The sequence below is a fragment of the Eumetopias jubatus genome, unplaced genomic scaffold (assembly GCF_037043125.1).
Source record: "Eumetopias jubatus isolate StellerSeaLion01/CBP00866 unplaced genomic scaffold, mEumJub1_p1.0 scaffold_1, whole genome shotgun sequence".
NCBI lineage: Eukaryota > Metazoa > Chordata > Mammalia > Carnivora > Otariidae > Eumetopias > Eumetopias jubatus.
The window spans coordinates 159,159,581-159,736,296 of record NW_028274807.1 but is presented as its reverse complement, the minus strand read 5'-3'; the positions used below and the strand labels follow the sequence as shown (position 1 = coordinate 159,736,296).

Sequence of the window (576,716 nt, the reverse complement as noted above, 5' to 3'; positions counted from 1 at the left end):
TTTTTAAAAAGAAAGAAGATTGAAAAAGAAAATGAAAAAAGAAAAAAAAAAAGGGAGAGAATGTGATCAGGCCGGAGACTAGAACAAAGCCATACACTAGTGATTTAGCGTATATTTTGATTTGTTAGAAGAAATTGTATCTCAAAATTTTAAAGAAAGAACAATGTATATATAGATGCCAAAAATAAGGTAACTACTATGAAGCGATAAAAATATGACTCTAAAAATGAAAAATAAAAGGTTTTTTTTTTTAAAAAACGGGATTGATCAGGTGTTGTTTGAAAAAGGGAAAAAAATTCAAAAAAAAAGTTAAAAAAATTAACTTTGAAAAACTAATGAATTATGGTAAAAAAGCCATGAATTCTATGTGCAGTATTCCCCTAGCGCTGGAGTTCTCCCGTTGTCCTTGATCGGTAAACTTGGTCTTGGCTTGCTGGCTGTTCGTGCTGATCTTCTGGGGGAGGGGCCTGTTGCCGTGGTTCCCAAATGTCTTTGCTGGAGGCAGAATTGCCCCGTCCTTGTCGGTCCGGGCTAAGCAAGCTGCTCGGGTTTGCTCTCAGGAGCTTTTGTTCCCTGCAAGCTCTCGGTACAGCTTTGGAGGACCAGGGTGAAAATGGTGGCCTCCCAATCTCTGCCCGGAGGAGCTGAGAACTCGGGGCCCCGCTCCTCAGTGTGCCCCCAGAGAAAAGCAGTCACTCCCGTCTCCCTGGTCTCTGACCGCACTCCGTGCTCACCTGGCCTGTGATCAAGTGTTTGTATGTCTGGCACCCGACCCCGTGTGGAGTCTCCAAACCCAGCAGATCCCTGTGGTGCGCTCCCGCGCCTCTCCTCCCAGGGGAGGAAGGGGAGTCTCCCCTGATCTGTCGCTTGTGGGGTCCCTGCTGGAGGAGCAGTAGCCCGACTGGGCTGCGGGTCACAGTTTATGGCAACCCCGAGCTGAGAGCCCGCGCCTCAGCTTCGTCTCTGCAGCCGGCTTCTCCGCTCTGATACCTGGGAACTCTGCCGCACTCAGGCACCTCCAGTCTTTCTGTGACCCCGAGGGTCCTGAGACCACACTGTCCCGCGAGGGTTCCACCCCCTGCTTAGCCACTGGAGCGACGTCCCTCAGCGGAGCTGACTTCTAAAAGGTCCGATTTGTGCTCCGCGGCTCTATCACTTGCCAGAAGCGGCCGACGGAGGCCCCCTCCCCCACCTTCTATCCTCCCGAATATCGCCTCGGATTCACTTCTTTGCACGTCCTACCTTCCAAAAAGTGGTCGCTTTTCTGTTCAGAGTGTTGTTACTATTCTTATCTTCGATCTCCTGTTGAGTTCGTAGGTGTTCAGAATTGTTTGATCCCTATTCAGCTGAATTCCTGGGACCAGACAAAATCCAGGTCTCCTACTCCTCCGCCATCTTGCTCTGCCCCCTCTGGAATTGTTTTCTTAATTTTATTTTTGAATAGTTTATTGCTAGTGTATAAAAATATTTGATCTTTGTATAATGATCTTATATCCTATAATCTTGATTAACTTTTCTATTAGCTCTAATAGTCATTTTTTGAATTTCTCAAAGTTTTCTATATGCAATATCATGTTGTCTATACATAGGAATAGTTTTACTTCTTCCTTTACAAACTAGATGTCCTTTACTTCTTTCTTTCATTATTTTCTTTAATTTCCTTGGCTAGAACATCTAACACAATGATGAGTAGAAGTGGTGAGTGTAGATACACTCTTTTAGTTCTAACTATTGTTCTGGGCGTGGCAGTTTCTCATTATAGTTTTAATTTGCATTTCCTTGTTGGCCATCACATTTTATCTCCCGTCCCCACCGGATAAAAGATTTAAGCATGCACTTCAATATATGCACACTAATATATGCACATCTATATATCTTCTAATGTCTCTCTAAACCTTAATTTATGTCATTTTATGAGAAAATTCTAGTATTATCTTTCTGCACCTTCACAGGTTGTGGAGGCACTCCTAGGCACACCCCACTCTGAGGCCTCTAGGTGATACTGTGCTAATAGTGTGATCCATGGGGGCTTTCCTGAGGGAAGCTGAGTGCTCTGCAATGGAGAGGGACTGTAGAATCATCCCAAATCTCTCATCTGAGCTTTCCCTTGTGAGGTGGATGGCTGTATGGACTTGGGTTGCTTGTACTAGGATCTGGCCCCAGCCCAACCCCAGACATATCCCTCACCAAATTTCAGTCTCCTTATGTGGAAGACAGGACTAAGATGCTGCCCACCTCTGGAGATTAGCAATGAGGATTGGAAGTTTGGAAGTTTGGCCAAAGCTGCTTGGCCAACTGGCACTCAGCTGTTGGCTGTGCCCTTCAAGCCAGCCACAACAGGATCTCCTGGAGGTCTCTGACTACAGGAGAAATGGCACTATGTGGTATCTGAGGCTGGTTTGTAAGAGACAGTTCAGTGTCCATCTGGTCCTTTTAAGACATTCACTCTGAAAACGCAGCCCCCTGTCAGGAGAAAGCAGGAACCACACAGATCTTCCCCAAGGTCCCAGCTGACAGCCAGTGTCAACCACCAGACACGGGAGGAAGTAAACCTAAGATGACTCCACCCCAGCCCCCATATGACTGCAACTGTGTGAGAGACCCTGAACCTGGGCAACAACCATGCAGAGGAACCCATCCACCCACAGAACCAGGAGAGATAATGATTAAATGATTTTCTTCTTTTTTTAAAGATTTTATTTATTTATTTGAGAGAGAGCACGCACCCATGGGGGGTGGGGCCAGAGGGAGAGAAACAGACTCCCCCCGAGCAGGGAGCCCAACGCTGGGCTCGATCCCAGGACCCTGAGATCATGACCTGAGTGGAAGGCAGACACTTAACCGACTGAGCCACCCAGGCATCCCTGATTTTGTTCTTTTAAGTTATTATAGACTGAATGTTTATGTACCCCCACAATTCATAAGTTGAAGCCCAAACCCCGATGATGGTGGTATTTGGATGTGGGGCCTTTGGGAGGTGGCTAGTGTAGGTGAGATTGGGGGTGGTCCTCCACGATAGGATTAGTGTTATAAGAAGAGGAAGAGACTAGAGCTCTGTTTCTCTGTTTTTGCTATATGAGGACGCAGTGAGAAGGTGGCTGTCTACAAGCCAGGAAGAGAGTCGTCTCCAGGAACCAAATCTGCTGCGCCCTAATCTTGGATCCTGGATCTCCAGAACTGTGGGAAATAACTTTCTGTTGTGTAAGCCACCCAATCTAGGCAATTTATTATAGCAGCCTGAGCTAAGATATAAGCCATTAAGCATTGGGGTGGTTCACAGATAGCCAGAATATTATGGGCTAGATATTGGAATACTGGAGTGTGGCAAATGGCTTGGGTTTGTAATTTTAGCTATACCACTTGCAAACACCAATTGAGCCTCAGTTTTCTCATCTGTAATAGGGGGTAATAATTGTTCCTCTCACATCACTTGATGGGAGGATATAATAAGTGAATATGTGTCAAGTACTTAGAATGGCACCAGGCACACAGTAAATATGCTCAATAAATGTTAGGTTGTGATGGCAGGGGTGGTATGAGCAGCAGCTACCTCCTACGGATTAAAAATGATGTGTGAAAGTTCTTTGAAATCAGTGAGAGTCTGCCATGCTGAGGGGACCAAGCATGAATGATGGGGTGAGCGCTGGGTGGGCAACTCATCACAGAGAAGGGAGGTGGAAGGACATAGGCTTGCGGGCTGGAGCCTCAGCTCAGAGAGGAGGCTGGATGGCCAAGCCTGGCCCAGGGAGGTGGGAGTAGGGGACTGTCAGGCCAACCTGATCCCCAGACTGACTGCCCGTCCCCTTGGCTGCCTCCTAGCCTTCCTACTGGCGCTGGGAGGGGACACACCTGCCACAGCCTGAGGCACGAAACAGGGCAAGGGGCCTATAGCTGGCCCCTGCTCTGCCCAGGCCCCCACCCTGATCTGTGTCCCCCAAAATCAGAGGCCTGGGCCAATCTGACAATCTCTGCAGCAGAGGCTTGGACAGAACATCTTTCCTGGGACTTCCTGTCAAAACCTCGGTGACACAGGTGGTCCCGGCGGGAGCCTGGAGGAGCAGCAAGTAATTTACTATGTTTATTAAGTGGTTATTGTAGGTTAAATAACCAACACTGCCTTATTAAAAATACTTGAAGATGATAATCACCCAAGTCTACTGTTTGCTCCCGGCAGCAAGAAGCGAACTGTCCTGCTGGGAGTGTCTTTAATAATGACTCGGCACAGAGCAGCATCCAGCAAGCGACTTCAGGAATCTCTGTCTCCGTCTGTCTGACAGCTTTATGCTCCATAAATACTCAGAGATTATTAAAAACATATTTATTTAAGATGAACAGCCCTCCTGCAGATACAAATCTAAGCCGATAAGGCTCATAAGCCCACTTACAATAATCAATGATAGTATTTAAACACCCAAACAGCTTTGCTTAAACTTGAGACCCCAGGCTCCACTGGGCAAGGGAGACCAAGGCTAAGGGGCAGGGATTACCCAGAGGCCAGCAGAGCCGGGGAGACCAAGCACCACTCCTAAAGGCCCTCCTCCCTCACCCCCTGACCATCCTATCTCTCAGGGCCTTGGTTCCCTCATCTGAAATGAGGCCCTTCAGCTCTCAAACACTATCAGTGGGAAATAAAGGCTACCCAACAAAACAGTGATGGGGTAAAATGAGGACACAGGGGATTGAGGTCTTCGGGGGCTCTCCAGACTCCTCCCTCAGGTTGGGTCCCCCTCCACCTCCCCATATCCATCCCACCCTCCTGCCACACACGTACCTCTCCTCCCTAGATCAACCCCACCACCACACCACACACCTTGCTGGTGTATACGAGTCATCCTTCAGATCCCCAGCAAAAACCGCCTCTCCCAAGAAGCCTTCCTGGGCACCTCACCCTACCACCCCCTTTCTATGCCCTGTGCCCACCCCATTTTCTCATCATGGCTCATTATCCCCATTTGAAAGTGGCCATACAATTATTTTGTCCCCTGTACTGGGAGCTCTGAGAGCACAGGTGGGGCCTGCTGTGCTCACCGCCACATGCAAGGGGCTGGGCAGAGTCGTCACTCAAGCAGCACTCCCTGCATGAAGGTAGGGCCGAGGCTGAGCACACAGAGGAACAGCTTTGTTAGGGACATCCGACGTCTGCCTGTGCCAGGCCTGGGCGGATTTTTAGACTCATGTTCTGTTCCCGTGCCTGTCTCTCTCTTAATGACCATGGCTTTGCAAGATGCACTGAAATCGGTTAGGGCAGGTTGGCCCTCTTTTCTCAGCCTTTTGGAAATAGGCTTCACTATTTAAATAATTTGATTCTTGTAGATAAATTTGAGAATAACCTTGTTATGTTCATTAAAAATTTTGCTGCAATTTTTATTGTGATTGGTTGTTTTTTGGTGTTTTCGTTTTTTTAGAAGTTGAACCTCAGGTGTGGAGGGTTGTATTAACCACACTCCTTGACTTATAGCTAATTAGTATTGTTGGGCCCTAAAAGATTCCTCTCTTTTGGGTTATTAATCATTATTCCCTTTCCCCCTTTTCCTGCTTCACTACCCAAAGGTGACCAGCCTGTGTTCAAGGGGTGTTGTACATGTGCTTTCAAAATAAGCATTGCTCTTTTGTTTGTATTTCTAATTTACTTAAATAGTACTTTGTTTAGACCTCATGCTGTCTTTTTCCTCACTCAACACTATTTTTAAGATTGTTCTATGTTGTCAGGGGGCCAGCTCATCTCTTGTGACTTTCCCCCATGTCCCTGCCTATAGCCTGTGAGCACGCATGCCCCGTCGGTATGGTGTGAGGTCTCTCTGAGATGTGTACCGGGAACGGCTTGCCTGTGTTCCCACTTGAGGTCCCTGGAGCCCACAGCCCCATCACACTCAACTGTATCCAGCATTCCCGTTTTTGCCAGTTTTGCAGACGAAGGTGACCTCTTCCTGTTTAAATCTACATTTCTTTGAGCGGTGGTATGAGCCTGCTTGTGTGTGAATTTCCTGTAATTCTGGGTCATGGCCTTTGGCTATTTTCCTCTTTTGCTCTTGTTGATTTTCAGCGGTTTCCCTTGTAGATACTCTTCAGTCAGTAGTACACAGACCAGTGTAGATTCTAGTCTCTTGTCAGTTTCAGACATTGCAAATATCTTCTCGTGGTCCACTACCTGTCTATGAACTTTCTTCAGTGTCTTTCAACGAATAGAAATCCTCAATGCTGATGTTAATATACTCACTCATTTTTGAAAACCTTACATCCTGTGCTTTTGGAATTGTGTTTAAGACCTCACCCAGCCCTCTGTCACAAAGATATGCACCTAGATGGCTCTGAACTTACAGATTTGAGGATAACTAATGTTTTTTCAGTGTTAAGTGATGCCACCCCGGCCTGAAGTCCAGACAAAGGAAAACACTGTTTTCAGCTGAAGTTATTGAAGGAATAAAGGATCCTGCAGCTACCCCACCTGCAACCACAGGCCCCGTCCTTCCCCTGTCCTGCACAGCCCAGCCGAGGCCAGGAGACCGGCCCTGTCCCCTGAGTTAGCTTCTCACACCTTTGCTCAAACAAAATTTACTAAGTGCCCCATGGTGATGGGGACTTCGTGGGGACAGAGAGCTAGCTCAGCCATTAACAGGGAGACAGACACTGTTTAAAAATAGCAAACACAAGAAGTATAATTTCAAATTGTGTTCTCCATCTTGACCGAGGCATATACAGCAGTCTGCCTATGTAAAAAGTGCCTGAGCTGTACACTTAAAATGTGTGCCCTTTCCTACATGTGTATAACCCTTCCATAAAAAAAAAGTTTAAGAGCTCTCTCCCACCAAAGGGGTCAGCAACAGGGAAGACAAGTCAACAGAGACTTCCAGAAGAAAACAGAATGAGAGACTCAGATGCCAGAGCTGCAGATGGCCTGGATCCCAAAAGGGCTAAGGCATCCCAAGCAGAGGCAGCTGATACAGGGGTGGGGGAGTCAGGCCCACCCGGACTCCAGTCCCAACTCTGACACTCGCACAAGTGTGATCTCAGGGAAGCTGGATAACTCCCAGAGCCTCAATGTCCCCATCCACATAATGGGCTGGCACCATCTCCATTACAGGTGACTGGGCTGAGAGTCTTCTACAGGAGCAAGATGAGCTGGGGATTCCTTCTTAAACTGTGACATTTCTGCCATGGCAGGCCCCGCTTGTTCCTTTGACACCCGATGTCACTGGCCACCCTGCCTCACCACAGGGAACAGCTCCTGGTGTTAAGAAAGGTGTTAAGAAACATAACACATCAGCTTCATCTACAGAAGAGGCACTCAATAAATATCTGATCAGTCCCTTTCCAGAAATAGCCTTCCTGGATGCACAGACTTTAGAGCAGGGTCTTGCTCGCATACTGGGCCAGGCAGGACTAGGGAGAGCTGACAGAAGCTGTGAGAGCTGGAGCAGGAAGCCCCACCAGCAGAGGCAGCGCCCCTCACTCAAATATTGCCCCAGGCAACAGAAAGCAGTTCCAAGGGCAAAAGACCATTGTTCACAAGTAGCTGAAATATGGCTTTTTGTGAGAAACCTCCCTATTTTAAAATTCTGGCACGTCACTGAAATTGTTTATAACACTGTGGACCAAACAAAACTCATGTCTGGGCTGCCAGATTGCGATGTTAAAGCATGCCTCCACCGCCCTATGTTATAAGGGACACAGAAAGGATGGCCAACTGGGCCAGGGTTACACAGTGAGCAAGTTAGTAGACAACTGGGACCTAAAAGCTATCCCTCCATCTATCCCTCCATGCATCACCCATCCGTCCATCATCCACCATCCATCCGTCCATCATCCACCATCCATCCGTCCATCATCCACCATCCGTCCATCATCCACCATCCATCCGTCCATCATCCACCATCCATCCGTCCATCATCCACCATCCGTCCATCATCCACCATCCATCCATCATCCACCATCCATCCGTCCATCATCCACCATCCGTCCATCATCCACCATCCATCCATCATCCACCATCCATCCGTCCATCATCCACCATCCAACCGTCCATCATCCACCATCCGTCCATCATCCACCATCCATCCATCATCCACCATCCATCCGTCCATCATCCACCATCCATCCATCATCTGCCATCCATTTATCATTTATCCATCATCCACCCATCCTTCATCCCTCCCTCTCTCCCTCCCACCTTCTCTCCTTCCCTCTCTCCCTCCCTCCCTCCCTCCATCTATCCAACCATTCATCCATCCATCCATCGTCCATCCATCCATCCATACATCAACCATTCAGTCATTCAGATATCTGTTGAGTGTCTACTGCATGCCAGGCTCCTTAGGATGGAGGCAGAGGACACAACAATGAACAGATAAAATAAACAGATGAAAACAGGAAAATTCTTCTACCTATGCTATTATATTCTGGGAGAAGCTGACATACAAAACATTAAGTTATAGAATATATCAGGAGGTGACAATGTTGTGGAGAAAAATAAAGTAGGGAAGAAGGAGAGAGAGAGGTAGGGTGGAGTTGCAATTTTAAATAGAGTGGCCAAGGAAGGCCTTGCTGAGATGTGGCATTAGAGGGAGGACCTACCAGAAGTGAGAGAGAGGCTGGCAGGGCAAACACTGCGGGTGAGTCCGGCAGCTGCGCTATGGGGGGAATGGTAAGGAGGCCAGGTAGGGGGAGAGAGCAGGGGTGAGGATGGGGGGTGAAGGCAGGAGTATGCAGACCACGCACAGGCATTGTGAGCATGGCTCTCAGTAGAGGCAGGACCTGCTCTAAGTTGTGACCAGGACATCTGTGCAAGGGGACATGGGCTGGAAGGGAGCCCAGGGAAGAAGGATACTGTGGGACAGCCGGCGAGAGATGGCAGTGGCTGAGAAGACGGTGGAGCAGCAGAGGCGGGGGAGTTAGAGTCTAGGTACCCCAACAAGGTGAAGGTGGCCAGCTGTGGGGGAGAGGAGGCATGGGTGGCATCAGGATGGCATCAAGCCTTCAAGCCTGAGCAACTGGGAGCACGGAGGTAGAGCAGGGTGGGCACTCAGCCCTTCCATATGAAGGTGGAGATGCCAACCTGATGTCTCAAGTAGAACTGTGCAGGCAGCAAGTGGCGATCAGGGAGGGATTACGTCAGATTCCCTGGGCCTCCCCCTGGGCCAGCACACAGTGGTGCTGAATTCAGCTATCTCCCCTGGGGGCCAGGGCCCCAGCTCACCCTCCTGCTCCAGGCCAGCCAGCATCAACTCTTTGCCCTGCTCAGCCTCCCTCAGATCCCCTCCCCCACCCAGTGAGCTTCTTGCTGGAGGCCACACAGAAGAGGAGCTGTCATGGGATAGAGCTCGGGCAGCTCTTGGGAAGCTCACTCCCCACCCCAGGGTGGCCAGATTCAGCAGACAAAAACATAGACACCCAGTTACATTCAAATTTCATATAAACAATAAATAATGGGATAGGCTATTCTTCTACTAAAAAATTGCTCTTGGTTGATCTGAAATTCTTTGTCTGGCAACCTTATCCATAACCCCCAAGGGACAGGCCACACAGATGCCAGAGGGTCGTAGCTTTGAAGCTCCCCTGTGCTCAGTCCCTCCCCAGGGGCCTCATAAGGACCTGGGGTAGCAGCATCCTTTTTCTCCTTTGAAGATAAGGGAGTTGAGCCTCAGAGAGAAGGTAAAATCTGTGAGGGATTCACAGAGATGGGAAACAGGAGAGGGAACTGGGTGCAGGGTACCTGGCTCCAAAGTCCAGGCCGGGGAGCTTGCCTGGGCTTAGGGATCCCAGGTTCTGGCATGGCCTTCTCCCCAGTTTTGGAGGTGAACGAATGTGCAGTCCTGCACACAGAACACAGACTCACAGGTCACTGGCAAGTGCAAAGGGGCTGCCCAGGGGTCAGTCCGCACCAGCAAGGATCAGTAGGGACAATGAGCAGACATTTGGGAATTGTGGGTGCCTCTCCTAGAAACATGATATAGAGAAGACCAGTGTGGATCTCCAAAGATCTCTGAAACTGCGTTTGTTACTTCCCCTTATAGGTCCCATCAACAGTTCCAATGCAACTGTGTTCTTAACTGAGTTCCCACTTGTCTCCAGACTGTCACCATTGTACATGACCTTCAGGGTAGATTGTAAAAATGGCCCCAATCCTCACCCCTTCTTATTACCCTGCCCTCTGCAATGGGATTGTGTAGCTCTTCCCCATCAGTTTTCCCCAGCTCTTTAACTAATAGAATATACTGGAAATAATACTGGGCCTGTTCTAAGCGAAGGCCTCAAGAGGCTTTGCATGTTTCTGATCTGAGGCTTGGAAGTCTGCAACCAGCATGGGATGAAGCCCTGGACAGCCCCCTGGAAGGTAAGAGGCTCCGTGGAGAAAGTCCCCATCATCATGGCTGAGGCCCCAGACATGTGAGTGAGTCTACCAAGAACAGATCAGCCCAAATGGTCAAGCCACAGAGGTGTGAGCCAAATAAATGATGGCTGTTTGAAGCCACAAAGCTTTGGGGTAGTTTGTTATGCAGCAAAAGCTAGCTGATGCAGCCTCTACCTTCTTTCTGTTCCTCAGGCTCAAAACTTTAGACTACTCTTTGACTGCCAAGAGCCCCCACTTCACCTCTCTGCTACCAGGCCTCTCCTTCCCGCTCCAGACTGAAGGCACTCCTTTCCCTGGGAGAGCTGAGATCACACAGCTGGCCCTGAGCCGACTGGGATTCAAGGCCCCACACTCTGTCTTCAGAGCCACCCTCCTGAGTGTTCTCCAAAACCTGCCACAGAGCAGCACTCTCAGACTGATGTGCCCTTAGGTTCCCCAGGAGACTCTGAGCTCTGCCAGCCAGGGGGAGGGCTTGCCTCAGTCATCTCTGTGGCCCCAGGAGCAGGATTGGGGCCAGCTATGTGTGCAGGGGGAGGGAGCTTTAAGGAATAATGGTACTAATGGTACATCTGATACAAATGATGCATCCAGATGGAGCAGTGATTAAGGGCAGGCACTCTGCCACCGGGTGCTTACATTCAGTCCTGGCTCTGTGCTTCAAAATTGGGTGCTTGGGCAGGTACCTAAATCCCAGTGCCTTGGTTTCCCTGTCTGTAAAATGGGGACACTAGCGCCTTCATCACAGAGTTGTTTTTAAGGAGTAAATAAGTGGATACTCAGAACAGTGCCTTGCATACAGCAAGTTAGTGCTGACGGTTGGTGTCTAACAGACAGCCCCATGGATGGTGAAGGGCCTTGTCCAAGTTCGCTCAGCAGTGGCAGAGGCACGTGGCTCTTCATAGTCCTGACTCATACTCATTTCATCCTTAGGGACACCCTGAAATATGGGATCCCAGCTGGTGGGTCCTGAGTCAGATATCTGTGTCATGGGCCCTCACCCTCCTCCCTGGGGGTGGTAGCCCTCGCCCCCATCCCAGTCCACCTCTGGGCCCCGGCCGTCCTCCGCTGCTCCCTCAGCCTATGAGCTCCCTTTGACATCTTTCCTCCCCTCCTGTTCTCACCTCCTCCCAGGAAATGTCACTGCAACAACATTGATAAATATTTATAAAGGCAGCCGAGGAGATGGGGCACAAACAAGCCAAATAAATAAGCAAATTTTAAAATACTGTGCTTGACAGTTGACTTCCCCTGATTGAGGATCAGCATGTGTGTGGGTATGCGTGCACGGATGTGCACATGCATGCACACACGTGCGTGCATTCACACACAAGCTGCACATCCTCACACATCAACTCACAGAATCTAGCTCCTGCTAGGTCATCCGTGGGGACAAATGGGGGCTGAGATGGGGAAACTGAGGCCCTGGCAGGGGGGCTTGCCCAGAATGGCTCAGCTGGACAGTGGCAGGTGGGGATCCATGACAGCTTCAAGCATGCTGAGGTCCCCGCTTGGCCTGGTGTCTATAAACAGAGAACAGCTGTTAGCAAATGCATTAAGGGATTTCATGTTTACTCTGCTCTTATCTGCAGCAGTAACTGTGGGTTTAGGGGAGATAGCCGCAGTCTGTTCGGCAGGCCTGCCTGGCACTGGGGCGTCCACGCTGGCTTCTGCGCACATGCCTTAGTCACCTGCAGCGACTCCCAGTGGGGTTTATTCAAGGAAGGACAGTTCCCAGTAGGGCTCAAGGCTGGATTATCCTTCTCATGGGACCTACACGCAGGCTTCCCTGTGCTTGGGAGGAGGCCTGGGGCCTTGGAGAAGTCCTTCCACCTGGCCTAAATTTCCCCATTGGCCCGTGAGGTTTCTAAAAAGGCCCCAAAGCTAACAGCCACCGTGTGGATTCCCTAATTACCATTCTACAGCCCCCGACCCCGAGGAAGAGGAAACCCAGGCCCATCTACATCTAGCTCACATAAGATACTAGTCTTTCGGCTCCCCGACCCCTGGCCGCCCAGACCAAGCCCTGCGGTTCTAGGAGAGGCAGGGCAGGGAAGGCAGGCGGGGTCACCTCTGGCTGATCCTGATGAGCACCATGTGCCAAGCTCTTCACAGGAAGCTCATTTACAAAAACCCTACGACCCGGGCCTCATTATAACCACTACCACCACCCCCCCTGCCCAATTAACAGAGAGAAGCCAGGGACTCAGAGAGCCCCAGGGACCCAGCCAGCAGCGGCCAGGAGCCCAGCAAGGATGCCAGGCATTAGGGCCCTGCACTCCGGGGGCGCCTCTGAGTGCCAGGCCCACACACTGGCCCTCTTCCCACCTTGACTGAACGGGGCAGAGAAGCACGACTGTCGTTCGATCAGGTGTTACAGAGGAGAGCCCAGCCTCCAGGAGTCTGGGTCGCTGGACAAGTGGGGTGGGGTCGCCAGTGCTCAGGCTTCCTGGGCAGGGGCAGCCGCCCTTTGCTTTTGTGTAGGAGGGCCAGAATCAGAGAAGGGCTGTGTGGGCCGCCCCGAGTGTCCTGAGGCGCCAGCACGGCTGTGGGGACGGGACAGGCAGGGGTGGGGCAGGAGGGCAGCTAGCTCCAGCCTCTGCAGGACACCCCGGGCCCTGTCCCCAGATGCCCCTGAGACACAGGCTCTCATAGCACCTGTCCCCAGACTCAGCTCCCTCCGGCCCACCTCTCTTCTCAAGGACCCACCTCCAGGCCGCTGGGTTTGGTTGCCTGTGGAGAAATGCAAGACAGCTTACTCATGGCTTCACCCACCCGTCCATCCACTGACTGTGCACCGAGGCCTGTCCTGGGCTGAACCTCGGGGTGGGGGGTGGGCTCCTGGGTCGTCTCCGTTCTCAGGAGCGGGGAGGGTGGGTCCTGGAAGAACTGTCCAGAGCTTCCCCTAATTGCCCCTGTCCTGGCCGCAGGGGTGCATCCCCACGCTTGAGCACTAGTCACTGGGGCTTCTTGCCCCATAGCTCTGAGGGGCCCACAGAGCCCACAAGCCGGTGTCCCCAGGCCCAGGATCCTCAGTGGCCCTCTGCTTTCAGCTGTGGTGCGCGGCCGCCTCTCTGTCCACTGAAGGCCCCTTCTCCTAGGTGGAAATAAGATTTTCCTTTACTTCTTTTTTATTCCCTGAACTGGGAAATGATTTGTTTCATTTTTATTTTTTATTCCTTATTAAGGAGGTTATTTTAAAAGGACAAACAGCAGAGTGAAGACCAGGCTCTGACCTTGCTGGGACCCCCTAGGCAGGTCCCCCACCCTCCCTGATGTTCCTTGTCTGTGAAGAAGGGCAGTGCCACCAGAGGCCCCTCCAGCTCCCCTTCCAGAGCCCCTGCAGCCTCAGACAGACCCAGCCTCCCATATGTTTCTTTAGCATTCCCTTTGTGCAGCAAATGACCGTGGGGCCCTGGGGCAGTTTTCCTAGGAAGAGCACTGCAGGGTCCTGGTGTGGGTGCTTTGCTGTGGGAGGCTCTCTGGAGTGGGCAGGGGGGAGTGAGGGAAGGGAAAGGGCCGAGGAAGAAGCTGGGAGGGACAGGTTTCAGCTACATCTGCCTTTGCCAGATCTGAGGGAGCGACTGAGCCTAAGTAGCCCCAGAGCTGTCCCAGGTGGGGAAGGTACCAGGATTCGAGATTTGAACACCAAACCCCAAGTCAGTCCATCATTGGCTGCACATCATCCACCCCTCTGGGAGGAGGAGAGTCACAACTGCCCAGACCCCCCAGAGGCCTCTCGGCAAGGAGGGGGCCCGTCGGCTGTGACTGATGGAAGAAGGGGAGAAGGGGCAGCTGTGAGCTCCCTAGCAGCTACCATTTGCACGCCCGGGGGATAGGCATGGGGCACCACCAGTATCCACTGCTGAGCCTTCCCTATGTCTGGTGCTGCCTGCCCCAGGCCTCAGGGAACACACGTGTCCCAAGGACTGAGGTGGCAATGGGGCACAGAAAGGGAGGCGACCCCAGCTGTGACTGTTAACACAGGCCAGCCAGCTCTGCAGAGAAGGCCCGGCCCCAGCCCATCCACGCCTCGTGGTATGGTCCACGCAGACTCCCAGCCCGCTCCCTTCCCCAGAGCTGAGAGCCAGCAGGGTGAGAGAAGCAATGCCCAACTCACCGCCCCCAGGTGCCTGCACCCGGCCCTCCCTGGGGGAGCAAGAATTCCCTGGCACTCATCCAGGACACCTTCGGCAAAAGGAAGACACACAAAGGACACCCAGAGAGGATGCTGCAAAGCTCAACTCTCACTGACTGTGTGGGCCAGGACTGGGTAGACCAGGCTCAGGGGAGCCGCCTGGGCTGCTGGAGGGCTGGGACCCAGCAGCTGGTGGCCAGCAAGTCCGACCCCTCGGGGCTCCTCTCTGTCTCTCCCCAAACCCAGGCCCAGGGATGCTGCAAACAACCAGCTATGACTGGATCCTGCACGATGAACCAGAAGCCCAGGTAGGCTCCCTGACTCTTCCTGCTGCCCCATGCCAACCTGCCCCACCCCCGCCTCCCTTCAGCCCTAGCAAGGACTCTCCCTCCTGGATCTCCTCATGCCTGGCCCCCGTAGGTGCCCCTCTTGGCCCCCCCACCTCCCAACAATTCCCTCTTTAACATAGCTATAAGAGAAAAGGGGCTCATGCCAAACACAGCTCAGCCCTTCCTAGGAGGCCCCATCCCCTCCCTACTCCCAGGGCCCACAGTTCTCCCCAGCCTTGCTCCCCGCACCAGGCCCAGAGACTGTGCACTTCTCTGGCAGAAGAAGAGGGGAGCCTAGAGCATGCTGCCCATCCTCCTTTTGGCTTTAGTGACCTTCAGGAAACCTTCCAGGCACCCAAGGTACAGGACTCCCTTGAGGATACAGGTGGGATCTTGTGTTTGTCTGTGTTGCTGTTTGTTTCATGGCTGCCTTCTGCCCCTCGGCCCCCCGGGAGAACATGAGCTCCAGGCAGGCGAGAAGCTTCCCCCGTGGCTGCCCCAGTGCCCAGCCTTAATATACCTGATGCAGGGAAGGGACTTCAAGGTGAAGGTGGCTTGAAGCGTCCGCCCTTTGAGGTAGGAGCTCCCTGCCTCCAGGCCCCTCTGGTGTGACCCAGTGTGTCATCGGGGTCCACATAGGGACCCTCGCCATCCAGGCTCATGAAGCTATGGGTGTGCCCAGGATGTGGGCAAGGGGCTCCAGGCTTGCCAGGGGGCCAGTCTAGGTGGGCCAGGATGAAGCAGGAGCTCAGAGGAGTGGCTGACTAATCAGAAGGCCATGATCTCCCTGGAGGGGTGCCTCCAGGGAGTACAAGCTGTCTCGGGGCCACAGCTGAGCAGGACAGGCCTCCCATTCCTATGTAGGTTGGGGGGCTCTGCACCAGGGAGAACTCCAATGCTACATACACGCATACAAATTCAGGCCATAAACACATACATGTAGATGCACACACCCAAGGCATAAACATCACCCACAGAAATAAATATATACACAGGAACCAGGATACATGTCATAAAAGCATGTACTCAGAGACATGCAAATTCAGACACAAACACATAGACACACCTAAGGCATGAATGTACTTGTGCTCACAAAACACACAGAAATAAATAATACACAGGCGCATGCCTGCATGACACCAAAGACAGAAAAGCATACACGCATGTGTGCAAATGCACATATAAAACTTGGCCACAGGGCGCCTGGGTGGCTCAGTTGGTTAAGCAACTGCCTTCGGCTCAGGTCATGATCCTGGAGTCCTGGAATCGAGTCCCACATCGGGCTCCCTGCTCAGCAGGAAGTCTGCTTCTCCCTCTGACCCTCTTCCCTCTTGTGCTCTCTATCTCTCATTCTCTCTCTCAAATAGATAAATAAAATCTTAAAAAAAAAAAAAAAAAAACTTGGCCACAAACCTAGGCAGATCCACACACACACACACACACCTGTACCATGTGGACCTCCGTCTCTTGCTCTCTGTCTGTCTGTCTCCCCCTCCTCCCCGCCCCCCCCCCACATACACACTGGCTCACCATTGTCATGAGACAGCCCGGGTGCCTCCAGTCTGAGCCCAAAATAGAGTGTCCCCCACCTCTGACTCCCCCTCCCATTCTCCAATTAGCCCTGGATACAGGGGCTGCTGGAACAGCCAATTCAGCCTGGGCCCTGGGCGTGCCTGGAGCTAAGAAGCACCTGTCACTTCGAGGATCCCTCTCAGCTCACTGACATCTCCCGCCCCAGCACAGCCCAGAAATGTTCATGGGGCCAGAGTAGCTTCAGACAGAGAGGAGGGAACGCTCGCTGTGGGAGCCCTTCCCAGCCCTTCCACGGCCCAGAAATCCTCCCTGCAACTATCCGTCCCTCTAGCAAGTATTTACTGGGCACCTGTTGTGTGACAGGCACTCACCAGGCTCTGGGGACAAGATGGTGAGCAGAGACAGACAGCCCAGCCCTCACGGAGCTGATGGTTTAGCACGAGACGGACAAGCTCATCAAACCATCACAAAAGCGATGGTGGGACTTCAGCTCTGCCCGGAGTGACCCCAGCCTATGAGAGGTCAGGGTAGCTTGCCCTGGGTCTGAAGCATCTTGACCTGAGGCACCACCTAGGGGAGGAGGGGTGAAGAGGATTCTGGGAGGAGGTCAGGGTGAGTACACAGGCCTTGACCTGGTCTGGAAGGAGTGAGAAAACTGGGCAGCCACCTGTTTCTCTCCTCAGCACTTCTCAGACTGAAGGCTAGGCAGATGCTTTGCATCACAGCCCCGTTCTTCAAGACCCCACTGGGCCACATGGCTCTGGTCCTTTGTGATCCAAATGCTGCATCCCAGCTCTGCGAGCTGGGCTGAAGGCTTTGAGCTGGGAGATCCATCGCAGAAATGTGGAAACTGAGACCCTGAAACCCAAGCACCAAGGCCACAGTAAGGGAAGGAAGCCTCTAAGACAACAGAGCCAGTTAGCCAGAGTGACTTCTAAAGAAGCTGGTCCAGCCTCCTTGTGCAGATGGGGAAACTAAGGCCACGTCCACTCTCCCTACCTGGAGGACATGTGGGCAGCAGGGGCAGAAGTGAGGGTGGCTGGTATGGGTCTCGTGGGACTGAAGGGGTCCCGGCGGGGCACGTATATGGGTGCATGCCTGCACGTGTGTGGGCTGCCATGTTTAGGGCCGGTGCTGAAGCAGATAAGCCCTGAGGATGTCACATGTGGGGAGCTTCCTGAGTGGACTTCCGGGGAAGAGTCTTTGCTGGGCTTCTGTGCACCCAGGGCAGGTATGAGAGGCCTGGCAGAGAGGCCCTGATGGTGCACAGTGCTGGTCAGCAGAACCTGTCCTGTAGAATCATAGGGCCAGGGTCCCCCGGAACAGGCTGGAATTCAACCCGGCATGGGGCAGGGCTGCTGGGCAGTCCCATGGGAGCAGGGCTGGGAGGAGGAGGTGCCACTTGCCTTGTCAGGAGGAACAGAGGCTTCTCCTAGGAGCCCCTTCTCCTCTAGGGGCTCTGCTTGCTCGCTGGGCACAAATACAACCTAGCAGCCAGCTTCTGCTGCATAACAAACCATCCCAAAATGCAATGCCTTAAAACAACAACCATCTCTTACTTAACATTCCACTCTGTGGGTTAGCCGGGTGCTGGTCTAACCCAGATCTGCCAGGCTCTCCCAAGTCTCTGTGATTAGCATCAAGTTCAAGAGTGGCTCGCTGCCATGTCTGGATGGTAGCAGTTCTGTTGGCCATTGCACCTTCGCTCCCCACTTGGCTTCTTGGTCTCTGGCTGCAGGTTAGCTCAGGCTCATCCCCATGACAGTTTAGGGTTCAAGGGTGGCAAGAGAGAGCCAGCTCCATCCAGCATGCAGGTGATTTTCCATTCTCTGCCAGCGACACATTTGCTGATGTCCCATTGGCCAGACAAGTGATGTGACTTGCTTGCATTGCAGAGGTGGAGAAGTAGACTCTGGCTGGACAAGAGGAACCAGTCCCCCTGGGAATGGGCAGAAGGGGGCGGGACTTGTGGTCATTGCTGCAATCAGTCAATCAGGGGACCACACTAGAGGAGACAGATGAGATGTGATGGCCCCTTTCAGACCTCCTGGGGGTCACGGCCAGATGCCCAGAAGGCCTGGGCTGGCAATGCACTTGGGGGCGATGTCTCAGGCATGGTACAGGAGGAAGCAGCAGGGACGGTGGCTCAGTTGGGTGGCAGCCCTACTGAGAACCACCGCACACCGTCACCTGAGAAGACGGGCCCAGTGCTGCTTGAGCTCCCAATGTTTCAAGAGAACTCAGATATCTGTATTTTTATGTGAAATCTACTGAAGTGTTGTCAAGCAATTAAAAATTTTTAGTATATTACAGAGTGTATTCATACACTGAAATCCTTATGTAACAACAACATGGAGCAAAGGATTGATACACCAGCGCCCCAAGTGCAGCTCACAAATGTGATGTTTAGTGAAAGAGCCCAGAACACCCGCACCAGAGCACCTCTGGCCAGAGAGATCAGGCCAGAGGCTGGCTCCACAGGGTGGGCATTTCCCTGGGGCCCTTCCAAGGTACAGGCAATGTTCCCCTTCTTGATCTGGGTAGGCGCCCCCCAAGGGATACACATGTGGAGCATCAGTGCACTTGCTGTGTGGAACTTAACACCTTAATAAAAATTAAAAAAGCAAAGCCCATTCTACCTGGGAGGCTAAGCAAATCTGCAGACTGGCTGTGACCCAGGGAGCAGCCTGCCCTTCTGCTCTAAGCTTGTGGCAGGACAAAGGGCTCGCTGGAGGCCACGGAGGGGAGTTACATATGGCGGCGCCTGGTAAGGAGAGGCGTGGGACAGAGGAACCGTGATGGAAGGTTTACCATGTGCTGGCAGCCTTTTTGCAAGTGCCATTAATAACTCATTTAGGTCGGACTTTGCAACACCTGGGTGAGGAAGGGTCTATTATTAACCATCATCATCATCCCATTTTATAGAGGAGGAAACCAAGGAGAGGATCGTGGAGGCGAGGTCATGGGATCTGGGCTATGGCTGAAGCCCTGTTGCACTCTGCCTCTCCAGTCAGGGGCTGACATAAGCCGTCTCTGCTGGGGGGAGGGGTGCTGATGTGGCCTAAAGGGGACAGCTCCCCAGTGACGCCCACTGTGAGGGGTGCAGGGCATTGGGGGGCATGGATGGAGGGTGGTGTTGGGCAGGCACAGGTGCAGGACAGCCCCACAGTCTGGCTCCAATGTTTGGCAGGCTGTGGGGCTGTCAGAGTGGCCTGGGGGTGGGGACAGAGGGTGGGGAGCGTTCTGCTCATTGCAGGGGGTCTCCAGTGAGGCTCCATGAGGCGGGTTCCTCACACACCTGGCCACTGTGACCCAGGCAAGGCTTCTGGGCTGGAAGGACCTGAGGGATGCAGACGTCACTGCTCAGAGAAAGCTGGCTCCCAGCTCAGCCCTGGCGGCCCCGGGTCTCGGGGGCATAAGAAGTCACACTCGGGCCCGGCAGGAAGAAAGGGCCCAGACTCTGCTCCTACCCATAGTGACCAAGTTCAGGGGCGCCAGAGGGACACAAGTGTTGGTGGACATGGCCAGAGCTGGTCCCCCTTGCAGTTGCCCTTCCAGCAGGTTGGGACATTTTTCTGGCGGTGTTAGGGCACAGGGATAGGACGACACAGGGTGTGGAGGCCCATAAGGCAAACGGAAGGCCAAGGTCAGTAGGGCAGGGAAAAGCTGAGTTAAATACCAAGGGAGTCCCCAAATCACTGGCAACCTGCACTTGGAGTCTTGCCCAGCAGGGCCTCCTGGGAGATAGGCATTAGGGTGTGGCCCTGAGTTCTGTCCAGCCATGTGGAGAAAGACAAAGTGCTTTTGTTCCTGATCATGTTCATCGGGAAATCGGGAAGCCAAAGTTACCCCCGTTCCACCTGAACAAAGCAGAGAGGGGCCAAGAACCTCCCACAGGGAGCCCACCTGGGGGCCACCACCGTGCCTGGAGCTCTCCATTTGTCACCTGCTCCACCTCATGACAGCTCATCAAGCTCAGGCAGAGACTGGGGAGTTCAGAGGCTGCGCATCCTGCAGGCACAAGGCTGAGAAGTGGACCTGGACGGCTTGATCTGCCCCCAGGACGGCTGGCTTGCTGTCCCAGACCCTGTCCCAGACCCCATCCCAGAGCGGGGAGTGGCCCTCCCTTCGGCCACCTCTTGCAGTGGCCTGGGGGGGAGCCGGGGCTCAGAGCCAGCCTACTCCCAGTTTGGGAGAAAATGACAAACGGTGGAAATTAGGTCAGCTTCTTAAGGAGGAGGAAGAGAAACCGGAATCCGCGGGACTGCAAATGGGCGAGCGGCAGGCGCCGCGTTGCAGAGACAGCGGGTAATGGGAAAACTTTCTTCAATTATGTGAAGAAGAGCAGGCGCGCGTCAGCCGGGCTAAGGGCGAGCACAGAACCGATAACAGATGACTGGGAGACGCAGCTGCTTAATGGGTTTTTCCCTCCATCAGTTAACCCGAGCCAGTGGCCCCGGTGACAGCGAGGGGCGAGGCGCTGGGGGGAGGGCACGGGCTCCGGGGCCCCTCTGTGCTAGCTGTTTTCCTGTCCTAGTGACAAGGATCTCAGGGACAGGGGGGAGGGCTCTCACGTTCAGCAGGGCTTAGCAAGAGGGGGCTGCCCAGGGAACCCAGGCTCCCCACCTGAGCGCACTTCCCCGAGGCCACACACAGACATGACCACTCACATCCAAGTCACACATGCACCAACCTTCACACACGGACGCCCAGACCCAGACACATAGACACACAGCTGGGCAGGCAAAGCACATCTGCCCACACTCTCTCAGGGACACACACACGCAAACACACTCACTCCCAGATGCTCACTCAGCGCACCCAGACACCAAAGACCACACACATGCTCACAAAACACACCCAGACATGCTCATGTATAGATACATATAGGCCCACGAAGATGCACACTCAGGTGCACACACACAGACACACAGCTGGACACGCGGACCTGCATTCACTCACACTCTCTCACATACTTCCACGTGCTCACTCAACACACCCAGACACCAAACACACATGCGTGCTCACAAAACACACTCAGACCCGCCCATAGAGATGCACACTCAGATGCATGTGAACATACAGGGACACAAATCATACACATGCACACACCCATACACAGATGCTCAAACTCAGACAGAAACATACATACACACTTATGCACTCACATAGCTCACCACACTCTCCACATTCATAAATACACCCACAAATCATACCCCAGACACACACTCCTGAGGTCCCCACTCACATAGACACAGGGAGGAAACCCCCCTCCTCACGGCAGATCTACAAAGCCACATACACTGGGTCCCCTGCTCACACCCACCCAATATCAGCCTTATAGCACACTTCTCCCTCACCACCTGCCCCCGCCCAGCCCTCTTGTCTGGGGTGGGCTCCCTCCCCCCGATTTCATCTCACCCCCACCGGTCCAAGACTCAACACAAGGGGAGGAAAGACCTCCTCAGCACAGCTCTGACCTTAGCGGGCCGCCCTTGCACTCAGTGCACCTCCGCGGCGCGGGGCAGCCTGGATCTCGGGGCAGCCCACCGGCCCAGCACCCATACTGAGTTCCATTCCTCACTCACCCATTTAGCGCATGTGTCCTGAGGACTTATCGGGTCCCAGGACTGTATTCTGTTCAGGATATATTGCAAACAGCATGGGACAAGACCTCACTTCGTGAGACTTGCATTCTAATGAGGAGGATAAACTGTACGGGAGCCGGGATACTGAAGCGGAGCCTAAGCATGCGAGAGTAGCTCCCAGCTACTGCTAATTTTTCGATGACACTGTGAGTTCCTTTGGCCTTGTCCATCCTACAAAAAGCCCTTTCATTCAAATCCACACAACTGGGTATCTCCAGACTTACTGTTAGCTAAGATCATCAAATATGTGTATGCCTTAAAGCACACCTGTCAGCCAGAAGGGTTCCTAACAGATGTTAGGAATGTTCCCCCAGTTAGGTCCCCAGCCAGTGGGGAGACAGACTTTCAAGCAGGTAATTATAACATAACATATGCACGGGGCTGAGGACATCAACCCGAGCCCCCCAGACCTGGCCTCATCAGAAACCACTGCATCCTGCACCTGCGATTAAGGGAGCCAATGCACCCATTTGGAATGAAGGCAGTTTGATTTGCAACCTTTGCAAGATTGTCTCTTGCAACCAAAAACCAAAAAAAATAAATAAATAAAATAAAAATTCTAATAGTTGTCTTAAATAGGGGGACCCCAAAAGTGCTGTGTTTGACTACTGAATCTGGCAACTGGAAAAAGAAGGGCAAAAGAACATGTCAGAAAAGCTGAAAATGGTTAAGCTAAAAACAGAACACGTAAACTTCCCCAAACCTTGAAATACATAAAAAGCAAATATGATGGCAATGAAATGTTAAGGGGAACAAAAAGCAGAAACCAGAAAAGAAGGTGACAGAAGCAAACCTGAACTTACTAATTACAACAATACGTGTTTTAACTTCTTGTTTTACAGTAAGCCTAAAGCAAACCCGATTATAGAGTCCACCTTTTCATATCGAGTAAAAAAAATCAAACTAAATACTGTTCATGAGAGACATTTCCAAAGCAAAGTTACAAAAGATAAATATATACCAGGGTATAAAATCAGGAGGAAAGCATGGGTCAAATATTAATTTCAGATGTAGCTGCAGATAAGACAAAAAGCATTACACGGACAGGGAGCACCAAACTGTCATGAAATTTTATGCACCAAATTACATCGCATTTAAATATAGAAAGTAAAAACTTGTGGAAATATGAGGGAGTTTGGTGAATATACTCTACTAATTGAGGACTATAATTCATTTCTCACAATCTTGATAGACCAAGTAGGCAGACAGAAAGAAGGCAATAAAGATTCTGAATAATATTATTAACAATGTGTGTGGGTGTGTATGTGGGGAGGGAGGGGGTATGTATTACAAAATCTGAACCTCACAAACAAAAAACACATCTTCCTTTGAAACACCCCTGGAATAAACTGGCTAGATAGTTCAGCATCTAAATACCTAAATAAATCCTGCTAACAAAAAAACAAAAACAGAGGAACCATAGGGACCATGTTCTCTGGTCTCAGTGCAATGCAATTAAAGATTTCATTTTTTATTACAAAAGTTTCCAGAAAGAAGATCTTTCAGAAATTTTAAGGAAGACTTGAATAAATAGAGACATGTGCCTTATCTTCATTTGGCAAGATTTAATCTTCATATGGTATTTATATAAATTCCACCCAGACTGACCTCTCAAGATGATACAATTGAACTTAAAATCCAAATGAAATTTTCATCTTTTTGACTTTGAAGAAATCATTGTAAAATGGACTGGGAAGATTTAGTTCATGAATGGACAGGGAAATGTTGAGAAGAAGCCAACTGAGGAGGTGCTTGCCCTCCCAGATATTAAAACCTGTCATAAAGCCATAACCTATAAACGTGTGCCTTTGATGCGGAGCCATTAGGCCCAGGGGCCAGAGCGTGAGAGGACTGCCGGGCACTCACACGGTACTCCCAGTGACAATGGGCCTTTCTAGGCGCTGAGAAGTGGTGGGTCTAGGCAATGATCAAATGAAACCAAAGTGAAATAAACTCCAGGAAAAAAAGACAAATTAAGACAAACCATAAAATATCAATGAGTGTCTATAAACCTTGGGGTGGAAAATGCTGTCCTAAGCATGACATCAAAAACAAAAATCACAAAGGATTCACAGATTTGACTACAAAAATCTTTAACTTTTGTATGTTTTAGTTTAAATAGATGAAATGAACAAAATGAAAAATAAAACAAAATGAAAAGGAGGTGATGAATTTGGGAAAAGAATTGCAATCTATGTATCCAGGTAAGGGGTTAATATTCTTAACATATAAATAATCAAGGAAATATTAACATACAAATAGAAAAATGAGCAAAGAGTCTGAACAGTTTTCAATAGGAAAAATACAAATACCAAAAGGCATTTGAAAAAATTGTTCAGCCTCATTAGTATTCAAGTACATGCAAATTAAAGCAACCAGCTATCATTTTTCACCTATAAAATTGGCACTTTATTATTACTGTCATTATATTCAGAGTTTGCAAGGGTATGGAAGTATGGGTGTTTGTACTTTCTTGGTGGAAACATAAAGTGGTAGAGTTTTTTAGAGGGCAATTTCATTTTCCACATCCGAGCCCATTTTGCGTACCTTTTGACCCACCCATTCTTCTTGGAGAAATTCGTCCTAAAAGAAATAATTAGCTACAAGGCTGTTGATTGCAGTGTTTCTCGAATGGCAAAATAAGGAGCCTAAATGTCAACTAATAGGCAGTCCTCAGTTATATAAAATCATGTATTTTCATACAATGGAATTCTCTGCCACCATCAATAATGGTGTCATACAAGTATGGACATGATCGTTGTATTGTGAAGGGAAAAGTAATTCCCTTCACAGGGAGTGAGTAATAAAATAGTATGTGCCGACAATTTTCTCGTTTTTGTAAGGAAAGCAAGAAAGGATGTACACTAAAATATTAACACCAATTATCCATGGCTGGTGAGATTGCGGGCTATGTGTACTTGCTACATTGTGGTTATTTTAATTTTAACATTTTCCTACAATACACATACATTAATTGCTAAATAAAAATAAATGTTTAAGGAGCGATAGGGGATTGGGCAAATTATAATACAATCACACAGTCACAGTCAACAGCCAGGAATATTTGTGTGGCAGAATTATATTCGTTGATATGAAAAGATGGTCATCATACATCATTCAATGAAAATAGTACATTACAAAACAGTGTGTGCACTATAATCTTATTTTGTTTAAAAATAGAAAATGTGTCTATTTATATGCATAGAAAAATGGCAGATTACAAAATGAACTATTAGGCATAGCTTCTCTGATGGGTGCAGTGGGGGGAGTCTTTTTTTGGCTTTGTGGATATGTGCATTTTCTAAATTTTCTGTAGCTACAATGTATTAATTTTATTATTAAATATTACACTTATTTGGGGTGCCTGGGTGGCTCAGTCGGTTAAGCGTCTATCTTTGGCTCAGGTCATGATCCCAGTGCCCTGGGATTGAGCTCTGCAGCGGGATCCCTGCCCAGCGGGGAGTCTGCTTCTCCCCCTCCTTCCCAACTCCTACTCTCTCTCACTATCTCTGTCTCTCTCAAATAAATAAATAAAATACTTAAAAAAGAAAGAAATTACACTTATTTTTAAGAAAATGTTTACACCCTCACATCCCATAATTCTAGTTCTAAGATTTTTGTCCCGAGAAAATAGCCCCTCCCTATACTTGTTTCTTCGAGCCAGCAGTTCTGACTCTGGAGGATAGTGTCCCCCAGGACTGTTGCCAGTGCCTGGGACATTTCTGGTTCTCACACTGGGGGATGGGAATGCTAGTGGCACTTAGTGGATAGAGGCCAGGGATGCGGCTAAACATCCTACAATGCACAGGACAGTCCCTACAGCAAAGAACGGTCCAGCCCCAAATGTCTGTCAGTTGTGCTGAGGTTGAGAGACCTGCTTTATACCATTATTTCTTCTTTTACTACTTAAAAGACAAAACATTCCTCACCAACTGGCCTCGAATCTTTCAAGAGGGTCACATTCAGAAAAGCCCAGAAGCTAAGGGCATCTAAAAAATCTGTCCAAACTTGGCCTCCAACCACAAAGAAGCTTCAAAGGGCTCTGGTTCATAACCCAGGGACACTTCTCAGAATCACCACCCTTTCCATCCCGCACAGACTGCAAAGCCTCCACAGCCAGCTCCCCCATCCCTCCCAGTGGCCCTCCAGGTCTCACCCCACCCCTCCCCAGCTCTCTGCCAAAGTGGCCCGCTTTCCCCAGCATCCCTGGCTCTACTCCCTTCTGTTCATACTCTGGATCCTTCACCACACAGACAGAACAAGGAAGCAAAGACAATACTTTTTTTTTTTTTTTTTTTATTGGAGGGCAGAAGGCACCAACTGTGCATGCCAAATAAAATATCTGGAGATATATAACCCAATGAATAAAAAAGAAACTAATCTTTGCTAATATTTATTATATGGATTGACTTTAGGATATGTATGTAATTTATACATAAATGTACATATGTTGGGGATGCTACACTCAAAAAATCGTTTCTGGTGAGTTGTGCAACTCAAATTATTTGAAGGTGATGGGCATGGAGGAACAGGGAAAGGAGGGCCTCTGCTCTTTTGGGGGTAGACTTGGATAGAAGGTGAGAATACAAAATAACAATAACCCTTGTCCCCATCACAGTGTGATTCTCAGAGTAATTCTGAAATGTCTACCACCTAACAACAGCTAGTATGCGTCAATTCTATCTGCTTTGCCCTTCAGAAATTCCTTCCTCTTACCCCAAAGCCATCCTGGAACTGAGACCATAACACTGGGTTGTTCATCTTTGGTTCTGGGCCATGGCTAGTCCCTTCCTTAGCCTGTGTATGGGATAAGGGAAAGTGGCTTCTGAATGTAGCAGCGGCCAAATCTAGTTTTTGCTCATCATTTTATCCCTAGTGGCTAACACTGCAACAGCCACTTTGGCATTCCATACATATTTGTTGATTGAATGGATAGATGAACAGACATACAGGGGGGTGCATAGATGGAACAATGGATACACAAAGGGAAGAACGGGTGGATGTTGAGTGGATGGGCAGATGAATGGATGGCTGGACAGATGAACAGATGGGTGGAGGAACAGAACAGGTGAATGAGCGAATGGGTAAACGGATAGACGGATGGATGGGCGGACAGAGAAACGGACGGACAGATGATGGATGGATGGTTGGACAGATAAGCAAACAAACAGATGGGCAGGTTGGGTGGATGACTGTATGGATGGATGGACAAACAGATGGAAGCCAGTTACTGTCCTGAGATCTGATTCAGACTGCACTACAATCAGGAGTGCACCACTGGCCCAGAGAAAGAGTCAGTGGTTCCTGTCAGAAGCAGGCCCACCCCAAGTCCTTAGTGGCTAGTGTAGCCAACAAAAGCTGCTGCAAGGAACCAGAGCATGAGATGGATGAGATTAGCAATTACATGCTCTGACTTCGAGCCTCAGTATTTTTGCCTATAAAATGACAATAGTACCATTACTTCTAGGATTGTCATGAGCACTCAGGGATATAAATTCAGCCCCGAACACAGAACTGGACACATAGTAGGCCCACAGTAAATGGTACCTATAAGAACAAGCAGTGAGAAAATAAAGGGGGCCTCTAGCTGCAAAGGTGGGTAGAGGCCTCCTGAAAGAAGTGACGCCTGAAGGATAAGTAGGATTTTCCAGGGACATGTGGTATGTGGGGGAGGCTGCCCCAGGCAGAAGGAGAGCCTTTGGGAGAGGGGGAAGCAGCACAGTAGAGCTTGCTGCCAGAGAGATTTGCGGGGCTCCTTGCCAGGCGCTGAGGTTAGGTGGTTAACTACCCCATCTATTCTACCCCTACGAATAATCTGATCCAATCACAGAGTCCCATTCCCTTGCCAGTGACTGGTTTAGGATGGGATATGTGACCCTAATCTGACCAGTGAGACTTGAAAAAATCTGTGGGAGGATAGAAGTGCTGCTGGAAAATGCCTCCCCAGTCCTAAGGGGTACGTACATGTGAAATGGTGTCTTCCTCCTTGGGTCATTCTTGGGTCTGGCCATCATCAACCTGGGACCATGGAAGGTCCACCCAGAGGGAGGGCACGGCAGAGAAAGGGAAGACCTGAATCCTCAGTGGCTTCACTGGGCTGCTGAATTAACCAGCCTGAAACTAGCTCAACCCCTAGATTTCTTTCCACCTACAATAACTTCCAGCATTCTTTAAGCCACAGGGAGCTTGCAGCCTAAGACATGAGATGTGCTACATCAGACTCAGGAGTCAGGACTTGAACCCGCATATGTCTTCCTGCAACCTTCTGGTCACTAGTCCTAAGGAAGGTCTTGTTCTTCCCAAACCCCAAAGCATTAGCTGCGGCCCATGAATAAGTATATAGTCATACCTCTAGCCAATCCTCCAGCCAGTCAGAATGGACACACAGGTTTTGTGCAGAGCTGAAGCCCTCCCCACTAGCATGCAGAAGTGTCTGTAACCTCTGGCCAAGTTTTCTCTTTGTCTATCATCTGGTCATATGAGAATCCCCATGAAGACATAAATTGTCTTCTCCTGGGCCAAATTTTGGACTTGTTTACTGGAGCCTCCTGGGCTCTGAGGACAGCAAGGGGCACAGGGTAATTCTTGGGGAGAACAGGTGCCCTCTTGCAAGGAGACTGACTCATGTGAGGTTGTTGTAGGGTTTCCAAGAAGGGAAGAATATGTCCGTTTAGACAAGAAGTGGCTGTCTTCAGGCTCTTTTGAGTTCAATAAGATCCCCCTTTTCCAATTCTCAGTGTTCCTCTCCTTTCCAATCAGTGCCCCAACATTTATGTAACAGATCTGTCATGGCAGTTGATTCAATTTATGCTGTGATTCTGCAACCCCGTGATCAAATTTGGAGTCTTATTTTCAGCTATCTCAGCTGATACAAAGGAAAAGAGACTGTTTTAGGGACGTTGTTGAAGTTCTCTAATTCTTTGACTCTGTCTTGAGCTGAGATTTTAAAGCCCTGATCTTGTCGCTTTCTTTCTGTAAACCGCCCTGAGCAGCTAGGGGCAGCAGCAAAGTGCAGATTTCTTGTGGCTGTCGCTCCCATTCTCCAGGCCCAACAGCTACTTGGTCCCCACAGCAGTGCCCTCACTGGGCACTCATCCCCAGGAAGCCACATCCATTACCTGCAGGTGACCTGATGGCCCATTTGTTGACTTCAAAATTGCTTTCTCCACCTCCAACAGAAGGTAAGTTCCATGAAAGCAGACACCCTCTGTCATGTCTACCCTAAAATAGTACCAGCCACAGAGTAGGCACTAAATCAGTGCAGACACCCACTCCTAGCCAGCCTTTGGGGGAAGGGGAATGCATGGACTCACACATCTGGGACAGCATAGAGGAGCTGGCCTGGAGCACTACCAGATTCTGACCCCAAGAAGCACAGCGTGTGCTCTCCGCCCACATAACTCGCCTCTGGGGCTGACTCAAGGATGGTGTGGGCTGAGGTGCCCTGGGCTCCTCCTGACAGGTGGTGCACTTGCTTCCACATGTAGGGTTTCAGAGGGACTCGGATTGGCCCGGCTTGAGCCCGAGACACTCCTGGACCCCACGGTGAAGTGGGGTCATGTCCGAGCCAGGCCCCCCACCTCTGAGGCCAGGGCCATCATCTCACAGAACCTCATGGGATGCAGTGGGAGTGGCTCCCAAGGAAGGGCTCTTGTTTGAGTAGAAGAGAAAAGGGGGTACTGAGCATGCACATATGAACACACACACACACGCACACACAAAAAACAGATAATCTTTTACTCAGAAGAAAGAATCAGAAATAATTTAACTATTCCTCAATTAGGGGATTGTTAGAAAATTATAGCATATTCTTAAAGAGAATGTGAGAAAGGATATATATTGAGATTTAGAAAGATCTCAGAAGCATATTGTCAATTGAAAAAAATCAAATTACAGAATAATAATGCGATCCCATTTATTTTTTAAACTACAATTATATATGTATATATATGTGCATTTAAAAAAGGTCAGGACAAAAACAGATATTTAAAAAAGCGGTTAAGCCAGGGAGAGGAATACAAACCACCAGAGGGAGGGATAAGAGGACTTTCATCTTTGATTCTAAAACTTCTCTGTTGCTTGATTTGGCACAATGAGTGGATTCAGGTATTGTTTTTAACCACAGAAGAATTTTCCAGCGCGCGTGGTATGTCTGAGGATCTCCTTGTCTCCAGCTTCCCCCGTCTCCCCCTCTCCTTGCCCATCTTCCCCCATAACCCACATCTTTCAGCCAAGATTGGCCATATCAAGGGAATAGAGAATATTTCTTCTGTCACTGCAATGCCTGCAGAGAGCTCTGGGTTTGCTGTTCTTCCTGCTGAAAGCAAACAATTGGGGCTTTTTCCTGGCTCTTAAAGTCAACAAGAAGAAGACAGGATTACAGCATTTGCCAACCACTGGTTTCCTGGGCCTGAGGGAGGAAAGACTCTCCAGTGACCCGCACGATGTCCAGCCTCAGTGCCCTGGTGCCCACTGCGTGCAATGGGAGGAGGGTCTGTGGGGATCCACCTCTTGGGGGAGAGGATGAGGAGGGAAGCCAGTCTGCCTTTCTGAAGCTCTGGCGGCATGTGGGACTAAGTGAAGACTAGAGGCTCGGCTCCGACCCCCACCTCCATCACAGGTGAGAGCCTCACAGGATGAGAGCCAGGCCCTGCTGAACACACACAGAAACCAAGGACCAGAGAGGGAAGAGAATCACTCCTATCATAGCGCTGGTACAAACAAAGCCCATTAGAATCTCTTTTTTTTTTTAAACCTCCCTAGGACCCTGCACGCTCTGTACCCTCCCCTGGTGGTCTGGCTTCCATCTGACCTGCTCCAGCCACAGCAGCCTCTCACACTGGTACTGCCAGGAACCCCCTCCCCATGTCCTCCTGGATACTCCTCTGCCTTCCAGTTCCTAGGCCCCAGAGGCCTCCCTGACCAGCCAACCCGGTGTATCTTCTTCCTGCCCTAAGGCACTTCTACTAATTTTCCTCCCAGCACTCACTTCTCAGATGTCTTCCTGTTCGCACAGTTGTTGATCCCTGATGTCAGCACCCCGAGGACAGGGCCCTCCTCGGTCTTACTCCTCGCTCCTGCACCCAGAACAGGGGCCAGTACACAGTAGGTGCTGCATCACTGTGGGTGGGGCTAAGGAGTGACCTCAGTCCACTGCAGCTCATCAAGCGCATGGACTGAACACGACCAGGTGCCCGGCTTGCCATATCTTGCACAGAAAGCCGAGGTTCAGAGAGGTGAGCAACTTGCCCAAGGTCTCGAGACCCAGGCTGTCATGAGCACCTGGAATAGTCACAGTGGTGCCCCTCTGAGCGTGGACCCTGGACCCAGGCTGCCTGGGTCTACATCTCAGCTCTGCTTCCAGCTGACCATGTGACCTCTGGCAATTCACTCAGCTTCTCATCTGTGAAATGGGGCTGTTGACAGCACTCACCCCACAGGATTAATACAATAGTCAAAGGTTGTTGTACATTAAGTGAGTGGTACCTAGGACGCACCATAGTTACAACTTGCTCTGTGCGGGCATGGCACAGTAGGGACAATGGGAGCTGGCTGGGTTTGACTGCAAGGTCCTTGCTCTTCTCCGTGTTGCGGGGGACAGCAAGGACTTGGTATGGAGTCATGCATGGCAGGATGAAAACTCTCATGGAGGGGGTTAATAAGCAAGGCGGCCAAAGGTGGGGCTGGACCAGGTCGCCGACGACTTGACTTTTACCCTGAGGCAGGTGGTGATGGGCAGCCACCAACGGGGTTAAGTATCTTGACTTATCTGCTTAACTACATACTGCTCCCTAACCTTCCTCCCTTCCTCCTCAACCGGGATGGACATAACACAGGACCAAACCAGGACATCCAGGAGCCCTAAGAGAGGACACCTGTCATTTCCATCTGCCCAGCATCCTTCCGCCTTGTCCAGCAGTAGCTTGCATTCCCCTTGGAGGATCCCCTTTTCCATTCACAACCAGTGGTCCAGGTGCAGCTGAACCTCATGCCCTCTGTCCTCCTAGTCAGCAGCAGGTTCAAGGATGGGTGCAAGACCCAAAATCATTTCCAAGAATGTTTCTCAATTACTTGTGTAGGAGAAGCTCTCCTGCTCTGTCATGGGTCTGGAATGGCCAACAGCCACTTGGCCATGAACCGGGAAAGGACGAGCAGGGATGAGCTGTGGAAGGAGACAGATGACCAGCATCTTTTGTACATTAGACCATCTTTGCAGCCTGAAGTCTGACAAGATCTACCCCTGGACTTTAAGTAACTCAGACCAATATAGAATAATCCTTTCTTCTTAAGTAGTTTCAAGTTGGGTTTCTGTTGCTTGTCACCAAATACATCTGATCAGTAACATTCCAAAGTGGTTGCTCTGGACCAGGCTCCTGAAGCTTGAAATTCCCGACTATCCAAATGAGTCTATGAGGTCCTGATGGTGCTTCAGCCTTCCCAGATCACTAATAAGAAAGTAGAGATGCCTAGATCCCCACCAGCCAAAGCTTTGGTTGGGGATCTCTATATGGTGCAGGCACTCCACACAGGGATTGGCTATCAGCCACCTGGGAGCAAGTTTCTCAGAACCAGGTCATAATGGAGAAGGAAAAAGGCCAGCAGAGAAGAAAGGAAGAAGGAGGAAGAGTGTGCCTGGGTTCTTGACCAAACAAAGATCACATCGGACCTGAGCTGGGCAGCCTTAGAATGCAGGACACCCAACTCAGCAGGTGCTCCTTAGCCATTGTACTTTCCGGGGCTCATGGGGGCATGGAGACCAGCATCTCTTCCCACCTCCCTTTGTTGTTAGGTGAGAAAAATTAGGCTCAGAGAGCAGATAGGACTTCTCAAGTCACACAGCAAGCTGGCATCAGACCTATGGTCAGAACCTGGTCCTGATCCCAAAACTGTGCCCTATCCCACACTCTTGGCCAATTCCCCACCCACTGCTCCTCCAAGGTGAGCTAAGGGTCCTCCTTCTTTTCTCTGCAAACACTCCCTCTCCCGTTCTCCCTCCGGTCCCAGGACTTAAAGGAGACTTATCCACTTTTTGTACTGCAGGTCTAAATACCCATAGCAATGCCACCGTGCCACTTAGGACCGACCTGGGGTACAGTGGGGTATGTGGCCAGTGTCACACTTGATCTGGGCGCTTCTTTTCTCTCACCTCAGCCTGGGCACTCAGGACACAGCACAAGGTCTGGGTGGGACATAAGAGGCCACAGATTGCAAACTCAGACACAGCGGGTAGGCAAGCGTCCTGGGTCAGCTAGCTTTTGCTGCACAATGAGCCACCCAAAACTGAGTGGATTAAAACAACCACCATTTATTTAGCTCATGATTTTGTGGGTCAGCAATTTGAGCCGAGCTTGGCCGATGGTTCTTTGGTCTAGGCTGGGCTTGGCAGGCCATAGTTAGGCTTGCTTATTTACCTGCAGTAACAGGACACTGGCCCAGAGCAACTGAACCGAGGATAGCTTCTGCTTCACTTGTGTCTCATCCTCCAGCCAGGGAACCTGGGCTTGGTCACATGGCAGCTGGGCAGCTCCAAGAGCCACAGTGGAAATGTACAGGGCCTCCTGAGACCCAGGCTGGGAATGAGAACACTGTCAATTCTGCCACATTCTACTGGCCAAAGCAGGTTCCAGGCCAGCCCAGAGTCCGGGGTGAAGAAATGGATTCATTCTACACTGCAACACATCACAAAGGTGCAAGGGTCTAGGGAAGGGAATAATTGTGGATATTTTTGTAAGCAATCTACCACAAATTCTAAATATTTGGTGAACAACAAGGACATGCTCTCTATAAAGCATTTACATCAGGACTTTAACAAACCATTTTCAGTTTCATTTTAAACAAAAACATGACTGAGAGCCAGATCCTGCTCGGGGCTGCCAGCTTGAGCCCTCTGCAAGACACGGTTAATGAATGTTTTTGAGCAAAAAAATGAATGAAAGCACTTCCCACTTTAAAAGCGGCTTGGAGACTTCTGGTACCGGCAACTTGGCAGACAGCAAAACCTGAAAATCCCCCTGCTGCAAACACACAGGAATAGTAGATAAAATATAACAAATATCCCTTTAAAGGCAAAGGGAACTGATAGAAAAGGGGGCAAGAGCTAGGAAACTGAAAGCCAGTGCACCAAGCAAAGGAGGAAAAGGAGCAGACACTGAAACTATGTCAGTGGGGAGGCTCGGGTGTGTGAGGGGCCATTTGGCGTCAGGGGAGCAGAGGCCCAAATTCAGATTCTCTTGCAGCAAGAGTAGGAGTCTTGGCCTATGGGGTTGTCACCCCCCCTCAAAGTAGGACACTGAATATAAAAGCAGAAAATGACCAGCTGCATATATGGAACTCAGACCCCCAATTGGCAGCAGCCAGCCCAGAAAGGTGACCCATCATCTAGACACCAGCCCAGGTGGCCAGACTCCTCTCTACAAATCTCGACAAGTCAGATTTGTGGGAAGACAGGCCAGAATCTCTAGCAAACAGTCTGGGAAGCTAAATAATAACTCCTGTAATAATCAACTCCAAACGGACAGGACTTGACTAATAACTGATAACTTCCTTAATTTTGTCCCCACTTCCAACTTAGGACCAACCAAAGAAAGCCAAAATCACTCCCCTAACCAATCACAAGGATGCCTCCCTCCAGTTAGCTCGCCTCCAGTTTCCTCAGGCCAGCAGCCTCCATCAGGGCATGACTAAAGCCCTCCTTTTTTCCACTAGAAAGCTTGCCCACTCCTCTGTTTGCTTTTGAGTCTCCACCAAAACACAAGTGGTGATGGCTGACTACCCCGATATAGGAAGCTCTGAATAAATAACTTTTGCTTTCTCTCATTTGGTTGGTCTTCTTTTATTTCCATGGAGGGGAAAAAAAAAAACAAAACCTTCATAAAGGCTGAACCACTTCCAGATATTTTTTCCAAATATGTGACCCAAGTAACTTTCTTCCAGCAAAGTAAGAATGTTTACATTAGAAACAACTATTAACATATTTATTCTTGATAGACTAAAGGAAAAACCATAAGATCATCTGAATATACGTGGAATTAATGTCCATTCACAACAAAGACGCTTAACAAAACAAGAATAAAATGGAAGTCTTTAGTATGATACAAAGTATGTGTGTAAAACCCACTATAAACTCATGATTAATGATAAAATATTAGAAGCATCAAGTAAAAGTCAGGAACATGACAAGGACACCCACTATCACCACATCTGTTCAACATTGTACCAAAACTCCTAGCTTGTGCAGTAAGACAAGAAAAAGAAATGCAGTCTGTAAGGACTGAAAAGGAAGAAGCAAAAATTTTATCATGCACAAATTATAAGATCATCTACACTGAAAGTCCAACACTACAAATAGCCTAATACAACTAAAATTGCTGGACACAAGGTCAAAATACAAAAACAAATTGTATCTCTAGACCACAGCAACTAACAATCAGAAATTTTAATTTTAAAAAGATACCAATAACTATAACAATACATTTATGAGATTCAAAAGAAACCTAAAAAAAAAGATGTGCATGATCTTTGTGGAGAAAATTACAAGACTTTATTGAAAAACATAAAAGAAGACCAAAGTAAATTAGAGAGATATGCCATGTGCATGGGTGAGAAGACTCATTATCATAAAAATGACAACTCTCTCAAATTGACCCATAAATTTCATCTCAAATCCCAATAGAAAATTTTATAGAACATGACAAACTAATCCGAAAATTTATGTGGATGAGGAAAGGACTAAGAATAGCTAAGACACTCCTGAGCAAAAAGGTGGGGGAACCCATCAAGATAGTTATTAAGACTGACTACAAGGCTTTAGAAACTAAAACACTGTGACGTTGGCACAGCAGGAGAAATTCCCCAAAGGGATAGGACAGGGAGCCCAGACACAGACTCGGACACAGAAGGAAAGAATTAGCACTGCAGATCAGTGAGGAAGGTGACAGAAAACAAAAACAATTGTCCCTACCAAAAAAAAAAAGTTGATCCTTAATTCAAATCATACAACATAAAAAAAAGATAAATTACAGAATTAAATGGTGAATAAAACTATAACGCTTATTAAAAAATAGAAAAAATCTTTATGACTTCTGGTGGGGAAAGATTTATTGAGTAAGACACAAAATCACAAACTACAAAGGGAAAGATTGAGAACTTTGCATACATTAAAATTTAAAGCCTGCTGTAAGACAAAAGGCACAATAAACAAAATTAAAAAAAAAACAAGCTACAAACTGGGAAAGATATTTGCTATGTGCAGATCTGACAAAAGATTATTATTCAGAATATGTAAAGAACTGCTACAAATCAGAAAGAAAATGCCGAACAACCCAGCAAAAGAATGGGCAAAAGATAGAAATGAGTAATTCACAGGAGAGGGAAGTGGGGTGGCCAATGAACATATGGAAAGATGCTCCATGTCAGTAGTAATCAAGGAGTTGTAAACTAAACAGAATTTCATTTCATTCCGTGCATATTTATTTTTTTTTAAATTTTTTATTGTTATGTTAATCACCATATATTACATCATTTGTTTTGGTGTAGTGTTCAATGATTCATTGTTTGTTCATAACACCCAGTGCTCCATGCAGAATGTGCCCTCCTTAATACCCATCACCAGGCTAACCCATCCCCCTACACTCATCCCCTCTAGAACCCTCAGTTTGTTTTTCAGAGTCCATCATCTCTCATGGTTCGTCTCCCCCTCTGACTTACTCCCCTTCATTCTTCCTCTCCTGCTATCTTCTTCTTTCCCTTTTTTCTTAAAATATGTTGCATTGTTTCAGAAGTACATATCTGTGATTCAACAGTCTTGCACAATTCACAGCGCTCACCGTAGCACATACCCTCCCCAATGTCTATCACCCAGCCACCCCATCCCTCCCACCCTCAACCACTCCAGTAACACTCAGTTTGTTCCTGAGATTAAGAATTCCTCATATCAGTGAGGTCATATGATACATGTCTTTCTCTGATTGACTTATTTCACTCAGCATAACACCCTCCAGTTCCGTCCACATCATTGCAAATGGCAAGATCTCATTCCTTTTGATGGCTGCATAATATTCCATTGTGTATATATACGACTCCTTCTTTATCCATTCATCTATCGATGGACATCTTGGTTCTTTCCACAGTTTGGCTATCGTGGACATTACTGCTATAAACATTGGGGTACACGTACCCCTTCGGGTCCCTACATTTGTATCTTTGGGGTAAATACCCAGTAGTGCAATTGCTGGATCGAACGGTAGCTCTAATTTCAACTGTTTGAGGAACCTCCATACTGTTTTCCAGAGGGGTTGCACCAGCTTGCATTCCCACCAACAGTGTAGGAGGGTTCCCCTTTCTCCCCATCCCCGCCAACATCTGTCGTTCCCTGACTTGTTAATTTTAGCCATTCTGACTGGTGTGAGGTGGTATCTCATTGAGGTTTTGATTTGGATTTCCCTGATGCCGCGATGTTGAGCACTTTTTCATGTGCCTGTTGGCCATGTGGATGTCTTCTTTGGAAAAATGTCTGTTCATGTCTTCTGCCCATTTCTTGATTGGATTATTTGTTCTTTGGGTGTTGAGTTTGATAAGTTCTTTATAGATTTTGGATACTAGCCCTTTATCTGATATGTCATTTGCAAATATTTTCTCCCATTCTGTCGGTTGTCTTTTGGTTTTGTGGACTGTTTCTTTTGCTGTGCAAAACTTTTTATCTTGATGAAATCCCAATAGTTCATTTTTGCCCTGGCTTCCCGTGCCTTTGGTGATGTTTCTAGGAAGAAGTTGCTGCGGCTGAGGTCGAAGAGGTTGCTACCTGTGTTGTCCTTTAGGATTTTGATGGACTCCTGTCTCACGTTTAGGTCTTTCAACCATTTGGAGTCTATTTTTCTGTGTGGTGTAAGGAAATGGTCCAGTTTCATTCTTCTGCATGTGGCTGTCCAATGTTCCCAACACCATTTGTGGAAGAGACTGTCTTTATTCCATTGGGCATTCTTTCCTGCTTTGTCAAAGATAAGTTGACCATAGAGTTGAGGGTCCATTTCTGGGCTCTCTATTCTGTTCCATTGATCTATGTGTCTGTTTTTGTGCCAGTACCATACTATCTTGATGATGACAGCTTTGTAATAGAGCTGGAAGTCTGGAATTGTGATGCCGCCAGCTTTGCTTTTCTTTTTCAACATTCCTCTGGCTATTCGGGGTCTCTTCTGGTTCCATACAAATTTTAGGATTATTTGTTCCATTTCTTTGAAAAAAGTGGATGGTATTTTGATGGGGATTGCATTGAATGTGTAGATTGCTCTAGGCAGCATTGACATCTTCACAATGTTGGTTCTCCCAATCCATGAGCATGGAACGTTTTTCCATTTCTTTGTGTCTTCTTCAATTTCTTTCATGAGTATTTTATAGTTTTCTGAGTACAGATCCTTTGCCTCTTTGGTTAAATTTATTCCTAGGTATCTTATGGTTTTGGGTGCAATTGTGAATGGGATCGACTCCTTGATTTGTCTCTCTTCTGTCTTGTTGTTGGTGTATAGGAATGCCACTGATTTCTGTGCATTGATTTTATAGCCTGCTACTTGACTGAATTTCCGTATGAGTTCTAGCAGTTTTGGGGTGGAGTCTTTTGGGTTTTCCACATAAAGTATCATATCATCTGCAAAGAGTGAGAATTTGACTTCCTCTTTGCCGATTTGGATGCCTTTGATTTTTTTTGTTGTCTGATTGCTGTGGCTAGGACTTCCAATACTATGTTGACTAGCAGTGGTGAGAGTGGACATCCCTGCCGCGTTCCTGACCTTAGGGGAAAAGCTCTCAGCTTTTCCCCATTGAGAATGATATTCGCTGTAGGTTTTTCATAGATGGCTTTTATGATATTGAGGTATGTACCCTCTATCCCGATACTCTGAAGAGTTTTGATCAAGAAAGGATGCTGTACTTTGTCAAATGCTTTTTCTGCATCCATTGAGAGGATCATATGATTCTTGTTCTTTCTTTTGTTAATGTATTGCATCATGTTGACTGATTTGTGGATGTTGAACCAGCCTTGCAACCCAGGGATAAATCCCACTTGGTCGTGGTGAATAATCCTTTTAATGTACTGTTGGATCCTATTGGCTAGTATTTTGGTGAGAATTCTTGCATCCATGTTCATCAAGGATATTGGTCTGTAATTCTCCTTTTCGATGGGGTCTTTGTCTGGTTTTGGGATCAAGGTAATGGTGGCCTCATAAAATGAATTTCGAAGTTTTCCTTCCATTTCTATTTTTTGGAACAGTTTCAGGAGAATAGGTTTTAATTCTTCTTTAAATGTCTGATAAAATTCCCCTGGGAAGCCATTTGGCCCTGGGCTTTTGTTTCTTGGGAGATTTTTGATGACTGCTTCAATTTCCTTTGTGGTTATGGGACTGTGCAGGTTTTCTATTTCTTCCTGGTTCAGTTTTGGTAGTTGATACATCTCTAGGAATGCACCCATTTCTTCTAGGTTATCTAATTTGCTGGCATAGAGTTGCTCATAATATGTTCTCATAATTGTTTGTATTTCTTTGGTGTTGGTTGTGATCTCTCCTCTTTCATTCATGATTTTGTTGATTTGGGTCATTTCTCTTTTCTTTTTGATCAGTCTGGCCAGGGGTTTATCAATCTTGTTAATACTTTCAAAGAACCAGCTCCTAGTTTCGTTGATCTGTTCTACTGTTCTTTTGGTTTCTAGTTCATTGATTTCTGCTCTGATCTTTATTATTTCTCTTCTCCTGCTGGGTTTAGGCTTTATTTGCTGTTCTTCCTCCAGCTCTTTTAGGTGTAGGGTTAGGTTGTGTATTTGAGACCTTTCTTGTTTCTTGAGAAAGGCTTGTATTGCTATATACTTTCCTCTCAGGACTGCCTTTGCTCTATCCCAAAGATTTTGAACAGTTGTGTTTTCATTTTCATTGGTTTCCATGATTTTTTTTAATTCTTCTTTAATTTCCTGGTTGACCCATTCATTCTTTAGTAGGATGTTCTTTAGCCTCCATGGATTTGAGTTCTTTCCGACTTTCCTCTTGAGATTGAGTTCTAGTTTCAAAACATTGTGGTCTGAAAATATGCAGGGAATGATCCCAATCTTTTGGTACCGGTTGAGACCTGATTTGTGACCTAGGATGTGATCAATTCTGGAGAATGTTCTATGGGCACTAGAGAAGAATGTGTATTCCATTGCTTTGGGATGGAATCTTCTGAATATGTCTGTGAAGTCCATTTGATCCAGTGTGTCATTTAAAGCCTTTATTTCCTTGTTGATCTTTTGCTTAGATGATCTGTCCATTTCAGTCAGGGGGTGTTAAAGTCCCCCACTATTATTGTATTGTTGTCAATGTGTTTCTTTGCTTTTGTTATTAATTGCCTTATATAATTGGCTGCTCCCATGTTCGGGGCATAGATATTTACAATTGTTAGATCTTCTTGTTGGATAGATGCTTTAAGTAGGATATAGTGTCCTTCCTCATCTCTTATTACAGTCTTTGTTTTAAAATCTAGTTTGTCTGATATAAGGATTGCCACCCCAGCTTTCTTTTGGTGTCCATTAGCATGGTAAATGGTTTTCCACCCTCTCACTTTCAATCTGGGGGTGTCTTTGGGTCTAAAATGAGTCTCTTGCAGACAGCATATGGATGGGTCTTGTTTTTTAATCCAATCTGATAGCCTGTGTCTTTTGATTGGGGCATTTAGCCCATTTACATTCAAGGTAACTATTGAAAGGTATGAATTTAGTGCCATTGTATTGCCTGTAAGGTGACTGTTACTGTATGTTGTCTGTGTTCCTTTCTGATCTTTGCTGCTTTTAGGCTCTCTCTTTGCTTAGAGGACCCCTTTCAATATTTCTTGGAGGGCTGGTTTCGTGTTTGCAAAGTCCTTTAGTTTTTGTTTGTTCTGGAAGCTTTTTATCTCTCCTTCTATTTTCAATGACAGCCTAGCTGGATATAGTATTCTTGGCTGCATATTTTTCTCGTTTAGTGCTCTGAAGATCTCATGCCAGTCGTTTCTGGCCTGCCAGGTCTCTGTGGATAGGTCTGTTGCCAATCTAATATTTTTACCATTGTAGGTTACATATCTCTTCTCCCGAGCTGCTTTCAGGATTTTCTCTTTGTCTCTGAGACTCGTAAGTTTTACTATTAGATGTCGGGGTGTTGACCTATTATTATTGATTTTGAGAGGGGTTCTCTGTGCCTCCTGGATTTTGATGCCTGTTTCCTTCCTCACATTAGGGAAGTTCTGTGCTATTATTTGCTACAATATACCTTCTGCCCCTCTCTCTCTTTCTTCTTCTTCTGGGATCCCAATTATTCTAATGTTGTTTCATCTTATCATATCACTTATCTCTCGAATTCTGCCCTCGTGATCCTGTAGTTAGTTGTTTCTCCCTCTTTTCCTCAGCCTCTTTATTTTCCATCATTTGGTCTTCTATATCACTGATTCTCTCTTCTGCGTCATTAATCCTAGCAGTTAGTGCCCCCATTTTTGATTGCACCTCATCAATAGCCTTTTTGATTTCGACTTGGTTAGATTTTAGTTCTTTTATTTCTCCAGAAAGGGTTTCTCTAATAACTTCCACGCTTTTTTCAAGGCCAGCTAGTATCTTTAAAGTCATGATTCTGAACTCTAGGTCCAACAACGTACTAATGTCCGTATTGAGTAGGTCCCTGGCTGACGGTACTACCTCTTGTTCTTTTTGCTGAGGTGATTTTTTTCGTCTTGTCATTTTGTCCAGAGGAGAATAGATGAATGAGAGAACAAAATGCTAACAGGTTTACAACGTCCCCAGCAAATATACTGTATACAAATCAGAAAAGACCTGAAACCAGGGGAAAAGAAAGGGAAAGAAGGAAAAAAGAAAGAGAAAAAAAAGAAAAAAAAAGATAAAAACAAAAACAGAACAATACAAAAAAAGCAGAATGTGATCAAATATGATCAGGCTAGTGCATAGATCAGTGCCACACACTAGATTTTGGGCGTATTTTGGTCTGTTAGAAAAAAGTGCCTCCTAAAATTTTAAAGGAAGAAAGACATATATGTACAAAATAAGCATTGATACAATGAAGGGATAGAAGATGACTGTAAAGATGAAAATTATATAAGATTTTATAAAAGGACTTGATAAGATAAGAAGTTCTTTGAAAAAAGAAAGAAGATTTAAAAAAAAAAGAGGGAGAGAATGTGATCAGGCAGGAGACTAGAACAGAGCCATACACTAGTGATTTAGGGTATATTTTGATCTGTTAGAAGAAATTTTATCTCAAAATTTTAAAGAGAGACCAACTTATATATATATGCCAAAAATAAGGGTAACTACTATGAAGGGATAAAATATGACTCTAAAAATGAAAAATAAAAAATGTTTTTTTTTTTTTTAAAAGAGATTGATAAGACGTTGGTTGAAAAAGGGAAAAAAAAATAAAACAGTTAACAAAAATTAACTTTGATGATCTAATGAATCATGGTAAAAAAAAGCCTTGAATTCTATGTGCAGTATTCCCCTAGCGCTGGAGTTCTCCCTTTCTCCTTGATCGGTAAACTTGGTCTTGGCTTGCTGGCTGTTCGTGCTGATCTTCTGGGGGAGGGGCCTGTTGCTGTGGTTTCCAAATGTCTTTGCCGGAGGCTGAATTGCCCCGCCCTTGTCGGTCCGGGCTAAGCAAGCTGCTCGGGTTTGATCTCAGGAGCTTTTGTTCCCTGCAAGCTCTCCGTACAGCCTTGGAGAACCAGGGCAAAAATGGTGGCCTCCCAATCTCCACCCGGAGGAGCTGAGAACTCGGGGCCCCGCTCCTCAGTGCGCCCACAGAGAAAAGCAGTCACTCCCTTGTCCCCGGTCTCCGGCTGCTCTCCGTGCTCACCCGGCCTGTGACCGAGCGTTGCTATCTGTGGCACCCGACCCCGTGTGGAGTCTCCAAACCCAGCAGATCCCTGCGGTGCGTTCCCGCGCCGCTCCTCCCCGGGAAGGAAGGGGAGTCTCCCCGGATCTGCCACCTGTTGGGTCCCTACTGGAGGAGCAGTGGCCCGACTGGGCCGCGGATCACAGTTTATGGCAACCCCAAGCTGAGAGCCCGCGCCTCCGCTCTGTCTCTGCAGCGGCTTCCCCACTCCCATACCTGGGAGCTCTGGCGCACTCAGGCTCCCCCGGTCTTTCTGTGACCCTGAGGGTCCTGAGACCACACTGTCCTGGGAGGATTCCACCCCCTGCTTAGCCACTGGAGCGACGTCCCTCAGCGGAGCCGACTTCTAAAAGTTCCGATTTTGTGCTCCGCGGCTCTATCACTTGCCAGAAGCGGCCGACGGAGGCCCCCTCCCCCGCCGTCTATCCTCCCGAATATCACCTCGGATTCACTTCTCCGCACGTCCTACCTTCCAGTAAGTGGTCGCTTCTCTGTTCAGATAGTGTTGCTACTCTCCTCTTTGATCTCCTGTTGAGTTCGTAGGTGTTCAGAATGGTTTTGATCCCTATTCAGCTGAATTCCTGAGACCAGACGAAATCTAGGTCTCCTACTCCTCCGCCATCTTGCTCCGCCCCCTCACATTCCGTGCATATTTATTGAGCACCTATTACAGAGCAGACATTATTCTGCCATTGAAAAGTCTGGAATTCCCAGACAGGACTGTCTTCTCCGTTATCATAGGCCAGATGTTAGAATAGATCTGCAGGATGTGTAAGCTTCAAGGTCAAAGGTCATGTAAGTAAGCATGTAAGTAAGATCAGGCGCAAATGATTGATATCACACCCCAAATCTTTGAGTGTGAGATTGGGGCTTCTTTGCGTGAAGGGATAAGACATGTGGGCTAGGACCTTAACAAATCTTTGCATTATGAGTCCAGCACCCAGACTTCAGTAACTAGGATTGTCAAGGTCAGGTAGGAACTTAGACTTCCAGAGTTGGGGACACAATACTGTGCTGGTCACCAGTCCTGCAAGGGTTTAGCAGGTGACCCTGCCTGAGACTGCTGCTCTCCTAGAGTAACATGGAGAGTCACCTCCTTAATGTTCCAGAACCTCCCTCCCTGGAAATGGGAAGCCTGTCCCTCTACTTAGCTGGGCAGTGCTGCAGACTGTCTACCAAATCATTCACTTAGTGGGAGTACAGTTGGGATAAAGGTCCCTGTGGGTCTAGGCCTGAGGGTCCTAGCCCCCATTAAAATAAATAAATAAATAAATAAATAAATGGCTGGAAACATCAATTATTGGTGATACTAGAGAGAAAATTGAACTCTCTTACAGTGCAGATAGGAGCATAAATTTGTGCCTCTTGTTTTGGCAATATCTAGGTAGAGTTACCCTACACCATGATGCAGCAATTCATCCCTAATTCTCATACACGGAACAAGATTAGACAAGCACAAAAATTGTCACTGCGACTTTGTTCATTATGAGAAAAATGAGGAGCGTCCTGGCGATGTTTATCTACCAACCAGATAATGGAGCATGGACTGCGGTCTATTCATCCAATGGGACACTATGCAACGTTTAAAATTAAGGAACCACAGTTAAAGCTAAAACACATGTTTAGCAAAAGAAAGAAAGATGCAGAATTTTACATATAGTATATTATCATTTATGAAATTTTAAAAACATGCAAGACAATCCTGTATATTATTTGGAGCTATAAGAACGTATGCGGTGAAAGAATAAAGATGTGCCTGGAAAGGAGAAACACCAAATTCAGAATAGTGGTTTCTGCTGAGAAGGAGAAAGGGGTAGTAGGATGGGGAAGAGACACTCAGGAAGCTTTGTCTATATTGGTGAGGTTTTACTCCTTTAAATCACACACACACAGACACCAACACACAAACTGAAACAGAATGCTGACAAATTGTGTGTTTTTTACCAGTGTTTGTTGTTTTATTCTCAATGCTTTTCTATGTGCAAGCAGCACCTATAACGTAAAACATCATACATCAATTGTGAATGCATATGAGACCCAATAGGTGAAGTGTCCACACACTAGGGTGACATACCTGAGATTGGACACCTGTCCCTCATGAGCTAGCCGCACTGTGGCCCCGAGCCATGCTCATCCAACTGCCTCCAGGAGAGATCTGCAGTCATCACTAGGACAGAAGGGGGCAGGAGGTTGTATGACCAAATTAGCTCATCTGACACTGGATTTTCCTTATTGCAGGACTTCTCAGAGCCTTTAACAAGCTAATAAAGTTGATGAATCTCCAACAATGGGGAGGATTTTCCAAATCTTTTAACATCAACCCCATTTCTTACAAAACACAGTGTAGAAAACTCTGGTCGATGGTTGAGCACATTCTCACGTTTTCCAAACACCCAGCCCTAGGGCCTTCTGTGAGCTGGGATCCGGAACTCTGCAGTTACCAATCACAAAGCTCTCAGGTTTCCATCCTATCCCTTCACAATCCTGACCTGCATATGAGTATTCCCAGCAAATGCAAAATCCCTCCAGAGGTGAATGCATAAACAAACTGTGGTACAATGGAATGCCACTCAGCAACCAAAGGCATGAGCTGCCAATATGAGCGGCGACATGGGTGAATCTCAAAATAACCATGCTAAGTGAAAGCACCAGACAAAAAGGGGCTCATGCTGTCTTCTTATATTTCTATAAAATGTTAGAAAATTCAAGCAAATCTATAGTGGCCCAAAGCAGATCAATGGTTGCCTGGCGGGGGCGGGGGGGCACGGAGGGGCAGAGGGAAGGATGACAAAATAACAAAGGGGCATATGGAAACTTTGAGGGTGATGGATATGCTTATTATCCTGATGGGGTGATAGTTCCACAGATACATATTATGTCAAACTAATCAAATTGTACACTTTAATTATGCACAGTTTTTGTATGGCAATTATACTTCAATAAAGCTGTTTTTAGATGGATTAATTTAAGGCCTGGCAAGGAAAAGGGAGTCCCTTTGATTTGGGGCCATGAGAGACCAATTTGTCTAAACTTCTGCATTTCCTAGGATGGTGCCTTACTCATCTTAGTTACTGGGTGAATAGGTGTTGGATGAAGGAATGGATAAACAGGGGAGTAAAGGAGTGAATAAGTCAATGGATTAGCCACGATCTGAACAAGAAACAGCAGACTGACTCTCAGCTGAGGGCCTGCTGTGGGCCTAGATAAGACAGGGATGAGGGTGGGGTGCGAGCATTCTGTGGCTGAGACATGCCCTGGAGAACAGCAGTTCAGGGTGGAGGGAGGTCCGGCTGGCAGGAGCCATGCGTGAAGAGGACAAGCACAGAGCCCCAAGCAAAGCCAAGAGCTAGGCCTACAGACAAGAAGGGTGCAAAGCTGCCACTGGATGTAGCCCAAACAGTGGGACCTGGTTATGCCATTCTGTGGGTGCCTGTTAGGGACTGAATGTGTATGCCTCCTAAATTCGTGTGTGAAGCCTCAACCTCCAATTTGATGGTATTTGGAGATGGGACCTTTTGGAGGTAATCAGGATTGATGAGGCGTGAGGGTCGGGATCCCATGAAGGGATTGGTGTCCTCATAAGAAGTGATACAACAGAACTTGCTCACTCCCTCCACTACGTGAGGACAGAACTAGAAGGTGGACTTCTATACGCCAGGAAGAGTTCTCACCAGAAAACAAATTTGCCAGCACCTTGATCTTGGACTCCCAGCCTCCAGAACGGTGAGGAATCCATGTCTGTTGTTGAAGGCCCCACTCTGTGGAATTTGTTATGACAGCCCAAGCAGATGGGTACAAGCTGACTTTGCCTGCCCAGCATTCTGGTGGTAACAGCACCCTGAGATCTTGGGGGAAATTGTCCGCCTGGTTTCATTTCATGTAGTATGAAGGAAACGGAGACCCTTCCCCTGCACTGTCCCACTCCCTCGCCAAGGAGAGGCACAGGGTCTAGGCCTGAACTTTCAGACTCACACAACTGGTTCAGTGATGAACATAGGACCCAGTGTCGACCAATGAGAGTTAAGCTGGGACTGGGGGCCCTGCTTTTCCCTGGGTTTGGTTAAGTCGGTAGAATGGAAGCTGTGGCCATCAGGACCCAAAGTGAGGTGAGCCTATTTGAGAATGAAGCTACACAGAAGGAAGGACAAAAGAAGAATATGGAGAGACTTATTTCTACAGGTGCCAGCCTGGACAAACACACCTGACCAGATCGCTCGACACTTTCCAGCTATATATGCTAATCACATCTGCCCTTTGTTTAAGCCAAGTCAGATTTCTTTCCCTTGCAGCTAGAGGAGTCCTGTCTGACACAGGACCCCTAGCCAGAAAAGGCAGTGTGGTATACTTGAGTCACCCTGGAGAGCAAGGCCATTCCCTACAGCATCTCACCTGCACTTGCTTCCTGTGTGCAGAGTCCAACCCCTCTCTGACTTTGGGCTTCATCAAGGTGAAGAATTACTATTCCCATTTCAGAGCTGAGAAGGTTAAGGCCCAGAGAAACGACAGGTGTTCAGACTTCCCTAACCTTGCTCCCATTTAAGGCAGCAAGGTACCCTCCAGGAAGTGTCTTCCCTGACCTGATCTGCTGATTCATTTCCTAAGGGCTAGGCCTCCTGCACCCCTCTCAGAACCTCCTTTCTCCTTAACTCTGTAAGTTCCCCCTCTGCCCTTCCTGACAGCACTCAGGAGTGTGCTTCCTACATGAGTTCCTATCTTAGATCCCTCCCAGACCTCTGAAAGCTGACTGATGCCCAGACCCCAGGCCCCACCAGTCTCAGAGGTGGGGCCCACCCCACACAGGTAAGCAGAACCTACATCACTCACTCACCTGTATGTGGAGGATGGTGGCCTCCCTCCAGGGTGCCAGCCCCAGGCCCACAGAATCAGGCGGTCCTGAAGAACAACCCATGTGCATCTTCCCGGGACCCCCATCCAGGTTTAGACAGATGAGACTAAACCAACTGTGTGGCTGCTGATGGCAGATTTAGTCTTTCCTAATGGACTGACATCCTTGGGGAATTAAGTGCAGGATGTGCTTAATAAAGTCATTATTCTGCCATCCAGCTGTGCAGGATAGGAAGATGACAGGGAGAAGCGGGGGCTTACACTGAGAGGTCTCCAGAGCGGGGACAGGAAACTGAGTTGGCTAATTGCCAGAGCCACAGACTCTTCAAACCTCCAAATGGGATGGGGCCCAGGCCTACAAAAGGGGGTCTGCAGAGCATAGGACTCATTAAATGGAGCAGGGACAAACAATGAGGAGCTGGGAAGCAGGTCTTTCCCAACTTTCCCTGCTCAATACAGCTAGATTCCTGTTCTGATACCCAAGCAGGTCTCTGTGGCTTAAAAAGAAATGGGGAAAAGGAACACTCACTGTGGTAAAGAATGCAAACTATAGCACCCACTTTCTGTCCTTCCAATTGCTGCTGTCTAACCACTGTGGGTGGGAAACCAACCTGATTACATTTGTATATAAAGTAAGAGTCAAAAATCACTCATAGAGGTGACAGCAGTGAAAATGGCCAAGTAAGGACATCCAACACTTCTCTCCTGCATAAAAACAATGAGAAATCTGGCAAAAATGGTCAGAATCAACACTTTGGAACTCAAAATTAACCAAAGACATGCAGCAATCTGAAGAGGTTTAATCAAGAAAAAAAGGCTGACTCTCAGTAAAAACGATGAGCTTTGTGCTATTTTAGCTTATCCTAGCCCATCTTTCCCTCCCCATAGCTCCATGATACCTTAAAAGCCAAGAACCCACAATCATGGCTAAAACCAGTAGCCTGGCAGCCATGGAAGCAGCAGGATAAGATGGGGAATCCTTTAAAGCCCCAATCCCAGGGAACTGTCACTGGTCTACCTAGCCTTTCCCTGGAAGACCCCACTTGCAAAACAGTCTTTATTTGAACTGACTTGGAACTCACCCAGTGCAAATAGCCTGTCTCCTGGAGTTATTTGTCAAAAACCATTAATGGTGATTGTCAAGCATTGTGGATGCCTGGATAACAGGGCAAATGATATATTAACTAAAGAGCTTAAAAAGAAAAGCTGAATTGGGATTTCATCAAGATAAAAAGCTTTTGCACAGCAAAAGAAACAGTCCACAAAACCAAAAGACAACCGACAGAATGGGAGAAAATATTTGCAAATGACATATCAGATAAACGGCTAGTATCCAAAATCTATAAAGAACTTATCAAACTCAACACCCAAAGAACAAATAATCCAATCAAGAAATGGGCAGAAGGCATGAACAGACATTTTTCCAAAGAAGACATCCACATGGCCAACAGACACATGAAAAAGTGCTCAACATTGCTTGGCATCAGGGAAATCCAAATCAAAACCTCAATGAGATACCACCTCACACCCGTCAGAATGGCTAAAATTAACAAGTCAGGAAATGACAGATGTTGGCGGGGATGCAGAGAAAGGGGAACCCTCCTACACTGTTGGTGGGAATGCAAGCTGGTGCAGCCACTCTGGAAAACAGTATGGAGGTTCCTCAAACAGTTGAAAATAGAGCTACCATACGATCCAGAAATTGCACTACTGGGTATTTACCACAGAGATAGAAATGTAGGGATCCGAAGGGGTACGTGCACCCCAATGTTTATAGCAGCAATGTCCACAATAGCCAAACTGTGGAAAGAGCCAAGATGTCCATCGACAGATGAATGGATAAAGAAGATGTGGTATATATACACAATGGAATGTTATGCAGTCATCAAAAGGAATGAGATCTTGCCATTTGCAACGACGTGGATGAAACTGGAGGGTGTTATGCTGAGTGAAATAAGTCAATCAGAGAAAGACGGGTATCATATGACCTCACTGATATGAGGAATTCTTAATCTCAGGAAACAAACTGAGGGTTGCTGGAGTGGTGGGGGGTGGGAGGGATGGGGTGGCTGGGTGATAGACATTGGGGAGGGTATGTGCTATGGTGAGCGCTGTGAATTGTGCAAGACTGTTGAATCACAGATCTGTACCTCTGAAACAAATAATGCAATACATGTTAAGAAAAAAAAAGAAGAAGATAGCAGGAGGGGAAGAATGAAGGGGGGGAAATTGGAGGGGGAGACGAACCATGAGAAACGATGGACTCTGAAAAACAAACTGAGGGTTCTAGAGGGGAGGGGGGTGGGGGGATGGGTTAGCCTGGTGATGGGTATTAAAGAGGGCACATTCTGTGTGGAGCACTGGGTGTTATGCACAAACAATGAATCATGGAACACTACATCAAAAGCTAATGATTTAATGTATGGTGATTAACATAACAATAAAAAATTTAAAAAAAAAGCTGAGGGGTGCCTGGGTGGCTCAGTTGATCGAGTGTCGACTCTTGATTTCAGCTCAGGTCAGGGCTCAGGGCCATGAGATCAACCTCCGAGTTGAGCTCCACACTCACTGGGGAGTCTGCTTAAGAATCTCTTTCTCCTTCTCCCTCTGCCCCTCCCCCCACTCACATTCTTTCTCTAAAATAAATAAATAAATCTTTTTTTTTAAATAAAAGCTGAGGAATGAAATGTCCCTAAGGACACTGAACCTACAGAGTACTGGGATTCTAGGAGGCCATGAAGGTGTGTAGGACTGTGTAGATATTCGGGGCTAAAAACTTGCTCAGAAAAGACCTTGAGGAGGCCTTAAACTCTTACCTCTGGTAAACTTAGAGAATCTGCACAAGCAGGAAATGAAAGCTAAGATGGAGTTGTAGACTGCCTGGGTAAGTGTTGAAATAAAGGTATGCCCCAACACACACACACACACACACACACACACACACACACACACACACACAGCCCCTCCACAAAAAATAGAGAACATGATGGTCCCAGGAATATAGAAAATCTCTGTCCAAACATTAGCTGACCATTAATCTAACACAATAGACAAATCAGTGACCACACATGACAAAGAATACAAACATTACAGAATTAGTTCAGAAAAATCACAAACAACAGTTTTTTAAAGCCACCAGAAAGAAAGAAACGAAAAGGGAAAAAAAGGAAAGAAAAGAAAAGAGAAAAGGAAAGGAAATATATATACCGAAAAAAATATATACATATATAGCTGCCATAAATATGTATATATAAAACAAAGAGCAAAATGACAAAAATAAATCCTATCTTATCAGTAATTACATTAAATATAAATGGATTAAACACTCCAATTAAGGGGCAGAGGTTGACAGTATGAATATTCTAAAAAAACATGATTCAACTATATGCTATCTACAAGAGACACACTTTAGACTCAAAGACACAAATAGGTTGAAAGAATGATGGGGCACCTGGGTGGCTCATTCAGTTAAGTGTCTGACTTTGGCTCAGGTCATGATCTCAGGGTCCTGGGATTGAACCCCACATTGAACTCCTTGCTCAGTGGGGATCCTGCTTCTCCCTCTTCCTCTGCCTACTGCTCCCACTGCTTGTGTCCCCCTGCCCCCATCAAATACACAAATAAAATCTTTAAGAAAATGACAACTCCTACCTCACACCATATACAAAAAATTAATTCAAAATAGATAAGACCTAAATGTAAGAGCTAAAACTATAAAACTACTAGAAGAGAACATAGGGGTAAACCTTTGTGACCTTGGATTAGCCAATGCTTTCTTAGATATTATACCTAAGACACAAGTAATCAAAGATAAATAGATGAATTGGACTTCATCAAAATTTAAAAGTTTCTCTTCAGAGGAAATAAGTGAAAAGACAATCCATAAAATTGGAAAAAAATCATATATCTGATAGGTTCTAGTATCCAGAATATGTAAAGAACAATTACAATTCAACAATAAAGAGACAAATAGCTCAATTAAAAATGGTCAAAGGATTTGAATAGACATTTCTTCAAAGAAGATATACACTCAGCAGGTTTCTCCTTAGGTCTCATGGCACTCAGGTGTTTGGGCCACAAGCTACCCAGGTGCAAAGAAGACTGGGAAATAAACTGTTCCTCTTTTTAGCCACTACTATAGACCACTAAGAAGGTGATTGGGAATGGGTGTTGAGTGGACCCATGTCTAAGGGAAAACCTACCCAGTTTTCCACTTATGTGTCTTCCTTATTACTCATGCAGAACACTTCACTTCTACTCACCAAATGTGTGGGGGATTTTCCCCACACTAAGCAGCTCTCTGTGGCACCAGCTGGGTGTTCGACAATTTAACTCAATTCTGACACTATCTCTCTGGAGAGAGCATCACAGCCCTCAGGTTAATGATTCAGTCCTACCTGACAGCAAACCCCTCTTCAGATGCCAGTCACAAGCCGAGACTATCACCTGTGCTTCCGACCAAACAACAGAGATTGGAGGTTCCAACGACTCCCTCCTTGGGTTTGAGTAATTTGCTAGAGTGGTTCACAAAACTCAGGGAAACATTCACTTACATTTATCAGTTTATTAAAGGATATGATAAAGTATACAGATGAACAGCTAGATAAAGAGATACATAGTGTGAGGTCTGGGAGGGTCCTGAGCACAGGAGTTTCTATCCTCATGGGCTTGGGGTATGTCACCTTCCTGGTGTGGGTGTGTTCACCAAACTGGAAGCTCTCTGAATCCCATACTATTGGGATTTTTATGGGGGTTTTCTCACATAGACATTATCAAATATTAACTCTATTTCCAGCCCCTCTCCCCTCTCCAGAGGGTGGAAAATGGGGCTGAAAATGCCAAACTTCTAATCATGGCTTGGTCTTTCTGATGACCAGCCCCAATCCAGAAGCCAACCAGGAACCCACCCAGAATCACTTCAGTAGAACAAAAGATGCTCCTAGTGCTCTTATCACTTAGGAATTCACAAGAGTTTTAGGATCCCTGTGTCTGGGATGGGGTCAAAGACCAAATACTAGAAGAGATACTCCAAATGTTCTTATCACATAGGAAATTACAAGGGTTTTAGAAGCCCTGTGCCAGGATCCAGGGGCAGAGGCCAATATCTATTTTTTTCTATGATCCCACAGCCAACTTAGAGTGTCTGTCTGCAAGCATAACTAAAAATCTAGAAGAATAGCCACCAAAATTCCACAGGGCTTATTTCTAGGCATTGAATTTTATCTTTTTGTGCTCTCTGTCTTTTCTAAAAGTAACTTGGATGACAGATGATCTCTGCTGGCTTCTTAAATATAGATAAGACTGACTTGAATACCTATTCTATGTTCTATGGAAACCCACAGCACCATCAACATTACTGCAGGAATGTCTGTAATTATTGAGGAGCTTATGTTCTTGTGCTCACCTCTGGGTCCAACTTCTTGTTCCCACTGAATTAGTTCTATTTACGAACTGTCTCTACCCATGTATATTGTTGCTATGCTGTGTTTCATGGAAGAGAGGAAGGACCTAACACTTTCTTCATTTTGCACACTCACATGTACACACAAACATACAAACACACATGCTGCTCATTATTGTGTATTTTACTGAATTCTAGGGAGAATTCAACTTCAAATTAAATTCCTATTCTGAAACAGAAACACGGAGGGTGGAGGATGGTCACTGTCTCTATCCTGATCAACTCTGACTGTATACATTCTGGTATCTACCTCAGGCTTTGACCACACCTACACTGCCTCATGACCCAAAAGGTGATCACTTTCTGACCATTCATAGCAACAAGAGTTGTGACAACTTTCTGACTCAGATCCTAGGACAAAGGCCACAAGAGCTGACCACATAGGCTATTCATTAAAGGGAAGATCCAGACTCATCCCAGTTAGCCAAATGTACACCAGCTCTCTGCCTACTTTCTCCTTCCCCGGAAACCAAAGAGAGGTCCCTTGGGGAGTGAAACCAATGTCTCTAACACCACTGCCAGTACATTTTGAAAATAGTCATCAATGCCATTTGCCCAAGGGCTAAAGCCACCGAAAAGTCACCCACCAAATACAACATCAAAACATCCCCATAAAATGCAGTGTTTCCCTTCTGCCAAGAATTCTTCATCCTTCTCAGGACACTGGTGTTCATGAGTTTTGCCCTCATGGCCAGAGATGCCCATGATCCTCACTTTCTGGAATGTGGATCCTGCTTTTGTTCTCCTAAGGATGACAAGTCCAGTAGAATTTTGGTCAAATCCAAGTTTGGCCCAGGAATTCAGGAATGGTACAAAATTAATAGCATCACATCAATAATTCAAAAAACATAAAAATCTATGCAATCATCTAGATCAGGAGTTGCCAAAGTCATTTTGTAAAGGCCCAGATAATAAATATCTTAGGCTTGATAAGCCCCATACAACATTTATTGCATATTATGTTTTAGTTTTGTTTTTCATGAGAAAATATGCCTATTGTAAATTAAAAGCAAATATCATTCTTAATGTTCAAACACGCCATTAGAGACATTTCCACTGTACAGAAATGAAGCAAGTATGTCTGCTATTAATATCATTTTAAACTGATCTGGAAGGTCTAACCAGTTAAATAAGACAAGAAAAATAAATTTTAACAATTAGAAAAGAGGTAACTAAGTTATTTTCTGATAGTATCAACTGGATAACTACTGGAAATATCACAAAGTTTCAGTGGCATAGTAATACAAAATAAATATATAATAAAGTTACAAAACACAATAGAAAAAACTCCCCAAACCAAAATTATCTAGGAATAAACTTTCACAAAATGTACATGAGCCACCAGGGTGCCTGGGTGGCTCAGTTGGTTAAGCTTCTGCCTTCGGCTCAGGTCATGATCTCAGGGTCCTGGGATCAAACCCCGCATCAAGCTCCCTGCTCAGCAGGGAGTCTGCTTCTCCCCCTCCTTCTGCCCCTCCCCCGCTCAAGTGTGCTCTCTCTCTCAAATAAATAAAATCTTTTTAAAATGTACATGAGCTATAACAATAAAATCACAGATTTTTTTAATAATAGGCATATAAAAGAAGTCATCCAATAGTCCACAAGGGGAGGGGTAAATATTCTATAGTTGTCAGTACCCCACAAATTAATTTCTAGAATAAATTCCATTTCTATCAAAACCAAATTTTTAACAAAGTAATCTGCAAGTATATTTTTTGGAATAAGTAAATTAAGAGAGCCAAAATATTTTAGATTAAAAAAACTATAATGAGGGGATTCTTATTATGAAATAACAGTTAAGAGTGTGACACATAGAAAGAATATGAGGAACAATAGAAGAACACAGAAGAACATAATAGAAAGTCTTAAAAAAAAAGGACCTTGTTAAAGATAAAAATTTAATATATGCTAAATATGACACTTGAATTCAACAGGGAAAGAACAAATTATTGAGCAAATGGCACTGGATAATAATTTGGCTAATAATTTGGAGGAAAAAAATAAATGACCTGTTCACCTCTTGCTATACCGCAACATAAATTTTTCATGGATAAAGGAGTTAATTGCATACTAGTTAAACAAGGGGGACTGACATAATTCACCCCTAATCTCCCTCACCAATCTCTATAGATAGGATCAAAGGAATATGGGCCCAGGGAAGTAAGTATCCACCCTGGAATCTATCCACATGCTAGGAACAGTCACCAGGTTAAAATCACTCCTTCCTGTTTCCACTGTCTCTTCTTAAAATGGACCGTAGCTTTCCTCAGGGAAGCACAGTTCCATCCATCCTCCCAAAAGGTCACACTGCCTCATATGCTAGACACCACTTCTTAGCATGTAATGTAAGCCCTAGCCCCACCCCATACTCTGGTTCCAACCGAGCTCTCCAACTGTATTCACTACTGCTCTCTCATGCAGACCCCACAAGTACTCTACGCTTGTTCCAAATTAAGCTTCTCTCTGTTATCCAAATGTGCCCATTTTTCCTGCCTCCAAGCTTTGGCTCATGCTATGAGCTCTGTTCTACTTGGAATACTCTCCTCCCTTCCATTGGCCATCAAATATTGCCTGTGTGCCTGCTCCATGCTACCTTGTCCATGAAATCTTGTCTGGATCCTCACACCTGAGGAAATGACTCCCCAGTTCATCCCTATGGTGTTTGCTTTGGACAGGATTCTGTAGGATGTAAGTGACAGAATCTCAGCTCAAAGTGGCTTCAGCAAATCAAGGAATTTATCGGCTCAAGAAACTGAAAACTTCAGGCATGGCTTGATCTAAGTGTTTGAACAATATCATCGGGAGTATCACAATTTCTTTTCTGAGTTGGCTGCATTCTCAGGTAAGCCCTATACCAAGTGGTGGCAAATGTGACTTGTCCCAATCCTACATTCTTACCAACAAAAAGAGAATTTCTCTTTCTTGACAATAAATGTTCCCGAATTGCATCTCATCAGCCTAGCTGAAGTCACATATCCACCCTTGAACCCATCACCATGGGAATGGAGGGGAACAGAACGTTCTGATTGTCTAAGCCCCTGAGATATGCTCTCATCTGGACACTTGGAGGGTGGAGACAACCCTATCTGTACCGCAAAAACTGAGAGTAGAAAGCCTGTGATTCTCAACAGGAAAATCAAGATGCTGTGCCCAAGAAGAAAGGAAAATCAGTCCAAAACAGGAAAAAAACAAGAGAACACAATCCAACATGTGGGTCATTCCTCTCATATGACATACTGTATTTTGTTTAATCATCAAGATCTTAATTGTATCCTGTCTTTACTGCCTGCCAGACTGGGAACTTGTTTAGGGCTGACAGTGCTTGACGCTTGTGTCACTCATTGCCTAACAGTTTCTTCTCAGAGGAAATAATCAGTGGATGGGGATCAGACTAAACCAGACCGGACCAAATCAGACTAGATTAGACCAGACTAGACTAGGCCAGACTAGACCAGATCAGACCAGACCAGATTAGAATAGACCAGACCAGAGTCAATAGACCAGGCTAGACCAGATCAGACCAGACCAGACTAGAATAGACCCAACCAGAGTAGATAGACCAGACTAGACTAGACCAGACCGATCAGACCAGATCAGACCAGGCCAGACTAGAATAGACCAGACCAGAGTTGATAGACCAGACCGGACCAGACCAGACTGGAATAGACCAGACCAGAGTTGATAGACCAGATGAGACTAGACCAGACCAGACCAGATCATACTAGAACTCCCTCCACTCAGCCGTTAGGACTTGTGCTAGGATGCAGGATCCCGGGACCAGATTGGACCCTGAAAACTGATACTCAAGAGGTCAGAGGTAATCCAAAGGTCATAGAGGGATCCAACTCATAGATTTTTTTCTATTTGGTCCACGTAAGACTGTTGTCCTCTTCCTCATCATCACTGAACTACTGCTAATATGGAGAAAGTAGATATTACCCAGAAGTCTAGATTTCCAGCTTCTCAATAAAATGGAAGGCCTGGCAGAACTGAACCCACATTGCCCTGTGACAGGCATGGGCCTCAGCTGCCCCTTGGAAGGGCCCCACTCTCCATCTCACTGCTCCCAGCTGTCTCAGAACGTCCGATTTTGCTCTGTGTCACCCCCCATGGGCCTGTGGGATGGTTCTTCCTGTTGAAATCAGATGAATGAGGGTCCTGGGCACTCTGCTTTTACTTTCCCACTGTGATGTATAGACCAAAGCAGATGGAACATAAGAGACGAGAGCAAAAGTGTACATTGCAGGGGCAAGTGTGAGCCCAGAATGCAGGCCAAGGCCCCCAAGGAAAGGCTCAGGGGCCAGGGCAAGCCCAGGGCCCTAGACTCCACTTGCCCCTGCCCAGATGGGCCTCAGGAATGCCTTCACCCCCATCAAAGATGCAAGGCCAAGGTCATCCCCACATGTATGCCCACATGTCCAATCCCTTCACTGCTCGGAAAGGCTGATTCTCTGCTTCTCACAGAGTAAGACCAGGAGCTGGGGAGTGTGTCGGACGAAATGGGGCTCTCACCGGCCAAATCACTTCTTGCAGAGAAGATGAAGGTTGGCAGCTGTCACTTCATCAAATGCCCCTCACCAATCCTCCCACGTGCCAAGCCCATTTTCTCCCACAAAAGGCACCTGCTTACTCACCCAAGACCCTGGGCCGTGGAGGCGCAGGACCCCTCCCCTCCCAAAGGTGGTCGGTTGCTACATATACAATGGGGACTTTTCTGTCGGGAAAGGGTGCCAAGGCCCCCTGCAACCAAAACCCCTTCACTGGACCCGCTGACAGCCGTCCCTGTTCCTTCCATTCAAGAACTGTCACCTCGTCCCATGGCCTTCAGCGTCACACCCACCAGGCATGCAGCCACCGGGAGAGCCTCTGTTCTTTCTGTCTCTTCTTTCCAACCTTGCTGGTGACAGCATCCCAGAGGGCAGACACTACCTCTGCTCTGTGAGCAGGTGTGAAAATAGCCTGAGAGGAGCTAAGTCTCCAGAGCACAGAGTGGAGAAGGTGCAGGGCTGTGGTCTTTTTCCTGACCCTTAGGCAGTGTTGCCCCCCAGGGCCCCAAGAGAGCACTCAGTCCCACAGGGCCCTGACCTAGCTGGAGAAGTTCATTCATCTCTCTTTGAAGGCAGCCATTCGGTCAAGCATCAGAAGTGTGCAAACTGCATGCATGATTTCAAATGTTTAGTAGCCACGGTTTTAAAAAGTGGACAGGTGAAATTAATTTTCAGGATATATTTGATTTTACTGAATATATCTAAAATACCATCACTTCAATATGCAATCCCTACCAAAACGACTAAGATATTTTACGTTCTTTTCGTGGTATTGTCTTTGAATCCCGGCGTGTATGGACATCCAGCGGCACAGCCCACTTTGGACTGGCCGTGTCTCCGGGGCTCAGCTGCAGAATGCGCTGGTGGCTGACCCAGAGGCCACCACGTGTGCCCAGTGTGCCCAGCAGGTGCTAGGCGGGGGCCGTCGCCAGAGGGGGTATCGGGGGACGACAGGCATTACCTGCAGCCTGGTCCCTGCTGGACCAAGTGGCACTTGCTCAGTGACTACAGTGCTCTCCCTTTCTGCTGCTCTTCTAAGGCTTTGTGATAGCAAGCACTAATTATTCTGAGGCTGTAAGATTCTGGGTTCTGAGAGGCTAGGATCCAGCACTGCCTTTGATCAGGGGCTTTTTCTCTGAGTTTCCTCAGGCAGCGCCCATCCCCCTTCCAATAGGTACATACATTTGCATACAATTGAGCTGCTTTACTACCTGGGCTCCAGCTTCTACAACCAGCTTTCTGCTGACAGGAACTATTCCTTTTTCTTAAAGGAGCAGCAGTACAGATTTCTTTCTTCTGAATTACCTGGACGCCTTTTGGTGTTTGTGTTTACAGAAGGACAGAGTGATTTCCTCCGGGGCATGGGGCAGCTGTGGCGGTGCTCAGCCCTGGGCCACTGCCTGAAGCGCAGGACCAGGAGAACAAATTTCCAATTGGCCACTAGAGCCCCAGAAGCAGCAAGGCCTCACAGGATACGGGGGCAGTCCAGCCTCTATCTGTGCAGAATGGAGATTGGAGGCAAGTTCGCCTGCTTGCGTAGCAGAAATGTTGCAGACGCAGGCCTTGAATCCAATCTCCTCACCCCACACCACCCCTCCTACCAGGGCTCCCCAAACTTCTGGCCCCGCAGCTACTAGCCTCAGGACAGGATGCATGCCAGGGCCCTATGCCTCTCAGTTCCCTTTGTTCTTGTTCTTGTATACTGACCACAGTTCTGCTTCACCAAAGAACCAGGCTCCTGAACCTTCGCCTAGGCCTGCCCATGCACTTCCCTGTAAAATTCCATTTTAAGAAAAACCCTGCTGAGTCAGCCTCATCAGAACTCTTTCTCACTCCCCCAGCCCATAGATCTGATCCCCACTCTGTCTGTAACCACCGCCCCCACCCCCCCCACCCCCCGCCCCGGGTGCCTGACTTCAGCAAGAATCCCCACTTCTCCTGATGCTTCCTCTTCCTCATTTCCCATCTGATGACCTGCCCTACTTCTTGGCTGTAAATCCCTACTGGCCTGCGCCCTCTCCCCACTACAATACCTCATTGCAGCGGCCCCCCACACCTATCTCCATGCTCCTGAGTGAAGTCTGCCTTACTTTCACAAGGGGCATTGAATATTTCTGCTTTAACATGACCTCAATACTCCAAGGAACAATAGCCCTGAAATCCTACTTGGCATGTGGGTCCTGGATTGCGAAAATCTAGGAGCAGGAAGGCACCACTGTTGAAAGATGTTTGGTACCCCAAACGCCCTGAGTGTCACGACTGGGACCTAGGGCCCAGGAGAAGGGCTCCTGGGGCAGCAGAGCATGCAGCCCCAGGCCACCCCTCTGCGGAGAGCCTCACCAGCTCTCCCCGCCCGGCTCTGGCACCAGCCCCTTTCCCATCCATCCTGGCGCCTCTCAGACTCACAACCGCTAACTCAGCCTCCTGTTTACTGCCTTCTCCCTTCCCAGTCCAACCCATCCAGGGTGTCCTAGAAGCAAGGCTGAGGGGGGACCGAGGGACATGACTTTTGAGGGAGGGCTCTTACAAGAAATAAAAGGAGACACACGGGCCAGACAGGGTCACATGGACAGGCGAGGTCACAAGGGACAGGCAGGGAAGAAGTGGGCAAGGACGTGGGCTCAGCTGGAGCCCAATCCCGTGGAGATCCAGGGCAGAACCGCAGCACAAAGCTGTTCCTACACTTGGGGCTGACCTTCTGTATCCCCACAGTGGTCCAAGTCGTTGGCCAGGGGCTGCCGAGTGGGGGGAATTGTGACATAACCTCCCAACAAGCAGCTGCCACTAGCCCCAGGGCCATTCTCCTGGGGTGGAGGAGGGCTGTTCTGAATGATTGGCAACACCCTATGCCACCTCATCAACCGCCCCTACCTGGTCCCCTGCACCGGTGGGCCCCACGGAGTCCCTCCCTTGACTCCCCCACATACACAGAATCCAAATGTGACCTTGGCCTCGGCGTCCTCACAACGCATCCCAGACTCCAGGCCTGATGTGTGTGGTCCATTGAATGCTGACTTCTGTTTTCCACCCGAGCAAGGGCAGGCTGGGGACAAGGCTCTGACAGACAGGGGGACTCGGGACAGGCAAATGCAGGAGGCAGTCCAGCCCGGGGCAGGCGGCAGTCACCGGGATCACCGAGCACGTGGTGAAGTATTTGACCCTGCCGGCACCTGCATCCGTGTGTTGGCAGAAAGCCAGGGGGCGCAAACCGTGGAGATGACGGAGATCTAGCAGAGATGTTGGCGCTGAGAATTGCCAAGGGTGGAGAGGAAAAGCGGCAACCCGCCTGAGAATGGTCCCAGCCTTGTCCGACCTGCACATGGAGGAACACATCATAAGCAGTGTCAGACTCAAGGCCGTGTCGCACACACGGGGCGCCCCCCCGCCACACCTCCTCGGGGGACGTCACAGCTAGCCAGTGTCCGTGGGCCAGAGCAGAGCAAAGCCGGTCACCGTAGGCGGCGAGGCTATGTGCAAGATGTGACTGGTGACAACCGAAAGAAGAAAACAATGAAAGAAAAATCAGCATTTCCGTCAGGCAGACTGAACCAGTTGGATTTCATGGAAAAAGGTACTGACCTTATACAGAGGTGTTTCTCTCAACAATGTTCTATATAACCGTTTGAATTCAGTTGCTAGAAAAAAGTCATGACTGAATTAGTCATCAGTGTTGTTTTGGTCGCAAGCAACAAAATCCCCACTTGAACTTGCTGGGGCAAAATGCAGTTGTTAAATTGAGGACATTGTGGTAAGTGAAATTAGCCAGTCACAAAGGACACACGCTGTGTGATTCCACTTGTATGAGGTCCCTGGAGTCGAGTCTAAGATTTCTAGAGACAGAAAGTAGAATTGGCGGGGGAGGTGCCAGGGGCTCGGGGGAGGGGAACGGGGAGTTAGTGTTTCATGGGGACAGAGTTTCAGTTTGGGGAGGATGAAGAGTTCTAGGGATGGATGGTGGGAATGGCTGCACAACATGAACGTACTTGATGCCACTGAAATGGACACTTAAATTTGGTTAAAATGTTCAATTTTTAATTAAATTTTAAAATAATTTGAAAATATTTTTTAAAATTTAAAAAGATAGTTATTAGAAAGGTATCTCATAGAAAGAGGGACAGGGACACAGCAGGAACCGGGGTACCCTGCCTCTTCCCATGTGGGCGCCTTTGTGATTGGTGGGCTCCTGCCCCCTCGCAGCAAGCCGGCTTCTTCCGCCATGTGAGACACGTGGCCACTGGCGGCTTCTGCTGTTCCTGTTGACTTCCGGTTGAAAAACTTCCCAGGGCAGCTCTCTGATCGGCCGGGCTCAGGCCCACGACCCATGGACCCACGGCAGCACCCACCATGGCTAGCACGGTGGGCTCATATAAAAATGTGGCTGCCCCTTTACAGCGGAGGGTGCTGAAGACCCCAGTGACAAAACCAGTCGGGGCTCATGGAAACAGGTGCACGGCAAGTACATAGGATTCGCATTTCTTTCAGTCTTGCTCCATGGCACCCTCCAGGTAAGTATTCAGCATGAAGGACATAGGAGTGTCTGTTCAATGAGGCTGGAGCTGCAGGGCTTGCTCATCTTTACCTGGCCGTGGGAAGCCCACCCAGCGCTGAGGGTCGTGTGTGGAGTCCTGGTGCCACGGCGGGCATTGATGACACGGCATGATCCACGCTCTCCCTTCCTGTTCTCTCGTCTCCAGAGTTACAAAGAAAGTCTACCAGCAGGTGTCAGCTCAGCTTCCGGGGGGGGGGGGGGGGAGGAAGAGAAGCAGGTCCTCTGAGGGGCTCATGAAATCAGAGTGAGACATCCCCCAGCACCATGCCGGCTCCACCAAGTGTTGAACCTGTACCCTGTAGTTAAATAACGACTACCGTGGTTATTTATACCACCACAGCAAGCTCCCCACTAGAACACGAGCCCTGGATTTGTCTAGTTTATCTCTGTATCCCACTGCTTCTAGGAATTTACTAAGTAACTGCCAGGCACTAAAATGTTTCTGCCCCCGCTCCCCCTCCACTCAGTATTTTTATCACCAACACAGGTCCCTTTCTCAGCTGAAGGGCACCCCAGCACAAATCTAGCCTGCAGACCTGCTTAATGTCTTACAGAAATGTGAACAATTTGCCAATATTCAAAAATGTGAAGTCCTTGTTTGAAAATCGGAATCATCAATTTCTTTTGGAATATCCAAAGATTTATCCCCCTGAGGTAGCATTGTGGCATGGAACAGTTGCCTGGAAAGAGCACGGGTTTCCCCATTTAGTTGGGTGTTTACCACAGTCTCCACTATTCCCTATAGTCCATGTCCTTCAGCTGTGTCACCTACTGGCCCCTGTAGGCAACTGAGTTTGTAAGTTCTGAATTCAGGCATCATCCACTATTAAACCCAGTGTGTGTGCGCGCTTGCGTGTGTGTGTGTGTGTGTGTGTCTCGATGGGTAGTTGAAGCACTCACACATCAAGCTGTTATCCCCACTGAGCCCCAGTGTACTGAATTTGTGATTTCATTTTGCAACTTAGCACTCACCAGAAAGCCAAGATCTGAGAAGGGAGGCTGTGCTGGTGGGTGAGAAAAAACAAAGCTGGGGGCCGGAGGGGCCGGCCTGCGTCAGGGGCTTGTTTCGATGACCTTGAAAGAGGGCATGACATCTTCACCCTTGACTGCTCCCTACTCCCTACCTTCCAGTACGGGTCTGGTGCTCCCCCAAGGAGCAGAGGCCCCCGATCTCATCTCCTGCAGGGTTGTCCTTTGCTCGGCAATTACCCTATCTGCTTCCTCCATTCGCTTCACCCAGTGCCCAGAGTTCTGAGCATGTAGCTTCCCCTCTCTGGCCTCAGTTTCCCATCTATAGCATGAGAGGAGTGACCTAGCTGATTCCTGGGGTGAGCCATCCATCTCAAAAACATCCCCGGGCATGGGAAGACTTCGGGAAGAAACGACTTAACGAGCACGTTTAAAATCTGTGGTTCCCGAGAGCCAGGAAGGGGAACAGATGGCTCCTCTCTCAGCGATTCTCTGCCCCCCGCCCCAGGATTCCCAGCCCTGGGTGCTGATACACCAGGGGGCCTCCAATTATCTCGAGAGAGTTTGGAAAGTTGGAAGAGGAGAATTCCCAGTGCAATATGACTTCTAATTCACTCTGATTATAAAACATATGCATCTGCCCCTCCTCTGTGGGTGTGCTGGGGTCTCGGCTGAGGTGGTCTGCCCCCCTCGGGCCCACCAAGGGGGAGTGGGAGTCAGGGGCACGGGGGCAACCCTGCCTTCTCCTCTCAGCCTTGCACGGGCCTGACCCTGAGATGCCAGAGTCTTCCTTGAGTGCCACAGTCCCAACCCAATCTAAGGGATTCTTGGATCATATGGGAGTCAGAGTCATCTGCTCAGCCAGCCCCTGTCCCCAGAGTGCTTTCAATACTCTTTTAGGGATCACTGTCTCCACAGAGAGAGTCATTCAAGTTACCTGCCTAATTATCTGTCTTCCCCAGCACAGTGCAGCCCCTCAAGATGTCTGGGTATCTCTGGGTATCTCTACAACCCCAGAATCCAGCATGGATTCTCTTGAATGGCCCCGCAGCCCAGCCTTGAGAGGTGGTCCTGGATGCTCTTCAGGGTCTCCACAGGCCTCTTCCAGACTCCACCCTTCCCATTACCCCCAGCTGGCAGCTAGGGTCCTGGCTCAAATGGCCATCTGCCACCTGCTTTGCACATGCTTGGCCCTGCACTCATCCCCTCCCGCCAGAGGATGTTGAGTCCCCACACCTGCTCAGTCAGCCGCCAAACCCATGTCCTCTACTGCCAATGGCCTCCTCTCAGTTCCCAGAACTGGACAGCAGCCGAGCAGCTGCCCTGTTGGGAGGGTGGGTTCAGGAGGACAGGTGACTATGCGCTCAGGAATGGGGAACCAGGACGAGGCAAAGGCTGCATGGCAAGGTAGGAACCCCAGCAAAGCTGCCCAACAGAGGGCAGCACCAGCTTGATGCCAGCAGTGGGCACTTGCTCTGGGGGCCCACTCTCAGTGTTCATGGCCCAGCCCAGTTCCTGACCCATGCCTGTTCAGTCAGACTATTCCATACCCCTGACTTCAGTGACCAGTTGAGGGTTTTCACACTTAGCCCACTGGGAACCCTCTTTAAGACTCTGAGGGTAACTATTGGGAATGAGACATCTTTTCTCTTTTGGAAGACTATCACCCTGAAGTTACCAGTCGTTCCCTTGGCTACTACATGGGAAAGCTTGCCTGAGAATGAATTTGACCCAGAAGAAAGCAGAGCCAAGAGGTGGAGAGACATCACTTGAACACCTGGATCCAGCCATGCCTGAAGCCAAAATCATCCTGGACTTTTAGTTACAGGAGCCAAGAAGTTTTCATTTTTGTTAGAGCTAGTTTAAACATTCTGTCACAGTCCAAACAGCCCTGAAAAAAATACAGGTTTTATTCTAGAAACTGATCAGTAGGTAAATGCAAATCAAAACTATGTAGAATAAGGGTGAACATAGAAATAACATAGGATCCAGCAATTCTGGCCCCTAGAGCAGTCAGATTCCAGTTGCCTGGGGCTGAAGGGGAGAGAGGAAGGAGAGGTTCATGTTTATGGGGACCGAGTTTGTTTTGCAAGATGAAGAAAGTTCTGGAATTTGTTACACAGCAGTGTGAATGTACTTAACTCTATACTTAAAAATGGTTAGGGCACCTGGGTGGCTCAGTTGGTTAAGCAACTGCCTTCGGCTCAGGTCATGATCCTGGAGTCCCGGGATCGAGTCCCACATCGGGCTCCCTGCCCAGCAGGGGATCTGCTTCTCCCTCTGACGCTCTTGCCTCTCGTGCTCTCTGGCTCTCATTCTCTCTCTCTCAAATAAATAAATAAAATCTTTAAAAAAAATGGTTAAGATGGTAATTTTATGCTATGTACATTTTACCACAATTAAAAATTTTGAAAAAACAATAATTAGACAATATATCTTTTTTGAGATAAACCTAAGGATAAAAAGAACTATACAAGATAAAATAAAAATAATATAACCAAATTTACAGGAAAAAAAATTGCCCACCGTGGCGCTGCAGGATGGAGAAGCTGGAGTATTTATCTATCAGCTCCGGTCCTTTGTTGATAGAAGGCTGCTCTGGGGGCACAAAATCGATAAACCTCCAGGCTGCTAGGCTTGTCTGGCACAGGTGAGGGACCTCAGGCAGAGGAGCAGGGAGACACAGGCCCTGCAGGGGCTAAGCAGTCAGTGTGCACGTGCGCAGGACCGGGCACCCCAGCCCCAGGTCCATGCAGAAGGCGGGACGAGGACAGGAGCCGGGTCCACACCTGGCACTGCGCTTGAGCTCTTGGGCATCTCAAGAAGCTTTGGTGGTTATCCCTGCTGCTCAGGTGAGGAACCACGCTCAGGGAGGTTGAATCACTTTCCCAAGGTCACGCAGTCAGGAAGTCATAGGCTCAGGATCTGATCTCAGCCTCCATGCTGTGCTGCCCCAATGGACAAAGGCTCTGGTTTTGGGAAGAAGGACCAGGGATGCCCCAGGAGCTTGGGTCTCGCACAAGCCACGGAGCTAGTCCAGCCCTGACCAGCATGGCTCACAGCCATGCCAACCAGGAGAAGGAGCTGGAGTATCCACAAGGAGGTGGGTTTCAAGAAAGGGCAACTCCAGGACTCGTTTTGTTCTCTTCACAGCCAGTGGATCAGAAAATAACAACGCAACAACCATGGTCCAAACCGCCACCCTCTGTGAAGGCTACAGCCCCCCACCCACCTGAAGAGGGTCAGCTGGCCATCCCGTGGTGGCCGTGCCAGCCCAGCTCTGCTCACCAGGCTGGCGGGGCTCCTCCAGGCAGCGTTTTGTTTTTAATTAAAGCGTGCCAGGGAGGTCAGTGCCTCTGAGGTTCCCCAGCAGGCTGCAATTGAATCTCTCTCCTGCTGACAGCAGCCCTAGGAGGTAACCTTCCCTCCCACTGAATTGGGCAGTGGCATGAGAGACAGGGAAGGGGCAGTTCAGAGTCACCCACTCCCACCCATGGCAGGGCTGAGCTGTTGTGCCCCAGCCCCCATCCTAGCACTCGGGGGTGCAAAGATCTTGGGGTCCGGCAGGAGTTCAGACTGCCTTAACCTGAAGTCCAAGCGCTCACCCTCAGAGCTGGGGTGGTGAGTGGCTGTCCTGGAGTGAACGCTAGGGTCTGCTAAGTTGGGAGGGAGGGGACTCACTCTCTCGGCCTCAGGTGCTGGTATTCAGGGTGGGTGGTGACCATAGCGCTGGGCAGGCTTCTTGGGTCAGAGGCTGTTCATGGAGAGCCTGGTCCTCCACCCACTGCCCCCTTAACCTTGTGGGAGTAGGTGCGCTGAGGCTTCACTCACTGCCCCCCACACTGACACCTTGGCCAGCCTCAGGCACCTGCAGCAGCTGAAAACATGGGCTGGTCCCCCTCACCCTGAAAAGAGACAAGACTTCATTTCTTCATTTAGTCCTAAAAAAAACCAGTCCTTGAGCACACATTTCTTTTCAGTTCATTACACACACACACACACACACACACACACACACACAAAACACAACACAACATACACAAAACACACACACTGGCCTCCGGGCCTTTGCATATGCCATTCCCTCTGCCTGGAGCTCCTTCCCCTGACACTTTGCCTCAGATCTCTGCTAAAATGTTATCTCCTTTAGCAAATCTTCCATGACCATCCTTCCCCAAGACAAGGAAAGGTCTCCCTTAATAAGCTCCAACAGTGCCAGGCATCAATCCTTCCAGAACTTACTAATAATAGTGAACATTTTTTAGGCACTGACAGCTTATCAGGCACTGGTTTGTTCCTTACAAGGATCATCTAACTAATTAACTCCTCACAATAAACATTATGGTAGCAGATTGTGTCTTGCAACGGTGGTCACACCAACAAAGCCCATCTTACAACGTGACATCGATATGCAACTGCCCGAACAGTCAAGCAGTAGAATACGACAGACGTGACTCTGTGCGTCTTCCAAAGCTAGGCCCTAAAAGGCAATGTGGCTTATGTGGCTTCCACCTGGCACTCTCTCTTTCTCCCTCGGACACTCATCCTTGGAACCCGGCCACCTTGTCACCAGGAAGCCTGGGCCATATGGAGAAGGAGAGGTGGCAGGTAGGCATTCTGACTGAAAGCCCCAGCTAGGCCAACACCAAGCGCCCAGTGGGTTCTTACAAATTATTTTGGCTCAGATAGTGGGCACTGTGCCCCCAAAGAGTACGCATTTTGGGGGCCAGTGATTGACAGGGTCCAAGTTGGGGGAATGAGCAAAATGGCAAAAGGGTGCCTAGAACAGTGAGGGGCTGGACCTGCCCGAGGGATGCTGGGTCTCAGGAGAGGTTTCCCATGTACAGAAAGGGACAATGTCCAAGTCCTAGGCTGTGGAGAGGGTACAGTGTAAGGAGTGGAGAAGGAGGAAGAAGGTGCGGGAGAGGTGAATGGGTTTGATTGCCTGAGGATTTGGGATCTGTCGGGGATTGATGCAAGATCTTTCACAGGGAGGATCTGAGGCCATCGTGAAGAAGACTGAAGGTAAGACTTTTATTGGGATGTGATATTTTTAACAGGGATCAAACCCTCAAGTCAAAGAAATGAAACACTAATTATAGAACGTCAAGCATCCAGTTGAGGAGCTTCTGGACTGGGAGTTCTGCCAAGAATCCTAGAAAGCACATAATGTCCTGATTCACACAAAGTGCTCCTCAAACGTGTCTGCAGATTCCTTAGCACTGCTCCCAGCAAGAGGTGGGCCCTGCGTCCCCACTCTGGATGGGCTTGGGACAGGCTCAACCAAGAGAGTGCAGGGAGGGTGGTGTGGCACGGCTTCTGAGTCTGGGTCAGGAGAGGCCTGGAGCTCTTGCTTTTGAAGCCCAGAGGCTCTATGTAAAAGTCTGAGTCCCTGAGGCCACCATGCAGTGAGGAACTCCGGGCCCCATGAAGCAGCCCCACAAGCAGCCCTGGTCCACAAGTGTCCCCCACCAAGATGTGTGTGTGAAGAAGCCTCCAGATGAGTCGCCCCAGGTTCAAACTTTCCAGCTGAGGCCAGACAGCATGGAGCACGTGCCTCGCATGCCCTTCCTGCATTCAGATCCAGACTCTAGGAGCAGGAGAAGATGGATTTACACCCTTACATTTGGGGTGGTTTGTTATGCAGTAATAGCAACCCGAAAAGGAGCAGTTACTATCCTCAGTTAGATACTAGAGCTTCTTGAGAAGAGACAACACGAACCCCAGTCCCCTGCCCTGCCCCTCTGACCTTCTTCCTATGGTACTGATCCCCCCTGGGGAGGGGGACAGAGCTGGGGCTGACCTGCGCCTGGGGACAGAGGAGAAGGAAGCTATTAGCATCTTCCTTCTTCCTCCTGGGGGCACCAAGGGGCGCAGACCTGCCAGGGATCTCTGCAAGCATTACCTCCCCAGGAGTACCGTGAGCTACGCCCCCAGCGGACGGGACCAACCTCAGCCTGCTGTGGCATTTCATCAAAGTCTTCTGGGAGCTCCCGTGGTGGTCCCTGCATGGACAGCGCCTGACTTAAGCTCTCGCTGGTCCCATTTCACAGATGAGGAAGCTGAGGCTCAGAGAGGGATGCGACATGCCCAAGGCCACTTGGCTGACGTGGTGGGGCTAAGGTCAGAGCCTTGGTCCCACCTCTACTGGCCTCAGACTCTGGTGACTCCACTGGTGCCCTTGGAAGAGGAGCGGCCTGGGCTTGTGGCCCTGCCCAGCCACAGCCTCTTCGCCCCTCCGCACCTCCAGCCCCTCCCTCCCTTCCTTCCTCCCCCACTTCCTCAAACTCATCACCTTCACAGCTGCTCCTCCTGTTGTCTGGAGCTCTCCCCCTCATCTGCAAAGCACATCTTCCAGGACTGCCCCCTGTCCAGGGAGCTTTCTTGGCCTGCAGGCTGGGTCAGGTCGTAGCAGGGACCACTTCCCACTCTGGGTTCTAATGGTTTGTGTACATTTGTGTGTCCACCAACCCACCGCACCAGCCCAGGCATTCCTCGAAGACAGGGGTGGAACGTTGTGTCCACCTCTATGTTTGTAGCCCAGCATGGAGCTTGGCACAGAGCAGGCAATAGGGAGAATGAGTCAGAGGCCCCAGTGGATCACTGGCCAGACACTGGAGTCAGACACTGCCTACAGGACTTAGCAGAAGCTAAGGCCCATCACAGCTGTAGCTTGCAGGACCTCCAGAGGCACAATGAAGATTTCAGAGTGAGACAGAAACTCAAGGGCTTCTGGGGTGTCATCAATCAATGTAAATGATGCCACTCACATGCTGAGAGTGGTGACAATATGTGGATGTGCAGAAGGACCACGTGGAAACAAGGAGGCAGGATGTCAGCTCTAAGAGGCCATGGGAGCTGTCGGGAGAGGATGCTGGCAGCCAGCGGGCAGGGGACATGGGCTCAAAGGGGGATGGGGCTTAGCCTGTCAGGATTAAGGCCAGCAGGAAGGGGCAGCTGCTTGGGGCATCTGCAGGGTACTCGGAGCTCCAGCTTCCAGCCTTGCCGCCTGCCAACCTCTCTCCTGGGGATTGCTAAATATTCAGGAAATTGTGTCCCCCGGGCCTAGAGGTCACCTCTGTCACCTGCCCCATGACCTGGAGGTCAGTGCTCTGATTGGCACTGGGGCCACTCCCAGCAGTGGCCCCGTGTCGTCACTGCTCCTGCTCGGCGCTCAGGTCTACACACCCGGGACTCGGGAGGAAAAACAAGACCATGAGGGCGTGATAGAGAGTGAGTTTGGAGGCCACGCCTTCCCCAGAGCCTTGCTGTCCTCAGGGAAGGTGGGAGGACAGGAACCGGCCATTTCCTGAGCCCACTTGGCCAGCACCTTGTTTGGGGGCAGGACGGCCTCCCCAGGGATGCAGGGCTCAGGGGAGATGGGGACCCTGTGAGCTGTATGTGCCTCCCCTCCTCAGTTCTGGGCACCCCACAGCTCACAGAAGCATCAAGAAGCCTCTGTTCTCAGAAAGCCAGTCAGGTTAAGGACTGCAGGTCCCATGCCCACAGGGCCAGCCCCCCAGACCCTAGCTGCATCCCAGGTGCCAAGCCTGGCCCCTCGGCTCCCGTGGTTCAAGGGAAGCCAGAAATTAGGACTTGTGTGAAATACGCAGATGTCTAAATGTTAGCCCCAAATTACAAACAGACAAAGCATCAGGGCTGGGGATGTAAGGTGTCCGGTCGCCAGTTAACAGCCTGGGGTTCAGGGAGGATGACCATCCAGGTGTGGGAGGCTCAGGGGCTAAACGAAGGACAGTGATCCCAATGGGGGGAGGAGACCCCTGGATTCATGGGGCCAGTCCCAGGTCAGGGGACAGGCCTGGCCACATCTGTAGTAACCATTAGCACTGGCACGGTCTTGAGCTCGGTGCCTGCATTGCCTCACTTAATGGGCTAAGTGCTGTCAATGGCCCCATTTCGCAGATGAGAAAGCAAAGGCACAAAAAAGGCAACTGCTCAGAGTTCCAGCCCCCAGGGACAGGCAACTTTTCCTGAATATTTAGCAAGTGGCTCTCAGGAACCAGAATGAGCGTCTCAGGCACAGCAGACAGGCAGCCTTTTGCGTGCGTGTGGTTGTGTGTGCACGTGCACGTGCTTTGGGGAATGACTACATTCTGAGTCCCCAGGAGAGATGCCTGGTCTGAAAGGAGGGCCCGGGCTTGGGCACAGAGAAGCAGCGGAGAGCCCACCGCACCCTCCCCGGGCTACTCATGAGACCCTCCCATCTTCTCCTGGGATTCCTAAGACACACTGGCTTTGCCCAAGCCAGATTCAATTTGACTTTTTAAAAATTAACATTTGTTTCTCGAGTCCTGCAACAGCACACATACATCACTGTGTTTAACCGTCCTGACAAGGTGCCAGGGGAGGGAGGTCTGTCTTCACCCCCACTCTGCATCGCCCACCCCCTCCCCACCCCCCAGGCCTCAGGGGGCAGCAGGGGGCTGAGAGGTGGCTGGCGAAGGAGCCCACATCTCCTGGGATTCAGGCTCCGAGGGGAGCGGTGGGGCCAGGGCCACCACCAGGGCCAGTGTGGGGCAGGGCGGTCAGAGGCTGCAGAAGCCACAGACGGACGCCAGCAGCGCTCGGCCAGACCCCGGCCCAGTGACAAGGATGGTAGGACCCACCCAGAGTCTGGGGCATCCGATTTGCCTGGCTTCGGCTCTTCTAATAAAATCAAGATCTGGGGGGTGGATTATGAAAGGAATTCATATTCAACATGGCAAATTTGAAAAGCATAGGGAGAAAAATAAAGAAAATGTTAATTGCCCAAAATAACACCAACCAAAACACACTGTCCGTGGTTTGACATATTTCCCACCAGTTTTCTGTTTTGTTAATTTTTACAGTCAAGATAAGACTGGATATATAATTATATAATCAGCTTTTTTTCAGGTAAACTCTCATTAGTAGTCTCCCTGTCATAATAAATAATTTGTAGGTATCCATTTGGAAAGATGGTGTATTGTTCCACCAGATGAATTACCGTGCTTTATCTCAACAATCCCCTTTAATTGGACAGTTATGTTGCTTCTTATGTTTTCACTCATGAACAGCACTGAGATGAACACAATTTTCCAAAAGATTGTTCCTTTTTTATTGTCTTTCAAATTAAAAAAAAAAAAAAACTGGACATGGTAAATACTCCAAGACTATAACAGAGTATACAGAAGATAGTAAGTGTCCCTCCCGTCCTTGATCCCCACTTCCTTAGCCTCCAAGGCAACCACTGGTACCCAGTTTTCTGTTCCTGCCAGGATATCCCACACACCGGTCACACAGACATGACAATACTCCTTCCGTTTTCCCCACAAATGGCAGCACCCACCTTGCTTTGTTCAGTCAACAACATACACTGCAGATCGTTCCTTACTGGTTCGTAAGGATGAGCCCCGTTTATTCCAGGGCTACGGAATACATCCTGGGAGCTGGGGGCAGGCTGCTACACTAGCTCCCCAGAAAAGATAAAAGGCTCTGACTTGCAGCATTTGTCGATTTCAGTGGTGTAAATACTCCTGTGACAATGTTTAACAGTTGGCTGGCAAATTTTCCCAAATATCTAACAATTAAATTGTCTCTCAAGAGCCAAAATAGGCTGGCTCACGCAACAAACATACAGCCTCTTTTTTGGTACCGGGAAAGTATTGCCTTATGATTGATCCCGAGATGTGGAATTTCTGGGTTCAAAGGTGTAAACATTCTTATGGAACCAAATTAACCCCCAGCATGGTGAGCCCATTTTCCTGCCCACCAGCCCTTGTTGCACACATCTGCTGTGGGGACCTGCACTCCTCCAGTGAGTCTCCATCCTTGCTAAGTGGATGTGAAGTACCAGTGTCTTCTGTGGCTTTACTTTGGTGGTAGTGGTGGCCAAGAAGGCCTATCTGCAGGGTGGCTCTCAGCCCTGTATCCCGCGCTGGAAGGGGCAGCAGGACAGCCTCTGCAGAGACCGGGGAGCCAGGTTCAAATGACTGACAGTTGGGCCTGCCCTTGAGCCATAAACGGGACAATCAAGCCCCCCCGTGGGGTCTCTGATCAGCACAGAAGGGCTGTGGATGGGCGCCAGGCACGAGGAGCACTGGGGGCCCCGGCACCCAGGCAGAGCCCTGAGTGACCAGGGAAGTCAGGAGGCACACGCAGTCTCCGGAATGTCCCCTCACTGGTGCAAGTTGGCCTTCCTGGTTGCCAGTGGCAAGATGCCAGCTCAAGCCTCCTTCAGCCAATGAGAGCACAGCCCAACTCATAGACCCGGAGGCCAAAAGAACGCCAAAACCTTGGCGGTTCTCCCTTTCTCAGGGGTATGTCTTCACTTTGGGCAAAGGAAGGGGCCTTTTCCCCCACAGGGGCGAGACAGTGTCAGAGGTCCAGGAACGAGTCCATGCAAGAGAGCTTCTCTGACCCAGGAGTTCCACAAAAATGCCAGGCGGAAGTTGTGGACCTGGCGGGGTTCCTGATATCACCGCAGAACTGACAATGGTAGCCAGAGGGACAGATGTGCTGATCCCAGCCCTGAACCACAGACCTGCTCTCAGAATCATCCTGCCTCAGCCAGGCACTGCCGGGGGAAGGACAGGCATCCCGCCTATGAGTGCTGATATGGGAAGGGGGCACTCCAAAGCAAAGTCGGCTTCAAGGCTTCAGTCTGGAGGAAGGCCAGACCCCAATGGGGGGTCTCTGGGACCATCCCCTTTTGCCTTTGGGGGGGCCTCTCCACCCCACTTGGGCTGGGGGCTGTCAGAGGCTGCATCAGCAGGTTCCCCAACCAGGCAAGAGGAGGGGATGGGTCTGCAGGAGGCTCTGCGTTCCCGGAGACCTTCCCCAAAGCCCCTGGCCAACTTCCCTAGGCCTTAAAACTGGGCCCATGCTTGTCCTGACCCCTTACCTGCAAAGAGATGGCAACTGGAGTCACCAAGCAGGAGAGAATTCTCTGCCACTGAGGCAGGAGGCCAATGGGCCCCAAGAGATGCAGAGCCGGATTCTCTGAGGAGCCCCATGGAGGGCTAGCCCTGGCTCTGGAAAAGCAGGGGAGTCTGGGGTCATCTGCAGCTGGGGTGACGCTGCGGGTACCCACTGACAGCCCCCAGCAGCTGGGACAGCACGTGCTTCAAGGAGGGAGTCTGTCTCCACTTTGGGTGGCTGACTTGTAGCCTCACCCCCCTCCTGAGGGTCAGGATGCCTGCATGGCTTCCCAGACACAGGAGTGCTTCCAGGAGTTTCCCAGCACCCCCAAGCCCTGGACAACGCCCACCTGCCCTCCCTTACTGCCTCCCTCATCTGCACCAGCCCTGTGTGCCTTCTGCTTGGGTACCCCGCAGCCCACAGTCTCCCAGAAACCAGAGGGCCTGTCGATGCCCCACCTCCAGGAACGCCCTGGGGCCCACCTGTCTAGGGCCTGCCTTTCTGGGCAGACAGGGACTTTGTACTCACACAAAGCAAAGTTCCCATCCCAATGGGGCGAGTGCCTCCTCCCGTCTCTGAGTGCAGTCCCTCTACAGCAGAAGAGTTGCTCCCCAGGGCTGTCACAGTTGGCCCAATGGTGGCTTCCAGCTCTGGCACCTTTTCTGATGGCCCAGTGCCCGGGTCGCCGGTGGTCACACATGGGGGCCAGCTCCCTGCCCTGGCCCACAACAGATGATCCGCTTGGGTCGGTATCCTCCACAACCCTGCAGCCTCTGCAGGTGGACCCGACCCAAGGTCCCAGGGGCCCCAAGAAGCCACTTCGGCATCACTCGCTTGACCAGAGGATCCTGGGACCAGAGATGCTGGCGGTGCCTTTGAGGAGCTGGGTTTCAGATCAGAAAGCAGGCTGACCGAGGGCAGCTGCCTGGGGGCTGGTTGCTAGGGAAACCATCAGAGGAGAATTTCTAGGCGTGTTGATCAGTGGAGAGCAAAGGCCCCAGGAGAGCCCTGCCTGGAGTGAGCGGGGTGGGGAGGGGCACAAGGAAAGGCTGCTCCTGAGCTGGTGGGGGTCGGGCCCAGCTTCAGGCCAGAGCAGCTCTTCCTGGGCGAAGCCGGCTGCGAGGCAGCCCCTCTGTGAGCCTGGCGTCTTCCCTGGGGACAACTTCCCGGGCTGCAGTGGGGACAGCATGAGCCAATAGAAGGCACAGGCTAAGAACGGGGCCCTAACTTGGGCATTGGTCATGGTCATCGCTAAGCCAGGCTCAGTGCTGAGCGTGTTCGAAGGCTGCACCGCAGACTCCCCACATGAGGAAGACGTCCGATCTAAGTGAACAGTGCACACACACGCACACACGTGCACACGCATAACAACTGCGCAGGGGGGTTTTATACCCGCTCTGTCTTGGGGACAGAATCAGGGCCAGGCCCCTTTGAAGGAGGGCAAAGGGATGTGCATTACTGAGCACTTGACACCGGGCCTCCTCCCAGCCACGTGTGCTCTCTGGTCCGGGAGGTTAAGGCCGGGCTCCTCTGCTATTGGTCCGTGTGTCTGGGGGCGTTAGGGGACACAAATTCCTGCAGTGTCCTCAGCACCCCGCACCCTCTGCCTGTCTCGACCTCTCCTGTCACGGGGAAGCCACTTCCTTCACAACATCTTCTAATGGCAAAGGAAATGCCACCAACAGCCCCCAGAACTTTGGTCTCTGCAAACACGCCTGGAAAGGGTTTTCCCCATCTCTGACGGCCCACCTCCGCAGCCGGGAGGATGGTGTGTCCTGACCACCTCAGATTTGGAGCAAGCAGGCGAGCTGTACTTGGCAGACAGGGATGACCCCAGGGCGCTCACCCCCTTCCCCCAGGGAGTGTCTTAACTGCAGTTTGCAGAGGACTTCAGTTTGGCAGAGTGCTGTCTCCCCCATGATCAGCGGGGCCTCAGACTCAGTACCTGCCACCCGCCCCCAGTGCACCCCGGCTTTGCCTCCCACTGCTCCCTCAGCTGCAAAGACCCCCTGCCCCGTGTGGTTCTTCCTGCCCATGGCTCCAGCTTCCTGCCCACGCTCTCATGGTCTCTGCCCGCCTGGCATGCAGAGTAACTGCCCCATGTTCATGATGACCCCCCAACTCCCAGGACTTGTAGTTGTCTTAGAGCTGCCTTCAGCCCCAGTTCCCAGGTGTGATTCAGCCTAGCCGGGCAGGGTGTTGTGTCTCCTTGACCAGAGTTAGTCATTGCGTACGCGACCCTGCCAGAGCCAGATGCCAAATGAGGCACAATTCTGGGGCTTGTGGGGGCTGCTCTCTCTCTCTCTGGGGTGTCATGTGTCATGGCCTTGGAGAGGTGCTCAGGAGGAGACCCAACACACAGGGAAGCAGAATGGAGGGATGGAGAGGAGGTTTGCCAACACCACCCCTAGCCACACCCCAAACCTCCCTACTCCCCTTCTGCCATGGAAGCCCATAAACGCTGTGTTCTTGGGCCAGTGTGAGTTAGCTCACTGTCCCTCCTGTCCCTGAAACAATTGTCCTCTCTTCGATGAAGCCTCCCTCCATATGTGGATGGAGTTCACCGCTCAAGGCTTCCCTCGTGCCCCTGCAGCATTTTCCGCATCCTGTTCATGTCCATCTGCCCGATGGGTTTATAGGCTTCCAGGGCAGGGGCGATGCCCTCTCATCTGGGAAGACACCTGACCTGGGGGAGGCAGAGCTACGTTCTGCATGGGACACACCGGCCTCATTCTGCCCTGGTGCTCTCTAGCTGTGCCACCTTGGGAAGTGGCTGTGCCTCTTTAAGCCTCCTCCTCTGTAAGAGTTATAGTAAAGCTGCGCTGAGCATTTGTGGAGAACAGGAAACCTGGGGCTGGATTTAGTTTCACGTATACCTTTAACCAGCTACAGTCTGGCACTTTGTGTGTGACAGGCACGGTTCTCCAGGCGGGAGCAAAACCTCATAGGTCCTGCCTTCGTGGAGCTTACACTTTGGAGGAAGCCAGAGAAGATAAGCAAGTGCACACACACAGGAAGATGGATGCAGACAGTGGTGAGTGTTACTCAGACAAGAGCGCAGGGAATGTTCTAGAACATCAGAGTCCTGTAGAACCTTCCGTGATGATGGAAATATTCTGTATCTGCTACACATGACTATTGACCACTGGTGATGTGGCCAGTGAGACTGGAGACCTGTGTTTTTCATTTTATTGAATTTTAAAGTAACTTAAATCTGTAAAGAGATGCTCTAATCAGTTAAAATATTTTGGAACAACTTGGGTATGTAAATCTACCTTTTCAACAGTACATTTTATCAAATCTAAGCGCAGATCAAGTACTTCTAAAGAAAATGTAGCTTCTGAAGTAACACGTGCAAAAAGCATAAATTATACACCAGATTTCTAAGGCTTAGTACAATAAAAAAAAAGGTAAGAATATCTCATTAATATTTCTATAATGATTACATTTTGAATGGTAATATAATAAAATAATAATGAAATAATAAAATACATCAAAGATAAAAATAAAATATATAGGTAAATATATAAACAAATTAATATTTTTAATGTGCTATGGTAAAATGTTCAAATAATACGTGGCTTGCATTATCTTTCTGTTGATGATGCTTTTTTAGAGCATTCTTAGAGAAGGGTCACAGAGGCCTCTCTAAGGAGGCGACAATTGAGCTGAGAACTATGGGAGTGGAAGGAGCCAGCCCTGTGGAGACGGCAAAAACAGCAAGTGCAAAGGCCCTGAGGCAGCATGCACTCAGCATGCTTGAGGGATCGTTGCCTGGAAACAAGTGAGGCAGAGGGAGACCCTAGAGGGAGAGAGGGACTCAGGTTCTGAGAGTAGCTCCCTCAGATGGTCAGGGCCAGACAGCTTCGTATTTTCCAAAGGCAACCACAGCATGTCTCCCATCATATATGCCCTCCTGCGGTGTAACACTGCCGCTCCTCCATATGTCTCCTCCCCCTTGACACTGAGTGTGCCTGTGCCTTCTTCCACCAACAGAACACAGTGGAAGTGCTCTGTCCTGTAGCTCCTGGGGCCAGGTCAGGCCAGGCCCCGTGGCTTCCAGCTGGTCCCATGCCTGGCTCTCCGCACCCAGCCACCAGGCCGTGAGGAACGCCCAGCCTCACAGAGAGCCAGGGTAAGCACTCCTGCCGACGGTACAACGGAGCCCCGGCCTGGCAGAGCAGAAATGCACTGTGTTCCCCAGGGCCTGCCCTAGGTCCCGACTCGCAGAAGCCAGGGTTACAACAAAATGGTGGTCGCGTCCCCATACTAGGTGCAGATGGATTGTTAACCCATATGGATTCTCCAGAACATGGGACACAGCAAGACATTTCAGCTGCCTGGTAAGCTTCTTCGGAAGCTTTTATACATGAGAGGAACACGATCGGACTCACAACGTGGAAAAGGTTCTGCTGAGACGGCAGCTGGGGGACAAGCAGAGAAGCAGAGAGGCAGGTAGAGGCAGGTAGAGGCAGGCAGGAGGCAGGTAGAGGCAGGTAGGAGGCAGGTAGAAGGCAGGTAGAGGCAGGTAGAGGCAGGTGGAGGCAGGTAGAAGGCATGTAGAGGCAGGTAGAAGCAGGTAGGAGGCAGGTAGAAGGCAGGTAGAGGCAGGTAGGAGGCAGGTAGAGGCAGGTAGGAGGCAGGTAGAAGGCAGGTAGAGGCAGGTAGAGGCAAGTAGGAGGCAGGTAGGAGGCAGGTAGGAGGCAGGTAGAGGCAGGTGGAGGCAGGTAGAGGCAGGTAGAGGCAGGTAGGAGGCAGGTAGAGGCAGGTGGAGGCAGGTAGAAGGCATGTAGAGGCAGGTAGAAGCAGGTAGGAGGCAGGTAGAAGGCAGGTAGAGGCAGGTAGAGGCAGGTAGGAGGCAGGTAGGAGGCAGGTAGGAGGGAGATAGAGGCAGGTAGAGGCAGGTAGGAGGCAGGTAGGAGGGAGACAGAGGCAGGTAGAGGCAGGTAGGAGGCAGGTAGGGGCAGGTAGGAGGCAGGTAGGAGGCAGGTAGAGGCAGGTAGAGGCAGGTAGAGGCAGGTGGAGGCAGGTAGAGGCAGGTAGAGGCAGGTAGGAGGCAGGTAGAAGGCAGGTAGAGGCAGGTAGAGGCAGGTAGGAGGCAGGTAGGAGGGAGACAGAGGCAGGTAGAGGCAGGTAGGAGGCAGGTAGGAGGGAGACAGAGGCAGGTAGAGGCAGGTAGGAGGCAGGTAGGGGCAGGTAGGAGGCAGGTAGAAAGCAGGTAGAGGCAGGTAGGAGGGAGATAGAGGCAGGTAGGAGGCAGGTAGAAAGCAGGTAGGAGGCAGGCAGAGGCAGGTAGAGGCAGGTAGAGGCAGGTAGAGGCAGGTAGAAGGCAGGTAGAGGCAGGTGGACGCAGGTAGGAGACAGGTAGAGGCAGGTAGAGGCAGGTAGAGGCAGGTAGAAGGCAGGTAGAGGCAGGTAGAGGCAGGTAGAAGGCAGGTAGAGGCAGGTAGAGGCAGGTAGAAGGCAGGTAGAGGCAGGTAGAGGCAGGTAGAAGGCAGGTAGAGGCAGGTAGAGGCAGGTAGAAGGCAGGTAGAGGCAGGTAGGAGACAGGTAGAGGCAGGTAGAGGCAGGTAGAGGCAAGTAGAAGGCAGGTAGAGGCAGGTAGAGGCAGGTAGAAGGCAGGTAGAAGCAGGTAGAGGCAGGTAGAGGCAGGTAGAAGGCAGGTAGAGGCAGGTAGAAGGCAGGTAGAGGCAGGTAGAGGCAGGTAGAGGCAGGTAGAAGGCAGGTAGAGGCAGGTAGAGGCAGGTAGAAGGCAGGTAGAGGCAGGTAGAGGCAGGTAGAAGGCAGGTAGAGGCAGGTGGACGCAGGTAGGAGGCAGGTAGAGGCAGGTGGACGCAGGTAGGAGGCAGGTAGAGGCAGGTAGAAGGCAGATAGAGGCAGGTAGAGGCAGGTAGGAGGCAGGCAGAGGCAGGTAGAGGCAGGTAGGAGGCAGGCAGAGGCAGGTAGAGGCAGGTAGAGGCAGGTAGAGGCAGGTAGAAGGCAGGTAGAGGCAGGTAGAAGGCAGGTAGGAGGCAGGCAGAGGCAGGTAGAGGCAGGTAGGAGGCAGGCAGAGGCAGGTAGAGGCAGGTAGAGGCAGGTAGAGGCAGGTAGAGGCAGGTAGAAGGCAGGTAGAGGCAGGTGGACGCAGGTAGGAGGCAGGTAGAGGCAGGTGGACGCAGGTAGGAGACAGGTAGAGGCAGGTAGGAGGCAGGTAGGAGGGAGAGAGAGGCAGGTAGAGGCAGGTAGAGGCAGGTAGAAGGCAGGTAGGAGGCAGGTAGGAGGCAGGTAGAGGCAGGCAGAGGCAGGTAGAAGGCAGGTAGAGGCAGGTAGAGGCAGGTAGAGGCAGGTAGAAGGCAGGTAGAGGCAGGTAGAGGCAGGTAGAGGCAGGTAGAAGGCAGGTAGAGGCAGGTAGAGGCAGGTAGAGGCAGGTAGAGGCAGGTAGAAGGCAGGTAGAGGCAGGTGGACGCAGGTAGGAGACAGGTAGAGGCAGGTAGGAGGCAGGTAGAAAGCAGGTAGGAGGCAGGTAGAGGCAGGTAGAGGCAGGTAGAGGCAGGTAGAAGGCAGGTAGAGGCAGGTGGACGCAGGTAGGAGACAGGTAGAGGCAGGTAGGAGGCAGGTAGAAAGCAGGTAGGAGGCAGGTAGAGGCAGGTAGGAGGCAGGTAGGAGGCAGGTAGAGGCAGGTAGGAGGCAGGTAGGAGGGAGATAGAGGCAGGTAGGAGGCAGGTAGAAAGCAGGTAGGAGGCAGGTAGAGGCAGGTAGAAGGCAGGTAGGAGGCAGGTAGGAGGCAGGTAGAGGCAGGTAGAGGCAGGTAGAGGCAGGTAGGAGGCAGTAAATGGCAGGTAGAGGCAGGTAGAAGGCGACAGTCAGGAGGCTCTGTGCTCTGCCAGCATTACCTCCTTTAGCCCCTGCTGGCCGGGTCAGACCGTGTGGAGGCACAGCCTCGTATTTTCCTGGGAGTGTGCTTTGGCTGCACCCCCTCACGAAGACAGAGAAAGGGCAGCACAGGGAAGCTCAAGACTAGCCCAAGATCACATGCTGGTGAGTGGCTGGGAGGGACGGGAACCCAGGCAATCTGACTCGAGTCTACTCCATTAAGCCACTGTGCTGTGCCAACCCCAGGAGGGAGACAGAGCACTGCCAACAGAGCCTGGGGTCAGGGCTCGAATGGCAGCACCAGCTGGGGGATGCCAGCCACAGTCCCATGCTGGATGAGTGCCTCATGAACCAAGGGGATGGGGGCGTGGCAGTGAGGGGTGCTCTGCCTCCCTCCTCTCCTCCAGAAGGTCTTACCTCATCCTCCCTCTGGCTGCTCTCTGCTTCTGGAAAGGATTCCTGCTACATCCCACCCCTACCCTGGCCCCACCAGATCCCACAGAAGGTTGTCTCCCAGGAAGGCAGACTTAAGCAACCAGAGAGCACCATTAACATTCTCACCAAACTTAGGCTCATGGCCTCCTGTCTCTGGGCCTGTTTCCCCATATATAAAATGGGAAAGAGGTAGAAGAAAAGACATTCTAAAATCCTTCTCTGCTCCAATGCTTCTAGAGGCAGAGACCTAAGATCTGGGCTGTCCATCAGGACCTTTGTGGTTGCAATGGGCAGAGACCTGGCTCCATGTGGCTTAAGCAGAAAAGCGGGAATGGACATGCTCACATAACTGAAAAGTCCAAAGAGAAGCTTCAGGCGTGGCTAGATCCAGACACCTGCCCAGTGTCAACAGAAACTCATCCTTCTCTCTGTCTCCATCGTCCTCCGGGATGGTTGGGACAGCATTCCAGGCAGGGTCTGCAGGGCCTGGAAGTTTTAGGCTCACTGTTTGGGGCTTGGGCCCCCCATATGGCTTTGGCTGGTGCTTCATGGCTCCTATGTCCACTCGGAGAACAACCAGCACCCTTCCAAGGGATTAAGGTGCTCTTGGTAGCCAGCTTGGTCAAGTGGCCTGGTTGACATGGACATGAAGCCTTGACACCCCATCACTTAGGATGGGGGGCACTTTTGAAAGGCAAAGGAGCAAACAGACAACATCTACATGGGCCCTTCCCCCTCCTTGTTATCATGGGACTAGGGAGGAGTTGGGATGGCCCGTGGGGCCATGTGTTCCAAAGTGGCCTCCTGGCCAGCCAACCCTGGCCACCACAAGATGGCCTGCCCCCTGGAGCCTGACCCCCTCCAGCCACCGGGGCTCAGGTCTACACACAGTAGGATCAAAGTTGCTCGGTGTGGTGCCTTCCGTTCCACAGAAGCCGCCCAGATCTGTCTCCCGGGCCCCACTAAAGAGATTATGGGCCCATCTTTTAGCAGAAACCCCAGGCCTCTGGGCTAGCTCCGCTAATCCCGACAAGGATAACAGGCCCCTAATTAATTCTCTGAATCTGATGGCAGCGCAAACACCAGCCAGTCCACCCGCCTTAATGAGTTTAATCGACTGGACTTGATGATTTTATTTGAAACCTAGGGCCGCAAATTAAGCTCTTAAAAATGCACTTGAACTTGATTGGCAGTGGTAATCCCAACAAAGTCTGTTTAATCCTTGTGCTGCCTGGGCAGGGGCAGCCCGTGTCTGACCGTGGGCGCCAGCCTGCCTGATGCCTGAGCACTGGCTCCCTCCTACCTCAACTCTGAGCTGGGCTAGCTCTGCCTTCTACTTCCAGGCCCATGAGGGGGCCCAGGAGTCAAGAGGACCCTGCTAGGCCCCTGCTGCCTGCAGGTGAGCTCCTACACACTCCTCAAACTCCAGCCCGACCCTCACCCAGGGAACCCTTCTCCCGCCTTCTCCATCAGAGCCCACTGCCCCCCCACTGTTGGATCTAAGGTGGTGTCCTCCACTCCCCTCCAGACCGCCCGCTCCAGGGGCATCCCGCCCATCACTGTGCCCCAGCCCCAGGTTAGGGGCCGCATGCTGAGTGCCAGTGGTCAACTCTGCACAGATGGCCATGCACTTGTGTCCTGCCATGGGAGATGGATTGCACAGCCAGCCACGGACCCCCTAACCTCCACCCGATGCCCACACCCTGGGCACAGTGACAGTGCAGGGCCTCCAGCAAGGGGTGAGGTCCATGTGCCCACCCCATGAATCTGGCTTTGCCTATGACTTGCTCTGGCCAGTAGGGTGCGGTGGGCACGACATTGTGCTGGTGTCAAGCCTTCTGTCTCTCAGAGCTTATCTCTGTCTGAGAACCAGCCCGGGCCAGCCCACCAGAGAACAGGAGGCCCAATGGAACAGAGCTTAGTCACCCAGTGGAGGCCATCCTATGCCAGCCAGCCCCAGCTGACCCAGGAACTGACCACTGGTGCTTGAGCAAGCTCAGCTCGGGGTAGCCCACCGCAGCCCACCCCAGCTCAGCTCAGCCTAACACCAGCTACACCAGCTTAGCCTACCCCATATCAGCTCAGCTCAGCCTAGCCCACACCAGCCCACCCCAGCTCAGCTCAGCCTAGCCCACACCAGCCACACCAGCTTAGCCTAGCCCATACCAGCTCAGCTCAGCCAAGCTCACACCAGTCCACCCCAGCTCAGCTCAGCCTAGCTCACACCAGCCTACCCTAGCTCAGCCCACACCAGCCTCAGCCTAGCCCATCCCAGCCATACCAGCCCAGCCCACACCAGTCCACGCCAGCCCCACCCAGCCAGCTCAGCTTGCCAATCTTTGCGGAAATTGTACATGCTATTGTTGAGACCACTGTGATCAGAGGTGGTGGGCCCCACAGCAGCCGTGAGCTGGCACACCTCTCTGCGCAGCTGGGGCGGGCTGCCTTTGGCCTCCAAGGCTGCACATGTTTAGAAGCACCCCACCTCAGCATGCCCTCTGCCAGAGTCAGGCCAGCCCAACGGCCCAGCCTTAGGGGTGCCCATGTCCCTGCCCCACTCTCGACTTATAGGCATGCTTTTCCTCACCACCTGCTCTGGAGCTGGCCACTAGCACACAGACCCTCCCCCAGCCAGGCCACCCTAACCTCAACTCTTCCCTCCCTCCAGAAGGCACTGGGGCCCCCTTCTCCCCCGTGACTGGCCCCACAGATCCAGAGGTGGGGATGCTTTGAATGAGACACACACACACACACACATGCACACACACCCCCAACATGCGTGTGCATGCATACATTCATTCCAACAGGCATCCATGCACACATGATTCAAACAACCATGTACTCTGGTCATGGGACTACTCATCCCGTAGTTGTCTGTTTATATTGTTTCAAGTGTGTTTTCCCTATCAGATTGGCAAGTCGCCAAGTGTTTGCAATGCGCTCTGTTGGTGACAACACGGGAAGCAAACACCACCTATGGAGCTGAGCTGCCAGGAGGGCCTGCGGAGCAACCTCTGCCAGGGGGAACAACGTGCCAATGCCATCAAACTCGCCTGTGCTTCTGCCCATGACCCAGCCATCCCACTTCTGGACTGTACCCAACCAATGTACCAGCCCACACACACACCGCATCGTCTGGGCAAGGCACCCACGCTGCACTGCTATGACAGCAAGGGAACAGGACAGCCCAGTGTGTCCATCTTTCTTTTTCACCCATGTCAATGTATGATCTGTTTCTTAAAAAACAACACAACAATGAAAGCTGCAGAGAATGAGTGAGTGAGTGTGCGCCGGTTGAGCAAGGAGGGAGTCGTGGTCACTGGGACGCTGAGAACAACCCTCTGCCCACTATACCCCCATTCCTGCCTGGCCCCACACTGGCCCTCCTGTGTGGGGTCAGCACCTCCTGGGACCCTCTGCGCACTCACTGCAGGGGCTCCCCGAACTCCCCCTGCCTGGGCAGCTCCTCATCCCAAGGCCTGGGACAACTCAGAGCCGCATCCTGCGCTGACCGAGCAGCACGGCCTGTGGCCTCGGGGCTCCCAACACCAGCCTCCCACCGGGGAACCAAGGAAGCAAGCAGCTTTGATGAAATTTTCAAACTCCATGCATCTTTCAGGAGGAGGCTCGGAAGGAGAAGGAGGCATATTAGAGAGGGAAGCTCCCCCAAGGCTGCCATGCAAGGTCTGGGCCTAGGGGCAGGGCTGGGGGCGGGAGCTGCATCAGCCAAAGCAGACCAACAAGCCCTACCGCTTACACCCAGTTTCCTGGCCTTTACCCTGTGTGGGTCAAGGACAAAGCCTTTCCCCCTGCCCTGTGCGCTGGCCCACATGACGGTCGGTGGGCAGGCACAGGGGCCAGCGCCTGGTCACCTGTGTGCCAGGAGACCAACAGATTGGTCCCTGACCCCTTCCAATGGTGTGGGCCTGGCTGAACTCCCCTGTCCCCGCCTGCGAAGGGGCAAACCACACGCCTCCAGCGGCTGGCCAAGGGGGGGGCGGTGTGTGTGCTCAGGAGGTGTAGCCGCCCTCCCTCTGTCCATTTCTGCACATCTTCTCCCTGTGTTCACCTTTTCCTACCACCCTCTTGGCTTGGTGGGAGGCCCTGGGCGGGACACTCCAGGTCCCTCTGCCCTGGAGCACCCAGGGGCCCCAGCACAAGCCTGAGAGGGCTGGACGCTTCCCCTGGCTGCAGGCAGGCTACCTGCACAGGTGGGAGCCCCCCGCCTCATGGGCTAGCAGGGCAGCGCGGCAGGCACCCACCTACTCACACTCCCTCAAACTAGCCATCTCCGTCTGGCTTCCTAAAGATTAGATGAGGATTCCCTGTGAGTTGTTTGCCTGGGGGCCGAGCCAGGATGCCTCGGAAAGGCAGTGGAGAAATAAGATGGGGAAGGTGGGGGGGCTTGTGCAGAAGGGTGCATGACTAAGGAGGCATCCACTGCAGGCAGCTGGGCTCAGTCCTGCTGGGGACACTGGAGATGTGTGGACACATGCAGAGTCCATCCCCTGGCCCTGCCAGCCTGCTGAGGAAGAGAGCTGGACAGGCTCTGGTGGCCTTCGAGAGGCAAGGGCCAAGCTGACAGGGTGGGGATCTGACATCATCCGGGTCACCCTCTTCCTAAAGCATTAGGTCACTGTGCTGCTCATCCACTGAAGCGCTTTGGGTAGCTGGCCATGCGAGGGTACCCAGCAGCGGATGAAGGGAGTGCCTTCCTGAGAACACGTGGGCCTTCTGCTCCTGGCTGCCTCTTGGGCCCTCCCTCCTCGGCCCTCCTGCTGGCGACCTACTGAGCCCAAGCTGGTGGCACACCAGGTCATGTCCCCTGTGGGTTACCACAGCTGCACCACAGACCGGGGCTCTGCAGCCCTGCCAGAGGAGGTGCTCACTCAGCCCTCCTCAAGCCTTTCTGGGCACTGGCCGTGGGACAGCACTAACGAGTCCTCACAAGCTGCAAGACTCACACCCTACCACCTTTCACAGGCGACAAACCAAGGCATAGAGAGCCCAAGTGACCTGCCCAAAATCTCCCAGCTTGTAAGAACGGAGCCAGGGCTGAAACCCGGCCTGTCCATACCAGCCACCATGCTGGGAGACCACTCTGAGGGCTCCGTGGGGCTGTCTGGGGGACAGACTCTCTCTGGCTGGGGCCCTCGTCTTGCTCCCTTCCACAAGCCTAGTCTTCCGTCCTCCCAGCCCTGGCACCCCCCCGTTGGGTCACCCTGGCCCCAGATCCCCCCAGATGGGGCCTGGGGCACCCACAAGCCATTGCCTGCTGGGCCCCTTCCAGATCCCAACCCACGGAAACTGTGAGTAGAATCAAAGGCTCCACATAGAAGGCAGGCCCCTCAGTCTCCTCCCCGCCAGACTCGAGCCCCTGGAGGGCAGGCCGGACACATCTCCGGGAGAGGCTGTTCTTCTCTTTGAGGAAACAGTTTGCAGGGTCTTTTGGGTCAGCAAAAGTCAGCCCAGGGCTGCTTCTGGAGGGCAGGAGCCAAGCCGCGGCTCAGGGGGGCATCTGGCCTCTGTGTGGGTCAGTGACCGTCCTCTGTGATTCGCGGCCTCTGGGTGCTGGGCCAAGTGGCAGTCCTGCTGGGCTGAGGGGACCCCGCAGCGGGGCTGAGTGGAGCATCGGGAATGGCTGTAAGGTTTCCTCTCCTGAGTAGCAGACCTAGCACGCTCCAAGTGTGGCCCCCCCCGGCGGTGTCTTGTCCCCTGTGGGTTACCACAGCTGCGCCACAGACCAGGGCTCCACATGCCCACCCGCAAGCCTCTCTGCTGCAGGCTCGGCCCCTAGAGCTCCTGCCTCCTGCACCGCCTTCCCGGTCCACCTGTCAGTCAGAGAAGTGGGACAGCTGTAGATCAGGGCAGTCCACAGGGTCCACACTCGAGGGAGGGACACAGGGGTCACAGGGATGATGACGTGGCCAGAGTGCGCTTACCCCGCACCAGTGTACACAGGGCTGTCCTGCCAGGGCTGAAACCCGGCCTGTACAGACCAGACACACTGGGGCCACGCAGCAGGTGGGAAAGAGTGGAGGGTTTTGACTGTTTCCGGAAATTTCCCCCTTTGTGGGTGTGGGCTTTGGAAGGAAGAAAGTGGGATTTTACTACAACTTCGCAGCTCATTACCTTTATGTCACTTCCCTGATATATGATGTTCGAACTGACTTCTCCTGCCTTCTTACTTGAGCAGACCGTTTTTCGTCTTTCCTTCCTGGCGGATTTCCTTTGAAGATGGGGTTTCTTTTGCATTATTTGGAGCAGAGGGAAGAGTTTCAAGTGATGCTTTTTCTCCACAGGTCTCATGTTCCTTTTCCCTCAGAACGACTTTGCCCTGACTTCCCATTTCCAATCTATGGTTTCGTCTACTTCAAAAACTATTTCGTGGATATTAACTTTCTCCTTGTTCTGCACCTTTGCTCCTTTGTGCCCCAGCCTCTGCTTGGCGTCTCCTTGGTTTCTTGCCTCTCATCTCTTTGTCCTAAATCTCATTTTCATAGCTTTTATTTTATTATTTTTTATATTCTAAAGTTCTCGTCTTTGAAGTCTCTTGTTTCAGAAGCTTATATCACCTGTGATAGCGATCTCCATTCTTTTACTGGTATGCTTCTTCTTCACTGTAATCTCTGCCATCCACCCTGCTGACTTCCTTTAATTTGCACCCCCCACCCCAAACACACTGTTGTGCAGACAGGAAGTGCAGGTCAGAGGGTCTGCAGCGGTGGGAGGAGCCAGCGCAGGTCGGGGAGTGGCCTCTTCACCTCACCCAGCTCTGCCTGCGGGATCCTGTCTGAGAGGCCAGGCCCACGACCCCTCCGTCTAGGGAGAGGTCCCATGCTTTTCCAAGCGGGAAAGGCTTCCCAAATCGCCCAGCTGCACACAAGAGCAGCGGCTCTCAAGCCCAAGCTTGCCAGCCCATTGTTCCGCATGCAGGTCAGACATGGCCGCAGAGGAGGGAGGCAGGTGTGCTGAGCTCCTGACACCCTTGTGGAAAGGGGTCTGAGCCCACGGGGGACCCTGGCACAGCCTCTGCCCATGCCCTGTCCTCTGGGAGGATCTTCCTTCAAAAGGTCAGAATGAGATTTTTCTCAAAATGGAACATCCTGGGCTTCATTTTCAACCTATTTTAAACGATAAAATAGAAAAGGGGAAAGGCCTAAGTACCATTGTTAGAAACAACTCCCAGGAGAGGATGATGCGGCCATGAAGAAGGGTGAGTCTATTTGCTCTCATGTGGGGGGATGCCCAAGGTACCTTGCTAAAGCATGTTGCATTATAATGTTTGGGTGGTCCATTATGTGTAAAAAAAAAAAAAAGTGCATGTAAACACATGCATAGGATAAAAGGAGAGAGTCACACCAAACCATGATCACTGGTTATCCAGTCATGCTGAGAGGGGTGCATTTTTATGTTGGGTTCTATCTATGTCTTCATTGTTTAAATATTCAAGAACAAGGGGCACCTGGGTGGCTCAGTCGGTTAAGCGGCTGCCTTCGGCTCAGGTCATGATCCTGGGGTCCTGGGATCGAGCCCCACGTCTGGCTCCCTGCTCAGTGGAGAGCCTGCTTCTCCCTCTCCTTCTGCCTGCCTCTCTGCCTACTTGTGCTCACTCTCTATCTGTCAAATAAATAAATAAAATCTTAAAAATAAATAAATAAATAAATAAATAAATATTCAAGAACATGTATACATTTATTATTTTGTAATTAAAATTTTGTTTTTTAGTAGCATATCAAAGAAAATGTCTAGAATCAAGGTCATCCAAAACAGTTTTCAAAGAACCTCGGTTGAAAACTCAGAAGTAGGGCGCCTGGGTGGCTCAGATGGTTAAGTGTCTGCCTTTGGCTCAGGTCATGATCCCAGGGTCCTGGAATTGAGTCCCACATCAGGCTCCCTGCTCCTTGGGAGCCTGCTTCTCCCTCTGCTTCTCTCTCTCTCTCTCCCTCTCTCTCTCTCCTCTTCTGTGTCTCATGAATAAATAAATAAAATCTTTAAAAAAGAGAAAAAAAAACTCAGAAGTATCAAGGCCCTTTGTGGGCAGCCCCAGCCCTCCTAGCACGTGAGACGCCAGAGGAAGAGGGGGTGCCCAGCCGTCTCTTGAATTGATTGCAATTTTTAAGCTGAAGTGACTGAAAATCTAAGTCGGCCTAAGAGGTCCTGACAGACAGAAAAGCAAGGAGAAAACCTGGTCAAAGGGAGCTCCCACCCGCCCTGTCGCAGCCCCCAGAAACCCAACAGCCAAACCCCACCTCCACCCCAGCTCCGGAAATGGTGTCTGCACCCCCTCCCAGGCTGGTCACCAGCAAAGGGGTGCAGATGCCTGGGTCCAGCTTCTACCACCTTCCACCCTGCCCTTGAACTAGGCACATGTTCACCCAAATGACCCTGAGGTTCTTCTGTTGGCAAAGAAAGAAGGAAACTGCTTGGCCAATCATCACCACCGGCAACAGCAACTGAATACAACTCTTCACAGTTTATAAACCACCCTGTGGTCTGGGAATAAAAACACTTTGCCCCCTGGAAAGCAATGGGACTTTTGAAAAGCATGCTCATTTCTTCTGTCAATTCCCATGATCATGCCCAGGAGAGGCATCCTCGAAGCTCAGAGTGTCTTCCACACCCACAGCTCTTCTCTGGGCAAAACATTCCTCATGTGGCCACCTTCTCTGGTCACTTGACCCTGCTCCTTGGGCCACAATATTTGGGCAAAGGACAGACACCCAGGCAGGCTGTACGGTGGGTGAGCAGGGGCCAGGGAGGGGCTCCAGAGTGGATGGGTTTGGACCAATCAGAGCCAACTGTGGCAGAGCCTGGGTGTGAAATGCACCCCCGAGTGGGCCCCGGGGCCAAGGCTGTGAGTGGAGAAGGAGGGGACAGGGACATGGGGCCACAGGAGCAAGGGGCCCAGACAGGGGCAGAGGCCCAGCGTGGCACTCAGGAGGACGTCTGGGTAGCGTGGGTCCAGGTCTTGGCTCCACTGTTCCCCGGGTGTCAGGCAAGCTGTTTAACTGCTCTGTGCCTCAGCTTCCTCTTCTGGAAACCAGGATGGCGACAGACCTGAGTCAGAGCAGTGTGGCACACAGCAAGGGCCATTCAGTTATCTGTCATCATACAAGGGACCAGTGAGTGGGCAGGTCCGCAGAGCAGGACAGAGGGGCAGGAGTCGTCCGAGACCACACTTCGAGGCAGCAGTCTAACGGGAATGAACTCACGGGTCCTGGTTCCCAGTCTGCTTCCTGTCAACAGGACCGCCAGCCGCCACTCCGTCCTGCTGAGGGCCGGGGGTGGGGGTGGCTGTCCAGTGATCCGGAGTGAAGACAGTACCTATCCTATCAAGGCTCCTCGGTTGCAAATTTGGAGGGAAATGGTAACTTACAGAAGAAGAATGGGCTGTTCACAGAACCAAAGAAAAGCAGAAAGTGCAAACCTTAGGAAGGACCAGGCTCAGGTTGGCTCTGGGGTCTGTAAGTGGGTCAATTCAGGGTGAGGGTGTCAGGATGCATCATCTCCAGCCCACCGGGCCACCCCAAGGCTGAGGGTCCTATGAACAACGTCCTCTTTCCCCACCAGAAGGAGAGCAGCAGGACAGAAGAGTGCAGAGGTGGGGAATGTCAGCTTGAGACAGACCAAAGCTGGGACGGAGAACATGGTTTGGAACATTCTTTGTCTCAGGCCCTCCTTCCCAGTCTCGACCTTGGGGCAGCCATGATTTGCAAAGTGGACCTGACCACCTGGGACAGTGGGGGAAGGCAAAGGCAGATGACCCACCAGGGCAGCCTGGAAGCAATTAGCTCTACCCTACCCAAAACCAGGACCATTGGCCCACACCCACCCACTAGGGTCCTCGAGTCCTCCTGCGGGTGGGGAAAAGAATGGGTGGGGCAGGAAGTCCCAGGTGTACCCCCTAAAGAAGGTCCTCCTTGGGGAAACCACAAGAGTGGAACACAAATGTTCCTACTTAGTACTCGCGGCCCTTTGGGCAAGACTCCACTTCCAGAGGATCTGATTAGTCTAGCTTGGTGAAAAATCTGCGCTGGTAAGATATTGATTGAGGGCCCTACCCAACTATATGAATATAGGGAAGGTGAGTCCTCAAATGGAAATCTTCAGAGGAAAGACTAGATGCCATCAGATGGCCCCCACACTGCTCAGCCCAGGGCTTACCCTGCCCAGAAAAACCTATGCCTAAGAAAGCTAGAGCCCAGTGAGATGCCCTAAATGCCACACAGACCAATAGGAAAGCTGGAAATTGTTTTCCCTAATCCTTTAACTGACATGAGAATCAGGAAGATGCAACACCCACTTCAGGAAGCACCCACTGAGAAAACTGGAATGGTCTGGAAGCTTTGTTTGGCCAGCCTTCCAACAGCCCCGCAAGACCTCTGTGCGGGTTCCATCACCTTGCCTACCCACTGTGGACATTTCACCCGCAGACGCCCCCCAGACAGGCACACACCGCACCCAGTGGAGCTCCCTCTGGCTCAGCTCCCGGCCTCGCTCTTCCTGGCTGTGTGACCTTGGGCAAGTGGTAGCCTGTCTGAGCCTCATTTCCTCATCTGTGAATGGGGATCGTGATCCCCACCTTGCAGGAAGCTCCTGGGAGCTCGTTTGTAAGACACTGGGCATGGCATCACTGCCCCAGCCTGGCTCCCTTCCTTCTTTCTCTTGGTGCCAGTGGCCAATTGCAGCCCCAAGCCTGTTCTTAAAAGCTGATTTCCCCATCCCCTCTCCCCAAGGCCTATGTATGAAGCGTAATGACTTAAGGCAACACCCTTTGGTGTCAGCCGGGGCTGCAATCTCCTCTCGTCGGAGGTCAGGTTCTCCAACAAGCTCCCCAGTTGTTGGCAGGATTCTGTTCCTTGAGGTCGCAGGATTGAAGTCCCCATTTTCTGGCTGACTGTCCGCGGGGACCCGTCTCCGACTCCAGAGGCCACACTCAGGTCCTAACCACGCAGCCGTCTGTGTTGCCCTCACAGCCGGCAGGAGCACCTGTGTCCGGGCTGCCGTGACCTGGTCTAAGAAAATGCGCTGTGATGGCAGGAGGGACTGCCACTGCTCTCTCGGCTGCACCCGGTCACCTCATCAAGGGTGGCTCTCCCATCTTACAGCTCCTGTCCATTCTCCCGGGCAGGAGTCTGTCCAGGGCGTGCACCCCCAGGGACAGGAATCTTAGGGCCATGTCAGACTTCGGCCCACCTCAGCCTGCAGATGCTTAAGCATTCCTGAGGGTTTCCAATCAAGAGCCCTGAACTCTTCATTAATTATGAATTTCGCCTAGCAACTATTGCCAAGCAACAACTCTTCAGAAAGAGATAGTCACAGAATTTGGCAGTTGCTTTGTGAGGGATGAGGGAATGTGGGTCAGTGGGTACTTGGCCCAGGCCAGCACGTGGGCCGCCCTCCGGCCAGGCCAGGCTGGGTTTAGAGGAGTCTGGTTGGTGCCATGATTCACTGTGTGACCTGGGAGAGTCACATCACCCCCTCTGGATGTCAGGTTCTCATCGGTCAAACTGGGATCACATCTGAGCTATCATCCTCGAAAGGGTTTGGGGAAGCCAAGATGCCTGGCTCAAGGGCATACAACACTGCTGGAAGCTTCTGTCACAAGGAGCCCTGGGAGGGTCTTCCCCAACTGTGTCAAGAGAGTGGCTTGGTGCTTCTGTGAACCTTCTTCCACTCAGCACTCGCTCAGGACCTGCTTTGTGCCTGCCCCTGTGCTGGGCCCTTGGGGCAAATGACCCTTCTCTCTCACTCATCCATGGATTGCTACTGAGCCCTTATGTGTGTCAGGCATCGGGATCCGATCACCTTTGGGGGAAGCGAGGTCAGTGATCAAAATAAACGAGTCACTCTATGGTATGTCACATGGTGAACATGCAGCAAAGGTAAATAACGATGGGAAGGAGGAGAGGGGGTTTTCAGGGGCGCAGGGGACGGTAATTTTATGAGACTGACGCACTACCTACTGTGCTAACGAGGCACCTAGGGGCGGTAATTTTAAAGAGTGGTCAAGGACGCTGTCACTGAAGGAGACATCTTTGAGTAAAGCCCACAGAGAGGTGAGGGAGCAGTATAAGCATCTGGGGAAAGTGTCACAGGCAGCGGGAACAGCAAGTGCAAAGGCCCTGAGGTACAAACTGGGCCCTGCCTGAAGGAGCCAGAGGCAAGCTGGGGAGCCAGAGGTGCCCACAACACTGTGCAGTAAGGGCGTCTGTAGAAGGAGCCCCCAGGAAACCCCTCAGGGAGAGACAAAACCACGTGAGGAGGAGCCGGCCCGCTGGCCTAGGCCTCATCCTGCTTGTGAGGCAGCTCCCCGACTGGTCCCTGCTGCCACACCAGCCCTCTCCAAGCTGTGGCCACAAAACAGCCCAGTGAATTCTCGAGACTCAACAATGCCTGCCCTGCTACGTTCCCTGGTGAAAACTTGTCTGTGGCTTCCCCAGTCCCTCTGGTTAAAGTCCAGACCCTCACCATGGCCTTCCCATCCTCCTCCTCAGCCCCACTGCTCTGGGGCCAGGGGAACCTGGACACTCCTATCTGCATCTGACAGTGAGAGAGGAGGCAGCCCCTCCCACCACGGTTACCCCATGGGGGATCCTGCCAAAGAGACAACGGTTGGAGGAGGAAAGTTGTTCTCTGAGAATAGAATAGAGCTCAGAAATAGAGCTACAAGTCTATGGAAACTTGACTGATAACCAAGGTGACACTGCAGATCAGTGGGAAAGGAGAACCAGTCCAAAACCAGAATGTGAACATTGGTGATCCACAGGAAAACCACAAATAACATTAGATCCTGGCCTCACGCCCTACACAAAGCCAGCTCCGGGGGAATCAAAGGCTTAAATGTGAAACTTCTGGGAGACTGTGTGGGATCGTGTCCTCATGACTTCGCGGTTAAGAGTGGTCCTTTCAGTGAACAGAAAAAGGTAAAACAGAAAAGGTAAAAAAAAGGAAGAATTTCTGTTGAGCTAAATTCCATAAAAAAAGGGAAATGATCATGGCGCCTGGGTGGCTCAGTCGGTTAAGCATCTGACTCTTGATTTCGGCTCAAATCATGATCTCAGGGTGGTGGGATTGAGCCCCATGTTGGGCTTGGTGCTCAGCGAGGAGTCTGCTTGAGATTCTCTCTCTCTCCCTCTCTCTGTGTCCCTCTCCCCACTCATGTCCTCTCTCTCCCTCTCTTGCTCTTTCTCTCTCTCCCTCTCTTGCTCCCTCTCTCTCCCCCTAAAAATAAATAAATAAATCTTTTTAAAAAAGTGAAATGATCAGTCACAAACTAATAGAAGATATCTGTAACATGTACCTGCAAAGGATTAATATCCAAAATATATAAAGGACTCTGGCCGTCAATAAAAAAAACAATGTAATAGAAAAATGGGCGAAAGACATGCATAGACATTTCACACAAAGGAAATCTAAGTAGCTAATAAACCTTTTTAGTAACCCTGGAAACTTGAGTGAAAACTACAGTGAGATCCATTTCATACCTACCAAATGGGCAAAAATAGAAGTTGGACAAAACCAAGAGCTGGTGGGAGTAGAGGAAGGGGGTTGAGCACCCACGGCTGGTAGGTAAGTGTATTGCCTCTGTCCCTTGGGCAAACAGGCTGCTATTGTCCAGAAACGTCGATCCCACAACACTGGCGGCCAACCATTGCCCTCCTGGGAATAAACCCACGAGCACCAGAGGCTGTTCGGGAATTTCACAGCAGCCCTATTCAAATAGCCCCAGAGCAAAAGCAGTCACATGTCCGTGGATATGTGGGTCGTGGTCCCTTCGTGCCACAGAGCACGCTGCAGCAGTGACAACGAGCAATGCCTTCCCCAGGACTGGCCCCGTGGGAACATTGGATCCCCCTAAAGGAGCCCCAGCTACACATCAGCACCACTTAATCTCAAAAACGGGATGTGAAGCAAGAGAGGCAAATCACAGCAAATGCACAAAGTATGACTCCATTTATGTAAATTCAAAAACGGACAGACCCAACAATATATTGCTTCGGGATGAAACTATCAGTAAACACCAATAAATATTCAGCATAGATTAGGGAAAGGAAGTTACTTTTGGGGGGTTGAGGCTCCCAGGGGCTTCTAGGGACTGCCCGTCACCTTTGTTCACCTGAGTTGGGGTACACAGGGATTTGTTTTGTTCTAAATGTACATGTACGTGTATACATTTTATACACACTCTGAGGTGTACAAGACATTACGTCATTCTGTAAAACAGTTCAGAAGAAAGAAGATTGTTGTTACATGCACTTGCTATATTGTTTGACTCTCCTTTCAGAAGGAAACCCACATGGGAAGGGTGGTGTTCCAGACTGAAGCCCAGATAAGTAAGGTAGTGACCCATGAGATGTGTCAGACGACATAGGGACACGTGTGCGTGGAACACGGCTGAAAAGGGACGAAGGGACGAGAGGCACTAAGGGTTCGTGACACACTATATGCAACACCGCATTTTCATGATACACTAAATGCATGAGTCACTTCATTTTTGTGAGGTCTTAAACTGGTCACTCAGTGTTAGGCGACACCCATTCAGGACCCTCTTGTCCTCTTCCAGATAAAATCCACAGCTGTCAGCTGGCAAGCTGCTCTGTGGCTAGTTGGCATGTGGCAGCTCTTGGCCAGGCATCCTGGCTCGTGAGCTGCCAGCAGAGCAAGTGCGGGTCCTCGGCCCCAGGCACCTTCTGTCTGGGGGATCCCTGACTGCCTTCAATTCTGGTCCATGTAATGCACCAAACACCGGACGGGGGCCCAGACTAAAGACACAGCATACCAAGACAGAGGGAGTACCAGCCTCTGCCTCCTGCACCGACCTCAAGTGTATCACCCGCCCAACTCTATCCTCTTGTTTCTCACTCTGGGATTTTTGTGTAACAAGCCATGTGCTTTGAGCATCTGACATGGACCACAAGCCCCTGTTGGTACCCTTTGGGGATGTGTGCCCATTTTGTGGACTTCTGCACAACGCCTGCTAAATGAAGAGTGCAGAGGGACTGGGCGGGGTCCCAGATTGCTAAAGAAAATGTCCATGACCCCTCATGAGTATGCTGAAGAGGCAGAGGAGAGTCCATGAAAGGGTCCAGGGAAAAAACCACCCACCCCAGAGGGGGCAAGTTGAGAAAGGGGAACCCCCACAGGATGCCAAGAAGAAAGAGGCAGAGCCACGGAGGGAAGCTCAGAGTGTGGGACTCCTAGGAGGTTGAAGGAGAGACCAGATGATCTGTTTAAGTGTGGCATGACAAGAGTGAGAAAGGGAAAATATTCTTATGAATCAAAATGTAAGAAAAACCTGTCAAAATCTTACAGTGACATTTGAGGAAAATAAAATTCATATTTTTTAAATTCTTTGGTTTGTGTAGCAATTCAAACAGAGCTAAAAGAGCGGTGTCTACCAGAAGCTTCCTTGGGGGCCAGCCTTAATGAATTGGGCAGGAATGGTGTATAATTATCTTGTCGTTCCTTGGTGTGTAAACAGCCCTTCCAAAGCAATGCGGGAGGAAGCCAAGGGAGCCAAAGGACCTCCAACACTTCACCACTGTCTCCTGCTCATTTCCCTTCTCTCTGAGGAAAATGGTCTGCTGGGGGTCTGCTCTGCACATACTCCTGAGTGAGAGGTGGTAAGGGAAAATAAACAAATGCATAAATTGTTTGAAGCTATCTGTTGTGCTGAAATATACATATTTAAAATATCACAGGATTTTTAAAGAAAAATTAGAGCACTCTAGAGGTCCATCAGAAGGAGAGTGGTTAAATAATTATGATATATCCTTCCCTAAAAATACTATACAGCTATCAGAAAGGATTCGGCAGGGGTGCCTGAGTGGCTCAGTCAGTTAAGGTCTGCTTTCAGCTCAGGTCATGATCTCAGAGTCCTGGAATCGGGCCCCGCATCAGGCCCCCTGCTCAGCGAGGACCCTGCTTCTCTCCCTCTCCCTCTACCTCTCCCTGCCACTCATGCTCTCTCTCATGCTGGCTCTCTCTCTCTCAAATAAATAAATAAAATCTTTAAAATAAAAAAGGATGGGGCAGATCAATGGGCATTGACATAGAAAGGTATCCCTAATAAATGCTAACTGAAAAAAGCCAGGGTTCAGAATGAGAGTATTGGTTGGATCCTGCAGGGAACAAATGTTGTGACAGGATGGTACTGAAGTCCTGCTGGGGAGAATGCCTGCAAAAGAAGGGGGGAGGCAGAATTGAATGGAGGAGACCTCAGTCTCCATGCAGACCTGATGGTCTTGCCATTCAATGGGAGCTCCAGAGCCAAGCTGGCCACTGGAGGAGACCGGCATGAGGCAGAAGTAGACAGAAGTCATGCTTCCATCTTGCTGGTTACTGGCTAGGGCTGCCCCAGGAAGATTGCAATCTTCCCTTAGAACCGGAGGCAAGTCCGGGGGTACCTGGGTGGCTCAGTTGGTTAAGAATCCAACTTTTGATTTTGGCTCAGGTCATGATCTTAATGTCACGAGATCAAGTCCCATGTGAGGCTCTGTGCTGGGTATGGAGCCTGCTTAAGATTCTCTCTATCCCTCTCCCTCTGCCCCTCCCCCCCCCAAAAAGTAACCAAGGCAAATCCTGATGGGGGTCATAGCCCGTCACTGTCAGCCACCCACCACACTCCTCCTAGTGGGGCAGGGAGCTGTTTCTAGAAGAAGAATCTGAGGGGCACAACTCCATGTCTACCCAAGTAGCATGATCACATTTTAGGTGGGAGAATGAGTTCACACAGGTATGCAACCTCGGGGTATAATTATTCGTGTGCATAGACAAATATCTGAAAGGATACATGCCCAACAGTTAATAGTGGGGACATCTGTGAAATGGAAAAGTGACAGAACATGGTGAGAAAATATCACTTTTTTCTTTTTCTTTATATACTTCTGTAATGTTTAAAATATTTCTCTATCTACTAATCTTATATTTATCAAATACTTTAGGGACTTTGGTAAAGGTGATGGATTGACCACAAGTGTCTTTCTGCTTTCATCCAAGATCATACTAAAACAATGTTAAATGTTTCAAAAACTTAAACCACAAAGGCATAGGAAACATAAGAGGGAATGTCAGTGGATAGAGATTTTTCTCACTTTTTGAGAAATGTGAAAACGGACACCTGACTTAACAGGTCAGACAAGTCTCAACCTCAAGGACAAGCTAAGAAAGACACAGACAGCAAATGAACCCATTTTCCCTGCACAGACCCCGAGATAGCACCAACCAGGAAAGGGATGAAGAGCCAAGAAGTCAACAGAAGAATGGGTTAAAAATCTTTCTTCATTACAGCCAATCACTTACTCCACCCATGCCCCAACAGCCAGGCAGATGCCAACCCCCAAGCATGAGATTGCAGGCTTATTCTGTTGGTGTATTGAACAGGAAAGAGAGAGACCAGGGGTTGAAATAGAATGAATACTCGAAAGTCTGGATACTTAATTATTGACATTTTCCCCAAACCTTCTCCTCTGCCCACATACAAAACCAGCAGGAAAAAGCTAATCATCTCCTCTTCCTATCAGTAGAAGAGCAGAGAGTTCTTCTCCAGACATTTGGCAGTCTTCCAATAAAATATCATATGATCTAGCAATCATGCTCCTAGGTAGCTACCCAATTGAGTTGAAAATATATAGCCACACAAAAACTACTACCATGTTTACAGCAGCTTTATTGGTAATTGCCAAAGACTGGAAGCATCCAAGATGTCTGTCAAAAGGTGCATGGATAAACAAATGTGGTACGTCCATACAATAGAATATTATCCAGTGATAAAAAAGAAATGAACTGTCAAGTCACAAAAATAAATGGAGGAATCTTAAATGCATATTGCTAAGTGAAAGATGCCAGTATGAAAAGGCTACCTACCACATGGTCCTGACTTTATGACATTCTGGAAAAGGCAATACTGTAGAGACAGTAACACTATAAAGACAGTGAAAAGATCAGTGGTTGCTACAGCACCTTTTAAGGTCAGTGAAACTATTTTGTATGATACTGTAATGGGGGATCCATGACATTATGCATTGTCAAAACCCATAGAATGTACAACACTAAGCATGAACTATGAACTTTAGTTAATAATAATGTATTAATATTGATTCATTAACTGTAACCACACTAGTGCAAGATGTTTAATAATAGGAGAAACCATGTGAGGGAGAGGAAGAGTATATGGGAACTCCCTATTCAGTCTACTCAATTTTTCTGTAAATCTAAAACTGTTCTAAAAATAAAGTCTAATAACTTTTTAAGTGATAGCTGTGAAAAACCTCAACCTCACACATTATGTAAATATGAACTCAAAATAGATCATGGACTTAAATAAAAAACTATAAAACTTTTAGAAAAAAGCAGGAGAAAATCTTCAGGATCTAAGGCTTTGCCAAGAGTTCTTAGATTTGACACCAAAAGTATGATCCATAAAAGGAAATTTTGACAAATTAGAATTCATCCAAATTAAAAACTTTTGCTTGCAAAAGTCCATATTAACAAAATGAAAGGACAAGATACAGTTTGGGAGAAATATTTGCAAACCACATACCCAACAAAGGACTAATATCTAGAACATATAAAAAAACTCTCAAAACCTATCAGAGGAAAAAAAAATACAATCCAATTAGAAAATGGGCAAAACACATGAACAGACAGTTCACCAAGGAAGATATGCAGATGATGAATGAGAGCATAAAAAGATATCCACTATCATTAACCATTGAGGAAATGAAAGTTCAAACCATAATAAAATATGCCATACACCTATCAAAATGGCTAAAATTCAAAATAGTGTTAACACCAAATGCTGGTGAGGATGTAGGGAAATTGTATTGCTCACGCATTACTTGTTGGAATGTAAAATGGTACAGCCACTTTGGAAAACTGTTTGTCAGCTTCTTATAAAACTTAACATGCAACTACCATACAACCCAACAATTACACTCTGGGGCATTTATCAGAGAGAAATGAAAACTTACCTTCCTGCAACAATTGATACAGAATAATCATGGCCACTTTATTTGTTATAGCCAAAAACTGAAACACTCAGATGTCCTTCAACAGGTAATGGTGCAACCACACCATGGAATCCTACTTGGCAATAAAGAAACAAAGCTTTGCTGCAAGCAATAACTTGGATGAGTCTCCAGGGAAGTATGCTGAGGAAAGAAGCCAATCACAAAAGGTTACATACTGTATGATTCCATATACTGTATGGAATGGAATGGAACGTACATTCATATGCAATGTCATATACATTCTTGAAATGACAAAAATATAGACACAGAGAACACATTAGTAATTGCCAGGGATCAGGGATAAAGGGAGGGGGGAAGGAGAGGTGGGTGTGGCTATAAAAGGATAGTACAAGGGATCCGTGTGATGGAATGTTCTGTATCGTGACTATATTAATGTCAATATCCTGATTGTGCTATAGTTTTGCAAGATGTTACCACTGGGGGAAACTGGGTAGATTGTACACAGGATCTCTCTCCATTCTTTCTTATAATTGCATTTGAATATAATTATCTCAAAATTAAAAGTTTAATTAAAAATACAAACATATAATAGCTGAGTTTTTTAAATCTACATAAGGAATGGAAAATAAAGTTGAAGAAATATACTAGAAAGCAGAACAAAAGAAAAGGGAGATGGAAAATATGAGAGAAAAAATAACTCTTAGTAAATTAGTCCAGATGGTCCCTCACTTACAAATAGGAGGCCCAGAAAGACAAAACAGAATATGCCGGGAAATAAAGATTGCTTGGATGCCAGAATTGGGGAAGCCAGGCAGAGTCAAGCCAACTCATTTGCAGAGTTCCAGAAAGTCTGTGGAATGGGGGACACCAGATACCTTGGAGAAGGGGTCTGGCCACTTGGGTCCCATTGCTCCCCACCCCACCTGTGCAGCTGGGGAAATCTCTCTGCCCCATCCAAAGAAGACAGGAGATTGTCTCTTTGCAGAAAGTGAGCCAGGGGCTCGCTGGGGTGAGGGAGATCAGCCTTTCTGGGGGCAGAATTGAGGCTCCTCACTGAAAAAGTAGGGAACCTGAGAAAGTCTGCACATGGGGTCATGAGACCCCAGGCCCCTTCCCTGTACAGAACAGGGTCACCAGGAGGACAGCAGAAGGTTCCTCTCCAGAGGAACAGCTTGACCCTGTGGGGTCACCACGAGGAGACCACCCATCTACAAAGCCCCAACACACAGTTTCATTTTTATGATGTTAAATGTATTGAAGTGTAATCAATGCATGGTGATACGCACTCATCATAAGCATCCACCAGCTAGATAAGTTTCCACTAACTGAACACATATGTGATCAGTTCAAGCTCAAGAAATGGAACCCATCAACATCCCAGAAGCCCCCTCATCCCCTCCCATCCTCACCCCATTTTAAAGATAACCACTATCCTGACTTCTGGGGCATAAATTCATTTTGTCTGTTTTTACGCATCATGCAAATGAAATCATGCATGTGTGCTGCTTCATGTCTGGCTGCTTTTATTGAATATCATGTTTTTGAGAGTCCCCTGTACAAATGTGTGTATAGGTTGTTCATTCTCACTGCTGCCGAGTATCCCGTTGGGGAAATACACTGTTTTAGTCTATTGTACTACTGATGAGCATTTGGATAATTTCCCATCTCCCCTCTTACAAATATCCATTATGTGTTTAATCAGCTTTTAGTCCCTCCCTTTTAAATATGAATAGACAGGCAAGGATCACCCAGAGAAAGCCTCCAACATGGAAAATAGAGAGTAAAACAGAGGGTCTCAGAGGGCCTCTGATGCAGGCAGCCGAGCAAAACTTCAGAGAAAAATCAAAATAAATATCTTCAGAGAGATAAGGGAAGATCTATAAAGGAAACACAGATGCCCTAACAAGGAAAATTCAGAGAACAATTTCTAAGTAGATCTTAGAAATTAAACACGTGGGAACATAAGTTTAAAAATTCAATAGGATGATTGGAAGATGAAGTTGAGGGAATCTTTGAGAGTAAGATAAAATGATAAAAGGGAAGGAATCATAAAATCAGAGTCAATCCAGGATGTCCAATGTCTGAATAATAGGAATTCAGGGAAACTAAGGAGAGAAAATCATCCAAGAAAACAATAAAGGAGAACATACCAGAATGGAATAACATGTTTCCACATTGAGAGTCCTCACAAAGGACCCAAGGAATTAAAGACCCACACTGAGGCTCATCACCATCAAGTCTCAACACTGTAGGCAAGAGACACCATAAACGCATCCCAAGGACAAAAACAGATCCCATGCTGCTGACCAAGAAAGAAGTCCCTACAAATATGAACAAACAGGCATTTATTTGGGCAATTAGAATTAAATTGGGAGACACAGATTCAGGTAGCAACCTGACTCAGTTTCCAAGGAAGACACACAGGAGGCGGGATTATGAAGACGAAGGTCATGAGTGCAGTTCTCATTCAGGTCCTCTATGCAAAATAGGGATTGAAACTAGGTGAACGGGGAGTGGTTGGGTTAACATGCAAATGAAGTGTTGAAACTTGTCAAATCGCATTGGTTCCCTTAAAGTGAAGAGTGAAAAGGACTCAGGTGTCATGGTGAGGAGGGAGTTAAGCCCCGGCTGAGGGCCTGTGGCTGGCAAAAGTTCATAGTTTATTCAATGAGGATACACATAAATTTCTCCTTCCTCATGGCCTCCCAACCCTATTTTAAAAGAGAGCCCCTTCCCTATGCTGGCTCCACTGTGGAGTCCCCTTGCAGAACGCAGAGGGGCAGGACTCCCGTGGCGTCCAGCTGTTCCACAGCAAGCCTGGAGGCTGGAAGACAAGGATCAGATGGCCTTGACGGCTGTGGAAGACAAGGATCAGATGGCCTTGACGGACGTATTCCTACTTAGAACTCAATACCCAGACAGGTGATTATCAAGTGCAAGTGTAAATATATACTTTCAAGTATAAATGTAAAATACAATGTTTTTGGACACATAGGGTCTCGACAATTTTGCCTCCTCCATATATAGGTATGAAGGAACCTGCCAGAGAACACATTCAGTCTACATGTGGGCACCAACCAGGGAAAAAAGAGGCATCGGGACCCCCATCATAAGGATGGGGCCCAGGACTGAGGTGAAGGGGATTTCCAGGCCATGAGGGAAGCGAGAGACCACAGCTACAGTGAGACTAACCATCCAGGCTCCAGGGGGGTGTCATCAAGAAAAAATTTAAATCAGTGGGTTACTACTATGTTTGAATAATAGTAATAATTACTGACTACTCCCCCCCAAAATAGGGACGATTCCAGGGAAGAAATGGTATAAGAAAAAAATAGGATTGTGGTATACCATGTGACTGAGCTATGAACAATATTCACACAACCAGAACAACGTAAACGCTGGACATTGATTTAACCAAAATTTGTGATATCACCACACAGTGGGCCATGGAGAGGGGAAGGAGGAGGGGTGTACTGCCTGGTCTCATAAAGATGAAGTTCAATGGGTAATGCCTAATGTTCACGTGCATAGAATTTGTGGAAAGTTCTGTTATTGAAGCAGATGATGATGTGGGACAGAAAAGGCATCTGAAAGGGTTGACATAGTTACCTCAGGGGTGTAGATTTGGGTAGGACAGGGGACAAAATTTCTGTTTTGAGCTTGAGAATGCCACAACCTGAATTTTTAAGCTATACACATTTTATGGCATTAAAAACTAAGTACAGAAAAAAGTCTCTGTTCACAATGCAATAAAACTAGATAATAATTAATATTGAGGCCTTGTGTCTAGAAATTTTAAAGCTCTTTTCTAAGCAACATTTGGATCAAAGATGAAATCAAAATCCGAATTTGGAATATCCAGCACTAAGAACACTACATGGGAGCTAGTGTTCCTCAAAGGAAATTTCGTAGCCTTAAATATTTATATTAATAAACAAGATGCAATGAAAATAATTGAACTCAATACCCCCCCCCAATCCTTATACCAATTTCATTGTTGTGTTTTGTTAACACACCACCAAGCAATTGTCATCAGGGCCTTGGAAGGGCAGGAAAAGGCAGACCTTAAACAGGACGCAGGGCACGTCTGTACACAGGGCCAGTTTCACTGGGCATGGGGCAGTAGGAGGGGGCATTTCTCCACCTGGGAGTGTACAAAGATGCTCCCCCACTTCCTGCCCCTGGCTGATCCAACAGCAGAGAACAGGCGTCCTAAGTGGCCGAGGGAGACGTCTGGTCCAGCTAGTGAGCATCTTGTCAGTTTGACTCCAGTGCTCGACAGATACCGTCGGAGTTTCAGAAACTCCACGAGTCGACAGTCAGGCCCAGCTCTCAGGCTCTCCAGGAAGCCTGGAGAACAGGAGAGTCAGGAGAGAAGGGGAACCAGGCAGGAAAAGCCACAGTACACCACAGGCCTGTGTGGCAAGGAGGCCACAGGCAGGCCCAAAGCGGTGGGCACCAGCCCTGCACTGCCCCCACCCTGTCAGCAGGTGGCCTGGGCCACACGGCTCCTGAGCAGGGGTGTGCCCCGAGTCCTGGCTGTGAAGCGGGGCAGGGAGAGGGAGTCTCAACTTTTCAGCTCTGAAACGGAAGCCCAGCAGACCAGGAGGGGAGCGGGCCAGCCAGCGGCAGGCAGGTCCGTCCCAGGCAGCCAGGGAAAGGAGAGCAATGAGCACCTCTAGCCACCACCACCCCCACCCCCACCCCACCCCCGCCGGCCACCATGCAGGCCCGGGAGGACAGCTCTGGGCAGGGACTCGGAAACACTAGAGGAGGGGAGGGCGCCTTCAGACGCCAGCTGTCTCCCACAGCCCCTGACCCAGCTTGGAATGTCTGGCCGCCCTGATCTGGGGCGTCCTGGGGAGACATCCACCTCCTTGCCCCTGACAGAGGGCCCGGGGCTCCCCTGGGAAAGCAAGCTTTTAGCACACACATACATTTATTCGGGGATAGTCTCCCAAACATGAGCAGAAAACAGCCTCCTGATTCGACACGCGCAGAATTGGCCACATGGCCCCGCAGGCTGGGAAGGATGGGGCTCAGTGTGGACACCTGGGCTCTGCAAGGCCCAGGGCTGCTCATCCTGGGGGCGGTCCGGGGACAGAGCAGGGCTGCCTGCCCCAGCCGGCACAGGTGGGCTGAGCGCCCCTGCGCCCAGAGGTGACACAGACACAGTCCGCCCATAACAAGCACCAAAGACAGGGCAACCTGAATGACAAACATTGATTTCCTCTCCGTTCGGGAGGCTGAAGTCTGCGATCAGGTGTCGGCAGAGTTGGTTTCCTCTGAGTCCCCTCTTCTGGGCCTGCAGATGGTGGTCTTCTCCGTGCGATCTCACGTGGTCATCCTTCTGTGTCGTGTTCTGGTCTCCCTCCTTCTAAGGACACCAGTCAGGTTGGACCAGGTCCCACACCCATATGATCTCATTTCAATTTAATGACCTCTTTAAAATCCTATCTACAAACAGTCACATTTTGAGGTACAAGGTGAAGTGTTAGGACTTGAACAGGTGAATTTGGGGGACCATTCAGCCCATAACACTGCTGCTCAACCAGGATTGCCAGATGTAGTGAATAAAAACACCGGACACCCTGTTACATCTGAATTTCAGATAAGCAACAAAAAATGTCCTGTGGTTTATCTGAAGTTCAAACGTAACTGGGTATCCTATATTTTATCTGGTAACCCCGTGCTTAACAAACCACTCCAAAATTCTGGGGCTGAAAATCAAGAGCATTCATGGCTGCCCACGGGCCCAGAGTCAGCCGTGTGGGTCAGCCGGCTCCAGGCAGGGCTTGGGGGGCCCTGGCCAGGGCAGCAGGCCTCTCTCCCACATGGTCTCTCGGGCCCCGGCAGGGTGGCCACGGTTTATCTCTCCATCCATGAGAAAGTAAGTGAACCCTGCAGGGCATCTTGAGGCCCAGCCTCCAAAGTGCACACGGACACCCAGCAGCCACACTCAGAGGGGCAGACTGAGTCGGCAGGAGGCCCAGATTTCCAGGGTGGGGAAGCAGACGCCCGAGTCCTCTCGGGAGGGGCGGCACGGGCATGGCAAGGAGCTGAGAGATGGGGACGGTTGCACAGTCAGTCTACCTCGGCAGCCTTGGAGCCCACAGTGACTTCTGCACAGGCATGGATGGAGTTTGGACCCAGAGCTCTGGGGGCAAGTCAGGGTGGAGAGCCACAGTCTCGGGGCGGGGAAAGAACAGCCCCCAGTGTAGGGAAGCACTGGATTTCGTCGTGGCGTAGAGATTCTGTGCGAGGATGGGAGAAGTTATCCATCATAACTAATGATGGGGTCCCGCAAAGCCCTGGGAACAGGTGGTGGGAACAGCTCACCTTGCCTCAGAAAGGCCGTCCCGCCATGGTGCTGAGGGGAGCAGGCCCGCACACCTGCAGGAGAGGCGATGCCGATGCGCCTGGCTGAGACAGGTGAGGGCGTCCACCTGACAGCGGGGGCCGTGCATGCGCAGAGACCAGGAGTTCCTTCCACACCCGTTCGTGTATTCAACCGCTGTTCGCCGCAGCCCCGCTGTGTGCCAGGCACTGTTCCGGATGCAGAAGGTGCAGCAGGGACCAAGACAGACAAAATCCCTGCCCTTACAAGGCAGCGAGAAAGGTACATAAATGGTAGTGACACACACTTTGGAGAAAAAGTAAGGAGAGCAGAGATAGAGACAGCTTTGGGAAAAGGGCCCTTGTGCGTGGGGCGGTTGGGAGGGCCTCGCTGAGCAGGTGGCACCTGACGACAGGGATGGGCAATGCAGACTAGCCAGCTTTAGAATTACTAGACCGTGCTGTTCAGTTTCTAGAATTCGGGAGTCATGAGTAGGGGACCCCCCCCACCAGGGTGACACACCATCCGTTCCTCACGCTGGGCCCATCCCAAAGGATCTTTGAGCCCCACCTGCAAAGAGCTTGGGGAAATTTCTTCTGCTGACTCCAATCCAGCCCTCGGTGGGAGGCATTTCCAGAGTCAGTTGCTATGGGAAGTATTTTAACTGGCAGGAATTCAAAAGTCAGGAGTGACTGCCTATCAGCCTTCAAGGACCCCCACCTGGGAGGCTTAATGGGCGCTTATGGGGCCTTCCAGGAACTCACCCCTGGAATGAAGTGCCTCTGCAGCTATGTAGCTGCTTCCTAATCCAGGCTTACCCTCCTTCGTGCCCTTTGCCCTGATGTCTGAGCAGGATCCCCCAGCTGTCCACTGATCTGGGTGGGCGGAGGCAGAAGGGGACAGTCTCAACTAGGGGGCAGTTAAGGGAGGAACACTGGCCTCTCACCTGCTCGTGGCCACAGCAGCTCTGGGCAGAGGCCCCTGCCAGAGCTATAGGGCCCCAGGCTGCAGACAGAAATAGGGGCTTCTACAGGTGAACCAGAGCCACGGAACAGTTGGAAACGCCCCAAGATTTTCAGAAAGGCCAGCAAAGAGCCCTGATGGCATGTAAGGAACTGTCAGAGGCTGGGGCAGGGATGGGGGCAGTAACACCACTCGACCACATTCTACACCCTGGTTCAGATCACCCACAGAAGTAACCATGATCTGCCAGATGGCCAGGCTCCAAGGGGAGCCTTTGGGGAGCCCTCTTGCCTCCCCCACAAGGTTCCATGAGTGGGTGGGAGGTTAGCAAGAACAAGGGAAGGAAGAATGAACTGGAAACACCTGGGTGGGGTGCAGACCCCTCACCCCATGGAAGCATGAGCCCCATCCCCAACAGCTTCATCAGAGGTGTTGGGGTCAGAGTTTATAGGACTCAGGCAAAGGGTGGAATGCAGCTCACAATATGGTGGTCAGGGGCTGGGGGCCCTGTGTCTGTGCTGGCTTGTTGCGCAAAACAGGAACCACTCCAGGGATTTCCAGGGGACGGTGTTGAACAAGGGGAATGAAGCCCTTGCTCCAACCCTAGAAAGGCTGAGATGGGGCCCCCACTGGAAGCGTCATTATCCAGAACATTCTGCTGTAACTGACACAAGGTTCAGGAAGATATTAGACCTAAAAGCCAGAACACCAAAGATGAAAAGCTCATCCTAAAAATAGCTAGAAAGAAAGAACACCACCTTCAAGGAAAGACCAGTGAACTGATGGCCAACCTTCGATGAGTACTGACGGAGGCTATAAAACAATGAATTAAATCTCCGAAGTGCTGAGAGACAATAACTCAGCAGAATCGTATACTTGGCAAAACCACCTTTCAAGAAAGGGTAGAATGAAATAAAGATAATTTCAGAAGAAAAAAGAGAGTTTTTAACGTCATTGCACAGGCAGCAAAAGAACAAAAAGACAAATCGTGCCTTACGAAAATTAAAAACTTCTGTGCATCAAAGGCCACTATCAACAGAGTAATGGTGATCCACAGAACAGGAGAAAATATCTGCAAATCGCATATCTGATAAGGGACTGACTGATATTCAGAACGTACACAGAACCACTAAAATCAAGAACAAAAATCCAACAACCCACGTCAAAAATGCACAAAGGACCTGAACAGACATTTCTCTAAAACAGATATACAAATGACCAATTGGCACATGAGAAGATTCTCAACATCACTCATCGTCAGAAAAATGCAAATCAACATCCCTGTGAGCGATCACCTCATTGCAAGGCTACTGTCAGAAGGAAAAAACAACACCCCAGAAAACACGAAGTGTGAGCAAGGTTATGGAGGAATTGGAATCCTCATGCTTTGAGGGTGTGAATGGAAAATGGTGTGGCCACAGTAGAGAACACTCCAGCAGTTCCTCAAAGAGTTAGACGCTGAGTTACCACCTGACTCAGCAGTCGTGATCCTATACTCCTAGGTATATAGTCAAGAGAAATGAAAACATCTGTCCACACGAAAATGGGTACACAAAGGGTCACAGCAGCATGACATACGACACCAAAGAGTGGAAACAAGCCAAGTGTACATCAGCTGGGGAATGGATAATTTGTGGTCTATCCACTAAACGGAATATGATTCAGCCATGAAAAGGAACGAGGGGCAGATCCATGCTATAACACAGATGAATTCTGGAAATGTAATGTGGAGGGAAAACAGCCAGGCACAAAAAGCCACATATTGCACAATTCCACTTACATGAAGTGTCTAGAAAAGACATCTCTGGAGACAGACAGTAGATGAGTAGTGCCAGAAGCTGGGGAGCAATGCAGGGAGCAGGAGATGGACGCAAAGGGGTGTAGGGTTTCTTCTGAGCTGATGAAAATGTTCTAAAATTGACTACAGTGATGGCCATACAACAGGTGAATATACAAAAAAGCATTGAATTGTACACCCTAAATGGGTGAATTGTATGGTATATGACTTACAGCTCACTGAAGCCATTGAGAAAACAAAAAGTAGAGTGTTTCCTTACTTCCCCAGTTCTCACCCCAAATTCACATGTGCTTCACCTACACAGGGCCACCTTGTACAGTTGTGCAGGTTGTGCAGCGCACAAGTCCATGGGGCACCATTAGCATAGACGGCATACATAGACCCAAACCCATCCAACCACACTCAGAAAATCAAGAACCCCTCTGGTTAGCAGAAGTCATTCTCCTTAGAGAACTCGTTAGAAGCAATTGACGTTAAGACAGACAACACACACACACACACACACACACAAAGCATATTCTTTTATCCCTAGAAAATTAGTCTAATCCCGCTCTGTCCAATGGAACTATGATGTGAGCCAGAAATGTAATTTAAAATTCTCTAGTGGCCATATTTTAAAAAGTTAAAAGGCACAAGTAAAATTAAATTTAATAACATATTTTACTTAACCCTGTGTATCCAAGATATTATTACTTCGACATATAATCCATGTAAGCAATTTTAGTGAGGTATTTCACAGCAAGTGTGTACTCTACTCACAGCCCACCTCTGCTCCGTCTGTGGCCATGTTCAGAGCCCTCGGTAGTCCCATGTGATCAGGGGCTACCGCATCAAACCGCACAGCTCTAAATTGCAATAGCAGATGGATCTGAGCAAAACCAGGAAAAAAGAATTTGTTGGCTAATGTCACCAAAGGCCAGAGTAGATCAGTCTTCAGGCATAGCTGGATCAGGAATTCCATCTCTCCCTCCCCTCTCCTCCCTGCCCGCTGTGCTCTGCCCTCCCCCATCCCCCCTCTCCATCTCTCTCTCTTCTACCTCTGCCTCTCTCCGGTGCCTATCATCTCTTGGGCTCTACACTCCTCTGAGCTGGCTTCACATTTAGGCAGGCTCATGAAGTGCCCCCCCCACCCCTAACCTGCTCTTGGTTAACCTCCTCAGCCCATGTCAAAGAGCACTTTCTCTTTTCAACAGTTTCAGGGGGTAAAAAATGGTCCCTGCTCAGGTGACATGCTTAGCCTGACAGGGGGCAGGAGATGCCCTGATTGGCTGATAGGTGTCATGTGTCAGTTGGGGGCTGTGGCCAGGTCCACCGATATAACTGCACTGAGGGTGAAGCACTTCCTGAGACTAAGGACTGGAGGTTACGGGCAAAGCCCTCACATCTCCGCTCTGCATGCCAGCCTGGCGTGGTCTCTAGGGTTGAAAATGCACACAGCTCTGCTCAGGTATTTTTGTTAATGTAGCTTCTTAATTGTCTGTATCTTATCTAATCTTGCTCCCAAGCTTCCACCCTACTGGGAAGCAGGAACAAAACCTTAAACTTTTAAATCTCAATTTAGTGATATTTAAACAATCTCTTTTGTTTTAATACAGTCTCTTTTGGAAAAAAGTTAAATCCAGGTCACAGTTCACCTTCCCAACAGGACTCTTCTTCCCTTTTCTTCCTTCTCCCCAAGATGGCACTGGGGTCTAAGGCAAAGCTTATAGGGCTTCTTGACACTAGGGAAGAGAAGTCAGTTCTTCTACCGGCCTCCAGTGGAAGTGCTTCGCCCATGCAGGGCCACCTTGGGCAGTTGTGCAGGTTGTGCACTGCACAACTCCATGAGCACCATTAGCATAGACTACAGTGTATGCAATTATTTCTGGAGTTGTGTGGGTAGCAGCCCTGCTCCCACTCACCTCTGCTTCTCAGCCTCAGTCCTCAATGAATGCCTCAGCTTTTGGACATGAGCTGCTCCTCTGTGGAGACTCTGGATGCTACTCTTCTCCCCCACCTCACCCCACCCCAGCAGCTTTCTCTTCCTGACTCCTGACTTTCCAGCTTCCAACGCTGCCCATGGTGGCAGGAGTAACTGAGTCCTCTGTGCATCACAACTTTGCTTGTGGCCCGTGAGGCAGCTGAAGGGGCTTTGGAATGACACTTCCCTGATGCCCGTTGCCTCTGATGGCCTCGTACAGGAAGTGGGTACTGCGGCCGCACGTAATGTGAGATTCCTTTGTTCGGGGGTGAGGAGGTTTACAGGATATGAAAACACACCTGTGTGTGCCTCCAACACACTCCCTGTGACTCTTACACAAGCCTTATGATACAATTTTGCTGACCCCCGGCAGGGCCAACTGGACGAGTTCTCCCATTGCCCAGACGAGGAACCTGAGGTTGCCCCAATCACGTGGCACCAAGTGCCAGACCCAGGACTCCAGGCCAGGAAGACCTCTTCCCCTCTGGCAGACTGATCATTTAAAGAGGAATTTGTGCCTTGAAACCTGTTTTCAGGTCATTTGTTCCAGCAAGAGAAGAGTGGCCTTTCTGGCTCTCTTCCTCGGACTGAGCACTGCTTGAGTGTTCTCCCCTCTGTCCTTTCAGGCCCTGAGAATGTGCAAAGAACGACAGGAATGCCACACACCTGCCTTTGTAATGTCAGAGAGACCAGGGCCCCTGGGAGCTATCATCCTACTCAGGAGCAGGCACCTGGGGGTGGGCATGCTCCTTGTCCCTGGGAGAGCTCTGGGGGGGGGTTCTGGTGGGGGGGGGTAGCATGGAAGCCAGAGGAAGGAGGGGGAAAAGCTCTCAGGTCACCGAGTGGAGCCACTGCAGGAGCAGGGACACCCCGGCGCCGGGCCAGCCTGCAGGTCTGCTAAGGCTGGGCATCTAAACGGTGTGGGCCGGGCACCCTAGGTGCTATGGGACAGTTTCGGGCAGGGCAGACCTGACATTCGAGGAGCTGAGGCGTCCTCCCAGGCAACAATCAGTCGGGACAAGGAGCAGGGCCAGAGAGGGAACTTCATACAAGGGGCGAGGCGGAGGGCGCAGGAGGCAGAATCCCCTGGCTGGAGGGGTTGCGGGTTAGGGGCTGAGCTGCCAGCGGTGCCCGGCTGAGGGGCGCCCACCCTGGGGAGAAGCAGGGTCTTTCCTGCTCCTACCCCAGCCCCAGCCAGGGGATTCTGGGAAGCAGAATTCACAGGCTCCCCGAGGAGCTGGGGCGGGGCTCGGTCCTGGAGGGTCCGAGAGCTGCCTGCGGGAGGCCTGGCTTGCCCTTAACTAGCTTCTCAGACAGGACTTTCTGTGGGCAGCTATTACTCTAGGAGTTCATATGATTTTTACTTTCATTGTATTACTTTTACTGTCACCTTCTACTTATGGCAAGCGAACTTGGTCATCCACTTAGGATAGTGCTGTCAAGTTTCGATTTCAATAACTTCTTCAGGTTAAAACAGGAAGAGTGTATTTAAAGAAAATTTCCAGGGGTGCCTGTGTGGCTCAGTTGGTTAAGCATCTACATTTGGCTCAGATCATGATCTCAGGGTCCTGGAATCGAGTCCACATAGAGCTCCCTGCTCAGTGGGGAGTCTGCTTCTCCTTCTTCCTCTGCCCCTCCCCCCGCTACTGCTTGCTCTCCTCTCTCTCTCTCTCTCTCTCTCAAATAAATGAAATCTTTAAAAAAAAATTCCAGGCAGTTGGAAGGACTGAGCACACAGCCAAGGTGAAGGGAGCCCCTGAGGCAGTGGGACGCCTGGGGGCCATGACAAGAGAGGGCAGGCTGAGGCTGGGCTCCCGATCAACGCCAGTGTCCCTGTGCACCCCTGGCAGGTGCTCTGGGAAGCGAGGGGCCCTGCTGGCCTGGAACCCCAACCCTGACCCATCAAGCTTCCAGATCAAGAACCGGTTTATGGCCACAAGGGGCAAGGGAGCGTGGCACACCTGCCCCACACCCACACTGCCTCAAAGGCCCCGCTTCTCCCCAAGAAATGGCTTTAAGACAGATGGAGCGCCTGTCGACGGAGCTGAAGGGGATGTGAAACCAAGCGGGTTCCTGGGGGTCCTCATTCAAACAAACCATCTGTGAAGACGCAGCTTTGAGACAATTGAGGAAATTTGAATATGCAAATACTAATTTTGTTAGTGTGATAATGACACGATGGTTATATAAAGAAAAAAATGTATTTTTTTTTTAACATTTATTTATTTCAGAGAGAGAGGGAACACGAGCAGCAGGGGCAGAGGGAGAGAACAGATCCCAAGCAGGCTCCCCACTGAGCCCAGAGCCAGACGCAGGGCTCTGGGGCTCCGTCTCATAATCCTGAGACCATGACCTGAGCCAAAACCAAGAGGCAGGGCACCTGGGTGGCTCAGGTGGTTGAGCGACTGCCTTCAGCTCAGGTCATGGTCCTGGAGTCCCGGGATCGAGGCCAGCATTGCGGGCTCCCTGCTCAGCGGGGGGTCTGCTTCTCCCTCTGACCCTCCCCCACTCTTGTGCTCTCTTTCTCATTCTCTCTCAAATAAATAAATAAAATCTTTAAAAAAAAAAACCAGGAGGCGTCCAGACGCTTAACCAACTCTTAACCGACTTCGCCACCCGGGTGCCCGTCTTCATCTATTAAAAAAGCAAAGAAAGGGCCATGAACAAAGAAGAGAGAGGTTTTGAAAGCTGGTCTGGGAGAGGCTTCACCTGCCAGTGAGGAAGTGGAGCTGGGGCTGGAGGAACTGGCCAAGTCCCAGCGCTGGCCTGTAGGGCCCAGAGACGTGGGGCCTAACCTCCAGAGTCCCACGCTGTGCCTCCGCCAGGCGGCTGGGGGCAGAGGCCTTGGAGCTGCTGCTCCCCCCCGAGCCCGGCCTGCCTGCCGGCGGAGCCCCAGCTCAGAGGGGCAGACTTGCCCACAGACGGCGGTGTGCTGCGGGGCAGGAGCCGGGGCCTCTGCAGGTGGGAGGTAAGGCAGGCTGCGGGACATCTGCAGGGAGGTGAGAGGTTCTGCCATGGGGGCTGCGAGCAGCCCCAGGGGGAGGTGTCCAGAGGGCAGTCAGATGAGGACAGAGGTGTGAGGCCACCAGCACTGCCACTGAGGGAGCAGATGGGACCACCAAGCCCCAAAGACAGAGTTCAGCTCCAGAACATTCTGTGGACCTCCTAGCCACACAGTAAACCTCAGATTCTTTTTAAAAATTGTTTTCTATAAATAAAATCTTAAAAAAAAAAAACGGGACACCCGGGTGGCTCAGTTGGTTAAGCGTCTGCCTTCGGCTCAGGTCATGATCCCAGAGTCCTGGTATTGAGTCCCACGTCAGGCTCCTTGCTCAGCGAGCGGGAAGCCTGCTTCTCCCTCTGCCTGCCACACCCCCTGCTTGTGCTCGCTCTCTCTCCGACAAATAAATAAATTAAATTGTTTTCTATTATTTTTAAACGTGGACAAATACACATAACATAAAATTTACTGTAACCATTTTAAGTGTACAGTTCAGTGGCACTAAGTACATTCACACTGCTGTGCAACCATCCCCGTCGTCTGTCTCCAGGACGTTCTCATCTCCCCAGAGAGAAACTCTGCCCACATTGAACAGCTCCCCCCTGCCCTCCCCCACCCCCACCCCCAGCCACCGTGCTATCTTCTGTGTCTGTGCACTTGACAACTCGCGGCACCTCGTAGAATAGGAATGACACAGTATGTCGATGGCCACCTGCGCGGCTTCCCCTTTTACTGTTGTGAGTGATGCTGCTGTGAGTGTGTGTGCAAATACCTCTTCGAGTCCCTGCTTTCAGTTCACCTGCGTATCTACCCAGAAGTGGAACCGCTGGATTCTATGGTAGCTTATGTTTTACTTTTTAAGGACGCTCCAGAACATTCTCTACCATGGCTGCACCACCTTCCATTCCCACCAGTACAGCACTGAGTTCCCATTTCTCCACACCCTCGTCAACACTTGGAGGCTCAGACTCTTCTAAGCTCCTGCTTCAACTTCACGTGATGGACCTGTGGACAGATGATTGAACAGCTGTAGAGAAAGGAGGGGTGGATTGCCACTGGAAGGGGATGGATGGAGATGGGTGGTGTCAATGGGGTAGACTGGTAGGTGGGTAGGATGGGCGGGCAGAGATGGACCTGTAGAGGGTGTGTGTATGGGTGAATGGGGGGGAAGATTGGGTGGAAGGGGGTCGATGGGGTGGAGGAGAGATGACATCACTCAGGCTGGAGCAGCCCAGGAAGCTCTGGCCACCCCTATGCCCAGCCCTGGGAGTCCCCACTCCAGCCCTCTTTCAAAAGTACTTCTGAGTTAGGGACTAGAATGCACTATCATCCAATGTGTGCTTGGGGTAGATCACCCTTCATGGCCAGAGATGTGTAACTGCCTCCCTGTCACCCACCCCCCCAGGCCTGGCCCCATCTGTCACCTGGCAGGGTTCCCTGATATCATGGGCAGCCTCAGGCCAGATGTCCCCCTCAACCAAGGTCACATGGGCAGCAGAAGCTGGGGGGCAGGCAGGACTCAGGCATTTTAAGTGCATTTCAAGTGTGCAGTCAGCAGTTAATTATGGGCCCCCTGGGAAGAGACTGGATAATCATAGAAATGCCCTAGGCACTTCTGACAATCCATCCCCTCAGGTGTCCTGCACACAGGCATAGCCAGAACCTACAAACTACATGAGACTTCCTCCTTCTCGAATGCACAGTTCTCTACAGTTTGCTAACCCCTGAGGTGCAAAGGGACTGACTCCTCTTCCCACTGGGCATGGGACCTGAGTCTGGCCAATCAGAGCACCTCTTCCTTTAGGCCAGAATGGTCAGTTCAAGTAGAGACACGTGTGCTAAAGTTGGCTAATTAAATCCCTAGTTGGACATGTGCTGACCAAAGGTGTTGCTAGGTTGGTAAGTCTACAGCTGCTGGCAGCCATGGTGCCTCCCACTTGGGAAGAGCCTGCCTGAGAATGAACCCATACAGATGACAGAGAAGAAGAAAGACAGATTCCTCAAGACCTCATGGAGCTCCTGGATCCAGCCATGCCTGAAGCTAGACACACCCTTGGAGTTTTCTATTACATGAGCCAACCAGTTCCCTTTCATTGCTCAAGCCAGTTTAGGTTAGGTTAAGTTTAGGTTAAATTATTTATAATGGAGAGGGCCACCCAGAAGAAAAATATGCTGTGTTATTTGATTTTCAGCTGGAAGCAGCAATGATGGCTGGAAAGTTGATTTCTCAAACTAACTAATAAGACCCCAAGTGAGTTGATAGTCTGAGTTTGACTTCTGGCTCTGGCACTGACAGCTCCGTGTCCACGGGCAAGTGATTGATCTCACCTCTCTTTGTCCCCAGGTCCTCCTCCAGGTAGCAATGCTACCAGTTTATAACAGTCAGTGTAGTCTGGGCTGTCCTGCAGAAACAGCACTTTCCCCAGATGCCCGGCTCTAGCACAACTGAGCTTGTTTTGTGCTCAAGCCCTGCACCCAATGCAGGCTGGCTAGAGGTACTGCTCTCCAGAATCCTCACTGCAGGACAACTAGATGCCCAACCTAGAAGTGCCCCAAGCCACTTCACTGACCATCCAATGATCGCCACGGGTCATATGGCTCCACCCTGTCCATTTTCAGAAAGGCCACACATCCCCATGAAGGAACACCATCTGATATGCTCCTGGGTGTCCAGGAAGGCCCCAAAGGGGCACAATGGGGCCAAGGCCCCTCAGGGACATCTGTAGGAGCCTCCCAAGCGGACTCTGACCTCCTCCAGCTTCTGATTCTCTAGCCCAGTGGCTGCCAAGTGTAAACCAGAGCTTCACCCCTCTGCCATCCACAGACAGCCCCATTGACATGCCCTGCTCAGCACAGCCGGCAAGCCCTGGTATTAATAGCTGATGGTTTTAATACCCTGGATGAGCCAATGTGTGCGGCAATCAGAAGGCCCCTGCCTCCACCCCCCACCCCCCCGCACCGTGCTCACTGTGTAATTACGCGTGATCATGGCACAGTGAGCGCTGATTGCGACTCAGAGGCCATCGCCTACTTTCGGGCTGGTGGGGCTGGAGCCCCCGGCGGCCTAACGAGGGTAATTGAGGCAGGGATGATTGTGCCGGAAAGCTGGAGGGGACTGAGCCATGAGAACAGGCCACGTCACACCCCAAACGGGACGCATTTGCTAAATTTGTTTCCGATGCAATTTCATGGTGATTACACTGATTTCTCTTTAGTAATTGAGCCTGGCGCTGAGCTCAGTGCCTGCAGCCCGGCTGTCAGGACAGGCCCATTTTGGAGCAGGAGGTATTGATTATGATTTATGGACCACTGTCAGAGCCCTCAGAAAGGAAAGACAGTGCAGGAAGGCAGGTGGAGAGAGCTGCCGGGGCTCTCTGGGAAACTCCCTCCTGATATGCTGTGGCCGGATTTCGATCCGGCTCTGTCACTTCCCACTGTGTGCCTTTGGGCAGCACCTGTGTGTCCCCCAAGCTCCCCAAGTGCTGGGGATAAGAACCCCTACCCATAGAGGTCCAAACCAGTCCATCCACCAGCCACGCTTGGACAGTGGCTGAGCTACAAGTGGTCCATCAGCAGGTATGTCCTTTGGGGACGTGTCCCACCTGTCCCACCCAGAGACAGGCCTGCCGCATCCCAGATCACCACCGCTGATCCCATGCCTACCCTCTGGGTCAGCAACAGCCATCCCTATTGGGCCCTGGAGGAGACGGGCCTCGAGACAGGGCCGCTGGGCAGAGCCACGCGCCAGCAGAGACTGCACCAACACCGTTTTCATAAGAAAAGTACTGGCCCAGATCTTCCTGGGATAGGAGAGCATGTCTGTGCTGCAAAGGCCAACATTCCCCACTGGGTTCCTCAGCTACGGGGCTCCCAACAAAAAAGAATGCTCCTGGCTGAGAGAATCTGGTAAACACGGCTCCAGGCCCTCGCTGTCCAAGGTGGCCTGAAGTCCCTGGAGCAGCCAGGCCCCTCCTGGCTCTCTGGAGCACGATCTGCATTTAGACAAGGTCCCCCTGGGAACCAGTGCTCCGAGCCAGGTGTTCCTGACCCTGCTGCCCAGGAGAAGCACCAGAAGAACCTCTGACAGGTAGCGTGTAGGGTCCCTGAGGGGCTCCAGGCCTTGGTGGCTTTCAGTCTCGCTGACAGTTCCTGAGTGCCTCCAAGGTCCCCAGAACCCCTAGCACAGCACTCCTGCTCCAGGGCAGCAACCCCCCAAGGCCTGGCGAAGCGGCGGTGGCCAAGAGCCTGCTCTTGCAGGCAGTTCTGGGGTGATGCGGCTGTGCTGGTATGAACCCCACTGGGAGCCGTCAGCACCCAGCTCGGCGGGCAAGGGGCCCGGTGCCGAGCAGGAGACACACTGGAGTGTAGGGCGCGCCTGCCGGGCTGTGGGCCCTGCCCCAGACCCCTCCCAGCAACGAACACTCAAGAGCCAAGAGATTTAGCAAAAATGTTTAATCTCTCTTTAATGTGTGTGTGTATTTACAAGTACTAAATCTGAAGAACAGTAAAATAGGAAATAGCCGTGTATTTACACGATCCGCGGGCCAAGCGCCCGTCAGCCACACTGCTCCTGCGGGAGAGCGACCTCCGGGCGGGCGGCTCGGGCTGGCCGAGTGATCACTCTTCTTTTGGGTGGGGGCTCTGTGGCGTTAAAGGACAGCTAATTGTGGGCTTCGTCTTAAAAATATCTTTCTCTCTCTCTAAATATATCTATTCTAGCTTGTGTAGCACCAACGACGTGAGCCTGAAATCAGATCCAGAACTGGGGAACCGGGGTGGGGGTACTCTCAGCAAGGCCAAACCAGGGAAGGTGGGAGGGAGGTTTGGGGCCCTCCGTCTGGGGTACCCCAGGTCCCTCTTCCACAGCCCCCAGCCCCGGCTCCTCGGGCCCTGGGTCAGGGAATACAGGGCAAGCTCGAGGTATATGGAGAGACCAGGCTCCCAGAGCGAGGTGTGAGCTGTCTAGGGGCACTCCTGAGACCGTGTGGATGGGGGCAGGGTGGGGAAGGGGGAAGGCCAGGCAGGGGAGTGGGGAGGAGTGGCCTGTAGCAGGGCAGGCAATAGCAGCAGTGTCTGGGACAGGCTGGGAGCCCTTGCAGCCCCCACTGAGGCCTGGATCCCCCAAGCCCTGGGATGGCAGAGGGGCGCCCACCCCCGTTGCTCAGAGCAGGGCTTCAGTTCCAGGCTCCTGCCAGGCCCCTGTGCCAGTGTCAGAGCTTGGGGTGGGAGCCCCTGGCAGGAGGATGCGCAGAGGTGCCAGTAGGGTGCTACAGGATTGGGAGGGCCATGGGAAGTAGTGACAAGGAGGAGGCAGGGCCTAACTGCACGACCCAGCAGGAAGGCAGGTGCGCACGATCTGCTGCAGGGGTGAGGCAGGCCAAAGACCAGCTCCACGGGCTCGCATGTAAACAGGTACTGCTAAAGTGCTTGGCCTCCCTCTGCCACCATTGCCCTGCCTGCCCACTGTCCAAGTGACAAGGGCACGGGGAGGGCCCTGCCCTGGAACCTGTCGCCTCGCAGAGGCAGGCACAGGGGGCTTGGCTCTGCGGGGACCAGGGAGGGCAGAGGAAGGGGCTGGAACTAGATTCTGAAGAGGAGGGACACAGGGGCCGAGGAACCCCAACCTGACCTCATGGAACTGGAAGAACAGGGGCTTCACATAGAAGCCGGCATCCTGGGAAGACTTTCAGGGAGAACGAGGCTTGCCCTCAGACGCGGCCAGACATCAGAGGGGAGGCAGGGGTGCACCCGGGGACAAGAATCCAGGCCAAGGCGAGCCGTTACCAAAAGACAGCCAGATCTCTAGCCAGACCGGCCTCAGCTGGGCTGCCCAGGGATGAGTCTACAGGAGCTGAGCTGGGGCCGGGGGTGGCCTGAGCTCCAGCAGGGCACCCACAGCCGCAGGAGGCCCGAGCCCTGCCCGGTGCCCATGGGTCCCCCGTCCAGCCTGTGCCAAGACCTTCCTGCAGCAGGAGCGCTCGGACTTCACGGAGCTCCCTCACGGGAGGAAGTGGCCCCTGATCTGATCTCCAGGGTGTGGCTCACGCTGCTTAGGAGGGGGGACCCCAAGACAGGCAGCCCGTGGGCGCAGAGCCGGCCACAGTTAGCTGTCCCTTAAAGTCCGTGGGAATCTTGAGTACCGTCGAAAAAGTGAACTTGAAAAGGGGCCGGGCCGCTTGTTTGTTTCACAAGTGACTGATTAATTAAAAAACATAAAAAAAGGGGTCTAACAACCTCTAGTATTCAACACTTGCAGTTTTAAAAAGATCAAGTCAGACTAAACGCTAGCACGGTCATGCAGGAATCCATGGCCCCGCGCCCTGGACACTCTCGAGGGGCCAGCGAGAAGATTTCTCCTTTGTACGTCAACAAACAAAAACAGGATGACCCGCAGGTCGAGGGGCAGAGGCCTTGGGGGCGCGCCACCGGGGGAAGCCCTGGCCACTTCCTCCACGACCATTTGGTATTGCTTTCCCACTGCCCTAATTTCCTTATTCTACATTGTGAAATTTCTCCTCCTCCAGTTAACTATACAGGACCCCACTGGGGCTGGAGACTGAGGCTAGAGCCACATATATATATATATATATGTACAGAGTTCTTTTAATTAAAAACATGTTCTTTCTTGCTCACTGAGGGCGGACGGGCAGAGCCAGCCTCGGGCCCCTCTGGGCACTGCGTTCTACTCCCGGGGGCCCTGCCACAGCCCCGGCTGCCCACCCAGAGTGCTCCCCTGAAACAACCAAAACAAGTCCCCCAGATGTCCCACCGCGCTGCAGAGATGTCGGACCGGAAGCCGCTGAAAGTGGACGTGGCGAGCAGGGGACACAGAGGGGGGACGAGGGAGGAGGGTGGCCGGGGGCTACTCCCAGGACCCGCGCGGCCAGAGAGCACAGCCCGCCCAGGGGCTGGTGCCAGGAGCGGTACTGTGGGGGAATAAATAACGGGAACGTGCGCTCATGACCCGGAGCCCCAGGCCCCAGTGGCTCCCAGAGGCGCAGCCCTGAGGACAGGAAAGGAGTCACCGAGTCCTTCTGGAAGTCACATGGGGGCGCTGGGCGAACTGTTCTGCAGCCCCTCCACAGGAGGGAGCTGGGGCCTGTCTGAGCGAGGTTGACGTGGCGCTCCGGCCTCGGCCGCGGCCGCGGAGAGCACGCGGTGAATCGGAGGATGGTGGCGGTCGTGCAGCGAGCGTGGGGGTGCCAGACGCGGCGGGCGGGCCGGCTTCAGCGGCCCTCGGCTGGGCCCTGGGCATTCAGCCTCCCCCGCCCAGGGCTGCCATCCGGGGCCCGCGCCTCACACTCTGCCCAGGACGCCAGGAACGGCTGGCGCCCTCCTATAGCCCCTCGTCCTGGCCCTTCTGACCTTGGCATCACGGCCTCAAGGAGACAGACCAGGCCGGCTACCCCTTTCCCGGAGGGCTCCAGCCTTACCCGCTGGTCCTTGGCGGCACCCTCTCCTCCCCAGGAGCCCCTGGTCACAGCTGGGCTCCCCCCGCCCCGTGGTGAGCAGCTCTGGGCACGGGTGGTGCTGCAGGCACGGTCCCCCACACCAAGAACTGGGACCCCCGCCAGGCAGGAAGAGGAGGGGGAGGGCCGGGAGGACGCTGGACCGCACGCCCGGCCCCGAGCGCCCTGGCACTAGGCACAGTTGGGGCGAGGCTGCCTCCGGGGCCTCCCAGCTCTGGCTGCCGGACACGGAGGCCGCGCCTGTGGGCCCTGTTGCTCAACTCCCACTGGGCGGTGATGGCCGAGTGTCTCAGCTGCTCAGGGCCATCGTGTCCACCACCTGCTCTAGCTTGCTCCGGAGCCGCTGCCGCCGCGCCTGCTCATCCTTCTCCAGGGCAGTCAGGATCTACGAGGGTAGGCGGGGGCGTCAGTGAGCCTGGCCAGGGCCACCTGCTCCCATGGGAGGGTACAAGAAAGCTTGAGGTGGGGCGGGGTGCCCAGGGAGCATGTCACACGGCCACCACCAGCGGGGCCTCCGGAGTCGGCACTAGACTCCGCTCCTTCCATTTCAGTTGAGGGGTCTGGGTTGAGCCTGGACCCCCAGGACCCCAAGGTAGAGAATGACTCCCCCAGGTCACCATGCCTACCCTGTCCCCAAACCGGGCTTTCATCACAGCCAGCCCTTGGGGCTCTCTCAGTGCAGGTCTGTCAGAGCAGGGCCTGGCCTCACGGGGCACAGACACTACCCCCTCACAGCCTGCTCTGCACCCCAGCTCCGCCTGAGGCACTGAGCACTCGCTGGGCCCTCCGCTTGCCCACACTCCTGTGTCCTACTGGCCGTCAGCCCACCAGAGCACAGCCCCGCCGCCCCCTCACTGCATCCAAGCGCCCCCAACCACCGCCCGTTTCTCCACACCCCGTTACAGCAGAGCTCCTCAAAGAGGACCGCGAGCTCCCCTCTGCTCTCCCTCGAGGGCTGAAAGAAGGCGGGCTTCAGTCCCCAACCTGTAGGCCATTCATCCTCCTCCGCACTCGGCCATCTGCCGTGGCCTGTCCCTGGCTCTCAGTCCCAAGGCTCTGTCTGTCCCGGCTCTGGACTCACCTCTGGGGCTGCCTTCTCCCTTCACGGATGCCTCCTTCTCTCGGCCGCCGACCCCACACTTGGGCCTAGGGCCTGAGACTCTCCTGCTCTCAGATCCTTCCCCTCACACTTGAATAGCTGACCCCTAGCTCCTGCAGCCCGCCTCACACTTCCTGTCACTCAGCCACAGGTCTGGAGACAGGCCCACAGCCAGTCCGATAGGCAAGACCTAGCCCCTGAACCCCACGGCCCAGCAGCGTGGCTGCAGCCTTGCTGGTCTCTGCCTCCCTCTCGTCCCCTGCTATCTTGCAGTCCAATCACGGCTCTAAACCTTGAAGGCCCATCTCACTCAGGGAACAGCCCAAGTTCCCCGAGGCGTGCACACCGAGGGACGAACCCTGCCTCAGCCTTTCCTGCTCCTCCCCCAGGGCCGGCTGATTCAGCCTCCCAGCCTCCGCCGTCCTACAACAGGGCCCACTCTGGCCTCAGGGCCCTGGCACTGGCCAGGCCCATCCTGCTGCTCCAGCCCTTTGTGCCCTATCCAATCCAGCCTGTAAGACCATCCTCCCTCCCCAGACAGCTCAGGGAGCCCCAGCTCGGCAGAGACACCTAGGAGGCCTCCTGAAGCCTCACTCCAAGTCAGCAGCGGAAGGTGCTAAAGGTTGAGGAAAGGCCTGGTACCCTGCCCTGGAGACATCCACCCAGGCTGATAAACCCTGTGATGGGCCCTCAGGGCACAGGCACTCACTGACCCACAGTCTCCACCTTGGAAAGACACTGCCGTCCACTCCCCCACGCCCCACAATGACCAGAAGCACAATCCCTGACCTAGTGCAGCCCAGCCCGACCCTGCCAGGCCTGGCAAGGAGTCAAGACAGCATTCCCTCCCTGCCCCAGTGAGCAAGGTGGCCAGTCGGGGTGCAGAGTGGAAAAGGCAAGCGCCCAGCCAGCCCTGAGACGTGGGGAGGGGCTGGTGGGGCAGGGGTAGCTGAAGGGGCTTTAACGGAGGACGCTTGCTTGGCAGCATCTGGCAGGGGTCTGAGCTGGGCGGGCGTGGGAGAGGGGGCTCTGGGTGAGGGCCAGTGCGCATGCTCACCTCATCCTTGTACTTGGTGATGTAGGAGTAGATCTCGTGCAAGGCGCTCATGCTGTTGAACTGGCTCAGGTGCAGCCGCGACTGCTCGGCCAGGTAGGCGCTCATGTCCTGGTCACTGATCGCAGGCATCTTGGCGATGTCAGCATAGTACCTGCAGAGGGCGGCAGGGGGGGCCGTGAGTGGGGTCCTGGCCCCATGCCTGCCTGCCCGTCTGCCCGCCCCCCTGGCGCCGCCTACCTCTCCACCCAGCTTTTGTAGTTGGGAATGTCCTTGGCATAGAGCAGCTTGTTGGAGGGTGAGTCCTTGCCCAGCTTGTGCTCAGACGTGGAGCAGGAGTCCATGAAGGTCTGGGCCACCACTGACAAGCAGGCGTCCGTGATGCTGCTCTTGTGTATGTCGAACACAAACTGTGGGTTCTTGATCACATTCACCCAGAAGCGCAGGGGCAAGCTGCAGGTGGGTGGGCCCAAGTGCATGGTCAGACAAGGCCTCAGCATCCCTTCCCAATGGTGTAGGGAAGGGGCTGGCCAGAGGGCCTGCAGCCCTCCTGGCTCTGACCTTCACATTGGTCACGGTTTTCCAAGGAGGTGGGGAAACTGAGGCCCAGAGAGAGCCAGGACTCTTGGTGAGTGCATCCCACCCCCCAGTGCCTCCAGGAGGGCAGCCCTCCCCCAGAGGCACACATGGGTGAGACATACAGACCCAGAAGTGCTCCCTCACCTTTGGGTGCCCAGTGCACATGGCCACAGACCTCCTAGACCTGCATGCCTGCTCACATCAGGGGTCACACACACCCAGGTTGGCTCACCCCCATGGAAGGCACACACTCATGCAGGCACACCATGGGGCTGGTTCACACCTAAGCAGGTTCCCCTCCAGGGGAAGGCTCATCCCCAAGACAGGGCACACCTGGCCTGGCTCACCCCTTCTCCTACCCAGATGGGCCCTGGAAGCAAGACCAGGAAAGGGCCCAGGAGACACAGCCCCACAGATAGCTGACCTCTTCATCCAAAATGCCACCTCTGGGACAGCCCTCAGCTAGGGTATGCACTAGCCACTAGCCATGTGTGGCAGTTTACAGAATTAAATGAAGTTAAAAATCCAGATTTTGGGTTGTACCAGTCCTCGGTCAAATGCTCAGTAGTCACGCACGGCTGCCAGCCACTGCTATGAACAGCACAGATCTAGAACATTCCGCCATCACAGAAAATTCCCCTGGACGATGCAAACCTGCATGGCGCTGCCCCCTCTCCAGTGCCCCATGGAACCCTCTTAAGGAGCACAGGTGGAGCTGGAGGCCCAGGGTGGGTCCCAACCAGGGCCAGGGCTGCATCCCAGGCTCGGGAAGCAGCAGCTTGTAGAGGTCAAAGTCCTAGGAGAGCTAAGGTCACCGGGGGACAAGGGAGGAAGATGCCAGAGGCCAAAGGCACAGGAGCTTCTGTGATAGGGCAAATGGTGCCGAGGGCCCAGGGTCAGGCTCAGAGAGACAAAAGCCAGACTGGGTGGTGGCTGCTGGCCCCGTAGGGGGAGGGGGGAGGGCTTCAGGAGTGCTGGCTCTCACTGTCCTCACTGCAGCCGGTGAGAACGGGCCCATCCCACTGAGCCGACTGCTCACACGCAAGCCCGCACTCACACACTTGCACACAGCCACGCACACCCAAAGACACTCGTGAATCCAACAGGCATGGACACACACCCATATTCACCTCCCACGCCCTAAGGCAGGTCCCACAAGTTGGAGCAGAGGACATGCCCACACCCTGGGCGGGGAGACGTCAGACGCCCCCAAGATGGGTGAGTCAGGAAGGCGCACCCGCAGAGGGACTGGCCTCAGCGCGGAGGCGGTGAACCTGGAGGGGCCTCTCTCCTCACCCGGGGAAACCTGTCCCTGGGGGCCAGCCTCCCGTGGCCCCACAGCCTCCAGCCCTCCCCGGCTGGACCCCTAGTGCCCTTGTTCCCCGCCCTGGGGCGCCCGCTACGCCCCATCCTCCCAAACCCACCAGTTGCTCTTCCACGTGTGGCGCACGTCTGAGTCGTGTATCTGGTGCTGGTCAGCCTGCTCGTCCAGGAAGTCGAACATGTACTTAATGGCCAACGGCAGGGCCGAGCCCCGGTGCGCCGTGCTGAAGATGGTCTCGAACAGATCATCCACAAATTTCTGCAGCGTGCCCTGCAGGCAGGCAAGAGCAGAGGTCCAGGGGGGCCACCAGGCTGCCCCCCTCGCCTCCCGGATGGCCTGGGCAGCTGGTTGCCACAGGATAAGGGTGAGGATGAGGGGTTTGCTCTGAGCTCTGCTTTCTGAGGCCCAGGCCTGGCCGTTCCACCCCCTGACCTCCCCACCACCTGCCCACCAGGGCCTACTTTGGTGGCCAGCAGCCGTGTCAGATAGATCTCGGAGACCATCTTGCTGCCTCGGTCGCCCTCCCGCTGGTCCAGGTGGTCATGATTCTTCACCAGGTGCCATAGCTTGGTGCCGCTCTCCAGGTCGGGCGTGATCATGGGGGTGCGTGAACGCAGGCTGTCGGGGCTGCTCGCTGTGCGCAGCATGCTCTCTGCAGGCACCCTGCTCGTCAGTGGGGGGGGCCCTCCACGCCTAGCACCCAATGCCCACCCTGGTGCTGGTCAGGTGGCCTTGGCAGCTCCCCTGTCTGAGGCTGTTTCCTCATCTGAAAACTGGAATCAACAGCCCCACCTCCCTGGGTTGTTGGGGACAGACAGAGATATCAGGGAGATGGCAGAAAGGACCACTATGTAACGTCTGGGGAAAGAGAGCCTCCACATTTGAGGGAAAAGCAATTTCCAAGGGACAAGCCACGAAGAAGGCCCCTCCCAGCCTGCAGCAGGGAGCACTGGGCAGGGGGAGGGGGGGCGTCCCATCCAGGCCTGTGGGCCCTGCCGTCCCCATCTAGCCCCTCACCGTATCTGCTGAGAGACTTGGTGAAGGTGGATGAGTTGGAGATGTTGTAGGCAGACGTCTGCTTGGGCACCAGGGCCACTGAGGACCCGTCGGTCACCTGCGGGCAGAGGGCCAGGAGATGTGTGACCCATCATCAAGAGCCCAGAGGACACCCCCTTCCTGGTCTGAACCTGGAGGCCAGTCACCTCAGCACTCTGAGCCTGTTTCCCCAGCAGTGCACCTGCAGGGCTGCGTGGGGTCCCTGTATCCTCTTCTCCTTGAGAGATCCACTACCCAGAGCCCAACGGGCCTAGACATGGCACTGCCCTGGGGCCCCAAGAGGAGAGGCCCAAGCTGTGGCCAGAGGGTCAGGAAGCCTGGGGGTTGTTACCTGGTAGTGAGCCAGCGTGTTCAGCCTCTTCCAGTCGTTGTCAATCTTGGTGGTGACATCCTCATCCTGCAGAATGATGCGCGCCATGCGGCCTTGGCGCCACTCTAGGGGGAAGGGGAGTGCTGGAGGGGCGGGCCACCCGGGCAGGTGCCACCCACCCACCACTCCCTACCCATGATCCTGGCCTCTCAGAGCAGGAGGGAAAGGACAGGCCCCGAGGGAGCAGGGCATCCTGTGGACACTTAGTGAGAGGCCCGGAACGGCAGAATGAGGGAGAGACAAGACTCCTCCCCTCCTCGAGGCTCCCATCCTGGCTCTGAGCAGGACGCATGCACCCCTGCGGGTAAGGCCTGCATCCCTGCTGCTGCCCACGCCCCCTCCGGCAGCCCTCCACCTGTTGCAGCTGGTCCACTGGGGGCAGCCCGGCCCTCCCACAGTATGCCCTGCCTTCCAGAGCTCTAGGCCCTCCTCCTCAGGCTGGCATTTGAGGCCAGCATGGTGCCCCACCCTGGCTTCTCCAGCCACAGCTACCACGCGAGCCCCGGGCCCTATACCTCCCCCCGCCTGCTTGGGCCCTTCTAGCTCTGCAGCCACCCCTACCTGTCTGGCTCATGAGCCAGAGTGGCCCCCTGTCCCAGCTCCAACAAGCCTACCCCCTCCTCGGTACCCAGGCACCCCCCACCTGCCTGTCCCCTGGAAGGCAGCAGCCTCTGAGTGGACTTCCTGCTTCTTCCCTCTGCCCGGGCCGGGAGCAGCTTTCCAGAGCCCAGCCCAGACCACATCCCTTCCCACAGACCCCCCACCCCCATGGCCTGCAGCACCCCCAGACCAGCACCGTGTCCGGCCCGCTGCCTGTAGCCTCAGGTCCCTGGCACACGCAGCTCACTTCCCCGAGCAGTCAGGCTCACCCAGGTCCATGTCCCCAGCCTTTGGCCGCTGGGAGTAGGGCACACCCTTGTACACGGCATCCAGCAGCTTCTCCTTAACCTGCGTCACCGTGTCACAGTTCAGCCCCTTCACCGGCACCTCGGGTGCATTCTCGTTCTCGGGGTTCACACAGTTCAGCGTCTGCGGGCAGGGCAGGGTGCAGCGTCAAGCCCCACCTCTCTGGGCGCGCGCTGTGCAGGGGTGCATGGAGAGGGCAGGGCTGCACGGGACGGCTGGGCTCGCACTCACCAGTGTCTTATAGTCGATCTGCTGCCGGATGAGCTTGTCCTCACTCAGGGAGTAGCGGGCCTCGCCTGTGATGGCGTCGATGGGGCCCTTCTCCATCTGCTGCTTGATGGCGCAGTAGAGCATGAAGAGGGGCTCCCCCGCGCACTCCTGCAGCAGGCAGGTGGGCATCAGCTGTGTCCAGGACACCCAGGGGAGGCCGCCTCCACCCTCCACTCCCAGCTTCTGGTGCAGCCGTGTGCACGCTTCCCACAACGAGAAAGGAGCAACTTTTCCAAATTCTTTTTAGCAGACAAGCAGATCCCTGATTCTAGAGCCCCAAGAAGGCGGTGCAAGAAAATAAATAGGTTGAACAACAGACCAGCTGCCCCTGTGAACTTCGAAGTGAAAATCCTAGTGTGGCCTCAACCAGGAGGAGCACACAGAGAAAAACACCATGTGGCCAAGCTGGGCTTATGCCAAATAAGACCAAGGCCGGTGGATTCCTCCCTGAAGCGTCCCCCCAGTTCAGGCCTCAGCGGGCCCACCACCCCAGCCCCCAGCCTCCTGCCTGTGCTCCAGCACCCCACTCTCCAGAGCCTGACCTGAGCAGCCAACACAGCACCCAGGCTCCCAGGCCCACCCCACGGCCCGAGGCACGGTGGACCCTGTGCCGCACAGCACTGTGTCTGACGGTGACTGGCTGGATGTCAGAGGCCCACCCAGCTGGGACCCAGCCCTGCAGGCAGAGGACCACCCCTCCTTCCATCACCTGAGAGCACAAGGCCAATGCAACCATGGGTGCAGACACACTGACCTGGAGCTGCGACTCTCCAGTACCGTGGGACACAGGAGTCCGTGGCCAAGACGAGAGCTGGGCCCCAGGCACTCAGCAAGAGTCTGCTTTGCCCCTGCCTCTGACCACTTGCCCTCTGGCTCCCCACACTGTAGCCACCAAGGCCATCTCCTACTCCTCCACCAACCAAGCGTGTCCCCACCTCAGGGCCTTTGCACCTGCTTGTGCCTACAACCAGAAATTTCTCACTCAGATCCTGGCTGTGGACAGAAGCAGCCCAGGCCAGTCTCTGGTATCCCCACTCACAGCAGGTATGGGCATGGCCACCTCCCTGCCTCATGGCCCTGGGCCATCTCCTCCTGCCCAGCATGTTCCCTCATGTGTACGGTGAGGGGGCAAACAAGAATGGGAAGGAGGAGTGCTCTGAGTAAATGTGGCCTCCCTCTCCCTCTCCCTCTGCTCACTACCCCCCATGTCACCACCCCGCACAAAGCAGGCCCCGCCCAGGAGCCCAAAGCACAACCCTCAGACAGCACCACACCCACACAGCCCGTCCACCTGCCGTGTCCTGTGTTGCGCTCACACGGCACACACACCCAACCCAGGTTCTCAGACCGGACGTCAAAATGAGTCCCCTTTCTCTGGGTGTGCAGAGTCAGGGCCAGACAGGGAGGAAAGGAGACAGGGCTTGACACCAGTCCTTGCTTCTCTTGGCTTACGGAACACCATTTTACGAGCACATAAGTGCCCCCTGCACGGTCTGCACAGAATTGCATTTCTACAAGAAAGGCACGAGTCTGTCACTGGCCACCAGTTTTGTGCAATGATAATGTTGTTTACGGGGCACTTGTCATGTGCCCAGGATTCTGAGACTCTGCCACTGCTCCCTCCTGCTGTGGCCCCCACCGGACCAGCCCCGCCTGGCTCCCCCGGGGCCCCCTTGCTGGAGCTTGCATGTACCTCGGGGACCTGTTTCCCTCGGGCTGGCTAACTCCTTCCCTTCCTTCACACCTTTGCTCAAGTCCCTCATCCCCTTGATTCCCTGCCCCTTCTCACCTGACCTCGCATCCCAGCATCCCATCCATGCCTCTCTCCCCAGTCAGGGAGAGACTCTGCCCTAGGCACCTCCACGAGTCCGCCGCTATCCCCAACTCAGTGAGGACCCCGGCAACTAAGGTCCATGACCAAGAAGCAACCACAGTAAAATTGAGCTCCAGGCCACCTGCGGCCAGCCCCCACCCGTGGCCACTGGGCTCCACTGCCTATAACCTTGGCCATCTGCAGGGCATCAACCAGATGCCAGAGACCAGGTGGGAGCACACTCGAACCATATACACTGGGCTACGCTGGGCATCCCCCATCCACCTCTCCAGCAGGACTGTGGGCTTGTCTGCCAAGCCTTCAGATTTTAAGAGAAGCAGATATTTGGCTCTGAATCATCACATTTCTAAAGAGCAAGTAACCAGTCTCACTGCTTATACCCCCAAAAAATCCACCTGGACCGTATCTAGTGTCCACCCTATTCTGAGGCTGGCCACGAGTCTCTAGGGCTCATCTTCTGAGGGTGGGGGCCTGTCCAGACAATAGAGGAGGCCCAGGCGGCCACCATCTCCCAACAGGGGCCAACAGGAGCCCCCAAGAGCCTCCCCAGGCTGGTCAGCACTGGGTGCTGGACACAGAAAAGTCCCTGCCCACATGTCCCCTCCATCCCTGGCTCTGGGCCATGGGCTCAGCTACTGAGACGTGGGCCTGGGTCCAAACTCCAGCTTAGCCAGATGCTCACTGCAGCGCTGGGGTGTCCACCCCTACCTTGGGGCTGGGTGAGGCATGGTCAGTCTCCAGGAAGAGGAGGAGGAAAGAGGCTAAGGAGACACATGTCCTGGGGGAATTCCTGCTGAGACCCAGTCCCCAGCCGAGCCCCTCTGGGCTGAGACCTCCCCCCCGCCACCTGCCCGTGACTCTCTCTTCTCCTATTTCCCTTGAGCCCATCCACCTGCCTGACACCCCACCTCTGATGTTCCCTCCTCCTCAGCAGCCACCTACCTTCAGGAATTTATACAAAAGGAAGGTGAACCAGTTGGTCAGCATCTTCTCCGCCACTGACTCGGTCCTGGGGGGCACAACACGAGGGGGGTGGCTTGACTCCACTGCCATGCCTGCTCACTGTGCCCACCCCACTCCCGCCTGAGGTGCTGAAGGTCAGGCCCTGCAAGGCACCGCAGGCGTCAGGCGGCTGGGGGCTGCCATGGAGACCCCAGCCCTTGGCCCCAGAGCCAGGCCTCTGAGCTGGACAACTCTGGCTTGGCACCAATGGGCACTGGGTACGGCATGCTCTGGGGTGGGGGCCCCGCACCCGATGCGCCAGCTAGGGTCTGCAGGTCGGAAGTCCAGGCTCACCGCCGCAGCAGCAGCTTGGGGTGGTTCTTGCTCTCTAGGTTCTTCTCGATGAGGTCAGACAGCAGCTGCTTGAGCACCCCCGTGGCATACTCCATCTCGCCCTGCAGCGCCGTCATGATGAGTGAAGCCACATTCCCACGGTCTCGCATGGAGAAGCTGCGCTGGGCCTCCAGCGTGCGGATGAAGGTCAGCAGAAAGTGCTTCTTGGTGAGCAGCTGCCCAAACAGCGTCAGTGACTTCTCCACGTTGGCCTGCACCTGGGGGAGGGGCAGCCCACAGGTGCGCTCAGACCCAGTGGGGCACCCAGCCCCCACATGAGAGGCAGGAAGGGGAAGGCTGAGGGCAGGGCCAGAGAGGAGGCCTTAAAGGCAGGGGACATGTTGCCCTAACAGGTCCCTGGGCCTCAACTGTCCTTGGTAGAACGGATGTGTCCGGGCAGCTACTTGAGTAGCCCACCACAGGCAGGGACGGGGCAGACCAGTGTCAGTGGGAGGTACAGAACGAAGGCCACTCTCTTTGCAGCCAGACACTGGGACCGCCACCTCCTGAAGCCTCGCTCTGGTAGCTAGAAGGAAGCCAAACTCAATGCCCCATCTGCTGGGCACCAGCACAGAACATCCATGGTCTCACTCTGCACTCACAACAAGAATCACCTTCCCCACTTCACAGGGGACAATAAAGTATCCCCCCACACAGCGGGTATGGGCAGGTAGTCCCAGCATGGCCACCTCCCTCCGCGTGGCCCTGGGCCATCTCCTCCTGCCCAGCATGTTCCCTCACGTTCACAGTGAGGGGGCAAACAAAAATCAGAAGGAGGAGTGCTCTGAGTAAAGGTGGACTCCCTCTCTCTCTGCTCACTACCACGTGACATGGAAGTGGGGAGAAGGGGTGGAATGCAGGCATGGCTGGCTCCAGGGCCCCTACTCTCTCTCTTACACACACCAAGGCTTGTCAAAACAGGAGATTCCCCACCAGGCCATGCAGAGGCTGCCAGTGCCACTGCTCCCAGCCCAGGCAGACAGGTGACAAGACCCAAGTAGAACACAGTCCCAATTAAGAGAGCCGTCAGGCTGGCACAGCAGAGGACCACATCAGGAAAGAGATGTGACAAGGCATGTGGAGCCCTTGATGTGGCAGCCATCCCCGGGATGAGGAGCTGATGAGCAGCCCAAGGCAGCCCTGGGCCTGAGCCAGAGTGATAGGAAGGCCCATTCCAGCAGAGCTCAAGAGGGACTGTCCCACCGAGAGAGCTGTGACAAGGAGGGGCTCCCCCACATCCAAAATGTGCACAGATGGGATGCCCTCGGCAGGACAGCATGAACGAGCTGACTTGCTGAGCCTCTGACTGTTTCTGGCTGGGCACTGGGCTCCTGGCCTGCCGCTGGGGGCTCCTAGAGGACTTCGGGGCCAGCCCTCTTCCTCTCAGCAAGCTCATGCCAATAGCCTGAGTACTGCCAACACCTCCACAAAGCAAAAGCCCCGCTCCGTGAGGGCCGCCGTGCTGCAACAGCCACACACTCACCCCAAACAGCCACGCAAAGTCCAGCTGAGCCCCCACACCTCCCAGTCCGCACGGCAGTAGCCCCCTGCCCAGTGAGGCTCAGCATCCAGAACCAGCCAGGAGACAGGCCAGGTGAATGTGCACAGGCAGTACACAACGCACTCAAGGCCTCGATAAAATAGAGGCAGGTCCCAGTGAGCCCAGGCTCCACCCAAGGTGGCTGGCTGGGATGAAGCCCAGCCCCGACCGCAGGCCCCCACCAGGCCCATCTCCCCGCCACTGCAGAAGCACTACAGGGAGCCAAGGGCCCTGCCTCCCAGTGCCCCTCCCAACACGTGTGGGCCATCCCCCGGGGGCCCCAGGCTGCCCGACAGTAACCAGGAGCCCCAGCAGTGGGCAGAGGTCCAGTGAGCCCCAGCCAACAGCCCACCTCCATCTCCTTGAGCACTGGATGGTCCTCGATCCCGGGGAAGAGCACCCGCATGGCGTACGTCCGGTAGTCGAGGAACGGGATGCCGGCACCATCCAGGTCATTGGTCAGCTCGTGGATGTCCGTCTGCAGCTCCGCAAAGGCTGCAGCCAGATGAGGTATCAAGGCAGCTGCCCCCCCAAGCCCTCCCACCCTCAGGGCCAGGCTCCAACTCTGGCTCTGCGGCTCACTGGCTGGGTAACCTTAAGGAAACCGCTCAGTTCACCCAGTGCTAACACACGGACAAAACCTCTGTCCCTCTGACGTGTCCCAGGATGCACCAGACAACAGCAGAGTAGGTGCTGCGCCCAGGGCCGGGCTGAGAGGGGCTTCCTGCATCTAACGTTGGCACCGGAGGGCAAGGAAACTATGGGTGCTGGCTCCCTCCACCACCCTGGGGTGCACACTGCCCGCCCCGGCTCCCCTGAACCCTCCACTCTGACAACCGCCACACGCAGAGCTCAGACCCGCGGGCCCTCTCCACTGCCCACCCTCCTGAGGGCAGCTCTGCTTCTTTTGGAAACAAAGGCAGGCAGGGCAGGGGCAGGCCTCAACGGAACATTCCAGAGCTGGGAGGTGTCTGCCCTGCAGCGGCCCGAGGGAGGCTCTATCTGATCAGGAGCCAGAGGAACGCAAGGCGGGCTCTGGGGGATGGTTGGCAGGTTTAATTAAGAGCAAGGGCCTTCACCTCATGGGCACCGCTGCCAAGAATCTGGTTATCGCCGCCTGGCCGGCCCTGCAGCACCCACCAGCCTCTGCCCCCCACACTGCGCTGGCAGATAAAGGCACCTTGTGTGCTGGCCGCGGCACACGGCTGTCGTCATCCTGAGGTTCTCCCTGCCCACAGAGCTCCCCATCTAGGCCACCTGACTCCCACCTAAGCCTCACACACCTGCCTGTGTCCCATGGGGCGGGTGGGTCGGTCCAGGACCTTTCAGTTCTCAGACGGGCAAGGGTCCTGACTAAATGGGACACTCTTAAGTCCCGGGGGAGTCACCAACAGCCCAGTGCCCGGCCTGCTGCAGGCATGAGGCCCCCATGCAGCAGTCACCCCCAGGGCCTCAGCTCCCTTTCCCTCATGCCCCAAATAGGAACACTCCCACCACCTGCCTCCCAGAGCTGTGGCCAGCATTCACAAAACGTGTGAGGTTGCTCTTGGCACCTAAGACAGGTCCTTCACCTGTCAATTACCACTAGTGTGGCTCCATCCACCCCTTGTGACCGCCCCCATTTCCCTGATGAGGCGGTAAGCTGGGGGCCACAAGGAGACGGGGGCCATCCCAGGCTGGCCCCCTGCCCAGGTCACACAGCCCTGCGGTACCACCTCACACCAGCCAGAGAAGCGAACCAGGTCTGAGGGTGGCCATCACAGGCCAAGGCTGCTGTCTGCTGCCTAGAGCCCGCGGCACGCACGGCAGCCGCACCCACCCCCTCAAGTGGCCAGCGTGCAGCCCAGGGCCTCCATCCCAGGCCACCAGGGCTCCGTGCAGGCCCTGACCTATGCGCCCACCTCTCTGTGCCCACCCTGCAGCAGTACCCTTGGCTCCTGGGCAGGTCGGGCAGTATCTGCTCTGCCAGGAATGAGCACACTGGTCTCTCTGGGACACGAGGGACAGAGACAGAGTGGCCTCTGTTCCAACTTGGGGCCCACCCCCCTCACCCTTCCTGCAGACATCCGAGTCCACTGCTCACATTTTTCTGACATCTGTGGCCCCTGCCTGTCAGAACCCACCCTATTCTCTGGGGTACCCCCCTCCCGCCCTTGGGGTCTGCCCACTCTCACTCAGGGGCTTCCAGGGGAGCAGGCTTCAGGGAAGGGGGCACGTGACTAGGCGTGGCATCAGCAGTTGGGCAGGGCTGGGCCCAGCGGGAAAGCTGAGCTTGCCCCCTGTGCTGGTCCTGGCACCACAGGGAGGGATCGCTGAAGACGCAGCTGAGGGTCTGGCCCAGCCATGCTGGAAGCCAGCTGTGCCCCAGACTTTCCCTGCACAAAAGCCCACCCGACATCTCCCTAATGACCTGGGCTGATTTCCACCACTCACACAGCAGGGTCTTAAGGGACCCAAGCCCCTTTTAGGAGGCTGAGCTGTGGCCTCATTCCCGAGACGGCCCCTCGAAAACAAAGACCAGTATCAGCCAAGGTCTGTACGTACTCAGGGCCTAAAGAAAGGGCCCCCGCTCCTTGGGGCCATGCCTGGCCCTGGAGATGGAATCACCGCACCCATGCTACAGATGAAGAATCTGAGACACAAGGTCATGTGCCCATTCAACGTCCTGCAGCCAAGCAGGGGCACAGATGCAAAGCTCTCTGGCTCCAGAGCCTGTGTCTCAAGTAACACCCATAGGGGCTGTGCTCGCCCAGGGTCCAGCTGCAGGCCTTGGTCAGGGCCTCACCCATATGCCCGAGCCTGAGCATGGCATAGCAAAGGCGTCAGGAAGGTCAAACACCAAGCAGAATCATGGGGAGGACAGGGCCTGGCTCACATGCGGCGACAGCCGAGTAAGCCCCGCTCCCCGTGCTCCCCACTCCCCCACACGGCGTGCCTGCAGCTCTGACGACGCACCTTCCTTGCACTCCAGGGCCACGCGGGACTCCAGGTTGTCCATCTGCAGCTGCAGCCGCTTGAGGGTGCGGTCGGCGTCCCGAGACTTGCGCTTGTAGGCAATGAGTACAGCTACAATGACCAGTAGCAGGAGGCCCCCGCCCCCGCCGATGCCGACGATGGCGGGCAGGGTCAGTAAGCTGTCCGAGTACACCTGCAGCATCCCTGGCGAGAATTCGAAGCCGCCAGCCCGCACCTGTGGGTGGGGGTGCAGGCCAATCAGGAGGCCCCTTGCCCACTGGGAGCTCCGGAGGCCCCTGGTACCATGCCCCTTGAGAATCCCACAGCACTTGCCCCTGGCCTGAGGTGGGCAGAGGGTGGGGATGTGGGGACTCGGCAGGTGCCAGGCCCACCAGGGGGCACCAGGGCCAGGCGAGGGCTGAGCTGGGCTCCCTCTGGGACAGAGGCAAGTCTGGGGCTCAGCCACAGAGTTGGGATTGCCCTGGGTGGGGCAGGGTCAGTGGGTCAAAGGCAGGTGGGGCCCAGGAGACCAGAGCTGGGGCCAGAACATGGATGGGTGGGCCATGGACGCACCGTGACCTTGTGCTGCCCCGTGAGGTTGGGTGACTCGCAGAGCAGCTGGGTCTCTGATACTGTGAGGGCGCAGGGTGTGGAGCCGATGAGCACTGTGTAGTTGAGCCGCGAGTTGCCAGGCGCAGGGGGCAGGAGGTTCCGGCCCTGTGAGGGTGGGGTGAGCCAGACAGTCCCACTGCCCCACAAGCCCCCCATCCTGTGCCCCCACCCAGATCACAGTGGCCCACCTTGAGGATGAGTGGGGAGCTGGGCTTCAGCTCCAAGAGGCCCGTGGGGCTGAGCGGCTCCAGCACAGGGTCCGGGTAATAGAGGAAAGAGGAGGCGTTGAGCACCAGCAGTGCACGCACATCGTCCATGACGAAGCCCAGCTCGTCGGGCCGCTCCCCCAGCTCCGGCGGGCTGCGCGTAGGGTTGTCCACCGATGGGGCCCGGCACACCATGGTGGTGTCGTTGTACACCAGGCAGCTCTGGGGATGTAGGCGTGGATGCTGGGCTGGCTGCTTCCCACATGGAGTCAGGCCCCGGCAGGACTGAGGGGCCGCAGCCTCGCCTGCACATGGGGGCCCCCACCTTCCTTCCCCGGGGTCCACGTCCCCCCCTGCAGTGGCACAAACTGCTAGGGGTCCCACAAGGACTCACGTTCTCCCTCTCGACACCTCCATACTTGGCCCTGATGCGGGGTTCGCGGACGGTGGCCAGGTTGGTGCCCGTGACCGTTAGGAGGGTCCCTCCGCTAGAAGATGGGATAGGGGATCATGGGGGGAAGTTCTGCCCGGGCCCAGCACATAGGTTGGGCCAGACATGCCAGTCGGTCCCCCGCAAAGACAGCTGACAGGTTAAAATCCCCACGCACCGGACCTCCAATGGCACCAACCACGTCTCAAGGTGGACACGGTCCATCGTCCTGAGAGCTGTGGCTCTGGGCACCTTACTGTGTTCCTTTGATCTTCCTGAGGAGCTCAGCATCCCAGAGTTTAGAGGACAATCTGTTTCCGTGATTGACACGAAAACCGGGTTGTTGCATCCAGGGCACAGTAGCGCTCTGGATCTTTTTCATACACCCGTTTAGATTCTGCTCCCAACCCCTGCCCAGTGTTGAGAAGCAGAAAGAGAGGCAGGTGCAGGAGCGCCACCCTCGGCAGGACAGATGGGGTCATTGGGGCTCAGGACGGGCTGGAGGGGGGCACCCACCTGTTGATGCTCCACTCGGGGTCGATCTTCAGGATGGTGGGGTCCTCCGTATAGTTGTACTTCACCTCCGGGTTGGTGAGCTGAGCACGGTTGATGTTGATGACGATGGGGGCGCTGCCAGGGCTCTGCCCAGGGGGCGTCAGACACCGGATCTCTCTGGAATTCCTCCTTGAGAGGCCAGGGGGAACAGTGAGGACACAGGTGGTAGGGCTCGCTTACGAGGTGGGCTAAGCGTCTAGGCTCCATCACAGACAGGTGTGTGGGCAAGTTACTGGACCTCCCCAGGCCTCATCTGCCCACCAATAAAATGGCACTCCAACGGGACCTGCTCCAGGTAGCTGATGACCATTACAGCCACTTTCCCAACAGCACTTCCGAGGGGCTAAGTGTGTCTCCCAGTGGGCCACACTCAGCACCAACTCTCACTAAGGCAAGTGAGGCACACGCTCTCCATCCCCCTCCCCGCTTCTGTCTCCTGATCTGAAAACGGAGCCAACCCAAGCCTGGCCCATGACGAGGCAGAATGAAGTGGCCAGCATGGAGAGGGCACTTGGTCATCCCCAGCGAGCAGCAGCCAGCCACTGCCTGCACCTGGGTCCCTGTCCCCTCAGCTACTTCAGCACAGCGGAGGCTCCCCAGCCGCCAGGCCCGCTCCTGCAGCAAGGCTGCAAACACCAATAATTAGTCTGATAGCAGATAATTACCGCAGGAAAATATTTAAAGGGCCGTTCCATTATCATCCCTAATCTAAAATTATCCACTTCAAGCCTCAGGGCTTTTGTCAAGATTTCTTTTTTCCCTCTTAAGAATTTTTTTTAAAATACTTGTGTTCCCAAGGGATCCCCCTCACCCCAAAACAGGGCAGTTGTGCCCGCCCCTCAGGTCCAGGCCCTGCCCACCCACCAACCCTGCCTGCCCTGCCCTGCCCACTCTAGGAGGTAGTGTGTCTCTATGGTAACACTCTCCGCCTCTGGTTTCCATAGTGATCACCCCAGCCGGGCTCTCCACACCCCCCCTTGTTTCCTGGGCAACGGGAGGGGGCATGCAGCCATGTGAACCAACCACCACCCAGGGAAGGCAGGCCCTGCCCTGGCCCCCCACTCCCCATCTGCACCCCATACCAGGAGAAGGAACAGGGCCGACCACCAACAGACACAGCCACATCGCTGCCCGCATTCAGGTGGCTGCCCTCGATGCCAATCCAGGTGCCGCCCGAAAGGGGCCCTCGCGCAGGGCTCACCCGGTAGAAGGTTGGCGTCTATGGGAGGAAGGGGCTTGCTTGAGCGGGAGGAAAGGCCTGCCCTTCAGGCCAGAGGCCTGCTTGCACCTCCAGCCGGGCCCCAGGCCCTGTGTGCACACGGGCTCTCATATGCAGCCCACAGTCAGGGCCCAAAGTGTGCAGGAGGGACCTGGAGTGGGGCCTGGAGACAAGGAGGGGAGGGGAGACCAGAACAGAAGTGTTGCATAATGAAGGGACCCACCGAGGACCAGGAGCTCAATCCAGCCCCTGCACAGCTCCCCCTTAGCCACCGGGGGGCGGGGGGAGGGGGGCTTACCACGAAAGTGAAGCGCTTGGGTGACAAGGCCCGGTAGTGGGGGGAACAGTCTCGCACGCACACCTCCACCAGGGCATCATGAGCCCGCACTGTGCTGGCATCCCCAATCTCACAGACGATCCTGCGGGGTGCCAAGGGGCCTCAGTGGGCTGCGGGGTCCAGCCCGGGGGGTCGGGGTGCCCCTGCCCGTCCGCACGGCTCGGGCTGCACTCACTGCTCGGCACTGATGTACTCGCTCTCCACAGGGCTGCACAGCACCTTGCCCACACGCACGCCCAGCCGCACGTCCTCGAAGCGCAGGCCCAGGTTCTCGCCCGTGATGGTGAGCCGTGTGCCCCCCTGCCGCGGGCCCGTCTCGGGAAACAGCTGTGGAGAGGCCGGGGCTGGGACACCCGTGCAGTCCGCCGTGGGCTGAGTGGGGCAGGGAGTGGGAGGAGGCCGGGGGCGGGGGGGCCACGGGGGGGCTGCCTACCTTAAGGATCTTGGGGTCGGTGCAGCGGCTGGTGCCATGGCGGGCATGCATCCAGGCGGCGGGCGAGTCGGCGGGGCAGTGGGGACGCAGGGAGCAGCGGCGCTCGGCCACGCACCAGCCACACTCGAAGCGCGGGTCGGCCTTGAGGCAGAGGCCACAGCTCTCCCGCAGGGCCGGGCACTTGTACAGGTGGGCTGCAGGGAGGGGCGCGGTCAGCTCAGCCCGCCCTCAGTGCCCCCTGCCCCCGCAAACCCCAGACACCCGCCCAGCTCACCCTGAATGTTCTGAGGGTTGTCGATGACGAAGTTGCCATTCCATACCACCGACAGGTTCACGGGCAGGTCGCTGACATCATTGCCCTCATAGGAATACTGTGGGCAGTGGGCAGGCGGGTGGTCACATGCACAGCCTAGACTCAGGGGTTGCAGGCCACTGTCCAGGGCAGTGGGTCAGAGCCTGCCTACCTCTCCTGGCAACCGCTGGGACTGGCCCCTGGGAGCAGACTCAGCAGGACAGAGTCCAGGGGCTCTGCCTGTCCAAAATGGCATTTCCAATCTGGAGCCGGAAATCCCACAGAGCCCCCACCCACCAGCCAGCCGAGATGGCTAAGCTGTCACACCCAGTTTTGCCTTGGTCTACCACCCCCCAAACACACACACACACATACCACACACACACACACCACACACACACACACACCACACACATACCAAACACACACACACACCACACACACACACACCACACACACCACACACACACACACACCACACACCACACACACACACACACACCACACACACACAACCACATACACACACCACACACACACACCACACACACCACACACCCACACACACCACACACACACCCACACACACCACACACACCACACACACACACACCACACATACCACACACACCACACCACACACACACACCACACACACACACACCACACACACCACACACACACCACACACACACACAACCACACACACACACACACCACACACACACACACCACACACACACACAACCACATACACACACCACACACACACACCAAACCACACACACACACACCACACACACAACCACACACACACACACACACACCACACACACACACCACACACACACACACACACACACACACACACCACACATACCACACACACAGGGCTTCCTTCCTGGTGGCCAGAATCCCTGCTCTCCAGACAAGCCTGTCCCCAGCAGTCCCATGAGGCTCACCCTCCAGGGAGAGCCCCCCACCTTCCCCTGCAGTCTGCCCCACCAGGGAACCAGAACTTCCCAACAGGCCCCCATGGCTATTTCTCAGGGATTCTCTAGGAACCTGTTTCTTTGCTGAATGGATTCAGTAATCCCCACACCAGGACTGCCCTGAGGTGTAAGATGTGTGCCCCTGAGCCCTGGGCACAGGCTGCAGGAAGCAGCATCAGGGAGAGCTCTGCCCTCCCACCCCCCGGGCCGGGCTGGGCTCGGGGACAGTACCCTCCCCCGGGGAGCGCGGGCCCAGCACTCCCAGCTGTGTCCCACTTTCTGCAGCTGAGGACCTCCACTCCATCCCAGAGCAATTCATCACTATTTTATCTGCAGGAATTTAATTGGATTCTATCAAATTCCCTGGTACTCCCTTTCCCCTTTCAACATAGTCACAGGAAAGACAAAGGTGGGCTCGGGGGTGGGGAAGTGCAGCATGGAGGGGACAGAGGCCCGGGGACGGCAGAGAAACCGGGCAGTAGAGGCACGGACAGAGAGCTGGAGAGCAAGGAGACAGTGGAAGTGGCCGGGCCGCGGGAGCCAGAGAGAGGCAGCTGGAGGGAGGGACAGATGAGGAGATAGGATGGGAAGGGCAGGACGGGCGGGAAGGTGTGGGGGCCTCTCCAGCCAGGTGCAGGCCACGGGGGCCTGGCCAGGTGGCCGACCTGCCCCCAGGAGGCTGCTGGGACCCCCAACCCGCTCTGCTGGACACCCAAGGTGCTGGCCAAGGAGCTGCCACCACCGGCAGGAGGCCACACCTCTGACGAGAGGCCTCTCCCTGGGATTCTCCCCTGAGGACTCTCTTCTGGAACAGTGGGGAAACCAAGGCCTGCCAGCTGCCACAGAGCCTGCTGGGGAGAGCTCGAGGCTGGTCTTAGGACCACCAGCTCGACACCGCTCCCTGCACCCACCAGCGAAGGATGTGGGTCTGCAAGATTGCCATCACTAAACTCACTGGACTTGACCAAAGGCTTTGGAACTGTTACCCTGTCAGATTCCAGACTCCAAACGTGACTGCCCCCCGGCCCTCGGGCAACACCACCAGCTACAGTCACCACACCAGCCACTGGAAACAGTTTCTGGGTCTGGCCATCAGATGCAGAAAAGGAGCTGAGCGCCTGGGCCCTGTGGACTTTGGCCCTCCCGGAAGCACAGGCAAGGCTGGCCCCTGGGCGTCCCGCACACCAGCCTGGCCTCCTTGCCACATCCCACCCCGTCTAAGTAAGTCACCCTGTCCCCCGTCTACGATGTGCTCCCACCAGACATCTGGGTGGCTCTCGGCGTGTCACCCCTGCGGCCCTCTCACCCACACAGCCCGGCCAGGCCGAGGGTGCCTTCTGAGCCGTCCCAGGCACACCTGCCTGTGCGCTGTCTCTGTGCTAAGAGCCACAAGGGTGACCACACACGGGATGCCCGGCACCCCCCCACCCCGCCTCACCGAGGAGTTCTGGCACTGCAGGCTGGAGCTGTTGAAGCGCAGGGCAGTGACACGCGCCGGGCTCCCTGGGATGTGGAAGAGGCACTCGTACCCACGCTGGCCTGACTGTGGCTGCGGCAAGTTGCGGGCGGCCAGAGTGATGGGCTTCACCACGCCCACCGGCACATAGATCTGGGTGGAGGGCAGGATCTGCGGACAGTCCTGGGGGCGACAAGGCTTCGGCTGAAGGGCTGGGCGCCACGAGCATGGTACGCCCTCCCCGCGGCCCCGACCCGTCTGTGCACAGAGCCTTCGAGCATCACAGTGCCCATTTCACACACTGGCCGACTGAGGACCTCAGAAAGAGCCAGCTGGGCTGGAGGTGGGAGGCCTGGATTCTGCACCTGCAGGGCTGTGGCCTCTCCCCCGTGCACTCAAGTGCCCTCCCGGTGCTCTAGGACCCCGCTGTTCGGCCACTGAGGGGGCCCCATCTGGCTGAAAAGGCCCTTGAGGCAGAAGCAGCCACGAGGGGCGCTGGGGCTGGGAGCTCTCAGCTGGGGGCCCAGGGAGCATGTAAAAATAGCCAGAGCTGGCCAGGAAAACAGCCCGGGCCCCCAGGGCCAGCCTCGCGGCAACAATGACTGATGCAACGGCCCAGCTCCCTTGCAGCACGGCCCGCAGCAGTGGCAGGAGGAGAAGGCCCCGTGGGAACTACGCTGAGCTGGGCTTTAAATAGAGATGCTGAAAACAGGCCGTAATCCCCAAGCCCTGCGGCAGCTCCCCAGGCGGGCCTGGGCCCAGGCTGGCTCTACCGAGGTTGTGGGGGCCTGAGGAGGGAGCCCGGGCTGTGGCAGGGCACAGCCAGGCAGGCTGACTGCTAGCTGCTGGGTCTGCAGGGATGCTCCCACCGGGGAGAGGCGGGTGATGAGGAGACATGTACGTAAGGCCGCCTTCCACACATTCAGGGGCTCACACCTACACCACCGCTTCCCTGGCCTTTGAAGAAGTGCCCCGGCCAGCCCCCAAGCCCGGGGATCCTCCTGCTGCCTCCCCAGCCCCTGGCTGCCCCTCCTGGACCCCCAGCAGCCCTGGCTCTTTCTGGCCACCAGGACTTGGCTCCTCTAGCCCCCCAGCCTCATACCTCCCTCTACAGCCTCCTGGCTGCCCAAGAGGCCCCAGTCTCTCTCTCGGGGTGGGGCCTCTGTACCCAGGAGGGGTACCATCTCCGCTGCCCAGGAGGCCCCAGTCTCTCTCTTGGGGTGGGGCCTCTGTACCCGCATCAGGCTGGAGTCTGGCTGAGGCTATGCCTTGGCACCAAGCTCCTCAGGGGCCACACCACAAGATCCAAACCAAAACCAGAGATGGAAAGAAGGGAACCTGAGGGTGAGGAGTTCAAGGCCTTCTGAGCAATGGGACTGGTCAAGTTTGGGCCTGTGTCACACTCCTCAGTAAAGTCCCCATAAAAACCTGGGATTACAGCTGAAGAAGGCAGATCCGTGGGATGGGTCCCTTCCCCAAGCGACCTCCCTGGACCCCAGGACCACCTGCAGCCCAGCCCTGAACGTGCAAACCCCGCAGGAGGGTCCTCACATGCTGCTCCACTGAGGCCCACAATAGCCCTCCCTGAGGTCCCCAGACCCTGGGGTCACTAAGCAGCTTCCTGCTGCCCCATGGCCCCTGCCCACCCTCATGACACCTTTGGCAGGTCCTCCTGTGAGCCACACTCCCGGGGAAGCCTGCTGTCCGTCCCCACACCCTGGCTCTCACACCACCTGCTCACACAGACACCACCCCCCCAAACACCCAAGGTCCCTGCCTACCCCTGGTCTGCCCCCGACTGCTCCCTTGTCCCCTGATGTGTGATGTTACATCAGGGACTGGACAAAGGTCCAGAGGATGATGGTGGAGGCTGGCCAGGGGACGCTCTGTGAGGAATAGCCCGAGGCAGGCTGCATGTCTTCGGCTTCCTCCACACCCCATAGCCAGCAGGACCCACGCCCTCCTGCCCTGTCCAACCAACAGGTCTGCTGTCCACTGCAAAAGCAAGGGCCCTGGCTTCCAGGCTGGCTCTGGACCCTCAGGCTGTACCTGGGGAGCCCTGCATCCCCACTCCCTGCCTGGCAGGTGCCCAGGTCAGCCTGTCCTGGTTCTGAGAGCCTCGGGTTCTAGGAAAGGTAGCCTGGCTATTCATAAATAAAGTCAGTGCCTTGCCCAAGCTCTAAAATAATTACTACCTAATTACTATCAATTACTATGCAGTACCCTCAAATGACTCCAAGAACCCACCAGCCGCCCTGCCAGTCAGTCGGAGGATTCCCTCATCCGCACGATGCTGGGCACCGAGACTCCCATGCTGGCCCAGCCAGACACCTCAGGCTCCAGGCTCCCAGCACACGGGGTGGACAGCCCCCCCTGCATCGTCCCTCGCGCATCCCTCTGGTCTACAGCCCCCAACGAGAGGTCCCGGTCTGAGGCCTTCCCTGAGGGCTACAGAGCAGATCCCGTGACCACCAGCAAACACCACTGACTGGCCTCAGCTCCACATGGCCTCGGAGAACGTCCCTCACACCACAGGCCATTAGGTCAGCATCCCAGCCACCCGTGGGAGCTCTCGGTTCTGCTGCAGCTCGGAACCCCGAGCTCTCTGGGATGGCTGTACCTCAGACACGTTGACGCGGCCCTCTAGAAAGGCGCAGTCGGCGGCGTCGTGGGTGCACACGTGCCGGTACTTGCACCAGTGGCAGGGGAAGGAGCCGTTGACACAGGACAGGCAGCTGCAGGGAGAGGGCAGGGCAGTCAAACTGGGGCCGCCTGTGCCTCCACCCAGTGGCCACACGGGGCCGTGCTAGCTCCCTGCTAGTTCTTCAGCAGCGGATGACAGTGCCACCACAGGGCCTTTGCACTGGCTGCTGCTCCGCCTGCTCAGAGAGGCCCGCCCGGTGCTTCCCTCCCTCCTCACTGCTTTTCTTCCAGACTCTGAATATCTGACAGCCCACGCCAGTGTCCGCTAATAGAACCCTCCCAATAACAAATGTCTAAAATCTATGGTGTCTGCTGGTCACGCCAAGCCACACGTGACAATTAGTGCTGGGAGATGTGTCGGCGCGGATATGGAACTGCAATTCAAATTCTGATCTCAATGAACTTAGGCTTCCATTTAGGAGGCAAGCCATCGCTGCAGGGCCCCGCAGGGCGGTTGCAGACAGCCGCCTCCCCGACAAGAATTCAAGCTCCGCCTGGCAGCGGCTTGGCTGTTCACTCCCCCATGTCCCCAGGGCCTGGACAGGGCCCTTGCTGCGCTCTGGCCTGTGCAACCTCCTGTGGCTGGCACCTTGTCGTCTCTCCAGTGCCTGTGGCCCCCACGTCCCCTGCAGAAAACCATCTCTGACTTTGCAAGGACCTCCCACCCTGCCGGCCACCCTGCTTCTCCAGAGACCTTCCGTCCCCTCCGGCTCTGAAGAGCTGTCCCCTACTCCAAAAACCCCAGCCCGCCCTGGGCGGAGCGGTGAAGCCGGCTAATACTAATACTGACACCCGGGCCCTCCGTGGGCACCACAAAGAACCAGGATGGAGTCAGTCTGCAGGTCAACAAACGAAGCCACAGCTGAAAACCAGCTGCCTCCAGCTCCATGGCTGGACCATACCACCTGCGTGGGCCTCCCCACCGCCCCCCACACCCCGCGCTCGCCTTCCAGCCTGGGTCCCCTCCAGGTCAGGCTTGGGGCCACGCCCAGGGCCCGAGCTTAGGGCAGGACACACAGCAGGTCCCTGGCTTCTCCCGTTCTTCCTCTGAGGCCCCAAGGCAAGCACACCAGGGCAGCAGCAGGGACAGCTCCCACCCCCAGCTCTCTGTGCCCCCAGCGCCCCCCTCCACCACCAGAGAGGACCTGGACCACTCTCTGTCCCTGAGCGGCAGGGACCTGTCCCGAGCGGCCCGCCCTGGCCCACGGCTTGGCCATCTCCTGCACGGGTGACAAAACAGCTTCCCTCAGAGCTCCCTGCCTCACTCTGGGGCCTGCAGACCACTGCCCACACCTCAGCAGCTTGTGGGAGGCTGGGGAGACTCTCTTCATTTGATTCGTGTCCCTCACTCCCTTAGCCTGCCCTCTCTGGCTTCTCTCCACCTGGCCCGTCTGCTGGGGAGTGGTTCTTACACAGGCCTCCCCTCCCGCCCTGAGCACGTGGCCGCACAGCGCCACACCCTGTCCTGCTGCGAGTGCCGGGGCAGGAGGGCCAGGACACTCACGACTGGTGGACACTGCAGTTGTAGAAGACAAAGTCCACGGACGCAAACTTCTTGCCCGTCTCCTTGGACTTCAGGTAAAGCTTGACCACCCGCTGGTCTCCTGAAAAAGCAGCACGGGCCCAAGTCACCAGGGCCACCCGGGGCCACGGAACCCAGGACTGCCAGCCAGGAGCAGGGACGGGCCTCATCAAGGACCTTCCCTGCCACCACGTGCACAGCCCCTCACCGAACCCGTGCCCCTCAGACCCCACGGGCCTCTAAGCATGCTGGGCAGGCACCTGCGGTCCCCACCCCCAGAGCAGGCATATGCTTCTTCCCCTGCCACCCTACAGGAAATGTGTGACGCCCCTTCCCTGACCAACAGGATGGCTCCAGAAGCTGCTCCAGCCCCAGGCCATGGCGGGACTCACCCTGGCCTCGCGTGATGGGTGCCACCTCCCGCGCGGAGGGTGAGCGGCAGTGGATCCGACCGTCCTCCAGGATGCTCTCAGACTCGGTGAAGTCCTCGAAGGAGCAGTTGACGCCAGCCGAGAGGTCGGGCACGTTCCAGGCCTGCAGCACAAGCTGGGGTCCCCAAGGCAGGAGGTAAGCAGGTACCCCACCCCCCTCCGCCGGGCCGATCACCCGCCCCCACCCCTGGGCAGCTGTGCTCACCGGGACCTGAGACATGGTGACCGACACGTTGCGAGGCTGCACTGTCAGCTGCACGCACTGCAGCAGGTCCGAGGCGAAGCGCTGGGGCTCGTTGGCCCGCTCACAGGCATCCTGCCGGGAGCAGCTGCGGGCGGAGAGTGCTGCGGCTGGGCGTGGCAGAGGCGGCCAGAGGGAAGCCCCGAGCCCACCAGCCCCTGCTCAGCAGGGTCGTCACCCGCACTTGGGGGAGCCCAGCAGCTTTACCCTGTACCCCGTCTTTACCGGGGTGAAGGTGGGCAGGCCATCACTCAGCCAGTCCCGGGAAACTGCCAAACGCAGAGCACCTCACCCAAGGGTGACCTGGAGGCGCTCCAGGGGGAGCCATGACTGCCCAATGTGCACAGGGCGGCCACGTGGGGCTCTCTCAGGTCTGAGACTGCCAGGGCCCTCCGGCCCACCCTGCACCCCACCCAGACTCACATGCTGTGCAGGACGCACCAGCCGCAATGGGGGTCCCGTGACCCCAGGCACAGCTCGCATGACGCATACTGCACACAGCTCTCCACAGGCACCCGTGTCACCTGGCAGGATGGGGACCTCAGCATCAGGCCCCCACAAGGCCCATTCCAGAGACCCTGGCCAGCCTCACCTCCCCACTGCCACCTGTGTCCCTTGAACCCAGTCCTGTTTCCATACATGAGGGGAGCCCCTATCTCGGGCCTTTCTCCAGCATGGTCCTGTGACCCTAACTTGGCCACGTCAGGCCAAACGGGCCGGGTCTCTCCCCTGGGAGGCAGTGGCCGGGAGGCAGTAAGCTGGTGTAGGAGAGCTACGCAGAGGAGAACTGACAGCTCCAGCCAGAGTCACTCTCCCATCTGTCTGGACTCTGAGTTCCCCAGGGGAGCATGCGCTCGTCAGCCCCAATCCTGAACAAAGAGGCAGGCTGGGCCCTGCTTACCCTGACCTCGCCTGCTTGGCCCTGAGACCCTCCAAGAGGTGGAATAACCTGACGGCTGGGGCAGGGGCAGAGGAGAAACAACAGCTGGCACAGAAGGGAGGCTTGGCCTCCCCAAGCCTATCCTGGCCTGCCCCACCTACCCCCGTTCTTGGCTATCATAGGGTCACCAGCTTGAGAAGGGAAGAGGCTGGCTCCAAGCAGGCAGGCCAGGAACACAAATGGATGGCCTTGACGAGAGGGGCCAGGCCAGGCACCGACCCCATGGAGGCAGCTGCCTGAAGCCACCATTGGGCAGATGGGGCCAGGGCCATGCAGGGCCTCAGGCCAAGAACTCAGGGCCCCAGATGTATACTCTCAGCCCTCAAATGACATCAATATTCTGATAAAACTTACTCAAATATCTATTCCTGAGAACATGCAACTGTTCAGGGAGGGAGTGGGAATTCCAAGTCTGACCGGGGAAAATCTGGAGCCAGTAGGGACAGAGTGGGCCAATGATAGCCATGCCCAGCTTCCTAAGGGTAGCATCCCACCCCCTGAACCCACCCCACATGTCTGGCAGTGGGTCACCCACCTGCTTCTCCGTCATAGCATAGAGATACTGGCGGTCGGGGCTGAGGACCAGGTCACGCAGGATGGGGCTGCTCTCTTGGGCCACCACACTCTCATAGGCCAGGGCTGGCCGGCCGCCGGGGTTTGCCAGGTCCACCAGGATCTGCGGCAGCGAGGGGCCTAAGTGGAGCTGTGCCGGTGCCTTTGTGCCCCAGCCCCACACCTACTTAAGGGCAGGGGTCTAGAGCCCCTCCCCTGGCTGACGCTCCCCAGCCCTGCAAGAACAAGGCCGAGGCCTCCACCCACCACAAGGAGGCTGCGTAGGACAAACCGTGGCCCACAGGTGGGTCCTGACTTAGCCCCTTCACCAGTCAACAGAGGCCATGGGGACAACCACGAGAACCACCACCCATCACCAGCTGTACAGCCAAGCCCAGCACAAGGGCGGCGGGAGCCCCTGGCAGGTGCCCCACCATCCCTGGGGCCAGGCTGGGTGCCCCGGAGGAAGGGATATTTATGCAGAGGTTGGGAAGGAATGACGAGACAGCAGGGGCCTTCGGGGAAAGGGAGATGTCCAGCATGGCTGAGAAGTGAAACTAGGAGACTCCAGGGCAGGGACGCAGCATGGGAGTGAGGGGCCAAGCCAAGGTCCCGGAGTGGGGTACACCCCCGCAAGAAGGCAGGAGGGCAGGCGTCTCATCAGCATGGAAATATATTCCAGATCCCAAACAAACCGGGCGTTAATTATCCAGCTCTTCTCTGCAGCTTGCAATGCTGCAAGTATTTTTAGTTGCTTTTACCAAACAAATGTATTTAATTAACAGAGAGACCCAGGGGGCTTTCCAGAGATGGGACTCATGGGGCAGCGTCTGTCCAGCTCAGCCAGTCCTGGGCAAGCTCCGGGGGCAGAAGGTAGCGGGGCCCTGCTCAGTCAGGCCCACCCTCTCCGGCTATAACCGAGGGGCTGGGCCCACCTCTCCCCCTCCGCCTGGGGCCAGGGCTCAGGCCAGGGCTCGGCCCAGCACCCCTCCTTTGTGCCCCCACACTGGCAGGACAGGGCAGGTCTCACTGGCTGGAGTGGGCCACGAGGTAGCGAGGGCAGCCAGCCAGGGTGGGGCGCTGTGTCTCTGGGCCAGAGGCTGCGGCCGCAGGAGAGGGGGAGGGCCGCATTCCTGAGAGCCCAAGGCCACCCCCCACATCCGCTCAGCTGCCTCCCTGGCCGGGCAGGCAAGCTTAAGTCAAACCAGACCCGGAAGAGCGGAGCCCTGAGCTGGGCAGGGGGAGGCAGCCACGGGCTGGGCCTAGAGCTGCCCAAGTGGCTTGGGCCCACGGCCTACAGAAGAAGGGGTGCCAGGTGAGGGGCCACAGCAGCCCAGGCTCAGCGCCCCCACGGGTGGGTGTGTACAGGACCCCAACCCATACCCAGCCAGCTCCACAGAAATCCTGCCCTGCTGGGCTGAGCAGCCAGAGGACAGTTGTTGCTCACAGGGGGCCCTCAGGTCCTCAAGCTGGCAGGCCCAGGCCAACATCAGCCATGGGAGGGGTCAGGGAGGCCAGAGGTACAGCCTCTGGACCCACGCTGCCTGGGCCCAAGCCCCGGCTCAGACAACCCCAGCTGTGCAACCGAGGTGGGGTGCTGACCCGCTCTCTGCCTCAGTTTCCCTAGCTGTGAAATGGGGAGTGACAGACACCACTCCCCACGCCAAAGCTACTCTGAAAATTAAATAAGGACCTAGCCAGTGAGCCAAGAAAAGGGGACACAGGGTGACTGAGCCCCACGGCAATCCCCAACCCCCAGCAGCCACCCACCCAGGCCTGGCAAGGCCAGCCTGCGCTAGGGCCAGGAAGCAGAGGACAAGAAGGGCAGGAGGGCAGGGCAGGGCCAGGGTGCAGGCCAGGACACCAGCGGGACCCAAGTCTCCAGACCCAGTCTCCACTCAACTGACGCAAATCAGGACTCTGAATTTCTCCCAGAGCCCTGCCCTACGCCCGTGCCCCCCGCCTGCGGGTACCTCTAGCAGCCGCCCAGAAGCCCAGGCCCAACCCCAGCCCTCCCAGGACCAGACCCCCTCCCCCAGTGCCCGAGCGTAGCCCCTCACAACCAGATGCCTGAGACTTCTGCCCCCAAGGCCTTGACAGCCAGGCCTGACAGACCTCAGCCCCTTACATGCACGGGGCGCTCAGGAAGTATCTGCTCAACAGGGACACTTGAGGGGCCCCAGACTCTCCGACCCTGACGACCAGGGGTCATGTGGTACTCAATCTGACCACCCCCCTCAACCAGGCCTGCCTTCCCCCTCCCTGCTGAGGGCTGAGGGCATGGGCTGGGCGGTGGATATCACATCAAGGGCCACCCACAACCCCGGAGGGCCCAAGGGTGATATTCTAGGGAAGGGCGCATCCAGGGGGCATACTAGCTCTGAGGCACAGAACAGGGCAGGCAGAGAGCAGACCCTCTTCCCAGGGTCCTGGGGAAAGCAGGAGGGGAGGCAGGCCAGACGCAGACTCTGAAAAGCCCTGCCCCTGGGCCGGCAGCATGCCGACTCCAACAGGTGGCCCCCAACAGCTGTGGTGGGGAGCAGGCACGTCCAGCTGTCTGTCCACCATGCATCCATCTGTCCACCCACCTGCCCAGCACTGGGCAACCCTGGTCCTTACACACACATAAGCAGGCCCCAAGGAGACAGGGCATTTCTGGAGTGCAGAGAGTGAGTGGGGGTGTCAGGGAGGCAGGGCCAGCAGGCCAGTGGGTGGATGTGATGTGGGTGACAGGCCCCATGCTGCGCACTGAGCAGCCATGGTCCAGGTTCAGCAGGGCTCCTGCGTGCACACATGTGACTGTCAGATGGGGTGGAAGATGTCCAATCCACGTATGGCTTGTGCTCAGGATATGCCTGCTAGTTCCCAGCTAGTTTTCGGGCTGCAGGGCCTGTGTCGCACAGACAAGTAAACTGAGACTTGCGAGGACCTGCCAGAGGAACCCAGGGCCCTGGGCCGCCACCTGCACCTGTGGACAGAGTCTGTTCCCAAAGTGGGAGGGACACAGCACGCCGCCAGGAAGGCATTCCAGGGAGAAGGGGCGTGCAGAGCGGGCACAGGGCCAGGCTGCTGGCAGGACGGCAGGACACATGCCACCAGCAGCGCACGTGCTGACGCCACTCGTCGGCGCACAGCTGTCCGGTCGAGGGCCACCCACCTGGGGATGGCCCACCCTGGGGCAGCTGGACTTACAGAGCATGCAGATTTCCGGCATCCCCTGGTATCTGCCCTCCCACCTCCAGCTGTCACCTCTGTGCTCTGCAAACCTTGTCCCAAAGACCACTAGAACTTTCCACAACTAGCCACGACCACCTTCCCTCCCACATCCCACCACAGAAAAACCTCAGGACTCAAACCCAGCTCTGTCCCTCTGCTATGGTGCCCTTCCCAACACCTGCCGAGAAAGGACCCCTCCTCCCCCTGCCCAGATGGCTGGAGTGGAGGTGTCCAGTCTCCCAGGACATGCCTGCTGGGCTGCACCAGGCCCAGGCACCCACCCACCCCTGGCTCTGACCCAGAGGGAAACAGCCACCCCCACCCAGCCTCTGGCCCAGCCCTCCGGCTCCACCCACTTCTCCAACCCTGGGGTTTTTCCCTGCCCCTCTGCACATGAGGGAGTCCCCTGCATTCTGAGCTGTCAGCACCCCCAGCAAACTCTTGGTGCCAGGGCCCAAACACTGTGGGCCACACACCTACCACCACCATGAGGCACCACCTGCCCCTTCCCACAGATAGGCCAGGGAGCAGGTTCATCCCTTCCCCCCAGGCCAGCAGGTCCCAGGGGCCCGGGACACACCGGTGCAGGGGAGTCCTGCAAAGAGAGCCCGGTGCAGGGCCAAGTGGAGGCGGCCAGTGGCAGGTGGGCAGCCCCTGGCCCTGGAGGCCCAAGCCCCAGGCTGGCCCAGCCGGCTGCCCCTGCACCCATCACCGCGTGGCTCTCGCCAACTGCTGCGGCCCGGCCAGGTCAGCTGTCCGTCCAGCCCAGAGCCAACAAAGAGCCCATTCTCTGGGCTGAGGGCGGGCAGGGGCACCGGGAGGATGTCTGGGCCATGCAGGCTGCTTGCCAAGGCCGGCACGCGCCCTAGCCCTGGCCAGGGTGGGGAGAGAGTTCCCTCCACTGCGTACCCCAAGATAACAGCCCTCGTGTCCCTATCTGTGGAATGGGGGTTCACTGACAGCAGGAGGACAGGACCTGAAGTGGTGCAAGAGGCTGAAGCAGGTTACGGGGCTGAGACCCCCGAGGGGTCTCCCTCCTCCAGTACATATAGCTGCCAAGCCTGTTCCCAGGCCCCTAGGCAGCAAAGCGGTACTGGGAGAGGCTGCGTGAGGGGCAGGAGCCTCTTTCACTCTATCCTTGAAGGAGCCCACCCTCTCCTCTCCTTCCTGGTCAGGGGCCTGTGGCTGAGGCCCTGGTGAACCCAGCTCATGGGCCCCTCTTCACCCCCTCACAAGCTGCCACAGGATTTCCCCCTCCTCTGGCTGGGGGCAGGTTCCAGGCCCCTTCCTGGGACCATTCTCAGAAAGGCCAGGAGGAATTTGATACTGGAAAAGCAATTAACAATTTCCTCTTGGCAGTACTTGGGTAATTAAAACATGATTTGCAGGAGGCCCAATGGCTGTAATTGGGCCAAACACACCTGGCGAGATTGGGGGGAGGGTCCCAGGAATCTTGTCTTTTCCAAGCCTAGCCCTCAACATGGAGAAAAGTAGACACCAACCAACATAAACAATGGTCCTCCTTGACCTTTGGTCTCCTCCTGTGCCAATAGAAATCCATCTCACAGGGCTGTGTGAGAGTTCAGAAGCTCACGGTTCCAATAGTAGGGGAAGGAAGACTGTTTGGAAGCTGCTTGGAAACTGGGCCCCCAAGGCTAGATGCTGCTGTGGGGAGCTGGGCATGGAGGGGCACAGCTGCCCTGGGGGATCTGCCTCACTGCCGTGAAGGCCACACAAAGCTGGGCACAAGGCAACATAGATCACACAGCCTTCCCTCACACGTCTCTGACCGGGACTGTCCTCAGCGGGGATGTGGCCAGAGAGCCCTCTACAGCCTGAGACTTAACGAGCCCCGGGCCAGACCCTGTGGCAGGCAGCAGTGACCATCCAGCTGATGCCCTTGTCTCAAACCCAAGCTGATGCCCTTGTCTCAAACCACTGCCCACCTTCCCATCCATGACCCATGTCAGCCACGCGACTCCCACCCACTCGGTCCCCCAACGTGAGCAGGTAGATGTAAGCCCCTTTGACTTTCCTGAATCCCCCACAGTCCTCTGGCTCCCTGCCCCTAACCAGGCCAGACCTCTGAAGCTTCTCCCAGAATCCTGCAGGCCATGTCCCTGCCCCCACGATGCTGAGCACCACAGGGTCACCAGTGAACAGTCCACCACAGGCATGTCCACCGCAGGATAAGGGGTGGTCAGGGCAGTACAGGCAGCTTCTGCTACCTCAGCAAGCATGAGAGCACCTCTGAGCTTTGGCCCTACTGTTCCTTCCACAACGCCCTTCCTGGCAGACCCCCCAGCTGGGCTGTTCTAGTCTCTGTACCCATCTTGCTGTGATGCCAGGAGCTCTCACACCCTGACCCCCAAGAGGGCGGGTCCTAGAGGTCGGGGTCCTGTCTGCCCATGGGAAGGGGAACTATGCGTTGCAGACAATACTCTTGGGCCCTCAGGAGGCCACCCCCAAACCTAGGCACACACAGGACTGGGCACAGGGCAGCCCACTGCTAGCCCGCACCCGAGAGCGTCATTCTTGTTCAAGTTGCCTAGGTGTCCCTGCTCGGGCTAAGGCCTGATGAGCCAGACCCCACAGGGAGGCGGGACCCTCCATGCCTGCCTCCGGGCCACCGCTGGCTGCCATAGGATGCAAAGAAGCAATGCTCGCGTGGCATGGCTCTGGGACAAAGGGCTGAGATGTCAACAGACAGACCCGTGGGGGAATGAGACATCCCTGTGCCCTTCTGGCACCACCTACCACGGCCAGCCATGCCCAGGAGAACCAGAAAAGTGTAACAAGTCCTCTGTAGGACACACGGACATCCCTAAGACACCATGCAATACCACCCACAGGTTCCAGGGACCACGTCCTTGGCAGGCAGGGTAGTGCACCCATGGGCCCCTCAGGCATGGCAACTAAGATACACAGGAAGCAGGCAGCAGGGACCCCTCTGCTCTCCACCAACAACTCTCTGGGGGTCGGAACCCCACCAGCACCCAGTAGCCTGCCATAAACACGGCTGGATGCGGATCAACCACTCTGTCAGGTGCAACCACACTCGATCCGGGAGATGGCAACACAGGCAGCCTTGAGATTCAGGACAGAGAGATCAGAGGGGCCCAGCCGCCCCCCTCCAGGGAGAAAGCCAGCAGAAATGCAGCCCTGCACATACCGGAAGTGTGCACAGCACGTGCACGGCAGCACCGCCCACCACAGACCCGTGGGAAACATGGCCGCACCGGCCCACAGCAGAAGGACCCCGCGCATGCATGTCTGTGACACACACCGTCGTCATGACCGAGAACCAACCAGCTGCCCACCGCGGCAGGGCCAAGCCTCACAAATAGCAATGAGAAAGAAAGAAACACAGATGACACGCTGCATGCCCCACGAAAAGCCCCCACCCAGCAAAACAGCCCTTGAGATGGACGTCACCCACTCAAGTGATCCTTCGGAAAGGGGGTGCCTCCCAGGGCCAGGGGGCCTGCTGCACTCTGTGTGACAGGCCCCGGGCTACACGGCCACAGCTGTGCACTGTCCTGTGGGCACGTCCTATTTCAGAATGGACGTTGGTCATACACCAGCCGCATGCAGGATGCTGGGAACCCCCTGCCCCACCCCTGCCATGCTACAGGGTGCTGCCTGCACGTGCTCAGGGCCACGGTTCAGCACGACAAGAACGTCTGCAGGTGCACAGCCACCAGGGGTGCAGGCTGCCCCTTGGAGCTTCTGCGGGTCTCTAGAGAGCAGGTCACTAGGAGTCAAGGGCATCCCCCCTCCTCCCACACATACACGAGATGCAAATCCACGGAACCATGGGCAGTAAAATGGGAGGTGGTGACACTCCTTGTGGCTCAGGGGTTGGGGGGCTAGGGGCCTGGTCCTGCCCAGCGTCTCTCTCAAGGCCACCATCCTGCCCCAGCCCCACAGGGGCTCCCCAGCCCACCTCCTGCACAGACCTGGGCTCACGGAGCAGGGACCCCTGCTGGATGCATGGAGCAGGCTTTCGCCCAGGACAGAGAGGCCCTGGTGCAGGGACTCTGAGAAGAGGCTACCAGCCGCTCTCAACAGGTTTTGGAAACACTACTGGACTCTGAATTTCGACATCCTATGAGGAATGGGAGTGCTGGGGGGAATGGGAAAAGCGTCCAAAGGGACCTTCTAGAGCCGTGACGGCCAATGGAGGGTAAGAGGTCTCCCTGTCCCTGGCAGCCCAGGCCCAGAGCAGCACCCAGCACGTGCTCAGTAACCACCAGCACAGCTGGGATGCCAGAGAGTCAGGTAAGAGCAGGTAGGTCCGAGGGCCCGGACAGAGCCAAGGCCTGAGTACACAGGGACAATGGCCCGGCCAGGCCCCAGTGCCAGGGCACAGATGTTGCGGCCACGGCCCTGTTTCTCCTCCATACAAGGATCACCACACAGGAAGGAATGTCAACCTCCCTTGGGCCTCCCAACAGCCCCCAGAAGGCACAGCCCACCCAATGTGGAGGGATGAAAACCAAGGCCCCCCCAGGAAGGAGCTTCACCATGGCAGGCCTCCCTGCTAGCCACACTCCCAAACAGCCCAGCCCAGCCCCAGAGCCCAGCTAGGCGGCTGTCTCTTGGGTCCTACCCCAAGGCCCAGCATCCTGCAAGCCAGTGATGCCACAGCCCAGATCCCCACGGTCATAAACTGGTAGCCCAGAGCAACCTTGGGTTGGCCCATAATGCTTTCTAAAAATGTGTCATTAGCTACCAATGCTTAACAATAAAAGATCTCACACAAAATATGGATTTCCAGATTCTCTTGAAAAACCGGATGCTGAGGCAGACGGGGCCCGCTTTCCCCCTGGCACAGCCACCAGAGAGACAGGGCTGTGTTGCTCAGCGTAGCCCTGAGCCCTGTAGCAGGCACAGTTACCAGGGCCAGGCTGGCCTGGGGTGTCCCTCACCAGGCCCAGAGGGCAGGGACTGTCCCCACCTCTGCTTTGCAGAAAGGGAGAGTCCAAGAAGGCCTCCAGGCTGGGGTGGGGCAGGGAGGGCACCCACTGGCAGGAGTTCAGGACAGGTCCTCTCCACACCCACTGTGAGTACCTGAGCGGACTCAAAAGAGCTCAAACCAGGGGCCACCTGTGGAAACTCCTGCTAGGGTCCAGGGGTCCCTGGTGGCCACTTGGGGTAGGGGGGTAGGGTGGTACATGCAGGACTGGGGCTCTGGGGGAGGGGGGTCAGCCCAGGAGGATGGGCTGCCTCTGTTGGCAGAGAGGGCGGCAGGTGGCGGACAGGGCCTCTAGGGAAGGCCAGGGGAGTTGGGAAGCACCCCCAGCCAGCCCTGAACAGCTGAAGTTGGCAGGTTTAAATTAATCGACTACAATTTTACACAACAACGTTGTCGGTGGGGCCTGGCAGAGGGCCAGCCGGGTCCCTAGAGCTCACCAGTTACTTCTTAAAGCTCAAGAAAAACCACGCCTGGGGAAGATGGGGGCCTCTGAGCACAGCAGGCCTGCCCCTGGGTCAGCAGTGGGCAGGGGTCCCCAGGGCCCAGGACCCAGCACGTGACCAGGACAGAGGATGAAAGGCAGTGAGCGAGCACAGTGCTGGACTGAGCTGGGCCAGAGCTGCTCCCACCCTCAGCCTGGGTCAGGATGACACGTGGGGGGGTGAGGAGGAGGCAGGAGAGGACATTCTGCTGTAGGCTGGGCCCCATGCACAGCAGGGAGCAGGCGTCCTGCACAGTGGGTCAAGGCTAGAGGCCTAGTGTGGGGGCTGGGGGAGGTTATGGAGGTGGGGCGAGCAGAGCGGGACTGGAACCCCTGCCCCCAGCCCTTACGCTGCTTCAGGCCTCCAACTGCAGACATGCCCCAGGGTGTGACATGGGGTTCAAGGGTGCCACGGGTCCTAGGAAACGGGCAGGCAGAGAGAGCAGGACAGCTGTGCTACCCATGGGAGCTGGACGGAGCTGGGTCTGGTGGGAGCTGATGTGCTGGGCAGTGGGAAGAAAGGCCCCCGAAAGCTGGCAGCTCAGGGCAGGCGTGGGCAGTGAGGAGCTCCTGGAGGAGGGGCTGTCCTGGACTCCGGACTTCCTCGGAGAAAGGACACGGAAATAGGGGTCCCTGTTTCTTTCCCTCCAAGGACCCACAGGACAAGGAGGGAGCCTGTAGTTGTAAGTGAGGACCCTGGAGCCAGTAAGCCTGGGCACAGGCTGCTGCCGTTATGTGCCTCAGTCTCCCCATCTGTCAAATGGACAACAGAGTTGTTGTGAGGACTCGGAGAGGCACCACCACAACAGAGAGCTAACCACACTCCTGAATGGGACCAAGTGCACGTCAGGCTCTGGGCCCTCCTGGCGCATCCTCTCATCCTTCTTCGTACTATGCTCGGGGAAACAGGCTCAGAGAGGCTAGACAACCAGCTCTAGGACCACAGAGCTGGCGAGGGGGAGAGCTGAGACCACACCTGATCTCAGCCATTTGCATGGGATTAGGGTGCGAACAACTGGCCACAGAACATGAACAGCCGTGTGACAGCTTCCTGAAACCGCCCCCCCCCTTGAGCAGGTGGGTGCAGGTGACCGGTCCAGGGGACGAGGCTGAGGCCCACCTCTATGGAAAAGCCTCAAAACTAATGTGCATCTAATTCCCCAATGAGGGGGGTGCTCCCACCACCAGGCCAGCAGCTCCTGGGCATGGCTCAGCCCCACATACCCCAGAAAGGCACAACCCACTCACTTGCAGTGCCCAGCCCAGACGGGTCCAGGGGTGGAAGGAGCCAGTGCCCAGGACGGGGTTCTGGGAGGTAGGTGCAGGGGCCGGTGGGGGAGAGACAAACAGAGGTTTCCTTACGGAGGGGCCTAAGCCCAGCTCCTACTCCATACAATGGGCCTCCGTTTCCCCCCTGTGGGACTAGGGCAGAGACGGAGCAGAGCAGGACCAGCTAAACTCACAGAGCTCCCACCCGGACCGTGGCCCTGGGGCAGGGGAGTGAGGCTGGAGCCAGGGAGGCAGCGGGGGAGGCAGGGCTGGACTAACCCGTTCTCCCAACCTCCTCACAGGGTGGCCTGTGGGCACAGACAGCGCCTTAGCAGTTGCCTGCCAGCCCACCAGCCTTCAAATGGGCCACTCCCAGCCCCAGGAGCCCAGCCTCCTGCTGGGCGACAGGCCCTGGGGCGCCCTGCGGGAGTGTCTCCGAGTGACCTTCACTCTGCAGCCCTGCCCCAGGGGAGGCTCTGGCCCCTGGCAGGCCCAACCCATCTGACACAACCCCCTCCCCAGGGGTTCCATGGTTCTTCTCCCCTGCTCTCCCAGCCCCAAGTACCCTCCCCTAAGGTGGGGAGCCCACTCCTGGGAAGGAAAAGAGCCTACACCCTGGCTGCCGATAGTACCCCTCACAAAGGGTAAGGAAAGGTGGGCCACACCAGAGGACCAGCTCAGGGCACGGGGGCTTGCCCACCCCCACTGGCCCCAGCAGAGTGCCTGAGTTGGACAGAACCCCACAGCACCCCAGGGTGCCCCATCCCAGGATGGCCTTCAGTCAGCATGTGGACCACCCCAGCCTACAAGCCCACACATCCGGGTTCACTTCACAGATGGGAAAGCTGAGGTGGTCACAGAGCCAGGGAACAGTGGGACATGACTGCCAGAGCACCCACCACTGCAAAGACAGGGAGACCCCCCTCCCGCACAACCCAGCACAGAAGCTGAGAGCAGGCAAGGCCCTTGTTGGCCCCGGGCCCAGCCCCCACCCACGAGTACACGCTGGGCGGGGAGCTGTGTCAGCACCCGGCCTGGGGACAGCTGTTATTTCATCTACCAGGCCCCGCCCCTGGCCTGGCTCTGGGGCTCCCAGGCACCCCCACCCCACGGTCACCCCAGGAACTTCCTCCCCAGCAGGTCAGCCCTACTCTGGTCTGGTCCCACCCACCCACCAAGTTGGGACTGAGCCACAGGCAGTTGCCCTCAGGAACCCCTCCGGGAAGCCCTCCCGTGGCTGCTCCCTGGCAGCCCTGTGCGGCTCAATGCTTGCTAGTGAGGGATGGAAGGCAGCCACCACGCGGGCCCTTCCCCCCCAGCACCCTACCTCTCACCCTGAGGAGCCCTCATGCCTCTGGAGCCACAGTGCTCCCCTTGCACCCACCAGTGGCAGGTGGGGGTGGGGGTGCTACCCTTGCCCTGCCCTTGGCCTTGCTGTCTCTGTGCAGGGCGGGGGCCTCTCGCCAGGGCAGAGTGCTGCCTCAGCAGACACTGGATCCCCCGGAGGGGATGGGGGCCACACAGGCGTGCCCTGCCCCCACCGCCGCGCAGCCTTCCCAGGAGGTCACTATGTGCCCTCAGAGAGCAGCGGCAGCATCTCCAGGGCCCCTGGGGATGGTAGGGTGGCCAGACCCCTTACGTCCCTGACCCAGCCCTGGAGCCCCCGACACCCTGCCAGGGCCTTTACACCTGCCAAACACTGAGGCAGCCCCAGAGAAGGGATATGGACAGGGAGGCACATGGGAGTGGGGGCCTGCTGAGGCCCCTCGCGGCGGCCTCGCCTGGCACTGGACCTGGGCCTCCCAGTCTCCGGGCAATGCTGTCCGCCCTGGGCTCCGCCCGCCCCATCCGCCCAGCCCCAGGGCCTGACCTTGTGGATGCGGCCACTGCGCGTGCCGGCGAACACCACGGTGCGGCCCCGGTAGTCATAGGCAGCCACAGCCGTCAGGCCATCATCCTTGTCCACGAACAGGGGCGTGCCCTCAATCGTGACGGTGCCCCCCAGAGGCTGGTTGAAGTCCTGCCCACAGAAATCATCGTCGATCTGCAGTGGCTGTGGGAAGGGAGAAGGTGAGCCTCTGGGCCCCTGCACACGGCCCCAGGAGCCTTCTGCCTGCGGGCGGGAAGCCTTGCAGCCAGGTCGGCCAGTGGCCCCAGCTAACTGGGGGGTGGGCATGGAGGGGGCAGGGGTTCACAGAGGGTCCTCAGAGGGGCTGGGCTCAAGCGTGGCCCCGACAGATGTGGGGGATCAAGGATTCCTGGACCCGTTCGACAGAGAAGCCAACACTTGCAAAGGCCCTGAGGCCCAGTGCACATGCCCAGAGCGGGGGGAGGCATCTCCCCAGCCACTGGGCACAGGTCCCCCACCCAACCTGTGGGTGGGAGGGGGAGAGCCAGAAAGGAAGCAGCCTAGGGGAGACCAAGGAAGTAGAGCAGCCACCTTGGGGACCAGGCCCACAGCATGGATGATGGCTGCACAGGGAGGGGGCTAGCCACCGGAGGGCTGTGGGGTACAGGGAGGGCTCATTTGAGACAGGAAACAGGGGTCACACCTAAAAGGCAAAGGCAGGGGCCGGCTATAAAGTGGTAACTGAAGGGATGCGACGCGATCAATACATGAGGTTCAAGAGAAGAGGGAAAGGGCCTGGAGGAGGGCAGGTTCCGGGGGAAAAGGGGCCAGCTAGCTCCCCTGAAGCAGGCTCAGGGCCTGAGGTTTGCAGGGGAGAGATCACCAATACAGACGGAGCAAGGGACGCCAAAATGCAGCGGGGCTGAGGGTCCCCAAGTGGCCCCAGCAACTGGGACCCAGCCAGGGGGAGGGGATGACTGCAGCCATGCACACGGAGCATGCAGAGCATCCAGTGTGACCTCAGAGGGGCTGTCCTTCCAGGCCTCAGTTTCTCTAGCTATACAGCAGAGATCATATGCCTTCCCTGAGAGGCCAGGGGAGGGTGGACAATGCATCGGCCTGGCATAGCCGGGCCTCACGGTGGAGGACGGCCCCATCCTGATGGGTGCCCCACCCCACCCAGCGGTAGACGTGACAGAGAAGGGGTGAAGGGACCCTTGCCTTGGCCCCCTGCCCTGAAGACAAACCAGTGTCACTCCCAGGATAGAACTGGGACAACTGAGGCCAGACGGGCCAAGCTTTCCCTGGGCCACCCAGGTAGTCCCAGGTAGCAAGAGCAGAGGGGTCGAAGCCTTGCTCCCACCTGGGCAGGTCACCTCAAAGTGCCCCTGAACAAGTCCCTTACCCTCTCTGAGCCCGTAGTCTTCCTCAGAAAAACAACAGATCCTACTGCTTGGGGGCATACATAAGATGCTCCCCCAAAAGCAGCTGACCCTAGGCTGGCTTCTTCCGGGCCTAGAGACAAGAGCTGTGGCTGTCAGCCACCCAGCACCCAGCACCCAGGCCCTCAGGCTGCCCCGGTGTCAGGGCTGGTGCCATCATCTGGTACCAGCTGAGGCCACAGGCCCAGAGAGCAAGTGCACGGCCCAGCGCCCAGGGCAAGGATGAGCAGGGCTTCTCGACAATGGACTAAGTGGGGAGACAGGTCTGGGACACACGCTCCCCGTCTGGCCCAGCTCTGCCTCTTACTGGCTTTGTGATGCTGGGCAAGTCACCTCACCTCACTGAGCCTCTATGAGCTCTCCGTAAGGAGACAAGACAGGGTGGTGAGCGCCTGGTATGGTGCCAGGCCCACTGCCTACAGGGGCTCATGGACTGCTGGACACGGGCCCAACACCCTGTCTTCAAAGAAGCAGGACGGCTGCAGGTATGGGCACAGGCTCCCAGGCCGACACCCCAGGAGCAGCCCTGACCCTCCGGGAGGCGCCCAATGGTGGCCCCAGGTACAGGGAGAGTGCCGCAGGGTGTTGAGCATGGAGGTGGGGGGGGGGGGGTTGGGGCAGCGCCCGCACGGCACCTACTCACCGAGTTGATGCAGCCCAGCTCCTTGTTGAGCAGCCAGGGCAGCGAGAGCTTGCCCTCGCCACGGTAGCAGGACTGGATGCGCTCCTTGATCTTCTCCTTGATGGCCCTGAGCGTGAACAGGCACAGCACAGACTCCTTGGGGGGCTTCACGCGGTTCTTCTGGCCCTGCGCGAACACGGTGAACAGCACGTCCTCATCCTCGGCCAGGCCCAGCTGGCGGGCCAGGGCGCGGCCGGGCCGGCTCAGGTAGGCGTCCTGCACCAGGCGGTACTCCACACCCGCCTGCTCGCAGCCAATGGGGAACTCGACGTAGGAGTAAAACTTGGGGTCGTCCACGCAGAGCCGCACGATCTTGGAAGTGAAGAAGTGCTCGCCGGCGGCGTCGGGCGAGGTGAGCTGTGTGTCCAGCTGGAGGGTGAGGTAGTAGACGAACTGCTCACTGCGGAAGCTGTACACGTAGTAGATGTCAAAGGCCGGGAACTTGGACAGCGTGTCCGAGGGGATCTTGAGCTGCGACGACACGAACTCGTCCTGGTACACGAAGCCGAACATGTCGGCGTCCTCCTCGTTGGCCATGAGCCGGCGGCTGGACAGCGTGGGGAAGTACTCGGACTTGCCATCGATGGGCGTGCCCACAAAGAGCTTGGCCTGGCCCAGGCCCGGCGGCCCAGCGATCAGCACACCAGCCATGCTGCCTGCCTCGCGCACGCTGGACAGGTAGTGCTCCTTGCGGTGGTGCGGCTCGCCCAGCTTGAAGAGGTCGTCCAGCCGCAGGAACTGGCAGATGCCCTGGGAGGCGCTGCCGCAAGCCAGTAGGCGGTTGGCGGCGTAGTCCAGGAGCAGGAGCTTGTTGACGTTGTCGGTGCTGCCCAGGCCATGGGGGCATGACTGCACGCTGGGCGGCGGGTAGCACTTCTCGTTGTCCTCCACAGGCCCCGTCACGTGGGCCCGTAGCAGCGTCAGGTTCCCTGACAGCTTGTAGATGCGGTTCACTGCACCCACGTACACCTCGCCGGTCTGCTCGTGCACCACCAGGTGGGTCAGGCCCCAGTCGCTGGCCGAGAAGGTGCGGAAGGCAGGCTGCGGCCCCCCGCCCGCCCGGGGTGCCCCCGCCGCGCCCCCCAGTAGCAGCAGCAGCAGCAGCCCCAGGAGCACCCGCAGGCTCGGGCGTGGCAGTGGCATGGCGGGCCGGGGCCTCAGGCCGAGGCGCTCGGGTCCTGCAGAGGCGTGCATCACGGGGCCGGGAGCCTCAGCCCTGCGGAGGAGAACGGGCGGGAGAGGGGGCGTGCGTGTGGGTAAAGTCCCTAGACATAGGAGGGCACACACACGCACCCAAGTGCACATGGCCATCTCACGAGCTCTGCGCGCTGCCCAGCTGGTGCTGGGACATCCCATGCTCCACCTCCAGGGGCATGGCTTAACTGCCAGAAGCCCAAGGTGGACAGAGGACCCCCTCCCCAAACTGAGGACCTGCAAGCAGGGAGAGAAACATCAGGGGTCACCAAGACCAAGCCCATGAGCACCATGAGCAGCACGGGATGGCCAACAATGCCTGGGCCTGCCATTCTAGGCAGAGGAGAGAAACGGACCCAGGAACAGGGAGGCAGGTGATGAAGGTCCAGGGTCCAGACTGGGAGCCCAACTAACACCCCAGCCTGGAGGCCGTAACCTCCTGACTCAGAACCTCCCCACGCCTACAGAACAAACCCCCTGCCCCAGCTCCAGGCTCCTAGGGTAAGTGACCACCTCTCTGCCCAAGGCTCTGGGGACACGTGCTCCCTTGCAGGCCCTGGAGAGCCCTACTCATAGGCAACCCCCCTCCTCCCACCCCACCAGCAGATGAAGATACTCGGACCCATCACCACACAGGCAGCAATTCTCAGAGGGGCCGGGAGGCAGTCTGGGTCATCTTGGCCCTGGGGCCACTTGCTGGCTGACCCTGGCCCAGCGCCTTTCTGGACCTTGAGCCCTGTATTCCAAAGAATGATCCAGAAGCCAAGCCTTGTACACCTCCCACCCACTATCCCCACCCCCAGCCAATCAGGCCCCCCCATTCTGTCCGTGCAGCACTGCCCCCTCCCAGGCTCCTCTGGCCTGCCTCTCAGCTCCCCTTCCACACCCTCACCCCAACTCTGAGGAAACAGGAAGCCCTCCGGGGGGGGCTCCCTGAACCCTGCCCCCCCGGCAGTGGTTTTCTCTCCCCAGTCTGAAAAGCCCAGAGGCTGTCCTCTACCTGCCCACGGCTCCTCCCCTCCTGTCAGATCGGGCCCCCAGCATCTTTCACTGCCACACCAGGCTCCCAGCATCCCCACCTGTACTTCCCGGGTCACACTCTCCACTAAGGTCAGCGTCCCCCACTAAGTCTCCCCCAAACTGCCCACCCCTCTCCCACCTGGACAACCACAGCACCTGGCCTCACCCACCATGCCCACCGACAGCCCAGGCCCCACACAGTAGCCTGGGCCATTTTTCTGAACTGCACACAAGGTCGCCGGCCCGCAAATCCTGTCATGGACCCCCCCTTCTTCTGGAAAAGTCTGGTCTCCTCCCAGCCCAGCAGCGGGCAGTCAGATGCTCAGTTATATCGAGGCTCTGTAGCCAGGTGGTCCTGACAGGAGTCACTCCTCTTTCCCAGCCTTGGTATCTGCATCTATAAAACGAGAATGACGAGCTCCTCTCTCGGGGCCAGAAGCCCACAAGGTGCCATCAGCAAGAGTACCCTCTTGGTGTCAGAAGTGGCCCTGCCCTGGTGCTGCCAGATACTGAGGCCTCGTCCTACCCCTGGCTGGAGACCGACCACAGCCATGCTGGATCAAGACGCAGGCCGGCGCCAGCCAGGGCTGCGCATGCTCTCTGCTCCTGGACAGTGCCCCTCACATAGACTGGCAGCCCCATTTTACAGGTGGGGGAGGCAGAGGCCCACAAGATAAGTGCCTTCTGCCAAGCCCAGGCTGGGAGCTGGCCACAGGGCAACAGGCTGTCAGACAGGGCCCACGGGTCTCTGGGCTCCCATGTCTGCCCCTGTAGCACAGGGCTCCTCTGCCCTCAGCCAGGCCTTTGGCCGTGCTGTTCCCTCTACTGGGATGCTCTTCCCTTCCCTGCCCACACCCCTGCTCAGGTCTCGGCTGCCTGCCCTGACCTGCCAGCTGAAGCTAGCAGTCTCTTCCTCTCAGCTACTTACTCCGTTTTAATTTGTGGCACAGGACTTGCAAATGGTTTTGTTACTTATTGTTCCCAAACTTGTGCTCTCCCCACAAGAATGGCAGTTCCACAAGAGCAGGGCCTGGCTCTCTGCATTCTCCCAAAGCCGACTCCAGGGCCCAATACTTGTGAATAAAGGAGTAAATGAATAGATCCTGGGCAGAGCAAGGCCTACTCCGTCACCTTGTCCTCACTCTGCACCCACCCTCTGCAGAGTCAAGGCCCACACCTTCCACTCAGGTGGGGACACTGAGGCTCAGGGAAGCAGGGAGCTTTAAGCCAGGATCCCACAGCAAGAGGACCCGGTTGTGCTGCCCTGCAGGACCCTCCCGGCTGGCTGTCATCTGCCTCTCCTTGAGGATCTCTGCCCAGACACCACTCCAAGAGCTACAAGCCACCTATGCTGGCAGCCAGGAGAGGAGTCCCCAGCCCCTCCCCCCATCCCTGTCCCCAGCTCAGGAGCCAGAGAACAGGCTCCTCACAGTGTCAGCAGGGCCTGGGCTGAAAGCTGAGTGCATGTGAACTCCAAAGAAAACATGAATCACTCACCGTTTATCAGTTCAAAGCAGGCCTGCAATTACCAGGGGCTGGGCTCTCCCCTCCTCCGGGATAATTATACACGTCTTAATGCAATTATGGGCCCTACTTTTTATATTAAACAGGAGAGACCCGGCTGGAGAAGCCACTGTCTAAACTCCAGGCTGGCCCTGGGCCCACTCCCTCTCTCCCCCAACAGTGGCTGCTGGCAAGGGACTGGCCATGGCGGGCGGGATGGCCAGCCAGGGAAGGGGGGATCCCAAGCCCAGGGCTGGGACCCTTGCGCCCACCATCTCACAAAGGCCAGTGAGGACGTTTCAGTCACTTCCCCTATCTTAGAGTTATGGAGACCAGGGCTTAGACAGACCCAAGGTCACCCAGCAGAACAGGATGAAATCCCACACTCCTACAGAAACATGGATGGGCAGCTGACCGGCTGGGGCTCATGGCCCACAGATGTCTGGCCTGCCCCAGAAAAAATGCATTTGTGCCAAAGCCAGGCCTGGGTGCTGGGGAGGACCACACTGGGTTGGGGGACGGGAGCACTGACAGACGCTGGCAGGGCATCTGGGAGGAGAGCAGAACTGGCCACTGTGGTCTGGGGAGGCTCCTCCAGGGGGCTCTTCCACCTGTTCTAAGAGAACCAGGCACACGGGGAGCTGGTGGGGAGGAGCAGAGAAGCAAGGGCCCAAGCCGGGGCCTGGAACCTGCTGGACCATGCAGAGGGGCAGTGAGAATGACTGCAGCTTCCTGGCATGGGCAGTGGGCTGTGCCAGGGGGCCCAATCTGAACCAGACTGGGAAGGGGGAAGCTAAACTGGTGTTGGGTGTGCCAACTAGGGGTTAGCCAGGGACAGAGAGACCCGGACAGAGGCAGACGGGGCCACAGCACAGCCGGCTCCACTCCTGGACGGGATGGGCTTGACCGCCCAGCAGAGCGTAGAGAGAGCAACAGCGCCTTTCCTTCTCCAGGGCCCGGCAGCCACCACCACTCCTTATCCTCAGAAACAAAGACCCTCAGAGCCCTCTTCAGAGAGGAAGAGCCCCAATCTCCATGCCTTCGCACTCTGGATCATTCTGGGACTTGGGCAGGTTGGGGCTGGGGGACAGGATGGGACAGCCATCCTGCCCAGAGTTACCCCATTAGCAACCAGGGCAAAGAGCTGCGCTGTCACCCCCCCCCAACACAGGCCCTAGAAAGACACGGTCCCAAGCCGTCCTGCTCTCCCACCAGACAAGTCCTATGAGACCAGGATCTGGAAGCACTGGAATCTGACTCAGAAAAAGTGCCCACCACTCGGTCCTTCCCTGAGGTGCCCTTCCCTCCTGGCCAGCGGCTCTAGACACAGGGACCTTCCTGAGGAATCAGAACATAGAGGCAACAATCTGGGGGTGCAGAAGCCCAGCAAAGGGCTGCCTTTGTCCACAGCACCTCATTTGTCCCCCACCCCAAACAAACACCTCAGCCGCACAGACACTGCCAGACCTCCGCCTATACTGTCCCCTCTGCCTGAAACGCCCTTTCTGGGCCTCCCCGGGCCACCCTCCCAGGCTGATTTGCAGCCTGGCTCTGAAAGGGAACCACTGATGTTCTCATCCGCTCTGGCATGAGACTGGATGCTCCTCAAGGGCTGGGCAGAATCTTGGCTGCTTGGTGCCGCACCTGGTCTCTCCTGCACACCCCAAACCAGCAGGGAGTGGGGAAGAGCTGGGGCTTGCTCCCCAAGAGCCAGAAGAGCAAAGACTGAGCCCCCCCCCCCACCAGAGCCCCAGAGAACCAGTCCCGGCATGGAAAGAGGTGGAGCAGCAGTGAGCTCCTGAAGCCCTGCCTTAGGGAGCAGAGGCCCGGTCCACATCCCCCCCAACACACACACCCCTTTCTTTCAAGGGGCGTGGCCCCAGCACCCCAAAGATGAGCCAGGGCCAGTTCTCCGCTCTAAGCAGCCACTGGAGCCCCTTTCACCCCCCTTTCCCGGGCTGCACCTGGGATCTCAGCGGCCAGGGGCCTCCCTGGAGCCCCGCTCCCCCTTCCCCAAGGCAGCCCACCAGCCCCGCCGTCCCCAGCTACGCCGCACACCAGGCCCGGGACTGTCCGGGAAGCAATCCGAAGCCTCCGAGAGAAGGGGGCTGACCCTGGAGAGGCCCTGAGAGGAGGAGGCTGAAGAGGCCCGATCGAGCGGGGCGGCCTCCCGGGCGGCACCCGCACCGCCCCCTCCCAGCCCGGGTGAGCGGCCCTGCGGGCCAGGGGCGGACACAGAGCCCATCTCCCGGCACCCTGGGCCAGAGGGGGCGGGGGCGGGCGTCGGTCCCGAGGAAGCGACTCCAACTTCCACCCCACCGCCCTGAGGGCCAGCGGAGGATGCAGCCCCGCACGACCTCCTCCGGCTCCCGCGGCCCTGCCCAGGCAGCCGCGCAGCCCGGCCCGGGCCTGCCCAGCCCAGCCCGGCCCGGCCCTGCCGGCGGCCGGAGGTCGGAGTCCGCGGTCCAGCCCCGGGGTTCGGCCTGGGCACCCCCAGGGCCCTCCCTCTGGGGCCGCCGCAAACTTTCTCTCCTGCCTTTGAGGAGGGGGCAGCGCCGGCCCCCGCCCCCCGCCGCGAGCTCTGCCCCGCGGAGCTCGGCGGGCCGGGCCGGGCCGTGCGGGCGGGGAGAGGCCGGCGGCGCGGGGCCTGGGGCCGCGGTCCGATCCCGGCCGGGCGGGGACGCGAAGAGCTCAGCGCCAGCGCCACGGCCGCGCCCGGACACACGCGGGCGCCGGGCCGGAGCCGCAGGGACACGCGGACCCGCGGACACGCGCGCCGCAGTCCCCCGCGCACACCCCCTGCTCGCTCGGCCGCATGCCCCGCGCCCCGGCCGGAGGCCGCCCCGCTCCGGCCCGAGGGCGCCTCCCACCCCGGCGCGCCCCCCGTCCGGGACCCCCGCCCGGCCAGGCTCCGCGCCGCGGGGGAAAGTTGCGCCCCTACTCACGGACTGCCCCGGGGCGCGCCCCGCCTCCGGCCATCGCCGCGCCCCGTCGCCCGCGCCGCCGCCGCCGCCCGCCCCGCCGCGGGGCCGCCGAAGCCGCGCAGGCCGCCCAGGCCGAGGCCGCCGCCGCGCCCGGGCTCCGCTGCGTGGCCGCGCCGCCGCTGCCCAGCATGAATGGGGCGCCGAGCGCCGCGCGGCTGCGGACCGGCCTCGCTCTCGCCGCCCGCGGAGCGCCGCGCCGCACGCATGCGCTGCCCGAGGCCGGGGGGGCGGGGTCTGCGGGGGCGGGGCGGGCGCAGGGGGCGGGGCTGCCAGCAGCCTCCAGAGGGCGCTCTGCCCCGCGCCGCGCGCCGGCCGGGGCCCACCCCGGACCTTCAAACGGCGATACACTTGTCCGCCTTAATGGCTCTGCACAGGGCCCGCCGCGGAGCGTCCCCGGGGAGCCCCAAGCTCCGGGGCTGTCCTGAGCCCGTGTCCCCAGGGATGGGCCCGCCTTCCTTGTGTCCGACCTAGCAGTAGAGCCTCCATTCACACAAGGGTAAACTGAGGCCCGAGTAGGGAACGCGCCTTGCCCCGGGTCATGCAGGGATGTGGGTCGGGACCCTCGGCCTTCTGCCACCGCGTCTGTTAGGTGGGATGGGAACCCTCGCGGTGAGCAAAACGGCGCTCCCTGCGGGCGGGGCCGCACGACAGCCTGCCTGCGGCGCGTTCGCTGCCGCGGGAACATGTTGCCCCGAGTCCCGAGGTGGGGACGTGGCGGGACGCCAATCCGGCTGTCCCCCGAACGCGGCCGGGCGAGCAGGCAGTGCGGGGGCCAGAGTCGGCGGGGCGGCGGGTGATCGCCCGTGACCGTGCTTGCACAGCGCTCGGCGGCGGCGCGCTCCGAGAGCCCCCAGAGGTGGGGGCCCGGGAAAGGCCGCCCCGCAGAAGGCCCCGGCCGAGGGCAGGCGCGGCGGCAGGAGCGCAGAGCGCAGAACCGAGAGGACGGGGAAAGCCTGGCGGTGGCCGGGGGAGCAGCGGGGGATTTAGCCCGAAAGCAGGAGAGCCACCGAGGGGCCTTTGCTGTGTGTGAACCCTGCGTCATCCCTGCAGGAGAGGGCACCTCCTCGGTGCACACGGCTGAGAAAGAGAACGCAGCAAGAAGCTCACACCCGGCCAAGGGGTCCTCCCATCTCGTCCCTCCCCTCCCTCCCCTCACACAGCCCCCTATCCTAGTTTCTGAGTTCATCTTTTCTTCCTTTTCCTTTGGGTTCGACCCGTTAGGCGCGTGCCCCAGATGGCATGCTGCTTTTGCTGTGCTTGTCTTGGGGCATTTTAGAAAAGCCATCCTCCCGCTGTGAGGGCCAGGCCAGCCCCTGCTGCTGATAGGCAGTTTGTTCACTCTGCTTTGTAGCGCCTCCCCCTCCTGCTGATGGACACGGGGCCCCGTTTGTGGGTCTCCGTGCATCAAGCTGTGATGGACATCTTGTGCAGCCTCTTGGCGGCACACTAAGACCCAGGGCTGAGTTGATGGGTCACCCAGTAGGTGTATGTTTAGTTTGGTAGACACCAGAAAAACAATTTTCCCAAGTGATGGCCCCAGTTTGCACTCCCAGCCATAGTGTGAGTGGGTCCTAGCAGCCCCCCCCATCCTCACCCACACTTGCTACTGTCACTGTTGAGGTTTGCCTATCTGGTGGTGTGCACTGGTTTTCTACTGTGGCTTTAATTGGCGTGTACCTAAATGGGGGAGAGCATCTTCTTTAAAGGTCCTATTCACTGCTTTATTTAGCAAGCACTAATGTAGTGCTGACTCAACACTGGGCTCTGCTACATTTTACAGATGGGTAAACTGAGGCAGGAGAGGTGAAGTGACTTGCCCAGGTTCCTCAGCTTGTAGGTGGCAAACAAGACCCGAGAGCCTTCCTTCCTCATGGACTTCTGAGTCACACAGACCTCGGTGCGGATCCTGGCATGGCTAGTTGACACACAGCAAGTCCTGTCTACTCTCAGAGCCTCACTTTCTTCCTGCATGACATGGATGTAGAGGACCTCCCACCCCGCTCCACAGAGCTGCAGTGAGGCCTGAGAAAATGTCTATCCCTGCTTTGTGTTGTCTCTGCCTGCTGGCTTCAGGGCTTTCCCCACCTGTCTGCCTGCTCTTTTGCCAACCTGTCCTCCCCAGGGCCACTGGGGCAGGCACTGTTCAAGGCCCTTCTCACTCTGCTCCATAGTCCCCAAGATCCACGGCCTCTCCCTTGGGGAGCAGCCCCCTATCTCCAACTGTTTCCAGGGAAGCTCAAGAGGGCCACTGGGCTATGGGTGGCAGCCAAGCTCATGGTTAACCTGGCAACCCCCCCCCACACCACAACCCACAGTCGCCCAGCCAGCCACCCCAGTGTTCTCTTGGACACTCCATCCCCTCCCCCATGTCCCCTGCTTCCCTCAGCCCTGTGGATTCTCTCCAAAATGTTATTCCGGATCACACCACTTCCTTCCATCCCACTCCACCCCATTCCTGCTCATGTCACCTTTCTGTCTACTCCCCAAACAGTGGCAGCAAGATCTGTTCAAGATGGAAATCGGATGACGTAATGCTCATGAATCATGCTGGACCATCAGTTCCAGGTGGACCCTAGGCCCCAGAGTCATGAAGGAAACTGAAACACTTTCAGAAGACAATAGACAGGGCAAGAGAAGGATTTCTTCAACAAGATGTCGAAAAGAAAGAAATAAAGGAAAATACGGATCAACGTGACTACCTTAAAACTGGTCATTTTTGTTCATTAAAAATTACAAAAGAGGAAATGGCAAGGCGAGCCAGGACTTAGGAAGAGATATTTGCAAGACATACATACACTTATAAAGCAAAAGGCAACAGTCCAGCAGGAACACGGGGAGAGGACCCCAACGGGCAGTTTGTTGGAGAGACAGCGGCGAGTGACCGTTGCTGGGATGAGCCCAGGGTGAGTTCCACACTCTGGGGCTCCCATCTGACCCAGCGGCACCCTTGCCTAAGCCTTGCTTGGAGCTAAGGCCCGGATCCCATGCAGAAGGAGAGGAGGGGAGGCAGAGCTGGGATTTGCCCCCAGGTCTGTGGCCGCTGCTCTTCATCCCACATCACATGGGGGAAATGAGCCAGCCGGGCTGCTCGGGCTCTGCCTCTCTGGGTTTCCTCTGCGGGTTTTGCTTCTGCATGCCGATGCAGTTCAAGAGGGCATGGGAGTTGTTGGACAGTGGGGAACAATTTGTAGGAACACGGTTCTGATCTGAGGTGTTTGGTGAAGAGGCTCTTTCAGTACCTTCCAACATTCCCACCACTGGAGTACTTCCAGGGGCTGCTTCTGCATGTTGGCCACTCAGAGCTTTGTGCAAAAGTAGACTCAAGGGTGCCTTCCCACCCCAAGGCAGGCCCCTCCTGCTGATGGGTGAGGAGGAGTCTCTGGGGGAGAACAGTGGGTCCCGGGCACCCCAGTCCCCTGGGGTATGACCACTGATCCCTGGCCCTGAGTCCTCCTGACTCCTGCCTGTCCCTCACCCCAGTTCAGAAACCAAATATTTCTCTCTCTATATATATATATTTTTTTTTTTTACAATTTTTTTAATGTAGGCTCCACACCCAAAATGGGACTTGAACTCATGCTCTACCAACAGAGCCAGCCAGGCACCCCAAATATTTCTAACCCATTCATTTCTTACCACCCCCACGACTGCCACCACCTGCCCTGAGCATATGGGCACCCTCCTTGGTCACCAGTTCCCACCTGGCCCCTCCCCACTTGGCTCTCCGTGCTGTGGCTCAGAGGGATCTGGGGGAGGAGAGAGGGTAGGAACCCTTCCCTGCTCAGAACCTCCAGGGGATTCCATCCACACACGGAACACCTGCACCGCCACCCCATGTGGTCTGTGCACACATGCATACACGCTGGGGGCAGGCACAGAGCAGGTGCTCCCTGGGGGTTCCTTGACATTTCGAGGGCACCCACCCTGTTCTGGCCCTGAGCGTGCAGCACTGTAGCTCGTCTTGCTGTGGGTGGGTGCCATCAGGCTTGGCCCACTGGCAGTTGCTGTGGGCTCAGGGGGTGAACAGAAGCTGCTGTTGTATTTATTCTGTGAAGCCTACTCTGGCCACTGGAAAGAGAGGGGATTGGGGGCCCAGCATGGATGTGGGGAGCTGTCAAGAGACCAGAGACAAGATGATGCCAAGGGAGGGGTGAGCACAGAGCCATCCCCACACTCTAGGCCTTTGGTCCCCCCAGACAAGAGAGGGGCTCAGCCCAGGAATAGGCACTCTGAAGAAAAGGCTGCTGGGACCCAACCGTAGCCTCCTCAGGCTCACCCAGCCCACACTCGTCCTGCCCTGCCTTCACCAGTCAGGCTTTGTGTATCAGGTGACAGACACACAACTGGGCTTAAGCTCCAAGGGACATGTATTGGCTCAGGTGAGCATCAGTTGAGCATGTGTGGGGCTTAGGCACAACATGGCCATTGTGCCCTGGAGTTCTCTCCCCATGTGTGGGTTCTGCTGGCTACCAGCTTGGTTCACACCCACACAGGCCTTCTGAGTGGTGGCCTCAGCAGCTTCAGGCACTTCCTTCCCAACAGTTCCAAGAAAATTTCCAGAATTGAGCCTCAGTGAAATGAGTTCATCATGTGGCCCCTTTGAACCAGTCCCTGTGGCCTTGAGGTAGAATGTGGCAGTTGGCAGGCTGGTATTAGGGACCCCTCTGGAGCTGGGGGTAGCATTAGGAAATCCACATGTGGTTATCAAAATAAGCAAGCCTGGATGCGGGGCAGGCAAGGCCTTCAGGACCCTAACTGCTTCTCTGTGTGTGCTTAGCATTTTTGCCATGCTGAGAATTTTGCTCCAAAGAGGTCATCATGCCTCAGGCCATTCCCCATGCTGTGCCCTTGATCAAGAGTGTCCCTACATGCACCTTTCATCTTTTCATCTTCCATGGCCCAAGCTCCCCCTGCCTCCAAGAAACACCCCCCCACACACACACTGGAGTCCTCCTCAGGCTTCCTGTCCCTCTGTGACAGCTGTGACCATTTTGAGCTCAGGTCTGTCACCAGCCCTCCCCTCACCCCCGGCTTTGGGGATGTAACCAAGTCACTGTCAACACTACATTGCACTGAAGGCACAGCGGCAGAGCCCCCTGCCCACCACTTTACAGATGCGCCCCAAGAGTGCTGCAGGAGTTTGGCATCGCCTCATTCTGAGCTTTAGGTGACTCTGAGGGTGGAGTAGGTGATGGGTGTAAACAGTGAGCACGCTGAGTCTGGGAGCTGGTGAGGGTTGAAACAGGTAGTGACCTGGAGGGCACCTGCTCTGTGGAAAGCATACACACACTATTGGGCAAGTACTGAGTGAACAAGACCCACCATCAAGAAGAGCCCAGCTAGCAGGCCTTCAGTTTGTGATCCATATCCCACAGCACACACCACCCCAGGAGGCCCAGAGTGGGTGCTTGTCCCCCTGAGCGCTCATGACCAAGTAGCCCAAGCATAGGATTCTCTCCAGGGCTGTAGCCTCTGGAAAAGCCATCCCTACCACCATCACTATAGGGCCAAGGGGGCCTTGCACCCCACAACCCCAAGAATCAGGCCCCTGGGGATCAGAGAAGCAGCCCAGATTTTCTCGTTGCATTAAAGAACCCTGGGCTGAAGAGGGGACTCTGGACCTGGCCTCCCTGACACACACCCAACAGTAACAGGGCAATGCCCTCTTTGCCCAACCTGTGTGGGGCCAGAGGAGGCCAGTTGTGAAACCGAAGATTGAGATATGACCCAGGGTCTCAGCACACAGTACCCCAAAGTTACAGGACCCAGTCAAAAGTTACCCATCATAGCAAGTCCCAGGGAACTCTCAGCTCGCTTCAGACACACAGTCAACAGATGCCAGCACCAAAGGGTCAGTGGAGGCTGGAATTATCTGACAAGGACTGAAATTAAAGTTATAAAGAACCAAATAGATATTTTATAGTTTCTAAAAAAAATACAGTAATTGGATTAAAAGAGATAATAGATGGCTCCACAGAAGAACAGGAGAGAAAGAGGAAAGAATCAGTGAACTTGAAGATAGAACAACAGAAATCACCCAGTCCAAAAAACAGAGAGAGAATAGACTGGGTTGGGGCTCAGAGCCTCAGGAATCTGTGCAAAATAACAAAAGATCTCACATTTGTGCCATCAAAGTCCAGAAGGAGAGGAGACAACGAGGTGGGGTGCGGAGACTGAAAAAAATAGTTAAAGAAATAAAGGCTGAAAATATCCCAAATTTGGCAGAAGACATAAACCTACAGATTCAAGAAACTGAACAAACCCCAAATGGTGTAAACCCAAAGAAGCCTCTTCCAAGGCCCATCATCAGCAACCTTCCAAAAACTGAAGACAACAATCCTTGAAAGCAGTGACAGAGAAATAATGCCTTACTGTCAAGGTCGAACAGTTTGTATATGGAAGGTTCCTCATCAGAAACCCTGGAGGCCAGAAGGACATGGAAGGACATTTTTAAGGGCTGAAAGAGAACTGTCATCCGTGAACTCTATAGCTTGTGAAAATGCCATTCGGGAATGAGAAGTCAAGACACTGTCACATAAAGGAGAAGCATGAGAATGTGTCACCAGCAGGCCTTCCCTGAAAGAATGGCTGAAGGAAGCTCTCTAAACAGATGATGTGTGTGCTTAGCATCGTTGCCATGCTGAGAATTTTACTCCAAAGAGGTCTTCATGCCTCAGGCCATTCCCCATGCTGTGCCCTTGATCAAGAGTGGGGAGGATGCCCCAGGGGTTACATCTTCTGTAACTATAGGACAATATGGAAACCAGGACAGTAACATTGACATGATGTGTGTGTCCAGTTCTGTGTCCTTTATCACAGGTAATCAAGGCTGAGACAAAGATATAGACCTTTCCCTCCACCTTAAAAAGGAGGATTCTTGGAGCATCAGAAAGGAAGAAAGAACAATGGACTTCTTCTTTGTAACTTTCTGAATTACATTGGATAGTTGAAGCAAAAATTATTCCAGCACCTCATGTCTCAGAGTAGTTAGAGGGAGCATCTCAGTAATTACATTATAAATGGCGGAGGGAAACGGGCTGTAAAGACAGGAAAGATTTCTACACATCACTCAAACTGGTAAAAACCAGTAGGCTGTGGGAAGGACATATAGAGAATGTAATCCCTAGAGCGACCACTACAAATCTATGCAAACAGATACACTCAAAAACACTATAGATAAACCAAAATGGAATTCTAAAATGTGTTCAAGTAACCCACAGGAAGGAAGAAAAAAGAAAATTGAAAGAAAAAACACAGGTTACAAACAAAACAACAAGTAAAACGGCAGACTTAAGCCATAACAGAAAATACAAATAATATGATTCCATTTATATAACATTTTTGAAGTGACAAAATTATAGAAATGGAGAACAGATCAGAGTTTGGTGGGGTGAGGGATGGGGGTGTGACTGTAAGGGGGAAGCAGGAGGGGATCTTTAAGGTGAGGGAAAGGTCTATATCTTGGTCTCAGCCTTGGTTACCTGTGATAAAGGACACAGAACTGGACACACACATCGTGTCAATGTTACTGTCCTGGTTTCCATATTGTCTTATAGTTACAGAAGATGTAACCCCCGGGGCAAGCTAGGAGAAGGTACGTGTGACTTCACTGTACTATCTTTCCAACTTCCTGAGAAGTTATCGTTATTATAGATCATAATTATTTCAAAAGAAAAAGTAAAGTGGTGCCTGGGTGGCTCAGTCAGTTAAGCATTGGACTCTTGATCTCAGCTCAGGTCTTGCTCCCAGGGTTGTGGGTTGAAGCCCTGCCTTGAGCTCTGTGCTGGGCATGGAGCCTACTTAAAAAAGGAAGGAAGGAAGGAAGGAAGGAAGGAAGGAAGGAAGGAAGGAAGGAAGGAAGGAAGGAAGGAAGGAAGGAAGGAAGGAAGGAAGGAAAGGAAGGAAAGGAAGGAAAGAAGGAAGGAAGGAAGGAAGGAAGGAAGGAAGGAAGGAAGGAAGGAAGGAAGGAAGGAAGGAAAGGAAGGAAAGGAAGGAAGGAAGGAAGGAAGGAAGGAAGGAAAGGAAGGAAAGGAAGGAAGGAAGGAAGGAAGGAAGGAAGGAAGGAAGGAAGGAAGGAAGGAAGGAAGGAAGGAAAGGAAGGAAAGGAAGGAAGGAAGGAAGGAAGGAAGGAAGGAAGGAAGGAAGGAAGGAAGGAAGGAAGGAAGGAAGGAAGGAAAGGAAGGAAGGAAAGGAAGGAAGGAAAGGAAGGAAGGAAGGAAGGAAAGAAGGAAGGAAGGAAGGAAGGAAGGAAGGAAGGAAGGAAGGAAGGAAGGAAGGAAGGAAGGAAGGAAGGAAGAGTGAAAAGAGCACAACAAGCCTTGGCTGTTGGTTTTACCCCAGGCCCAGCTCTACTGCTGGCACAACTTCGTGGAGCAGAGCCTGTCCCCTGTGGCCTCCTTTACACCCTGTGGCTGGGGCAGGTTGGATAGGGCAGGAGGAGGGGAGTGGGCACAGGGCAGGGCAGTTCTGTCTGGGCCCCACACTGGGCTCAGCCCGGACATCACCTACAGCAGAGGCCACCATGGAAATACTAGGGACACCCTGCCACCCTCTCCCCTAACCTTGTCTCCTCATTCCCCAGGCCTCAGAGCTCATGTTGCCTCTTCAGAGAAACTCCTGATTCCCTGATTTAAAATGCTGCCCAGGCACATCCTCCAGTGACATTCATTATAGTACTAATTTCTCTGAGGTTTCCTAAGTTGCTTATTTTCATCCCCACCCGCCCCCCCACCCCCCTCCCCCCACCGAATGGAAACCCCATGAAGCCTGGGGCCTCATCTTTTTTTTTTTTCTTTTTTAAGATTTATTTATTTATTTTAGAGAGGGGAGAGAGAGAGAGAGAGAGAGCACACACGTGTGAGTAGGGGGAGGGGCAGAGGGAGAGAATCCCAAGCAGAGTCAGTGCTGAGCGTGGAGCCTGACACGAGGCTCAGTCCCATGACCCATGAAATCATGACCCCAGCTGTAACCAAGAGTCAGAAGCCCAACGGCACTGAGCCTCCCAGGCATGGGGCCTCATCTTTCTTATAATATGAGTACCCGAGGCAGACATTCTATAAGGGTCTGTGGGATATATTCACTATCTATTGCTGTAACAAGTCACCCTAAAATCTAATGGCTTAAAACAGCAACATTCATTCTCTCTCATGGTTTCTGTGTGGAATTTAGAGGCTATGGCAGGGAAGGCTGGTCTCTGCCCCACAGGGTCTGAGGGCCTGGCTGGGAGACATCCTCTCCTGGCCATTGGATTCCAGACCCGTGTCCAGAGAGCTCTTTCAGAAACTCCAGGCCCTGCCCAGGCCCACGCACACCTCTGGGGCTGCGCACTGTCGGTCCTGTGCGTATGGTCAGGGTCATAGGTGGGAGTGGAGATGAGAAGAAGAGTTGGAATTTCTGGGGAGGCTTTTTGACCTAACCCTCTGAGACACCCCTCTTGGGAAAACCCTCCATTCCCCTCGGGGGAATGGCCCCATCACAGCTGGGGGCTCCATCCAAGAGTGAAAGCTTTGGGGGCCCAGTCCCCTCTCCTGCCCCAAGGCTCTGCTCCCATCACCTGTCTATCCCTTGGTGCCTTTTCTGGGTCCTGGGGCAAATGACAGCAGCTCCCAGGGCCACTGTGAGGACCAGAGAAAACATACGGGCATCCCCAGGCAGAGAGCTCTCCCTGAGGCCCTTTGGTCAACCCTCAACACCACCAGGCAGGGAGGGGCTGTGACTGCCTCCTTTTTGCAGATGAGGAAATTGGGAACAGAGAAGTAACGTGATATACCCCAGGGGACATGCTGAGCATGCTACAGTCCCTTCTTTTGACCTCTGCACACCAGGCCTCTGCAGCAGCCCTGGCCATACCGCTCGCTCCCTCCACCCCCTCTCTTCCTGTTGCTCCATGCTTTGTCATAGGGAATCTTTGTGATTTCCCTAATTTATCATGAGCTTTGCACATGATGCTTATTCCTTCTGTCCCCATGAGGTCACCCTGCTGACTAGCTTACCCAGCTAGCCCCAGCACAGGTTCTTCTTGGAAGGCCACCTTGAAGCAGCCCACCCACCGGCCTGGTCTGGAGCAGCCCTGGGCTTGTGGCCTTGGACCTCAGCACTGGACATCACCAGACATAAACAATGGACAGAACCAGATTTGACAAAAATCTAGCCTTGCTTCATCTAAGGGGACATTCACTGACTTGTTTCTCTGAAAGGTCCAAAGAGGTCTATAGCTTCAGGTAAGGCTGGATCCAGGGGCCCAATGACATCATCAGGCATCTATTTCTTGGCTTTGCCTTTCTCTGTGTGCATTATCAGGTATGCTCTCCCAACCTGTTGGCCAAGATGGCCCTGGCAGCTGACTCCTCAGTCTCCCCTGCACACTGTAAACTGGGAGTGGGATGTGGGGAGGAGGAGAGATGGTTGGATGGGGGCAACATCTCCAATGCAGCAGCTGCTGATGCCTCTAGCAGCCTTTACCTTCCATGAGGTCTGGCCTTTTTTTTTTTTAATAATTCAAAGAGGCCTTTTAATTATTAAAATATATGCTCATGGTTTAAAAAAAACCCCTGAGAAGTACACAAAAGGATACACAATGAAAAGTCAGTCTCCCTCTGGAGCAAAAACTGTTACTGGTTTCCCTGTGTCCTGGCAGAGACATCTTACACTGTTACAAGCAAACGCAAACACCCATGGGTATTCTTGCCTCTCTGTTTTCTCAAAAGATACAAACTATGCACCCAGCTCTGAACCGTCTTTGTTTTTTTATTTTTTCTTTCCTCTTACTAACAGATTTGTGGAGATTATTCCACAAGGGCTATCTAGAGATACCTTCCTCTCCCTCTTTAACTTCATACAAATGGAATCATCTAGTACTCTGGCAGCACACCCTGGGGTGCCCCTCAGTGAGTCACACTTTTGTATAGTCCCACCCCTCAAGTGTATGACTTGCTTCTAATGGATAGGATAGAGCAAAGGTTCACCTTCAGGGCTGTCTCTTTCGTGATTCTATTAGGTCATATAAGAAACTCCCTTGCTGGCATTGAAGAAGTGAGATCACGTTGAGGGAGGGCCTGCGACAGTCACATGCTAGGGGATGGCCGATGGCCTCCAGCCTCCGGCCACAAGGGAGTGAGTTCTGCCAACAGCCAGGTGAGCTTGGCGGGAGCCCAGCCTGACCATACCTTGACTGTAGCCTCACAAAACCCTCCCTGAGCAGGGGACCAGCTCAGCTGTGCCAAGGCTCCTGACCCAGGGACTTGTGAGATGGTGTGCAGCTACCTACAAGCTGCTAAGTTGGTGGTAATTTGTTAGGAAGCTAATAGCAGTGTTCGCTCCTCTCTGCCCAGCTCCTCTGCCTCCAGATGTCTGTGAAATTCATCCATATCCTTATGGGGAGCTCTAGTTTATTCTTTTTCACTGTTGGGCAGTATTTTGTTGTATGATTAAACTACAACCTGCCCATTCCACTGTCCATGGACATCTGGACTCCTTCGCTGCTATGAATAAAGCAGCCTGAACATCCCTCCATGTACCGTTTAGACCACATACGTATTAATTCTCCTGGGTATCGACCTAGGAGTAAACTTGCTGCATGGATGTTTAACTTCATAAGAAACTGCCAAACCATTTTCCAACGTGGCATAAATACTTTACACTCCTGGCAGCAGTGTACGTGGGTCCCAGCGGTTGCTCGTGCTCACCAACACTTAGTAGTGTCTGTCTTCATGCTTTTGGCCATTGGATGGGTATGCAGAGGTTTTTCTTTGTGGTTTTGTCTTGCATTTCCCTGATGAGTCATGAGGCTGTGGGGCATTTTTTCATATGTTTATTGGCCTCCCCTGAGAGGTTCCTGATATTATTTTGTCAGCCCTAGAGCAATTTATTATCTGCCCATAAACCCTAAGCTGGAACTGGAGGGAAAGAGAAACTCTCTTCACAAGGTCAGGCTTGCTGGGGCAAATCGTGAAGCCCAAGAACAAAGGTGACATAGAGGAGAATAGTGCTAAGAGATTGAAGGAGAGAGAGCAGGTCCCAACCACTGTGTGTAAGAGCTCAGATCCAGCCATGCCTGAGGCTTCCTTCTGCACTTCTCAATCACACAAGCCAACACACTCTCCTTGCTTAAGTCAGTTTGAACTAGGGTTCTGTCACTTGTGAGAAAGGGGTCCTAAGTGATGCAGGGGCTGAGGCAGCTCCAGTCTGGGTTCTAATCTGCCCAGACTCCGGCTCTCAGGGACACTGACATTCTTGAGGACAACCAAGTTTCAAAAGCAAGTGGGGAGGGGTGGGGTGTGGGGCTCTGAATTCCAAGTGCTCCACTAGCCCTCCCTGCTGTGGTCTGCACCCCACTTCATTATTGAGCGTGTTTTGAGGCTGAATAACCATGTAATTGGTTTATCTGTTCCATAGTCGAATTTCAGCAAATATGTTTTTCATAATTAGGTAATGTTTATTTAATGGGAATAACCAGCCCATTAAATTTAATGAGGCAGGTTATCAGGTATGAAGTGGAAGTGTTTCTCTTACGCGCAACTTGGATTTGGCCATTCCTGGGGGGGCCGGGGAGATGCAGGCAGCTGCCTTGTCTGGGTGTAGGAAGCCGCAGGGAGTGGGGGGTACAGGTGTGTCCTGTCCCCACAGGAAACAGGAACCCCCACTCCTGGTGCTCCTAGCCCCCCTATTTTTTCTCCATTGCAAAGCGTCCTATATCATTGATTTTATCTTCTCTGTCTCCCCCACCCCCCGATCTCCAAGCTCTGGAGGGCAGGGTTTCCCTTCCCCCCATTGCTTTATCTCCAGTGTCTAAAATGATGACTGCACACAGTGGGCATTCAATGCCAACACTGGCTGTAAAGTAGAAATAACTAAGGGAGACCCCTCCTGCATCTGTGATTCCCCCCGGGCTCTGGGGGTGTCCTTCCCAGCACACTTTGGGCCCTCCCTGCCCCACTCCTGAAGTCTTCTTTTTAGCAGGCTTCGTCCCCCTCACTGCCCCTGCTTGGCAGGTGGGAAAAGCACTTTATTCAAGAAGATCCAGGGGCACCTGGGTGGCTCAGTCATTAAGCGTCTCCCTTCGGCTCAGGTCATGATCCCAGGGTCCCGGGATGGAGCCCTGCATTGGGCTCCCTGCTCAGTGGGAAGCCTGCTTCTCCCTCTCCCACTCCCCCTGCTTGTGTTCCCTCTCTCACTGTGTCTCTCGCTGTCAAATAAATAAACAAAATCTTAAAAAAAAAAGACGACGACGACGAAGATCCAGACTTTGCCAAGGGGTCAACCACTGGGCCCGAAAGCAAACGGGAAGAGATGGCTGTTCACCGCCTGACCCGAAGGCTCAGGCTGTGGAGGGCACACCGCCACACGCATTCGGGAGAGCATCAAGTCTGGGGACTATTAAAATGTTCAGATCAGTTTAGAACATGGAAAACACAGTCAACAAAACACATATTATTTTCATCCAAAGAATGGGTTCACACTGCAATATACTACTTATTTTCTTAAAAGAGAGTACATAGAGCTCCATGTTGATAAATACATTCCACGTCACCATTGTTAACGGCTAGAGACCTATCTTATGGAGATCATATTTTACTTAATGCATACATCCCCTGTTGTTGGACATTTAGATTGTTTCCAGTATTTTGCCATTGCTATAAATACTACAATAAACAGTCATTGCACCTGCCAACTCTGGCTCAGCCCTCAGACTAGGACTTAAGCTCTCGCCTCCTCAACGAAGCCCTCCCTGACCCAACAGCCTGAGCACCCTGAGCCTGGAGCTCCCGGGGGCTCTCCCTAAGGGCCTCATCACAAGGGACCTCCAATGTCTTTTGGAATTATGACATGACTCCTACTACCTCCTCCTGCTAGACTCTAAGCCCATGGGGGCACGGACCAGGTATTGCCATTGTTTTCACAGCACATAGGATATAATATCATGAACAGTATTAGCTCCTTGGGTTTCTCTAGAAGCCAATTCTGAGGCAGAGATGAGCCTTCAGGATGTTTATGTGAGTGTCCTTGGGGTCACCACTTCTGGGGAAGGGGAAGAAGCGGAGGGCAGGACTAGCTGGGCTGCCAAGCAGTGTCAATGAGGCCACGCACAGCTGTCGGGTCAGAACACTCTTCCACCTTGCTCCAACTTGGAGCATGAGAGCTGGGCCTCTATACCCCACCCCAGTAAGCAGTAACTGGATACAACTCCTGGCTTGTTGGGGTGTGACTCGGGTGAGGTGGCTCCCTAGCAAAGGTGCTTCCCAGAGGGAGAGGACTTGGGGGTGAGGGCTATCTGTCCACAGCTGGCCCTAAAGGGGATCTGGGTGGTAGGTCCTCCGCCCTCACATTTAGAGAGCACTAACCATGGGACACCTGTCATCACAGCCCCCTGAAGGGATGGCGTCTGTGACTGTCTCCCTTTTACAGATAAGGAAACAGATGCCTAGGGGCTTAGGAGCTGCTGTCCAGAGGCTTGGAGTGGGTGCTGGGTCTGTCTGGCTCCGATGCCAGGTCCCGAATCTCCACATTATGCTGCGGAGTGGGTGCTCCAGAGGCTGTGCAGCGGCTGGGAGAAACATTCTAGCCTGCTTACACGCTAGTTTCCTGAGAGCTGTCGATCTGCCATCACCAGGCAGAGGCTGTGTGTGCTCCCAGCCACCAGTGATGGCTGTGGATGTGGCCTTTCGTCTTCCTTGTTCTGTCAGTCCTGCTTCACCTATTTTGCTGTGTCAGTTGCATGCACATTTAGGATTTCCAAGCCTCCCTGCATGCCGTCCCTGCTAGTGTTTGAATTGCCCGCCTCGTGGCTCATCCACTCCTTGTCCCGAAGTCCGCCTTGGCTGGTAGTAGCACAGCCATCCAGCCTTCTCAGAGTTGGCTGATAGGCTTCTGTTTCTATGCTTCTATTTTCAACTAGCCTGTGCTCTTATTCAGGTGAGGGCTCTTGTAAAAACAACACACAGGGGGATTATGTGGGTGTGTGTGTGTGTGTGTGTGTTGGGGGTAGGTTGTTTTTGGGTATTTTTTTGTGAATTTGCACACTTTAAAAGGCCTCTGATGCATTTCACCAAACATGCCCCCAGAGAGGTCATGTGAGCTGCTTCTCCTGCAATGGCCTCAGTGGAGGGCCCTCTCCACATCTGCGGTGATACTCTGCCTTTTGTGTGTCCAGGACACACTGGACATTTCTCCCATGCCCTGCTCTCACTCCCACCTCAGCCACCTGGAATGACTTGGCATGTCCGCAGCCATATTCGTGGGTGGATGAGGTGGTGGCATGTGGCTGAGACAGGGCAGGGGTATGAATCAGCACCTCACAAGAGATCCTGCCCCGGGGCTCATGGCCACCTTGATGATCCCAGCTCAGACCCTGCCTTGGCATTGCTGGGCCTCTTCAGGTCAGTAATGACGTTGGAAGGAATGGACTCCGGCCATTTCTTTTGCCAGGGTCCATACTCCCAACTGGGGGGCCAGACGAGGGGGGAGGAGGAGGATTGGCCCCTTCAGCTGGATCCCTGGAGCAAGGTAGAGTCAAGCCTCCGGACGGATGTCCCTGGGCCTGGCCCCACACACAGCCAGGACCCCAGGACCCTTGTTCCACACTATGCACTGTGTAATCTTGGGCAAGTTACTCACACTGTCTGTGCCATGGTTCCCTCATCTAGAAAGCAGGAGCAGCAATGGCCCTACCCCACAGAGCTGTGTGACTCTAAATGTGTTAGCATTTACAACGGGTGTGGGAGAGGACCTGGCACATGCGGAATGTCCAATAGGGTTGACGGCTAGTACTCCTCTGGAAGCTGTCCATCACGTGCCAAATCAAGCTATCCACACACACAGGTATGTGTACACACCTATCTGCACAAATGATGCATGCCTACCCAAGCAGAGGCACACGTGCTTGCTTAGCAGCCCCCAGCCATGCTGAAGCCCCTCCTGTGGGCCGGGGCCTCAGATCTGCCCCTCCATAGCCAGGGCCATGCCTTGTCCTCCACTTCCAGCTAGGTTCAGCTAGTGGGAGGCACGGGAGGAGGGGAGAGGCCATGAGCAGCCACAAGCAGCCACCGCCCCTGCAGCAGTGCCCCTTCAGTGGCCCCAGCTCACCATGGGCAGGCCCTGTGCTGTCAGCCTCCACTGGGTGGCCCTGCCTTTTCCCTTTGTCCTTGCAGCCCCAAGTGATGTGAGCTTCCCGCCGCTGGCTGATTTCTGGGTTACCACAGCTTCTCCATCTTCTTTGTGATCAATTCCATCCCTATGTTTAAATAATTGGAGTGCTTTCGGGTTTCCTAGTTGGACCCTGGAAGTCACAGCTAACATCATATTTAATCCCCTAGCAACCAGGTGGGATGGGCATTAATACTCCCTTTCAACAGCCATGAGGCTGGGACCTGAGCCCAGGAATGTCTGCCTCCAGGTCCACACAATACTGGACACACCCCTCACCCAGGAATGCTCTCTCAGGCTTGACTTCCTACCACATATGGCCACGTGGAAGGGCTGGAGATGCAGGTCCACACAGGAGACACACATAGAGCCTGCACCTTGAGCACATGCCCACCCCCTTCACATGCCAACACAATGATACAGTGGCTCCAAGTAAATACCCACTGGTCCCCAGTTGTAGGGAAGAGGTGGAGATCAGAGAAGAGAATCTTGGTTCTGACTCGGGGGAAATTGGGGAAATGGGCTGAGATCCAGGTGGAAAGAGTCCAGGAGTATTAGCAGGTGATGAGCATGGCTGGCTGCCTGTGCAAACACAGTACATGTGTATAGACCGTTGCACACACATATGTGTGCACAGACACAAAGGCATCTGTGTATATACACACACAGATGGGTAGACATCCACAGACCTGTGCACACACAGAAAAGCACCTATACATATATGCACAGGTGCACACACACAAAGGCATCTACATAAACATGTACACCTGTACATGCATTACACACGTGCACACATATAAACGCACAGATGGCCAGGCACATACACAGATGCCCTCAGTGGACTCTGGGTAGGAGGATGGAGCCTGAGAGATATTCCTCTCAGGGATTGGGAAGTTGGGCAAAGCCCTGGATGCCAGAGGCTTCTGAAGGAGTCTCAGAAAGGCCTCAGCAGCTTCCAGCTGAAGGATGACTCTGATGTCAACAATCCAGGTGACCTGTGACCCCGCCCCCACCCCCCCATGCTGGCCTGATGAAGGGCCAGCCCTTCCTTGGGCTGCTGGGGGAGGCTGGGAGGAGGATCTGGCCAGGGCACCCTGCCACTTACTGGGGTCGCTCACCTCCACATGCTCTCTGAATGCCTCCTTGTATGTTTTGGCAAGCTGACCCAGAACTTGGAGAGAGGGCATCTCCCAAAGCTCTTTTCCTCTCAGCCAGTATGTAGCTTGGCCGAATAAAGCTGCCTTGTGCTACCTGCCCAGATAATTGGGCACTGCCAAGCCTCAACCGCCACTTCAGCTTTGTGTGTGAGAATTCAGGGATAAGCAGAGATGCCTGGGCTGCAAAGCCCAAGTCAGGATCCAGGCTCTCAGCTCCAGATGGCTAGGGGCTCTCCAAAGGAACTGCCACAGGAAATCCAAGGTCACCAGTAGAGCAGTGAGGGGATCAGAAGCCCCGCCTCGGGCTCCTCCCACTACCTCCCTCACAGCACTGGGCCAGGCTGGGTGCAGCCGGGGCGTGGTCAAGGCGCCTCAGCTGGGATCCTGTCAAAGGTCAAGGACTGGCAGGCTGGTGTGTGGACACCAACCGAGCAGAGCCCGTCCCAACCCCACTGCCCTCTGCTCTTAATCTCTGTGTCCCTCACTTCAGTTCCTAGAATCACCAGCACTTACACCAGAGTTCTAGAAGTCATCCTTGATCCTTCCCTACACCACCCAAATGCTAATCTCAGCTCCTAAGACTCACCTCAGTCTGTCCCCTGACCTAGCCCACCAGTGTCCCATTCATCATGCCCTTGATTGCCTGCAGGGCTCTCCATGGCACTCAGTCTTGCCCCACTTGAGCCCACCCTCCCTGAGAGCCATGGCAGTGTCCCTCAGAGGGACCCCTCAGTGCCTTGGCCTGGCATCCCTGCTACCACCCCACCCAGCTCCCACTCTGCTCTCCGCAAAGCCCAGCTGTGCATGCTCTGTGCCGCCTAAGCTGGGCATCTAGGGTCTCACTCACCCAGCCTCTGGCTTGACCAGCAAGTCCTCCATTTGGCTTCTACACTGGAGCTCAGACAACCTCTGTTGGGAAGCTGGCCTGTTCACTCCGTTCCATCCCTAGAAAGAACTGCATTCCCCTCATTTCATCTCATACCTGCTTCTGGCTGGCCTTCTGCTGTTGCAGCATAACTGTGGGTTTCCACATCTGTCTCCCCTGCTAGGCTGGGTGCCCCCCAAGGGGAGCAGTCTGTTTCATTCAGCCCGCATCACCATGGTCCAGCACAGGTACAGAGAAGAGGCAGCCGTGGCTGTCTGCCAGCTGAGAGAATGACTGAAAACAAAGACATTTGCTTTATTTGTTTTCAGACAGTAGCACATACTCTATTTCTCAAACACATGGCAGCCTCAAGCACAAAGGCATCCATAGGCACCCAGGAGAAAATGGCTGTGGCCTAGGGGGCTGTGGACTGTGGTCCCATAACTGGTTCCTTTTTCAGGGCTCCAAGTCACCACCAGGGCCAGGATTGAGGGCCGCTCTTCACCCCTACAAAGGAGAACAGGTCACAGTTCAGTCACGGCCCGCTCTGCTGGGGCCCTGTGCATCCCCCAGGCCTCGGCTCCAAGAGGGCCCCCGGCTCTTGAGATGCCCCATGAGTGTCACTGCTTAATGGGAAGGGTGCCCCCAGCTGGTCCCTGAGACCTGGGACTGGGTCTCTTCACCTCTGTGCCTGGTGCCCACTCAACACATGCCTGCAGCGGGCTGCCAACACGGACCCTGTATCCATCTGACCGCCCTGCCCACCCCTTACAGACAGGCAGGCCTCAGCCCAATGCTGCTTTGCCCCACCAACGTCTCCCCTGTTTTCTTACTTAACCACTCAGAGTTTTCTAAGTGAAACCAGTCAGAGAGAAAGCTCTGGTGTGTGAGAGCCCTCACACTCAGGCTGTTCCTTGCTGGAACCTGCCTCCAAGGCGCTGCCCACATCCACACACATGTACACGTCCCTGAGCTTGAGAGGCGCGACATAGGTGCTGGCAGGAGTTCGGGGAGGTGCCTCCCACCCTAGCTTTTGACGAGGTGGGCCTCTGTCTGATACCTGCTCCCTGTCTGCCAGAGATGTGGGTTCCTGCCACCTGGTGCTTCCAGAAGCAAATCACTATCAGAGACGCTCTAAGCCCCATACCCGGCCCCACCAGGAGCCTTCTGAGACGGAGGTCGGCAGAGGGCAGCAACACTTGTTGCATCTCACCCACAGGGTGCAATGTGTGTGTCTGGGCACTGAGGCCCCGCTGGAGTTGGTGGAACACCCTTCTTCCGAGGGAACGCTGCAGACGCAGCGCAGCGGGAGCAGGGCTGGCCTCTGCTGTTGCCAGTTGCCCAGGCTCCAATTTAGGCTTTAATAACGCCGGGGGAGGGGGCAGGAAGGAGGGAGCCAGGCCTGGCAGTGCCCCAGAGCCTCTCTCAGCGTGCTAGAGCTACAGAGAACACACTGGAGTTAAATGCAATCTGTCTTCCTTTGTAATCACATTTTTGCCTCAGTGCAATGAAGATATATTGGTGAGATGTGTTTGTTAAAGATATACTCTGCTGGGGGAGGGGATGAAAACTGTGGCCATGGGGCCTGAAGGAAGAGAGGGAAGGCGGTCAGGGCTATGTGGTGCCAGAGGGCTCTGTGGGGAATCAAGGGGGCCACGGCAGGACCCCAGGTCTCTCCCTCAGTAGAAAGTTAGGTGCATGGTGTGCAAGCACGGGCAATGGCCCGCTGATCCTGGCAGGGCAAGGGTTCTCATGCAAGCCTTCACAAACACCTTGGTAGATACAAAGGGGCCCAGGAGGGCCACCTGTTCCCATGGCCGTGTGGTATGGTGCAGGGTGACTGGCCCAGCTCCGCTCCATGCTGCAGGGACCGTTGGCAGTACCTTTCCTGCTCAACTTGAAATACAGCAAACAGCTTTCCATGCTCCACAGTGGGGAGGAACCATGACCTCCTATCCAGGCTTCACACCCACCTGGTGCCGTGCAGAGCTGCTCCTAGGCTCTGGGCTGCCCCACAGCCTGCTCCGGGCAGCAGGCCTCGAAGCCCAGACAGGCACATGGCACCCTGCGCGTGAGATGCAGCCAGTACTGCAGCAGCCCCACCTCCCAGGGCCTAAGCTGACAGAAAGGCGAGGGGGGCTCTGGTAAGGCTGGGCTATTGAGGAGGAGACTGCCAGACCTAGCCAGAGGGCTACCTGACTGCTGACCTCAGCCTTTCCACCATCAGTACCTACAGCAGCTTGTCTCCTACTCGGGCAAAAGGGGCTTTTCCACGGGAAGAAGGCCCCATCCTACATCCCTCTAAACAAACATGCCAGCCCTCTGGAGAAGTCCAAGCCAGGTGCCCCAAGTGAATGACGGGGAGGGGCCAGGTCCAGCCTGGGCAGTGAACTGCTGGGCTTGGGAAGGGGGACTGAATTGTCTAGAAGAGGAACAGGGGGGAGGTGAGAGGATAGTACTGGGAACTAGCTGGGAGGGTCAGGGAAGGAGGGCAAGACTTTGGGACCAGGTCTCAGGGGAGGTCCACTGCCAACCTCAGACATCTAGGATACCCCACTGCTGCCCTGCAGCAGGGCTGGGGAGTGTGTGGGAGAGAGTGGGACCACTGTGCCCCCCTCCCACTCACCAGGGGCTGGGTGCCAGCACGCCCCTTCAGACCAGCATGGAAGTGGGGTGGGCTGAGAGGTACCTTTCGCTCCCTCACCCAGTCAGGCAGGCCACACCCATTCTTCCACCTCCCTGAACCCAGAGGCTCTTCTTCTAGGGCTGTCCCTGCCCTTTCTGGGCACCCCTACCCTGCACCATGGGCCCTCCTCTGAGCTCCCACCCCCAACTGCTCAAAGGTTAGAAGTGGGTAGCACATGCGTGCCCTTTACTAGGTGGCTGGTCCTTTGAACATGGGACCCAGAGCTGCTCCCAGACCCAGAGCTTACTCAGACCTGCTCCCAGACCCAGCCTAGTGGGGCACTGGGCCCTCTTTTCCTAACCCAGACAACTGAGAGCAGTCATGGGGTCAACAAGGCAGAACGTCTGAACCAGGAAGTGACAGAGGAAATTGAAGGCCTGAAGCTGCCACTGTGCACAAGGCAGAGGCTTGAGGTTAGCATGTCTGACTTAGCAGACAAAGCCAGGCAGACAGAGTCCAGCACTCGTGTGCTGCCCCCATGCACCTAGCAGCCCAGCGGCCCAGGCAGGAGGGCAGGGCGAGCCTTACCTTGTGGGCAGCACTCACACAGTGCTGGTAAGCCTTGACCAGATCCGAGCACAGGAGCACTTCTTGTAGGTGGTCACGGTAGCAGCGGAGGATCTGGGCCTGTAGCCCTGAGCACACGGGCTCTATCCTGCGGGGCCTGCAGGGACAGAGAGCAGGTGGGCCTGGGGTTTGGTCCCAGTGGGCAGGAGGGGGACTGGCTCACTCACTCAACACCACAGGCTAGGCACCTGGTGGCCATCAGCGTCCAGTTACCCCTCGGAGAGAACCAGGGGACGCAGGGGCTTAAGCACTGTCACATAGCAGCAGACACCAAGGGGACTGGGCTCCACACTGGCTCTAGCCCTAAGGGGAGAGGGCCTGAGGTGGCCTGCTGGAAGCCCCTTGTGCCCCCACTGGCCGCCGCATAGGACTCTTCCTGCCTAAGGGGTACACCCGACTGTGACCGTGTGATCACACACACTGCAACTCTTTTCTCATATGAAGATTTCAAAACCTAATACATGCACAATGATGAAACCTGGAGAAGTACAGAAATGTCTAAAAAAATATATAACATTTTTAGAACCTCACTTCCTAGAGATCACCTCTGTAGTATTGAGGGATGCTTTACTCTTTTTTCTTTCTTCATCAAAGTAGGTTCAGAAACTACAAAAATGAGTATGTTTTCTTTTCTAAAAGATGAAACAAAACCCAAGTGAAATAAAGATTACGCTAAAATGGGTCACCAGCGTCCTTGGGCGACTCTGAGCAGTTTGCCTCCTTCCTGACTCCTTCCGTTGCCCCCCTCCCCTCTCCTCTCTCTGCCGCAGGCACACACGCACTCCCACACGCACACAGGCCTGAACACACTCCCACCGCACGCCGGGCATCATCCTGCTCACGCACTCCTAGCAGCTCTGTGTAGTACGCGCTATGATTTCTCATCCCCTGGTGCAATCCAAGAAACTGAGATACAGAGGATTAAGTAACCTGCCCAACATCACATGCTGCGAAGGGTAGAAAGGGGGCGGATCTATTTGTTTACATGGGTTTGGTCACACTGTTTCCACAGACTGGTTTTTCAGGCCAGGTCCATGTGGGAACCTTCGCTGCCAGAGACGGAACCCCAACACCTGATGTGGCCTTTCAGAATAAACACCACCCATGGCCAGGGCACGTGGTGGGAACTGTAGAAGTGCAGAAACCCACTCCTGAAGGTTCTCAGCAGTGAGACCATCACTATGATGCTTGATGCAGCTCTGCCTCCATCACACAGCGGGGAGACTTGCAGGTTCGTCATTCTCTCAGCCCAGTGTCTCTGTATTTTAGAAACCCAGCCATGCAGTTGGTGCTGGAATGGAGCAGTGCCATTATTATTTTAAAATATCTCAAATAAGCTGAGTTCATCAGTTAAGAACAGCAAGCAATGGAATGCTCAGCGGCTTAGCAGGTAAGGTACCTCGGATTCACTGGCCTCATTTTACTAGCCTAGAGGTGGCACTTCTGCTAGGGCTGTGCCACCAACCAGGACATGCCGGGCCCGGGTCGCCCTGCCTCCCCCTGCACCATCCCCGTGCGTCGTCTACTATCATCCTCAGGCCTGCTGTCTCATGCAAGGGAAGTGGTGGGAGAAGGAGCCTTCCCGTTCCTGGGAGGAAGGGGAGCAGAAAGGATGGCTCCCGCGGCCACGCTGGCCTGGCTCTGCCCCAACAGTGTGTGATTCCATTAGGCTTTGAGGATGTAGCCACAGAGCTGAGGCCGGCCCCCTGGTACCACGCCACTCCAGTCCTTGAGATCACAGTCCTGCTTCTGTCTACATGGCATGGATGAGGTCTCCGAGATTTCTTACTTAGGACGCATGGGGTCTTGTCTCAGCACTAGCCTCCCACCTTCACACCGGGGAGGCAGATGGGGCTCCTAGGGACCACTCCTTCCCTCTCTGGACCCTGGGACCACCTTTACTGGGTTCTGTCTGCCACTGCCCACAAGTGGGGTCACTGGGGTGCCCACCTGACTCCCCCCAGTGCTCTCCATTCTCGTATTTAAACACTCTTTGACTTGGAGGCGTCTAAATGTGGGTCTTCCAAAATGGATTTTCAGCCTTTTGCTGGGCATTTCATCTTGGGCAAATTCTCTCTACAACTCTGCTAATTCACTTCCGATTGTTCTGATGTTCTCCCTTAGGACAATGGGAACGCATAGGTTTTTGCTTTCTGCCCTCCATCTCAACTATCTTCCCCTCTCTCTTTTTATTCTCTGGTTCTCCGCTCTGGGGAAGACACAGCCTCTTCCTTCCTGGTTCCAGACCTGCCCTGGGTGGGCTGAAGCCCATGAGGCCACATCCTTTCGTGGCTCTTTCCTGGTCCCTCTGTTGCTATAGCTCCGAGGGCATAGGCTTTGTTGCACCCCCTCTTGTACCTCCTGAGGCAGCAACCCCCACCATCACGTGACGCCCATGAGTGCCTGTTCCCAGCGGCAGCCCAGCAGCTGGAAGGGCCTCCGCAGGCATCCATGGTCAGGGGAAGTGCCAGGCTCAGTGGAGGCAGGTCTAAGTCTGTACGTGGCCTACAGGTCTACAGGGAAACAGGACAGGTGGGGTCAGAGGGGCCTGGGCCAGGTGGTATGGCCGAGTTGCCTGGAGCCCCAGTTCTGACCCCCTGAGAGGCCTTGCCCTCCCCCGACCTGCCATAGGGATCCTGGCTTTCACTTTGCAGGCTGTGAAAGGGTAGAGTAGTTGCTTTAGATTCTGTCTCTCTCCATCTGTCCCCACCTCCTTCGGTTTCAGGTCCCTGGATAAAGGCCCCTGTGCATTTTGAGGGGAAACATCACAGAATCCCCAGTGGGCTCCCAGTTCAGGAGAAACTGGGCCATGGTGAAATCCAACCCTTCCATACCAGTATCACCTCTGGGACTCCAGAGGCTTCTCTCCTCTGGGATTTATCAGGAACAGTATGAGGAGATGGAATGGCAGGCAAATGTCAACTGGAAGAAATTTCACCCGCTGGTCCACTAAAATGGCTCCGAATGGGACAGGAGGACAGTGAGAACACAGCTCTCCAAATACAAGGCTTTCTCTGAAGCAAGGCAGGGCAGGGCCTGGGGTCCAGCCATTCATGAAATCAGGCGCATTCTATCCAAGCACAGCTCCACCCTGCCCTGGTCTCCAGCAACCCTGTTTACACTACACACAAATCAGCACAGTTATAGAGAAACATTCAGTCTTATGAACAGCTGCTTTTCAAATGCACCAAAAATGCATCCATAGCGTGCTATGAAATTTCTAGGGGTTGAGATAAGTCCTGCTTCCCTATGTGAGGGATATTCACTGCCGCATATTTAGATATAATGGTCCACGGGGCTTTGAGGGGGTTGACGTCACCCAGGTCAGAAGGCTGAGAGTGCATTGCTAAGGAAGGCAGCTCACCTCTCTGGCCCTTACTTTCCTCATCTGCAAGTGGGAACAGCACCTGTCCTAGGCTGATGAAGGCCAGGCAGGCATGTGCATGACAGAGTGTGTCCTGAAGGGCTGCTCTCACCAACAACCCAGCTATCAGCAGTCAGGCTGTGGTGGGGGAGGAGAGCTGAAGAAGGGAGGCTGGTGTCACAGGGCACTTGGTGAAGAGTGGAGATGAGGAGGCTTTGGCGCTGGGACTCCAGATGTCGGCTCAAAGGGGAGACCTTCTCCGCACACATCCCTCTCCCTATAACCCAAGTTCTAGTATCTTCCAGACCCTGTTCAGATCTTGCCCAGGCCTTGCTGGTGTCTCCTTCCCCAGGAATCTTATGGTACCGATCACAGTGTATCTTCTTCCAGGATCCCGCAGACCCATGAGCGTGGCACCCTGTGGACTGGTGGGGAAAACACAGCTTTCACCCCAAACCCGGGGCAAGGTTCTGGCTTTGCCACTTCCCACTGTGTGGTCAGGGGTCAGAGCAGAGCTGCCCAAGACTTGGCACGTGGGGGTCAGTCCTCAACACCAGCACGGCTTCTGGTCAGGTGGTATCACAAACACTGAGGAAACAGGCTGAATGTTGCTTCCTCTGACAAAGGGCTTCCACACCCTGTCTCCCCTGAGGGCTGGCATGATGGCCGCAGAGGGGGGCACACAATGAGCGGGCGGCAGAGACCACTGGGTCCACTCAGATAACAGGCCCCAGAGGACCGACCAGGGGCACAGCACAGATGCTGGGGGTGAGGGCCTCAGAAAGGCCAACAATGTCACAATGATTTCTGGGCGTTTAGTATCATGGAGTCCCCCTCCCGCCATGCTGCCCATGAACCAGAGTTCTATCTCTTTGTTTCCACAAGAGCAGTGATAAAGAACATTAGAAAAAGGCGAAGTATAGTCAGGAATGAAAACACGCCCTTCCTTCCCATCCAACGGCACCACAGTCAGGCCATCAAGGCCAGCAGTGAAGAGCTGCCCTTCCTTGGATGCTCCTCATCACCGCCCAGCTCCCTGTCTGTAAAGCGGGAGTTGCTCTCACCACCGGCACCACACGCTAGGAACCCTTCTCCCTCTGGGTCACCCGCCCCCCTCCCCTCCTTCTCTGGGCACACAGGCCCCTTACTCCTTTACCTTTGCCATGCAACCCCCCAAGCTAGCTTATCCATCACTCCTGCCAAACCCTCCCACTGCTAATCCCCAGGTCCATTCCACAGTTGACCCTATGGACCTTAAGACTTCTAAATCCAACAGGCCCCTGGAGCCTTCACGCTAAGCATCCCATGTTATACCGACTCCCTATTTCCTCAATGGAATTGACCATCTCCAAAGGCTCCAGAGGCTCCACTGGGCCTCTGGCTCCTGTTTGTAGAAGGCCTACCTGCCTGTCTCCTGCCTCCCCTGCCCCTCCCCTGCTCCAAATCCGAGGGTTCTCAGAGCAGACACATTGGCCATAATGATCCTTCTAGAGGGTCTTCCTCTCCCCTTAGCGGTCAGACCTCCTGAGGCCCAGCTCTCCCTGAGCTCCCCTGGCCTCTTCTTTGCTTCACCAGCTTCTCTCCCTCAGCCCCCTCCCTATAGTCTCAGGGTCTTCTTCCTCATGTCTCTAGCGCAGTCCATCACTGCCCTACGGGCACAGAGCACATCTTCACCTTGGCATCCCCAGCTTCATATACCTTTCTGCAGGGGTCTTTCTGCAGGGGTCTTCCTGTAGGGCCCTCCATCAGCAATTCCTTCTCACCCTCGCCCCCAGCACCTGAGTGGTCTTTCCTACTGGCCTTTCTCCCTTATACCTTTCACCATTCTACTTTGTCCACCAACACTCATTTTTCTAAAAACTAGAAAAACATTTCAAGCCCAAATCACATGTGCCTCTTACCTGCCTGTCAGCTGCTCTCCTTTCGAAGAAGCACTGCCCAGAGCTCCCCCGCCTAGCACTCACCCCTGGTCCTCAGGTCAGCCTTACTAGGCTCTTCTTGCTCAGGGCAATCAGCATAGTCCTGCCATAGCCAGCAGCACCATCTCTGCCCAGAGACCGGGAGGCCCCGTTCTGACGCTGCTCCACTTGCCCCTCTCCTGCTCACTGGGAGCTCTAGCTGTGACCCCTGTTCTCCCCATAGCACTGGGGCTCCTAGTCCATGCCCCATGGCAGAGTTCTAGGCCTGTGTGGGCACCGATGGCTGAGCGGCCCGCAGGAACCAAGCAGGCCTGGTTCTCGCTCCAGCACCCTTTCCCTCCTGCACTCTTACACTGGCCACACTGGCCACATGCCCAGTTGTCTCTGACTTCCCCCACAACTCACTTCCACCTCCCTACCACACCAAAGCTGCCCCAGGATTTGTCTCCCAGAAGCCCCCTCGTCTATTTCCTAGTCCCCATCATTATGACAACAGCTGCTTAAACTCCTCCTTACCTCCAGCCCATCCTCTCTACTGCAGTTGGTGATTTTTCTAAAACATAAAGCAGACCAGATTTCTAAAAAAACAAGCCAGTTTAAAAACCCTCTTCTTAGGTGATTATAGCTCACTGGAACCTGTGCTAAGCATTATCTCATTTAATCACCAGGCAAACCTAATAAAGTGGGAACGATACTTTCCCTTAGTTTATCTTAAATGAAGGAACTGGCTCAGAGCAGAGAGAACCAGCAGCTCGCTCATGCTCAACATCTGACAAGCAGGACCAGCAATCAGGTCTGAGCCTTCCTTTAGGCCTGCTGCCCCACTGCGTTCCCATGGCCCTTCAGCAGCCCCTATGCACCCTGGTACTGCCATCTGTCATCTGTGTTTAGCCACGCAGTTGATATCACTCTGTCACTAGCCTGAATGCCCTAAGAGGGCAGGCTGTGTACCCAGCACCTCACAAGCAGAGTGAGGGTATTAGTCTCAGGCCTTAGGTGGCCTGCTGGCCTTTTGGCCTCGCTCTCATTTCCCCCAAGACACAGGTGAACCATGGGGAAGTACCTCAAACATGGCCTGTGGACCCAGGTGCTCCTCTCTGTGTTCCTTCTCTCTGGTCTTGCTCCCCCCAGCCATGGGGCGAGGCTTTGGTAGCCTTCCGTCACCGCAGGAACCTCCTTGATACGTTCTAACGGGCACACATACCACTGGATTCTGACACACCTACCGGCCTGTCTGCACACAGGGCTTGGAAACCCCAGGGCAGACTCAGAGCTGTACCAGGAAAGCAGGTGACTGGGTGTGCCCGGAAGGGAGGGCCCACAAGACCGTTCCTAAAACTGCCACACAGGGGCATCAGGAGGGAAGGGAACTCAGCTTTATGAAGCAGCAAGTGTCCTATGCATTCATCTACTATTATACCCAATTCACAGGGCAAGACCACCAGATGATGCAGATGCACCCACTGCAGCGTCCAGCAGCTTCACGTCATTCCACATGGCTCTGCCCTCGCTGGCCAGGGAGGCAGGGTTCGGTTCACACCATTGAGTCCCTGCTAGCACAGCCCTACAGCCCCATGGGCCCGGTGAAATGTCCAGGGCTGAAACTCCCTGCCTGTGCAGGGAGAAAAGGAACTGGGCCTCCAACAGCCATGGTCACGGCCCACACGGAAACAGACCCTCACATCATCTGAACTTCTTGATTCTCAGCTAGGGACTTTTTAGCTTTCCCATAGCACAAGCTTTGGCTGAGGTTAGCTAGGGTTGAGTATCTGTCACTTGTAGCCAAGACTGTTGTCTAGAGAAGACAATGGGAGGAGACTGTGGGATCAAGGGCTCCCGAGGACTATCTGCACACACATGTAGGTCAGTGGATCAGAGAGTTTCCCGCCAAAATTCATGTCCTTGGGAGCATCAGAATGCAAACTTAATGGGCAACAGGGTTGTTGCAGATATAGTTGGGACGAGGTCATTCTGGGCTAGGGAGGACCCCAACCCCATATGACCGGTGTCCCTACAAGGAGAGACACAAACGCACTGGGAGAAAGAAGGCCATGTGATGACAGAGGCACAGACTGGAGTGACATGCCTGCATGTCAAGGAGCACCAAGGCCTGAGGGCAGCACCAAAAGCCCGGAGGAAGGCACAACAGCTGGTCCTGTTTAAAGGCTCCCGAGTTTGGTGCTTTGTCACAGCAGCTCCAGGAAATGCACGCAGTCAGTCTTGCAGGAAAGGGTCTGATCTAGTCTCAGGAGGCAGAGCTGGGAGTGCTGAACGGTGTGTGTGTGTGTGGGGGGGTGTTAGTGGGAGGCAGGTGAATCACTAGTTACCTTCTAACCAGGAGCAACGTGCGCCCCTCGGCAACAGGGGGCTTCTTGGCCACAGCAGCCACACTTCAGTGAGTATCAACCAAGTGCCAGGCACTGTAGTCAACACAGAGTCTCATCTCTGCCACCCTGGTGTGGTCACCAGTTAGAGAAGCACTGGGTACCTCTGACTTGCTTCACCTAATTGACAGGTGGGGGAGCTCTTATTTATGACCAGGTCCCCCAATGCTCCTGGGTGGAGGAGCAGGCCATTGGGGGGAGGGGGCGAAGCCGAGTCACCCCCACGCTTCTATGCCAGTAAACAGCACAGGTGGAAAATCTGACCTCATCTGAGATTACATCTGGGTGGGCCTGTGGTCCTGGTCATTCTGAAACCAATACCTGCCAGGGCCTACCGCGTGCCAGGTCCTAAGCACAGCCACAACCAACCTGTGAGCTGGGTGTTACCGTCCCATTCTATAGATGGGGACACTAGTCTCAGAGAGGTTAAGTGACTTGCCCACGGTCACACAGTAATGAGTTGGAGCTAGGATAAGAGCCTGGTGTGTTTTGGCTCCATAGCTCTTGCTCTCCACGCTGCTGGGTCCATTTTAGCTCTACTTGCCCTTTGGAGAATTCCAAAAAGTCCCCAAAGAAGAAACAACTGAGGGTACAAATAGAAACAAAAGACACTTGCCCCAAACTACAAGGTTGGCAGGGCTCCGGAATGGAGCTAGAAGATGGGGACGCAGAGCGGGGAGCGGGGGAGGGCTACGAGGGGGAGGGCTACGAGGTACGCACCCGCAGGAGGAAAAGGGAGGGAGGGAGGTGAGGAATGTGAGGCTGCACAAAGCTGGTGACGCACAGCAGAGCCAACCGGAAAGGTGGGAAGGAGAAAGAAAAGGAGGCAAACAGTCCCACCAGGGAAGTTGGCTTCGGGCAGGGCGGGGGCAGTACCTCCTGTCGTGGGTGCTCGTGCCAGGGGGTGGGCCGAGTCACCCCCACATCGGAGCTGGTGACGGGGGGGGGCGGTGGCTTGTGAACAAACCCAGCTGGCTCTTTGGTCTGAGTGCGCACAGTGTCCTCACATGCGCAGTCCCAAACCTCCGTGTGCTCTTATTTAATAAATGAAATCTCATCAACTTATCCTTCTTCCATTATCACTGCTGACATCAATCTGATAATATTGGCCTGGTGTAGAATTGGGCTATTATATGTCCTCCTGATATTTAATTTCAGAGAAACATCGGCAGGGGGTAAATATATGGAGCAGGCTTTTTATTACAGGCAGCAGTAAGGAGATTCCAAGTGAATTAGACATTCGTCTTCGTCAGGTCCAATCTAGCTGTTCAGGAGAGGTTTTTGTTTGAACCGCGGCTAGGGCTGAGGTGCTGACGAGACCAGCTGGTTACCAAGGACTTGGTTAACTGGCTGCTATCGACAATGTGCCATTCAGCCCGGGTAAGTGGAGACCAAAGATCCCGCCATCGATCAACCTGCCACACAGGATCACTATCAGCTGCTCGATGCTGGCCTCCGGCTGCCTCCATCCCTCAGGCAGGAGGCAGCTATTCTGAGAGCCCAGGGCCTGGCAAAATGGCCCTTCTGCCGAGAGCCAAGGGAGGGCTCTGCTCCCAAGAGGAAGGGCCCCTGGCTGCCACTTAGTCAGTGAAGGAGAGGCTGCCTGTGACGGGATCCTTCCCGGGACTATCCCTTCACATGCTCAGGCAGCGGGGAACGGGCCACTCCTGGCTTTGTTCCTCTGCTGAAAGAACGATGGAGGATGCACCTTTCCCCCTGAGGACCCCTCCTGAGTCGCTGGCCATGTGGGCTGAACATGGGCTGGTACTGTGTGGGTGTCTGTGATGAGGGAGGAACCGGCAGTGTCACTGTGTCTGAGGAGGGTCACACTGAGACCACCTGGGGCCGAAGAGCTTTCTGGTGCTGTTTCTGCCCATGCCCTTGGTGGCCATGGCCCTGGCATGGGGGGTCTGCACAGTTGGGAGGCAGTGCACAGCTGGCCGTGTTCAGGTCTGCTGGAAGCTTTCAGGACTCACCCCCTGCCAGCAGGGCACTCACCAGACAGGGAGCCAGCATCAGGGAATGTGTGGAGGACCTCCAGGACCCCTAGTCCTAGACAGCCCATCCCTTCCCCACACTTCTCTCCCTGAGCCCTTGCTACGTCCTACCTGGGCAACTTCAGTCATGTCCTGGCTGGCTGACCTCCCTCCCTCTGGTCTGCCCCTCTAGCCCACCTCCTTGCCCACACTAGCTGGAGGTCCAGGAATTCCCATGGAAGGAAGGCCAACTTTCCAGGCCTGCCCTTCCAGCTCTGTGCTCAGCCCCTGCCATCTGTACCCATGATCGAGGCTCTCAGAACCTGCTCAGACCAACCTCATAGCAATGCTTCATGGGAACCAAGCTCCTCCTCACACAAGCCACCTGCCCCCTACTGCCCCACCGCTCCGTCCTCTCACAAAGCCTTCAACCCTGCTGACTGTCCCCAGTAAACAAAGAGCACTTCCTTCAGTCAAGGAGCAACTATTTGCTGGGGGCCTACAGTGTACCAGACCCTCAAAGGACAAAGCCTCGACCCTGCCCCCAAAGACTTCCCCTTGTCTACGTCTATAAGGCCCAGAGGCAGGGCCAGTCCTTCCCTGTGGCACCTAAGCCACCAGTGCCCTCTTAATGGTGCGGCCTTGAGAGGTCAGCCTCCTGCTGCCTGAAGACCCTGGGGCAGGCCCTTTCCAGGGAACACTGAGTCACTGCAAGACCCTCCACTTCTGGTTGCTTCCAGACCCACAACAGCACTTGCCCCTTAGGAGATGAGAACACCACTGGCCAGTGGAAGGAACATACTCACACCGAAGAACTGCAAGGGGTGAAGTGAGGTACACGCCAGGAAGGGACAAATGTGCCATAGGGAGAGAGAATGCTGACTGGCGAGTCAGCTGGGACAGCACAGGGTGTGCTACAGAGAAAGGGACCCAGGGCTCGGACTTAGGACGCATGGCCTGCTTACCCATCCCTGGCAGTCCAACCCCAAGGCTGGAGTGGTGAGGGGGTTCCAGCACCTGGGAAGGTGTACGGTGGCTGTTCTTTGTAGGCCAGGTCTGAGGTGGGAGATGCTGCTATGGAAATGGGCTCCCTGAGCTCATGGGAGGAGTGCAGTCAATGTCCCTGACTGACCACAGAGCCCAGGGGAGCCAGCCACTGAAAGAGGAGATAGGAATCTCTGGTCGCGCCCAACCAGCCACAGTGTCCCTGGGACTGAGACACTGGGCAGTCTGGTCAAGTCTTAGTCGGTTTGCATAAGTAAGAAGTTTGATGAAGACAGATTTGACTGGAATTACCCTGAGAGTGCACAGGAAGTCATAGCCCTGCCCAATTTCCAGACCTGAGCCCCTTCCGGGAGAGTTCCAGGCTACAGTGTACCAACCAGAGGAACCATGTGGGATTTGGAAGAGCAGAGCAAAGACAGAGCCTCTGCAGCGATGGGTGTGGTGGGGTGGGAGACGTGCAGCAGCTCCTGGCTAGCTCCCTACAGCCACCTACTCGGCTCATGGAGGAGACAATGGCCAGATAGAGCCTCCCAGAGAGTCCAGAGAATTCCAACGGCTTCCCCACAGCTCTTGCTTGAGGTGGAGATCTTCCAAGGCCGTCCTCTGACCCCCAGTAGTCCTGACGTCATGCTCTCTTCCACAGCTGGCGTCAGCCTCTGGGTCCCATATAGAACCTGTTACGCCCAGAACACACATACTGCTGGTTTTCCCAACTGGACACTGAAGGACGTGAACCCCTTCTTCTCAGGCCCTTCTCACCCGTCCTCTTGGCCGTCAGCCCACTGGCCTCTCTCAGGTGCTCACCTGGCTTCACTCCAGGCCCCCAACTCTATCTTTGTCACAGATGTCGCCATCATGAGTTTGTTTGTCAGTCTGTCCACCCATCATCCATCCATGGGCATGGTTTCTATGAGGCATGCACCATGAGGGGCAGTGTGGGGGCTCCCTGCTCTCAAGCAGCCCCTGACATAGCAGAGCAGAAACACCTGGATCAATAAACATGGAGTTATAAACTGGTGGGGAGGGGCCCACACGGCGCTGAGAGGACGTAGCCCAGGGGTCACCCCTGTTTGTCAAAGGGACCAGAGGGACCAGAGGAAAGAGAAGCTGCCTGGAGGAGGCAAATAAGGCTCCCACTTGGGTCCACAAAGGTGGAGGGCGGCATTCTACTTACACCTGGCGCCCAAATCTTAGAAACCTGTTGTCTTCTCTGTGTCCTCCATCCTAAGTCCAACTCCCTACCACCTATCTCTCCAGACTATGCTGGCTTCCAAGCATCTCCCTAGTCCCTCTGCTCCACCTTCCACTCTGTTCAGTATGACTCACAAGTAATCAGACAGTGAGCCAGTCCCCAGCTTGGCTCCTACTGACGGAACCCAGAGCCTGTCCTATGGTGCTCAAAGCCCTTGCCCTACTTCCCTGTGGGGACTCCCGCCACCCTCTGGCCATTGTCTCTGCTCTAACTCGGGGGACCTGCTGCTGTCTTCTGAACACACTGGTTCTCTTGGGCTTCTGGGTCTGAGCACACATGATTCACTCTGCCTCCACATCCCTGCGGTCAACATCAGGCCTCTGGTCACCAGGCTGCCTGGCAGATCCATCTGCCTGCACGGTCCAGCCCCATCCCTATCTGCTGCAAAGCCCCCTGCGTATCAGGAAAACCAAGGTTCTTTTGTGCTAGAAATGGCAGTGCTATAAATACTGGTTGAGGGCCTACTGTGTGTCCATGCCACCTGCAGCCTGCCCACGTGATCCGCGGTATGCGGAGCTGTCATGGGCCATGCTTCTGTTTCTTCTCTGACCTGTAAACTCCTCTCAGGGCTCATTTATTCCCAGTCCTTGCCAGGGCTACACATGGCAGGTGCTAAATAAATAGGTGAGAGAATGCACTGCGGGCCATGTCTCCCCAGTCTGTACCTTGGCTCCCACCCTTCCTTCTCTGAAATACCCTCTACTCTTGTCCCTCCAGGCACTACACAAGCACCACTTCCGTAGGCACCCAGCCGAGGCACCCCAGCCCCAACCCCCAGCAGACCCCCGGTGCGCTTCCTGCTAGCATACGGGTGTCTGTGTCAACTGAGGTCCTCTGTGAGCATGCCGCCTGCCTCCTTCCTCTCCTGTCCGTGCCTAAAAGCAAGCATTCCCAATCCCGCGTGGCCTCGGCTTCACAGCCCCGCTCACCTATGAGGATGCCGGCCCTGACCACCATCCGGGAGGGAGCTGGGCAGCTGTGGCCAGACCTACGCAGAGCTGTCTCCCCATGGGAGTGGGAGTGCCTTCGGGTGGGAACCACAGCTTATTACCTTTGTTTGCACAGGTCTTCACCTAACACTGAGTGGGAAGCAGAGATTCCATAAATCAGTTGAGGTAGCCAGGGCATCAATAATGAAGTCTCTGGGGCTTGATCTTACAGGTTCTTGGGGCAGAGACCATATCTTCCTGACCTGCTAGATGTCTGCCTCGTCTGGCTTGGTGCCCATGTGGCCCAGCAGGCAGACCCTGGGCCATCTACTCTGAATCTCTTTAAGGAGATGAGCCTGTCCTGGCCATGCTGCGTCACCTTCCAGCTGCCCCCTCACCTTGCTGCTCATGAACACACTTTCCATTGCTAGCCTCCCTCACATCCAGCCGGGCCACAGCACCCCACCCACCTGCCCTCAGTGACTCCTTCTTACCCCCACAACCTTGGGGGAAGCCTTCCAGGGGCCTGGCTGTCGCTACTCCTCAAAGCTGGAGTTCTTGCCGTAACCCCTAGCCCTGTGAGTGGGATCCGCACGGCCCCCAGACATCTTCGTAGCAGTCAGGTGCTCAGCACTGACTGGGGGCTGGATGGACAGTACATAGCCCTCCTGCCTGTCCAGGCCTTGGCCATGGCTGCCTTCCACAGCCACCAGTACAATCAGGGTGGCCATGTGGGCTGTGTAACACCCAAGCCCGGGTGTAGGAATGCCAGCAGCCTGTTGCTCGAGGGCAAGAAAGGGAAGAAAGGGTTTGTAGTGTTATGTGCTCTGGTGAGAGGGCTATCACTCCACAAGTGACACAGGGACAGGGAGGTGAGAACTGAACCTAGACCCAGTCAGGTGAGTCTCCGACAGAAACACCTTTTGGTGATGAAAGCAAGTCTGGATCGGTCAATGCTCTGGCCACACCTGCTCCTCCCTGGGGGCCTTCCCTGCAGGTGCCACTGAGGGTCTGGTTGATTGTTTCCCCACTCCGGTTTTCTGTAACCCCTCTCCACAGTGAAACCCAAACTGAATTCTTGAGCCCATCACACCCCCAACATGCGTCTGGGCTACTTATCGTCACCAGCCACCTTTACCCCAGACACCTAGCCTGGGCCTCAGGAACATCCTCCAGGCCTCCTGTCCAGCCCACACAGGCCACATTCTCCCTCCTGCCCCCTCCCCCGCCAGAACAGCCCCACAGGTAGGCCATGCGGTAAAGATAAATGGTAACTCTGAATCTTATTTCCTTCACCCACTTGGTACACAGTTCTTTTCATTGTTATCTTTTAAACTGTAGAAATGTTTTCTCAGCTGAAATCTTACACATAATCTCAATGAATACACAGATTAATACAGGGGTATTTGGCAGTGATCCCTCCGAGTTCTTCCCCTCCACAGTCTCCCCAAGCACAGGGCACAGATAATCACGGGCATCTCCTCTGGCCAACCATGGGTATTTTCAGCAGGAGCCCCCAGACACCAGGCCTGATTCGTTGTGAGGGGGACAAGAAGGACGGTGGCCCTACCTCTGGCAGTGACAGCAAAGGGGGCAAAGGGGTTCCCCAAGGGTGTCACCTTTTTCTGTTCCTCAAATGTCACCGTGGACCAGAAGGGGGCTATTGGCAGTGTGTTCTTCGTGCGCCCAGAAAAATCAGTAGTCTTATTCTCTAAAGTCACATCTTGGCTTTGAACCAGAGCAAGGTGGAGGCCACAGTTATATCCTGCAGCCACGCAGTGGTGGGAGGAGGGCTATGCCTCCATGTCCTCATCACGCTGAGGTTGCTGAAGGACTGGAGCTACTTTCAAAAAACAAAGGATGGGCATCTCTTCCTTCAGCCTTTGCACTTCCTTTGCCTTCCCAGCAGAAGTTGGAGGAAGGGGGTGGTGAGGAGGAGCTACTGGGCAGTAGTGGCAGTGACGTTCCACTGGGGCAGTGGGTGGGGATGCAGAGGTGGTGGGTAGAGAGGCCGCCAGAATGGTAGGGAGGTTGGTAAAACTGAGCATAAAGTTCAGTGATCAAGCAAGTCAATATATATGTTTAGGATAGTAGGAGCCTAGCCTCTTGCTCTCTGAGAAAGAACCTCTAAACATGGAGAGGCTACCAAGAACCCAAGGTATTAGAATTGGAGGTATCAATATGAACTTTATATATACAGACGTCTTACAGATACATGCATATGTGTATGTATACTCACATAAATACAAGTACCTACATAGGCTTGCTCATAACACATGTGTTCCTAGTTTTATTCACTGAGAGCACCTAGAAGTATAGACACCCCAGTAACAATGAGCACACCCAGCACCCAGGTCCTGGTTTCTAAACACCATTCTACAGTAAAAGCAACAGGGCTCCTGAGAGGAGTAGCTGATTCTAGGGCTGGGACTGGGGAAAAACAAGATAGTTCTGGAACATCTTTGCAGAAAGTCACAAAATGCTCAAAGAATGAAGAGACATGTTAAAATGACAGAAGAGTCTGTTTGAAGGGCCAAATGTAGGATGTTTTGAGCATCAAATTAATAAGAATATACATTAAAACTGAATGAATAATTCTGAATCCTTGACTCTTTGCTAGCATAAACGAGTGAATATCTAACTAAGTGGGGGAGAAGGGGAAACTCTTCCTTTACTAGAGTGTCAATTCATAAATGTGAGAGGAACAATGGAAATAATCTCCATTTGGCAACCATTATCTTCGAGGCTGATTCCAGTGAGAGTTGTCCTTGGCAACTAAGGTTTTGTTGGGTGGAGGATTAGGATATTGGCATACAATGGGGCATCTCCCCACAAAACACTAGTCAAATATAAAGGGAAAGTCTAGCCTTTGCAGCAGAGGGACCAGCAGAGGCCAACATGACCTAATGGTGGGTCAACATCACTAGTGGTAGAAGGAGAAACACCTTGAAGGGCACAGCACTATTTTGAGGACTTCCTGCCAAGAAAGCACAGTTTGAGTCTGGTCATGAGGAAACACCAGGTGGCTCCAGGTCGGGGTCACCCTACAGAACAAAAGGCCTGTACTCTTTAAGACTACCAAGGTCATGACTGATAGGGAAAGACTAAGGAACTGTTCCACACTGAAGGATACTGTGACACGTGATAGGCAGGCACAGCACAAAGCCCTGGGCAGGATTCTGGACCAGAAAGAAAAAGGTACGATTGGGCAGCAGGTACAATGTGTATGTGGTTTAGGGTTAGTCAGTGCGGTGTCCTGATTGGAAGGGATGTGTGGTGGCTATGGAAGACATGTCCTTGGGAGGCACCCAATGCACTAGAGTACTCTCAGGTCACCATGTCAGAAAAAGACAATATGGTCACCTAGAGAAAAAAGTGAGGACACAAACTCTAACATGTAAACAGTTGGGGAAACTGGGTTATAAGGAGATGTAGGAATTCTTTGTACTATTCTTGCGACCTTTCTACAGGTTTACAATTATTTTAAAATAAAACCACCACAATAATGGCAGCAGGTCCTGTCCCTGTGCTTTAATAAAACCACCATTTTGCACCAAAAAAAAAAAAAAAGAAAGAAGGATGGTGATTTGAGAGGACCGAATGCATGCAAAAGGATGTACATATCCCCACAAAGAGCCCACTAGATTTTCTTTTTTTCTTTTTCTTCCCCCTAGTTGGGAGTGGGATAGGGGAAATTTGGCAAAGTGATTCTAAATTCACCTGAAAAAACAAATGGGAAAAAGATCATCAAGGTAGAAGAACTTGTTCTGCTGGATATTTATTATTTTAAATAACTGTAGCTGCATAATGTGTTTTAAACATATTTAAAATGTGCAGGATGGGCCCTGGAAAAGTGTCTAGAAATAGGTCCCAAGTAATTTAGCATATGATTGGATGGAATTTTATATTCATGCTCAGGGGACAAAGGACTCCCTATTTGGAGAAAAAACAAACAAACAAACAGAGGAAGAACTGTACTTCACATCTTACACATAAATAAATCACGGGGGGGGGTCATTTGGAGCAACAATCTAATGACAGGGAATAAAATCATAAAGGTACTAGTCCTAAAAATATAGGTACTGGAGGAGGAAGGCCTTTGTAACATAAGCCACAAACAGAAAAACAACATATTGGATCCCTATCCCCAAATCAACTTCTGAAGGGCAGAAAATAAACTAAAAATTAAACAGAAGAAATCACAACAAAAATGAACAAGATGATTAATACCATTATACAAAGACCTTTTAAAAAGAAGTAATAATGAGAAAATGGACAAAGGCTGTAAGTAATTCATAAAAGAAGGAATACAAATGGCCAGTAACATAGAAAAGAGTTTAACCTCACTAATGCCTGAAGACATGAGGAGCTTTAAAAATGAGAGGTTTTATTTGGTTTTGGTTTTGAGATTGGCAAAGTGGTTTTTAGAAATACTGTTACAATCCTGTGCTTGCTAAGTCTTGGGAAAAGGTACACCCTCCTCTCACATCACTAGAGTGAAAATTGGTACAACACCTCCATTGTTCTGGATGCCACTTGGTAAAGTGTAAATACATAAATATATATAAATATATAGTTTTGTGTGTGTGTGTGCATCTTTTGACCCAATAATTCTCTCTAGAAGGATTTACACAAGTGCACAGAGATAGTAAAGGCTGTGTGTCATAGTATCCATTGCGTTGGGAAAAAAACTGGAAAACACCCAAGGATCCATCAATTAGGGATTGGTGACTTAAGTTCTGGTATGACATATAGAAGAATAATATGGTAATTAAAAATGAAGATTTAAATCTACACTGAGTGACACAGAAGTAGGTTCATGGCATGTGGATGAAGGGAAATGGAAGATACTGGAATGGTGTGTTTCCCAAGAGCTCATGATCCCATTTATGTGCAAGACTGTGTCTATGATCTTATAAGTACAAAGTGATGTCACCAAAACAGAAGTATGGAGGGATTTTGGATTTTTTAAACTTTTATATTTTGCTGCATTGATTTTTTTTTTTTACAATATTCAGGTATCATTTTTCTAATCAGAAAACATAACTACTTTTCATTTTGAAAAACTGTGAAGATATATACTCATCTAAATATTTTTTATCACTGATCTTTTTAAGATGTTACAGTAAAAAGCGTATCAAACCATGTGTAGGCACAAAATCTACATGTAACGAACAAGCATAGTACCTGTTCATCTCTTACAGTGTTATTACATATCTGTACACATACACACTCCCACAAATTATAGAGGATGAAGACAGATGGGCATGAAATGCAGAGTAAAGGGATACTTGCACATAGCAGGAACTAAATATTCATTGAATTAGAAGGAGCGAACAAAGGTTGTACTTACCTCTGAAATTCTAAAGTAGAAGTTCCAAATCAATTTACTCAGAGATAGAGTCAATGGAATATGTGTATATTCTGCTGCATTTGTTAAAAGATCAGTCATGTTATTTTAGCTTCCCATCTTGTTCCATCACTGCCCAGGTATGTGAGATAAAATTCATGCTTTCTACACTGTCACAAGTCATGGCTGTCACGAGCCAGTGGCTGCATGGCAGGAAGCCATCTCAAGGCATTTTCCTCCCCTTCTCCTGGCGTATGTTCATTTCCCCCACCCCTCCACCCCTCATCATGCACACACATGCACACACATGCACACACAGACTGAGATATGGGCTGGAACAACAGGCTGAAACGAGCATGAAATCGGGTAGAGATGAACGTAATTTCCTGCACTCGGGTTTAAAAATTATCAGCTGTACAAGGATCGGATGGGAGAGTCGTGGTTTAACAGACTTAATATACTACATCTAGAGTTATCTTCCTAAAACACAAATCTGATCATGTAATTTCAAATCTCAGGCACTTCTGATGTTCCCGAGGCATCAAAATAAAGCCCAAACCCCTGGCACTCAAAATTCCACTGTTTGGTCCCAGCTGTGTTGCCCAGCCACACCTCCCTGTGAGTGGTAGATTCTGGAGGCAGCTGGTGTGGGCTGCAATCTGATTCTCCTGCTCATCAGCTCTATCACCTTGGGCAAGCCCATTCACTTCAAGGACTCTCAGTTTTATTGTCTACAGAATAGGGATAATAAATGAGATAATACGTTCAGACTGCCTCGCGGTCTGCCCAGACCACAGGAAGGGTCTGATAAATACAAGTGCCCTCCCACCTGTAGTCCTCTTCTGTGCACAGAAATATTTATAGGGGCACCAAAGAGCAAGAGGAACAAAAGGAAGAACAAGACAATAGGCAGTGCAGGGAAAACAGGGACAATCAGAATACCATCTGGACAACCGGAGCAGGGAGGCAGCGAGTGCCTCGCCCCTGGTGGTGCGCGCAGAGCTTGCGGGGAGAACCCCTGTGTGGGGGAGCGGCAGGGGCTAACAGGCAGGCAGTCCTAAGGGAAAAGGCCCCGAGGGGCCCGCAGACAAACCAGCGGGGCTGACCTTGGGGCTGACCTTTCCTTCCGTGCCCTACTGTGGTTACCAAGTGGCATGGCCCCAGGCAGAAGAATTCTCCTGACTAAGCACTGGGCTGTCTTAGGTACAGGGATTTTATCTATTATGAGAGGCATTTCATTTAAAAACCTTATTGGCATGGGTCTTTTAATGTGGCTGATGGCACAAAAAAATTGCAACTTGGAAGTCTGAGCTGGATGTTGGATTCTAACAGAGTCGACAGCAGTAATAAATAAGATGAACTACCATTGACTGAACCCTCATTATGTGCCAGGCCCTCTGTCTACTACTTTATACACACACTCTCATGTGATCTAAATGCCAGCTCACTGGGTTGCTCTTCTAGCCCCATTTCACAGCTGGGGAAACACGTGGGGAGTCAGACTAACTTGTGCCTTGTGCTGTGTCAGTGCGGGCATGCAGAGGGGCTGGTCTTGGAACTAAGGGGGCTTTGCTTTCAGGCTGCTGCCTGGACTCCCCTCCCTACTAGAGGAAAGTCATTTTGCTTATCGGCTTCCCCGCCCCCAGGCCAACAGTCACAAGCTCACGGCCCCTTGCCAATTTCCCTTGATGGAAATGGATTCTGTTGCAGCCTGCACTTTTACAAATCGGGAGAGCGAGGATACAGTGACCCAGATGGGAAGAGCTGTTTCTCTGGGTTCTTGGGGTCATGACTTGCTGCTGGCTGTCTGAGCAGCAAGATAATCTGCAGCCTGCCCTCTCTATATGGCCTGGGAATACCTCATTTTCTCAGTCACATGGCTCTGAGGAAGGACACTCTGAGGATCCGAGACTTAGGGACCCTGAGCTGGGCTTGGGCACTGAGGGTTACTGCAATTCCAGCTATCCCAGCAAGAGACTGAAGGAGCCCCTGTGATACTACCTACATACACAGCCCCCCCGCCCCCCCCCCCCCCCCGCAGCCCCTTTCAAGCTTCTATGCCTCATCTTCTGCCCACAGTTGTCCCCGGAGGATGAAAAGCATACAGGGCCACCCAACTTGTTCTGTGACAGAAATGTGATGAGAGACCACTGATTCACAAGACAGCCCATGTTCACATTCGGAACCTTTATAGAGGGACATGGCAAGATGGACCCCACTGCCATGTACTGGGCACCTGCTCAGAGTGTAATTCAATCTTCACACAAATGAAGACACTGAGCTAAAGCAGATAGAGTAGCTTGCCTGAGGCCACCCAGATCAGACTCCAGAGCCCAGAATTATAAGGTGCCGTCTTCCCCCACCTCCTCCTAGAGGAGCCACACAGGCACACTGGTCCTCAGGATGGCACCATGCCTGGCTCCATCTCTCATCCCAACCTGCTGCCACATTGCACTGTCCAGGCTTTTTTGTGGTGCTCAGGAGGTCAGTCTCTCAAATTCTGCAAGCAAGCTGAGCTCAGCACCAGCTTAGACCCGGTTGTACTTCAGCCGATAAAATGGAGGGCTGTATGGTAAGGTGGAAATCCCAGTGGTCTGGAGCCAAAAGACTTAGATTGGTCCCTAATCAACTAACTGGTTTCTGACCTTGGCAAAGGCACTTAAATTTCATCTGTGGCTTCCTCGTGTTTGAAGTGGGGGAAGAAAAGAGAGTTTTGCAAGAACACTGGTTTCACAGTTCTCTACCTACATGACCTGGAGTGAATTCCTTCATTTCTGTAACTGTCAGGGTAAACTGTAACAGGATGAGACCCATCCATGCCAGGCTGTCTTGCATTTGAGAAGGGGGGCTACATGTGGAGGCATGGGGCACAGGGCCAGTGTGTGGTGAGCTGGACACCTGCAAAGTGGTGGCAGGGACACTAAGAAGGGAGGGAGGCAGACAAGGAAGACAGAGACCAGCAGTGGCATGTGGAGAAATAGCAGGTGGGCCATATACAAGGATTTAAAAATTTTCCAGTAGCCATATTAAAAAAGTAAAAAGAAACGGGTGAAACTCATTTTGTTATTTTATTTAACCAAATATTATCATGTCAACATGTAAGCAACATGTTGAGGTATTTTGTATTAGGTCACTGAAATCCATATAATAGCCACATATGGCTAGCGGTGGCAGAATCTGAACAGTTGAGGACTAACAATTTGGGGGCCTTATTTTGCGCCAAGTTTTGTCTAGGTGTTCTATAAACATCATCTCATATTCTTCTCTTCCTCCAGCTTGCAAGGGCAGTATCAGCCCCCACCCCCACACAGATGAGGAAACTGAGATTCGGAGCAGGTGAACCACCTGTCTTTGGACCCAGGGTTAGTGAGTCACAGAAGGAGGATCCGAACCCAGCTTCGCCTGACCGTTCCCCTGGTGGCGCCAGAGGAGACAGGAGAGGCTGCTCCAGGGCTGTGGGACCACACAGTCCTAGCTGGGTCCCCAGGTGTGGGCAGCTATTTGATTTGGGAGTGTCTTAAATAAACCTCCTTACACAAGTCAAGTATATAAATACCTATACAGGAATGGACAAGGCCTTTCATCTCTGTGAATTCCTGGGCTGTGAACCAGCAACTTCCTGCCACATCAACACCAAGCAAAAGCAGGAGCTCAGCTCTCCCCACCCAACCCAGCATTGTTCTTCCCTTTTTTGAAACGCATGTTGACGCTGGCATTTTACCTCCTAAACAATTTGGTTTAATCCATGTTAGAGATTTGCTATGCTGTATAATCACCTTTTCGTAATTTTCCTTAATTCCTCAAGATGCATTTCTACTTTTGAACAAATAAATGCAGCTTCACTACTCATTTTTCCCGTATGGGAAGTGTCATAAATTTTATATCCATGAGTAGCTGCAAGCATTGTATTATGAACAGCCTATTTTTCCCTTTCTATCTTCAAACAGACTTTTGGCCTTTGCTTAAATAGGCATTTAGACTAAGCTGCACATGGTTTTGAGCTGATGTAGCAAGAATCTGTACAGTAACAAAACCTGAATGCAAAGAGCCTTTAGTCACAACTGTTACTGCCCTATACTCTCCTACCATGGCAACCAGGCCAGGCTGCACTCCTGTGCTTCACCTGTGCGCCGCTGTCCCCATCTCTAGAACATCAGTCTGGGACTTTGAGACCAGTCATCTTGTGAGCCTGGGACTCAAGGACTGGTCAGAGTGAGACTAAGACTTAAGACCTAGTCAACACATGAGCCTCGTACGTGAGGACTAGTCACTGAGCAAGATTAGGACCTGAGACCCAGTTAACAAGTGAGCCTGGGATGAAAGACTAGTCACTGAGTGAGCTGGGACTTAAGACCTAAGGTCAGGGAGTGAGCCTGGGACTCGAGGACTAGTCATTGTGTAAGCCAGGGACTCATGAACTAGTCACTGTTCACTGAACTCTGGACCCACAGACTAGTCAGGGTATGAGCCTAGAACATGAGGACTGGTCACTGTGTGAGCCCTGTAACCAGACTAGTCACGGTATGAGCCTAGAACATGAGGACTAGCCACTGTGTGAGCCCTGTAACCACAGACTAGTCAGGGTATGAGCCTAGAACATGAGGACTGGCCACTGTGTGAGCCCTGTAACCACAGACTAGTCAGGGTATGAGCCTAGAACATGAGGACTGGCCACTATGTGAGCCCTGTAACCACAGACTAATCAGGGTATGAGCCTAGAACATGAGGACTGGCCACTGTGTGAGCCCTGTAACCACAGACTAGTCAGGGTATGAGCCTAGAACATGAGGACTGGTCACTGTGTGAGCCCTGTAACCACAGACTAGTCAGGGTATGAGCCTAGAACATGAGGACTGGCCACTGTATGAGCCCTGTAACCAGACTAGTCAGGGTATGAGCCTAGAACATGAGGACTGGTCACTGTAACCACAGACTAGTCAGGGTATGAGCCTAGAACATGAGGACTAACCACTGTGTGAGCCCTGTAACCACAGACTAGTCAGGGTATGAGCCTAGAACATGAGGACTAGCCACTGTGTGAGCCCTGTAACCACAGACTAGTCAGGGTATGAGCCTAGAACATGAGGACTGGCCACTGTGTGAGCCCTGTAACCACAGACTAGCTCAGGGTATGAGTTTAGGACTTGAGCATTAGTCATTATGCAGGTCTGGGATTCAAGGACTAGTCACTGTGAGGTTGGGTTAGATCAGGTGAGGCTGCATGCCCTGGAAGTGTTCCTAGTTCAAGATCACCCAAGAGGCCCTAAGGCCTACTCGCTGGGGGGAGGAAGGCTCTCAAAAGCCGGGAGAGGCACAGAGGAAGGGATGCCACCCCCGAGACAACGGGCCCCTCTATTTCCTGCAACACTGCCATCCTGCTTACCAGAAACCAAGATGCAGGGTGAAAGTTCACTGAAGGCGCTGGTTGAGTGTCCTGCACAACCCAAGGCAGAGCAAGTATTTGTAGTCAGACGTGAATCCCAGAGCTATAAAGCAAGATGCGTGCTCTTTCCAAAACAACCCCCAAATCTGAGTAGGGGTGTCTTTTAAACCTGGAGCTATGGGTCATAAAAACTGTTTTCTCACCTAGGATTGATGTGACTGCTGCTTCAGTCCTTTCATTTAAAAAATCTCTGTGTCTAATCCACATTTAGGAACTCCTACCTGTTTGAGGTAGGAATTAATTTCCTTGACCCAAGGAACTAATGCAGAAGATAAAAAAGGGGAGAGCAACATTACAGCGGCTCCCCAGCTCTGACTCCCAGCAGAGCCTGACAGCATGCGTGATGATGGTGACACCGTGCACGGAGCAGTGCCAGCACTGTCAGGGCTAATGACCCCAGAGGCGACTGCTATTAGCCAATTCACTAATTAGGGGCCTGTTTGTAGAGCTAATGGGAAGGGTAATCATTTGTTAGCTTAAGTAAAACTCCCCGGGCATTCCTGACAACTGTCATCATGGAAAAGTCTGGAAGGCAATTCATCTATCCCTGTGAAAGTCAAAGAAAGAATCTTGAAAGCCACAGTCGTCTTTGACAACACAAAAGTGAACATACCCTCCTTAAGGAATTTGCTGGTAGGAATTTCCTGCTTTGGCTCCTAATAGATCCTCTTTAGCAGCAAATAAATATGTGTATGTACAGACACAGGCACATTTCCACGTTTGCATTCCAGTGGTCTGATTTCTGTGGGTTCAATCCAATTTCTCTCAGACTCTGAGCCTAGGGAAACAGTCACAGCTAATGCCATTGACAGGAGAATAGCTCTGGAATCCCAACACGGGATGTAGCAATCTGGTGAGGGTCTGTGTGAGTATATGAGTGAGAGAGTGCGTGTGCTACCATGGATGTGAACGAGCAGGTGATTGTGTATGAGTGAGAGTGTACGTTAGTGTGTATGTGAATGTGTGAGCGTGTGTACGTGAATGACTGTATGTCAGCATGTATGTGAGCAACCATGTGTGTGAGTATGTGTGTTACGTGTATGTGAGTTTGAGCATGTTTGTGTGTATGTGTGTGCGTGCATTAGTGTGTTAGCATGTATGTGTGTGTGTATGGTGTGCTAGCATATATGTGAGCAAGTGTGAGTGTGTGAGAGTGTGTACTAGCACGTGAGTGTGTGAGCATGAGTGTGTTAGTATGTATGTGAATGAGTGTTAGCGTGTGTATAAGTATGTGTGACTGTATGAGTGTTAGCATGTATGTCAACAAGTGTGTATGCAGGATGACATAGTATTTGGATGCTACAATTAGTTTTACTCGCCTTCTGTGTTAAAGATCAATAAAAACAGCCAAGTTTTCTAAAAGATGATTTTATTGACTCATACAAATTTTTAAAAAGCATGAACTGTGAATAAAGAATATTCTTGTTGTTCTTGGGGATATTTTAGGGACAGACTAAACCAGTGTCTAGGATTTAGGGATTTTTTGGCTTGCAAGTCTGGGACCTGGAAGAATGAACTCTTCTTAATTGTTCTCACCACCAGAAGAAAATTTAATCTGCCACCCAATCTGCTTCCTGAACCTTTTGGCCTTGGTCCTGCTGGACTCAGGGTGTACTCCCACAAAGACGACAGGAGAGGCCAAGAAGTCACTACAGCAGGAGTACAGAAAGAGGCTGCACCGGGCTGGGTGGCAGGATCTAAATTTTGGAGGAGCCCTTAGAGATTGCGGGTCCTCCTAGGCCCTGCTATAGTGAGAAACTGAGGCCCAGAAGGGGAGGCGACTTCTCAGGGTCATGGGTACACCCACTAGACAGCACAGGTGTGAACCCAGTCTCCTGACCATGCCCTAGCCTGACAACCTGCTCACTCGGCAGTCACCCAGATGCTGACCCCATCCCACCCAGATGGTGCGCCTTTCAGAGGTGGTGAAAGGTGACTCTTCCAACAGGGAGATCCAGGCCCCCCAGACGGCAGGAGCCCCACGACTGTGGTTGCCACAAGTTGGCTGCTGAATTAATATTCAGATGGGCAGCTCATCATGGCCAAAGGGGCTCTGCCTGCCTCCCTGCACCTGGTCTGTGCGTACCCACTTATGGCAACCTGGTATCACCTGGCCATGGGACACATGGGTCACCTTGCAGATCCAGCATGGCAGCACAAAGGTCTGTGTCCCCCTGAAGGGCCCATGCCAGGCCCATCAGGCCTCGGGGTGCTGTGCTCCTGACCACAGGGCTACTGGTCACTACAGGCTCTCCTGACTCAGGCCTGACCCTGGGGAGGGGTCCAGGCAGGGGGAGGACTCCTGGCTTCAGAAGAAGGGCTGTTGCTTCTCTAGGGCCATTGTTGCAATTTAGAAGATGGGATGGATTTACTGCTATTCCCTGGGGGCTTTTCTGGGGAAGTGATTAATTTGTTGGCTAGAGTACATTCACTTTGGCAGTGGATCTAAACTGCAGGGCTCATGACAATCACGTGGGAGCTTGTTTAAAATGCAGATTCCATGGCTCCCAGCTTGGGGCAGGGCCCTGGACTCAGCATTCCATGGATTTTGAGGCAAGTGGTATATGGACACCCCCAACCCCGGATTATGGCACATCAGCTAAGCACCACACCATCGAGGCTACTGAGAGGCTCTCTGGATGGAAGGGTACAGTGAAGGCCCTGAAGCAGCTCTCTCCTCTGGACAACAACAGCACAGAACATCCTGCCAGAACCTCTGTCGTGCTATAAACATGCCTCTCAGTGGTCCTGGGCTCTGGGTCTCTGCAGGATAGCCCCAAATGCACCCAGGCTGTGGACAGAAAGTTTGGCCCTGACTCCTGGCCCTGCCACTTCCTCACACAACAACCTTAGGCAAGTTAGCCAGGCTGGTCCTGTCTCCTCCTCATAAAAACAGGGTAAGCATGTCTCCCTGTGCCAGGCAGGTGTCAGAGCTCTATAAGATGGGTAGAGAGAGTCCCATCCTTCTTGGGGTGGTGTCTGTCCCGGCCCCTCTTTCCCAGTACAGAAAACCCCAGTGGCCTATAAGCTGGTATTAATTAGATCCTCTTTCTTCTGGTCATCAGCATGGAGCAGACTGCAGAGAATGGGAGCTCTGAGAAGGTGGGAATGGGGTGGGGGGCAGCAGGATTATCACCATAAGAGTGGAGCACATTAGGCATATCTACCTGAAATGTTCTGGGGGACAGATTGGGGGGGGCTTCTGGTCAAAGTTCACCTGCTCCTCAAGCTGCCTTGAGCCCTGAGCCGGTCATAAGGGCCACTCAGTGAGGTGTGTACATCCTGTGACCAGTCATTCTAAAAGGATCCAATCAACAAGTAGATCTCCACATACTAGCCTAATTAACCAAGACCAGAGGGAGGCTGATGAGACAGGGGGGATCAGCTCTGAAAAACAGAGCCAAATCAAATAAAGAGGTCCTGAAGATTTGGGAGAGGGCCCAGAATAGAAATGAAACGCACATCTAGAATACTTACTTCCATATGCAGAACCTCAACTGGACTGGTTTAAGCAAAAAGGGCATCGACTGCCTCTAGTAACTGGGAAATCCCAGGGTGACTTCATGAGAGGCGGAGGGCCTTTCCATGGGAAGGGTAGATAGAAGCCCCAGTCTAGCAGGGGTGAGGCCACGCAGGGCCTTGGGGGCTGGGCACAAATAGTGGGAAGCAAATCCTCATGTCTCCCTGTGCCCTGCTCCGTGGAGACCTGCCCCATGCAGCAAGAATGGAGCCTGCTCCCCAGGGCTTCCTGATGACAAGGTGGCCCAGTCTGGGCAGAGGAGATGAACCAGGCAGCAGTAGAGGGTATAGGAAGGGGCAGGACCAGGTGGGAAGACGTACATTATGAGGGTTGATTTTTGTCTTCCTTCCAAAGGAGACACAGCTGTGGATGACAGAGGGCAAAAGGGGAGGCACAGGGATGGACAGAGGTTTGCTTCCTCAGCCCTCACAACAGCCCTGTGGGCGATGGACAGTCCCCCCTTTTACAGAGGAAAGGACTGCGCCTCAGAGAGGGGACTACACTGGCCATGCTTCAACCAATAAGTGAGAAGCATGCCAGGATTTAACTCTGGATTCTCTGCTTCAAAGCCCCTGTCTTTTTCTTATTCCCAGCCACCTCCCAGAAGATAGGACAGATCCTAGCTCAAAAGTACAGAAGGTCTTCATGGGCAGGAAGGTGACTGGTGAGGACCAAGCTCCTCTCGATGCCTACACCTGAGAACATCAAGAAAACTTGAGGTCTGGACCACCAGGCTACCATTGGTGACCTTTACAGAATCCTGGAGAATGAGGAACACAGCGATACTGGAAAGGAATAGTCTTCCATTTCATGGTTTTAAAAAGAATGCATTCCATAACACGTAGGTGAGCTCAGATAAGAATCTAGAATGGCCCAGTAAAGAGGCTGGTTTCGGAGCACTTAGAAAATGGAAAGGTGATTAGTAGGAACAGACAAGGCAATCGGAAACACATCATTCCATGTTCTCTTCTCTTCCCTATAACAGCAATCCTGGCTGGGAGACCAGGGCCATACAGTGGCCCACCAGCCCCAGCCTCTACCTGCACCCATCCGATGGGAAAGGAGGAATAATGCAGGCTGGATGCCCAAAGAAGTATGTTAGGAACTGGTTCAATCACTGGACCCACATGGGCAAGGTCAGCTTTGAAAGCGGTCTCTACTGGCATTTTGTCTTAAGCCTTGTGCAACTTTATCATTTTCATCAATGACTTAACCGAAGAGAAGAGCTGGCAAGTTTACAGAAGACAGAGTTAGATGGGATGATGAATATGTCAGATGACAGAATCCACATATCCAAATCATCAATCTATAGGCTGGACTAAATCTACCTCAAATGAAGTTTACTGGGGATAAAGATGAGGTCTGGAACCCAAGTCCAGAGCAGTTAGTAACCATGCATGGAGATAGTTTGTCCGAAGCTTCATATGAATGGTCAGTGAGGTCCGGCTAACAGGGCAGTGGACAATCAAGCTAATATGGTGCTGCAGCCCAGTGAGAGTGTGCTACGGACAGAGCCCAGTCTCTAGACAAGGGAAGTGATGGCTGCACTGCATTCGGGCTGGTCAGCCTGCTCTGGCTCCCAGAGCCTGCTGCTAACAGGCAGCACAGGGAGTAGAGATGGAGACTGGAAGCCAGGCGTGTGTCTCATTGGGTGGTTTCAGGAACTGGACATTAGTGCTGTAAGGATAAAGCTGTAATGTTTTACAAAGGGATGTAAAAGTTCCTTTTGAATATCTATAGGGCTGGCATGCAGAGGCACCTTCACTGAGCTCTACAAAGTCCCAAGGACAGAGCTAGGAAGCTCCCAAGACACAGACCTGAGCTCCATGAGAGAGCACTTCTCTAACAGGGCCATGAAAGATGAAACAGGAAGCTTAGTAAAGACAGGAGCTGTAACTGAGCTCATATTCGCAGAGGCAGTGGAACTCCTGGGGGCAAGCACCCTGGGAAGGATCCACCTGTATCTGGGATCGGTTTAGATGACCCTGAGGGCCCTGTGGTTTCAGGGATGCCACCAGGCAGAGTGACTCTGAACCTCATCTCATTTGTGTGTGTGTGGGGGTGGGGTGGGGGTGGGTAGGGGTGGTGACAGTGGGAGTGATGGTTTTGGAACATTTTAGAGAGTTCCTAGGAATCATGGCCCAGTGCAGATACCCTCAACTCCCAGAGAGACTGGATGTCACAGAGAAGGTTTGGAATCACAGGTCTCAACTCCCTTGGATCTGACTATACCAGAAACAAAAGCTCTTCCTTGTATAATACAACCAATGGCCACAGGTCAAACTGGGCCTATCAGGGCCCACTCTAGCCTGGATCTAGAGCCTTGGGATGAGCAGGAGCCAAAGCCAGCCATACCATGTACACCATTTCTCTGAAGGTGAACCCTCAGGGCAGGCCCTCCTGTTGGTATGCAGAGAGACAGAGAACTCTGATGGCAGTGGGTGGGACCTCAGCCATTCAGAGCCTGCATCATCCCTGCCATGTGCTTCCTTCCTAGGGCCTGGAGATTGTCAGGATCTTGAAATCTAACCACCTGAGATACTGGCCTCCACTGAACTCTAAGGTCTGTTAAAATGAGTATGCTTTCACAGAGTGCCACGGGGGAAATAAATCCTTCTGGAATAACCACCCTGGTCCTGGAAAAACCGGACACAGGAGACAGCACCAGCTTCTGCCAGCCTCTGCCACGGTGTGTCCCGCTGGCAGCCTCTGGTGCAGTCCGCAGAGCCCAGCGCTCTTGTTGCTTGCGGAAAGAGAGGCAGTGTGGTTGACAGTGATCAGATCTCAGGGGAATTCTTTAGTTCTGCCACATTTCACCACTTGACAATTTCCTGACCCTTTGCCAGGGCTCCCTTCTTGGGAGGAATGAGTGTGCACGCCCAAGCGCTGCATGCCCAGAGGGGGTCCAGGACAGGGCAAGGTGGTGCTGTCACGCCAAGACCCATCCTCAAGTTAGAAAGAACGGCCCTGCTTGCGACAAGGCTGCTCCTTCCCAGGCAGAAATGACCACGATGAAACCCAAGCAAAAGCTTTCTCTTAAGAACCGGAACAGGGGAGGCAACAGGACCAGGAAAAATAAATCTAATGACAAGAATGCTAAGCCCTAACCTCTTTACCGATTTAAAAAAGAAAGAAAAAACAACGATTCCTCTACTGTAATAACATTTAATCCCCAGAAGCTAATCTAAATGTAACACTCAAAAGAAAACAAAAGTGGCACAAAGGAAAAGAGCACCAGCCGGCCGTTGGGGACACAGGCTTTAGTCCCCAGGCGAGTCTGCTAATAGAGCTGGGAATGAAATGCCATTTTTGTCTTTGTCCAGGGGAGGGGATTAACGAACTGTCGTCTCTAAGTCCAGTTTCCTGAGTCATGGATCTCCGAGCAGTAAGAAAGTATGGGGCAGAGGCCAGCTGCCCCTGGAGGCTGCCCTTGCCCTGGAGCCATGGCTACCACTCAGAGCCCGCCAAGTGGGGTCAGCCCGGGCAATTGGCTCTAGGAGCTTCGAATGCAACAGGACCATCGCTGAGCCCACCGCCCGCATGGTTGTCAGACGGGCTCCCCTGCCCCTCCTTGCTCTAGTCCTGGGGTGGCTAGGGAGCCCCTTACCTGCCTACAGCTCCAGGGATGGTACACAAACCCTCCAGGTGCTCATGCTTCTGCTCCTGTCCAGCCTTGGTCAGGAGCCTCCCTGTCTCCCCGCTCCTCCAACTTCCAATTCAGGAAATTGTGAAGTGGTGAAATGTGGCAGAACTAGAGTTCCCCTGAGACGCTGGCACGCAGCGTCTCCCAGGGATCAACCATGACGCTGGCACGCAGCATCTCCCAGGGATCAACCATGCACACACCGGGTGTCTGCACAGCCCTCCTACTGCTCGGTGCTGCTCCAGTGTTGGACAGTCCGCCCCGATCCTCCGTCCACAAACTCCAGTCCCCTCTAACCCGTGATCTCCTTTTATCCTTACAGCACCTGGCAGAATCATCTTATCTCACTGCTGACCGTTTGTCCGTCTCGCTGCACTGAGCGAGGGAACCCTCTCTGCGGGGCCGAGGGCCGTGTCGGGGCCCCTCCCCGCGCGTCTGCGAAGGGGTGAGTCATCCCGGCTGGGAGTACTGCGGCAGCTTCCTAAGCAGGCTTCCTGCCTCCCACCTCAACACCATTACCGTTTCATCTCCCAGAAGCTGCCAGTTATCTTTCTAAAACACAAATTCGATCATATCAATTCCCTGCTTAAAAGCTTTTTTATGGCTTGCCACTGCCTGTAGGGTGAATTCCGAATTCTTTCATATGCACAGAAGGCCCTTTACATCCGGACCAGCCCGCCTTCCAGCCGCATCTGAGCTTCATCCCTACCCCCTCAGTATCTGCTTCTCCCCCAACAACCGTGCCCTACCTTCTTCTAACACGCCACAGTTCCGGAAAGGACCCACTCTCAGGCTGCTTACACTGACCCTTGCCAGCGGAGCCTGCCTGGACCCAGCACAAACATGAATTCAGTTCTGAAGCCCCACTGTGCTCGGGCAGGATTAATTGCTCCATCTCCTCTGCTCCCAGACTGTTTCTTTCATACACTGCTGTAGCAGTTACCATATGTTACAGTGGGTTTCCACTCACTAAATATAGAGTAAGCACGTTAAGTCCTGGACCCGCAGGATACACAGATGAGGAAAACAAGGTTCCTGCCCGCAAGAAGTTTGTGATCTAGTAGAATGGGATGCTTGAACACAGAAGTGTCAAACAGTGCTCTAAGTTGCACCCCGGGAAGTGTCCCTAGGTTCTATGAGGCACCTCAGAGACACAGCTAACTGATCTGGGATGGGCAGGGGGACATGTTGGAGACAAGTGCAGAGGGAGTGGGTGCTGTCTGGGGAGGTGGGCAGGCTGCAGGTAGGGTGGCGTCTGTGTTCTCGGCGGAGGCGAAGACCATGTCAGACCATGTCCTGTACTGTCCATGTCTGTGTCCTGTACCAGCCTAAGCGGAGACTCCAGATCACCATCACCTAATCCTCTCTTTGAAGAGAAGTGATTATCAAAATTTTCATAACCAGGAAGTTATGGGCAACTACAACTAGGCCCTCCCCGACTCCCTTCTGTGGATGGTGGACCACAGAACCAGAGCAGGGGTTATGGAATGAATCACTAGGAGTGGGGACAGTATCCCTGCCCTAAGCAGGGGTCAAGCGCAAACCACTAGGAAACTCTCCCTGGAGAAACTCGGTGGCTGGCTGCCTGCCAGCCAGGGGAGGCCGACAGAACGCTGACGCAGAGGAAGTGGCCCTTCTGTTGTTTGTGATCACATGGGGAAGAGGGCTGGCATATACCACATTCCGGGTATAGCGCAATACTTGCTTTTCCTTAAACATCTCCAGAGGAAGATAAAGGCTGTACAGCTTCCTTCCCTCAGTTATTATGTTATGATCACTCATTGCAAGTTGGGAAGTCCTTCCCTAGGTCTAACTTAAATTTTCAAGCTGCAGTTCAAGGCTCTAGGCCTGTACCAGTCAGAGTCTCCTTCTAAGAGGGATAGGTACATCCTCTGGCTAGGCTTCTCCCTCCCTGCCTTTCAGCTTCTAGGCCCTTTCAGCGCTGTGGTCCACCCCCCCCCCCCCCCCCCCCCCGCCACCACCCCACCCTGCCGGGGCCTCCCCAGCCTCAAGCCTGAGCAGCACAGCAGGAAGTGCCACTGCCCAGTGCTTGATGGCTTATGTAACACAGCAAATGCACGACAGAAAACCACTGGCTAATTTCTAGGTTTCCTTTGCCCAGTAACATTTCGACTTTGTTCCAGATGGAACCTTTGCTACACCTGTCAGCAAAAAACCACACTGCCTGCTTCAGGGTTCATCTTCTGTCATCTCCCTGCTAATGCGTGTGATGGCATGTCAGCCCAAACCCAGCCAGCAGCACCTGCAGGATCCCAGGGCAGTGGGCTGTGCCCTCATGAAGGCAGTGATGGGGCGCCTGGAAGGGAAGAAGCCCATTTTCCCCTGGACCCCTGGCCTTCCAGGAGCTGGGCTTCTGACCACAGAGCCTCAGTGTCCATTCTGGCTTCATCCACAATGGCAGCTCATCTGCACCTCACATGTTCACGTCACATCACATTTCTTCTGAACAGGAGCCACAGCTAAAGGACATTTAAAACCACAGATCTAGTCCAACAGTCTCTGTCTTTGATGGAGAAGTTCAAAGACAGGGCATCAGGAGAGTCAGAAGCCAAGCCTTGATCAGAAGACAACATACTGACACACATGTGCATGCACACAGAGAGACATGCACACACATGGACACACACTCACACATGTGTACAGACACTCATGCTCACATATACATGCCCTCCCACACAGTCACACACATACATGTGTGTGCATGTGCACAATCGTGTAACCAGGAACACAATTCCAGGGTCAGCTCTCATCTTTGTGTGTGGTCCCTGCCAGCTCTCAGCTTGGGATCTGGTTCCCAACTGTACTGGGAACCTCCCTTTTCCTTGGCGCAAATCATTCTTCTCTTGCAATGTCTCTATATTCTTATTAATTTTTAATTATACGAGCTGCACATAAGTATATATATATTTTTTACAAATTAAAAACATAGCAAATAAGTTACAGTCCCGTCTGACTCTTTTTATAATAGTGAACGCCCTTGAACTGCCCAGGGGTAACCACAGTTTTGTGTTTGGAGTGTATCCTTCCACACTTTCTTCTCTATATCCACATAAATTGCACATACCTACCGAATAGAGAGACTGTATGTGTGTCAAGTGTGCACACAGAGTAAACCACAACCTGCTTTTTCACCCAACAACATCTCCCAAGCATCCTCCTGTGCTAGCACACACAGCTCATTTTTTTAAAAATTTTTTAATTTTATTTATTTATTTTTTACACAGCTCAGTTTTTAACCGCTGTTTGCTATTCCACATCAGACAGATTACGTTCATCCACTGCCCTATTCACAGGCAGTGAGGCTGCCTCCAAATCTGTCACTCTTGGAAACAGGGCTCCATGCACCCTTGCCTGTGGCTGCTTGTGCACACACAGGAGGGTCTCTGCAGGGCACGTCTCCAAAAGGAGAGCTGGGGCGTCCTAGTATCTCCCCTTCCTTCGTGGCTCCCGGTCCAGACAGTTGTTGAGTCGCTCTGTGTATCGATGTATTGAGGACTGCACCCTCTTTGGCTACTGCACTTCAATCTCTCTCTCATTAAAATGGGAGTTTCTATATACGTAATACCTACTCTTTATTGAGTGTGCTTAACAAATTGCCTCACGATGCCCTTAGAAAAACCTTCAGAAGCAAGGGACATGTGTCTCAGAGAAGTTCTGTCATCTGATGCATGCCACACATCAGGCAGCATGGCTGGGAATGCACTCACTTGTCTGACCTCAAAGTCCTGCCCTAGGCCACCCTACACTCCCCCAAGCACCCCACCACTGGACCTGGGGCCCTGCTGTGCACGGCATAAGCCTCCATGGAGAAGGTGCTTAGACAGTCAACAATTTGTTTTTAAAAGCCACCCCTGAAGTCTACACAATGGGCCTCAGCTCATCCGCCCAGCCAACACATGCTTGGTGAGCATCTATCACAGCTAAGTCCTGGGCTGGACAGTGCGGATGCAGAGAAAAATAAGATATTGGATTGACCTCTGGGGAAGACAAACAGTAAAGAGAAAAGATGCTTAAGTTGGATTTTGAAAAGCGAGTCTACTCTGCAAGGAAAAAAGAGGGGGCATTCTAGACAGAAAATAGGATCTACAATGGTAACTCAGTATATTCTGCGTTCTGAAATCAGGAACTGAGCAGAATCTCCAACTGGAAAACTCGGTCTTTGGAAGGCAGCTGATCCAGGGCTGGCAAGTAGGTTTCACCTTGAATGCCAACCCTGATGAGAACCCATCCAGGTTCAGGGGGAGATTGCTGGGATCCTCTAATGATGTCTGCTGGGGGCACATGATGGGGTGCCGACAAGAAGCCAAACGCTTCCTCTCCCCACTGAGGCTCTTCAAAGGTGGCCCACACTCACTTCCAGAACCAGCCCAGGGCTTTTTGGCCTGAGGGAGCACTACCACCCCAGATCTTTTGTTCGGACTTTCCATTTCCACATACCACACAAACACTACCTCTGTTGATGAATTCTCTCTGCATGTATCTCTCTCTTGCTACAAGAGGCAGAACTATGCCTGCATTACAAAGCCCTGGGCAGGGGACGCACCCAGGCACTCCAAAATTTACAGCACCAGCATGAGGTGGGGGGATGTCTGAATCAGCTAATCAGCAAGCAGCTAATCCCCTTGTCCTGCAAATTCCTGTGAGGGAAGTATCTTGGTAGAGTAGAAAAGAGCTAGATTCATCTAGGCCTGGGTTCAAATCCCAGTCTGCCACCAGCTGGCTGTGTGTCCCTGAGTACTTCTGTGGATAACCACATTTCATTGACACACAGGCACCATCATTTTCCCTGCTTAATTGACTAGTGAACTGAGCCTGAGAGGTAAGGGGACTTAGTTTCCAGACCTGCAAGGTGGGACAATAATGGTATCTGCCACCAGAGCTTCCTGTTTAGAGGAGACGCCAGGAGCCATTACGTGTCCAGCAAAACAGCTGCATGCAAGTTTTTAAAGAAATGTATTAACTGAATGTTGATTTGTTAAATGAATTATTAAATGGGTTTTGATTTGCAACCTCTCAAAGAGCCATGTACACCAGTTTAAGACACATATTTTAGTAAACTTCTGAGTAGAAAATGCTCCTTTTACAAAGTTATGTAAGATAGGGAAGTGAGGGTGAGAAGAAGCAGCGTTTGAAATCAGACTAATGTGAACATTCTCTGGATCAATTAAGACAGAATGCTATTTTATTTGGGGTTCAAATAAATAACCATTGTTTTAATAGGTAACCAATCTGTTTGTAGCTCAATAGAGCACCTGCGAATATACTCTCAGGTGAGCCCAACCCCTCCCCCACAGGTTATTTAATAAGCCCTGGCTTCCTGGTGAGGGTGAGAGCTACCATAGCAGCTTAGCCCCAGCAAGTTCCAAGTCACTGTGTCCACATTAATCAGATATCTCCGGATCAAAGTCCTTGCAGCACAATGACTCAGTTTCAGGAAACAGTTAATAACCTTCTTCCTTCAACTCAATTGTTCTAACCTCTTTGAGGGGTGGCTCTCTGTGGGGCCAGGGAGGACTGTACAAGTTTCCTGACAGGGAGAAGTCGAGACAGGCTCTGAATGAATCCCACGGGAAGAGAACTGAAGGTTGTCATAAAAAATAGATGTGACACAATAAATGCAGGATGTTCCCTGGGGTCTTAATCTCTTCCTTCAGAAAACCTGAACAATCCCGCCTGCTGTGCTGTTGTGAGGTAGAGGGGCGTGCGTGCACGTGTGTGTCTGTGCATGTATACATACTCTGGATATCCACTCCTATCTCAATGACAGAATTCTTCCAAAACAAGAGTCTCCACACTGTGAATACTGGCCTCACCAATGACATTCCTCTTTAGTCTTGAGTTCTCTGTTGACTCTCTGACAGGCATCTTCTGAGGCCCTGCATATATGGCGGGCTTAGCAGGCCTCAGGAAAGTTTAGCAAGCCCAAGAAAAGTTGGGAGGGCCATCCATGCCATCATTGTCTGATGTTGCTAACCAGTGTCTGATTGACTTTGCTTTAGTTCTTACTCTTTCCTTTACCTGGCATGGCCATTTTCTGCTTGGCAAACTAATCATTCCTCAAAAGCTAAGTTGAGACTTCTGCTCCCAGCTATAGTGGAGTAGCTTGGGGAAGAACTACACTCTCCTCTGAGAAAGAAATTTTAAAAGTTGAAATTTAAAAAAGGTCTGTTTAAGGCATCTGAGGACCAAGACAAAATAGGCCTTGAGGGTCAAGATTATGAAGGGAAGGGAACTGTAGAGAGGTTAAGTACTCACTCCTGGAGCCACTTGTCCTCACTGAGTTTTTTGGCAATTCTCAATGCAGGAAGGGAGGCTGAGAGTTGGGCAAAACAGCTTCAGCTAAAGGGTGGAGAAGCCTCAGGGCTTCTGGCAATCTCATAGGAGGATGGAGAGACAACAGTCCTTTGGAGCTCAAGGCTGCCAAGACAACTAGGCCTTGAGGGACCAGGATTCTGGAGAGAAGGGAACTAAAATACAGTGAGCCGACACTCAGTGGTTTTCCTCTTTTAAGGCATTTAGCACATTCTTGAACTATTTAAGGCAAGAGGCTAAGGAGTCAAGTAAAAGCCACTGAAAGGCAAAGTGGAATTTTCAGAAGTCTCACAGAACTGAGGAGGCAAACAAAGGGGTTCAGAGCTCACCAAGAAAGGAGGTGCCTTGGAGCCTTGGAAAGCCATGCCCTAGAAAGAAGGGTAAATCAGAAGTAGCCTGAGCTTTACCAAATGTGCAGCAAGCCTCCAGTCAGCTCAGTCCCTCAGGTGGCCACGAGGTAGAGCACTCTGGGGGAGAAGATACATTCCAGAGCCTCTGTATAGTCTCTGTACAATGCCTGGCATTCAATCAAGAATTACCAGGCACAGAAAGAGATAGGACTAAGAGGGAAAAAATGGCAACAGAAACAGACCCTCAGATGACCTCAAAATAACTATAACTAATAGGTTGCAGAAAACAGATGGTAAAACCAGAATCTCACCAGAGACTGGGAATCAAACAAACTGACTAACTGAACTTCTAGAACTGACAGAAATTCAATAACTGAAATTCAGAATTCAAAAATAGGTTTAAGAGAGACCTGACACATTAAGGATTAGTGAAGTGAACAGTCAACAGAGAAATTGCAGGTGCAAGCATGAAGATTAAAAAAAAGTGATGAAAAACAGAAAAAAAAAGGTACAGAGACAAATGAGACACAGTAATACATGTAACTGAAATGCCAGAAAGGAAGAAAGACAAAATAGGGTAGAGTTTTATTTGAAGAGATAATGGCTGAGAAATTTCTAAAACAAAAGGACATCAAACCCCAGCACATGAACTCCAAGCAGGAAAAAGAAAGAAAATGGACTCATATCCACATGATAGTCAAACTGCTAAAAAACCAAAGACAAAGAAAAGCTAAACATCAGATAGAGGAAAAAAAGTAATTACCAAAAAAGGAGTAATCATAATATCAACAGCTGACTTCTCCAGGGAAAAACAGATATCAAATCAGAATGTAAAGATACCTTCAAGGAGCTCAAAGAGAAGATTTTTCAAAACTGAAGATGAAATAGATTTCCAGACAATTAAAAATAGAGAATTTATAATCAGCAAATCAACACTAAAAGAAATACTATGGAAGTTCTACAGTTAGATGGAAAGTGATCTCAGAAAGAAACCATAAATCCATACATCAGTAATGATACAGAAAAATCTGAACCTGACTGACCAACTGAACCTAACTGACAAACACAGAATACTACATGCATTGGCAGAACACACATTCTTTTCAAATATACACAGCACGCTTAACAAAACAGATAATATATATGGCTATAAAGCAAGGTCCCAAAATTTTAGAGGATTTAGAGTATGTCCTTCAACCACAGAATTAAGCTGAAAATCAATTATTCAAAAAGTAACTAGAGGGGTGCTGGGCTGGCTCAGTCAATGGAGTGTGTGACTCTTGATCTCGGGGTCATGAGTTTGAGCCCCAGTTGGGGGTAGAGATTACTAAGTAAGTTTTTTAAACTTTTTTAAAATAAAAAATGTAACTAGAAAACTACCAAATGTTTGGAAATTAAGCAATATATTTTTAAATAACCCATGAGTTGAAGAAAAAAATCAGAATAAAAATTAGAAAAACTTTAAACTGAATTATAATGAAAACAATATATCAAAACATTAGGGTGTAGCTAAGGCTGTGTTTATAGAGAAGTCAATACCGTAAGTGCATATATTAGGAAAGAAAGAAAGCTGAAATGGTATTTCACCAATTTTAGGATATGAGTGAAATCTCTAACGTGGTTACAAAGTTCTGTGTGATCTGGCTTCTGCTGACTTCTTTTTTTTTTTACATTTAATTTTTTTATTTTTATTTTTTTAAAGATTTCATTTATTTATTTGAGAAAGAGAGAATGAGAGACAGAGAGCACGAGAGGGAAGAGGGTCAGAGGGAGAAGCAGACTCCCCGCTGAGCAGGGAGCCCGATGTGGGACTCGATCCCGGGACTCCAGGATCATGACCTGAGCCGAAGGCAGTCACTTAACCGACTGAGCCACCCAGGTGCCCTTCTGCTGACTTCTTAGTCCTGGTCTCTCATCCTGCATCCTTGTCTCTCTCTTCTCATTCATTCCTCTCCAGTCACACTGGCCTTTCAATTCCTCGAATATGCTGAATCACTTCCTGTCCCCAGGCCTTTGCACATGTGGAAACTTCTGTTTGAAGTGCTCTGTCCATTTCCTTCCTCTGGTCGAAGCCTCCTCACATTGCAGGAATCCGTTTAAATGTCACTTCCTTAGAAAAGCCTTCCCAAACATCTAAGTCTGCATTAGGGTCCTCAGACATGTGCCTTTTAATTCAAACACTTTCTTTCATGGCTCATTACCATAATCAATCATTGTTTGGGCAATTGCTTTTTATGCAATTAATTTAAAAATATTGTTTGTCATTCTCCAAATGACAATCTCCTTGCTGACAGGAACTGGAGCTGTCTTGTTTATCATTCTATCACCAGCACCTAGTATGGTGCCTGGCAAACAGCAGACACTCTATACATGTATGTTAATGAACAAATGAATACATGGACGTCTAGTTAGCCACCTAAGTAACCATCCAGTTTACTCAAAGTTGTTAAAAGATGCTCACTGTCTTGGAAGAGAACTATTACTGCTGTCAGCAGTTGGCATTTATTTCTGTGGCATTTACAATGCGATTTACAATCATTTGCTAATCCAAGAAATCTCCCAATCAAGGATTCCACCCTCCAACCCCAATGTTTAAGTAAAATTATTTCTAACTCTGCACGGCTTCCCGTTTACTCTGTTTGGGCAAAGGCAATTTTTTTTTTTTTTTTTTTTTTTTAGTAAGCTCAATTTATTTATTAAATCTGTGTCACGCTATGATATGCCAAGCTGGGTGCTGTGAGAGTGATTCAAATGACTGCCATTATTAATAACGGTCACAACACCACCACCAACTGTTGACGTGTTAGGTCTGCTTTCTATGTGTTATCTCACTCAAAGCGTTAGAGGGATATCAGCTCTATTTTGCACATGAGGAAATCAGAGAGGTGAAGTGACCTGCCCACGGTCACAGGACCAGCCAGTAAGAGGCAGGGCCAGGGTGGATTCCAGGTCTGCCTGACTCTAGAGCCCAGGCAGGCTCAGCACCATCCCAACACCCATCTCACATTCAGAGAGGCCCTCAAGGGACAGGAAAGATGCAAAGACACATGGAGAAGAGCTGTGGCTCTGAAGCATCTAAATGAAGCTTGACCCCAGCCTGGAGCGTAATCATGGGCCAGGTAAGGGGTATCCCACCTCTCCAGCCTCAGTTCTTCATTTGTGAAATGCCAACAATAGGAAATGAGAGGATACAGTGGAAGTGCCTTGCAGAGCATCTCCATTTAGTCATATGCTTAACATACAGTAGTAATTATCAAGGGATGTTGTAAACCTTTGAAAAAACCTTTCGCTTCGCTCAGATTAAGAAGACACATGCCATCTCCCCTTTGCCTTCAGAAGACATGAGGATGAGAAAGGATGTGACAGTAAAGTCAAATGCACTAATCCAGGGGACCAGGAGGCCAGGAGTCTCAGGATGGTGGACCACATGGCAGGCAACAAAACAGCGTGGTCACTGACAGTAAAGCTGCCTGGCTTTTCCCTAGAGCCTCTTCCCTTCGGAGGGCTGTTCCATGATCCAGGTAAAGAGGGAGAGGGGCTAAGGATCCAGCATCACTGCCCCACAGGCAGCTCCAGGGGATGGGCCCAGGCGAGGGGCTGCACTGCGGTTTCAATCCATTTCCAGGGATCACATTACTGGGGTGGCTATCACCCCACAGAGTCTGGGGTGTGACTGCTTCTCAACCTCTCCCTCTCACTGAGCATGATTCTGAGTATTTCTCAGCCCTTGACAAACCACCTGGGCCCTTGTCTGCGAGCACAGCTAGAACATTCTATTCCTCGAGGTCTGTGCCGCTCACAGCATTTGGTCACACCCAGAACCCCCGTGGGATCCCAATGGGCAGACTTAAGACCTTTCCAGTCTCTACCTGCTTGCTGGAAAGTTCTTTCTCTGAGTCTCCTGCTCTAGGACTTGAAATCCCAAGATAACTCCTCTTCCCCAAAGCTGCTCTGTAGTCCATTCCAGAAGTATGGCCTCCTAGCTTCAGATGCCCCATGCTGCACCCCAGATTTGTACTGAGTCCATCTGCTCCCACTGCCCTTCCTGGCTCCTTGCACGGTTTGCATCAGCAGCTGTATTTATAAGCACTTTGTCACCTCCTAGTCACCCAAACCTCCCTCTGATGATTCCTTCCCGTCGTGCCACATCCAACCCCTCACCGTTCTGCACTGTGACCTGTTTGCCTGGGGAATCACCCTGATTTACGCCTGGGAGGGAGAGACCCTTGAGGGAGAAGGAGGGAGTTGGCCTGGTCCACAGAGACAACCCTCACACAAAGGACCCAGAGTGCAAGGCCCAGCTCTCCCTTCCACGGCACCCGCTGCAGACCGTCCTGTGACCTGCCCCTGCAGTAGGGTGCAATTGTAATGGACACACTGCATGCACCTGCCATTCCTTAATGTTCTGGCTCTGAAGCCTTCCTCACAGCACAGGAGCAGGACAGACTGGATGCTGGGACTCAGTGCTATGCGACCTCAGCCAGCCACCAGTGTCCCTGAGCCCCAGTCCTTTGGCAATAAAATGGGAGCTGCCCTGAGCATGTCAACATGCAAGAGGTACATGGCTCAGGGTCAGGCACACAGAGCTGTGCTCAGGAACAGGCTGCTCTGAAAACCACCTCCACAAATGGTGGGGGGGTGGCAAGGCAGCAGCACCCCTTCCTTGACTCCCCTGGGAGACTGATGGCCAATCCGTGGCCCAGGCCACAGTACAAAGGACCTGAAACAAGTCTGCCCGTCTGCCACAGCCCCACTCCCACCGCCAGGAAGCCAAGGAAGAGCTGAGCGCTCATTTGGCCAATTATAGATGACCAATGGCTGCCTCATATCCAGGTGAGAGACCAAGGAACAGATGGTTGTTTATGTTATTAGAGAAATTTGAAATTAGGCAGGTGGTGGCAGGTTTCAAGACATGTGTGGTGATTCTTACAAATACAGGCTAAGTTTACAAAAAATAATAAGCAAATTCTTACTTTATCGTGCCCTCCATTTTCGAAGCTGCCTCGTGGAATTGCTGTGAAGACAGTTTATACATCTCGGCATTCTACAAAGAGAAAAACAGAACTGGTTACCAGAGATTGAAATTTCCCTCTGGTTCCCTCATGGGAGCAACCATGTTAAAAATCGACAGATGCTAATTTCTTGACCAGCATCAAAGCAGATCAGTGAACTGATCCACAGCTCAGGTCTAGCTCCCACCCACCGTGGGTCAACCCTGGCTGCAGAATCCTAGAGTAGCAACGGCTGGAGGGACATGTAGATCCTCTGGTTTGTGGGTCAGCAATCCACCACTCATGAGCAAAACCTGGCCTGCCACCTGATTTTGTAAATAAAGTTTTATTGCAACACAGCCACACTCATGATTTGTTTAATCATCGTCAATCGCTGCTTTTGTGCTATAATAGCAGAGGTGAGTAGTTTAAACAGAGATTACAATACTTACTATGTTTAAAGAAAAAGCATACTGAGACTTGATCTGGTCCAACCCCTATTTTATAGGTAGGTGGACTCTGTTGCCCAGAGGTGAAGCAACTTACCCAAAGCCACATAGCAAGCGCTGTGCCAAGACCATAGCCCAGGTGTCTGGTTCCCAGTTGGGTGTATGCTCTGCTGCCTGCCATGATCACCGCGCTCCCTGGCAAGGTGGCTTCCTGTCCAGAGCTGCAGGATGGTAGCAAAGGCATGCACCTCCATCCCTTCTGAGGTTACCTAGTAAGTGTGTCCATACAGACCAGATTGGTGTAGAGAACAGCCCGGCCTTGCAGTAAGACAAAGCTGGGCTGAAGCCCTGGGGCCACCGCAGTGTGCCTCTGGGTAAGTTACTCCCCTTCTTTATGCCTCAAAGACCCAGAACCTAGCACTTTCCACTTGTTTCCAGAAGAGACCAATAAAAACACACCTGCTCACCTGACCTGCCACCACACTCCTGGTGGAGCACCCTGAGGCTCACAGTGGATAGACTGATTTTTTGCAGGAAGCAGTCTCAAGAATGAAACCCCAGAGGACAGCCCAAGACGGGCCGACAGTCAGACTTCCCAGGTGAGGGTGACAAGATAGCAGAGGTGCCATCTGAAGCCTGCCTACCCTTGCAGACCTGGGCCAGACCCTTTTTAGAACCTGTGTGTGTGGGAGGGGGGCTGCCCCTCTTTTACAGTTGGGTAAATGGAAGCTTCCAGCTTCAAGTGCCTCCCACCAGCATGGGTCAGTCCCTGTAAGAAGTTCAAGAGGCAGGTAAAGGGCTCCTGAAGTCATAGAGCCATGCCCCTGTGTATGACTGTCAAACTCCAAGCCTGGATCTCCCCACTCTACCATGCACAGAGATAGCCTGGCCCAAAAGGAACAATTTACTCCTTAGACAAAATGGGAAAGGTGACAGGTACCCAGATCAGAGCCATGCAGGGGAAGTGCCTTAGCCGCATGGCACCCCATCATCCAGCTGCAGAGAAGGTAATCAAGACAGGGGCAGGAAGCACCTCCCCTAGAGACCTACAATGTATCAAAGGCAGTTTGGGTGGGAACCTGGCCCTCATCCCATCCTGGTACCTGCCTCTGGGAAGAGTCAAGTGGGAGGGCCCACAGAAGGGGGTGTGCCTGAGGCAACACCTGGGGCCCATACCAGCAGGAGCCTGGGTGCCAGAATACTGCTATGGGCTGTGCTGCGGTGAGCCCAGGGCTGGGTCTTCAACCCCACAAATGCTGAGCGAGCCTGGCAGGTCCTCACTTCTAAACTGGGGAGATATCCCATGCCTCTCTCTGCCAGCCATCAGGCACAGCAGATGGGAAATGCAAACACTCCCAGCATACAACAGGCACAAAATAAATAGGGGTTCTCCTCCCCCCCCCCCCCCAGAACTGCTCTGGCTCCTTCAGGTCTTTGCTGACTCCAAGCCGCCCCATGTTCTCTCTCTGGAGTCCTGATGTTCCAGCCAAGAGATTATGATTTTGTCTCAACCAGTGTGACATTCGCCCAATATGGACTATCCTAGGTGTGGGAGTAAGGACACAGACATGAATTGGCTTGGGGCTTCTCCTCCCACTCCACGCAGATGCTCTTCTGTGATGTCCTTGATGGGAATCATTTACAGTCAGTCTGACCCTTCCATCCATGGGCCCTCACAGAAGACGGCATAGCCATAGGCCCACATTTCCATTTTCCTCGGGCATAGGCGGTCTGTGTTCTTTAATGAGTCACTTACTTCCTGGAGCTTATTTCTTCATGGTAAGACAGGGCTCCCAACTCCCTCACAGGATGGCTGGGAGACGGGGTTGAGTGGTGGTGGGCTCACAGTGCTCACCCTGCCCCCCATGGCATCACTGGACTTTCTGAGGTGGGTACAGGCCTTACTAAGCTCCTCCATCCGCCCCCAGTCAGTTCTCTTTGCCACAAGAGTCTCTCAGCTCCAGGCCTTCTCCTCTCTGGAGACATGTCGGGTCACTGTCTGCTAGGCCTGTGGCCTGTGGTCTGTCAATGTCCCTTTCCAAGGTGGGCTGCTGGGACCCCTAGGGCCTCGGTCCTGCCTCTGCATCTCCACATGCATGCGGCCCGGCCAGGGCGAGCTCAGCAAGCAGCTGAGTTGCTTAAGAGCTCAGACTGAACATGTGGTCAGCGAGATTTGTCACAGGAAGTGCCCACAGGCCAAGAAGTGGTTGTGATTATCCTGCTGCAGCTTCCTCTATTGTCTCTCAGAATGACTCAGAGGAATTCCCCTTCCTGTCGCGCCCGCCCTCCCCGCCAAGTCTGCCATGTCATCTGCCTGAGCAGACCCTGGGACCACGCACCATGGAGTGTCCCCTGTGTGGCTCCCCTGGTCCACCGAGGTCCTGGTCTGAGCCTTGGGGATGCTGAGCCCTCTCCCTGTGTCCACCAGGCATTCCTGAGGGTGCTGGAGTCCACTCAGACCCTCTGCCAGGAGGAGCAGGGTATTCTGCAGACCCCTGGACCATACCACCACTGTGGGCTTCTCTAAGGACTGGGGCCACCCATGCTCATATGGAGAATCCCGAGTACTAGGGGTTTCCAAGACAAGCACGCCTGCCCCCTAGCCTCACGGGGCTCCCAGACAACACAATGTCACAATTACAATGGGACGCTCAGCCAACTGTCCCATGTACTCAAAAAAGGACAGTTTGGCAGAGACCATCAGACTGGTTTCTTGGGAGCTGGCACTTGAATCAAGGCCCCAATTTTTTTTTTATATTAAACAGTGTTTTTGAAAAAATAATACTTATACATGGTTTAAAAGGGCAAAAGCACAAAGGGCAGAGGGTAGGAATACAGTGACCAGTAAGCCTCTTGGCCAGCCTGGACCCCAGCGCTCCCCTCCTGCACACTGCCCCCGTGAGCCAGTTCACCCAAGCACACCCCCAGCACCACAGTGGACACGACACCGCTCCTTGTTTCTTCCCTTCTCAGATGCCTCATCGTTTCACCTACTGAATAGTACTGCACAGTAGGTTCCATGATCACAAGTAATGCTGAAAGGCACATCATGGCATCTCTACCTTTGTGCACAAGTGAGCATATCTGAAGGGTACATTCTAGAAGTCAAACTCTTGGGTCAAAGGGTACATGCACTTTTAATGAACGGAGTCGTACATGAGCCAATAATGAGAGGGAGAGGGAGACACACCACACGTTAGATGCTGTAGTCTTAGCAGAAGCAAGGGAAGGGGCTGGAGACAAAGACAGCTCGGGACCTGGGCATGTGGGGTTTTCAACTGAAGGCCGGAAGGCAGAGGTTTTACTTTTTATGTGAGGGAGTGGCAGGAGGATGTGTGTTTCAGAGAACATTCTGGCAGCTGTGTGGACGATGGAGTGCGGTACCAGCAGAGCGCCTGGAATCGCCTGCAGCGTAGTCCCACAGGGCCTGGGGAGGCCTGGGCGCTGTGCCTGCAAGGAGCCCTATCACCCATTTAAACGTTGCAGGGAGATCTCTCTAAATGCACTGTACTGAATCCCCACACGCCAACTAGCACCCAGTGATCGTGAACTACTATCTCTGGGTGATCTTTCTTCCCCATTACACTCTTCAGATTTCCGATCTTGGAGCCCTTTCCTCCACCCTATAAACAGCTGCCCCTCCTCCTCCTCCTCCAGCTGCTCTGAATGCACATCTGAAACCAGAAGACCTGATCTCCATTAATTAAATCTGCCATTAAAAATTAAATAACGTGAGTAAGAAGGTGTGAGTGTTATCTCTATGGGTTTCAAAAGTCACAGTGTTTCTTCAATTACTTCCCAGGCAGTTTTCATATTTCATACTGTCTGATTTCTCCAAGGGCCTGGATTTGCGAGATCAAAAGAGAACGTGATGGTGAGGGGAAGCACGGTGAGAAGGCTCAGAAGGGGATGACAAGGAAACATGTTGCGGGCCACAGAAGTCATCCTGCTGCCCCCACTTGCAAAGCCATGAGGGACCAGAGCGGGGCAGGGTGCAGGAGCGGGGAGTCTGCACTAACCCGCTAGCTGGGCAGTGGAGCAAGCTGTGGCTGTCCTAGAACAGAAGACAACAGAGGTCAGCGTTATGACCAGCAGGGGGGTGGCTCTTGGGCCTAAAAGCCCCTCCAGGGGCCATGCAAACATGCACCCAAGCAACAAACACTCATACGTTGCCTACTATGTGTGTGGGCCTCTGCTGGGTGTCAAGGAGACAGTCCATGAGGCATTTCTGTTGGAGAGGAAAGCCTGAACTAAGGTCTAAGGACCATCCTGGGAACAACTGAGGCAGCTGGAGCAGCGAGGATGGGTATGGGCCCTGGTGTCAGGACGCGGCCCCTACAGCGTGTACACCACAGGCCAGTGCCCAGACCTCTGTGTCTGCCTCCTTCGCCTCTCGTCTGTAAAATGAGAACAATAACAGAGCCTCCTTCATATGGTTGTGTGGGAACTGGTATAGATGCCAATGAGATAATGCATATAAAATGCTTATTACAGTGCCTGGCACAGAGTAAACGCTCAGTAAGTGTTTTCAGAACTTAACAGCCAAATGCATATTAACCAACAAATATATTTGGAAGAGAGATCTGGGAATAGTAAAAGAGTAAGAGAGGTTTGCTTGAGGATGTAAACTCCACAGAGGGAGGGTTTCCCTGTACTGCTTACTGATCTATCCCCAGAGCCTCCAGCCATGCCTGATGCATAGTAGGCCCTCAGTAAAAATTTGTCGCGTGAATAAAAGTAGAGGTCAATACCATTAGAAAAGATGCAAAAACACAAGCGGGATGTGGTCATTTGTGTCATCAATGGAGAAAGTTTGCTTTCTCACCTTGTGGGCACCGAGGAGGGCACCATACAATCAAATGGGGACACGTCGCTCACAAGGCTCCACAGGATCACTGAGGCCAGGCGCCAGAGCAGGGAATTTCAAACAGGCTGGCCCCTCCATGCTCAGAGCAGTGCTTCAAGGTAGGAATGTCCACCCCTCTGCCACATGAAGACACGAGGCTCAGAGAGGCAGAGGATCCCGCCCTGGGGGCCAGAACCTCAACGGAAAGAAGCAGGACCTGAACACAGGTCCATCAGCCTCCCACTCAGTGCCATGGCCTTCCCTCTGTGCCTAGCTGTCCCCCCAGGAGAAATTTAACAAACCAAAGGCCATGCAGACAGGACTCAAAGCCAATGTAGAAAAATGTGAAGTGTGGTTTCCTGGCTGTCCAGTGCAGGGGGAGATGGCCAGCAAAATCAATGCAGGCCATGGAAGGGCCCAGAGGTGAGGGCTCAAAAAATCCCAGAATCTGAGAGGAAAAGAGTGAGGACAGGAGAGCCCCATGCCAAGGTGCTGTCAACATGGCTGAGGGCCGGTCATCCAGGGAGATGTGGAGCTCCCCGGCCTAATTACCAAAAGCTTCTCAAAGCTCACAGGAATGCTACATTTTAAGGGGAGTGAAAAAAATTAATGTATTCAGGATTTAAAGAATCTCTGACTTGAAAATAATAAAAAACACACAGAAGAAATGCATGTAAGTCTTTTGTAAAGAGTCAAATAGTCAACACAAAAATTTCTAAATCTCGGGACATGTGATCAGCAACATAGTTGGCAAAGAATGGAAATTCAGTTTTGTGAAATGGCTTAACATCTGGTTCCTGGTTATTTATGAAGTCACACAACTACATCTTTGTCTCTTTCCCTCCTCCTGGGTACCTACCAGCTCCCTACTCTGCTGTCATGGGAAGAAATGACCTCTCTTTCCAGACTTGCTCTGGCACTTACTTTAGATGGGGGTGCACAGACAACCATCTTTCCCTCCATTGCTTGCAACTCAGCAATGTCCATCTGGGTTCCTTCAGTGCTAGAGCTCCTTCTTTCCATGGTCTCCTCACCTCCAGGCCTACCATCTGAACTGTCACAGCCATCTAAGGTCAGGCCACCCCCAAGGCCCCCCACCCCCCAGGACAGCCCTATCTGGGATCTTCCCGGAATCCCCACAATGGCCCTACCTGGGATCCCTCATATTCCTCCCTGCACCCCACAGGACAGCCCTACCTGGGATTCTCCCTGTACCCCCCAGGATGGCCCTACCTGGGATCTTCCCTCCATCCCCCAGAATGGCCACAAACCTAGGGCTCCAACTTCATCTGAACCTTCCACACAAGTTATAATTCTCCACAACAGCTATCCTGACCTTAACTTGGTACCCGCCCTGAATTCCTACGGTGGGTATATGACTGTGTCTCAACTTCAGAGACCAGTGAGGCTGCTACTGGGCACCAGCAGGCACGTCTCTCCCAGGACCAGACATGCCTCTGTCTCTGCCCATGAACCTTCACCCCCAGAGGAGAGGCTACCATCCCTCCAGGCTGCTAGGTTCCAGGGTCCACAGTGGCATGGGAAGATGACTCCCTCTCCCTGAGCCTGGTCCTGTGAGGGCAAATGCAGACCCATTTTTCAGGGGTGCTCTGAGGGTACAGTGAACAATGGGTACAAGCTTGCCCAGCATGTCAGGGTTCATTTGTTTCTTACATTCATTCAACCAGCATTTACCGAGCGCCTACCATTCACCAAGTCTTGCTATGCAATCAGAGGGCACAGCAGTGAACAGGAGAGATGAAGTCCTTGCCTTCACAGAGCTAACAGTCTGGATATGGAAAAACAAGAAAACAGTTCTACTCAAAAATGTCATAAAGGCATGGAGCAGGTGAAGGGGATGAGGAGCAATAAGATGGGGTGGGAGCTATTTTAAATAAGTTGATCCAGGCCTCTCTGCCAGGGTGACTTGGGGCAGATGTGAAGAGGGAAATAAAATTCAGGGGAAGGTCCTAAGATGGGATTACAGACGACACTTGGCATGTTCTTGGGAGAGCAAGGGGAACATGGTTGGAAGATGTTCAAGAGAAGAACAGATGCAGGGAAAGGACAGGTTGGCAGGGAGCCACCGGCGGGTTTGATCAGGGGATGATATGATCTAATTTCCACTCTGGAAGGATCACCGGCTGCCGTGTTACAAAGAGAGTGGAAGCAGTGCCCCAAGGGAGTCGGTGGGTCATTTCCTGAGGGCGGGACAAACACCACCCGACATCGGTGGTGGAGAGTCAGCCTGTGGAGTCCAGAGCACCCAGGAGACAACCTGTGGGGGCACCGGGTAGGCTGCTAGGGTGTGAGGGAGGGCCTCAGGGCAGTGGCTGGAGCCTAAGCAAGGACTCCCGTAGCTTTGCTACAGAGCCTGCTCAGTAAGCCTTAGCTGAGCACTGAGATCCACCTTGGCCCTCATCAGAGCTGGGTCCCATCGGTCATAGAACCCCACTCTCAGTCCCTCTTTCCTTCTGCCAGGCACTGTGCTTCCTGAACTCTCCTCCTCTTGTGCTTTCTCATTAAGTCCACCCCCTACATTTCCTGCATCGACCACCACCACTACCCGCCCAGCGCCTGGATGAGGACCTGAGGCCCCTGGATCAAGCTGGCAACCAGATGCAGGAACCTCTGCTCCCTGCTTGTCTCTTGAGGCCCTTCCTTGCTTCCTATTGTCCCTGCTTTCATTCATTCATGACTATCCTACGAGGACATCCTGCACTCACTCGTACACCACATTGGTCCTCCTGCTACTTTCTCCCCTTGAGGCTTCTCCATGCCACTGTGGGAGCAATCCTTAACTATGCCTCTCAGCTTAAAACTTTCCATGTCCTGCCCTTCCCCTGTCTGCAGAGTGGCCTCTGACTCTCCCTTTGAGATGGCCCTTCGTAATGAACAACCTTGGCACTGCCCCTGGTGGGCTCTGCCCTTCACCTGAGACAACTCGCCATCTTCCAAGCCTCCATCGTGCTCTCTGTATTGTTTCTTCTGCCAATTCTACCCTGCCCTCCTGAGAAACTCTGATTTGTGCTTCAAGACCCAACAACATCCCCTCTGCTGGTCAGTGTCATTCCTCTCCTACCCCCCCCACACAAAACCGATGTTTCCCTTCTCGGTACTCTGTACCATGCTTTTCAGCAGCATTTCCCACAGCGTGAGGCAATCCTGTTAACGTGCCTGTTTCCCCAACTTGGACTGGGAACTGCATGAGCCTGGGGTCAGCTTTTTTACTTTATTGATTCATACTTGAATGAACAAAGGTCTTGTTATTCAGCTCACCCCGGACCTTGCAGGTCTCTGGATTCTGCCTGCTGCCTCAGCTCTGCTCTCATCACCTCTGGCCTAAATTAGCCGACGACTTTCTACCTGCTGGGCCTCCAATCCCGGGCCTAGCCTCCTAGGATCTGCCCTCCTCATGGCTGCAGGAACAGCCCTGAAGCAACAACCCATCATGTCGTGCCCCTCCCCTCCTCCACAAGGGCACCCCCATCCTGCCCTTCCAGGCACCCCACATTCCCTGGACATCTCCATGTCCTCTTTCCTAACACACATGGCTGGCTGCTATCTGAACCTTGCAAAGACGTGAATTGCTAATTAGTGTTGTGACAGTGGCTTTAGGTGAGACCCTCCTAGAAGTATTTGCATTTGTGAAAAGTCAGAGAGAAAAGATCCCTGTCTCTTTCTGCTGTGCCATAACGAAGAGTCTAAGGCTCAGAGCTGGGTTTTCTGGACCACACCTCTTCTCCTCTGTGTGTTTAGCTAAGCCTCCTAGCATTTCAGTTGCTTCTGGGGTGTGTGTGTGTATGTGTGTACTGCTGTGTGTGTATGACTGGGGTAGGATTTACCATTCTCCTTATAAGAGGGTGAAGAAAACAGAGCCCTAGGCATCTACATACACACAACACACACATACATGCGCACACGTAAAGCACTAGATAAATGTAAAGCTGTGTTAATCAGCAATAACTGTACAGGTTTTTTATAATTTTGATTTACACTGAATACTAAACATTAGCCACCAGACCTCTAGGTGAGTGCTGATCATCTAAGAACTTTTCTTTAAAAACATTTTTTTTCAAAGAATAGTTGAGCTGCAATATTATATTAGTTTCAGGTGTACGACATAATGACTCGACATTTATATACAGTACAAGATGCTCACCATGCTAATTCTAGTCACCATCTGCCACCATATAAAGTTGTTACAATATTATTGACTATATTCTCTATGCTGTACTTTCCATCCTGATCACTTACTTACTTTATAACTAACTGGAAGTTTGGGCTTCTTACTGTCCCTCCTCTATTTTGCACCCTCAGGACCCCTCTCCTCTGGCAGCAACCAGTTTATTTATGAGTTCCTTTCTTCAAGAGCTATCTTTCATTGTGTGGAGTTGAGGTGTGTCTGGGTGAGAAGACCCACACCTTTGGAGTCCTTGGTGATTTCCTGGGTGACCGAGGCTGGAAAGGACCAGCACGCCCCACAGGACACACACACAAGGTGTCCTGTAGTTCCCTGGAAGGGCCACAGCCCCCGCAGCAATCTATCAGCACCACACAGGGCTGACTCGACTGTTGGGCTCCTCACAAACAAGCCGGGGGAGCTATAGAAGGGGCCGGTCAGAGGTGCAGGGTCAGCTCCTATTTGAGAGTCTGAAGGGAAGATTCCACGTTACAGTGTTTAGGAAGGGACCAGAAAAGATTAATTCAGAGGATTGGGATTATGGAAGAAAAACTGCACAGCAGAAGTATGGTAAACAGTTAAAGGCAAAAAGATCAAAGCCCCATTTAAAGTAGTGTGTGAAAAAGATGTTTTAAAAAATGCCTATGGTATGTGGAAGGTTGAGTGTCTACCCAGACCCGATGCCTGTACGGGAAGTGTGGAGCCAGACTGAGGCCAGGAAGTAGATATTGAAGGAGAAAGGGAAGCAGAGAGCTTTAAATGGCTGCTAAATACAGAACGGCACTTAACCTAGATGGACAGAAGCCACGTGAGGGTAGACAAGGAGGGAATTCAGCGGTGTGCTTGCAGTAAACAGGACTGACAAGGTAATCTACCGCCGTAATCACTCCGTTGGCAGGATGTGGAAGGAGGCAGGGCTGTCCAGCTGGGCCGTGTTGCTGCTCCAACACAAAAGCTGGGCGGCCAGCCATGCCTTGGTGCTGCTGGTTAGTTGGTTTTTACATCTGCAGAAACATGTTTGGCTAAGTGAATACCTAAATAGTTTGAAAACAAAATGCAGAGCACAACAGAAAGTAAGAGAAATAAAAAAAAAACATGACATGAATTTTAATTCCATTTCTGTGACTTACTGGTGAGCTGACCCTGAGTAAAATTAAGAGTCTTGATACTGTGAATTGTTCGTTCTCTGCAACAGAGAGTAGTAGAGTAAAACTCTCAAACACAACGCCAGGGCTATGACCCCTCTGAGGCTCGGGGAAGAAAGAGGCAATGGGATGACATGGGGCTGTGGTATGGGCTCTCTCAGGACCTAGCGAATCAGACCTTCAGGTGCAGTACATGTAGGCCACAGTGGCATTAACCAGATGTTTCCACTCTTTGTGCTGATCCCTAAAGTTCCACGTCCAGATGAACAGCAGAGGCAGGGCTCTCAGCGGGGCACCACACTCAGCAATTCTGAGCATTAGGAGACTCTGCGCCCTCTGTGCCGGAGGCTGGCCACACACGCCTGAGAGCGGGCCTTAGTCCCTCTCTGAAGACTGCCACAAGAGAGAGAAGCTCCCCCAGGCAGGCTGCTACAAGTCTGCACCCCTTGCTCTCAGCTTAACCTCCACCTGGTCAGTCTGAGGCAGCATGGCACGATACAGCCTTGCAAATCAAAGGATGGCTCACGAACCAGCAGTGGCAGCATTGCTTGGGAGCTTATTAGAAACACAGAATACCACAGGCCCTGCTCCAGACCTGCTCTTTAGCAAGCTCCCAGGTGATCTGTGTGCATGTGAAGTTTGAGAAGCACAGGTGTGCAGAAGGTGGGCCTCCTATGGGCTTTGTTTCAATAGCATTATGGTAATTAAAAAAAAAAAATTGAATGCCCCTGGTTGGGTCCTACCCTCCCTAGGTCAGCACGGTCCTTATATGTCTGTATGGTTTTATACCTGCAACTCCAGAGACCTGAATTCTCACTGAGTTTCTGAAGGCAACTACACTGGGGCCCTTGGCTTGGTGTTTACACTCTAGGCCAGCAGTCCTCAACCCTGGCATTACAATCACCACGGCAACTTTATTATAAGCATAAGGCCTGGGCCCCCCCGCCCCGAGTCTGATGATCAGTCTGGGGTGGCACCTAGGCATCAGTATTTTATTTTTTTTTAAGTTTTATTTATTTATTTGATGGGGGGGCAGAGGGAGAGGGGGAGAATCCTAAAGCAGACTCCCTGCTGAGCACAGAGCCTGACTCGGGACTCAATCCCAGGACCCTGAGATCATGACCTGAGTCGAAATCAAGAGTTGGATACTTAACCAACTGAGCCACCCAAGCACCCCAGCATCAGTATTTTAAAGAAGCTTTCCCAAGGGATTCTCATGTACAGCTAAGGTTGGCATTCACTGCTCTAAGGCCGGGGAAACCTGAGCTGAAAACATGAGATTCAAGCCTGGCTTTGCCGCGTACTGTTCTGTGCCTTTAGCCAGGTTACTTAACATCTCTGTGCCTTGGCTTCCTCAACTACCAAATGAGGATGGTAACTACTTAGTAAGTGTGGTGCCTCCCTCAAAGGAATACAATAAGGATGGAGGGAGACAATGCAGGAGGAGAACGTGGTACAAGGCCTAGTAATGCAAGAAGCACTCAATGAATGTCAGTGGTTACTGGTGCCATTTCACTCTGGTCTTGCAGGAGAAACTGAACCCCCAGTTATCATGGTGCAACTGAGTCTTCTCTTACCAGCACCCAATCCTTCCTCACATGGCATGGTTTCAAATGTTCCCCAAATCCTGTGGGCACTCTTTGGAAAGGGCCTCAGTTGTTCCAGAATGTTCCAGAATGGAACGTAAGTCCAAGATAAGTCGGACTAGGGAGACAACTGCCTCTTCTCTCATACAGATTACACCTGCATAAACACGGTCTTAAACAACATTAACTTTTGGGATGATTCCATTTGAGTCAATTCTTGTTGGTGGCCTCTTTGGCACTCATTCCTTTTCTTCCTCTCCCAAGCTCCCAGTTTCCCTCGGGGAATGCATATGATTTTAGGGAAGCAGACCACAACCCCAGATCTGGGGGTGGCAGTGTGTGACTGAGGTCAGGCCAACCAGTGCATGCCAGTGGCCTGGACACAGGGGTGGCGAGGGACCTAATTCTGACCTAGTCCTGTCAGAATGAGTGAAACTTGTGGTGATGCCGGGAATTCTGAGAGCAGAGCTGGCATCTCTTGCTCTGGATGGTCAGAGGAGGGCAAACCCAAGAGAGTCAGGGGGAAGCAGGCAGAGTTTGTGGATGAAGCCCACCACAGAGGCTGTACCACTCTGGGTCTCCTGTTTCTTTGTGGGTTGAGCTAGTTAGAGTCTGGCTTTTTGTTTCCTGAAGCTGGAAGTATGCATACATCACAACCACTCTGCCACCGCTAAGCTATATCAGCACCTACCCTGAGCCAAGTGCTGTGCTGGGAAACTTACAAACAATATCTCAACTGCCAAGGTCACAGAGGTGCTAAGCAAAATGGCTGGGAAATTAGAATTGGGTCTTTCTAACTGCATATCACACTGAGCTTAATGTCAACAAAAACTCTCAGGTCTTTTCATATATGTTGCTACAAAGTACTTGTGCAATAACTTTTCTGGAGCCAAGGAAAAAAAGCCCAACATTTATTCTGGCCAAATTTCAATGTAAAAATTTAACAAACATTGAATTTAGTGAGATCTTCAGTGACTGATTTATCACTGTGTCAGTCAGGACACTGTTGGTTACAGGTAGTAGAAAATTAGACTCAAAGTGGTCTGGACACTAAGAGGAATTGCTGGCTTATGTAGTCCAGTGGTACTTGAGGTAAGAGTCAAGTGGCTGAACAAGGTCACCAAGAACTTGGTTACTTCCACCTCCCCATTCTGCTTTCTTTAGGTTGGCTTCATCCTAAACCGGGTTCTCCTCATGGCTGCAAGGTGGCTGCCAGCAGCTTCTAGGGGCCCCATGCTTCCTTGTTGACACAGGGCTGGAAAATAGAACAGCTAGTATGTGACAGGAGGGTACTCTCACTAACGGGAAAGGCAAAGGGAAAGGGCAAGAAAAGACACTGTGCTCTCTGAAGCCCACACAATCCTGTGATCTGACTCAACCACGAAGGCCAGGATGATGAGATATGAAGATCAATTTAAGCTAACTAGGGACCACCTTGGACTTGGCACTGCGTTCGCTTCACTCAGAAGCACATGGGCTATATGGACAGGAAAGGGAGGCATCCAAATGGAAATCCAGACCCTGACACCAAAAGGAAGGAAAAGTAGATGTGGGGCAGCCCCAAACAGTACATGGGTTTGACCGTCATTCAACACAGTCACTATCCATCCAAGCTTTGGGTAATTTGCAAATCTGACGAGTAGGCGTTCTAGGTCTTTAAATCACTAATAAAAATGTTGACTGAAGTGAGAATGAGGAGAACTCTCAGGGCTAATGTTGATCTCTTCCTTAGCACCTTTCCAATACGGTAATCTGACCTATAATAAAGCGACCTGATCATCTTAACAGGTAGCCACCTGACCCAAAACAATGTCACCTGCCCTCTCCAAGTGTTGCACAGAAGTACAGTTATAGAAAATCCAAGTCACTTCCAGAATCTCCTATTTCAGATGTCTCTAAAGGAAACCCTGTCAGCCTGAGACCCGCAGAGCACAGCCTGTGTGCTGATGATGCCTGAAGCCCTGTCTGCACACCCAGCTGCCCACTGGACCCAAATACCCCACAGGTCCTCAACACGTACACAACCGATGCGCATTTCCTGTTGTTTTTAAATACTGATTGAGGTGTATTTCACATAACAGAAAATTAATGATTTTCAAGTGAACATTTCAGTGGCATTCAGTATAATCATAACATTGCACAACCATCATTTTTGAACATGCATGTACATGTATTTGTTTGAGTCCCTGTTTTTGGTGCTTTGGGGTATATCCCTAGGAGTAGAGCTAGAGCATATTCTGTGTTTAACTTTTTGAGGAATTGCCAAACTTTTCCACAGTGGCTGAACTGTTTTGCATTCCCACCAACAATGTTTCAATTTCCTCACATCATCACCAACACTTATTATCCTCTTTAAACAAAGAAAATTAGAGCCATCCTAGTGGGTGTGAGGTGGTGTATCATTGTTTTGATTTGCATTTCCCTAATGACTAATGACACTGGACATCTTTTCATGTACCTGGTGGCCATTTGTGTGTTTTCTGTGCCTGTATTTAATTGGGTTGTCTTTCTGTTGCTGAGTTGTAAGAGTTTCCCCAATTCCCTTTTAAACTCCATTATTCCAGTAAGAACTCTCAGAATACCACCTCTTCACTCCCTCATTACCCTGAGGGTCACCAATTTCTGTTGTTCTACCTTAGAAATAGCAGCAAATGTGTCCTTTCCTCTCCGTCCTTCCTCGCATATGCCCTACTTCAGATCCTCTATGTCTCTTCCCACAACAATCATAATAATCTTGTATCTTTTCTCCCCATCTCCAAGTTTCTCCAACCTTCCTTTTAAATTCTATAGCACCAATTTCATCTTGTTACTCCTTTCCTAACAACATTTCTATGCCTTCTGGGACAAAACCTGAGCATTGTGGCATGGTGGCAAAGCCTTCCTTGGCCTCCTTGCCAGTCTCTCAAGTCCATCTGCAGTAACTCTGCTCCATGGAACATCCATGAAGCTGTTTCGCTCCCTCACCTGCATGTTTGGTTATTCCCTGGCCAGTGTGGGTCCCAGCCTGGACAACAGTCCCCTCTGTCCTCTGGAGGTCCCCCTAACCCACCGTATCAGATCTGATTCCAATTTCATTTCCTTGGAGATGACGTCTGGACTCCTCCAGTCCGTGTGAGCTGACCCTCTGTTGGTGGTCCAACAGCATTACTTTTATCACATACTGTAATGCCACGTATGGGCCACACACCCAGACTGCCCTTCCTGGAGACACTGCCCCCTTAAGGAGGCTCTCTCAGGATGGCTGCCAACTAGATTGAGGGTAGGCCTGACCTGAGGGTGGAATGCAGTCTGGAGCACACAGAGAAGGCAGGCTACTTGAGTACACGGGGAGAATGGACGGAATGGAGCAGGAGACAACAGGAAAACACCACTAAAAAGAGCACAAATGGTCACAGGGCCAAACAAGAGGTGGTACATTCCTGGGGAGTACCCAGGAATGTACCACCCAGCTCCAGCACCTTCATGTGTCCAGGCTGTGAGCAGGTTGTCTGAGCAGAGGTTTAGCCTCATGAGCACAGCATCTGACACACATAACCCGCACAGATGCACAATGCTATGAGGGGAACTGTGCCCTCCCAGATTCGTATGTTGAAGTCCTAACCCCTAGAACCTCAGAATATGACCTTATTTGGAAACAGGGCTGTTGCAGATGTGATGAGTTAGGATGAGGTCACACGGGAGCAACAAACAGAACAGGCACAGTCCTGCTCTTGAGGAGCTTATGGGCCAGCATGGAGACAGACAAGAAAACGAAGGAGGTGGCTGTCATGTGCACAAAGGAAATCAAGCAGGGCAGGATGATGGAGAGCCAAGTGGGGGCACATCTCTGCACCTCAGAGGGGCAGGGAGAGTCATCTCTGAGGAGTTAAACTGTACTAGAAACTGCAACGGAGAAAACACAAACAAAAAAAGGTAAGAAGGAAAGAAAAGGAAAAAACAGAAAGAACAAGGGAAAAGGAAAAGGAGAAGAGAAAAAGAAAGAAAGATGTGGGAGACTAGTGTCCTGGGTGGGGAGGACAGCAGGAGGGGTGTGTGGAACAGAGCACACGGGGCTGTGCTTTACTCTCCATGACAGGGATGTCACCTGCGGACTACAATGCTGCTGGGGCTGGAGTTGGGGGGGAACAGGGGGGCAGAACAGCAGCAGGAAGACCAACGGCAAAGGCCACCGCAAAATTCAGGTGAGAGGGATGGTGGTGACTTAGGGGCTACTTGCAGTTTTTTCTTCTCCTCTTAAACTAGGAGCTTCCAGAGAACAAGGATCATGCTCAGAACAGGTAGTCACAAAGTATTTGCTACACAAAAGACATATAACTCTTTAAAAGGAGGTGGTCACAGGAGCCCACACAGCTGTTAGCAAGGTGTGCCAGGAACTATAACTATGTCAATCTAATGAAAAGTTTGCCGGGAGGCCAGCAAGCTTCTGGGACATGTTTTAGAACTTCTTCTTCCCTTAGAAGAATCAAGGTTCAGCTGGCTGTCCTCAGTCTGCAGACACCCCTGCATCCCCCAGCTCCAGACTTCTTTGGAAGCCCATGGTGTTGTACCTGGGCACTCTGCCTCCCCTCCAGGTGGCACAAGCATTGCTTCCCAAGGCTCCCATGTTCCTTCTGCCGCTCTAATCCTTTCTGGCTCAGCACAGTTTCTCTCGTTTCTTCCTCAAATTTCTGAGAGATAAAACTGTCAGCAAGTTGAGTTGGAAGCTCTGCTTTTAGCTGGCAGATGCAGGGCCCATCACAGTTAGGCTCTGCCTGTCTGCATCTCTGTGATCTGTGATGGCATCAGGAGGAGAATCTTATCTTAGGCAAAGTAATTGCATCCACCAGGAATAAGGAGTTTCAGAATCCACCAGGAGAGGAAATACACCGGCCTTGTTTCCGAACATTGGGTGGGATTACAACACAACTGGCTGCTGATTGTTGGTGGTGATCACAACACAATTAACATCCTGGTGGAGGCAGAAAGCCCAAATCCTCAATCAGGTGGTCAGTGGTGCAGCAGACAGCTATCACTCTGCCGCCCAGTATCTACTCACTCTCCCCCTCCGCGTCACTGCCCAGGTTTGGCAGGTGATGCTGCGGGGGACCAAGGCTAAGCCCGGGAGGGTGGGCACCTCACTGGCCACAGGGACGGGTGTGGGGAGGCCCCATGCTCTCACCCCGAGGGCAGCTGGGGTCAAGCACCTCCATCAGGGCACTTCTGTCTCCACTCATGTGAAAGTGACCCACTCCTGTGGGTGTTGTGATGATATGAGCCTGAAGCTGGAAGGGCCATCTGGTGAAACCTGAGAACAGAACGCTCCTGGGGAAGCAGAGCTGACTGGGGTATCTCTCGTGACCAGAGATGAGATGCGTCTAAAGCCAGATTTGTTCCTGAAGTTTTTGGTGGTCTCCCTACCCCTCTCCTCTCTCTTTAAAATTGAGCATTTAGATTGTGTTTTTTTTATCACTTGTAATGTGGAGACCTCACTGATGTCACCTCTTTTTACAAAAGAGACTACACGAGAAGATAAGCCTCCTGCAAAAGAGTGAGCAACCTTGGGAGCCTATGGAGGAACTGTGAAGTGGCCTACTAGTGCCGGGTGATGGAAGGGGCTCTGCCCATGTAGCACGCCACACCAGGTCACGCCAGGGCAAAGGGCCAGACCTGGGTGCACAGGCGTCCTTCCACAGCTGCCGACTGCCTACTGGACACTCACTTCAGGGTGCAGATGGAAACTCCATCAGCCTGAACTGAAGTGCCCAAGGGGCACCACATGAAACACATCAAAGAGAAGCCGGCTGGAAAGCTGAGGCTGATGCAGGCACATCAACTCAAGAGTTTTCTGGAAATGTGGCAATCTTACCAGGAGTAATGCTCTGAGGGGTCAAGACACTATACAAACCTTCACAAAGATGAGGGGATGAGAGGCTACTCCATATTCTAAAGAACAGTCAGTATCACGCTAAGGACCTATCTTGAGTAGCTGGGCCAGTCCTGGTGACCATGGCGGAGAGTGCCTTCCCAGTGAGATGGGTCTCCTCTTCCTTGTGGGGTGGGGGTTCCAGAGCTCTGAAGAGCCGTGGTCAATGCAGCACATGGGGCTGGGGTGTTACCGCTGCACTCCCACACCTCCCCCATGGTCTGCTGTAGGTTCCAAGACTGTCCTTTCCGTTCTTAACTTTGAAGAGGAGCATGAACATGTGTGGGGGCTAAAGCTAATATATGGACACTTTCTGTGCTCATAATTACACAAATACATCAATTGAGAATTGTAATTAAAAAAAAGAAACACATAGTTAAGATCCCACACTCTTCTCAAGCACCTGACACTCCAGCAGGCGAGACATGCTGCATAGGTGAATAACTTCAATGCAGGGTTAAGGACAGAAAGTTCTAGAAGTAGAAGGCAGGCATTGTACAAATGGGGCCAGTGCAAAGGGGTGGGAAGGAAGTAGTGAAAGCAGTACTTGAGTGGTTCCTACCTCACAGTCAAGCAGACTGTGCTCCCCTGGGGTGGAAACCACTGGCTCTGGAATCAGAGGGATCCAGGTTAGTGTCCTCGCCCCACTGCTTGCGGCCTGCACGACCACGTGGGAGTAAGCAACGTCTCTGAGCTGGAGCTTCCTCACCTGCAAGTACAGACAATGATATTGCCGACCCCACAGCGGGGTGTGGCCGTGAGGGTTCTGCCGGGAATGTGTGCCTGGCACGTTGCTAGTGCTCATAAATAAGTAACCATGTCTGTTAACAGGTGACTTCCCAGTTGAGAAGAAAAGGGAATCCCAGAAGGTATCAGCAAGCAGCAAAATCAGACAGATTTGAACATTTTCTTAAATGTCCCTTTTGCTGGGGCAGAACAGGGAGTTCTCCCTTCTGAAGGGCAGTCGAGGGGCATGGGAGCTGGCAGCTGGAAGGACGAGGAGCAGGGGGTGATCTCATGCTGGGCCCTACAGCTCTGACGCTCCTCTCCCATAACTGACAGAAACTGTGGGAAGTCTAGTGAAGGCAGTCACTGTAAAACCAACAAAGCAGAATACTCCAGAGAAAGGCTTTTATAGGGTGCTCTCCAAATACAGGTAATCTTTACTGGAACCCTGTAACTTTCTGTGTTCTCTATGCCACAGACAGAGAGACAGGGTCATGGAAGTCTCACCAACGCCACAATCCTACTTGGTAGAAACACCAGAATTGTCCACTCAGGAAGGCTTCTGTGCTGCAGAGCCTAAGCTGAGCCTGAGACACTGGTGAGCTGGGGGGAAGGGATGGGAGGGACATTTCAGGCAGAGCAAATGGCATGCCAAGGCCCCACAGGGACAGAATGAAAGAAAGAATGGCTAGAGGTTCTCAAAACCAACTGCAAACGATCTCATCAAATTCTATCAGCCAGAGATGTCCGGGAACATCATCTCCTTTTTATAGATGAGAAAACATTCAGAGATGAAGAAAGTGTCCAAGGTCACGGAGCCAGTGAGTAGACGAGGCAAGATATAAACCCAGGTCTGTCTGGCTCTTCAAACCATCAAATGGCTACACTTTCTCCAACAGATAACAGAGAGTAAAAAAATGCCCTGCAGTTAAAAAGCCAGGAAAGAATAAACAGGACCAAATCAGGGGAAAAGGCAAGCTTGCTCTGCTCATGGTGATGACCTAGTTAAAAGAGAAGCACCCCTCTCCAGCACATTAACCCTTAGCAGCACTGCTGTATATACCCAAGAGAAGAGAAGTAGTCCAGAGTTGCTGTCTGCTGAAACCATGACGCTCCTATGCAGGTAGTCTGCTCTGCTCACAGCACTTACAGACACCCGAGGGTTAATGGTTCCTGAAGCAGTGCCAGCTTGTCCTCGCTGAACAGAGACAACAGCCCTGCTAGAAGGATGCGTCAGGTCAGGTCCCAGGTGAGAGTGGGCACCACTCTCTCTCCCGCGTGATGTTCTGTTCCTCTAGCCCTCCTTCAGCTCCTGTCCCCTTCTCCAGCACACAGCCAGGCAGGGGGGCTGATCTGACCACACTTCTGGGGAGATAACCATCTTAGATGGCAGTCCGGGCCACAGCAGTAGGAAGGTACTGTTCAGACCACGAGGGGTGGCTAAATAGGGACATTTTTCCACCTGGGTGGATATGAGGAAAGTGAGCCTGCCCAAGAGTTTCTCACTAGGGGAGAAGTTTCATGTGGGGGAGAGAACCCACCAGGGAAAGATGCCCACCACACTCATCAACTCTCCCTTCTGAAGTCTCCCATTCTCCTCCGTGCCACAAGTGGCTGGACTAGAACCACCACACACTTACTGGTCTGTATTCCCTTCCAGGTTCAATGGGCCCATCCTGCCCCTCCAGAAGTAGAGGCCTCAGGGAACAGGTTTTGTACCCAATGGCCCTGAACTCCTTGCTCTAGCTGATAGGACAAAGGGGCAGCCAATCCTCAGCCTGGCCGGTGGTGATGGCAGTCACACAGGAGGAAGTCATCAGGGTGGGTTGGGGCCAAGGCGAACCAAAGCCTGGGAGAGAAATACTTGAGCTCAGAGCAAACACAGAGCAGAGCTCGTGAGAAGCTGGTCAGGAGGGAGCAAACCCAGTCCAACACAGAGGGAAACAGAGACCCCAGCTGGAGCTGCCTAGGGCCCTGCCAATTTCCTGGTTCTAACGCTTCAACAAAGTCCCAGATAGCAGAGAAGAGAGAACACATGCCCTCCAGGGTCCAGGGGGTAAAGCTGGAAGTTGCCTGAGGCAAGGAAAAATAAAATTACTCTGACATTACCTCTTTTATCTTAAAAGGTAACTTGAATTTTCCATGCTATGCCATAATACCAGTGTTTGCTTTAATATAAAAATGGCATTTCCCCCCCCAAAAAACTTCACATAAAGTTGATATTCCAGGAAGATGTGCCCTTTCTAGTCTGCAGTCCTCTATCCTATCTAGTCTGCAGTCCTGGCAAGGGAGCGGGCACCTCTGGGGGACACACCCACCCTTGGGGTGGGACAAGCCGGCTTCTCAGCTCTCACCTGCACACTGCTAAGCAGAAACCTCGCTAACGTATAAATGCCTGTTCTCATGTCCCTCTGAGGCCGGAGGCCTCACCTTCTGACCTGTCCTAAGTGAGGGTTATTGCATTATTACACACATGCAGCCATGAGTTCCCTCAGAAGGCTCTCACTCGTTCCTCACCTACGTGACAAGGTAGGATGCCAGAGGCCAGAAGCAGCAGTGGCGGGTGGGGTCAGCAAATACAGCAAAGGGACAAGTTTGGTGCCAACACGAGTCATAGCCTCCCACCACTGAGCTCTGCTTCGATGCCTAACAAGACCTACACCAAAGAACACACTGGAGATCTAGGGATTTCTAAGGAAATGCTTGCTCTCCAAATGATGGGTGGTGTCTCCTATTGATCAAGGCAAGGGGCTTATCACTGGAACTTGAACTCCCATTTCTACTGGCCGAGATGACATTTCCACTTAAATATCTTGTGAACTGAACACCAGCATGTGCAGATGGGATGTCATTTCCTCTCCCCCACCAAAAGGCTTTGTCTTCCCGCCCTTCCCCCTGCTGCCAACAGTCCAGAATGATGGATGGAGAGGACGCTGCTGGTAAGATGCAGCCAGCCAGGAGTGATCATGCCTATCTGTCATCCCGATACCCGGCCCCTTGGGAAGCTCTTCCCTCCAAACAGGAATCTTTCCCTTTCACTGACTCCCTGTGCCCTCCGACAAGTCACCTCACCTCTCCAGGTTGTAGCAAAATGAGGCAATTAGATCACATTGATTTGAAGGTTCTTTCCAGCTTAAAGAATCTATGATTGTAGCTATGCAATCATTAACAAGAATGAGAAAGGTTTATAGAAGCCGACAGAGAAAGAACTCTGAGACATATTATTAAAGTGAAAAAAAGCAAGCTGCAGAACAATATAGTATGATTCCATTTGGGTAAAATATATGCTTGAATATGCATTAAAATGGGTTTAAAGGCTACACAAGAAGGTGTTAACGGTGCTGCTCTCTGACAAGCGGGATGAGGGGCTGGAAGAAAAGAGGCACTCAGTTTTACATGGTCTTGCATGTCTCCTCACGTGTGCACATGACTTTTAAATTAAATAAGTAAACGAGTGGAAAGCACCTACTGTTTCCCACATCTCTGCAGTGCCTCCGGGTCTGGGCTCACGTTGGAATGACAGCCCCGATGTCTCTCCTGCCTGGCTGCGCGGCACTGCCACATACATCTTGTAGAACAACAAACAAAAGCCCTTAGCTGGACACGAGTCTTATCAAGACCCTTCCAGGCTTAGCCTCCCAAAAACCCATTAGCTCTTTCTGGGCAGCACCCTGGGCAGTACATTCACCACTCCCTTGGTGGTGGTGGTGGCGAGCCCAGGGCAGGACCATCACAGGGTAGGGCCTCCTCCTGTGACGGTCACCGTCTCCTGTCCACTCACTGGTACCTGGACATCCAGGGTATGTCTCCTCCCAATCCCCCACCAGGAGTAGGTCACTTCTCCCACAGCTTTAAGGCACCTATTCGGGGGTAGCCTCTTTCCCTGACCTAGGAGCAAGGCTGCACAGGAAGCTAGAAGAGGCACTACATCTTCCCTCTGCTGAAGGGGAGTCTGATGGGCTCCCCAGTACCCCAAAAGCTGTGCCTTAAACCACTTCCCCTTAGGGGAGCTCAGTGTCTGTCCCCAGGCAGACCTCCCCTGCTGGCTCTCGAGGGACCTTCCTTGGGAGGCTCCCCACAGACTCCACCCCTCCCAGTTTGGAGCCCTGCTATCACAACACTGGAATTGTCTTAGTTTGGGGAATAACAAAGAACCTGGGCTCATTGGATCAATGGCCATGATAGCAAGAAATGGGAACTACTAGGCACGCTCGATGTCTGCCTTGCCCTCATCCCAGGTAGGCCTGAGCAGCACCACCAGTCCCCATGGGCTAGACGAGTTGGAGAATATGAATGAGCAACTCAGGGTGATGAGATACCTCAATGTTGGAGCACAGAGGGAAGAAACCTCCTTTACCCAGGGATCCAAATGATTACACACTGCTCTATTCAAGGCTTAGAGATCACTCAGTTACGCACAAATCAGCTGAAGAGACTTGCAGGCAATAAGCTGTCTGAGAGAAAAGATCTCCCCCATCAGCAGCACTCTCCCCCAAGACAGGCAACACAGAAGTTGGAAATATCAGGAGCGAGGAAGGGGCGCTCTGTATGACATGGCAGAAACTGAATTCATGTGTGAGTCTCGAATCTAAGAGGACCAAACTATGATGGTTCCTAAGGAGGGTGAGGACCAGGATCACAAAGGTTTCTAGAACCCATGTCTCCTATAAAAATGAGAATGAGGGGCTGGGGTCTAGAGAAAGTTGATTACGCAGAGAAGGCAAGGGGTCTGAATGTCATCTCCATCATCTCAAAGGCTGGATTTGGATAGGGACAGACCTGTACCTCTAGAGGGCAGAACCATTCCGGGAATTTCCATGGATGCCCAACATAGAGAAAGCTCTAATTATCAGAGCTCTCAAGCAAAGAAAAAAACTACGTTCTGAAGTTGTGAGCACCTTATGGTGGGAATGATCATTGGCATGCTGGGGATGCTACCGAAGAATGTTCTGGACAGAGATGGGGCTGAATGACAGCTATGGGTCAGAATCCCAGCCTGGCTATGAAGATTTTATGGCTTTTGTACTGGGTTTTGTAGTCTCTTTGGGATATCGCAGTTCAACTGAAGAATGGCCCTGACAGACTTGCAGGAGTGTGCAAAAACAGGGCCCCGGAGTGGAGCTTGTCCAGACTGGCTCCGAGAAGGTTGTGATGGCAGTCCTCCAGAGAAGGGGTGAGCTGGGACAGGGCAGAGGGCGCCCCCTCAAGTCTGGCTCAGAGCAGGGGCAGCCCAGACCCAGGTCTCCCTGCTGTGTCCAAGCCCCAGGCACCACAGGATGTCTCTCAAGGGCTCTCTAGCACAGCAACAAGCACACAGGCTTCCCAAATGCCCTAAGGCTTAGATTTCATGGCCCCAAAATACGGGGCCATCCAGGGACTTCTGAATGCTTGGGCGCTAGGGCAGCACTGTCACTTCCACACCCTCGCCCCCAAGTGTCCCTTCCTTTCCTGTGTACACAGCAGTTCAGGACAAGAGCTGAAAGCCTTCCTTGATCCTGCCCCTCTCTCTAATTCAGCTCTTCAAACCCACCGGTAAATCTGGTCATGCTAACCTCAAACACATTTCACATCCAGCCACCTCTCACTGTCCTCTCCTGGAAGCCAGCCAGCCACTGCTCATGCACCTGAACTAAACAAGGGCCAACTACTCTGTCCTCCTGTTGCCAGACTTGCCCTACTGGTTGTACCTCCTCACAGCAACCACCTCCATTGTCCCACTCCTTCAGAGCAACAGCCCAGCTGCCTCCCATCAGCCACCGAGGCCTGCTCACCTGGCTTCTCCTCTGGCTGGCCTCGCCCTGGCGCCCCTCCCGCTGGGCTCTGGCCACACTGGCCTCTCTCTGCCCTGTGCACATGCAAGTTCATTTCTACCCCAGGGCCTTTTCAGTTAGCTCACCCTTCTGCTGGAAGACCTTTCCAGAGTTCTGGCCCAGGTCAGCTCCCCCAGACCTTTCCATGAGTGCCACCTTCCCATTCAATTCTCAGCTCAAAGGCCCCTTTCTTTCTTTCTTTCTTTCTTTTTTATTATTATGTTCAGTTAGCCACTGTACATCGTTAGTTTTTGATATAGTGTTCAATGATTCATTAGTTGCGTATAACACCCAGTGCTCATCCCAACACGTGCCCTCCTTAATACCCATCACCCTGTTACTCCATCCCCCCACCCCCTCCCCTCTGAAACCCCCAGTTTGTTTCCCAGGGTCCATAGTCCCTCATGGTTCATCTCCCTCTCTGATTTCTCCCCCTTCAGTTTTCCCTCCCTTCCCCTATGGTCCTCCATGTAAGAAAGGTCCCTTTCTAGCCTGCGCAGACCCAGCTGATTCGACACTCCCCAGCTCCTCCTGACACACACCTCTTACTGTCCTCAACTTACCAGCACCTGACATTGTGTCTCCTGGAGAGTAGGACACTGTCTTGTTTATGGCTAACTCCCCAGCACCCAGAACAGTGCCTAGTACATAGCAGCTGCTAAATAAATTAACCCCATCCCATTTCCCCCAACCCCCCACACCCCCTACCCCAGCCAAACTGCAATCCCATTTGATACTTCCTAAAAAGCTCCTCACCTCCATCTACACTAAGCTCTTTCCCATCTCCATAGCCCCTCCCAGCTCCCGGGCAACCCCATCCAGAGTGAGACACTGCTCCTTATGGAGACGGGTCATGAGGTGAGTTAGGGATAGAAAAAAGACTGGCTAAAAACCACTGCTCAGAAGTACATCTGAAAAAAAATCAAAGCACCAAAAGAGATATAAGTTATTAAGTTATACAACGCATCATAACATCTTATAATGTGGAGTTAGAAGGGTTCTCAGAGAACGTCTAACCCAGTGGCTTTCAAACTTGGACTAAGGAGCTGTTGTCCAATGGACTTTTACTTAGAAGCCTGACACATTACAGAAGTGCAGGGGCACTGCTTTGTATGCGGCAGAGGGGCCAGGGCCTCTTCCACCTCCTCCCCCCATTCTGCCACTGCTAGGGGGCCTCAAGGAGCCAGGGCCCCCATGTTGTAGGTCCTGTAGGTAGGCCCACAGCAGTCAACGAGGGAAGCCAGAGCTGCCCCTGAGCGCTGCTGATTGTGAGGGGTGAGCGCATGCCTGGGATGCTGTCCAACCTTCAGCCCTTGCTCAGCTATTAATATCTCTCCAAACTGCCGACAACTCCCAGCTCCCCCGCTGGCAGCAGGGCTTATCCCAGTCACACAGAAAAATCCACCCATTTCCCAAGCAGCTGGCACATGATTTAGGGAAGCCCCAGCAACGAGCCAAGCATCTCTGGGGTCACTGCAAAGTCCGGCCGACGGGCCCTGGCCACATGGGCTATGCAGGATACAGGAGAAACAGCAGCTGTGATGAGCCTGTGGCCTCGACCCAGAGCCTGCCCACACTGTCTGCTTGCCTGGTGCACTGGCAACCCAGGGCCGGCTGCTCTAGCCACTTTGCTGGTCCCTCCTCCTGCATTACCAGCAAACCCGCCAACATGAGCGGGGGCCAACCAGCCGCTCTCGCTGCAGTGCCTTCTGTGGACCCAGTTGGAGACTGCAGGCCAGACACCGGCCGTTGGCTGGGGTTGCTGCGGCGACAGGCTCCTTCCTATAAATGATGACCCTAACACTCATGGAGGCAGTCCCTCGGCTCTGGAGAGGTTGCAGGAGGGAGGTGTAGAAAGGCAGAGGGAAAGAATACAGAGGTGGTGTGTGGGACGTCCTGCTGCAAGGGTCCCAGCCGGGCATAGATGGGAACATAGGGTCCCCAGGTGGTTCACCAGTGCAGCAGCCACGTGTGTCCGCCACGTGCAGAGACAGATGTGACAGACACGGCCCGCTCAGGCAGACCGGGAGCCGAGGAGCAAAGAGTTCCTGACACGCCAAGGCCCAGAGCAGGTCACCTCTTTCAGGCTGGAATACAGCCGTGGCAGTGACTGGTGTCTGGGCCCTGCCAAACCTCGTCCTCTAAGGAGATGGAGGCAGAGCCTACTGACCAGCAGTTTCTAGCCCGGCCCCCCGACAACTGGCACAGTGACCTTTCAGACACCCTGACCCTACCTCCACAATCACCTCCAGGATGAAGCCTGTACCCCTTAGTGCCCTCGCAGCCTTGCTCTGGGCCCCTCGCACCCCACATCACACCTTCTGCCCTGCAGAGCTGCTTCATGCCGCTATGCCTGGACAGGGCTAATTCCTAGACTTTCTTTACAGTTAATTGTGACACGACCTCTTTCAAGCAGCCTTCACTGGCCTGCAGAGCCCATCAGTCACTCCGGGCTTTTATTTCCTCCACCATGGTGTGTGCCTCTCTGTGCTAGAATGTGCTGGTTACCTTGCTTCTACAGGGCAGCCAGCCCCCTGCAAGCTATGCAGCCTGTTTCCCTTGTCTCCACATCAGGGTAGAGTAGACCCAGAGCGCTGCCACATTGCTGAGCTACTATGCCTCCCCATGAGCAACATGCTTTGATCTCCCCAAGGCTGGGCACCGCACAGTGACAAGGGGCTGACGTGTCCACTTCCTTCCTGGAGCGGAGTCCCAGCTGATCCATGAGGTTACTTCCAGGCATGCAGGACCAACTCCAGCTCAGGCCCTGTGCAAAGGCATCTCCACAGGGAAAGAACACAGCCCTGCCCTGAGTTGGGCAGAGTAGGCACAACTCCTGGGATGCACATAGAAAGCATACTTACTTTTGTCTCCATCATCCTGCTAAGTTTATCTGGGAGACAAGGGTTGTCTCCTATCCCCAGATAAAAACTTGGGTGGCCACATGACTTTCCTACTCACTTTTATCACACTCTTTGTCCTGGGTAGCTGAAATGTCCAACCCCCTACAGTCTTCCCCAGGGTTCTTCTACTTCCCCCCAGCCCTGCCTAGCAGTCCTGACCCCCTTAAATGGGAGTTCACAAAAGGAGCAGAAGCCAAAGGCAACTGAGCACTGGGGCTCTGAGACCACTGACGTTTGCAGGTGTATCAATGCCCTGCCAGTGTTGGCGAGGTCTCCTGGCACTGCCCGGAGGGGAGGGCTGTATCTCCTCCTTAGTCCCTAGGAACCCAGAGGTACCCTGCCTCTCTCTGCTGGGCTCTGCCCCCTCCACATGCCCTGTGGCCTCTAGGAGGTCCTACAGCACGTGAGACACACAGCTCCTAAGAAGCCTGCATGCAGCAGGGTAGGGCATGCCGGGGAAATGTCTCTGATTAATTTCAGCAATATTAATTGGAACGCAGCCATTGGCACAGTACCTGGTACAGAAGAGTAACTCAATATCTGCTGAATGAGGAATGGTTAAATGGATAAATACAATTAGGTGCAATAGAAGGGGAATTCTTAATTATGCCTTAGCTGTGATGTTAGATAACAGAATGTTTCCAGGGGTTCTTTATCAGATAGGATTAGATTTAGCTACAGATAACAGAACGCCTACAGTAACAGTGGCTCAAACCACATGGAAGTCCTTTTCTCTCTTACAGAGGAAGCCAGATGCAGGCAGTCCCAACGGTGCTAACGACCCTACAGTGCGCAGGGGCTCAGGCTCCCTCTACCTTTCTGCTCTAGCATCCTGTGTGGTCTCTGGTATTACTTGAGAGAAGGGTGCTGGGGCTCTACCATATCCATCCTCCAGCTGGCCAGAGAGAGGCAAGAAGGGAGGACTCCAGCTGAGGGGAGCCCTCTCTGTGGCCCCCCACATCCCATACTCATAAGCGCTGGGCTAGAATGAGGTCATGGGGCCACCCTCCGCTGCAGAGAGGCTAAGAAGTGGATGTTAGCAGGAGTCTCTACCACCCCAAATAAAACTGGAGTTCTAACATCAGACATCAGAATGGATCCTGAGCTGGCAACTAGCGGTTCCTGACCAGGCTCACACTTGGTCATTCTTAGTCAGGCCGTGCTTCTGTGCTTGTGATTTTTATTCAGCTCCAAAGCTGCCGCAGCTGGGTGGGCACCGTGAACTGCATGGCTGCCTGCCCAGGCATCTCTAGCTCAGTGAATGGTCCAAAGTGGCCCACTGCACAGGGTTTCCAGGATGCCCCTGGCACACTAGTACCCCGTGGACATCACTAATGTTTTGGTCAGTCTGGAGTCCTTGGAAATCCACTGGGACTGAATGGTCAAGAGTTACAAGGCCTGGTTTCAGGACTCAGTTCAGCCCAGGGCAACCCAGTGAATTTTTCTGGGAGCCATTCTCTTGGGCCTTCACACAGGGAGAGCAGTAGTGAGCTAGAGCCCCTTGTATAGGAGCCAACTTGGATCTTCTTGAACTCCTAACCGACACCGGGACATCACCAGAACATCCACAGTGATTGGTACAAACAGTGGCGCTCAACTCAAGAAGGCAAGCAAGCAACCCCTGAGTGAAAGAAAAGATAGCAGTGACAGTAGTGATAGTGCTGGCAGTTACACTTATTAGGCACTCATCCTGGGCTGGGTTGTTAATCCTTAGGACGGTGCTGTAAGGTAGGAATCGTTCCTTAACAGCCCTATTCTATAGCGTGAAAAAAAGATGACACTCACAAGAGTAAATCGCTTGCCTGAGGTTACACGGTCACTGAGAGGGATTGCCTGGCTGTCATTCTAAAGCATCTAGACTGCTGCATCTGGCTGATTCTCAGGTGGATGGTTTCCCCTTTTCCCGTGCTGATCCACACACAGCATGATGACCAGGAGTGGGTATAAAGCTCACACCCACAGCAGATAACAAATTTGAGACTCGGGACAGAGGGTTTTCATCAAACTTTATGGAGGATAAATAGTCCTCATTCTACAGAAACAAGAACAATTCTCTGACAAGTTCTAGCTCATAGCCTATTAAGCCAAAGAGCAACCAAGGAAAGCAAAAAGGAAACTGCAGGGCTGATGAGGGGAGGGGCAGAGGCAGGGCTGGGAGAAGGTCCGTGGTGCCCACTGAATGAGGCTGAATCCTGTGACAGGGGTGCTGTCCTGTCCTGGGAAGAAGGGGATGTGAGAGGTTCCTGAGGCCCCTGCCAGCACCTAGATTCTAAGTGGCAGCTCAGGAAGGGTTCCAAGGGTACATGAGGCTGGCACCCAAATGGTACAATGGCTCATCCTTGGGTCCTGACTGCCTTTGCCATCCAAAGCCGTGGGCTCCCTATACAGGTGCCAGGAGAAGGTGTGCTAGGCAGCAGTGAGCAGGCAGGTAACGGAGCTCAGAGCAGAAGACAGGAGAAATGGAGTCAAAAGGAGAATGAGTCTAGGGTGGCAAAGGACAGGTAAAAGGGGATCTTGCACACCACCAAGCTGCCCAAAGGGAAACACAAAGAGTGGACCATGGTCCCAAAATAGCCCGGGCCCTCGGGGCAGGGGGGCGGGGGGAAGGGGCAGTTAGGAAAGGATGGAGCTCAGTAATTGGAGAGGGTGCCCATCTGGGGAACAACCAGCACCCCACAGTCTAAACGGGCTTTCCCACCCTATCTACAAGTAGAGGTCTCAAAGTGTGGGCTGAGGACTCCTGGGGGGTCCCCTGAGACCCTCTGGGGGATCCACGAAATCTTCCTGTGTGCAGCCAGATCATCATCATATGCTTCAACTAAACAATAGATCACAACAGACTGAAATGCAGAAGCAGACACGAGAATTTAGCTGTCTTTCCATTAAACCAGATATTGTGAATGGCAAAATTTTAAACCATGCTACTTCCCTCACTAAATTTTTTTTATTTAAAAAAGTTATTTTTTTCATTAAAAATGTTAATGTATATTAACATGTAATAGGCTTATGACAATTATTTTAAAATGCACAATAAACTATTTTAAAATGTGCTGTTTCACTTTTTATTATGGTTGACATTGATAGTTATGGCCCATATAAACAAAAGCTCTTTGGCGTTCTCAATTTTAATGAGTATAAAGAGGTCCCAAACCAAACAGCTTGAGAACTACTGTCCTTCATATTCTTGGACCCATCCTTTGAGGCACCTGGGCTGGTTCTCTATTGCCAGCCCCCCAAGAAATGTGGGTCCTGGAGACATTCAGGGCAGCAGGTAAAATGAGAAAGATAAAGATGATGGGGGGTAGGCCCTTTACATGGATTCTGTTCATTCTTACTAGGGGACAGGCTGGGGCTCTGACTGCCCAGCATTCATTTCCCTGTCTCGACTCCAGCTTCAACTCTGTACTAGAAACACCTATAGCGCTTTGGATGTGGTCTGGGGGCATTTCAATCAGGGGCCTGTGTGACCAGGGCAAGGCCACTGACACCCCTGCCAGACTCAGACCCCTGAGCAAGGGGCACGCCGTTGGAGAGCAGCTAACATCACCTTCTCTGCCAGCGCTCCCCTCTCCATGGCGACTTCCTACCTTGGGGCTGCCCTGGTCCTATAACGTGCCCAAGCCTGACACCCATCTTCCTGCCCATTCTGGGAGGCCAGGTGGTCTTTCAGCAAACTCCTTCTTGCGTGTGTCAGCCAGTCTGCCTCAGCTGCCCACAACCGCCACCCTGCTGGCTCCCCCCCACATCCTGTGCCCAACCCCCACATTCACCATCTCGAACCATCCAACCTGCCACGCTGCCTCATGCCTCCATGCTTCAGCATCCTCTGGGCCTGACATGCAGACTCCTCTGCCTGAGCCTCCCCTCAAGACAGCGCCGACACATGCCTCCAGATTAGGCCCTAGTGCCACGCCTCCACCTCACCTCACGTTACCTGCAAGACTTAGTGCCCCTGGCAGGAGCCCTGCTGGAGTCTTCTCGATAGCCCTCAGTATAGCATGAGTGTCCAATAAACATCCCCTTCTAAATGGCTACACTCCCAAAGCACTGAATCTTCCAGACAAATGAGCTCAGATGCTGCCTCTTTCAGGAAGGGCTCTGGACATGGCCTCCTTTGGGCTACCTTGTGACCTCCTACTGACCATGGCTGCCCTCATCACATGCTGTTGTGAGCATCTGTTCGTCTCTCCCCACAGGCGGTGAACCAGAGGGCAGTGCTCAGGGCTGACTGATGGCTGCCTGCCCCTATCCCAGCACCTGGCCCTGCGCCTGGCAGCACAAAGGCTGCTGAGCTCAGGTGGTCTGCAGAATCATCCTGTCCCCTCCAGCCAGGGGCTGGGGTGTGGGGATGCTGCAGCTTCTGTACCTTGTGCCAAGGGGGTATAACAGAGCTCCACCACCTGCTTGAAAGTCGGTAGGTGTGTACGGAGGCAAACAGGACCACACACACCTTTCCTGAGCCCCCAAGGGACCAAGTTGCACGGGAGCAAGTTGCTAAGCCCAGGATTACCCAGCTCTCCCTCCCAGCCCCATCCGGTCTGCCCGGGTCTGATCATTTGCAGACTGACCAACCAGTGGTGCTCCATACAAGGATGAGCTGAGACTGCTCACTTCACTTCCAAAAGAAACTACTAGAGTATGGTTAAAGGCTCTAGAAGAGGCAAGATATCTCAGTAGTCCCAAAGCATAATACGATACGTCTACCAAACTGCATGGGGCAAGAGGCATGCTGCCTGATTTTGAACAAGAGCACAGAACCTAACAGACTTCTGCAAAAGACCACCCAGAAGTCCACTTGTTTAAGTCCAACGTGACGGTGTGAGCAACCTTTTATAACAGAGGCAGGGATGATATGTTTCTCCTCAGGCATATAGTTTTGTGTATTTCTAGAAAAGTCTCTCAGTAAAGGAACTTCAATTTTCAAAACAGAATGGACACTGGTGATGGTGTTTAAATTCAGGTGTTCTAATACATACATTTAAAAGGTACTCCTAGAGCAAGCTTTTTAAAGAAATCAATACAATGGGCAGCTTTCCCACCCCTGACTCTGGTCGCTTGCCTCTGAGCCCTTGCCTGATTGCTAGCATCGCTGAGTGCTTCTCCCACTCACCCTTGGTTTTGCTTAGAATTCAATCCCTCCCGGGGTTTCCGTCCAGGACTTCATGTCCAGAAAGCATGGCCTATGACTTCTTCCTCATATTTCTCTCCTTCCCTGTCTCCTGCTGACATCAGCCCTCCTAGGTTCTGACCCCCATCCGGGGCCCCTTCTCCCCTTTGGGAAGCCAGAGCAAACAACAGTGGCAAGGCAACAGAGGACAATCCCCACCCATTTGGTGTGTGTCGTGAGATGGCACCTTTCCCTGCCACCCAAGGAGAAAATCTCTTTCTCTTTAGAGGCTACTGACAATGGATGAGGTGCTGCTGTGGTTTAAATCTTTAGATATGTACCACCTTCCTATCTTTATTATCTTCATCATCTTTACGTTACTCTCCACAATAGTTCATATTCTTTACTGCAAACAATTAAATTCTGAACAACAATTTTTACATAAAATATTTTTCAAACTGTGGCTCCACTGATTGTGCAACAGAGGTTTTAAAATTAATTTCCACGGAGGTGCTGGAATCTTCAAAGGAGTCTAGACCAATATGTAGATCCCAGGGATCTTAGCAAAATGGGGCTCTCAGTTCTCTCTGCCAAGAAGTGGAGGCAGCTATAGAATTGGGGGGGGGGTTGGCCTGGGCTGGGGTTCAAAGGAAGGAGAAGGAAATCTCAGTGCTCCCAGTACCCAGAGGTCACAGCTCTGATCAAAGAACAGTTTCTCAAAGGAGCTGGTGGGTTTGCTATGCTGCCATATGCAACAAGGTGTTCAAACTCACTGCACAATGAACCTGTGTTGGCTAAGATTATCAGGACTCCTGGTTGTCTAACCTGGAGGCTCCTCTTTCCACCAGGAGAGTGATCCTGGGGTTGGGGGCATGGAGCTGGGCCTGGGAATGTGCCCAGTGTCAGCTGTCCCATACTTGCCCTACAACAGCAGACCCTCTCATGGCCTCAGTCAGCAGGTGCTCACCAAGCAACTCGTCTAGCGCACAAATCAAAGGAGGAAATGGGAAAGACAGATGCACGGGCTCCCCTGGGGAACCTCCACAGGGGGCAGACGGGCAGCACTGTGGCCAGACTCGTGCTCCCCAAAGAACACTGACTTCTGAATAATCTGACTTTTCTATTCAAAATCTGGACTATAGTGGGCCACAGAAATGTGGTGCTTTGTGTTAAGTTTCCTAGCTGCTTGATATTTTGTGGTTTGAGACTTTCTGTAAAAAGAAAATCAAAAGAGGAAAAGAGTTGAAAAAAAGGTAAAAGCAGCTCAACCGCACTTTCTAATCATCCATTCCTGCACCCACCTCTTTCATGGACCCTCTGCTACCCAAAATAATCTGAAACGAATCCAATTCCTATTGTCAATTCTCAGTAAGAACCTATTGAGAGGCTGAGCCTACTTTAGTTTCTCCTTTCCTTCACACAGATGAATTTTCTTCATGGTTTGTCAACTCCTATGGATGCCAATTTCTAATTTTAGAACAGTTTCCAAATGTTGGTGGATAGCTATATTGGGGATAATATAGCTCAATGTATATATGTATAAATTATTACCTATCTTAAAAATGATTCCTTCCTTTATGGCAAAAATTACTAATTGACTCAATTCAATATTAAGTACATAAAAGGTTCTTGCTAAGTGTTCACTAAAGGTTGTAAAAGACTCTCCAGGAAAGGATTTCATTTTTGCAGGATGCTACCTCATCTACAGGAGAGGGAATCCACTTGCCATGAGCACCTGCCATATGCCAGGCCCATAGCGCTTTTGCATAGCTCATGCCTTTCGCAGACAAAGAACCCGAGGCTTGCAGCTGGAAAGTGAGCAAGCTAGGACTCAAATCCAGGGGTGTCTCACCCAGGGTGTGTGCTCTTCTCCGCCAAAGCATTTCTTAAAAAACTTGATACAAAGACAAGTAACAGATTCAAATAAGTGTTTTGCTCCTTTTAAAAAAGCAATGCCCAGATGAGCTAAGACATGAACTCTACGGGAAGAGAAGAGAAAATAAATCTGTAACCTATCAAAGTATATTTGCTCTCCAAGCTGTGCAAATGCAAACAGGAAATGTCACAAGTACTGAAGAAATCTACACAGGTTTAAGCATAAGCCTAATGTTTGGGGGCTTCAAAAAGGTATTTCTTAAAAGGTTCTATTTTCATATCCACAAATACAGCCTGACATATGTAGAGACAGCTAATGAGCACTATCGCATAAATAAAACAGGCCTGGAGTCAGAAAACTACAGCCTGCGGGTCATGCTGGGCTGGGTGACATTCTGTAATGTGGAAGAAGGACGGTGGGTGACGGCCACAGTCAGCACACTGGTCTGAAAGGTTCTGAGAGTGACTTAGATTAAAAAAAAAAAAAAAAGATAAAAAAACAATAAATTTTAAAAGGTTGCCTGTCCCCATGAGCAGCACACCCTGATGCAGCACACAGCAATGGCCTTCAGGGAGGCAGGGAGCCTTCTGCAGCAGTAGGAATGCCCCTAATGACAGTAGCCAGTATGATCAGATCTGGTCCCGGCTCTTCCAGAACTCCTGGGCATGTGATGTTGCCTCAGAAAGGTTCAAGTTGCTCTTGTATAAAATGGAGGTAACATTACTTCCTTATAGGTTGTTGTGAAGACAAAAGACCACTTTTTAAAAATTATTTATTTATTTGAGAGAGAGAGCACATGTGTGTGCAAGCGGGAGGAGGGGCACAGGGAGAGGGAGAAGGAATAAATCCCAAGCAGGCTCCGCACTGAGTACACAGCCCAACGCGGGGCTCAATCTCACAACCCTGAGATCATGACCTGAGCTGAAATCAGGAGTCAGCCACCCAACCAATGGAGCCACCCAGGTGCTCCCCCAAAAAGAAGACCATTTCTGATGTGTGTCTACTATAGGGCCTGGCAATAGTAGGTGTTAAATGCATGCAGTAGCTCTCATGATAATTATTATTACCAACAACTGACTTGTTAAAGGAAGTAATTCATAAGTACCTGAAACTATGAATTGAAGAGTTGAGGCAGGGTCAAAGTTCACGTCGGAGCAACCTCCATGATGGAGGGCCAAGACTGTTAGCTCCACCAGTGAACTGTCCATGGCGCTTGGCTCCCAATGGAGCACTTGCAGCACTGACTCCATCCTGACGACAGCTCTGTGTGACAGGCACCTCCATGCATGAACATAGAGCGCATGTGCACACCACCATCGCCACCACCACCAGCAGCTGACAGGAGACATGGTGAAATCTGGGAACACTACTCTTCCCACTCACTAATCTACACTGCCTCCTGGGTTGGGAGGCTGCCTGCCACGTCACGTCCCTTCCTGCTACCTGCAGGCACCATGGTGGGGAGCTCAGGGCTCTGAGGAGCACAGGGACAGAGAGTCCAAGGGAGGGAATGCCGGCCCTCCTGCCCTGGCGGATACTTCCTTCCTCACAGGGATGGCCTGGCAGCCAACTGAAGGTAAGAGGGGCAACTGGAGATGGAAGAGGCCAGAGAAACACCAAACACGGGAGCCTCAGAAGCCACCAGTGGCTCCGTCCTCCATTCAGGATGAAAGCCCCAACTCCTAAGTCATCCTCGGGGCCCTCCAGTCTAGCCTCATGGCCACTGTGTTCCTTAGGCATCCCACAGCCATGCATAATTGAGGCCGCCCTTTCAGAAGACACCACACGGTCTGCATCTCTCAACCTCTGCGTGGGCTGCTCCCCCACCCTGGAGTGCCTGCCACCAGGCCTCTGCAGCCCTCACAACCTACCTCACATGCAGATGACCAACACGCCCAGGGACGGACTCTCAGCACCAACATGAATTCCAAAAATTGCAAAAAGATACCAGACACATTTTGCCTATGAAAGTGACAAAGATAGAAGCAGGGCTCTGCAGGCCTTTTCCCACACTGCTGGGCAGGGTGGAATCGATAAAGCCTTTCTGGAGGGCAATTTGGCAATGTGTATCAGCATTTTTAATGAGCATCTCTTGTCATAAGGAAACAGATCATTATTGAGAGACACAGATTAAAGGGTTTTTACTACAGCATTGTTTATAAGAGTAAAAAACTAGTGACCATCAGCAGGGGAGTAGTTAAATAAATTATGGTGCCTCTAATTACACAGATTTTTAAAAAGTATGATAGATCATTACATACTGCCAAGGAAAGATGTCCATGACAAAACATCTGCTCCTATTTATGTAACAGTAGTTGAATACACACTGATATATAAATAAATAAATACAGACAGACAGACACACAGAAAGGAGAGAAGGGGAAAAGGAGGGAGGGAAGAAGGGATGAAATACACAAAGCAGCAGATTATAAACTGCCTCTCAAGTCAAGAGTCTACTACAGGAAGCCTTCCTGGATTGCCCCAGGTTGTTTGGTGCCTCTGTCCCTGGACTCTTCTCAGAGCACTTTTCAAACTCACTGTGTCACTGAATGACATATCCAGGTTCCCATCAGACCGAGAGGCCAGCCTGAAACAAGCAGGGTCTGAGTCTTATTTTTGATATCATGTGGGCAGCTCCCAACAACACACAGCCTGGCACGTGATAAGAGGGAGGGTGGATTGGATGGCTAAAAGGAAACGAATTTCCTAGTGTACATCTCTTCCCTGGGTGAGCCCTGGCCAGGCCCTGCTACCTTAGGCGAGGCACTCTTGTCAGGAGCTGGGACGCTGGCTCTCTGCCTGGAGGCAGAACTGCTTCCTCACCCAAGCCAGAAATCGCCAGGCCTGCCTCACCTCTGAGTCCTTAGGGGCCCATGGGCATGGCCAATTCAGGAGGCAAGGCGGTGGATGGGAACATCTGGATGTGCCGGAGCCCGAGGGGCTCAGCTAGTGCAGCATCCCTCTGAGGCCTGCTGCTCAGCAGACAGACCCCAGCCAGCCCAAGTAAGGCAGACAGGGAGCGGCTGGGAGCAGAGTGTTCAGTGGGTGTCCAAGCACCACCTTCACCCAAATACACCTGCCCGCTGGCCTCATAAAGTTCTCAATTCCCTTAGGGGCATCTAAAGTTATTTCAGTACAAAAATCCACCCTTGCTGCAGAGAAGCTCTGATGGAGAATGAAGACGGATGGTCTTTTAAGGGGTAGGGAGGGTTTGGCACACTGAGGCCCCCCTCCAGTGGGGTGGGATAGGGAATAGCACTCCTGTGGGAGAGGTCAGCAGAGAGATGCTGGAGCCCTTCCCTGGGGAGCAAAGGGAATGATCTTTCCTGCCCCTGCTCCTAGTTCTGAGGAGAGGATGGCACAAGGGGGTGGGAGCTGGCCCTGGGTGCCCTTCCCCTGGCATGGCCAGCCCCCTGCCCCTGAGCACAGTCCCTACCAGCATGCCTGCTCTATCCTGAGAGAGATCACAGTGTTTGGTGTCTAGCTCCGAGTGGTCTAGACTCCACTGCAGAGGTCAGCCTATGCTCTGCCTCCTGGGGCAAGCATAGGTCAGGGAGGAGCTGGGCTCCTGCAGGTGGCTGAGGTGGCAGAGCCCCCTCCAAACCTGTGGCGCCACCCCCTCTCTCGGGCTACCATCCTTTCCTGTCTCTGGCTCTACAAAACAAATGGGATGATGCAACTTGGCAGCTGCCTTTCTAAGAATTTCCTTCCTAGAAAGGGGGGGGGGGGTCTGTCAGCAGGCCCCACTGACTCTCTTCAGACTACAGGTGCATCACACCTGATACACAGTCACATGTGGGCCTCATCTCCTTGATAAAGGGCAATGCTGATGGTGGCTTTTCTTTCTCTTTTGTCTTTTTCTTTTTCCTCTTCTTTAACACCCTTTTGTTTCCTTTCATCCTCCTAGAAACCTTATTTCTGATATGTAGGGAGAGAGTCTGCGTGCAGGCTTACTCCTCCCCTGTGATTTTATGGCATACCTCAGAGATATTGCAAGTTCCGTTCTCGACTGCTTATGGAAATAAAGTCAAAGAAATTTTTTGGTTTCCCAGGGCATATGAAAGCTATATTTATACTATATTGTACTCTATTAGGTGTGCAATAATAGCATGGTGTCTAAAAAAAAAAAAAAGGTACATACCTTAATTTAAGAATACTTTATCCCTAAAAAATACTAACATTCTCAGCTTTTAGCAAGTCATCATCACTGAGCATGGGTCACCATAACAAATATAATAATAAAAAGGTTTGAGAGAATTACCAAAATGTGACACAGAGACACCAAAGTGAGCAAATGCTGTTGGAAAAATGGTGCCCACAGACTTGCTCAATGTGGGGCTGCCACCAACTTTCAATTGGTAAAGCACACAATTATCTGTAAAGTGCAATAAAATGAGGTACTGGTTGTATTTTGAAAAGTTTTAGACCTATACAACTTGGTGAATAGTATCAATGCTCATGTACCCTTCACCTAGATTCCTCACTTGCTAGGGTTCTGCCACGTCTACACATCTACACATTGCCCACGTCTCCATCCACACGCTCACATACACACTTGGCTGAAGCTCTTTGAGAGTTAGCTGCAGTCATTATGACACTTCACCCCTAATATTTCAGCTGCATCTCCTGAGAACAAGGATATTGATATTTTGTGTCTGTAAACACAAACAACTACCACACTTATTTCACATCAATAGAACACTTTTCTAATATAAAATCTACATTTGAGTTTTCCCAACTGGGCCAAGGACATCCCCCAACCCAGGATCCAATCCAGGATCACTATTTGGTTGACATAGCTCTTCATTCTCCTTTCATTTAAACTGGTCCCACCCTCTCATTCACCTTTCAGGACACTGATATTTTTGAAGAGTCCAGGACAGTTGTTTTGGAGAATGTCCCTCAATTTCAATTTGAATGATTATATCCTCGTGCTTAGATTTAGGCTAAAATTCTCAGTAGAGAAACGATACAGGTGATACAGTGCCCATCTCAGTGTGTCGCATGATTGGGGATAAGAAATTAAGGCGGTGACCACTAGATTTCTCCACTGTGGAACAGGAGGTATTTTCTAGAGATGGCCCCTCCAATGTCTCCCATCTGCATGCCCTGTTTATAAGGTGACAGGAAACCCCTCCCACACTGCAGTGAGGTTGATATCCCTTCCCCAGACCATGGGTGGAACTCTGTGACTGCTTCAATCAATAGCATATAGTGAAATGGACATCATATGACTTTGGAGGCTAGATGATAAAATGCCTTGCACTTCCCCTTCCTCTCTAGGGACCCAACTGCCACACTGTGAGGAAGCCTAAAAAAGTGCACACTGAGAGCCCACATGTGAAGGTTCTGCCCACCTGAGGCCCCAACCGTCAGCATCAACTGCCAGATGTATGAGTGATTCTAGCCCTCAGCCATGCAGTCATCCTTGGCCATCAAGTCACCCCCAGCCTTCACATCTTCTGAGATGAGGCCCAAGACATTGTGTAACAGAGACAAGCTATTCCTGTGCCGTCTGAACCCGACTCTCAGAATCCATGGTCATAACACAGTGGTTGTTTTATACCACCAAGTTTTGAGGTGATTTTTTATTTAGGAATATGTATCTGCAACCATATGCTTTTCCTTCTATAATTAATAAATAATCTGAGAAGTGATGCTTTTATTTTGGAATTTACCCTACTTCTCAACAGGCTTTCATCCAATAGTTTTAGATCAATTCATGAGTTTTGCCTGAGTTATTATTACAATAGTGGTAAAATTAATTGTTTATCATTCTTTCTATATTTATTAGTTGTCATTCTTGTAAAGACAGTTTTCCTTTCCTTAGCCTCCTTTTGTTTCTACATATTTTTATATCAGTATGGATCTAGATACTTTTTCAAAAAAATTCAATGTGTTATACTCCATTTCTGTCATTACTCATTTTGTTTGCTCAAACAAGATAATCCAAATTTGGTGAGTGGGACTTCTTTCAGGATGGTTCCTCTGTCCTATGTAGATTCACATGCCTTCACATTTTCTTTTTTTTAACACATCCTTACTGTCACAAAATAAGATGTTCCAGGCTCAGCTTGTCAATTTCCTGCTTCATTCTTGGACCAGGCTGTTTTCAGGGGGCACTGGCTCTTTTCAGTTAGAAATGGTTATTTAGAAATCAAGATCTTGGAAAAAGGAGTGCTTACTCCTGAGGGGTCTATCATTTGGAGGGTTCTTTCAGGGCTAGGAAGAATGCATTTCTTTAAAACCATGAGCTTGCACTGATTCCTCTAATTCCAAAGCAATACCACAGGGTTCTACCTCTTCTCCCTCTATTCCATGTTTGCAGCTCCCTCTCACCTGGGGAGAACTCTAATTCCTCACATTAGTGATCATTCGTTCAATCCTGTGATGCAAATAAAATAGTTTGGAATTGCCACACCAATTCTGCTGATGAAAAGAAACCTACTATGTGAAGTTCAAGATTTCTCTTCTTAGAATATACCTCATTGTGGATGTACAGAGTACTCTATTCAGAGGTTACCTAGATTTATTTGTAATTAAATGTTTCATTTTGAGATAATTATAGATTTATAGGTGGTAGTCAGTAATAATACAGAAAATCCACATACCCTTCCCCCCCAGGTTCCCCCACTGTGAACATCCGATATCACTCTAGGACAGTATCACAACCAGGAAAGTGACATTGATATAATCCAGTAGCCTTACTCAAATTTCATTAGTTTTACATGCACTCATTTGTGCATATTTAGTTCTATGCAATTCTATCACACATATAGGTTCAGGTAATCACCACCATTGTTGAAATACAGGATAGTGCCACCATCCCCAGGGTCCCGTGCTCCATTTTTATAATCATACTCACCTTCTTCCCCTCTACACCCACCTCCAATCTCCCTGACCCTTGGCAACCACTAACCTGCTTCACATCTCTATAATTTTGTCATTTCAAAAATGTTGTAGAAATGGAATCACACAATATTTAACCATTTGAACTGGGCTTTTTTTACTCAACATAATTCCCTGGACATTCACCTAAGATTCATCTTTGTATCAATAGCTCATTCCTTTTTATTGCCAAGTAGTATTCTATGTATGGATGTACCACCTTTGTTTACGATTCACCTGTTGAAGAGCATTTGGGGTGTCTCCAGCTTTTAGCTATCATGAATAAAGCTTCTATGAACATTCACTTTGTGCAAATGTTGTTTTTGCTTCTCTGGGATAAATGCCAAAGAATGCAGTTGCTGGGTTTTATGGTAACTACACACTTAGTTTTATAAGAAACTGCCAAACTATTTCCAGAGCAGTTGTACTATTTTACATTCCCACTAGCAATACATGAGTGGCCTAGTTTTTCCACATCCTTGTCAGCAATTGGTGTTGTCCCTATTTTTAATTTTAGCTATCTTGATAGGTATGTTGTGATATCAAATTGTGGATTTAATTCACAATGACGCTGAGTGTCTTTTCAGGTGCTTACCTGCCATCTGTATATCCCCTTCGTTAATTTTCCTAATTGGAATGATTTTATTTATTTATTTATTTAACTGGTGAGTTGTGAAAGTTCCTTATATATTCTAGATACCAATCCTGAATTTGATATATGGTTTGCAAACATTTTCTCCCAGTCTGTAGGTTCCCTTTTCATCGTCTTTACAGAATCTTTCACAGAATAAAAATTTTTAATTTTGACGAGGTCCATTGTATCAATTTTTTCCTTTTATGAATCATGCTTTTGGTGGTTTTAATTTCAGTTTCCAAATGTTGTTAGCATACAGCAATCTGTAATGCAATTGATTTTTGTGTGTTGATCTTGTATCCTGTGACCTTGCTAAACCCATTTATTAGTTCTAGGAGGCTTGTTTGTTTGGAGTTCCTTAGGATTTTCTATGTAGATGACCATGTCAGTATGCATATAGGGACAGCCTCTTTTTTCCTTTCTAATCCATATGGCCTTTAATTTCTTTTTCTTGTCTTATTGCAGTGGCTAGTGTCTTACCAGTGGCTTAACTCCAGGCTGCGTTTAAGTGGTAAGAACAAATATCCTTGCCTTGTTCGCGATCTTAGGGGGAAGGCATTCAGTACTTCAGCATTACATAAGATGTCAGATACAGGTTTTTTGGTACATGCTCTTTAACAAGTTAAGGTAGTTCCTTTCTATTCCTAATTTTCTGAGAGTTTTTATCATAAATGGGTTATTGATTTTTGTCAAATACTTTTCTGTATTAATTAATATGATCATGTGATTTTTTTCCCCTTAGCTTGTTGATATGGTGGATTTCATTGATTAATTTTCGAACATTGAGCCAGGTTTGCATGCCTGGAATAAACCACACTTTATATGCACATGGTATATCTATATAAAAAGTTGTTTTTACATATTGCTAGATTTGGTTAGCAAATACTTTGTTGAGGATTTTTGTGTCCAATTAAAGAGAGATATTGGTCTGTAGTTTCCTTTTGTCTTTAACTGGTTTGGTAATACTGTGTTGTCAAGGTAATACTGGCCTCATAAAATGAGTTAGGAAGTTTTCCCTGATCTTGTATTTTCTGGAAGAGAGTTTATAAAATTGGTTTTAATTCTCTAATTGTTTGGTAGGAATCTCCAGAGAAACCATTTGTGCACGGAGGTTTTTCTAAAGTTTCAAAATCATGAAGTCAATTTCCTCAGTGGTTACAGAACTACTCAGGTTATCAATTTCATCCTGGTTGTTTTAGTAGTTTGTGGTTTTCCAGGAATTGGCCCTTTATGCCCATGAGCACAAAGTTGTATCACCTTATTCTCTTCCAAAGGCTGTGGAGTCTGCAGGGATATAACCTGTTTCTCTGATAATGGGGATTCGTGTCTTCTCTATTTTTGTCAATCTTGCTAGAGGTTTATTAATTTTATTATTTTTTTCCAAAAACCAGCTTTTTATTAATTCTCTTTACTGTTTTTCTGATTTCAGTTATAGTGATTTCTGTTTCTATCTTTATTATTTCCTTTCTTCTGCTTGCTTTGGCTTTATTTCATTCTTCTTTTTCTAGTTCCTTGAGATAAAAATTTCAATTTGAAACTGTTCCTTCTTTCTAATGTAAGCATTTACTGCTATAAATTTCCCTGTATCCTGCAAATTCTGATATGCTGATTTCAACTCTTTTAAACTTGGTAAGGTTTGTTTTATGACCTCAGATATAGTCTATCTTGGTTCCATAGGTGCTTGAAAAAAATATGTATTCTGTGATTGTTGGGAATATTCTTTATATGCCGATTAGATCCAACTGGTTGGTTATATCATTTAAGAATGTTACATCTTTGATGATTTTCTGTTTAGTACTTCTAACAGTTGATGAGAAAGGGGGTTGATGGTCTCCCAAATATTATTTTAGACTTGTGTGTTTCTCCTTTCAGTCCTACAGTTTTTGCTTCATGTATTTTAAGATTGTACTCTTTGGTGCATATACATCTAGGATTGCTCTATCTTCCTGGCAAATTGATCCTTTTATCCTCATATCATGTCCTTCCTTGTGTCCAGTAATTTTCTTTGTTCTGAAGTACTTTATCTGATATTAATATAGCCACTCCAATGTTTTTGGATCAATGCTTACATGACATATCTTTTTTTCCACCCTTTTACTTCCAACCTATGTCACTGCATTTGAACTGAGTTTCTAATACACAGCTCTGTGTGTGTGTGTGTGTGTGTGTGTGTGTTTAATCTATTCTGGCAACCTCTGCCTTTAAGGTTATTATTGCAATGTTAATGCTTACATCTACTGAAAGCTTAAGTAGTACTACTAAAGCTACTTAAAGCTTAAGTAATGCCATGTTAAAGCTTAAGTCATTTTATTATGTTTTCTGCTTACTCCCTGTTTCTCATTCTCCGTTTTTCTTTCCCTGCCTTCCTGTGGGTTACTTAAACATTTCATAGGATTCCATGTTGACTTACTAATTGTGTTTTTCAGTATACCCCTTCATAAAATTTTCTTAGTGGTTACACTGAGTATTACAATATACATATGTAACTTACCATATTCTACTGTATCAGTGTTTTACCATTTAGAGTATAGTATGGAAACCTTACTTCGATTTAGGTTCTTTTATCCTTTCCACTTTTTAACACCTTTGCTTTGAGCATATTTTTTTCCTACATACATCAGCCTCACATCAGATGGTGTTATAATTTTTGTTTCAACCATCAAATATGATTTTAAAAACTCATGAGAAAAAGGATAATCTATTGTATTTATCCACAGTTTTGCTTTTTCCATTGTTCATTCTTTCTTGTTCATGTTCCAAGATTACTTCTTTTATCATTTTATTTCTGTTCGAAGAACTTACTTTTAGCCATTCTTATTTTTTTAAGATTTTATTTTTAAGCAATCTCTGGACCCAACGTGGGTTTGAACTCACAACCCTGAGACCAAGGGTTGCACGCTCCACTGACTGAGCTAACCACCCACTTCAGCCATAGGGTAGACTGGCTAGCAATAAACTCCTAGTTCTCTGTAGTCTGAGAGTGTCTTTACTTTCTCTTCATTATAAAGGATAGTTCTGCCAGGTATAGAATTCATGGTTATAGATTTTATTTTTCAGTACTTGAAAAATATGCAACTTTGTTCTGGCCTCCATGGTTGTAAATAAGACTCTACTGTCATTCAAATTGGTGTTAACTCGTAAGGAATACATTGGTTTTTCTCCGATTGCTTTCAAGATTCTTTTGTCCTCAGTTTTCAGAAGTTTCATTATTATGGGTCTAGGTATGTATTTCTTTGGATTTATCTTCTTTGGAATTTGCTCAGCTTCTTGAATCAGAGCCTTTGTTGCACTTTTCTGGTCTCCTGGGTTCATCTGAGGCCACAGGGGCTCTTTTTGATCCCTGCTGGGGTTGCCTGTGGGGGCAGAAAGTGCCTCTCCAGTCTGTGGGGACAAAGAGTGCTTCCTTGCCAGCCACTTGTTAGGGTGGGGATCCATCCTGCCCATGTCAGGCTTCCCAGAGCCTCCAGGTGGTGGGAGTCTCTGACCTACCGTACACAAAGACCACTGCTCCAAGAAGTTGCGGCAGGATGTCCCCTGCTGGTGTCAGCAGCCACCAACGCCTCTAGGTAGGAGAAAGGATTCTCTGGTCCACAGGACAAAGAGCACTTCCCAGATCAGTGCTTCCTAGCCACCTGGGGTCTCCAGGTGAGAGAGGGGAGTCTCTAACTGACTGGACAAAGAGTGCTCCCAATCTGGGCCACTTATTGTGGCAGGATTCCCCACCCCCCAGTTGGTGGTGTTGAACCACTGGGGTCTCTGGGTAGGAGAAGGGGGTCTCTGGCCCACAGGGAAGAAGAGTGCTTCCTGGGGCCACTTGTCAGTGGTGCTTCCACTTGGTCTCCCTTGCTGGTGCCACTGGGCCTACGGAGTATGGCTGGCAGGCCTCCCTCTCAATCTGGTGAAGCAATGAGCCTACCTGGGCAGCTGTCTGCCACAGGTTGGGGGCTGAACATACTGGCCCTGGGTTGCTGACCATCACTGGGTGGGATGGTCAGGAAGCCCCCGTGCCGCTGTGTTGTTCCTCTAGTCCCAGAGTCCCTAGCCAGTATCCCTTCCTCTTCCTATCTTTCAGATTTCTCCTATGGTTGCCTCCTGATGTATTTAAGGATACGTAATTGTACTCGGTGAGAAAGAGCAAGAAGAAATGAGTTTAGCCATCTTGCCCACACTAGAAGTCCACCCAAATTAATACTGTTCCTCTGTGTGGAGGGGCATATATCTGATATACAGCTCGGTTCATTTACTTCTGTTCGTACTAATTTTTAACTCCATCTTTATTTAATTTTTGAATAAGTAACACATTAACATGGTTCACAAGTCAACTATATATAAAAGGCACATTCAGAGATGTCCCATTCTCTTCCCTGACTTCCCGGCCCATTTCCACTCACTCACTGTGGGTAACAATCTCATTAGTTTCTGGTTTATCATTCCTGAGTTTCTTTTTGAAAACTAAGGAGATTCCTACATTTCTTTTTTTCTTATTTCAGCAGAGGCCTGATTTCAGCAGCTGATCGCTATAGCCCAGCGACTTAAAATCTTCATAATCTGGATGTTCCTCCTACCGAAAGCCCTTCAGATGCCTCCCTGATTCCATTTAAACCCATTCCCTCCATTCTGCTCACACTTCTCAATTTGTTGAGTCATTTGTCTGCTTCCCTTCTTTAAATTTTATTGATCCAGCTTTCCTCATAATTCTTATTCTCCCTTCAATCACTAACATATTTGAGTCGATCTAAAAGAAAACAAGGGTGTTTACCTTAATGGAATAAACGTATTCTGTTAGAGTCTGCTGTAAAATGAATTCCTGTGGAGTGAATCCCACTTTCCAATGCAGTATATTCTGGCACACTAAGGGGAGAGTGGTCACAGGGTGTAATTAATACCACATTTAAGAGAGCTGCCTACCTTTTTAAGATCACATCTTCATGAGGGAAGTGAGATATTTTCAATAAAACACTGCTGACAAAACATAAAATGTTAACAATTATACTTCACCACACTTTTTTAAATGTCACAAAATACAAATACCAAAAATGACAACACAACACTGTCACAGTTCTGGCAGACTAATCTGTTACCTCATACACAGTTCCCACGTATGGGCAAACATCCCTGGAGTCTTGGCAATTTAACTCAGTTTCTTCTCACTAGGCTCAGAAGCCTTCACACTATCTCTACTCCTGGATAGCTCTGCTGTGGCTTTTGTATCATTTTAACTCACCCGGCCCCTTTCCAACAGTGGTGAAAACTTGATTAGAAAGCAGGTTTCCCTTAAAGGTGGCTGGGAGCTCTCTTTCATTTGCTCAAGAGACACCCAACATTTACTGAGTATCCACAAAGGAGCAGACTGCAGGAGCTAATACTTACAAGTGTCCACACAGTGCCTGACAAAGAGTAGGTATCCTGTAAGGACCAGCATTCTGGGTTAGGCAAAGTCACCAGCTAATGACCAACAATCAGGAGCGAATTAGCAGATCCTATAATATGTTCTATTTATTTTACCCCTAGCTGGCATTCACCTCAGATGCTAGTAGCATATCCAAAATATTTGCCAAGTCTGACCATTTTAACAGGAGACAACAATGAAATGACCTATATTCCTCCTGGGAAGAGCAGAAAGCACAGGATCCTACAGGTTTGCATGGTGATATTATTATGGTGATACAGTGCATGAATTCTTTACATTCCAAAGCATTTCAAATAATAATATGGAACACTATTTTTTAGAAGCCTTTTCATGAGCCGTTTAACATGGGTAAATAACCGCCCTGCGCTTGAGTTTAAAATCTGGGATTGTAAGCTTCTAAGAAATAACATTGAAACACCTCGAGACTCATTTTGATTTATTTAAAACTGCATAAAGCGTGATGCCACCAAGAGCCCTCACCACAAGCCCTGGAGGTCTTTAAATTCTCTAAAAACTAGAACACTTTCTCCGTGTCATCACTGGTGCTCTTGCTGTCCGAGGGAAGGGTCTGATGTGGCTTTCAGATACAGAGTGAGCCATGTGCCTGCACCTTCCCCCACTACGTCCGCAGGTTGTCTAGTGAAGGGCCTGAGTTGCTGAGGATGAGAAGGCCAGAAGCCCTTCCCTCTGAAGGGCTGGCCCCCTTGTGGGGAAAGGTCATGGTGGGAGGAACCATTCCTGCAGAGTACCCTTCTCCTCCCGCTTTTCTCCCGCTCTGGATTCTGGATGTCTGGTGTTAGGATGTGTAAATAAGAATCATTTCCTGACTGGGAGCTCAAATTAGGGCAAGAGATGGACCCATGGCGGGATGTGGTGGCCAACACTGAGCTCCGCCAAGAGGATCCAGAGAGGCTTTCTGGAGCAGGAAATGGTCGAGCTGTCTTAGAGGGGATACGGGAACTGGCCAGGTGAAGTACAGGACACAGTGGGGGGAAGCAGGTTGCGGACAAGGCCCAAGAAGGAAGACTGAGTGTAGTTCAAAGCTCCTGCAGGCCAGTTCTGCTGGTGGGAGGGCATGACATGGGGCTGTGGGAACTGTAAGCAGATGGCAGCCTGGGGCTGAGTGCCTGGGACTGTGGAGTTCAGACTGTAAGGAGAGGTGGGGACCGTCATTTTTGAGGAGGGGACTGACTGGATCGGTAAGAAATCTGAACCCTGGGGGCTGCCACTAAAGGCTAGGGGACCTTTAGGGATGACTGGGCTCACCCGCGTAACAGAGGACGGGGCAGCAGGGGTAAAGAAGACAGTTCTGAACTATTTAGGGAGCATGGGAATGGGCCACGTGTGCGACATACAGAGCCCAGCAGGCTGTGCCTTCCCTGGTACACCCCAGGGTGGGGGCGGGGGGCCCTCACTGTACTTCCAGGTGAGGAAGGCGGTGTGTAGAGACGTGCACCCTGGGGGTACGGTGAGGCCTAGACACGGAAGTGCTGTCATATGTGGCCTTGTGCAGCTCTCGGCTCCCCCGCCTGGCCCATCCTGTGCTCTTAGCACCCTGTACCAGATCTCTGCCCTTTGACTCTGCGAGGTTTTCCTCCCGAATCAATGACCCGCTTTTGCTCCTTCTTCCAGGTTCAACTTTACTGTGAGCACTCTCACTGATCTGAGGACAGGAACAAAGCTGCAGATACTCACTATACCTATGGCAAGTGCAAATGGCAGCCAAAGAGCTTAATTCCACAGGCTGCCTTGAGAGGGACAGGCCAGAGCAGCTGCAAGCTCCTGGGACAAGCACTTCACAAGTGCAGGACACGGTACCAGAGGGTCTGGAGAGGGCAGTCTGGCACACAACAGGCAGGTCAACATGGCTTCTCCTGCTAGGCTGGGGCCATTTCCATTTCTGAAGGCACATCTTCCTACCCTTTATTTTTTTCTAATATTATTTATTTATTTGACACACACACAAAAAGAAAGAGAGAGAGAGCAAGCACAAGCAGGGGGAGTGGGAGAGGGAGAAGCAGGCTTCCCGCCGAGCAGGGAGCCCGATGTGGGACTCGATCTCAGGACCCCGGGATCATGACCTGAGCCGAAGGCAGACGCTTAAAGACTGAGCCACCCAGGCGCCCCTCTTCCTACCCTTTAAAAAGATAAACAAATCACAGCTTGAACAACGGAGGCCAGATTAAAGATTCTGGAATTAGCCATCTCTGTGTAAATCCCCCTCCCACCATTTATGAGGCTGTGTGGTCTTGTACAAACTACTTATAGTCCCTCAGGTCCTAAGTCCTCACTGGTCCAATGGGAATGACTGCATCCACCTTATAAAGCCTCAGGGGAAGGGCCTGGTTCTCAGGCACTTGACAAAGAGCTACGAATGGCGCCCGTAAAGCTGGCATAGGAGAGCGGCGAGGCCACGGCTCTCTGGGAGAAGCCATCCCACCCGTTCGGTGGTGGTGACTGCCAAGGAGTGCAGAGCCAGCAAAACAGCATGGACAACCAAGGTCTTATCACTGCACTCCAGCCAGCCCAGCCCAGCAGATTAGGTTCCTCTGGCTGACCAACCTGAACCAGGGCTCGGCTGAACTGGCATCTCACACCCCGAATCAACAGCAGTAGTCGGGACAGGAACTGAGTGCACAGGAGGTCTCTCTGGCCTCAGAAAGTGAAGTCTTCCCTCCTCGGCACTCACTCTGCCAGCACCACTGGTGATAGCAGTGAGGCATGCAGTGAAAAATGGACTTGAAAGAACAGATGCAGCAAGGCAGGGAGAGAAATGGAAAAAGACAGACCTTGTACTTAATGCACCTGAGCAATCACCAGGTCTTGTTCAGGCGACACGGGAAGAGCAAGGAGCGCTGTGGCCTTGTACTGGCTCCAGCATGGTTTCTCATCCAGAGGAGATGACAGGGAGGAGAGGCGGGAGCCTGCATGAAGTCTCCGAATAGCCTAAACACACTGCAGCCTAAAACGCTTTGCGACCCACAATGTTCCATGTGTTGGGAAATGGCTAGTGGAGGTACACAGAAATGCTCATAAGGCCGTGGCTATTTATGACCAGCTGTGTCCAAGTCAGCAGCAAGAGGAGCTGCCCCAGGATTATAGACTTCCCTCACTCCTGCCCAGAAGGAGAGGGATAGTAGCCTCCCCCCAAAAATACATGTCTAAACTGACAAACATGCTAAGACATGACTTTAGAACCAAGGTGAAGACTGAGTGGGAAATCAGCAGCACCCCTCCTCAAGCAGACTGCAGCCCAGGGAAAGAGTCAGTGGTGATGGGGCAGCATCTGTAATTGCTATCTATCTAAGGGGTGTCTCCTTTGGCCCCTAGGCTTTCAAAGACAGGGATGATGACCTGAGCTCTCCAAAGAAACAAGGTGCTGGATCTAAGTCTATATAGCCCCCAGGTAGAAGGCACTGTGTGATCTCAGAGTTCCTAACAGCTCAGGAAAGGGAAGGTCTAAACACGGGAGTGCCCGGGGTCTTCACACCAGAAGAAAGATTCTAGTGAATTCCAGGCTCTTACCCAAGATGCTAAAACAGTGCTTCCCAAATGATGGTCTAAGAAGGACCCATGTTAGAAACACCTGTGTGTCCACCCTACCTGGACTAGGCAGCCCTACCTGGTCTAGGACTCCCCAGGGGAAATCTGTCATTTTGAACAGGTACCTCGGGTGACAATGAGGCCCACAATGTTGCTCTACAATGGGGTCTCCCACCTCAGCACTATCAAGGTGCTTGTGCTGGTAATTCCTTGTTGTGGGGCCATCCTAGGCACTGTAGGATGGTTAGCAGTAGCCCTGACCTCTACCCACTAATGCCAATTGCACCCTCCCCCAGTCATGACAGGCAATATGTCTTGACATCATGAAATGTCCTCTGGAGGGCAAAATCACCCCTGTCACAAGCCACTGCTCTCTAAGAAGAGGAAGCTAAAGGGGGATAGGAGCCTTTGAAAACTCAATTCTGAGAAATACAATCACAAATGACCTCAATAAGGGGAAAGGGATAGAGAGCTGTCCTCAGGCCCAATGCACCTAAATGCACAACACGCCCCTGCTCGTGACTCCCTGGAGAGGCATGCCAGATTTCCCGGGGAGGGAAAGCAGGGAGTTGAAGAGTACAGAGAGGGTTTCTCCACATGCATCTGGGAGCGGGAGCCCTAGGAGCCCCTGATCTATGGGGTCACCACATCTCGCAGGGCAGGGAGGGTGCAGGACCCACTGGGAACACTAAGGAATGGCCCAGCCTATAAGAGCAGGGTCAGAAAAGCTGAGGCCCAGGCAAGCTGAGCCATTTGGAAAATGCTAAGGACAAAAAAAGGGCTTTTAAAATTGGATCAGGAGCGATAGGAACAAGAAGGGATAGGCCCATATTGGGGTGAAAGGTGTTCAGTTAACAGATGACAGAGAGAAAGAACTATAAACTCCCATTTTCTATCAAGGAGAACAATCTTCAGACTGAAAAGGGTGAATCAAACACTGATATGAGGGAATTGAAACGCAAGATGGAGACGAGATTGTGAGAGAACATCTAGTCACACTAAATGAATTCAAATCTCCTGATCCAGATGAATCACATCTCAGCTCTGAATTAACTTACAGAAGAGACATGCTTGTTGCTGGCAATCTCAAGAACTCAGAGAAAATTAGAAGATGCCCAAGATGAGACAATGTCCAATTTAGCAAAGGGGAGAAAAGGTGGATTTTTGCCAACTACAGACTGGTGAGCTAGACACAGATCCCTGAGAGAATTCTACGGTCTAAGTACTCAGAAATGGAAGTCACAGCCACCAGAAGGAAGCCCAGGCTGGTGGGAAATAAGGTATCCAGACGCACTTCTGTGCTTTTGTCATAAAGTCATTCCACTGCCTAGAGTGATGGAGACACTGCCCAGAGTGATGGGGTCACTGCCTAGAGGATAGGGACATATGGCCCAGAGTGATGAGGCCACTGCCCAGAGTGATGGGGTCACTGCCTACAGCATAGGGACACATGGCCCAGAGTGATGGGGACACTGCCCAGAGTGATAAGTACACCACCCAGAGTAATGGGGTCACCACCCAAACTGATGGGGTCACTGCCCAGAGCGATGGGGACATCACCTAGAGTGATGGAGACACTGCCCAGAGTGGTGGGGGACACTGCCCAGAGTGACGGGGTCACAGCCTAGCGTGTAACGACATATGGTCCAGAGTGATGGGGATGCTGCCTACAGTGATAGGGACGCTGCCTACAGTGATGGGGACACTGCACAGAGTGGACTCTGCTCAGTGAGATTCTGCCCCATGCTGCACCTGTGGGAGGACCAAACAGCAGAGGGGACCTGAAGTAGCACTCCTATTCTGCAAAGTCTGGAGAGTGAGGACAGATGGTTGACCACAGAGTGTGGCATCTTCCTTCTGACTCAGCATCATTATCCACAGCTTAAAGGAAGGAGTGGCAGTATACTGATTAAATCTGCTGATGACATGAAGTTCAGAGGGAGACCCAATATGTTGGATGGGTAACAGATCCAAACACATCTCAAAGGCTAAGAACGGCCCCATCCACTCCAATGAGATGAAAATCAACAGAGATCAGGTCCAAATCCTGCAGCCATATGCATGCAGAACAAGGCAGTGCACACACAGCCCAGCAGCACACACAAAGCCCAAAGGAGCTGAGTCCAAGCGACACAGCCAAGGGCAGCCCAGGCAGTGCTCCGAGGGGAAATGTCCCCTCGGGAGGGTTTGTGGGCATGATGGCACAGCCCTATCCCACCCCAAGCCCTTCTGCCCTCGCATGCTGGCTTCAAATTCTAGGGCCCGCAGGGACAGGGACAAGCTAAAACCTACCAAAAGGAGAATGATTAGATTGCCCCTCTATGAGGAAAGCCTGAGAGAACTGGGGTGACAGTTTCACTGGGGAAGGACGGGGGGAGGCTAGTCCTCACCTCTCAGGCACACCACACAGGCTCGTCCTGTCTGGCTCTGCGACAGCTGTTACTCCCGAGGGTGTGAGTAGAACCAGCAGGTGGTACTTACATGCAGGACACCTGAGCTGACTCCAAAGTGATGCACAACCACAGCTGTCCATTAACAGCATGGACCGTGTGAGGAGGAGGGGGCACGGCTAACATCCACACACGCTGTGATAGGCATGTCCACGTGTCGTCTCATTCAGACCTTAGCAACAATCCAATAAGGCTGTGCTTATTATTCCCTGAAGAATGAAGAACCCAGGCTCACAGAAGTTAACCCATTTGCCTAAGGTCGCACAGCTAGCAAGAACTGAGGTAAGCAGTCAGACCCAGGGGTGAACTTCAATCCCATGCTTTTCCAACCTGTGGTGTCCAGTCAGGGCCTGACTAATCAGCAGCTGGGGAGACAACAGGAAAACATCCCATGTCAGGGAAGAGTCCCTCCAGGCAGGAGAATCAACAGTGATTATGGTGCATAAACAGGCCTTCGTAAAGCAATGAACATGATCACTTAATTAGTAATAAAAAAGTACAAATTCAAAGACCAATTTTTGCCCATGAAATTAACAAACTTAAAAACCAATCAAAATGGGGAAGGGAGAGAGCTTTACATGTACCACCTAACAGGAAAATAAAAAAAATCATATGAAGAGGCAGTTCTCAAAAGAAGAAATACAAGAGGCCAACAAACTTATGAGAAGATGCTCAGCCATATTAATAATTAAACAAATGCAAAAATTTTAGGCTGAAAAAAGGCTGTGATGGTATAGGTATGAGGAGGGGACTCTCAAGCCATTTTGTTGGTATATAATTCTGAAGAGAAATTTGGATGTCTCCATTAAAATTAACTGTGGAAGACTAAAGAACCCTAAATGTCCATTAACAGGAAAATGGTGAAATAAATAATGCTGATCCCCACCATGTAGTCTTTAAAGGAACAAGGCAGATCTGATGGACAAAGAGAAGTGATGTGCAAAGTTGTCTAAGATGTATTGTTAGATGCAAGAAGCAAGTTAGTAAAGAATAAACTATGACCCCAACTGTAAAAAACAAACCATGTCTGTGTTCTTCACAGAAATAAGGCTGACAGTTGCAGGGGATGGCTGGAAGCACATTTACCAGTGTTCCTGCTGGAGAGTTGGAACCACACTTTGCATGCTTTCATAGTGCTTGAACTTCTTGCAAACATGCACTACATTTGTAATTAATTTTAAAAAGAAAAAGGAAAATAGCCCATGTTGCTGAAGGAAGGGAGGCTGGTGCCATCATGTACTACGAAAAGAAGTGTGTACTGTTATCAGCCCCGCTACACGGCAGTCTGGCAAGGTGAAACCCCAAGCCCGAAGAATGGACAGTCTATGGCTCAGCACCTGCAATTCTAAATATTTTTCCTAAGAAGAAAGCTGAATTCAGGCAGCTTGTAAGGATAAGCTTTTTTTTTTTTTCTAATAGGAAAAGCCTAGAGCAACATAACAATGCAGTGGTAGGAAAGAGTAGATTATGGCACATTCATAACAAGGAGTAGTACACAACTAATTAAGTGTAGAAATAGATTTGATGTGGAAAAATGGTTCACAATAGTTTGAGTTTCAAAATGGTTACTGAAGAGCATCATGGTTATGTTACCATTTTTGCAAATACAGTTGACCTCTGAACCATGCAGGGGTTAGGGGAGTGATGACATAGAGTCAAAAATCCTCCACAGAGTCGAAAATCCATATGTAATTTTCTACTGCCCCAAAAACTTAACTACTAGTAGCCTATTATTGACCAGAAGCCATACTGAATCGAGACAGTCGATTAACACAAATTTTGTATGTTATATGCATTATATACTCACAATAAAGTAAGCTAAATAAAATGTTGTTGAGAAAATCATAAAGAAAATACATATACCATACTGTATAGAAGAAAATCTGTGTATTAAGGGGCCCATGCAGTTCAAACCCATATTATTCAAGGGTCAACTGTATTATAACATGGCCAATATTACCATAATAGAAACAGGTTTTGGCAGTGTCCACCAAGATGCTAACAAAGGTTACCTCCCTAGGTAGGGTGTCTGATTTGGCAAATTTGATTTTATTCTTTGGGCTTATCTGAAATTTTTGTTTTTTCTACTGTGAACACATGCTACTTAAGAAATAAGTATAAGATCAGTGGGTTAAGCATCCAACTCTTGGTTTCGGCTCAGGTCATGATCTCAGGGTCGTAAGAGCAAGCCCTGAATCGGGCTCTGCACTGGGCGTGGAGTCTGCTTAAGATTCTCTCTCTCTCTCTCATCTCTCTCTCTCTCCCTCCCTCTGCCCCTCCTCCCTCATTCTCTCACAAAGGAAGGAAGGAAGGAAGGAAGGAGAGAAAGAAGGAAGGAAAGAAAGGAAGGAAGGAAGGAAGGAAGGAAAGGAAGGAAGGAAGGAAGGAAGGAAGGAAGGAAGGAAGGAAGGAAGGAAGGAAGGAAGGAAGGAAGGAAAGAAAGAAAGAAAGAAAGAAAGAAAGAAAGAAAGAAAGAAAGAGAAGAGAAGAGAAGAGAAGAGAAGAGAAGAGAAGAGAAGAGAAGAGAAGAGAAGAGAAGAAAAGAAAAGAGAAAAGAAAGAAAAGAAAGGGCAATTTTTTAAAAGGGCAATGATGCCCCATGGCTGGATAAGCTCCAAGCAGAAAACTGGGTAATTTCCATGATGCCAAGCACCAAGGCCGGGTTTTTGTAACAGAGAGGTCGTCTGGCTGCCCTGCCGGCACCACACAACAGGCAGTTATACTCGGAGAACCACCTCCACCTACTTCCAGGCACCTAAGCCCAAAGTGCTACTGACTGCTCTGGGCTGTCATTTGTCCTGATTGCTGAGCCACCATGTCAGGCATCTCTGTCTTTCAGGCACTGAGTTTGCTCTGGGGACAAAACAGTGAGTTAGGGGGCAGCCCTGCACAGAAGGAGCAGCAGGAAGTGGTCAAAGAAGGCCTCTGGGGTGATGTTAATGTCAGGAGAGAGGCCGTGTGTCCAGGAAACACGTCGGGTAGACACGCAGCCAAGGCCCAGACCACAAAGCCCTGCAGGCCAGGCTCAGGAATCCCAGCTTTCTTCTGAATGCATCAGGGAGTCGTTGATGAACATTAGAAATGATCCTCCTGCAACAAGGAGATACCAGATCATAGGTGGAGGATCTGGTAAAAAGGACACCAGCAGGGAGGTGATGGTTTCAGCTCCAGAGAGAGATTAGCAAAGGGCTGCCACTATGACAGGAGGACAAAGGAAGAAGAGGAGCTATTAGCTCAGTAACCAGGACAGGACTTGGTCACCAGGGCAGTGAGATGGCAGAGCACTAGAAGGGAGAGACCAAAGGGTAACCTCAGATTCTGTCTGCAGCATCTCACCACCACCATGGCCAAGGGCTGAAGGAAAGGCCCAAAGGAATTCACCTGGTCCAGTCGAGCTGATCGAAGCTGGGAGGGGAAGAGCTGAGAAGGAAAGGAAAGGGAGAGACCACAGAGTGCCTATTTAATTAGAATTATTTGTTTAAATGGGTCTTTTCCAGCAGGGATAGGTGGTAACCTGCATACATGATGGACAGGCACTTCTGGCTCTTCAAGCCATAAGGGCCTATTTAGGAGACTAAATGCACTGGGGAAAACCAACAGACAATAACCGTGGTGCAGGAAGTGCTGCATGTTAATGCAGCTGCTGCCAGAAATGGTGCAGAAACCACTTCAAGAGGAGATACCGATTGAGCCCAAGCTTAAAGGACCCAAGCAACAGTAATGGAGGGAGTGACATAAATCCACAGCCGTGAATAGTGACTTAACCACTGAGGTTAGCCCTTCTCCCCACATGATCATTTAGCCTCCTAATGAGGTATGCAGTTGGCTCTTCGCTTCTCTGGACCAGGTTCCACACCATGAAGGAGAAAGATGGCAATATAAATCTAACGAGTTTTTGCAACAAGTTGCTGGCATAAAAAAGGGGGGAGGGTCTGTTCTGAGTGACAAAAGACTTAAAAGCCTGAGAATCAATTATAACGTGGCAACTCCAGTGAATCCTGACTTAACACCAGCAACAAACAAGCACAAACAAAAACACTGGGAAAAGGTATTTTTGAGGAAATCAGGGAAATCAAGGTTAACTCCCTGAGGCAAGATAACAATATTGTAGTTATGTAAGAAAAGGTCTGTATTTTTCAGAGACACGTACTGAAGTATGTAGAGGGAAATGTCCTGGTCACTGGGATTTGCTTCAAAGCAAAGAAAAGAAGAGAAAAAAAAAGAAATAAATATGAGCAAATGTGGCAAAATTGTTAAGTTTGGGGGACAGGGACAGAGAGCTTCATTATACTATTCTACTGTTCTGCTTAGTGTAAATTCTATCATAGATCTTTTTTTCTTAAGATTTTATTTATTTGAGAGCAAGAGAGACAGAGTGTGTGTATGTGCACGTGTGAGTGGGGGAGGGGCAGAGAGCGAGGGAAAAAGAAAGAATCCCAAGCAGACTCCCTGCTGAGCATGGAGCCGGACAGGGGGCCGGATCTCACAACCCTGAGATCATGACCTGAGCCAAAACCAAGAGCTGGAAGTTTAACCAACTGAGCCACCCAGCGCCCCCATCATAGATCACTTTAATTCAGTTTCTTTTTAAGATTTTACTTATTTATTTGAGAGAGAGAGAGCGTGAGAAAGAGTGCGCAGGAGTAGGGGGGAGGGGCAGAGGGAGAAGCAGACTCCCCGCTGAGCAGGGAGCCCGATGCAGGGCTTGATCCCAGGACCCTGGGATCATGACCTGAGCCAAAGGCAGATGCTTAACCGCCTGAGCCACCTGGGTGCCCTGTTTTAATACAGTTTCAAACAGTACTCTGAGCAGCTGACCAGGGCAGCTGACTGATGAACAACTGATCCCTGCATTTAGCCTGCCTGGGCCCATGGACGGCAAACTGACTGCTATGATCCCAAATCATTCACGTGACAACTGCTGCCCATTTCAAAGTCTGCTTCTTTACCTATACAGAGGGGATGGTAGCAGTTCCTACCTTGCGGGACTGCCTTGCAGATGTGATGAATGAGAACATGTGATGCATTTGGAACACACCTGGCCCTTTGACAGCAAAGATTCAAACAAGATCAGCTGTCATTTTATCACTCAGCTCATTGGGTCATTGTGCAGGCCCAAGGAGGCAGTTCAGGAGAGGTGTCCAGCCAGTGCTTTGTACATGGGAAATACTCAGCAAATGTTAGCTACTGAGCACCAAGAAAGCCAACACCAAGAAAGCCAGCCAAGAAAGCCAGCCTCAGAGACAGAGAGTTAGTTAGCAACTCTCAATTCCTATTGATAGATGAGAACTCCTATTCCTGTTTTACAGACGTGGATTCAGGAAGACCTGTCTAAATCTTGGACCTGGAGTTGAATGGCTGTGAAACCTTGCTCCATTCCTTAACCTCTCTGAGCGTCCTCATTTTCATCTGTGATGAACATTCCTCCCCCACCCAGCCCCACCAAACCTAAGTGATGTAACTTAGGCATTGTAGGTAGTCAGGAGGGGTGGTGCAGCCCATTCAGCGGGGCTCCTGGAGCAGACATCTATCCCACGGAAGCCTGGCCACAAGGCCCAGAAAGGCCACCGCCTCTCCACATGTGCAACAGAGGGGTAGTCTCTGCTCCCTCCTCACCTCCCAGGTTACTGTGAGATAAAAGGATTTCTGTGAAGAGGAGACTGTGAGGTAAAGAAACAGACCTCTGGCAAACACACCAGAAGTAACGTACAGAGTAGATGCAGGTAGTGTGGGACCAGGAGGCAGTGGTACCAGAGGTGGTGGAGGAAGCAGTGGCGGTGGCAGAACCCAAGATTTAAAAGCATCTACCTCCAGAGCCTGTGACTAACCCTTACTCTCTATGGTGGAAAACCTGTAAGACTCATGGACACAGCTACCAGGAACCAGAGTCCTGGTTATATTCTTAATTAGCTAGGTGACCTCTGGGGACAATGGGAGCAACAACAGTTATATTATTAGATCTGGCTGGTAACAGTAATGGCAGGTGCCATTTATACCACAGTTATATTACAACGGACTAGGTCCTGTGTCACATCCTTTATTATCTTGAAAATATAATTACTACTGTCCCCATTGTAAAGATGAAGACTCCCAAGGCTCCAGGGTTTAAGTGACTTAATCTTGCCTGTAAAGCCAGCAGGTGGTGAAGTTGTAATTCAAACCCAGGTCTCGCCAGATCTAAAAACCCAGTGCTTGCAGCCATACCAAGTGATTCTCAAACCATTTAGCTGCCTTGGGGCCCTTTTCTTATCTGTGAAAATAATTGGATTGGATCAATGGTTCTCAGTTTCTTTGTTTCCCCATCAAAAGACCCAGGTCCCACCAGCACAGGTATAAAAAGCCCATTCTCACTAAGAAAGGCTGTCCCGAATCTCTAAGCAGTATGTTTTTTCACTTATCACTTCCAGTACACTGTTGAGAACACACAAATGGCCATTTTTATGCTGGTACCATTATGAAAAAGTGGTACAAGTTGGGTAACAGGTGTGTGGGTATCCTTCTTAGCTGCTGGGGGGACAACTTCTGGACTCAACAATCTTCAAAAGTCCGTTGGGTACAGAACTGTTCCTCACAGTGATCAGGGGTAGGCTCCTTTCCCACATGGGCCAATTTCTTGCTGCATTGCTTTTAGGTCACTCTTATCTGTTCCCTCCTCTAAATTCCCAATGCTCTGGAAGCTTCTCTCCAAGGCATGCCACACTGGGAATACCTGCCATGCCTCAGTCTTGCATCCTAAGTGGTGAGCCCCTCTCTGCCTCTCTGGTACCAACATTGAGCTTGACACAAAGCAAAGCCCACCCTCAGGAGAAAAGCCTGCTGGCCACTCAGAGCACTTGGCGGTCAGCAGTTTTTCCAACAAGACAGATGGCTCGCTCACCACGTGGCTAGAAGTCACTCCACCTCCAGAGCCAGAGGGCGACTCCTCTAGGGTGAAGGCAGCCCTTCCCAATGCATGCCCTCTGACCCCCGTGGGGACCTGGCTTCCACTGGACCACTCAGGGACACATTATGAATTCTCCCCCTCCCATAAATATGGTCAAGTCACTCCCTCTTAAATCACCAATGTTCTCTCTTCGATGAAACTTCTTGAGAGAATGGTCTCTACCTGTTTCCTCTACTTCCCGAACTCACTGCAGCTCTAACCCCACAAGTAACCCGGCTTCGGTCTCCACAGCAATACTGGAAAGGCTCTCTCAACACAACTCACACGTCCTTCAAAGTGCAATCAAGAGGCCTCTCCTCTAGCCCTCCCTGGCCTGTAGCATTTGGCACTGTTGACCACCATCTGAACTACTTTCTTCCCGAGCTGATTTGGGAGGCAGTATGGCGTGGTGGGAAGAGCAGAGACTTCAGAGCTCTGACTTCATCCATCAGCTTCGTGGCTTCTGGCAGCTCATTTAACCTGATTCCCAGTTTCTTCATTTGTAAAATGTGTAATATAATCTACCTTGCAGGGTTGCTGCAAGGATTAGCGATAATTTATGTAAAAGAGCCTGGCACATAGCAGATGCTCATAACATCGTGGTGGCTGTCATCTTGTGGGACACAGAACTCCATGTCTGACACTCTCAAGCATCTGCTGGCCATCTCTACCTCGTATGTGCAGGTCTGAAATTAAACTCACAGCCTTCCCCAAGTGTCATGGCTCACCTGAATTTTTCTCTTTCTCTCAATGGCACCATTATTCTTCTGGACATTCAAGCACAACTCCTTCTCCAGCTGACAGCTCTCTTCAAGAACTCCCAACATTATCCTAAAGGAAGGCTATAATTGTTAGCCAGTCATCTGGGTCCCTCATGATGTGACCCCAATCTATTTTTATAGCTTCCCCACCCACTGCCAATAGTCACCTGGGAGCACCTGGGATGGGGTCTCTTTCCAGAAGCCCTGCCTTCTTCACATCCTGCCCTGAGGGCTGCCTGCTCCATCTTGCTCCTTCTCTAAACACGGCTTCCACCAAGAAGCCTTCCTCCCTCTCCCGGAACCCCCACTGCGACACTATTTCCTGCTTGTGCATACACACTTTCCTTTCTTTATTCTTGCAAACATCTACTAGGCACCTATTCTATGGCAGACACTGCATCCCCAGCCCTTAGTGATGAATCACCCCTGATGAATAAGACCAGCAAGAACTTTGAGCTTCCAGGCCTTCACAGCCTGGAAGGAGAAACAGTCAAAAATGCCAACAGCCACACGATAGTGTGGTAAGTGCTATAACACACAAGGGGCAAAGGGCCTAGGAAAGTGCAGAGAGGGGGTGGCAGGTGATACGGCTGGTGCCTTAAGGCAGGCCAGCCTTCCTCAGCTGCATCCAACTTTGTATAAAGTAGAACATGCGAACAGAAAAGTGCAAAACCTCCCAGCACAGCTTGATGAATTCTCACCACCGAACCCACCTGTGGAACTAGCACCCATGTCAAAAAAGGGAGCTTTACCCTACCCCACATATTTACCCTACCCCTACATACTCTCTTCCTCATTACAACCCCAAAGATAACCATTATGCCACTTTCTACCACCACCGATTAGTTCCGCTGTGTTCGAACTTCAGGTAATACATCCATCCAACGTGGATGTATTCTTCTCTGGCCCTTCTGCTTAGCGTTCTGTTGGGGAAAGTCATCAACATCGCTGCCTGTGGCCACAACCTGTTCATTCTCATGCCCCTCTGGGCCTCCACTGTGACAACTGCCATGATTTATCTTTTCTCCCATTGACAGCTTGGGGGCAATTGTGAATGATTCGGCAATGAACGAACACTCCATGGTTTTTGTCTGGTTCTTCAGTGAACCTACGAACACATTTCTGTTGGGCACAGAACTGCTGGGTCATAGGGTATGCCTGTGTCCAGCTTTAACAGACAATGGCTAACAGTTTTCTAAGGTGGCTTCACCAATTTACCCCCTGCCAGCAGTGTGTGAGGGCTCAGGTTAACCATGGCCTTGCTAGCACCTGGTGGTGTCCATCGCTCCCATGTTAACTGTCCTACTGAGTATGTAATGGTGTCACCTTATGGTTGTGACTGCATTTCCTTGACATGTGTGAGGCTAGGCCCTCTCCACGTGTTCCCTACCAGTGGGCCACCTTCTCTTGTAAAGCAGAATCCTCTGTATTTAACTCCTCTTCCTCTGCATCCTAGAGCAGCTCCTGTTTTCCTGAACAGACTCTGACTGGCACCCCCAGGGACACCAGGCAGGGGGCTGTTTAGTGCTGTCACTGAGAAAGCTGCAGGCTTGGCAGGATCACATGACAGTTGTTCCTTAAAAAAAGAAAGCTGGAGTAGAAGCAAAGAGAAAAAATGGGAAAAGGGCTGACTGTTCACATATCAATGTTGGGATGGCATGTGCACCCAACGGGGGCAGGAATAGAGATTTACATTCTGGGAGAAAGAGCCCGAGATCCAGGAAGAACCCACATATTTCTCAGGTTCTCCCTGCCTCCAGTCTGTGAAGCTAGACCCCCAAAATGCACTCCCCACTTTGCAGTTGCTGAGTTTGGAAAAAAGTGACACCATTTTTACAGGGCTGCCAGGCCTGGTCACGGGGAGCGGGCACTCAGGCATCCTCCCACCTGGGGTCCTCTTCCTCACATCTCCCTCCCCTCCCAAACTGAGCTGTGAATTCCCTGAGGAAGGAACCACAACTGTTGGAGCCATCCCTGGGCACTGAGCAGAATTAAACAAATATGGAATTAGTGAATGGCTATGCATTTATTAAAGAAGGGGGAAAAGGATGGACATGACATGAAAGAGAACCAAATAGTTCTGCATCAGATACTCATACACAAATGAGCGCTCATCCTCCAAACAACTGGCAGGTCAGTCTTCAAATTCCCGTTTCAAAGATAAGAAAGCTGAGGCTTTGGAACTTACAACTTGCTCAGAGTCAGAAGGCTGGTAAATTATTGAGGCTGAACTAGGGCTCGTTCCCCACCACCTCCCCGACTTGGCCCCGTGGCTGAGGGCAGAAGACACACTCTTGGCCAGTCAGGGTGGTCAGCTCAATGGCTGTCGGGTTCACAGCCACCCGGCACCCAGGCTTCCACCAGAAGACGGTAGACGTTGCTGGTTCTGATGGGGCACAAGTCACCATTAGCCCCGAGAGAGCTGAATCGAGGGGGAGTGTGGGTGAAGTCTACTCCCAGTTCTTCAGTTTACTATAGGAAACCACAGAGGGCAGCTGAGCAAAGGCTCTGGGAGGACAGTTAAGCTGGCAAGAGGTTCAGTAGCCACACCTTTGACAGTCAAGGTGGTACACAGCTTCACCTTCCTGGACTCTACGCCCAACATACAGAAATGGAAAATGGTCCTGTTCTCTAACACTGTCAGGCACATGAGAAACACCCAGTTGTGCGCAGCACATGGTCTCTATACTGCTTTGCACAGAGCCGTCTTCTACTCCTCTGCATCCTGAATGACAGACGGATGCCATGGCAGGCATTCAAGCCCAGTGAAGCCCAGAGAGGAGGCTTCTGCATCCCAGAGAGCAGCCGCCCACTGATGATAAAATCCATCTCAGCATGCCTACATCTATGCACGTGTACACACATTCACCTATTAAGCCAAACCTGAAGCATTAGGACTTGAAAGAGAATTGCCAACAACCACTGCACACTAAAGAGAGGAGCCAACTTTTGCTAGGCACTGAACATGCCAACACCTTTCAGACATTACCTCCTCTAATGTCCCGCTCGGGACATCTAATGTCCCTCTAAGGCACCCGCACCTTCATTTTATAAACAAAGAAACTGAGACATGAGGACGCACAGTGTGGCCGCAAAGGGCAGTGGTGCAGGGCCGCATGTGGGCCCAGGTCCACCGTGAGCACATGCTGCCACTGCTTCACAGCTTGCATGTGAACACCATGTCTGGGGTTTGCTCCCAGGTGCCATAAGACCCTCACCAGGCCCCGGCATCCCCAGCAGCTCACTGCTCTCTGTGATGAAAGGAAAAACACTCCTCACTTAGATCTTGCAGTGTGGGCGTGAGGAACAATTACTCAGAAAGATTATAAAGCATAGGAGCCCTACAAAATATGATTTCCACACTCAAGAATAATCATCTAGGGAATAAATACTGCAGTACAAAGGGGTCAAGACATCTCCTCCCCCTTGAAAATGAGTCTAGATTCTGCACAGGATTTCCCTACTTGCCAATCACAACGGGCCAGCCCTCGAAAACAGTGTCCTCCAGGCGGAAGGGCAGCAGGGTTCCAGCTGAGAGGCCAGTGGACACAGCATGGCACCCCCATAAGCCCAGGCCTCTGTGCCCCCTTCCCAACCTTTCCTGGCCCCTGACCATGCTCCCAACTATTTTGTGTGGTCGAGGATGATTCAGCAGCTGTTCCAAGTTTCCCCCTGAACAGGTTTCCACCATCAGTTTCTAAACTTAAGAGGAAACGGGAAAAAAAAAGAAAAGAAAGGAGCCTGCTGATTGGAAGGCCCTTAAGCTGTGTGTACAGAAGCTGAAAATGTCAAGGTCTGAGAGTATTCAACAAATGAAAGCAGAATTATATAAAAGCAACAGCTAATAAAAAAGATTGTCGGATGCCCTGTTCTTCATCTTCCCAGCCATTACGGGAATAAAATTATCCACGGAGAAGATGGAAAACCTTTCTCAAGACTGGTACAATTAAGTTTTAGGACTGTGCCTCTTTGCTCCCCTTTCTCCAGTGCTCCTTCTACCCCCCACCCCCCCACCCCATTTCCCTTACCGATCTCTAGTTTCCAGGATGTTGGAGGTGCTTTCCGTTTGTATATTATCACCAGCAAAATGCTAGTATTTAAGAGTCAGGCAGGTGATCATGTTTTTGCACCTCCTTCTGGAAGCATTCAATAACTTCACAATCATGTAGGAAAACCTCATTTTAGAAAAAGCCCACATCTGCATATGTAAGGAGTCTGGGCTTCCCTGTAGGATGAGGGGAAGAACAGATGAAAAGGAAGGGCTCATCCAGGAGAATCTCCTTTCCTTCAGCAAAGCAGAGAGCTGGGCTGAAGGAGAACTACGGTGGGGATGAGAAAGGAGAGTGACAAGGGGAAAACAGATTTGAGACACAAAAACGCTGTAAGGCTACTGCCCTTCACCCCAAGCAGACACCCGCAAACATGCTTCTAGGAGCCAAACCCAGAGAGGGAAATGCAAGAGGAGCACAGCAGGAGACCGCAGAATTGCACACATAACAACACAAAAAAATCTGCGCTCATGAACATATGGGCAACTGTGCTAATTAGAGCTATGGCTGGTGGAATGTTTTTACCCTTTTCCAGGATCTCAAATCACAATCCTTGTCATTACAGCTACAGTCAAACCTGGGCAGGAGGTCGTTCCAGGAAACCTCTCCTTGTTAAGGACCACCTCTGTAAGCCGCTCGAGGTGCTCTGCTGGCCTTCAGGATGACGCCGATGCTACCCCCGGCGGGCGGTGCTGGGTGTTCACATGACAATTCTGCCCGTCCCCTAAAACACCCTGCAGGAGGTGGACAGGAGTGTCCCCGGAGCAAGAAGGAGTGTCCCTCCTGTCCCATCGCCTGGAAATCCAGAAATCCACGTTTCCGCCAGCCTCCAGTGTGCCATGCCACAGGAGAAAACCCCTATGGAAATCAAGCCCCTCAGGCAAACTGTCAATTTCAAAGCTCCAAAGCGTGACAAACGATTCGCGAAGATTTGCCTGCAATAAGCTGATGGCTCAGGTTGCCTGGCATGCCATCTCAGACAGAAGGAAGAACAATTTTTTTAAACCTCCCAACCATTTCCTTCCATGTTTTAAGCTGTTTCTTTGAAAAACCTGTCATGATCAACAAATTAAGCCCCCCAAAAGTAAGCAAGTTACCAAATGAATTTTCAAGAGTCGTTGTAGGCTTAACAACAAAAAAAAAGGAATGATGATATGTCTTTGAATCTCATTTATTTCAAAGGCTTATCCCTAGAAAAGTAGGGAGTGTGTAGCCATGGTGCACTTTGATCTCCCCAACTCCCAGGAGAAAATCAATAATACAACTTTAATATATTTGTACAGCAAGACTTCACGTTATTATTATTTTTATCCAATGCAGCTTAACTAAAGCCAGAAAGGTAGGCTAGGTCTCAGCACCGCCCTGTGGTGAAAGTGAATTTTTTCTAAAACTGAACTACAGCACAGCCAGCCGCAGTCACAAAAAGTGGGCCAATTAAAAAACCAATTATGTCTGTGAATACAACTTGTGGAAAGGGTGGGGGTATGGTGCTTGCCAGGCACAGGAGGGCAGGTCCGCAGGGGGACCGGCTGCTGGAGCAAGTGGGGAATCGGGAGTGCAGGCTCCTCTCTGCCCCACAGCGGCAGTGAACCCTGGGTGGGGGCTTTCAGGACCTGGCCCCCCAAGGCAGCCGACAGGAGCCTTACCTTCCTCCCAAGGCGCCCCAGCTGCTCCTTACAGAAGGTGTCACGGCGGATCAGCTCTGCCTCCCGGCTCTCCAGCTCCCTGGCCTAGTGGGAAGAGAACAAAGCCCACATTAGCCGGCAGCAGCTGGGCTGAGCTGTGGGGAAAAACCAAGGAGATTCTGTTCCCAGAGACACTGACCATGCAAAGAGCAGCCATCATGAGTTGAAAACCTACGCTATGCTACATCACTTACGTACCCTACAGAGGACTTCAAGGTGCACAGCTGCTAGAGTCATTTCACAGAAGACCAGCACTCACGTTTACTGAGTATTTACTATGTGCCAAGTACTGGTCCAAGTGCTTCCCATAGACTTTCTCATTTGACCCTCACAACACCCCTAAAAGGTAGGCAGGAATATTATGATGCCCCTGTAGGTGAAGAAATGGAAGGGCTAAGCGACTGTCTCAGCTCACAGCTACGAGGGAAGAACTGGGGTTTGAGCCCCAGCAGATGCAGGGCCTGACCACAGAGCTGCACTGCCTCAAGACCACACAGCCTGGAAGGGCCAGAGCTGTTCCCTGGCCAGAGTTCTCACCCCTGGCCCAGACCATGCCACTGACTCACACATGAGCTCCCAGAGGCAGGGATACCAGAATGCCCTTCTTCTGGAGAGGTAAACTCCCTGCTTCAGAGGTCAAGGTGAGCAGTATCAGAACCCCAGAACCCTAGAGCTGGAGAGACAGCTGCTCCCTCACCCACCTGGCAGAGAACAAACAGAACGGCTGGAGCACATGGCTGAGGACCTTCCCTCAAGGTTACAGTTCAGCTGAGGGGCTTGCCTAATCAGGGCAAGCAACCTGGAGCTAGCACACCTATGGTGGGACCTGCCCCACCCTTAACTAGTTGGGTGACCTAGTTCCAGCTTACTCAGGTACAATATACGAGGCTAAAGCAGAAGTATCTGCCCCACAGGACTGTGTGGAAGGTTAAGGAAACCCCTGCAGAAACAGGTGGGGTCACAGCAGACCTCCACCAAGGGAGTGTCACGGCAGTGTCCTCCTGCCTGGGACACCCATGGCCCTGGAGCCTCTCAGGACCTCTGTGGGACAAGGCCCCAAGGCCTGTCCCCCACCCAGGATCTGAGAGCCCAGAGGGCTGGCTCAATGCTCGTGCAGAGAAGTAATGCCATCTGATCACTGTCAGCCCCGTGGAAGGGCCCAGTGAGCTCCAGCCCCATTTCAGGCTCCTGTGTCATTTAATTATCATGACCCCAAGAGCACAGAGCTAATCAATGATGGAGGCCCACCATGAAGGTAATTCACCGTGACTCCAAGTCCTGAGCTGCTTCCTTCAAACCACACTATGGTGTCAGCGCATGGGTTTGAACTGTTCAAAAAGACCAAGTAGGACAAGAACTGATGTTTTTGAAAGCCCATTTCCTCGACAATGCTACTCCCCTGAAATGAAAAGTTTCTAAAGCCCAGCAGGGGGCCAGTAATGAGGAGCCAAGCACAGGACAGCAGCGACAGCACCTGAGGAAAGGCTTGGGTTTAGAGGACTCGGCAGCGTCTCAGGGAGACCCGGCCGGCAGGGCTTGGCCGCGGGCTGACAACCTGAGAGCCGACAGTCGTGCTCCACCACTGACCGGCCCATAAGCTTGAGCAATTTGCTATCCTTTTCTTGGGTATGTCCCCCTTACCTGCAGAATGGAAAACAGAGCAGAAACTTGGCTCCTGAGGCTGCTGTAGAATATCTAAAAATGCCAAGAAGGCTTCTGGAATGCCTGTGGAATGCCAACACTTCAGAAAAGCTAAATACAAACAGTGAGACTGAATGCTGGGGATTTCTCGCAGGATTTTTCAAAGCATGATACCGAGGCAGTGTCCCAGGAATGGGAGCATGGCTAATCTCTGCTGGACCCTGCGCAGCCATCTGGGGCCCTAACCATCAGCTGTCCCTGGTACAATCAGAAGAGAAGCTGGTCTGACACAATGAAGCAGCCAAGACAGGACTATCTCCCGGGGCTCCAGACTTGCCATTTTCTGGCCACTAGTCCCAGCCAACCAGGAAGACGACATCTCAAAGCCAAACTGCCACGAGGCTCTTGTGCTGCCGTTCACTTGAGGTTGGTGGGGCAGTAGATGAGGAGGCCACCCTCCCTCCCGCCGACACATCAGGATGCTTCCTCAGCTCATGGTTCCTGGGCCTGTGCCAGCATGGGCCTCTATGTCAGAAACGGGACGCAGAGCTGAGGCTTCCTCAGGTCACAGAGAGACTGTTCACACACAAGAAGAAACATTAGGATATGGAGGTGTCCTTTTATAGCCATGTCAATTTGTAACACCATGACGCTGACACCAAGTAAGTAAGTGATTAACTTTAGAGAGCTATGAGTCTGTAGCACCCACTGCAAAGGAAGCTCTGTGAGAAGGGCCTGGCCTGCCTCAGCATATCCCCAAAGCCTTCGCCTCCATCATGGAGAGCCAGCAAGGTGGCAGGCTCACTGCCTCCGCCCCATCTGCTAACAGGCACCACCTACCCGCCCTGTTCATCCCTGAGATCTATAATGAAATCCAGTGAGTGACAATGGACAGGAGGTGACACACGAAAAGGGGCTGTGGCAAATGAATGCGATACAAACACCTGGCTGTCAGTGCCTAACCGGCACTGACGCAGGGGGGCATGCACGACGCTGTTGTAATGAATGAAGGCGGGCATCAGACACACTGGCCACTCTGCATAGCTGCCACAGTCTGATACGTGCCTCCCGGCACTCCCAGCACTCCCAAGAGGCCATGCAGCAGGTACTTCGCAGCATGACCATGGAATTAAGGAGGCACAGGCAGGTTTCAGTGATTGGTTCAGTAATTTATCAGAACATTATTGAGTGCCTACCACGTGACAGACACTATCGCAAAGGGGTTGTGGATACAAAAAGGAAATGAGAAAGAGTTTCTGTTCTCATGGAGCTTAGATCCCAGTGGGAGAGACAAATGTGTGTGCAGAAAAATAAGATAATTTTAGAGAGGGATATGTGCTGGGGAGGCTACAGGCAGAATAACTTGTGGGGTAGCGGGTTGTTATTTTCTCTAAGGAGATTTCCAAGCCAGTCTTCTGGGAAAAAAATACTGAGTAAAGTGTGCTGTCTCTGGTACAAAGGCAAAATATCACCATTATGAAGATCTACTTGCTGGATTATAGTCTTTGAATGGGGAATTGAAAGGAATCTTCAGTGATTTAGTCAAGGACTTCCTCCAGTCAAGAGAGCACAGTGAGTTCACACTTTGATGCATCTTCCCTGCTCTAAACACATAGCAAGAACAGATAAAATAGAGAAACAGGAGACCAAAAAGACATGGCCAGGTTCAAAAACAAGATTAAAACATCCAACAGAACAGGAATGCAAAGCAGTAGGTGAGGCTTGGAGCCCCAGGCCTGCTGGGCTCTGGGTCTGGAGTCAGCAGAGGCAGCCAGAACAAAGCCTGTTCCATTGAGCAGGGGGACTGGAGCCAGGCTGGCCACCTGGAACCTAGGGCTCCCTAGGAATAAGAAGCTGATGAAAAAAATTCCAGAAGACTCCATGTAGGGCTGAGGTTCAGCCCATAGGCTGCAGCTCCAGTCCACTCAGCCCCAGGCCACATATGAATCAACTCCCCTGCTCACATCCCAGTTCTGCAGCACCACTAGTACCAGCAAGGAGAGGGGGCCTCAGAAGGCCACAATTACACCTGCCCCTGAATGTGGGTGGCAGTTGTAGATCACCAGAAAAATGCTAGGCAGGGAGAAACAAAAATGACAGAGAAAGCAAAGCAAAGCAAAACAAGACAAAAATCAAACTTCCTACTCAAAATGAGCCTGCAAACCAAATCCCAAATATGTGAAGAAATGTGATGCTTAGAAAGGCTACCAATAAAATCAGCAACTGGAATATGAATTCACTCCAGATGAAATTAATTTTATGGGACATCATGACAAAGGAGTTTTAAAAATTTTTTATTATGCAAAAATAAGACACGAGACAGAATAATAAAACTCCAGATAGCCATCACTAAGCTTCAAAATTTATAAACTAAAGGAAATTTTGTTTCACCTATATTCCCCACCCTCTCCCTACCCCCAAATTTCTTACAGCAGATCATTTCACCAGTACATACTTCAATATATTTCTCTGAAAAATAAGGACTTGTATTTTCCTAAACCAAACCATAGTACCATTGCATATCCCACCAAATTAATTCCTTAACATATCAAATATTCAGCCAGTGTTCAAATTTCCAATTGATAAAGGATTTTTTTCAATTTTTTTCAGATTTTATTTATTTGAGAGAGAGAAAGAGAGAGAGAGAGCATGAGGGGGGCAGAGAAAGAGGAAGAGGGAGAAGCCAACTCCCCACTGAGCAGGGAGCCAGATGCAAGACTCGATCCCATGACTCCAAGATCATGACCTGAGCTGAAGACAGATGCTTAACTGAGTGAGCCACCCAGGCGCCGTGATAAAGGATTTTAATAGTGCATATTTAAGGTACTCAAAAGATAAATGAATTTCTGATTTAAAGAGAAGAAATTATGAACCTGGAACCCGAAAACCCTCAACCCCCACACTATGAATTTAAATTTCTTCAAAATAAAAAATAAAATGGATAAGACAAACCCTAAACTGAGGGCAGTAAGGCAGAAATTAGCAAATTAAAAAGTAGCACAGAAATGTGATCCAGAATGTTGCAACAGAAGATAAAGATAAAATGTATGAAAGAAAAGCTGTAAAACTTGGAAGACAGACTGACAGACTCCAACCAGTGTCTAAGAACTCTTTCAGAAGAGCCGAAAGGGATGGCAGAGGAAGAAGAGGTGGAGGAGGAAGACAAGGGAGGAAAAAGAGAGGAAGGAGGATGACAGATGTTAGAGTGGAAGGCACGGGAGGGTTGGGGAGGGTAAGGTAAAATGAGATGGGGAAGGGAGGAAGATGTAGCAATGAGAAAGTTGGGGTGGGGGCTGAAGGAAAATGAGGGGAGGAGGAGAAGAGGCTATAAATAGAAAATCCCAAATAAAATTAAGGAAAAAATAAGTCAGTTATCACAATAAATACATGGTAGACAGCTTCTGAGATGGTCCCCAGTGAGCCCATGTCCTGATATTCCTGTCTTTGTGTGATGTCCTCCCCTTGAGTGTGGGCTGCACCTAATGACAAACTTCTTGGTGGGGGAGGGGTAAAGGGAGAGAGAAAATCTTAAGCAGTCTCTATGCCCAGCACAAGCTGACAAAGGGCTCCATCTCACCACCCTGAGATCTTGACCTGAGCCCATACCAAGGGTCTCTGAGGCTCAACCAACTGGGCCACACAGGCGCCCCCCAGTGACAAACTTCTAATGAATAGCATATGGCAAAAAGTGATAGAATGTCCCTTTCCAACTGCAAAAAAATAGTGATTTCTGTCTTGCTCATCCTCTCTCCCCTGCTCACACTAAAGAAGCAAGCTTCCATGTTGTGAGCTGCCTTATGGAGATGCCCACACAATAAAGAACTGAGGGAGACCTCTAGCCAACAGTTAGTGAGGAACTAAATCCTGCCAACAGTTGCATGAGGGAGCACGAAAGCAGAGCCACCCTGAGCCCTCAGATGAGACTGCAGCCCTGAGACAGAGGCACCCAGGTAAACTGTGCCCAGATCCCTGATCTACAGACACTGTGAGACAGTAAATCTTTATTGTTTTAAACCACTAAAGTTTGTAATTTCTCATTTAGGAATAGATAATAAATACAGAACATGAACTGATTAATCTCTAAGAGAAAATGATTCTCACTTTGATAAAAGAAAAAGAAAATCTAACTGTATGCCATTATAAGACACCCAAGCCCCCATACTAATGATCTTATAGAACAAAAGAAAACCCTTCACTGGACATCTATACTGCAGTGTCTACTGTTTGTTTACAGAAAAGGTTGAGCATTCCATCAAAAATGTAACACACACACACACACACACACACACACACACACATGCACACACAAATAATGACCTACCATAAAGAGAAATACTCAATGGAATCAGAGGCAACAATGGTCCAGATGTTACAAGTAACACAGAGGGACTTTGAAAGAACTATGATCAGTATGTTAAAGAATCTAGCAAAGAAGGGTAGACCTCATGTGTGAAAAGAGGGAGAATTTTCACAGAGAAATGGGCACTCTCTGGCCTCCATTATTTATGATGAGAAATAAACTATTAATATTATTGAGGATCCCCTGCATGTGATGAATTGCTTCTATCCTGTTACTTTCAAGATTCTCCTTTTGACTTTGGTGTTCAACAGTTTGATTATGATGTATCTAGGTGTGAATCTCTTAAGATCTCCTTGTGCACAGCCTTACACATTCATCTGACCTTCTAGATTCCCAAGAATATGTTGGGAGTTTTTCAAAGTCTTCTATGAACATCCTGTTAACTAGTTTTTTGGTTTTTTTTTTAAAGATTTTATTTATTAATTTGACAGAGAGAGAGTGAACGAACACACAATCAGGGGGAGCAGCAGAGGGAGAAAGAGAAGCAGGCTTTCTGCTAAGCAGGGAGCCTGATGTGGGATCGTGATCTGAGCCGAAGGCAGATGCTCAACCGACTGAGCCACCCAGGTGCCCCTGGGTTTTTTGTTTTTGTTTTTTTAATGTTGTTGTTATTTTGATAGGGATTGATTTAAATGTATAGATTGCTTGGGGTAGTATGGACATTTTAACAATATTTGTTCTCCCAATCCATGAGCATGGAATATCTTTATATTTGTTTGTATCATCTTCAATTTCTTTCATCAGTGTTTTATAGTTTTCAGAGTACAGATTTTTTTTCTTCTTTGGTTAAGTTTATTCCTAGGTATTTTATTATTTTTGGTGCAATTGTAAATGGAACTGTTTTCTTAATTTCTCTTTCTTCTGCTTCATTATATAGTTTATAGAAATGCAGCAGATTTCTGTATATTGATTTTGTATCCTGTGACCTTACTGAATTCATTTATCGGTTCTAGTAGTTTTTTGGAGGAGTCTTTAGGGTTTTCCATGTGGAATATCATGTCATCTGCAAATAGTGAAACTTTTACTTCTTCTTTACCAATTTGGATGCCTTTTATTTCTTTCTTTTTTTTTTTTTAAGATTTTACTTATTTGACACAGAGAGAGAGATAAAGAGCACAGGCAAGGGGAGCGGCAGGCAGAGGGAGAGGGAGAAGCAGGCTCTCTGCTGAGCAAGGAGCCCGATGCAGGGCTCGATCCCGGGACCCTGGGATCATGACCTGAGCCAAAGGCAGCTGCTTAACCGACTGAGCCACGCAGGCGCCCCACCTTTTATTTCTTTTTCTTGTCTAACTACTGCAGCTAGGACTTCCTGTGTTAAATAAAAGTGGTGACAGTGGACATCCTTGTCTTGTTCCTCATCTTAGGGGAAAAGCTCTCAGTTTTTTACCATTGAGTATGATCTTAGCTATGAGTAGTTTTTCTTTTTTTTTTTTTTTTTAAGCTTTTGGGTTACCCTACTGTTTGCCCAAACTGTTATCCCCCTCCTCAAGCAGCCATGGTGTTCAACAATTGCCTCTGGTTGTTTTTGAAAAATGCCTCCTACGAAAAGGCTGTTTCCACTGGGCAACCTCTGAGTCAAGTCAAGTAACAACAGCCTTGCAAGTGGTTTCTTCCAGGAATCACCAGACAGGAAAAATAATGACAACTCTCTAGGCATGGGACTTTGAAGAATTCCAGTCCTTCTCTGCCCTGTCCAGTAGTTACCAGGCCGCTGGTTTTTACCATGATTGTGGCTGTTGGTTTTCAAAGTTACTGCTTAACTGGGGATAGGAGAATGGGAATAAGACTATTTAAAATGCCATGAAGATCACTGTTCTTACTGAGATTCACCATTTTTCTTGAACAAATGCTCCTGGATTGCTGCAAGCCTTTCGTTATTTTTCAGAGTTCTGAAAAAAAAAAAAAAAAAAAGACTGAGCATTTTCATGGCTTTTATGGAAGGGAGAATTTTCAGAGGTCCTTACTCCACCATTTTCACTGACACTACCCAAAACTATAAAATAGAACCAAATGGAAATGCTAAAAATGAATTTCTAGCATGCTATGGCATGAAACCATAGGTTTATTAGAAGACTGGACAGAGAGGAGGAAAGAATCAGTGAACTTAGAAACAAGTCATTAGAAATTACCCAAATTGAAACACAGAGAGACAAAGCATGAAAAATAAAATTGAACAGGACACCCAAGATCTACAGGACACTATCAAATGGTACAGCATATATTTAATTAGAATCCTAGTAAGAGAAGAGAAAAATGGGGCAAAAGAATGAAGAGATAAAGGCCAAGAACTTTCCAGAGTTAATTAAAGACAACAAAGAACAGATCTGAGAAGCTCAGAAAAACCCCAAGTAGAATGCTTTTGTAAAATTCTTAAATAATTCCTGAAGAAATGGAATATTTTTTGAACATAAGTTTGAAAAAAACAAGTAATTTCTAGCGCAACCTCTAAAAAAGTAATAAAAAGGTCACAAATAAAAAGTCAATTGAGAGGATAAAATGGAATTCTTAAAATATACTGATTTCATCTCCACCCTCTCCCTCAAAAAAACCTACAAGAAAGTAGCAACAGAGGAACAAAACACAGAACAAACAGAAATCGAGTAACAAGATGGTAGATTTAAATCCAATCATATCAATAATCATATTAAACAGATTTAACCCCCTATATTAATTTCCTCTTTGGGTTGTAAGAAATTACCAAAAACGTAGTGGCTTAAAACACATCTATTTTCTATGTTTCTAGAGATCAGAAGTACCAAATGAGTCTTACTTGGCTAAAATCATGGTGTTGGCAGGGCTGTATCTTTCTGGATGCTCTAGGAAAGAATCTATTTCCTTGCCTTTCTAGCTTCTAGAGGCTGCCTGCATTTCTTGGTTCATGACCCCACATCACCCTGACTTCTGCTACCATCATCACACCCACTTCTCTGAATCTCCTACATCTGTCTTTCCTTGACAAAGACCCTTGAGATTACACTGGACCCACATGGATCATACAGGATAATATCCCATCACATATCCTTAACTTAATCACATCTGCAAAAGTCCTTTTTATAACATAAAGGAACATATTCATGCGTTCTGGAGATTAAGAGGTGAATATCTTTGGGGGGGGCACTGTTCTGCCTACCATAGTCACTGTGAAAGGCAAAACCCTAATTATATGTTATTGATTAAAAAAATACATTTCAATATAAAGACACAAATGGGTTTAAAAAAAAAGAATGGGAAAAGATATATCATGCAAACACTAAGTACAAGAAAGCTGGTGTAGTTATAACATCAGATAAAGGAGAATTCAAAACAAAAAATATTACCAGACATAAAGAGGAGCAGTTCATAATCAGAAAGGAGACACTTATTCAAGAAGAAATAACAATTATAAATGTGTATGCACCTAATAACAAAACTCTCAACTATATAAAAATTTGACAGACTAAAGAAGAATATAAACAAATCCATAGTTGAAGACATTAATATCCCTCTCTCAAAATATTGATATAACTAGACAAAAAAAATCAACAAAGGTATGAAAGATATGAACAATACTATCATCCAACATGATCTAATTGACATTATAGAATACTCCATGCAACAACTACAGATACACATTCTTCCTAAGTGAACATGGAATAGTTAGGAACATAGACCTTCTCCTGGGCTACAAGAAATTTAAACAGATGAAATCAAACAAAGTATCCTCTATGACCATAAAATTATTAAATTAGAAATTAAGAACAGCACGATGCCTAGAAAATCCTCAAATGTTTAGAAATTAAAGCTATTACTCAAGAATCCATGACTCCTAACCAGGAGAAAAATTAGTCCTTAAAAAGAGACTTGGACATGACAGAGATGATCAAATTAGCATATAAGGATTCCAAATAGCTATGATAAATACTTTCAAGGATTTAAAGGAAAATGTGAACATAATGAGATAAATGGAAACTACTAAAAAGAACCAAAGAAAAATTTCTGAGAAATGTAAAATTCTATAAAGGAAAGGCTGAAAAAGTGAATGCTACCTCAGTGACCAATGGAACAATTCCAATATCAACTGGCAACACATATATAATTGGATTCCTGGGGCGGGGGGAGGTAGCTGGAAAGTATTTGAATATTTGAATAACAATGAATGAAAAATTTCTAGATGCGTTAAAAAGTATAAACTTACAGAGCCATTAAGTTTAATTACCAAAAGAACCAATAAATACAATGTGATAAATGCTTTAATAGAAATGTATAAATTGTATACCTATAAGTTTAAAATACATAATTTCCTGATTTACAAAACAAAGCAAATTAAAAAAAAAACCTCACCCCAAAGAATTTTGCTGCCCAGATGACCTTCACATTGATTAATTAATTCTATCAAATGTTTAAGGAAGAAACCATACCATTTCTAAGCAGACTCTTTCAGCAAACAGAAGAGGAGGGAACACTGTCCAGTGCCTTTTATGAGACTATTATAATCATAATAACAAACCAGACAAGGGCATTGCAAGAAAGAAATTTACAGACCAGCATTACTTAAGAAAAGAGATGTTAAAATCCTTAACAAAAAAAAAAACCGAGCAAATCAATATGTAAAAAAAAAAAATAATATCCCATATCAACCAGGATGTATGCCAGGAGTCCAAGGTTGCTTTAACATATAAAAATCAATCAACATACTCACCACATTAACAAATAAAAGGAGGAAAATTATGTGATCATTTCAAATAGACTCAGGAAAAGCATTTGCCAAAATAAATACCTATTTATGAAAAAAAACTTTCAGTAAATCAGTAACAGAAGGAAATTTCCTTAATTTGATGAACAGCATGTACAGAAAACTTACAGATCATTATTGGTGAAATACTGAACACCTTCCCCCTAAGACTGCAAAGAAGTTAATATGGACTTAGTAGATCTGAATAATAAAATTAACAAGATTGATCTAATAAACTTGAATATTTACATTCTTTTTAGAGTTGAGTGGAACATTTGCAAAATCAATCACTCTCCTAAGACACATCCACAAAAATAAATTAACAAATTTCAATGTATCAATATCATACAGACCACTTCTCTAATGAAAATATAATTAAATTACAAATCAATAATAAAAAAGGCAGTTAAAAATGGGTTTGGTAATATGCTTTCCTAAATATAACTCATAGGTTGAGCAAAAATAATAGAAATTTCAAAATTAAAAAAATGAAAGTTCTACATTTAAAACAAAAAGTGTGACATAGCTAATAAAGTATCTGAGAGGTAAGTTAATGGCCTTAAGTGCTTTCTTTAAAAAAAACTGAGACAAACAAAAAAATTCCTCACTTCATGTACGAATAAAATGACTCAAATTAAGTGACTTGCTCCAGGTCACCCAGATGTAGGGCGATGAACACAGGGTTCCTGACTCCCAGTTTACCAATCTCACAACATTTTGGGACCACATTATCCCCTCCTAAATTGTGTGTTTTAATAATGTCAAATCACTGGTCGATCATCAAACTGGATGCCTTTAACCATATATTAAAACAGTGCTTCTTAAACACTGTAAGCACATTTGAATCTTCTGGGATTTTGATAAGTACAGATTCTGAATTATAGGTCTGAGATGAGCCCAAGATTACACATTTCTAACAAGCTCCCAGGTCATGTTACTTTGAGTAACAAGGCACTAGAACACACCTATAGGAAGATAAATGATGATTATAACAGCATCTCAAAGATGCTACAAGATCCATGATGGGTCTAAATTATGTACCACACAACCCTTCCTTTAAATAAATGATAACGTACTCTAATTTTAAAAGATGATCTAGGGTAGTGGTTTAAGAGAGCAGGCTTTGGAGGTAGAACAAACTAGGTTTGAATGCTAGATCCACCACTTCCTACCTAGTGACTTTGGTCCAGTCAGAACTTGTCTAAAATGGAGTTTCCCAATCTGTACAATGGAGAGATTAACACCACCTACATTCCATGAGGTTGTTTTGAAGTCAAATGAGATCATGCACATAAAGCATTAAATGCAGTATGTGGTACACTACAGTTAAAAAAAATAAATGGCAACCAAGAATGATTAGCATGACAATAAAAGGGTTCTTACTAAACATCCAACCAGAAAAGAAAACACACCTACCACAACCATAATGAATAACAGATTTCTAATGTAAAAAGCTTAATCTCAAAGACAAATATAACTTTGAGATGATCTGAGATAATCTCTGCAGCTGCACTGATACCAAGATGCTCAGAGACGTTCTATGTCAGCTTCCTGCTCACGTAGGCCACACATCAATGTTCATTTTCCCTCATTAGTCCTGTACGTCTTCCTTCTGCAGGTGTCTGTCTACAGTAACTGTCACAGAGGTCTTCTTTCTTAAAAATGGTTTTGGATTTTTCTATTGATACAAAGTTCACATACCATCAAACTCACCCTTCTAAAATCTACAATTCCACGGTTTTTAGTGTATTCACCAGGCTGTGCAAACATCACCACTACCTAATTCCAGAACATTTTCATCACCCCGGAAACTCCCGTTTCCATTAGCAGTCTTTCCCCATTTTCCCCCATTCTCAGATCCTAAATGTCCATCAATTGATGAATGGATTTTTAAAATATGGTATATCCACACAATGGAATATTATTCATGCATAAAATGATCAAAGCGCTGATACATACAACAATATGGATGGATGAACCTTGAAAACATTAAACCAATGAAAGAAGCCAGACACAAAAGGCCACATATTATATGAGTCCATTTATAGGAAATATCCAGCGCAGGCATGGCCACAGACATAGAAAGCAGATTCACGGTTCCCAAGGGCTGTGGGGGGAATGTGGACTGACTACTGAGGGACACAGGATATCTTCTAGAGGTGATAAAAATGTTCTAAGCTTAGCTTGTGGTGATGGTTGCACAGCTCAGTGAATATACTGAAAACCACTGAATGGTATATTTTATGACTGATTTTATGGTATATGAACTATATATCAATAAAGATGTTAAAAATACAAAGGATTACAAAGAAAACCAATTACACTGAAATAAACTTATCAAAATATTAAGGGAAAAACCCCCCTGAGGTCAGGAGCCAGTCTGAAGGCTGATGCAGTAATCAGATGATAAGGACCTGAATGGAGGCAGGTGGGGGTGGGAAAGAGGCCCCAACAGGAGATTGATGAAATGCGAGGGAGGAGGGAGAGAAACATGGCCACCCCCTCAGGTTGCTGGCCTGAAAATGGGAACCCCTACCTATACGATGAAGATAGATGAGACAGTGCACCTTGTATTTACATGTGTCATCTGTACGTAGCTATGCGTATTCACACAACTAACACGGCACGGTATCTAGCACATGGATATACTTACATAAACTGCCAAGTCTCTCCAGATGCCAACATAAGATGTGTATTTACTTGTGTGTATACAGAGATATGTTCCAAGATGACAAATTGTGTGTCTGCTTGTCTGTTTACGGGCTTGTACCCCTTCTAGACTATAAATTCCTGGAGTTCGGGGGCTATGATACATTTACTGCCTTATCCCCAGGGCCACACAGTAAATATTTGCTAAAAGAATAAAACGAATGATATTGGAACTTGATTTGGGGAGGGAAGAGATGCTAACCTTCTTTTTTTTTAATTTTATTTATTTGAGAGTGTGTGTATAGTGTGTGTGTGTCTGTGTGTGTGAGCACGAGGTGGGGAGGGGCAGAGAGAGAAGCAGACTCCCCGCTGAGCAGGGAGCCTGATGCGGGGCTTGATCCCAAGACCCTGAGATCATGACCTGAGCTGAAGGTAGACGCTTAACTGACTGAGCCACCCAGCCACCCCAAGAGATGCTAACCTTTAAGAAGACAGTACATTGGGATGGTTAAGAGCCTTGGGTTCAAATTCTGGCTCTAATCATTATTTGCCAAGAGACAGCAGATGGGGTGCTTGATTTGTCTGAACCCAGGTGGCTTCACAGGGTTGCCATAAGAGCTTGCTGCAATGTTGCCCTCATGTGGGGGTCCCAGGAATGCCTATGTGTGTCTGCTCTGGGTCTGATGGAGAAATTATCCCCAAAGAATCCATCCCTGCCTTTCTTCCACAACCCAGCACATACACATGCACACCGTTCCATGGTCTCAGCACAGGTCAGGAAGTAGGTTGCAGCTTATCACAGGAAGGCAGAACTGCAGGCATTCCTTCATCAACTATCACATGGCCCCTGGCCATGCCAGAGCCCAGGAGGAGAGTGGGCTGGGTCAGAGCTGCAGAAGCACTACTGACCCCAGAACCAAGTCCCAGCTCCCTAGAGTCCGTGGAAAAGTCGGAAGAGGCCACTTCTATGGAATTACCATCCTCAGTTTCAAAAACCACCTATTATGCCAGAAGAGAGAGGACAACTCAGCAATGCGCCATGGGAGAAGAAGTGCTCAAAGCCACATTTTTTGCTCCTCATTACTCAATGAACATTTTCTAGGAGTCCCTGATGCCTTGCAGAAAACTCTGAAAAAACATTCTATTACAAGACCATCTGCTGAAATATCGTAGGCTCTCTCTGCAGCCCCCATTTCCTTTTATTACCAGGAAAAGCTGCATGAAAATGGTCTCATTCTGAAGACTGGTATCTGCTCATGCTGCTTCTTTCCCAATCTCCACCCACAGGCTGCAATGCTGAGACTGTAACATGGACACGGTGCCCACATCCGGAGGACGAGAGAACAGAGGCTTCAGGTGCGATGGATCACAGGACAGATGGCCTCCGAAGCAACCAAGCTTGCTATCGCCACGTAGCCCAAGTAAGGAAAGAACAAGACCACAGGGGAGGGGACAATGGAAAATGCTCGATGCCAGTTAACTCTGTGTATGTATGACACATTTGATCCAGTGAGTACCACAAGTTCTGCAGCCTTACTTCCTCCTAGCAATACCTAGATGTTATGCAAAAAGTACAACCTTGGTTATAACAAAAAGAAGGATCAGAGAAGTCTCATGAAACAAGCAGGGACGAGTCAATAAAAGCAGCAGTGACCATTTATTAACAGTTAATAAATAATTACTTAAGTGCTCCTTTAATTTACACAACAGCTGGTAAGGTGGAGAACTATTATTAAACCCACTTACAAGTCAAGAAAAATGAGGCACAGAGTAATGAGGTCGCCCAGCAGTACACTGGGAGAGCTAAAATTTTAGTGAAGTAAATGGACCTCATCTCCCAGAGTAATGAAGACCTATCTGGCATAATCTTCCAAGCAAAACTGTCGTAAGAAATCACGATATCACCTCTGCAGTTTCTAATACAGTCCCAGGGCACAGGAATACTAAGGTTTGGAAATTGAACATACCCGCTCTAGTGCACAATTCCCTTTAGTGATGGGGTGGCAGAGAAAGGGGTGGGCAGGAGGAAGCCCAGATTTGCACAGAGCGACAATGAACCACATGGCACCTCCTCCATGGTCAAAGCCCTAGGCAATTGCCCAATCTCCTCTGGAAGAGCAGGTTGGCCTAGGGGCCCTCCTGTCATAGTCTTATCATTCAGCATTGTATTGGAGCACTTATCTGTCCCTCCCAGGGATCATGAACCCCCTGAGGACAGCAAACTTTCATCTCCATATCTGAAGCTTTGAACTCAGTGAGGGTCACTAAGCATTTGCTGAACTGATGGAAGAACGGGGCTAGAAAGAAGGAAAGTCAAGCTAGTGTCCCAGGAACTGCATGATCCTATTTTGTTTGGTCTATTATATGGTTTTGGCTTGGTTTGGTTTGTAAATAAACCCGTCACCAGCATTTACAAAACTGGAAACTTTACATAGAAAACATTTTGACTTCCACAGGAAAAACCAGAAAGTGGGGCCTCGGCCAAGCGTATGGATGAAAGCTTCTGCTGTGGACAGGACCACTGACTCTAGCGGCCACACCTGCCACAGCCATCCTCAGTGACAGTGGGTTCCCTGGAGCAGAGCGGTGGAGCCCTGGTCTCAGCAGTGCACCTGATGCAGCCAACACCTCCCACCCTGCTGATAACCTCTCCCTGCCTGGAAGCTCTGCATAATCCCTGCTATGGCCTTTGCCTCTCCCTGAAAATGTCCCTTTTGTGTGTTCAGTCAGCAGGCCACAAGCATGTCCTAGCTGCTCATGTAGCCAGATGATCCTTGGAATGAAGGATACTCTCACAAATGAGACACACAATAGGGGGATGGCTAGAACAAACACTAACAAGAGAACAAGATGCCAGGTGCTGATGAGGGGCTACGAGAACAGGCTAACAGCCCAGAGGGGGGTGACGACCAAGTGACAGTGGGTGACCACACAAAGCCCCTCACAGGAAAAGAGGCCCACAAAGATCCTGGGGCAGCTCCTTCCCAACAGAGAAGACACACATGTGAAGGCTCCTACATAAGAACGAAAGCAACATGCTCAAGGCACAGGGAGAACAGAACAAACACCAGGACACACAAACGGGTGAAGCAGGAGGGGCGGGGAGAAAGCCAGGCCAAAGCCACTGGTGCGTGCAGGGCCTGGCAGGCCGTGCCAGGGAGTACACAGTGTCTTCTAGGAACAGTGGGGAGCCACTGGAGAGTTTTAAGCAGGAGAGTGATATAATCTGATTTATTTATTTTTTAAATCCAGTTCATAAAAGCCAAACTGGAAGGCTGTTGCCCAAGAGGATGGCCTGATTATCTCTCTCCCCATACCGTGCACTTGCAAGCGCAGGCACACAAAATATCAACTGTGGTTATGACAGCTGTATGCTACACAAAGGCGGCAAAGAGAAACAAACCCTTACAGAGGAAATAATATGCAATTTTCTAGCTGAACACCTTTTAAAAAGTAATGACGGAGAATAAAATGTGAGTGAGGCAGGGTTGTCTTCAGGCGCAGGGTAACAACATGACACCTGAAATAAGCAAGAGTCAGGTTAGGTGAGCTTACCCCTGTATCAAAATCCACAGGCTGAAAAGATGGAGTTGGGGAGCCAGGATTCAACTCAGTGGCCTGTTGGTTCTCACTGTACTACAAGTACTCAGAGTTCAGAGACGCTGCTTACCTGTGACATGCAACTCAACTGTGGCTACTTGCAGAGAATAAGGCCTGATCTATAACCCCAGCTCCAGGTCAGAGGGGAAATACACATCCTAGGCAGAGGCAGCCTTGCTCATGAGTGCAGGCCTCTCCCATACCCAGAGGCTTCCAGAGAAATCCTTCTCCGACCTGATGTGAACCTCAGACCTGAGGATCAGGTGTGCTAAGCATTCTGCAGAGTGCCAGGAGGTGAAGGAGTCAGAGAAGCAGCCCCTAACTGGCAGCAGATGGCCTGTGGCTCAGGTCCTAACCTGAGCCTGTAACTGTGGCAGCAGGCTCGGGGATACTTAAATCCAGGCAGTCTGGCCTGGAGACCACAACCTTAGCCACTATGGTTAAATTTTATTCCATAAAATACTGTAAAATAACAACAACTAGCATTTGCTAAAATGTATGAATTACTGTCACATTTATTTCCTCTTTTGATAGCATTCAGTGATCCGAGCTAATATTATCATTATCCCTACTTTATAGATAGGAATACTGAGAAATGATTTACCAAAGGTCACAGTGCCATAAAGTGGCAGCCCTGGGAATTAACCTCAGATCTTCTGAGTTCAAACCCTACTATCTCTCTCTCATCCCCTACTCCTGCCATCCACCATGTTGCAGCTTAAATGTGGCCAGAGACCCCAATTTATGGCCTTAAACGTACATGAAAACAGATTCTACTTAATTAGTCCCTACCAGGGGCACCTGGGTGGCTCAGTTGGTTAAGCAACTGCCTTCGGCTCAGGTCATGATCCCAACACCCTGGGATTGAGCCCCACATCTGTCTCCTTGCTCTGCGGGGAGCCTGCTCCCTCTTCCACTACCTGCTACTCTTCCTGCTTGTGCTCTCTCTTTGTCAAATAAATACATAAAAATTCTTAAAAAAATTAGTCCCTAATAAAGCCATTATATTAGTAGTCAGCAATAAATAATTTTTTTAATATTTGCTAGTTTTGTTTTAGTAGTTACTAAGAGAGATCATGAGCTCTGTGCAGCACTGTCCTCCCTCCACCGTAGGCACCTAAACCTGGGCTAAAACAACGTTAAGAACACAGAACAGCCACCCTGCAGCCAGCATGGGGCTCCCTGGGCTCTGGATCTGCTCCCATGGCACTACCCAGCGGCCAAGCTGCAGAAAATGGCAGAAGTCACACTGATGACAAGTTATCATCCCGGGCTCTAGAAGCCACTCAGAAGTCTGCTCAAGCTCTGTGGGTCCATCTACAATCCCTGCCAGGGCTACCTCAGGGGATAATGATATAAGAAACAGCAATACTCACAGTTCCTCAAGCTTGTCTCGACCACCCAGAAAAGCCTGCCCATTCCCCCCGGCAGCACCCACTGTTCCATAGACACACCAGACTCCTTGGCTTCTACTCTTCTTTGCCAGAAATGCCTCTTTTTCTCTATGGTGCCTGCCAGCCTGGCAGATTCTTTGAGGGTCTGCCCACATGCTCTGTTGTTCCACTGTCCAAGCCCCGACCAACCCTTCCTTCAGCATCCTCTAAATCCTGCCTTAGGGTCTTGGGAGTCAAGGCAAGGTGCTTCCCAATTTCTAAGTGGGGCCAGATACGTGCACTCTCTGCACTCATTGGGGGCGGGCACCTGACACGGGCTCCCCACCATCACTGTCCCATGAATCTGAATGCTGAGTAAATGACACAGACTGGAGTGACTGATGAAGGGCACAGTGACAACAGCAAGAACAGCAGTACAATGAGGATCTGACTTGTAGGGCTCCAGAACCTAGGCCTGCCTAGGAGCTCCCTTGCTTCCAGGCTGTTCCTGACACCTGCCCCCACCCTGGTCCCTGCCTCACACCTACCGGCAAGCCCCCAGCACCCCTCCCATGAGTTCCCCCTTTGTTTACGACAGCCAGAGCTGGTTTCTATGGCTGCGGTCAAGGTCCTGGCTGACTTCTATTTTTCCTCTCATCCAAACAGAACTGTTTCTCTCATTGCACTTAGATATATTTTATAATTACTCTAATTATTGTTACACTAAGTGATCTATAGCTATTGACCCCCCTGCAAATACAGGAACTTCATGAGAGAAGCCTCCAGTCACTTCTGCTTGTTGGGCATGGTACCTGGCAGAGAGACAAGGAACAAATGTGAACCGAATTTATACTTTCAAGTCAACAAAAGCATAACCTAGGCCACCTAAAACAATGCCGTGATCTTCAGGAGTCTTCTTGGGAGGTTACATATTTACTCTCCAATGAACACCTCATCGTCACATATTTACTCTCCAACGAATATCTTGTCGTCACTGTTACTGCTGCTACCTACTAAGTGGATGCTGGATGAGGGCTTTTCAAACTCACATAACCATGACATGGCAGCACTGGGGTTCGAATTCTGGTTTGTGTGATTATGAAGCCCACATTGTTCCTGCCTCCCCACACTGCTTCCCAATAGGTCTTTTTTAAAGAACACGACAGGCAACATAAATTCTTTTAACAAAGCTGCTGCTGTTCAAAATACTGTTTAGAAACTCTTTACAGAATTAACGTATTGATGCATATCTTTAATAGTGGTAAATCTTCGATCTTTAAGAGAGGTTTTGAGTTTCTGGAAAGAGCCAGAAGGTTTCTGTATCTGGGCCAAAGGAGGCAAGGTATCCTAACGGGGGGCACACCTAGCCACAGAATATGCAGAATGCACTGAACCCCAGGAAGAAACTGACTTCCTTATGTGCCTCCTTAACTAGCAAGTCCTAGGAGCGAGCACAGGATTTCAACTCTGCTTAGAGCTGGAAGGGATGTGCGCGAATGTGTGCGCACGTGTATGTGCATGCGTGTGTGCACCTGTGTGGGACTGATTGCTGATTACTTCCCATTATACCTCTGGTTACACCCCTATAGGAACTATGTCACTGTGAGCCTCGTCTGTCCCACTACACTTTGAGGCCACTGAAGGAGCACTCAGTACAATAGGCGGGCTAGACCTGCAAAGTGCCTGACCCGAAGTGATGATGAGAAAGGCAAAATGCTACCATGAAGATTCTCCTCATTCTCCCCAGATCAGTAAACCTTGGCTGAGGTGGAGGCTCCCCTTGTATGGTCCCTCTTCCCTCTGAGAGGCACATGGTGGCCCTAATTCAGCTGACTGTGATCATTTCTGATCCCACACCAGCCCCCACCCCCCACCTCCTCCAGGGTCAGGCCACCAGAATGTCCCTACTTGAGTCCATTTCCAAGAGTGCCACAAAGCAGAAAGAGCAAGGAAAGCACACTGAAATATGAGGATGGCAGTAATTCTAAGAACCGAAAGACTCTCCAACCATCCTGTGTCTTCCTCTTGGCAAAGGCAAGAAAAGGACACCACCCTTCCTTTGTAAAGAGGCCCTGAGGACTTCCCAGCTCAGAGTTCTAGATGTTCAAGCGGCAAACAGGCAGCACTCATTTGCAGGAAGGATCCTGCCAGCTTTTATGTGTATTCCACAAATACTCAGAAGCAGCTACAAGATGACTGGCACCGAGCTTGGTGTGGACATGATGGAGAGAGAGCAGAGGGCCTGAGTGCAGGCGTTCCGTAGCTGCTGGGACAAGGACCCTAACCCTGGCCTTCAAGTGCGCTCTCTCGATGTTGGCGGATGAGGTTAACATAGAACGAGAAAAGGTGGCATGTGGCTAGAGAGAAGAACAGACAGGAGATGGTTGCTCAAGTGCCTACAGTGAGCCACCAGACACACTAGATGCATCATTGATACTCTGAGCCAGAGATGCTATTTTGGAATCCCAACTCTGAACCTTACTATGTGATGGGCTTTGAGAAAGTCACCTCGCCTCTCTGTGCCTTCAGTTTCTCCATCTGCGCTATGGGGAAGACTAGCAAAATCCTGTGTGAAAAGCTCCAGGCACATCATAATCATCAGGAATCCCAAGTGCCTTTGCTGTCTTCTTTCATCAACACCTGTTGGCCATATGTTTTAGCATTTATCATACTTTTTATCCCTTCCTGCAGGAAGGACCCAAACAAGGACAACTCCAACACCCAGACAGTGAGTCCGTCATGGCTCATAGCAAGCTTGTCACATGCTCAGCTCTTATCCAACATCAATAGCATGCTTCCATCCAGACAGTAAACCAAACACAGTCTTCTCCTTTCAGATGGCAGGGCATGGTAAGAAGAGTCCCACCTTCCTCGTGGAAATTTAGAATGAGTCTGAAGTGTACCTACTGAACACAATCAGCTTCTCAGACTGGAGGACACAGGGCACACATGCTGACCCAACAGGAAAGCATCTCCCACAGTACTAGATACCAACCCAGGGAAGGGTGCCTCTGGCCCTAAGAGAGTTCTCTGTTGACTGCAATGGGTCCTGCTGGACCCTGCTCTGTGGGAGGTGTCAGGGGTACTGAGATAAATCAGGCAAGGCCACTGCCCACCACTTAAGTTGGGGAGACAGACACATGACTAACTGCAGCATAGCACTTAAGTATTATCACAGAGGTATCTGAAGAGACGAGATCACCCAACTCTACCTCAGAAGGGTCAAGACAGTTCAGAGAGGAGGCAACAGTCTAGCTGAAGACTGAGAAAGTCCATTAGGCAGTGAGGCGGGCCAAATACATGCCACACAGCACGTAAGCAGGCATAGGCACATGAAAGAACTGTCCTGTGAGCAATGGTGTCACTTGGCTGGAGCCCAGAGGGAGTAAGGAGGAGCAACCAGGAATAGAGCCAATAGAGGCAGGCAAGGCCAGAGCCCAAAGGGCCCCGGATGCTATGGAAAGGGTCTATGTGATGGAGAGGCGCTGAGGAGTTGTAATGAGGGGCATTCCTACTCCAAATGGCCTCTTCCTAAGGTCCATCTCATGGCAGTGCTAAAGGAGACTGCAAAAGGGAGGGGGACAAGGGTCAAAAGACCATGGAACCAATTTATGGTTTAGACAAGAGATGATGAGGTCAGAAACGAAAGCAGTGGCCATACAAGGCTTCCTTTTGAAAAGAGATTATGGGACGAGGAGAATGTGTCTACACCAAAGAGAAATGAGTGGGGACCCAGCAAGAGCAGTGGGTGAGGGGAATGGCAAATTCCATCATGAACATGCTGCGTGTACAGTGGTCTCTGGTGAGGGGCATCCAGGAGACAGAGCTGAATGTGTGTGCCGGCCGAAGCCTCAGCCAGCAGCACAGAGGAGGGGACCGTCAGTACACAGGCAGCAGCCGAAGGCCTGGCACGGAAAGCCCGGCTAGATGTTCATGCTGCCCATGGCTGGGGCAGACCCTCGGGGGGGCCAGAGGCTCTGAAGAGGTGCCACATCCACAGCCCTCCTTCCCGTCCTCACAACCTAGTTGTGACTGGCTTCCAGTGACACAGGCAGTACAAGGGTAACTAGCACAAACAGGAGGAGAACCACCTCCCACACAGCACGAGCCTATTAGGCCACCTGTCCTGCAGAAAACGCATGATAACTCCTGGACAAGATATAAAAAGATACTGTCTGAAGACCCTGGAAAATGGCCAAACACAAGCAGAAGTTTGAGGAGAGGCATACAGTGAAAACAGTCATCAGAAGATGCTCAACAGCTTTAAACACCTACATTGGAGAAGAAGGTTTACTGGATCCATGATGTATAGTTCCACTTTAAGAAGCTAATAAACAACAACAAACCCAGCTAATTAAACCCAAAGTAAGTAGAAGAAAGAAAATAATAGGAGTGTAAATCAATGCAATCGAAAGCAAAAAATAGAAGAAAATCAACAAAGTCAAAAGTTGGTTTTTTGAAAAGATCAACAAAATTGATGAGTCCCTAGCTAGACTGATACAGAAACAAAGGAGAAAACAATGATCAATCTCTGTAATGAAAGAGGGGCTATCACTGACAGGTACAAAGCGCACACTTGTGGGGCTCAGAGGACACAAAGGGGACATAGCTGGGGAAGGCTTTGTGGGGAGCCTCTACTGCCAGTTGGGGAGGGCCTGGACTGGAGGGACTGGAGCAGACATGAACATAGTTCTGACTGCCCACATCCCCTCCCAGACAGAACTTCCCCTCTTCTTGCCAGAGACCACGTGTGATTCCAGTAAGAACAATCCTGAGTAGAGGCACCCGTTGAGTGGAGGTTAAAATGGTTGGGTCCTGTCCCATCCAACAGGATGGGCCTGCGACACAGGAATCTCTGCTTCCCAGACCCCTAGCAGCCTTTGTCCAGGCCTGATTCCCCAGCTGTCCATCAGTATCCTTCTAACACACACACTTTTATTTAAGTTAGGCAGAGCCAGTTTCTATGGTTTCCAAACAAAGAATCCTAGTTGCTATCAGGGGCTCAGGTACCCCAAGTTAGGACAAATGGCAGGTACATGGAGGATAGCACCAGAGCCAGTGGAAAGGGACATGCAACTTTTACTGGAAGAAAGACAAGGTCAGAGGCTGTACCAGTGTATTAAGAACCTATACCCAAACTTCAGACCAGTCTCTTCCCCTGGAAGAGGTGGTCAGGCTTAAGCTCTTGGTACAGCCAAGAAATGACAAAGAGAGAGGCATCCACAATAAGAATTCTCTTGGCGCAGAGAGTCACCGGGATGTGCTGGGATGGAGAACCTTCCTGGCAATGCAAATGTTTCTCCACTAAAGGAGAATTCGGTGAAAGAGAAGGAGAAGGAAGCAGTCCTGACACAGGGCCTGATACATTAAGCTTCTCCCTTGTCCTGGCTTCCCAATCCACCTTGGGAACTGGTGTGTCTCCATGCAAGCCAGCACACACGGACTGCGCCACAGCTTCTGCCCAGCTCGGGAGCTCAGGAGCTACTGCTGCTGCCCACGGAGGAGCAGGGCTGTGCGCTCAGCCCAGTACACTAGACAGGAGGCCCTGAGTTCACACACTGCTGTGCTGAGTGTTTAGGAAGCTTTGCCAACTTATCTAATTAATTTGCCTCCTATCTATCAGGGGCTGGAGGCAAAAGGTGTTCTCCCTCTTTAGCAGACTTGAGAAGGGAGGAAAGGAGGCAGTGTCTTAATGAGTGACTTACCGAGGCACAGGAAGGGGGAAGGCAGACTCGATTCCTAGTTCAGCATTCTCCTCACCTTTTCCTGCCATTCATTCCATCGCCATTCCTTAAGCATGTACTCTGTGCCAGACCCTAAAGCATAAAACACATTCCCTGCTTTCAAGCTCACAGTTTCGCTAATAAGAATGGCAGATAAATACCTAATTGCTCATTCATTCAGTCTCATTCATCAGATAGGCAGAGTGTAACAAAAAGTTCAAATCCAGCCTCAGGTACTGGCTGTATAATCTCAAGCAAGTTACATAACCTATCAGAGCTTCGATTTTCCTGGGCGGAACATGGGGTGGGGAGTGGGGGCTGCTACCCACCATTGGTGGCGGTGCTGCTGCTCAGGTTCAGTGAGGTGGGAGACACCTGGTACATAGCAGGTGCTTGACATTCATTCCCTTCTTCTATTCCCTTCGAGATCAAAGCCTTAACCACTCTTTGCAGAGGCTCCATTTTCTTTCCTCCATCTGTGAGCCAAGGGACAGCATGCACAGTGAGCAGCACACAGTAGGCCTTCAATAGGTAAACTTGTGATTATTACCATCAATAATATTTACTAAGTATACCGGAGGTGCCAGGCACTGGACTACACCTTGGAGTCACAGGATATAGTCACTCAACAAGTATTTATTGTGCCTATTATATACCAGTCACAGTCGGTGCAAAGTTGGGGAAGAAGGGGCTTTGAGCAGGAACATAAATACACAAACGGTGATGATGATAACTAAGCCCAGACAGTAAAGAAAGAACAAGACTTCATCCCAGCAAAGTCACAGGGGCGTGGGGAAGGGGGTTACAGAGAGTAAGCCAATGTCTTGAGTTTTAGGGACCCATGAGCATCTCAAAGGAAAGATCAAATGGAGCACTGGTTATGTAGGCTGGAGCTGAGGGAACTCTTCAGCTTACAGGGGACAAATGAAACCCAGGGATGAGATGACATTTCGAGGGAAACCACAAAGGCTGAAAAGAGAAGAGGCTGGGGGTGTCAGGCTGGGGGCCCGACCTTTAAGGTGGGAAGGAGAGGGGGACTGTAGCAGAGGAGACAGAAGGACGAGTGCTGAAGAGTGGTGGAGATCCCAGATGAGAGTGACATCTTCCCCAGGGTAAGAGAGGGGTCCTCAGTGTCCGTACCCAAGGAAAGGTTCAAGAGGATGAAGCTCCCTCCAGGCCACTGATTTAGGTTGGTGTTTTTCAAACCAGTCTCCTCGGAGGCACCCCAGGAACTGCTGCAGCTCAGGAGGGACAGTCAGGTGGGCCCTCCACTCTTACCTCAACCAGAGCAACTCTGATTTCATTTGACATTCTTGTCTTTACCCTCCACTCTCCTCCTAAGTACTCTCCAAATGCAATTGATTTTTCCAAGTAACTATTTCCTGAGTCATCCCTTGTCTATTTTCCATCCATCGTTCTGGCTCAGGCCACATTAACGGTCTCCTGGATTTCTACAGCAACCAGCAACTGCTCTCCCTTCCTCCAGCCTGGCTTCACTCTGGGTCAGTCCTCACACTGCAGCAAGAATCATCTTCTCAAAACACAAATCTGATCATGTTTTTTCCCTGCATAAAAGCCTTCAATTGAAAGGCTAAATCTCCTCCCAATGGCTTTCAAAGCTTGAATGATGTGGTTCCTGCCTAGCCCCAGGTCTCATCTGGTTCCTCTCATTCTCCCACATCTCCTGGCACACTGTCTCCTCTTCCTGGTTGGCTCCTCCCTCCCAACACCCTTTACCTGTTAACCCCTACTTACTGTTCAAGTCTCAAGTCTCACTGCCCCTGGGAAGCCTTCCCTAATCCCTCAAGTCCAAGTGTCCTTTCCATGGAGCACCAAGAATTCTCAGCTTCACCACTGCAGTCACTGGCTGGATCCTCTCCTACCTCTTCTGCAAAAACTGGCCCCACGTGGGAATGGAAGCTGTAACCATGTCTGAAAGGGGCCTTCGTAGTAGCTTGCTATTGTCAATACGGTATGGTGACAAAAATCTGTTTAGGAGTCAGAAGACATGGTTCTGAGTCTCTACTTTTTATTTACTAGATATAAAGCCCTGCATAAATGACAAGCTATGTCTCTGGGTCTTGGTTTCCCTACCTAAACCCAAGTTACAAGGAAGATGCAATTTATAATACACATAGAGAACCTAAAATAATGGTATACACTTACCAAAACTCACTGAATTATATACAATAAGGATAAACTTTACTATATGTAAATTACACCTCAGGAATCTTGACTTTTAAAAAAATCAATTATAATTTACCACATTATGGAATAAAGGAAAAAAAAACACATGGTCATCAATAGACTCAGAAAAGTAACTGATAAAATTCAATAGACACTCACGATAAAAACTCAAACTTAGGCAAAGAAATCTGACAAAGAATATCTAAAAATCTATAGCTAACATCATACTTAATAGTGAAATACTGATCATCTGCCCCCCAGGTCCACAATTAAGAGAACATCCACTATAATAATTTCTATTCTAAATTGTACTGGAGGTCCAGCTAGAGCAACAAGGCAAGGAAACAAATGAAATTTTTAAAAATCCCAGTCTGTGGACTGGGTAGGAAAAGTGAAATTGCCACAATACTCAGACAACAAGACTGTGTAAGGGACCACACAATTCATGAGCTAATAAGTGAATTTATCAAAGTTGCAGGATACAAAGTTTTAAAATTATATAAAAATTAATTGGATTCCATATAATAACAATAAATTAAAAATACATAAAATGAAATGAAAAGCAATACCATGCTATTAACATTAAAAAATATAACATATCTAGAAATAAATCTAACAAAAAAGCTCTAAGACCACTACACAACACAGAAATCTATAAAACACTGCTGAGATAACCTAAACAAATGATATATATGGGAAGGATAGGGGGTGGAGAGACTGGGTGGGAAGTGGGAGGAAGGGGGAGAGGGAGGTAAAGAGAGTATAAGACTCAAGAAAGTTAAGATGTCAATTCTCTCCAAATTAATCTATAGATAGATACTAATCTGACAAAGTGATTCTAAAATTCATATAGAAATACAAAGGACCTAGAAAAGCCAAAGTAATCTTGAAAGCAGCGAAACTGGAGGACTAATACATGAGGTAATCAGACACACTATAAAGCAACAATAATTAACAAAGAGTATTATTGGCACCAGAAAAGAAACACAGACCAATTGAACTGAATGGATCCAGAAACAGCCCTTGAATATATAGTCAACTGATTAAGGACAAAGATCCTCCTGAAATCCAGTGAGGAAAGAATGATCTTTTTAATAAATGGATATTCCCTACCTGATACCTCATACAAAATTTAATTCACATTGGATTAGAGATCTAAATGAGAGGGATTTTGTTAAAAGATTGAAATATAGTACCAATGCAATCCCTATCAAAATTTCAGCTGCCTTTTTCCTTCTGCAGAAATAGAAAAAATACATCCTAAAATTCATACAGACTCTCAAGGGACCCCCAAATAGTCAAAATTGTCAGGAAAAAGAACAAAACTAGAGGATTCATATCTTTTGATTTTAAAACCTACTACAAAGCTCAGTAACCAAGACAGTGTGGTACTGACATAGAACAGTCATATAAATTAATGGAATAGAATTCTGAGTCCAAAAATAAACCCTGTATTTATAGTCAACTGATTTCAACAGGAGTGTGAAGTCCACACAATGGGGAAACAGATGATGCTAGTACAACTGAATGTCCACATGCCAAAAAAAGAAGTTGGACTCCTACCTCACACCATATACAAAAATTAACTCAAAAGGGACCAAGGACCTAAATTTAAGAGCTAAAACTATAAAACTCTTAGAAGAAAACTTCAGGATAAATCTTCATGACTTTGAATTTGGCAATGGATTCTTAGATACGACACCAAAAGCACAAGTTAACCAAAGAAAAAATAAATTGAACTTTATCAAAATTTAAAACTTTTGTATTTCAAAGGACACCCACAGAATGGGTGATAATATTTGCAAATCATTTCTCTCACAAGGGATTATATCCAGAATATATAAATAACTCTTACAACTCAAAAGTTAAGAAGGCAAATAACCTAACTTAAAAAGAACAAAGCATTCAAATAGACATTTCTTTAAAGAACATATACAGATGGCCAATAACCACATAAAAAGAGGCTTGGGGCACCTGGGTGGCACAATCGGTTAAATGGTCAACTCTTGGTTTTTGGCTCAGGTCGTGATCTCAGGGTCCTGGGATTGAGCCCTGCGTTTGGCTCCCTGCTGCTTTAGGATTCTGCCTCTCCCTCTGCCCTGCCTACCACTTCCTGGTGCAATCTCTCTCTCTAAAATAAATAAATCTTTTTAAAAAAAAAGATGCTCAATATCACTAATCATTACAGAAATGCAAATCAAAACCACAAAGAGGTACCACTTCACACCCACTAGGATAGTTATAATCAAAAGAACAGACAATAACAGGCCTTGACAAGAATGTGGAGAAACTGGAACCCTCATACATTGGTGGTGGGAATGTGAAATTGTGTAGCTACTTTGGAAAACAGTCTGGTCATTCCTCAAAAGGTTAAAGTTAAGAGTTACCACATACGGGAATAATTCTACTGAATAATAGCTATACAAGAAAATTGAAAACATATGTCCAATAAGAACTTTTTTATGAATTTTTATAAGCATTATTCATAATAACCAGATAGTGGAAACAACAATGAATGGATAGAATGGGGCATAGCTGTACAATGGAATATTATTCAGCCATAAAAGAGGAATGAAGCACTGATAGATGTTACAATATAGATGAACCTTGAAAACAGTATGTTCAGTGAAAGAAGCCAGACCCAAAGGTCATGTATTTTACAATGCTATTTGCATGAAATGTCCAGAATAGGTAAATCCACAGATACAGAAAATATATGTATGGCTTACAGGGGCTGGAGGATGGGAGGGAACAGGAAGTTACTGTTATTGGGTATGGGGTATCTGGGATAGTATGAAAATAGTCCTGAATTAGTGGTGATTATTGCAAAATTCTATGAATATACTAGAAACAATGAACTGTACACCTTAAAAGTGTTAATTTCATGGTATGTGAATTATATCTACATATAACTGTTATTTTCTAAAGTGCTTCTAGAAGAAAACAATAGACAGTGGAAACTAGCTTCATGGCCACAGTATAGACAAAGATGTTCTAAACAGGAAACAAAAAGCACTAAATGTAAAGAAAAAGTTGACAAAAGTGACTTAACAAAAGAGATTATTAAGAGACTGAAGAGGCAGACCCAGACTGGGAGAAGGTATTTGGATTATATATTTTCAACAACGGACTCAATTCAAAATATATAAAGCACTCCTACAAACTGATAAAAAAAAAGACAATCCAATTTTTTTTAAATGAGCAAAAAATCTGAATCGACACTTCACAAAAGAGGGTATATAAATGGCCAGTAAACATTTGAAAAGGTACTCAACCTCAACAATCATCAGGAAATGCAAATTAAAACCACTATATCTCTATTAGAACAGTTCAAACTCAAACAAATGACAATTAAAAAGTAAGGGTGAAGATGTGGGGTAACTGGAACAATTATACATTATTGGAGGGGATGTAAACTGATACAACCACTTGAGAAACTGCTTGGCAATTCCACCTCCAGGTAAATACTCAACAGAAACAAATGCTTATGTCCACCAAAACACATGCACAAAAATAGTCACAAGAGCATTATTCCTAAGAGTCCCAAACTGGAAACAACCTAAATGTCCATCACATAGGCTGGCTTGGTAAACCATGGCATGTTCAGAAACTTGCTAAATAGAATATGGATGAATCTCAAAAACGTAATGTGCAGCCAGAGAAGCCACAAAGAAAAGAATACCATACCATACACCTCCATGTATACAAAGTGCAAAAACAGGCAAGCCAATCCAGGATGGCAGAAGTCAAGATGGCAGTGGTTCCATTTGGGGAATACTGATTAAGAGAGGGCCCAAGGGAACTTTCTGTGATACAAGAAATCATCTCTATCTCAATCCAGGTAGTGATTACACCTATGTAAAAATGTGCAGAACTGTTAAGATATGTGCACTTATTTGTACACACACACACACATATATACATATATATATATATATATATATATATTTTTTTTTTTTAATACCTCGGTTAGCCCCTGTGGCCAAAGAGGCCAAAGTAAGAAACTAGAGTGCTCATTAGAAATGTCTCTCAGGGCACCTGGGTGGCTCAGTCATTAGCATCTGCCTTCGGCTCAGGTCATAATCCTGGGGTCCTGGAATCGAGCCCCACATCGGGCTCCCTGCTCAGCGGGAAGCGTGCTTCTCCCTCTCCCATTCCCCCTGCTTGTGTTCCCTCTCTCGCTGTTTCTCTCTCTGTCAAATAAATAAATAAAATCTTTAAAAAAGAAAGAAAGAGGGAGGTGGAGCAAGATGGCGGAGGAGTAGGAGACCTGGATTTCGTCTGGTCTCAGGAATTCAGCTGAATAGGGATCAAACCACTCTGAACACCTACAAACTCAACAGGAGATTGAAAAAGAGAGTAGCAACAACTCTCTGAACAGAGAAGCGACCACTTACTAGAAGGTAGGACGTGGGGAGAAGTGAATCCGAGTCGATATTTGGGAGGATAGACGGCGGGGGAGGGGGCCTCCACCGCTTCTGGCAAGTGATAGAGCCGCGGAGTACAAAATCGGAACTTTTAGAAGTCGGCTCCGCTGAGGGACGTCGCTCCAGTGGCTAAGCAGGGGGTGGAAACCTCGTGGGACAGTGTGGTCTCAGGACCCTCGGGGTCACAGAAAGACCGGGGGTAGCTGAGCGCAGCAGAGCTCCCAGGGATTGGAGCGGGGAAGCCGGCTGCAGAGATGGAGCCGAGGCATGGGCTCTCAGCTCAGGGTTGCCATAAACTGCGATCCGCAGCCCAGTTGGGCCACTGCTCCTCCAGCAGGGACCCAACAAGCAGCAGAGCCGGGGAGACTCCCCTTCCTCCCCGGGGAGGAGCGGTATGGGAGCAGACTGCAGGCATCTGCTAGGTTTGGAGACTCCAAACCGGATCAGGTGCCAGAGATAGAAACGCTCAGTCACAGGCCCAGTGAGCACGGAGTGCGGCCGGAGACCGGGGAGACAGGAATGATTGACTGCTTTTCTCTGGGGGCGCACTGAGGAGCGGGGCCCTGAGTTCTCGGCTCCTCCAGGCAGAGACTGGGAGGCCACCATTTTCACTCTCATCCTCCAAAGCTGTGCAGAGAGCTTGCAGGGAACAAAAACTCCCAAGAGCAAACCCGAGCAGATTGCTTACCCCGGACTCACAAGGGCGGGGCAATTCCGCCTCCGGCAAAGACATTTGGGAACCACGGCAACAGGCCCCTCCCCCAGAAAATCAGCAAGAACAGCCAGCCAAGACCAAGTTTACCGATCAAGGAGAATGGGAGAACTCCAGCGCTAGGGGAATACTGCATATAGAATTCATGGCTTTTTTTTTACCATGATTCATTAGTTTTTCAAAGTTAATTTTTTAACAGTTTTTTTTTGAATTTTTCTTTTTCCCAAACAACATCTTATCAATCCCTTTTTAAAAAAAATATTTTTATTTTTCATTTTTAGAGTCATATTCTACACCTTCATAGTAGTTACCCTTATTTTTGGCATATATATATAAGTTGTTCTCTCTTTAAAATTTTGAGATACAGTTTCTTTTAACAGATCAAAATATATCCCAAGTCTCTAGTGTATGGCTTTGTTCTAGTCTCCTGCCTGATCACATTCTCTTTTTTTTTAATGCTTCTTTTTCTTTTTCCAAACAACTTATCAATTCCTTTTATAAAATCTTTTATAATTTTCATCTTTACAGTCATCTTCCATCCCTTCATTGTATCAACCCTTATTTTGTACATATATAAGTCTTTCTTTCCTACAATTTTGGGAGGCACTATTTTCTAACAGACCAAAATACACCCAAAATCTCGTGTGTGGCACTGATCTATGCACTAGCCTGATCATATATGATCATATTCTGTTTTTTCTTTTGTTTTGTTCTGTTTTTGTTTGTTTTTATCCTTTTCTTTTTTTTTTCTTTCTTTTTTTCTTTCTTTCCCTTTCTTTCCCCCTGGATTCAGGTCTTTTCTGATTTGTTTAGAGTATATTTTCTGGGGACGCTGTTAACCTGTTAGCATTTTGTTCTCACATTCATCTATTCTCCTCTGGACAAAATGACAAGACCAAAGAAATCACCTCAGCAAAAAGAACAAGAGGTAGTACCATCTGCCAGGGACCTACTCAATACGGACATTAGTACGATGTCGGAACTAGAGTTCAGAATCATGATTTTAAAGATACTAGCTGGGCTTGAAAAAAGCATGGAAGTTATTAGAGACACCCTTCCTGGAGAAATAAAAGAACTAAAATCTAGCCAAATCGAAATCAAAAAGGCTATTAATGAGGTGCAATCAAAAATGGGGGCACTAACTGCTAGGATAAATGAGGCAGAAGAGAGAATTAGCGATATAGAAGACCAAATGATGGAAAATAAGGAAGTTGAGAAAAAGAGAGATAAACAACTACTGGATCACGAGGGCAGAATTCGAGAGATAAGCGAAACGAAAAGACAAAACAACATTAGAATAATTGGGATCCCAGAAGAAGAAGAAAGAGAGAGAGGGGCAAAAGGTATATTGGAGCAAATTATAGCAGAGAACTTCCCTAATGTGGGGAAGGAACCAGGCATCAAAATCCAGGAGGCACAGAGAACCCCTCTCAAAATCAATAAATATAGGTCAACACCCCAACATCTAATAGTAAAACTTACGAGTCTCAGAGACAAAGAGAAAATCTTGAAAGCAGCTCGGCAGAAGAGATATGTAACTTATAAAGGTAGAAACATTAGATTGGCAACAGAGACCTGGCAGGCCAGAAAGGACTGGCATAATAACTTCAGAGCACTAAACGAGAAAAATATGCAGCCAAGAATACTATATCCAGCTAGGCTCTCATTGAAAATTGAAGGAGAGATAAAAAGCTTCCAGGACAAACAAAACTAAGGGAATTTGCAAACACGAAACCAGCCCTACAAGAAATATTGAAAGGGGTCCTCTAAGCGAAGAGAGAGCCTAAAAGCAGCATAGGTCAGAAAGGAACACAGACAATATACAGTCACAGTCACCTTACAGGCAATACAATGGCACTAAATTCATACCTTTCAATAGTTACCCTGAATGTAAATGGGCTAAATGCCCCAATCAAAAGACACAGGCTATCAGATTGGATTAAAAAACAAGACCCATCAATATGCTGTCTGCAAGAGACTCATTTTAGACCCAAAGACACCCCCAGATTGAAAGTGAAGGGGTGGAAAACCATTTACCATGCTAATGGACACCAAAAGAAAGCTGGGGTAGCAATCCTTATTATCAGACAAATTAGATTTTAAACCAAAGACTGTAGTAAGAGATGAGGAAGGACACTATATCCTACTTAAAGGGTCTATCCAACAAGAAGATCTAATAATTTTAAATATCTATGCCCCTAACATGGGAGCAGCAAATTATATAAGGCAATTAATAACAAAAGCAAAGAAACACATTGACAACACTACAATAATAGTGGGGGACTTAACACCCCCCTGACTGAAATGGACAGATCATCTAAGCAAAAGATCAACAAGGAAATAAAGACTTTAAATGACACACTGGACCAAATGGACTTCACAGACATATTCAGAACATTCCATCCCAAAGCAACGGAATACACATTCTTCTCTAGTGCTCATGGAACATTCTGCAGGATAGATCACACCCTAGGTCACAAATCAGGTCTCAACCGCTACCAAAAGACTGGGATTATTCCCTGCATATTTTCAGACCACAATGCTTTGAAACTAGAACTCAATCACAAGAGGAAAGTCGGAAAGAACTCAAATCCATGGAGGCTAAAGAGCATCCTACTAAGGAATGAATGGGTCAACCAGGAAATTAAAGAAGAATTAAAAAAATTCATGGCAACCAATGAAAATGAAAACACAACTGTTCAAAATCTTTGGGATACAGCAAAGGCAGTCCTAAGAGGAAAGTATATGGCAATACAAGCCTTTCTCAAGAAACAAGAAAGGTCTCAAATACACAACCTAACCCTACACCTAAAGGAGCTGGAGAAAAAACAGCAAATGAAGCCTAAACCCAGCAGGAGAAGAGAAATAATAAAGATCAGAGCAGAAATCAATGAACTAGAAACCAAAAGAACACTAGAACAGATCAACGAAACTAGGAGCTGGTTCTTTTAAAGAATTGATTGATACAAGATTGATAAACCCCTGGCCAGACTTACCAAAAAGAAAAGAGAAATGACCCAAATCAACAAAATCATGAATGAAAGAGGAGAGATCACAACCAACACCAAAGAAATACAATTATAAGAACATATTACGAGCAACTCTATGCCAGCAAATTAGATAATCTGGAAGAAATGGATGCATTCCTAGAGATGTATCAACTACCAAAAATGAACCAGGAAGAAATAGAAAACCTGAACACACCTATAACCACTAAGGAAATTGAAGCAGTCATCAAAAATCTCCCAACAAACAAAAGCCCAGGGCCAGATGGGGAATTCTACCAAACATTTAAAGAATTAATACCTATTCTCCTGAAACTGTTCCAAAAAATAGAAATGGAAGGAAAACTTCCAAACTCATTTTATGAGGCCACCATTACCTTGATCCCCAAACCAGACAAAGACCCCATCCAAAAGGAGAATTACAGACCAATATCCTTGATGAACATGGATGCAAAAATTCTCACCAAAATACTAGCCAATAGGATCCAACAGTACATTAAAAGGATTATTCACCATGACCGAGTGGGATTTATCCCTGGGCTGCAAGGTTGGTTCAACATCCGCAAATCAATCAACGTGATACAATACATTAACAAAAGAAAGAACAAGAAACATATGATCCTCTCAATAGATGCAGAAAAAGCATTTGACAAAGTACAGCATCCTTTCTTGATCAAAACTCTTCAGAGTATAGGGATAGAGGGTACATACCTTAACATCATAAAAGCCATCTATGAAAAACCTACAGTGAATATCATTCTCAATGAGGAAAAGCTGAGAGCTTTTCCCCTAAGGTCAGGAACGCGGCAGGGATGTCCACTCTCACCACTGCTATTCAACATAGTATTAGAAGTCCTAGCCACAGCAATTAGACAACAAAAAGAAATCAAAGGCATCCAAATCGGCAAAGAGGAAGTCAAACTCTCTTTGCAGATGATATGATACTTTATGTGGGAAACCCAAAAGACTCCACCCCAAAACTGCTAGAACTCATACAGGAATTCAGTCAAGTAGCAGGCTATAAAATCAATGCACAGAAATTAGTGGCATTCCTATACACCAACAACAAGACAGAAGAGAGACAAGGAGTCGATGCCATTTACAACTGCACCCAAAACCATAAGATACCTAGGAATAAATTTAACCAAAGAGACAAAGGATCTGTACTCAGAAAACTATAAAATACTCATGAAAGAAATTGAGGAAGACACAAAGAAATGGAAAAACGTTCCATGCTCATGGATTGGAAGAACAAACATTGTGAAGATGTCAATGCTACCTAGAGCAATCTACACATTCAGTGCAATCCCCATCGAAATACCAACCACTTTTTTCGAAGAAATGGAACAAATAATCCTAAAATTTGTATGGAACCAGAGGAGACTCCGAATAGCCAGAGGAATGTTGAAAAAGAAAAACAAAGCTGGTGGCATCACAATTCCGCACTTCCAGCTCTATTACAAAGCTGTCATCATCGAGACAGTATGGTACTGGCACAAAAACAGACACATCGATCAATGGAACAGAATAGAGCCCCCGGAAATGGACCCTCAACTCTACGGTCAACTAATCTTCGACAAAGCAGGAAAGAATGTCCAATGGAAAAAAGACAGTCTCTTCAACAAATGGTGTTGGGAAAATTGGACAGCCACATGCAGAAGAATGAAACTGGACCATTTCCTTACACCACACACAAAAGTAGACTCCAAATGGTTGAAAGACCTAAACGTGAGACAGGAGTCCATCAAAATCCTAAAGGAGAACACAGGCAGCAACTCTTCGACCTCAGCTGCAGCAACTTCTTCCTAGAAACATCGCCAAAGGCAAGGGAAGCAAGGGCAAAAATGAACTATTGGGATTTCATCAAGATAAAAATTTTTGCACAGCAAAAGAAACAGTCCACAAAACCAAAAGACAACCGACAGAATGGGAGAAAATATTTGCAAATGACATATCAGATAAAGGGCTAGTATCCAAAATCTATAAAGAACTTATCAAACTCAACACCCAAAGAATATATAATCCAATCAAGAAATGGGCAGAAGACAGGAACAGACATTTTTCCAAAGAAGACATCCAAATGGCCAACAGGCACATGAAAAAGTGCTCACCATCGCTCGGCATCAGGGAAATCCAAATCAAAACCTCCATGAGATACCACCTCACACCAGTCAGAATGGCTAAAATTAACAAGTCAGGAAAGGACAGATGTTGGCGCGGATGCGGAGAAAGGGGAACCCTCCTACACTGTTGGTGGGAATGCAAGCTGGTGCAACCACTCTGGAAAACAGTATGGAGGTTCCTCAAACAGTTGAAAATAGAGCTACCGTACGATCCAGCAATTGCACTACTGGGTATTTACCGCAAAGATACAAATGTAGGGATCTGAAGGGGTACGTGCACCCCAATGTTTATAGCAGCAATGTCCACAATAGCCAAACGGTGGAAAGAGCCAAGATGTCCCTGGACAGATGAATGGATAAAGAAGGAGTGGTATATATACACAATGGAATATTATGCAGCCATCAAAAGGAATGAGATCTTGCCATTTGCAACGACGTGGATGGAACTGGAGGGTGTTATGCTGAGTGAAATAAGTCAATCAGAGAAAGACAGGTATCATATCACCTCGCTGATATGAGGAATTCTTAATCTCAGGAAACAAAGTGAGTGTTGTTGGAGTGCGGGTGGGGTGGGAGGGATGGGGTGGCTGGGTGATAGACATTGGGGAGGGTATGTGCTATGGTGAGTGCTGTGAATTGTGCAAGACTGTTGAATCACAGATCTGTACCTCTGAAACAAATAATGCAATATATGTTAAGAAGAAATAAAAAAAGAAGAAGATAGCAGGAGGGGAAGAATGAAGGGGAGTAAATCGGAGGGGGTGACGAACCATGAGAGATGATGGACTCTGAAAAACAAACTGAGGGTTCTAGAGGGGAGGGGGTGGGGGGATGGGTTATCCTGGTGATGGGTATTTAAGAGGGCACGTTCTGCGTGGAGCAGTGGGTGTTATGCACAAACTATGAATCATGGAACATTATATCAAAAACTAATGATGTAATATATGGTGATTAACATAAGAATAAAAAAATTTAAAAAAAGGCTTACTTAGATATCTACATACAAACATAATACCATGGAATGATGTTTGTGATACATTATTAAATGGATAAGAGTAATTTGTAAAAAAAAAAAAAAAAAAAACAAGGAAAGAAAGAAGAAAGAAAAGAAAGAACGAAAGAACGAAAAGAACAAAAAGAAAGAAAGAAAGAAAAAGAAAGGAAGAAAGAAAGAAAAAGAGAAAGAAAGAAAGAAAGAAATGTGTCTCTAACAGAGGGGAAGTTCCTTGAAAAAGGGGGAAATGGGGTGGGGACAGTATAGTTGTGGCCTCTAGGGGCAGCACTGTGAGCTGGACAGTTCCCTCAAGGTATGCTCATTACATCAAGAACACACAGCTAGCAAGTGGCGGAGCTGGAATTTGAACCCAGGTCTGTCTCCAAAGCTGGCTCTTTCCACGAAGTTACCCTGTCTCTTGTGACAAAAGAAGGCCCAGGCAGTGTTCCAAACAAAAGGCTCCTTCAGTTGGCTTTTCCCCACATTTCCTTATTAGTGGAGAATTCTCCTTCAGAGCAATGTCCAGCAATGTCCTGCAAGCTCCTAAGTGGCATAGCCAGAATTTCAAGCTGAGTATGCTGCACTTTGGTGTTCTCCTTGCCAAAATGACTCCAGGGCTGGGAAGTCCCATCTTCTCTATGTGTACACATTCAAAAGCCAAATGTTCCCTGACACACATACGGGTGTCCATGTAGATTAGACACCTGTCTGCCACAAGAGGCCTCAATCAGGTGTGGCCACTCATGATCTTAATCAACTCATAGATGCTGAGGACTAAGATTAGTTTTCTGGCAGACTGGGAAGGTGTGGTCAGCTGGCTTCCATGCCTCAGTGACAGTCAGTGCCTGTCTATAGGCCATGGCCTGACCTGGGGGGCACAGGAGCAGTCGAGCCTACCATAATGCTGCACGCCAAACCTCTATTTGGAAGGGACCCGAGGGGTAGATAAGTCTTTTTCTTCTGGAACTGCCTTCACATAATGTCTAAAATCCTGGCCATGAGGCACTCTTTGCTATTAGATGGTGGGCTCCGAAGCTGCTCAGGAATAGGCCCTGGCCATATACCATTCTGAGACTGATGGACTCAGTAAACAATACCACATCCTCCTGGGTGACTGTCAGAATTCAGGCCTATTGTATCTGCCCCTGGGCTCAATGTATTCTTTACAGAAAAATTTTTTTGGAAAAAAGCCTGAAACCAGGAGCTTGCAATCCCACCTTTCCATCATGATGTGGTGTGGCAGGGGCTCAGAAATAGGCTGGCTTTACCAAAGGGAGGCTGGAGCCTACCACCCATAGACTGCCCTGGGCAGGGGCAGCCAGTGCAAATGGAGGCCACTGAGAGATACAACAGAGCTGCCCGTATCACACCAGAAGCTTCAAGCTGACCTGCTAACCTGACCTTAAAAATCCATCCTCACACCTCCTGGCCTCCCTGTGGGTCTGGGAGCAGACAGAGCAGGTGTGCAGACCATAGCCCCACTGGCCAGTGTCTGTGTCAGCAGCTTACCTGAGGCCTTCTAAGACCCCGTGGCGATGCCCCGAGGACTGCTGCAGGAGGGACTCGGTTGCCACGGAGAACAGAATCAGACAAGAGGGAGACACGAGAGACACAAGGGGCCAGGGCTGCTGTCTGTTGATCCCCCACCAAGGAAAGGTTTCTGGTAATGAGGTCTGCTGCCTTTCAGGAAGAGACCTCTGCATGGAGCACCAGGTAGCAGTGGCCAATCCGCTCAGCGGCTGTGAGCAGGAGAGTTCATCTTCTTAACTGCTGAAATGTGAAGGCCACCATGTTGCCATGGTGATTTGTATTAGAGAACACTGTGGCCCACACGGATAGGCCATCGCTTCATATGCCTTCATTTATTTCCTCTTAAAAAATACATTTTAATATAGAGTCAAAACCAGTGCAGGTAATAAACATAACGAAAGGCAGGCCTGCTGTCTCCAAGGGGATCCAGCTACCTCCAGGAGACTAATTTAGAACTTGCGAGCAGAATGCTCATGCGCTCAGCAAAGCATTTGTGGAGCACAGAGCGCTGGCGAAGGGCTGGGCTAGGCTTTGTGGGAGACGAGTCAAATGCCACAAAGCACCTGTTTACCGGGAAAGAAGAGAAGCTCATCCATAATAATGACAATAAAGGTACGAAGTACCGAGTTCTACCATTAGGGCTACCAAACGCACAAGAACTCAGAGGAGGAGAAGATTCCTTACAGTTAGGGTGATCAGGAAGAGCTACATAAAAGAAAGAAAGGAGGAGAGCACACAAGAACCCTTCCCACTGCCAGGCTTTGTTTTACGGGTCCCCCTCTCACTCACCACCAGGCCGATCCTGCCACTCTCAGTGGGAGAGGGGAATGACTCTGAGGGAGGAGGTGAACTGCCCAAAGACAGAGGTAGACAGCGGCCAAGTCAGGATTCCAGCCCGGGCTGGTCTGACTCTCCTCCCCACATTTAACGACCTCCCAGTGGCCTTGAACCTAGACCTGGAGAGACTGGCTGCATTTCAGAGAGGAAGTAGGGTGCAGGCCCTCCAGGCTGACAGCAAAGCCCAGACCACTAGAGGCAGGGCAGCAAAGGGCCTAGAGGAGACAGAGGTCCAGGCGGCAGAGGCAGGAAGTACATGAAGGTTCAGACACAGCCAGATCTGAGGGCCTCACATGCCCCCTATGGAGCTGGGAAGGGCGGACGGGTCAGCAGAGAGAATGAGAGCAGGGCTCTGAACGACGACGCTGGACAGCGGCTGACCAGACCCTTATGCTAGGTGCCCTTCAGAGTAGATTATGTGCTGGGGGCCCCCCAGAAGCAGGCACTTGCAGGCACTCGGCCTTCTCAGGACGATGGCACAGATGTGAAAGCACAGCATCAGCTGACAGAGGAAGCTGGGGCCTTTTGTGGTAACTATCAGTGCCCTAGAAGTGGCTTTCTGACATCTGCCAGGAAAGCTTGTCATTTAAAAAAAAAGAAACGAGAGGGAAATCTAGCTGGCAAAACCCCAAGGTACGCGACTGTAAAGAGAACACAACAAAACGGCATTCCTCCTTTCTATAGGGCTCTGCTGCCTTCTGGCTTTCAGTCATTAAGACAGACATGGGGTACCTGGGTGGCTCAGTCGGTTAAGCATCCAACTCTTGATTTCAGCTCAGGTCAGAATCTCAGGGTCCTGGGATCAAGCCCCACATCAGGCTCTGTGCTGGGTAGGGAGTCTGCTTGAGATTCTCTCTCTCTCCCTCTCCCTCTGCCCCTCCCCCCACCCCCTCAAGTAAATAAAAATAAATCTAAAAAAATAAAACAGACAGGCAAGAACATTCTGCAGAGTTACTGAGCCCAGAGCTCAGGCACCATGTTCTGCCCAGAGAGAGTGGTAGGTGATTGAGCAAAAGAAGCTTCCTCACCCTTACAAAAGGATCCACAGCAGGGCTCCTTTAAGTAACAAGTTTCCTGGTGCATTTAAAATAAGATTCCATTCATTTCCCACTGCTGTAGCTAAGCCTGTTCAAAGAACAGAGCTCAGGAACAAGCTGATGGGAAACTCCTCTGTCCCAATCCCTCAAGCCCACACCCAGCATCTTAAGAAGCCCCAAGATTCTAGAAGCCCAAACCTCCCTGAAGGGAGACAAGCTTCCCTTACCAATGATAGCTGGCTGAGCTTGAAAAGGCCATCAGTGGGCACATCTGCTGTAAGGAAAATGCGAGCTATGAGAAATTCAGGTGGTCACACTGACAGAGCCAAACAAAGGCTCCCTAGTCGGGACAACCACCTGGATGTTGGCGGTTTAAGTTTAGTCACGTCCAATATGACAAAGCCTCCATGCTCCTGGCTCTGTGCTGGGCTCTCATCATTCTCCTAGCAAATCTGCTTCAAGCACATAGTGTGCAGTGTTGCCAGGAGAAATAACACGAATTGCAACAGTCCTTGAGTACCTCGAGGAACATCTGGCCCGCAGATGGATGCAGACACACAGTGCTCCAAGGGAGGAGGGGACAGAGACAGAGGACAGGGAGGAGGAGATGTGGGGGAAGCAATCAGAGGAGCCCACAGAGGGAAGAGGACACCTGAGCTGGATATCAGCAGACGTCTTTTTCCTGGGCAGAGGACCAGGGAAAGCACCTTCAAAGCATAAGTCACATTCTAAACAAAACACAGAGGGATGGAACTGCGGAGTCTTCTGTGAATGGTGAGGATTTCTGTGCCTCCAGCAGGGGTGCAGGTCTTTTCCTTGGGGAAAAGCTGGGAGGAGGCCAGCAGAGGCCCAGTTAAGCACCTTGACTACCAAGCTACAGGGCTGGGACCTGATCATAGAAATGAAGGAGTGCCTTGCATAGTTTTGGCCAAAGAAGCAGCATCATCAGATACGTGTTTCCGATGGATAATTCCAGAGCAGAAGGATGAATCCCAAGGGAACAAGGACTACTGACAGATCCGTTAGGGGCCATCAGCCCACAGAGAAACAGCAAGAGCTGAAACAACAAAAAAGAGGATTGACTGAAGAGGCAAAATTCAAGGTTAAGTGAATGGGACTCATAACTGGAACGAAGTGAGAGAGTGGGAGGAGTCAGCGATGTGAAGTGGGTTTCCAGCCTGCTCTTAACCCACCAGAAGAGCAGACGAGAGAGACGAGACAGAGACATGTGACCTGGACGTGTGGGAAAATTAGGAGCTGCCGGCACACGCAGGACAGCTGAAACCAGGGGAAGATAGGAAACACCCAGAGAGATATCTGAATAAAAATGGGATATATTCCTGGGGAGCAGCAATATTTAAGGGTCAGGTAGGAAATAAAACAAGGCTTTGCTGAAACCATAAGCCTGTAATAAAAGGACTTACATCCCTATGTTTTCCCCAAAGCTCATCATCACCACAAGGCTGGTCTCCACACGTTTGGGTGGGATTCATAAACTCCTTTCTACTTGTACTTCAACAGACAGACAAATTCCCTTAAGGAGGAGAGAGGTGATGACAAAGAGCTTTTAAAACAAACTCATGTCTTTCTGTTCTTTCAATACAGAGATCATTCCTACCTATATTTCTTTCTTACCACCTACGATTTCAGGCCAATAACTCATCCTTGAAAAATGTACCTCAATCCAGACATATAAAATCTAGAAAAGCCACACATCAATATTCTTGATGCAATAAGCCTAAGAAAGTTAGCTATGTCTAACGCTGGATTCAAAACAATCCCTTTGGGGAACTCCATCCTGTACCCAGCAAATGCTGAGTTGGATCTGCATTCTTCTCCACTTATTTTCCTGTCTGGATGAGAACTCACTAAGATCTAGCACTAACAGCTTCCCGACAGCTCCTGCAACTAACAGAGGTTTTACTCTGGGCAGACATCCTCCTGGCCCAAACTGAACTGGCTCCAGACCTCCAAGGCTGGCTCAAGGGGCCAGAACCAAGACTGTTAAGGAAGCAAACAGGCAAGGGCAGGCCCTGGATCCAACACATGTCCTGCCAGTCAGCAGCATCCAGGCTGCCCTGTGCAGGTCAGGAGAGTGGGCTCTTCAATGGGCAGTCCTGGCAATATTGCCTCCCTGTTTTCATTTGCAGAAATAAAGCTAAGGCCTTTCTCAAGGGGTATTTGTTACGATTCAAGCAGCTAGTGTGGGTGAAAGCACACAGTAGTGGCTACTGGTTACATTTCTTTCAGTTCTTCCTCTCCTTGGGGATTACAGTGTAGAGGTAATTATAACTTTTGGAAAACTCATTGAAGTAAGGTGACCATTCATATCCTTATGTCTTCTTCAGACAACAAACTGCTCTAGCATATTTTAAAATGACAGCATGTATGTAATGTATTATTGACATTAATTCTGAATGGCCTTTCCCACAACCTCATTTGATCCTTAATAATAATCCTGCATAGTCAACAAGTAGGGACAGCATCCTTGTCAATAGGATAACAAAGCCAAGGCTCAGAAATGGACCAACTTCTCCAAGGTCACATAGCCAGAAAAGGCAAAATGGGGATCTGAATTCAAAACTTAATGTGCTTTTTTTTTTTTTTTTTAAATTTTAGGATGTATAGACCCAGTGCTTGCTACAGGTGAGAAATTTCACAGAAAATACCTGATCTAATTTCTGACTCTAAATTCCATATCTTTCTATAACACCATGCTAACTACCTAAAAGGGATTCATACTTACAAACTTCCATTTTTACAAACTCAGTCAGATTTATAGTGCAGAAGGCAAGCATTACATACAGATAATCACAGTAGGTTCCAAAATGGCCTAGAATTCCTGGAGGAAGATAAGCTACAAACACCAGCACCTCTGGGATGACAAGACAAAATATACTGGGACATTTAAGGGTACATATAAACATCCCAAGGTGCCAATCAACAGACAAATGAAGAAACAGTCTTCCACAAAATGTAACATCATCAAGTTAAATCAAGAAATGAAACACAACTCGAAAGGCACAAAATAAACAGGAAAACATTCTTGAGCTATACTAGAAGCCAGAACAAGATGATCCTGCCAATTTTTAATATGAGGTTAATAAGTGATCATGTGAAAAATATTTGTAATGTTTTTTCCTCCAAATTCAAAGTCACATGTGGACTATAGACTTCAGTCAGGCCACACAGAGAAGGGGAGGAAGGGAAACCAGATCTGTCTCCAAATTTGCATTTGGGAGCCTCAGGAAAGGGCCAAAACCATTCCAGGAAATCTGGTATTTCTAAGATTTCATGGAGGACTGAGAATATGCCTGAACAACCTGGAAAAGAGCCACTGTGATATCTGTACATACAAAGAATTTCAAGGATACAAGACTGGAAGAAAACTGCAGGTCCATAAACTTCATTAGAGGGTTTGTGGTTTTCCCTTCTAATACTAAAAGCTATGCTCTCCCCCCAAATGCCACCAGCAGGGTAGGGCTGGAAATAAAAACACTAAATCCATTTACAAATACTTGAAAGGAGGTGTGCCATGTTCTGGCATGGCTCTATGAAGAGCAAGTCCTGCCAGGTTAGATTAATCTTCTGGGCTAGAATAATAGGCCCACGAGCCGTAAGGCCACATTATCTCACTTTGGCAGGAAATCAGACCCTGTCCTCTCCGACATGGTCATCAATGACAAGGGTCAACCATGAGATAAAGTCTCTTTAAGCAAGAGGCTAAATGTCTGCAGACTGCATTCAGTTTCTATCAGTAAGCCACTGCCTTCTGGGGCCAGGGATTTCATAAATAGCACTGTGTAGGAATATATCCTTGGCCCAAATCTGTCAGCAGTCTCATCCCAAACATTGTTGCTAGTCCACTGGAGCACCATAGATTAAATGCATAGATAAAAATTGGGGGCAGGGGAAAGAATGGGAAAATGACCACATACACAGGAAAAAAAGTTAAAAAGCAGTCCCAAACAAGTAGCCTGCAAAGCCAATTTTTGCCAACAGACACATTCTACTTGGTTAGCAAAAAAATTTAAACTAATTGCCAACACTTAAAAGTTGAGAGGTTCCACATAAAACTGTAGAAAAATCAGATAATCTGTCAACAGTAAACCCGCATTTCTATCTGGCAACAACCAGCTGGAGCTGGAGACCAGCTCTCCTCTGGGCAGAGCAGGCAGCTTCGGTTTGCCACAGTCTACACCATTCCCTATTACTTACGTACCAGGTCAATTCTACCCAATTAATTCTGCATGGCTTCCACAGGCTTTGGAGTTTGTTAGCTCTTGGTTAGAATTATAATACTATGTAGAAATTCAACCACCGGTCACATAAAAACAAGTGAATCAATAAAAAGAACTACAATTAGGAGTGAAAATCAAACTGCAAAAATAGTACTTTTTCCCAATGTTTTTGATATGCATTAGAGCTCTGTACTGAGTCCTTTTCTCTTCTCTCTCACACATTCCATAGATACATGCCATCCACTCCCAATCAATTAACTGTGGGCTGCTGGCTCACGCTCTCGGACTCTAACCCTGGAGGTTCTGCCCACAGGACATCCGATGCACCTGGATGCAGGCTTCTCTGAAGTGTCTCCCCTGAGCCCGGGCTCTTCCCCTACCCTGCCCCACCCACACAACCTGCTCCTCTTCTTGTGTCTATACCTCAGGAAGTACTCATTAGCCACTTAGTAGCTCCAGAGCATCAACACTGAGCCACGTTCTTCTTGCTTTCATCTAATCTCAAGGTGAAAACCTAAATGCACTACTGAAGTTTAAATCTGTGGCACAATCATTGTAAACATAAGGGTTTGTCTGTGTTTCTCTAAATTGATTTTTGCCTTCTAATCTGTAATTACTGGAAAACTCCTATTCCCATTTTTACCAAACTTAATTTCTGGTTTTTGGTTTATACCTCTAATTTTAATGCCAACAAAATTCACTGCCATCAAATTTTGAAATAATACTATAATAATTTGGCCCCCCTTTAAAAAAATAAATAAACTTTTTAATTTGGAATAACTATAGATTTACCAAAAAAAAAGTTTCAAAGAAAATACAGAGAGTTCCTGTATTCTCCTCACCCAGTTCCCCCTGATGTTAATGATTACCATGGACCCTTTTTCCCAACTAAGAAGCTAACTTTATTATTACTATTAATTAAACTCGACTATTTGTATTTAACGTTTTCCCACTATTGTCCTTTTTCTGATCCAGAATCCAACCCAGAATATTACACTGCATTTAGATCTCCTCTCCCTTTAAAGTTTGTTTCTAATGGGCGCCTGGGTGGCTCAGTCGGTTAAGTGTCCAACTTTTGGTTTCAGCTCAGGTCATGATCTCAGGGTTGTGGGGCTGAGTCACAAGTCGAGCTCTGCACTCTGTGCAGAGTCTGCTTGGGATTCTTTCCCTCTTCCTCTCCTTTCCCCTGCTTGCTCGCTTGCTTGCACTCACTTTGTCTCTCTAAAATAAATAAATAAATAAAAGCTTTAGAGTTTGTTTCTATTAACATCAAATAGTACATAAGGTCTATCGATGTTTGGCTCACCTCTCCCTACTTCCCCAGAGACAACCTAGATGATTTCAGTTTCCAGTATTTCTTCCATGTTTCCAATTCTGCCATCTACTGACATCACTATGAAAGGTGAGAATTTCGCTCCCTTACACACACCTCCATAGGTATCTCCCCTGCCCTACCATCCCACTGAGTGTGATCATAACATCTGTATAGCTCAGTGTTTACTGCTTACAGCAGCACTGTGTAAATATTATCCATAGCTGAGCAGTTATATTTCCCTACTAATATAACTTTGTTCTCTCTGGAATTAAATATTTATTCCTTTATGGAATTGTAAAGACACTGCCCTGTTGTCTTGCAACTTCCAGTGTTGCTGCTGTCTGGACACTAATTCTTAACCCTTTGTACACACTCTCTTCTCTTTTCCTCTTGAGTTACTATGCAGGTTTTTAAGATGGTCCCAGTAGTGCTTGAGTGGTTAGCTAGCTGGCTAGAGCATGGTGCTAATAATAAAATGGCCTCAGTGATCTCCATCTCCCAGTATTCACACCCTTGGGATGGCAATTCCCTCCCCTTGAACGTGGGCTGGACCTACTGACTCACTTCTAACAAAGAGAGTATGGTGAAAGTGATGAGATATCTCTTCTTTTTTTTTTTTTTAAGATTTTATTTATTTATTTGAGAGAGAGAGAGAATGAGAGATAGAGAGCATGAGAGGGAAGAGGTTCAGAGGGAGAAGCAGACTCCCTGCTCAGCAGGGAGCCCAATGTGGGACTCGATCCCGGGACTCCAGGATCATGACCTGAGCCGAAGGCAGTCGCTTAACCAACTGAGCCACCCAGGCGCCCCATGAGATGTCTCTTCTGAGATTAGGTTACAGAAGACTGTGACTTCTGTCTTGCTCACAATCTCCCTTGCTCACTCGATGAATCAGGCTGCCACGCTGTGAGCTTGAGCTGCCTTATGGACAGACCAAGGTGGCAGGAAACAGGTCCTTGATCAAATGTCCCACAAGGAACTGAACCCTGCCAACAGCCACCTGAATAAGCATGAAACTGAAACTGGATCCACCCCAGTGGAGCCTGCTTGGACTGTAGCTCTAACCAATACCTCAGTGGCAGCCTTGGGAGATATCCAGGGCCAAATGACCCAGCAAAGCCCACAGAAACCATGAGATACGGTGTTGCTGTTCTACACCAGGGTCAGCAAACTAGAGCCCTGAAGTGGCTGCATGCTTTTGCAAATAAAGTTTTATGGGAATACAGTCATAACCACTCATTTAGGTATAATCGATGGCTGCTTTTGCGCTGCAAGAACAGAGCTGAGAGACTGCAGCGGAGACCATATGGCCCGCCAGCCTAAAATATTTAAGAAGAAGCTTGCCACTCCCTGTTCTAAGCCACTAAGTTCTCGAGTGATTTGTTATGCAGCAATAGAAAATATGTCCTTCTCCCTGGAAACTTTTAGGATCAGTATTGGTCCTTTACGTTCTAAAATTTCATACAGATGTACCCTGGTATAGATCTATTTTGAAAGCTAATGGGCTGGGAACTAATGGCTCTCTCTGGAATCTGGAAGCTCTTGTTCCTCAGTTCTGGGAAACTTTCTGAAATCAATTCATTAATAATTTCTTCCATTGTCTCTTTCTGGTACTGCTATTATTTGGATGTTTGACCTCTTGAGCTAAGCCTCTACTTTTCCTAATGCTTCTCTGATACATTCCACCTCTTCATCTTATTTTTTAACTCCTATTCTTATTTCATGAATACATTTCCTCTTGTCTGAGGGGATTTTTTTTAAGCTGCAAAAAAGTTTTCTCCTGCTCCCTGTTGTTGTTTGCTTCCTGTGTCCTCCTTTCCTCTTTGCTTGTTTTAAACTACGGAGACTGTTTTTGGTCTCATATATATATTGGTTTATATTCTGGTCACGTTAGAGGGGGTTATCAAATATCTGAGGATCTCTTGATGGGGTCAATGCCTCAGATTTAAGAATGAAGAAATAACAAATTGCTGCAAGGTCTGTCTCTGTGGGGGTGGTTTGCCGTTGGTAGGGTGATCCTGTCAGAATGTTTTACTGAAAAACTTCCAACTTTCAGTGTTCAAGGGACTTTTCACTTGGGCTCTTCAACTTCTCATAACGGAACCTTTTAATCTCCTGTCTGGGAGGTTTGTGCCCGTGTTCCTGGAGTCAAAGTAGGGAAAGAACCTTGGGCAGGGACAGAAGGTCTCACCTTGTCTTTTTGCAATGACGTCCCATTCTCAGTGATGCTTGCTGTCCCTGCACCAAGTCCTTGCATTTTAATCTCACCAGGTGATAACCTGGAAGATAAACTGGTGGTCTTCTGCAGATGTGAAGGGGGTATAAATGCCACACTACACAGCTGGGAAAGGGATCTGGCTGCTTCCTGCACAGACTTCAGCCCACCTTCCATTCTCCACCCTACCTGCAGCCTACTTGCAGAGGGGCCTGGTCTGTCTGATTTCGGGGGCTCTCTGGGGCTCTGTGACAGTGCCTGGCTGCCTCTGTGTTTCTGTGCTACAGGCCTGAGCTCCAGCCGTCTCTAGTCTGTGCGGTCAACTAACAACCGATCACCTGCCCCTTCCCAGCTGTCATAGTTTTGTTGCCCCCGTCCTCCTCCCCTGGTGTCTTTACTCTCATTTTAACTGGGTTTGGGGAAGGCACAAAGGTAGAGGGTTGCATCTAATATGCCATTTATAACAGACAGCCCAGATACCCTCGATTCCCACAGCCCTATAATCACTGGGTTCTACAATTCTGTTTCCTTGCTCTCTCTTTCATCATCGATTCTTCTGCAAGCCCACAGTCATCTCTCTAGGCCAGGCCCTCAGCTCTCTGATGTACAGCCAGTTTCCTCATTTCCTTGCCCTCTCCTCTCTCCCTCCCTCCAGACCATACACCAACGGTCGGTCGTTTAAAATGCAAGTCAGATCCTGTCACTTCCCAACTGTTATGGGCTGAATTATTCCCCCCCCCCCAAGTCATATGTGGGAATCCTAACCCCTACTACCTCAGAATGTGACCTTATCTGAGATCAGGGTCTTTACAGAGGTAATTAAGTTAACATGAGGTCATTAGGGCGGGTCCCAATCCAAAATGACTGGTGTCCTTATAAAAAGGGGGAATTTGGGATATGAGACAGACACACACACACAGGGAGAACGGCATGTGAAAATGCACAAGGAGAAGAGAGCCATGTGTAAGCCAAGGCTGAGGCTACATGGAGAGAGGCCTGGAACTGGCCCGTCCTTAGCACCTTCACCATGCCAGGGCATGATTTCAGACTTCTGGCCTCCAGAACCATGAGACAATACATTTCTGTTGTCCTAAGTCACCTAGTTTGTGAAACTTTGTTACAGCAGCCCCAGAAAACCAATATGCCAACTTAAAGAATTTCATGATTTCCCACTGCCCTCTGAAAAAGACTTACCCTCTGGCCTGAAATTCCTCTCTCTGCCCCGACTTGTCCATCCCCACCAAGCTAACTGCTTCTCAAACTTATGGTCTCTGTTCAGACATCAATGAATTCTGGATCTTTCCTGATAATTTCTCCATCTCTCTCCCCAGTCCAACCCCATGAAAAATCCATTCCTGGGCTCTGTGTTTCTCCAGTGTCTACTCTGTGCTCTTCTTATTTGTAACATTTACAACACACTGTAATTTCCTGATTATTTCTCCTATTCTTTCCCAGTATGAAAGCTTCGGGAAGGCAAACCATGTCTGTCCTGTTGACAGCTTAAGTCCAGCACACAGGAGACACAGGAGGCATTCAGTTGGTGAATGGATAAACAAATCAGTAAGAGAAAGAGGTCTGCATGTAACCAGTTCTGTCAAAAAAATATTCAGTATTGTAAAGATGTCAATATTCCCTCAAATTAAATTATAATAAACAGGCTTTTTTTTTTAACCTGAAAAATTCCAAAATTTAACAGAACAAATAAATGTATAAGAATGGTGACAAGAATTTAGGAAACAGTGGGGCAAGTTTTGTCTCATCAAGTATTAAAGCATATTAAAAAGCCATAGTAATTAAAACAGTGTCGGTCTCCTAGATAATGTCAACTTAAAAAAAAAAAAGACAGAAGTATGTACAGAACACAAAGGGTAAAAATAAAATAAATTCTAATTTTTGCTTGAATGTGTATTTAAACACAGACCTAGAAGAATATACAGACAGCTAGTACTAATGGTTACCTGCGGAAGAGGGCAAGAGCTGGGTGGGGGGGAGTGAAAGAGTGGGAGCAGATTTTCCATTGTCTGTCTTTTTATATGTTTTGAATTTTCAGCCATGTGCTTGTTTAACCTACTTAAAAAATAAAGTTTTAAAAAACTGAAGCATCTTATTATGAATACATTAAAGGTACAGAATAGGTTATGTGGCTAAAAGAACCAAGAAACAGAACTACCTCACCCACACATGGGAATTTGATTTATGAAAAGAAAGTTATTTCAAATCAATAGACCAACTGATCAGGAATGCCTAAATCAGCAAATGATATTGAGACAACTGCTATCCATGGTGGGAGGCCAGAAGTGGTGGTTAGCCAGCTAGTTTATGCTATAGGCTAAAATAAACTTCAAATAAACTGTAGAGTTATAGGTTAGCAATAAAACCACAAAATTATGAGAAAATTATACTCACAAAGTAAGTATTTTTCCAGGGATGTTTCTTACAGAGTAATCTGAAAATATACATCAGGACATTAACAGTGCATATGACTTTGACTTTGATATTTTTAAGAATTTAACCGAAAGGAAATGTTAGTCAAAAGAAGCAAGAATATAGGTACGTATTTTACACAGTATGGTTTTAACACTGAAAATGGGAAAGTTAAATGTATTATAATTAATAGGAAATTGGTTAAATAAATTTATGCATATCCAATTATGAATAGTATGTAGCCTTTTAAATATTAGTGAATTATATTATTGATATTATGTATCAGATTATACTTATTTATTTTTGACACAATATTTTGTTAAATGAAAAAGTCTACAAAACAACATATGCAGTATGACTTAAAACTTTGCTGCTAGCTTAGAAGGATGTGTACCAGGATGTTACCGGTATTCCTTCTCTCAAGATAGTGGAATTAGGGTGTTTACCTATCTGCTGAGTGCAGTCAGAGACAAGATTCCTTTGGTAATTCAATACCTTTTTTTTTTTTTTTGAGTCCCCACCAAGTTTCTGGCTGTAAAAGAGATCCTGAGATGACTCAAACACAGACTCCCCCTTCAAGGAATTTTTCTTTTAGGGAATGAGAGAAAAGAAGCAACACAGACAAAGCGGGTGGCACTAACCAGCCCTGGGAGGTCAGGGATGCTTCCTGATAGAACGTACATCTAGGCTGACTCTGAAACTTTTTCTGCTAATCTGGAGAGCGCAAAAATTGGAACATTCCAGGATATGGGAGCAACCACTCAAGACATAAAGTAACTTGGAATGCTCAGAAATGCCACATCTTTTAGCCTGGATCAATCAGGCACTGAGGCCCACACTCAGTGCAGCCCAGCTTGAATTCTTGGGAAATTCAGCAAACACCTGCTTGCAGAGACTGGGCAGCTTTTCTCTGTGAGTGTCAGAGGTCCTCCCTGACCACGAGGGTCCAGGAGACCATGTGCTGGATACCAAAGGACGAAAAGGTGACACAGGCCCAGTCCCTGCACTCAGGAGCACATGGAGGCTGGCATGAGGGGCCAGGAACAGAGTGTGAGCACTCTGTAATGAAGCTCAATGCTTTTCAGGAAACAGAACATTCACACCCCTGTGACTGCAACCTGCTCCAAGGAAAAACCAGCTGGGTAAAGAGAACAGAAGGGTAGCCATTACGAAGGGCAAATTTGGTTTCCAGATCCAATTGTGGCTGATCCTTGAAAGCAAGTTAAGCAACTGACAACACAGACCTCAGTAGAGCTCAGGCTCTTTACTGGAACCACTTTGTGTTGTTTTAAGAATAGCAAGGTTTAAAAAAAGAAGAAGAAAAAGAATAGCAAGGTTTTAACAGGCTCGTGTCTTTCCCCCTTTATCTCTAAATCAATGGTCTGAGAAGAAAAGCTACCCAAGAACCAACACTCTGAGGCTCCATTTATCATGGGGGTGATGGGGTCTCTCTGGCTTAGAGACCTTCACAACTCATCCTTGGGGACAAAGCTCGGGCCTCAGCACTCTGCGCCCTCTCACACAGGAGGGAAGGTCAACCCCTTGCACCTTGTCTCACTGCCAAGCTGGTCTCCTTGTACAACTTCCAGCATGTCATTTGCTTTTCCCTCCTCTCGGCCCTCCATTATAATTCTGTGCTTCAAACTGTGAAGCAAAACTTACAGACTTTCTTTTTTAAAAAGAGAGAGAAACCTTATTAAATACACATTAGCAGCACACGACACAAGGCTTGAGAAGGAAAAAAAGTACAGTTGGGAAAAGATTATTCCTCTCTTCACAACATCCTCCTTTGATGAAGATGACAAAGTTGCCCTGTCAGTTTTCTCCCTCTTCCTTTCCAAGGCAGCGACACCACCCCACAGAACCCAAAGTGGGGGAGGTACAATGGCCTGGCTGAGCTCGGCCAACCTGAAACAGGTCTAGCCTCGGTGGAGCACATGTGTTCAAAAAAGTCCAGAAGGATTCCCATCCATCCCTTATCCACAGCCATCCAGGGAGTGGCCTGGTGGGGGGAGGGGCTTTCATTTTTCATTCTAAACACTTCCCGGGGTTTTCAGGACTTCTTAATGAAGATACATCACCTCTCCAAAGCAGATATCCCTTCTGTATTTAAAAAAATACATTTATATGCTCACTTTAGCAGCACATACACTAAAAAAATACATTTACCAAAAAAGGTCCTAAGGTGGGCAATCAAAAGCCCGTGAAGTCCCCCAGCACACCACATTTTCCAGCCACAAACAAGTGGGTACAATAAACTAGAAACAGACAATTTTGGGAGATTCTCTACCTCAAACCAGAGACTCAGAGTTTTTTCAGTATCTCATAGAAACATTAACTTGCTGGGAAATGTCACATTTCAATGTCACATGTGGAAGAACCGTCTATTTCCATGTCTGTCGATCCTTCCCTCCCTCACCAACCCCTACTCCTACTCTTCCCCCTCCTTCTGACCAACATCAGCAACGCTAAGGAGAGAAATAAGGAACATGAGGCCTTCCCCACTAAAACAACCCAGATTCCTTCCACATGCCCAGGTGATGGCCATTGCTCTGTCCATCTGGCTCAACAGTCCCAGAGGCCTCCTCCCTTCTTGCACCCTGCGGAAACTCAGGGTGCAGGCCAAGACAATGACACACTACTTCTGGCTCTCTCACAGCCGAGTATGAGGGGCCAGATGCAGTTCATTCGCCTGAGCCTCAGTCTCTGAAATACACTAAGACTTGGGTAAGGAACAGGAAAGAGACGGGGGCAGAAGTCGCTGGGAGGGCAGCTTTCCCAGAGCTTCCGTGGGGCTCCTGGCACTCAGACCAAATGCCGTGGCTGCCTCCCCTGACTGCTCAGGACTGCTGGGAGGGCCAAGGAGAGGAGGAAAAGGCAGCAGTTGTACTTCAGCCCGACTGAGAGGCTTGGAGTGGGCCCCTGTCAAAGCCTCCAGGTACATGCACGATACAGAGTGGGTCCCCACACACAAGCCTTCCTATGACCGACTGAAGGCAGCAGGATTCTGACGTTACCATTATTCAAACAGGATGCAGAATCCTAACCCTGGGAGCAGGCTTCTGCCAGAGGCTTTCCCTGGAGTAGACTGAAGTCAGCCACCCCACCCAGAAGTCTGCTTTACTACATACTCCACAGCGTGTCAGATGATTAGGATTTTCATAAGAGGAAGACTTCTCTGAAAATCACATAAGTCATCACAACAAAGGTTCCCCGGGAATATGACAAAGCATTCTGTTAGGAACATGTAGGCAATTGCCCCAAGAAGCGAGGGTAGGGGAGCAGTGAGCAGGCAATATGCTGGGGAGAAAGGGCGTTCCCTGCAGGGCCTGGGAGAGCGCCACCTGCAAACCCACACCTACCAATCACATCTACTGTGAGGCGTTACCCAGGCTCTCACTTCAACTCTGCTTCCCACTCTTTCTACCTCCACACACACACACACACACACACACACACGTATTCTCTTAGCAAGAAAGCCTTTCTTGACATGAAACAGAAAAGTAATTAAACCATCTTGACTTACCTAAAGAAAGTTCTCTTTGGACAAAAAGGAAAGGACCTGCAGGTCAGGAGAGGAACAGGTAAGTCCAATGAACACCTAGCCTGACTGTTGAAAGCTTGAGAGGCCTTATACTGGTTTTGCCACTCACCACGTAAGGCTGAGAACCATCACTGAACCTTCAAGGGACTCAAGCCACCTCACCTATATGATAACATGACACCACACCAAACAACCTAGAGCCTCTGCTTGAAAAAAACCTTCCCTTTCCAAAAATGCAAACCAAAAATAACATCTGAAAACATTGGACACCCGGAATTGAGTAGGGATCTTTAAGGATTAACCATTATCCTCTGCCTCTGTGTTATATTACTCCAGAAAACATTCTGAGGAGATAGACAAATTTGATATGCCCAATTCTTAAATTAGCCAGAAAGGAAACTTCTCCAGCTTCCTACAATATGAGCTAAAATGGAAAAAGAAAGAAGATTCACTGAATGCCGAGTACCTGTCAAGCTTTATACAGGCTTCCTTATTTAATGTTTTCACTACCAGTGAGATAGAAATTGCTAACCTTGTTTTATGCAACAGAAAGCAGTGGTTAAAAACAATATCCTGTTGCAGAGAACACATTTATGAGAGGCAGAAGTGGGGCTCACACCCAGGTCCTCCAGTGCTCTAGTAATTCATGTCTCTCCTGTGGGCAGAAAACATGGCAGCAACTCACTGCGGTGGTCAGCCCCAGCAACAAGCTCAGACATGCTAACACAATCAGTCTACATCCCCCACGTTTGCAGCCCTGCAGCCCTCAGCACCTCAGGGTGGGTACACCTCTCTACAGCTAAAAATGACCAGAAAAACAGTTTCTATATAATAAGTAATTATATAATAATTATAATAATAAGCAAGACCAGAGGACCAAATGGATCAGCTGATGTGCTTCTGTTTTCCACATTTCAATTTAATGTAACAAACACTTGCTGATGTCCAATTTACTGAACACTATGGTACAGACTAGATTTACAAACATCAGTAGGACAATGCCCCTGCCCTTAAGACAACAGAGTGGGGAAACCAAAGGTTAGCACAACTAATCTAATACTAGGTTTGTTGTGAAAAGTACAGTAACAGTAAAAAGAATAAAGAGCTCTAAGTTCTTACTGGTAATACCAGAAGACAGTGGAAAAAGTTTCAAAGTACTAAGTTAAAGTTACTTTTCCCTAGAAGCCATAGAAGTTTTATAAACTAGCTGAAAAGTGAAAGACATGAAGGGATAAAGTTTATAATGTCCGAACTGTTCCTGCAAGAAAAACTCAAGGAAGCACTCCAGCAAAATAAGTAATATACCCAATAAAAAATAAGATATAGGGGAATTAAAATTATAGTAATTCTTTAATACATAATATAAATTTATACAAGTAAGTTTATATATGTAATTATTTTTTAAATATGGTTTAGAACAAAAAAATGGGGGGGGAACCACACAAAACACAAAAACCATTAGAATCCCAAGGAGAAAAAAGAAAAAGTGTGATACAGAAAAAATATTTGCAGAAACAATGGTTTAAATTTTCTTCAAAGTTGGTGAAAGAAAACTCTACAGATTCAAGAAGCTGAGTGAATGCTAAGCAAGATATACCCAAAGAAAACCACTCCCTGATAAATCATAATCAAAATCTTTTAAGACTAAAGACAAAGAAAAAACTCCTGAAAGGGGCCAAACTAGGTTATATTACCTACAGGAGAACAATTCAAATAACAGTGGATTTCTTAACAAAAACCACAGAGGCCAGAGGGAAGTGGCACAACATTTTTCAAGGACTGAAAAAACAAAAAATTGTTAAGCCAGAAGTCTATATCCAGTGAAAATATCTTTCAGGAATGAAGGAGAAATAAAGACTTTATCAGGGAAGGAAAATGAAAAGAATATATCCCCAGGAGATCTGTTCTGTTAAAGAAAGTTCTTCATACAGAAAGGAAAGTAATTTTACAAGAAATAAAGAAAAAGAGAAAACAAGTGAGGGAGGAAGGGAGGAACTTGGAACATCAGGAATGAAGAAGTAATGAAAAGGGTAAGTATAATAGACAATGCTTCCTGTCTTGACTTTTATAAACTGTGTTTGACATCTGAAAGCAAAAAGTTGTAATGCTGTCCAATGTAGTTCTCAATATGTACATAGATAATATAATACGTAAGACAACCATATCATTAAAAGGGGACATAAATGGTGGTAAGGTTTCTATATGCCACTTGAAGTGGTAAAATGTTGATACTAGGGAGGCAGTGGTAAGTTAAGTAGGTATATTATGATCCATAGAACAATCATAAAAAAAAAAAACAACTAAAAGAACAAAGATAGACTTAAAAATTCTTTAGCCAACTATACTTCAATTTAAAAAAATAAATAAATAAAATTTCAAAAGTTAAAGCATTTTAAAAATTCTTTAGATAAATTAAAATGAAATTGTAAAAACTGTTCAAGTAACCTACAGGAAGCCAGGAAAGAAGAAACATAGGGACAAAAAACAGTAGACACAAACAGAAAACAAGAAAATGGTTAACTTTTTAATTTCATTAAATATAAATGATCTAAACACACCAATTAAAGAATCATCAGAATGGATTAAAAATGATCCAACTAAACGCTAGCCAAAAAATTTATGTAAGTAAATTAAAAATTAAAGTATAGAAAAGCTATACCATGAAAATACTAATAAAAATAAAATTGGACAGGCTATGTTAATATCAGACAATGTAGATTTCAGGGCAAAGAACCTTACCAGATAAAAAGTGGGACATCACATAATGATAAAAGGGTCAATTCATTAAGAAGGCATAATAATTCTAAATGTGTAGAGACCAAATAACAGAGCTTCAAAATACATGAAGCAGATATAGGAGTACTGAATATAGAAATAGGCAATTCTAGGTTCATAGTTGGGGAGTTCAACACAGCTTTCTCAAGAAATTGATACGGTCACTAGACGACACCATAAACCAATGGCATATTTTAACACAGAACACTTCACTTAACAAAAAAACAAACATTATAGTTGAACTGTGAACCACAGGGGTTTGAGTTGCACAGGTCCACTTATATGTGGATATTCTTTGATAGGGATACAGTAAAGTGCTATACATGTATTTTCTCTTCCCTGTGATTTTCTTAATAACATTTTTTCTTTAGCATACTTTATTGTAGGAATACAGTATATAATACATATACAAAAAAAGTGTTAATCAGTTATCTATGTTATGGGTAAGGCTTCCAGTCAACAGTAAACTATTAGTAGCTAAGTTTTGGGGGAGTCAAAAGTTATACACAGATTTTCGATTTGAGCAGAGGGCTGGCACCCAACCCACACACTGTTCAGGGATCAACTGTCGTTTCAAGCATACATGGAACACTTACCAAGACAGACCATCTCTTAGGTCATAACATAAACCTTAACAAACTTAAATTAATTTAAACCATAGAAAATATGTTCTCTGGCCAGAATATATTAAATGAGAAATTTATATATTTCATATATATAAATTATATATATATTTATATACATAAATTTTATATATATAAATTATATAAAAATATATTAAATGAGAAATCAATAATAGAAACATAACAGAGAAATCTCAAAAACATGAAATCAAACACTACACTTGTAAATAAGCCATGGGACAAAGAGAAGGGCTGAAGGAAAACTTAAAAAATGTATTTTTTATACTGAACCAAATGAAAATAAAATGACACATCAAAATCTGTAGGGGGCATGGAGATACTAGATGCCTTGTGCACTGTGGTTAAGAATGTAAAATGGTACAACCACTACAGAAAACAGTTTGGCAGTTTCTCAAAGGTTAAACCATAAAACTACCATGTGACCCAGCAAATCCATTTCTAGGCATATACCCAAAAGAATTGAAAGCAGGCACTCAAATAGATACTTGCATACCCATGGTCATAACAGTATTATTCACAATAGCCAAAAGGCAGAAACAATTCAAATGTCCATCAACAGCTGGATGGATAAGCAAAATGTGGTCCATATATATAATGAAATATTATTCAACCTTAAAAAAATTAAATTCTGATACACTACAACATGGATGAACCTTGAAAACATTATGTTTAGTGAAATAAGTCAGATAAAAAGAACAAATACAGTATGATTCCACTTACATGAAGTACCTAGAATATGTAAATTCAGAGAGACAGAAAGCAGAATAGAAGTTACCAGGACTGGAGGAGAGGGAAATTGGTAGTTAGTGTTTCATGGGGACAGAGTTTCTATTTGAGATGATGAAAAAGATCTGGAGACAGTGTCACCATGGTTACACACCATGGTGAATGTATGGCCACTGAATTGATTTTAAAATAGTTAAAATGGTGGGGTGCCTGGTGGCTCAGTTAATTAAACATCTGACTTTGGCTCAGGTCATAATCTCAGGGTCCTGGGATCGGGCTTCCTGCTCAGCAGGAAGTCTGCTTGTTCCTCTGCCCCTCCCCCTGATCATGCTCTCATGCTCTCTCTCAAATGAATAAATCCTTAAAAAAATAGTTAAAATGGTATATTTATGTATATTTTACTATTATTTATACAAACTATGTGGGCTACAGCTAAAGTAAAGATTAGAGGGAAATTTATGTCATTTGTCATAGGCAACACCCAGTGATTCTGGTATTCATGCCATTGTATAATGCCCTGCCCTTGCTAGATTCTGGACTGGACTGAATGACTTGCTTCCAACAAAGAGTAAGCAAAAACGTAATGAAATGTTATTTTCTTGATTAAGTTATAAAAGATGGTGACTTGCATCTTGCTAGCATTTACTCTCTCTGGCTCTTCTCTCTTGCTTGCTTGACTGAAGCAAGCTGCCATGTTGTAAACTGCCCTAATGGAGAGGCCCATGTGCCAAAAAACTGAGGGCGGTTTCTGGCTAACAGCCATCAGGAACTGAATCTTGCAAGAGTGACCTTGGAAGTGGATCCCCCTCCAGTCCAGCCTTGAGATAGTCCTAGCCAACAGCTTGATTACAGCCTTGTAAGAAACCCTGAAGCAAAGGACCCAGCTAAGTTGCATCAAGATTCCTGACCCAAAGAAACTGAGATAATATTGTTTTAATCCATTATATTTGGCAATAATTTATAACTAACACAGCCCTAAATGCTTATATTAAAATAAGATGATCTCAAATCAATAATCTAGGCCCTCATGTCAAGAAACTAGAAAAAGAAGCCAAAATAAAGTAAGCAGAAGGGAAGTGACAAAAGTAGAAGTCAATGAAATTGAAAACAGAAAAACTATCAAGCTAAAAGCTAGTTGTTTGAAAAAAATTGATAAACCTCTAGTAAAACTGACAAAGGAAAAAAGAGAATAAATTACCAATATCAAGAATGAAAGAGTGGATATCACTACAGACCCCACAGACATTAAGAGGATAAGAGAATACAGGCATACGTCTGGAACTGTGCGTTCAGTTCCAGGCCACCCAGTAACGTGAACATCACAATAAAGTGGGTCAAATGAATTTTTTCCCAGTGCATATAAAAATTATGTTTATACTACACAGTAGTATATTAAGTGTACAATAGCACTATGTCTAAAAAAAAAAAAAGCAACGTAAAACTACTTTATTACCAAAAAATGCTAACCATCATCTGATCTTTCACTGAACTATTATCTTTTAGATGGTAGGGGGTCTTGCCTTGATGTTGATGGCTGCTGACTGACGATGGTGGAGGTTGCTGAAGAGTGGGTGGCTGTGGCAATTTTTTAAAAGAAGACAATGAAGTTTTCCCCATCAATTGACTCTTTCCTTTTCAAACAATTTCTCTGTAGCATGTGATGTTGTTTGACAGCATTTCACCCACAGTAGAACTTCTCTCAAAATTGGAGTCAATCTTCTCACATCCCACCACTGCTTTATCAACTAAGTTGATGTAATAATCTAAATTCTTTGCTGTCATTTTAACAATCTTTATAACATCTTCACCGGGAGTAGAATCCATCTGAAAAACCACTTTCTTTGCTCATCTGTAAGAAGCAACTCCTCATCCATTCAAGTTTTATCATGTGATTGCCGCAATTCAGTCACATCTTCAGGCTCCACTTCTAATTCTAGTTCTCCAGCTAGTTCCACCACATCCGTAGTTACTTACTCCCCTGAAGTCTTGAACCTCTCAAAGTCATACATGAAGGGTTGGATTCAACTTCTTCCAAACTCCTCTTGATACTGATATTTTGACTTCTTCCTATGAATCATGTATGTTCTTCATGGCACCTAGAATGGTAAATCCTTCCCAGTAAGTTTTCCATTCATTCTGCCCAGATCCATCAGAGGAATCATTATCTATGGCAGCTTACAGCCTTGCAAAATGTATTTCTTAAATAATAAGACTTGAAAGTCAAAATTACTCCTTGATTCATAGACTACAGAATGGATACATTGTGTTGTGTTTTGTTGTGTTGTACTAGCATGCATAAAAACATTAACCTCATACATCCCCATTAGAGCTCTTGGGTGACGAGGATCATTGTCAATGAGAAGTAATATTTTGAAAGGAATCTTTTCTCTGAGCAGGGGTTTAAATTAAAATATGCAGTAAACCATGTTGTAAACAGATGTGCTGCCATCTAGGCTTTGTTGTTCCATTTAAAGAGCATAAGCAGAGTATATTTAGCATAATTTTGAAGGGTCCTAGGTTTTTCAAAATGGTAAATGAGCATTGATTTCAAGTTAGAGTCACCAGTTGCATTAGCCCCTAATGAGAGAGTCAGCCTGTCCTTTGAAGCTTTGTAGCCAGGCATTGACTTCTCTTTAGCTATGAAAGTCCTAGATGGCAGCTTAGTGTAGTCACCTTCATTAATTATCCTAGCTAGATCTTCTGGATAACTTGCTGCTTCCCCTTGCACTTTTACGTTATGGAGATGGCTTCTCTCCTTAAACCTCATGAACCAAACTCTGCTAGTTGCAGCTTCTTCACCTCCCAACCTTCATATACTGAAGTGACTTAGGGCCTTGTTCTGAAGTAGGCTTTGGCTTAAGGGAATATTGTGGCTGGTTTGATCTTCTATCCAGACCACTAAAACCTTCTCCATATCAGTGATGAGGTTGTTACACTTTCTTATCATTTGTGTTTACTGGAGTAGCACTTTTAATTTCCTTCAAGAACTTTTCCTTCTCATTCACAAGTTGGCTAACTGCTTGGTTCAAGAGGCCTAGCTTTCAACATGTCTTCCTCACTAAGCTGAATCGTTTCTAGGTTTTCAGGTATAGTGAGAAACATGCAACTCTTCCTTTTACTTGAACACTGACAGGCCACTGTAGGGTGATTAACTGGCCTAATATCAATATTGTGTCTCAGGGAATAGGGAAGCCCAAGGAGAGGAAGGAGAGGGAGACTGGCTAATCAGTGAAGTAGTCAGAACATACACAACATTTATCAATTAAATTCATTGGCCTCTATGAACATGGTTTGTGGTACCCCAAAACAATTACAACAGTAACATCAAAGATCACTGATCACAGATCACCATAACATATACAGTAACAATGAAGAGGTCTGAAATATTGTGATAATTACTAAAATGTGACACAGAGACAAGAAGTGAGCAAATGCTATTAAAATATGGCACCAATAGACTTGCTTGACAAAGAGTTGCCACAAACCTTTAATGTGTGAAAAAAAAAAGCAATATCCATGAAATGCAATAAAGCAAAGCACAAGAGTTATGTTTGTACTACAAACAACTCTACACACATAAATTGAACAACTTAGATGAAAGGGACCAATTCCTCAAAAACTACAACTGAAACTCACCCAAGATGAGATAATCTGTATAGTTCGGTAACTATTAAAGAATTGAATTTATAGTTAACCTTTTGAAAAAGAAATCTCCAAGTCTCAACAGTTTCACTAGCAAATTCTTCTAAGTGTTGAAAAAAAGAAATATCACCAATACTATAAATTCTCTTCCAGAAAATGGAAGCCACATTTCCTAACTCATTTTATGAGGTCAGCATCACCCTGATACTAAAATGAGATAAAAACAAAAAAGAAAAAAAAAAAGAATGAAAGTAAAATGAAAAAGATTAAAAAAAAACTACAGATGAAGAATTATGACTTCATAAAAATAGATATAAATATCCTTAACAAAATATTAGCACAATGAATTCAGCATACATGTAAATATGTGTAGTATGCTACACACACCCACACACACACATGCCATGACCAAGTGGGGTTTATTCTAGAAATGTGATGCTGGTTCAATAGTCACAAAAATCAGTGTAAACCACCATGTTAAGTCTAAAGAGGAAAAACCATGATGAAGAAAAAGCATCTGACAAAATTCAACACCCATTCATCATAAAAACTCTCAGCAAACTAAGAATACATGGGAATTTCCTCAACCTAATAAAGAGCATCCACAAATATTTTCAGCTAACATAATAATAAATGCTGAAAGACTGAATGCTCAGGAACAAGGCAAGGCTATCCATCACTCTCACCACCCCTGTTCATTGCAGTACTGGAAACCTTAACCGATGCAATAAGGCAAGAAAAAGAAAAAGGAAAATAAATTGGAGAAGGAAGAAATAAAAAATCCGTCCCTATTTGTAGATGACATGGCCATCTAAGCAGAAAAATCTAAGGAATCTACAAAACAACTCAGAGGTTAGCCAGGTCATAGGATAGCAAGGCCATCACATAAAAATCAATCTTGTTTTTATATATTAGCAATGAATAACTGGAGACCAAAATTTAAAACACAATGCCATTTATAAATGCTCCCCCCCACACACACCATACATACAAACCCCCCACACCTGAAATACTTACACAGAATTCTAACAACCATGCACAGGATGTGTATGCTGAAAACTTCAAAACATTGATAAAATACATCAAATAATATTTAAAGAGACATAGCATGTTCATGAGTTGGAAGACCTAACATTGTAAAGATCTAAAATTCTCCTCAAAATGACCTATAAGCTGAATGCAATTCCTATCAAAATCTCAGTAGAACTGTTTGAAGACATAGACAAACTATTCTAAAATGTCTATGGAAAGGCAAAGGAAATCAAAGGGCTAAATCAATTTTGAAAAAGAAGAATAAAGTTGAGAGAATCACAGTATCCAATTTTAAGACTTACTATATAGCTAACATAATCAAGACAGTGTAGTATTGGCAGATGAATAAACACATAAATCGACAGAAGAGAGTCCAGAAACAGATCCACACAAACATGGTCAAACTGACTTGTGATTAAGGTTCAAAAGCAATTCAGGATGTGGCATATATACACAATGGAATATTATGCAGCCATCAAAAGGAATGAGATCTTGCCATTTGCAATGACGTGGATGGAACTGGAGGGTGTTATGCTGAGTGAAATAAGTCAATCAGAGAAAGACATGTATCATATGACCTCACTGATATGAGGAATTCTTAATCTCAGGAAACAAACAGGGTTGCTGGAGTGGTGGGGGTGGGAGGGATGGGGTGGCTGGGTGATAGACACTGGGGAGGGTATGTGCTATGGTGAACGCTGTGAATTGTGCAAGACTGTTGAATCACAGATCTGTACCTCTGAAACAAATAATGCAATATATGTTAAGAAAAAAAAAAGAAGAAGAAGATAGCAGGAGGGGAAGAATGAAGGGGAGTAAGTCGGAGGGGGAGACGAACCATGAGAGACGATGGACTCTGAAAAACAAACTGAGGGTTCTAGAGGGGAGGGGGTGGGGGAATGGGTTATCCTGGTGATGGGTATTAAAGAGGGCACGTTCTGCATGGAGCAGTGGGTGTTATGCACAAACAATGAATCATGGAGCACTACATCACTACATAATGTATAGTGATTAACATAACAATAAAAAATTTAAAAAAGCAATTCAGTGGAGCCAAGATAGTCTTTTCCCCACTGTTAGAACAAAGAAGGAAGAGTCAAATTCAACCTCATAATGTATACAAAAATGAACTCAAATAGAACTCATATAGATCTAAATGTAAAACATAAAACTGTAAAACTTTTAAAAGAAAACTTAGGAGGAAAATCTTCATGACCTAGGGTTAGGCAAAAGAGTTCTTAAATATGACATCAAAAGCATGACCCATAAAAGAAAAACTGGCAAACTGGACTTCATCAGAATTAAAAATGTTTGTTCCACAAAGACACTGGTGAGAGAATGAAGAGATGCACAGACTGCAAGGAAACATTTCCAAATCAAATATCTGATAAAGCACTTGGGTTCAGAATATATAAAGGACTCTGTAAGCTGAATAGTAAGAATAGAAACAATCCAATCAGAAAATGGACAAAAGACTTGAACAGACACTTCACCAAAAAGGGTATAAGAATGTTAAATAAGCACATGAAAATATATGCAACATCATTAGCTATTAGGGAAGTACAAATCAAAGCCACAATAAGATACCACCACACTTCTATTAGAATGGCTAATTATTTTATATGCTGGCCTTCCTTTACTTTAAATACTTAAATTATTTTAAATACTTATAGTACCAAATGTGGTGAGAATACAGAGAAACTAAATCACTCACACATTGCTGGCAGAGTTAGGAAATGGTACAGCCACTCTGGGAAATGGTTTGGCAATATCTTAGAAACACACACTTACCAAATGACCCAGCAATCCCACGCCTACAACATTATGGTAGAGAAACAAAAGTCAGGTCTACACACAAAAAACTGTACCTGTGTATACATAGATAGAAGCTTTATTTATTGCAGCCAAAAACTAGGAACAACTCATTTCCTTTCAAACAAGTGAATGGGTAAACAAGCTGGTATACCCATGCAGTGGAATATTACTTGCCAATAAAAACAACCAAGTTATTGATGCACACAATAACTTGGATGGGGCTCAAGGGTATTATACTGAGTAAAATAAAAGCCAATCTCAAAAAGTAACATACCATATGATTCCACTTACATAACATTCTCAAAATGACAAAATTATGCTCACAGAGACAAAGGGTTGCTAGGTTAGGGTTGAAGGGAGTTTCTCTGGAGTTGATGGAACAGTTCTGTTTCCTTGATTGTGGTGGTCATTACATGAAAAAAATATATATGTATGTATATATATATGTGTGTGTGTGATAAATATGTGTATGATAACATTTGACAGAACTATACACCAAATAAATAATACTAAAAAACAAACAAACAAACAATGAGTGCATATGAAAACTGATGAAATCTGCATCAGGTTTGAGGTTTAGTTAATGCACTGTACCAATGTCAATTTTCCGGTTGTAACTGCTGTACTATGGCAGTGTGTGGTTGGCAGAATAACAGCCTGTCAAAGATGTCCACACCCTAATCCACAGAAACTAGGAACTGAGATGAGATTATCCTGGATTATCCAGTGGGCCCAGTGTCACCACATGAGCGTGTAAAAGCAGAGAACTTTTTCTGGCTGATGGTAGAAAAGGGAATCAGATTCAAAGCACAAGAAGGACTGGACACACCTGCTGCTGGTTTGAAGAAGGAAGGGCCACGTGAAAGGTATGGGAAGGAGCTGAATTCTGCCAAGAACCAGAATCAGTTTAGAATGGATTCTTCCCCCAAATCTCCAGTGAGAACTGAAGCCCCAGCTGACACCTTGATTTTATCCCAGTAAGACTCTGAGCAGAGAATTGAGCCACCCCACATCAGACACCTGATCCACAGAGCTGTAAGAGGGTAAGTTCATGTTGTTTTAAACCAGAAAGTGAATGGTAATTTGTTACAGCAGTAAAAGGAAATACAGAGTAGTTTTCAACCCAGGTGAATAGGGGACACTGGGTAACATGTGGAGACAGTTCTGTTTGTCACATCTAGGGGAGTGCTACCGACATCTAGTAAGTAGAGGCCAGGGATGCTGCTAAATATCACATAATGCACCAGACAGCCCCCACCCTCCCCAACAAGGAAGTATCTGGCCTGGAATATCAATAGTGCTGAGGCTGAGAAACCTGTACTGTGGTTATACAAGATGTCATCACTGGGGGAAGGACATATGGGGATCTCTGCACTATTTTTGCAACTTCTATTTGAGCTTAAAATTATCTCAGATTTAAAAAAATTTTTAAATATAAGCCTAATCACAAGGACAACAGAAGGATACACAGCTTCTAATACCACTAGAAGTAGATAAAATAAATAAAACGCTTTGGGAACGTTGGGCAAATATATGAGCTAAGGGGAAGGAGTCAATAGGGAGGAAAAATTGAAAAATATAAGCAAGAAAAATATAAGCAACGGCAGATGAAAGTGCCAGGAAAGACCTTTTCCTAGAATGCAGTCCAGATCCCAGGTCTGAGAGGGAAATACTGAGTGAAGAGCCCAGGGGAAGTTCACTTTGGATGGCCCCTCTTCTTCAGTGAGCTGCCACACAAAGCTATCTGCTGAGAAGGAGGAGTGCCTGGGTGGAAGATGGCTGTGGAAAAGCTGCTATGGGCAAATGAAATGGGCATGGGTGAAGGTGGAGCAGTGGTGCTGGGGCCGCCTGGCCGCCTGGCCGCCTGGAGGCTGGGCGGCGCACATGCGTGGGTGTGTGCTGACATTCTGCACCGCAGCCCCTCGTGCTCTCCCACAGCCCTCCACGATTTAGGGGCAGAGAGCACCAGCAAGGCGGTGGGCGATAGGGGTATCTCTAATGAATGCAACAGAGAAGAGCACTGAGACATGATGGGGGTCTACCCAGGCACATGAAACCGGAAGAGGACTAGGAGAATAGGGAAGTTTTGAAAATGCAGTGAAAGCCAAGAGAAAGCTCAAAAGGAAAGAGAGAGCAAAAAGAGCAAACCAGATGGTGAGTCTGTGGTCAGAGAGAACTTTGTTAAGACCCTGAAGGGAGAATGACTCCAGGACGTGAGGTCCAAGTGGAGCCAGCTGCTTTCTTACGTGAAATAAAGATGGGTATCACCGATGAAAAGAAAGCTGTGCGGCCAGGGCGCGTGAAATGGATTCTTACCCAGCCTGTTTGTGGCCAGCACTTCCACTGGCCATCACAGAACCTGCAGGCGGCTTTCAAGACTTCTCTTTGTACAAGGCATGGTGTCTCCCAAGGAGAGCAAGAAAAATATGTCTATCGGGAATCCTAAGAAAAGTCCAGGTAGACTCTCCCTTGCCTTAGTCCGTTCGAGCTGCTATAACAAAAATAGCATGGATGGAGTGGCTTATAAACAACAGAAGTTTATTTCTGAAATAAATATCAAAGCATCAGACCAATAAATCTGGAGGTTTGGAAGTCCAATGTCAAAGTGCTAGCAGATTCAGTGTCTGATGAGGACCTGCTTCCTGATTTCACAGGCAACTGTCTTCTTACTGAGTTCTCATGTGGCAAAAGGGCCAAGGGAACTCTCTGGGGTCCCTTTTATCAGGGCACTAATACCATTCATAAGGCTCTACTCTCATGCCCTAATCACATCCCTAAAGCTCTACCTCCAAATATCATCACATTGGGGATTAGGTCAACATATGAATTTTGAGGGGACACAGACATACAGTCTATAGCTCTCCCCTACTCATAGGAGTGCCCTGTTACCCTCTCTGAAAAGTACTGAATTACTTCTCCTTTTGAAATTCAATCCTTTAACAACACAGCCAAGATTGTGGATTTGATCCAGTGTGTCTTAGACGGCACCTCCATTTAAACTGGCAGCCAGCATGAATGACTGTGGCTCCAGCCTGCAAAGAGACTTCCTCCCCGGGGCTGGGCACTGTCTCTTCTGTGACAACAGGAGAGACGAATATCCAGAGGTTGAGGACAGGGCTTTGTGGAAGGCCTCTCCTGTATCTGCCTGCCCAGCATCCATGTCCACTTCTGGTAAGAGCAGGGTGATTGGGGTTGGGGAGGCACTATTCCCCCTCCCAAAGTGGGCAGGCACTCTTGGGCAGACAGTCAATCAAAGTGCCCCACCCTCCAATGCCAAGGGTGACTTGCTCAAGATGTGAAATGACAGACCAGGGAACGCTGGAGCAGTGTCCCTCCTAGTGCCGTGCAGGGACTGACTACCTAATGGCACTGCCAACCAGAGCCTGGTTCTAGCTGTCTTCTTTCAAGGCCTGTTTTTTCAGATTTCTCTTTGCTCCAGTGAGCTTCCCGATATCCTTCCAATATCCTCCCAATAAAGTCATGCTCTTTTGCAGGAGTTAGCCAGCAAGCTTTTGTTGCTGGGAGAGAACGTAACAAAAAGCAGCAGCATACTGGAATCAAATGGCTGGGCTCCCTTTCTCTACAGCATGTGACCTAAGCCTGGGCCTCACCCACCATCAATGCAAAGTGATGCCAGACGGCCTGCAGTCAGAAGGCCAGAACAGGCACTAAAATCACCAGGGAGGTGGGCATCATCCAAAGACTGGGAGAGACAGAAGGGCCTGGCATTGTAGAAATGCAAGGGCAAGAACAGAGCACAACAAACAGGCAGCCCCTTCATTATTCAATTACTCACTTTGTAAATTGAGAATTAATGTTCACGGGTTCTGGTGAGTGACATAATTACAATTTAAAAAGGGCAATTAATCATCGGCTTGTTGTTCACTGCCTTGCTGGGAGCTGCTTGCTTCATGAACACCAGTAAAACCACAAAAGGATTAAACACACAAATGAGTATGACCACCAAATTCCAGCCTCCTCTGGCCCCCTCTCCTTGCAACTCTTCTGACTAGGCTCAGCCACACGGGATCTCTACATCTGTTTCTCATTTCTCCTGTGACATTCCTCCACCCTTCCCGAGTCTCCACCTTCTGAACAATGCCCCCTCCCCTGAGCTGCTGGCGAAAACAACAGGGCTTCCTAACTCTGTGTGCTGCAAGGGAAGAAAAAGACCTGGGGCTTTAAGGGCTAGAAAAGAGAGAGTGAGGGGAAACGGGTTGAAAAAGGGAAGCAGGAAGAGGGCAAGAGCAAGAGAGAAGGTAAGGAGGAGGAAAGTGGGCAGAGTGAGACTCAGCACGGGCACCAGAATGCTGACATCTGCCTCTGAAACAGGGCAGGCCAGCATCTTCTCAGGACCACATCTTCTGTCAACTCGAGTCACCCCCTCTCCAGTTCTGACCCCTTGGCTGATGCCCAGCTGCTCAACTGGACTCCAGGAATCCAACCACAAGCCAGAGGCATTGCTGGTTTCTTCTAACAGTTAGATTAGAAGAAAGAGTTCTCCCAAAAGATGCATTTCCGGGGGAAGGACCTTTAAAGGAAAAAAATTCAGGGATCTAGTTTCACTGCATGAAGCTTGGGGCAAGAATGAGTATTTGCATCTTGATGCTACCACTGCTTCAGGCCAAATCAGAATGTTACTACTTCTAGTTCTTGAGCTCAAAAATGGCGGGGCTAGCCTGAGACCTCTCAGAGCACAGGTATCCGTCTCAGTCTCTTCCATGAGCATCCCTGTAAAAATCCCACAGCAGACACTATGCATGGCCATCCTGTGACCATTCCCACAAGGCTGCTACCTTCCCTGGTTTTGTGGGAGGTCAACGCCTCTAATCTCAGGAAAAGCAGGCCTCTCTGCCAGCCTCCGGGAAAAGTTGTGACCAACCTTAACCAATCGTGGTAATCCTGTTCTCTCTTGCCAGTGATTGGTCTGAGATGGTTGTATGCCCCAGTTCCTGCTAAGGAGACATGTGTGTAAGTCACTGGGCACCCGTCCTGCCTGAAAGAAGACAGACCCATGCCCCTGCCCCTTCCTGCTTGAGACACTGGTGTATGACTCAATGCCCCATGACCACAGAAACTCTGGTATGAGGACTCAGTATCCAGATCAAGAACAACCAGACTAGCCCAGGTTAAGAACAACCCTCCAAGGAAAGGGAGAACCAGGCAAAAAGTAAGGAACCACTTGTGTTAAGCAGCAGGAAAAGATTATATAGGAACATTTTCTTGTATATGCATCAGCAACCTCTGGATAAATACCTAAGAAATCAATTAAGTCTTACTAGCCCAAGGCAGGGAGCCAGGTGGCCAGAGGAATAGAGTGAAGAGGATTTTTTATTGTATGCCTCTTGTACTTTTTGGCTTTTGAGTCATACCAAGATATTACCTATTCAAAAATAAAATGAAAAGAAAACAGTGAACAGAAAAAATAAAAGGCAGGAGGAACCCTCCTTTAGGTGCATCCCTAACTCTCATTATTTGAGTGCCCCCTGGTGATTTTTGCAACATCTCTGCATCACCTTATTTAATATTTTTCTTAAAAATCTATCTCACTTTTTTACTTACATTGATTTTAAAACTATATATAACTAGCAAAAATGGAAGATCATTATCACTTGTCATTAATAGAAGCTATAAGTAAAAATGGATACAATGAAAACAAGACATTCTTAAATTGTAGTTGGCTAGATCTCCAAACCTGACATGTGCACTCCATTTAAAAAAAAAGAGAGATTAGTGTTATAAACATATAAGCATCATACTGAGACTTTGTTTTTTAAATAATAAGAAGTTAAAATAAATTTGAAAAAAAAATCCTAATCCCTATATGATTCACTTATTACAGTATTGGTGATGTGAGCTCATTGGCAAGATCTAGGAGACACGTGAGACTCAATCAGGAGGAACACTTTCTCACACTCTCATTGATCAGGTCTCTATTGCATACTCTGATTCACTCAGAAGCCCAGTATATATTGGGAGACTGAGCTGGATGCTGAAGGGAATTAAAGATAAATAAAACACGACTTTTTCTTACCCTAAGGAGTTTATAACCTAGGGGGGCAGATAAGACAAATATACAGTAGAAGTGCTTCATACCTACATTTATCTATTCTGAAATCAACTATCCAGCCCAGCAAAAAACTAAATACTCAGAACAACTCAATGGAGAAAGAACAGTCTTTTCAACACATGGTGCTGGGACAAACGGATATCCAGACTTTTGTCTGGCAAGAATGGAGGCAGACCTCTTCCTTATACCATACGCAAAAATTAACTCCAAGTACATCACAGACCTAAATGTAAGAGCAAAAACTGTAAAACTTGGGGCACCTGGGTTGGCTCAGTCGTTAAGCGTCTGCCTTCGGCTCAGGTCATGATCCCAGGGTCCTGGGATCGAGCCCCACGTAGGGCTCTCTGCTCAGCAGGAAGCCTGCTTCTCCCTCTCCCACACCCCTTGCTTGTGTTCCCTTGCTCACTGTCTCTCTCTGTCAAATAAATAAAATCTTTAAAAAAAAACCTATAAAACTCTTAGAAGAAACATAAGTGTCAATATTTGGGGCTTTAGGCTAGGCAAAGCCTTCTCACATGTGACAGCAAAAGCAAAAGCAACAAAGAAAAATAGATAGAGTAGACTTCATCAAAATGTAAAACTTTTGTGTTCCAAAGGACACCATCAAGTGAAAAGACAGAAGGAGAGAAAAATTTTGCAAGTCACCTATCACATAAGGCATTACTATCCAGTATATACAAAGAACTCCTACAATTGAACAATAAAAAAGACAAATAATTAAAAAATGGGCAAAGGATCTGAACAGACATCTCTCCAAAGATGATGTACAAATGGCCAATAAGCACATGGAAAGATACTCAACACCATTAGTCAGCAAGAAAATGCAAATCAGAACCACACTGAGATACTACTTCACACCCACTAGATGGCTATACTCAAATGACATAATAAGCGTTGGTGAGGATGTGGAGATGTGAGACGGTGCAGGCTGCTACTTTGGAAAACAATGTGGCCCATCCCTCAAAAGGTTAAACACAGAATTAATATGACCCCACAATTCCAGTCCTGGGTATATACCCAAGAGAAATGAAAACACATGTCCACAGAAGAACTTGTACACAGATGTTCACAGCATCATTACTCATAATAGCTAAAAAGTGGAAACAGCCCAAATGTCCCGCAACTGATTGATAGATACATAACATGTGGTATAACCATACAATATTGTCTGGCAAGAAGGAGGAATGAAGTACTGACGCATGCCACAGCACAGATAATAAACCTCGAAAACAGGATGCTCAAGGAGAAGCCAGTCACACAAAGACCACATATTGTCTGATTCTGCTTATGACGCGTCCACAACAGGCAAATGCACAGAGACAGAAAAGCAGATGGGTGGCTGCCCAGGGCTGGGAGGCCACGGGAAATGGAGAGCGACTGACACTGGGCAGAGAGCTTCTTTTGGGGGTGATGAAAATGGTCTACGCTTAGATTGTTGTGACAGTTGCAGGAACATACTAAAACTCATTGAATTAGATGCCTTAAAAGAGAGAAATATATGGTATGTGAATTCTATCTCAGTAAAAGAGTTAAAATGTAACCCAAAAGAAGTTTTTAAATTTGAAAATGGAAAAACAGCACCATTCTTCTCGATGAATACATGCCTTGGGAAGGAGCTCACTGTGCCTGTTGCACATCCGCCATGCCCAGCCACGCGTGTTGACCCTGCCATGGAAAGTGGGCCATGGGTGTTCCTGTGTAAGCAGAAGACCTGCCTCCCACAGTCCACATCAGTACCTGTGAGCCTCCTAGAGCGTGAGCATCTCATGTACACTCCCAAGTGCAAGTCTAGTGTTGAAGACCACTATTTTTCCTACAACACGATCCCAAAACACAAGCCAACTATTGCCGAGCTACAAAGAAACAGTGATTCACCTAACATGGTAGAAAAAACTGAGTGCACTGGACTCCAAAACATAGCCCAGCCTTCCTTTCTAAAGGGTGTACACGGTAATTTTGAACATGTGTGGTTTGTACCCTACACGCTGACTTGGGGTCTAGATACCCTGGAAAATGAAACGCTGCTAAATAAAAGACATAGACAACCAGCACTAAGGAAATGCTATGGGGTTCAAAGGAGAAAAGAAGAAATGACTGCTTTCCAGCAGGATAGCATGGGGAGAGGAAGGCTGGCATGGAAGGTACAGTCAAAGCTACACTGGGAGGGTGGACAAGGCCAAGACAGGCAGGATGGCACAGAGGCCATTCTCGGCAGAGGCTCAGAGAAGAAGGCAGACGGAGAGGGACAGCAGGACCCCGAGACTGGAGGCCAGGCTGCTCAGCCCAGATCTGCCACTTTCTAGCCTAGGGCAGGATACTTAACCTCTTTGTGCCCCCTTTCCTGATCTACAAAATGGAAATGACACCAAATTTAATTGAGTCTAAAATACCATTGACTACAAGATGAACCATTATTTCATTACCACCAACAAAAAAAAATGAGTTACAAGACATCACTGAATATAAAATGCATCCCTAATCCAAAGATGTTAAAATGTGAAAAAATGTTCACCTCAGAACTAATGAAATATGGTAATGATAACTACTTATAAGGCTGATATGAGAATTAAATGAGTAATTATATATGTAAAAGAAATATTCTTGCTGCTGCTGTTATCAATATTAATTCAACAAAAATTTATTGAACAAGTACCCTGAGGCCCTGTGGATAAGACAAATACGGTCCAATCCTTACAAATGCTACATCTATCCAAACAGGCAGAATAAACAGGGATGGTTGAAGATGAGAGATGTGTATGCACTTAAGCTCCAGCCACAGGAAGTCTCTGATTTGACTGGAATATAAACTGAAGTCCCATCTTACTGGACCAAATAGCAAAGGGGAGATAAGTTCTAAAGTAAAGGGAGAATCAGATGTAATTAAAATGACCCTTGAAAAACCCTAACATCCCGTATGAAGTACATATACGTTTTACACCCGATTCTGTAGAACTGTACATACTGCAGTGTATGTACAGCACACAGCATGGCAGACATATGCAGAATATAATGAGGGGCCATGTTGTACAGAGAACAAACTTTAGCATGAAAATCGCACTCACTATAGCAAGCAAAATGTGGAACAGAAGAACCAAGACAAGCATGGCACAACAGATTCAGGTCTCCCACTCCACACTCAGCACAGGCAATGCCCACAGCGAATGGCAGCCATGCTGACGACTGAGTTCTTCTATCTCAGGTCACACTGGTCTCTGTGATGCTGGGCCTGAGAGCTTACAGATCGCATTTGGGCTTGGCCAGCTGGCTCCATAAGAGTCTTTCCAACAAAAGGCACTAGAAAGTTTGAAACAGCAAGGATGAAGGAGAAAGACTTGTACCTTCTTCCCGTGTGCTTCTTCAGTCCTTCCCGTCTTGAGCACCACCAACCCAGAAATACTCCTTCACCGGCAGCACAGTGCCTCTCTGCAGCAATAGCTGATTCCAGTTTGCAGGTTTTCCAAAACCTGCAGCATGGACTTCACGCTTCCTACCAGTGGAGACAAAAGCCCCAACCGAGCAGTACCTCTCTTCGAAACTCCCAGTTTCCATGGGGCTCTTCCCTTCACTGCCCGAGTTTTAATAACTGCAACTCTTCCTTTGAGTCCCCCAGTCCTAGAGATGGGAGCTGCTTCCTGCAATGCTCACTCCACAATACCTCAGTGTTCCCATCTGACCCTTCGATAACCTAGTTAATTTTATGTCGTTATCTCTGCTCAAATAATTGCTGTGGTTTCTGTCTCCTGGCCGGACCATCATAACTACTACAGCAGCAGATTACCCCTCACTTTCCATCTTCAATTTTCTCTCTCTCTCTCTCAGAGAAGAGGTAATTCAAGAGACAGAAAAAAAACAACTTAGGCCAATAAACAGGAAAAATATTCGACCTCCACTTGAAACCAAAGAAACGAAAATTAATACTAGGAGACATCAATTCTGCCTATCAGATCAACAAAGATTAAAAAGGCTGATAATCCCCAGTGCTGGTCACATGCACTCTCATACACTGTTGGTAGGAATGTAAAAACTGGTATTATCATTTTATGAAACAGTATGTGTCAAAAATCTTCAAAATCTGAGTCTTAAAAAATAAGACACTGCAGGAGTAGATATGCTTCTTCCTAATCCTTCTGGTAATACAACTAAAAACTCTGCACATTACACATACAAAACAAACATAGGAAAATCCTGAAAGAGGAAGAAGGGTCTAGCTAGGGGCCCTGGGACCCAGAGAATGACATGGCAAGGAGTTTCCTAATGTTTCTTTTTACCTCATATATCCTGGACTGGGTGCTCAAGGAGATGCCAATGGAAGCCCAAAAGCCCCCAGAAAAGCTTGCTTTTTCTAGCCCAAGGACCAGGCAAGACAGAAACTTTTAGATGATAACAAGCCTATCCAGCTTAACACCACAGAAAAAACTGCAGTCCCACCCCCACTGGGGAGCCTCGATGGCTACCCTCACCAAGACACTATGAATCATCCCTGCTGGGGTAGTGTCAGAGAAGACCAGGTGGAAAGGCAGATCCTTGACCCCCATCAGCAGTAGTGAGGTCTCCCCTCCTGCACTGCTGCAATGTCAGTGGGAGACCACTTACAGAGCACCCTAGACAGAGTGGTGTCACCAAAAGCCTAGTGGAAAGCCTGAACTCCCAGTTCCAGGAATGTACACAATGACACCAAACTGCATCTATACATTGTACTGATGTTCATTTCCGTTTTGAAATTGTACTACCTTTAAGCAAGATGTAACCTTTGGGGGAAACTCCATGAAGGATACAGGGGGCCACTCTCTTCTGTCTTTGCAACTTCCTGTGTATCTATAAGTATTTCAAAATAAAATGTAAAAACAAGAAAGCCATCGTAATGGAGTATGGGAAACTTTCTGGAGAGGACATGTTCTAGAACTTGATTGAGGTGATAGCTACAGGTCGTTACATGTTGCATCTGCCAAGGTCATTAACCTGAATACTTAGTGTGTGGACTCTACTGTATTTAAACTATACCTCACTAAAATTATTTAAAATAATAAGCCATTCAAATACCTAAATCCATATCAACACCAATTACACAGAAAATAAAGTTCTCTGTTTAAATAAGAGTATACCAACTAATAAATGTAGAAGAAATTATAGAAATACAAAATGACCATTTTGCAACCAGCAGCACATCAATTCAGACAAGAATCATCAACGTAAAGGAAAATGGTAAAGTAGCTCCAACCTCTTATCTTCCCACAGAAACATTGAAAAACAAGCAGAAACAATCAGAACCAACTATGTCAGAACTCTGAAAAGCAGCCAAAAGTTTACAGCAACCAAGAGAATGCTGAATCAAGAAAAGGGCAATTTGAAAACAGTAGGACAGCTTTGTGACATTCTCGTCTTACCCCTTCCATGGCTCAATAGCAGCCCGTTTCCAATGTGGAACCCTGGTCTCCAGTTGCAGAAGGAGTAGATCTTACTTGTAAATTACTGTGTATGATTGTTCTAACCTGCCTGGGGGCTGCCTGAAGGACTTATGCAAGTCACATCTCTCCTGTTTCACCTAACTCAGCACTCAGGCTAAAAAGGAGGCAAGTGCCTCTGGGGAAAATGGTAACAGTTCAGACAGACAATAGGCTGCCTGGGATGAAAAGTTGGGAGAGATTCTTTGAAACATTAGGACCTTTTTAGAAAGTCATATATACAGGGGGCACCTGGCTGGCACAGTCAGTGGAGCATGTCACTCTTGATCTCAGGGTTGTAGGTGCAAGCCCCATGTTGGGTATAGAGATTACTTAAAAAATAAATACATAAAATCAGGGTACCTGGGTGGCTCAGTCCATTAAGCATCCAACTCTTGATTCTGGCTCAGGTCATGACATCAGAGTCATGAGATTGAGTCCCACACCAGGCTCTGCGTTCAGTGGGGAGTCTGCTTGAGATTCTATCTCTCCCTCTTCCTCGGCCCTTTCCCCCACACTGCTCTTGTGCTCTCTCTCTCTAAAATAAATAAATCTTTAAAAATAAATAAAATAAAATCTTTTTTTTAAAAAAATCCATATATAGAGGAAAATTTAGAAAGCTACACATAGGCCAAGGGCAAGTCACATACTCAGAAAAGACTTGAGAAGACCCCAACCTTTCACCTTGGGCTGATTTCTAGGCTCAATATAAGCCTAACTGTTAAAAGGGTGCCCCAGCACAAGCCAATCTGCCAAGACTAGGAAAGCATCTGGATAGTTGTTTTGCTTTTCTTTATTTTCTGGTGTGTTGTCATTGTTGTTTAAGCCCTTGGCATTAAAAGGGTTCCTGTCAAAATATTAGCTGACAGAAACTAAAGGAATAGAAACGTCAGTCACTATAAACAACAAGGAATATAGTCTTTGCAAAAATAGTTTGGAAAAATCATTAAACAGGTGGGTTGCTATGGCCTTAAAAAAGTGACCATTTCCAACCCTCCTCTGCCTCAGAACAGAGAGATCGCAGTCTGTTCTTCAGTGAGCTCTCCAGGTCACACTGTCTCCATTTCTGTCTGTGCTGCTAAAACTACAGCGTCCTGGGTCATGCGCCCCTCAGCAGTACTCCCAGCCCTCGCTTCCAGGTCCAGGCACGTCTCTGCCCTTTGCGCTTCTAAAACTGCCAGCCACCCCCAGTTTGCACCCATGCTGCCGCAGCTCCAGGTTTCAGTCCCGGGGGCTGCCCTAAAGTCCCCTCTCCGCCGTTACCGGTCTGTGAGTCTGTGCCTGGTCCCCAGTGCAGGAGGCTTTTGTGCTCCTGTGTTATTTCACCTTCCCAGCTCAAGCACTTATGGCAGCTCCTGCCCCCTTCCGTTTATCTCCCGGTATCTGCCAGCGAAATCACGACTCCCTGCTTCATACCTCGAAACCAACTGCTGGCGATATCCTGTTTGTAGAGATCCGGATATATCTTCTTACATCTCAGGCTGATTTCGTGGGTGTTCAGAGTGGTCTGGTGGCTATCCAGCTCAATTCAGGGGACCAGTTGTAATAGGGTCCCCTACTCCTCCACCATCTTTGCCACTCATCATCATTAGCCATCAGGGAATTTAAAATCAAAACCACATTGAGATACCACCTTACATCAGTTAGAATGGCAAAAATTGTCAAGGCAAGAAACAACAAATGTTGGACAGGTTGTGGAGAAAGGGGAACCCTCTTACACTATTGGTGGGAATGGAAGTTGGTACACCACTTTGGAAAACAGTGTGTAGGCTCCTCAAAAAGTTAAAAAGAGAGCTATCCTATGACCCAGCAATTGCACCACTGGGTATTTACCCCAAAGATACAGATGTAGTGAAAAGAAGGGCCATATGCACCCCAATGTTCATAGCAGCAATGTCTGCAATAGCCAAACTGTGGAAAGAGCCAAGATGCCCTTCAACAGATGAATGGATAAAGAAGATGTGGTCCATATATACAATGGAATATTACTCAGCCATCAGAAAGGATGAATACCCAACTTTTACATCCATGTGGATGGGACTGGAGATTATGCTAAGTGAAATAAGTCAAGCAGAGAAAGTCAATTATCATATGGTTTCACTTATTTGTGGAACATAAGGAATAGCATGGAGGACATTAGGAGAAAGAAGGGAAAAATGAAGGGGGGGTATCGGAGGGGGAACCGAACCATGAGGGACTATGGACTCTGAGAAACAAACTGAGGGTTGTTTTAGAGGGGAGGGGTGAGGGGATAGGTTAGCCTGGTGATGGGTATTAAGGAGGGCACCTATTGCATAAAGCACAGGGTGTTATATGCAAACAATGAATCATGGAACACTACATCAAAAACTAATGATGTACTGTATGGTGACTAACATAGCATAATAAAAAATAAGTAAATAAATAAATATTAACATTCTATCCTTCAGTTTAAAAAATAATTTTTTTAAACTGCAAACTGTGAGAAAAGGAAGAATCTGATTCCCAGAGTTATAACATTATTATACTCCAATGTCCAGTGTTCAACAACAACAACAAATCAAAAGGCATACAAGGAAACAGGAAAGTATAGCCCATTCAAAGGAACAAGATTAATTCATAGAAATGGTCCCCAAAGAAGCCCAGACATCAGACACACTACATAAAAATCATTTAAACATGTTCAAAGAGATAAAGGAAAACATGGACATATAACAAGGGAAATCAGAAAAATGATACATAAACAAAATGAGGATGCCAATAAAGAGATAGAAACTATTAAAAAAGAACCAACCAAAGATTCTGCAGCTGAAGTGAAAATTGACTACAGGGGTTCAACAGGTTTGTGCATGCAGAAGGAAGAATCGGCAAACATTAAGATAGGACGATAGAAACTATTGAGTCTGGGGAGCAGAAAGAAAAAAAGGAGGAAGGAAAGAGAAACAAAGCCTTCAGGAGTTTGTAGGACACTAACATTTGCATTATGGGAGTTTCTGTGGGAGAAGAGGGAAAGGGGAAGGAAGAATACCCAAAAAAATAATGGCTAAAACTCACCAAATTTGATGCAAGACATAAATGTACAAATTCAAAAGCTCAAGAAACTTCAAGTAAAATGAATTTTAAAATACCCACAAGACACATAATAATCAAACTATTAAAGAAAGATACCTTCAAACAGAAAAAGAGAAGGGACTTGTTATATATAAGGGATCCTCAAAAAGATTAACAGCTGATTTCTTCTCCGAAACCGTGGAAGCTAGGAGACGATGGGAAGACACATTTAAAGTATTGAAAGAAAAAAGCTTTCAACCAAGAATTCTATACCCTGCAAAACTGTCCTTCAAAAATGAAGGAGACATTAAGATATGCCTAGACAAAATCTGAACCAGTTCATTATTACTAGACTCACCCCACAAGAAATGCTACAGGGAGTGCTTCAAGTTGAAATGAAAAGACACCTAGAGAATAACTTGAACCTGGATTAAGAAATAAAGATCTCCAATAAAGGTAAATACACAGGCAAATATAAAAGTCAGTATTATTATATTTTTAATTTATAATTTCATTTTTTATTCCCTACACAATTTAAAAGACAAATGCATGAAAAATAATGATAAGTTTGTTACTAGGCACACAATACATAAAAATATAATTTGGGAAAACTATAACATAAAGAGGGAGACAAAGTTGTATAGGAACAGTGTTTTTTAAACTTTTTTTATTGCATTAAAACCTATGTAACATAAACTTTACCATTTTACCAATTTTAAGTGTAGAGTTTCATTGGCATTAACTACATTTAAAATATTGTATAACCATCACCCTATCCATTTCCAGAACTTTTTCATCATCCCAAAGAAAAGTTCTGTATCAATTAAACAGTAACTCCTCCTCTTCCTGTCCCCCAGGCCTTGGTAACCCTCTATTCTACCTTCTGTCTCTATAAATTAGGAGCAGAGTTTTTTTATGCTACTGAAGTTAAGTTGGTATCAATTCAATCAGATTGTTATAAATTTAGGATGTTAAATGCAATCTCCACGGTAACCACAAAGAAAAAGTCTACAGAATATACACAAAAAGAAATGAGAAGGGAATCAAATTGTTCACTACATAAAAAATCAAGTAAACACAAAAGAAGGCATTAATGGGAAAAAATGGGGCTCAAAAACAACTATAAAGCATATGGAAGACAAACAGCAAAATGGCAGGATTAGGTTGTTCCTTCTCAGTAATTATTTTAAATGTAAATGTACACTCCAATCAGAAGAGATGAAAACCATGATCCAACTATATGCTGTCTACATGAGAACTACTTTAAATCCAAGACACATAGGTTGAAACTGAAAGAACGAGAAAAGATACTACATGCAAAAAAGCTAGATGGCTATAATGTCAGGAATAAACAGACTTTAAGTCAAAAACAGTCACAAGAAACAAATAAGGACATATTGATAAAAGGGTCAATTCATCAAGAAGAAATAGCAATTATAAACATATATACACCAAGAGGGCCCCAAAATATATGAAATGAACACTGACAGAATAGAAGAAACACACCATTCTACAATAATAGTCAGAGACTTCAATGCCTCACTTTCAATAATGAATAAAACATTCAGACAGCAGATCAATAAGAAAATAGAGTGCTTGAACAACACTATAAATCAATTAGACCTAACAGACATAAGTAGAACACTCCACCATAGACCGTATATTAGGGCCACAGAACAAGTCTCAACAAATTTAAAAAGATTGAAACCAGATAAAGTATCTTCTTTAACCACAATGGAATGAAGCCAGAAATCAATTAGAAAAGGAAAACTTAAAAATGTACATATATGTGGAAAATAAACAATATACTCTTAACCTATGGGTCCAAGAAGAAAACAGAAGGAAAATTACAAAATGCCTCGATATGGATGAAAATGAAAACAACACAGCAAAATGTCTGGAATGTAGTAAAGGTAGTGCTTCAAGAGAAATTTATAACATAAATGCTTAAATTTAAAAAGAAGAAATATCTCAAATCAATAACCTAAGTTTATACCTTGAGGAATTAGAAATAGAAGGGCAAACTAAACCCAAAGCTAGCGAGAAAGAAGAAGATAGTAAAGATTAGAAGTGGAGGTAAACAAAACAGAGAAAAATAATAGATCATGAGTTAAACCAAAAGTTGGTTCTTTGAAAAGATATTTAAAATTGACAAATCTTTACACAGACTAACAAAGGGGGGAAAAAAAAGTAGATACAAATAACTAATGAGAAATGAAACTGGGGGCTAACTCTACAAAAATAAAAAGGATTGTGAGAAAGTATTATAAACAACTATATGCCAACAAATTGGATAATCTGGAAGAAATGTACACAATTCTAGAAACACACAAATTGCTTAAACTGACTCAAGAATAAACAGAAAATCTCAAAAGAACTGTCATAAGTAAAGGGATTGAATCGGTAATCAAAAACCTCCCAACAAAGAAAAGTCCAGGGCCAGACAGCTTCACTGGTAAATTCAACCAAACATTTAAAGAAGATTTAATACCAATCCTTTTCAAACTCTTTCAAAAATTGCATAGGAGGAAACACTTCTTAACTCATTCCATAAGACCAGCATAATGACATCAACAAGAAAAAAAAAAACTATAGGCCACTATCCCTTATGAATAACAGCAAACCAAACCCAATATCATCGTAAAAGGATTATAATACCATGACCTATCAGATTTATACGAGGAACACAAGCTTGGTTCAACATGAAAAAAATCAATATAATATATCACAGCAGCAGAATGAAGGGGGAAAAAAAACACAATCATCTCAATTAATGTAGAAAAGGCAGGCAGCTGACAAAATCCAATACCTTTTCATAATAAAAACCCTCAGAAAAATAAAAATAAAAGGAGACTTCCTCACCATGTAAAGACCATATGTAAAAAACCCACAGCTAACATCATGGCCCATCAGTGAAAGATTGAAAGCTTTCCCCCTAAGATCAGGAACTTATAAGAGTGCCCACTTTCACCACTGCTATTCAAAACTGGAACTGGGAGTTCTGGCCAGATCAACTAGGTAAGAAACAGAAAGAGAAGGAAGCCAGATTGGAAAGGAAGAAAACTATCTGTTTGCAGATGACATGACCATTTATGTAGAAAAATCCCACAGGAAAGCTATTAGAACTAATAATTAAGCTCAGCAAAGTTGCAGGGCACAGCATCAACACTCAAACATCAGTTGCATTTCTATATACCAGCAATGAAAAATCCAAAAGAAAATTAAGAAAGCAATTTCATTTACAATAGCATCTAAAAGGATAAAATACCTAGGAATATTTAGGAAGGATATGAAGGACTTGTACACTGAAAACTGAGACATTGCTGAAAGAAATTAACGAGACCTCAATAAATGGAAAAACACCTCATGCTCACGGATTGGAAGAATATTGTTATCAGTACTAACAGTACTGAGTTTAATAGCGTCCTTCTAAAATTCATGTCCACATTCAGGACACAGGCTTACTGGGAAATAGGGCCTTTGCAGGTATAATCAGTTAAGATGAAGTCATACAGGATAAGGGTAGGTCCTAATCCAATATGACTGGTGTCCTTACAAGAGGAGGGAATTACGGACATAGACAGAGACACAGAAGGAAGAATGTCATGTGAAGATAGAGGCAGAGGTTGAAGTTATGTAGCTGCAAGCCGAGGAGCAGCAAGGATTTTCACCAAATACCACAAAGTAAGAGAAAGGCACAGAACAGCTTCTTCCCTAGAGTCTGGCCCTGACATACCTTGATTTCTGGTTTTTTAAGCCATCCCAGTTTGTGGTATTTTGTTTATGGCAGCCTTAGGAAATTAATAAACTACTCAAGACAATACACAGATTCAATAAAACCCTATCAAAATTCCAACATCTTTTTTTCATGCTAATGGAAAAACCAATCCTCAAATTCATATGGAATTGCAGAGAGTGAGGCAAACAGCCAAAACAACCTGCAAAAGAGAACAAAGTTGGAAGATTCACATTTCATGATTTCAAAACCTACCACAAAGCTACAGTCATCAAAACAGTGTGGTAGTACTCACATAAGGATAGACATAGACAGAAGGAACAGAACTGAGAGTCCAGAAATAAACGTGCACATGTATGAAATGATTTCAGACAAAGGAACTAAGACCATTCAATGGGGAAAGAATAGTCCCTTCAACAGACAGCGCTGGTACAGCTGGATGTCCACACACAAAAGGATGAGGCTTAGACCACATAAAAAAATCAACTCAAAATTAATCAAGGGTCTAAGTATAAGAGCTAAAACCATAAAATTCTTCAAAGAAAACACAGAGGTAAATCTTCATGACCTCTGAATTGGATATGACACTAAACGCATGCACAACAGAAGAAAAAATAGGTAAGTTGGACTCGGTTGAAATGAAAAACTTCTTGCCTCAAAGGACAGTATCAAGGAAGTGAACAACCTACAGAATGGAAGAAAACATCTGCAAATCATCTATCTGGTAGGAACTTGTGTGCAGAATACATAAAGAACTCCTATAAGCCGGTAATAAAAAGACAAATAACCCAATTGAAAAATGGGCAAAGAATCTAAAATACACATTCCTCCAAAGAAAATATATAAGGGCCCAAGAAGTACATGAAGAGATATGCAACATCATTAGTTATTAGAGAAATGCAAATCAAAACCCCAATGAGACACCACTTCATACCTACTAGGATGGCTATAAAAAAAAAAAAAAAAAAAAAAAACAGAAAAAAAAAGTAAAAGAAATAAATTGTGGTGAGGAAGTGGAGAAACTGGAACCCTCAGACAGTGCTGGTAAGAGCAGAAAATGGTGCAGCCACTTGGAAAAAAGTATAGCAGTTCCCCAAAATACTAAAAATAAAATTTCCATATGATCCAGCAATTCCATTTCTGGGTACACACCAAAAAGAACTAAAAGCAGGAACCTGAACAAGTATTTGCACACCCATGCTCAAAGCACTACTCACAACAGTCAAAAGAGAGAAGCAACCCAAATGTCCATCGACAGATGCATGGATACACAAAATGTGGTCTAAATATACAATGGGGTATTATTTCACCTTGAAAAAAAATAAGGAAATTCTGACACATGCTGCAACGTGGCTGAACCTGGAAGACATCACTAGGTGAAATAAGTCAGTCACAGGAAGACAAGTACTATATAATTCCATGTACACGCAGTAGCCAAATTCATGGAGATAGAAAGTAGAATGGTAGTTAGTGTTTAGTGGGTATAGAGTTTCTGTTTGGAATGACAAATACATAGTGATGATGGTTGCATAACATTGTGAATAACCTTAATGCCATTGAACTATACACTTAAAAATGGTTAAAATGGCCAATTTTATGCTATACATATTTTACCACAATAAAACAATGATGAAAAACCATAAAGATTGCTATGAATGGAATGAGTAGAAAATTACTGAGTGAGAGAATGGTTGTAAACAGGATACTCCACACCATCCAAAAGCATTACTCTGCAGATTAGTTATTAATTTCAAAGGGGAAAAGGCACTTTAAAACAGAGAACTCTGGTATACACCACCTTAACCGAGTAAACAAATTTAATGTTACCAATGAGACAAGGTAACATCCTGTGTCTTGGGATATGAAACAGAACACAAGCACTTAAATCATCTTGACCAAAACATTTAACTGGAGTCCCATCATGGGAGAAACGATCAGATATATACAAGCTGAAGGACATTTTACAAAACCACTGGCTTGGACCCTTTGATAATGTCAACGTCATAAAAGACTATACAGTGCCTGGGTGACTGTTCCATGAGGACACAGGAGAAATGCATAATCCTTGATTGAGCCCTGGATTTTTCAAAGACAGCTATCAAGGACATAATTGAGCCATCCAGGAAAACTGAACAGGGCCCATATATTGGACATAGACTCTGACTGTTTGTTCTACTGCAGCTAGGGAGGAAATCTTCTCATTCTTAGGAGATGAGACACGTGCTAAAGTACAGGGATGAGATGACAACACCTGTGGGTAACTCAAGTGACTCGCTGGCAGCAACACTGGCCGAGTGAGCCCCCAAGAACCCTCCGGTCTAGCAGGCAGGAAGAATCACTGTGGAAGAGTAATAAGGCTGACCACCAGCTCATGAAAACTCCACAAATATGAGCAAGCTGTCAGTGATCAGAGTCCCTAGTAGAAGCAGGTTGAGAGAAGGAGGCAGGGATGCCGGAGGGCCAGCAGGGCTGCCCTGGAGAGGTCAGGAAGGTCCAGCTGTGCTGGGGGGCTGCGAGAAGGAAATAGCAAAGAATGAAGACTTCCGCAGAGCACGTAAGAAGATGCTGGATCCAAGAGCAGAGAAGTGAAGACTGACTCAAGAAGGGTGCTCACTACTTATCCTTTGCTGGCGATCAGTCAAAAGGAGCTTAACTTACAACATGAGCATACAGGTTAGAAAGATGGAAGGACTTTCTGGAAGAACGCATTCAGTCACCTAATAGAGGGGAAGGTTTACGGGGCAGTTTCAAGCAGTCCTTCCTACAGGGCACCTGCAAGAGGACAGTCTTGTCAGCCCCTTTCATCCCCCTCCCACACTTGAAGGACCACACATCCCTCCTTGCTCAAACACAAACTTGAGCAGTGGCTTGGGAATTAAAGCCAAGTGTTAAAAATGAGTCAGCAATGAACTGGTTTAATAGAGACACAAAATCCACATTTTGAGTTAAAAGAAAAAAAGTCAACGGCTTAGAGCAATTCCACATCTATCCCATGAGATCCCTTTTACAGAGACCTCCATTCTCCCAAGTCATTTCCTCATAAGAAGCAAGCAATCACCCTCTACTGTGCCTACTTTCAGACTGAATGGATGGTCAACAAGACACAGTATAACATGCTCTGATTTGCTCTGAGAAATGAGATGTAGTTCAACACCACTGTGATTTGTAATGCCATTTACATAATTAAACATACAGACAAGTGGCACGAGGAGGTGGATATGGTTAATGGAGTTACAGAAGAGCTAAAAATAGCAGATAGTTACAGGCTGGAGGGGACACTGGGGGCGGCACCTGCTGATGGGCACTGATGGCCACGGAAAGATTGTCAATTCGCCAAGGATGTCTTTTCTATTTAGCTGGGGCCTTTTAATCAAGATTTTAAAGCTCCCCATGGACACGGAGCAGCTGGTGGTGGCCTGTTTTACCCATGACAAACTTAAGGTTATCAACGGGGCCACAGAGGGCTTGTGGAATTCCAGCTCAAAAACTTACCGGCAACCTGCATTCCCCTCAAAAGATCAGAGGGTAGGTTTATCCAAACCAGAGTCTGGAACCCCGTGAGCCTTTGGACTCTCTTTAGCCTTCAGATCTCTTTTGTTTATACCATGTGGTTTCTTCTCACTCCTCCAGCTCCTTCCTCCTCTTTTTAAAAGTCTGAATAGTTGCTGGCATTTAAAAATTCCCTTAAAGTCCCACATCTCCAGCTGAGCACCCCTGGGCCCACACACCCGGCCAGCAGCAGGCTGAGCATGGAAGGGCCATGTGAGCTCCATGGTGCCCCAGTCCTCACCATTCCCTGTTGTCTTCCATTGCCAATTCTCGCTTACTTCGGGGCTGTGGAAGGCATTTACCCATGTAACTTTTGATCTAAAGCTTTCTTAAAACTGGCTCAAGTTTCTAGCCTGTTCCATTTGTGGTGTTTATCCCAAAATATCTCTGTGCTGTGAGAGAGGAGCATTTCCTATTTGATCTCTAAGAAACACCTCCTGGCTCCGGTTTGAGTTTGGTGAAGGACCCTGTGTTCACTCTCTCCACTTTCCCAATGATCTTGTATACATCATAAACAATGCAGGCCTGGCCTTCCAAGGTGCATAAGCCTTTCATGTTTGAGACTGTCCTTGCAGAGAAATAAATTCCTACTTCCTTTTTATCCCCTGCCTACTGTACCACCTCATCCCTGCATCACTAATTTTAAAGATCTTTCCCCGGACCTTCTCCAGAAAGGTTACATCTTTCTGTCTTGAGGCAATGTCCCCAAGCACAACCTATAGTTTTATGAAGGAAAACATAAATATGTGTTTGATTTTTTTAAGAATTTTTTTCCATGTGGAAACACACAGGAAGAGGCAGAAATGTGTTATACCACATTCATAGGTGTACAAGGACACAAACCAAACAAACACATGTAACATGATTCTTGCCTTCATTAACAAGATATACACAGATTCTAGACGAAGACTAAACCAAGAAGTTATGATTTGTAGAGGACCAGGGAGGCACACAGGAAGGATGCCGCCCACCTAGTGAGCACCTGCTGCATGCCTAGTATGCCACTGGGGTGCTCCACCCCCTCCAACACTCCCCCTGGTCTACTGGATCACTGTGTGGCCTCCAAAGGCCCATGCACCTCGCCTCCTACAGCTCTCCCCCACTCACGTGGATCAGCCTTCCTGGCCTCCTTGTTCCTCCTCAGATTTGCCAAAGAAGCTCTGCCTCCGCACTCACTGTCCCCTCTACCTCGAAAGCTCCTGCCCTATGGATAGGATAGTGACCTCAAATGTCACCTCCCTGTATATAAAAAAAGCGTACCCAGTGGAGCCCCTTTGGGGGTAATGAAAATGTTTTGGAACTAGGTAGAGGTGATGGTTGCACAATAATCTGAATGTACATAATGTCAGTGAATTAACACTTTAAAACGTTGTGTTATGTGAATTTCACCCTGACAGAAAAGAAAAAAGCTCAACTACCCTCATACTCTATCCTCAGAAAAAAATGCCTTGTTTTTCTTCATGATACTGATCATTTGACCCATTATCTATTTGTTTACCACGTGTCTCTCTGTACTTATATTCTATACACCTAAAATACAAGCAGAAACGGTGAGAACCTGTTCTGTCCACACCATATTCCACTGCCTAGAACAGGGTATGGTGTACAGAAAGCACTCAACAGGTATTTGTTGAGTGAATAGGCAAAGGAATGATTTCTCGGTGAGTCCTTGTACCCTGTGGGGTTGCTGGGTGTTCCAGAAGGGGAAACCAAGGACTTCCAGGCCCTCTAGCCTATGGTGTGGGTGTGGCAGGGAGGAGGGAGAGGGGTTTTCAGAGGGGATCCGGCCCTGAAAAACCGCTGAGACACTAATTCCACTTTCCCCACTGATCCACAGCACACGAGTCAGGGTGGAAAATCCTCCAAGGCCCAGGAGGGGTGAGGAAGAGGTTAAAGCAGATGCCGCCCTCAGTCAGGATACCAGGTGCTCCAACAGCCTGTGGCTCCCCCAGCAGTTCTTCTAGAGACAAAGGAGAAGTGTTTAATAATGTTCGTCTTTCTCCTTTTACAAAAACTCGCTTCTCAATAGTGGGCGTATTTAACAGAATCACCCAAGAGGCTCCTGCAATCTCTATTTCCTCTCTCCACCTCCCTCCGTCCCAGATTCTCATGCACGGTGGAGGCAGAGTTAAGGCAGAAGGTGGTTGAGAATGCTGGCCACCGAGGGAAGCTCTGCCCTACAGCACACACCTGGAGGTCTGCCCTGTGTTGCAGCTGCAATTTTCATCTGGCTCTCCAGCATCAATACCAAGAGACCAGCTGCTGTGACTGGGGCTCACATCCCAGCTCGGCTGCAGGGCTTTGGGTAAGTGACTGAACCTCCCCGAGCCTCAGAGTCATCTGCAAACCAGAGCTGAGACTGTCCCTACTTAGGAGGGGCACTGTAAGGGTCAACTGAGAAATTATATGCAAAACACCTAGTCCAGGACCAGGCATGAGGAGTGGCTGTATCAACACACACAGGCGTGGGTGTGCACATGCGCACAGACATACTATAGCACCTTGAATACCTGAGAATTCCATGATAAGGTACAAGTAATACTTGTTCCCCATTTCATAAATTTAACAACAAATTTTAATACATTGAGTTTCTGAATAAAAGGAACGACCAGTATTCTTTTTTTTAGACTAATGGAATGTTCCATTTTTTTTTCAAGCCACACAAATATATCTGCATTTAATGAGACAAGTTGTACCTACCTGTCAGGCCTAAATAATCGGGCTGCCAAAAAAAGAGCTACAGTGACTCAAATACAGATATATTGCAGAATCCCTGAGGAGCTCAGTGAAACTACCAGATTTCAAGGAACGGTGTGAAAGACACTTCCTGATGCCACGCTGTGCAGCAGAGCCTCAGCGATGACCCTCCAGCCAGTGCTATCAACCCAGAGCCCAAGACAGATGCCCGGGGACTTTCAGACACAGGCACTAGCTCAGGCCCTCAGACACGCCAGCTAAGGTCATCTGAGCCCCAGGTCCCCTGTACAGTGTCAGGGTCAAGCGCGACAGACTCAGCACCTGCTCCCTTCCCAGCTCTGATGATCTCTAATTGTGTACCTCCTTCCCTCCGCCTGCCAGCCAGAACAGACCCCGCGGAGAGCTGTAAGAAGCATTTATACTCAGCTCTAGCTTCTTTTAACCCTCTCCCTCCTCAGGTTCTCTCCGGGTTCCATTTATGTGCCACACACCTTCTTCGGCTCTCCCTAGAACCAGAGCAGCTGGCTTGCTCTTCTCCAGGCTCTCATTCTTCATCTACTTGAGGAGTCCTGATTCTTTCTGCAGTCTCCCTTTCCCCCAGAGTTTACAATGCGACCACTCTATTACCTCTCTGGGAAGAAGCCAGACCCAGGAAGACTGACAGCAGCTTCCCTTCCTCCTTGGGGTCATCTCCTGGTCTGCCATCAGCTTCTTAACCTGGGGCCCCTTCTAAGGGACAGCCTCCAAGGCCAAAGGCTGAAGGTGCCTACCTTTATCTCCTAAATGCATCCTTACAGAAAAGGTGGAGGATGGACTCTGTGGTGGCTAAAAACAAAATTCATCTGGAGGTACGTGATCCCTAAGGAAAGAGACATCAGGGTTCCTAGCGGCAGTCACACAGGCAAAAATCAATCTCTCCTGAAAACCAATTAGGGTGAGCGCGCAGGATTTTCACTGTGGCGGCTGAGCTGCTCGAAGCAGCCTGCTTTGGAGAGGAAACGTCAGAAAGCTTGCTCCTAGACAGGATGGCCTCCTCTCCCCAGCTCCCTGCTCTGCCACATCCAGCACCTTAAAAAGAGCTCAGCTGAGAGAGGTGCCCCTGGGCGTCCAGGCACTGACATGCACAGGGAGATGTGACCACTCCCCACAGGCTGAGTACCTGACCTCAGAGCTGAAGGAAACATTGTGCCGACCACAAGCCAGGTCACTGAGGACCTAGTACATGTGAAGCACTGAGCGAGGCACTTTGAGTGTGTTTACACTCTACCCTTGCAATAACCCTGTCCCCAATTTACAGATGGAGAAACTGATGCCCAGAGATACTTAACTACGGCCACACAATTGGTGTAAGTAACATAGATGAGATTTTTTTTTTTTAATTTTTCTGCTACTCACTACCTCCCTCTTAGAGCACTTCAGACTCCAGTTTAAAGAACTGGAGCCGTATCTACTGTGACTATCTGATGGATTAACATGGAATAGGTTGCTTGCTTTATCAAACTGTAAGCCCAGACCAGGCCCACCAGGGCTTTCTGTGCTGCTGTGAACTCTTTAAAGAAGCACATAGATAATTCTAGTAAGAACCCCACCCCCCGCCCCACCAACTCCTCCTGGAATGTGTACACCACCTTCAAAGCAATATTTTCCCAATAAAGGCTCAAGACGGGTCCTATCTGTCCTCCCCGCCCACTCAGGGAAAGCAGCCCTTACAAGCTTCTCCACGCTGCCCCACCACAAATCTCTCAGGTGGCACCGACCTCCAGTGGGGCTTGGCATGCGTGCGCTGCAGCACCCAGTGCCCACGGCCACCCAGAGACTCATGCTGGAGTGCCACAGCCCATGGAGCAGAAAGAACAAAGCCTGTGGCCGCCCTCTTCACCCACCGCTGTGGAAAGGCAGCCCAGGAAAGCTCTGGGCAGTGTGCCTGTACACCAGAAAGAAGCTGGGGGAGGCGGGGGGGTGGGAGGGGAAAGGAGTAAAAAGATAAAGGTGGAAAAGAGGGGCAGGCGCATGAGGATGTGGGAGAAGAACACCAAGGGCCTGGTAAGGCTGAGACAACTCGGCCAGCTCTCCTAGAAGCTGTTTCCACCCAGGCCTGTCCGGTGTTTACGCAGGACTCCACGCCAGTGTCAGCGTGGGCCAGTGCTCTGCGAGCCGGAGCTAGGGAGGCATGCGGGCAGGCTGCAGCACGCTCACTAGAATATCACCAGGATGATTTGCACCGGGACGCGACTCCCTGCCTACCCCTCCTCTGCCACCCTCAGGAGGGCAAAAGGACAGCACAGCTCCTGCTGCCAGGACCTTGGCTTCTCAGCAAAAACGAGCAAGAAAGTCTGTTTAGATACCGACTAGGGGTTCCTTAAACCCAACAAGCTATTTGCCACGGGAAGTTCAAGTCACCACTACGTTAGCTCATTTCTCTGTGTCCCTTCTTCTCCGGGCCTTGAAAAAATCTCCTTGGCTGCTAAAACCATGGCAGTCCCTCCACCCACAGCAAAGTCAGAATCTGCTTGTTTTGCAAAAGGGAGCCAAGGAAAAGGCACATGAGGGTGCCACCAGCTCCCTCGGAAGCGCTTGTGGAAGGAGTCCTACTGTCTCTCCTCCCACCTGCCAGCCAGGGAAGAAGACCACAGACTCCTTGGCTCTTAATTTGGCCTTGACCTCAGGTATTTGGCAAGGAAAGGCAATGGGACTTACCAGCTCTGGGAACAAAGGAACCTGTGGTTGAGGAGTGAATGCCCAGGCCCAGCCCAGCCCAGCATAAAACCCCAACATTTCTCATTCCTCATCTAATCCCAACTGTGCCTCCTCTACATTTTTTTGGACCCAAGCCAAGCCATCAGCAACTTTCTGGATGAGGAGCAGAATATTGCAGGAAGAGAGGGGAGCCCTCCCCCAGGCAGCTCCACTGAAGGGGCTGGATGGCAGGATGTGTCCCCACTAGCCAGCCCCATCCAGTGATCTGCACCAGTCCCCAGGGCCGCCATAACAAAGGGAGGCCTCAAGGGACCACAAAGGCAAAAACCTGGGTCTCCCAACAAAAGGGGAAGGGGGCAGTGAGATATCAGGCCCAGAATAATGGGCCTTTCCAGCCTGCTCAGCTAGATCCAGGCCCTCAAAGGGAGCATGTCAGGGGAAGGGGCCTGCCCTCTCCTCCTGCCTGAAGAGGCCTGCTCCAAGCCCTGGGTCCTCCAGGCAGACGAATGGCTCGGGACTGCCACCTAGTGGCCCCAACGTGCAGGACAGGAAGGGATTCCAGGACAAGCCAGCCTCAACTTCATTCACAAAGCGCAGCAGGATTCTGACTGTGGTAACAAGCAAAATCATTCCCACGGGACCCATGACAGGATGAAGAGTAGGAAGGAGTTGACTTGGTTCTTCTCAGAGCCTACCCTCCTTCCCTACCCTTCCAAAACTCCAAAGCCTGCCCCTCAGTGAGTGCAGAAAATGCAATGCCACAGGCAAAGACCCAGCAGGAGGCTGACCCCTGCCCCCAAACACACAGGGTTCTGAGCTCTGGCCTTTACCCTGAGACCCTGTTCCAAAACCTGATGAACTCCTTAGAACAGAAAATCCTTTATGTGGCCATCAAATGAGTGAGTGCTCCTGGGCATTACGAAGTGTCCCTGAGTGGGGAGGGCAATGGGCCTTGGAGGGGAGGGCCTGCTACACAGCAGAGGGTTGTGAGTGATCCTGAGGGCAACAGAGCTGAGCTGACAGGTACTGAGTCCTGCTGCGCACCAAGCCCCCCTCTAAGCACTTCCACCACAACGTGGCAGCCGGGCACAGCCATCATCCTATCCTCACAGAGGGGGCCACAGAGAGATTAAATGACACTACCCAGGAGCACAGCTGGGAAGCAGGAGTTGATCCCACCTAACCTGGCTCCTCAATCCATGCTATGCCATGCCGCCAAGCCAGCTGCTGGACACGACCACAAACTGAACATTCTCTACCTGAAAATCCTAAAAACCCGGGTCTATTCTGGCCAGAGCCCAGCAAAGGAGCAGAATTCTGCAACTCTAGGGCAGCGGAGACAAGGATCAAGTTAGCACAACGCAGGCAAATTCTCCTTAAGGAGAAAAAGCAACTGTGTTCAAAGATGCGCTATCAGGAGGCCAAGAGGAAAACACCAGCCCCCAAGCGGCCCTGCAAAGCCAGACAAAAGATAAAACGCGCATTCCCTTCCTCCAGTCCTGGCAGTGACTCCAGGGAAACCCAGAGGGCAAGAAAGATTGAGAATGGCCTCTGCTGCAATCTCACTCTCCCATCCTCCCAGAGCCTCTGGAGGTCAAGAGGGTCGTGCTGGGGTCAGCACAGAGCACCAACCACCCTTGGTCACCTGCATCTTCCCGTGGAGGAGGGCAAAGCCTAGGCCTATCACTGTGCCACCACTGAGTCCCTGGAGGAATTTCATAGGTTCCTTATTAGCATGGGAGAGCTGCCTGCCCACCTGTTAGAAGAACTTTCCGCTTATGGTAACAGATGGGGCAGTGCTAATGGGCTGGCTTTAACTGGGATGCAGGGAAGTTCAGGCTCATTGCAAAGGGAATTGGCATTAAAGGTGGGTGGGTCTGCTCACTCAGGGGAGGGCTTGATAAGAAGGTGGGGGAACTTACCCAGGGACCTTACCTTCCAGAGGTGGCCATGCTCAAGCAGGGCCAGACCCTCCAGCGAGCCTCGGGCACCAGCAGCCAGGCCGGTTTAGACTCAAACTCAGTTCTCCTCATCTCAATCCAACTTCCAGGAGGGAGTCCCTAGCCCTGAAGGACTTCTGACTCCATCTAATCTGCTGGAAAACTCCCTCTGTGAGGTCTGGCCAGGGCCCAACTGTGGACAGATGGCCAGGGAAGAGCTACGTGCCCTGCCACATTCAGCATCCTGACAGATCATCTTCAAAACAACAGGGACACACGTCTGAGGTCTCGGCAGAAGCCCCTCAGGCCAGCTGCCTGGAAGGCCAGCTGACCACTAGGAAGAAAAAGGCGAAGACAGCTCAACTCTGATGTAATATATCCCCTTACTCCCCAGAAATACCTCCCTCGAACGTCTGGGCAGAGCTGACAGCACCGTACCTTCTCTATGGCCCTTTACTGCTATGTGTGGACCACTGAGCAGCTATCACAAGTGTGTCTTGTGATACTGCACCATACAGTGATCTGCACCAGTCCCCAGGGCAGCCATAACAAAGGGAGGCCTCAGGGGACCACAAAGGCAAAAACCTGGGTCTCCCAACAAAAGGGGAAGGGGGCAGTGAGATATCAGGCCCAGAATAATGTGTTTTCTTTAGAAAGAAATATATAAAATATTTCGTATTTTATAAATGACTGTATGAAGTACAGCTTTGGGAAGAAGACACTTTCTGCTCTGGACATTCTCCATTGGAGGTACCTGAAGGCATCAGGAGAGATATATCCAACCAGCACCCAGATATGCAAAGCCCTCAACAGAGATCAGGCCAAAGGTAGACCTGGAGGAAGTCTCTGAGGGGGAATGAGGAGGCAACAGATAACAGTGGCAGATCTTCACTGTCCCCCAACATCCATTCTTCCCTTCCTCTAGGCTAGTAGCATTTCAGTGGGGCTCCCAGCTAGACTACATTTCCTAGGCAACCGGTAGCTAGGTGCGGCCATGTGACTGCTTTCTGGCAGTAAGATATGTCCAGAAACAGCATCCAGGTCTTGCCCTTAAATGACTGAGCAGGCATGAGCCCACCTGGCCCCTTCACTTTCCCGCGGGCTGGGAAGCATGAAAACTGGAGCAAGCACCTCGAACCCATAGGTGCTGAGGCTGGCTGAGCCCCCAGCAGCCATGGACTACCCACGCACCTCTGTACTGTTACAAGAAAGAGGAACACATGTATTGGGGGGCTTCTTTGTTACATCAGCTCAGTCTCTGCCCTGACATTAGGACCATCTGTGGACCGCACACCCATCTGGGAATAGGGTAGAGGCAGGGAGGCCAGAGAAGATGTACTCCCCTAGGCACACCCCTGTCGGCAAAGGGCACCTCAAACCAGAAGTCTGAGAAATCATGCCTGACACTTCCTTCTTCTTCACCCACATACCTCTTTCTCTGTGCAATTCTCCCCACCCGCTCATGGTCGCTGTCCTTTGAGTCACCATGACCTCTCAGGACTCCTGCCTCTGTTCTCACCTGCTCTAAGCCACCCCACACAGAACATTCGTGAGAACTAGTCACAGGCTCCCTTCTGCCTCTGACCCGAACGTCCCCCCCGTGCCTACAAGCCCCTCCACTATCCCCACCGCTCCCTGCCTCCAGCTCCTCTGCCTCACTGAGCTCCCTCCCACCCAGGCCCCGGACCATGTGCCTCCCCCCAACCGGGGTGTCCTCCTCCCTGGTCTGTTTTTAATTCCCATCATTCCTCTAGGTCTTGGCTCAAAGGTCTGCTCCTCAGAGAAGACTTTGCAGACTTCCATGTAAATTAGGTCCCTACTGCTTCTCTCTAAATACCTTGTTCTTTAGCAGCATCACACTTCTCTCTGAAGTTCAGTGAGTGTTTCCTCGTTGAATGTTTTTCTCTCCAACTGGACTGCAGGCTCCAGCAGGCCCTCAACCATGTCAGGTCAGACCCAACCCAGGATGGGCAACAGCACCCTTCGGGGAACGCGTATTACACAGATGGAAAGGGAGGCACAGAGGTTCACAAAAGTGAGAGTTCAAAGGCAGGGGGGCTCTTTAGCGTCCAATATCCCCTAGAGCAAACGTGTGGAAGTCATCTGATTTCTTGGAAAAAAAGAGTAGTTTCTGAGAACAACCTATTAAAAAAGTGAAGACCAAATTGAATGAGTTGGAGAAGTAAGATTACGATTTTACTGCTGATTTCAAAACAGGATGATAAAGGAAAGGGAGAGCAAGGCTGCACCCAGAGGGGCTGCTGGGGAAAGGTGCTGGTTTCAGACAGGGAGGAGCTGAGCATGGGGAGTAGGAATGGGAAGGAACCAGAGCAAGGTCCAGGGGGACAGGAGGGCGAGACCCAGGCCGCAACAGGTAAGGCCCCTTGCAAGAGGATGGGGAAGAGAGGGTGGCAAGGCAGGGACAGAGAAAGCCAAGCTGGGCCCAACGAGTGAGTGTGGACATGGCCTGGGACAGGTGCAGGGCAGAACACCACAGCAGCCACCCAGAAAGGGTGAAAGGGGGATGAGCCAGCAGCCCGGTGCGGGACTTCCCGGGGCGGCCCTCAGGAGCCCAGGCCCAGGCCCAGAGAGGCATGTGGAGGGGTGTGCCCACGGCTGGAGTCTAGCAAAGAGGGCGTGGAGGAAGGACACGAGGATCAAGGGAAGGAGGTGCTGGCTGTAAGCAGTGTCAGTACCAATCCTGCAGGGCAGGGAGATGCCAGGAGATGGGGGTGAAGACAAGGACCAGGGAAAGCCAAGAATGGGTTCTGGGGAAAAGAGAGAGGGGAGAGTTAAGAAGCAGGTGTCTGATGTAGGAGGACATATCAACAGAACAACAGCCATAGCAGAAAGAAGACAGAGACACGTGATCCAGAAACTGCTGGCAAGATATGCTCTTCAGCCTTAGGCCACAAGAAAATGTTGAGGTGAGTTTTGTTGTGGACCTACTACAGCGCAGACACTTTCCTAGACGCTAAAGCATTATCTCATCTAAACCCCACACGAAGCCTATGAGAGCCTCCACTTTGCAGCTGGGGAAACTGAAGGTGTACGAAGCTATCCCACACAGTAAGCATTTGAGACTCTCTCTTACAACACCTCCGGACCATTCTGATGACGTGCCAACCCCGACTGACCACGCCTGGCCACATCAAGGCCCAGGGCTTCTGAGTGAGTCATTCTTCTCCAGGATTTCAGATGCCAGTCAGGAAAACTGAGGCATCACCAGCAGCTCTTGAGAAAAATAAGGAGATGAGATAAAGGGGGAAAAAATGACTCTAAAAGTCTAGAGCATCTCAGAAGAGAAGCCAGGTGTCCCAATGGCCCCGTTCAGCCATAAAGGAGCTTCCCCAGGGACTAGGGCCAGAGGGAGAAACTCGGGCCAAACAACCCAGGCTGCGGGGAAGATTCCACGGTCCCACTTTTACGCCCCCTGCACCACCACCAAGGCTGCTTCCATCAGAGCCGGAAGAGCCCAGCTCAAGCAGCAGTGGATTAAATACAAAATCCTGAGGCGGCAAAGCCCACTCCTCTAGAGCAAAGATTAAGGAAGGACTGCAGAGAATCAAGAAGGGGAAAAGCAAAAAAAAAAAAAAAGAAGAAGAAGAAGAAGAAGAAGAAAGAAAACGTGCCACATACCCAGCTGCCGAGAGTTAACAGTCTTACTCATTTCTCATCAAAAACCTCTTCAAAAGAGGTTAAGCACACAATAGGCTATGGAAGGCGCCAGCCCGGGCGGCTGCTTGAAATTCCACACATGTGCCGTGGCAATGTATTTCTATTAATGTCCAGTGTGTGTCAGCGGGAAGATAAGGGGCCGACATCATGTCCGAGCAGTCAACTAGAGAATGGGCCCCATGTTCAACATTGTCTGACACTCGGGAGCCCCAAGAACAGAGGCTCTTGAGCTGATCCTGCCCTGCATGCTCTAGCACACCTCCTGCCATGGCTCACAGAGTATGCAGGTGCAGAGGTGAGAGAGGGGACTGTCGAGGCAGGGAAGGGTGCTAGGGCGGCAGGGAGCACTGAGGACCGCATATGAAGAGACGAATCCACGGAGGGCCGTGTGTGTTGGTAAGGGCACGAGAGTGGACAGAGCCAGCAGGAGTCACAGGGGGATGGGTGCCTGCACTGTGCGAGTCCACTGGGGGTGCTAAGAGCAGGAGAAGACCCCTCCTCCAAGAGGCCTTCCTAGTGCAGTCAGCCCAGTGGAACCAGAGCTGCATGGCAGGGCACATACAGTACAAGGGCCTCGCACACAGAGATGCTCTGCTTGGCATCCCCCTTAGCTGCCCTCCCCGACCACCCCAGTCCTAGCGGAGAACAGGGCCCCAGAAGCCCCCAGAGAAAACCTGTGGGAACTGAGCAAGGCAGGAAGGAGTGCCGCCAAGAGTGTGGGTGCACTGGCTCGGCTCAGAATGCCTTCAAGTGGGCCCCTCCCCTCAGCCTCACCAGAGCCCAGGGCCATGAAAACACTCCAGCCTGGGCACTAGTGAGAACACCCACCAGGAGAGCACAGGCACGGGAAGCTGAGACTAACCTTGGGAGGCTGGAGACACTGCCCAGTGGGATTTGGAAGGTCTGCTTTAGAATGAAGGAGCACCACAGGTGCTTCTGACAAAGGACGCCCGCTCCAGGGAGGGAGGGCCAGAAAGGCAGCACCCAGCGCCCGCCATCCCACCTGTCCTCTGTAGCATCCCGTCTCCGCCACGGTGGATTCCACCCTCAGATTCGTCACCTGCTGAACTTCTCTTCTCCTGCATTTGGGGGAGCTCGGCATGATGCAAAGACAAGAATGTAGGGCCTGCCTTCCACCTGCCAGCCAGCGTGCTGGGTGCTTGGCTTCCACCATGTCACTAAAGCATCCTTACGACTCTGGATGTTTGCCAGTTGACATGCAAGGAAACTAAGGCTTGTGGAGGTTATGGAAGGTGTCCAAGATCACAGCGGTTAAGTACTTGGTGAATCTGTGTCCAGGGCTAACAAGTCCAGAAGCAGGGCTCCTTCTACACTGCCATGCTACAGAAGATGATGCTTGCCACCTGACCGGCATTCACCCCTTCTTTAAAAACAGACCTGATTTTGGGGGGTGGTCAGATCCCCGGTTAAAATCACTCACTATCCCAGCTTCCCTTTTAGCCAGAGGTAGCCCTGTGACACAGCTGTGTTGGTGAGAGTCCCTAGAGAGGTTAGCTCTCCTACAGAAAACAAAAGTTGAGTCACAAAAGGCTTTTGGGTCTTCCCTCTTCCCTCTTCCTGACTGGAAAACAAATGAGATGTCTGGAGGCACGGTAGCCATCCTGAGGCCATGAGGAGAGCTGCATTGAGAATGGTGGCTCAAAAGGAAAGGAGGTCAATGGATCTCTCCTGATGCACTGCGCTACCGGACCCACCTGAGCTGTCTGCCCCCAGACTTCTTAGTCACGAAATAAACACACCCCCACTGTTTAAGCCACTGCCACATGGGCTTCTGTTACAGTCCAAGCTGCTCCTGATTCACGCACATGCTGCTCTAAGAGCCCGAATCTTGTTGCCCAGACACACGAGATAGGGACCTCGCCCAGCCACTGAGTGGACACAGAGGTAAGGGGAAAATGTCTGAGACTTTTCTCCTGTCCCATTTGTTGATGTTTGTCAGCCAAATAATCCCTTTTCAACTCTACCTTGCCAGTAGCCAGCAGTGGTGTCTACCTAAGGGGGCAAACACAATCTGCTTAATTGACAAATCTAAAACATTTTTTCAGAAAAAGAAAAAGGCAGAATGGTAGCTCCCCCAAAGGCTATGTGAATAAACCACATAAACAGACTTAAAATAAACCATGACCCTCCCCTCTCCACAGCCCTGCTGGCATCCTAGAGGCATGCATGGAAGTGGGCAGGCACCAGCCCAATTTCACTCAAGCAGGACAGAAAAAGAAAACATACTGCTGCCAAGATCAATTAGGGCTGTAGGGCCAGTCCCACTTGATCCACAGGCACGAAGCGAGTGGCAGGGGTGGCGGGCACTGTTTCCAGAAGAAAAGGAATGAGATGGGTACAGAGCAGGCAGAAACAGCAGGTACCACTGCTGAGCACCACTGTCCCTGACGGCCGGCATCCTCTCCGTGGCCAGGACGGCCAGCACAACACTATCCAACTCCTGCCCCAGTTCTCAAGTCAGGTTTCCCTACAATTTTAGGCTTAGCTACAGTGCACAAGACCTGCTCAAAACACAAAAGCCCTAAACTCTCAGCTAGGCCCCGGGCTTCCCACAAGACACAAAACAGTAGATCAGTAAGGCGTCACCTGCTGCTGTGATGCCGGTCAGATGCCTCAGGTCACCACCACTCCCCCACCCCGCTGCTGGTTTTTTCCAAGGAAGTCTGCGGCTCAGACCCCTTGGGACCCATCAGGCACACAGAGGCCAAGGAGCCTGGCTGAGGTCGGCAGCAGAGTCCCTCAAGAGGCTTAAGAGAAAAAGCTTCTTTCACAATTCTCTCCAGATCCCAGCCCCAGCTGTCAGCCTCTTTAGCTCATCCCTGGTGCTAAGAGACATTTTCGTAGACATGCGATCTGCTAATTAGAAGCAATGACACCAGGAATGGAACCGCAATCAGCCATTTGCCTAACAAAGTTAGCAGCTAATGAGGATTTCCAGCTTCTGTCAGCACACAGCAGAGGTCACCTGAGCTCCGCACCAGAGCCAGGAAGGGAAAACTAAAGGCATCTGCAGATCCGTGAGGTGGTGAAGGGGAGGAAGCTGCACAAAATCCTAATCAACCCAGGTTGTGAAACCCACTTGGAATTCCAACCTCTTAAATAAGAGGGCTAAATGCCCATCTTTCACTATCCCAAAGTGTTGGGATCTCCCTTCCCACAGGAGGGCCATTCTAGAACAAATTCTAAAATCCCTGCATTTTACTCTGAGAAGTGCACAGAGCAACAGCTTTCTTTAAAGAGAAGGAGTCCACACATCTTCCACCTTCCGCTAAGATCCAAACAGCTAGTGACTGCTATCCACCATCGCCTTGCTCAGCTGGCACCACCCTGGTGACCTTGTCCAGACCAGCCCCTGGTCCCTTTGGCCCCTCTCAATCCCACCCCACCACACCTGCCCTCACCCTAGTCCTCCAGCTCCCCACTGCCAGGGTAACCACCATCTTCCTGGTGCTTCAAAATGTGTAAAAGAGCTGAGGGAAAAAACAGGACTTTTCCAGCCCAAGGACACCATCACAATGCATCTAATGAGGTGGACAGGAAACAGGAGCCTAATAAGCTTCCCAGGGGTAATGCCCGGAGCTCAACCCTCTCAGGTCCATTGGGCTCACTCTGGGGGCATGTCCCAGGGACCTGAGAAACAACTAGAACGTAGTAGCCCTCCTGTGCACAGGCCGGCGAGGGAGTCTAAATGCCTTGAGAAGGTTTCTTTCTGTTCCTGCCACATGCCTCAAATAGCACATGGGCTGCTACTACAAGGAACTAGGGCTCTGAGCTCTCTCACACTGTGCACGTTACTGCCGGGAGTCCACCGTGTGCCACTGGACATCACTCATGTCCTGAAGTAGGCACTGCCCGCTCTGACAACAGTCTCTTACCACCTGTCCCCCACAATACCAAGCCCAGCTTGCCTGACCCTTCCCAGGGAATGGGACCAGTAGAGAGCGCTTTCCTAGCTATCCTCAGCAAAGAGCTCCTGCTTTCTTTTGAGGCCAAGAGGCCTGACAAAGGCACCCACGTAGGTAGTGAGTTGCATCGGGAATGGGGGCCTGGTGCACATTTCAAATAGCACAGCCTCTGCTCTCGAGTACCATGGGGAGCCACATCACCAGTGGGAATACTATACATCCCTCAGGGGCCCAAACGGCAAAAGGGGCAGAACCACTGTGGGGTCCCTGGCTCGCAACATCAGTCCAGGAGTCAGCTCTGGGCCTGCATCAGGTGGGGGCTGTTCAAAATACAGATTCCAGGGTCACAAAGAGTCTAATCCAGTCGTTTCCGTCCTAAGATCCAATTATGTGCATCTTTGCCAAGTTCCTGGGTGATCCTGACACACAGCAGGTGGGGAAGTCAGGCAGAGAGATGGACCAAGAGCAAAGTGCTGCAGGTAAATGGCTGCCAGGGACGAGGCTGAGTGGGAGGGTCCTCGATACTCATACCACACAGGTGGCAAACCCCAAAGCATCTGCCCACAAATGAGGTGTTTCTGTGAGCCACCCCTCTACCCCTCCTCCACACTACTGCAGCCTGTCTCTCCAGAGGACTGGTCAGAAGCCTGAAGGACAGATTTGTTCTAGGAATCAGTTCACATCAACCCTTTGTCAAGAGTCCATGGATGGAAGTGGAGAAGAGGGGAAGGAGGTATAATTTGCCCAACAACACACAACCCTGTCTACCCCCATTTCTACCCCAGGAAGGAAACAGCACAGAGGAGTGAAGGAACCCCAGTGATGGGCTCATCTGGCTACAGTTCTATCAGCTTCACTAGCCCAGAACAACATGCCCAATTCCTGGAGCTCCTGGGTGCCAGGCATTTCACGCCAATGGCTCCATGGGTCAATCCTCACAACTACCCACAAGCACTGTGATCCAGTCCTAGTATACTGGGAGCCATCCCTGGACTTGGGTGCCAGGCTCTTAGTCCCTGAATGGTTTTTATGCCCTCCCCACCCCCAGTTTGTATAAAATATAAGAGAAGTAAAGCCAAAGTTCCTTTTTTGGTGTGTAATCAGCTAAAAATATGGTTGAACCAGTTTTCATACTAGCCTATCTGTAGTTTTCCTAACTCTAAAAATTATCCTACCATATGGCCACAAGGCCATGTAATTTTAACTTTGACCTTAATAAGGAAAGTAGGAACCCAGGCAGCCTCAGTACCCCTTCCAAACAATTATTCTGATTCTCTGAGAAACTGAATGCACCCACCCTTGCTCTTTGAGTAAATGTGGCTGCAAATGAGGCATGGTGGCAGTCAGCTGTGTGGAATGTCCTCTGTACCTTGTGGAGAGCCAGCCCGCCCTGTGGAAGGACTGGCCCCATACAACAATAGTCATATGGGCCCGGACATTCAGAGAGGGAACAAAATCAATCATTTTACTTTGCCCTTCTCATTTTCCCTGGGGTGTGAAGAGTGCTTTAAAGTGATGATGACCAAAGGGAAGTGTGAAATAAATGTGGCATCAGTTATGAGCCTCTTCCTCGAGACCTATATTGTTTGAAAGTTCTGGGGAACAGGGCAGGAGAAGTGACTGAGAGACCCCCCATGGACCCCTGAGGCACAGATGCATGGGGCCAGTGGACATGTGAAAGCCCAGCAGAAGATGAAGAGAAGCCCGTGGTACTCCAGGCCCTACACTGAGCACCACCCAGGAGCCACCTACAGCTGAAGAAGGTGCAAGGAAGCACCCCCAGGACAAGATAAGCAGGGCCTCCCACAAGTCTGATGGGAAAGTAAGACAGCACAGGCAAACCCTGCAGAGCTCAGATCCCAAGTCCTGCTGAACAGAAGGTTTGGGTCCAACCCTCAGTCTGAAGGCAAAGCACCAACAGAGCCCACGTCCTGCTCAAGTACAGACCAGATGTACCCACCTTCCCACACCATGACCGGTCCTGGCCATGAGCACTATTTTCCTCAGCCTCTAGTGTTCTTCTACACATGATGTCCAGTATCAATCATAAGGCACATGAAGCTGTAGGAAAATGGGACCCATTATCGAAAGAGGAAATAATGAACCAAACTCAGAGATGACCCAGATGTCGGAATTATCAGAGACTTCAGATAATTATGATAAAAAGGTTTAAAGGATCCACAGGAAAAGGTGGACAACATGTGTAAGTGATGTGGAAACTCTAAAAAATGTCAAATGTAAAAAAAGAATCAGGAGTTAAAGTGGAAGTTCATGACTCTTCCCAAACTCCCCCCTGGGCTGTCCCCAGAAAAGTCCTCATTTTACCCATCAGAAGACTGAGGCAAGCAGGTACCACTGTGCCGTGAAACTTCTCACAGGAATAAAAACCACTAAGGAGCCAGGATCCCCATCAGCACCACTGCCCCCCAGCTGCTTGAGGCATCTGGTGACTCAGAAAGACTCAAACAATTACAGTCCCTGGAGCTGGGCTGTCTAGTCCAGAGGTCAGCAAACTACAGCTCACCCGTCAAATCCAACCTACAGCCACTTTCCGTATGACCTCTGAGGAAGAATGTGTTTTTACATTTTTTAGAGCTGTAAAAACAACAAAAACAAAGAATGTGTGACAGAGACCATATGTGGCCCTGCAAAGTCTAAAATATTTACTATATGGCTCTTTACAGAAAGTTTGTCAACCCCTGATCTAATCTAGAAAAGAAAAAGATAATAAAACGGCAAGATTTAGGGAAGTAAAGGGGCTATGGATGGCAGACTTGTTTTGTTTTTTTTCAGATTATGGATTTTACCAGCCATCTAGGTGCTGAAAAATCCATCTCCAAAGGAATTCAAGATCTCTGGAGCTCAAATTGGAGGAGGCATAAGGACAAGGCCACTAGAGTCCCTAGGCTACTAATGTTCTAAAACAAACAGCCATGCCAAACAGCTGCCCCCAGGTGTCAGGCCTCCCCAGCTGCGTGTCAAGTAGAGAACTTCCTGACCCCCGGCCTGAGCCACCAGGCCCAGCCACTGCCTTCTTCCATGCAAGTTAAACCCCAAGTGTGTAAGTCTCTGACTAGGAGTCATGTAAACTAGCTGACTCCAAGATGTCATCATAGTGAAAGGCTGTTTTGTTTTGTTTTGCTTTGTTTTATCATTTGGAAAGGTCAGACCTATGAACTGCTATCCAGAGAAGGCTGACCTGGGTACATGCTTCCACCTATTCGCAGGACACAGTGAGGAGGCTTCCAGGAGCCGAACAAGGACTGCTGTACAGAAGTCTCCAGGGGCGCCTGGGTAGCGCAGCCTGTTAAGTGTCTGACTTCGGCTCAGGTTGTGATCTCAGGGTCCTGGGATCGAGCCCCAAATCGGGTTCTATGCTCAGCGGGGAGTCTGCTGCTCCCTCTCCTTCTGCTTGTGCTCACTCACTCTCTTCCATATCTCTCTCTAATAAATAAAATCTTAAAAAAAAAGTCTCCGAAGCAGGAGGCACTGCCCCACACCCCTCATCCACTGGAGCTCTAGCTACCCATGATTCCCTAACCATCCATGCACATCTATAATTTACTGAGCACTACTGAGAAGACGAAGACCACAGTACCTCTCCTTGAGGAGCTTATAATCCGAGGAATGAGACTTCCGAAGACGTAGGAGGGGAGAACGAGGAAGAAAGGCTATAGCTGTAACCTATCTCACTCAGGATTTCAGAAAATTACAACTCAAAAACTTCTGAATCCATCATTTTCCTTAAATCCTGATTGCAGACTTCAAAGAGCCAAGGTGGCAGCTTCTTCAAGCATCAGAACAATGAAAAGAAGGTGCAGTAGATCAAACCTCTCCTGCAGACTGGAGAGCGGAGCAGGACCGCCACACTTCTTGTGCAAATCCTTAGGTCAGGCAGGCACACCCAGGTGGAGAAGCACTTGCTTTCGACGTCTGGCCAGTGGCAGGATTTGGTCCCCACTTTTTCATCTGCCATTTTAGACCCTTCTCTGTGGCCATGGTCCAGTAGAAGAAAAGCTCTCTCTTCTTGTGCATCTCTTTTGAGGCATAAGAAAACCCTCCCACAAAGATCGCCATCAGACCTGCAGAATTTCATCCCAGGCCCACATCTGCCTGCCACACCCCATGCCCCTAGACCGCAGCCAAGCGGCTTGTCCCCACCCGCCCTCAGACTCTGCTCAGGCTTCGTCCTTCAGCCTTTAGCCTTCTCCACCTGGTGAGCCTCTCCTCAGTCTTCAATATCTAGCCCACAGGTCACCTCCCCTCAGAAGTTTTTCCCACCCTGCCAGGAAGAGTCTGTTGTCACCACCTCCTTCCTCCTCTAGTGCTTTCCTATCCCTTTGGTCTGAGACCGTGACACTGTCCAGTCACTTCTGAGAATACTTACCTCCCCTAATGAACAGAGCTTTTCAAGAACAGAAGCTGTTTCTCATTTGTTTCCACTTATCAAGAAACGAACCGAGTGCCTAACACAACAGGCATGTAGAGAATATATACAGAAAATAATAAAAGAATTGCTCACCAAAAAAGAAAATGAAAGTTTTTGCTTTCCATCAGGTGTACTTCAATCTCATACCTAACGTGTCAGGAATCCCAACAGGCAAGGTCATAAATCTCATTCTCCTCTAAAGTAAAGTTCTGCCGATCAGAAGACAGCCCCAGAAACTACTCCGTTCTTATTTCTCTCTAGAATATTTGGGACTCCAAACTTCCTCCCCCAACTCAGAGGAAAGCATGCCTTATTAACATAGGCTCCACTGAAACACAGGGCCTTCATCCCAATTATATCCAGGGCTCTACAGTCTGCGAGTAGTAGGGAACACACATAACATACTCAAAAACAGTCCACTACTGCACTAGATAGGAAACGGAAATGCTTTTGTCATCAGAAGTAGGTTATAAAAATTATTACCTTTCCTTGTCATTAGCTTTATTAATTTTTCCCAATAATGAGCTGAAACATTCCCTCATGCAGAAGAGGATTAAAAAATCAATATTGTCAAAGAGAGGGCAGAAGAGCACATTAAAAGTCAAACTGCACTCAGCATACTCGGGAAAAAGTCCTCCAGACAAGGCTACAGGTGCAAGGGTGCAGGGCTTGAGGACACTGGCCAGACATTGGAGGCCCCAAGAAGAAGTGGGCAGCCAGCTCATACAGCAAGAGACCACGCCATGTCCACCTCTGGGTCCAACCTGGCCCCAAGGCCAGAACATGCTATGACCCAAACACTAGGGCCTTAAGTGCCCTGCCCAGCAGTCTCCTTCAAGCCCAGCAGGCTCCTTCAATCTGTACATATGGAACGCTCAGATGAGGAAAGAAAATTCCCTAAGCTTCTGTTCAGGTCCTTTCTCCATCTTTTTCCTTTTATTTAAATCCTCCAAAGCACACGTACAGTTTTGAAATGATCTCCACTAAAAGGCCCTGCCAGCCACAACAACCCAAGTGGAGGGGTGGCTATGGTATCACTCAGCATCCTCAGCATCTAGGTGAGTGCCTCACGACCCTGCTGACTTACAGAAAGGGTCTGGAATTGGCTTCCCTTCTCTGTTTGCATTGACTGGCTGAAGCCTTCCAAAACCAGGCTCATGTGTCTCTATGCATCTGTTACAGCACCAAATAACAGAAACCAACTCCCGCTAAAGCAAGCAAAGGAGAGTTGACCTCAGGTCATCAGCAGACAATTCCATCCTCAAGAAGGCGGAGGACCGGAGGGAAACCGACGGATACCCGTGGAGGTGTGGGAGACAGGAAGACAGCTTCACTGCGTGAAGATCCTGATGAGCAGGCCTGGGCTACAGTCCTACCCTGGCCTCTTCACTCACTCAGAACTTAAGTCCCCAGAGAGAGGGTTTGACTGGCTGCCCTCCGGGGGTGGCTATCCCATGGCAGGGAGAGAAAAGAGATCTGGCTTCCATAAAGGAAGTTGGGCATTGGCATTGCAATCCCACCAAGACAACGCATAACAGGAGACAGGTAAATTCCCAAAAGGAAACAGGACACCAACCGCATGGAGAGGTGGATGTTGAACAGTCAAAAAAAATGGGAACACCCAGAAAAGTAGTTAATAAACATTTTCAAAATGAAGGAAGTCACTTGCTTCCCTATTCCCTAAGAACTCAGGTTCAGAAGAGCATTATCCATCCAGAAATTTGGGGAGGGGGGATCAAATAAAGATTTATTTTCTTTATTCTAAAGTTGCCCTTTGTTAAAAAAGAAAACCCACACAGCTGTAGTGAAGGTCATTTAAGTCCCTTCCCGATAGTAAAGGTTCTCCTCCAAGGACAGTCTTGAGGAGACAGGACCCAGCCTTCTCCTTCACAGGTGGAAGAAGGGAAGCTGTGAATTTTCTTTCATTGTAATTAACACGTTCCAGATGAGAAGGAAGAAACACACCTGTAGGCTGCACTTTTCCATGCTAGGTGACTGTCTCAGGTGGCCAGCTGGGATTGCTCATGCCATATTGGTTAACCCTTCACCTCCAGAACCAGGGTCCTTTCCACTTGGTTGTCAGGCTCCCTGAAAAGGGGTGACAACAACCTGCCCGGCAGAGACTAACTGCCAGAGCCCCTAAAACCACATACTCACCCCAGTTTCTCTCTGTACCAACTGACTCTTCACCAGGATGCCACAGGATTCTAAAAACACCAGTCAGATCGCATCATCGCCATCCTCATGGTCTCCAGGGATTCTTCCGAGGTTTCAGTCACGGAGGGCTATCTTGTGGGTCAAGTCTGCAAGGTGCCCAAGGTCTTCTAAAAAGTGGCTTCACGCCTCACTCACCTCTCTCACTGTGTCCTGTCACCTCCTCCATACCCACCCATCTCCCCGCAGCTGCTCCCTCAGCCTGGGGTCCCAGCCATATTGCTCAAGGCTGAGGTCAAAGCTGTGTCTCCCACCAGCAGTTGACACCACTGCCTTTGCATTCACAAGCACATCATCTTTAGCTCCACTTCACGCTTACTGAAACCGATGTGGCCTTCTTCTAAGTTTTTGGTTTAAGTCTGTCTTCCCCAAGGGTGACAAGGGTGTATTGTTCATATTTCCCAGAGGGCCTAGTTCAACCAGCATCTGTTATGTACCCACTGCAGCTTTCAACATCTGTGCAGAGGCCGTCCTCCCAGCCACCACCCAGGGCACAGTCCCAAATGGTAATCTCACCTCGTCGGCAACTTCCTTCTGTGCAGCACAGGGTATACCAGGCCACCCACCTAAGGCAGGGCAAGGCTGCTACTCGTCTCCTGGCCCATGGCCTCTGAAGCAGATGACATTAGATGCTGCTACAGCCATTCTTCCCACCCCCACCCCACCCCCATTCCTTGCTGTGATATCCTGACTTAAATAAGAACTAAATATTTAGTCTTTACTGTTAAGAGCTCCTAAAACCTGGGGCACCTGGGTGGCTCAGTCGTTGAGCATCTGCATTCGGCTCAGGTCATGATCCCAGCGTCCCGGGATCGAGCTCCGCATCGGGCTCCCTGCTCCACGGGAAGCCTGCTTCTCCCTCTCCTACTCCCCCTGCTTGTGTTCCCTCTCTTGCTGTGTCTCTCTCTGTCAAATAAATAAAATCTTTAAAAAAAAAAAAAAGAGCTCCTAAAACCCTTGGAATTTCCTAAGTGATGAGAGGGATAAAGGCATCTTTCTTTATGGTAATGAGATGACTTTTGGACTGCATGGAAGGATGAGGACTGGTTACCAGTGGAGCCAACCACTGGTTGGAGGGTTGGAACTTTCAGTCCTACCCCTAAGCTCCAGGGAGGGGAGAGGGGCTGAAGTTGCGTTCAATCACTAGTAGTCAATGACTGAACCAGTCATGCCTAGGTAATGAAGCCTCAGCCCAGTTTCACCCCAAAACAACTGGATCTGAAGAGCTTCCAGGTAGGCGAGCACCTAGAGGCTCTGGGGTAGTGGCGTGCTGGCACAGGACATGGAAGCTCTGCACCCTTTCCCCACATACCTTGCCCTATGGATCTCTCCCATCTGGCTGTTCCTGAGTTAAATCCTTTCATCATCCTTTTAGTAAGTTAAACGTTTCTCTGAGCTCTGTGAGTCACTCTAGCAAATCAGTCAAACGAGGGGATCATGGGAACCTCTGATTCACAACCGGTCAACCAGAAGCACAGATGACAACCTGGCCTTGAGAGGTATCTGAAGTGTGGGGAGCGGACAGTCTTGTGCCCTGAGCCCTTACCCTGTGGAGTCTCAGGATGGAGTTGAATTGGAGGACACCCAGCTGGTGTCAGAGAATTTCGAGGCTGTGTGGGGGTTTTCCCACATGGAAATGGAATTGGGAGAATTATTACTATCAGTCCAACTTCTATCTGGATGCCCACCCCTTTCCAGTGGGACTAGAAAAGAGCCCCTGCTCCAGTCAGAACTCCCTGTTCCCTCTGCAGAGGAGTGGCTGAGCCATGGGCCCCCAGTGCAGTTCAGGCCAGTGCCACGTCAGAGGCCTTCTGCTGGGGGGCTTCCAGGAAAGTTTTCTCTTCTTCTGCTGGGTGTGTCCCCATCTGCATAAGACCTGGCGGAGTTCAGAGGCAGCTGTCGTTGACCTGTAGGAATGTCTAGCCTGAGGACACCCTGGCACACTGAAGATAGCAGAGCAGAAGGAGAATGGGGATCATGACGCCAGTGAGCTGCTGAATTAGTCAAGCCTGGGGCATTTCTAGACTTCTGGGATTACGACATAAAGCCTTCACTCACAGCAGAAAGAATCCTAACTAATAGTCTCCCATCAATTAAAGGCATTAATAACAGTAACAGCGATAACAGTACGTTTTTTATAATCTGCCAGGCACATGCTAAGCCTGGGACAGTTATTATCTCACCTAATCCCTTGGGCAATCCTATGTGCAAACATCATGATCCTCAACCAAGGCTCACAGACACTGGAGGACAGGCACGAGGTAGTAAGCAGGGAGCTAGGATTTGTACCCAGACTGCCTACCTTTAAAAAATTGTGTTCTCCATCTCATTATTGCATGCCCTCAAGCCCCTAGTACTCTCCCTTCACACCCTCCTGGTACATATACCACTTAAAACTGTGACTTTTCAGAGAGAGGGACCAGACTGCTGAAAGATCCAGCCCTCACCATATAACCTAGCGCTCCAGAAACTGAAAATACAGGCCAGAGATGGCAAAGCAAGTCAGTGGTAGAGTTAGGGCTATAAGAACTCAAGCCCCTGGTCCCCCAGAAAGACACCCTTTCCACAAAGGTGGAGCCAGGCCCCAGGGCTTCAGACAGATCAGGCTCCAGGGCCTAACCTCTGCTGGAGCACAAAAGGCCAGCTCAGGAAGATCTGTACTCACCAGCTGGGTTGACTTCTGCTTCTCCTGGTCAATGTTGCCCTCCCCCTGCTGCAGGGATGCACTCCTATGCTTTGTGGCTGCCTCTCTTTCCCTCGTCACCACCTGGAATAGCTCATCCTGGACCTTGGCCTGCTCCTGTTTATACCTGTGCCAGAAGAGAGATGGAGGGAAGCAGATGCAGATGGCCTGACTGGCAGAAGGTAGCCAAGAAAAGGTTTGCGTACTCACTTCAGCTGGCAGGGGATGGGGACCTGTGGGCCAGGGGATCTCTGAGGCCAGCGGGAAAGGCTCAGGCATCAGTGATCGTCCCCAAGGCAAGGGGATACAGTGATATGCTCTCAGCCAGGACAATACAGATTAGGAACAGAAGGAGACCTGACCACCAGATGAGGAATCAGACAGCCATAGGCCAAATGAGAGATTCTTGGGGCACAGGTTCAATCCCAGGCTAGGCACTGGTACACAGTGGGCAGGCAGGGTGGGAAACCCCACATCCTTCTGCCTCCACTTGAAAGCCTGAACAGTTTAGATGACAGCAGTCTTTTGTTTAGAACATTTAACTCTTCATTTCTGGGCATTCTGCCTAGTAAAATAATCCTAAAGACAGAAAAAGGTTATTAGTACCAAGATGCTCTTAAAGACTTATTTATTATAGTGTGGAAAAATGCAAACAACTTAAATGTCCAACATCAAGGTCAAGTTAAAGAACATATGGTACAATTGTGCAATGGTACATTATGTCATCATTAGACCAATATATTCTTAGATTTGTCAATAGCCTGAATCTAAAAATTGAGGACCAATAAATAACACTTTTAGAAATTAAAATGTTTATAAAGCAGGTGTAACAAATGGAAAATAATTGTAAAACTATGTGAACATAACAAGATATAAAATTATATGTAACTTTGAAAAAAATAACCCTCAACTAGAGGAAAGAAGACATTTGAAAGAAACACTCCAAAATATTAACAGGGGTTATTCTGAATCTATGGGTGATTTTTTTCATTTTATGTATTTCCCAAGTCTTTCATTAGCATGTGTTAGTTGAACATTTTTAAAATATTTAGAAGTTCAAAAAAAAAAGGTTCAGGTTAGTTATTCTTGAAGAGACCTCCTAGGATCAGAGAGGGGAAATTCTTAGAATGTGGGCTGAAGCCCACAATGTCCATGACTATGGAACACACCCAGGTCGGCTGACCTAATTGAGGGAGCCACCCACTGTGGCTGAACTGGGCCCCCTAAGCTACCACACTGGGTCCTCTGTTACAGAGGCCAGGGTCCTAAATGGTAGAGAGGAAGTCAGTAAATGACAACTACAATTAACATTCACTGAGAACTCTCCCAGGTTCTGGGCTTAAGTGCTTCCTATGCATTAACATGTTTAATCAGGACAATACCCCCATCAAAGAGGTCCTCCAGCTATGCTCTTCTCAGAGGCCTACAAAAATGCAGTGATGTTCCAGAGTCACATAACTAGTGCGGGGCACAATCAGGAAGCACATCACATTCTGAGGGCCTCTGTGCCTCAGCGGACGGGACAGAGGTCTGTATTCAGAGGTGTCACCAGCTCTCTGTGAGTGTGGCCTGTGCCAATAGGAAGTCACCAACACTCTGGAGCCAGTCTATCTAGGCAACTAGTTAGAATTGTGAGGGTTGTTTTTCTTCTCCATATCTTTAAAAATATGCCAGCATGCATACACACAAAAGGTCCAGCCACTCAGCTACTCAGTCCTAGCTTTTTAAAGTGAATTTTTGGTGGGATGGGGTAACTGGGTGATGAGCATTAAAGAGGGCACTCAGTGATGTAATGAGCACAGGGTGTTCTATGCAATGATGAATCACTAAACTCTACCTCTGAAACTAATAATACACTATATGTTAATTAATTGAATTTAGATAAAATAAAATTTTTTAAAAAGTAAAAAAAAATTTTTTAAATAAAGTGAATTTTTAAGATCATCAGCATTCAACCCTCCCAGGATACTTTTGGTGTTTCTTCATTTTTAAACTAGGACCAGTGCCACCTAAACTATAGGATTCCTGTGCAATCTCAATAAGACAAAATATGTGAGACAAACCCTTGGGCCTTCAGGCAAGGAGGAGGTACCTGGTGAGGAGAGAGCGTTTGGTCAGAGCACAGGGCCAGGGGTGAATGGATACTTGGGCTTACCTCTTGAGGAAATCCTCCTCCATCCTGGAAGACCGCCGGCCACCACCGTACTCAGACCTGGGCAGTTTGGAGTCTGCAAAGGGACGAGAAGAAAAGGCCAGTCAGCAGCAGCCTAAGATCCACAAAGGCATGGCAGTCATCCAGGAAAGGGCTCAGGAGTGGACCTCCCTGGATGGATGTGCCCCAAGGACAGACACAGAACACATCGTTGATCCAGCCAGTCTTACTTGAGTGCAGTGTTCCCTATCCATCACTCCTCACTCTACAACTACTTGGATTCTAGGTCATCTCCCAAACACAGGCCCGGAAGGGCTGCAGGACCTACTACTCTGCTTCATGCTCAAAGGACAGCCTCCAAGGTCTCTGTTTTGGCAGTAGGAGCTCCTTGAATGTTTCCCTTAGGAGCCCATTCTACAGATTTCTAACCCTGAATGTGGCAAATGCCTCATATTAATGACATTTTATCTATCACTGGACCTTCATCACCTCTAATCTTAATGGGCTCTTAAGTTGTTACAGGGCTACCTTTGGATGGCCATGAACTTGGTGATTTCCAAGCAAACCCAGTCCACTTGTCTCTCCACCACTTGGTGACACTGAAGGTTTTGCTACTCCCCTCTCCTCCACAGCCTTCACCCTTCCCAAACCATCTTTCAGCCAAAGCTCAACACTTTTCTGTGGCTTGGCCAAATGTCCTCCCCCTCCATCACAGGTTTCTAAAGCAGCAGCATCTAGGACTGCACAAAAATACTGTAGAAGAACCAGGCTTTGTGAAAGAACATGTGAGGATTTGCTATTCCACTGCCAAGACCTTTTAAAGCATGTTGAACTCAGAGGCTCCAGCACTCAACCCTTCAGGGAGGCACTTCCAAAAGTACTCATCCTACGTTTCATGCTTTCAGACTACCTCTCACAGAAGGATGGGCACAGCAGTGCCACCTGGCGAGGTGGGCACACCTAAGTGCTCCTGGGTAGCATGCCAGGTTCTCAAATGGGAATAAAAAATAGTAAACCGCTGCCCAGTTTTTACTCTGACATAATGCCCTCTGTTCTTATTTGTTTACTTACAACAGCTTTATTGAGATATAATTTACCATATTTACTTTTGCTTTTCATACAACTTTTTTTTCATAACTAGGAAAATAATGTATCTACCTGTGGCAGAGAATGTGGCACTAATCCACACTCCCACCTTGTGTGTAAGAGCCTGCCCACTTCCCTGCCCCTTGGGAGCACTCATTAACGTGTGTCCTTCACTATTAGCAAAGTGGAGAACCTCATCAAATGTTTACAACCATTCGTACACATTTTCTATTGAGTTGTCAAAGAGCTCTAAGAACTCTCTATGTTAGGACTGTTAATACTCTGTCATGTTACATTTCCCTAGTTTATCATTCATTCTTCATTTATTTTTTTCTAAATTGTCTAATTCCTTAGAGTTACATTTCCCACTTTTCTTCTTAATTTAGGGTTTCTTGATGGAGTTGATGGAGTGCTTAGGAAGTCTACTTATTATACTTATATGTATTATCATTGTACTCTTATGGCTTCAATTCATACATTTAAATCTTTTCTTTCCTCTGACATTTATTTTGAGGTATGGTATGACATAAGATTTAATTTTAACTTCTTTTCCTAATCTTGTTCCATCACTAAAATGAAAGCAAACACTGATTTTAAAAGTAAAAATATCTTAAAATTAGTCAACTTCAAGATAGCCCATTTATGCTGACTATTCTTCAGCATTCAGAAACTCAAACTCACAATCATTTAAACAGCAAAATACTTTGTTATAACTAAAACCAAATGACAAATGAACCACCATTCTTGCTCCTTAAACTGCTGAAACTTACCAAAACTGAGACCAGTGTTTCTTTCATCTTCCGAAGCTAAAGCTGATGTGTGCATGTTAGATTTTGGCCTTCTTTGCTTACTCATCACTTTCTCCCTCTTACCAGTTAATCCAGTTTATTCAAGTGTCCTGGGTTAAGTTAGAGCCCTCTTCAACCTCCCACCCCCCACCGCTCCTGTCAGTTGCTAGAGATATCGTGGAGAGCCACCCCATTTTTAAAGGACAAGAGCGTCTTGTGAGAGTTTCAAGAATCTCATTTGCCCCCTCACTGATAGATATTCAAAAAGATCTCAGGATGGGTCCAAACCTGGTACTAGTTTGCTCTACTGCTCGGGAAGCCCTGAGGCAGACAATACAGAGAGGAAAGCTGGTAGCAGCCCTGGCTAGAGCCCCCAGCCATTAAGGATGCAGGCAGAGCTCTCTGGCTTCTGTGCAGAGGTCTGTAATCTGGCCCCTGAGCACTGCCCCAAGCGCTCCCCTTTCCTTATACTTTGTACTCCAGAGACAGCAAATCACTTCCAGGGCCCCACACAGGCAAACCTGCGCCACACCTCTGGGACTATACTTACGCTGTTTACCATGCCTGAACTGCCCATCTACCATTGCTCTATCTTTCAAAATCCAGTTTAAACATCATCTTCCCTTGAAGCCCCTCCCTAAAATAACCAGTCACTCCTCTGTGCTATCCTAGCCATGGGCATGCTTCTAGTGTTGCCTCATCGTGATACATGTAACCTACAGGGTTATACATCTGGCTCCTTAACTAGAGCCGTGTGTGCCACAAGGCGGGGGGGCATCCCTGTCTACACATCTCTGTGCACCAGCACGAGGTACTTGTCCTGATCCCTGGCCAGTAGTCAGTAAACACTGAATGGTGGGGATATCTTCTACCGTCTTACAACCTAATAAGGAAGACTGGCAGAAAAGTCAAGCTGCAGGTGATAGGTAAGACCAAGATTCTCATAAAGAGGTATTTATTGAAGAGAGTAGCAGCTGCCCCAAAGACTGTCCAAATTTATTTGTAATATCTTAATATTTCTGTACCTTATATCCCTTTTTAAATTGTTTCATTCTTTTGTGTTTGCTGAAAGTCATTGTTTGGAGAAAAGCACAAATTTCTTAATTTGTCATGGACCCCACAGAGGAGGGAACAAATGAGTTGTGAGCCTGGCATGGGCACGGGAAGAGGAATCCCTGTAAGGTACGGGGTGGCAGGCCTTGCTAGAAGCCCAGGGTGAACCGTCCCAGGAGCCAGATCAGTACCACTTGATGTGAGTGTTTGGTTCGAGGTACTGAGGTCAACGGTCAAGTCATCAACTCAATTCCCTTAAGCTGGCCCAATTCACATAAATCCCTATCACTCTTTGAACCATACTGAACAGTAATGACAACGTGTCTATTAGGGATCCTTAACAGCAACTTCTTCCCTGAGTTACCAAGCCCTTTTGCCTCATTTGTTACATATGGAGAAACTGAAACAGTGAGGGAAACCAGTCTAGCCCCAGTCACAGGCACTCTGACTAAATGTGCTGCTTTCATCAGAGCAGACAGCATCTGTCATGCATGAAAGCCACACTCTCCTGAAAAGCAGTTATCAGAAAGGAGTTGCTTACATCACCCAGAAACAAACAGGAGCCACATTAGCTGTCAAATCTGTTCTGACAGGAAGGCTGTTTGTCATTCCTTTCACACCCCACTCCCGCCCTCCACAGAATCCCTGCAAACCGCCATACCTTTCTCTGGGCCTTTAGAGGTGCCAAATGTCGAAGGTGGAGGGGCAGGAGGGGAAGTAGGCTGGCCTGCTTGGCAAGACTGGCTGGAATCCTTCATGCGGTTAACCACATTTTCAGACAGCTAAGGGAAGAATTGAGGGATGGGAAGAGAGGGAGAGGGAAGAAGTTATATCACAGAAACCTCTACAAATGAAGATGCCCCTTTATCCATGCCCCCGGTTGACTGAGCACACCACTTCCTCCTTTTTTAAAGAAAAAAAAAGTAAAAAGTTTTATGTACCAAAAAACACAATAAAGCAAGTGAAAAGGCAACCTACAAAATAGGAGAAAATATTTGCAAATCATACATGTGACAAGGGATATGAAGAATTCCCACAACTCAATAATACAAATAAATACAAATCAAATAGTTAATTAATAATATAGGACAGGAGAAGACCAAGCATATGCAGCAGTGGAAGAGAATCGGGAATCCAGAAATAAGCCTTCTTCCAGAAATCCAGAAATAACCAACTTCAAGAATATAATTCTATTCAAAACTTCTCAAGGTGGCCCAGTGCCTAGCAGATTAGTGCCAAAGACCTGTCTGGATTCCAGGCTGACCACAGCAGGTCCCCTGCTCGCTCTCCAGTAGTTTCCTACTGCTCCCCACACACACCCTGCACGCCATGGAATCACTTTCCTCACCTCCTCTGCATCCATTACACTGCTCCTTGGCCGAGAACCACCAGCAGCCGTCCAGCCCCAGCACATTTCCACCAGTCCAAAGCTTCCCCTTCCTTTGAGGGCATCTCAGTGTCCCTCATCTGTGGAACCTTCCCTGACAGCACCCAAGGCAAGCATCAATCCTCCCCTTCCTTTTCACTCCCATCATAACACATGTGTGCTCTTAAGGAAGTACCATATGTCCTACCTGCCTCATCCTAAAGATCTGCAAACACCTCAAAGGCTGGGGTGACCTTCCACTCCTCTCTGTATAACCCCAGCACCACACACAGAGTAGACATCACAACACTGCTTGACTCATTCCACTACAGTTCCACCTAATGAAGACTGGATAACCAACATTTTCATTCATTTCAGAGGAAGCGAAATAGGCATGAGGGTGTCATAAAACAGCTTACTAAAATGAAATGGCAAGCTAGGGATAAATCCAGAGTAAAAACCCTTAAGAGTTCACTTCAGTAAATATTTATTAAGTACCTAATATGTGCAAGGCATCATAAAGCACAGTTGAGGGGAAAACGTTAAAAATGACTTTAAGACAAAAGCAATGATCAGCAACTCCACTTCCAGGTACCCAGCCGAGAAAAGTGCTCCCACATGTACACAGCAGAAATGGAATAGGGAAAAAAAGAAAAAAAGGAAAAACATAAATAAGGAACTGGTTGAAGAAATGATGGTATATACCGTCTATGAAATATGATGGAGCCATTAAGAAAGAATGAGGTAAAACACGCACGACTGACATGGAAGGGCATATGGGATAGCCTCCTGATGTTTAAAGTCACAGAACCCTTTGTATAGCCCAATTTTGTAAAAAGAGAAATGCAACTGTAGAAACGCAGACATACAGATATAAATATGTCAGTAAGCACAAGTACACATTCACAAATGTGGCCGTGCATTTGAATTTTCACATATATGCATATCCACAAATACACGTATCTGGTCAGAAGTGAACATCTATAAAGCTACAGAGGAAACACGATGGTTATGTCCTGCAAGTGGGGTCCAGGTGCAGGTGGGGCAGGACTTTCACTTTGGGCATTTCTGTGTTGTAACTGTTTACCGTGGACATTTTTTAGCAACAAAAGATTATAATAATAACAACTGAGTCCCTCTAGTATTTCAAATAAATACAAATCAAATAGCTAATTAATAATATAGGACAAGAGAAGACCAAGCATATGCAGCAGTGGAAGAGAATCGGGAATCCAGAAATAAGCCTATATATCTACATTCAATTGCTTGACAAGGAGTCAAGACAATTTAATGGGGGAAGGAACCCTCATTTATTCTCCAACAAATGACACTGGTACAGCTGGATTTCGATATGCAAAAGAAGGAAGTTGAACAGCTACCTCACACTATACAAAATAACCCAAAATAGATCAGAGACCTAAATGTAGGAGCTAAAACAATATAAGGGTAAATAAAAGAAAATATAGAGGTAAGTGTTTATGACCTCAGCTTTGGCAGTGGATTTGTAGATATGACACCAAAAGCACAAGTAACCAAAGAAAATTAGATATTTTGGACTTCCATCAAAAGTAAAAAGTTTTGGGCACCTAAGTGGCTCAGTCGTTAAGCGTCTGCCTTCAGCTCAGGTCATGATCCCAGGGTCCTGGGATCGAGCCCCGCATTGGGCTTCCTGCTCAGCAGGAAGCCTGCTTCTCCCTCTCCCATTCCCACTGCTTGTGTTCCTGCTCTCGTTATCTCTGTCTGTGTCAAATAAATAAATAAAATCTTTAAAGAAAAAAAAAGTAAAAAGTTTTATGTACCAAAAGACACAATAAAGCAAGTGAAAAGGCAATCTACAAAATAGGAGAAAATATTTGCAAATCATACATGTGACAAGGGATATGAAGAATTCCCACAACTCAATAATACAAAGAAAAATAACCCAATTTTAAAAATGAGCAAAAAAAATATCTGAACAGATATTTCTCCAAGAAAGATATACAAATGGCCAATACGCAAATGAAAAGATGCTCAATATCACTACTTATAAGAGAAATGCAAATTCAAACCACAATGAGATAGATAGCACTTCATACCCACCAGGAAGGCTATAATCAAAAGTCAGATAATAACAAATGTTGGCAAGGATGTGGAGAAATCAAAGCCCTCACACATTGCTGATGGCAATATAAAGTTCCACCGCTACTGTGGAAAACAGCCTGGAAGTTCCTCAAAACATTAAGCAGAGAGTTACCATTTGATCCAGCAATTCCACTCCCAGGTATCTACTCAAGAGAAATGAATATATCCACACAAAAATTTGTACGTGAATGCTCTTATCAGCATTATCCATAATAGCCAAAAAGTGGGAAGAACCCAAATGTTCATCAAATGACTAATAGGTAAGTAAAATGTGGTCTATCTACACAACAGAACACTATATGGCTGTAAAAAAGAACGAAGTACTAATACATGCTACCAAATGCACGAACCTGAAACCATTATGCCAAGGGAAGTAAGCCAGACACAAAAGGCAACACATTATATGATTCCACTTATTCAAAATGTCCAGAATAGGCAAACTTCTAAAGACAAAAAGCAGGTTAGTGGTTGCCTTGGGCTTGGTGAAAATGTTCTATAAATGATTGTGATGATAGTTACACATCCCTGTGAAAATTCTAAAACCCACTGCCTTATATGCTTTAAATGGGTGAGTTGTATGGTATGTTGAGTCATATCTCAACAAAACAGCTACAAATAAAAAGAGAGAACAAAAGACAAAAATGAGCAGTCCAGACAGGATGTCACTCAGCAAAAGCAGGGTATCCCATGAAAGGTGCACCTGTGTGGGTTCCTGGGGATGGGAGCAGGATTCAACAGACGCTATGGGGTATTGGGGGACAGGGGGTGTCTCTCATGGTACAAGGTGGGGCACAGAGAAAAGGGGAACGGGTAGTCAGAGAGCAGGGTGCCTGCAGCCCTAAGTTCATTTTGGAAGGTGTGGGTTGTAAAGGTGGATTTGGATGAAGCCGGTACTGAGAGAAGCTTCAAAGTCAGGCAGAAGGGCTCCAACAATTGCAGAGCATTGTTGAAAGTTTCAGAGCCAGGAAAGAACACAGGCTGTGTTCTCAGCAGTGCTACAGGGAGCACATGGAGTGGGCAGTGGGATCTTGGTCATGAAGTGACAAGGGCCTGCGGCACCAGCAGCAGTGGTGGTGGCATGGAATGAGAGGCTTTGCCTGGTACTGCCTCAGTAAGGAACAAAGGAGATGCAGAGTTAAGAACAAGGAGTTCCATGGGGCACCTGAGTGGCTCAGTCAGTTAAGCATCTGCCTTCTCAGGGTCCTGGGATCGAGCCCCGCATCGGGCTCCCTGCTCCGCGGGAAGCCTGCTTCTCCCTCTCCCACTCCCCCTGCTTGTGTTCCCTCTCTCGCTGTCTCTCTCTCTGTCGAATAAATAAATAAAATCTTAAAAAAAAAAAAAAAGAACAAGGAGTTCTGATCTGTAGTTAGTGGGACAACTTGAGAATGCCAGGAAAAGGGAAATCAAGAGACTATTTTGAAAGAGCAGCAAATGAGATGGAATGTAGATATAAAATCTCAAATGAGAACAGGGAAAGAGCCCCTACAAGCCCGTTGGCTCCCTCCTTCATTATGGCCGCAGCAACTAAGACCTGAAATGAGTCAGTGTATTGGAAAGCGGAGGGGTACCTCCACAGCACAGCACGCCCATTTCTTGCTCAAATTTGCTGCACAGAGGACCAAGGTGGGACACCAGGTTGGATGTAGGGCGATAGCATGGCTGAGGTGGAATGCTCTTCCAGGCAGGTGGGGACATGGAGCTGGCACTCAACAATGAACTCAGGCCACAGGGAAAGAGGATTTGGGTGTCCCAACGGTGTGCTGAAGCCAGCTTGGAAGAACTGATTTTTAAATTTTCAGTAATTTTGCAAGCTGGTTGACTTCATGACAGTAGCCTGAAATTGGCCATGATGGGGAGTATTTCTACCACAGAAATTGGCAAATACTACACATAAGGGCCCTTTCTTGGGCAGAAATCTGGTTGTTAAGCTTTTACCAGCACACCACAGGGCATCGCTCCCCTCCTCTCTCCAACTGCAAGTGGACTCGGTGAGATGCACCAGTCCTCTGAGGGACAGAGGGTACGGGGCATGTGTCCTGAGGGAAGAGAGCACTGGGTGGTCCTAGAATCCATATGGGTGTGGGTGAAGCACCAATGGCATGTGTGATATGCATGAAAGAGGCAGCCATGGCTGGTAATGCCCCAATCCTCACTGTGGAAAAGGGCCACGTGACCAGGAAGAGCATGCACTGCACATAGAGACCACCGTAGTGCAGCCACACGGGGACCAGAGGAAGCAGCCTGGCCAAAGGCACCAGAACGACAATGCACTTTCCTTCATCAAGTATCTGCTTATTAAGTATCCATTGTGTGATAGCAATATTCTAGAAACTGTGAGTGAAAAGAAACAACAAAACAGCAGTGAAAGAGACATGGTCCCTGTTTGATGGAGCTTACATTCTCAGGGGAAGTAAGAGACAATAAATAAGTAAATAATGTCACAAATCCTATTTCATCCAGCCTAAGACACCATCAATTGTAAATCACACAGTTATCTTCATATAACCTGAAGAAAGACAAAAAACACCAATGAAATTAATATTCTGCCTATTATGTGATATCCTGTTCCAGAGATATTAAAACATGTGTCTTAAAGATCAGTGAACCACGTTAGGTGACAAGTGCTAGGAAAGAATAAAACACAGCATTGCAGTGTGACAGGGACATAGGAGGCGGTGCAGGAAGCCATAGGCATTGGGGAAGGCCCCTTAGAGGGGAGGACACTAATGTTAATACTCCCGCCCCAAATGAGGAGGCCCTGATCATGCCGACATGTTGAGATCCTGGAGAAAATTATCTAGTACCAAGCAGAGGCCCGAGTACGTGCAAAGCCTCTGAGAACAACTGAGTCTGGTACATCCAAGTGCCTGACAGAAGGCCAGTGTGTGAGAAGGAAAATGGGACCAGATGACCAGGCCAAGGAGGCAGGCAAAGGCAAGACCACAAACCCTAGCAGACTGATGTAAAAAGCGCAAATTTGATCCAAGGACCAAGGAAGTTTTGGTGGGGTTCTACACAGGTGAGTCACAGGCTCCGATTTCCTCAGCCCAGCCTCGGGGGGCATCAACTGAACCACACCACTTGGTGAGTGAGGGGTTAAGGAAAACATTGGCAAGCTTCTTGTTGGCAGTAGGAGATTTGTAATATTTTTTAATGTTGCTACAAAATACAGCAAGTAATATTTTAATCAACAAATATACATATACACACAGTAGTCATGCGAGAATAAACACCATCTGGGCAATGCTCCCTGTACCAACAGAACCAGAATGGGGGCCTCCGGAGCCAGACGGGTCTGGGAGCTCAGTGCCAGAGGCCCACTGGTCACTGTGCTATGAGAGGTGGCCAGACAGGATCCTGTGTGGTCAGGAGACAGAGGGCCACATCCAGAGCAGTGCAGGGAAAGAGGAGCACTACCTGTGCTCCGCTGTGTGGCCTGGACCCCGTTCTCTGGCTTCTCTGAGCATGTCTCTCACCTACAAAATGGGGACCCCTTGAGGCTGGACTGACTACATCATACGGTTCGGGAGTTCAGTGGTTTGGGGTCAGACAGGCCTGGGTTTGAATCCCAACTCAGCTGCTTGCTAACTACGTGACGTTGGGCAGGGGACTTCTTATCTGTAAATCAGTTTCTTCATCTGTGAGATGGAAATAATTAATGGTCCAGACTGTGGGGCTATGGCGAGGATTAAATGCAGCAATCTACACAAAGCAGTCGGCACCAAGTCAACAACCAATATTAGCTATTATGGGAAATGGCAAAGCAGTATACAAATATTATCACCCATACAAGGCACATACCAAATGTGCAAAACTACATGAACTAATCAGTAACAGTAATGATAGTTAACAGCTGCCATGTACTATAAATTGAGTGTTGTTCTAAGTGTTCCAAATGCAGCTTTGTGACCTTGAGCAGGTTTCTTCCCTCCTCTTCCATAATCTGCACAGAATTAAATTGGGCAGATTCTTTTTAAAGCACCCTCCGGCTCTGACAACTGGTGGCTCAAACCTCACCTGCCCTCAGCCTTGAGTGACGTCAGGACTCTGGGGAGGGGGCCTTATCCGGCCTCCACCATGGCACATGCACCTGATGCCTCCCCACGTCTCCAGGGACAACCTCCCCCCAGCTCCAGCCCACCACCCTCCACCAGCATTGTGGCAGTGGGTGGGAAGGCCGCAGACAGCCCAAATCAGGCCTCAATCAAAGGCACATGTGCTTGGAGAATTCAACACTTCCATGGTAACAAACACGGCTGGGAACCCAGGCCCCACTTCCTACCGATTGCCATTCCATGATGGCAACCAAAATGCTTCCCTCACCCGAAAGCATTGAATGTATAGGCAAGTTCCCAAAGAGGGGGCAAGAGGTTTCTTTATCAAATCACACGGGGCTGTAAGTCACATGGCCACCTCACAACTAGAAGGCTGGGGAGCAGAGTGCTGCCTTACAAAACACACATGGGTATTCCCCATTTGCGACGGAAGAACGACGATAGGAGTGAGCACTGTCCCACTGCCCCAATATATCACAGCAGATCAGAGTCACAATAGCTACAGGTTGTAATGCCCTCTACTAATACTAACCTCTACTAATACTAACCGTGACAGGCAGTCAGCACTCACTCTGCACAAACCACCTCCTTAATCCTCACAGTATAAAGCCGGCTTTCCCATTGAGGAAGCCAAGACACAAAAAGGTTACAGCACTCGCCCCCTGCCGGGAAGCTCCCACAGCTCCCAGGGTGCAAGCCCCACTGTACAGCAGGCTGCCGGACTCCTGAACCTCCGTGCCAGTCAGCTCTGGGGGCAAAGGGATGCTGACCCTGACAAGAGCAGGGAAGGAGGAACTTGCTGAGCAGCACTCACAGGCAGGAGGGCCCCCCAAGAAGGGCCAACTACTGCCAAAGCAATGAAGGGCGGAGGAGCCAGGATTGGCTAAGAGACACCAGGGCACACCAGCCAGTGACAAGTAGGCCTGGCCACAAAAGGCACTTCCTGCCTCTCCCTGCTGACCCTGTCTGAAGTCAAGACCCTGCCACCACGCCCTCCCACCCTTCCTCGGCCTCATTTCTCTCAAAGCACTGGTTGTTAGCCACGGGAAAGAATACACATGTGACCACCTACTCGTCATCACTCCCACCGGAACACAAGCTCCGTGGGATTCTGCTTTGCCCTTTGCTGTATCCTCGGGACCTAGAAAGTGCCCGGACACTGGAGATACTCAAATATTTGTTAAACACATTAACTAAAGAAATTCTCATTAAAGGCCCAGGTCCATAACACCGAGCTATTACAAGGGAGTATGTAGGATATAACAGCCAAGAACCTTGTACTCAAAGAGCTTATGGTCAGACAGGGGGGTAAGGTGAAAGGCCCCGAGAACATGAGCTGCTAAGCCGTCAGGTGAGAGAAGCTGAGCTAGCATACCCAGGAGCTCTCCAGAAGGCACCTAAGTGTCAGTTGGAAGGGACACGGCCTGAGACGGGCCTGAACAAACGACCATAGAAAGGGTAGGAGTTGAGGGGTGTTCCAGAGAGGAAGGGCACATGGAAGGCACAGAGGAAGAAGTCTGAGGTTCAGCCCAACCGAGCGCAGGTCCATGAAGGAGGGAAGATGTGCACAGCTGGCGGGCTCTACCCAGTCAGGGCCTTGAAGGAGAAGGAGAATGGAATTTTTTCTGCAGTCAACTGGGAGCCGCTGGTGCTTTCTAAGCAGGGCCTCGGTCACCATCTCCTCTTCACACAGAATAGCCTGGCAAAGCAGCAAGAGGTGCTGAGGTCACAAAGGGCTGGAGGCAGGGTCGCTGCCACAAACAGGGCACATCAGGAGCGAGAGGGCTAGAAAGTGTCATCTCTACAGGAATCGGGGTGGGGGTGGTTGCAAAAGACTCCATGCAAGTGAAGTAACTAGAGATCTGGCATCTGAATGAATGCACAGGGCAAGTGAAAAAACCAATTTACCAAGTGGTATATGCACTATGTTCTCATTTGTGCTATAAAAAGGGAAAGAGTGTGCTTGTATATGGACGCTTGGAAAAAGCCTGAAAGGATTCATGAGAAATTACGAACATTTGGCATTTAAAAATAAGATGCATTTTGCAAGAAGTCTTAAAGGAAAAACGAGGGAAAGATGACAGCAAGGGCCAGGCCTGGCTCACTGGGGGAGGGAGGCACCATCGCCGAGCGGAGCACCGCTCTGTAAGCGTGTGTGTGACATTCTAAATCCATTCAGGCAGCTCTGTTCCCTAGGCAAGTAAACACACTACATAGGATGCTGCAAGAGGTTGCCTGTGGAGAAAGAAATTATGGAATCCCCAGCATCAGAGTGCTGCCGGGGCAGACCACAGAGCGGATGTCATGCTCCCCTCCTCCAGAACGGGGCAACAATGCTCACAGCTGGGGCAGAGGAACTCAGATGTAGGAATGGGGACAGGAACTCCTGTTTAGAGATAATGATAGAAACAACCCACCTAACATCCACTGAGCCAGTTCCCATGCCAGGCCCCGGGCTAAACGCATTCCCATTTTACAGATGAAGAAATTGGAGTCAGGGAGGTGAGACAACTTGCCCAAGGTCATCATAGGAAGTCTTCAGTGCCCAGACAAAGACATGGATCCCGACCCTGGGCCCCTAACAGTGATACCTGCACAAGTAAGGCAGGAATACAGAGCCACTGTGACGTGACAAGTAACCCTGTTCTCAGAATGGCCAATTCAAGAAAAATAAAAATATTTGCCAGTCACATTTCCCCCCACTTGATGATGCTTTACTGAGCCCCCGGGAAGAGGGTGGGAGGGGGAGCACTATGTACTCATAAAACAGACAGCCTACTTAAATTAGGAGAATGTCAATATGAAAATTAGCACTTTTTTAGTCTTAACATGTTACTCATCTAGACACATGTGAGAAGTAGCAATGTGGAGGCAACTTCCTAAGCATTACTCTTTGTATTAGCAAATGCTTTGATGTTCACCAAATGAGTTCACAGCCCCAGCTCACTTCTGGGCAGGAGAGGAGGCATCCTCCTCAAGTAAGAATGGAGAAGGTGTGGTGCAGAGAAGCAGCTTGCCCGAGGTTCTGTGGTGAATCGGCAGGAACTAGGCCTGCACAGCCGGGGCCAAGGCCATTTGGGGCAACACTGTCTGAGGATCTGCTGGGTGCCAGGAGATAAATTGCAGCTCACTACCCTTTCCAAGCTGGGCCTAGGGTTTCTCCAGTGAGGCTGAGCACCTGGGGCAGTTTCCAAAAGAGCAAGCTTGTAGGAAGTTGGGTCTGTCGGTGGCTCCTGGTCCTGGACACCCCAAGCCCCATAGAGGCACTGCCCAATATTATGGTTCTAAAAAGATTCCTCTCCTTGCCTCAGGCTGTTGCCTTGGAGATTTCGTTCACTAGTCTTTCAGTTTTCTATGAGCTCAAATTAGATCCACCGGCTGCTTACCACAGATTTAAATCCCAGAATGTCAGAACAAGAAGAGCCCTTGGAGACCTCCTACACCGAGCATGGCAAACACAAATGTCCACAGGCATCAAGCAAGCAACGAAATTAACAGAATGGGCCTGGTAGGGAAAAAAAAAATAAAACAGTGCAAGGACAACATGGTGGGGACCCTGATAGGAGTAAATGTCCCCCAGAGAGGACAACTACCTCACACCTCCGGGAAAGTATCGCCATATGGGAACGTGGACCAGACTCTCAATTTTTTTCCCCCAAAGAGCTAAAAACTGAATTGATGTAAAGCCTCTAAGTTCTAAATGTTGGCAATCAATTCAAATCGATTAATACCACAAAGTTTCTGGACTTACGGTTTGGGGTGAGAGAAACCGGCTCTGGGCTAAGTACTGGGGAAGAAAAGACAAACAGATGTGACTCCTGCTCACAGGGCAGTAAGGCAGGAAGCAAGGAAGAGATTACCTCTGCCCACGCCATAGGTATAGGAGGTGAGCACAAAGTCTGCAAGACCCAGGACAGGGACAACCCAGGGTGACAGAGGGACATCAAAGAGGGTGCCTTTCAGAAGGTAACACCTGAAAGGTCCTGAGGATGACAAGGCATTTAGCCAGTCACGGGGAGAGAAAAGACAGCAGACAAAGGAGAACAGAATCGCAGGCAGCGAAGCAGCTCAGAATTCAGCAGGAGCAGGTGTCCTCCCAGCCAACACGTGCGACAAAAGGCAGCAAGCGGCACCAGCACACAGAGGGCGCCGAGAGCGAGGCCCCAGAATCTGCCTTCAACCTAAGGGAGTGGCGTAATGAGCGTTAACCCTGCACGATCACTGACCCGGCCGGCTGGTAAGGGTGACTGGCGCAGAGGGCAACACAGATGAAACAAGTGGGAAGGGAGGTGAACTTTTTTCCTACGTGCTTCTTTTGGAACTGCCTGAATTGTAATACCATTTGCCTGAAGCCTATTCAAAAGTAAAATTTATGTTTTTGTGGGTTTTTCTTTTTAATGACCCTGCTAGCATCAGGAGGTATAGATTTGTGGGAGGCAAGTCTACTGGGAAAAAGAACAATTTATCAGATGGTCAAAGGAAGACGGAATGGACTGGAAAAAGACAGAGTTAGCAGGGATAAAGAGAGGCAAAAACACAGAAATGGCTAGAAGGAAAACGCAACATCTGTCATTAAATGTAGAGAAAAAAAGTAATGCAGGACCCAGTTTTCTGGTTGAGGGACTGGCTGGCTGGGGCCATCTGTGGCATAAGAAACACAAGTGATTCTGAGGGAAGCAGAGTGGGGGATGCAGGTGAGTTCCAGTGGATGTAGTGAATTACAAGCACCCATGGGACGTGCAATGGAACAGCTCTGGGTTAGATATTTAGAATCCAAAGTCAACAGCTCACGAATGATGATGAAAGAGAATAGCCAGGGCCGGGGTGCAGAAGGGAAAGAGGGTTCAACTAGGAAACATTGTGAAGCCTCCACCAGCCGCAGAGAAGTAGCAGAGCTGGCAGATTTGATCTGGAAACCAGAGCTGCTGCAGAAGAGCGTGCACCAAGAGGTGGAAAAGGTAGACCGGTGACCTGAGGGATCAAAGATGCTTCCAGTGCAGCGTCTTTACCTCCCAAATGAAGGAACTGATCCAGAATGAACTTAGTCAGAGTTAGAGTTAACAACTATCCTTATATTTACATGACTTTATAGATTTTACTTTTACAGAGAAAGATCTTCAACACCATACTGTGACACAGTTAGGGAGTATTATTAGGTTGGAATTTCATCTTATACATACATGGGTTATATTCAAAAGTCAGAAAGAAGGGAAGGTAGAAATCACCTTAACTCTTATACTATTTAAATGTCACTACTGGTTACACTACAGTACTATTAAGAGAAAATTTAAAGGATATTCAAAAAACCCTCGTAAGTTGCTAAATCTGCCCCTAAAGTACAGCGTGGTTGTATGCCCAGCCCTCTACTGTCCTCGAACACAGTGAGTTTGGTAACCCCTGACCTGTAATTGGAGGACAGACACTAAGGAAATGTCTTCATGCAGGTACCTGAGTCTTCATCTGTCTTTAAGATGATCCTCTACTCTTCAGCAGCTGAAGGAGGAAAGGTAGAGAAACTTAAAGTGCTCTGCTTCCCTGCAGAATTGGCTCTACTTTATTTTCTGATACCTCACCATGTATCAGATGTAATGTTTTGGAAGCATGAAAAAGAATAACACCTGGGCAAGCACCTAGCCCAGGGACTGGCATGCAATGTGGACCAGCAATGCTTGCTGGACTTGACATCCAGCTCCACACGTCATTCACAGAAAAGTGTATATGGAATGGAATGGAAAAAGTAAATGGAAACTCCATTTCCTGACTTTCCAAGCTGGCATTTCTTTTGTGGCCACATTAACTACATTCCTCCGAATGGTCAGCCGGATAGAGTGTGAAAGCTGGGGAAGTTTGGAGAGGATTTGTGATCCAACCCCTTCAGCACCTATGCTAAACAGGTCCATCTTGCATATAAGGAGAGAGACTTACTACTTTGAGTGTCAGAGCTCAAGGCTAGGTCTCTCTTTCTTTCTTTTCTTTCTTTTTTTTTTTTTTAGAGATTTATTTATATATTTATATATTTATTTATTTGAGAGAGTGAGAGATAGCACAAGCAGGGGGAGTGGCAGAGAGACTTACTACTTTGAGTGTCAGAGCTTAAGTCCACGTCTTTCTTTCTTTCTTTTTTTTTCAAGAGATTCATTCATTTATTTATTTATTTGACAGAGAGAGAGAGAGAGCACAAGCAGGGGGAGTGGCAGGCAGAGGGAGAAGCAGGCTCCCCGTGGAGCACGGAGCCCAGTGTGGGGCTCAATCCCAGGATCGAGGGATGATGACCTAAGCAGAAGGCAAGATGCTTAACTGACTGAGCCACCCACACTTGCCAGGTCTTTCTGAGACACTTTGTTAACCACGCTGCCTCTAAGCAGTCAATTAAGATGAAGGACATAATACAAAGATTTATTTATTTGCGAGTGAGAAAAAGAGAGAGAGAGCCCGTGCGCATACCCGGGGGGGGGGGGCAGCAAAGGGAGAGACTCTTTCAAGCAGACTCCACACCGAGTGCGGAGCCCAAGGTGGGGCTCAATCCCATGACCCATGAGATCATGACCTGATCAGAAATTGAGTCAGACGCCCAACAAACTGAGCCACCCAGGTGCCCCATGAAGGATATCATGATAGGGAGCATCAACATTCATGCTGAGACTCAAGAAGCATATCACTGGGCAATACCAAGGTGAAGAGGAAGTTTGCTGCATACAAATGGAACAAGTTTGTATTAAAGCTTGGAAGTAAAACAAGCAGAAGAGTAAAATTCTCATGTGCAGCTGCCAAAGATCGCCAGCTTGGCTAAAAAAAGGATCATCAGTTCATTAATCCAAGCATGCAGTCCAACATGCACATATTAATGAGCCAGACACTGAAATAAATAAAACAGTCTTTGTACTCCAAGAGCCTACAAACAAAAAACAGGATATAATAACAGAGAGGAAGAGGTAACTGAGAATATTAAAAGATAAAATCATCAATCTTATAAAAGGCAACTATGAAAAACCTACAGCTAACATATTTAATGGTGGAAGATAATGTTTTCTAAGTCCAGGAGCAAGGCAAGGGCATTCACTGTCACCACTTCTATTCAATACTGTACTGAAGGTTCTAGCCAATGCAATAAAGGAAGAAAATGAAAAAAGGGGGGGGCATCCAGACTAGAAAGAAGTTAAAATTTTCCTTATTTACAGTCAGCATGATCCTACCTATATAAAATCATAAGGAATCCACAGAAAAAAACTACTTGAATAAATGAGTTCAGCAAGGTTGCAGGATACAGGATCAATATACAAAAATCAATTGTATTTCTACATACTACCAATGAAGAATCCAAAAATTAAGAAAACAATTACATTCATAATAGTATCAAAAAACAAAGTACTTGGAAATAAATTTAAGAAAAGAAATGTAAGACTTATTCACTGAAAGTATAAAACATTGCTGAAAAAATTTCTAAAAGATCTAAATAAATAGAGATTTCATATTCATAGATCAGAGGACTCCATATTGCTAAAATGGCAATTCTCCCCAAAGTAATCTACAGATTCAACACAAACCCCGTCAAAATCCCAATAGGCTTTTTTTTACAGAAGTTGCCAACTGATCCTAAAATGTGTATGGAAATGCAAAGCACTCAGAACAACCAAAACAATCTTAAAAAACAAACAAACGAACAAACTGGCATCTTTATATTTCCCAATTTTGAAGACAGTGTTGTACTAGCATGGACATATTATAGCATATAAATCAATGGAACTCTCAACAGAATTCAGAGTCCAGAAATAAACCCTTATGTTTGTGGTCAATTGATATTCACAAAGGTCCCAAAGTGGGAAATGGATAGTCTTTTCAACAAATGAAGTTTGAAAAATTTAGATATTTCATGCAAAAAAAGATTAATTTAGATCAGGGCTCAATAAACTCTAGTGCTTGAGCCAAATCTAACCCAATGCTTGATTTTATAAATAAAGTTTTATTAGAACATAGCCACACCCATTTGTTTACATACTGACTGGCTACAATGGCAAAGTTGAGTAGCAGTGATGATAAAGACCTTTTGGTCAGCAAAGCAGAAAGTACTTACCAACTGGTCATTTACAGAAGAATTTTGCCAACCCATTTTAAAGTCTTACCTCATAACATATATAAAAATTAACTCAAAATGGATCACAGAACTAAATATAAAAGCCAAAACTGTAAAGCTCTTGGAAAAAATACAGGAGGAAATATCCATAACGTTGGGTTAGGCAAAGATTTCTGAGATATGACATCCAAAGCACAATTAATAAAACAATTGATAAACTAAACTTCATCAAAATTACAACTGTTTGCACTTCAAAGACACCAATTAAGAAAATGAAAAGACAAGCCATACACTGGGAGAAATATTTGCAATGTGTAATATGATAAAGGACTTGTATCCAGCATAAAGAAATCTTATAACTCAATAGTAAAAAGACAACCCTAGGAAAAGTGGGCAAAGATGTGAATACACTTTCACCAAAGAAAATATATGGATGGCAAATAAGCCCATGAAAAGATGTTCAACATTAGATACTTCGGAAATATAAATTCAAACCACAATGAAATACCATATCACACCCACTAGAATGGCTATAATCAAAAAGATAAACAACAAGTGTTGGTGAAGATATGGAGAAAATGGAACCCTCATGTATTGCCAGTGGGAATGTAAAATGGTTGAGTCACTTTAGAAAACAGTTTGACAGTTTCTTAAAAAGTTAAACCTAACAACTCACCAAATTCATAAACAGAATGACCCAGCAATTCTACTCTTAGGTATCTATCCAAGAAAAAAGAAAATATATGTACACACACACACACACACACACACACACACACACACAAAGCTTGTATACTAATGTTCACAGCAACATTATTCATAACAGTGAAGAACTGGGAACAATTCAAATGTCTATCAACTAGTGAGTGGGTAAACAAATGCAAAGTACAGCCAGGCAATAAAAAGGAGCGAAGTACTGATATATGCTACATCAACAAGCCAACACCAAAAACATTATGCTAAGTGAAAGAAGCCAGACATAAAAGATGTGTGAGTACATTTATATGAAATGTCCAGAAAAACCAAATGCATAGCAACAGAAGGATTAGTGGTTACCTGGGGCTGGGTGTGGGAGTGGGGAGTGACTGCAAATAGGGACAAAGGAACTTTTTAGGTCTTGTGAATAAGTGTTCTAAAATCTGATTGTGGTGACAGTTGCTCAACTCCATAAATGTGCTAAAAATCATTCAAATGGGTGAACTTTACACGTAAAAAACATCTCAAAAATGCTATTTAAAAAAAAGAAAAGAAAAACCACCATCATCAGGTAAAATCTTTCCAAAGCGCCACTCCTGATTATAGACCTACAATGTTACCCCCAACGAAACCTGTAGACAGCCTTCCCTGGCATTCAGGGCCCATCACCTGTCTAGGCCCAACGCCTGGCCAACTTTCTTCAACATCCCAACCCATGTGTGGCTGCTACACACATGGCCTGTGGAGTCGGCATGTCTGAGCCTCCAGCACTACCACTAACTAGCTGTGACCTTGGGTTACTTCACCTTCTAGAACCTGTGTCATTTCTGAGATGGGGTGAACAGCTCACAAGGTAGGCAAGCGGAATGTCTGAGCTAGTGCTCAGAAAACACAGCGCACGCTTCTCAGGGCTGGCTCCGTCGCATCTTCAGTGTCCACTCCTCAGGGTGGCATCCCTCCTCAAGCAGGGAGCCCCGTTACTTTGTACACTTTTGTTTCCCTCACAACACTTGCAGTTTTTGTGTGCCTCTTTTTTCTTTCTTTTGGTCTGTTCCTGCTATTGGGCTGAGGTGTCCATGAGGGCAAGGACCCAGTGCTTCGTCCCTTATAGTCTCTGCAAGGCCAGGCCCAGTGCCTGGCAAATCACCCGTTCACAGGAAGCATTTACTGAGGTGCTGGATGATAAATTGTGGCTACAGGTGCAGTGCTCAGGCATATGGCTTCTCTGGGAATGGCATGTTTGGGGACTGTTTCTTGTGCATCTTACTACATCCTCCTTGGTCCTCCCATGAGCAGTGGTCCAGATTTGCCTCATGGAAGCAACGGATAATGGTAAACTTGATGTAGCCCTGAGAGTGTAATGAGCCTGGGGACACAGGTATCATGCAGCAGGCCAGGTGACTTGGGAAGAATGGCAGGCAGCTGAGCAGTTGGAAGGGGAAAAGGGTGGAGAACAGTGAGCCTGCATGTTGAAAAGCAACCAACTTCATCTGAATTACCAAGTATGGCTGCTTCCATGAGGCAGAGAAGAGGAAAAGTGGGCACACACAAGACATTATTGCCATGTGTGTACCTTCTCTCATTGGAGGATGAGGTTAAATATACTGGATAAAATGAAATCTTTATGTATTTCACACATGCTTGCTCTGAAAACTGGAGTTGAATATAATTGCAGTGTTTTGCATTAATTAAATTTCTTTTACCTTCCATGGAATTAGGGCTTGAACTCAATATGTAAATTTATGCAAATAAGTGTGCAAAGTAGCAAGGCCCTAGCATTGAATCTTAAGGGAATTATCGCACTTTCCAAGATCAGGGCCTGAGGATTAAATACGAGTGGTCTTTAAGAATATTTAACTTTCTCTGAAGGACCTGGAGCAGATAGTCTTCTTTGGCATCTACCTTCTACTAAAGTAATTTCTCACTTGGTTCATCCAATGATATTCTCCACTGATTTTTACTTGCCAGCTTAAGAACAAGGTGTACTCCTCAACCCTCAAGTAACTCTGCTAGTAGAAAAAGCCCCTACACCAAAACACTTTGTTGCTATCACCTCCTTGCTCAAATCTCCCTCTCCCAAACCAGGCACACAAGTGGAAGGAAGGAAGGACAGAAGGGGGGAGGAAGGGAGAAAGGAAGGAAAGAAAGAAGGGGCTCTTATAGTACGGGGCCATGCACCCCACTGTGTGCCTATGGGCAAGTCATTCTCTCTGATGAGTTTGCCCAGCATTCAGAGTCACCAAAGCTCCCTCTAGTTTCAACAGTCTCTGGGAGAACTAAGTGGGGTCCCAGTACCCTGTAAGAACAGGTAGAAGCTTTGACACACAATTTTTAGGCTGCTTTGCATATCACTGTGGGAGGGAGCTTGGAGTAGCGAGAAAAGGCCTTTTCTTGCACCCAAAAGATCTGGGCCAAAATCCCATCAGTCACTTGGGTAGGTTAACACCCTGGACAAATTCTTTAACAGCTCTAAGCCTGACTCTCCATCTTTAAAGAGAACTTATACTTTGCAAAATTGTTAAGGGAACTAGAAATAAAATATACTAGTCTGATATACCTCCAAAAATGATGATCTTCTGTCAACTTAGAGGAACTCATCTTCAAAGGGACTCCCTTGAACCGTAGAAGACCCTGACTGACCTAACTTTCCAACATTCCCAAACACTGGATACCAGGTGACAAAGGTGAGAGAGCACCCGAACAGAGCCAAGGGTGCTCTTCCAAATTCCATTCAGGCTCCTGCTCTCAACCTTCAAACATGAGCCATCTCCTCCCCATTTTGTCTTCCCTCGAGCCAGGTCAAGACTAGATAACATCAAGCAAGCACCAAATGGGCTAAGTACTATGCTAGACTAAGAATAGAGGCCACCACAAAACACTACCATTTCTAAACACTTCCACACTCATCTTCATCTTATCCTAGGCTTATTACACCCTCCCCCAACTTTTTTTAGAAATGTGCTCATCGAGACTCAAAAGATAAGTTGTTCTCTCAAGGCCACCCAGCTAATGAACATCTGCCCAGAAGTCAGACCTCCTGATGTCTTTTTCTGATCTACTCCCTAATAACTAATTCACCTACACTCAGTTCTGTGCATTTTATTTCAGCTTGGCCACTGTTTCACTGGGTTCATCCATTTAACCACTCAACAATCATTTATAAACCACCATGTGCCATGCACGGGTGTATGAGGTGCAGCATTCAATGAAAAGGCCCTGGAGTTGGCCTACTTCAATCCCAGCTCTCCCACTTGTTACCTAGGTGACCTTGGATAGACACTACTCAGTGTCTAACTTGTCCTTACTCTACAAAATGGGCAAATAACATTCTACCTCTCTCACGGGGCTGCTGAAAAGTAAATGAGAGGTTGCCTGTAAAGGATTCAGTGGAACCCATGGTCCACACTAAGCCCTCAAATGTGAGCTGCTTTTATTCTTCTTCTAGGTTCTGGGGATAGAGTCTTGAATCAGACAAGAGCCTTAGTCTCAAGGAGCTTACAGTGTGGTGGGTAACACAATAAGCAAGTAAATTATCCATAAAAGCTTCCAATGGTGATGCCTACTATGAAAAAAATCTGTGACAGTGGGGGTGGGAAGCTACTTTAGATTGAGTGGTCACCGAAAGATACTCAGGTGATACTCAAACTGTAACAAGAGCCAGATCTAAGAAAAGCTAGGTAAGAGAAAACAGTAAATGCAGAGGGAGGTCCTGTGCTTGGAGCAAACCAACATCTTGTAGTCGTGAGGCTAGCGAACAGATGGGAGGTGGGAGGGAGGGAATTGGCGTGAGATGTGGTCACACAGGGCAGCAGCACCAGCTTTGTAAAACAAGGTAATGTGGTTCCTCTTCATCTTAAATGCGCTAGGCATCCACTGGAGGGTTTTTAGCAAGGGGAAGGGCATATGATCTGATTCACAACTTTTTAACTGCTCCTTTGGCTGCGGTGTTGAGAAGAGAGCCTCAGTTAAGAGGCTGTTGCGTTGTCCAGGACTGGTAGCATTCTCATGTACACAGAACAAGCCGCGTGCACTGGGGTGCAGGGCAACATATTCAGGTCTACAACGAGTCAACGGGAGCTGGAATGAGGCCTCCCCACCTCTCCCGTTCCCAACTCTTTTCTCCCCCGATGCCAGGGTAGTGAAGCCTGAAGACGGCCCCTCCAGGATGGCGGACCCTGGGCAGCCCCCGAGCCTCAGGTCCCTCACGTACACGGTGGAGGGAGAGACGCTCGCCACCCGGGCGTTGGAAGGGCTCAACGAGCTAGGCGCGCCCGTCCGCTCTTGGGCCCGAACCTCCCCTCAGGCCGGCCCGCGCCCTCCACGCCCACCCGGCCCAAGCCGCGCTCGCTCGTCGCGCCCGCCGGCGGCCCGCTCACCCGGATGCCCTGCAGCACCCGGACCCGCTCCTCCTCGTCCATTCCGAAGGACACCCTGCGGGCCTCGCTGCTCTCGGTGCTCCCCATGGCAGGAGGCGAGCGGGCAGACGGCCACGCGACCAGGCTCCAGAGCAACCGGCCAAACTCCGGGTTGAGGCTCCCTGTGCGCCCCGCGCTTCCCGGGACTCGGGCTGCTGCGGCACAAGCCAACAAAGCCACGTCCTATTGGCCGCCGCTGGAGGTTCAACCAATAATGTGGCGCCTGCCCGCGGGGCACTGTGGGGGTTGTAGTCTAGACGGCCCGGGAGGCCCATCTGTAACTAGGGATCACGCGGAGGCGCGGTGCCTGAGCGGTGGAAAGCGTGTTGGAGTGGAGCAGCGAGTGGAAAGATCGCCCTTGAAGCAGAGCCAAGGGTGATGTTCCTTAAGGCCAGAAGCCCACCGAGGAGGTTGAGCCAAGCATGTGAGGGAGATCTTTGCATGGTTTGCTGCTTGGTTCATTCAGCAAACTCCTGTTGAGCGGCACTCACCAAGCACTGAGCAACATAGAACTAGCTGCGGGGAATGCAAGGACAAAGAAGACCTGCCCTGCCGTAGTGAGATTTAGCTATAATGGGAGGAACAAATGAAAAGACAAACAAGCAAGCACATAAATAAGCTTACTAACCACTGTGATAAGTGCCAAAAATGGAAAACCACATCACAATGCCTCGAGAGAAACTAATAGGAGGGGGCCTCCTTTAATTTGAGAGACCAGAGCTAGCTCTCTGAGAAAGAAGCAAAAGAAGCAAAGAAGGATGAGTAGGAGTTAGCCAGGAGAAGATGGGGGAAGAACTTGACTGGGAACCAACCAGTGCAAAGGCCCTGAGGCAGGGAAAACCTTGCCACATTCAAGAACTAGAAAGAGGGCCTAGCCACATGACTGAAAAGTGAGAAGGGAGCAGAGAAAGCCAGAGGCAAGGTGGTCAGTGGAGCAGGAAGGGCTCAGATCATGTAGGGCCTTATAGGCCAGGTCAGAGTTTTATTCTAAAATGCCCTGGGAGGACAGTGAACAGATCATACGCATTTAGGAAACATTGGCCAAGGAGCATACATGTTATGCATTGAGTGCAATGTACCAAGCACTGTATTTATGCTTTTTACACAGGATCGTATGTGTAATGGAGGAACACAAATGATTGCAATTTACAGCCACAGTGACCTTGAATGTAGTCCCCTTTTGTTCAACCAAGTTGCTAAATGGCTTTGATTTACCAAAGTGGGCCTGGAGCTGAGTTTGGAATCTGGAACTGAGGAACACTGAATTGCTACATGAAATAGCAAGAACCATTTGGAGCTGCTTTTGGGAACCTGGAAAAGAAGGAGTTGAGGAGGAGAGAGTGAATGAGAGAGACCAGTAAGAATAGCTTGGGTGAAGAAGCCAGTGAACATTCCGGAGGTAGGGCCAGAGGATTTTTATGAACAAAGGGATCTGCTACTTTCATTCAAAATACTTAGACTTGTAAATCTCCCTCCTTCCTTTCTGTCCTCCATTTCTTCCACATAAGCAGAGCTTGAGAAGGTGATTCTGGTTCAAGTGGTTTATTGGAGAAGTGCCTCAGGAGAAAGGAAGTAAGAGAACAGGATGAGGTGGGGGGAAAGCTAAGGAAAGATGTGGTCAGAGCTGGGGACTGGCTTCAGCTTAATGCTGGGCAGGGCTGGGAGGGTGGTACTCTGGAGAACAAATTATATCCAGAATTTGTCTCATCCTACGACAAGGGGACAGGACTTCTGTCTGCCATGTCAGTCAGTATTGGCAGTCCAGCACAATTCCCCAGTGAAGGGGGCATCTGTGAGCTGTCAACAGCTCACAGCCACACAAACTGCAGGATGGCCTCACAGGCTGGTAAAAACCCTGAGTGGGGTACTTTCAGCATCCACCACCATGTGCTCCACATGGTTTTGAAGGGCTCCCAAACACCCGAATATCTACGGCTGTGGAGGGGGCCTGTGAAGAACTGAGGAAAGGGATGGATTTCACTTCTGGGTCAGATGATGAAATAACACACTGAACTGACTCGGCAAAACAAGAGTCAGAACCACATGTCAGAGCATGAGACTGTGTGTGGTCTCCCCCTCCCCCACTGTGCGCAACATCCTAGGAGAGAATCAGATTTCCACAAGACTTAGAGTGGGGCTTCTGGTGCCAGCAGCCTAGCTAAGTCTCATGACGACCCAACAAGTTCTGTACCCCCATTTCACAGATGAGAAAACCGAGGTGCAAACGGGGAAGATAACATGACATTGTAAATCCAAAGTAGAATGAGGGTTTGAATAAAAGCAGTGGCATAGGGATGCAGAGGAAAAGAGGGAAGGGAGACTTACATTTTTTGAAGGCCTTCTTTGTACCAGGTTCTATGACACAGGAGCACCCTGTGTGCAGTTAATCCGTGACCAATTCATTTAGTCCTGGAAATCATCCAGAGAGAGTTATTGCCCCACTGTAAGGCTCAAGACAATGAGGCCTTCATAACAAGCCCACTAGTTGCTGCCCAGTACCCATTCTCTCCTTCCTTACAACAGAATCCCAATTTCTTTTTGTGCAGCAATGTGCCTGATTAGAAAACTTGGTCCCCCACTGGCTAAACTTGGAACAATTTGAGCAATTACAGCAATTTGACAATTTGAGCTTATAACATACTAATTTTTTTAATTTATTTTATTTATTTATTTTAAGATTTTATTTATTTGTCAGAGAGAGAGAGAGAGACAGAACACAAGCAGGGGGAGAGGCAGGCAGAGGGAGAAGCAGGCTCCCCGCCAAGCAAGGACCCCGATGAGGGACTTGATCCCAGGACCCTGGGATCATGACCTGAGCTGAAGGCAGCCACTTAACCGACTGAGCCACCCAGGTGTCCCTAACATACTAATTTTTTTAAAATCCAATAGTCCATGTGTTAAAAGAGAGAGGGTGGGGGAAAAAAGGAAAAACTTTACAAAAGAATGCCAGCAAATCAATGTGAGATTTTAAAAATCACCATTTTGCAAGCCTCAGCGAATTAACTGAATCAGGCAAAACTCATCAATGGATACTAAAGCCATTGAGTGAAAGGTGGTTAGAGAACAGGATATTCAGGTAACCTGCAAGTTTCACCAGCGATTTCTTAATTATTACAAAGGGAAAACTGTATCACAATGACGAGACCTGGAAGTCATTTCCTTAAAGGGCCAAATTTAGCATACTAAGAGGAGGACAATCTGACTTGATGTCCCTTCCTGATGTGATGCGATAAGGAACACACACAGATCCAGTAGGGTATTGTAAAAAATGTGTGACCTGAATCTAATCACAAAGAAACAATCAGGCAAATCCACCATGTGAAACCTCTTATGAAACAACTGTCCTGTACTCTTCCAAAAGGTCAATGTCATGAAAAAAAAACAAAGTTAAAAAAAAAAAGTAGTTTAAAAGAGATGAAAGAAGCAGAACAATGAAATGCAACCGAGAATCTTGTTGAGATCCTGGATAAAAATGACAACAGTAAAAACAGCAATGATGCTGTAAGAAGGGTACTTGGGATTGGAAAAGTTTTAGATATGGAACAAAGTCTTAGGCGACATTATTGAATTAATGTTTATTTTCTTGTTCCTGGGAGATGCATGCTGAAGTATTTGGGGGTGGAGTGTCATAGTTTCCGCAACTTGCACTCCAATGTTTCAGAAAAAAATGTTAATGATAGGTGAATCTAGGTGAAATATATATTAGAGTCCATTTTATTATCCTTCCACTGTTCCTATGGTTTGAAATTTTTCAGAATAATAAGTAAGAGGGAAATAAAATTCTGCACTTGGGGAAAAAATACTTCCCTCTCCAGGTTTCCTTAACTGTGGCATCACCTAGAAGTGACCATGTGACATAGCTCGAGCTAAGGAGGCTCTTGAGCAGTGTGGTACCTGGAGAACAGCACAGGGCCTGAAGAGGGCAGTGAGATGTGACCATGTGAGACGGGTGCAAGGCTGAGCCCCACCTCTATCTAGGCTTTTGCCCCGGGGCATGTTATTAAATATCTTTCCACCTTAGTTTTCTCATGGATAGAAGAGTGATGGGGAACATTACGCGAAATGCTTCCCCAGAGCTCAGCACTTTAGTGAGCTAAGTCAGTGATGCTATTATTATCGAAACATTTTATTTTAGGAATTAATACCTCGGCAATGAGTATAGAGGGTGTGTTAGAGAGAAACTTGTGTGAGGTGGCTTCTCTTAGATTGGGTTCTCCACAAGCAAACAAGAGGAAAAGAAGGGCTGGTAGAGTAGAAAAGTAAAAAAAGTAATTTGCTTTGTCCATGTTAAAAAGCCAAAAGGAAGCTTTCTCCTTAAGATCAGAAAAAAGACAAGGATGTCTGCTTTTGTCACTTCTATTCAATATTGCACTGGAGGTTCTAACCAAGGCAGAAAGATAAGAAAGTGAAAAAAAGTCATCCAGATTGGAAAAGAAGTATCTCTATTTGCAGATGACATGGTCTTACATATAGAAATTCCTAAGGAGTACACACACACACTCAACAGAGCTAATAAGCAAGTTCAGCAATGTTTCAGGATATAAGGTCAATATACAAAAATCAGTTCTGTTTCTATACACTCAGAATGAACAATCCAAAAATAAAATTAAGAAGATTCCACTTACGATAGCATCAAAAAGAATAAAACGCTTAGGAATAAATTTAACCAAAGATGTGCAAGACTTGTACCCTGAAAATTATAGAACATTGTTGTCTGGGAAGGGAGATGGAAATTGACAGGAAAATAAAACTTGGGGTATTGGTTACATGACATATGCATTCAGTAATATTCACCAAGCTATAAACTTAACATCTAGGCATTTTATGATATATAAATGATACCTCAATAAAAGTCTAAAATATTTGGGGGGAGTTAACACCATAATGTTTCATGTCTCACTTGGGCAAAATGTGGGTGGGCAGGACTCGGCAATCCTGACTATCAGAGGCTCCACCATGCTTTAACCACACCATCTGGAACACTGGCTTCTTTGGTCAACTTAACAGGGCAAGAATGGGCCTCATTTACAACTCAAAAGCAAAGAAACCAAACAACCAATTTAAAAAAATGGGCCGAGGACCTGAAGAGACATTTCTCTAAAGAAGATACACCAAAGGTCAAAAGGCACATGAAAAGATGCTCAACGTCACTAGTCATTAAAGAAATGCAAATCTAAACCACAATGAGATATCACTTCTTATGTGTGTTAGAATGGCCATCACTAAAAAGACAAGGGATTAACAAATGCTGGTGTGGATGTGGAGAAAGGGGAACCCATGTGCACTGTGGTGGGAGTGTAAAGCAGTGCAGCCACTATAGAAAATAGTATAGAGGAACCACAAAAAATTAAAAAATAGAACTATCATATGATCCAGCATTTCCACTTCTTTTGTTTTAATCATTTAAATTGAATTTAGTTAGCATAGACTGTATTATTAGTTTCAGGGATAGAATTTAGTGATTCATCAATTGCATATAACACCCAGTGCTCATCACATCATGTGCCCTCCTTAATGCCCATCACCCAGTTACCCCATCACCCCCCACCTTCCCTCCAGCAACCCTCAGCTTGTTTCTTAGAATTAAGCGTCTCTTATGGTTTGCCTACCTCTCTATTTTCATCTTATTTTATTTTTCCTTCCTTTCCCCTATGTTCATCTATTCAGTTTCTTAAATTCCACATATCAGTGAAATCATATGATATTTGTCTTTCTCTGACTGACTTATTTCACTTAGCATAATACCCTCTAGTTCCATCCATGTCATTGCAAATGGCAAGTTTCATTCTTTTTGATGGCTGAGTAATATTCCAGTGTGTGTGTGTGTGTGTGTGTGTGTGTGTGTGTGTGTGTGTGTACCACTTCTTCTTTATCCATTCCTCTGTTGATGGACATCTGGGCTCTTTCCATAGTTTGGCTATTGTGGACATTGCTGCGATAAACATTGGGGTTCAGGTGCCCTTTCAAATCACTCTGTATCCTTTGGGTAAATACCTAGTAGTGCAGTTGGTGGGCCATAGGGTAGTTCTATTTTTAACTTTTTGAGAAACCTCCATACTGTTTTCCAGAGCGGCTGCACCAGTTTGCATTCCCACCAACAGTGTAAGAGGGTTCCCCTTTCTCTGCATCCTCGCCAACATCTGTTGTTTCCTGACTTGTTAACTTTAGCCATTCTGACTGGTACAAGGCAGTATCTCATTGTGATTTTGATTTCTTTTTCTGATGCCAAATGATGTTGAGCATTTTTTCATCTGTCTATTGGCCATTTGTATGTCTCCTTTGGAGAAATGTCTGTTCATGTCTTCTGCCCATTTCTTGACTGAATTTTTTGATTTTGGGGTGTTAAGTTTGGTAAGTTCTTTATAGATTTTGGATACTAGCTCTTTATCCGATAAGACATAGTTTTGTTGACTGTTTCCTTTGCTGTACAAAAGCTTTTTATCTTGATGAAGTCCCAATAGGTCATTTTTGCTTTTGTTTCTCTTGCCTTGGAGACGTGTCTAGCAAGAAGTTGCTGTAGCTGAGGTCAAAGAGGTCAGCATTTCCACTTCTGGGAATATATCCAAAGGTAATGAAAACGCAAACTCAAAAAACTATCTGCAGCAGTATTTACAATAGCCAAGACATAGAAACAATCTTAGTGTCCATCAACAGATGAATGGGTAAAAAAGTCGTCGTATATATACATACACAGTGGAATATTATTCAGCCATTAAAAAGGTGAGAAAAATCCTACCATTTACAACAACATGCATGGAACTTGAAGGTATTATACTAAGTGAAATAAGTCAGGCAGAGAAAGACAAATTCTCTATGTTCTCACTAATATGGGAAATCTTAAAGAAAAAAAGAAGACTCAGAAAAATGAGATTAAAGTTGTGGTCACCAGAGGTGGAGGGTCGGGGGAGAGGGGATTGGAGAAGGTGGTCAAAAAGTACAAACTTCCAATTTTAAGATAAATAAGTCCTGGGGACATCAGGTACAGCATGATGACTATGGCTGACATTACTGTATGGTATAGGAAAGTTTTTGAGTAAATCCTAGGAGTTCTCATCACAAGGAGAAATTTTTTCCTTTTTTCTTTCTTTCTTTTCCTGTTATTGTATCTATATTAGAAGATGGATGTTAGCCAAAGCTATTACAGTAATAATTTCACAACATATGTAAATCAAACCATCATGCTATATACCTTCAACTTACATATTCATGTATGTCAATTATTCCTCAATAAAATTGGGGAAAAAGAGAAAAAAAAGAGTGTGCTTCAGAGACTAGAAAAGTGAACCCCTGCTTTTCTCTGCCTCAGTGACCCCTCACTTCCATTCACATTCCACTGGCCATTCGGTCACATGGACACCCTCTCACTCCCCTAAACTGCAAGGGCTGGGAAGTGCTGTCTTCTCTGAGTGGAAGGAAACAGAAAAGTGCCATCTGAGCACCAGGAACATCAAGCACCACTTTGGTCCCTTATGGTTTTCTGAGAAGGTCTGTATAAGAAAAACGTGCTGATAATAACTAATAAATTTCAGATGCTAAAATACCATATTGAGACAAAATCACAGTCCATTTTGTGAATAGATGTATCATGATAACAGCATCCTCGTCTTCTGCCATATAATAACTATATTCCATAGATAGTCTGCCTTAAGAAGGTGTTTCCTGGGTGCCAAAATGATCACTCAGTGATGCAGACATGTATATACATTCGAAAGCAAATTGTTTTTGCTGCTCTTCACTTTGCTGCCCTTACTTTCTTCATTTCATGGGGCATGGCACTGAAGTTTGGAAACCACTGGTGAGGAATGGAGCCCTGGTGAGAAGGGAGGTGGAGTTAAGGGTGCTTGCATGCAGACCTAAAGGAGGTGTTCCCTGGAGGACTGGGTGGGCCCACGGTCCAGGAGCCACCAGGAGGAGTCATTGAAGGAGCAGGGTGCTACTTCACCCTATAAGTAGCACCCTGGGTGGTGGGGAACATCTCCCTGATTTCTGTGACTCTTTGCCTTTCTGAACCTCGGGCTTCTTATGTGTAGGATGGGCATGACTTGAGCCCCTCATAACCACCCCCGATAGGCCTGAAGAACAAGAAGCACCCGGATTTGGGGACATGTGTACCATGGAGCCTGGTCAGGCTGGCTGTTGAGGCCTTTGTTGAGCAGATTGTGAGATGGGTGGGTTTTGAGAGGTGGGGGTAGGGGTAGGGGCAGAGCCAACTAGGTTCAAGGATGATAGGGTTTGGCGTGAAGGAAGGGGAAAAGATGGACATCCTGTAGAAAGAGGAAATCTGGGGAAAGTGGTTATGGTTAAGAGTGGCAGATGAATAGATTTTGTTCTGTGCTATGTGATAGAACCTTCTCCTCCATCTCTATGTAGTCTTCAATAAGAGGTTTGCCTCAGTCATCAGTGCTTTTCAACTAGATTAGGTAGTTTTATGCAAAAATGTTTAGATCTGGCTCCAAGCAGACTAGATGGACCTCCCCCAGATTTACCTTTGAACAAGTGTTAAGAACTCTTCTCTTAGAGAATGGTTGGCCAGTGGTGGACCTAGGCAAGGATGTGACCGAACCTAGAGTACTAGAGAATGGGACATGGTGGGGAAAACTCTAGAAAGTCTGGTTGAATCATGAGGATGGAAGGCTGAATGCCAAGTATGTAATTCAACCCTTGAGGCTGTGGACAGTAGAAAACTCTTGATTTTTGGAGCTGGGGTGGGATCTGGTCCAAGCTGTGCTCTGGGAAGCTGTCTTAGACCTCAGAATGGAGGATGTCTTCGGAGTAGCCCTGGAAATGGTTGATGATGAGGCCCATCCCTGAAACACAACTTGTTCAAAATGCAGAGAGCACTACTTGATCTCTACTACCATCATCTGAATTTCGGAGAGATCCATACCACCCTGCTCCCTGCCTGGCCCCTTGACATTGTTAGTCAGGGGAACCTCCTTTTTCCAGCCCTGAGTTTCCACAGGAAGGACATCCATTAGCATAACACTCTTGGTCCATTGATGATGGGTTGAATTTCAGGCAGGAGTTTGGCATGTGACACTTGTTGGTTTCATCCTCTTCTATCTTTGAGGTCTACCTGCCTGCATGGAGCATGCACTTCTCCATGGAGACTTAGTACTAAGAGTCTGGATCCACCAATGATCAAGGCTCCTCCCCTCTTTCTGCTCAACATGTTGATGATGTCTCTCTGTCCTCATGGTGTCAAGATATCATCAGCCTCAGCTCCGGGCATCTGCCTACCACAGTTGGCTAGAAGAAGGACTCTCTCCTTCTCGGCACAAAGGAAATCTCTCTCAGAAACTACCAGCAATCTTCTGGAGCTGCACTGGCCAGGCATGGGTCACACCCCACCCTAAACCAGGCCCTGGCAAAGTGGACAGGATGGCCATCACTGCTTTAGACCAGCAGGATCATTTCCTGGGCTGGACACGTCACCTGACATAACCAGCCCCGCCCATAGCTTCATAAATCGTCCCCTTATTAAATCCTCTTCAAGCACCCCATTTGAGCAGCCATCTGTTTCCAGCCAGGACTGGATTGTCTCAGGGCTGCTGGGTGTACAGTGTGGTGTGTGTTGTGTCGTACATCGCTGCGAATGAGTGTGAGCGTGTTTGTGTGTGAACCGGGAAAGGGAGGGAGCAAACCCAGACAATAAAGCTGCTCCATCCTTTGTTCCCGGGCCCTCCCTCACTGGGGCTTAGGTCCCCACCGGCTCTCCTGAAATCCAGGAAGTTCCTGGTGCAAAACAAAGCCTCCAGATGGAATGAATCAGCTGAAAAGCATAAGTGGATCAAGCAGAAAGTCAGGATCAGCTTCCTGGCCTGCCCTAATTTCCTATTCTACTTCTCTGAGTTTTCAGCTTCAGTTTCTGCCCTGGATTTAGCGGTTCAGCCCTGCGAATGGCTGCTTAGCAAGCAAAACAGCCAACTGGGACAGGCAAGATCAGGCACCCTGGAGCCAGGATTCTCTACACCCCAGCAGTTGCACTGCAGGAAGCCCACCCCCCTTCTGAACAGAGCTGGCTGGAGCGGGGGGGGGGGTGCGGGGGGGGAGGCGGTGGTGTGCAAGGGCCGTGGATGGCCAAGGATTTTGGTGGAAAGAGAGAAGTTGGTTCAACAAAGTCAGGTGGGACACAGAATTCACGAAGGTCGTGAAGAGTAGGGAGTGCTTAGCCAGATTCCCACTTCTTCTCTAATTAGTCTCCCTTTACACACACACGCACATGCACACACATTCACACACAGCTGTAATCTGAAAGGCAGGCCCAGACCCAGGTGGATGCTGGGCTTCCTGGCCTACTTCAAGCAAAGTCTCTGGCCCTGCTCCAGGAGGTGTCTGACTGGAGCCTCACATGCTCCAGCATGCCGAGTGCAGGTCGGGGCGTAGGCAACCATGGCCAGACAAGAGCTCACAAAGTCTGGGCTCTAGAGTGGCCCGGAGCACTGCCATAGCTCACGGGCACTGGGCAAGGCAGGTGGGCGGGAGCTGGGCAAGTTATTGGCCCCAGACCTGAGCCACAGGCTTCTCGGGGACCTGCTGACTTGGACCAGCCTCTGCTGCTCCCCCCGCCAGGAATGCTCCCCTTCTGCTTTTCCGAGGGAGCTGATCCTCCTCGACACCCGGGTCTCAGCTCATGCTGCTGGGTGACTCAGTCGGGTGGAGGCCAGCAGCGTGGGTGGTGAAAGAATTCACCTGAGGGAGAACGAAAGAGAAGTTTATTGAATCCACTGCAAGGGAGGGATGAGCAGGACAGCAAAGGAGAGACTGTCTGCCAGGAGGCGGCGGTGGCGGGGGCTGTAGTTATGGGGAGGTGTGAGGAGGTATGGGTACCTGTGGAATTTTCCTTTTTTGGTACCTGTGCCTGGTTGCAAGTAGCGCATTGGTCAGTTGGGGCCTATGGCTATTTCAAGGTGAGTCGCCTAATAAGCCTGTTTGCATTCAGCCCTGTGGTCATGGTGGCTGTGGACCCTTCTACCTTACTGAGGCTTCCATTGCTCAAGCCTGTTGCCTAAAAGCAGCCTCTACAGATGTCACCTCTTTGGCCGGGCCACCTCCTCCCACCTCACATTCCTATGTTTTATTTTCTTCCTTCCTGAAAAAAAGATCACTGTCTGGATCTTTGTTGCTTATTTGTTTATGGTTGGTTTCTAGCCAATTCTACCACACCACATACTCATGCACGCCCGCGTGTGCGCGCGTGCGTGCGCACGCGCGCGCGCACACACACACACACACACACACACACACACACACAGAGTTCCTAAAATACAAGCTTCAGAGAAGAGGGACTGCATCTGCTTCATTCATCACTGAATTCCTAGCACCTAGCACAGGGCCTGGCACAGGTACTCAAGGAATCATTGAGTGAGTGAATGAATGAATGAATGAATGAAAATGATGAATGAATGAAAATGAGCTCCCCTACAGTGTGTGAATTGCTCCATGATTAGAGAGGTAAGAAAGTGAATGATTAAGAGCAAACACCTGCCTTTCAATCCCAGCTGTGCTACCCATGTGATCAACAAGTGCTACAGTTTTCCCATCTGTAAAACAGGGATGAGCACAGAACATCTCGAAAGGGCTGGTGAGGGATTACATGAGTTAATACACGTAATGGACCTAGAACAGTACCTGGCAAAGAGGAGACACTCAATTATCAGTAGTTATTATTATGCTATTCATCCTCCCAAGAAATTTGCCAAATGAGGCTCAGATAGGAGATGTGACTTACCCGAGGTCACACAGCTAGAGGGGGGCAGAGACAAGATTTGAACCTGGTCAATATATCTCAGAAGAAGGCGCCTGGGTGGCTCAGTTGGTTAAGTGACTGCCTTCGGCTCAGGTCATGATCCTGGAGTCCTGGGATCGAGTCCCACATCGGGCTCCCTGCTCAGCAGGGAGTCTGCTTCTCCCTCTGACCCTCTTCCCTCTCGTGCTCTCTATCTCTCATTCTCTCTCTCTCAAATAAATAAATAAAATCTTTAAAAAAAATCTCAGAAGATAGGGCCCTTTCTAGGATCCCACTTGGACTTGGCACACCACCCCCTTGGGTTGTGGCCTGCCTGGCCCTTGGGTGTGGGACGTAGGAACTGGGATGAAGGCAGCCTGTTTATTGGCCCACGTGGTAGTCAGGGCCTGAGGCCCACGAAGGTGTGTGGGCTTGGGGAAGGGAAAGAGGGCCTGCTGGTCAAGGAGGCTTGCACCCTGCTAGCCCTGGCTACCAGCTGTGATTGGGAAACCATCCTGGCACCCAGCCTGGGAGGAGCTGCCCCCCAGTTCCTGGCCCCATTGGTGATTCCTTTCATCTATGCAGTTTGAATGCAAAGTCACAGAACTACACCCTCTCCCCACCATGGGACTCTTACAGTTCAAGGTTTATGAATTTGTTAAAATGCACACACAAGCTTTAAGGAAATAACAAGAGCCTACAAATTGACAGGATTCCTTGGAGAGCTTAGTGGTAATCCTAGTTGCCTACTTGGCAAAATGGTTTTCCAGGCTTTTGCATCAGTTAGCAGGGGAGAGGCCCACCCCTGGGTCCCCAGGAGCTCAGAGAAGCTGCAGAAGCCTCCTTCAGAGCAGCATGAGGAGCAGGGAGGGGGTCATCTTCTCTACATTCAAGCCTATTACCCAAGTCCTGCACAGAGCAGCGGCCACACCAGAGTGTGGCTGGAGGAGCTTTACCCTCCCTCCCATAATCTCTGTCACCTCTTCTCATCCATGCTAAACAAAATACCCTCTAAGTAGAAAACTTGTGTTTGCATTGCAAACAGAGCTTCAAGACAGGCCTCCCAAAGCTCCTCCCACCCAATCCCAATAAGTGGCTTGCACGATTTTGGGCTTGTTTGCATCTGTGTCTGTCCTGGAAACATAGCTATGAACTCTTGGAATTAAAATCCACATCCAGTGCATGTCAGAGCCTAGAACACAACAGGAATGATCAACATTTGCCGAGTGACAGGACAACTTATAAATACAGTATCATGCGGGTGGTGATGCTACAGTAGAGCTGGTGCCCAGAGGGTCCTGGAGCCCCAGGGAGATGAGGAAGGGTCTTGAGAGCAATGGCCTCCAGATGATAAGAGAGGAGACTTGCCAGGCAGAGCACCAGGGAGGGCCAGGAGACAGTGGGAACTGAGAAAGCCATGTGAGCCTGGATGTGCAGTTGACACCTGTCTAATCTTCCTGGGAGGATTTCATGCAGCAGTGAGGGCAGGCTCCCACTGGACTCCTGATGGTAGTTGTAACTGTCAGGACAATGGTCATGCCAAAGGGTGAGAAGCCGTTTTCTCTAGTGTTCCTAACAAGGAGCAGGCTGAGCTGGCGTGAGCTCTCCTCTCATGCTCATCTCCAAGGAGCATGCCATGTGGCTGGACAGACCATTTCCTGAGTTTTTCTGATGGAGATGGGAAGAAGATTGGGGACTGTTCAGATGGGGTTTGGTTTAATCCTCAAACAACCTGATGCAGTAAGTATTATTATTATTGTTCCCACTTCAGGGATGACGACGCTGGTCAGGAGGGAACCAACTCGTCCACAGCACACAGCTATAATTGTCGGGGCCAGGAGGGACCACCCCTTGGAGCCAGCGTGGGAGGACACACCGCACTTTAGGGGTGGGGGCAGTGGCCTCCCAATTTCACACTTGCCCAGGGAAGCAGATCCTGGCCTGGTGGCAGTTGTCCGTTCACTGAACACACCACCCACCAGTGCCCTCCTCCCCACCCTTCTGTTGGATTATTAGAACTAATATAAAGCATACTACAATGAACCATCTTGTAGGAGTGTCTTTGTGCACTTTTGCAAGGTTTCTTAAGAATAGATTCCTAAAAGTGGAACTGCAGGTTCAAACCATGGATACTGTGAAGTCTGTACCAACACTTCTACCCACCACCAATGTATGAGAATGCTCATTTCCCCACAGCTTTGCCAACACGGGTGTTACCATTCAATTTTTGCCAGTGTGATAGAGAAAAAAAAATTGTGGTTTTTTTTTTTTAAGATTTATTTATTTTAGAGAGAGAGGGAGAGAGAGTACGGGCAGAAGGGGCAGAGGGAGAGGGAGAGTCTCCAGCAGACTCCGTGCTGAGCGTGGAGCCGACACAGGGCACAATCTTATGACCCTGAGACCACAACCTGAGCTGAAGCCAAGAGTCAGCCGCTTAACCAACCGTGCCACCCAGGCGCCCCCCTTCCAAAAATTGTTTTAATTTTAGTTATAATGCCTTAAATATTACATCCAAAGCATCTTTACATTTGTTTGTTGGTCATTAATATTTCTTTTATCTGTGAATTACCTTTTCATATCCTCTGTCCACCTTATTTGTTTTGTTTTGAGTCCTTTTATTATTGATTTATAGGAGCTCTTTATATGCTGTGGGTGTTACTCCTTTTTTTCAGATGTTTTAACTATTTTCTCCCAGTCTACCACTTGTCTTTGAAATTTATGTTATTTTTTGACAAACAAGTTTTGAATTTTGTGTTGTCAAATCTCTAAGTCATACTCTTTTTTGGTTTGCAGATTTTATGTTTTTTTTTAAAGATTTTATTTATTTGAGAGAGAGAATACAAGCAGGGGGAGCAGCAGAGGGAGAGAAGCAGGCTCCCTGCTCAGCAGGGAGCCCGACACAGGGCTCCATCCCAACCCTGGGATCATGACCTGAGCCAAAGGCAGACGTTTAACCGACTGAGCCACCCAGGCACCCTAGATTTTATGTTTTAATAAGGAAGTATCTCCTACTAAGATTGTAAATAGTTTTGTTTTATGTTTACCTTTTAAAACCATTGGTAATTTATTTTTATTATGCTATGGGATTATGCTATATAGAATTTTTTCCATGTAGATGGCCAATTGCCCCCCCATCATGTATTCAATATTTCATTTCATTGTTTCATTGTTTTACCACTAAAGTTATTTTTTTTTAATTTTAAAAAAAGATTTATTTATTTATTTGACAGAGAGAGAGAGACACCACGCACACAATGGGGGGTTGCAGAAGGACCTCAAGCAGACTCCCCACTGAGCGCAGAGCCTGACACAAGGCTCAATTCCATGACCCTGAGATCGTGACTGAGCCAAAATCAAGAGAACACTGAGCTGACTGAACCACCCAGACTCCCCACACAACTAAATTTAAAAAGTCAACTTCATAATAAAGTACTTTTTCCATATGTACACAATATGTGTCTAGATTTGTCTCTCTATTCATTGGCTATTTATATAGAATATACCACTGATTTAATTGCTTTAATTTTATAAGATATTTGGATATCTAACAAGGGAAGTTAGCCCTTGTTGTTTTTCTTCTTTCGAATTTTCTTGACTACCTCTGGAAATTTCCCTTCTAAGGGAAAGAACTCATCTTGTCATATACCATTAATCATCTTACTGAGATTTTGATTGGGATTCTATTGAATTTATAGATTAATTTATGGGAGAACTGATATAACTAACTCTTATTGAAGGCCATTCAGTAAACTTTGGTATATAGTTTGTAGACATTTTTATTAAGTTTCTTTCCAGATATTTTATAGAATTTGTTGCTTTTAAGAATGGGTTCATTTCTCATTTCATTTTCTAATTGGTTTTTGCTAGTATGTAATTAAGCTATCGATTTCTCTATGCTGATCTTATATCTGACTACACTGTTTAACTCTCTGATTGGTTTGTCAATTGATTCTCTTGAGAATTTTCTAGGGAGGTGATCATTTGGTCTGTACATAATCTTGGTTTTGTTCTTTTTTTCCCCAATGTTAATTCCATTTTCCCCTTGTATTATAGTATTAGCTAGCATCTCCAATAAAAAGGTTGACTAGTGCAATAATAGTAATACTGTTTCTTTTTATTTTGTTATCAAGTATGACGATAACTGTAGAGTTCCAATGCCCTTTATCATATTATGAAAGAACCTAATTTGCTAGAAGCTTTGTTTTTTTTATCATGAAAGTATGTATGTGGAATATTTTCAAAAATGTTTTTGTTTTCTATGAAAATAATTATGTGGTTTTTCTTGTACTCCAATAAAGCAGTGATTTAAATTGGTAGATTTTTTCTAAAGTTTAACACATATTTGCATTTCAGAGATGTCTTTTAATAGACTGATGGATTGAATTTGCTAATTTTTTAAAAAGTAAAAACTCAATCAATTTAATTTTAAAAGATAATACTATAAAATAGTCTAATTTAAAATTTAAAACAAGGAACACATTCGATGAATAAAATCATACATTTACTTATTTTTTTATATTCTTACCAATTAAGGGAGAGAAATAGAGAAGGAAAAAAGATAAACACAGAAGTGGAAATACACACTTTCACAGAAACAACTAGACACACACACACACACAAATGAAACAAAAAATGTAAAACTAAAGGAAAAAGAAAAGAAAGGTCTAGAGACTCACAAACAAACATATTTAGAAAAGATACATCCAAAAAAGGTAAAAGAGAGATGCGTGCAGAGTCACAGAGAGAGGGAGGGGGAAGGAGAAGTACATTCAGACCTTCAGACAGAAACAAACAGAATGCCTCATAGACTGAGAGACCTAGCTGGGGGACACTGAGTCCTCTGTGTGGCCTTTCAGGTTTCCATCCTGTATGGGATTTTATTCAAGAGTTTTGCATCTACGTTTGAGGGAGGTCAGCATATAGCTTTGTTTTTCCAAGTTGTCCCTCTGTTGTCTCTTGAACCATCTATTTCATTGATCCACTGTATTGTTTTTGTTCATATTTTATTAATTTCTAGTTAAGTGTTAATTCCATCATCCTACTGTTTGGGAATTTTTTAATGTTCTTTTTATAATAGTTCCTTGAGTTGAAAGTTTAGTTCATTTGTCGTCAATCTTTTTTTGTTTTGTAATGAATGTATGCGTGTAAGCCATACTTTTCCCTTTGAGTGCTGCTTGGGCAGAAAAACAGAGTTTGTGATAGGTTGGTTCTGTTATTGTTCAGACATAAATAGTTTGTGCATTACATATTTTTATTTTCCCTTTAATTCAAGAGCTATTAAAATGTCTTTGTTAACTCCTAATTTTATTGCATTTCAATCAGAGACTATAGCCTAAATAATAGCAGATTTTTAGAATTTATTAAGATTTCCTTTATGGCCTTAGACACAATTTTTCAGAATATTCCATTTGTGGTTCAAAGAATAATATAATCTCTGCTAGTTGAGCAGAAGGGTGCGTGTGTGTGTGTGTGTGTGTGTGTGTGTGTGTGTGTGTGATTAGCTCAAGCTCATTAATTATTTTAGGCAAATCTTCTCTTTACTTACTTATTTCTCTGAGAGTTTTGTCAAAATCGCCCAATAAGATATTAGGATTTGGTTTGTTCTACTTGTAACTCTATCAGGTTTCTGCTCTATGTATTTTGAAGCTATGCTTTAAGGACAACAAAAGAATGATCATTAGTTACCCTGCATATTGTTCCCTTTTTTCAATATGACATATCTGTTTCTTTTATTATAAATGCTTTGGACTTGAATTCCATTTCATCTGAATTTAATATTACCATCTTTCTTTGTTTTATTAGCATTTTCATTCCTTCAATTTCATTTTTCCTGTATTGTTTCTTTTAGATATGTTTCACATGAAGGGTGTACAACTGAAGTTTGTATTTTTATCCAACAAGGGTCTTTTTTTTTTTCCAGTTAACAAGTTTAACCCAATCACATCTATTGTGATGACTGATCTTAGAACTGTTAATTCTTTTTTGTTTGTTTGTTTTATGTGTATTATGCTTTTAAAGTGTTCTTTCCCTTTTTTCTTACACCTTGTTACACCAATTGAATTTTCTTTGTTAAATTTTCCCACTTAAAAAAACACTATCTATAGGTAAGTTACTTCCATAAGAAGCCAAATAACAGTTCTACTTTCCTTTACTACAGCGACCATTTCCCTAGAATTTTTGTTCCATGATTAATTAATTTTCTTTTCATTAAAGTATAACAATACCCACATGCCTAAATGTAAAGCATATAGCTTGATTAATTTTTCCAAGGAAATCTCACTCATGCAAATCCTACCCCGAGGAAGACAGAGAACATTCCCAGTATTCACAAAGACTTGGTGGCCTCCCAGTCTTTCCCCCTCCCACAGGTAAGCCCATCACCTTAAAGTCAGTGTGTCCTGTTCCTTGACTTCATATATGTGACATCGCAGCATCTATTCCTCTGTGTCTAACTCGTTTTGCCCATCATTATGCCTTTGAGACTCCACAAAAGCACATAGCCGTGGTGCTCTTCTATGACTGTATCGTAAGTTACGTATTCCACTGTTATGAACATTTGTCCCAGTTTGTGGATACTGCAAATAATGCTGCCATGAACATTCTAGCACTTACCTTTTTGGTACAGATAACTCTGCATTCCTTGTGCATTGTTAACCTTAAAAATAGAATTGGCAGTTATTTTACCAGCAAAAATGGGCTTATTCGGGAATAGCAGAGCATTTCAATCTGAGCAAGCTACAGCAGTCCAGAAAACAAAGGAGAGGAAGACTCTTTTATAGAGAAAAGCATGGAGTTGGCAGGGTCCGTCATAAACCAAAAGTCCATTGGAGTAAACTGGGAGTTCAAAGTAATGGCCTTTCATTGGCTGAATTGTGACATGTCTCTTGTTGGCTGGGTTGTTGCTGAGGGAGGAGGAGAAACTTTCTTCCATCTGCTAGGGTAGTAGTAGTATGGACTCCAAGGTCTTTCTCTTCCTGTTGGGTGGGTCTGCAATTGATGAGGAGTGGTAGGAGGTGAGAGCTCCCCTGCTGGCCTCCCAACTCCATTTTAAACAAGGTTTCCTTTTTATTAATTTCCACAGGAAACATACATGCTGTGGAGATAAAAGAATTACTGGGTCTTAGCATATCCATATATTTAGCTTTTGAGGATACTGTCAGTTTTCCAAGTAGTGCACCTGCATTGTTTTTAAAATTTCTTGCTTTAAACAATCAACACTCTTAAAAAGCAGTGTTTACTGTTTCATTTGACCATTTATTTGATGCAAGGTTTATTGTACTCCATTCCTTTTGCATTTCTTCATTTTTCTTCTTGCTAGAATTCATCTTCCAGTATTTGGGTTTTTTAAAGAGAGGATCTGTGGGTCTTAAATGTTTGGATTCTTGCATGCCTAAGAATGTCTTCATTTTGCCCTCACAATGAATGATAGCTTCACAATAGTTAGGCTTGGTATATAATTGTAGGTCCCAGGTCCCATTTTCACTGAGGGCTTTGAAGATACTGCTCTATTATCATGTTCATCTCTTGAAGGGTCCTGTCAATCTCAGCATCATTATTTCTTCAGTTTGGAGAGCATTTCCTCTGTTATTTCTTAGAAAATTTCCTTCCTTCCATTCTCTCCACTCTCTAGAGTTCTTCTTTGATGGCTTTTGCAATGTTTCTATTTATCTTCTATGTCCCTTAACTTTGTTTCATGTTATTACTTTGTGCTCTTATGGCATGTTCTGGGATAATTCCTTAGTTAGGTTTTCTGGATTACTGATTTGACCTTCAGCTGTATTAATTCCATTTTCAGCCCACCTATTGAGCTTTGGTTTTTACTAATATAGCAATCACATATAATAGCTGTATCTTTTTTTTTTTTTTTTTTTTTACAAAGGCAGTATCTGTACATTTCTCTGGAGTCATTACTTACACTTACTCAAAATTTCTGTCCTGCTTTCTCTATTCCTTAGATATATTTTTCATTGATTGAATTTGGCGACTCTCCTTCATAATGTTACTATTTAGAGGACATGGTGAAAAGGCTTTCTCATAACTCACGTTCAAATTCTCAAATCATCTCACAGATTTGCAAACAGATCCGAGCAGTTAGCAGCACTGGTGCTAAAATGGAGATCAATCAGAGGTTTTTCATTTTAGCTGTGTCTGGGGAGAATAGGGGCAGCCTTCAAGTCATACATACCTATTGTCTTCCACCAGCCTTTCTCTTCTGCTTCCCAGGCACCCCTTCTCATTGCTCCAAAACATCAACTCATTGACCTTTTTTTAACAGGTTGGTTCCATGGGCTTCAATGGAGAATTAGTTGATGGGTCCTTGGGAGTCAAAGCCAGGTTGAAATGTTCTCCCTGGGGAGAGAAAGAAGAGGAGGACAAAGCCAGAAAGTGTGAAAATTCCTCCAAAGTGCCAAGGATTGAGCCAAGAAAATATCAGTTGACTGATCCAATATGCAGAAATGGCTGAAAAGCCAAGCCAAGCCTAGGTGAAGAATCAGCTTTTACACAGTTGAGTGTGGCAGGCAGGTAAGGAAGTCTACCCCAGGTGTTCCTATGGATGGTATTGAGTGTTCATGGCTGTCCTTGCTGGGCCACTGGGGGACTAAGTATGGATGGATTGGGTTGGCCCAAAGGTGCTTGGTGGGATGGACAAAAACTTCTAGCTCCAGCCCTACTCCCGCAGGACAGGTCCCAGAATCACACTCATTGGATTCCCGAATCTTCCTCTTTAGGCTTTTCATAAGAATCGGGATTTATGTCTTTTGTTTCCCATTGACTGAGATAAATACAGGATAATCCCAAATTCACAGACTTTGTAAATGGAGAAAAGTCAAGATCTTCCTCCAAACACAGCTTTGATATTTTTGCAACTTAGAATTTCAGTCTCGTGTGTGTTATAAACATCTTCTCTGCCAGACCTAAGAAATGCACCAACACTCCCTGGCTGGTTGAGTTTTTTTTCCTGAGTCTATAGATATCCTTCATCACAACGTGACAAAAGAGAGGTGCTTGGAGGTCTGCTTTATAGATTTTCCATTCTCTGGGTTTGCTGCCCATTACTATCACCTGTCAGATTCATAAAGCAGTAGAATGTATGTATTCCTGTTGGTTGATTTTATTTAGACACTAATCCTTATAGCCATTAAAAAAAAGAAGAAAGGCAAAGGCAGGGAGGAGCACACTCAGACCTCCTCAGAAAATTCTCACACATGACAGTTTCAGGACAAGAAGCGCAAACAATACTGCAAGATAAATACACAGAGAAATAAAACCCCCAGGATTCTAGTAATCATCAGTTACTGGTCTCCCAAATTAGATAGTGGAACTTGCAGAAACCAATCCCATCTCCAATAACTATTACTCTGCATCTTTGAACCAGCAGACGACACCTCTACATTGAGGAATAAACAATTCTTGTAGGTGAAATGATTCCTGCAAGCGAAAAGGAACCAAATGGGAGAGTGCTGGCTACAGCTTTATGAGGCCATTACCCAGCCCCTGGAAGGAGAAGGGAAAGAGCAGAGGCTTGGAGATGGAACAGTGAGTGATTCCCCTCCTGTTCCCCACCCCAGGGACACAGCCCGCTCTGTCCCCTCCTGGTCACATCCCTGAGACAGCCATTGCGGTGAAATGGGGTGGCTGCACTTAGATATTTCACAGCTGGAAAGCAGCTAAGGCGGAAGCAGAAAGGATGTGGCCTCAAAGATACCACCACCTCTTTCACTCTTTTCCTCTGAACACTTTCTACAAGCAGACAGCCTCTCTCCAGCTCCTACGTATTGAACGGACACATATCTATACTGCGAGAGAGCCAGGTCCTGGAATAGGAGGAGGGGCTGAGACAAAAGAGATGATGTGCAAACAGCACCCCGAGGCTCCCCAACCCACGCACTACCCAGGGCTGAACTTCTTGCTATGTTTCCCTTCATTCCTATCACTCATGAGTGCCAGCCATGTGTCAGCATGCGCTCAGTGCCGATGACACAATGGTGAAAACAGCACGCTCCCCATCCTCATGGAGCTTCCAGTCGTGGTGGGAGAGACGCCAGACATTAATCAGAAAATCACACAAATATAGCATTGCAAAGGACAGTGAGTGCAAAGACTCTGAGAATGTGGGCTAGTGGGGGAGTGTGGTCTAAGCAGTTAGCCAAGAGGAAGAAGGGCCCTGGGTCCTAGGTCTGGCTCCCAGAGGGCACCATGCTTCCCTGCCTAGGCCCCTGGGGAGAGGGCCCATCCCATGCCGTCCCCAGCAGGCATCCTTCTCACTTTCCTGCCTCTCTCTCACTTTACTCATCTCCCTCCAGTCTCTCTGCTCCTACACAGCACTCTCCCTACACCCATTCTGCATTGAGGCCACTTACTAAGATGTGGGCTCCAGCAAGTCACAACTTCTCTGGACCTCAGTTTCCTTGTCTGTAAAATGGGAATAATCAAAGCAGCTTACAGAATCAGAGGGCTGTTGTGGGGTTTCAATGAGTCAACACACGCAAAGCAGTCCGTGCACTGTGTTTATCATTCCCTCCTCACAACCATGCCTTTGGAATTTTTGCTCTTCCCAACTGTTAACATGCATTGCTAACCAGGATGGGGGGGCGGTCCCAGTAGTTGACCCACGATTGTCCTTAAGAGTACAGTGTGTATCTCCTCTTTTTATCATTGTGTCCACACCAGGCATCTCTTTCGCAATCTTTACAGTTCGTACTGTACACTCATATCCATTCCTCTCAGTGAATCCGTCAGCCTCACTATATTGTTTGAGGGGAACTCAAGACCAGGAGAGGTGGAGTCATTGAGTGAGGGTAGAGGGAGAACGCTCTGCGCAGCGTCGCGGTGGAGGCCCCTTTCCCCGCGCGCAGGTGCGTGGGGCGGTGGGCAGCCAGGGACGCACCTGCTCGGCAGCGGCTGGCGGGAAGATGCGGGACCTGCGCCACTCGCTTCCCGAGAGGCCCCTGCCACCTGGTGGCCGGCCTGAGAAGTGCGCGCTGGGACCCGCCGCGGTGGGCGTCTAACAAGACAGCCCAGTGGGCCAACCAGGAGGAGCGCTACACCGCGAAAAGTGGGGATGGGCTCCTGAGCAGGCTTTGGAACGCACTGCAACGACCCAAGAGTCTTCTAGGGATCCCAGGCCCTGGGCCCAGTTCTAAGGGAGGCAGAGAGACGACTGGGGGCTTTTGGCAGAGGAATAACCCAGCCCCTTTGCTCTAGGGCATCCCAGGGAACTGGGGAGACAGAGGCGGACAAGGGCCTCCAGGTAAGGCAGGCTGTACTGAGTACTGGAACTGAACGCAAAGACCTCAGCAATCCAACAGATAGCACGGCTCTTGCTGTCCGATGATCTGCTTTAATCCTCTGTTTGCTCCAATTGACAAAGATTCTGCATCTGACTTGAAATCTTCCTGTCCAAATTGTCCAATTTAGGTTAGGTTGGGCAGGGTTAGGTTAACAGTTCTTTGAATGCACAGCCGCAGGAGGGGCCACAGCCTGTGCAGGAACCTGAGGTTGGCATGGCGTGGACAGCCACCCACCAGCCAGACTCTACCCTTCTTTCCTATAGAATTACACTCTATGTCCATTTTGGCATTTTCCTTGGTAGCGGTGGGGAGATGAGAGGACCTCAGGGGGGCTATACCATTCTCTATGAGAGGGTCTGGTTCCAATAAAAGAACAGCTCAGAGTTGCAAATGCCTTTTCCCAGCAGGCTGGTGGCCCTCGTGCAAATTTGTCACCATCTCTTCCCTAGCTCTGTATATTCAGGACTCTTTAGAGGGATAGGCATTTCCAAGCCAGAGAAAGTGAGGGTCCATTTATACATTTCTCAAAAAAAAAAAAAAAAAAAGGCAAAGCAGCGCTGACTTGCCTTACATTTATATAACTTAGGGAAACTCAAAAGATAATAAGGCAAATCTGTTCCCAGGTGACTTAAGGGCTCTATTCGTAGACAGGGGAGCAGCTGCATAATTTTAAGTTTCCGCCTGAGCAGGCACTTCCATTACCCTCAGAACCTCCATGGCTGGCTTCTGGAAAGATCAACTCCAGAAGGGAAGGGGGCTAGGCTAGCTCTTTCTTCCCTTGAGAGCCTCAGTCTGACCTTCTGCTGCCTCCTTGCGTGGAGGGGGAGGACAAGTCTCCCCTTCAACCCTCTGCTCCGGTGGTGAATTGAATTCCACTCTGGTGGTGTCCCTTAGCTCAGGGGAGCCATGCTGGGTCCGTCCAAAGGCTTTCCTATAAAATAAATAGCACTATCTGAACTACACAGAACGCCTAGAATTCTGATCTGGGAAATGGTCCATTTGTGGCCAGGACACAGAGGAAAAGAAAAGAGATCCCACTTAGAAAAAGAGGTACATTTTTGTTACCTTTTAAAAACCCTGATTTTCTTTCCCCATGGTAGGTTGAACACAAAAGTTGCCCTTTCCCACCCTTCCCTGTGTCTATCCATTCCTCAGTGATGTGTCTGTGCAGCAACTCCCATCAAGACAAGGAATGTATTTCCTGCCTCTCGAATCTGAGCTGGCCCTTCGGCTTCTTTTGGTCAACAGAATGTAGCAGAAGTGAAGGTGTTCTGATTCTGAGCCTAGGTCTCAGGAGGCCTTGCATGCTGCCTTTCTCTCTTGGATCTCTGAGCTCATTAGCATCCAGTCTACCTTCAACTACACACACACACACACACACACACACACACACACACACACATGCACACACACACACACGCACACACACAGTCCTGGGCTACATTCTCCATGGGCCAACTTAGGTCATTTGACCACGCCTGAGTCAGTCTGTACAGCTAGGAGCATGGCAGAGAGTGGTTGGCTTACACTTGGCTTAGGTATGAAATTCTGAAATAAACGAGAGCAAGGGGGAAGGCGTTCCTCAGGTATCAGAGATCATCATGGCCCATCTGTGGCACGGCATCAGTGATATCCCAAAAACTTGGAAATGACACCATACAGAAGAGGTGGAACAAGTCCTTGGGAGCCAACCACATGTCCAAAACTTATATGAGCAAATGGATTGAATAATTAACAAATTCACCATTATTTTAATATACGTCTCTTATAATTTGATATATTAAAAAAACAAGAAATAAGTAAGGATCTTATGATGTGAATTACACAATCACAAGCTTCTACTTTGTCTACAACATGCCGAAAACACACACTTTTCAAATAGTCAAGGAGCATTGGCAAAAATTGCTGTCTAACTATGAAGAGAATCTTAATAAATTACAAAAAGTAGAAATTAGAGAAGCCATATTTTTGGACCCTAATATAATAAAATTGGAAATTTGCTACAAAGGGCAGATGTAGCAGAGACAAAATCTATCCATTTGCAAATATTAAAACGCACCTCCTGAAAAATGCACGAAGGAGAAAATTACAACAAAAATTAAAAAACACTTAGAAACAAATTACAGTGAGAAGGAGCAGAATGAAACCTATGGAATGTTGCCAAGGCAGAGTGGAGAGGAAAATTCATAGTTTTAAAATGCATTCATCAGGTGCAAAAGAAGAAAAAGGAACTGCTGCTAGAGATGAAGGAGAGGCAGTTTTACTCTCTGCTCTCCCTGAAAATCCACCAAAAGAACAAAACATAGCTTGGTGTTAATTCTGGACAGAGTGCTACAGAGGTAAGTGAACAAGGATGCAAGTCTCAGTCCTTCCCTTTACATCTGTGGCTTTGGGAACCTTATGTTTTCTTCCACACCCTTGGTTTTCTCACTTGTGAGATGGAGTCAATAATGTCTCCTTTAGAGGGCTGTTGGGAGGAATCAGTGATGAAATTTTAATCATGTACATACTGAGCGCTTGCCCTATGCCACATGCTATCCTAAGCACTTTACACGTAGTGACTTGTTTAAAATCCACACCAACTCTTTACAATCTCTTTCTATGAGTCTCCTTCTATGAATGTTGCCTCAGTCAACTGATGAGTAGGTGCAGGAACTAGGATCCAAAGCCACACTGCCTGTTTTTTAGACTTTAATTAAAGCACAAATTTCCCTGAAAATAGTGTCATGGTTGTGAAAGCTCCATCCAATGAAGCTTTGATGGGTCAACCAGATGTAAGGGCATGAGCAGGATACAGAGTAAAACAAGAAGTACGGGGAATTGAGAGAGCAGGAAGAGAAATGAATTATGCTTTCCCTCAAAGGCCCACCTTCTGGCCCAGGAGACCACCAGGGGGTGAGGCTGGGAGAGGGAGCAAAGATAACTGGGTTATGGCACACGAAGCCTCATAATATGGAGGCCTGGCTGTGAAGCACTTGAGTTTTGGAAACTAGGGTTAGATGCCTCCTCGGGGCCAAGAAGATAACAGATTTGGCACAAATCCTTGGGGACAACATTGAGGACAATCAACTTAAATTGGAGCTGTGAGCAGCCTTTCTCTGCTTCTTACTGTATATAGTATTTTTCAGCAGAAAAACAATTCAACAGAAAGAGAAGTTATACTTAGAAAGGCACCTGCAAGGTCCTCTGAGTAAATGGATGACATCAGACTTGGACTGCCCTTGGATTACCTGGGAAAATGATCTCAGACCTCTCCTCTCTCAGTACCATCTCCTTGGGAATTATAGAGGTAAGATAAATCTGTTGCGTTGTGTCTGCTTTTTTTGCTGTTTCTCTGTGATCTATGGGTCCGTACCTGGCCTGGGAGACCTATGAGTTGGCATCAGGCCTTGCACTTACATGGCCAGAATAATATCTTTAAAAATGGTGGCAGCTTTTGTGTTAAGGTTGCCCATGTGCATTTCGTCTCTCACCCACAGCAGCTGTACATATCCTGTGCGGTGAGCGGACATAAGCTGTGTACCTGGGTAGCTGCTGGGACCCCCAATAAAATGCAGAGGTGGTGCATGCTGCATAATGTGTCCTGTATCCATCTGTAAAGCTCTCTAAACACAGTATGAGACTTAATTAATGAATTAATGAATTCGATTGCCACTCCTAACCCATGACAACCACTGGGGCTACTGCATCATCTATGCATAAATCCTGCCAAAACAAGAGATGAGGAAAGAAGCATGTAAGCATATTGTAGATGAAAAGCACTCACCACAGATGTGCAAAAGCACAGAATCACCAACAAGACACTGGCAGAATTCACATGAGTCGTTGTCCATAATTTCAAAGTAGTCAGAGGAAACATACTCTTTTAAACACAAGGGCAGGAAGCTCAAGAAAAAGGTACAAAATTTCAAAGAAGAGATAATAAGCCCACAGAAGGTGATAAGATTATTAAAAGAAAGCTGGCAGGGCCTAGAAAATAAATTTTTAAAAAATGAAGGTAATATAGAGCACAAAAACCACATTAAAGCAGGAGATATATTCCATATACAAGTAGTGGTATATAAAATAACACATATAGAATAAGTGACTGAAAACACAGTTTGGGACATGGTAAATAAGGTACCAGAAACACAAACTAACAGAAATTAATGGAAAACAATGAGGTTGTAACAGTAATTATAGAGATAAATGTGAAAGCAAAGAAAACCCAACATATTATAATAATTCCCTGAATAAAGAAAGTCAACAAACAAAATGGAAACAAGATGTAAAGATGTAATAGAAGAAAATATCTGGATTTGCAGCTCAAAAGATCACACAAAGACATAGCTGGGTGATGTTTCCTCCTCCTCCTTTTTCTTCTTCTCCTCATTGTCCTCCTGCTCCTCCTCCTCCCCCTCCCCCTCCTCCCCTTCCCCCTCCTCCCCCTCCTTCCCCTCTTCCCCTCCTCCTCCTCCCCCTCTCCCACCTTCCCCTCCTCCCCCTCCCCCTCCCCCTCCTCCCCCTCCTCCTCCCCCTCCTCCTCCTTCCCCTCCCCCTCCTTCCCTTCCTCTTATCCTCCTCCCCTCCTCCTCCTCCCCCTCCCCCTCTTTCCCTTCCTCCTATCCTCCTCCCCTCCTCCTCCTCCCCCCCTCCTTCCCTTCCTCCTATCCTCCTCCCCCTCCTCCTCCTCCCCTCCTCCTCCTCTCCTCGCCCTCTCCCTCCTCCCCTCCTCCTCCCCCTCCTCTTCCTCCCCCTCCTCTTCCTCCTTCTCCTTCTCCTTCTTCTCCTTCTTCTCCTTCTTCTTCTTCAAGATAGGCTTCTATACAGTCCACAATAGACAAACTATGGAAGGAACCGAGATGCCCTTTAATAGACGAATGGATAAAGAAGATGTGGTCCATATATACAATGGAATATTACCCAGCCATCAGAAAGGATGAATACCTACCTTTCGCATCAACATGAACGGAACTAGAGGGTATTATGCTAAGTGAAATAAGTCAAGCAGAAAGACAATTATCATCTGGTTTCACTCATATGTGGAACATAAGGAATAGCACGGAGGACCATATGGGAAGGTTGGGAAAACCTGAAGTGGGAAGAAATCAGGGAGGGAGACAAACCATGAAAGACTATGGACTCCGGGAAACAAACTGAGGGGTTCAGAGGGGAGGGGGGTGGGGGGTTGGAGTAGCCGGGTGATGGGTATTAAGGAGGGCATGTGTCGTGATGAGCACTGGGTGTTCTATGCAACTAATGAATCATTGAACACTACATCAAAAACTAATGATGTACTATATGGTGGCTAACTGAACATAATAAAAAAAAATAAAAAAGAAAAGATGACACTATAATAAAGCCTCATCTTAAAAAAAAAGATAATCTCCTATACAGAAAAAAACAGGTAGTCTTCAAGATATGCACACAAATTCACCGATATAGTTCTCTTCTTCAAGAGGTGGTGCTAGATTCCTTTCCCCTTGAGTATGGGCTGGATTTAGAATATGGCAGACATGATAGGATGTCACTTCTGAGATTAGGTTATAAAAAGTTGGCTTCCAGCTCTGGTACATGTGCTCCCTTTTTCGCTGTCTTTTCAATCACTTATTCTAAGGAAAGTCATCTGCCATTAGACACTCAAGAAACCTATAGAGAGGCCCTTGTGGTGAGGGACTGAGTCCTGTCAACAACAACATGAGTAGGGAAGCAAATCCTTCAGCTGCAACCAATAGCTGAATTGCAATCTCACAGATACCCTGAGCCAGAATCATCCAGCTAACCTCTTCCCAGTTTTCTGACCTACAGAAACTGTGAGGTAGTAAGTATATGTTGTTTTCAGTTGCTCAGTTTTGGGGGTAATTTGTTCTGCAGCAATAGGAATGAATACCTTTTACAAGAAAGAAACTGCTGTTCTCATAATTTTCTACATCCATACTCCATTCCAGAAAATAGGAAGCAAAAATCTAGAAAGTTTAGAGGGGAGGAAAGTATGATCCAAGATTTTTAGAGCTAGCTGAATTGTTCATGGACATAGGGAACAGACAGACATTCTCAAGCATGTAAAAATGCAGGGAAGACAATAACCATGATCCTTTTTGGGAAAAAAAAGAATTACTTGGGATAATTCAAACCTAACAATGAAGAAATGATTAAAATTCTAAAATTCAGGAATACAGAAGACAAAGCAAGAAGATCAGTACTTGACATCAAATCCACTTAAATTAAAAAGATTGAGTTGTGAGAAGTAGAGCTACCACACAGAATATAAATGTCATAAAGCCTGACAACATAAAAATAATATCATTCATAAAACTCATGGGCAAGAAGGCAGAGAAATAGCAGAGAATGTAAGCGCTCTCATTTCTTCATTTTTCTTACCAGCAAGTAACAACATACAGTTGAAAGTAGGAACTTGTTAAAAATTAATGACCGCCATCTCATCGTTCATGATCATTCTTCTTTAAAGAGATCTTTGAGAAAGTAATACCATCTCTGAAAAAATAATTCCTACAGTCTCACTTTGGCTTTTTTCTTAAATTCTTGTTTATATTTTACTTTAAAATTAGCATGACCATACATTAAAAAATTATATCTCTTTTTATACTTCTATCTAAGTGTTTAGAGAGGTATCTGGAATGATGGTCATGATAAATCACAATTTTTTTACTATACTTTGGTATGATTATTACCCTATATTTTTATTTTATTCTTTCTACTTTTATGTGTTGCTTGAGTTTTTTTGGGGGGGAAAGCATGTATTATTTTAGCTAAGTTAATACTTTTTAAAAAAAGGAAACAAGGGAGAAATAAATGAATTAAATGTACAAGTTAAGGAATAGGAAAAATGATAAAATGAACTCCTATAAAACAAAGGTAAAGGTAGAAATTGATGAATTAAGATACAAAAAGTGAATTTAATTTATAAAATTTAAAACTGTCTTTGAAAAAGAGAGGTCTAATAGACAACATTGTGGCAAAATTGATTAAGACGTAAAGAGAGAAGGCACAAATAATTTACATTAAGTAGGAAAAAGAAAGGGACATCCCTCTTGGTGTTTTCTTCCTCATTTTCTCTTGTTAATCTTAAAAATAAAACTGCCAGTATGTTACCAGCAAAAATGGTCTTATTTGGGAATAGCAGAGAATTGCAATTTGGGATAAGCAAGCTACAGGCAAAACCATTGGCAAGTCCCTAGAACAAAAGGAGAGGGCTGAAGCTAGTGGCTTTTCATTGCCTCAGCTGTGACAGCCTTTTATTGGCTGGGCTCTTGCTGGGGCAGGAGAGTAATCTTTCTTCCTTCTGCTGGGATAGTGAAGTGGTGGCTAAACTAGTTTGGACTTGCATGGTTCCTCTCTTCCTGTTGGGTCTGCAATTGACTACCAATGGTAGGGCATGAGAACTCCCCCTACTGGCCTCCTGACTCCACTCTAGTGAGGCTTCCCTTTATTAATTTTCACACTCCATACTTTATAATCTTTGTTCATGCTGACAGGGCAGCCAGCTGTTTCCCGCTTGAAATCATTATCTTTGTTTTCCTTTTCTTCCTGGAGAGTCTTTAAACAGTAAGGCAACAGGGTCTTAGCCATCTGGTCCCTGCTTACTTCATCAGCATTCATTTTCGCCTCAGCTCTGCCCATTTGTGGATCTTCCAACATTTCCCCAAATTGCCTGGGCTGTGCCCTGCTTCTGTGGGTCAGTTGGGCTGCCTCCCCCTGTCTGGATCCTTTTCCAACTCATTGTCTGGGCAAACTACTCTTCAGTTCACCAAATTCAGTTTAAGTATATTCCTCTCTTTACAACGACTTCCCCATTTGTGCCCTTCTTTTTGACATCTCTCCCTGAAAAGTGCTAATATGAAGACAAACACTGCCATCCATTTCCTTATTCCCTAACACAGAACACAGCCCTAAATGTTCAGTAGATGTTTGTGGAGTAAAGGCGTGAAATAGCTACACAGCTCCTGGGCAGGAGGAGTAGCAGTTCCAGAATGGCATGGTCCATGCCCCACCTCCCTGGTTTGGGGTTCTCTGGATGAATAGGGTAGGAAGGAAAAGGATTTGAGGCCTAGCCTGTCACATGGGAACAAGTGGGGATGCAAATTATGGTAACATATGCACTAGCAATTTGTGACATGCTTGATTCTCTCAGTCATTCATGTGTGCCTACTACAAGCAAAGTACGGTGATGGACTCTGGGGATAGAGCCATGAGCTAGAGTGCTGAGGCCCTTCCCTCATTGGAGCTTACATTCTGGTGGTGCTGACAGGCGAGGGGGCACAGGCAACAAACAAGTATGGTTTACTGGTTGTAACTATAGAAGATAATCACAAATAGCAATAAATGTGTCATGAAAGAACTAGAATGTGTACAGTGTGATGGAGACAGAGGGCTACTTCACTTTCAATGGACAGCAAAATATTCTGTATGAAGGTACCATTTAAGCCAAGACCCTGTTGACAAGAGGGAGCTAGATTGGCTGAGAGGGGAGAGGAGAACATCCTAGGTTGAGGAAGCAGAAAATGCAAAGACCCTAAGGCAGGAATGGGTTTGACATATCCAAGGCACAGGGAGAAAGCCAGTGTTGCTGAAACACAGTGAACCAGAGACAGAGTCAGAAGATGACACCTGAAAGGGACCAGGCCAGCCTTCTGGGCTTGCAGTTGAGCCTTTCTCTCTATTGGGGTTTCATTCAGTCATTGCAGCACAAAGGGCTGTAGGCCATGGTGACCAAGTTCAGCGCTGAGATCCTCCACCCACCCAAATGATAAATACAGGCTTCCTATTCTGGGATGGAGGTGTCTCTAGAATTCCGTGTAGTAGGCACTGTGGGGCACCAAATTAAGAAGGAAACTCACCTTAAAACTATGATGTGGGGTGCCTGGGTGGCTCAGTTAGTTTAGCATCCAACTCTTGATTTCGGCTGAGGTCATGATCTCAGGGTCGTGAGATGGAGCCATGTGACCTGTGTTGCAATAGGAAATGTAGTATTTTTATTTAGTTGTGGGACATAAACTTCAAAAAAATAACCATCTTGGCCAACAGACACATGAAAAGATGCTCATCATCACTTATCATCAGGGAAATACAGATCAAAACCACAATGAGATGTCACCTCACATCTGTCAGAATGGCTGAAATCAACAACAGAGGAAACAACAGGTGTTGGTGAGGATAGGGAGAAAAAATAACCCTCGCGCACTGTGGGTGGGAATGGGAACCGGTATGGAGTTTCCTCAAAAAGTTAAAAAATAGAACCACCTTATGATCCAGCAATCACACTACTGGGTATTTGCCCAAAGAATATGAAAACATTAATTCAAAGAGATACACACACCGCTATGTTTATAGCAGCATTATTTACAATAGGTAAGATATGGAAGCTGTCCAAGTGTCCATCAATTGATGAATGGTTAAAGAAGATGTGGTATATATAGATGTGTATATAATATATGTTATATATGTATATGTATGTAATAATATATATAATATATAGTAAAATAATATATATATTATACAATGGATTATTATTCAGCCATAAAAAGTATGAAATCTTGCCATTTGCAGCAACATGGATGGAACTAGAGAGTATAATGCTAAGAGAAATAAACCAGAGAAAGACAGATATATGATTTCACTTGTATGTGGAATTAAAGAAACAAAACAAATGAACAAGGAAAAATAAAAGAGACAAACGAAGAAACAGACTCCTAACTACAGAGAACAAACTGATGGCTACCAGAGGGGAGGTGGGTGAGGAGATGGGTAAAACAGGTTTTGAGTACCCAAGGATATATGGAAGTGTTGTATATTGTACACCTGAAACTAATATAAGACTATATGTTGACTAACTGGAATTAAAATAGAAAGAAAGTAAAAAAAGTAAATAACCATCTTTCCTAAAGATGACTTTATTTATTCACTCTTTTCATAAGATTGAGACATCTATCCTCACCGAGGTATGTCTACTTTTAAGATGTTTTCAAGGGGCTAGTGGAGATTACGAGGCATGGAAAGTATTCCACAGGGGGCAACCCAGGGCCGCATCACGGAGACTGGACGATCGGAGGATGTGCACACAAAACGGATAATAATGTTGCAGATAGACATCAACTCTTTGGGAAGGGATGAAGTCTCCCGGTGGCCAGGAACGGCCTAGTTCGCATGCGCGGGGCGGGGCGGCGCCGGGGGCGGGGCGGCGCGAGCGGCGGCTCGGCCGGCCTGGTTGGTGGTGTTCGCAGTTACCCCTTCGCAGGCCCATTCCCGGCGCCGCCGCCCGCCTCTGGGTCCCTGAACTGCCCCGGCCAGGCCCGGAGCGATACCGCCGCCCTGGCACAGCCACCGCCACCACCGCCGCCGCCGGCGCAGACATCGCCGGGGCCGGTGAAGATGGGCGCGGTCCCCAACCGCCGCCTGGGCAGTGTCCGCGGCGTGCCCATGTCTTCGCCGCCAGGGCGCCGGGCCCGCCTGTCGTCCCCCGGCACCGGCCGCTCGTCCTCCGAGGCCCGCGAGGAGCTGCGGCGCCGCCTCCTGGGCCTCATCGAGAGCAACCGAGTGATGATCTTCAGCAAGAGTTACTGCCCGCACAGCGCGCGGGTAGGCGGGGCGGGGGCGCGGCCGGCCGGAGCTGGGGTCCCGGCCGGCTGGTGGCGGGGGCAGTGGGAGCCTGGGGGAGGCGGGGTCTTCCGGAGTCCCGGGGACTTATCCCTCCCGTGACCCTGGGGCCCGAGTCCCGCCCGTTCAGCCCTCGGACTCGACCCGGGAGGCGGCGCGAGTGCTCGGCGGCCGGGACTCGGGACCCGGGCGTGGGGGTGGTGATGACACGGAATGAGGACCGGGCCCCGTGGCGTGGCCCCTTTGGCACCGCTGGAGAGGCGGCCACGCTGCCCACCTCCTAGGCTCAGCATACTTGTTCTGGGACCTCCGCCTGGGGGGTTAACCGCTGGTCCTCCCGCTTCTGGCTGGTAGCCTGACGTTGGCTTTATGAAGAGTTTACTTGGTGAGATAAAATGGAGTTCCGAAAAGTTTTTGCCTGGTAAAAGTATGAGGAGTATGAGGAGAGCCCACGATTTGGGAGTAGACTAGAGCTGGATTCAGATCCCGCTTCCTAACCGCGTGACCTTGACCAGGTTACAGAACCCCACGGAACCCTGGTTTCTACATCTTGTAAAATGAACATAATGAGGGGTGAGAGGATGGTACCAGGTGATGAGTAATTTCACCTGTCTTGCACACTACCTTAACTTTGGGCGGGGGGCTAGCTGGGAATACAGCATTATTTTTAGGGGCACATTTGTTCTTAGTGGAAAAAATAACCCACTTAGAAACGAACCTTTGGAAGATAAACCCATCTGTATGATAGGGACTTTCAATATTTTGAACTATATATTATCAAAAAGTTGAAATAACAATAAATGGAATATGCAAAAACATAAACTCGGGTTAGGTTTGTCAAATTATAGGCTGTTTTTCAGATTTATTTTCAAGTTTACATTACCTTGTATATTGTTTCAGAAAACATATGTCATGCATATACATCTTAAAGAATAATAAAACACTAGTATTTTGGACACCTTGAATGTCTCTCACGGATTAAACTGCTAACCTTAAAAAGTAAAACTGCCAGTTATCTCACCAGCATAAATGGGTTTATTCAGGAATAGCAGAGAATTACAATCCAGGACAAGCAGGCTGCCATGAAACCATAGGCAAAACCATAGGCAAGTCTGCTGAACAGAGGAGAGGGATGCTGTTTTATAGAGGTAGTGTTGGGGAGGGCTTTATAAACACAAAGTCCATTGGAGTAAACTGGGAGTTCAAAGCATAATGACTTTTCACTGGCTGTGTTGTGACAGTCTCTCATTGGCTGGCCAGTTCCTGGGGAGAAGAAAGCTGTTCTTTCTGCTGGGGTACTAAAGTAGTATCTGAGCAAGGTCCTTCTCTTCCTTGTTGGGTTTGCAATTGATGAGAGTGGTAGGGCCTGAGAACTATCCCTGCTAAATCTCCCAACTACATTTAGTGAGGTTTCTCTTTATTAGTATTCACATTACATACTCCTCCCTCCCCCCAGGGTTAACCACTATCCAAAATTCCTTGCTTTTCTTTATAGTTTTGCCAAATACATGTATATCTTTAAATGATATTTTGTTCCTTTTGGTGTGTTTTGGTACTTTATCGTACATACGTATTATTTTGCAGTTTTTTTCTCAGCAGTTTTGTTTTAGAGAATCATGCATATTAGTATCTGTAGCTGTGGTTTGTTAATTTTCATATCTGTAATCCCTAGGATGAATCATACCATAGTTTATTGATTGTGCCGTGTCTAGTATTTTGTTCTTGAAAACAATACAGCTGTGCCTTTTCTTGCACATATCTTCCAGTGCATGTGTGTAACACTTAGAGTAGATATCTTGAAGCTGAATTACTGGACCATAGAGGATGCATGATTTCTACCTTGCCTAAATGATGCCAAGATGTTTTTCCAAGTGATCATACCAATTTACTCTCCCACTGGCCGTATAGAACAGTTCCCCTTGCTCTACTTGCTTGCCGGTAGTCGATACATTTAATTATTGCCATTCTGGCAGTTATGAAATGGTAATTTACTGTGGCTTTAATTTTGCATTTCCCTGAGGAAGTTGAACATCTTCTCTTGTGTTTATGGGTCATTTGGGTTTCCTCTTCTATGAAATGTTCCCAGCTTTTGCTTATTTCTCTATGTTTTTATTTTTGTCAGTACAAAAATTTTTAGGTGTTCTTTGTATATTTTGGATACTAATTCTTTGTATATATATATGTTGGAAATGTCCCAGATTTGGCTTTTCTTTTGACTCTAATTATGGGATCTTTTAGCAAACTGAAATTTGCCAAGTTTAATGTAGTTGAATCTGTCACTTTTTTTTCCCTTTGATAGTTCGTGCTTTTTATGTCACATTTAAGAAACCTTTTTCTACTCTGAGGTCATAAAGATACTCTCCTGTTTTAGGTCTTGTAAATTTTAGAGTGTGCTTTTCACACTCACCTTCTTTATTCCACCCGTACTTGATGCTGAGTGGGGATCCAGTTTGTTTTTTTCTTTACGACTTATCAGTTATCCCTGCTTCATTTATTGGAGAATCCATCCTTTCTGTGCTACTTTGAATGCTCACTCATCATCCATCTGGTTCTTATATATGCATTGGTCTGTTTCTAAGCACCGCCTTCTATCGTTTTGTTTTGTTTTTAAGTTGTCCTTTGGAGCTTATAAAAGAGCCAAGAGATCAGAACTGTGCCTGTCTACTGCTATATCACTGGGGTCTAGAACGGTGTCAGGCATTTAATGTGCGTTAAACTAATAAGTGGTCTTAGGTCATTCTAGTTAAACCTTTGCTGATGCAGAAAATCTTAGGACAGTTGATCCTCCGTCACCCTGTGTTTGTCAACACTACCAATAATGTGGCCACTAGTTTCAGTCCCATTATGTAATCGGACAGCTCGATTGTAAGAATTTTTTTTTTTTAAATTGAGGCAAAATTTGTCTCCCTGAAACATATACTCAGTTTTGGAGTTGAATGTTACTCCAGTGCGTAGAATTAACCTGCTTCTACTTGGATGGCAGATTCTTTGTATTTTCCCTGAGTGTTTTTCTTGTCTGGCTAAGCAGCCCACTTTATGTACTCATATCATTTATCTATACACATGACACTTCACTCATTTGATTGTGTAATAGCTTGACTATGAACCTTTGAAATGTATCACCCCAGATTGGACACCATATTCCATATCCGTCCTTACCTGCACAGAGTCCAATAGAGAGGTTTGTTCCTTAATTGGGCCACTAAGATCATTCAGCAAGCATTATGGGGGCCCAATGTTTGGGACACAAAAATGAATAAACTGTGGTCTTTCTTCCTAAGAACTCATAGTCCAGTGAGCAGTAATCAAATAGCTGTCCTGTCCTGTAGGAAGTACCGGTAAAAAAAAAAAAAAAAAAAAAAGGGCTGTGGGAATGAGAGACAAAGACAGTTGCTTCTGTGGGGGATCAGAAAATTTTCAGGGAAACTAAGCTGTTCCTTGAGGGATATGTTGGATATCTGTAGGTAAGAGAGAGCATCTAGCTAGGACATTAGTATAAGCACCACTAGGAGAGGGTGAAATGAAAATAGTGTGGCTAGATGGAGGAGATATGACGGAAATCAGGAGAGTAAATTGGAAAATAGCTGGAAATTTACTTTCAGAGTGATATTGATGAGACTGTTAAGTGTGGACTTGATGATGTAGGCAGAGCCATCTCAGACTTGAGAGGACGAGTGAAAGGTCTGTGATTTGAAATCTGTCAGTGGTGTGAAGATTAGACTAAGTGTGGAAGCTGCTAGATGGTCTGGAGGCTATTGTTCAAATCAGATACAAGATAATGGCCCAAACTACAGTGGAGAAAATGCCCTGATATTTTAAACCCCTTGCCCACATTAACTTTAAGCCATGTTTCCCCAGCCCTGAATTCATATGTTTGTATGTTAAAATTTTACACATCTCTTATTAGCTTTTGGGGGGGTAGTAAAATATATATAACACAAACTTAACTATTTTAACCATTGTTGTGAACCATGCCTGCCATCTGTCTTTCATCTTCCCCACTGAGTTCCTCATTCCCCCTCCCATCAAGCCTTGGAAACCACCATTCTGCTTTCTGTCTCTATGAATTTCACTAAGCTCTTTACCTCATATAAGTGGAATCATTTGTGACTCGCTTATTTCACTGAGCACAGTGTCCTCAGAGCTCATCCATGTTGTTGCCTGTGTCAGAATTTCTTAACTGATTAATATTCCATTGTGTGTATGTATTTACCACATGATGTTTCCATTGGGTCCCTTCCACCTTTTGGCCATAGTGAATGTTGCTGCTGTGAACATGGGTGTACAAATATGTGTTTGAGTCCCTCCTTTGAATTATTTTGGGTATATACCCAGAGGTGGGAATTGCTGGATCACATATAAGGTAGTTCTATTTTTTATTTTTTGAGGAACCACCATACTGTTTTCTATAGAGGTCATGCCATTTCATTTTTCCACCAACAGTGCACAGATTTTCCAATTTCTCCAAATCCTCACCTACACTTGTTATTTTCTGTTTTTTTGTTTTGTTTTTGTTTTGATAGTAGTTATCCTAATGAACATGAAGTGGTATCTCATTATGGTTTTGATTTGCATTTCCCTGATGGCTAGTGATGTTGGCTATCTTTTCATGTCCTCATTGGCCATTTGTTAATGGCTAATATCTGTATGCATGTTTGCAAAATTTGTTTTTGGGGTTTTGATAGAGATTGCACTAAATCTGTAGATCACTTTGGGTAGTATTACCAATATGAAGTCTTCTAGTCCATGAACATGGGGTTTCTTTCCATTTATTGGTGTCTTTAATTCTTTCAGTAGCATGTAGTTTTCAGTGTACAAGTCTTTGCCTCCATCCTAAGTTTATTCCTAAGTATGCTTCTTTATGCTATTGTAAGTGGAATTTTTTCTTAATTTCTCTTAGATTGTTCATTGTTAATATATAGAAAAGCAACTGATTTTTTTGTGTTGATTTTGTATCCTACAACTTTGCTGAATTTATTAGGTTTTTTTTTTGTGTGCAATCATTAGAGTTTTATACATATCAGATGTAGTCAGTGAACAGAGAAAGTTTTACTTCTTTTCCAATTTTGATGTCTTTTATTTCTTTTTCTTGTCTTATTTCTCTGACTCGGATTTTCAGTACTATGTTGAATAGAAATGGTGAAAGTGGACATCATTGTTTTGTTCCTGGTCTTAGAGGAAATGCTTTCACTCTTTCACCATCAAGTATGATATTATCTGTGGTCTTTTCATATATGGTCTTTAGTATGTTGGGGTAGTTTTCTTTTATTTTTAGTTTTTTGAGTGTTTTTGTCATAAAAAATGTTGAATTTTCTTAAATGCTTTATCTGCATTCATTGAGATGATCATGTAGTTTTTTCCCTTCATTCTGTTAATGTGGTGTATTACATTGATCGGTGTTTATATGTTGAACCATCCTTACATTCTAGGAATAAATCCCACTTGGTCATGTTGTATAATCTTTAAAATATACTGTTGAATTTGTATTGCTAGTATTTTGTTGAGGATTTTTGTGTCACTATTCATCAGGGTCTGTGGTTGGTCTGTAGCTTTCTTGTAGTATCTTTGTCTGGCTTTGGTATAAGGATAATGGTGGCCTTACCAGGTGAGTTTAGAAGTGTACCCTTTTCAATTTTTTGGAAGTGTTTGAGGAGGATTGGTGTTTATTCTTCTTTATATGTTTGGTAGAATTCACCAGTGAAGCCATCGAGTTCTGGGCTTTTCTTTGTTGGGAGGCTTTTGATTACAGATTTAGTCTCCTTACTAATTACAGGTCTATTCACATTTACTATTCATTTATTTGTGATTAAGTCTTAGTAGGTTGTGTGTTTCTAGGGATTTATAAATTTCGTCTAAATGATCTAATTTGTTAACATACAGTTGTTTGTAGTACTCTCATAATCCTTTTACTTTCTGTAAAAAACAGTAGTAATGGTCCCCCTTTCAATTCTGATGTTAGTTATTTGAGTCTTCTCTGTTTTTTTCTTAGTATAGCTAAAGTTATGTCGATTTTGTAGCTTTTCTCAAAGAAGTAACTCTTAGTTTTGCTGATTTTCTCTATTTTCTATGCTCTATTTTGTTTATCTCTGCTCTAATGTTTATGTTATTTCCTCCCCTTTGCTAACTTTGAGTTTAGTTATGTGCTCTTTCTAGTTCCTTAAGGTGTGAAGTTAGGTTGATTTAAGATCTTTCCTCTTTTTTAATATAAGCATTTATAGCTATAGATTTTCCTTTAATTGCTACTTTCACTGCATTTCACGAATTTTATGTCTTGTTTAGTATGTTTTATTTTCCTTTGTCAAGATATTCTCTAATTTTCCTTGTGACTTCTTCATTGACCAATTGTTTAAGAGCATGTTGTTTAATTTCCACATATTAGTGGATTTCCTAGTTTTCTTTCTGCTATTGATTTTTAGTTTCATTCTACGATGATCAAAAAAGATACTTTGTATGATTTCATTTTTTAAAATTAAGGCTTGTTTTGTGGCCTAGTATATAGTCTGTTGTGGAGAATGTTCCATGTGTATGAGATGTGTATTCTGTTTACCTTGGATAGAGTGCTTTATAATATGTCTATGAAGTCCATTTGGTCTGCAGTATTCTTCCAGTCCTCTGGTTCCTTATTGATCTTTTGTCTGATTGTTCTATCCGGTTTTGAAAGTGAAATATTGAAGTCTCTTATTATAATTGTAATTCGGTCCATTTCTATCTTCTATTTGTTTAGTGTTTGCACCCTATATTTGAAGTTTAGATGTTGGTGGATATATTTTTATGATTGTATATTGTATAATTCTTTTATCATTACATAATATCCTTTTTAGTCTCATAACAGTTTTGATATAAAGTTTGCCCTTTATCAGTAGAGCCATGCCTTCTCTCTTTTCTTTACTGTAAACATGGAATATCTTTTTCCATCCTCTGACTTTCAATTGCTGTGCGTCCTTAGGTCTGAAATGAGTCTCTTCTAGACAGCATGATCCTGTGCTTTTATCCATTCTGCCAGTCTGTGTCTTTTGATTGGAGAGTTTAATCCATTTATATTTAAAGTAATTATTGTTAGGGAAGGACTTTTTTTTAAAGATTGTATTCATTTATTTTTGTGGGGGGGGCACAGGAAGAAGCAGACTCCCCGCTGAGCAGGGAGCCCCGTGTGGGGCTCAATCCCAAGACCCTGGGATCATGACCTGAGCTGAAGGCAGACCCTCAACTGACTAAGCCACCCAGGCACCCAAGGGAAATACTTTTGCCATTTTATTTGTTTTGTGGGTATCATAGTTTTTTTTGTCCATCATTTTCTTTCTTACAGTCTTCTTTTGTGTTTATTTTTTTAGTGATCCTTCCCCTGTCCTTTTGTGTGTATTTACTAAATATTTTTGTGTTTACCATGGGGATTACGTATAACATCCTAAAGGTATTATTTGTTTCAAACTGATAACAATTTAACTTCCATCCCACACAAAAATTCTGCTTCTTTATATTCTCCCTCTTTTTACGTTATCATTCTCACGGATTACAGCTTTCTTTGTTGTGTACCCATTATCATAGATTGGTAGTTATTTTTTTGCTATTGTTTTTTAAAATCTTATAGAAGAGTAAGAAAATGTGATTATGAACTAAAATTATGATAATACTTCTTTATATGTTTATCCATATATTTACTTTTACTGAAGAACTTTGCATTTTCATATGGCTTTGAATTCCTGAATAGCATTTTTTCATTTCAACTTGAAGAACTGCCAATAGCATTTCTTGTAGGGCAGGTCTAGTATTAATACTCCCTCAACTTTTGTTTGTCTGGGAAAGTCTTAATTTCTCCCTCATATCTGAAGGACTGTTTTTTGTTTGTTTTGGGTTTTTTGTTTTGTTTTGTTTTTTTCTTTTGCCAGATATAGAATTCTTGGTTGATAGTTTTTTTCTTTTCTTTTTTTTTTTAAAGATTTTATTTATTTGAGTGAGAGGGAGCGCACACAAGCTGGGGGTGTGGCAGAGGGAGAGGGAGAAGCAGATGTGGGGCTCAATCCCAGGACTCTGGGATCATGGCCTGAGCTGAAGGCAGATGCTTAACTGACTGAGCCACCCAAGTGTCCCGATAGTGTTTTTCTTTTAATACTTTAAATATTTCATCCCTTTGTCTCTGGACTGCAAGGTTTTGACTGAAAAATCCATGGATAATCTTAGGAGGATTCCTTGTACTTGATAAGTTCCTTTTTTCTTGCTGCTTTCAATATTATCTCCTTGTTTTTGTTTTTCAGCAGTTTGATTACAATGTGTCTTGGTATAGGTCTCTTTAGGCTTTTCCTTGGAGGTTTTTGAGCTTCTTGTGTTTGTATATCCACATCTTTCCTCAAATTTGGGGAGTTTTTGTCATGATTTCTTCAAATAAGCTTTATGATCCTTTCTTCTTGAGCTCCCATAATGTATATATTGTTTTATTTTATGATGTCCCTCAAATCTGCTATTCTGTGTTCATTTTTCTTCATTCTTTTTTATTTTTGTGCCTCAGACTCAATAATTTCAAATTCACTGATTCTTTTTTCTGCCTGTTGGCAGTTTTCCTTCCGTTCAACCACTCTAGTGAATTTTTCAATTCAGTTATTGTATTTTTCAGTTTTAGAGTTCCTATGTGGTTCTTTCTGTCTTTTTGTTAATAATCTTATTTTGTTTCCATATCATTTTACTGATTTCTGTTAGCTCTTTGTATTTTCCTCTTTGAGTGTATTTAAAAATAGTTGTTTTAAAGTCTTCGTCTAGTAAATCTGAAGGCTGTATTTGTTCAGGATGTTTTTGGAGATTTATTTTTTCCTTTGAATGGGCCATGTTCTTTTGTTTCTTTGTATGCATATGATCTTTTGTTGAAAATTCAGCATATAAAACAGCTACCTCTCATAGTCTTTGCAGACTGGCTTCCTGCTTGGGAAGAACTTCACTAATCGGTGTAGAATGAAGGTTTAAGGTCTTCTTAGGCCTTTTCTGGGCATTTGTCTTCCCTGGGCTTGTATGTGTTTTTCACACATGGGGTCAGTTTTCCTGTATACAGGGCTGTTTTAAAGTGTGTTAAATTCCTTAAGAAACTTCCCCCTCCTTCTTCTTGGGACCTTAGCTGTTCTGTTGTATTCTTCTGCCTGTAATTTCTTGCCCCCAGGTGTCTACCATGTCCTGGGATATGAAGTCCATTTTCAGTTTTCACGAGCCATGACCACTGCTTCTCATGGCTTCCTTTAGCCTAAGATCCCAGCCACTTTGACTATCTGTATAGTCTGTGTTAGACATCATAGAGACAAATCCCTTAGGCAGCCCTGAGTTTAGAACATTGCAAATTTGGTCTCTCTGCTCTCTCCATTTTGTGGAAGGGAACTGGGGTCCAGACTGCTGCTCACCTCTTACTGTGCCTTGGAGCATCAAGGAGTGGGTGAGGTAAGGGCCATTAAGAATGCCACAGAATTTTCTACCATTTCTACCATTGGACATATGCTTCATTGTTATAGATCTTTGACCAGTTTCCAGAGCTCCTATTAAGTTATCTTACTTGGAGATTGTTGAGCTTCTTGGATATGTAGATTACTACTTTTCATCGAATTTGGGACGTTTTGGACATTTCTTCAAAAAAGTTTGTACTCCTTTATTCTCTTTCCTTTATCTCCTATTCACACTGTGTATGTGTGTGCTTACTAGTGTCTCATGTTTCTCTGAGACATCCATTTTTCCTCAATCTTCTTTCTCTGTGGCATCAGGTTGCACAGTCTCCATTGATCTCTCCTCAAGTATGCTAATTTTTTCTTCTGCCAGTTTAAATCTATTGTTGAAGCACTCTAGTGAACTTTTCATTTTATTGTGCTTTCCAACTCTTTACTTTCCATTTAATTTTTAAAAATACTTTCTATTACCTTTCTTCATTTCCTTAAGCATAATTTTATTTAATTCTTTGAACATATTTGTAAAGGCTACTTTGTGTATTCAGTATGACATCTGGGCCTTCTCAGAGGCTGTTTCTCTTGCCTGCTTTTCTTCCTGTTTATAGATCCACTTTCTGGTTTCTTTGAATGCCTCGTAGTGTTTTTGGTTGGAACCTGGACATTTCAGGTGGGATATTGTAGCAACTCCAGGTACTGACTCATCCCTTTCTGTGACTTGTTTTGTTTGTTTATTTCTCTATAGTAGGTTGGCAGGATTAATTAAGGGAAGTTTATTTCCACCAAAAGATGGAGCCTCTGATGTCACTTCTGAGTGTGCCCTCTTGGATGTGTGCACAGTCACCCTGGAATGACAGAGATTTTAGCAGGGCTCTAGGTGACTGTCTGTGTAATGTTTTTCTTTTTCTTTTCTTTTTTTAAATTAAGTTTTCATTTGAACTCCAGTTAACATACAGTGTTTCTTAGTTTCAGGTGTACAGTGTAGTGATTCAGCAATTCCATACAACACCCGGTGCTCATCCAACAAGTGCCCTCCTTAATCCCTATCACCTGTTTTGTGTTATGTTTTCTGTCTCCGTCGATATCATACCCAGATGTTAGGCCCCCCTAATTGCAGGCTAGTTGCTCTGTTGTTTTTGACCATGTCCTGGCATATAAATTGTTCCACACTCTGGTCCAGTTAAATCTGGGCTCTGTTCAGGGGTAGTTTTTGAGGTTTGTTTGTGGCTTATTCTGACCCTAGAGGGACTGTTCTTAATGATCTCTATCCCAGTTTTCTCTGGTAAATTTGCTGGCTTGCAGCTTAGCCTGTTACTCTAAATGAAGCCACCAGCCTTCTCTTTGTTGCTTACCACCAAAATCTCCATTGCCCTTAGATTTGCCCTTCCACACGGTCTATTTCAAATAAAGTCATTTCTTTTGGATAGAGCTTTGGAGCTCTGTGATCTTATGGTTTACCTCTTCCCTTGAGCAAAATCTCTGAGACCTTGCTTCAGAGCTAGGGGTAGGAGGACAGTGACCTGATTCTCTCAGAGTGACAGCCCTACTTTATGAGCAGGGCTCTGGGTAGGGACCGTAACCTCTGGTCTTCTTGGCTTACCTCTCCAGCCTGAAACCTTGCTCTACAATAGTTTCAGCATGGGGTAGAGCCTTTGCTATCTGAGTGGGGGCTGTGTGGAGGAAGGGAGGAAAGGAGTCCCTGTGTTGTTAGCCACGCTCGCCAGGAAGGTAGCCTTTGCCACTCAGAGCTATGAGAAGATTAGGAAATGCTGGTGGCCTGCCCCTTCTGGTGACAGCGATTTCAGTCTTGTCCACACTCACTTGAAGTGGAGCTTCTAGGGCAGGGGAGGGAAGAACAGGAACTGACTCTGCCTGTTCTTGATTGACATCTACCAGATCTTTTGACTAAATGTTTCATTTGGTGTGTGCCCTTTGGACAATCCCCAGAGACTTTAAGTGTTTGTTTTTTGGGTTTTTTTGTTTTGTTTTGTTTTAATAATTTTCACCAATTGTAGGTGTTTCACCAGGGAGCAGGTCTGCCAAGCTCCCAGTGTCTCCATCTTGGAAGCGAAACATCTGGACTTTATCTTGAGGGCTGAGGGCACCGAAAGTTGTTAAGTAATGGTGAAAAGTGGGCTTTAAAATACTACTTTGGCTGCAATTTAGAGAACTGAACATTTTCTTTGGACACATTTGTGTCCATATTTCATAACTCTTTTGAATCCTTATGAGAGTAAAACTCCAGTAAATTTTTGTTCCAGGTTAAAGAACTGTTTTCTTCTTTGGGAGTTGAATGTAATATCTTGGAACTTGATCGAGTTGGTAAGTAGAATGGGTAGTGTATACTTTTGTTTGTAGTAGATGTCAACAAGATTGACTACTTCCCATTTGCTTTGTTCAATTCAATTTTCTCTTGTCTCTTTGGGTTAGGTGAGCTGTTATTGTCTACATTCAACCATACAGAAAATAGAACTCTACATGGCAAATAATTTGGTGTAGATTTTTTTTTTATTTATATACTTTTCATATTTGAGGGAAGGGAGCAGGAAGAAGATGTATAAATTGCTAAGGATGGAGTATTTCCGGCATTTAATATGTATCTGCCAACTTTCTGGCAAAATAGATTAAGCTGTAATAAATGAAAAGAAACTACCCTTATTTCCTGACTTTATTATACATGAGAGAAACACATTAATTTTTCAGCTTTATATTTTTAATTCTTGTCATGCATGCATCCATCCATCTAATATTAACCAAGAGTTTTACCCACGCTTGTGATCTGCAAGGGTGGGAAACAGGGTGGTAAACAGAAAAGAGTTTGATTTCTGCCTTCACCAGACTTCACCAACTCCTTTTAGCCATGTCTCCCTAACAAATGAAATGTTTTTGAATCTTTGAGACTTTTCTACAATGTATACCACATAGGGCAGTCATAAGTAGTTGTGGCCCTATTTTATTTTTAGGGGTGGAGGAGACATTTTGGACCATGGATCATAAAGATTTTTCAAATGTAATTGTAGGAAGCATTTTCTGAGTTATGACAGTGGAAGCAGGTTTTATCCTGATATTTGCTCTTTAAAGAGAATTTTTATTTATTTGTCCCAGCAAGGCCATTGAATGATAGATCAAAATCTAATTTAGAAGGGTTCGTTTTAAATGAATTTGTAGGTTTGTCTTTATTCTTTAAGGTTTCCTTTGAAAACAGGTGTTTCCCCTTCCTGAGTCATCATTTCATGAAGTTATGTAATATGTAAATATGTAAGTACTGACGTTTTATGGGTGCGTGCATGTGAGCGTCTGGTGTTGTAACACTTCTGTTCAACTCCCAAAAGTTTGGAACCCTTTCAATGTTCTTATATATTTAAGTTTTTATTCTTCAGATGATGGGGCCAATGTCCAAGAAGTGCTGTCAGAGATCACTAATCAGAAAACCGTGCCCAATATTTTTGTGAATAAAGTGCATATGGGTGGATGCGATCGAACTTTCCAGGTAATAATGGTATTATATGTTTTTAATGCTATTCAAAGTTTGGTTTTGAATCTATCTAAAAGGGGAGAAAATGGCTTTTAAAAAGGAGTCTATTCATGGGGCGCCTGGGGGGCTCAGTCGGTTAAGCATCTGCCTGCGCCTCAGGTCATGATCCCAGGGTCTTGTGACTGAGCCCTGCCTCTGGCTCCCTGCTCAGCGGGGAGCCTGCTTCTCCCTCTCCCTCTACCTGCTTCTCCCCCTGCTTGTATGCTCCCTTGCTGTCTCTCTGTCTAATAAATAAAATCTTAAAAAAAAAGGAGTCTATTCACTTGTCTTTTGGAAGTTGTAAAGTGGAAAAGCATAGAGGCTGGTTATCAGATAATCTTGAAAGTGGTGATAGATAAAATTGATGTTCTTAGGTCCTTGTTTTATAACTACTTCCTTTTATTAAAACTGTGTTCCTTTGTATTTTTTTATGTATGTATGTAAATGGTAGTAATCAGTGATTAAATACTTATATTTGACACTTAAAATTACATTTTCTTGGGAAACTAGATTGTCCAGATTTATGTTAACCTATGATCAGCATTGTTATCTATTAATAGCCTGCGTTAGTCCCAGAAGCTCCACCTCAGCTCACGTGGTGGTATGGAGCATAATGAGAGGCCCCGAGAAACACCTTGGGAAGTGCTGGTCTTACCATTCCTAACCTGGAAAAGATGTCAGAGGATGAGTCTGGAGATGCAGAGTTATCAATTCCATTTCATACTTAGGAGATGTATTTTCCTTAGGGCACCTAATAGTAAGGAGGCCAAAGGAATCCTTTTTAGAATGTGCCAAAAGCCTCCATGGGCACTCATCCATCTGGGGCCATGTGCCATGTGCTGAGTCCTACAGTGATAGAGTGCTTCCACTGTGTTTCCCAGGATGAACTGGTGCCACGTGGTGTTTCTAAAGCCAGCTTCATGGGATGGAGCACCCACCTTCACATAAAACTATTGCTACATCATGCATTGATTGTCTCAACTTGCCTAAGCTACTTCTGATCAGAAGGGAGGGTCAAGTGAGCAGGAAACTATCATGCAGAGCTAGCCTTATGACCATTGCTGAAAGAAGAAGCAAAATTTTTTGTTGTATAGGAAGTTTACCAGGATGCTGCAAAATTTAGGTCAATTTATGAGAAACCATGTAAAAATTTGATGTGCATGTCCTGCTGATGATGCTTAAGAATTGTTTTCAGAATAAAGCCTAGCACCGGTGAATAAAAGATAGAGGATCTTGAGAAATGGTACGTGGCTATTTTACTTAATTATAATACTTTGATGATTAGACCAAGGAAAATGACCTCACCTGACATAAAGCTGTGACCTATGGGTCATTTGACACACGTGTAGCCATCAGGTGATAATGAACAAAAATGTACATACTTAGCATAAGTTCTATCTAGTGGGACCCTATTTGAATACCATCTAGATAAATTTAAAATTTGAACTTAGATGAATTAGGGACTGTTTCTAAGAGTTTTAGAAAAGCAATCCATGCTGATTCAACATAGGGTACAAAGGAACAGATTTAAGACAGGTCATGCCTCCTCTCTCCTTTGATCCGTAGGCCCATCAGTGTGGCTTATTACAGAAGCTCCTTCAGGAAGATGCAGCATTCGAATATGACCTCATTGTCATTGGGGGAGGTTCTGGTGGCCTTGCATGTGCGCAGGTATGAAAATAATGAAACCCAGAGATAATTTTCCTGGTGATTGCCGTAAGCACTTCTTCAGCTACTTTAAAAAAGCCAATTTTGATGTTACAGTCCAGGGCTTTTACTAAATTAATAAAGAGAAGGGACTGTGTTCTTCCACATTCTTTTCCTTTCAGGGAGAGAAAAACTGGGGGGTTGTCAGGAAAATGACAAGATCTTTATATGTAGCTTTTTTTTTTGTAGGAAGCCGCCATCTTGGGAAAGAAAGTTATGGTGCTAGACTTTGTGGTCCCGTCACCTCAGGGCACGTCCTGGGGTAAGCAGTGTTTTTTTATTGTGACTCTTGTAGTTTTCTGCTCTTTACAGCCGGCTTTGTCTTTCTTCAATCTTGTTAATCCTCACAACAGTCTCAAGTTGTATAACTAGCCTGTTTCATAGATGAGGAAAGCAAGTCTCTCTCAGGTTAAGTAACTGACCTAAAATCGCATAGTTAACAAGTGGTGATTCGGAAAGGTAATATAAAAGTAATGATTTTGCAAAAAGAAAAAATTCAATGACTCCAGTATTCCAACACTTGTGCCATAATAATTCTTGCACACGTGCATCAATGTTTTTCCTTTGGTTGCAATCACAGTGTATACTGTGTGGTGCTCACCTAAGTCTGCTATGACCTTGTCTTGTGTTTTGGCATCAGTTTCATCGCTCACTCTAATGGCTGCATGATGCTCAGTCAAGTTAGTGTGTATGCTATCATCCAGGTCCCATCAGCAAAGTGCACAGTGAGCTTCCAGTTGTAGATGAGCGTTCACTTTAATAGAACATGCAGATTTCGTGTTGGATATTTTCTGCTTATGGATCAGATCCATTCTTCATGTCTCTACCTTTTTCCATGCCCCAGAAAGCTAATGCATTGGCAACGTTGCCCTCTGGCTTCCAGTTGGGCTCGACCAGTTAGTGGTCATCGGAGGAGAACAGGAGGGAGGAGAGTGGAGTTGGGGGTGTTCATTCCCCCAGCTCCTGCCCTGCTGATCCCTGCAGGCATGGAAGGCCACCTCCCCTGTCACGGCCAGCCCCCCGTGGGCTGTCACTCACTCAGTGTGCTTTGCCATCACATGGGGTTGGCGATGACCCACTCACTATTCTGCTCCTCCTCGCTCTTCCTGCCCACACCCCTGTAATCATTTCTTTATAAACTCTCCTCAGTTTCCCAGCTTGAGGGTGTCATCTGTTTTCTGCTGGAACCCTGACAAAATAGGAAAATCATGTTTTAAAATTTAAATTTATTGAAAAATTTTACCGTAGAATTTCATACTATCTTGATTTTCCTTCTAACATTTGTATGTTAAAAAATTCCTGTGTGTACCTGTCTTTGTTTTCTCCCTCTCTCCTCCTGCCCTGTCCCTTCTTTGTGTCCTGTATAGAAATACCCTACTTCTCTGGATTACCAGAAGAGAGACTGTTCAGAGAGGGAGTTTCCTTACTCATGCCCAGCACGGGGACATCACACATGGCCTTTTTGCACTGCTCGAGATTGAGAGTAGATGTTACCAGGCAGCTTGCAGTGGACCTAATATCGGCTCAGAGGAGGAGTCAGACTTACAGAGAATAAAGGCTAGAAGCTGGGGTTCTGGCCCTTGGTCTGGTATCTGTCTGATTAATATAGTTCTGATCCCTTTATGGATCAGACTCAAATGAAAATTTTGGATTCTCTCCCCAGAAAACTATTCAAGTGTACATCTGTATTTTTGCTCATCTTTGGGTCTCCTTCACAGACCCTCATTTGAAAAGTTTGGCTTAACCATTTGCATGTTATTGTGGGGTCTGCTGTTGGCCCCACAACCATCTGAGTGTGACATTTCCACAGGTTTAACAACACCTGCTCTGCATGTGCGTAGAACCATGTGCATGCCCACAGACATGGAGTGTACGTCCACAGACACGGATTATACACCCACAGACACGGAGAACCATGTGCATGCCCACAGACACGGAGTCACGCCCACAGACACGGAGCGCACACCCACAGACATGGAGGGAACATTCAACCTATTCTCTTCCTTCTCAGGTCTTGGCGGGACTTGTGTAAATGTGGGCTGTGTTCCTAAGAAACTGATGCATCAAGCTGCCCTTTTGGGGCAGGCATTAAGTGACGCCAGGAAGTTTGGCTGGGAGTACAGTCAACAAGGTGGGTAACAGTACATAAAAATACAGATGGGGAGAAAAGAAGAAAGAATGAGTTTCTTAGAGAAAGACTTGGTATTTATATTTCTACAGTTGAATCTGAAATTTGTTTAATGACCACTCATTAGGACCCCACTTTGGCATAGAGGATCACTTGAAACCTGGCCCTGCTCTCGGGGACCTTGGTGCCTTTGGCAGCTATAGTCATTCCATAGTTTTTACAGAACGTGAGAGAGAATAATTGCTATTTTCGGATTTCCTTCAAGTGTAAAGAAAATAGACTAGCCAGGGTCATTATTTGAGTTTTATCCATTATCGTGATAACATTTTCTATTTTACCAGTGCTTATATATGTCTTTGTTTAGTGAAAGATGGAAACCAAATTCACCCAGTAGACACTTATTGTTTAGGCTCTGACGATATAGATAAGAGGAAAATAGAGCTTCTGCCCTTAAGCAGCACACGGTCTGTTGGAAGAGAGGAGAAGAGAAGAGAGGCGATTCTATGTGCTGTGGTTCACAGTGAGGTTTTGAGCATTGCCTTGAGGGGCACTTACTGTATCCTTGAGCATCTGAGGTGGGGGAGGTGACCCTCGAGCTGAATCTTGAAGGCTACAGAGAAGTAGGTCATAAAGACAGGAAGCAGTGTGCTCTGGAGTTGGGAGAAAACATGGAGTCTTTGGGGGATAGTGAATGGCTGGCATGGAGAATGGGGGAGGGATCCTGGAAGAAACAAGATTACAGAGAAGCAGGTCGTGGTGGCTCTTAAATGCCATCTGAAGGAGTTGTGATTGATCCCAGAGGGAGTAAGAGAGTCATTGAGGGGTGTCAGCAAGGGAGGAGCCTGAACCACAGTTTGGATTCTGGATCCCTCTGGTGGCACCAAGGAGTTTAGAAGGCTGGAGGTGGGGAGGGGGGCAAGTCCAAAGACAGGGAAGTGAGGTGGGGTGCTGTCACCTAACCCAGAGGAGAAATGACCAGGCCTGGGCCAAGACTGATTTTGGACTGGAGAATGTGAAGTGGATTTAGAGGATTGAAGGCCTGGAATTGACAGGCTCGACGTGGATGGGTGATTTTGTCTCTTTAGAATAACATTATGGAATTTCTAAAAAAATTACAGAGACTTGTCTCCGAAGAGATTTTGGTGGAGGAAATGTGTGCATGAGCATATCCTTCCTGGTGATTTGGCTGGGCCCCCCAGGTCACAGGGTGGGTGGAGGGTGAAGGAAAGGAAGGAATCCCAGAAGAGGGAGTGGGTGACAATGCAGTGTATTTGCTGAGCTGGAAAACACAGGCAGGTGTGAGTTAGTGGCCAGGTGTGGTGGAGTTCAGCATAATGAGTTGTGGCTGGACAGATTCTCCATGGACAAATTTCCCCAGATACTCAGCTCTGTGGAGAGCTTTGGGTCCAGCTTTAGTATCAACTGGTTGTAAATAAAATGAGGTCTTTGCCCTTGGCAGTTTAACTTTGGGGTCATCTTCACTTTCAAGAATGCTTCTCCCCGAATCCTTCATCTTGTATGGATTTTCTCCTGCAGAACACCTGGTGGGAGTTCGCTATCAGGGGATGGTTTGTGCTTGAGAGAGGTCTAGGCAGGGCCTGGGTTTGCAGCCCGGGTGGTGTTTGAAGTCTTAGGAATTGCTGAGAGGGGCTGGGGAGGCCCTATGGATGGAAAAGAATAGCAGACACAGACAGGATCCTGAGAAACGTTAATACCTAAGGGGTGGGTGAGGAAGATGAGGAAAAACCAGGAGAGTCATGTCACAGAAGCCAGGAGGGGCTAGATTTTTTTAAGGATAAGACTTAGGGCTTAGAGAGTCTCAGAAGAGAACCATCTGGAGGGAGAAGGTGCCAGAAGGCCAAATGGATTAGGATTTGAATTAGGTACATTTTAGATTGGCATTTGGGTAGTTAAGGAGTCTCTCTCTCTCTCTCTTTTTGTTAAGATTTTATTTATTTGCAAGAGAGAGAGAGAACACAGCAGGAAGAGGAGCAGAGGGAGAGGGGCAAGCAGACTCTGTGCTGAGCACCAAGCCAGATGTGGGGCTCAATCCCATGACCCTAAGATCATGACCTGAGCAGAAATCAAGAGTCAGACACTTAAGTGACTGAGCCACCCAGGAACCCAAAGGAGTCTTTTTAAAACTAAAAGTGTTTATACCCTGTTTTAATAATTCTAAAATAATCAAAGCCAAGTGGGAAGGAAACACTGAATGCCCCATAATGGAGAAAGGCCATGAATAATGGAACTGTACACGTGGTCTGTGATGGGAACAGCCAGGCAGGGAGGTGTGTGGGTAACTCCCCATGTAGGGTTCCCCACAAGTTAATAACTTCTTGGTGTATCAGCCCTGCCTGGCACCCACAGCCCCACACTGCTGGGGCTCTGCACGTTCGGCGTGCGGTGGGGGAACAGCCGGGTGTATGCTCATGCCACTTTGCCTCACCTGAGGGTCCAGGTTATGTTCTTGAAATTACCTACATGCTTAATATTCCTAAATACTTTCTAATTCCCTCAAGTGGGTAAAATCTTGTTCCACATATACAAAAGGCTTCTAAGTTAGTTTTGGGTTGCTATACTAAGAAATACCTAGCTAACCATCACATGGAATTTGGAGCTTAGCAGTGTTTAGGAACAGGCTTCATGGAATGGCCAAGAGAAGTCCATAGAATCTAAGCGGTAAGAGAAAGGAACTGAAAGCATGCTGAAATCTTGGTGTGGGAGAATGTTCTAGATACTTTGGTTTTTGACATTGGTAGAGAAATAATGGATTAAAATAAATTTAAGATGTATACATATTTCCAGATCAGAAATTGAATATAGAACTTCCAAGAAAAAGGGAATGGGAAATATACAAATAAACAGCATGAAACTAACTTAAGCAAAAAACAACCCAGAAAACAAGAAGGCAGACAGACATAGGGATAGTCTTTTACATATTAGAATAAAGCTGAATGAATAAACTTCTCAAGTTGTGTAGACAGAATTCATCTGTGTGTTTACAGGACACACACCTAAAACCAAAAGAGATAATTGTTGAGAATACAGGAATTTTAAATTTTATAAGGCTAACTTAAATTTTCCTATTTAAAATGAAATAGATGGGAAATTTTTAAATAGGTGAGAGAAGCTGTATCAGGGAAAGGCAAACCAAAGCAATGGCAGTTAATACCAGATAGGGAGACTACAAGGCAAAAAACCCCGCACAAAAACATATACACACAAACACACACACACGCACACACACACACGCACACACACACATATACCCCACACTCAGGAATTAACGATTTAGCACCCTCCCCAAAATAGAATCAATGAACAAAACCAAGAATATATTTGAAAATGCAAGTAAGTAGGTAGACCCAAATTTGGCAAATCCAGTCGGGGAAACAGGAGAGAGAATTCATACAAATATGTAACATTAGAGGTCTTGAGAAAAGAAATATAACTACAGAAAGAGAAGAGAAAAAACAAATTCAGGATACAAATTAGTGGTAAGAATTTTAAATATCTTGATGAAAAGGAGTATATTCTAGGAAAATATAAATGACCAGGATGGATTTGAAGTATCAAAGAAAACATTGCCTAAGGACAACCCATTCTCCAAGACACTATAAATTTACATGTAAATTTCCTCAAATCTGTAAGGAAAGACACTTTTTAAAATATTTAAACTGTTCTAGAGTTTAGGAAAAAATGGAAAGTTCCACCTTTTTTTTTTTTTTGAGGCTGACTTAACAGTGTTACAGAAAGATCGTCTAAAAATAGAAAGCTATGGCCATTTGCAATGACGTGGATGGAACTGGAGGGTGTTATGCTGAGCGAAATAAGTCAATCAGAGAAAGACATGTATCATATGACCTCACTGATATGAGGAATTCTTAATCTCAGGAAACAAACTGAGGGTTGTTGGAGTGGGGGTGGGTGGGAGGGATGGGGTGGCTGGGTGATAGACATTGGGGAGGGTATGTGCTATGGTGAGGGCTGTGAATTGTGCAAGACTGATGAATCACAGATCGGTACCTCTGAAACAAATAATGCAATATATGTTAAGGAAAAAAAAAAGAAGAAGAAGATAGCAGGAGGGGAAGAATGAAGGGAGGGAAACTGGAGGGGGAGACGAACCATGAGAGACTATGGACTCTGAAAAAACAAACTGAGGGTTCTAGAGGGGAGGGGGGTGGGAGGATGGGTTAGCCTGGTGATGGGTATTAAAGAGGGCACGTTCTGCGTGGAGCACTGGGTGTTATACACAAATAATGAATCATGGAACACTACATCAAAAAACTAATGATGTAATGTATGGTGATTAACATAACAATAAAAAATTTAAAAAAGAAAGCTCTAGCCCATAGAGCTAGAAAATTCTAGAAAAAACAAATCCTCTCCAGCAGTAACTAAAAGAATGCACCATGACTTCTGAGGGTTCATTCTGGGGATACAAGAATGAGTCATTAGGAAACTAGAGTAGGGATGCTAAAATCCACATGATGACCTGGATTCCAGCTCCAAAGGCATTTGATAAAAATTTCATATCCACTATAGCTCTTATAAAAAAAAGTCATTAAACTAAGCAAAGAAATAGACACTTCTTTTACATGATGAAGAAAAGTCAGATGTAAATATTTGATGGAGAAGAGCTTGAGCCATTTACATTAAAGTCAAGAATCAAACAGGGCAGCCCACTTTCACTACTATATCTGCATTGTTCTGGGGCTTCTAGCCAGTGCACAAAAAGGAAGAATAGGAAAGAAAAAGTACATACTTGAGAAGAAGGAAAAAAAAGATATAATAAATCTATAATTTGAATTATATACAAGATACCTAGAACATACAAGAGATCGAGCTAAAAATGTCAGAATTATTAGAGAAGTTGCTCAGAGGATATATGTGTAAAAATCAATAGATTTCTTACATTAGCAATAAGAAGTTAAATAAACAATGGAAAATTGCAACAAAATGTTAGAATAACTTGGCATAAATTTTCTAGGAATGGACAAAATATATAAGGAAAGAATAGAAAAGCATAACAAAAAATATACTGAAATTTTTGGATGGGATGTTTCAATATTATAAAGACATTATCTAAAATTTAATTTCTAAATTTTATTTAAGTCCAGAAAAAACCTCAATTTTTTTTTCTTTTTGGAACCTGACAGATTATTCTAAAGTTTGTATTGAAAGTAAATATATGAGAATAGCTCTGCAGCCTTTGAGGAAGTATGGGAAGTGATTTTTCCCAACAGTAGGTAGAATTGTGATAACTGTTGCAAAGCTTAAACAGGTCAATAAAACAGTACAGCAAGTGCTAGTCCCTGGGCTTGCCTTATTAGAATTGCCCGGTGGGAGCTTGTCCTGAATCCATGGGTTTGTGGCAAGTCCAACGATTTGTATGTTTCAACCTGATTCCCAGAGGATCCTGATGTGCAGCCATATTTGGGAAACCCTGATGTAGAGTGTTTTTTTTAATTTTTTATTGTTATGTTAATCACCATACATTACATCATTAGTTTTTGATGTAGTGTTCCATGATTCATTGTTTGTGCATAACACCCAGTGCTCCACGCAGAACGTGCCCTCTTAAATACCCATCACCAGGCTAACCTATCCCCCCACCCCCACTCTGCTCTAGAACCCTCAGTTTGTTTTTCAGAGTCCATCATCTCTCATGGTTCGTCTCCCTCTCCGACTTACTCCCCCTCATTCTTCCCCTCCTGCTAACTTCTTTTCTTTTCTTAACATATATTGTACTATTTGTTTCAGAAGTACAGATCTGTGATTCAGCAGTCTTGCACAATTCACAGCACTCACCATAGCACATACCCTCCCCAGTGTCTGTCACCCAGCCACCCCATCCCTCCCACCCCACCTGCACTCCAGCAACACTCACTTTGTTTCCTGAGATCAAGAATTCCTCATATCAGTGAGGTCATATGATACATGTCTTTCTCTGATTGACTTATTTCACTCAGCATAACACCCTCCAGTTCCATCCACGTCGTTGCAAATGGCAAGGTCTCATTCCTTTTGATGGCTGCATAATATTCCATTGTGTATATATACCACATCTTCTTTATCCATTCATCTGTTGATGGACATCTTGGTTCTTTCCACAGTTTGGCTATTGTGGACATTGCTGCTATAGCCATTGGGGTGCACGTACCCCTTCGGATCCCTACATTTGTATCTTTGTGGTAAATACCCAGTAGTGCAATTGCTGGATCGTACGGTAGCTCTATTTTCAACTGTTAGAGGAACCTCCATACTGTTTTCCACAGTGGCTGCACCAGCTTGCATTCCCACCAACAGTGTAGGAGGGTTCCCCTTTCTCCGCATCCCCGCCAACATCTGTCGTTTCGACTTGTTAATTTTAGCCATTCTGACTGGTGTGAGGTGGTATCTCATGGAGGTTTTGATTTGGATTTCCCTGATGCTGAGCGATGGTGAGCACTTTTTCATGTGTCTGTTGGCCATTTGGATGTCTTCTTTGGAAAAATGTCTGTTCCTGTCTTCTGCCCATTTCTTGATTGGATTATTTGATCTTTGGGTGTTGAGTTTGATAAGTTCTTTATAGATTTTGGATACTAGCTCCTTATCTGATATGTCATTTGCAAATATTTTCTCCCATTCTGTCGGTTGTCTTTTGGTTTTGTGGACTGTTTCTTTTGCTGTGCAAAAGCTTTTTATCTTGATGAAATCCCAATGTTCATTTTTGCCCTTGCTTCCCTTGCCTTTGGAGATGTTTCTAGGAGGAAGTTGCTGCAGCTGAGGTCGAAGAGGTTGCTACCTGTGTTCTCCTTTAGGATTTTGTTGGGCTCCTGTCTCACATTTAGGTCTTTCAACCATTTGGAGTCTTTTTTTGTGTGTGGTGTAAGGAAATGGTCCAGTTTCATTCTTCTGCATGTGGCTGTCCAATTATCCCAACACCATTTGTGGAAGAGACTGTCTTTTCTCCATTGGACGTTCTTTCCTGCTTTGTCAGAGATGAGTTGACCATAGAGTTGAGGGTCCATTTCTGGGCTCTCGATTCTGTTCCCTTGATCTATGTGTCTGTTTTTGTGCCAGTACCATACTGTCTTGATGATGACAGCTTTGTAATAGAGCTGGAAGTCCGGAATTGTGATGCCACCAGCGTTGCTTTTCTTTTTCGGTATTCCTCTGGCTATTCGGGGCCTCTTCTGGTTCCATACAAATTTTAGGATTATTTGTTCCATTTCTTTGAAAAAAGTGGATGGTATTTTGATGGGGATTGCATTGAATGTGTAGATTGCTCTAGGTAGCATTGACATCTTCACAATGTTTGTTTTCCCAATCCATGAGCATGGAACGTTTTTCCATTTCTTTGTGTCTTCTTCAATTTCTTTCATGAGTATTTTATAGTTTTCTGAGTACAGATCCTTTGCCTCTTTGGTTAAATTTATTCCTAGGTATCTAAGATTTTGGGTGCAATTGTAAATGGGATCGAATCCTTGATTTGTCTCTCTTCTGTCTTGGTGTTGGTGTATAGGAATGCCACTAATTTCTGTGCATTGATTTTATATCCTGCTACTTTACTGAATTCCTGTATGAGTTCTAGCAGTCTTGGGGTGGAATCTTTTGGGTTTTCCACATACAGTATCATATCATCTGCAAAGAGTGAGAGTTTGACTTCCTCTTTGCCGATTTGGATGCCTTTGATTTCTTTTTGTTGTCTGATTGCTGTGGCTAGGACTTCTAATACTATGTTGAATAGCAGTGGTGAGAGTGGACATCCCTGCCGCGTTCCTGACCTTAGGGGAAAAGCTCTCAGCTTTTCCCCATTGAGAATGATATTCGCTGTAGGTTTTTCATAGATGGCTTTTATGATATTGAGGTAGGTACCCTCTATCCCTATACTCTAAAGAGCTTTGATCAAGAAAGGATGCTGTACTTTGTCAAATGCTTTTTCTGCATCTATTGACAGGATCATATGATTCTTGTTCTTTCTTTTGTTAATGTATTGTATCACGTTGATTGATTTGCAGATGTTGAACCAACCTTGTGGCCCAGGGATAAATCCCCCTTGGTCATGGTGAATAATCCTTTTAATGTACTGTTGGATCCTATTGGCTAGTATTTTGGTGAGAATTTTTGCATCCATGTTCATCAAGGATATTGGTCTGTAGTTCTCCTTTTTGATGGGGTCTTTGTCTGGTTTGGGGATCAAGGTAATGGTGCCTCATAAAATGAGTTTGGAAGTTTTCCTTCCATTTCTATTTTTTGGAACAGTTTCAGGAGAATAGGTATTAATTCTTCTTTAAATGTCTGGTAGAATTCCCCTGGGAAGCCATCTGGCCCTGGGCTTTTGTTTCTTGGGAGATTTTTGATGACTGCTTCAATTTCCTAGGTGGTTATACGTCTGTTCAGGTTTTCTATTTCTTCCTGGTTCAATTTTGGTAGTTGATACATCTCTAGGAATGCACCCATTTCTTCCAGGTTATCTAATTTGCTGGCCTAGAGTTGCTCATAATATGTTCTTAGAATTGTTTGTATTTCTTTGGTGTTGGTTGTGATCTCTCCTCTTTCATTCATGATTTTGTTGATTTGGGTCATTTCTCTTTTCTTTTTGATAAGTCTGGCCAGGGGTTTATCAGTCTTGTTAATTCTTTCAAAGAACCAGCTCCTAGTTTTGTTGTTCTGTTCTACTGTTCTTTTGGTTTCTAGTTCATTGATTTCTGCTCTGATCTTTATTATTTCTCTTCTCCTGCTGGGTTTAGGCTTTATTTGCTGTTCTTTCTCCAGCTCCTTTAGGTGTAGGGTTAGGTTGTGTATTTGAGACCTTTCTTGTTTCTTGAGAAAGGCTTGTATTGCTATATACTTTCCTCTCAGGACTGCCTTTGCTGTATCCCAAAATTTTGAACAGTTGTGTTTTCATTTTCATTGGTTGCCATGAATTTCTTTAATTCTTCTTTAATTTCCTGGTTGACCCATTCATTCTTTAGTAGGATGTTCTTTAGCCTCCATGGATTTGAATTCTTTCCGACTTTCCTCTTGTGATTGAGTTCTAGTTTCAAAGCACTGTGGTCTGAAAAAGTGCAGGGAATAATCCCAATCTTTTGGTACCGGTTGAGACCTGATTTGTGACCTAGGATGTGATCAATCCTGGAGAATGTTCCATGGGCACTAGAGAAGAATGTGTATTCCGTTGCTTTGGGATGGAATGTTCTGAATATGTCTGTGAAGTCCATTTGGTCCAGTGCTTCATTTAAAGTCTTTATTTCCTTCTTGATCTTTTGCTTAGATGATCTGTCCATTTCAGTCAAGGGGGTGTTAAAGTCCCCCACTATTATTGTAGTGTTGTCAATGTGTTTCTTTGCTTTTGTTATTAATTGCCTTATATAATTGGCTGCTCCCATGTTAGGGGCATAGATATTTACAATTGTTAGATCTTCTTGTTGGATAGACCCTTTAAGTAGGATATAGTGTCCTTCTTCACCCCTTATTACAGTCTTTGTTTTAAAACCTAATTTGTCTGGTATAAGGATTGCCACCCCAGCTTTCTTTTGGTGTCCATTAGCATGGTAAATGGTTTTCCACCCCCTCACTTTCAATGTGGGGGTGTCTTTGGGTCTAAAATGAGTCTCTTGCAGACAGCATATTGATGGGTCTTGTTTTTTAATCCAATCTGATAGCCTGTGTCTTTTGATTGGGGCATTTAGCCCATTTACATTCAGGGTAACTATTGAAAGGTATGAATTTAGTGCCATTGTATTGCCTGTAAGGTGACTGTGACTGTATGTTGTCTGTGTTCCTTTCTGACCTATGCTGCTTTTAGGCTCTCTCTTTGCTTAGAGGACCCCTTTCAATATTTCTTGTAGGGCTGGTTTCATGTTTGCAAATTCCTTTAGTTTTTGTTTGTCCTGGAAGCTTTTGATCTCTCCTTCTATTTTCAATGACGGCCTAGCTGGATATAGTATTCTTGGCTGCATATTTTTCTCGTTTAGTGCTCTGAAGATATCTTGCCAGTCCTTTCTGGCCTGCCAGGTCTCTGTGGATAGGTCTGTTGCCAATCTAATGTTTCTACCATTGTAGGTTACATATCTCTTCTCCCGAGCTGCTTTCAGGATTTTCTCTTTGTCTCTGAGACTCGTAAGTTTTACTATTAGATGTCGGGGTGTTGACCTATTTTTATTGATTTTGAGAGGGGTTCTCTGTGCCTCCTGGATTTTGATGCCTGTTTCCTTCCTCCAATTAGGGAAGTTCTCTGCTATAATTTGCTCCAATATACCTTCTGCCCCTCTCTCTCTTTCTTCTTCTTCTGGGATCCCAATTATCCTAATGTTTCGTCTTATCGTATCGCTTATCTCTCGAATTCTGCCCTCGTGATACTGTCGTTGTTTCTCTCTCTTTTTCTCAGCCTCTTTATTTTCCATCATTTGGTCTTCTATATTGCTGATTCTCTCTTCTGCCTCATTTATCCTAGCAGTTAGTGCCCCCATTTTTGATTGCAACTCATTAATAGCCTTTTTGATTTCGACTTGGCTAGATTTTAGTTCTTTTATTTCTCCAGAAAGGGTTTCTCTAATAACTTCCACGCTTTTTTCAAGCCCAGCTAGGATCTTTAAAGTCATGATTCTGAACTCTAGGTTCGACATCGTACTAATGTCCATATAGAGTAGGTCCCTGGCAGACGGTACTACCTCTTGTTCTTTTTGCTGAGGTGATTTTTTTTCGTCTTGCCGTTTTGTCCAGAGGAGAACAGATGAATGAGAAAACAAAATGCTAACAGGCTAACAACGTCCCCAGCAAATATACTCTATACAAATCAGAAAAGACCTGAATTCAGGGGAAAAGAAAGGTAAAGAAAGGAAAAAGAAAAAGATAAAAACAAACAAAAACAGAAGAAAACAAAACAAAAACAGAATATGATCAAATATGATCAGGCTAGTGCATAGATCAGTGCCACACACTAGATTTTGGGCGTATTTTGGTCTGTTAGAAGAAAGTGCTTCCTAAAATTTTAAAGGAAGAAAGACTTGTATATGTACAAAATAAGGGTTGATACAATGAAGGGATGGAAGATGACTGTAAAGATGAAAATTATAAAAGATTTTATAAAAGAATTGATCAGAAAAGGAGTTGTTTGAAAAAAGAAAGAAGTTTTAAAAAAAAGAAAAGAAAAAAAAGGAGAGAATGTGATCAGGCAGGAGACTAGAACAAAGCCATACACTAGTGATTTAGGGTATATTTTGATCTGTTAGAAGAAACTGTATCTCAAAATTTTAAAGAGAGAACAACTTATATATATATGCCCAAAATAAGGGTAACTACTATGAAGGGATAAAATATGACTCTAAAAATGAAAATTAAAAAATGTTTTTTAAAAAAGGGATTGATAAGATGTTGGTTGAAAAAGGGAAAAAGAAAAATTCAAAAAAAAAAAACAGTTAAAAAAATTAACTTTGAAAAACTAATGAATCATGGTAAAAAAAACCATGAATTCTATGTGCAGTATTCCCCTAGCGCTGGAGTTCTCCCGTTGTCCTTGATCGGTAAACTTGGTCTTGGCTTGCTGGTTGTTCGAGCTGATCTTCTGGGGGAGGGGCCTGTTGCCGTGGTTCCCAAATGTCTTTGCCAGAGGGGGAATTGCCCCGCCCTTGTCGGTCAGGGCTAAAGCAAGCTGCTCGGGTTTGCTCTCAGGAGCTTTTGTTCCCTGCAAGCTCTCGGTACAGCCTTGGAGGACCACGGCAAAAATGGTGGCCTCCCAATCTCCACCCGGAGGAGCTGAGAACTCGGGGCCCCACTCCTCAGTGTGCCCCCAGAGAAAAGCAGTCACTCCCGTCTCCCCGGTCTCCGGCCGCACTCCGTGCTCACCCGGCCTGTGACTGAGCTTTTCCCTCTGTGGCACCTGACCCCGTGTGGAGTCTCCAAACCCAGCAGATCCCTCGGTGCGCTCCCGCGCCGCTCCTCCCCGGGGAGGAAGGGGAGTCTCCCTGGCTCTTCTGCTTGTTGGGTCCCTGCTGGAGGCGCAGTGGCCCAATTGGGCCACGGATCACAGTTTATGGCAACCCCGAGCTGAGATCCCGCGCCTCGGCTCGGTCTCTGCAGCCGGCTTCCCTGCTCCGATACCTGGGAGCTCTGCCGCGCTCAGGCACCCCCGGTCTTTCTGTGACCCCGAGGGTCCTGGGACCACACCGTCCCGCGGGGGTTCCCCCCCCAGCTTAGCCACGAGCGACGTCCCTCAGCGGAGCCGACTTCTAAAAGGTCCGATTTTGTGCTCCGCGGCTCTATCACTTGCCAGAAGCCGCCGACGGAGGCCCCCTCCCCCGCCGTCTATCCTCCCGAATATCGCCTCGGATTCACTTCTCCGCATGTCCTACCTTCCAGAAAGTGGTCGCTTCTCTGTTCAGAGAGTTGTTGCTACTCTCTTCTTAAATCTCCTGTTGAGTTTGTAGGTGTTCAGAATGGTTTGATCCCTATTCAGCTGAATTCCTGAGACCAGACGAAATTCTGGTCTCACACTTTTCCGCCATCTTGCTCCGCCCCCTCTAGAGTGTTTCTTATAAGAGCCAGAAACAAAAGGACATGTGAAGTGGGAATCTAACTGACAAGGTCCTTGGGAGAAACAGTTCTTGGAAGGTTAGAGGAGTAGCCTTTCTGGATTAGAGGGGAAGAGGTAGTTTAGGATTTGAGGGCATGTGCCATTGTGGAGAGGCTCATCCCTACTGGGCTGGCCTCTGTGTCTTACAAACACAGTGCTGCACGGAGGCTGATTTCTCCTTCAGGAAGCAGCATCAACAGATGAGGCGAACACTAGGAAATCATTCCCACCTCGAAGTCATAGGGATGATGAGGAATTTGATTCCGTCACCTCCTGCTCCAATTGCAACAGGAAATGAGTAAACATTGTAATATAAATGGTGGGCAGCGGTGAGCAGAAACCATATTTGTTGTAAAGAAATGTAGGATCTTTGCTATCATAAAACCACCACCAAGTGAACGGAAAGGGAGTGGCCCAGGCTGGTCTGGTCAGGGGATGTGTGGTGCTCACTGACCTGAGACCTGCTTCCCTTCACATCTGGGACACCATGTGCAGCAGACCTCACAGAGCACAGTGGCCTTGGGGTGCACCCTAGTAGGGATGATCTTCCTGCCTTGTGATGTTTTGGACTGTTCTCCCCATTCTTTGTTCCATGGATTTTTTTTTCTTCTTTTCAGAACTCTGCTGTTTGCTTATGTTTTGTATTATAAAAGAGGAAGAAGTATAAACCATAACTGGCCTAAAAAAGATTTCATTTGCTAGTTGTCTTGTGGTCACTTCTTGATTCTTAAAGCAATATATAGTATGGCTTATGTGTGTTTGTATATGATTGAACGTTAAAAATAAAATTCACTTGGGGCATCTGGGTGGCTCAGTCAGTTAAGCTTGATCCCAGAGTCCTGGGATCGAGCCCTACATAAGGCTCCCTGCTCAGCGGGGAGCCTGCTTCTCCCTCTCCCTCTGCCTCTCCCCCCAGCTAATGTTCTTGCTCAGTCTGCTCTCTCTCTCACAAAAAAATAAATAAAAAATTTTTAAAGGAAAAAATTTGCTTTATGCCTTCATTCTGGTTGTTTTCAGTGAAGCACAACTGGGAGACGATGACAGAAGCGATTCAGAATCACATTGGCTCTCTAAACTGGGGCTACAGGTTGTCCTTGAGGGAGAAGGCCGTGGCCTATGTCAATTCCTATGGAGAATTTGTTGAACATCATAAAATAAAGGTACTGTTTGTTTTGTCTTGTTTGTTGCTTTTCTTTACTATTGCTTGAACTTGCCTTGATCTGAAATTCCATGTTTCATGTTATGGACTCTCACTGACCTGTGCACACACATTGCCTTTTGTGCATCTGTTTCTTCCCCATTGTTGTTGATTCCACAGGTCCTGCTAAATTGGAGGAATTGCCTTTTTAAAGAGCTCTTCATTTAAAGTTATTATTTGCCTTTTGATTTTATTACTACCTTGAAAGAAAATGTTTAGACTAAATAGTTGAAAGTTTAAAAGACTAAAAAATGAAAAATTTTAGTAGTGTAATTCTTTTTTAAAATGAAACCTTAGGAGGGATGGGCAGAATGGAATGAACAATCCCAGGGATGAAGGTACAGCCTGGGGAATTAGGCAGGGGTGCCGTAGTAGCTGTGCGGGGACAGATGGCAGCTACACATGTGCTGAGCATGGCGTGATGTATAGATTCGCCAATCACTGTGTTGTATACCTGAAACTGATGGAACAGTGTGTGTTAACTGTATTTCAGTACAAAGAATAATTAAAAAAATAAAAATAAAATGAAACTTTAACTAGAACTCCAATATGTCAAAGATGTATTAATAAAATTAGTATGAAAATTAGTGTATTTTTATAAGCTTTGTAATGTTTCGTATCATAAGAACAGTATGTAAGGCAAATGAGATCGTTTTGATGAACACAAGAATGTTAAATTGGAGTTATAAAAGACAATTAGATATAACCCTCAACACCTAGTTTAATTTTGAACTCTGCTTTCCTGGCACAGTGTGCAATGATCTTGGGGGGATTTGAGGTTGTTTTGTAGTCATTTATTATCTCTGGAAAGGTGAGGTGGTCTGTCAAAAGCTGCCCCTTTTGAAACCATACATGGGCCAATTTGAATTACATCACTCACACGAAAGAAACATCATAGAACTATGAGTCAGGTAGTTTTATTTCTCAAATTGTGGCATGGCTGGCATGATTGGTTGAATAAGCCAGTTGTTCGCAGCCGTACCTGCCTCTTTGCTGCGTTTTCGCATTTAGTGATAACCAGGGTCTCCTCAGTTGCTCCAGCGAGAAAACTCAGGTTTCCCCCTCCCACCCCCGCAGCCAGTGCTTGTTTCTCTCTTTCCGGACCCTCTGGAGCAGGTGCCTGTCTCCAGGCTGCCCTCCCTCCATCCCACCATTTAAACCACCCTCTTGTTTAAACACCTTCATTGGTTTTTGAATTTTTTAAATGAATTACTTGTATAATTGAAAATAGGCAAACAATGAATAACCTTTCCTGGTTCCCCGTAGCTGAAATCTTGAGAATGGCAAATAAAGGTGTTAACATTTGGCATGAATCTGTTTCCCTTCACTGGGACACGTTCCCCCCTTTCGTGCCACTTTCTGACCACTTGCCACTCCCCAGGCTCCTGCTACTTTCAGGCCTGTGTGCTTTTCTGTGCACTGTTCTCTCTGTAGGTTTTCTTTCTTCTCAAATCCTCTCACTTTCTTGCCTCCACTTGAAATACCACCACCTTTGAAGCCACCCTCGGCTGGCCTTCCAGTCCCCTGGTCCACCTCCACTGGGCTCTGTTGGTGATATTTTATGAAGACTTCTCTTTTCTATGTTGGTGCTTATCACACTGCATTACTATATTTGCATGTCCGCTCCTGTTGGGTGGGAAGCTCTGTAACTAGTTGTCCAGGGTGTCTGATACCCTACCGTGTTTGTAGAAGAAGTTGAAATTTGCTTTTCTTTTTTCAAGGCAACCAATAGAAAAGGACAGGAAACTTACTATACTGCTGCAAAATTTGTCCTAGCAACAGGTGAAAGGCCCCGCTATTTAGGAATCCAAGGAGATAAAGAGTACTGTATTACTAGGTAAGATTAAATAGGCTATTGTAACCGTAAATTGTGTTATGTTTATGTGTCCAATTTATTTAGTCCCTGATATTATTTCATAAAAGATTTGAATTGATGACAAATAAAAAGTATAACGCAAGAAGCTAAGTGGTTAACATAATGAAGCCCAAAGAAAATAAGATTAGGTAAGTAATAAGGTCAAATTTATGCACACATATATGCTGTATGATTCTAGGTAATTGCTCAGTGAGATCTGGGAAGTTGGCTCTAAACTTCCTGGAGGCCAGAGCAAAGAAATAAATACAAATAGCTTTAGGGTTTAGTGTCTATAGGATCTAATGAACCAGTTGATCAGGAGAAGCGTGACTGTTCCTAATACTGGGATTTAATAGTAGTTATCCCTTGATGGTTACAGAGAGGACATTGTGTAATGCAGGACAATGACTTTCAGACTTTTTTACCAGATGCACATACGCAACTGATGAATCATTGAACACTACATCTGGAACAATGATGCACTATATGTTGGCTAATTGAATTTAAATTAAAAAAAAGAAATGTGTTTTTCGTGACACTGTTGTTCAGGTGAACACACACACACACACGCATGTGTGCACACAGACACACACACACACACACTCAAACCAAACCATATTTCTTCTTATATAATGTAGTCTAATATTTTCTATTCTGTTTCATTTAAAACACCTTCAGTTGTGATCCACTAATTTGATTTTGAAAAAACTGAGCTATACTTCTTACTCTATAGTGGACACTCTTAGAAACTCTAAAAGGCTCTTTCTGTTCATGTTTCTTCATTCAAGCACCAGGTTGCTAAGCCAACAAAAGACCACTACACATAGAAACCTACATGTTCATTTTTATTGCCTACATGTTCCTTTTGTTGTTTTTATTTTTCAGTGACGACCTGTTTTCTCTGCCTTATTGCCCTGGCAAAACATTAGTGGTGGGTGCATCTTATGTCGCTCTGGAATGTGCAGGGTTTCTTGCTGGCATTGGCTTAGATGTCACAGTTATGGTGCGCTCAGTCCTTCTTCGTGGCTTTGATCAAGAAATGGCAGAGAAAGTGGGTTCCTACATGGAGCAACATGGTGTTAAGTTCTTAAGAAAATTTGTACCTGTGATGGTAAGTCCGAAAGGCATTTGGAATTCCTTTTATTTTTAGGTTTTTATTCTCTTTTTAGTTTTTTATTCTAGCTCTCCTTACTTCATTTCCTGAAATAAATTAGTCCGTACTCAGTAGGACACCTTAAAGATAGAGCTCCCACCTCTAGTCTACAAAACTGACCTCCACGTGTCCCTCTGTCCTCCCCACCCCTCCCCCTGTGCGGGAAGGTGTCCTTACTCCTCTCAGGCCTTATGTGTGCTCCTACCTTCTCTCACCTTGTCAGGGATGCTCCGTCTTCAGTTAACATCCTTTCTGCTCTGTCATTCCCACCAGTGTCTCTCCTCTTCAAACAAATAAGCCCTCCCTTGCCCTCTCTGCCCTTTTGGCTGGGTCCCTGTTTTTCTTTTCCTGTTCACAAGGAAACTTCTGTACACGTTCCTTCTGGTTTCTTGCCTCCATTTTCCACTTCAGCCAACTCTCAGCTGCTTCCATCCCTGCTCCTCCTTTGAAATTACATGCCAGGGTCTGTGGCCAACTCCATGCTGTCAGATCCAATGGTCGTATCTCTGCCCTTATGGAGTGGGGCTTCTGGGCAGCATTTGGTGAAACTGACATTCCTTCCATTTGAAACACTCTCCATCCTTGAACTCTCTGGTCCCACAGCCTGTGATTCCACATCTCAACCTGTAAATGTCAGAGCACTGGCTCCCTCTTCTCTTCTCTGCACTTGTTACCTGGGTGGTCTTCTTTAGGTCCATACTTTATTATCTCAATGCTAATGGCTTTCAGATTTATATATCCTGCTCAGGCATCTCTCCTAAACTCCACACCCATTTACACATTTGGCTATGGGATATCTCCACTTGAATCCTCATAAGCATTTCAGATTTATTAAGACAAAAGTGAAATTCTTGATTTTCTTCCTAAGTGTATTCCCCAGCTCATCTTTCTGGCCTATATAAGTACTCAGAAGGTGGTACTACAGTCTACACAATTTATTAAGTCAATACCTGGAAAACATCCCTCATTCCTCCTATTATGCCTCCACCAACGAATCCATTAATTTATTTCTACCTCCAAATTTTACCTTGTTACAGTCCTTTTTTCCTCTGTCTTTACTTAGTCGAGAAACTATATGTGCACACTTGTACACCCTCTGACCCATTTATTTTCTGTCACCTTTAGACAGAATCATTACATTACTTATCCTTACTAGGTTCAGCAGTTGGAGAAAGGTTCACCCGGAAAGCTGAAAGTAGTGGCTAAATCCACTGAAGGACCAGAAACTATTGAAGAAGTATATAATACAGTAAGTTTTTATTTTATAAGCAGTAAGTGGTTGAACACACTCATAAATTAGCACAAATGAAGTTTATGGGAAAATTCTTAGGCTTAACTTTTTTCCTTTTGATTCTTTGTAAAAACTATAATAAAATGGCAGGTAGTTGAGCTGTTGACATTTGGTAGTTTTTGGTGTACATGAAAAATATAAGAAAATATGTGTGTATGGATAATTTATACATAGAATAAAATCTGGAAGCAGATATATCTGACTTATAAGTACTTACTTCTGGAGCATTAGATATCTTTTACATTTGGATATTTTCAATAAAAATTGAATATATCTTATAATCAAAAACAATAATAAAGATCTTTTTATTTTTAAAAACAATATAAAATCTGCAAACAACGTGAATTGTCCATGGACTATATTGGGTGGCAACAGTTCTAATTTAAAAATGATGATATTTGGATGTCAACATTTCTTTGGTAAATCATATTTATATTTTATATACTGATATATGTGTGATTGTTTTTAGTTAAAAAAAGGGAACAATATGGGGAGGATCAACAAAGCCAAAAAATAAGAAAACAAACAAAATAAATCAACCCCAGTTGAGAGTTTTATTAGGATTTTATCAGATATATAAAGCAATTGCTAACTTTTTATTGCAATATTTAGTCTTCTCTCCATAAATATGGTATATCTTCCTCTTAATTTAGGTTGTCTTTAATAATTCCTAACAAAGTTAATAAATTCCTCTGTATACAAATCAAGAACATCTTTTAGATTTATTCCTAGGTATTTAATGTATTTTTATGTAGTCATAAATGATATTTTTGGGGGAAAATGTCATTGTCTTTAACTGTTGCTGGTGTATAGAAATGCTGCCAATTTGTGTGTTTTGATTTAGTATTCTATAATCTTGCTAAACTATTATTTGATAATTTATCTTAGATTATTTTGAATTTTCTTTGTATGCCTTCATACTATTTGTAAATAACAAAAGTTTTGTTTCCTCCTTTCTGCTTTTTTCCTTTTTATTTCTTTTTTTTGCATAAGTACACTAGCTGGGACCTCCAAGAAATGGCAGTGGCAGGCATTTTGTCTTGTTCTCAGTATTGAAAGTTCTCAGTGTTTCATCATTAAAGAGTAATGTTTTCTGCAGGATTTTGTTAGATATTCTTAATTAAGTTAAAGAATTTCTTTTCTCTTTCTTGTTTGCCAAGAGTTGTTTGGTTATTTCTTTTCTGTTTTTTAAAAAATCACGAGTGGATGTTTGGTTTTAACAGTGTTTCTTTTGTACCTGTTGATCAAAAATTTTTTCTTTAATCTGTAAATGTGTTGAATTACATTGATTTTCTAATGTTCAACCAACTCTGTGTTTCTGGTGTAAACCCAACTTGGTAATCGTTCTTTTTATATATTGTTGGATTTGGTTCTTTAAAATTTTTGCATTAATATTCATGAATTATATTGGCTCATAATTTTCCTTTCATATATTGAACTTTTCAGATTTGGATATCAAGGTTTAGCTCATGAAAGAAGTTTGGAGTATATTACCTCTTTCTCTGTTCTCTGGAAGCAGTTTTGTAATGTTAGAATTGGTTCTTTGTTTGATAGAATTCACTGATGTAACCATCTGAGCCTAGAATTTTCTATAGATATATGTATTTGACCACTGATCGAATTTCTTTAACAGTCACAGGGCTTTTAAGGCTTTCTATTTTTTTCTTGAGTTACTTTAGATTAATTATATTTTTCTAGTAATTAGTTCATTTCATCTGAGTTATCGAATATAATGGTATAAAGTTATTCACAGTATCTAAATTTGTAAATTGTTTACTTTTATAATGAGGTGTAATTTACATGTAGTGAAATGCACATATCTTAGATGTACAGTTCAGTTGGTTTTGAAAAATGCATGTTTGTGTAATCCATACACATTTGAAGGTAATAGAATATTTCTACGAGTTCAGAAAGCTCTCCTATATCGCTTCCCACTCCCTGACCCAAACAACCCTATTCTGATTCTGTCACCATAGACTAGTTTTGCCTAGTCTAGATGTCACAGGAATGGAACCATATGATACATACGCCTCATATTCATCCATGTTGTGTGTCTGTAGTTAGTTGTTCTTACTGTATAAATTATATGATTATAAAATGGTATGACTATACCACAGTTTGTTCATTTTCCTGTGGATGAACCCCTAGGCTGTTTGTGGTTTGGGCTATTGTGACTAAAACTGCTATGAAGATTTCTTGCATAAGCCCTTGTGGACTTATATTTTCATTTCTCATGGGTAAATACCTAGGAATGAAATTAAATGGTCATAAGATGGTTTCGATGTTATACAGTTTGTGAAACTGTATAACAGCTTCTATATGAATGAATCACTCTTATATTTCCACCAGCTGACATGGGAGTTTTGGTTGTCCCATGTCCTCAACATTTGGGCTTGTCTGGATTTTTCATTTTAGCCATTCTAGTGCATGTGTAGTGGTGTCTTATTGTTCTAATCTACGTCTTCCTGATGACTAATGGTGTTGAGCAACTTTTCATGTGTTCACTGGCCATTTATTATATTTTCCATTATGAAGTATCTGTTCAAATCTTTGGTCTGTGTTTTTTTTATTCAGTTATTTGAATTTTATTCTTGAATTGAGGGAGTTTTGTACAGCTCTTGGATACATTCTGTTTTCAGGTAGATATATTGTGAATATTTTCATCCCATTTGTGACTTGTCTATTCATTTTTTATGGCATCTTTTGATGAACAGTAGTTTTAAAATTTTTATGAAGTCCAGTTTATTAATTTTTTGCTTTATGGTTAATGCTTTCTATGAGCTCTAAGGAATCTTTTTTTTTTAAAAGATTTTATTTATTTATTTGAGAGAGAGAGAATGAGAGAGAGAGAGCACGAGAGGGAAGAGGGTCAGAGGGAGAAGCAGACTCTCCGCTGAGCAGGGAGCCCAATGCGGGACTCGATCCTGGGACTCCAGGATCATGACCTGAGCCGAAGGCAGTCGCTTAACCAACTGAGCCACCCAGGCGCCCCTCTAAGGAATCCTTTTACCCAAAGGTCATGAAGCTATTCTCCTAAATTTTATTCTTGAAGCCTTATAATTTTATCTTTTATGTTCAGGTCTGTAATACATCTTGAATTATTTTTTGTTTATACAGTGAGGTAGGAATATGGGTTCTTTTTCTTCTGTATGGGTATCCAGTACCATTTGTTGAAAAGACTTCCTTTCTCCACTGAGTTGCTTTGGTGCCTTTATTGAAATCATTTGACCATTTAACTGTGGGTCCGTTTCTACATTTCTTTATCCCATTGACCATTTGTCTCCTTTCACCACATTGTTTTCAATATTGAAGCTTTAGACTGGTGGAGTAAGTCCTCTGGTTTTGTTTAGGTCCTTTACATTTCCATATAATGCAGCTTGTCAATTTCTACCAGAAAAAAATCCTGTTGAGATTTTAATTGGAATTATATTGATTATATAGACCAGTTTAGAAGAACTGACCATCTAGTGTGTGAACTTCATAGATCTTTCCAATTATCTTTAATTTCTTTACTCAATATTTTATCATGTTCCTCTAGAGGTCTCTTGTGTGTTTTGCTAAATTTGTCTCTAAATATTTCATGTTTTTAAGCTATTATAAAATGGTATTTTAAATTTTCTAAAACTTTCAATGTTTACTTGGTAGTATATAGAAATACAAATGATTTTTGCATGTTGACCTTACTGTAGATTCTTGGGGTTAATGTCTGCATATAAAGTCAGTTTTGTTGTTCTTTCCAGTCGGCCTGACTTTTATTTCTTTCTCTTGCCTTGTTGCACTGGTTAAGTCCTCCAGTACAATGTTGAATAGAAATTGCTTGAGAGTGGGCATCCTTATCTTGCTCCTACCCTAAGTAAGAGGTGAAACATTCAGTCTTTCATCATTGCTAGGATGCAAGCTGTAGATTTTTTTTTTCTTTTAACACCAATGCCTTTTAACGGGTTGGGGAAGTTTTCTTTTATTCTTAATCTGCTGAGGACTAAATTAAAATCCTCAAATGATATTAAATTTTGTCAAATTCTTTCCCCATATCTGTTGGTTAATGATTAAATTGTTTTCTCCATTATTTGGTTAATATGATTAACTACATTGATTGATTTTTGCATATTGAACCAAATTTGTATTTTTGGGACAAACCCCAGTTGGGCATGATCAATTATCCTTTCTATATATTGCTATATTTCATTTTCTAACTAACATTTTGTCAAGTATTTTGCATCTGTGTTCATGAGGAGTATGGGCTTATAATTTTAATATCCTTTTTGATTTTTGTGTCAGTTGTTTATGCTGGCCTCATAAAATGGAGTTGGGAAGTGTTCCCTCCTCTTTTTTTCTGGAAGAGTTTGTATCCCATTAGTAGTATTTCTTACTTAAGTTTTGATAGACTTTACCAGCGAAATCATTTGGGTCTTGAGTTAATTTATGGGCAGTTTACAAATTGTGGATTCAGTTTCTCCAGTGAGTGTGGGTGTGTTCCTCCGCTAGGGTTGCCATAAGAAAACACCACAGACTGAATGTCTTAGACAATGGAAATTCAGTTTCTCACAGTTCTGGAGGCTGGAAGTCAGATCAAGGTGTCAGTAGGTTTGGTTTCTTCTGAGGCCTCTTTCCTTGGCTTGCAGATGGTGCCTTCTCCTTGGGTCCTCACGTGGTTGCCCCTCAGTCTGTGTCATTTGTGTCCTAATTGCCTCTTTTTATAAAGGACACCAGTCATACTGGATTAGGGCCCCCACCCTAACGGCCTCACTTTACCTTAATTACTTCTTTAATGGCCCTGTCTCCAAATACATTACATTCTGAGGCACTGGGGCTTAGGACTTTAACATGTGAATTTGGTACAGGGACGTAATTTAGCACAGAACATAGAGTTATTCAGATTTGCATGTGTGTGACTTAGTAAACTGTCTTTCGAGGAATGTTTCATTTAAGCTGTCAACTTTATTGGCATAGGGTGTTCATAGTATTCTGTTATTGTCCTTTTAATGTCTAAAGGATCTGTAGTGATGTTCCTTCTTTCATTCCTGACATTGACAATTTGTGTTTTGGATCTCACTCTAAATATAGGTTTTGTTAGCAATTGGTCGTGACTCCTGCACAAGGAAAATAGGCTTGGAGAAGATTGGTGTCAAAATCAATGAGAAGTAAGTACACGTGGGATCATTGCACTGTTGCTGCACAAAGCAAAATGTTTCTACAGATCACCTCTTGGAATTCTCAGTTAATTACTAAGATGCAAAATTTTAATGCTGTAAGTTTATTTCACACTAAGTACTGTGCCAGCTCTGTATTAATCAATTTTTTTCATTAATGAATCAGTAACTCTTTAGTGTGTGCCTTAAAGAACTGATACATTAAACAGTGATTTTAAAAAATAAACTGTGGAAATGTCCTTACCCACTTTCTGATTTAGGGTTAATTTTTATGTTGTTGGTCAGGCTAGGAGAAAAATTTCAAAGGGAAATCTGGACCTATCCTTGGCATCCAAAAAAATGAGTAGAAAAAAACCCAGAAAGGTGGTTTTTTTGGAGCTAGAGAAACCCTTACAATTTGAGCCATTGATCTTATAGACATTGATGACCTGAGGTGCCTCTCTTCTTAGAGGGAGGTCTTTGCTCTATGTGTTTAGTCATTGTCTCTTGGAAAAGTTGGTGTTAGTCATCCAGCAGTACAGAATGAGTCATAATGTATTTGTTTCCTTTCCAAAATCCAATAGGAGTGGCAAAATACCAGTAAACGATGTGGAACAGACCAATGTGCCCTATGTTTATGCTGTCGGGGATATTCTGGAGGGTAAACTTGAGCTCACACCCGTTGCCATACAGGCAGGCAAGCTGCTGGCTCGCCGACTTTTTGCTGGCTGTTTGGAAAAGGTGAGTTTTCTACTTTTGAGATGATATCTAGATCAAAATTGTGATTAAAAAAATCATTACAAAGAACACTTGTGTACTTGTTTTGCAAGTAAAGGGTTCATCACAGATAAATTATTATTTAGTAATAATTTTCAACAAATATCTTTTGAGTGTCTGCTGTGTACAGGTTGTCATGCTAGGTGATATACAAAGGATTGGCATGGTTCCAGTGCCAAGGGGCTTCCCAGGAGAGTGGGGGATCATGAGTGATGTAAGACAAGGGGCAGTTAGTTGTAACTTATTGGGCTGGTAAAGGCATCCCAGATGGGCAGTCGCTGGCCCTGGCTTCATGCCTGCTGGTGGGTGAACCTGGTCAGGTTGTTTCAAGTCTCTGTGCCTCAGTTTTACCTCTGCCAAGTGTGAAGGTGATGATTTCTAGCATCTCCTGCACTTTTCATTGTCTTCAGTCAAAGATGTGGGACAGGCTTTGTAGGATGAGTAATTCAAAACTGAGGTAGCACAGGGCTTTTCTGGTAAGTAGATAATGCAGATGCAAGCACCAAGCTCAGCAGGACTGTGAGTAGTCTGTTAGAGTTCCCGGCTGGGGACGTCGTGCTCTACTCCATGAGAGCACTGTGGATGTGTGGAAGTGTAGGCGGATGAAGGGCCTGGGTAGGGGTGAGGAAAGCTAAATGTTTTGTCCTACACAAAGAATGGTCCCTTCTATAATACTTAGAACATTCGGGATGTGTGTGGGCAGAACACTTGGGGATAGAGGAATACAACTGGGAATGAGGCTAGAAAATTCATTTGGTGCCAGCTCATCAAAAATCTCCCATGCCACGATTAAGAATTGGAATGGCCTTCTCTAGGCAGTGGGAACTGTTGAAGACCTTTACATCCTCCATCTTTCTGTTTAGAAAACTGTCAAACCACAGGAAGAATAGGAATAATCACCCATATTACCCTTTCATCCACATTCCCCAGTTATTAATATTTTGCCATTTGGCTCTCTCTCCTTTTCTGAATATGTGTGTATACAATGCGTGCATTTTTTTTCCAGAGCTTTTTGAGGTAAGTGGCAGGTCAATGACATTGGCCCCTATAGACTTCAACATGCATCTCCTGAGAACAAGCATCTTCTTCCATAACCACGGTTTCATTATTCTATCTAAGAATTTGAACAAAAATGTGATACTGTTCAGATTTCCATTAAGTGTATGCACATGCACGTGTTTGATTCATGTGGTATGTTTAGCTCTTTTAAGTCTCTTTTAATCTGAAATGGTCCCCCTGCCTTTATTTACCTGCTTGTTTTGTTTTTCGTGACTTTGATTTTTGATGAGTCCAGACTACTTTCCTTGTAGAATGTCTCATATTCTGAATTTCTCTGATTGTTTTGCATGATTAGGGTCAGGTGAAATGTTTTGAGTATGTCTTCTTCACAAAGGATGCTGTGTTCTGCTTATCATATCACCCCCGGTGCCTCATGAGGTCATGAAGGAAGACCTTGAACGTATATGGAGGCATTGCTGGATGGGGGCAACGAGGATGCAGCTCTGTGAGCATCAGTGGGTGGGGCCCAGGATGCTGAACATTACAGTGTGGCAATGCAGTTAGCATTTCAGGGTGTATGGAGGCAGAGTAGTTGCCAAATGCTTTAAGAAGTTAAGGTGGCTGTCGGGTGGAGAGATCTGAAGATGCAGCAGTGTGTTTAGGGTATGAAGAAAGAAAGAGCTTAAAGGTACAGGACTAGAAGGAAGGCAAGAAGGGCAAGATGAAGTCAAGTTCAAGTGGAGGAGATGGTTTAAGATGTGGAGAAAGTGTTTTAGATGAAAGGGAGGAGCATTGAGGAATTTCCTGTTAATTATTCTTAATTGATAGGAAATGGGAGACAGAGGCACCCTTTGAGAATGAGGCTTTCCCTGTAAGCCATGGGACCCAGGGTCAGCTGCTGGTCAGTACGGCTGACCCTTGAACATCGCGGGTTTGAACTGTGCGGGTCCACTTACGTGGGGATTCTTTTCAGTAAACACGGTACAGTGCTGTAAATGTATTCTCTCTTCCTTATGATTTTCTTAGTAACATTTTCTTTTCTCTAGCTTACTTTATTGTGTAAGAATATAATATACAATATATATAACATAAAAATATGTGTTAATCAACTGCTTACAATATTTGTAAGGCTTCCAGTCAAAGGTAAGCTATTAAGTGTTTTTGGTGGGGAGGGGTTCAAAAGTTTTATGTGGATTTTTGACTGCATGGGGGGTCAGCACTCCAACCCCCACATTGTTTAAGGGTCAGCTGTAAATGGATTGATGTGTATGTGCAGGCCTAACAGAAGTGAAAAAATACTAAGATTATCCCTACGGTTATGTGTTTTTTTTCTAGCCCCCTTGGAAAAAAAAAAAATGCTTGGCTTACCCATGATTTGCAGGTTCACAAATGTGAAGTGGTACTAGAGCATTTAGGTTAAAGATTCTAGGCTGATGTACATTATACATAATCCACCTCACTGATGTAGGGATACCTGGCAGTGGTTTGATTTGTTTTTGTTTGGGGTAACAAAAAGTAGAAACTTACTCCCACTAGGCAGACTGAGGGTTTTTTTTACAAGGATCCTGTGAATTAGTAAGTTGAAACACTGACTTAGAACAAGCACCGTGCTAGGGCTGGGCCACACTGCATTTGGAGCTAGAACTGGGGCTGGGGTCACAGCTGCTCTGGGGCCCCGGCACACAGGTGGGGGTTTCACAGGGTCTCTTCCAGTAGCCTTACTTGGCTATAGCTCCACAGGTGCATTTCTTCCTGTCCCACCTCCACTGGGGGATTCTTCCTTTGCTTCCAGCTTGTCTTCCTGCAAAAGAAAAGAATTTGATTGATGTAGCTCACCTTTTTCTACATAGATTTCTGGCCAGCTCACACATTAGCTTTCTTTGGGTTAGAGGCCACCCTTGACCTAATCACCTACAACCTGTTGGCACGGTTGGGGGGACAGGTAGTGCTATGGGCAGTGTCACCCCTTGAGGGGCTATTGATGGGCAGGCCTGGTGACCTTCATCTCTGGTTATACCCTCCACCCTTTCTCTGCTCCTGCACACTGCTTTCTCTCCATGCATGGTTCTAATGGTGCTTGCACCAGTGTGTTCCAGTTCTTCATGCTGTCACAAAGACACTCTCTTCCAGGGAGGGATGCCACCAGTGCTCACACTCTCTTTCCCACAGGCAGGTGCATAGAGCTGCTGGAAGAGGCATGTAGAGCTCAGAGTCTGCAGTCTCCCCACGATGTCCACTCACGCTCTGCCTCAGTCTGATAAGGGCTCTGTGGGGATTCTGTCAGAACCACAGGACTTATGAGATCCTGGTCCCCGTGTTAGTTGCCCCCCTACCCTTATGCCATCTCCCCCGATGGTCCAGGGCATTCACCCATTCCCACACTGTTAAACTGCTTCTTTGCTCATCTCCTCTGTGGCAGTTATGTGAATGGCCAAGGGTGACCTCAGCTTCCAGTGAAATGGTGTGATTCTTGGTCACCTGGTAGAGGTGCTCCAGTGGGAGCAGGGTCCGGAATCAGGGGGATGGAAATGAAACATTTTAGAGTGGAAGGTTGAGGCTCTAGGAGAGCCGGTCCCATTCGTGGGCCACTGGCCAGGGTGTGGTCTCTGCTCTGGAGTTGGGTTCACTGCCTACTTTGAGTATAACTACAAATTCCCTAAAGTGGTGAAATGGAAGAATCAGTCACATTGAACCAGACTTATTTCTTTTCCTCTTAGAAATGTATGTAATGTAGATTTTTGCTGTGAAGTGTCACAAAATAAGCGGATGTAATTTGCTTATCTTTCAGTGTGATTATGTTAATGTTCCAACTACAGTGTTTGCTCCTTTGGAATACGGCTGCTGTGGATTGTCCGAAGAGAAAGCTATTGAAGTGTATAAAAAAGAGAATCTTGAGGTAAGATTGTGTTTTACTGCTTACTTATTCAGAATTTCTCTTTGAATCCGCTAACTTCGCAGTCACTTTTTGTTTTGCAAGGTACTGTAATGATTAGAATGTAGGAAATCATATTCCTATTTTAGGAAAATCAGAAATTAAGTAATTTAAACCTTATTTCTCTAGCTAATAATAATAATACAGTTGGGGAAAGGGGGACAAAAGATGTATGCATTAGGACTTTCAAGTTATAAGTGACAAACGTCTTATTTGAGTAGCTTATACAAGAAAGCACATGTTATTATAAGACTTTGTAGAATGCAGGAGTATATACACGCAAGGCCTTAGGAATGGATGAGAACCAGGAACTGCAACACCATCTCAACTCATGTGGGCATGCAACTCCTTCTTGTTTCTGCATGCAGACTTTCTTTGCCTGTGGAATGCACATAGCAGCCAAAATGTACCCTTTCTTCCACAAACAAGTTTATTCAATAGTTCTGGTCTTAGGAGGAACTGATGGACTCACTGTTTCTTAGTCTCAGTTCTGAATTATGGAAGAGGACATCTGATTGGTCTGAGTTGGATCAGCCATCCACCCACTTCCATTCAGCATGGCCGGAGTCAGCCTCCTGTCCCATCAACATGGGGAATCTGTGTTGTGGATGAGCTCAGGGTGGGGAGGGTGGGCAGTTCCCAGGGTTGTCAGCCTGTTGCCGGCTGTGAGCTGTCAGATTCCCAAAAAGATGTCCTTGGCATACATTTATTTCCACCTCCCCTTCACCCCTGCCCCATCAAATCATAACAAGCTTATAAATATTTCTTACATATTATAAATATTTTCTTACATTCTTACTCTTTGATGGGTAGTTTGAGTGGCTTTTTTTCTGCACACCATTCCAACATAGGAGGGATAGGGAGAATTAAAAAGAGTTGGAGGATTATTAGTACTTGATGTTTTCAACAGAAAAGATTTGAAATTTCATTCCTCTCCCTTGAAGTCATGTCAATTACTGGCAATTCGCTGAAATCATAGCGTTAGTTAAATGGCCTGATGACTAACTGAAGCTCTTATTTATATCACTGATATTGGGAAAATGAGTGATTAAAACTTTATAATGTTATTTTAGATGCTTGTTTTCAATGAGAAATGTATGTTTTAGAGGACATTACTTGATCAATGTTTATAATTAACCCTTTGTAATAATGAGCCGTATTTTCCTGCAGTGGTGAACTTTTTACTTGAGTCTTGGAAAATTGATGGTAACAATTATGGATTTAACACTTAGTTCTAAAACTTTTAAAATTAACGAGAAATTAAGATAGAAAGGCAGGCACATGAGAGGAAGCATGTAGTACCACAAATTGGGGGCTTAAACCACAGAATTCTATTGTCTCACAATTCTAGGGGCTAGAAGTCCAACGTCAAGGTAGTTGACAGGGTTGTTTCCCTTTGATTTCTGTGAAGGAGGATCTATTCCATCCCTTTCTCCTAGTTTTTGGTGTTTTGCTGGCAATCTTTGTTATTCCTTGGCTTGTAGATCTTACCTTATCTTCACTTGGGATTCCCTGTTACTGTGTGTTTCAGAGTATCCAAAATTTTCTCTTTTTATAAGGACAACATTCACATTAGATTACGAGAACCACCTTACTCTAGAATGACCTCATCTTAACTAATTACACATACAATGACCCTATTTCTTTTTTTTAAATAAATTCTTAGCTTTATTTTACAATCAGCGCTTTGAAAATGGAGTAGTAATTGATAGTAGTAGTAGTAATTGATAATCACATCAATTCTTTTGTCTCAATATTAATGGTTAAAAACGGATATAAAGAAAAGTTTCTCAGAAAGATGGAATTGTTCGTTGTTCTGACAATGACCCTATTTCTAAGTAAGATCACATATTAAGATAGTGTGGGCTAGGACTTCAAAGTCAAAGACATCAAATTGGCTATTAAATCAATGTTAAATATATTCAGTGAGCTAGACGAACTCAATAGGAGACCGAAGGAGAGAGTAGCGACAACTCTCTGAACAGAGAAGCGACCACTTTCTGGAAGGTAGGACGTGCGGAGACGTGCATGAATCCGAGGCAATATTCGGGAGGATAGACGGCGGGGGAGGAGGCCTCCGTCGGCCGCTTCTGGCAAGTGATAGAGCCGCGGAGCACAAAATCGGAACTTTTAGAAGTCGGCTCCGCTGAGGGACGTCGCTCCAGTGGCTAAGCGGGGGGTGGAACCCTCGTGGGACATTGTGGTCCCAGGACCCTCGGGGTCACAGAAAGACCGGGGGTGCCTGAGTGCGGCAGAGCTCCCAGGTATCGGAGCGGGAAAGCCGGCTGCAGAGACGGAGCCGAGGCGTGGACTCTCAGCTCGGGGTTGCCATAAACTGTGATCGGCGGCCCAGTCGGGCCACTGGTCCTCCAGCAGGGACCCAACAAGTGGCAGAGCTGGGGAGACTCCCCTTCCTCCCCGGGGAGGAGCGATGCAGGAACGCACCGCAGGGATCTGCTGGGTTTGGAGACTCCACACAGGGTCGGGAGCCAGAGATATAAACGCTCAGTCACAGGCCGGGTGAGCACGGAGTGCGGCCGGAGACCGGGGAGATGGGAGTGACTGCTTTTCTCTGAGGGCGCACTGAGGAGTGGGGCCCCGAGTTCTCAGCTCCTTCAGGTGGAGATTGGGAAGCCACCATTTTCACCCTGGTCCTCCAAAGCTGTACCAGAGCTTGCAGGGAAAAAAAGCTCCTGAGAGCATCCCGAGCAGCTTGCTTAGCCGGGACTGACAAGGGCGGGACAATTCCGCCTCCGGCAAAGACATTTGGGAACCACGGCAACAGGCCCCTCCCCCAGAAGATCAGCAAGAACAGCCAGCCAAGACCAAGTTTACCGATCAAGGAGAACAGGAGAACTCCAGCGCTAGGGGAATACTGCACATAGAATTCATGGCTTTTTTTACCATGATTCATTAGTTTTTCAAAGTTAATTTTTTTAACTGTTTTTTTTTTTTAATTTTTCTTTTTCCCTTTTTCAACCAACATCTTATCAATCCCTTTTTTAAAAAACATTTTTTATTTTTCATCTTTAGAGTCATATTTTATCTCTTCATAGTAGTTACCCTTATTTTTGGCATATATATATATAAGTTCTCTCTTTAAAATTTTGAGTTACAGTTTCTTCTAACAAATCACAATATACCCTACATCACTAGTGTATGGCTTTGTTCTAGTCCCCTGCCTGATCACATACTCTCCCTTTTTTTTCTTTTTTTTTTTAAATCTTCTTCTTTCTTTTTTGAAACAACTTCTTATCTTATCAGTTCCTTTTATAAAGTCTTTTATAATTTTCATCTTTACAGTCATCTTCCATCCCTTCATTGTATCAACCCTTATTTTGTACATATATAAGTCTTTCTTCCTTTAAAATTTTAGGAGACACTTTTTTCTAACAGACCAAAATACACCCAAAATCTAGTGTGTGGCACTGATCTATGCACTAGCCTGATCATATTTGATCATATTCTGTTTTTTTTGTATTGTTCTGTTTTTGTTTTTAGCTTTTTCTTTTTTTTTCTTTCTTTTCTCTTTTTTCTTTCTTTCCCTTTCTTTTCCCCTGGTTTCAGGTCTTTTATGATTTGTATACAGTATATTTGCTGGGGATGTTGTTAACCTGTTAGCATTTTGTTCTCTCATTCATCTATTCTCCTCTGGACAAAACGACAAGACGAAAAAAATCACCTCAGCAAAAAGAACAACAGGTAGTACCGTCTGCCAGGGACCTACTCAATACGGACATTAGTACGATGTCGGACCTAGAGTTCAGAATCATGACTTTAAAGATACTAGCTGGGCTTGAAAAAAGCGTGGAAGTTATTAGAGAAACCCTTTCTGGAGAAATAAAAGAACTAAAGTCTAGGCAAGTCGAAATCAAAAAGGCTATTAATGAGGTGCAATCAAAAATGGGGGAACTAACTGCTAGGATAAATGAGGCAGAAGAGAGAATCAGCGATATAGAAGACCAAATGATGGAAAATAAAGAGGCTGAGAAAAAGAGAGAGAAACAACGACAGTATCACGAGGGCAGAATTCGAGAGATAAGCGATACGATAAGACGAAACAACATTAGGATAATTGGGATCCCAGAAGAAGAAGAAAGAGAGAGAGGGGCAGAAGGTATATTGGAGCAAATTATAGCAGAGAACTTCCCTAATTGGAGGAAGAAAACAGGCATCAAAATCCAGGAGGCACAGAGAACCCCTCTCAAAATCAATAAAAATAGGTCAACACCCCGACATCTAATAGTAAAACTTACAAGTCTCAGAGACAAAGAGAAAATCCTGAAAGCAGCTCGGGAGAAGAGATATGTAACCTACAATGGTAGAAACATTAGATTGGCAACAGACCTATCCACAGAGACCTGGCAGGCCAGAAAGGACTGGCATGATATCTTCAGAGCACTAAACGAGAAAAATATGCAGCCAAGAATACTATATCCAGCTAGGCTGTCATTGAAAATAGAAGGAGAGATCAAAAGCTTCCAGGACAAACAAAAACTAAAGGAATTGGCAAACACGAAACCAGCCCTACAAGAAATATTGAAAGGGGTCCTCTAAGCAAAGAGAGAGCCTAAAAGCAGCATAGGTCAGAAAGGAACACAGACAATATGCAGTCACAGTCACCTTACAGGCAATACAATGGCACTAAATTCATACCTTTCAATAGTTACCCTGAATGTAAATGGGCTAAATGCCCCAATCAAAAGACACAGGCTATCAGATTGGATTAAAAAACAAGACCCATCCATATGCTGTCTGCAAGAGACTCATTTTAGACCCAAAGACACCCCCACATTGAAAGTGAGGGGGTGGAAAACCATTTACCATGCTAATGGTAACCATTACACCAAAAGAAAGCTGGGGTGGCAATTCTTAGACAAATTAGGTTTTAAAACAAAGACTGTAATAAGAGATGAAGAAGGACACTATATCCCACTTAAAGTGTCTATCCAACAAGAAGGTCTAACAATTGTAAATATCTATGCCCCTAACATAGGAGCAGCCAATTATATAAGGCAATTAATAACAAAAGCAAAGAAACACATAGACAACAATACAATAGTAGTGGGGGACTTTAACACCCCCCTGACTGAAATGGACAGATCATCTAAGCAAAAGATCAATAAGGAAATAAAGACTTTAAATGAAGCACTGGACCAAATGGACTTCACAGACATATTCAGAACATTCTATCCCAAAGCAACGGAATACACATTCTTCTCTAGTGCCCATGGAACATTCTCCAGGATTGATCACATCCTAGGTCACAAATCAGGTCTCAACCGGTACCAAAAGATTGGGATTATTCCCTGCATATTTTCAGACCACTGTGCTTTGAAACTAGAACTCAATCACAAGAGGAAAGTCGGAAAGAACTCAAATCCATGGAGGCTAAAGAGCATCCTACTAAAGAATGAATGGGTCAACCAGGAAATTAAAGAAGAATTAAAAAAATTCATGGCAACCAATGAAAATGAAAACACAACTGTTCAAAATCTTTGGGATACAGCAAAGGCAGTCCTGAGAGGAAAGTATATAGCAATACCAGCCTTTCTCAAGAAACAAGAAAGGTCTCAAATACACAACCTAACCCTACACCTAAAGGAGCTGGAGAAAGAACAGCAAATAAAGCCTAAACCCAGCAGGAGAAGAGAAATAATAAAGATCAGAGCAGAAATCAATGAACTAGAAACCAAAAGAACAGTAGAACAGAACAACAAAACTAGGAACTTGTTCTTTGAAAGAATTAACAAGCTTGATAAACCCCTGGCCAGGGGTTTTCTTATCATTTCTCTTTTCTTATCAAAAAGAAAAGAGAAATGACCCAAATCAACAAAATCATGAATGAAAGAGGAGAGATCACAACCAACACCAAAGAAATACAAACAATTCTAAGAACATATTATGAGCAACTCTATGCCAGCAAATTAGATAACCTGGAAGATATGGGTGCATTCCTAGAGATGTATCAACTACCAAAATTGAACCAGGAAGAAATAGAAAACCTGAACAGACCTATAACCACCTAGGAAATTGAAGCAGTCATCAAAAATCTCCCAAGAAACAAAAGCCCAGGGCCAGATGGCTTCCCAGGGGAATTCTACCAGACATTTAAAGAAGAATTAATACCTATTCTCCTGAAACTGTTCCAAAAAATAGAAATGGAAGGAAAACTTCCAAACTCATTTTATGAGGCCACCATTACCTTGATCCCCAAACCAGACAAAGACCCCATCAAAAAGGAGAATTACAGACCAATATCCTTGATGAACATGGATGCAAAAATTCTCACCAAAATACTAGCCAATAGGATCCAACAGTACATTAAAAGGATTATTCACCATGACCAAGTGGGATTTATCCCTGGGCCACAAGGTTGGTTCAACATCTGCAAATCAATCAACGTGATACAATACATTAACAAAAGAAAGAACAAGAATCATATGATCCTGTCAATAGATGCAGAAAAATCATTTGACAAAGTACAGCATCCTTTCTTGATCGAAACTCTTCAGAGGGGCGCCTGGGTGGTTCAGATGGTTAAGCATCTGCCTTCGGCTCAGGTCATGATCCCAGGGTCCTGGGTTCGAGTCCCGCATCGGACTCCCTGCTCCTTGGGAGCCTGCTTCTCCCTCTGCCTCTCTCTCTCTCTCTCTCTCTCTCTGTCTCTCATGAATAAATAAATAAAAAGTTTAAAAAAAAACCAACAAAAAAAAAACTCTTCAGAGTATAGGGATAGAGGGTACATACCTCAATATCATAAAAGCCATCTATGAAAAACCTACAGCGAATATCATTCTCAATGGGGAAAAGCTGAGAGCTTTTCCCCTAAGGTCAGGAACGTGGCAGGGATGTCCACTCTCACCACTGCTATTCAACATAGTATTAGAAGTCCTAGCCACAGCAATCAGACAACAAAAAGAAATCAAAGGCATCCAAATCGGCAAAGAGGAAGTCAAACTCTCACTCTTTGCAGATGATATGATACTGTATGTGGAAAACCCAAAACATTCCACCCCAAAACTGCTAGAACTCATAGAGGAATTCAGTAAAGTAGCAGGATATAAAATCAATCCACAGAATTAGTGGCATTTCTATACACCAACAACAAGACAGAAGAGAGACAAATCAAGGAGTCGATCCCATTTACATTTGCACCCAAAACCATAAGATACCTAGGAATAAATTTAACCAAAGAGGCAAAGGATGTGTACTCAGAAAACTATAAAATACTCATTTAAGAAATTGAAGAAGACACAAAGAAATGAAAAACGTTCCATGCTCATGGATTAGAAGAACAAACATTGTGAAGATGTCAGTGCTACCTAGAGCAATCTACACATTCAGTGCAATCCCCATCAAAACACCATCCACTTTTTTCAAAGAAATGGAACAAATAATCCTAAAATTTGTATGGAACCCGAACAGACCCCGAATAGCCAGAGGAATATTGAAAAAGAAAAGCAAAGCTGGCGGCATCACAATTCCCCACTTCCAGCTCTATTACAAAGCTATCATCATCGAGGCAGTATGGTACTGGCACAAAAACAGACACATCGATCAAGGGAACAGAATACAGAGCCCAGAAATGGACCCTCAACTCTATGGTCAACTCATCTTTGACAAAGCAGGAAAGAATGTCCAGTGGAAAAAAGACAGTCTCTTCCACAAATGGTATTGGGATAATTGGACAGCCACATGCAGAAGAATGAAACGACCATTTCCTTACACCACACACAAAAGTAGACTCCAAATGGTTGAAAGACCTAAACGTGAGACAGGAGTCCATCAAAATCCTAAAGGAGAACACAGGCAGCAACCTCTTTGACCTCAGCCGCAGCAACTTCTTCCTAGAAACATCGCCAAAGGCAAGGGAAGCAAGGGCAAAAATGAACCATTGGGATTTCATCAAGATAAAAAGCTTCTGCACAGCAAAAGAAACAGTCCACAAAACCAAAAGACAACCGACAGAATGGGAGAAAATATTTGCAAATGACATATCAGAAAGAGGGCTAGTATCCAAAATCTATAAAGAACTTATCAAACTCAACACCCAGAGATCAAATAATCCAATCAAGAAATGGGCAGAAGACATGAACAGACATTTTTCCAAAGAAGACATCCAAATGGCCAACAGACACATGAAAAACTGCTCAACATTGCTCGGCATCAGGGAAATCCAAATCAAAACCTCCATGAGATACCACCTCACCAGTCAGAATGGCTAAAATTAACAAGTCAGGAAACGACAGATGTTGGAGGGGGTGCAGAGAAAGGGGAACCCTCCTACACTGTTGGTGGGAATGCAAGCTGGTGCAACCACTCTGGAAAACAGTATGGAGGTTCCTCAAACAGTTGAAAATAGAGCTACCATACGATCCAGCAATTGCACTACTGGGTATTTACCCCAAAGATACAAATATAGGGATCCGAAGGGGTACGTGCACTCCAATGTTTATAGCAGCAATGTCCACAATAGCCAAACTGTGGAAAGAGCCAAGATGTCCATCGACAGATGAAAGGATAAAGAAGAGGTGGTATATATACACAATGGAATATTATGCAGCCATCAAAAGGAATGAGATCTTGCCATTTGCAACGACGTGGATGGATCTGGAGGGTGTTATGCTGAGTGAAATAAGTCAATCAGGAAAGACATGTATCATATGACGTCACTGATATGAGGAATTCTTAATCTCAGGAAACAAACTGAGCGTTGCTGGAGTGGTGGGGGGTGGGAAGGATGGGGTGGCTGGGTGATAGACATTGGGGAGGGTATGTGCTATGGTGAGCCCTATGAATTGTGCAGGACTGTTGAATCACAGATCTGTACTTCTGAAACAAATAATGTAACATATGTTAAGAAAAAAGGAGAAGAAGATAGCAGGAGGGGAAGAATGAAGGGGAGTAAGTCAGAGGGGGAGACGAACCATGAGAGACGATGGACTCAAACAAACTGAGGGTTGTAGAGGGGAGGAGGGTGGGGGAATGGGTTAGCCTGGTGATGGGTATTAAAGAGGGCACATTCTGCGTGGAGCACTGGGTGTTATGCACAAACAATGAATCATGGAACACTACATCAAAAACTCATGATGTAATGTGTGGTGATTAACATAACAATAAAAATTAAAAAATATATATATTCAGTGAGCTAAAGGAAAATGTGGACAAATAGCAAAGGAAGTCAGGAAAACAATGTCTGAACAAAATATCATTAAAGAGATAGAAATTATGAAAAGGAACCAAACAGAAATCCTGGAGCTGTCTTTTTGGAACCATGAGAGACGATGGACCCTGAAAAACAAACTGAGGGTTCTAGAGGGGAGGGGGATGGGAGGATGGGTTAGTCTGGTGATGGGTATTAAAGATGGCACGTTCTGCATGGGGCACTGGGTATTATACACATACAATGATTCATGGAACACTACCTCAAAAACTAATGATGTAATGTATGGTGATTAACATAACAATAAAAATTTTAAAAAAATCCTGGAGCTGAAAAGTACAATAACTGAATTGAAATGTTCACTAGAAGTTCATCAGCATATGTGAGTATGCAGAGGGAAGCATCAGTGAACTTGAAAATAAGACAATTGGAATTATCCATTCTGCACAGTAGAAAGAAAAAAGAATGGAGAAAAATGAAGAAAGCCCGAGATGAGTGGGATACTTTGAAGCACACCAACATATGCATTAAAAGGGTCCCGGAAGGAGGCGCCTGGGTGGCTCAGTTGGTTGAGCATCCGATTCTTGTTTTTGGCTCAGGTCATGATCTCATGGGTCATGGGATCGAGCCCAGTGTTGAGCTCCACGCTCAATGGGGAGTCTGCTTGAAAGATTCTTTTCCTCTGCCTCTCCCCCTGCTCATTCGCTCTCTCAGTCTTAAATAAATAAATCTTTAAAAAAGAAAAAAAAGTCCCAGAAGGAGAAGGGAGGGCAGAAAAAATGTTTGAGGAAGTAACGGGCAAAACTTGAAATACATAAACCTACACATCCAAGCATCTGAAGGACAACCAAGCAGGGTAAACTCAGAGATCCACACTGACATGCATTACTGTCAAATCATCCAAACCCTAAGAAAAAGAGCTAGTTTTAAAAGCAGCAAGAGGGAAGCAACGCATCATATGAAAAGATCTTTAATAAGGTAAATGGCTGGTTTTTCATTAGAAACAATGGAAGCCAGAAGACAATGGGGTGATGTAGAAAGAAAACTATCATCCAAGAATTCTGTATCTGGCAACACTGTCCTTCAGAAACGAAAGGTATTAAGACATTCCCAGAAAAACAAAAGCTGAGTGAATTCATTACTAGTAGACCTGCCCCAAAGAAATTCTGAAAAGACTCCTTCAGACAGAAAGGAAAAGACACCAGATGGTAACTGGAAGCTATAGGAAAAGTCAACACTAGTAAGGATAACTTCTTAGGTACACATAATAACCTGTGTTATTGCACTTTTGGTTTGGTTTGTAACTTCTCTCTTTTGGCTATCTGATTTAAAAGGGGACTGTATTAAACATAATTATAAATCCAAGTTAATGAGCATGTATGGTATAAAATGTGACCTGTGACAACAAGAATATAAAAGGAGGGGATAGAGATATATATAGAAGCACAGTCTTTGCATACTATTGAAACCTTAAGTTGGTATTATTCCAACAAGGTTATTATAAATGTAAGGTGTTCCCAAGGTAACCACTATGATAATTTTTTAAATATACAAAAAATAAGAATAAGGCACTCAGAATGGTGCACTAGAAGACATAAACTAAATACCAAAAAGGCAGGAATAGGGGAATTAAGGAGTGAGAAACATATAAGACCTACAGCAAACAAATAGATAAATGCAAAAGTAAGTTCTCATTTATCAGTAATCCCGTTACAAGTAAACGGATTAAGGTCTGCCATCAAAAGACAGTTTGTCAGATTTCACTTAAAAAATAGGATCTATGTATATGTTGTTTGAAGAGACTCACTGTAGATATAAAGACAGATTGAAAGCTAAAGGATAGAAAAAGATATTCTATGCAAATAATAACAGATTTATTATTATTTTCAGACAAAATAGAATTTAAATTTAAAAAGTTACAACAGAGAAAGGATATTATATATTGATTTAAAAATTCAATATAGCAAAAATATGTAACAGTTGTAAACATATACAGCCCAAAAATATATGAGGCAAAACTGACAGAAAGATAAAGAGAAATAGATATATTTCTGCAATAATAGTTGGAGACTTTAAAATTACCCTTCCTTCAATAATGGCTAAAACAACCAGACAGGATACAGAAGTGGGGTACTTGAGCACCTATAAACCAATTAGATCTAACATACATTAGGACACCCCACCCAGCATCAGCAGACTACACATTCTTCTCAAGTACAAATGGAACATTCTCCAGGATAAACCATGTTAGAGCACCAGACGAGTCTTAGTAAATTTTAAGATTGAAATCATACAAAGTATCTTTTCTGATCACAGTGGAATGAACCTAGAAATCAGTAACAGAAGGAAAACTTTGAAAAAAAGGCTAACAGAAATAAACTTTTAGCTAGATTGACTAGGAAAAAGGCAGACTCAAATGGCTAAAATCATAAATGAAAGTTGCTGTGGCCGAGGTCAAAGAGGTTGTTGCCTGTGTTCTCCTCTAGGATTTTGATGGATTCCTGTCTCACATGTAGGTCTTTCATCCTGAACTTTGAGTTTATCTTTGTGTATGGTGTAAGAAAATGTTTCATTATTCTGCATGTGGCTGTCCAATTTTCCCAGCACCATTTGTTGAAGAGACTTTTTTCCACTGGATATTCTTTACTGCTTTGTCGAAGGTTAGTTGACCGTCAGGTTGAGGGTCCATTTTTGGGTTCTCTATTCTGTTCCATTGATCTATGTTCTGTTTTTGCATACCACATCTTTAACCACATCTTTATCCATTCATCTGTCGATGGACATCTGGGCTCTTTTTATAGTTTGGCTATTGTAGACATTGCTGCTCTAAACATGGGGGTGCAGGTGCCCCTTTAAATCAATGTTTTTCTGCCCTTTGGATAAATACCTAGTAGTGCAATTGCTGGGTCTTAGGGGAGCTCTATTTTTAACTTTTTGAGGAACCTCCATACTGTTTTCCAGAGCAGCTACACCAGTTTGTATTCCCACCAACAGTGCAAAAGAGTTTCCCTTTCTTCTCATCCTCACTAACATCTATTGTTTCATGAGTTGTTAATTTTAGCCATTCTGACTGTTGTGAGGTGGTATCTCATTGTGGTTTTGATTTGCATTTCCCTGACTCCCAGTGATGTTGAGCATCTTTTCACATGTCTGTTAGCCACCTGGATGTCTTCTTTGGAAAAGTGTCTATTCATGTGAAAGACAGATTTTTATTTTCTCAGTTCTGGGGGCTAGAAATCTGAGCCCAAGGTGTCAGCAGAGTTGGTTCTTTCTGTGGGCCATGATGGAAGGATATTCCAGGCCCCCCTCCTTGGTTTGTAGATGGCTCTTTTCCCTGTGTGTTCACATCATCTTTCCTCTGTGTGTCCGTGTCCTAATTTCCTTTTCTTTTAAGGACACAGTCATATTGGATTAGGGCCACCCTAATGACCTTACCTTAATTACCTCTTTAAAGACCCTATCCAAATATGGTTACATTCTGGAGTATTAGGGGTTAGGATTTCAAAGTACAAATTTATTTTGAGGCTATGACATAATTCAGCCCATAATAGAACTAAATGAATTTAGCAAAGTTGCAGGGCATGAAAACACAAAAATTTCTATGTACTCTCTATGTATTTCTATGTACTCTATGTATTTCTATGTACTCACAGTGAGCTCTCCAAAAACGAAATTTAAAAACAATTAGAATAGCATTAAGAAGAATACTTAGGAATAAATTTAACCAAGATGGCAAAAGATATGTACACTGAAAACTTTGAAACACTGTTAAAAGAAATAAAGGAAGAGCTAATTAATTGGAAAGACATTGCCTGTTCATGGATTAGAATACAGTATTGTTAAGATTTGGGATAAATCAGTGTTGGTAGAGGGAGAATTAAATCTAATGCAAAACAAGGTACTCTTTAATTCCATAGAAAATTAAAAGTTCATGAGAGTAAAATAACCATTGTGTACTATGTAATCAGATGTGAATAGCTTAATTAAAAAAATAGCTTTACTGAGATAGAAGACATATACTATATAGTTAACCACTTACAGTGTGCAATTTAATGGATTTTAGTATCTTCACGGAGTTGTATGCCCGTGTACCAGTCACTTTTAGAACATTTTTATTGTCCCAGAAAGAAACCTGGCACCTGTTAGCAGTCCCTCCCTGTGTTCCTCCATCCCCTCACCCTTGGCTCCTGGCAACCACTAATCTACTTCCAATCTCTGTAGATCTGCCTGTTGTGGGCATTTCCTGTAGGTGGCATCATTTAGTTTGTGGTCCTTTGTGACCAGCTTCTTTCTCCTAGCGTAAGCTAGTTTTCAAGATTCAGCCTTGTTGTGGCACATGCCAGTCCTTCATTTCTTTTTACTGCTGAATAATAATCCATTATATGGATAATACCATGCTTTATTTATCCATTCATCAGTTGACAGACATGTGGATTGTTTCCACTCTTTGGGCCATCATGAGTAAAGCTGCTCTGAGCATTCCTGTACAAGTTCTTGTGTGGACATAATGCGATCCATTTTCTTGTCTATACCTAAGAGTAGATTTTCCAGTTAAGCTGCACCATTTTACCTTCTCAGCAACAGTATATGAGAGTCCCAGTTTCTCCACCTCTTCACCAACACTTGTTATTGTCTGTCTTTTTGATTATGGCTATCTGTAGTGGGTTGAATGGTGACTCCCCAAAAGATATGTCCACAGCCTAATCCCTGGAACCTCTGAATGTGAACTTGTTTGGAAGCAGGGTCTTTGCAGGTAGAATTAAGTTAAGAATCTTGAGATGAGATCATCCTGGATTTTCTGGCCCTATACCCAAGGACAAGTATCCTTATAAAACAGAAGAGGAGAAGGCCATGTAAAAACAAAAGCAGAGATTGGAGTTATGCAGCCAAAGTCAAGGAGTACCTGGAGATACCAGAAGCTAACAGAGGCAAGGAATTATCCTTTTAGAGCCTTTGGAAGGAGCCTGGCTGTGCGGACACCTTGATTTCAGATTTCTGGCCTTTGGAACTGTAAGAATATAAACTCATTTTGTTTTATGTCATCACGTTTGGGGTAATTTGTTAGTGCAGTGCTGGGAAACTGATACACCAATATAGTGGTGTCTCTTCGGTTTCCATTTGCATTTCCCTGATGACTAATGATTTTAGGAGTCTTTTCATGGCCTTATTGGCTAGGTGTACATCTTTATTTGTACAAATGTCTATTTAGATCCTTCACCCTTTTAAAAATTGGGTTGTCTTTTTATGAATTCTAAGAGTTCTCCATCCAAGTCTCTTATCAGAGAGATGATTTATAAAAATTCTCACCCATTTGGCAGGTTGTCTTGACTCTTTTGATGGTTTCCTTTGAAGCTCAAAAGTCTTTCATTTTGATGAAATCTACTTTATCTTTTTTTCTGTTGTGTTTTTGACATCACATTGAATAAACTGTTGCCCAGTTCAAAGTCGTGAAGATTTATGCTTGTGTTTCCTTCTAAGAGTTTTATAAAAGTTTTTAGCTTTTACATCTAGATCTTTGATCCATTTTGAGTTAATTTTTGAATAGATGTGAGGGAGGGATCCAGCTTCATTCCTTTGTGTGTGAATATCCAGTGGTCTGTGAATAGCTTTGACTTAGTAAAGGAAACACTGATAATTGATCAAGTGGAGAATAAAACTATAATCGGGAGGATGGGGGGTGGTGGGTGGGGCAGGAAGGGTGTCCAGTGAGTGGTGGGGTCTGGAAAAGAAAGGGAGTTAAATCCTCCTCTCCAGTAGAGGCAAGTCAATAAAGCCTAAAATGGAAAACTCAAGAAGTAGCAACATAAGCATGTTATTTAGAAACATGGAGGTAAATAAAATAAAAGAGGTGAAAGCAACCCAGAGATGCTAATTTAGCAGGTTGGGCGTATGCCACCCCACCCTAGGATTCTAATGAGCAGACAAGGTTGTGAACCATTGATCCAGAGGTGCTGACTTTGGCCAACCCATGGGCATTTTCTCTTGCCCACAACTCATTTACAAAGTATGTAGTTCTAGAAGGAAAAAGAGTGCTTACTATGGTATCATTAAGCTGACAGAAGAGGAGAAAAAGTGGAAATACCTTAATGTCTGAAATCTGCATTTTGTTTAAGACAGGCTTCAAATGGTAAAGGATTGAAGAATAAAATGAGACCAACAAAATAAAATCGTTTCTAAACCAGGCAAAGACCACTGCAGCACTGATCTGCTGATCCAGCAGTAGGAAAACATACTCTTAAAAAAAAAAAAAAAGTGAAGCAGTTACCTCCGATTGATTGAAATGGGCATGAGGAGGCAGATATTGTTGTTTTCATCATAGAGTTTCAAAAATTACATCTAATAATTGTGCATAATTTGATAAATTAAAAAAGAGACAAGCAATAACAGATTCTGAATAAGGAGAACAATGGGGAGACGGGCCCTACTAGATACTAAAGTTTATCATATAGCTGTAGTAGTTAAAATCATGCCATAGTGGCGTACAGGTGGATGGAAAGATGAGTGGAACAGACATGAAACCTGGAATTGGATTCAAATGCTTAGAACAATTCATGATAAAGGTGGTATTTTATTTTAAATCAGTGGGAAGAGACATTCATTTAAGGGTGTTGGAACAAGTGGATGGCCATTCAAGAAACAAAGTTAGGTCCACACTTCACACCCACTTTGAACCAAAAGGACCAAAGATTTAAATAAAATAAAATCTTCAAAGTACTAAAAGGAACCCACACACAGAGCACAAACTGGAGAAAGAAGGAAAGGGAAGTGGGACATGTGAGCAGAGTGGCACGGGACAAGCCAAGAATAAACTTGCTGTTGGGAAAATCTTGTTTGAAACCCCAGAGGTTTCACCATCTCTTTTCTTAACCTGTATTTTAGGCAATACTGTCTTGAGATAAACATTTATCTGTAACATGATAACAGCCACAGAGATTGAAAAGTTTGTATTAAAATGTGTGGAAGAGTTTGTTTCTCTTCTGTTAAATACAAGTTAGATGTAATGGTTTTTATTACAAGTAACTGTGCTCTATGATATCTCTTAAATAAAAATTTCACTTTATTAGCTATGCACCAATAGTTGATACTTCCCTAACATTCAAAATATTTATTTCTGGATGGTGGTTTTTTTTTTTCTTTTTTTACTTTCTTTGTGACTTTCTGCACTGCATTATTCTTATGATAACCTTATATTGTTTTTATAAAAACATAATTCAAAATATGAAATACATAATCCTATTAAAGAACAAAGAATCAGTATTTATATCCTTCCACTGTGGATTTTAGTTCGGAATTCATTTCTTATCCTGGCAGCAGACATGAATCCATCGCCTTCTGTATGGAGTGATTAGGAGAAAGAGGCTGGGACCATGTAGCCCCACAAGTAGAGAACCTGTTGCGCTTTGTCCCGGTTCCCAGCTGACCAGGCCAGATTGAGGAGCCTTACAGGTGCACTCAGAGCATGGAGGGAGCGCTCTCAAGTAGCAGAGGTAGTGTTCTTTTTTTTTTTATTTGACAGAGAGAGAGAGCACAAGTAGGCAGAGAGGCAGGCAAAGGGAGAGGGAGAAGCAGGCTCCCTGTCGAGCAGGGAGCCCGATATGGGCCTCGATCCCAGGACCCTGGGATCATGACCTGAGCCGAAGGAAGATGCTTAATGACTGAGCCACCCAGGTGCCCAGAGGTAGTGTTCTTAATGTCCATGAATGGCTGGGACTATTTTATTTCTTCTGCTTTCCCTAGATGTGGTGTGACTGTGAACCTTGTAGGCAGGTTGTAAGTTCACTGAAGCAGAATCTGTCTTTATTTACCTTCTCAGGTGCCATAGGGCCTACTGCATTGCCCTGGACAGCAGTACTCTAGAAATGTTTGAAAATGGAATTTGATTAATTGGGAGATTTTTTTTGGACTGACAGAAAAAAAAATGTCCACACACTTGTGTAGCTGGTATTTTAGGAATGGTGGCCCAGATGCTCCCATCAGACACATAAGTCGGGATTATGAAACTTTAAATTTATGAAAGCTGTTCTAGAGATGATCTCTTTATATAATTAAAGAGTGTATCAGGGAGTGGTTTTCATAGACATTAATCTTGGCCTCTTTCTCCCTTGTCTTGCAGGTGTATCATACTTTGTTCTGGCCTCTTGAATGGACAGTGGCCAGCAGAGACAACAATACTTGTTATGCAAAGATAATTTGCAATAAGTTCGACAATGTACGTAATATGATTGGACGCTAAAAAGCTGTTTATTTTAAACTGTTGCTTTTAATCTAGTATTTGGGTTTGAATGATCTCTTTAAAGACCGCTTTCAGGGCGAGGCAGAAATCCTTCAAATTGTTACCAAGTCCATGTGTTTGTGGAGGTTGAACACGTGACAGATTATAATGGAGGCTCACTAATAGTCTCAAAAAAAAAAAAAAAAAAAAACCTGTTGAAAGTTGTCTCTTCCCAGAGCTATCTAACTTGGCAGTTTAGAACCAGATGATCTGTGAAAGTTTTGGTCATCAACTAATAAAATGTGTGTGCATTTTGTAAATTGACCAAATGTGTGTCAGAAGCCTTTAGAAAGAGATGTTTGCACGAAGTGAAAACTAGTTAATTAACTGATTCCTAATGAAGGCTTTCATTAAAGAAGAATCAGTGGGGTGGAGAGCCGGTGGGTGGAGGCTCTCTGCCTTCCCCGTTCTTGAGGTGAGCATGAAATTGATAATAGATGCCTTCATTATTGTAGTTGAAAGCACAGGTTATTTATGACTTGTTTTGTAAAGAACACTGAGTGTAGAAAGCAGTAGGACTTGGTTCTTCCCTTTTTAAGAATTTATAACCTGGGAGATGAAACATAAAATTAGGTAAATGTGAACAGCGACAACTGATATTTGTATGAAGTTTACAAATATAATGGTCATCTTCTCTTTGAATCCATTGAATTCTCAGTGTAACAGAAAACAGGTATCACAGACTCATGGCCAGTTAGCAGGTGCCCCATTGCCTGAGCGGTGAAGGTACCCAGAGCTCTAGAACTTAGTCTCTTGGCCGTTGCACAGGTGTGCAGGGCAGTGAAGGGGATTACTGGTCAGAACGCCCCAGAAATGCCGTAGGGCTGTGACACATTCCCAGCTGTGCTCCCCGGGGGTGGTGCCAGCTGTGGGGTGCTTGTCCTGACTCTGGACATGAGTGATGTGAGCTTACCGTCATGCCAGCTGCAGGTGGCCTTTGCAAAGGGAGCAGGCGGAGATGGTCTGCACGCACCACCGCCCCCCGGAGTGAGCGGGATTGGGCTCAGATTGGTAGAGCCCCTGCTGAAGCCAAGATATTTCTGATCTCTCGACAGAGGTGTTGACTGGTGGGCCTGGGGCAGAATTTCAAGGTCTCTCCACCCCTCTTTGGACATCTTCTGCTCTGTCCCTTGCCACTCCCGCCACTTAGCCTCCACTGCCCTTGCACACTTGCCCACCCTCCACAGTAGAGCTTGCTCCTCCTTTTACCCCCATCCCAACTGATACTTCTAGAGTATCGCCCTGGTACTTCCTATCTTCCTGTGGCTATTTGGCAAAAAGGGTGAATGAGGTTTGCCCTCTCACAGGACCTGCCTTCATTTTCATTTGTAAGGGGAGATTTTCATCAGAGGTCCTTTGTCTCTCCGGGGTCCCCCCTTTCCCCACTTTGCTGCATGATGCCCCATCTCAGAGATTCCATCTCAGGAGCCTTCTGTGGGATCCCGAGAACTCCCACTTTTCATGCACAGCTCCCGTGGCCTCTGACGGCCAGCCCCCTGAGAAATGCCACTCCAGGGGCTCTCCTGTGAGTGCCCACCAGTAGATGTGCCCGAGGTCGTGTGCTCTTTGTTCTTTCTCCAGAATGTGGATGGCAGAGGTCTCTCTCCTGCCCTTCTGCCTTCTCTCTCTTATCTGGTGAGCACTTTCACTATTGAACATTAAAATGAAGACTAGAGTCTGGTGAAAAAACACTGGACAGCCTAAAATGCAGTGTTACCCTGGAAATATACTTTGACTCTTGCTTCCTGTCTTGGTGGGTCTGCTCATGCCCTGCGCCCCATCCCTCCCTATGTGCAGGCCTGGGTGGAAACCCCGCTCTGGCCACTCCTTGATCTCTGCTTAGTTATGTCAGGAGCCAGGCAACTTGTTTACTGGGCCAGGAACCACTACCTTTCCAAACCCTGATGCCCTAGAATTATTCCAGCATTGGACTTTAATTCAGATTTGTTGGGTTGTTGTTTAGCACTATCTCAGCATAATTTGGAAATTTACATCATGCTAATGAACTCCTTCATGCAGTGGGTAAATTGCTTGTTCTAGTAAATTTGAGTGCAAATTAACTCTGGATGTGCATTTACTGGCTCATTTAACAGATTCTTAGAGTGGTTCAGTTTCATGATAATGTTCTCTGCTCAGTTCAACATTAGAGTTCTTTTTCTGTAGTAGCTGCCGTAAATGTTAACTGTGAACTTGCAATAAATAGACTTCTATTCAGATCATGAACCTACTGGGCTTCTCTTTCTGATGTTTGCATATTCAAGTATCGGGTGATAGGATTCCATGTTCTCGGACCGAATGCCGGTGAGATCACCCAAGGGTTTGCGGCCGCAATGAAATGTGGGCTCACAAAGCAGCTACTTGATGACACCATTGGAATTCATCCCACATGTGGTGAGGTACGGAGATAGGTTTGTGTTTTTACTGATTTCAGTTGGTGTAGTTTGGAAAAACTATTCTAAAGCACATCGTCAGAAAGATTTTGTATTAGTAACTGCTTCGTATATTTTAAAGGTTAACCTAGATGTAATATTCAAAACGTGTTTTCTTAAAGCAATACTGAAATATTGATGGCTAGATATAAATGTGTTTGGTTTCCTTCCTTTCGAACAGGTGTTTACAACTTTGGAAATCACGAAGTCGTCGGGACTAGACATCACGCAGAAAGGCTGCTGAGGCTAGCCCCGCTGCTGTTCGGTTTTCCTTGTCCTATTCCCATTTCTCTGGAAGATAAGAATGCCCCCCCGGGTAAAGTGAGTCGGTGCTCATGCACCTGCTCTCCTGCACGGGGCCCAGTGCTGGACTTCCCTTCCCAGCACAGAGATGAGAAAGACGAGGAGGCAGGACGGCAGCGGGCGTGTGCTCAGCGGGCTCGGCTTGGCTGGGAGAGGCAGTTGGACTGCCTCCTTGACGTTTTAGCTCGGAACCCATTGTGAGGTGAGCTAAGGCCGATGCTCTTCCATGTCAGAATCGAGCTTCCCTCTGAAGGACCTTGCAAGCGCACAACTAATCCAAGTTAACTTTTCTGGTTGCTAGTGTTTTTATCCCCTTGCTTTGTTGTTTCTCTGAAAGTGTTTTCTCAGTGTCGAAGCTGACTGTAAAGTGGTGAGCCTCCAGTATGTGGGCCTGGAATTCCATGTGGTCACTGGTGTGCGGTGTCCTGGAAATGCCGTCGCGTAGCTGGCCATGGGCGTGGGTGCACGAGTAGGAGGTTGCGCACACTGTGTAGAGTTCAGTCAGCCGGATCCAGCGTACCCACCATCAGACTCCCACCTCGTGCCTCACCCTCTCTGGGTTCCCAGTGGCGACAACCTCGGAGTCCTCTCTTATTAGTGTCTCATGTCGGAGACACGCTCGAATTTCTTCTCTACGTTGATCTTAAGAATAATATTAAAAAGTTTTCAATACTGTATGATGTGAAATCTAATGAACTTAAAGCTCTTTAAAATGATTCAGTCTCTTTAAAATGAATTACAGTCAAGTTCAGTAAAGGGACAGGTGATGGGAAATTCTATTCGAATCTGCACCTGTCAGCATCTAAGAGGCCCTTGAAGTGGGGACCTGTCCAAGGTCCTTTTGGAAAATCCGTTGTTTTCTTGGGTGCACATCACAGAGCGGCCAGTGCAAGGAAGACAGCCAGTGCTCTCCTGAGCCGGCCGTGGGCCATGGGCCCACTGTCGTAGGGTTGGATAGGTCTGTGGTCAGAATTTCTAGCCAGGGGTTTCAAATGAAAAATTTGAGGCCATTCAGCAGTTGGGGAACACCATCTGTAGATAGAGCCTTTTGCTCCCCTCTCCGGAGGCAGGGAGGGAGTGGAACAGGCCTGGAGTGGGGAGGGGGACCCGAGGACCTGACAGAGGATCCAGTTATTGAGTTGCCTTTTTATTGGGGAGAGAAAGATACAAATATAACTCTGCAAAGTAAGGCTGGTTGTTGCAGTTGCTATAAGCCAGGTAGAGACAGCCTGGTGAAAAACGGGAAGACGCTATTAATTTCCATTGGATACGGGGTGGGGGTGGCTGATAGATCAGAGTTTAATGAAAGCAGCTGTATTTAAACTGAACCATGAGGGATGAGTAGGATTTCAAGGATTTGAAGCAATCTGGAGAGGCTCTGAATGATGCTTTTGAAGGGTTCAACTAAAATTCTAGATAAAACAATTTTTAAAAACTTTGTTACTATACTGCTGAGCATCACATACATGCAAACAACCAAGGGTTTGTAGGACCCCAAATGAAATGAAACCAGGAAGCCTGGAAGTGGTCTCTGCTTGTACTCAGCATAATGCAGAAAACCTGAAAGCCCAGGCCTGCCCAGGTAGGGTTCCAAATAGGAAGCCTTTGTGTAAAGCTGGGACCCCAATGGGCTGTACCCCCAGTGGGAGGGTGAGCAAAAAACATACTCTGCTTCCCAGAAAGAAGCAGCAAGGAAACTTGGTTATGTTCTTAGGAGGAAGTAATTCACTCAAAGAATTTTAACCACTCTCCCGGTTGCAGGCTATTGGGGAGGCTAGTTATCTTCCCTTTGCAAGGAGAAGATTGGTCTTAGATGTAAACCTATCTGTAATTGGCTCCCCCATACTCTCCCTCCCCCTTCCATCTCTTTCCTCTCCTCTCCTCTTCTGGGGTAAAGGTGGGTCTGAGATAATGGTGACAGATTAGGTTCACCAGAAGATAAAACATGTATGTACCTAATAACATACAGATGCATACAGATTTGCAAGGAAAAAGACACATCCTCTATTATGGTAGAGATTTTAATATCCCTCAGTAATTAGATCAAACAAAAGAAAAGTCAGTAAATTACTGAGCCATCGAAAAGAATGAAATCTTGTCATTTGCAACTACGTGGATGGAACTGGAGAGTATTATGTTAAGTGAAATAATTCAGTCAGAGAAAGACAAATACCATATGATTTCACTCATGTGGAATTTGAGAAACAAAACAGATGAACATAGGGGAAGGGAAGGAAAAAAAATGAAAACAGAGAGGGAGGCAAATTATAAGAGACTCAACTCTAGGAAACAAACAGTGTTGCTAGAGTGGAGGTGTGGGGAGGATGGGGTAGTTGGGTGAGGGTATTAAGGAGGGCACATGATGGAATGAGCCCTGGGTGTTATATGCAACTGATGAATCACTAAATTCTACCCCTGAAACAAATAATACAGTATATGTTAACTAAATTGAATTTAAATAAAAAAATTTTAAAAGTCACTAAAAAAAATATAGGTTTGAATAACACAATTAACAAGCTTGGTTTAATGAACTCAGAAGAGCATCACATTCAACATGAAAACTTACTCATTTCAAGCACACATGGAATGTTTACAAACTTTGCCTATGCTAGCTTCAACAAATTTCAGAAGGCTGATACCATAAAGGAATGGGCAAAAATATTGCTGCTGCAGGACTAACACTAAGAACCTAGGAACCTTAAAATCCGTACAGTGTGATGGAAAGTGGAGTATGGAGGTAGTGTGAGGTGAGTGAGGGGTTAGAGGGAGATTAAGCTGGAAAGAGCTAGGTTAGAGCCAGGAACTAGTCAACAAGGAGTTCTGGAAAAATCCTAGACTTTGAGGAATGATGACTTGGAAATGCCTGGTCCTGTGACTTAGGACATATGAACTATGACAGAACGAGTTGCTTAACTTTTCTTATTCTTCATTTATTACGTATGGACAATATTGTCTGTTTCACAGACTTAAATACATTAAGTTCCTTGCATACTGCATATTGGTGTAGGATATCTTGGCTTCTGTGATCTGATGGGAGAAATATTAACAAATCAGTGCTTTGGCAGACTTCACTGTGGTAGGCAGCCTCCAAGTTGGCTCCCAGGTTGGACTCCCCAGCTGCAGGTAATCACATCCTTGTGTAGTCTCCTCCCACATTGTACCAAGGTTGGTCTCTGTGACCAGTAGCATTTGGCAGAATTGGTGGTATGCCCTTGTAAGATTAGGTCATAAAAGGACATGCACTCTCTTGGATCATTTACTCTGGGAGAAGGCAGCTGCCACGTCATGAAAACTCTCAGGAAGCCCATGAAGAGGCGCAGGTGGTGAGGAACTGAAGTTTCCAGCCAACAGTAAGTACCTAAGGTCTACCATCATCCATGTGAATGAGCTTGGAAGTGAATACTTCCCAGGCAAATTTTCCTCCAGCTTGCAGCCTGACTGAAATTTCATTAGCGGTTTTGGGCCACTCCCAGAGTCCTGACCCTCAGGAACTGTGAGATAATAATTATTTTTTAATCCACTAAGTTTTGGAGTAATCTGTTACAGAGCAATAGATATCTAATATGGCCACCAAGGAAAATTAGAAGTAGTAGAAATCTATTCAGATAACTAAAATGTTTTGGGGACTTTTTTCCTAGGACAGACAAAATAAAGCTCATACAGATTTGGGATCTCAACAAAAAGGGAGTGGAGCTCAAACTTAGTACTGAACTGAACTCCTCATCATGGAGAAGGTAACCCCAAATGGGAAAGTTCAAGAGGCCTCAGTGGAGTGCCTTCTGAGTTGGTGGTCTTGGGCTGCGGCTGTGGTGGGTCCCTGCTAAACTTCCTTGGAGCATCCATGTCAAAGCTTGTCAAAGCTCACACTGAAAAACAAAACAAAACAACAAAACCCTGGGGAAACCTGTTCATACAAAGGCGGGTTCATCAAACTTAGCAAGGGAGAGCACTACCTTGACAGAGTCTTGGTGTCCTCTCAAATGGGAGCTAGGGAAGGGTACCTAGAGGATTTGGGAGGCCAGAGTTAGTTAAGGAGTAGTTACACAATAAAGGTTAGTAAGTGGGTCTGGGCAGAAATTGGCCAGAATTTGTAACTGAGGCTAGCTGCTGGAAAAGTGTCAGTGGTCTTATCTTTTGAATTTGGGATGGGGCTCCTGGGTGGCTCAGTTGATTAAGCATCTGACTCTTGATTTCGGCTCAGGTCATGATCTCAGGGTCATGAAATCAAGTCCCACATCAGGCTCCATGTTTAGGGTGAAGTCTTCTTGAGATTTTCTTTCTCCCTCTCCTTCTGCCCCTCCCCCCAGTCATGTGCACACTCTCTCTCCAAAATAAAATTAAAAAAAAAATTGGGGATATATGAGATCATACAGAGCTCCTGTTACTGTAGTTTTCTCTTGGAACATAGAGCTCTAAGTGAGTAGTGTTAGTACAGCTTGACTTGTATGATGTGGTTTACAACACTTTATCTGTTTTTGAATAGTAGTGCAGTTTTTCAAGTTGTGGTTTATTTCCCAGTGAAGAATCATCCAGTGCAGGGAAACCTGTTAGGAATTTAATGTAAGAGATCAAGTATTTATGTAGATTTATGCTTCCACCCATGCTACTAGATGTAATAGCCCACCATAAACAAACTGGAGGAAATACGAAATGACTACACTCAGCCATGGAACAACAGTGTAGGACTATGATCCTTGAGAGAAGGGAAACGTGAAGTGATCCAATTACCCCAAATTTCTGCCAGGAAGTACTTTTCAGACTACAAACACAAGGGAGAACCTGAACCAAAGAAGCCTGGCTATCTCGCTGAAGTGAGGTGGGGGTTGGAGTTCAGGAAGGCTGAGGCAGCTGGAAGTTGCAGGTTGGAGGCTATGCAGAAAAGGGGTCCAGAAATCTGCAACAGGATCTCCTTGAGTCTTTGCTGAACACTAAGCTACACATCCTTAGAGTAAAATCTTGAAAGGTAAAGCAAGAAATAATGAGGAGTTGTAGTTTGCCACAGGTCTTGGGAGATGAAAAATTCTAATTGACCAGCAGAGGAGAGTCCTCAATAATACCCCAGGCATTAAGTGGAAACCTTATATGGGATCATGCCTTAGTGATAGACTGAACTATCCCAGGAGGGAAGTCTACTGTAGACCTACCCTAACAGTGTATAAAAATAGACTTTAATGGGATCAAGATGATGCAGAAGTCACTGCCTGCAAAAGAAAGCACAACACTTTCTAGGAAGGCAACAGAACATTCAACACTATAACAATAATGTCCAATAGCCAGTCAAAAATTACTAGACATGCCAAAAAGCAGGAAAATACCCATAATAAAAACCTGTGAATGGAAATAGACCTGGAAATGACTACCTGATTGAACTAACACCCAAGCATATTAAAACCACTAGTAAAACTATGCACAAGTATTTAAAGGGAAACATGAAAACAATGAAAAAAAAGTGGAAGACATTTAAAAGAACCAAAATAGCTTGTAGAGATGAAAAAATATAATACCTGTTTTAGGCATAACAAGTAAATTTAATGTGGTATTCTGGATGGGATTTTGGAATAGAAAAAGATGTTGGGTAAAAACTAAAGAAATCTGAATAAAGTATGGACTTTAGTTAATAATAATATATCAATATTGGTTCATGAATTGTACTGTGTGCCATACTAATAAGGAAACTGGGTGAGGGGGTATATGGGAACTCTACTTTCTTCTCCTCTTCCTTCTCCTTTGTAAATCTAAACTTTAAAAGTAGAAACCTTTTGGGCGCCTGGGTGGCTCAGTCGTTAAGCGTCTTGCCTTCCGCTCAGGTCATGATCACAGGGTCCTGGGATCGAGTCCCACATCGGGCTCCCTGCTCAGCGGGAAGCTTGCTTCTCCCTCTCCCACTCCCCCTGCTTGTGTTCCTGCTCTCACTGTCTCTCTCTGTCAAATAAATAAATAAAACCTTAAATAAATAAATAAATAAATAAATAAATAAATAAATAAATAAAAGAAACCTTTTTTCTAAATGAAAAATATCCTACAGACATTTAAAAAATAGTAGAATATCTTGATCAATGTTATCCCAGTGTATTCAACAAGTTTGAAAAAATGGACAAGTACCTAAAAAGACACAAAGTACCAAAACTGATTCAAGAAGAAATAGAAAATCTAAAGAGCACTACATTCATTAAATAAATAGAATGTGTAACTTAAAGTCTTCCTATGGTGAAAAATCAAGGACTAGATGGCTTTGCTGTCAAATCTATCAAACATTTAAGGAAGAAAAAACAAGTTCTATACAAATGTTTCATAAATAGAAGAGGAGGAACACTTGCAACACTGAGTCCAGTGTAACCCTGCTACCAAACACTGACAAATATTTTGAAGGAAAGATAGCTATACACCAATATTACTCATGAAAGTCAACTCAACCTTCCTAACAAAATACCATCAAATTGAATCCAGCAACATATAAAATGGATGATACTTCATGACCAAGTTTGCTCCAGGAATTCAGGATTGGTTCAAGTTACAGGCTGGGGGAGGAGAAAACAATATAGTTATCGCAGTAGATGCAGGAGACAAAATTTAATACCAGTTTATGATATAAACTCTCATCAAACTAGGATGAGAAGAAAACATGCTCAAACTAGTAAAGAGCCTCGACAAAAGGAAACTATAACCAACAACATACTTAATGGTGTACCTTGAGAACAAGGCAGAGATGCCAACCTGCACCATTTATATTCAGCACTATAGTGGAGGTCCTAGGCAGTGCAACAATACAAGAAACATAAACAGATTTGAAAGAGAAACATAGACTATCCTTATTTGCAGATGACATGATCGTGTACCTAGAAAATCTTAAGAAATTGGGGCGCCTTGGTGGCATCAGTTGATTGACAAACTCTTGGTTTCAGTTCAGGTCATGATCTTAGGGTCCTTGGATTGAGCCCTGCATCAGGCTCTGTGCTCAGCACGGACTCTGCTGGAGATTATTTCCTTCTCCCTCTGCTTTTCCTCTGCTCACACACACTCTCTCACTCTCTCTCTCTCAAATGAAAAAATAAAATCTTTAAAAAAAAGAAAATCAAGAAATTTACCCAAAAAATCTGCTAGAATTTGTAGGTGAATTTAGGAGTCAAAGAATACAAAATCAATATACAAAATCAATTGTATTTCTAACAACAAAGCATTGTGAATTCAAAATAAAGACTATAACAGCATATAAATATGAAACATTTTGAGATAGATCTAATGAAATATATGTAAGACCTATAGACTGAAACTATAAGACATTTCTGAGAGAAATTAAAAACCTAAATAAATAGAAAATATACCATTTTCACATTAGAAGACTCAGTATTAAGTTATTCCTTTCTCCTTAAATTGATTTTTAGATTCCATACAACTCCAGTCAAAAATCCCAGCAGATCTGCTGGCAAAAAAAAAAAAAAAAATTCTTAGGGCATCTGGGTGGCTCTGTCATTTGAGTGTCCGCCTCTTGATTTTGGCTCAGGTCATGATCTCAGGGTCGTGTGATCATGCCCTGCATCAGGCTCTGTGCTCAGCGTAGAGTCTGCTTGGGATTCTCTCTCCAACTCTCTCTGCCCCTCCGCCACCCCCTCCCTCTCAAATAAATAAACAAATCTTTTAAAAAATTCCCCTTTCTTTCATTGGAGAATGTCTTTATTTCATCTCCATTCCTGATGGATATTTTTTGCTGGGTATAGAATTCTGGTTCTTTTTTCAGCATTTAAGAAATGTGCCAATTCCTTTGGCTTCTGTGGTTCTAATGGCAAATCTGCCATAATTTGAATTGTTGTTCCTCTATAGGTAATGTGTTGATTTTTTTCTGGCTGCTTTTAAGGCCCATTCTTTGTCTTTAGTTTTTAGTAGTTTGATTATGATGCATTTAGATGTGGATTTCTTTGGTAGATTATTTATTTGGGGTTCACAAAATTTCTTTAATATGTAGGTTTGTCTTTTGTCAAATTTGGTAAGTTTTTAGCCATTATTTCTTTAAATATGTTTTTATCCCTATACTCTTTCTCCTCTCCTCGGGAATCTAATGACACAAATGTTCAATCTCTTATCATTACTCCCACAGTTCCATGGGGCTCTGTTTATTTTAAAAATCTTTTTTTTACCTCTCAGTTGTTTAGACTGGGTAATTTCTAATGATCCCTCTTCAAGTTTACAGACTTCCCTGTTGTCTCTATTTTGCTATTGAGTCCAATAATTTCTTATTGCATTTTTCAGTTCTAAAGTTCCCACTTATTTTTTATGTCTTCTGTTTCTTTCTTGAGACTTCTATCTTTTTATTCATTTCAAGAGTGTTTTCTGTTGTTAGAGATTTTTATAACAGCTGTTTTCACAGCTCTGTCAGCTATGAATGTGTTACCTCAGCATCACCATCTATTTATTGTCTCTTCTCATGCAAATAGAGATTTTACTGGTTTTTCATATACCAAATTATTTTGTATTGTATCTCAGATATTTTGGGTATTATGTTAGGAGTTTCTTGGTGTTCTTTAAATCTTACAGAGAAAATTGACATTTTTGTTTTATCAGGCAGTTGAGCTGATTGGGTTCAGTTCACAAGTTGGAGCAAGCATTCTGTGTTGTGAATTCAATGTTGGTTCCTTTTCCACAGTGTCTATGCACAGTATTCTCTCTGTGATTGGGCTGCCCCATAATTCAATTCTCAACATCAGTAGTGTGTTATATGGTCATATCCATGAATACACAGTTTGGGCATTGAGCCCAGAGGTTTATGGACAACTTTATGGTGTCACTTCCCCACGTTCCTCCTTCTCCACAATCTCAGCAGTATTTTTTTGTTCTCTGGGCCCCACAGCTGGGGCTTTATTTACCTCATTCTGCCACACACTTTATGCAACTGTGTCCACATCAGGGGCCCAGCGGTTCCTCTCCCTCAGAGTTTTAGACACCTATCTTCCCTGCTGTTCCTGCCACCACTGTTGTTGCCATGGGGCAGAGGGAACAGAGAAGAAAACCCACTCTCTCTTTGAAAGTTAGGGGACCCCCATCCCCACTCCTCAAGCCAGAAGTAGAAAGGTTTCAACTAGCTCCTTCTCTGTCCTCACTGATACCCAGTTTAGCATTTCAGGCTACACTGAGTCCAGACTGGGGGCTATGAAATAGAAAATAGATGTTAAACTCACTGCCAGTTTAGTGTCCCAGTTCTTTTTTATTTTCTCCCCCAATTCTGCTCCTAGTTACTTTCCAGCCTCATTGCTATTCTGCATTCTGTCCAGATTTTATAGCTGGGAGAGACAGGATGGAATGTGCTAGCTTTTTCTTATGCAGAACTAGAACCTCCCAGCAGTCTTTTTTAAAAAAATAAATTGTGGGGCACCTGGGTGGCCCAGTTGTTAAGCGTCTGCCTTCAGCTCAGGTCATGATCCCAAGGTCCTGGGATCGAGCCCCGCATTGGGCTCCCTGCTCAGCGGGAAGCCTGCTTCTCCCTCTCCCACTCTCCCTCTTTGTGTTCCCTCTCTCGCTGTCTCTCTCTCTGTCAAATAAATAAATAAAAATCTTTAAAAAAATAAAAATAAATTGTGAAAAAACAAATGCTCCAATTAAAAAATGGGCAGAGGACCTGAATATATATTTTTCCAAAGAAGATATACAGATGGCCAACAGACACATGAAAAGATGTTCAGTATTACTAATCATCAGGGAAATGCAAATAAGAACCATAATGAGATATCACCTTACACCTGTCAGAATAGCTAGTATCAAAAAGACAAGAAATAACTAATGCTGGTGAGATGTAGAGGAAAAGGAACCCTCATGCACCATTGGTGGGAATATAAATTGGTACAGCCACTGGGGAAAACTGTATGGAGATTCCTCAAAAAATTAAAAGTAGAAATACTGTATGATCCAATAATTCCACTAGTAGGTATTTACCTAAAGAAAACAAAAACACTAATTTGAAAAGATACATGCCCCCCATGTTTATAGCAGCATTATTATTTACAATAGCCAAAACAGGGAAGCAGCCCAAGTGTTCATGGACAGAAGAATGGACAAAGAAGATGTGGTATATAATGGAATATTACTCATCCATCAAAAAGAATGAGATCTTGCAATTTGCAACAACATGTATGGACCTAGAGGGTACTATTCTAAGTGAGATAGGTCATACACAGAAAGACAAATACCATATGATTTCACTTACATGTAGAATGTAAAAAACAAAACAAATGAAAAAACAATCAAACAGAAAGAAACCCATAAATACAGAGAACAAACTGATGGTTGCCAGAGGGGAGGAAGGCAAAAGGGGTTTGTGCAAAATGGGTGAAGGGAAGTGGGAAGTATAGGCTTCCAGTTATGGAATGATAAGTCATGGGGATGAAAGTCACAGCACCGGGAACGTAGTCAATGGTACTGTAGCAGCGTCATATGGGGACAGATGGCAGCTACACTTGTGGTGAACATAGCATAACATGTAGAGTTAGTTAAATCACCATGCTGTACGCCTGAGACTAATGTGACATTGGGTGTTCACTACACCCCAGTGAAAAATTAAAGACAAAAAAACAAAACAAACAAACAAAAAACACTGGGTGGCACAGTTAGTTAATCTCCCTACTCTTGGTTTTGGCTCAGGTTGTGATCTCAGGTTTGTGGGATCGGGCCCTATGTTGGGCTCCATGCTGAGCACTGAGTCTGCTTGGGTTTCTCTCTCCCTCTCCTCTGCCTCTCCCCCTGCTCACTCACACACACTCTCTCTCTCTCAAATAAATAAATAAATCTTAAAAAAAAAACAAAGTTCATGCAGATTAAATAGACTTCTGTATCATGTTTAAAAGATAAATACAAATAAAGATAAATTGTGAAAAACTGAATCTAAAATTTATATGAAGATGTGGTGGATTTCCAGATAGCTAAAACTACATTGGAAAATAGAGGTTTATTTATTTTTTTATTACTTTATTTCTTTACTTACTATAACAGTGCAGTAGCCAAGACAGTGTGGTATTGGCGTAAGGATGGATAAATAGATCATTGGAGCAGAAGCACAGTCCAGAAATAGACCCACATATATTGGTCTGTTGCTTTGACAAATGTACTGAGGTAAATCTATGACAAAATGATAAACTTTTCAACAAAATGAAAGGTGTTGCTGGAACAAGCGGGTATCCATAAGGGGAAAAGATGAACTTTGGCCTTCTCTAATCACAAACAAAAATCAACTAAAATGGATTATAGTAAAACCTAAAACTTCTAGAAGAAATTATAGGTGAAAACTTCATGATTGTGAGGTAGACAAAGATTTCTTAGTATTCAAAAATTATGAATCAGAAAAGAAAGATAAATTGTACTTGATCACTTTTTTAAAAATTCAATTAGTCAACACATAGTACATCATTAGTTTCTCATGTAGTGGTCAGTAATTCGTCAGTTGCTTATAACACCCAGTGCTTATCACATCACGTGCCCTCCTTAATGCCCATTACCCAGTTACCCCATTCCCCCCCACCTCCCCTCTAGCAACCCTCAGTTTGTTTCCCATAGTTAAGTCTCTTATGGTTTGTCTCCCTCTGATTAAAACCGCTTTGAAAGACGGCATTTAAAAAGTGAAATGTGAGCCACCAATTAGGAGAAAAATATTTGCAATGCACATATCCAACGGAAGACTTGTAGTCAGAATACACAGTTTCCTTACTGGTCAGTAAGAAGAGAAACAACCCAATAAAAAATGGGCAAAAGATTTGAGCAGAATTTCTTCACACTTGGCAACAAAAGTATACACTTGACCAAAAAAAGCAACATAAAAACTAGCCCGACATCACTGGAGTAGGGAAATACAAGTGAAAAACACAGTAAGAAACTACTGCACATCCACTAGGATGGCTAAAATTTATACTGACAAAACCAAATGTTGGTGGGAATGTGTAGCAACAGAAACTCTCATATGTTTTTGGTAGGAGTGCAGAATGGTTGAACTACTTTGAAAACAGTTTGGCAGTTCCTAAGTTAGTCACATACTTACCATATGTCCCAGCAAGTCTTCTCCCGGGTGTTGCACAAAAACTCATGTGTGAATATTCATAGCAACTTTATTCATAACAGCATAAAATTGTAAAAAACCCAAATGTCCATTGAAAGATGAATGGATGAACAAACTGTGATATATTCATATAATAAAATACTATTCAACAATAAAAAATGAATGAACCACTGGCAAATGCAACAGCATATATAAATTTCAAGATTCTTATTTTGAGCAAAAGAAGCCAGGCTAAAAAATATATATAGATTACTTGTGTATGTTCATACTTGTGTATGAAATTCTAGGAAAGGCCAATCTACTTTATAGTGATAAAAAGCGATCATTGCTCTCCTAGAGGTGAGGGTTAGTGATTGGGAAGGAGGACTTCTTGGATCTTAATTGTGGTGGTGGCTACAGAATTGCATGAATTCATCAACTCATTGATCAATCGTAAGTCAAAACGAATACTTAAATGGGTGCAAATTTACAGTATGTAAATTATACTTCAAATTTGATTTTTATTCAATGCTTAAATGTTTATTGAACATTTTCTAAATAGTAGGCCCTGGTTGGGTGAGAAGAATGAATGTAGCAAGAGGAATTGGGGGTGTCTCAAATGTTTGTGGCTGAAGTGGCTGAGAAGAGGGTGAATCAAGAGAGATAAGGATCCAGATAGAGGGGTGTGTGTCTGTGTGTCTGCGTGTCTATGTGTGTGATCCTGAGTTGGCATCTGTGACTCAGTGCCTCAGAATTTGCCCATTTGTAGACTGGCAATTTCATGAACCCCCCTGATCAGTAACGTATTCCATTAGCACTGACGGACTGCCCCGCGGTTTGATTATTTGTTCCCCACTGTGACCAGCAACTAGGAAGGGCCGTGTGGCATCAGTGCCCAGGTCTAGTGGCATCATTGTTTCTGTTTGCAGTACCTACTTAGAGCTCCTATGAATTGAACCAGGCTACCTCTACCCCAGTTCACTCAGATTTCTTCAGTCCTTCTACATTGCCCCTAAATTCAAAGATGATACGTGACTGCCACAGTTTGGGGAGCGATGAACTTGGTTTCAATTCTCTTTTGTTAGACCACCTGCCAAGTAAGTGGGGAAAAAACTGAAATTTATTGTGGCTTTCCCGGGAAGAAGTTTCTACGTCGGGGATGAATGCAGGATGGCAGTTTTGTACTTGTTTGCTCGGTGATGTAAATCTTTGGGTGAAATCACGGCTGGATGTTGGCAGAGCTGTGCAGATAGAGTGAGCCGTGCGAGGAAACGCACTCAGTGCATGCACTCATGGCAAACATGCTGCGACTCTATCCCCCCAAATTGCCTTCTTAAAACACAACTGTTTCCTCAGTATGTTTTCTCTGTGTGATAGTAATGACCACAGACTATTGAATCAGCTCTTCCCTGGAGGTTCTCTGATTATACTAGGTGGGGAATGTTCTCTGCACTGCTTAATTGCTTTCATCCCCTTCTAAAGGCAAAAGCCCCCGTCACAGAAGGCTGTGATGACTTTGTAAGGTGGTGTGCATGACTCCTTCACCTTAAACTGAACGCCGGTGAACTCATTCACTATCACTGACAGCCATTAGCTCATCTGGCAGACCTGCCAGGTGAAGTGAGCAGTGTGACTACCGCAGCGCTGGGAAATCATGCTCGCTCCTTCAGTCTGTGGAGAACACACTGTGCCTTAGACCCAGCCTCACCTGGGAGTTATATATGGTCTCTGCCCTCCAAGAGTTTACAGTAAATGACTCTTGAATTCTATCATAAGCCAGACCGATGCTTGGGTCACACATTTATTTAACCCAATCATGTCGATTACAAGCACAGATGAGGAAACCACGTCCACAAGGAGAGTTACCTGTGCATCCGGGTTTCACACCTAAGCTTGTTGACTCCAAACACAATCCTTTTGCATTGTATCACAGCAGCAGGGAAGAATGTTACTAAATTCATGGATCAGGGCTCTGTTTTTGTTTAGTGTGACCAGGACATTTTACCGTTGGTGGGGAGGGACATAACTGGTCTGCCACCTTCCACTTGTTAAAATTTCCATAAAAGAGAAATACTTCAGTTTGAGAGGCATGCGCACTTAAAGGCAGAGACCCATCCTCGCTTAGAATCTCTTCTACTGATGGAAATTTGAGCCTCTGAGGGTGATCAGAGGCTGGGTTGTGGTTGTTCAAGCGGTTCAGACAAAGTCCTCAGCTGCAGTCCCTCAGCCATCCATGCTGCTTGTAGCCATCAACGGGAAGACCTGGGGCTCAGGTTGTTCCCCGGCAAGGATAAGTGAGGCTTCTTTGGGACAGGAGGGGGTTTGCCTCATCTGCTCTTGAACCATGTCATGCTGCAGGTTGTGTTTGGCTCCATCTGCCTCTCTTGGGAACTCCTGGACCTCAAATTGCTCCCCTGCTCCACTCTGCCTGGCTCCCCGGACCACCTCCTCATCCTCCTCGGGAAAGGCCACACACCTCCAAATTAGGCTCTGGGAATCACATGTACATATTTTGATTTCTAGGAAGTTAAGCCATTTTCCATTTGTCCTGCAAGTGAAAACAAAACAAAACAACTCAGTTTTATCTGTCTTGAGAGCTTGTAGCATTTCTCACCGATCTGCCGGAGACAGATTTCCCCAGCTTCTGTCTCCCTGAAAATGTCTTTATGCCAGTATCATTTTTGAGGGATATTTTTGCTGGCCGGAGAAGTTGAGTTTCACATCCCACAAGCCCCACCCTTCAGCACTTGAAGGGATCCCCACCATCTTCCTGTTTCCCTTGGTGCAGACCCTGATCAAAGGTCCTCCCCCCTTAGACCTGGCCCCTGGTTTGAGGGGGTGGGAGAGGGTGGAGAGGAGGAGGGCTCTGGGCAACCCCCAGAGCCAGAGGCGCCATGGGAGCAGACCCGCAGGTCTGGGTCTGGCCTGTGAAAGGGTGAGCGGGGGTGCAGAGGGGCACTGGGGCCCCCCTCCTGGCTTGGTCCCTTCTCTTGGAAAGGCAATATGTACGACACTCGCTGACACCACAAGAAGGACTCAGAGAAAGCAGTCTGGAAATAGGCCTGTGAACACCTGGAGAGGGTGGTCAGGGGCTGGAGTCCTTTCTATAGCTCACTTCCTGCCTCCAGCCCCCAAACTGGACCCTCCTGAAGGCACAGGTGCCCCAGGACCTTCCTGAGCACAGTGATGGGAGTCGCTGGGGACTGACGCTCTGAGGCCCAGCGAGGGCAGCTTTCTCCCCTGCCTTGTGGCACTGAGTGGCTAAGCTGGCAGGCACCCAGCCTGGGAACTGCTCTTGTCTACTTTAACCCCACAACCAGACTGCAAGGCGGTATAGCATATCCCCCATCTGCATTTGAGGAAACAGGTTCTGGGAGATGAACGACTTGCCCAGGGTCACACAGCTTGTAAGCGGCAGGACAGGAGTAGGCCCAGGCCAGCTGAGGCCAGGTCTCACCCTCCACATGCCCTGTCTGCCGGGGCACAACCGCAGGGAGGCCCAGCTGGCCCTGGGGCTGTAGTTCGTGTTAATTTTTTATTAACCTTGTTAATAAAGTCTTTTGCCTCTGACCATTCCGGGCAGGGAAGGCCTTGCTCCCGGGGCCTCTGAACAAGATGTGAATGTGGGCTGCCCTTGTAGAGTGGTACTTCTGGAGTCTAGGACTGCCTGTGGGTAGTGGGGTGGCCCCCAGGCCTGGAGCAACGTTTCTTGCCCGCAGGGAGGGGGGAGGAGGTGATTTTGCCCCCAGGGGACATTTGGCAATGACTGGAGACATTTTGGTTGTCACAACTGGTGAATGGGGAGCTGCTGCTTACATTTGGTTGACAGAGGACAGGGATGCAGACAAACAGGGCATTCCCCACAGCAAGGGGTCATGGCCCAAATGTCAGCATTGCCAAGGCTAAAGACCCCCATCCCTCCTGACCCCCTCAGTCCTCGCTGCGCCACCCTTCCCGGACCTTCCATCCGTGCCACGGCCCCCAGAGCACACCTGCCTCGATCTCCAGAGCTGAGCCAAGAGCTCTGGCCTCCCCTAGCACTCATCACCTAGGCCCAGTGGCCTAGACCAGTTCTTGTCCTACCTGTGTCTGATTCTCTCCCAGGACCCCCATCTCAGCCAATGGCACCCCTACCCGGCCCCAAACTCTGATTATCCTTGACATTTCCTTCACCTCCCTCTTCACATCCATCCCTCTTCCACTTCCTAAATCCCTCCTGGCGTGCCCTGCACTCTCTACCTGTCCTCCCTGTGTCCGTACACCTGACGGTGCATGGCACTCTCCTGCTTAAAACCTGTCAAAGACACCTGCTTCTCCTGGACCGCATAAGAGCAAACACCACGTAGCACTTCCTGTGTGCAAGCCCAGGGCAGAGGACCTGGACATGGTTACTTTGTCCTCCCCACAACTGACTATCACCCCCACTTTACGGAGGAGGAAGCCGAGGCACAGAAAGTGTAAGTAGGAAGTCCACAATCACCACTAGCCTGTCTGTGCCTGAGGCCAGTAGTCTCTGAGGCCACAGGCCAGTCTCCAGCATGCTGCTGGTTTTCTTTGGCTGATTAAGTTAAGGGTGTGTTTTAATTTCTAATATTCTGTATTGTCCAAAAGTTCTGCATTGAGGGTCACTTGAACAAAGAGTTGTGATGACCCTACTTTGCAGTCGCCCCTTCTGTTGAGGCATGCTGCCACCTGGTGTATCCATGTGCTGTCACCTGCCTCTCCCACAGTCTTCCTCCCAGCCCCAAGACACCTGCGCAGGAATTGGCCCTGCTTTGTTATCATCAAATAGACCTTTTAACTTAGGCAAGGTCAAATTCAGATCCAAGCTGATGTTTTTGAAGCAAACAAACATTTCAACAATGTTATTGAGGTATATAATTTACAAGCTATAAAATTAACCTTGTTTTCAGGGTACAACTCAATGGTTTTAAATACATTGACAGAGTTGGGCAACCATCAGTACAATCCAGTGTTAGAACATTTCCATCCCAGAAAGATCCCTCGAGCCGATTGGCAGTCAATCCCTATTCCCACCTCCACCCAGGCAGCTGCTCAGCTGTTCCCTGGCTACAGAGATTGGCCTATTCTGGACATCATGTATGAATGTGATCATACAATAGGTAGTTTTTATGTATTTGCCTTCTTTCCCTGAACATAATGCCCTCAGGTTTCATCCATGTTGTCAGTACTTCATTCTTTTTTATGGCTGAGTAATATTCCATTATCTGGATAGACCACGTTTTATTTATCCACTCATCAGCGGACGGACACTGGGTTGTCTCTACCTTTTGGCTACTATCAATAAGGCTGCTATGAATATTCATGCACTAGTCCTCATGGGCACCTGTGTTTCCATTTCTTTTGAAAGAAATGAGAAAAGGAATTGCTGGTCATATGGTCAGTTTATGTTTAACTTTCTAAGAAACTGCCAACCTGTTTTTCGAAGTGGCTATACAAGTTTATGCTCCTACTAGCAATGTAGGACATTTTTTGGTTTGTCCACACCCTCGCCAATAATTATAGCCACCTAGGGGGTGCGAAGTTGTATCTCACTGAGGTTTTAATTTACAGTCTCCTAATGACTAACAATATTGAGACTCTTTTCCTGTGCTTTTAAGCCAGTCATATACCTTCTTTGATGAAATATCTATTCAAATCTTTTGTTCATTTTGTAATTGGGTTGTTTTCCTATTATTGGGTTGTAAGAGTTCTCTGTATATTATGGATACAAGTCACTTAGCATATATGTGATTTGAAAATACTTCCTCCCAGTTTGTGGCACATCTTTTCCTTTTCATGATGATGTCTTTGGAAGTGCAAACGTGATTTTGATGAAGTCTGTTATCTATTAATCATTCCTCTTATGGCTTGTGATTTTGGAATCTTATTTAAGAATTGTGCCTAACCCAGAATAATGAAGATTTTTCTCCTGTTTTTGTTTCTAGAATTTTTATAGTTTTAGCTCTCATATTTAAGTGTATGATTTGTTTTTAATTTTTGTGTACAGTGTGAAGTAAGCATCTAGATTCATCTTCTGGCCTGTAGATACTCAGTTGTTCCAGCACTATGTGTTGAAAAGACTACCTTTTCCCCATTGAATTGCCTGGCACCTTTGTCAAAAATCAATTGGTCATAAATGCAAGTACAGAGGGACTCTCCTTCTATTCTCTTGTTCTGTACATCTCTCCTTATGCCAATACCACACAGTCTGGATTATCGTAGCTTTGTAGGAATTTTGAAAGTAGGAAGTGTGAGTCCTACAGCTTTGTTCTTCTTTTTCAAGATTGTTTTGGCTGTTTTGTATCCTTTGCATTTCTATATAAATTTTAGGATCAGCTTATCAGTTTCTGAAAAAAATTTTTTTTAAATCCTGCTGTGGGATTTTGATAGGGTTGGTATTGAATATATGGATCACTTTGGAGAGTATTTCCATCATAGAAATAGAGTCTTAGGATCCATAAACATGGGATTTATATAGACCTCTTTAATTTCTCTCAGCGATGTTTTATAGTTTTCAGGGTATAAGTCTTGTACTTCTTTGGTTAAATTTAGTCCCAAATATTTTATTCTTTTTGATGTTATTGTGAATGGCATTGTTTCCTTAATTTCATTTCTGGATTGTTCATTGCTAGTGTATAGAGGTACAATTGATTTTTTTTAAATTGATCGTGTATCCTGAAACCTTGCTGAACTGGTTTATTAGTTCTACAGGTTTTTCTAATAGGTTCGTTAGGACTTTCTGCATACAGGATCATGTTGTCAACAGATAAAGATGGTTTTAGTTCTTCTTTTCCAATCTGGATTTCTTTTTTGCTTCCCCATTGCACTGGCTAGAGCCTCTAGTATAATGTTGAATAGGAGTAGTGAGAACAGACAACCTTCCTGGCCTTCAGGGGAAATCATGTAGTCTCTCGCCATAAAGGATTATGTCAACGGTGGGTTTCTCATAGCTGCCCTTTATTGGGCTGAGGAAATTTCCTTCTATCCCTAGTTCATGGCGAGATTTTACCATTAAGGAGTGTTGGATTTTGTCAAATGCTTTCTTCTGTCTCTTAAAGTGATCGTGTGACTTTTTCAAAGCAACCAAATTTAAAGATTCAGTTAGGTATGTTTTTTACTTTCCTAATCATTAAAAAAAAATCATTGAATTTCAGAAATATAAGAAACCTTGAAATTCATTTAGCCGTGTGTTTTCTGAATTTCCATCATTCATGACTCATGTCTCTTTTCACTTGTACTATTTACTCAATAACGTCTTCATAAATCAACTCACATTTAATAAATATGTACTTAAGTATATGTCTTTTAAATAAAGGAAACTTCATATTACCACTACAAATAGAAACCAGTCTTATTTGCCTTAAACAGAAAGTAATTATAATAGTCAAAGCACTAAAGAAAAGATATTATAACAAAAATAAAATGGCTTCTGGGTTAGGATGGTGGGTTGAAAACAAATGTAATAATACTTCCTGTCTCCCTGCTCAAAGCCCTCTCAAGTTGCAGTAAAAGGATGTTTCATTAAAGCTCAGTCTCACCCCTCACAGGGGTTGGGAGGTGCAGGAGAACCCTGCCCCTGACTGTGGGAGCTGGAGCACCAGAGGACTACTAACTCGGGGACGTGTGGTGGGAGAGGGGTCTCCAGAGTGCCTGGCCAGAGCTCAGAGCTGAGTGACAGAAGCCGTGGGGACTCAGAGCACAGACCCTGCCATGCTGGGACAGGGACCGGGCATGGAGGGCACTGGGGAAGGCGAGAAGAAGCAGTCACACCTTGGGCTGCCAGCCCCCTTGCCCCCCATCACGGGGAGGTTGAGCGCTGGTCCCCACCAGTGCATACTCTGGAGAGTGTGGAACAAAGGCTTCTGGACTAGGGTCCAGCCCCTGGGAGGGACTGAGAGACTAGTGCAGAAGTAAGTGATCAAGGCTGACGACAGGCCCTCTTCAGCTGCCCAGCTCCAGGCCTTTACCCTCCAGCCAGGAGACTGGAAGAAGCCTTCCTGGGGGCCTGAACAGCTGGGAGGAAGGGCCTGGAGAAGTGATTCTGGCCCTGGAGGAAAGGAAAGGATCAGAAAAGATCATACTTGCTCAGGCTTAGAGATGAGGCAATGAGCATTGATTTAACGGAAAGTTGTCACGGAACTACTTTGGGCAGGTGAGAGGGGCGCGGAGGCGGCGTGTCTGGGACAGAGGAGCCCTCATCCCCTGCCACAGACTCAAGAAATGGTCAGTGAAATGGAAGAATCCAGAGATAGCCCTGTTCCCAAATGGCTTGCAACGCCCTGAGGTAGAAATGCTGGAACGGACAGCTAAAGCAGACAGCAGTCACGGCCTTGGGGGAAAGGGGATGGCTGTCGCCCGAGAGGATGGAGAATGGCACCTGCTGAGAGAGGTCTGGATTTTAGTTTTGAAGGCAGCCAGCCGGGAGAACCCTGCTTCGTGTGTGTAAAGGAACAAAGGGCAGGACATAGCTGCCTCTCCGCTGCTCTGGCAGCCGGTCGAGCCCCGCAAAGCGAGTCCTGCCGCAGAATGATTGTGCTGGGTATTGTGTTTGCCCTTCCAGCCTCTTCTCCACTTGCCCTGTGTCCTGGGAGATGACGGGGGCCTCGTCGGTAGGACTAGCTGGGTCCAGCCTGTGGGAGGCACTCAGAAGAGACCCGAGGGGCTGGGAGGCCCGCCCCCCCCGTGAGCCCTCCCACAGCTGCGGCGACCCCTCCCTTCCCACTGTGGGTGCAAACAGCTCCCCGCCGTGACCCTCGGTCCTCATCACCCTACCCCCTCTTCCCGCACATTCCGCCTGGGACTCTCCCAGCCCCTAGCCCCTGGGAGCAGGCCAGCTAGTGTTTCCTGCGGGAACCTGACCGGTGGGAGGGGAGAGCCTGGGGCTTCGCGGCGTTTTATTTCAAGGAGCCATCTAGGGCGCGCTCTGGAATCTGTTCCTCCACACACGTCAAGTTCTTCCGTAATGTTGGCCAAGTGATGCGGAGGGATTCCTTGTCCACTTGCCACAGTCGTCCAGTCCGGGAGGAGACTGAGGAAGCCCTGCCAGCAAGCCTTCGCGCTCCCCGCGTCGCCCAGGCCCTGCTCTGTGAGCTTGGCTGAGTCCTGGAGCGCGTCGGGGCGGGCGGCGGGGGGGGGGGGGGTGTCTTTGCTCTCGGGCACTTGACTGTCAGCCGCGTGCCTTCCTGCCTGAAACGACGCGCTGCAAACCCGCGCGGTGAGTCAGGGTGCGCGAGCCGTCAAGGGAAGGATGTGGCGCGCTGTCAGCCACGGCGGCGCGCTGGGCACCCTCCTTCCCCCAGCCCCGCAGACACCCCAGCAAGCGGGGCCCCTGGTGTCCCCACTCTACAGCTGAGGACAGTGCAGGCCTACAGAGCGGGGCCGCGAGCGGCCCGACGGACTGGCGCGTGCTTGGGGCAAGGCGCCGGGGTGGGGGTGGGGTCCTCCACAGCTGCTCGCCGCGGGCCGCATCACCCCAGACAGCTGGGACCACCGACCGCGGCTGCGGGCTGGGCTGCTCGGCCACCGCAGCCCCTCTGAGCACCTGCCCCTCTGCTGCCCGCGCTTCCGGACCGCCGCCGCCACCGCGCGGGGCGGGGGGGGGGGGGAGCAAAGACCGCCCCACGGAAAGCCCTGCGGCCATACGCCTCCGCTTCCAGGGCCACCTGACTGTGGTGTTTGGGGAAAGACGTCAGACTCCTCGCGCCTCCCACAGCTACCCGTGGTGCCAGGGTCCCCGCTCTCATGGCCCCTGTCCTGAGAAGACGCGGTCTCTGGGCCACCGTCCGCCCCAGGTGGTGCAACTCCCACCACAAGGCCGGGCCACACCGAGCACTCAGGACGAAAACACAAGTTTTGAGGATTTCACCCAAGTGAAATGTCACCAATATCAAATGTCCTTGCTCTGGCAGTAGTCACAAGCCAGACCCCGGTTTGGGAAGGAGCTCACCCTGCAGTTCCCGCACCCCACAAACACAGCACTCTACTGGCAAAGTTGAATTTGGGTCTCTGTGATTAAAATTATGCAGTTTGGGTTTTCTTTTTAGTGGACTCTCGGGCCCCAGGCTCCAAATCTTCAGCAGGATTCAAGGTCCCAAGATCTGGGCGTGCCCAGATGGGAGGTGGGGGGGGGAGGGGAGGGTTGCATTATCCCGGAAGAAACCTGTTTGCCCAGGCAAAATCCTCGGTCACAATCGTAATGTTAGAAAAAAAGAATCAAAAGGAAAAGATGTTGAACAGGACAAGGAGGGTTTTGTCCATACTGGGAAGATAAACAACCAGAACCTCTTGGCTGGCTGTGAAACTCCAGAAACTCTGAGGGCAAATGTGGTTTCAGCTCTTGCTCACCCCTCCAGCCCAGACACGCCGGTCAGAGAGCGCAGGCTTGCTGGGCTGCTGGGGCTGCCTCTCTCCTCTCCCCTCTAACGGAAGTACCGTTCACATACAATATCATATGAGTTTCAGGTGCACAGCATAGCGATTCAACAATTATATACAACTGACTCTTGAACAACACGGGGGTTAGGGGCGCCCACCACCTGCACAGTTGAAAATGCACAAAAACCCACTTCTGACTCCCCCAAAACTTAACAACTAATAGCCTATTGTTGACCAGAAGCCTTACTGATAACATCAACAGTCGGTTAATACCTATTTTGTATGTTGTATGTATGATAAACTGTATTCTTACAATAAAGTAAGCTGGAGAAAAGAAAATGTTATTAAGAAAATCATAAGGAAGAGAAAATACACTTACAGTAGTATACAGTAAAAATCCGCATATAAATGGACCCACGCAGTTCAAACCTGTGTTGTGCAAAGGAGTCAACTGTACCTTACGTAATGCTCACCATGGTAAGTGTAGTTGCCATCTGTAATTCCACTGCTGGGTATTTACCCAAAGAAAATGAAAACACAAATTCAGAAAGATATATGCACCCCTATGTTTATTGCCATCTCTAAATGCTCAAAATCTCTAAGGCCTGAAGTCCCAAAGGGAGGTGGTAAATCTCCAAGAAGCCACTCCTGCTCTTCCCCCCTGTGCCCACATGATGGCACCAGGGAGCCAGTTTCCACCGCTGCAGGGAAAGGGTTGAGCAAGGCTGGTGCAGGGGTGTGGGTGGGGGGCGGAGGTTCTAGGTGAGGAGTGGCTCTTCCTGCAGACTCCCACAAGCTGCCCTGGCCTTGGGCTCCCAAGACACATCTCTCAGTCCCTGTGCCGCTTCAGTCCTGTTCTGTCCTGTAATCCATTTAGGAGGCAGGCAAAATTCTCTTTTAGTCAAGAGTCTCAACCTTGGGTGTCTTCAGGGCCAGGTGCTAAGTCAGAAGGTGCCCAGGCACCGGGGCAGGTTCCAGTCTCCCCCCAGCCCGCTACTGCCCCCTGGTAATGTAGGCCTGTTGGGGGAAGGACCCCCCCCCACCAAAACTTCAGAAAAACGAGGAATTCGTGTTTCTAAGTGAATCTCTTTCAAATACAGGCAACTAATTCCTTTACTATCAGGTTCACTGAGGTCGCCACCTCTCTGATCATTATTCAGAATAATTCCACAGTCCTAAAAGAGTTCCCCTGTGCCCATCTGAAACCAGTCTCCTCCTCCCCAGGGCTGACCCCTGGCAACAGCCGGTCTGTTCTCGTCACAACCTTTTTGCAAATGGAATCAGAGGGTACTTAGTCTTCAGCGGCTCACTTTTATCAGTTAGCCTGGTGCATGTGAGACTCTCCCTATTGTTGTGGTATCAGCTGTTCACGCCTTTCCATGGCTGAGTCCCATCAGACTAATAAAACACAGTTGTCCCGATTTGACCAGTTCAAACTAGATCTGTGTCATTTTGATATATCCTCATCATTCTTTGATCACTTCCTTTCTGGCAAACAAGATGTTCTAGACTTTCGTGTGTGTGTGTGTGTGTGTGTGTGTGTGTTTTAATATCAAGATAAATTCACATAACATGAATTAACCATCTTAAAACATACAGTTCAGTGGCATTTCATACATTAAACAATAACTCCCAACTCCTTGCTCCTCCCTAGCACCTGGAACTCTTTGTTCTACTTTCTTCCTCAATGCATTTGTCTATTGTAGTTTCCACAAGTGGAATCACACAGGGGCGCCTGGGTGGCTCAGTTGGTTAAGCTTCCAACTCTTGATTTTGGCTCAGCTCACAATCTCAGGATTGTAAGATCGAGCCCCGCATCAGGCCCTGTGCGGGGCGTGGAGCCTGCTTAAGACTCTCTCTCTCTCCCTCCTCCTTCTGCCCCTCCACTACTTGCACATGTGCACACTCTCACTCTCTCCCTCTCTAAGAAAAAAAAAGGTGGAATCACACAATGTTTGCCCTTTTGTGTCTGGTTTATTTCACTTAGCCAAATGTTTTCAAAGCTTGTGTGGTAGCATGGATCAGAATTTCATTCCTTTTTAAGGCTGAGTAAGATTCCATTGTATGGGTATGCCACATTTTGTTTATCCATTCATCTCTTGATGGACACAAGTTGTTTCCACGTTTTGGCTATTGTGAATAACTCTTCAGTGAACCTTCACTGTGAGTATCATTCTAAGTCCCTGTTTTCAATTCTTTGGGGTACATCTTAAGAGTGGAACTGCTGGGTCATATGATAACGCTATGTTTAACTTTTTGAGGAGCGGCCAAACTGTTTTCCACAGAGGCTGCCCCATTTTACATTCCCACCAGCAATGCACAAAGGTCCTGATTTTTCCACATCCTCACTAACGCTTGTTTTTCTTTCTCTTTTTCTTATAATAGCCATCTGAATGGGCCTGAAATGGTATCTCATGTGGTTTTTGTTTGCATTTCCCTGCTGTCTAATGATGTTAAGCATCTTTTCATGTGCCTACTTGTACTTAGTTGCCTACTTGTACTTCTGCTTTGGTGAAACATCTGTTCAAGTCCTTTGCCCATTTTAAATTAATGGTTTGTCTTGTTGTTGTTGAACTCAACAACCATCATGAGATATGTGTTTTGCATTTGTTTTTTGATTGCTTATGCTACTGGTGTCATATTTAAGAAGCCCTTGCCTTATCCATGGTGACAAAGAGCAACGCCTATGTTTTTTTCTCAGAGTTTTATAGTTTAGGAGACTTTTTTTAAAAAAAGATTTTATTTATTTATTTGAGAGATAGAGAACAAGAGCAGGGTATAGGGGCAGAGGGAGAGGGAGAAGCAGACGCCCCACTGAGCAGGGAGCCTGATGCGGGGCTCGATCCCAGGACCCTGAGATCATGACCTGAGCCAAAGGCAGACGCTTAACCCACTGAGCCACACAGATGCCCCTAGAAGACACTTTATAAGAGTCTTAGACATATTTAGGTTTTGGATTTACTTTGAGTTAATTTTTGTATATCATATGAGATGAGGGCCCAATTTCATTCTTTTGCACGTGGAACTTCCAGTTGTCCCAGCACCATTTGTCAAGAGACTATGCTCTTCCCACCAAGTGGTCCTGGCACCCTTGTCAAAATCAATGGACTGTAACTGGGGGTTTGTTTCTGGACTCTCGATTCTATTCCCTTGATCTTTGTCTCTCCGAGGGCCAGTACCACTCTGTTTTGATTACTGTTGCTTTGTTGCAAGTTTTGAAATCAAGAACTATGAGTCTTTCAAGTATGTTTTACTTTTTTCAGGATTATTTTGGCTAATTGGGGCCCTTTGAAATTCTATGTGAATTTTAGAATCAACTTTTTTATTTCTGTACAAATCTGATGGGATTTTGATAGGGGTTGCATTGAGCCTATGGAATATTTTATTGCCATATTAGCAATATTAAATTCCAAGGGGCACCTGGGTGGCTCAGTCGGTTAAGCATCTGCCTTCAGCTCAGGATCCCAGAGTCCTGGGATCGGGCCTCTCATTGGGCTCCCTGCTCAGTGGGGAATCTGTTTCTCCCTCTCCCTCTGCCATTCCCCCTGCTTGTGCTCTCTCTCTCACTCAGTCAAATAAATAAATAAATAAATAAATAAATAAATAAATAAATAAATCTATCTTAAAAAATATCTTCCAGTCCCGAAGCAGGGTTCTTTCCTCATTTACTTAGGTATTATTTAATTTCCCTCAGAATAGCAACAGAGGCAAATAAAAATGAAATTTTTGAAAGAAAAGCACATAGATGGGTTTAAAAAAAGTTATAAGCACATAAGGGAAAAGTCAAGAAACCAGCTTGGCTTCTCATCAAAGTCATCAAAGGTTAGTGACACCGTGTATGTCTGGAGGGGGTATGGGGGCCAGCTGACATCAAGCAGACCAAAAATCCATTTAAGAAATAATGAGACTTTCACCTCCAGACACTCTACAGAGCACTTTCCACACACTGGCAAATATCTGGAAGGTTATTTTCTGGAAATGTTTAAAACCGAAGGCCTCTTGACTAGGGCACTGGGATCAAATGAAGGTGTGCTATCCCAGCGCAATATTGAAGTGAGAAAATACATACTGAATCCTACACATCTCCCACTGAGCTCCTGGAACTCTGGCAACCAGCCTTTACCCTTCTCTGGCCAGAGGTGGGTACAGTCTGATTTCTCAGGGGACTCTGACAGCCCATAGAAAAAGACCTAAAGATACTGGATAAGGGTCCCCAAATGAACTTCCCAGTTAGAAAATTGGACAGTGAAGTCCAAATTCAGTAAGCTGTAAACACAAGCTCAGAGCTTTCAAACTTGAAAAAAGATTTTTAATTGAGGCATAATTTACTTACAACAAAATTAAGATTTTTTTTTTGGTTCAAACATTTGTAAAACCACCAATGGAATCAGGATAAAGAACAGTTTCATCATCCCCAAAGTGAAACATCTTTTTAATCTCCAACATTTAACATGAACATACAAATCATACAAAGTACATGGCTTGAAAGAAATGGAGACTGTACATATGCTCAGAGATAATGTATTCCACTCAGGAACAGAGAATAGGGCTTCCCTTCAGAAGTAACATTCTGAGGACCATAGGACACTTGTTAGAAATGCAAAATATGATAGCAGAAATTAAAAACCATTGGATGGGCATTTATCCCAGAGAAACAAAGACTTCCATTCATCTCCATGCGTACATGATTGTATATAGCAGCTTTATTCATAATAACCCCCAAATGGAAACAACTGAAATGTCCTACAATGGGTTAATGGTCAAACAAACAGTGATGCACCCTACTCAGCAATAAAGGTAGATGAACAGGAGTGACATTATGGAAATGGTAGAGTAGGATGCTCCAGGAATCCATCCCTCCACTGAAACAATAATTGAGCTGGCAGGGACTGTCTGAAGCAAGTGTTTGGGAGCTCTAGAATCTAATCAAATACTTAAAGCATCCAGGGGAGAGCTTGGTGAAGAGGCTTGTAAATTTTAGTGAATTTCCATGTTCCCGTGCTTCCAGCGGCTAACACCCTACATCCTCCAGCACCGTGGCAGGCAGCCACAGGCACAGGGGCCTGTGTTCATGGTGTGGCTTACTGGGGCAATAGGACCTTGTCCTTCAAAACTCAGGGGTTTTTTTTGTTTGTTTGTTTTGACTGCTGGTTGCTGCTATTGACTGCTGAGGGGCTAGCACAGAGGCTGATCATTCAACCCTCACAATCTGAAGCAACTTCCCTACCACAAGAGAATTTAAAGAGGCAGTACTTTTTAAATATTTTATTTTATTTTTCCCCCTTTGGAAGCCAGATACTTAAAGAAATCTTTGTCAAGTTACTAGATGACCACAGGAAACAGAAACTTCAGTGACCACATACAATAAGGAATACACAGTTTCCAAAATAGTTTGGAAAAGTCACAGACAGATGGGTCTAGCCTTCAACAAACAAACATCGGCAGATCCTGAGGATGGGAATATGTATTTTCCAGAGTTATCATATATTTAGAATGTCCAGTTCTCAAACAAAACAAAACAAAAACAAAAACAAAGATATGTGTTAGTTTGCTAGGGCTGCTGTAAAAAAGTACAACAGACTGGGTGGCTTACACAACAGAAATTTATTAACTCATAGTTCTGGAGGCTAGAAGTCTGAGATCAAGGTGTCATCAAGGTTGGTTCCTTCTGAGGGTACTGAGTGAGAATATGTTCCATCCCTCTCTGTCAACTTCTGGTGGTTTGCTGGTGATCTCTGGCATTTCTTGGCTTATAAATCTCTGCGTTTATATTTACATGTTATTCTCTGTATGTGTGTGTTTGCATCCAAAATGTTCTCTTTTCATAAGGACATAAGTCATGTTGGGTTAGGAGACCACTCTACTCTAGTATGGCCTCATCTTAACTGATTTCATTTGCAATGACCCTATATCCAGATGAACTCATATTCTGGGGTTTTGGATTTCCACATATGAATTTTGAAGGGACACAGTTTAACCTGTAACTTGGAGGTAAGGCAATCAAAATTATCCAGTTTGAAAAATAAAAAAGAAGAATGAAGAAAAATGCCTCAGGCCAAAGCCTGAGGTATCAGTGTGATACCATCAAGAATACCAACAGAGGGATGTCTGGCTGGCTCAGTTGGTTGAGCATGTGACTCTTGATCTTGGGGTTGTGAGTTCAAGCCCCATGTTGGGTGTAGAAATTACTCAACAAATAAAATCTTAAAATAAAAAGAATACCAACTATCTACCAATAGTAGATAAAGAGAAAGGGACAGAAACTATTTGAAGAAATAATGGCTGACAACTTCCCAAATCTGATGAAAAGCATGCTGTGATCAGGAAAAGAATATCTGGGGAAAACAACTTTGTTTTTCTGAGTTGTTGCTTAGGCATTTTACCTAGTATGATAACCCTGCACACACCCAGACTCTGGATATTTATATAAGGAATTGAATTTAGGATGCCCACCATAAGTTCCTGTTTTACTTTTCCCAGCCACCTTTAAAAGTAACCACTTTATTGTTGATCCCACAAAAAGTGACCTACACCCCAACCACCTTGTAAGTAATAGGTCTTGCTCCCTGCTCTCTATCTCCTGCTTGCTTGTGACCTGGGGAGCTGCCCTCCCTCCACTGGCTCAGTTGCACCCCCTCACATCTGGGATCTCTGAATAATAATAACTCTGGTAGCTACTTTCTTGTGTGGGTGTACTGAAACTGTGTCTTCAATCCAAACGACCTCATGGGTCTCACTTACCATCCAGAGGGAACTTGGATGCTGAGGTAGCTACTTGCTGACCCCCATGTGGGTGGCTTGTGCTCTCTCATTCATCAGGTCATAATCTACATGTTCTTAATTCAATACACCAGTTCTGTCTTCCCTATGGTATGATAATGCATACCTAATAACCTCAATGAACTCAATGCAGGATAAACTCAAACTGATCCACACCAACACACATGATAGTCTTATTGTCAAAACTCAAAGACAAAGACAGAATCTTGAAAGCAGCAAGAAAGGGGTTACTCATCACATTCAAGGGATTCTTAATAAGGTTAACAACTGATTTCTCATCAGAAGCCATGGAAGCCAGAAAGCAGAGGGATGACATATTTGTAGACCTGAAAGGAAAAAAACTCTCAACCAAGATTTCTATATCTGGCAAAAGTATCCTTTGAGAATAAAGGAAAAATTAAGACATTTCCAAATAAACAAAAATGGAGGGAGTTCATAGACCTGCCCTACAAGAAATGCCAAAGGGGGTCTTTCAGGCAAAATTGAAAGGACATTAGACGGTAAGTCAAAGCTATAGGAAGAAATAAGAACAATGATAATGGCAAGTATATAAGTAAATGTTAAGGTCAATGTGATTGTATTTTGGGTTTATAACTCCTCCTTTTTTCTATATGAAAACATAAATGCATGATGTAATAATTGCAAATCTGTGTTAATGGTGTAATGGGTGACAATAACAGTATAAAGAGAGGAGAAGACGTATAGGAGCAGAGTGTGCACAATTGTAACTCAGTTGCTGTTATTCATACTAAGTTGTTATAAATGTAAGGTTTTCATCACAACCGCCAAAGTAACCACTAAGATAGTAACTGAAAATATATATAGAAAAGGACAGAAAGGAACCAAAATTGTACATTACCGAATTCAATTAAATACAAACAAGAGAGCAGTAGAGGAATTGAGGAAAAAGACATATAAGACATAAAAAAAGCAAACACTAAATGGCAGAAGAAAGTCCTTCCTTATCAGTAATTATATTAAATGTAAATAGGTAAAACTCTCTAATTAGTAGGCAGAGATTATTTTAAAATATATAAAAATAATCCATCTATATGTCGTCTACAAGAAACTCATTTTAGATATAAAACACAGAGAAGTTGAAAGCAAAGGATGAAAGAAGATATTCCATGAAAATAGTAACCTGAAGAGGGCTGGGCAGCTATATTATTGTTAGACAAAATACACTCTAAGTCAAAAGATTACAAGAGGCAAAGAACATTAAATATTGATAAAAGGGTCAACCCATCCAGAAGATATAACTATTATTTGTTTATTTTTATTTTGTTGTTGTTGTTTTTAAAGATTTTATTTATTTATTTGACAGAGAGAGAGACAGTGAGAGAGGGAACACAAGCAGGGGGAGTGGGAGAGGGAGAAGCAGGCTCTCCACTGAGCAGGGCGCCTGATGCAGGTCTCGATCCCAAGACCCCAGGATCATGACCTTAGCAGAAAGCAGATGCTTAACGACTGAGCCACCCAGGTGCCCCAAAAAGATATAACTATTATAAACATATACACACTTAACAACAGAGCCCCAAAATATATCAAAATTTAACAAAATTGGATAGCAAAGTAGATCTACTATAATAGAGAAGTCAATACCCTACCTTCAATAATAGATAGAACTAGACAGAAGATCAATCAATAAAGATATGGAGCACTTGAACAACACTATAAACCAAATGTAGACCTTACAGACATTCAGAAAACTCCACTGAACAATAATGGAATATACATTTTTCTCAAGTGTATCTGGAATATTCTCCAAGATGCATTAGGCCACAAAACACAAGTCTTATTAAATTTAATAAGTTTTAAAAAATTCAAGCCATACAAAATGTATTTTCTGATCACAATGGAATGAAACTAGAAATTGACAGAAAATTGGAAAATTCACAAATATGTGGCAGCTGAACAACATTTCTTAAACAATCACTGAATCAAAGGAGAAATCACAAGGGAATTTAAGAAATGCCTCCAGACAAATGAAAACAAAATCAAAACATACCACACTTATAGGATGCAGTGAAAGCAGTGTAAAGATGGAAATTTATATATCTTCAAAAAGAAGAAAGATCCCCAATTGATAATCTAATCATGTAAGTTAGGGAACTAGAAGATGCAGAGCAAATTAATCCAAAGCTAGCAGAAAAAAGGAGATAACAAAGATTAGAATAAAGATAAATAAAACACAGAGTAGAAAGTTATGTAGAAAATCAACAAAACCAAAAGTCGATTTTTGAAATAATCAACAAGATTGTGAATCCTTTAGTTAGAATGACTAAGAAAAAAAAGGTGAAGATTCAAATTACTAAAATCTTAAACAAAAATGGGAATATTACTACTGATTATAGAGAATTAAAAGGATTATAAGAGAATAGTATGAAAAACTATAAGTTAACAAATTGGATAACCTGGATGAAATGGGCAGATTCCCAGAAACACACAACCTACCAAGACTGAATCATGAATAGAAAGTCTGAATAGACAAATAAAAAGTAAACTAATTCAGTAATCAAAAACCACCCAACAAAGAAAACCCCTGGAACAGATGGTTTCACTGAATTCTACCAAACATTTAAAGAACTAATATCAATCCTTTCCAAACTTTTCCAAAAAATTGAAGCGGGGGAAACACTTCCTAACTCATTCTATGAGGCCAGCATTTCCCTGATAACAGAGCCAGAAGACACTACAAGAAAAGAAAACTAAGACTGATATCTCTTATGAATATTGATGTAAAAATCTTCAATGAAATACTAGCAAACTGAATTCAGCAGCATATTAAGAGGATTATACACCATGACCATGTGAGATTTATATCTGGAATGCAAGGATGGTTCAATTTATGAAAGGTAATCAAATATGCCACATTAAAGAAAAATGAAAATAAACCCCACATGATGATCTCAATTAATGCCAAAAAAAGCATTTGATAAAATTCAACACTTTCCTGATTAAAAAAAACACTCAGCAAACTAGTAATAGAAAAAAACCTACCTCAACATAATAAAAACCATATATGAAAACCCCACACTTAATGTCCAACTCAACGGTAAAAAGACTGAAAATTTTCCCACTGAGATCAGGAACAAGGCAAGGATGCCTGCTTTTGCCACTTGTATTCAACCTAGTACTAGAAGTTCTATCCAGAGCAATTACAAACCCCTAAGAATCACACACACACACACACACACACACACACACACACACACACACATTCACACACACAAGCAAAGAAAAGGCCAGGACCAGATGGCTTCACTGGTGAATTCTACCAAACATTTAATAAAATTAACACCAGTCCTCATCAAAGTTCCCAAAAAATTGAAAAGAAGGGAACGCTTCCAAGCTCATTTTATGAGGTCATGATTACCCTGATAGCAAAGCCAAAAAAAGACACTACAAGACAAGAAAACTTCAGGTCAATACCTCTTATGAATATAGATTCCAAAATCCTCGACAAAATACTATCAAAATAAATTCGGCAGCATATTAAAAGGATTATGTGTCATGACTAGGTGGGATTTGTGCCCATAATGCCAGGGTGCTTCATAATAAGAAACTCAATCAATGTAACGCATCACATTAGTAGATTGAAGGCAGAACGGAGAATGGAGAATGGCTTGGGTGAAATGGCCATACCACCTCCAATTCAACTCCTTCACCTTCTCATTCCTCGACTCGACAGTAATCTGGCATGCGTTCCTCCACAGAAACAGTTCCACATAAAACGAAACAGCACTAAAACCTAAAGTTACTTCTTCCTTCTCGCCTGGTCACAACCATCTGCAGCACTGGCACCACTGACCGGTCTATACCTCTTGAGCTGGAATCATCCCCTGGCTTCCATGACACCGCTGACTTTGTCCTCTCTGTCTGGGTCGCAGGCACTAAATATTTACTTGATCATTAAATACTGAGTATCTTAACACTCAGGCCAATGCCCTCTTCACTTCTTCCACATCGCCTTCCATTCGGATGATTGTCTTCAGTTACCACCGGTACATCAGTGACACCCAAACATACTTTGTGCCCAGGCCTCACCCCTCTGGATCTCAGACCCAGATGTAGAAGTGCCTAAGTGGAGGGAGGCCTCAAAGGCATCTCAAACTCAACCTGACCAAGACCAAACCCATGGTCTCCCTCCAAGGCCTAGTCCAGTCCCATCTAGTGTCAGTAAAAGAAACCCAGAGTCGTTGTTGGCCCTCCCAACAACTTGGTCTCCTGAAATCTCTCAAATCCACCCCCCTTCCTCCATCTCCCATCACCACCTCATTCCAAAGCACCACCACCCCTCATCGGTGTTACTGCCTTTGCTGGTCACCTGGTCTACCCACACCTACTCCTGGCCCTGTTCACTTTGTTCTCCACACTGCCACCAGAGCGATTTTTTCAAAACGCATATGTAGTCTGGGACACAGGCACAGAGAGATTGAGCCATTGCCTGAGGCCACACAGAAGGTAGTGACCCAGACTGGGAGAAAGGGAATGGGCCTTTTGGGCCCCGCCCTAAACTCTCACACTCCCCTGGGCTCAAACCTCATCCCATAATTGTTGGGCTGTGGCTAAGGCTCAGGTCAGAGTCAGCCAGGATAACTTTTCTGCAACCAAAGTAAGATTTTAGCTATTTCTGGGATATCTCTTCTGTCCCCAGAATCTGCATGGGAGAGATCCCTGCTAAGGAATATGTTCAGGTGGATGATCCACCCAGGGTGCTGAGCATGGGAATGCCAGCAAGCCCTGGCTTACTCGCTGCCATCTCTATAGCCACTCTGGGCTAGAGGGGCTTCAGGCCAGCTTCTGAGCCACATGGTTCAGCAACTGCAGTGTCATTGATTGTGACTTCAAGGGCTTCTGATGTCGCAATGACCCTGTGGGCCTGGACTGCTGGGGCCCCAGGGCCAGTGCTCCTGTGATAGCATGGTAGCTAGGGCCATGGCCAGCTTCCACCCTTCTGGCATCACATAAGCGAGCCTGTGAGTAGCCTGCAGCTTAGATGGTCCACTCACCCACTCCTTTCTGGCTGGAGGCTCTGTGTACCCAGGCTTGTGCCTCTCTATGTCACTGAACCAAGAGAGTGTTGTAGCCAGGGGGAACCAGTCTTGGGGGGTCAAGGGGCATAGCAGCTCTCATACCTGGTGTCTTCCCGACACTGCCAGGGCACCCTGAGCCAAGCCCCCATCATTGTCACTACTAGGATTTAGGGAGGCAGCCTAGGTGGCTGGGAAGGACAGTCCCAGATCAGCTAGGGAAGCAGGAGCAAGATGGCGCCAGGGACAGATGGCCATGGTGTCAGAGTCCTGCCCTGGCCTCTGCAGTGGCCCTTCTGCCCGAGGGAGGGAGATTCAGCTGTGTCAGTTTGCAGGGTCACGCTGACAACTTAGGGGGTCTGCGGGTAGGTATGGGGTGGGCCTGAGGGGTGTCCCTTCCTCTGCCTCCTCCAGACCGCTGGGTTCCTGTAGTGGTGCCACTTCCTCAGGTCAATGGCTGGTATAGTCACCTCTCCCAGCCCCGTTCGGGACTGTTTGAGGCTGTAGAGCTCAGATGGCACTCTGGACCCCACCTCGTCCCCTACTCACCAGGTGGGTCAGGATGTAGGCAAAGCACCTAACCTTTCAGAGCCTCAGTTTCCTTCCCTGGAAAAACGGGGGTGACCATCAACTGTTCTCTGTCAGGTGGAGAACATTAAATGAGGTCACACATGGAGCTTAGCAGACACTTGGCTGAGCCCAGAGCCCGTGCCTCCCACTGTGAAACAGGCCCCCATCCTGGACCAGGGCCCTCACCTGGCTTTTCAGCAGGAGGAGGAGGGCCAGGGTATAGTGACCTGCCCGGGTTTACATGACAGTGGAGGCTGTGGGCCCAGGCCCATGAAAGGGACCCCAGTGTCCTTATAACAGTCGCGGTCTGGGGTCAGAGGCCACGGAGGCCCCCACTGGCCAGCACTGGTGTAGAGAAGCTGCACTTTGAACAAAGCTCTTCGCTGGGTGGGCAAGTATGTGGAAGGTCGGGAAGACTTCCTGGTGGGTCTGAGGGGCCAGGCCACGAGCCAGGGCTGCTGGCATTTCTGGCAGGAGGCTGGCACTGTCACAACGGGCTCTGAGGTCACATGTTCACAATACGATGGCTGGTTTGACCACAGTGAAGGCATATGACCACAGCCATTGGCAGGCAACGGTTGCGCGATTTGATGGCAAAGGAAACACCATCCATCAGTCCTTAACCCCTGCTGTTCTCTGCCCTGACCTACCTTCATCTGCACCAGGAGCTTTAAAAAGACAGTCACTCGTGTACTGCTGGTGGGCATGGAAAATAGTACAGCTCTTCTGGAAGGTCGTTTGGTGGCTCCTTTTATTTTTTTTTTAATTTTTTATTGTTATGTTAATCACCATACATTACATCATTAGTTTTTGATGTAGTGTTCCATGATTCATTGTTTGTGCATAACACTCAGTGCTCCACGCAGAATGTGCCCTCTTTAATACCCATCACCAGGCTAACCCATCCCCCCACCCCCCTCCCCTCTAGAACCCTCAGTTTGTTTTCAGAGTCCATCGTCTCTCATGGTTCGTATCCCCTTCTGACTTACTCCCCTTCATTCTTCCCCTCCTGCTATCTTCTTTTTTTTTTTTCTTAACATACATTGCATTATATGTTTCAGAAGTACAGATCTGTGATTCAACAGTCTTGCACAATTCACAGCACTCACCATAGCACATACCCTCCCCAATGTCTATCGCCCAGCACCCCATCCCTCCCACCCCCCACCACTCCAGAAACCCTCAGTTTGTTTCCTGAGATTAAGAATTCCTCATATCAGTGAAGTCATATGATACATGTCTTTCTCTGATTGACTTATTTCACTCAGCATAAAACCCTCCAGTTCCATCCACGTCATTGCAAATGGCAAGATCTCATTCCTTTTGATGGCTGCATAATATTCCATTGTGTATATATACCACTTCTTCTTTATCCATTCATCTGTCGATGGACACCTTGGCTCTTTCCACAGTTTAGCTATTGTGGACATTGCTGCTATAAACATTGGGGTGCACGTACCCCTTCGGATCCCTACATTTGTATCTTTGTGGTAAATACCCAGTAGTGCAATTGCTGGATCGTACGGTAGCTCTATTTTCAACTGTTTGAGGAACCTCCATACTGTTTTCCAGAGTGGCTGCACCAGCTTGCATTCCCACCAACAGTGTAGGAGGGTTCCCCTTTCTCCGCATCCCCGCCAACATCTGTCGTTTCCTGACTTGTTAATTTTAGCCATTCTGACGGGTGTGAGGTGGTATCTCATTGAGGTTTTGATTTGGATTTCCCTGATGCCGAGCGATGTTGAGCACTTTTTCATGTGTCTGTTGGCCATTTGGATGTCTTCTTTGGAAAAATGTCTGTTCATGTCTTCTGCCCACTTCTTGATTGGATTATTTGTTCTTTGGGTGTTGAGTTGGTAAGTTCTTTAGAGATTTTGGATACTAGCCCTCTTTCTGATATGTCATTTGCAAATATTTTCTCCCATTCTGTCGGTTGTCTTTTGGTTTTGTGGACTGTTTCTTTTGCTGTGCAGAAGCTTTTTATCTTGATGAAATCCCAATGGTTCATTTTTGCCCTTGCTTCCCTTGCCTTTGGCGATGTTTCTAGGAAGAAGTTGCTGCGGCTGAGGTCGAAGAGGTTGCTGCCTGTGTTCTCCTTTAGGATTTTGATGGACTCCTGTCTCACGTTTAGGTCTTTCAACCATTTGGAGTCTATTTTTGTGTGTGGTGTAAGGAAATGGTCCAGTTTCATTCTTCTGCATGTGGCTGTCCAATTTTCCCAATGCCATTTGTTGAAGAGACTGTCTTTTTGCCATTGGACATTCTTTCCTCCTTTGTCGGAGATTAGTTGACCATAGAGTTGAGGGTCCATTTCTGGGCTCTGTATTCTGTTCCATTGATCTATGTGTCTGTTTTTGTGCCAGTACCAAACTGTCTTGATGATGACAGCTTTGTAATAGAGCTGGAAGTCCAGAATTGTGATGCCACCAGCTTTTCTTTTCTTTTTCAATATTCCTCTGGCTATTCAGGGTCTCTTCTGGTTCCATACAAATTTTAGGATTATTTGTTCCATTTCTTTGAAAAAAGTGGATGGGGATTGCATTGAATGTGTAGATTGCTCTAGGAAGCATTGACATCTTCACAATGTTTGTTCTTTCAATCCATGAGCATGGAACATTTTTCCATTTCTTTGTGTCTTCCTCAATTTCTTTCATGAGTATTTTATAGTTTTCTGAGTACAGATCCTTTGCCTCTTTGGTTAAATTTATTCCTAGGTATCTTATGGCTTTATGCAATTGTAAATGGGATCGACTCCTTGATTTGTCTCTCTTCTGTCTTGTTGTTGGTATATAGGAATGTCACTGATTTCTGTGTATTGATTTTATATCCTGCTACTTTACTGAATTCCTGTATGTGTTCTAGCAGTTTTGGGGTGGAGTCTTTTGGGTTTTCCACATAAAGTATTATATCATCTGCAAAGAGTGAGAGTTTGACTTCCTCTTTGCCGATTTGGATGCCTTTGATTTCCTTTTGTGGTCTGATTGCTGTGGCTAGGACTTCTAATACTATGTTGAATAGCAGTGGTGAGAGTGGACATCCCTGCCGCGTTCCTGACCTTAGGGGAAAAGCTCTCAGCTTTTCCCCATTGAGAATGATATTCGCTGTAGGTTTTTCATAGATGGCTTTTATGATATTGAGGTAGGTACCCTCTATCCCTATACTCTGAAGAGCTTTGATCAAGAAAGGATGCTGTACTTTGTCAAATGCTTTTTCTGCATCTATTGACAGGATCATATGATTCTTGTTCTTTCTTTTGTTAATGTATTGTATCACGTTGATTGATTTGCAGATGTTGAACCAACCTTGTGGCCCAGGGATAAATCCCACTTGGTCATGGTGAATAATCCTTTTAATGTACTGTTGGATCCTATTGGCTAGTATTTTGGTGAGAATTTTTGCATCCATGTTCATCAAGGATATTGGTCTGTAGTTCTCCTTTTTGATGGGGTCTTTGTCTGGTTTGGGGATCAAGGTAATGGTGGCCTCATAAAATGAGTTTGGAAGTTTTCCTTCCATTTCTATTTTTTGGAACAGTTTCAGGAGAATAGGTATTAATTCTTCTTTAAATGTCTGATAGAATTCCCCTGGGAAGCCATCTGGCCCTGGGCTTTTGTTTCTTGGGAGATTTTTGATGACTGCTTCAATTTCTTTAGTGGTTATAGGTCTGTTCAGGTTTTCTATTTCTTCCTGTTCAATTTTGGTAGTTGATACATCTCTAGGAATGCACCCATTTCTTCCAGGTTATCTAATTTGCTGGCTTAGAGTTGCTCATAATATGTTCTTAGAATTGTTTGTATTTCTTTGGTGTTGGTTGTGATCTCTCCTCTTTCATTCATGATTTTGTTGATTTGGGTCATTTCTCTTTTCTTTTTGATAAGTCTGGCCAGGGGTTTATCAATCTTGTTAATTCTTTCAAAGAACCAGCTCCTAGTTTTGTTGATCTGTTCTACTGTTCTTTTGGTTTCTATTTCATTGATTTCTGCTCTGATCTTTATCATTTCTCTTCTCCTGCTGGGTTTAGGCTTTATTTGCTGTTCTTTCTCTAGCTCCTTTAGGTGTAGGGTTAGGTTGTGTATTTGAGACCTTTCTTGTTTCTTGAGAAAGGCTTGTATTGCTATATACTTTCCTCTCAGGACTGCCTTTGCTGTATCCCAAAGATTTTGAACAGTTGTGTTTTCATTTTCATTGGTTTCCATGAATTTGTTTAATTCTTCTTTAATTTCCTGGTTTACCCATTCATTCTTTAGTAGGATGCTCTTTAGCCTCCATGGATTTGAGTTCTTTCCAACTTTCCTCTTGTGATTGAGTTCTAGTTTCAAAGCATTGTGGTCTGAAAATATGCAGGGAATAATCCCAATCTTTTAGTACCAGTTGAGACCTGATTTGTGGCCTAGGATGTGATGAATTCTGGAGAATGTTCCATGGGCACTAGAGAAGAATGTGTATTCCATTGTTTTGGGATGGAATATTCTGAATATATCTGTGAAGTCCATTTGGTCCAGTGCTTCATTTAAAGTCTTTATTTCCTTATTGATCTTTTGCTTAGATGATCTGTCCATTTCAGTCAAGGGGGTGTTAAAGTCCCCCACTATTATTGTATTGTTGTCAATGTGTTTCTTTGCTTTTGTTATTAGTTGCCTTATATAATTGGCTGCTCCCATGTTCGGGACATAGATATTTACAATTGTTAGATCTTCTTGTTGGATAGACGCTTTAAGTAGGATATAGTGTCCTTCTTCATCTCTTATTATAGTCTTTGTTTTAAAATCTAATTTGTCTGATATAAGGATTGCCACCCCAGCTTTCTTTTGGTGTCCATTAGCATGGTAAATAGTTTTCCACCCCCTCACTTTCAATATGGGGGTGTCTTTGGGTCTAAAATGAGTCTCTTGCAGACAGCATATTGATGGGTCTTGTTTTTTAATCCAATCTGATAGCCTGTGTCTTTTGATTGGGGCCTTTAGCCCATTTACATTCAGGGTAACTATTGAAAGGTATGAATTTAGTGCCATTGTATTGCCTGTAAGGTGACTGTGACTGTATATTGTCTGTGTTCCTTTCTGACCTATGCTGCTTTTAGGCTCTCTTTTTGCTTAGAGGACCCCTTTCAATATTTCTTGTAGGGCTGGTTTTGTGTTTGCCAATTCCTTTAGTTTTGTTTGTCCTGGAAGCTTTTGATCTCTCCTTCTATTTTCAATGACAGCCTAGCTGGATATAGTATTCTTGGCTGCATATTTTTCTCGTTTAGTGCTCTGAAGATATCTTGCCAGTCCTTTCTGGCCTGCCAGGTCTCTGTGGATAGGTCTGTTGCCAATCTAATGTTTCTACCATTGTAGGTTACATATCTCTTCTCCCGAGCTGCTTTCAGGATTTTCTCTTTGTCTCTGAGACTCGTAAGTTTTACTATTAGATGTCGGGATGTTGACCTATTTTTATTGATTTTGAGAGGGGTTCTCTGTGCCTCCTGGATTTTGATGCCTGTTTCCTTCCTCCAATTAGGGAGGTTCTCTGCTATAATTTGCTCCAATATACCTTCTGCCCCTCTCTCTCTTTCTTCTTCTTCTGGGATCCCAATTATTCTAATGTTGTTTTGTCTTATCGTATCACTTATCTCTCGAATTCTGCCCTCGTGATCCTGTCGTTGTTTCTCTCTCTTTTTCTCAGCCTTTTTATTTTCCATCATTTGGTCTTCTATATCGCTGATTCTCCCTTCTGCCTCATTTATCCTAGCAGTTAGTGCCCCCATTTTTGATTGCACCTCATTAATAGCCTTTTTGATTT

General features: G+C 47.7%; 3 protein-coding genes across 5 annotated transcripts; 1 reads left to right on the top strand and 2 right to left on the bottom strand.

Moving 5' to 3' along the window:
• Positions 1–118,936: 118,936 nt before the first annotated feature.
• PLXNA1 (plexin A1) lies at positions 118,937–164,246 on the bottom strand. The gene is made up of 31 exons (XM_028101833.2): positions 163,065–164,246; positions 161,001–161,183; positions 149,170–149,310; positions 148,118–148,218; positions 147,659–147,782; positions 147,415–147,568; positions 147,005–147,104; positions 145,418–145,532; positions 142,780–142,980; positions 140,332–140,428; positions 140,058–140,251; positions 139,800–139,951; positions 139,586–139,706; positions 139,151–139,287; positions 138,030–138,197; positions 137,478–137,571; positions 137,066–137,305; positions 136,839–136,982; positions 136,266–136,500; positions 133,663–133,805; positions 131,732–131,988; positions 131,378–131,444; positions 128,563–128,709; positions 128,295–128,454; positions 127,387–127,490; positions 127,017–127,113; positions 126,461–126,651; positions 126,100–126,269; positions 124,337–124,549; positions 124,100–124,250; positions 118,937–122,328 (listed from the first exon to the last, which is right to left on the bottom strand). Exons 1-31 carry the CDS (start codon positions 164,244–164,246, stop codon positions 122,233–122,235), a joined length of 5,679 nt encoding a protein of 1,892 aa, XP_027957634.2. The 3' UTR covers positions 118,937–122,232.
• A 24,015-nt stretch (positions 164,247–188,261) lies between these two features.
• CHCHD6 (coiled-coil-helix-coiled-coil-helix domain containing 6) lies at positions 188,262–437,879 on the bottom strand. 2 transcript variants are annotated; one of them, XM_088021562.1, is made up of 9 exons: positions 437,690–437,879; positions 417,666–417,786; positions 414,081–414,153; positions 411,908–412,052; positions 300,515–300,598; positions 252,352–252,498; positions 233,661–233,731; positions 191,181–191,316; positions 188,262–188,473 (listed from the first exon to the last, which is right to left on the bottom strand). In XM_088021562.1, exons 1-9 carry the CDS (start codon positions 437,774–437,776, stop codon positions 188,468–188,470), a joined length of 870 nt encoding a protein of 289 aa, XP_087877688.1. In that variant the 5' UTR covers positions 437,777–437,879; the 3' UTR covers positions 188,262–188,467. The 2 variants fall into 2 exon arrangements, with proteins under 2 accessions (XP_087877688.1, XP_027957344.1); XM_028101543.1 differs by lacking the exon at positions 252,352–252,498.
• Positions 437,880–470,987: 33,108 nt separating this feature from the next.
• On the top strand, positions 470,988–536,846 carry TXNRD3 (thioredoxin reductase 3). Of its 2 annotated transcripts, XM_028101855.1 has the most exons (16): positions 470,988–471,322; positions 483,012–483,072; positions 484,131–484,240; positions 485,831–485,935; positions 486,161–486,233; positions 487,983–488,102; positions 501,679–501,821; positions 503,581–503,696; positions 504,600–504,825; positions 506,024–506,116; positions 511,223–511,299; positions 511,872–512,028; positions 515,852–515,959; positions 533,275–533,370; positions 535,695–535,829; positions 536,044–536,846. In XM_028101855.1, the coding sequence occupies exons 1-16, from the start codon at positions 471,116–471,118 to the stop codon at positions 536,110–536,112; spliced, it is 1,896 nt and encodes a 631-aa protein (XP_027957656.2). In that variant the 5' UTR covers positions 470,988–471,115; the 3' UTR covers positions 536,113–536,846. The 2 variants fall into 2 exon arrangements, with proteins under 2 accessions (XP_027957656.2, XP_087883053.1); XM_088026927.1 differs by lacking the exon at positions 487,983–488,102 and having other exon boundaries at positions 471,026–471,322.
• Positions 536,847–576,716: the final 39,870 nt, after the last annotated feature.

What these genes read in the sequence shown, in the direction of transcription:
- CHCHD6 (XM_088021562.1), bottom strand. Translation starts at nt 437,776, where the DNA reads ATGGGGAGCACCGAGAGCAGCGAGGCCCGCAGGGTGTCCTTCGGAATG. An exon ending in ACAGTCTGCTTGACTGTGAG is followed by an intron (nt 233,732 to 252,351) that starts GTAGGAACCACT and finishes TTCTCTTTGTAG; the next exon opens with AATGCCGAGATGTATAAACT. An exon ending in AAAATGGAGGGCACGATAAA is followed by an intron (nt 191,317 to 233,660) that starts GTAAGAATTTGC and finishes CTGTCCCTGCAG; the next exon opens with GCCCCGCAGGATAGAGCCCG.
- PLXNA1 (XM_028101833.2), bottom strand. Translation starts at nt 164,246, where the DNA reads ATGCCACTGCCACGCCCGAGCCTGCGGGTGCTCCTGGGGCTGCTGCTG. An exon ending in CAACCCTCAGAACATTCAGG is followed by an intron (nt 140,252 to 140,331) that starts GTGAGCTGGGCG and finishes CCCTCCCTGCAG; the next exon opens with CCCACCTGTACAAGTGCCCG. An exon ending in ACACGCTGGCTCACTACCAG is followed by an intron (nt 127,114 to 127,386) that starts GTAACAACCCCC and finishes CTCTGCCCGCAG; the next exon opens with GTGACCGACGGGTCCTCAGT.